General features: G+C 40.1%; 6 protein-coding genes and 3 long non-coding RNA genes across 33 annotated transcripts; 5 read left to right on the forward strand and 4 right to left on the reverse strand.

The window, feature by feature from the left end:
* The first annotated feature begins 10,007 nt into the window (after positions 1-10,007).
* On the forward strand, positions 10,008-66,460 carry KCTD15 (potassium channel tetramerization domain containing 15). Of its 9 annotated transcripts, none has more exons than XM_038368301.2 (6): positions 10,008-10,383; positions 11,752-11,935; positions 16,335-16,510; positions 42,357-42,501; positions 52,375-52,680; positions 58,742-66,460. In XM_038368301.2, the coding sequence occupies exons 2-6, from the start codon at positions 11,915-11,917 to the stop codon at positions 58,895-58,897; spliced, it is 804 nt and encodes a 267-aa protein (XP_038224229.1). In that variant the 5' UTR covers positions 10,008-10,383; positions 11,752-11,914; the 3' UTR covers positions 58,898-66,460. The 9 variants fall into 9 exon arrangements, with proteins under 9 accessions (XP_038224229.1, XP_038224235.1, XP_038224236.1 ...); XM_038368307.2 differs by having other exon boundaries at positions 11,752-11,840; XM_038368298.2 differs by lacking the exon at positions 10,008-10,383 and adding an exon at positions 10,504-10,799.
* On the reverse strand, positions 61,529-276,831 carry LOC119841149 (transcription initiation factor TFIID subunit 4-like). Of its 8 annotated transcripts, XR_006275011.1 has the most exons (16): positions 275,435-276,831; positions 271,127-271,299; positions 242,724-242,861; positions 241,954-242,181; positions 240,896-241,018; positions 238,875-238,964; positions 236,574-236,828; positions 227,929-228,034; positions 223,192-223,306; positions 211,651-211,820; positions 194,531-194,661; positions 192,280-192,405; positions 168,073-168,129; positions 131,444-131,566; positions 103,032-103,227; positions 101,463-102,202 (listed from the first exon to the last, which is right to left on the reverse strand). XR_006275011.1 is itself a non-coding variant. In XM_038368296.2 (15 exons), exons 1-15 carry the CDS (start codon positions 276,750-276,752, stop codon positions 64,085-64,087), a joined length of 3,318 nt encoding a protein of 1,105 aa, XP_038224224.1. In that variant the 5' UTR covers positions 276,753-276,831; the 3' UTR covers positions 61,529-64,084. The 8 variants fall into 8 exon arrangements, 6 of the variants coding, with proteins under 6 accessions (XP_038224224.1, XP_038224223.1, XP_043350695.1 ...); XM_038368296.2 differs by lacking the exons at positions 101,463-102,202; positions 103,032-103,227 and adding an exon at positions 61,529-64,252 and having other exon boundaries at positions 227,929-228,031; XM_038368295.2 differs by lacking the exons at positions 101,463-102,202; positions 103,032-103,227 and adding an exon at positions 61,529-64,252.
* Positions 138,370-139,421, forward strand: LOC122456243. The gene is made up of 2 exons (XR_006275014.1): positions 138,370-138,425; positions 139,359-139,421. It is a non-coding gene; the product is annotated as an uncharacterized LOC122456243 (long non-coding RNA).
* Positions 276,832-281,174: 4,343 nt separating the features above from the next.
* On the forward strand, positions 281,175-308,539 carry LSM14A (LSM14A mRNA processing body assembly factor). 8 transcript variants are annotated; one of them, XM_038368023.2, is made up of 10 exons: positions 281,175-281,686; positions 290,892-291,055; positions 292,795-292,927; positions 295,151-295,273; positions 297,744-297,920; positions 298,279-298,344; positions 299,042-299,221; positions 303,435-303,606; positions 304,322-304,550; positions 306,621-308,539. In XM_038368023.2, the coding sequence occupies exons 1-10, from the start codon at positions 281,566-281,568 to the stop codon at positions 306,642-306,644; spliced, it is 1,389 nt and encodes a 462-aa protein (XP_038223951.1). In that variant the 5' UTR covers positions 281,175-281,565; the 3' UTR covers positions 306,645-308,539. The 8 variants fall into 8 exon arrangements, with proteins under 8 accessions (XP_038223951.1, XP_038223955.1, XP_038223952.1 ...); XM_038368024.2 differs by having other exon boundaries at positions 281,304-281,686; positions 295,154-295,273; XM_038368025.2 differs by having other exon boundaries at positions 281,323-281,686; positions 303,438-303,606.
* LOC122456242 lies at positions 306,511-312,433 on the reverse strand. The gene is made up of 3 exons (XR_006275013.1): positions 312,244-312,433; positions 308,862-308,973; positions 306,511-308,760 (listed from the first exon to the last, which is right to left on the reverse strand). It is a non-coding gene; the product is annotated as an uncharacterized LOC122456242 (long non-coding RNA).
* A 530-nt stretch (positions 312,434-312,963) lies between these two features.
* SS18L2 (SS18 like 2) lies at positions 312,964-315,884 on the forward strand. The gene is made up of 3 exons (XM_038368013.2): positions 312,964-313,324; positions 314,905-314,981; positions 315,450-315,884. Exons 1-3 carry the CDS (start codon positions 313,256-313,258, stop codon positions 315,571-315,573), a joined length of 270 nt encoding a protein of 89 aa, XP_038223941.1. The 5' UTR covers positions 312,964-313,255; the 3' UTR covers positions 315,574-315,884.
* Positions 315,885-318,207: 2,323 nt separating this feature from the next.
* GARRE1 (granule associated Rac and RHOG effector 1) lies at positions 318,208-431,422 on the reverse strand. Of its 3 annotated transcripts, XM_038368009.2 has the most exons (15): positions 431,313-431,388; positions 408,489-408,567; positions 377,321-378,640; positions 346,809-347,015; positions 344,819-344,959; positions 344,469-344,564; positions 344,176-344,337; positions 343,422-343,580; positions 337,814-337,911; positions 332,276-332,401; positions 330,693-331,690; positions 327,262-327,427; positions 326,054-326,188; positions 321,672-321,750; positions 318,208-320,699 (listed from the first exon to the last, which is right to left on the reverse strand). In XM_038368009.2, exons 3-15 carry the CDS (start codon positions 377,813-377,815, stop codon positions 320,373-320,375), a joined length of 3,189 nt encoding a protein of 1,062 aa, XP_038223937.1. In that variant the 5' UTR covers positions 377,816-378,640; positions 408,489-408,567; positions 431,313-431,388; the 3' UTR covers positions 318,208-320,372. The 3 variants fall into 3 exon arrangements, with proteins under 3 accessions (XP_038223937.1, XP_038223936.1, XP_038223940.1); XM_038368008.2 differs by lacking the exon at positions 408,489-408,567 and having other exon boundaries at positions 431,313-431,422; XM_038368012.2 differs by lacking the exons at positions 377,321-378,640; positions 408,489-408,567 and having other exon boundaries at positions 431,313-431,422.
* A 24,806-nt stretch (positions 431,423-456,228) lies between these two features.
* LOC119841457 lies at positions 456,229-462,442 on the reverse strand. The gene is made up of 3 exons (XR_005288554.2): positions 462,230-462,442; positions 458,167-458,791; positions 456,229-456,857 (listed from the first exon to the last, which is right to left on the reverse strand). It is a non-coding gene; the product is annotated as an uncharacterized LOC119841457 (long non-coding RNA).
* A 27-nt stretch (positions 462,443-462,469) lies between these two features.
* GPI (glucose-6-phosphate isomerase) lies at positions 462,470-490,554 on the forward strand. The gene is made up of 18 exons (XM_038368920.2): positions 462,470-462,699; positions 468,109-468,199; positions 469,580-469,648; positions 473,395-473,514; positions 476,165-476,248; positions 476,358-476,504; positions 478,536-478,607; positions 479,796-479,840; positions 480,838-480,891; positions 482,381-482,441; positions 483,398-483,441; positions 483,747-483,899; positions 484,791-484,920; positions 485,334-485,410; positions 486,831-486,959; positions 487,943-488,018; positions 488,098-488,164; positions 490,126-490,554. Exons 1-18 carry the CDS (start codon positions 462,581-462,583, stop codon positions 490,247-490,249), a joined length of 1,662 nt encoding a protein of 553 aa, XP_038224848.1. The 5' UTR covers positions 462,470-462,580; the 3' UTR covers positions 490,250-490,554.
* Positions 490,555-570,843: the final 80,289 nt, after the last annotated feature.

Below are 570,843 nucleotides of genomic sequence, written 5' to 3' on the forward strand. Positions count from 1 at the left end.
AATATGAAGAGTTGATAAAAAGTCAATCAGTTGCAAGGCCTGAAGTTAAAGCAAAGGAACATACACAGCTGATACCAAAGATAAGTGGTATTAATATGAATATTGTAGCATCTAGAAGGTCCAGCCAGGATCAGGCTGCCATTGTGCTAGGTTCCTGCACAAAAATATAGGAGGAGGTCTGTTGACAAAAGAGTTTGCAATATAATTTGAAATAAGATGTAATAAGTGAGTGTGATAAACAAATGGAAGGAGAGAGGGCGGGAGGGAATGGAGGCTACAGGTGATGTGATAATATAGATTATATAAAGTGATGATAATATAGATTATATAAAGTAATGTGATCATGTAAATTAGTTATGGCACAACTTGATGGTTCTAAATCATCTTAGATGTTTGTTTTGATGTGTTTATTTATTTAAATAAAATCAGCAATTCCTGATTGCCACTCAATTTAACCATCACTGGTTGGCTGACTTCTTGTGGGCACTACAGCTTAGGTGTGGTTGGTTTAAGGAAGGATTTGAGAAAAAAGGTAGTGGTTTAGCAGATTTCAGAGTAGCAGCCGTGTTAGTCTGTATTCGCAAAAAGAAAAGGAGTACTTGTGGCACCTTAGAGACTAACAAATTTATTAGAGCATAAGCTTTCGTGAGCTACAGCTAGTGAGCTGTAGCTCACGAAAGCTTATGCTCTAATAAATTTGTTAGTCTCTAAGGTGCCACAAGTACTCCTTTTCTTTTTGGTTTAGCAGAGTAATCCAGGGAGGGATTTCCTGAGCCGAGACCTTTGGGAGAGAAGCAGGCAAATGGGCAATCATTGGCTATTGCCAAGATTGGGTGGGCAACAATAAAAACTAATATGGCAGACAGACAAAAAATCAATGTGACACTAGGGCATGTTCACAAGGGAACATTTTATGTTGGAAAATCAGTTTCCACTCCTAGCTCACAGGAAGTACCAACAGCAGGAAGTTAAACTGTTTTTAAATTGTTTTCACTGCATATTCATTTTCTCTCCACCACATTGAAGTGAGCTTATAATGGACAGAAACAAAACAATGTAATTGTTACTATAAACTATGCTAATAAGTGCACTGTACCAAGTCCAGTAACACCACATCATTTTTATTTCAAACTATATTTACCTGGTCTGTTTAGATTCTTTCTGCAAATTCCATAGTTCAAAAATTGATTATGGATTAAAAGCTGAATATTAAAATGTAATATTGCTTTCCCTCAATAACTTTTCAGACTGAGGATTTTAACTGACAAGATTGTAAAAGTAGTGACATTATAGTAAAATAAATAAAAAGGTTTGAGCAAGAAAGCTGAATAATTACATGAATCATCTCCAGAAACAGTGGCATTTATTTTCTTCTCGATGTACATCTCCCTTTTATGTCAAGAAGAATCAGCACATATATCAAGATAAGAATAAAACCCTTAATTTACATAAAGTTAAGGGATTCATTCATACCCACAAGAGCAAAGGCATTCTCTTCAGGGCAAGATTCTGACTTTGGATGAGAAGCTACACATGACCCCAAAAATGGCATACTCCATGTTTGAGGAGCTATCAACACACCTTGTACAAAAATGATACTGCAGCATATGTATCTCCAAATGAATGTTAGCACGCATATGCATTACTTTAATTGTTTGCAAAACTCTCAGAGTTTTGGCATCTGCTTTATTCATCTAATCGAATGCGTTTTTATTGGTGCCAGACATGTCAAAAATTGTACATCTGCAGGATCCTCAGGTAGATAGCTCACTGAAATTTTCCTTTCAATTTAGCATGTGCAGAATACTTAACCACAAATGAAGCCCGTGTCTCTATGCATGGGCCTAAGGATCCAGGTCGGAAAAATTAAAGGCCCAGATTATTTGCTATGTGGAACTCAGCACAGCAGAAGAGAAGGGCAATCCAGAAGCCAGTAAAGGCTCCCTGATTTTCAGGCCCAATATACATTAGATCCCAGCTGGCAATGGCCTCGCAAGAGACCACATGCTAATTGTTGATGGGTGCAGCACAGCGTGTTCCACCTACACCCCTTCGGACAGTTGCCACAGCAGGTCATCCTCAGTCCCAACATAACCAGTCACACTTCACTATTCACCTCCCCTTCCTACTAAATTATTTAATTTTGAGGTATTCTTCACTCCAGTTCAGTGTTTTGTTATCTCTCATTACACAACATAGATGTGTGTTTAACTTTCTCCTCACATGCTGTGAAATTCATGCTCTGCTTTAAGAGCTGAGAAGTCACTATATCATCTCTCTAAGAGAATATACCCATGTGCTAAGACTATATAGAGTGTCCAAAGGGGTCACACCACCTTGTAAATCATTTATTTTAGAACTGATCTCATCTACCTTTGATCTTAGGAGGAAACCGTTTCAGTTACGGCCACTCACATCAAGTCTTCCTTCCTTTCCCATTGGCTGCCCTACTCGACTTCCTGCATCACTAAAGGCCTTCAAACCTGGAAGAAATCATTTGTTTTTCATTTTTATGGCATTGTCAGTTAGCCTCAGCAGAGCTACGGATCTCCCATGTAGGGGCCGGACCACACAAAAGCCAGTAAAACCATTAATCCAGCCCTTCCCAAACTTTGCCTGTGTGACCCCATTTTGATACTTTGTGACTCCAGACAGCAACCATGCAACATAGTGAACAAGGAATCCCCGGAATTTACACCCTAAGTATGTTATGTAATGTGGCACATGGCCTTTTGTATTGCGGCGTAGTTTCTCAGATTGATCCTGAGATTTAATGAACACAAGTTCACTGAATCCAGCTACACACAAATATGTGCTCACAAAAGGCACCATTAGCTTCAAGGCACATGTTGAGAGTGCAGGATATTCATTCTTGACAGTGACCCAAAACACCAGGACCATAAGTTTGGCCTTTGATCCTCGCAAGAATTGGTTACAGGAAATTTTGATGAGTTACTCAATTTCAGCTGCTGGCAAATCCTTGATATCAGGCTTGCATTGAAAGCGGTTTTTTACTCAATCATACTTTGCCATGTCCAACAGGGGGAAAAGGATGCAACCTGTTCCTCCATTGGGCTGAGACACTCAGCCATCACCTGTGACTTACCATGATTCTTTATCGACTGCCAACAGGGTATTCAGGGTAGCATAAAAGAAGATATGGGCCCTGCCTTAAGGCGTTTACAAGCCACTGCTTTCCCATCTCAGAAAAGGCTAGCACAGCCTCCTCCCAGCTCAGGCAGAGGATTCGCTGTTAATAAGGCTGCTGCCTGCTGATAAGGATCTTCTGGATTCAAGTCTCTCACCCGTATGTTTGCACAGCTGAATGGTGAAAATGGCAAAATGGCATCTGAACAGTTAGTGTCTCTGGACCTGTTCCACAAATGCCACGCCAGGAAAAATGGCAGTCGCCGCGCAATATGACCTCATGAATACTGCAGGCGTGAGTTCACGCTGTGAGAAGGCCTCCATTTTGATCTACAAAATGGTGGCCTTTATAGCGTCCTGGGACACACCGTATGTGCAAAGTCTCGGTGTGTGGAGGCTGCCAGTTTGTAGATGAAAATAGCGGCTTCTTGGTGCAGCATTTGTGAAGCAGGTCAGAACACATTCGGGGGTAGATAGCATTGTCTTGCAGGCCAAATCTGGCTTGTTAGACCTGCTACCCCAAAAGAGTTACAACAGTTTGAGAACCACTGCATTAATCGATCCATTATTTGCCCAAAAAAGAGAGCACTAAGATGCATCTTGGGTTCCATTCCAGATATGCCTATGCCCAAAGATTCTGAAAATGGATCATGATTTGAATCAAAATAGAGACTGTAGCCTTTTTTCACCAGTTCTTTGTATCCTACCATTCAGGAATCATTTTTCTGAGTATAACTTATTGCAGACCATTTCTGGAATAAGCAACACATACAACCTCTCTTAGATGTATATTTAATAGGGGACTGTCTGATAAGGATTTTACAAATCATTCAGTTAATTCAGCAATCCAAATGCAAAATCATGCACTCAGGGACACCATGTGGATTTGTGACACTCCCTGGAGGACTCTGTGTCAATAATAAACCAGAGAATGGATTACAATCATCAATAGAAGTGGTTTTTCATCTGTGACATATATAATATGGATATTATTTTTTAATAAGTAACAAAAGACTAATTAAATGCAATTTATCCATGTAAGTTAAAAATACTCAATATTAATTGTTTCAATAAAAGTGAGAGAACACAACAAAATGGCAAAGTACAAAATCTGAGAAATACTGTATTGTGAAATGATGCAGTACATATCGATCAACGGTATTTTGGGTACTTTTTTTGGCTTGAAATAGTCAGGACCAGAAGATGAGAAATGGGCAAACATTTAATCTAGATTGTATTTCCAGCCTCAGTTTTGTTTGCCTAAAAAGTTTGGACCCTGCAGTCTCTACTGAAGATTACTTCCTATTTTATTCTAGTGTTGTGAAGTTTGTTTACAGCTGTAAACTGGAAGTTGTATACTGGGTAGTTAAAAAAATCTAATTGTATTTAGACATTTTAATAAAGTAATGGCTTGTAAATTCATTCAGCAGACAGTTTCACTAAAGAGAACTGCAGAATACCCAAGCAAGAGAAAAACATTGCAGATTTTCTAATTTGTGTGGCCACAGTTGAGGCTCCCAGGACAATCCTCCTCAGCCAACCAATGGCAAACTATATAGTATGTGATGTCAGTTAACTGGCAAACACCCATGCTGGACTCCTTATTACAGAATGACCAGCGCTGCAATTTGCTTTAAACCCAGTTCATGTCCCTGTTTGACCTGCTTGAATTGATGCCCTTAATTCTTTCTTTTCCCTGCCACCAGGCCAGCTGACAGAAACCAGAAGTACTGGGATGTCCAGATATTTTAATCTTTTGAACTGTCTCACTAAAATAACTGCTTCTCCACATACCCAGCACATCTTCCATATAAAACCTTCTCTGAATTGACATCCTCTTCACATCTTTTGGTTCCATCTCATTCTCAGTTGTTGAAGCATTAGCGCAGGTTTCAAGTCCCCTGGCATCTATACTTTCTTCACCAGGAGATGTGTCTTGTTCCTTATTCAGTTCTGTGTTTGGCCTTATTTACCCCGATGGAAGGTAACATTCTACCCTCAGCCATACCAATAAAAACTCATCAAAGTCACCAAGGACACACTTGGGCCCAACAAATATTTTTGAAGCACTGCTTCACAAGGTACTTGCTCAGTTCTCTAACTTTCCCCTCAGCCAAAACTGCACCCACAATATCATTGTTTCTTAGCCATGAGTAGGAAGAAGTATAATTCTATATGGAGACATTAGTTTTAAAGGGACAGACATCTCGCTCTCAATTCTTCAGTGTTTCATTCTTGTTTTTTTAAAAAATATTCATAAGTGATCTGTTTTATTTATTTTTATTATTTATTAATATTAAAAATATCCCAAAGTGTTCTAGGTACTTTACAGAAACATGAAAAGGCAAGGCACTTGCCCCGGAAATGTATAGTTTATGGATTTGATCCTGCTCCCTTTGAAATTAATGGGAGTGTTACTATTGACTTTAGTAAAGGCTGCATTTAGTAAAGGCCTAATTTCAGACATAATACAACAGGGCAACAAGTACAGAGATAAATGATGAGACAGGACAAAGCATACAATAACAAGATCAGGCATTCACTGCAATATGCTCTTGTTGTGGTTCTTTTTCCAATAATTAAGAAACAATAGTTAAGAAGTTACTGTATTCATGGAAACAAGATGTTCTTACTTTTTATTTCATTCACACTTTCTTTGATGTGATTAATAATTTTCAGATATAATTATTTTAAAAGACTTCAGTAAATTATACTGAAAGAAGACTTAGGACACCTGGAAATCTGAACTTGTGCATGTGTTGGGCCCCTATCTTATTTTAATTTTTTATTGTAAAATATGAATCATGTGTTGTTTCAGGACAACATGAAAATGGATTAAAGAAAGTGGAAATGTAGTGACTTTTATGGATTTCTATTTCAACTCTTAATAATACTTACCAATAATTCTTTGATTAGCATACTGAAAAAATTCAAACTCAAACTATGTAATAGCAAGATAAAACAAGACATACGTTATAAAATGGTTTTGTCCTTTTCAATCCAAATTAAGGATTTGCAACAGGATACAAAGAAATGTTGATAAGGAAAATGCAAAATATTTAATGCCTGTGCTATTTAATACCTTAATAAAATATGTTTCACATTTAGCCAAGAATTTTTAAAACACTTAAGGTAAGCTATGCCTGAGCTTAGGAATTTTATATTATGAGTTCAGAATTCTTTTATAAGGGACACGATAATATTGCTAAGAAAATAAGTTATGTTCACTTCTAAAATTGTTTCTTTTTTCTTGTTTGCTGCACAGTATTTAATAATTTCTTTTGTACAGTTTTTTAATAGTTGAGCTTTAAGTGAAGCTCTGAAAAACAGTGGAAGATTTTATTTTCAGGGTCACAAGTACCATAGTGAGATTTCGCTCTTAAACAATGACACTTAGTATCTGTGTAGTTCTATGAATACTTTTGAAGTGTCATATTAAAACCAATCTCTTGGCCTTCAGGCAAAGAGAAGCAATTAGTCTTGGAGTTGTGAATAAATAAAAATCCATTTATATACCCGTCCTTGACATGTACCTTACAAATCTTAGAAACTTCATCTAGTGGGAAAAGCAATGTTAAATCATGAACACCAACACTAATCCTATTGCAATGTTGCTTCCTAAAACTGTTTAGTTTATATAAATCTTTTAAGTATTAATTTATATGTATATATTCATACATAGTGAAACACAACAACAAAGTGGCATTCACACAATTGAGTGAGAAGAAAGAACTGAGTGAGTGCATGTAGTGCTATACAGAACACCTTTAATATCTACTACAGTAATATGGGTAAAAAAACCCCCCCAAATCAAGAACAATGTCCTTTTCAAGATACCATGAAAACAATACCGCGTAATACAATTTTTCGTTCTCAAGTACTATTGTGTCTTTGCTTTGATCTTAACAAACTAACAACACAGCCAGACATTTTATTATTATGCAGTACAATTAAATTATACCTTTTTGAGTTGGGTTGGGACTGAGTAAGCAAGGAAGCAATTTCTACTTTCTGTTCAATAAAATATTTTAATTATTTCTGTTTCCTCTTTATTGGGCCTTGATATAGAAACACTATATTTCCAGTTATGTTTTGATTACTGCTCATGATTCTCATACTTATTTTATGTTTGGCAGTTAAACCATAACCTACAGATGAAACAAAAATTAAGCTGCTAAATCATATAAAATCTTCAGTCTGTGCCTCACCAAAAGAGTCTTATCTCTGACTTGTGCTGCAAAAGACTATAAGTCTCAGTGGGTTTTCTTTCCCGCCTGAAACTGCACTTGTTGAACTGTTAAAGGGAAACTACTTAGGCTACAATCTTGTCCAGTGCTATGTGTGAGGCAGCTGGCTGAAGACACTGTTATGTTCAGGAGGTAAGTTTCAAATAAAATCCACCCTTCTGTGCTGGACTTTCACAGGCAATACACAGAGGTACTTCAAAGGCCAAAGGTGAAACTGTTGCCCCTGCTAAGAAAAGGGGATGCCTGGGCTGGTAGGATGGTCAAAGCAAAACAAATCTGAGTCCATGCTGGATGTAGATCTCTCAGCTGACCTAGTTCTCGTTCTCCTTTTCATTTCAGCAGCTCAGCTAAAAATCCATAAATTAAGGAAATTAACTGATGGTGCCTCCGGCCTCTTTGTAAGCTATTTAAATCTTTAAATTTACAACATCTTCTGCATATATCAAGTAATTGAACTAACTGCAGGGATGTAACTTTAATGAGAAAATTTCCCTCTTCTGCCTGTAGTTTGTACTCTTAAAAAAACAACAACACTACCCTTAGGAAAAAAGTTTCTGTTTATTCCTGCCATGGAAGATAACTTTAAAAAAACCTCAAGTTTAGGGGGTTTTGCCTTTCTCACTTTGTTCCTTGATGGTGCAGTAATAAAAAGAATAAAAAGGCCAACTGGTTCCCACGCCTTCCTGCTCAGGCCATAAAAGTCAGGAAAGCAAAGAGTAGGAAGCCCAGTGCTTCAGATCCTCTCTCTGATAGAGGAGTTCTCTGGTGAGGACAAGCAATTCTGATTTCCCTTTAACCATGAAAATGGCCTGACCTTTGCAATAACAACAAAAAAATAAATAATTACATAACTTTTCTGCACTTACAGTTGTTTGCAGCTAGTAGGCGCTCAAGATCTAAAATTAACCTAATTCTCGTCCACAGAGGCTGACATTTATTTGTAATATACAAATACAAACACACACACAAATATATCCCATCCTTAGGCTCTTAAGGTCTGAAAAGTAATGATGCACTGAAAAAATTCAGGGAGGGGAGAGGTCAAGGAAAGGTACATTCTGGAGAGCAACATGGCAGAGTGATGAACTGCAAAAATAACAAGGGGGTTGAATTGCATGAAATCACATAAATGAAACAAAGGACACAATTTTTTAAAAGTTTATTCAGAGATAAACATAATTTTAGGAGGAAGGGGCTGAGAAGGATGTTTTCATAGTGTTCATTTGCCAGATTGGTGATCTGCAAAATAAAAAAGACCTGATCTGTATTAAATCATATAAATAAAATAAAGGAGACAGATTTTTAAAAAAAGTTTATTCCGGGAGGAATATTATAAATATATATATTTGGTGTAAGGCTGACCCAGTAGGCAACTCTCCATATGCCCCATTGGCCATCTGCAACTAATAATATTAATAATAAATACATTAAACCACACGCACAAATATTAAAAGTTTATTCAAGGAAAACATCATTTTGTGGGAGACGGGGGCAGTTTGGGTGTGGGGGAGGTGGAGAATGCCGGGTTCCCTGGAGATCAATATCCCAGATTGGGTTAGCGGCAAAAGAATAAATAAATGCAGGGCACCAAATCAATCTGCTTTTGTTAAAAGTTTATGGAGGATTTTGCTCTGCTGGCTGGAGGGCGGGGGCTGGGTGTGAGGTTCCAAGGGGGAGGCACAGCGACGGGAAGCAGCAGCAGCGGCTGCTGTTGTGGCCAAGCCAGCGGAGCGCCTGTGGAGCTGCCTGTCTGCCTGGGAAATCTTCATGGCAGACATCTCCATCTAGCCGTGCGCTATAATTGAAATGGCGCTTTTGGCCAGGGGCGGCCTGCCAGGGCGCTTTCTGCAATAGCACAATGCATGTCGATAGACGTCATTTGGTTTTAATGGCCTACAGGAAATTTGGCGTTTACAATGCGAGACATTAGCAAAGGGTGAAAAGGGAGCGAGGGGAGGGAAAACGGAGGAGAGGGGGGAAGGGAATAATTGCAAAACCGCCCCGCCACCCCCGAAAAATCCTCCCGATCTGCATCCTGCTTGCTGTAGGGTTTTTTGTGGTTGTATTTTTTTTTCTTTTTTTGTTAACTTGATCTAGTTTATCAACAAGTGCAGAGTGGGTGCTACCCTAATTGTAACAGAGGAGTCAAGAGATGTGAGAAACGTGCCCTGCGTTACTTATTTGGGAGCTGAAAATTTATGCCTAGTTGAAAATGCCTGGGGAAATATTACATCAGACCAAATGACAATGATTAAAATCAGCTTTTTTCCCCCCCTTCCTCCTTCTTCTTTTCAGTAAGTCTATTGAAGGACGTGACAGTGGCCTGATATTCCACAACATTAAACCGTTATCCCCCCAGCCAAGGAAGGAGAGGAGCTGGCAACCCAAACCGTTAGCACAAGGATTCTGCAGCCGAGAGAGGGGGGTTAGTTTGGGGAGGGGGGTGGGAAGCAGGAGAAGGGGGGTCGGGGTTTGCCATCTGGTTTTTGTATTATTATTATTAATAATCATATTTTTATTTGTAAAGGTATTTTTTAATCTGGAGATCTCCAGCAAAAGGAGGGGAAAATATCCAATTTTCATCGCAAAATTAGCTAGGGCGAGAGCAAAGGGCTGAGCTAATTGTAGCCTAATCCTCTGCCCTGGAGGCGTTTGCAAAGCCCTGAGCAAGAATTCGCCTTTTTTCTTCCTCTTCTCCCTTCCCTCTGTTATTTAGAGACGGGATTATTGCCTTTCTTCTCATAACAGCCTCGGCAGTTTCATTTTAAGGCTTCCCCCCCTCCACACACACACAAAATAAATAGAAGAAGCGTAAAAAAAGAGAGAGGGAGAGAGAGGGAAGAAGCAGCCTTAAAAATAATAATAATAATCACAGCAGGATCTAAGGAACAAAGATAGTAATAAAAGCAAAAAACAAACCCATCAACACACAAACCCAACAGAGCCCAAAGCAAAAGGGGGGTTTGCAGATCTCTCTTCTGAGTTCAAGGTAAGGAAAGCTGCTCTGACTGCTGCTCCTGTCTCTCTCCCTGCATGGACTGGGGAGTGCGCATTGCATTGCATTGCATGGCTTTTTTTTTTTTTTTTTTTTTGGAAAGTGCCTCTTCTTGAAACTAACTCAGATCTTGGCTCTGGAGAAGAGACGGAGGGTTTTTTTTAAAGCTACAGGATCCATTTTCATCCACCCTCCTTTGATAGCGCTGGTGCTCTGTGTGTGTGTGCATGCCTGTGTGTATGGTTTGTTTCCTTTTTCTAAAGCATGGCCAGTGTTGCTGGAGCCCCGATGCCTGGGGTCCCTAGGCTGCTGCTGCCGCCCTAGCCCCAACACTGAAGAAGGCAAAGGATCCGGGGGCAAAGCCACAGCGCGGAGGAGGCAGAGCTAATTGGGTCCCGGGCTTTTGAATGGTACACAAGGAGCACTGGCAACAATTGCACTTTCCAAAAGGGCAGCTGCAATAGGCGGCCTGGGAGGGGGAATCTGGGGTTTGGGGGGTTGTTTTTCCTTGCACTGTTTGTTTGTGAAGGGAGGGGGGGATGTTTGTTTGTGGGGGGTTGTTGATGGTTTGTGGTTTGATTCCCCCTTTTGCTTTCAGGGGAGATCCTCTTGGTTCCGGTGGGGACTGTGTGGGTCCGTCCTTTGGGGTTGTCTCTAGGGTGTCTAAACACAAAGGGGGAAGGCAGATGACAAAGCTTAATATGGAAAAGACGGGCGGTCTGTGAATGAAACTCTGGCGCCAGTCAGCTTGATTTGGTGTAGACTTCAAATCACTCTAGGCTATAGTTTGCATTTCTGTTCCTACATGTAATGTGGCACACTTCTGCAAAATTAATACATTAGTCTGGCCAATGTTCACCACCATTGGTTGCATATAAAATATATAGGATCGGAGGTGCAGATTTCCCCCCCTGCATTCATCTAAGACATCTTCTTTCTTGTTATGTGAGAATAAGTAAGGGACGCCATGTTGTGCCTTTTTTTTTTGTTTTTGAATTTTACCTTTGGGCATTGCTGTATATATTTCTAACAAAAAAGCTAGAAGTTTAGTGGCCGGTGTGCATGGCTTACTGGTGATTTCCCTGACCATCAGCAGGGAAAAGCATTTGGGTGACGTGAAACTTGCACTAAATAGATTGGAGAGTGCTAGGAATGGGGGGAGGAGAGTGGGGAAAGGAATTTTTTTTAAACGCGAGCTCAACAAGCTTACTGCTCCCAAAAAGTTTCTGACTTAATCCACTTGCTAGCAAATGTCCAGTATTTTCTGAAGCAGTATTAAGTTGTGTGCAAATGTTTTATGGACTTTATTTTGTAACCCATTGGCCAAGGTTTTAAAATAACCTCATCACTTCTTTGTCTTAGGTTTGTTTCACAAAATAAACAATCGGCTCAAAGTCGCCTAAGAGGCTGATTCTGGATATTACCATGTTTACGTGTTTATAGAGACAAAGGTAATGCCAAGTCTCTTTAATTTTGACCCTCTGGCTGGGCTGAATCCTACCTCCCTGGAAATACAGACAGTGCCATGAAGCCACGAGAGTGCAAGGTTAAGTTCTTTAGCTGGTTATTCTCCAAAGTGCTTTAAATGGGGTGTCGGGGGTGGGTGGGAGGGCTGAAACGGTGGTTTTACTTTTAGTGCTATAATAGATCTGCTGTTAAAGAAAGAAAGGTCTGTGGGGGGAAAAAAGCTTCAATGAGAATCCAATAAAGGAACCAGTCAGAGAACAGATGTTGGTGCTGATCTCATTAAAGACGAGTCAGTGGTCCTGCAGCAGACTGGACTTTGTGCCTTTGATGCACACACAGCTAGCTGGCTGCATATGGGTCGAAAGATGCCTCCTTTCAACATCTTATAGGGAGAGCTGTTTCATGGCAAGTCCTTAAACCTGCAGTTTTCATTTCATGTCTTAAATGTGCATGAAGGAATTAAACTGCACGAGTGAATAACAGCATTAGTTTCAATTAATTTTTATCCTGGCAACAATAAACTTTAGAAACAAAGCACTTTTACATCCTTAATTAGTCTTGGCTCCCATCTGTAGTCTTTTAAGTGTCTGTTCCTTGATTTAACTTTGTCCCTCCTTCAGAGCTGCTTTCTTTTTAATTCTTTTCCCTTTTTTTCTTGTTATCCCTTCCAGACTGTTTCTTGTTTCTCTTTTGCAACCTTTCACCTCCCTTGTCCCTATCTCTCTACCTTGCTCTGTGAAGTTTATTTCTACTGTATTTTCCCAACATCAACAGCAGTATTGGTTACCATGGCCCCAAGCTATGTGCAGAGGTGGGAAAGCTTCATTCGCCCAGAAGTTCTTACACTTTTGAAGTCTTTCTTTTAGTAGGATCTGAAATGTATCATCTAGAGTGTGTATTAAATGAACAGTATTCCTGTAGGCTTCAGAGGAAGAAAGGCAACACCCTGGAAAATTCTGCAGTCTTTCAGCATTCTCAGCCCTAGGGTGATAGCCCTGGGCATGGAGCTGAATGGAGCTATTGCAACTGCCTTCTGTTTACCTTTTATGGTTAAAATAACAGCTTAGCAAAGAAGCAACTTCATGGAGAAACGATTCAGTGAAATCATCTCAAGCTGTAACAGCATAGCTAGTTTAATCACCCCTAGAGAGCTGAACAACTGTGAGCACAATGGGACACAAAATCATTTTGTGTGTAAATGAGCATGGCATTGTGATTATTTCACTTTGCATGGGCAAATAGTTTTTACAAGCAGTACTTATGCAGTTAGCTTAGAAAGGCAGAAAAACATAAGCTGGCTCTGAAAAATCTTGGTGTGTAATGTTTGGAAAACTAAATATTCAGATAATTTGGGAATCAGGCTCTATTGATTTTGCCTTTAGCAGGTTCCTGTGTTACTTATTAGAGCAGGGTTATTGCTTGTGCCACTAGTAGTGATGTTATACCCTTTTGTAGGCAACTAAAGAACATGGATTATTTTACATGGTTTAAAAATGAAATTTGTTAATGTTTCTTCAGTATTTACCCTTAAGGTTTTAATTTTCACATCAGTATTAGAAAACACACAATTCCACAGGATAAATACTTTTAAGATCCAGCTCTGTGCATTAAATAAATATATTACTTGATATGGTGAATTTTAGCAGCAGTTTATATTGAGAAATACATGTAAGAAGGTAGTCAATACAAATTAGGATTAAGGAAGCAGGAATATTTAATTTTAGGATTAGTGGAAGTGCTTTTTACACGGTTTAGATAGTGTTTAAGACATATGCTCTTTGTTGATTAACTAATACAAAAATGATTGGCTATCGCAGCTTTATTAAACATTTGGGTTATTTTATCATATTAATCTTCTCTAAGAAAACAAACCTGTATCTCAGTTCTCCTTCTTATTCCCTCCCCCAAATTAAAAGCCTGAAACCCCTCAATAAGTATGAAAATCCATACAAGATTGTGAACTATTTTAGTTTTCCAGTGATTTTCCATAATTAAGTGTTTTTTCAATCCATACTGTAGCTGAGTGATGCCAAAAGCAGAGGATTGTTCAAAAAGTCCCTCCAGTGAATAGTATAAATTAAATATCTCTACTGTATGGGCATGGCCTCACAGAGAGTCTCAGACAGTTTGCAGATCAAGGCATTTGCTGATGTACTAACATTAAACAAAATCGTAAGACAGTAGCAGTGTTTAAATATGCACAAATAGATTCAGATCACTTGATCTTTAGCTTTCTGTGCATATTTTAAAATTGGAGTCTGTATTTCAAGACAAATGGTGAAATGTAAGACTTATTTAAAGAGAACTACAAGTTCTTTGATTTCATTTAGAAATTGTAGGGGTCCAGATGAGCCCTAATTAGGCATATTTTTTGTAAAACTCCATGAGGTGTATTTCCAAGGCAGATCTGTGTCCTGCAAGGTCTGTACCTTTATCATTAGTGATAATAGTTAGGGTTAGAACAAAGACAGAGTTGACATTCAGCTTGTAGCTAATGACCCTTACGTTTAAGTGAAGGAGTACAGAATGAACATGAGCTTGCTGTGCTCTTTGGTAGGAACACATCCTTGTCTGTGTTGGTAGACAGATACAGCTTCGACAACTAGAGAACAGGCTGCTAAAGTACTACGTAGTTTTAAAAAATTAGTTGTTTTATTTGTGATATGACATATTTCCTAAAGGTTGCCTACAACAGGACCTTGTGGGAAAGAAGAAAACAACAACTTTAATCATTAAAGGATTCAGTCATTTTCCTTGAAGGTGGTGCTACAGTAAAATGTTAATGCCAATTTCACATCGACTGACACAGAAGTTCTAGGACAGTGTTGATATTTTGTTCGCATTCAGTGCAGATGTCCATTCTGCATTTGAAGAGAAAAGGATGTGGATTCATAATGGGGTGATGTATTTCTGTACTGGAGTAGTTTAAAATTGTTATGAACTAAACTGGATGAAATAGACTAATCTAATATGTGGTTTTCTTTTAAAGATGTCGAGATACATTATATTTTCAGTCCCTTTCCATATATTTTGGTAACTATATTTTTAAGGAATCTTGTCAATTATATGTTCACTGAATGGTTTGGGCAAGCATATTGTGCAAAATATTTATTGTTAAAAGAAAGGAGAAACCAGTTTTAGGATTTTTAGAAATATCACCAAACTAACTTGGAAGAATTGGACATTCACTTTGTAATACTGCATATAAAGCGTCTGTCAGATGTTAGGAAGTGCCTAGATGTTTGGTAGCATAACTGCAAAACAAAATACCAGGAAAATTAGATTATATTCAGAAATGTTTTTAACTATAATATTTTGCATCTGTTATTCTACACATATGTGACAGAAAGGATGAGGAATTATATAAAACTTCCAAAAGCTTGGAAAATTTGATTGTCATGTATGTTCTCATTATTATTTTATTTGACTTTATTCAGTTGTGTAAGACACAATGGTGTCTGATAGAACTTCCAAAAGCTTGAGCAGTTTTTCCATTTGTCATGTATGTTACTTATAATTTTTATGTAACTTAAATCAATTGTGTAAGACACATGTTGGTATCTGGGAGAGAATCAGTTATCATCCTTTTCTTATAGTACCTGAATTTTTGGAGATATATATATATTTGCCCTAGCAGTCCCTTCCACATCAAACAGGGTTTTTGAAAGTCTTTGAAATATTTGTATTAGGTTAACAGAAGCAGAAATTCAGTGCATGAATTTGTAAATCAGCTAAAATATATAGACTTAATTCCATTTAATTTCAGATATTTTAAAGTAATAAATATACACATGTTCATATGTATATTTCTGGTTTCTAATGCTAGATCATATGGCATTTGTGAAAGCTTTGTGTCATGAAAACTTTGGTCATTTTATATGTATTTCTGCTGCCAGTGCTTCCAGCTATTAATTTCCTTCAGTTTGAAAGTTTAGTCCCTCATATCTACTATTAAGATATAATCGATAGTTATCAATTTATTTTGTAATTATTAAAAATAAAATCTATTTTTTTCATAGTTTGATATGAAATTTACTAAATGTATAAACTAAATGCCTTAGGTACTGAGGAAATCACTAATTTAGAGGTGTCTCGTTACTGAGACAAACTTGCAAAAAACCCTGAATCCCAATTCACAAATTGGTTATTCGTTTGTCAGGGGATATTTCACATCTAACACATAAGCCCGCGACCTTTAATTAGAATTTTGCAGTTTGTTTTATGCCCCTTGAGGCTGACACCTTGAAATTTTTTTTCTTGATTTCTTATTGCTAATAAGCATCTTTCTCTTCCCCTCTGGTACTTTGAAGAAAATGATGCAAATACACTTAATTACAGTGGTAGCAATAATTTGTTAGCTGAATATGTGATCAGGCAGATGCAAAAATGATCTGATTAGATCTGTGATCACACTAGAAATAAAGGTAACACACAGTTACATTTAAGATAAAGTGTTCTTTTTTGTCTTCCGTTTCCAGGAGGGAAGAAGCATGTCCCGTCTATCTCTAACACGGTCCCCAGTTTCTCCCCTGGCTGCTCAAGGAATTCCTCTCCCAGCTCAACTCACCAAATCCAATGCTCCTGTGCACATCGATGTAGGAGGACACATGTACACCAGCAGCCTAGCTACCTTGACAAAGTATCCAGATTCCAGGTAGGATCTCAGTGTTTTCAGGCTGTGTACCTATTTCGTTTGATTGCTTGGAAATATCCATTTACCTGTGTGGAATATTTGGATGTGAAACACAATTTATTATATATTCAAAACTTATACATAATTCAGTTTCCAGTTTATACATTAACTTCACTAGAGTTCTATAGAAAAAAAGACTTCAAAATGTATGTATTATTTAGACAGTTTATTCATTTTCTTTCTCAACATCTTCCAAACCATAGTGTTATGTTTGAAGCACCTGTTGATGTGACTGTCCTATAATATTCACCACTCTATGAATGTTTCTTTATTTTAAAACAAAGTTTGGTTAGAAAATAAACAGTAGCCCATCTTTTACATGGGTGCTCATGGATACATTTGTCAGCCAGGAGAAATCCTATAATAGCTGCAGTTGTACAGGTTGGTGGGGTTCTTAGATGAGCTGCACTCACTTATTCAACAGCAGTGACACTAGTCATTCATTTTCAGCAGAACATCCAGCACACAATGTGTTTATTTGCAACTGCACATCAGGTCAAAGTTGTGTATAATTATTGCATGCAGATTGTTTACTGTACATGCTACTGATATGTCTGGTGAGGATTATGTAATCTGGTCAGTATTTTAAGGCAGGAGAAACTGCAGAGATATGCGTACATGAACCCTCTCTGGTGTTCATTTGGGGCCTTATTCTGTGAGGTGTGGAGTGCCATGGAAGGTGATGCATGTGGGAGGTGTTTGGCTCTTTTCAGGATTGGGCCCTAGGCTGGCAGCTGAAGAATGTCAGTGATTTAAGGGTTAAAATCATATTAGCCAGAGTATCTCATAAGAGATACTTGATAGCTTTAGATTTGTAACTAAATTCACCAAAATTAGTATTCTGAGATTGAAGAATAACATAGTTTGTTTATAAGAATGTGTTAATTCTGTGTGAGGGTCAAATGCCTCACATCTGAACAAGAGGAAATCTGAGATGTACAGTACAAGGTGTTTGGTCACACTGGCTAAAGAAAGCAGTTTTGATCCCAAATGCAAACCAGGAATCAGGTCAGCAGTTGTCAGAGGTTCTGCTGTCAACATGACCTGTATTTCTGCAAAGGGACAGCCTTTTCAATATAAAGGAGCTGTATAAAGCTACATTTTTGTTCAAGTATTTTCCCTTCAGAAGAACTAGGGATTTTTGCACTGATTTGACAGTTTCCCAAGCAGTAAATGACTTTTATGCAGACACCTTGAAATGCCTCTGATGTCATAAAGCATATGGCTGTGATTTCAGTTCAAGCCTAGGTAGTGCATTGAAATGGTCCATGGAAAAGGAACATTAATTGAAATGCCAATATTTTTAACTTAGGCAAAAACCCATGATTTTTCAGGAGACCATCTATTTCAAGACTTCAGTCTAGTATTTAATTACAAGGAAGAAATCTATCCAGTGGGGAAAGATTTATAACAAAAAAACAGACAGACGTTTCACAACATAAAGAAAATACAGAGAATATGCAGCAGTTGAAGTGAAATATCACATCTGTTTCCACATTAAAAAAAAAATCACTGCTGTCATTTTAAAAAATATGCCCCATATCAGAGTTATTTAATAGAAACTTCAACTGTGTAACTTGCAAAATATAAATATGTTTAAAATAAATGCACAGATTTTACTTAGAGGTTTCGGCTTATAATACAGATTTGTTACTTCGTTACTTCTGAAACAACAGAAGTGTGTTCCTCTTGGTTTTTAAGCTGCAAGTACAAAACAGTTATTGGTCAAACACTAGTGAATTATGTGATACCTTATTGTGTATTGTCTTGTATTTGTATGTGTTGTGTTATCTCTTAAGGTTTGAACTTGCAAACCTTTTCTCACTCAAGTAATCCTTGCCTATGGTTTCAGTGAATCTGCTCATATGAGTAAAGGTTTGCAGGATTGGACCCTTAGATCCTAAAGTTTGAATAACATCATTGAGTCAGAAAACCAAACAGAGGTATAGTAAAGAGGTATCAGAGCACACATATTGTATTTAAAGAGAGAGAGATTCTGGTTATTTTGTTTCATTTTGCCAGTTGGGTTCCTTCAGTGTTCGAGTTGACATAAATGGTTACCCCATTCTTTACTCAGGATGGCCTGCTTTCATTCCCATTGACGTCAACGGCAAAACTCCCAATGATTCAAAGTTCTGGGTCCTCAGTGGTATTCTTGAGATAAAGTCACGAAACCTTTTGTTTTCATTGCTCTCTGGAATATCTTCCATGAGATTATAAATTGCCTTTGCAATTATCAAGGATGAGAGAGGGATTCTGGGTCTTGAGCTGGTGTAGGAGAAAAGGATATGTGTTGCTGAGTGAGACAGCTGGTAATAGTGAAAAGCACTATTAGCCCACGCTGCAAAGATGACATGCGTGGCCATAGATGGAGGCACAGCTTTATTCACACATGCAGAGCTTTTTGGATTATTTGTATAAGGTACTAAATTCTTTTCAGTTTGGCTATCAACATTTCATAAGAGCTTCAAGTATTGTAGATTAATCAAATTGTATAGGCCCTGGTTCAACAAAGCACTTAAATGTGTGCGTAAGTACTTTGCTGAATAGGCGTGGATATCAAATGTTTTGCTGAGTCATTGATACGGTTGCAGAAAATAAAGTTTCAGCACCCTAAAAATTAAAGTGTAGGGGAAAATTTTCCTCTGTATCTGCATTACATGCTTTATTTGCTTTTGTAAGCTCTTAAATCCTAAATATACTTTTAGCTTATTATTTACATTATATATATATATATATATATATACACACACACACACACACACACACACACAAACACGTATGCACACACTTCATGCTAAAGGAAAATAGAAAAATCATTCAGTCATATTTTATTCCTCGGTTGTACTTATAATAGGCCTGATTCTGCAAGGTCCTGAACATTTTTCAATTTGCATTGACTTCACTGGCAGTTGAGCATTCTCAGCATCTTGCAAGATCAGGCCTAACAAGAACAACTCTAGGCATGGTAAGTTCCTGCCTATACCTGCTTTTCAGTCACCCTTCTGGTATGATATAAATTACACCTGACAGCAGACAGTGTGATACATTTCTCATTGTAATTTGGTAGGATTGACCGTGCTCAGCCCCCTCATGGCTTTGCTGTGTTCTGCCATTCATAAATTATGTGTTTCAGCTGTAATTCATGAAAATAAAGGACCTGGTTCTGCAACCATGACTCATATGAGTAGTCAGTGATTTGAACTAGTGAATGATTTGAAGTCAGTGGGCCAAATTCTGCACTCAGTTATCCCAGCGTAACTTCAGAGTGACTCTGTTAAAGGCTTTGTTGCTTATATCAGCGCAACTAAGAGGAAAATTTGCTCCAGTGAGTGAATTTTCATGAGTAAAGGATGCAAGATCAGACCCAAAAGGTGTTAGTCACATCTTGTGCTGTAAACTTTCATAGGTTACATGATGATGCACTCCCTGCAAGGGAACTTATTTAGCTATGTTACAGAAACATAAACTCCTCCACAGTGAGGTTTGACACACATGTGCCATGACCTGCTCATCTGTACCAGCTGTGTGATTTGAAGAAGAAAAAGAAGCAGGAGCACTTAATTAGTGTGACAAATGGGAAACTAATTAAATGGCCACTGTAAATGATTCATTCTAAGTCTGCATTTCTCGCTTTAATCATTATGGTATGATATATATTTTCCAACCGACAGAAACAATATATAAACAAATATGTTGGCCTTTCAAAGGATAAAGGCAAAAATACTATCTCACCTATCGTATCTCTCTCAAAGATATATGCCAGCATTCCAAAAAAATAAGGAACAGATATACTTATATTACAGTTATGTGTAAAATTATCTGTGTTTCTATTATTAACCTGTTTTAATGGAGAGCTACAATTTAGGGGTGTGATCCTGTATTCCTTGTCCCGCAAAAAACGTAATTGAAATTATTAAGGGTTTTGGATATGCAAGGAGATTCACATTCTGCCTTGGCTGGATCTGTATACTGAGTGTCTTAGATTAATTATATTCCAGTCATTTATGTTTAATACATTCTCAAAAAGTCTTAACACTGGTAGTTTTAAGTTACAGGCATGCAAAAGAAAGACACTCTTATGCACTCCCACAGTCCATGCCACATATTTAAATAAAACAGTCAAAGAAAACAGACAAGTCACTAATACTTGCCAGTCAGCTCTTCTAGAAATTTCATTCATGTTTTCACACAGACTACCTCTAATGCAGCCCTCTCACACATTGACACTTGAATACAGATTTCCATGACAGACTGCGAGAGCTGTGAAGGCTCTAGCACGTCCATAAAGTGAATTGAAAATTATATATATTTATTTATCTAATAGGATGGGATAACTCCTAAAAAAGAAAAGGTCCTTATTGTACAACTATTATTGTATATAATGTTCAATCATGTGCAAACTGTGCAAAGAAAAAAGTTGCTAAAGCCCTGATTTTAATGAGAGCAGGATTAGATCCCAAGTCCATATTTACTAGAACTAGTCAAAATCCCAAAGTTTTTCTGATTTTTTCTGTGGAAATTTGAATTTCATTTTTTTTTTTAAAAAAAAGGACACATGTTCCCAGAAAATTTTTGTCTTATTTTCTGACCAAATCTAATATTTATTTGGTAGGATGGGAGTGCACTCTATTAGTTTATTCTTCTGTACCAGCTAAATACATTTACCAGAAACATCCTTAGATAATTAATATTTGTTTTATGTTGTACGTACTGTATATGTTTTGTTCTTTCAAATATGTTAAACTCCTAGGTTTCTGTAATATTCCTCTTGTGGGACAAATGAAGAAACATCTGGAAATTTTAATTTAAAGTTGAGTTACTGCAAATTTGCATGCCAGTGTAAGTGGGAACAGTGTGTAGTGTGTAGTGTAAAGCCCTTTGTGCTTCTTTCCCCCATAGCCACATAAGCTAAGAAGGGAGTGCTAGCTTCAGTTTTGAATGTCTTGGTTTTTCACTGGCTTTGTCCCAATCAGTGGGATATATTCTTTTGCAGATTTTTCACATTTGAGAATATTTCAGATTTCTGCACGTAAACAAACAATTTAGTGTCATTGTTATGATTTATTTGCTAATCTCATGTCCCGTTTGGACGTTCTTGCAGTGTTAACTGAAAATGGAAATTATATGCAATTAGCAAACACTGAAGCATACCGTACACATGCAAGTAGGCTGAAATCCACCCCTTCCCACACAAGCTCTAGGCTTTAGTCAGGGTATTAAACAGGATGGAGATGGAATTCAGTCCCTATCCCATGAACAGTCTGTGAGGCTAATACACAGAACCTTTGAGGCTAATACTCAAACCTGTAGGCTAGAATAACATCTGCTACCCCTTTGTACCCTCTGAGCAGTAGTTCTGGGCCATTGGAACATCATGGTTATAGATACTATGTTCCTTCCCTGGCTATTCCACACTCCCTCCACACCAGTCTACTTGTGGGTCAGTGCACCTGCACGGTATGCATGTGGTATTTTGTTCCTCCTTGGAGCTCACACGTCTCCCCCAGGCAGATCCATTAAGAGGTTTAAATAGAGTAAAGAACTTTAGGCAGACCATCCAAACCACTGTGAATTTCACCTTTAGTGAGTTTTCCCATTATAGTCAGCAATAAAGCTTTCCTTGACCTCAGTAGAGCAGAATTGGGCTCTTGCTCTATATGGATACATATCATAGTAAATTATCCAACATGCAAACATTTTACGAGTTTGATCCATATGCCTGCAGAACTCCAAAATGAGCATTTTGCTTTTGCATGGACTGCAGGACAAGGTTCTTTATTATTAATACACATCATTAACTTAAAACTTATGAACTTTAAAGCTAAAACCCAAAGGATATTTTTAGGTGAATTTCCACTTTACAGTTACTTTCCTCTCTTACATCAGTTTTCCTCAGCTGATTAATTTCCAGCAGAATCCAGTTAGAACGCTGGTAAAGAGGTAGGAGCCACTCTTTTACAAACATTCAGCAGAGCAGGAGGCAAGAATATGGAATAAAGATTGCACACTTATAAATTGGTTTACATTTTTGGGTGGCAGAGAAATTCAGGATTTACTCTGAAAGGCAAATCTTCCAGTGAATTGCCTACTTCCCCTATTGGAGGAAAACACAGGGAGTTCTGCTGTTTAAGGCAAGCTTGTGTGCGATACAGACCAGAGCAGATCAAAGTGTACAGAGTTTTTGTTCACAATTTGATGTCCGTGCACCTAGTTTCATGTTGGATTAACATTAGAATTTCCACTGTTATGGAAGGAACTTGCTATTTCATTCACTCACATTTAGGACTAAATCCTTTGACTCTTAGGGCTTGTCTACATTACCCGCTGGATCGATGGGCAGCGATCAATTCCAGCGGGGGTCAATTTATCGCGTCTAGTCTAGACGCGATAAATCGACCACCAAGCACTCTCCCATGGACTCCAGTACTCCACCAGGGCGAGAGGCGCAGGCGGAGTCGACGGGAGAGCATCAGCCATCGACTCACCGCAGTGAAGACACCGCGGTAAGTAGATCTAAGTATGTCGACTTCAGCTACGTTATTCACGTCGCTGAAGTTGCGTAACTTAGATCGATTCCTCCCTCCCCCCCCCGTCCCTCCCAGTGTAGACCAGGCCTTACTTTGTTATGACTTGGGCAGAAGTCCCATTGACTTCCAGGGGAATTCTGTCAGGTAAAGATCTGCAGGACCAAGGCCAATTTAGGGTCAAATGGTGCTTGCCCCCCAACAAAAAGTCTGCAAAAAACCACAGCAAAGGAGGGTTGCACTTAACAGTGAATGAGAGTTGGAGAGAGGGGAAAGGAATTCTCACTCCCAACCTGGTGGCTTGAGGCAGCGTGGCTGCACACTGGCAGTTGCCCTGTTGCTGCTGCTACAATCATGGGAAGAATGAGGGGAAAGGGGAAAGATGCCTGGTTCCAGAAGCTAAGACATCTGAGTTCTCTTGCTGGTTTTTTGAAGCAAGTAATTCAGCTTAATCTAGTCATTTAGCTTCTCTGTGCCTCTCTTTCCCCATATGTAAAATAATGTTTTCCAGGAGCATTGTGCAGTTTCATTTACTCATGTCAATGCTTTGTGATCCTCATCTGAAAGGAGCTGTATACGTGCAGAATGTTATTCAGTATTATCATACACAGTCAGGGCTCCACACACCCTTACAACAGATTCTGAGGTGTAATGGATTTAGTAAGCATTTCCTTGCCATTCCTCTAAATGGGCCTCTAATGCTGCTACCTGGCTAGAGCAGAGCTCTACAGAGCACAAGAATGCAGAAATGCACTGTGTGATCCCTCTATGGTGATGAGGGCATGGCCTCTGTGAAAACAAAACCGTGATACTGACACAATTACAGTGTTGAACAGTCATTTTATACTCCCTCTCACTTTCTTGCAATAAGGGGCAAAATCCTCAAGCCAGCGCCTAGCCTGAGTAGCTGGGCTGGGCGCTGGGACAATGCGAAGGGGAAGGAATCTTCTTCCCTTACCCAGAAAGCTACTCTGCTGAGACTGCAGTGGTCCTCCTAGTCCTAATCCCATGCTTTGGTGAGATGGGGGAAATAGGAGGGTCTGTGTAAGAGTGGATTCTTCAGACCTGGATCTGCCCTGCCCATGCAGGGAGCCCATGCAGGGAGCTGTGTGCTGGCAAACGTGCTGTATGCTCAACGTGTTTCCCCTTTGCATGGCCCCTCCTTACACAGCAGAACCTGCTGCGAGGGGGCTTTTGCCAGCCTCCGAGATGAGAATTTACCCCAGGGGAGTGCAACTCATATCAAATGGATCTCAGCGCTGGAGCTCTGTTCATGAGTGAATTACAGGCATGATGTTTACTGAGAGCATTTAATGGAATTTGCCAGGAAAAAGTTACTTAGCTGGTCTCTGCTTATCATGTTCCCCCAAATTAATATTTATCCAAGCCTAGGTTACTTGGAGATCATTGGCATAAATGGGTGTCGTGTTCTTTGTGGATGGGGTGGAAAACAAGCTAATAACAGGGAGGAATCGATAGCGCTGATCTAGCTTATCTGATTTCTGAACATAAAATTGTACCTATGTTGCTGTCCCCCAACATGGGCTGCTCTAAAAATACAATTTGAGAAGCTTAAACATTCATGTTAGTTTATTTGCCAGTTCAACTTGGACGGTATATTGGGAAGGACAATCTAGGTGGTTTTCTGATAATGCAGAGCTCCTATAGTTGTAAGAAGCATTCCTAGACAGGTCTGACTGACGTGACCCAATGGTCATTCAGTAGAGAGCTCTACCTCTCACAACCTTTGGGAGCAGTTATGGGTAATACTTTTGCAAGGATCAGTGTTGACCAGTATCTCCAGCATATTAGGTTCAGATCTCAGCTATCTTTGTCTTCTTTGTCCAACTACTCTACTTTTATTTTCCCAAACAGTGATTGTGGTTAAGTACAATGCAAATGCACTCTCTCTGTCCATCTCTTTTATAATTCCCCTGCAGTGCTGCCTGTGTAAAAAATGTGTCATTACAGGCAGGTTCTTGGTTGACAGGGCTCTGGAAAGCATTGTTAGAACTTTCAGACAACAGAAGTAAAGGGATCCAACTCATGGTGCCATCCTGACCTATTACCGACTCTGATGTTGTAAAACACTTGTTAGTTGGATCAGTTCTTTGTCCTTTCGGGGAATTATACTGATTTTCCTCATTCCTTCTCTGGCTCCTACGACCCAAGATGCCTATCTTACCCTTTCACCTGACAGGGCACAGTGGCACCAGCTGCACAGAATAAGGATGCAATAGTTTACATGGCACTGCAAGTGAAGCATGAATAACATCAGCATGAGCTGAATAGTTTGAGAAAATTCTCCCACGGAATGCTATAGAAGCAACCTATTTCTAGCTTTCATGTGCAGGTAGAGGTTGTTTTCATGTTGATGAACAGTGTAAAGTATTCTGTCTGTGATCACTGTTACACAGTAACAGTGGCTTTATACTCAAAACAAAGGGGATTCTCCTTTATTGATTTTTCTTTTAATGCTGTGCATCCAACACACTCACCATCCCATGTGGAGGAGTTATGTAACAATGAAGCATTCCGTTGGAAATCATATCCTGAGGTCATAGTCAACTACTGTAAAAATGCAGTAAAGTGGTGCTACCTCTTGATACTTGGACTTTAATTGTATTTCACTGCCTTTGTCCACACAAGTCAAGTTTTGATTTATACAGACCCTATTATGGCATGCAGACATAGTCTACTTAGAGTAATATTTCATTAGCTCCTTAGAATGTTTGTAAAATACACTCTCTGGACTATGAAGATGAGGGGTATGTTTTGTAAGGAGCATGATGTGAAATGAATTTGTCTCTAGGCCTAGCTTAATTATTTTAATGATCCAACTGGTGATTACTATAGGTGTCTTTCTGTGTATATATATTGTGACCTACATGCATGTATTCATTTATGAAAGCTAAGATTTAAAAAGAGTAACTCTACTGAAGTAAATGGGGGTAAGCCAGGAATGAATTTGGTCCATTGGGCCAAATCTTGGTCCCACTGAAGTCAATGGGAGTTTTGCCATTGTCTTCAATAGGACCAGGTTTTGTCCCATTATCTTTAAAAACATTTCCTACAAAATATATTGGGCCAATTTCATTCTTACTGTAACTTGTTGACTCAGTGGAGTTACACCAGGGGGCCATGTCCCATTATTCTGTGTAGAAGAAAATAAACAGAACTTGGAAATTATATTAAGGTGCTGCTTTTGGCTATAGCGGTTGTCACAAAGAAAGTTTTAGGTGTCTGGCCAAAAGGCATATAAAATTACAGAATTGTGTCCTGATGGTTACATAAACTTTATCCCTTTATAACTCCATTGACTTTAGTGGAGTTACTCCAAATTTACTCCATCCAGTATAAGTGAAATCAGAATCAGGCCCAGTGTGTTCATTGGTTAATACAGCCTTTAAAAGCAAAATGCATATTTCAGTTGAATAAATATGTAGGCATGCCAGACACAAGATTTAAATAATGAAAGAGTATAAGAGTATAGACCTATTGAGCACTTAGTCACAACATTCTGTACAGAGTAGGCTTTAGCTAACACAGCTAAAGCAACAGTAACCCTTACGTTACAGATTTGGGCAGATTTCCCTACCATATGAATTTAATAATAAATTGATAACAATAGCTATCCGTCATACACTCTAGCATTTTACATTGTCAAAGGACTTTACTAACATTAAGTAATTACTCCTGACACCACTTATCTATGATCTCAGGAGGTAACTATTATTGAACTACATTCATCCCTAGTACAACTCCATTGACAACAATAGTTACATAAGAAATGAATATGGCCCACTATCTCCATTTTACAGATGGGGACATAGCAGAGCTGGAATTAGATCTCAGGAGTTACTGACTTCCAACCCCTGCTCTGTCCATGGAGCTCATCCTCTCTCTCTTCTAATCTTTGATTTTTCATTAATTTTTTTATATATTTTCATATTCAGAGTTCAGTGTTTCCTTGATTTGTTTTTTGCAATTTTCTCAAGCAGGATGATTATTAGCCTAGCGTGTATGCACTCTCACTCTGTATTGATGCAATCAGTGTGACTACAGTCTCCCTGTTAGAGCTGGTGCACAGGATATATGGGCTAGGCAGAGGTATTCTAGGATTCACTTGTACTGTGGTGCTTTCACTCTACTGCAGTATGGTATGAGTTCAAAGGCTAAAATTGCTGCTTTTTTATCTGCTGAGGACCACAGAAAGCAATACCTGAAAGGAATCCTGCATGTGGATAGTGGAAAGCTATTATGCAGCAAATGCTGATAGACATACACAGAAAGGATCGGTTGGCAAGAATTGGAAAAATGAAATTTGCAACATAAAGCTGAAACAATGAAGGAATCACAGTCCAAAGGGCAGGCTCCTGTTATGTCTGTGTTCTAATGGAGTGCAGATGCTACCCAGTGCTGGCAGGTAATCCATTTAGAACTATAGAAGCTTTTGCAGCAGCAGATCTCTCTCTTGGGAAAGTAGATAATGAAAAACTCAGGGAGTCTTTAACATTTTTGGTGTCATACTGTTCTGCAGGTGTTTTGCCTTCCACCAGCCAATGAGTTGCACCAGTCTTATCTACACCAAAGGCTGAAGCTTTGCAGTTGGGAAAGGTGAAATATGTTGGAGGCACTAGGCCAAATTTGGCACTCACATAAATCCCATATAACCTCACTGAGACAAAATCATGATTGGTGTCATTCTACTATATTGGAGTTACACGAGGGATGAATTTGGCCCATTGATGTCACTGTGGTTGTTGGATACGAATGAGAACAGAGCTTGGGCCACTAATGTTAATGTTGTAATTGAAGAAAGAAAAGATTTAATGATAGTTTTTTAAACTTACATTAAAAAAATCCAGTATTGGTTTGTCAGAAAACCCAAACAAATAAGCACATTTTTTAACCATTTTAATGTTAATTATATTTTTGGGGGGAGAAGGGGTTGATGGTTAAATGATTACTCTGATTCTGCTCCTAGTTAAGTCAAAGGAAGTTTTACTCTTGATTTCAATGGGACCAGAATCAAACCCATGGGTCTATTGTTTCATGTTAAGAATGGACAACTCAGTAACACTGAAATAGCCAAGCAGTGAGATTCTGCTCTCAGTTATGGTGGAGTAGATCTGGAATTATTTCACTCAGGCCAATGGCTCAAGGCTTTTTTTATTTGATTTCTTTCTAGTTTTATCAAGTTGAAGAATGGGAGCCACATCTCTTAAGTAGCAGATGTAGTCTTCCTTCCTTAGTGACACTGCCTTCTGTATGACCCTACCAACCAACAGCTCTGAGAGGGAGGGTCTTTCTGTCTTCTGGAGTGTAACCATGGCACACCTCTCATGACACCTTCCTTTCACTGACTAAGTTTCACCCTCTCATCCTGCAGTAGTAACAAAAAAATCCATTGGAAATTCCATTTGGGTTGTGTCTATCATCTGCTATCCGCTCTGATTTTCAAACAAAATGATCATAGGGATACTGGATGTGCAAATAAGGACCATGTTCGTTGTATTCTCTCTCCAGACTACAATATACAGATAATTCTGGACATGAACAGTTGGGAAAAAATCAATACAACTTAATCAAAATATAAAAATAAATAGGAGCATTATTAATTTACCAACTTAACTCTGATTCAGAAATATAGCTCGATAGGGATAGACTCAGCTTTCGGATCACATAAATGAAACACCAAATAAGCAGGGAACAGTAGCACTGTTCAGCCATCTGTTGTCTTGAGTAAGTGGACTTACAGCTCCTATGGAATTCTCTGGGCTAACCTGGGCTAAAATAGGGACACGAATGTAGATGTGAGTTACATGTTGGGCATAGCCTAATGTAACATGCACAGTTGGTGTTCAGGGGTTGTGCAGAATTAGTATAAATTACACACCAAAAGGGTGAACGGATGGACCGCAGCAAAAGCAACTAAGGGAGAGAATGTAAATTAAAACATGTTTTCCTACTTTAATACCCTCCTTAGAATCCTAGTTTTCCAAATTGGTGTACCATGGACTTGTTTTGCACACCCACTGAATGCCCAGCCAATGTGAGTTATAGTGCTCTTCCACTGCACTGCTTTTGTGACTGACTGATAGTCACGTCTGCACGTAAGTGTAAGTCCCATTTAGATCAGAGGGACTTGTACCTGTGCAACTGAGGCAGAATTGGGCTCAATATGTAAAATTACATTTATACCCCCACTGAATTTGGCCCCATATATAACTGAGTTGCTACTGGAAGTCTCTGAGAGTTTATGCTCTGCTGTGCTGAAAAGCATCATTGGAGAAAGTTGCTCCTTTAGTGTATCTGTGCTCAGAAAGTCAGAGAAAGGTATATGGCTAAATTAAAAATGGAAGGCTCTAGCCTTATGCACCAGCCATACCCATACTCCTGCCTGAAGCTAGCATATCAGGAGAATATTTACGCAGCACCATTTACTTGTTGAAATAAGCAGCTCTGTCCGGCTCCTAGGATCCAGTCCCTTCCTCCTGCTAAGTAGCAAAACTGCACACCTGCAGGGATGGGCAGGCACAGGACTTGCACCAGTTAGGTACACGGGGTGAAATCCTAGTGCCACTGAAATGGGAGATTTGCCAATGACTTCATTGGAGCAAAGATTTCACGCACAGCTCCCATTAACATTAAAACAAAACTAATATCTTCATGTTCCCCAGCCTCCCAAAGGGCCCAGCAGTGCCATGTTAATGGAAGCTGTGTGTAAATCTTCCAGTCAGCTTTGAGAATCTTAATCATAATGTTTAATTATCTCCTGCTTAAATGAAAGTTTCTGTAGTAAAAAAGAAGAAAGTTAACCCAGTTTTGAAGACCCTACAGATGCAGCTTGCTATTTTTTGGGTATGTGTTCTGAGCCTTTATTGCTCCGGGTTGAGTTATTTAAAGGAATAGCAGTAATAGGTTTCTAAGAGGCAGGAATGCTTTGTTTGAATTGGGCATCTTCAAATGTATCCTACCAGGTGCTGAGTACCCTCTGCTGCCACAGAATTTGAATGGAGATGCAATTTCTGCAAGATAGGGCTTTCTGGGAGACTAGGGAATGTGAAGATGGTAATTAGAGAATATATTGGGTTTTTTTAATATCACTCCAATACTGATTTTTACACCCCACATTTAGAGTAAGTTCTCTGTTAATGAAACATAAAAGACGAAGAACTCTCATGAGGATCAAAGTTGAGCAGTGGGGACAGTAACATTTAAAATGAAATTTTTAGCAAATGTAAGATTTTATTATTTTTTTGAATCTTTACTAATTCCTTGAATAAAAGTTCAACTAGTATTGAATTAAAAAGAGTCAAAGAGAGCAAAAAGTTCAGACTCTTAGGCCTGGTCTACACTACGGGGTTAGGTCGAATTTAGCCGTGTTAGGTCGATTTAAAAATGACTGCGTCCACACAACCAACCCTGTTCTGTCGACTTAAAGGGCTCTTAAAATCGACTTCTCTACTCTTCTCCGATGAGGGGAGTAGTGCTAAAATCGACTTTGCTGGGTTGCATTTGGGGTAGTGCGGACACAAATAGATGGTATTGGCCTCCAGGAGCTATCTCAGAGTGTTCCATTGTGACCGCTCTGGACAGTGCTTTGAACTCCGATGCACTAGCCAGGTACACAGGAAAAGCCCCAGGAACTTTTGAATTCCATTTCCTGTTTGGTCAGCATGACGAACTCAGCAACACAGGTGACCATGCAGTCCTCCCAGAATCGTAGAGCGTAGAATGTTTCTACGCTCCCCCTATCATCTCTGTCCTTGAGTTATCGCAGATTAGAAGGCGAAAAAAACGCACTCGCGATGACATGTTTTCCAAGCTCATGCAGTCCTCCCGCACTGATAAATAACTAATTCTAAAGGGCCTAATTCTGATCTCACTTACACTGATGTAAATTAATAGCGAAGCCCATAGATTTACAACAGTGTAAACCTGGTGGAAATGAGATCAGAACTGGACTCTCCACTAACTTTAAAAGGAGACTGTTTTCCCTTCAGCCCTGGTCCTTTAGCCATAACTTCTGTCACTCCTTCCTTGCACCCCCAAAAGGCACAGTATAAAAAAAAGTCATCCTAGAACCTTAAGAATTACCTAGCTAAGTGAATGGTAATGGCCACATTGGATTATTGACTTTTAAAAATACATGTTGATTTTATATATATATATATATACCAGCTCTGATCTATTGCAAAAATAGATATTCTTGCCTGCACAGCAAAATATAAAGTATTAAATCTAGATAATAGTAATAGATCCAGTAGTTCCTCTAGGTGCTTAATAGTTAATGAGTGTAATATCTTTCAAAAGCGCTCCAATGTGAGCATATGGCTCAAAAAACTCCTATGGCATTCCAGTATCAAAGTTAAAAGGCAAGAACACAGGGTTATAGAAATTAGAGATGGATAAACCGCTTACCTTATAGGTTGTCTTGTCCTCCTCCCTGAACTGTACAGTATATTCTCTGGTGCTTTGTCCAAATCAGTTTTAAATAATGAAAGATAAATGTTCTTGGGTTAAGAATTTTGTATCTACAAATCGGGTTCCATATTTAGACATTTACATTTGGCCATTTATCTCCGGAGTTTTTTATAGATGGGATTTTTAAATGTGCCTATAACATAGGCACTCAAATCTCATTGACTTCCAATAGAACTTGTGCATCTAACCCAAAATTGTGGAATCACAATGAGAAGCTGAGTTTGAGATTCTTGAGAGTGTGGCCTAAATTAACTAAGCATATTTGCTTACAGGAAGGGAGGTAAGCTAAACCAAGTGGAAATTGGCGGGGGGGATGCACAATGGGTATCAGTGGCTATATCACATTTGCCACTTTCCCTGCAGTCTCAAGAAAGCCTTTCTTACCTTGGCTGTATAGTATCATGGAAAATCTAAGTTGCCATTTCCAGGGTCTGCACTCAGGATGTAGAAGGCCATCTGTGTGCCCATTGCATGGTTGGGGCTTCATGGTTAGGGAAGTTATGTCAGCCCAAGGATAAGGACGACAGTCATATCAAAGTGACAGCAATATCTTGGCAAATCTGCAGAATTTCAGGTGGAAAGTCAAGTGAGAGCTAGTGCTGACAGTTTTGGCATCAACTTGCCCTCTGTTCCTCACGGCTGGGGCCTAGGGAGCAGCTGTGGGCAGTCATGCTGTGACAGCAGCTCTCACTGAGCTGTGCTGCCAGGGAGGGATCTCTTAGACCAGTGCAGAAGGACTGGCCTTCCCTGTCGGATTTTCTTGAAGATTTTGGGATGCAGGCATTGTTGGAAAGCCCTGGTCTCTGTGGGCCCACAAACCACTCTCCCTGGTAGAACGATGGGCAGGGAACATGTTACGTCTGCTGAGTAACTTTTAACATCTCACAGGTGAAATGTGAAACCACGTTATATCAAATTTGCTTTGATCCACCGGAGTGTGCAGCCCCGCCCCCTGGAGCGCTGCTTTACCGCGTTATATCCAAATTTGTGTTATATTGGGTCACGTTATATCGGGGTAGAGATGTACCTTTGAAAATCAGGCCCTATCTATAAATGATTGGTGTTGGCAGCATGGCACGTTCAGAGCTGAAACCTCCGACTTTGGGCTTTCATACTTTCCTTCCCCCATCATAGTATAAAAATGAACAATAGACTTTTTAGAAAAATTGTTTAAAACAAAAATTCTTTCCTGCTCTGACACCTTAAGTGCCAAGTTTTAGCCTGAAGCAAGTTTATATGATTGAGTTATTAAACTGTGAAAATAAGGGTTTGTAATGGAATCTATGGCAGAACCTTCATGGCAGCACACAAATGGCACCTCTGTAAAGCAGCAGGGCTATATGTTTAGTCTCTGTAGAATTCCAAGGGCCCATGCCCTGGTGCTCCTTTCCCCTCACAAGGGTGGTTGTTCATCTGGCTGCCATAATTAGGGCCCTACCAAATTTAGGGTCTATTTTGATCAATTTCATGGCCGGAGGGTTTTAAAATTGGTCAATTTCAGATGTTTACATCTGAGCTTTCACAGTGTTGTAACAGGGGAGGGTCCCAACCCAAAAGGTACCTGGAGGTGGATCTGATTCCCCCCGCTCCCCCAAGCAACAGTGTAGGTGAAGAGGAAGTTCTGAGTCCTGTCCCTCCCCAGCACTGTGGGATTGGCAGCTAGGAGCCCCCTGCTGGGGCACTCCCCACAGCAAGGAGGAGATCGGACCCACCTCCACAAGCCTCCTCCAGCTGCAGGAACCTACGGGGCTGCTGCCCAGCTCCAGAGATTCCTGCAGCCCCTAGTCCTATCCCTCCCTAGCCCAGCCAGGACTTCCAACTTCAAGCCCTCAGCTGGGGCATTCCCAGCAGCATGGAGGAGATCAGATTTCATGGGGGAAGGGCTTATATCACGGTCCGTGACACATTTTTCACGGCTGTGAAATTGGTGGGGCTCTAGCCATAATAGGAAAAGGTTTTAAAAGTCTCTATTGGAGGTGAGAGTGTGTGGAAATACGCTACAACTATCCAGAGGAGGGGTTTTTTTTTCTATTGAGCTTCATGCTAATCTTCATACTAGTTGAAAGATAAAATTATGAGCCAGATTCAGGAAAGGTGGTGCAGAAAGGTGCAAATGACATCTCCACGCTTCAGCTAAGCCCCTTGTATAGCAGGGCATGGAGGAGGATGTGCTGTAGCCAAGGACAGCAGTGCTTTGTTCCCTCAGTTTTTCATCAGGGCTCCAGAGCAGGCAGCACTAATTCAGTACGCTCCTAGGCCGCCTATGCCTTCTCCCTGGCGGGTGCCACCTGCTTTTCAGGCAGCTTGGGGCCCCTTAAACGCACCCCATAATAAAGGAGGTTGCAGCTGCTTTTTACTATCGCAGCTTCATTCCCCTGATAGCTTTCTGCCACTGGGGACTCCCGCGCATACCCTGGAGTGAATCTGGATCTGCCTCATTAGTTTTATAATAGAGTGAAAATGTGAAAAAAAAATACTGCTGGAAACATTGAGCTCAATCCTGGAGCCAAAGTGTGATCTTGTGGTTACAACATAGGACTGGAAGACAGGAGACCTGGGATCTACGCCTGGGTTAATTCTGTTACATTTACGCACATTGAATAGTACCTTACTCTGCCGGCAGTCTCTCGTTTTCTTCAGTGGAAATTCATATTCTCAAATGGAATGCATGGCAGGGTAAAATACTACTCAACTCCTTTCTGGTCTCAGCATTTTTGGTCTAATTTTTCTGTGTCTCAGCATTCCATCTTCAACACAGAAATAATATCTACTGTCCCTACCTTATAGGGGTCTTGTGAATCTTAAATTCTTTTATATGAAGTTTATTGAGATCCTTGGATGAACATAAAAACAGCATACTAGGTAAGACCAACAGTGCATCTAGCCCAGTAGCCTGTCTTCTGACAGTGGCCTGTGCCATGTGCTTCAGAGGGAATGAACAGAATGGTTAATTATTGAGTGATCCAATGCATAAGCTAGCCCTAGCTTCTAGCAGTCGGCGGTTTAAGGAGTTGTATCCCTGACTGTTTTGAGTAGTTGCCATTGACTGACCTGTCCCCTGTGAATTTATCTAATTCTTTTTTTAATTCCAGTTATACTTTTGGCCTTCACAACACCTCTTGGCAGTGAGTTCCAGAGGTTGACTATGCATTGTGTAAAGAAGTACTTCCTTTTGTTTATTTTAAACCTGCTGCCTTTTAATTTCATTGAGTGACCCCTAGTTCTTGGGTTGAGTGAAGTAATAACACTTCCCTAATTCACTCTCATATCATCTCTTTTCTACCCTGAACAGTCCCAGTCTTTTTTAATCTCTTCTCATGTGGAAAGTGTGTCATATCCCTCATCATTTTTGTTGCCTTTCTCTGTACTTTTTCCAATTCTGATACTTCTTTTTTGAGATGGGGCAACTAGAACACCATGCAGTCGCTATTCAAGGTGTGGGGATACCATGGATTTATATAGCAGTGTTATGATATTTTCTGTTTTACTACCTATCCTTTTTCTAATGGCTCCTAACATTCTGTTAGCTTTTTTGACTGCTGTTGCACATTGAGCAGATATTTTCAGAGAACTATCCACAATGACTTCCAAGATCTCTTTCTTGAGTGGTAGCAGCTAATTTATGTATAGTTGGGATTATTTTTCCAGTGTGGATTACTTTGCATTTGTCAACATTGAATTTCATCTGCCATTTTTTTGCCTAGTCACCTAATTCCGTTAGCTCCCTTTGTAACTCTTTGCAGTCAGCTTTGAACTTAACTATTTTGAGTAATTTTGTATTGTCTGCAAATTTTGCCAACTCACTGTTCACCCTCTTTTCTAAATCATTTCTGAATATATTGAACAACACAAGTCTCGCTATTTACCTCTCTCCATTGTGAAAAATGCCCATTTATTTCTATCCTTTGTTTCTATCTTTTAACCAGTTACTGATTCATGAGAGGACCTTCCCTCTTATTCTGTGACTTCTTAGTTTGCTGAACTGCATTTGGTGAGGGACCCTTGTCAAAGGCCTTCTGAAAGTCCAAGTACACTATCATCAGCTAGATGAGTCTGGTTCATATGCTTGTTGACACCCTCAAACAATTTTAATAGGGTGGTGAGGCATAATTTCCTTTTAAAAAGCTATGTTGACGCTTTCCAGCATATAGTGTTTATTTGAGTGTCTGATAATTCTCTTATTTACTATACAATTTGAGTTTCAGTTTGCCTGGTACTTACTAGCCTTAATTGCCAGCATTGCCTCTGGAGCCTTTTTAAAAAATCATTAGCTACCATCCAGTCATCTGGTACAGAGGTTGATTTAAGTGATAGGTTATATACTATAGTTAGTAGTTCTGCAGTTTTAGATTTGAGTTCCTTCCAAACTGTTGGGTGAATATCATCTGCTCCTGGTGACTTATTAGTGTTTATTTATTAATTTGTTCCCAAATCGCCTCTACTGACAACTTAGTCTGGGACAGTTGCTCAGATTTGTCACCTAAAAAGAATGGCTTAGGTGTGGGGATCTTCCTCACATCCTGCAAGATGAAGACCAACGCAAAGAATTAATTTAGCTTCTCTGCAACTAATTTGTCTTCCTTAAGTACTCCTTTAGCATCTTCATCATCCAGTGATGTTGCTGACTGTTTGGCAGACTTCCTGCTTCTGACATACTTAAAGAAATTAGTCCCTTTTTTCCTTCCTCTCTCTCCTATGTTCTGCTTCCCCACCTCTACTGCTCCAACTCCATGCACGAGCAAAGCAGCCAAGTACAATTGACAGACTCCTTATCAAGTGCAGAGAGAGCTACAGAGATCTTGTCAACTTCACTTTCCCACTTTGCTTATGCTTGGAGTAAAACAGCAGGGTGTGGAAAAATAGAGGGGAGCAGCAGGTGAAGAGAAGAATAGAGCAATGGAGCAGTAAAGGTACTTTGTGCTTGGAGCACAGCCAGAGTAGAATTTCTTCCCTTCCTCCCTGCAAAAAAAAATTACGAAAAGCCACATTTTAAAGATAATTTTCTAAATGTAGATTCCTAACTAATTTGACAAAGGGCAGAAGAAATATCTACAAAATCCATTTTTAATAAATGTAAACAAATAAATTATAAATGACAAAAATATTACTGAACAGTTAAATATTCATAACATAATTACTTAAATTAATATTTTTAATGCACTACTTGTGGTAAAGAGTCTTAATGACACTGCCTAGCATGCTTTGTTAACAAAATTTATAGGAGCTGGCAAAGTGGGTGTGATGAGTGGGGAATGCTGGACTTGTGGATGTGGCAAGTGTTGTGGATGCTGGGGGACTGTGAGCATGGCCCGGGGAATTTTGGAACCTGAGAGAAGAGTAGCCACGATTTTGTTCTTTCACATCAAGTGTTACAGAAGCCCCCAGTTTTATCACAAGTCTCATGTTATTTGGTATTTTTCCTAAAGCCTCTTGCTGTCATGAGATGGGGTAAATCTTAGCTTTCATTTTAAAAAAGAGCCCCTTTTTTGGCAATGAAGAAAATATTGAAAATGTGACTCTAAAAGCTCAAAAAGCAGATGGCAGGAATAAAAAAAACACCTCAACATTTATTTTTAAAATTTCATGATTTGTAAGCCAATCTCATGATTTTGCGGGGCCTGACTCATGAACCCCAGGAGTTGACAGTGCTGTCATTACTCATTAATGACCTCTCTGTTAAATTAAGAAATGATTTCTGACAAGCCACCAAAGAGAGTTTAGTTTTGTCTTCCAGATAGAGAGTTGGTGGCCAGAGTTACTGGCCTAACATGGGGTGAAACAGAGGGTCTGTAGATACCTAAAAGCAGTAAACTGATTCTTTTAATTTCTAAGAAAGCAAGAAAAGAGTTTACCGGTAAAGTTATTCAAATGTGGGTTGGCTGGCTGGTTTGTTTATTTTTAATCTAATAAAAGGGGATCTTAATATCCCTGTTAAAGCAATATAAAGCTGGAAACTCCCCTTTGGCATTTTGGCTAAATATTACTGAAAATGTAAAAGTCTTTATTAATCAGAAAGTATAATATTACTAGAGAAGACATGTAGAAGTCTTTGGAAGTACTAAATAAGATCTCAGTGCTGGAAACTTTCCCATCTCCCTGATATTTCACTTTCTTGAGCTTTCCATTCTGTTCCAAACAGCAGTGAAAGTAAGTGGTTTCTGCTGAAGCTGGCTTCATATCATTTTGCCACAGATACTGTGGTGATGAATACTTCTACTTACAACAATAATCACTGGTGGATTGAATGTCAGGAGATTCCTTGTGTAGCGCAAACCGTGCTCTCCTGCCACCTTTTCCATATACCTTCCCCTTGCTTTCCTTCCTGTGAATATAGACATGTGAAGTCTCAATCACTGGGCGTGAGACTCACTCATTAGCATGCTATCTCACTCAAACACATTCCTAAGCTTATCTCACTCATTTTCAATAAATATATAAAGATTTAAAATTGCTCAGGTGCTGCAAGAGACAACAGTACATTCAGGGCCTCAGGCCCAGGGCTTCAAGCTTGGAAAGCTGTTTTCCAAGCTTGTGTATTGTGGTAACCATGGAGGCTGCAGGCAAGCAGGCATTCTCTATGGGCGAAAGAGGAGACGGTGTATGTGTGTGCAGTGGCGGATTAGCCACTGGACCAACGGGGCCCATGCCCAGAGGCTCTGGCCAATTTGGGGCCCCCCAGAAAAATGGACATGCCCCAATCTGCTCCACTTGCCCGGTGCTCCTGCTGGAGAGCAGGGGAAGCCCCCATGCCCTGACCCCGGTCCCCAGCAAGATGCCGGGACGGGGGACTGCAGGCAGAAGGGGTAGGGAGGGGCCCCCACTTGCTCTGGCCCAGGGCCCCACAAACCCCTAATCCGCCTGTGTGTGTGTGCGTGGTCAAAAAAATCTGAGTTTGCCCAGAAAACAAACAGGACTTGATCAAAAGTTTGCCGGTTCTGCAAAATACAGTTCAAAATTAAAACCACACTGGACAAATTCATGTCTTCAGAGATCACCAACCACCCAGGTTTTTGTTCCAACCAGCAAGTAATTGTTTTTATTAAAATCCACTGGTTCGCATTGTAGATAAAATTCTCATGTGCCCTAGACCAGTGGTTCTTTACACATAATCCATAGACCCTCAGGGGGCCACGGACCACAGGTTGATAACCACTGCCATAGACTTTAGTATGAATTAGGACATTTAAGTGTTTCATGTGCAATATTTAGCAATCTATTAAGCGCTGGTTGGATTAAAAACCTGGACTATTGGATGTCGCCAAGGACCAAAGATGAGAATCCCTGTCTTAAGCAGTGACCAAACGCGCCACCTGGAAAGTCTCATTCTTTGGCCTTGAATCTCACTCTTTGGGGCTGTAAATCTTACTCTTAAAGACAGCCAACCCTTGGCATCTCTGTTATATCTGCTTGATGACATGCCTGAATCACAGTGCCAAGTTGCTAAAGCCCTGAGGCGTCTCCATATCCCAGTGTCCCAGGAAACAGCACATCTCTCCAGATACATGACCCTCTGTTATTGTATAGTTATATGCAGATCAGCAGTTCCAGCAGCTGTCTGGTCTTGTAAAGGACACAGATCATTCTTGTGGTTTCCAAACAGGCATCTTGCACGCTGACTCTCATTTGCCTAAATTGCAATTATTTTATTTATTTCCTATGCTATTCCTTTACTGAACAGGCTGCAAACCATTCCTTTCCATACTGTTGCAGGCTTTGTTTCATCTCTTCCAAAATGAGGCCCACCTGAGTAAGCAAATAAAGTGATCATTCTTTCTAATGTGCAGCTATTGGTAAGCAGGCTCTTCATGGCTTTACAGATCCCCAGGAAAACTGTCATGCAAGGCTTCGGCCTGAAACCCATGTTCCTGTCATTTTCACTGAATTCACCATGTGTCCAGAAATGCTGCTCCTTCTAGCGGATTTCACAAAGCTGTCATTTGCATTTGTGAAATAATTTATGAGGAGGAACCCTTTCTGGGTGCAGCATTACATACTGCAACTGAAGTTTGTTCTTGGAGCCTAAGAGCCTCCTAAAATGTCAGGTAAATCCTTAATCGTTTTTCATTCTGGTTTTGGGGTGGCTGTTAAGTCTTTCAACACTCTGTGAGTTTCCCAAGCAGCAAATTCAGTAGTGAAGAAATATTGCTGAAGGCAATCCACACAGGCCTGAAAACTCGCCTTTTGTTTTCACTACAATAAAAGTCCTGCACTGCGCTAAGACAGCCTAATTGGAAATCCTTTCTCCAATCCTCCCTACGTCTCTTCTTTGTTGACAAACATTCCTCTTTTTATACTGAATAATCTGAAAGCAGCCATTGGATTTCATTCAGTGCGTCTTAAAACACAGAAGAAAGGTTCCAAGGGGTAAGAGATCAAAGCTGCAGCCTTGCTGTAAGACAGCAGTCTTCTGTAGAAGCTCTCAAAGCTACTTTGTCACCAAGCAAATTAATTCAATACAAGTGCAAAATTGAACATGAGTTGTTGTATCAGGATATCTCTTACTCTTTCCAGTTAAACGGAGAGCTGCACAGAAACTCAGTTGGACTCCTTTAGCCCACGTGCATACTTTGTGAAGGAAATTAACCCTGTAGTTAATGGACTAAAATATAACACAGTTCAAAGCGTATATTTAACCTGTAACAACTAAAGCAGATACCCCTAGTAACTTCTAGTAAAATAACAATTAGAAGACAAAATAGTGGAGTATCTATTAAGTGAAAACAAGACGTTTAAACTTTGAGAGCTCATGGAACGATGGGTTTACGCTGTATAAACACTGCAAGGCAAACTTGATTGCTTTTTCTGGTCGATTTGCAAAACTAGAGGTTGAAGGAAATGCAGCAGATGTGTTGTACTTGGATTTTAGGAAAGGATTTGGTATATTTTCATACTTTCGATTGGCTATGATGCAAACACTGGTACATGTATTGATACTAACTGAAGGATTGTAAACACAGGACAAAAGAGAAACAGCAAAATATGGAGTCAGGGTAAAGGCATAGGATTTCTAGTGAAGTATAGCAGAGAATTGTGTCAGGTTCATTCTTATTTAATATCTCCATAATTAATACAGAACACAGTAAATGGCACATTAATTAAATTTGCAGATGATACTAAACTAGAAAGAGCTGGAGACACCAGATTTAGGTGCAACAATGGAGAGTAAAGTGGGCATAGATTGGCAGTGCAATGCAACCTCAAAACAGGCCTGTTCAAATTTGGGCTGCAGACACAAAGGTATCCATCATAGAATATGGAGTTTCTAGTTTCTCTAAATAGCTCTGGTGCACTAGCACCTGGCTTACTGCAGTCAGATCTGGGCACCTCATTATCAGAGAGAGATGGGCAAATTAGGGAGTTCTGGGAAAAGCAAAAAAGATTAAGGAGCTGGAGAGATTATAAGGAAAGGTTAAAAAGGGTCTGTGTATGGTATAGCTTGGCTAAGGGGAGAGTTAATACAAATATTTGATGAGCATTAGTACCATGGTGTGGGAGAAAATTATTTAGGGTGTGCAAGGGGCTACAATGGGGAATAGTGGGAGCATAGGTAAGCTAATTAGCAGGGGAAGTTTTTTGGCGGTGGAATCTAGAGGACCACAGAATAGTCTCCCAGGGAAATAACGGAACTCCCGTTGTCTGGGACATTTAAAACTAAATGTGGCAAAACACTGGTAACTGCAGTAGGAAACTATGATTATCAGGGAGATGGACTTGATTACTTCATAGATGATTTCTGTCTCTGACTTCTATGATGCTGCTTTCAAGAATATTGCATGTGTGTGTTTGTGTAACTATACAAGTTGTGTTATTTCTCAAGGGAAGACAAAGCATATTGTAACCAAACAGTCATTTGTAACTTTGGGGAGGATGAAATCCCAGCCAGGCAATGCCCAGGTCTCTTGCTATGTAGAGTATACTGTTTACAACTTAAAGGAGATAGCAGTGGGAACTAGAATGATGGTCTCATTAAAGAGGAAATATTTAAAACTTTGCATTTTGGTCAGGTTTATGTCTAACCAATTAGCCACCTGGCATAATGTCTAAATTCCTTTTCTTTGGCAATCAAACACGTAAATGACTTCCCTTTGTATGCCTCACCTGGTGAGAAATGACTCCTCTTGGAATACTGGCAACAGGGCCTCAAGTGGAATAGTTGCAGCTTGTATGGCCCATTCCTAACTGTGCAAAAACTAGTTGTCTAAACCATTCTGCCACAGAAGCCTAAATATCTAACACTGGGGGTGTTATGTAACTAACATTGGTTAATTTAAACTGTCTTCTCAAAAATTGAAATTTTTTTTTGCCTAATGAGAACTGACCTGGTGAAAAACATACTGGCTAGAAGGTCAACACAGTTCAATTCAGGATAAGCTGTACATGGTAATTAGGGACTTATTACATAGTTAGCGCCCGGTATTCATATCAGCTATGCCCAGCCTATTGCAGGGCAAAAGCCTTCTAAGCAATACTCCTGTCAAATTTATGGGCCCTGTTTGCAGCCCTTATTGTGATCAATGAGAATTTTACATGAGGAGTGATTGCGAGATAAGGCTCTCTCTCCATCAGTATAGATGTATGTGTGTGTTTAAATAGGCGTATGTATGTAACATCTATCTTTGCGCACATTCTCCTTTGTCACAGAGTTTACAGAATTAAGATACTGCATTAGTATTGTTATCCCTATGCAAGTTGAACTGAGACAACTGAATTGGCTGGACTGTTTCTAAGCCTGCAGGATCTAATGAAATTTTGTCTTTCTTCTACCCATTTTTTTTCTTTTCTTTTTTCAGAATAAGTCGTCTGTTTAATGGCACAGAGCCTATTGTCTTGGACAGTTTAAAACAACATTATTTCATTGATCGAGATGGTGAAATTTTCAGATACATATTAAGTTTCCTAAGGACATCTAAACTGCTACTCCCAGATGACTTTAAGGTAAGTGAGGCCATGTCTACAATCCATTTTTTCCCCATTCTGTCATTTATTTTGGTGTAGGTTTGTTTGTGAGCTTGACCTAAACACAGTTAACTAAATGTTGATGTTTATTGTTAAAGTTTTTAGTAGTTGTGTATTACATTGGGGACTCTATGATTTAATATGATTTAATGGACCAGTGGTCGTCATGGATACCATAAAAAGTTAAACGATGAAGCTCAAGGCTAAATCAGTTTTTCTAAACTAATTTTATTTTCTCACATTTTAAGCTTATTTATCAGGGTATAACAACAATTAAGAAGCGGCAGCAGCAAGAGCTGACATTTACCACAGTTTAATGTTCAGCACCTTAAAGAAATGTTTTATATTTGATAGTTACAGCAATTTAAGTTGTATAAAGTAAAACTGGTGATTTAAAAACCCCCCATAATCTTAAATAAACCCATGAGGATTTCTATTAGACGTAAGTCGTTAAGACATTTTGCTTTCAAGGAGAGATCCCTAACACAGATTGTGAAAGATAAAGTGCTCTCAGGAGAATGCAATTTTTTGAAGGGATTCTATGGAGCAATACGTTTTGACTGTTTGGTTGTAGATAATGACAACTTGGCTAATTCTCGATGGTTGAGTGGTGAGACTTAATCTCCTCCTAGGTGATTTATTTATATTTGGATTGGCAAAAACAAATGCCCTGATATATCCAGGCATGTGTCCAAAAATTAAAAGACAACAGGATCCAAAAGGTAGTGTACCAGGTCACTGACACCACAATTAAATAAGAATATATCCCCATTTGGAGTTGGCAAACTTGCCTCTGGAAAGGGGAATGCTCCTAGATTTTCAATAAAATTTCAGCTTTCATGTATAATTAGATAGGGCACATAATTTGGTCATGATGGAGTCATTCCTCAGATGGGAATCATCACTAGTTTTGAATGGGAAGTATAACCATTCCCCCAACCTAAACCAAATCTCAGCCATTGCTGTACAAATAAGGTATTTTTGTTTTTTTTATATAGCAAGCATAATCTTACATGGCCCCGGCTCCAAGGAAGTTACTGTTTAAATTGGCCAGACATCAGAGTGCAGACACATACTATATGATGAGAATGGAGACTGGAAGATCTGGTCTCAAAGCAGTGGCAAGGTTTTGGCTCTCGTAGATTATTTGTTGAAAGGCTTTGCACAAGAAATGTGGTCTTCAGCACTCTGTATGCAGAGAAGGTGGTTGTTTGGCGCACAAGAAGTGAATTGTCTGAGTGTAGAAAAGTGTGAAAAAGAGGGAGAAGACTAAATGGAGTAGTTGGGGTGGAAGAGCAGAAAGGCAGATGGAGAAAATGAGAGAGGATATGCAGATAGGAGTGGAATTTGGCCAGGACCATAAAGCTAAGGGCCGCAAGCACTTTGTGGATGATGAGAAGGAGCCACTGAAGGGATCTGAGCAGAAAAGGGTCATAGTACAAATGGCAGGAGAGAGAGATGATTTTAGCAGCATATTTTGGATAGAGTGGTGGGAGCCAGCCAAGGAAAATTGGGAGGAGGAAACTGCAGTAATTGGGAGAGAGGATCAAGGCATTGTCAAGGGTTTGGGAGGATGGATTTTAGAGATGCTGTACAACAAGAACCAAGGGGATGTGAGAATGTGTATCATCAAAGTGTATGTCAGCCTCAAAGAGGCTGTGGCAAGGCTGGAATTAGAACTCAGGTATTCCTAGCCCCAAGGACCATGCTCAGTCCACTGTTCCATGCGGCCTTCTTGGATGGGGTTAATTGTATTTTTAATTTATTCCTCCCTGAGATAGCTCTAAAGTAGACCCCAGGGTAATGAAGGCTCAGAAAACAAAAAGTGTTGCTAGGTAGGGAGTAACTCAACAAAAAATGCAAAGAAGAATGCATTGCAAAGCTATGCACTGTAAAACTGCACTGTAAACAGTTTTGAGTTTTCAGAAATCTTGTAATTTTTCCAGTGTGATTAAAGTAACAGAAGAAAACAATCAAAGGCTGCAAATGGAATCTTTTGGTGTTCCTAAATGCAAAACATTATTTAAGTTATAAAAACCTTACAGGTTTTCCAGTGAGACTTGCATTAAATGTTTTTTTATGTCAAACAAAGCATTATCAAGTGTTTTGAATATTTATTAGTTTTTTACCCCTTTAATTTAATCAAGTCGTTTAGTAGCCTCAAGGTTAAGCCAAGTTGCTTTTCAACTTGAATTGCTACTCAGATTGTTATTTTGGAAAATTTGGAATGTTAGTACCGCACCAGTGTTTTTGTGTTTTCTATTTAAGTGTTGTTTTCAGACGGAGTTAACACTGAAATGCAGAGAAGGTGGAGTATGTGTTCCTAGGCTAGTGTTTCTTTATTATCAAGTCTGACTGGTGTGTTTACGGTGAATATTAACTAATAAGGCAAGACTTGAAAGTATTCTGCATCTTACAGGTCTCCCTCCTGAGATCAACATTCCTAACTGATTATACAGTGTTCATGGTTTTGTGGATTCTAAACAGTGTACAGTGATGCTTTAGACATTTTGAAATTATTATTAATTGCTGGGCTTGATTTTCCCTTGCATCCAAGCTCTGCTCAGCACAGAGATTGAGGGCAGGCAGGGAACTGGTTAGAGATCCCTGATTCTGCACCAGCCCAGCCTCAGGGAGTCAGAGCAGCTAGGGGCTGCTCTCACTTAAGCCACTGGCCTAAGATCCATAATGCTATGTCTCCACTGCAATTGAAAACCTGCAGCTGGTGCGTGCCAGCTGATTCAGGCTTGCAGGGCTCGGGCTAAGGGGCTGCTTAATTGCAGTATAGATGTTTGGATTCAGGCTGGCACATGGGCTCTAAGGCCCTGTGAGGTAGAAAGGTCCCAAAGCTTCAGCCCGAATGTCTACATTGCAGTTAATGTAGCCTGAGCCCCACAAGCCTGAGTCAGCTGGCACAGGCCAGCAGTGGGTTTTTAATTGCAGTGTAGACATACCTCCTTTGGTATGCTCTCTGTGCCAGGGAGGAGTGGCTGGATTTATGCCACCAGGAGGATCCCCTCCTCCAGGGGAATTTTCCCCTGGCCAATTGCAACCAGAATTTAGCCCCTTTGTACTGCTCAGGGCCTGTTATTTATACTCCAAGCCCCCAGACAGAAATGGGGCCAATTGTGCCAGGCATTGTACATACACGCAGAAGGATTATGTCCTGCCCAAAGAACTTAGTCTCTGAATAGACAAGACCAGCAAAGTGTGAGGAGAGGAGGAAGTGTTCTTGTTTCTATTGAACAGGAGGAGCAGAGGCACAAAAAGCTAAAGATGTACCCAGGAAATCTGGGATAGAGTCTAGAATGGAACCCAGATTGCCTGCAAGCAAGGGTGGCACTGTAACCACAAGGCCAACCTTCCCTTTGCCTTGATAGAGCCTTAAAATTAGTGTGGCCAAGTCTAATGTTGTTTGATATCAACTTAACCTTAATTAATTACCCATGGTAGCAATATGCAGTTGAGCATGGAACTGGGAGGGAACTCATTCAATGACCAGAGATTCATCGTGCTGCTACAGGAGCCTAGAACGGTTGAGGACAGAAGGCAGTAGGCTACCCCCTCCAAACAAACACAAGCAAATACAATCCCAGGGAACATCGCCATTTCAGACTGTGCAGAACAGGTGATACAAAAATAAAGATCATCTCTAGCCAGCAGTAAGGCAAGCAAATTAGAGGTGTCTTACAGTGTCTTAGAGGTGTCTTACAGTCTCTGGCAGCCAGCTCTTTACTCACCGTGAATAGAGATTTATTCCACAAGTAATCCCACTGACTCACTGGGGGTAGAACCGAGCCGTGAATTCCCCACCCCCAGTGAGATATATCCGTTGAATCGAAGAGATGAACATGACCTTTAGCAAATGTGAAATCTGCAACAGATTATCCAGAACACTCTTCTACTAGATCACGAGCAGAAAGATAAAGTGTTTTGTAGAAAGGCGGACCGCTGTCTCTTAAGAAGATTCATAGATGCATAGATACTAAGGTCAGAAGGGACCATTCCGATCATCTAGTCCGACCTCCTGCACAGTGCAGGCCACAGAATCTCACCCACCCACTCCTACGAAAAACCTCATCTATGTCTGAGCTGGTTTAAAATCGTGGTTTAAAGACTTCAAGGAGCAGAGAAGCCTCCCTCAAGTGACCCATTCCCCATGCTACAGAGCAAGGTGAAAAACCTCCAGGGCCTCTCCAATCTGCCCTGGAGGAAAATTCCTTCCCAAGAAGACTTGTCAATCATTCTTTCCAGCTCTAAACATTGTCCTGGGTACCAATGAATGGCCAGTGTGTGTGTGTGGCCCACTGCCCACTGTTCATAGGTTCCCTGTTTCAACTGATCTAACAGATTGTACCATCACTTGGTAGAAACAAAGGTGAGGAGCTGTGATTCCAGAGGGGATTGATAAAACAGACCTGCCAATAACCAGCCAGGACTGAGAGGTCTGAAACTGCAGTTCCCTGAAAGAGAGGAAAATCACATGCACACGAACACACTTGCTGAACGGCCCCTTATATTGTTTCTCATCAGCCCCCCGCCCAGAACTGTGAGACAGTGGAGTTTTCTCACAAGCCTTCCAGCAGTGGGAGCCACAACAGCCCTCCTCCTCTGCCGAGACCACCATCAGTGTCCCTCAGAGAAGCAGCTGATAGGAGCATGCTCTGAATGGTTTAGTTCAGCACCAGGGCTGGATTTAGGGGCAGGCGACCGCCTGAGGTGCCAGGCTTGGGGGGCAGTGGGCTGTTTTTGTTGTTAGCAACAAAAGGGAAAATAGAATGTTTGAAGTTATATGTTCCAAGTATTCCGTATGTGGATTCATTTTTCACTAACATCCTAGAATGTTCTGGACCTTTGTAGAATCTCATGGAATCTTCCAGACTTTCTGAAAAAGACATTTTCCTTGAACTTTCTAGAACATTGTCAGCCATGCCCTTGCAGGTATATAAGAGGGAGGGCATTGCCAGTCAGTTGTATATGACAGGGATAAATCATGCATGCAAATTCTGCATTGAAGTCGTGAAATGGGCTACAAATAGAATAAAAAAATATAAGGTATTCAGAAGTTTAACAAATGGAGGGGGAGCACCAGTTGGTCTAGGGCCGGCCGTTGAGCACATTTCCTCTGTCTTCAGACATTAAGGGCCACATGCGACCAGAAGCATAGTGCTGGAGTCAGGGCTGTGCACTGGGTATCACAGGAAGATGGAGAGATAGAAATCCTCTCTGGCGGGGCCTGACAGGGGAGACAATATTAGACAATAAGGTCATCACCCTGTCCCTTTCTCAGGGAGGACAAAATCCACATCATGGGCCCATGGTAGGGTGGTGGGGGCGGAAAGGACTTTAGATCTGATTTCTGTGCAGGGACTGTGTTTGGAACCCTGCCCTGCTGCCCAGCAGGACCTCCTTGGTTCTACTGCCAGAGCCTTCCTGGAGGTGGGCACCAGATTTGTTCCTAAAAGCATACACTGCCCTTTGCTTAGCAACAAGATAAATCTGCAGCAGCCTGTGGTCTCTTCTGAGCCTGGGTTTCTGTGTGGCAGCTGAGCCTGTGCCATTATGGTAGCCAAAAAAACAACAACAGCAACTTTAGCTAGTTTTGTTTGTGTAGAATGCTCCTGCTTTTGGGTGTGCCTCAGACTAGATTAATATATTCCAAGGCCAGATGGGACCATTGTGATAATCTAGTCTGACCTCCTGTATAACACAAGCCATAGAAGTGCCCCCAAATAATTGCTAGAGCACATCCTTTAGAAAAATATCCACTCTTGATTTGAAACTTGTCAACAATGGAGAGTCCACCAGTTAGTGAGTTGTTCTAATAGCTAATTACCCTCACTATTAAAAATTGACACCTTATTTCCAGTCTGATACAAATACACATTTATGAATGATGGGGCTCCTTTAACAATTTCCTGCTTATCTCATAAAGAAAAGGAGTACTTGTGGCACCTTAGAGACTAACAAATTTATTAGAGCATAAGCTTTCGTGAGCTACAGCTCACTTCATCGGATGCTGTAGCTCACAAAAGCTTACGAAAGCTTATGCTCTAATAAATTTGTTAGTCTCTAAGGTGCCACAAGTACTCCTTTTCTTTTTGCGAATACAGACTAACACGGCTGCTACTCTGAAACCTGCTTATCTCATGATATGGTGACTGGCAAGATAAACCGAGATTTTTCTTGTAATCTCTGTGGGACTTCACAGTCGGGTGTTGAACTAATGCAGTCTGGGCCAGCTTCTCCCCCATCTTGCACTGTGTGTCAACGGTTGTCCCTAGACACGCGCAGCTCTGAAGAGTAGCATTTTACACCCACTTTGCAAAGGTAAATGACTACATGGGTGCAAGACAGTGAAGAATCAGGTCCTGGTGCCTGCAATTGTGAATTTCTTTGTTACTGATTTTGTTGAGAGTCTCTTCCTCCACCCCATCAATCCCCCAAAATTATTAACATTCCTTAGTGACGGTAAGTTGACCAGACAATTTGCCAACCACAGACATGATATCAAGTATTAAACAGTCGCCAGGTTTTAAGTTACAGGAGCAAGACCAACTGCAAAATCTATATTTGTTCCAGTTTTTGGACCAGTGCATGCTGGTGATGAATAGGTGAAGCACTATGGCGAAACTTGCATTGCTGCTGTGGTGTGAATTAATAGAGGACTTCACTCTCATGCGCAGTCAGTCATTAAATTCTCAGTTTAAAAAATGACATTTTATTGAACTTATCTTTTTTGGAAAATGACAGGCAAAACACTCCCTTCGCTGCCACTTTCGGAATCCAAGGTAGATAAATGGTGCCATGTAATATTACAGTCTGAGTTGGTAGTTGAGGGAGGAAATGATTTCCTGTTTTTGTTGTTGTTGTTGCTTTAAAAAAATTTTGAATTGGTGCAAAAAACAGGAAGTTGAAACTGTTGTGTGCGCACATGTCTGTGTATGTGTATGTGAACTTTTATAAATGAAACTAACTTTTGTTTTTAATTCAGGTTGTGTGTGCAATTTGTAGTGTGGGCTGATCACTGTGGGTACAAAAATGAAGGAGTTATTTGAGTCTGAACACTGGTTCCTGGCTTAACACAACTTTTTTTTTTTTTTTGGCTAATCACAGAAAACTGAAGGATTGAAACAATATCTTGTTGGCTTTTTTGTCTTTATTAAGCAGCATATAATTAGAACAAATGGTGAGTTAGCAAGTGGTTACTAAAGACTTAAATGTAATGCCATGGGCTAACAGATGGCTCTAGGAGGAGATATCATGATCCCAGAGTTTGTTTGCTCTGTAATGTTACTATATCCCTGAAGGATGGAGCTGGGGACTGTTGCACTTCTGGATATTATGGGCCTGGTCCAAAATCTGTAGATGTGGAAAGACTCCCTTTCAATTCAGTGAACTTTTCATCAGGCCTTAGCTGAGTGAGAGACCTACATTCACTTTCAGAATGAAGGAGAGATTTACACAGTTCTGTAGCCTTGCTGTTTTTGATAATGAAGCTCATGTTGGATTTTCATCTTTTGGATATTATTACAGGTTAACATGCAAACATAACCCTCTGCTTTGCCCTCATAAATAGTATATTCTTTCATGATGAACATGTGCAAAAATAAACCTAGGGCTAGATTCAGGAGCAATTGAAGTAAATGGGAGACCAGGGCCCTGTGTACATATGTGAAATACTTGCATTCCCTCGTGTACAGAGCTGTGACAGGCTTCCACGTGAACAAGACTTCAGATGTTTTACATGCAGATTATTAGTCCCTGTAGATTTAGCCTAATCCCTTGTGCATTTCAATTTAATGTTCAGGGAATTCTGCAAATGTTGGAGGGAGAAATGAGAATGGCTCTGAAATGGGTATTTGCTTCTGAATAAAATAATTCATCATCCAGGTTCATTTCGGGAATGTATCACAATGGAATGAGTCCAAAGAGTGATGCATAATAAGGATTACAGTGTATGGAAGTAAGGCTCTTACTTTACCCCAGATCAGGTCATCCTCTGCTGCTCCTACCGTATGCCCATGCATGAATCCGATGTTCTTTGCAGCACTTCTTGGCTAACATTGATGTGGTGCCGTGTCTGCCAGCGCACGTCTCCTTTTTCTTTAGTCTCCCTTAGGATCCATTCCCGCAAGGTGATGAACATCTTCAACTGCCATGGAGGATGCTGGGGACTGGAGTGATTCAGTCCCTAGGAGGAGGCCCCCTCAGGACTTTGAAGGCTCACTGCTTTGCATAGGAACTGTGATGGTTCCATTTGCTTCAGTCTTCTGCCCCTGATAGTGGCCTATGCTTGATGCTATGAAAGAAGGAAAAGCAAACTCACCCCCACAATTCATTTAGCCAGTGCATACTCCCCAACCCCAGCAAGCTTCTGCCAGAAGCCAGGAATTGGAGATACACTAGCACAAGGGTAACTGTTAAGTTGCCGATCCATATATCTGTAGACCTTCATCGAAGGCAGCTGCGTTGCAGTTCCAGATTTGGCCCTAACAGTCAAATCTTTTATGGACATTGCTAAACTCTTTGCTTCAGTGATACCTTGGGGCAGTGGATTGTACTGGTGGATTACATGCAGTTTCAAAGTAGCACCTTGCTTCTAGGCAGAGAGTATTTTCTGGTGGTCAGAGCAAAGGACTCCAGGGTTCTATTTCCATATGTTGGCTGAAGAAGCCATTTATCCACCGTTCTGTAGCATATCCATTTGAAAACATGTATAATACTTACATGGGGCTGTTCTGAGGGTTAGTTAATGATGATTCTTCACATGAAAGGTGCTAAAGTCCAAGAGTCGTTTATTATTATTTTTGTCACCCTCTCTCAATCTTTTCTGTTTTTCCCTTTCCAAACTGAATGTAGAATTTGAGATGGGGATGCACAAGCCCCACCCCTCGCTGTCTCCCAGCACTGTCTTATGCTCTGGAGAGGGATCCTGGCTAGCATCTGAAACTGTGTTGGCACCACTGCTTGCCCAGGAATTGGGGGCTGCCAGCACCCTTTCCCTCAGCACGCACTAGTGCCCTTAGTCTGGGATGGAGAAAGCCATCGGAAATGTTTGCTGAAAAGAAGTTAGTAAGCATGTGCCGAAATCACCTCTCTCAATTAACTGAGCTGTTTTAATTACCCAAGGGAACAAATCATATGATGGACAAATGGCTGGTAAAAAGTATTTGTTTAAAAGATGGCTAAGTGACCAGAGTACACATGAGCTTGCAGCCACGCATATGCTTATTGCATTATTGTAACTTACCAGGTCCCAAACTACGTTTTAAACATATTTTTGTATTTTTAAGAAAATGGCTGCTGGGCCATTTCCTTGTTATGCTGCAGATTTAGCCTGCAGGAAGTTTTCACAGCTGAGTTTAAAACCACTAAAACTGGGAGTTTAAAATGAAAACCTGGCGGGCTTATCTCTCCATGGTAGCACTTGTACGAGCTGCAACAACAAAGTTAAATACGTATCATTTCAGGAGTTGTGCAAAGAGTAAAGAATAAGGCTCTGTCTCTCTCCTCTGACATCAGCAGGCCCTGCTTATTGCAACCAGTTATTTTGATTGCTTAATCCAAAAGAAAAGCCTTTTGACATTGAGCTTGTGGGATAATAAACATGAAAGAATGATTCAGAGCAATGGGAAGTTCACAGTCTGTTCAAGAAGATTTAAAACTCTAATATAGTATGGCTTCCTTTGTAGGTGTTACGTAGTAAAAGAGTAAGATAGTTTGGATACCTGTTGACTTTGCACTATTGCTGACAATACATAAGCCTAAGTAGGTCACAGGGGAACAATATTCATTTTACACAGAGAACCGTAAACATTTCTTCTGTCTCCTCTTTTTTTCTTTTTATAGGACTTTAATCTTTTATATGAAGAAGCAAAGTATTACCAGCTGCAGCCAATGACTAAGGAACTCGAGCGATGGAAACAAGAGAAAGAACAAAGGAAACATTTCCAGCCTTGCGATTGTCTGGTCGTAAGAGTGACTCCAGATCTCGGGGAAAGGATTGCACTGAGTGGGGAGAAAGCTTTAATAGAAGAGATCTTCCCTGAGACTGGGGATGTCATGTGCAACTCTGTAAATGCAGGCTGGAACCAAGACCCAACCCATGTTATTAGGTTTCCTTTGAATGGATACTGCCGGTTGAATTCAGTGCAGGTAATGGCCTTTCAAGCAATGCTGTCTCATGTTGTAACTTTTTTTATTTCATGTTCAGTTATATGCAGATTATTTGCTTCTGCTCAATTACCTATTTTTTTGCCCAGTGAGATCACAGTCTTTCAGGTTTCCTAAGTCTAAGCAGAAATAATAGATTTAGATTTTGTGTATGTTAGTGCCATGCTGGTCTCATAATACTGTTATACTGATAAATGCTAATTTTTTCATCAATGTATAGCCCACAGCAGTTTTTCCCTCCAAAGTGCCCCTGGGAAGAAGGAAAGTTCCAAAAACTACAAAAAAAAAAATCTCCATGCCATTTTATAGAAAATGCAACAATGTGTAAATGCATAATTTATGTCTCACTCATAATTAAATGATGGTGCCTGCGGGATGGACTTAAAAAAATTGATCTCTGCACTTTTTTTTTTTTCCAAAAGGATGTTCTATAAAAATTGCCCAGAGTATTTTAGACAAAATGTATTTCATTTTCTACTCAGAATTTTGACATTAGGATTAAAATTAAATATATGAAACAAAGAATGATAACTGGACTGATAGGTGGATGGAAGTGGGAATAAATACGTGGCTGGTCTTTAGGCAGTTGTCTTGGGGGCTACAACTGGTCCATCATAGGGAATGACACATACAACTGTGGGCAAAGCTGCAGAAGTTTGTAGTAGTCCTTGTGCTGAGTGGAAAGAACAGTGCTGGTCATGCTGTTAACACAGACATTAATTAGTCCAGGCAAAATAAAGTTCTCTTATTTTGAATTTATATCTTTAAAATATTTTGCAAGGAGGATGTCTGTCTTCAGTGATTTTTATTATGAGAAATGAAGCCTTCAACCTCTGGGTGATCGGTTCCAAAGTTATTAACATCTATACCTTTGGGAAAGACTTTGAGGTCTGGGGTCATTTCCTAGTGGACACTCATTCACAAAACAACTGGTACTCTAAGCAATCTGACGAGAAAGGCCAGGCAGGAATGGACATCCAGACTTTACAGAGCTCTAGTCTAGCCTCCTAGAGGTGGTCCCTTCACGCGAGAGGAGTGGCATATAAGCAGGGCAGCGTAAAAGCTTGCACTGCCACCACTGAACCTGGTCTGTGACTAAACAGAGGGTTAGTCTCCCAGGCTGCCAATCTAGAACATTTTCTGAGCACTAAATATGTTGAAAACATTCCGACATATAATAATATATGCAGATTTGCTTTAATAATCTGTATTTAACATCAATAAGTTTCCTCTTTAATTAAAGTTACTATAACAACATTCCTTGATGCGTTCTGCATTAAACCTGTCTGAAAAACAGATCTATTGGCAAATTTTGGTTTCACACTAAACACTCCTAAATGTTTCATTCAGTTCAACTGATGAACTCAATGCCCTTGGCTAGTTTTGCAGAGGTGCACGTCCATTTTCTATTTGAGTGAGGTTTACACTGGGTTGGGTCACATTCTGACCAAACAAAATGGAGTCCCCAGAGGTGGGTCAAAGACAGGGCCATTGCTGGTGATGTAGCATTTTAACAAGTTTTCTGCATCACTGAGGAAGGGGGTATCTGCCGTCTAGATAGGTTGGGTGAGTCAGTTTAAAGGTGTTAGTGCAACTCTCCTAGTGCACATGGTGTATGTGCCATGGTTAGGTGCATTAAAGACACTGAAAAATAAAACAATGAAGGCTCATGACAAACCCAAGAGTGCACTGTAAGCACAAAATCTAGGGAGAGGTCTGAAGGCATTTGTTTTGGTAGGCTGGTTGTGGAGAGTAGTGGCACATAGAAAAGCAAAAAGTAACTTGATCATACTGCACATTCTTTAATGGGACGCTTGTTTTCAGTATTAGTTCATTCCAGTACCCCACATTCCTGGTTGACACATAGCATTTATTATTGCAACATTTATGAATTCTTTGGAACTCATACAAATTCTTTCATGAAATGATGTTTCATATCAAGGACTCATATGAAACTGTACATGTAAAACAAATAATGTCAACATGTTAGTGGATTATGGCCAAAAATAATAGCAGCCCTCAATTTAAAATTCCCATTTGTATCTGCATTTGGAGTATAAAGTTTTCCTATAATTGAAGTTATTTTTTTTAATGTTCTGACAACAGGACTTAGTGAAATATATGAATATACTTCAGAGAAAATGCTGTGAAAATTGTGTATGTTGAACATTTCAGTACTTTATAATTAAGACCATATTTATTAATATCACTCTGCAAAATTTAAATGAAATGCATTAAAGTATCATATTTCTGTCTGGAGACCTTCCCAACAAAATAATAGCTCATGTCTCTGTGCGTTTAGAGTGCCTGGCAGAGAGACTATATTAAATCCTAACGTAATTGCACTATTTCATATTGATTATGGGAAATGATAGCTGAGATTCATTTACTTTTTGGCATATTGTCTTTGGATACTTAAAGGAAAGTAGCTCAGATTTTATTCTATAGATACGTTCATATATTTGCCATCTTACTTTTTAAAGCAGTATAACATATACTTAGGGCCAAGTTTGCAAAATATGGCTTCCACTTATCCATGTGCAAGAGCACTCTCAGCCTCCTGTGTGCACTAGGAACTGCACACACAGTGGTGTGCAACGAGCATGCACAGATATTGTAGACATGCAGTGGAGGTAGCATTCTGTAGATTTTGCTCATAGCATTCAGTATAACCTAATGCAAGATGCAGTTAAAATAGTACAATATTTAAACATTGCAGCATTGTTACAGGATTTGACCCATTTTGCTTTTTGCTCAGAAAATTGATGATATGTGCATTTTTAACACAAAGTTACAGCCTGCAGTCTAGTCCTCCAAGCACACAGGTAGCACAAATGTTATGACTTTGTTCTATGTGCAGTGTTTTAAAGCTGTAATGTCTGTCTGGTTTGTGTGTTTTTATATAGCTGGCTCAGTAAAGAAGAGCCTTATGCTAACATGCAGCTTGCCATACCTATGGACTAAGCCAACAGCATCTCAGCACTAGTTTTGCATTATAAGCAAATTGATTTTTTTAAAAAGTTTGTAGTAAAGATATTGACATCCATGCCAACACTGAGCTTTGACCTATTGAGCCCACCTCTCTCATTCCAGTTAAATGGAGACCCCCTACGTCATGCAGCACCTGCTGTAAGGGTGGACTGATTCTTATCTCCACCCTGCCTAGGCTAACTCTATTAAAAATAAATCCCAGCCTGTGGCTTCACCTACAACTCCTCGATACCTTGATCAGAGCTCCTGATCAAGTTACTGGCATCTCACTTCTGTCTTAGAAGGGGCAATGCTGACAAAATAGTACTATGCCCTGCATCCCCTTCTTGCCCCTAGTCTGCTTGTATCCCAGCTCCCACCTCTCTTCATTTTTGAACAAAGGGGGAGGACTTTCATTTTTTTAATTATACGTTTACCCCAAATTTTCCCGCTTTCCTTTAATGTCTTGTCTGTTGTTTTCTTTTCAATTGCTGGGATAGCTTTTCCTCCCTTCAGTTGTAATGGTTTCTTACGTACATAAACTCTGTAAAAAACAGGGCAAAAGTCAGTGAGATTTGGCAGATGTAACTTTATTAGAACACAAATCACTTTGTTCCAGGGCCAGACGGAGCTCCCAGGGCAAACTGATTCAGAGCAGACTCCATGACTCAGGCAATGCTGTGCTAGAATGAGTGTTTCCTTTTCTTTGCCAGTCTTCAGAAGCTAGGCTAGTGAGCACAAGGCTTTAGTTGCCTTCCAAAAACTCAACTATTTGAACTGCTGGTGGCTAATACTAGAGTCTTCAAAGGAAGGCTCCTACAGATGAACAGCAGGGACATACTACACTGAGTTCACATCATTGGCCAGTCAGATTCAGTGTTCTGCCTCTGGAGAAAGCAAGCAAAAGAAGCAACATCCTCAAGAATGCCCCTCGTCATTAGCATGGGTATGTGCGTAGGGGGCCAGGGCAGAAGTCTGGCATGAGATTCCTTTTTATTCCCCCTTTTAGCGATCACTTCAAAAGCCTTAAAGCATGAGATTTGATGGCACTTGTAGTATGCGAGCAAAAAAAAAAATCCATCTAATATTGTCATTCATTTCAAGGTTTAAAAAGAAATGGTTTCTTTTCTGTAGTGTAGATCCTGTACAAACATAGTATGGGTTTTCTCCTCACCCAATATTACGTACTAAAGTTATGCTTATTGCATTGTTGGACAAAGTATCTAGTCAACTGAACAATTTTTAAAATAAGGCAACAACATGGCCCGACAGTCCTCCTGGTAAATTATTCAATAGATCATGCCAGGACTTAGCTTTAACTAGCTAAATAATCAAGCTCAGTTTTTACTGCTGTGGACTCAAATGTCCTGGTTCTCTGACAAGGTGATTTACATGATACCTATATTATGAGAGAGATGTACTCTAAGAATAGTACAATCTGTGCACCCTTGGTGACATTTATAGGTAGCAAAATAGGTAGGAACAGTGTTTCTTGTCTGTAAAGTAAGTATTGTGTCAGTTCATTTTAAACAAACTAAAAGACACTATTTCAAAGTTCTAGTCTAACATTAATTAGCATTTCCTCTGTGGATCATTTCTGTGGCACTTTGGCTGCATAGTACTTGGCCTAAAGAATATTCATAGTGTAACACTGCAAAGGTTTGGCTGGAAGAATATTTGGATGCAGATTTCAAATATGCGTGTGCGGATTTCTTTTGCACTGTTATTCAGGAAATCAGGGCTAAGCTATTCTTCCATTTACTCCCGTGTTTCCCCACTCAACTCAATGGGGTATAGCAGAGGACAGAATCTTGTTCTGCTCCGACAATGGCAGTACATAGACATTGCCTGGCCTATTTGGGAGACGCATGAGGAAACTGCCTTAAGTCCATTCTTCCCATACTGATATGTCATTGCTGATGCCTAAACAACTGCTGCTAAACAACACTCTCGGCCCATATGAAAAAGAGTGTTCACCGGATGTTCCTATCTCAATCAGTATTAATCAATCTCCAGCCCTCCGAGCTGTACTTCAGCAGGAAAAGAACAGTGAAGGCGCCCTATGGCACTGGAGTAAACGACAGGAATGTGGCAGATGATTCTGTACAATGTTACTGCCCTTGAAACCACGAATGGGATGGGGAGGCCAGATTCAGGTGGACAGATGAGCTCCCACCCAGAGCAAGTGAGTGAGGTTCTCTTTGATTGGTTTCAAACCCATGGCTGCTGAAGAAAAGCACATGAAACTAGCGTCCAAGCATACCTGCTGCTGAAAAGCCTGTGTGCTCACCTAATATGTTGGGGAAATAGTTCATCAGCAGTTCATCCATGTGAAAACATGACCCCTGTCATCCAGCCAAGGTTGATCTGCAGTGTAAGTGCCCATCATTCAAATTAAAGCTGCCTCTGGGCTGCTTTAACTCATGCATCCAAATTACCCCAAATTTTCTTTAAAAGAAAAAAAATACGTGGAGAATACAAGTAACCTGTTTGTTCGGGCCAATTTGTTTTCTTATCCACCTGTCTCTGGCCTCTCCATCCCATTCATGGTTTCTGAAAGCAGCACTAAATTCTAGGAAGAGGAGAAGGAGTCTGTGTGATTGATGTTAGATAGCCTTGGGAGGTGTCACTCAAAAGAAACCATGATTCTTACTTGAGCTGGGGAAGGGCTCAAAATCTTTGCAGCCCTTTTTTCTTGAGACTTTCCACATTAATAATGAATTATGGGTACTTGCTATTATGGCTTAAACCTAGTGCTATTTTCCTGTAAGAGAGAGCATCAATATTACTGCAGTCCAGTATTTTACTTATATAATGTACTGAACTGCTCTGTTGAGTGCTTATTTGTTTGATTAATTTTTGTTTTCAACCAAGATTTGCTTTAAGCGAGACTTTAATCACAGTGTAGCCATTTAAGAATAAGTTATAAAATTATAGCTCTATAATATTCATTCTATGAGATCTGGAATGACCAAATGCATCATTCAGATACACTGCTCCAGGATGCTTTTATCACATTCCCTAATACCTAAAATTGACTAAAATTTAATCTGCACTCTTTTTCACATTGCAGGTGCTAGAAAGATTGTTTCAGAAGGGATTTAACGTGGCAGCTTCGTGTGGTGGAGGGGTAGATTCCTCCCAGTTCAGTGAATATGTGCTGTGCCGTGAGGACAGAAGACCACAACCCACCCCAACAATCAGAATAAAGCAAGAACCCCTGGACTAGAACCAACCCTTCCTCCTTTGTAACCATAGAAGTGTTTAATAGTCCCTTATGTGAAACACTAAGGATTTGCAAAACAGTATTAGCAAACAAATTGTGATTTTATGTTGCTAATTAGTGATATTCGAAAACTACCTGTCACATAGCCAGCCATGAAACACATTTGAAAAACCCACCTGTTTGTTTTTCATGATGAACAACTGAGCATACTCAGCGTACAAGGCTTTGTGGGAATGTACTTTCAACCAAACAGCTGTGATGTTGAAAAAGGCAAAGCTTCACAAAGTACTGACCCTTGATTGGGCTTCTGCAGAAAGACCAATTAAAGCAATTTGAATATGTCAGCTGGAAAACAACAGTTCTTTTGACAGCACCCCTTCCCTCCTCAGTGATATTCTAAGGCAACGATACAGGGTCCACCAAAAGAAAGATGGTACCTTAAACACTGCACTGAGTATCTTCCCTGTCTGAATGCCACACTTCTCTCATATCAGATGTGCTTTACATCTCCATACGTTATGTTACATTTCTGTGATTGTAACTCATTCGTGCTAGCAAATGGCTTATTTTTATAAAACTTTACAACTGAAATAACTCTGTGTATAGAATACAAAATCAGAGAAGGACCAATTCATAGTCATCTGGTGCTCAGTACTTTAAGCACAATTGAGGACTAGTTGTGGGTAATATGTGCAAAAGTAGGGATTTTTTAGTAAGGCCATCTGACATCAAAAGGGCATCGCACAGGCCCCAAAAGTGGAGTTATAGTTCTTTTGAGATGCCAATTTTGTTTTCTTCTTTCTCTCAGAGTTTCAATGTTTTGCAACATCAGTGGAGTGGTGGTTCTGCCAAGCATTTGCCAAAGCATCTGCCATTACCCTTTGTTATTCGTTTACTGAACATACTTAAAACCCACCCCACATGCAGGAGCAGGTGTTAACCATTTTGGACACCCCTTACTCTCCATTGCCCTGGAATTTTTACAAACAATAATAAAGTCCCATACTTCTCTCTGTCTGATAGGAGCAGGCCAGGTTTTGTTTAGATATTTTTCCTTCTATTAGTTTTGAAATACTATTAAAATACTGATGTTATAGCTGCCCTGTATCTGTGTATTTTTTGCTTTAAAGAAGCCATTTGTCTGTAGGCGGTTACTGTTCCTTTAACAAATACAGTATCAACTCTTCTGACTTATGCAGTTTCCTTAACTCAGGAGATAGCATTGTGTTTGCAGGTGCAAGTATATAAATAGCATTCTGCTAAATCCTGTTTACTGCTGTTTAGCATGATTGGGTCCTCAATAACTAATTCATGTGTTAATCGCAATTTAGTTTCTCCCACAATAATTTATAGAATACTGTTGTAGATGCTGAATTTTAATTAAAACTGTTTTTAGATGTGTAGCTATATAGAACAAGGGACAGAGTATTAAATAGTCAGCAATACTTAACAATTCTGTTTCTCTAATGCCATCTGATTATTTGGGCAGAAATTAGGACTTGGAGTTTAACACTGAATTTTTCAGAAGTGCCTAGTGATTTTGGGTGCCCATGCTGGAGACTGAACATGGCTCTGATTTTTGGAAAATGCCCTCTGAAAAATCAGGCCTCTTCAAATTGCCCCACATTGGGCACCCAAAATCACAAGTCACTAGTGAAAATCTTAGCCTGCTGGCCTGCTGCCTTAGCAGAACAGTTGATGGTCCTTTGGCCAAATCTGTCTAAAGATTTTTAAAGTTATTTTATTTCATGGTTTTATGCTTGCTTGACACACTACACAAAATTGCTAGGTACTGCCATATTTGAAAAGATGGCACTACATTACCTTTCTATGTAAGATATCTGTAGAATTGTATATTATACATTTAATATTGTAAAAAAATTTAACGTATAATTGTCATGTATTTGTGTATACACATTTCTTATACAGTACTTCATGCCATAAACATTTCTGTAAAGTAAAAGATCAAAACTGCAGCAAGTAGAATGAACACTCACTTTTATCTCCCACACTCTTCAAGGGAGGTCAGAAGCTTGGGCTGTATTTCCTCTGGCCTTTGACTGAGTTCAGCTTATTGTAGCCATCTCTTCAAAAACAAATGTTTGTTTATTGGTTCTATACATTTAGTTCAACTTCTGTTCAAATTCTCCTTAAAGCATCAGTTTAGCGCCTAGCTTTTACCATGTATATTCTGGTTTTGTATTCATTTCCTGAGCAGGGTGATTCAGAGATAAGTGGAGGCTGAACCCTTATATGTCTGTGCATACTGTTCCATTCATTAACATTCAGCTGGGAGAGGAAAGTCCTCCTGTAGTTACAGTACATTCAGGCTTCAGGAGTATGGGCCAATCCTGCAGTCCTTACTTAGACTAAACTGCTGAAATCAACAGGAATTTTTGCCTGTGTCCAGGGTGGTATCAGTAGGAACTGATATTAAGCACCTCTTACAAGGGGGTGAGGATTGTCAGCTTCAGTTGAAGTAAAATGGAAGTTGAAGTGCCCTGTGCTCCTCTCAGGATCAAGCCCATAGACAGAATGCTTTAGATGTATGTAGAGAGCCATTAAGTATTTGTGGTTTTGTTTGTCTGTTTTTTTCAGTTTGGTGTTCACCATATTTTTATAGCTCAATAAAGCAGCTACAGTACTGACAGCAGTTTGGTAAGGTGGCATCATAAAAGATTCCAGGCTGCTCCAACTGAGTTAAATGTGAATTTGAGATGGAAAGTTTGAGCCATGACATCACAGCATTAACTGCAAAAGGGCACTGGAGCAAGCAAGACATATGGAAACAATCACTTCGTTAGGAGAAATATGCCTTTTTTTTTTAAGGGAAAAGTTAAGCGAGGACATGTTCTTTTAGTTAGTGACTGCAGGTCACTGATTTAATGTTTATTACAGTTTCATTTGTATCTCTTTTACTTTTTTATATCCCTGTATTCTAAAGTAACAATATCAGCAAAAACTGATGTGAATTTTTACTTCTGTCCTAAACCAGAGTAACACAGCTTGATTAAGAACATTGCTCAGTGTCATGTAAAACAGTTTTTAAAATATCATCACGTCTAGTAAAACTGTGGTTTGCAGACAGCGAATGCTTTTAGTTTGAATGCCGAAAAGTAAACATACCTTGTTTTTTAATCTAATTTCACTGAACAGAATTGGTTGGAATTTCTTTGCCGAGCACTGAAACTGTGGTTTTGAAAACTTCAGTCTTCTCTAGCACTTTTACATGTACTGTTCTGTGCCACTGTGCTCCCAAGTCTGCCAGAAAAGTGAAAGAAAATGTTATGTTGTGCTTATTGGACAAATTTTTAAGAAAACAAATGTTGTGTGCATTCATTGACTGTATTTAATAGCATCAAGGTTTGTTGACAGTTTTATTAGATGTTTGACAAAGAATAAGAATCAGCACAACAGAACATTAAATACTCAGTTTAAGTATTTCTTTGTAGGTATTGTTAATATTTTAATGCAAAATGTTTTTGAACAGTGCTTAAAAACTACAAAACAATGTGAAACTGAAATTAATGTTTGATAAATTAATACTGTATGTCACTCAAATGTGTTACTTTAGTAAATTGTTTTATTTCTTTACAAAATAAGTACAAATAAGGAAGTATGTTTTCACACAAATTGGGGTATTTATGAGTATGTACAGAAATAATCAAAACAACATAATTCTAATAAACACAAGGTCTTTATAAACAATATGTACACATTATCAGTACATTTAAAACATAATTTTACACTTCCTGGCCTTAAATACATTATGAATAATCTTTTGGCTAAATAGCAGCAGTACAAATTTTGTTCTGCTTTTAACAAACCTTAAAATATAATTAAAATTTTTGTTTTTAAAACTATTGGACAGATAGTTCTATTTGTGCTTTCAGTATTGTTTCCCATCCAAAAAAAAAACTGCCTCAAAGTGGCAAGTACAAACATAGTAAAAATTGAAAATATAAATAAGGAAATGACTCCCTTCCATAGTTACTGAAAATACTATTATGTCTGAACTATAGCTGGTGTCCACTTGCTTACTGAATACCTTATCCAAAGCCTATTAAGAAGACGCCCATTGGCTTTGGTAACTTGCCCTCTAGTCCAGCAAAGCATTTAAGCACGTGTGTGTGTGTACTTATACCTATTCACATCCTTACACACGTTTAAGTGATTTTTTGGATTGGGGTCTCAAGGTCTGATCATGCAAGGCAAGGTCAACTCCCAGTGACTTCTGTGATGACACTGAGGACCTTGCAGGATTGGACCCTGAGGACTTAACACTGCTCCCACTGACTCCAATGAGAGCGGGACTGGCCCCTCTATAACACAACTATTTTTGACAGTGACTTTAAAAATCGGTGTAGAATACTCTAAAATCTTTACTTTCGTTTTTAAAACCACAATTAGACCGTACTCTTCACAATAAATAAAGATTTTTTTAAAATAAAAAAACAACTCAGATTCATATTACTAAGCAGCTGCTACAAATGTGCAAAAGGTTGAACAGATTTAGAAAACAACAGAAGCTAGTCAAGGTAACTCAGCTGGGACCTGAATGCACAGATTTCATACACTTAGGAATTGGCTCAGCAAATGAGTAGTAAAAGCAAAAATCATGACTATATAAAATTTGTGGGAGTGAAGGATGGCTACTCTTTCAGCTGTGCAAAAAATTGCAATTATAACTAATCTAAAATGATAATAGGCATCATAGTGGTTAGTCAATGAAAACAGTGCTAGTAAAAGTTAAGGGAACACAGAAAAGCTAGCACTGTAATTGAACGTACTGCTAATAAATACCATCCTTCAGGCCCAATCCTACAAACGCTTCTTGCAAGTTGCCCAGTGTCATCAATGGGATGACTTGTGTAAGCATTTGCAATCAGGCTCTGAATTTGTATAAACTTCCTCTCATCTACTCTGGGTAGCCTCATCTAAAAATGGTCAAATGCCATAAAACTTTAAGCATGGATCATATCCATGGATTTAACCTCTTTAAAAACCTTTTGCACATTTTCATTTCTTTCTTTCATTTTATATAAGGGGGATTTATTGCATGTGTCTGACAACTTTGCAAAACAAACTACTGGAACTCTGACATCTGAAAAAAATAGAAGGCACGTTCAAATTACAGATTTTCAATGCAGGTTTAGCTCCTTTGTGAGAAAACCGGTACAATTCTTGGCTTTATTTAAGCAAAGCTCTGTAGAGCAGGAGAGAATGGCTCGTTTCTCTTTCCTGTTCCATGTAAAAGATGAAGTCCCTGAGGTTTACTCGAGTTATTTTCTGTCGTGTATACTGTCTGGATGAAGGAGCCCCAAAACCAGCCTGACCTCCACTGGTCATGCCCAAAGCCTGTAAGAGAAATAAAGACCATTAATGTTCTACAGCAAAACAAAGATTCTTTTCTCTTTCAGGCTATATGGATTTAACAGATTTTTTTTTAGTGTCCTAAATTGATAACTATGAGCCTAACCCTTACACATGTGAGAAACTTTATCATTGTGAGTAGTCCCACTGAGTTAATGTGAGTAAAGCTACCCAGATGCATTCATGTTTATGAGATTGGGCCCTCTCTGTTTATGCAAAACACAAATTCATCTCTAGTTAACTCCATTTAAGTCAATCAAGTTACACAAGAGAAATATTTGGCTCATTAAATGTCAAAAGTCTTTTTCGAAGCTAGCTTAGTAGCAGTACTTCGGTCATTGTAGAAGGCTGGTGTGTAAGTCTGAACCATGTTCCCGGTTCTTTGTACCCAGGACTGGAAGAATGTGCTGGGTGTATATCAACATGTGGATAGTTTGATTACTCTAGTAGCTGAATGGGTGGGCAGCTGAGTCTGGACTAGACTCTGATACTCCTCTGGGCTGCACCGACACAGGCCCAAGGTGATGAGAGACTGAAGCAATTTTGCTAGCGGGCACAATCAATCCTCAGCTGGTAAATGGACAAAATTAAACAGGAGAAAAACCTGGCATGAGAGGAAGCCTCCAGCAGTATGAGTAATGCAGACAAGCATTGGTAAAAACATTTTCGAACCCAAGTTAAATAGTTTCTGTACCTAACTAGTCCAGGGATAGCTGGCCCTCTGTGCAGAGATGAGTTTCACTCACTATACCTGCCTCAATTACTGATCTTAAAACCAGAGCACTAAATTATCAAGATCTAAGAATTCAGTCCACAATTTATAGCCCCTTTAGAATGTTATTGGTTCTAGAATGGAAAGCCTGCTACACCGGAACATTGAGGATTTTTCCATTTAGGCGAACACTGTTGGTTTGTAAAACTTTTCATTGCTTTCAGGTGATTTTTAAAGAAGAAAAATATTAAATAACTTCAAAAAAATATCTAAAATATTTTGAAAATTTTCTAGACTGTTTTTGAAGAGTTCTAGATGGTTTTGAAACCCAAAACTTACCTGGATTCATCCATTCTTCAAAATACTCCCAGGGTGGTTTTTTTTTAAGAAGATAAAAAGTTTAATATTCAAGGATCTTTATTGTAGCACATTATAAAACATTACTTAAATGCAACTTTAGTCTGAAGAATAAGAGGAAAAATACAGTACATTCTGAATAAGACACAGAGTGGCTGATTTCTTCATTGCCTTTCTCTTCACTCACCTTGAGAGACTCTCACTTTCATGACTATACTGCTCAAGAGTTATTTCTCCTCTGTCCAGTTCTTAAACTACTGTGAATGGGGCAAATCCTGTTCCCCAGCTACATGAATACAAAAGGCTCTGAATGTAGTGGAACAAATGTGAATATGCTGTACAGGATGGGGGATGGGCAGTAGAGATGCCCACAACCACATTTAATTACAGAGCATTACATCTTGGGAGCTCCCTGTGTGGAGTTGTATTTTGAGAATGGGACAGTGAAGTCAAAGATTCACTAGCTAAACCTTACCACAAAGAGGGCAATGTTTGCGGCAACTGAAAGGGTTGTTCATCCACACTGAAACTCGAGGGTCTCTCCAATGGACAGCCAATTTACTCTAGCTGTTTCAAGTCACACTTCGCATTCTTAGCATGGACTAGCATCACGTGAGCATCTATTTTTACAGTACCACGTATGTGACAGCAATATCCATGTGATAAATTTCAGAACCATATGAAGAAGTGCGTGCATTATGCACCTTCTGACGGCCTCTCACCTGCACTCTGATCACTCATCTGTTTCTGCCAGGGCCATTGTCATTATTCCAAAATCCAAAAAGCCAACTTTTCTCCCATCTAACCTGATTCAGACATGTTTTCCTCCTTTCACTCCAAATGTTGAACCTCCTTTCCCCTTCCTATAAATTATGCTGGCATGAAGTCCAACACAGTTAATGCTGGACACGTGACAGACTTATTTGTGAGAAAATGAAACTATTCCAAACTCATGCTGATAATACCTTTATAGTATCACAGCATGTCAGGTTAGACACATATTGCAACTATAAAGTATTAATACAATGTAACGATCGAATTTTCTCAAAAATTTTCTTCATAGAAAGCTTTCTTTCAAAAAAAAAAGCAGACAAATTGTGTTATTTTTTTAATAGTCTGAAAACCATTGTAGCAAATAAATACTGTGTGTTCCCTGGTCAAAGTGGCTGGAATGAAGATTAAATAAATTATACTCATTACATTTATTTTCTGAAATATTTAGTTTTTTTGTTGGAAAGATCATAATTTTTTTATAGCTGGCAGAGTAACCTAAAAGCAAGGTTTGTGTTTTCAAAACAGCGCCAATATTGTAAGACATTCAGCTATCCAACGCCATTTTGTGATTTGGTTTTACAATGTGGATTTTTATGAACAATTTTAGACAACAAAGAGTGCATTTAAATCAACAGCACACTAATTTATAATTGTCAATGCAATCCCTAATTTAGAATGACACCAATTTCTGTTTGGTGTTGTACTGTACTTAAAATCATTCTGTAATACTCCATATGGCAAAAACATACACTATTAATTGCCACAGATTTTTAAAATTATTTGCAAGAATGCAAACACAGGTAAAACTAATTGTCAAGCATAGTAGGATTTAAGTAATGCATATCTGACCAAAAACACACCACATTTTTATCAGTGTGATAGATTTTTCATTAACAAGCTCTGTGTTGCCTATATCCATAGCAACTAATAAAGAAGTCACAAAGATAAAAGCTCTAATAAAAACATAAATGTCTGGAAATGGTTTACGTCCCTTATTTCATAGCCTACCACATCCAAGCTATCACAGAATCATACCCATTTCAATGTATATATCATAACTATTTGTGTAAAGCAATGAACTATTGTTTTTAATGCAAGAGGGACCTTTAGAAGACAGGATTTAGATCAGGAAAATATTTACATTTCAGTTTGTTCTGCCCCTTCATTTAGAAAGGACATACAGAAATTGGCTATGGGCAACTTCATTTCTCTATCCCCTATTACATTTTCTGTTGTCCAGCCTTACCGCTCCATCCCACACTATGGTGGTGGTGGTGGGGCATTTATATTCACTTTTCAGGTTGCAAATCTCAGAGAAGACGACAACAGTACAGAGCAGTTGGCTTCTCCTCTGTTAGGCTCCACCCATTTTGTTTGTGCTTTGCCCGTGCACAGGCTGCAACGTAACACTCCAAAGTGAATCAAGTACCTTCATTTTGCAGTTGTGCACAGAGCAGAATGGGAAAGAGAGGCTCAGGAAATCAAATAAGAAGCAAGCATTCAAAACATGGTACCCGCATTTTCTCTGCAGAGACTGGCCCACTGAAGTCAATAGGAACTCTCTTTAGACTTCCATGGCCTTTTGCTCAGACCCCAGAAGGGCAGATGGCTGTGTATATATCTAGTTTTTTTAATGATACTGTTGGATTGCCAAACTGTCTGAGAAAGTGAGATTTGAACCTATGATCTAAAAGAAATGGCAGAAAAGGTTAACTCTGTACTTTGGCCTTTAAGGGCACATTTGAGGCATTTTGAACTCATTTCCCATTTAATGCAGCATTTGGGACATACTTCTCAGCTTGTCTGCTGCATTTATGATTGTCTCCTATAAGAAAACAGACATTTTAGAAAAAGTAGAACAAAAATGATAGAAATAAAATAATGTTCAAAGCTACACTAGACCACCAGATAAGCACCAAAAATGTTCCAAAGAAACAAACACTCAATGTGGATGTGACAGAAAAACAGACAATTTTTCATTGACATTAATCCAAAACAACACCCTCTATCACTGAGAAAGAGAGTCAAAATGCCCCTACGAATTAAATTACAGTAACGTCACCAGCTGGACATTAAAAACAGGCTTAACTGCTCACAAAAAGTATGCTACTACCTTTAGCAAGCAGAATTGCTTAATTTACACATGTAACAAAGGATGTATTTTAAGTTATATAACAGGAGTTGCAATGGTTAACGAATTAAAAATTAACATTTCCCCAAATCTGAAAAAAAAATCGAGTTTTAAAAAAAGGTAAAGAACTGTGGAGATACACTGTGAGATTCTAGCTGGGAAATACAAAGACAAGGGGAAGTGCAGAAGACTGCATTTAATATTTTATCCATCCCTCCTTTACCAAAAAACAACTCAGTCCTGACATCTCTCCTTTGAACACAATCTTGAACTGAGGCTATTGCTTCTCTGTGACCCAGAGAAACAAGGCAATAATGATAAAACAGATCTACTAGTTTTCTTCCCAGGCTACACGGCCTGTCCTTGTGGCAGACTAACACTTCAAGCCAAAGTCCAGAAGTGGGAATCATGAAGCAACTCTTCAAAGTAAGCCAAGACACAGATGCCTGTGGTTCCTGGGGTTCCTAGTTGTCATGTCTGGGTAGGAGAGGGGCAAGGATGGTTGAGGGTCAGACTTCTGTATTTCGACACAGGAATGTAGTTTCAGAAGCAGCAGGGCCTGGGTGGGGTGTATTGGAGGGGAGATGTAGGTATGTTTGATAGAGGGGGAAGTAAATGGGGTGAAGATATAGGGAGTCTTGTCTCTCCAATTTCCATTAACTCAACTAAGAGACGGGGAAGTGAGGCATGTCTTATCTGGCTTTAAGAGTGAGAGGCCTTTGTGGTCAGAGGGTAATCTCTGAGATAAAATGTAGATAGTAAGGTGAAAGAGTACACTGGAAGAGGTGCATTGGAACAGATTGGAGCTACGTGGCAGAGGCACAATGCAAATAAACGAGCATGTTTGTGAGTTGGGGGAAGTCACTGGAGAAATTGGTTAGAGTTATATCAGCCCCTGTAACTGATGGTGGATGGCAATCATTTGTAAATAAAGTTTGCAATTTAAGGGTCTTGTTAAACCCTGCAACCAGATACAGTTATGGTGAAGAGCGTACTTCTCCATCTCCCCCATGTAAGATGAATGCAGCCATTTGCTTTGGATGTACACCTTGCCACACTTCCTCATTCCTTTGTCAACCCAAGATTTGACGACGTCACTTCAGACTACACCTTGGGACATTTGGGAAGGTGATCTTTGCCCAGAGCGTAGCATAGTAATCAAAGTCTGAATTTGGAGGTCATAAAGAAACAGGTAAGTCTTCCTGTAAAACAAATGTTGCTGCAGGAGCACTGTCACAAGGCAAGACTTCTCCCCAGCTTACTAAGGACTCGCTGCCACGCGCACCGTCTCTACGTAATTTTATTGTCCAACTTAGCACAGTTGCTCAATTCAACACAAGCACAGTTGCTCAATTCACCCTGGATTACAGGGGTTTTTCCTCTTTTAGTTCTCAGGTTCATTCTGCAGCCCTTCCCAGGGACTCTCACTGTCCTGCTGCTCCTGCCTTCCCCTCAGGGGACTCTGGCAGTCCTAGCTCTCCAGGAATCACTACTTCCAGGGAGCAGGCAGTGAAAGCCTCATGCCCACCCCTTTCCTGACTGGCCCTCAGTCTGAATCACCGAGGCTCCCCTGCCTCCCCATCTGGGTCTCTGTGTAAACCCAGGTGCCCTCTTTTATAGCTCAACTGCGGTCAGCTAAGGTTCACTGGTGCTACTAAAGGGACAGTGTCATCCTCTGACAAGCACCGTCAACACAAAAGAGAGGTAGCTGCTGGCAAAAGCTTTTCCCTGAGGGCCCCTTGACTCTGGAACATGGTCCCAACACCTTGCTCTGCCAGAGCCTGGGTGTGTTAGGCTCTCATTTCTTTGGGGCATGTGAGGAGGGGATGAGATCAGGGTAGAATGGAGGGGCTTGCTAACTGTAGTGTAGCAGAGTGGGAATGTACTAGAATTATGTCATTCTCCATGAATTTTAGCAATTCAATGCATTTATTGATTATTGTTTTGTTTCAATATTAGGAGCCCCAAAGCCTGGGGAAGGTGATTGTAGTTGTATGCTTGAAAAAATCTAAGTAAATAAAGATGTAGCAAAGTAAAGCGGACATATACATACTGAGCTAGAGAATGCAGGGAAGAATAGAGAAGTACAGAACTGTGGCTTAGAGGCTACTGCAGGGAACTGGGAGTCAGGAGACCTAGATTCAAATACTCAATCTGCCACTGGGTTACTGGATGACCTTGGGAAAGTAAAAAACAAACCCGCCTCCTTTTTGCCTCGGTTTCCACATCTGTAAAACTAGAAAACAACCTTTGTAGAGTGCTTTTAGATCTGTGACTGAAAGGGGCTTTACAAATGCAAAGTAATTATTATTTATAATTAGCTGTTCCACATAATTTAGGGTTCAATCAGCTCCCAATGAAGTTAATAGGAGTGGTTTCATTAATTTCAATGGGAGATGACTCAAGCTCTTAATCAGAATAACTAAAATGTGTAGTGATATGTAAAAAATGACCTTTTAACAGCACCCCACAGATTAGCAGTACTGCATGAAACAATACAATTGTGGCCAAACTCAATCCTACAAAAAGTCTTAATATGCATGATGTAGGGTCTTTACAAAAGGTTTGTTTTCTAATACTATTCCTCACCAAAAGCCACCATTTAGCCTTTCGAATCAGCAGCATTTATAAAAATGGATTAAAGTCCATTATTTCTTTAGGAAGCCAGTGATTTTCATGTGCAAACATTTTTGACTCATACTAGTTCAGTACAACTGCTCCTAACTATGTGGTTCTGGCACGCGCTTGCTTGTTACACCCTCTTTGATGCAAATACATCTCATTTCCCCTGGGCATATAAATACACACCTCACCCTGCAGTCAAACATCAGAAAAACTGATTTGCACAAGTATTTACAAGCATCTTAAATACCAACACAATTGCAACATTTCACAGACAGCGTGCAGTAATTTTTAATGTCACGAAATAATGAGGAAGGTTAAGCATACTGAGCCATGATGTTTAGAAAATTCTCTCATTAAATGTGATTCTTTCAATAGATACGATTCAGAGTGAGAAAAGTGGGCGGCCATTACAAGAAGAAAGCTTTCTGATGTTTCCTTGCCTTAATATATGGCTTTGTTTAACATGATATAGTACCATATTACAATGGAAACAGTCAGCTTTATAGAACTACTTCACCTCAAAAACTTCCAGCTGGAAGAGACTGGCATTCACTACCAATTTGTCCACCTATCCTTTCTTGTAAGAGAGCATTACCCACAAAAACACAACCTCATCTCTGGCAGAAATTCATTACGCAACACTATTTCTAAAACAGAGAGTAACAAACTTGGGAGGAGATCAGTGCCCTAGTCTGCCTGAATGGAAATGAGTGACGAAGGGTTATGTCTAGTTTGCCCACTGAAGGGGATTAGCTCAGGGTGCTCAACTGCCTGAGCACCAATATGTCGTTCTTACCGAGATATCAGTCCATTTGAAAAGTTTCAGTTCCCTAAATCAGTCCCATGCATAATTACTGTGGGCAAGAGAAACTGAAGTTCTGCCTGCACAGCAATTTGTCTTTGGGTTGCGCAAAGAAAGTGGCTTTCTGATGCCATTCATTAATGAGAGAGACAAGGTGGGAGACGTAATATCTTTTATTGGACCAACTTCTGTTGGTGGGAGAGAGAAGCTTTTGAGCCTACACAGAGGTCTTCAGGTCTGGCTTGTCTCTCCCACCAACAGAAGTTGCTCCAAAAAAAAGATGTTTCTTCACCCACCTTGTCTCTCTAATGTCCTACCTGGCTACAACAACACTGCATGCATTCATTAATAATGACAGTCATTTGGCTGGTTACCTGGGACTCTTCACCTCTAGTAGATGGTACCTTTATCGCTGCGGAACATGCTGGCTGTTAGGACTGTTGTCAAAAAGCACTACTCCCTAACATCAGTCACCAAGTCTTATGTTCTTATTAAAGGTTTCAGAGTAGCAGCCGTGAAGTGAGCTGTAGCTCACGAAAGCTTATGCTCTAATAAATTTGTTAGTCTCTAAGGTGCCACAAGTACTCCTTTTCTTTTTGTTCTTATTAAAGGCATTTGTTAAGGTTCCTTCCCCACTTTGAACTTTAGGGTACAGATGTGGGGACCTGCATGAAAGACACCCTAAGCTTATTTTTTACCAGTTTAGGTTAAAAACTTTTTCAAGGTACAAGCTTTGCCTTGTCCTTAAACAGTATGCTGCCACCACCAAGGGTTTTAAATAAAGAACAGGGAAAGAGACCACTTGGAGATGTTTTCCCCTCAAGTATTTCCCCCAAGCCCCACACCCCCTTTCCTGGGGAAGGCTGATAATAATTTTTAACAATTGGTAGAGGTGAACAAAGACCCAAAACCCTGGATTTTAAGGACAATGAAAAAGTAATTAGTTCATAAAAGAAGAATTTTAATTAAAGAAAAGGTAAGAGAATTACCTTTGTAAAATTGGGACGGTAAATACTGTATAGGGTACTTAGATTTAAAATACAGAGAATCCCTTTAGGCAATACCTTAAGTTACAAAAAGACACAAAAACAGGAATACACATTCCCTTCAGCACAGCTTATTTTACAAGCCATTAAACAAATGAAAATTTAACGCATTTTTTAGCTAGATTACTTACTAACTTTACAGGAGTTGTAATGCTTGCAGTTTTGATTTGTTTTCGGCAAAAGCATTACATAGACAGACCAAACCCTTTGTTTCCTCTCCCCCCACCTCCAGATTTGAAAGAATTTTGTCCCCTCATTGGCCATTTTGCTCAGGTGCCAACGATGTTATTTTAGCTTCTTAACCCTTTACAGGTGAAAGGATTTTCCCTTTGGCCAGGAGGGATTTTATAGCACTGAATGCAGAACGGTGGTTACCCTTCCCTTTATATTTATGACACACACCCCCAAATTACAGATAGGGTGAAATGCTGGCTGCGATTTTTTCCTGGAGCTTTAGGAGAAAACAGAGTTAATAAGACACATGGCACCTCTAAATATACTACCAAGTGTATAAAGACTAACAATATTTTTTACATTTTAAGGACCATTTGAACCAGTTGATTTTGGGAAACTTTAACGGGAGAGTGCATCAGCCACTTTGTTAGAAGCTCCTGAGATGTGTTGGATGTCGAAATCAAAATCTTGGAGAGCTAAACTCCACCGAATAAGTTTTTTGTTATTTCCCGTGGCGGTATGAAGCCACTGTAGCGCAGCATGGTCGATTTGCATGTGGAAGCGCCATCCCCAAACGTATGGGCGTAGCTTTTCCAGAGCATAGACAATGACGTAACATTTTTTTTTTTTTTTTTTTTTTTTTTTTTTTTTTTACTGATTGACCAGTGGCTTTTTTTTTTTTTAAAGACAGCTTTTTGCTGAGAAACACGACAGGATGGAACTTTTGATTTTTTTTTTCCATTAAGACTGCTCCCGCACCACGCTTGGATGCATTTGTGGTTACTAGGAAGGGTTTGTTAAAGTTTGGGGCCCTTAGCACAGGGTTAGACATGAGTGTTGCTTTAAGATGGTTAAAGGCCTTTTGATACTTTTTAGTTTACTGAACAGCATTTGGCTGTTTTTTTTTTGTTAGGTCTGTCAGTGGGGCATCGATTTGGCTGTATTGCAGTACAAATTGCCTGTAATATTCGGCCCAGCCTAAGAAGGATGGGCCTGTTTTTTTTTATTTTGGGACAGGCCACTTTTGGATAGCATTTACTTTGGCCTGTAGGAGGTTGATAGTTTTTTGACCCAGCCGGTGTTTAAGGTAAGTTACTTTGTTTAGGCCTATTTGACACTTTTTAGCCTTAACAGTTAGTTTTGCCTCCCTTATGCGCTTGAAGACTTTTTGTAGATGTTTTAGGTGTTTTGCCCAGGAATTTGAAAATATGGCCTCATCATTACGGTAGGCGACTGCATATTTTTAAAATTTTGCTAGGAGACAATTTACAAGTTTTTGGAAGGTGGCAGGTGCATTTTGCAGCCCGAAGAGGAGCACATTAAATTTATACAGCCCGACATGGCTGATTAAGGCTGACCTTTCCTTGGCAGATTCATCTAACGGTACCTGCTAGTACCCCTTGGTTAAGTCCAAGGTAGAGATGAGCTGGGCCCATCCCAGTTTCTTTAATAGTTCATCTGTGCGTGGCATTGGATAGTTGTCTGGGCGAGCATTTAGCTTACCGTAGTTTACACAAAAATGTATTTTTCCATCTGGTTTGGGAACTAGAACCACTGGAGATGCCCATGCACTGCCAGAGGGGCGGATTACACCCATTTGTAGCATATTTTGGATTTTTTGTTTTATAGCAGTTTTAGCTTGAGGAGACACCCGGTAAGGTTGGGCTTTAGTTGGGTGAGCGTTACCTGTGTCAATGGAGTAGTATGCCCATTCAGTCAGTCTTGGGGTGGCTGAGAACGTCAGCGAGTGCACAGCTCCTTGATTTACTGTTGCTGCATATGCCCAAGGGTTATGGAGAGGTTCACCTTTTTCACGCTACCATTACTTTTTTTTTTTTTTTTGGTAGTAGACACCTTTAGGCCACTTAGCGTTATCTCCTCCCTGAGCTGTAAACTGACAAACCTTTAATTTTTTGGAATAAAAGAGTTTTAGAGAATTAATATGGTGTACCTTAGGCTTTTGGTTTGAGGTGGGGAATGCTATGAGATAATTAACAGCTTTTAGGCGCTTTTGGCTGTGAATGGCCCTTTTTACGATGCTTTTATTTTATGGGCCTGGAGCGCCTTTAAGACCATGACCTGGTTCCCTACTTTGAAGGACCGTTTTTTGGCATGTTTATTATACCAGGCTTTTTGCTCTTTTTGAGCATTTTTTAGGTTTTCTTTAGCTAGGGCTAAAGAGGTTGGGAGGGTGGTTTGTAGATTGGTAACAAAGTTCAGAATGTTAGTTTTTGGAGAAGGTGTAAACCCCTCCCATTGCTGCTTTATCAGCTGTAATGGCCCCTTAACCTCACGGTCATATACAAGTTCAAAAGGTGAAAACCCTAAACTGGGATGTGGTACAGCTTTGTAGGCAAAGAGCAACTGCTGCAACACTAGGTTCCAATTATTGGAGTGCTTATTTACAAATTTACATATTATGGCCCCCAAAGTTTTATTAAACTTTTCCATCAGGCCATTTGTTTGATGGTGGTAAGGGGTGGCAAATAAGTGAGCTTCCCAAAGGCTTTTCATAGTTCCTGCCAGGAAATCAGTTCCTGCATCTGTAAGGATGTTGGAGGGCCAACCTACCCTGGCAAAAATGTCTGTTAGTGCCTGGAACACACTTTTAGCCCTGGTGTTGCTTAGAGCTACTGCTTTTGGCCATTGGGTGGCAAAATTTATGAAAGTTAGTATGTACTGCTTTCCTTTGGGTGTCTTTTTTGGAAAAGGACCCATAATATTCTTGCTGAAATGGAACCTTAATGATGGGGAGTGGCTGGAGAGGGGCTTTGACCTGGTTTTGGGGGGTTTTTTTGTTTGTTTTTTTACTTTTTGGCAAACCTTACAAGACCGGACATAGGTAGAAACATTCTTCCCCATTTCCTTGCGCCCTCTGAAGAACATGTAGTTTGCAGATTGAGGAGTGACAAGCAGAACTGAAGGACAAATGGGAGATACAGGCTGAAGGACTGTCCAAGGGTTAAGGAAGTAGGGACTCTCAAAGTTCAGATAACCATACAAAACTGCCTGAACCATATATTCAAAACAAATCAAGTACAGCTGTGCTCCCAAATGCAAAAATCTACATTAAAAGACTTGGTTCCATAGTAAGGCAATCAAAAGTCAGAAAATACTAGAGTAAGATTGCCCACATAAATTATGACCTCTTGTACATTATGGTGCAGTCTTCAACTACATTTCTTAGATAATATAGAATAGACATGTATTATATTCTGTTTACTATAATATGTGCTATTTTAATAACTATATTTTACCAACAGCTAGATACATATGTATAGCATTTGTAATGTAAAAAATTGTATATTAAACTAATTTCAAATCATCTAGTACATTTTATTGGAGTTACTGGGAAAATACTAGCAGAATGTAGTTACACTTGACTGAGGTCACTAGAATTTACAGTGACCTCCAGAGGGCTATGAGAAAACACATCCTTTTAATCTTTATTTGGCAACTTGTGTTTAAAGATCAGATGTTTTAATTTCACACTCACATAACACCTGGATGATCACTACTACACTACTTGGAACTAGCTACATTTATAATGTTATTGTCCCAGTTAAGCAGTCATTACCAATCATAATCACTTCTCTAAATCACTCTTAAGAGTCATCCCAATAAAACAGGCATGCTTCAAAGTAGCTGCATGCACTGCAAAAATAATTTACAATTATATAGCACCTTTCATCCACAAATACTTGACACACTGTATACAGAGCACCACAGAACTGAAGCAACCTCTAAGGGAGATGACAGCAGTCAATTGTGTACAGCATTCTGCACAAGAATGAGGGAGGTGAAAGTTTATGCACTGACACAGTGGCAAACCCCTTATTCTTATGAAATATATCATGGGCTCTAACACATACATACAGCCAACAGAGGTACAAGATTTATGGGCCGGTCTGAAAAATCCACATAGTAAGCTGCTTGGAACTCTGCAAAACTGCCTTGAATCAGCAGAACAAAGCTCCTCCCACTGTCAGGAATCTTATTTCACAGAAAAGGTCACCTGCATGCAGGAAGGACTCACAGGCCACTAACAACAAGCTGAGAGTAGGCCTGGAGAAACTATGCCTTCCCCTTCCAAGAATTCAGTCCATTGACACAAGCAGTAGTCATGGAAGCACAAGCAATAATCAGAGCCACCAGCTGCTGATTCATGTCCTTCCTGGATGGTAAAATAGATAACACCTAGGACTCCTAATGACAGAATTTGTCAACGCTTCCTTACCTGAGGGGAATCTCCCCAACACCCTCCTAAAACATGCAGCAATCCAACCAGTGCTAAAAAAAAAAAAATCACTTGATGTTAAACAGGTCATAAACTATTGCCCAGTGCCTAATCTCATTCTTTCATGTAACTTAATCAAGTTAGCAAAAAATAGTCTCCAACATCAGGTGAGACAACATGGATGATGTGCCAGAAGTATGTCGAAGATACTGAGTTCTACATCAAACGAACAACTAACTCCTGCCCTGCCCACTGGTGTGCAGAATTAGTGGCTGCAGCACCCCGTTCCAATGATCCCTGGCCAGTGTAAAAGCCCTTCGGGGACTGTTACAAGCCAACAACACTTAGTAGCCACAAGCAAGTATAGGTGGTCCTGGGACCAAACTGGCACTCAGCTTCACATAGCCCCAGAGGTGCCAGAAATGTGGCACCTCTTTGATCCATCTGAGGACTCTGTTCCAACAGATATAACAAAAACCTAGGTTCCATTCTTAGCTCTGCCACAAAACTCTTATGTAACTTTGGATATCACTTAACTCTATGCCTGGTTACCCCATCTATGAAATGGGGGCAGGGATATTTGATGCTTGGCGTGGTCATATAAGGTTTGAGAAGTGCAGAAAATTATTAAAGTCAGTCAGCCAAAGTGAGAATAGAGTTTTAGCCTCCTTCACATATGAAAATTGGTCATCTCTCTATACCCCCTTTTTTTTCCTTCTTCAGATAAAAGCTGAATAAAACTATTTAATTTTAAACTGTTCATTATCTTTCTGTATCCTTGACTCCACAGCTAGTATACCTTAAAAATTTCATGTTTTAGATCCTCCCATTTCTTGCAAGGTGCTCAGTAGCTGCTAGGATCTGTGGTCCCCAAATCTTTTCATCCATGTTGTTCACCAACTTGCTCTTTGTTGCAGGTATAGACCTTGCCATAGTCTCAATCCACAGACATCTTGCAGCTACTACAACTCATTGCTTTATTTGGATTCCAGTGAATGATTTACCTGAGTAAGAACTTTAGGATTTGGAGTTGTATTCTTGTAGATATAATTACGTACAGAATAACCTCTTTATTCTGTGTGTATGTGTGTGTGTGTGTGTGTATATATATAACACACATTTCACCTGGAATGCTCATCATCCTATGCTTTGCAAATGTTTAATCAGGTGCTGCTCCCTTTGAAATACAGACCCTGCCAATTATTTTTTTTTGTTGTCGACATCAAGGCACTCTCTTTTACTCATCTTTCAACAGCAGTTTACACTCTAGCACAAATATTTTGTATCCTTGCCCATCTTACTCCAGTTCAATCATGTTGCATACCCCTATACTTTCCATCACTGTGAGACAAAGAACTTCAAAACAACTCTGGAGGAACTGTGATGGATCAGCCAACAGAGCAAATAGTCCCAAGAATCGTATTTGATTCTCATCTGATTTCTTTTCCTTAGGGTCATCTTTTATATTTGTTCAAAATCATTGTCTGCATTTTGCATCCTTTGATTTTGTCTAGTCCTTCATTTTGTAATTTATATGATTTTGTGACTTATTTAACAAGAAACTTAGAACTGGATCTGTTTTTGATATCAATACCTGGAATACTCATAACTGTAGAATTTAAGCATTTCAAACCTAATCAAGATATACCTAATTGCTAGCCAAGTAAGAACTATATTTCTTTGCCTCTCCCTTTGGTAAAGACATGCTGAGCTGAAGAAACGTAGCGAATGTAGGACAGCAGGCTGCTTTGTAGCCTTTCCTAATGAAGGAAGGCCAGCACAAAGAGGCGTATCTTGCACTGCACTGTAAAATAAGTCACACCAACTGACATTCATGTCCTTTGAAAGATTCCATCTCTCTCTCTCATAGAATTGCATGTCAAATGCCCCTCCCACAAGGAACATAGGGTATTTTCTGGTCCCCACACAGCAGATTCAGAAATAGCAAAAAGCAATCTTTCTTTAAAAAAAAAAAAAAAAAAAAAAAAAAAAAAAAAAAAAAAAAAAAAAAAAAAAAAAAGGAAGAGGGGCTTGTCTACATGGTGGGGTAATGTGCTATAGGAGGTGTGATTTCTAAAGCACACTAACATGTTGAATATTAATTGGTCTGTATAGACCTTGATACATGAAAGATTCAGTAGTGTTCTTTAACATAATCTGCATACTCCAGGGGGGAATTCTGCGCCACTGCGCAATGCAGAATTTTGCAAAAATTAACATGCGTGCAGAATTTCCTTTCCCACACAGAAATGGGCTGCAGTGCTGCTGGTCGCCACTCAGGGTTGTTGGAACTGGCAGAGCCCAGCTTGCAGATAGCCGAAACTGCTGGGGGAGGGAGGAGGGAGCTAAAGGTTTCCTGGTAGCTGCAGTTCCCAGCATGACTGAGGGAAGGAGAGGGTGGTGCGCAGAAAACTCCATAAAAAGAAAAGGAGTACTTGTGGCACCTTAGAGACTAACAAATTTATTAGAGCATAAGCTTTCGTGAGCTACAGCTCACTTCATCGGATGCATTTGGTGGAAAAAACAGAGGAGAGATTTATATACACACACCCAGAGAACATGAAACAATGGGTTTATCATACACACTGTAAGGAGAGTGATCACTTAAGATAAGCCATCACCAACAGCAGGGGGGGGAAAGGAGGAAAACCTTTCATGGTGACAAGCAGGTAGGCTAATTCCAGCAGTTAACAAGAATATCAGAGGAACAGTGGGGGGTGGGGGTGGGAGGGAGAAATACCATGGGGAAATAGTTTTACTTTGTGTAATGACTCATCCATTCCCAGTCTCTATTCAAGCCTAAGTTAATTGTATCCAGTTTGCAAATTAATTCCAATTCAGCAGTCTCTCGTTGGAGTCTGTTTTTGAAGCTTTTTTGTTGAAGGATAGCCACTCTTAGGTCTGTGATCGAGTGACCAGAGAGATTGAAGTGTTCTCCAACTGGTTTTTGAATGTTATAATTCTTGACGTCTGATTTGTGTCCATTCATTCTTTTACGTAGAGACTGTCCAGTTTGGCCAATGTGCATGGCAGAGGGGCATTGCTGGCACATGATGGCATATATCACATTGGTAGATGCGCAGGTGAACGAGCCTCTGATAGTGTGGCTGATGTGATTAGGCCCTATGATGGTATCCCCTGAATAGATATGTGGAGAGAGTAGGCAACGGGCTTTGTTGCAAGGATAGGTTCCTGGGTTAGTGGTTCTGTTGTGTGGTGTGTGGTTGCTGGTGAGTATTTGCTTCAGATTGGGGGGCTGTCTGTAAGCAAGGACTGGTCTGTCTCCCAAGATCTGAGAGAGCGATGGGTCGTCCTTCAGGATAGGTTGTAGATCCTTGATGATGCGTTGGAGAGGTTTTAGTTGGGGGCTGAAGGTGATGGCTAGTGGCGTTCTGTTGTTTTCTTTGTTGGGCCTGTCCTGTAGTAGGTGGCTTCTGGGTACTCTTCTGGCTCTGTCAATCTGTTTCTTCACTTCAGCAGGTGGGTATTGTAGTTGTAGGAATGCATGATAGAGATCTTGTAGGTGTTTGTCTCTGTCTGAGGGGTTGGAGCAAATGCGGTTATATTGTAGCGCTTGGCTGTAGACAATGGATCGAGTGGTATGATCTGGATGAAAGCTAGAGGCATGTAGGTAGGAATAGCGGTCAGTAGGTTTCCGATATAGGGTGGTGTTTATGTGACCATCGCTTATTAGCACCGTAGTGTCCAGGAAGTGGATCTCTTGTGTGGACTGGTCCAGGCTGAGGTTGATGGTGGGATGGAAATTGTTGAAATCATGGTGGAATTCCTCAAGAGCTTCTTTTCCATGGGTCCAGATGATGAAGATGTCATCAATGTAGCGCAAGTAGAGTAGGGGCATTAGGGGACGAGAGCTGAGGAAGCGTTGTTCTAAGTCAGCCATAAAAATGTTGGCATACTGTGGGGCCATGCGGGTACCCATTGCAGTGCCGCTGATTTGAAGGTATACATTGTCACCAAATGTGAAATAGTTATGGGTCAGGACAAAGTCACAAAGTTCTGCCACCAGGTTAGCCGTGACAGTATCGGGGATACTGTTCCTGACGGCTTGTAGTCCATCTTTGTGTGGAATGTTGGTGTAGAGGGCTTCTACATCCATAGTGGCTAGGATGGTGTTTTTAGGAAGATCACCAATGGACTGTAGTTTCCTCAGGAAATCGGTGGTGTCTCGAAGATAGCTGGGAGTGCTGGTAACGAAGGGCCTGAGGAGGGAGTCTACATAGCCAGACAATCCTGCTGTCAGGGTGCCAATGCCTGAGATGATGGGGCGTCCAGGATTTCCAGGTTTATGGATCTTGGGTAGCAGATAGAATACCCCAGGTCGGGGCTCCAGGGGTGTGTCTGTGCGGATTTGTTCTTGTGCTTTTTCAGGGAGTTTCTTGAGCAAATGCTGTAGTTTCTTTTGGTAACTCTCAGTGGGATCAGAGGGTAATGGCTTGTAGAAAGTGGTGTTGGAGAGCTGCCTAGTAGCCTCTTGTTCATACTCCGACCTATTCATGATGACGACAGCACCTCCTTTGTCAGCCTTTTTGATTATGATGTCAGAGTTTTTTCCTGAGGCTGTGGATGGCACTGTGTTCTGCATGGCTGAGGTATGGGGTAAGCGATGCTGCTTTTCCACAATTTCAGCTCGTGCACGTCGGCGGAAGCAGTCTATGTAGAAATCCAGGCTGCTGTTTCGACCTTCAGGAGGAGTCCTCCCAGAATCCTTCTTTTTGTAGTGTTGGCAGGAAGGTCTCTGTGGGTTAATATGTTGGTCAGAGGTGTGTTGGAAATATTCCTTGAGTCTGAGACGTCGAAAATAGGATTCTAGGTCACCACAGAACTGTATCATGTTCGTGGGGGTGGAGGGGCAAAAGGAGAGGCCCCGAGATAGGACAGATTCTTCCGCTGGGCTAAGAGTATAGTTGGATAGATTAACAATATTGCTGGGTGGGTTACGGGAACCATTGTTGTGGCCCCTTGTGGCATATAGTAGTTTAGATAGCTTAGTGTCCTTTTTCTTTTGTAGAGAATCAAAGTGTGTTTTGTTCCCGTAACCCAACTACAATACCCACCTGCTGAAGTGAAGAAACAGATTGACAGAGCCAGAAGAGTACCCAGAAGCCACCTACTACAGGACAGGCCCAACAAAGAAAACAACAGAACGCCACTAGCCATCACCTTCAGCCCCCAACTAAAACCTCTCCAACGCATCATCAAGGATCTACAACCTATCCTGAAGGACGAGCCATCGCTCTCTCAGATCTTGGGAGACAGACCAGTCCTTGCTTACAGACAGCCCCCCAATCTGAAGCAAATACTCACCAGCAACCACACACCACACAACAGAACCACTAACCCAGGAACCTATCCTTGCAACAAAGCCCGTTGCCAACTCTCTCCACATATCTATTCAGGGGATACCATCATAGGGCCTAATCACATCAGCCACACTATCAGAGGCTCGTTCACCTGCGCATCTACCAATGTGATATATGCCATCATGTGCCAGCAATGCCCCTCTGCCATGTACATTGGCCAAACTGGACAGTCTCTACGTAAAAGAATGAATGGACACAAATCAGACGTCAAGAATTATAACATTCAAAAACCAGTTGGAGAACACTTCAATCTCTCTGGTCACTCGATCACAGACCTAAGAGTGGCTATCCTTCAACAAAAAAGCTTCAAAAACAGACTCCAACGAGAGACTGCTGAATTGGAATTAATTTGCAAACTGGATACAATTAACTTAGGCTTGAATAGAGACTGGGAATGGATGAGTCATTACACAAAGTAAAACTATTTCCCCATGAAGAAAAGGAGTACTTGTGGCACCTTAGAGACTAACAAATTTATTAGAGCATAAGCTTTCGTGAGCTACAGCTCACTTCATCGGATGCATCCGATGAAGTGAGCTGTAGCTCACGAAAGCTTATGCTCTAATAAATTTGTTAGTCTCTAAGGTGCCACAAGTACTCCTTTTCTTTTTGCGAATACAGACTAACACGGCTGCTACTCTGAAACCTGAGAAAACTCCATGCAAGCCTGGGACCGAGCATCAGGATGTTTCTCCCTCTGGATCACTGGGCTCTGGGGGAAAAAGAGGGGTGGGTGTCTGGGCTGGGGGGGCCACAGCTGGGTTTGGGGGTGGGGTGAGTATCTGGGCTAGGGGCTGGGCTCTGGGGAGGAGGGGGTTCAGGTGTATTGGCTCAGGGTCCCCCACAGGTGGACTGTGGGAGGGAGGGGTTGTGGGTGTTCCCCCTCACGGCTGGGCTCTGGGGAGGGGAAGGGACCAGAGAAACAGGAACTGGGTTCCAGAGTAGCAGCCGTGTTAGTCTGTATTCGCAAAAAGAAAAGGAGTACTTGTGGCACCTTAGAGACTAACAAATTTATTAGAGCATAAGCTTTCGTGAGCTACAGCTCACTTCATCGGATGCATTTGGTGGAAAATGGAACTGGGTTGTCATAGGGGTTTCTTTAACTCTCTATTTCTGGAGGAATTTTTTTGTGTATCTGTATTGTTACAGACATACTTGCTGGCTGGTATTTTGAAATAAATTATCAAAATAATTGAAACTGACATGATAATGTAGTATTATTTTGACAAAATTTTCAGAATTTTAAAATATTGTGTGCAGAATTTTTAATATTTTGGTGCAGAATACTCCCAGGAGTATCTGCACTAGGGAACCTTTAGTATGCACCAGCAGAGTCTACACAGACCAATTAATATGGATCATGTTAGTGCACTTTAGAAATCAAACCCCAGTATGCATTAACTGCACCATGTAGACAAGCCCTAATTGTCTAGTCCTAATGGTTGTGAAGAAAACCTTACAAACGTGATCTGAGTGTAGCTCAAAGCAAAATCTTTTTGACTCTGCAGACAGTCTCAAACAAAAGCCCTAAGAGGTGTGAATTTCCCTCATTCATCTCAACTAATTATGACAGATTAAGAGCAAGATTTTCAAATAATTTTGTTATGCAACTATGTGCCTATTTTGAGCAGTCCTAGCAATTCTGTGTGCAAATTAAATAATTTTTTGCACCAATGCCCAAATAGACAAAGGGAAAAAATAACAACAATACAATTAAAAGTGCTTAGCATAAATTTTTCCACTGAATGATGTTGCATGCAACAGTAGCTGTATAAAAAGCTTAGTCATAAGCTAAATACAGTAGTACAAACCTCCTATAGTTATCATTGAGGTCCCCTGAATGGCGGGTAATATATGCCCCTAATTTGTACATGCAGGCCATAAAACCACTTAAATATGCAATGTGGTTCACTTCACAGAATGAACATCCCTGGGTTGGAATCCTCTCCTGCTTAGGGCTGGTTAGACTAACTCAGAAGTCCTCTACTTATGTCCTGGACTCCCTCCCACCTTGAAATTACACAAATACTATCTTAGAGCATGGATGAAACAAACCAAGCAGAAACCCCACTCATGCATCATCTGCCACAGTAGATCTGATGAGGCTTCACAAAGTCAAATAGTTACAAGTTTACATTTAAAAGTAGAAATTATCTAAAATTAATATCTGGTGGTCATCGTACATTCAAGCAGCAATGAAATGTTAAGATCTAACTATTATTACCTTCAGTATACAGGACAGTGTGTTGGAAATTAATCACTTGAATAGGAAATGAGATGTTAAATAGCTAGCTATTATTGAATAGATGTCAATAGCAAGCTATTTTAACCTTTCATGTATTTTTGCAAATATCAGGGAATACAGTTGATGATTGGTGTAAATAGGGTGACCAGATAGCAAGTGTAAAAAATTGGGATACACTTTTTTTTTGGGAGGAGGTGGGGGGTACAGTTGCATACAAGACAAAACACATAATATTCGGACGTTTGGTCACCCCTTTTCTGACACCCAGGTCCTCTCCCCTACCTTCATTCCATGCATCCCTCTATGACCCCTCATCCTGCTTCCATGCCCTCAATTTCTTACCCCTATCCCCAGAAGTGGACCCTCATCCTGTCACTATCACAGCACCAGAGCCCAGAGCATAATTTTGTGTCAGCCCTGATACATGTCCTTCCCATACCCAAGTCCCCCCTTCTCTCTATCAGTCTCCTATACTCCTGCCACTATGCATTACTACTACCCCCCTGTAATCACATACCCTCCAAATCCATGCCTCCCAATCTCTGGCTCAACCCAGCAGCTGGTGAAACAGCAAAGCCTGGAGTCAGTAGCAGGTCAGTTTAAATTTATAAACATTTATTGTATTGCTCGTTCAAACTTTGCTGTTTATAAAATTATCAACAATTCTTTATCTTGTCCCGTTCTCTGCATCTCCAAATTGCTGCCTTCTCCACTGACTCCCACCCAAAACCAACCAACCACCTAAACTCTTAAAGGCACTTCTCTGCAGGAACAACAGAACAAACAGAACAAATTTTTGAGTTTCTATGCCAAACTGTTTTGGAGAAAATTTTGGTTCGTGACTTTAAAAATCCTTTTTAAAAAAATTTTTTTTACCTTCCAACCCTTCCAAAAAAAATCCCACTATGGACAGAGATGCACTATGAAAGGTTTCAGAAAGATCAGCTTCTTTTTTTAGGAAATTGGTATTACAGCTCACACAAAGTTGTAGAAGTAGTTAAGGAAGGGACTTAAAAATAGAACTAGTTTGAACACATGAACTGAGGGTACAATGAGTACAGGAATACATCTGCAAGAAATTTTGCAACGACACTGTGAATAAGATATAGCCTCTAGAAAATACAAGCCACAAGCCCAATTAGCAAAGACTTTAACTAATTATACATTGATATAACAAAGTTATATCCAGTATTACCTTATCAAAAAGTGACAAATTCTTGTCAAATTCCTGAAATCATCCCTAAACTGGTAACTTTAGTATCTTGTTAAAGTTGAATACCATTCAGAGTATCTTAGGAAGAGATAATTTAACAAGTAAAAGTAAACACCAAAGATTTACCATAATCTTTGCTTGATTATAAATAAATTTCAAACATATAGATACTGATTGCACGTAAGTTAGATAGGATGTTAAAATCAAGACCGTCAAAAACCAAAGGGGTCAGTAGTAACAAATCTGTTTACTAATAAAAACAGATATTACAGTATAATGGGAAACAATTCTCAAAGATACAAAATAGCATATATAAACAAAATAACGAAGACCAAGACAAAATTGTGTGATACCAACTGAAGAAACGAAACATATCTAGACTGACAGTTTCCCAAAGCTGACAATGACGAACAAATTAACTGAAATTTCTCATACAAATAATTACTAGGGAAATAGGCCACAGCTACAGGACAAACACCTTTCCAAAATACTCGCTAAAAATGGAGATTAGTGATGGGACGAATTTTGGCAAAGTTAAACAAAAGGCAGTGGAGTGTAATATAGTCAGTATCTTTGGCTGGGAGCTGGCACAAACAATCAACAGCAATATGAGAAATACGATTTACTAAATTAATTAGTGGAGGCAAATGAAAAAAAAATGTGGGATTCAGAATGTGCTCAACAGTATGGAATGATGCTACTGGCCTATTTTTACCATTGGCAATAAGATATGAGAAACAGCTAGCTCTAGTAGAAGCAAGTGCATTATGATACAACACAAATGCGAGATGAATCTCAAACCCAGAGGCTCTTTAACACCACTCCAAATCACAACTCTCTGCCTTCATTTTTCTGCTTTGCTACCATTCCACTTCTCCAAGTATTTCTGATTTGATTAACCCTTTTTTCTCACATAAAATCAGATTCTTAAAAAGATAAATTGAATAATAATAGTAGAAACTATACTGCAAAGCTCTTTGGAAATCCGGTCTCAGCTGTGGGTAATGTGCACTTTTGAAAATCTGGCCCCAGATGAATAATTACAGAAACCATAGATCAAGTATTAACCTGTTCTTGGTGCTTTGAATTTAACTTTGATTACTTTTTCTACAGTCTGTTTATAACCATGATCAATGAGATTTAATTGAACCACCTAAATCTATATTAGCTATTTTGGAATAATCAGTGTTTTATTTTTGGACTTAGTCTAAGATCTTTTTATTTCCACTTTGGTACTGTGAGTTATGTAATTACTAATTACAGTCCTTTGATTATCCTGGACTGAAATATGTGATATTACTGAACAAAATATTTTAAGCAAATGTTATATATTCATGTATACAATTGATCCTTTTTGCTTTCTTAAAATCTGATTTTTCAAGATAGCATATATATACACTACTACCTGTATGTGTTATGTAGTAACATATGGTATTGTAGGTTATAACTATTTTACCATCTGTTCTATCTGAACTATAACCTTTATAATCCTATATCAGCTTTGCCACTAACTACTGCAATTCTTAGATCTCGTCTTCCACTTACCCTTTTAAAATTAAATTGTAGCAAAATGGATGTCTGGGTTATATGTTGTTCTTCAGAAGCCTTCACTGCTCCCAGCTGATGTTAGATGGTCAAAAGCCAACAAAAGAATTCTTTAAAACCAAAGTTTTTATTTTAGGCTGAAATCTTCATATAACAAGGTAAAACTGTAATGAGGGCATCCTTTACCTTTCTGAAAAGACTCCTAAGATCTTGGTAACTTTATTCATGCAGCCATCATACTGAGGTTGACTTACTTTAACATGTTATGGTCCAGATCCTGAGAGGTGTCTCTCCTACAGCAGGAATAGTGGGTACTCAGCACCTTCCAAAATCAGGTTTATGTTCTTTAGTTCATCATACATTATTTAGCTCAGACTCTATTGAAGCAATGTGCTCTAACAAGTGGTCTATACCTCTGCTTGGGTATTTTCACATTCTGCAAGTTTAGTATAAGATCAATTTAGTTTGACATTTTTATACTCTAAATAGTAAATATAGAATCATAGGACTGGAAGGGATCTCGAGAGGTCATCTAGTCCAGTCCCCTGCACTCATGGCAGGACTAAGTATTTTCTAGACCCTTCCTGACAGGTGTTTGTCTATGAACAAATGAAAAAAACATAACCCTAAAAAAACAATAATGGCACAAATTAAAACACCACAATGAAAAAAGAAAAACAACTTTTATAAAAAAATGGAAATGTATAGTATTACTAAAGTATATTCCCAAAAACACACAAAATAAAAAAGAAATAGATTGCACAAGATGGCATTCAACAAAGCAGTTGAAGAATGCAGTAAAGGAAAAATCTAACAAGTGCTGATATACAAGAGACAAGATATTTGGGTAACTTTTAGTTAAGAAATAAGTCAAAAGGTTCCCAGACTTCGTTAAACCTTTCTACTACATCAATTTCATTAGATGGCTCTTTTACAAATTTATATACAACAGTTATTAGATGAAAACAATGACTGAATCTAAAAAATCTTTCCACTGTTGAAGTATTCGTTTCAGATTAAATAGAAAGTCTAAATTTCAAAATGGGTAGACTTATGAAAGGTTTAAGAGGTATCTTAATAACAAAACGGGTCTTACTGAAAAAGGAAAGTTTGTGCGCCTTAGGGCAGAGGTTCTCAACCTTTTTCTTTCCATGCTATAAAAACTCCACTGGGGGCATTAGCCACTGTTCATAGATTCATAGATACTAAGGTCAGAAGGGACCATTCTGATCATCTAGTCCGACCTCCTGCACAGTGCAGGCCACAGAATCTCACCCACCCACTCCTACAAAAATCCTCACCTATGTCTGAGCTACTGAAGTCCTTAAATCATGGTTTAAAGACTTCAAGGAGCAGAGAAGCCTCCCTCAACTCACCCATGCCCCATGCTACAGAGGAAGGCGAAAAACCTCCAGGGCCTCTCCAATCTGCCCTGGAGGAAAATTCCTTCCCGATCCCAAATATGGTGATCAGCTAAACCCTGAGCATATGGGCAAGATTCAGCCAGACACCCAGGAAAGAATTTTCTATAGTAACTCAGATCCCATCCATCTAATATCCCATCTCAGGGGATTAGTCTTATTTACCCTGAATATTTAAAGATCAATTACTTACCAAAATCCCATTATACCATCTCCTCCATAAACTTATCGAGTAGAATCTTAAAACCAGATAGATCTTTTGCCCCCACTGCTTCTCTTGGAAGGCTATTCCAAAACTTCACTCCTCTGATGGTTAGAAACCTTCGTCTAATTTCAAGTCTAAACTTCCTGGTGGCCAGTTTATACCCATTTGTTCTTGTGTCCACATTGGTGCTGAGCTGAAATAATTCCTCTCCCTCTCCTGTATTTATCCCTCTGATATATTTATAGAGAGCAATCTTATCTCCCCTCAACCTTCTTTTAGTTAGGCTAAACAAGCCAAGCTCCTTAAGTCTCCTTTCATAAGACAAGTTTTCCATTCCTCGGATCATCCTAGTAGCCCTTCTCTGTACCTGCTCCAGTTTGAATTCATCCTTTTTAAACATGGGAGACCAGAACTGCACACAGTATTCTAGGTGAGGTCTCACCAGTGCCTTGTATAATGGTACTAAAACCTCCTTATCCCTACTGGAAATACCTCTCCTGATGCATCCCAAAACCGCATTAGCTTTTTTCACAGCTATATCACATTGGCAGCTCATAGTCATCCTATGATCAACCAATACTCCAAGGTCCTTCTCCTCTTCCGTTACTTCTAATTGATGCGTCCCCCAACTTATAACTAAAATTCTTGTTATTAATCCCTAAATGCATAACCTTACACTTCTCACTATTAAATTTCATCCTATTACTATTACTCCAGTTTACAAGGTCATCCAGATCCTCCTGTATAATATCCCGATCCTTCTCTGAATTGGCAATACCTCCCAGCTTTGTATCATCTGCAAACTTTATTAGCACACTCCCACTTTTTGTGCCAAGGTCAGTAATAAAAAGATTAAACAAGATTGGTCCCAGAACCGATCCCTGAGGAACTCCACTGGTAACCTCCCTCCTACCTGACAGTTCGCCTTTCAGTAGGACCCGTTGCCGTCTCCCCTTTAACCAATTCCTTATCCACCTTTTGATGTTCATATTGATCCCCATCTTCTCCAATTTAACTAATAATTCCCCATGTGGCACGGTATCAAATGCCTTACTGAAATCTAAGTAAATTAGATCCACTGCATTTCCTTTATCTAAAAAATCTATTACTTTTTCAAAAAAGGAGATTAGGTTGGTTTGGCACGGTCTACCTTTTGTAAAACCATGTTGTATTTTGTCCCATTTACCATTGACTTCAAAGTCCTTAACTACTTTCTCCTTCAAAATTTTTTCCAGGACCTTGCATACTACAGATGTCAAACTAACTGGCCTGTAGTTACCTGGATCACTTTTTTTTCCTTTCTTAAAAATAGGAATTGTATTAGCAATTCTCCAATCATTCGGTACTACTCCAGAGTTTACAGATTCATTAAAAAATCTTGCTAATGGGCTTGCAATTTCAGGTGCCAATTCCTTTAATATTCTTGGATGAAGATTATCTGGGCCCCCCGATTTAGTCCCATTAAGCTGTTTGAGTTTCACGTCTACCTCAGATATGGTAATATCTACCTCCATAGCCTCATTCCCATTTGTCATGCTACCATTATCCCCAAGATCCTCTTTAGCCTTATTAAAGACTGAGGCAAAGTATTTGTTTAGATATTGGGCCATGCCTAGATTATCTTTAACCTCCACTCCATCCTCAGTGTTTAGCAGCCCCACTTCTTCTTTCTTAGTTTTCTTCTTATTTATATGGCTATAGAACCTTTTACTATTGGTTTTAATTCCCTTTGCAAGGTCCAACTCTACTCGACTTTTAGCCTGTCTCACTTTATCCCTACATGTTCTGACCTCAATTAGGTAGCTTTTCTTGCTGATCCCTCCCATCTTCCACTCCCTGTATGCTTTCTGCTTCTTCTTAATCACCTTTCTAAGATGCTTGCTCATCCAGCTTGGTCTACAACTCCTTCCTATGAATTTTTTCCCCTTTCTTGGGATGCAGGCTTCCGATAGCTTCTGCAGCTTTGATTTAAAGTAATCCCAGGCCTTCTCTACATTTGGATCCATAAGTTCTTCAGTCCAATCCACTTCCCTAACTAATTTCCTTAATTTTTGAAAGTCAGCCCTTTTGAAGTCAAAAGACAGGATACTGGACTAGATGGATCTTTGGTGTGACCCAGTATGGCCGTTCTTATGTTCACTACCCACCTGTGTCACAACTGTTTTTCTGCATATAAAAGCCAGGGTCAGCATTGGGGGTAGCAAGCAAGGTAACTGCCCAGGGCCCCATGCCATAGGGGCCCCTGCGAAGCTACATTGCTCAGACTTCGGCTTCAGCCCCATGCAGTGGGGCTTTGGCTTTCTGCCCTGTGTCCCAGCGAGTCTAATGCTGGCTCTGCTTGGCAGACCCCTGTAACCTGCCTGCAGCCCCTCACGGGGCCCTGGACTCCTGGCTGAGAACCCACTGCCTTAAGGTGTGTCTACACAGGGATAAAAACCCACAGGTCAGCTGACTTGGGCTTAGGGGACTCAGGCTCTGGGACTGAAAAAATCACTGTGTAGATGTTTGGACTTGGGCTGGAGCCCAAGCTGTGGGGCCCTTCACCCTCGCTTGGACTCCAGCCTAAGCCCAAATGTCTGCAATTTTGAGCCCTCCAGCCTGAGCCAGCTGACCTCAGCCAGCCACAGCCATGCCACAGGTCTTTTATCCCTGTGTAGACATACCATAGAAACCATTTATAAAAACTGGAAGTCAAAGGGATTTTTACATTTACCTAAATGAGATCAGAATTTGCCCCAAGTTCTGATTTTTAAAACTAGCAAATATCACAGCATAGCTAGACCAAAGTAAGTCAATATGAAATAAGGTTCGTAGAATTGAGATGAAATTGTATTGCTTTTGTTGATCCATATTTTGTCCCAAACTGTTCACAAGCAAAATCTAGGTGAGTTCTCCCAGACACAGAGCAAACTCAGAAGAAGAATATATTTTTCTGAGACAGATCCATAAACTGAGGGAGAAACTTCTTTGCAAAAGTCAGATGTTCCACATCATCAATTTTTAGTTTCATAGTAAAGTTGAATTTTTAAAGGCAGTGTTAATTTCAGGGATTTGCAGAATAGCTCATCTGGGACACTGCATTTACGTTTTAATTCTGTCTTTTGAAAAGCTACACACTATTTAGCTAAAATCTATGAGAACTTTTGGCCTAGGTGTAATGATTTCCATCTACAGAAATATTGCTTGTGTATCATATTAAAAAAAACGTATGATATCCACAAGAAAATATACACTTCTGGTTTTATTAAATTTAATAAAGAATTAAAGAATAATTTCCTGTGGAATGTGAAAATGGAGGGAAAATCAGATATGGATATTATTAGGGCTGTCAAGTGATTAAAAAAAGAATTGCGATTAATCGTGCAATTAAAAAAATTAATCATGATTAATCACACTGTTAAACAGTAATAGAATACCATTTATTTAAATATTTTTGGATGTTTTCTACATTTTTAAATATATTTATTTCAATTACAACACAGAATACAACGTGTACAGTACTCAGACAAACAAGTTTGTTTACATTTGCAGGAGATAATGATGCCCGCTTCTTGTTTACAATGTCACCTGAATGTGAGAACAGGCATTCACATGGCACTGTTGTAGCTGGTGTTGCAAGATATTTACATGCCAGATGTGCTAAAGATTCATATATATCCCTTCATGCGTCAACCACCATTCCAGAAGACATGCATCCATGCTGATGATGAGTTCTGCTCAATAATGAGCCAGAGCCGTGCAGTTCAAGGCATGTTCCTTTTCATCATCTGAGTCAGATGCCACCAACAGAAGGCTGATTTTCTTTTTTGGTGGTTCAGGTTCTGTAGTTTCCGCATCAGAGTGTTGCTCTTTTAAGATTTCTGAAAGCATTCTTCACACCCCGTCCTGATCAGATTTTGGAAGGCACTTCGATTCTTAAATTGGGTCGAGTGCTGTGGGTATCTTTAGAAAGCTCACATTGGTGCCTTCTTTTCGTTTTGTTAAATCTGCAGTGAAAGTGTTCTTAAAATGAACAACGTACTGGGTCATCATCCGAGACTCCTATAACATGAAATATATGGCAGAATACGGGTGTAAAACAGAGCAGGAGATGTACAATTCTCCCCACAGAGTTCAGTCACAAATTTAATTAACACATTTTTTTTAACGAGCATCATCAGCATGGAAGCATGTCCTCTGGAATGGTGGCGGAAGCATGAAGGGGCATACGAATGTTTAGCATATCTGGCACATAAACAGCTTGCAACGCCAGCTACAAAAGTGCCATGCAAATGTCTGTTTTCACTTTCTGGTGACACTGTAAATCAGAAGAGGGCAGCATTATCTCCCGTAAATATAAACAAACTTATTTGTCTTAAGTATTACAGTAGTCTCTATCCACAAAAACAACGAGGAATCTGGTGGTACCTTAAAGACTAACAGATTTATTTATTTATCAATAAATAAAGTCCTCGTTGTTTTTGTTTGTCTTAGCGATTGGCTGAACAAGCAGCAGGACTGAGTGGACTTGTAAGCTCTGAAGTTTTTACATTGTTTTGTTTCTGAGTGCAGTTATGCAACAAAAAAAATCTACATTTGTAAGTTGCACTTTCACGACAAAGAGATTGCACTACAGTGCTTGTATGAGGTGAACTGAAAAATACTATTTCTTTTGTTTATCATTTTTACAGTGCAAACATTTTTAATAAAAATATACACTTTAATTTCAATTACAACACAGAATATAATATATAGATATGTAGAAAAACATCCAAAATATTTAAGAAATTTCAATTTGTATTCTATTGTTTAACAGTGTGATTACAACTGTGATTAATCACGATTAATTTTTTTAATTGCAATTAATTTTTTTGCGTGAGTTAACTGCGATTAATTGACAGCCCTAGATATTACTAATCTTTTCTTATATTCAGACATACTTTGTTGGCATCCTTTCATCTGCGAGAGACAGTGGGAATTGCAGCCTATGATGTAGATGGTTTGCAATGTCTCATGTGATTGAATAGGCCAATCCAAGATTTGCATGATCTTTGGCAGTTACTGCAAATGTACGTGTCTTGGCTGATAGCTGTTTGCTTCTTACGAGCTCTTTTCTCTTCAAGCTATAGGAGCCAGCTCCTGTCATGGACTTTGATACCCTGATGGAGACAATGGCGCCACTTGTTACGATCACTTGCCAAGATTTCCCATTGGTCAGGATCAATTCTAAATTCCTTTATAATTAAGACATAACTTAGAACATTAAATGATAATAGCTCAATATACTTTTTCTTTTGACCTATTATCCCCCATCAATTAATCCCATCAATATTATTGTAATGTCTCAAGATTGGAAATGGATCCCATTAGCACATCTATAAAGGAATATTCTTGCAAAAGAATTTCATGCTAACTTTTAAAAATGAGCATGTATCTTTTCCCTTTAGAAAGAGTTAATGCCTTCTCCATTCCTAACTATAATGCCACTTCTACAAACATTTGTACTTCTATGGTTTCTGTTTCGTGTCTGAACAAAAGGAGATAGAAATTCCTCAGTGTGAAGAAATCAGTTCATGAGATATAATTTTGTTTTTTCCACATGAGTAGTTTAAATATGTTATTTAAAGTTATCTTGAGGCATAAACATAAGGCATGTAGGTTAGAAAAGTCAAAACTACATCTTTGTGTACTACCTATTTCAAATATTTTGTTTAATGTGCAAATGACATAATGAACACGATGCTTTATTAAAGTAATTTGCAGTGCAGTTGTAACAACAGCACAGAAATGCTGGTCAGTAACAGTATACATTTCATACATAACTTCCAGCCATATAAAAATATTTTACTTTTGAAAAATCTTCCACTGGAGGGGAAAATGCTTGTTTTTCTTTTAGGAGTTTACATTAAAATATTCCCTTCTCCACACAGAGCAATAGTGAAAAAAAGCTTCAATAGATATCAATTAGAGTTTAAAATTCACTTTTCCTCTTCATATACAAGAGGATATTATCTTTTATATTTTGCAATTTTCTTTTGCATTTAAACATTTCCCACCTCTACATTAAAAATGCCTTTTATTATGCAGTTGAACAGTCTTTCCTAGGTAGGCATCCCTAGAGCATAATCCTGATTCACAAAATAAAAACATCTAATTACTCCACCTGCATAATTCATTGGCCCACAAAGAAAAGTTGGCCAACTTATAATCTTTATAGAGCACATATAAAGAGCTCACTATATGAGGTAAGCCTTCATCAGGCTTCACTGGCAATTGCTGCCAATCAGTATCAAGAGTGCTTTGGAATCAAATACATACAGCGAGTTGCTCACTTACAAGTATCTGGGCCTCCCCTTCTCCCATCATAAAATCAGAAAATATAAAGGGAGGGATGTCATTTTGCCACTAAGAACCTGAAGTTCCCAAGTAGTCAGTTCTGTCTGGTGAATCACTCGGCTATGTTCTAAGATCATATTTGTGACCCTCCACAGCCACATGCAGCATAGTAAGCCACACAGAAGTTTTGTGGTGAATTTAGTCCCATTAATAAAAAAAACATGAGAAAACAATCCAAAGTCTCAGTCTATGAAATTCCCAACACTTGAAAAAAACACTCAAAACCTCCAGTAGTATACAGTAACATTACAGAGATAGAGAGTAAATTGAAGCATAGGAATTATCCAGATGAGAAAACTGGACTACCATGATCAAGATCTCCTTAGTTTACATAACATTTTCCTACCATTGCAAATGATGTAATGTTAATGAAAAGCAATGTACATTCACATCACACAAACAGACTTAGTGTAGCTCAGCAAGACAAAAACTTATCAACAGTCTGTCTTCAGGTCTCATCTTTTTCTCCCCAGATTTCATTCTAAAGCTCCATACGACTTTTAAAAAAACCAAGCATCCAGTTTATTTCATTTTTTGTGGTCAAATGTCTAAGGCCTACTAAACCATAAATATTGCAAATGACTTGGCCCACTCTTGTTCAGTTAGTGGAACACCTTAGAGTGACACACAAACTTCAAACGAAAAGACTAAATTATCTTCCACAAGTACTATGGAATGGATTCTACATGAGAAAACTTTTACTATGCAATAACTAAGGCTTGCCAGAAAATCACAATTCTGAGGTTTTTGAAATTTGTTCTCATTCCGCATCAAAATGAAAATGAGAGGATAACAGGGAAGACAGGTCCCAGGCCATACCCCTAACCACTGAGCTACAGGGAGCCCCCCCGATAGAAATGCCACCTTAGACCTGAGAAACCTTCCTGACAAAAAGGTTGGCAAAAGAGATTTTCTGTGAAACTTTTAGGTTTGACAAAAGAGCATTCTCTGGATAGAAAAAAGTTTTGTCAAAACATTTTTGACCAGCTGTAATAATAACCTAGAATTTTAGGCGGCCCAATTCTACACACTTTCACTCAGATAAGTAAGTCTTTACTCATGTGAGTAGTCTGATGGGCCAATGTAAGGAATATTCATGTGTGTACACATTTACAGGATCAGGCTCTTAGGATTTAATGAAACATATATTCTGGTCCCACAGTTTACCTGACTTTAATTTAAAATGCTTACTTTAAAACAATAAGATATGGGTATTCCCCCGCTGTAGTCGGAGGTTCAGAAGACAGTGGACGGGAGGGAGAATTATTACTTAAAGCCAGACTTCCCCCTTCTACACCAAGTCTCCACAATTACGTTTGAAAGGCTATGTCATATACTTCAAGTAGTAATTAACAACAGAAATGTTTGGAATAAACGAGTAAGGACAGGGCATTTGAAAAAGAGTTAACAGATGTCCTTAACATTGCTGCTGGCCTAATAACATTGCTGCAGTAATTTATTTGATGTGGAGTTTATTTAACTGCTGCAAACACATAGCACTATAATAATTATAAGCAGGTTGCATTAAGCATAATACATATTTGATATATAACAGTTAAAAAGAATCTCAGATTCTATATGCCTCAAAAATGGGATATACACAGTACTTTCTGAATTCTGATTTTAAAAAGCTGACCAAAAATCACTGCAGACTTTGCAATGAAAAAATAGAGTTCTTTAAAAAATAATTTCATCTATATTTTGTGATAGCAAACAGATTTGATTCCAACTCCAAATCCTGGCATACTTCAGTAAGCTATCAGCACAGCAGTGCTGCCTTTTTCCCCTTTGAAAAATGAAAGAATTAAATTCAAAACAAACAACTTCAATTTAACACCTAACTACAGGATAACCAATCTTAAAAATGTCAAATTGTAATGGATCTTAATACCCATATAAAACATAAAAATAGTGGCATTGTTCCTTGGTAATGCATAGCAACCTTACAGAATTTCAGTGAAGGAGAAAGAAGAGAAAAACACCTTATTACTTCTAACTCCTGCGAGCCATTTTGGTCTCCAAAGGTTTTAGACTGCCTGAGGCCATGTGTCTGCAGTGTTTCGGGAAATGACTTGCCTTCTCACGAACACTGCTATGTTCTGCAGCACTGCTGCCCCCCAGCATCCCCGCTCAATTTCTGTTTAACTCTTCCTTACCTATATCAGCCTCTGTGGTTTTTTTTTCTTTTTTTTTTTAAAGCAAGATTTTAGAAAGGTTTTTTTTTGGGGGGGGAGAAGAGGGGTGTTTCAAAACAAAAAGAAAACAAAGCTTTTCTGCCAAATTCTCTCAAAAATGCAAACACCACAATTTATCTGCATATACCCTTGAAAGGAGTTTATTCTCTGATAAAATTTTCTAACAAAACTAGCTGTGATCGCAGACCTTTTAAGTTTGATATTGCCCAAATATTTGTCTAGTTTACCTCAGTAAAGTCAGAATGGTTAGAAACATGTAAAAATCATCATCATACCCACTCGCCCACCAAAAGCAAGAACCATAGCTAGAAAAAAAATGTTTCAGACAGTACTGTATTTAGGTTTTTAATTACATGCAAAACACTGTACTATAGGCCAAGACTAAATATCGGCTAAAAGCCTCATCACTATTAACTAATTGGTCTGAGCACCAGAGTCATAAATAGGAGTAGGAAATATATTCTCTCATATACAGGGAAAGAAAGAGAGCAATTTCTTCCTACTGATAAATTTTCTGAAGTAACTTAAGCAAAAGGTTCCTCCAGCCCCCTCCATTTTCTGAATAAATTCAAGGCTATGCACTGCAAGCTACTTTGTTCCATGGCTCTTTAAAAAACCTCTAGAAAATTTCTAGCCAAGGTCACTGCTGATTAACTCAAAATATGACAGTGTAGGAGGCTACTAAAATATTCTGTTCATCTCAGAGGTTGAATAAGCAGCACTAACTAAGAGGAAAAATCAATATAATACTTTCAGTGAGGAAGAAAACAGAAAATAGTTTAGCAGTTAAGTGGTTAATGCAATTCCTAAGTGTTCAGCAATCATTGCAATTTAGTGCCATTTCGATTATTACACAATAAACAGACCATGTTGTCTGGAAGCAAATTTTTATGAGTATAGCTGAAGGGGTTGCAACTTATTTAGCTGCTGAAATTCTAAGGGAAAGAACATTTCTGAATGCTAACACTACAGATCAGAAATATACAGGTACACTAGAAAGGTTATTTTTAGGTCACTACTATGGTAACTAACCACACTGACCTTTAAAATTAGTATGCAGTTAACAAAGAAAAATAAAGTTCAATAAAATGTTCTTTAAACAGGATCACTTTAACAAACAATATTGCACATTCTTGTTGTGCAATATGTTGTCAATTTTTAAAGCTATTAATTTCACAAAAGAACATCATGATAACATGGTCAGGAAATCTGCTAACTCTGGGAAAAACATCTAAAAAATTAGAAAGCTGTGTTTTAGCTACCACAGTTCTAAAAAAACTTTTCAAAAATTAAGATTTGTTTGTTTTGCAGACAAAGACACAGTGGTACCAGTATAACAAAATCATATTTTTATATAATGTGTAGTTGAGGCAATGTTTAGACTAAAGATAGCCAAAACTATTAATCTTGGATTGTTTTGCCTAATTTTGCCAAAATACAAAACTTACAATTGATTTCAAACAGCAAACTCTGCTCTGGAATTAATAAACGTGAAGGCAATTCTTTAAAGGTAGACAAGAAAGAGTCAGGTTCAGGGGAGGATGGAGATGAATGGAGGAGATTAAGAATGTATGATTAATAGCAATGGGGCCTCGGAAAAGGAAACATATTAATGGAAAATACCTTGGGCCCAATCCTGCAGTTTTTACTCAGGCATAAGTCCAATTAACTTAGAATGAGTCCTTTGTTAATAAATAATGGAATCTCAGTAGTACGCTTGGTCACTCCACTAGGTAGGAAATGGAAGTTAGATTTTGGCTGGTCATAATAGTATGTTGGCTGTTCAATAAAACATCCTTTAAAGAGGAAGGTTTTAACAAACAATATTATGCTGAGCATTGGAAAGATGCATCCTTATCCTGGCAGAATTAAAGATTTATGAACATGGGTTACATTTATCCAGATTCAGCAGCCTTTTGATGAAAGGTTATTGGGGCATTCTAGAATGCTGTCCAGAGACTGATAGAAAAAGCAGAATGGTAGCTAGAAAGCTGGGGTTTCATTTATTATTATCATTACCAGGGAATCTAGGTCATATTTTGGATCTTTATCTATTTTTGCTCTGCTAAAAAAATCTAATTTTTTTTTAAATTGGGGGAGAGAAAGGAGGGTAACCCCAAGAGCCAATCTAGATTTTTTTATAGAACTGTGCTCTATACTTCTAAGTGATTGCTCCTGAGGTGACTTTCTACTTCCCTTCACCACAGGTTCTACCTTAAAATGGAAGGAGTCCTTTATGACCAATGTCGTCTTGGGTCATCAGTACAGCTTTTAAGTTTATTTAGTTGTTATAGTAAATCTGCATTGCGTTCTCAGTCACAGGTAGGCAGCTGACCATTGCCTAGTCCTATGGGTAAGTACAACACAATTAGACATCCATTATCTTAATTATTTATATTATGGTAGTGCCTGAAGTCTCCACCTGAAACTGAGAATCTAGTATGCTAGGCACTGTACAAACACATAGCAAGAGACAGTCATAACCCTGAAAAGCTTTCAAGCTACAAAGACAAGACCAAGTGTGGGACATAGGGAGCATTAATATCTCCATTTTACAGATGGGGAACTGAGGCACAAACACAGAGTGGAAATGAATCAAAATCTCCTGAGTCCCAGTGCCTTCAATGTGTTGTGAGGGTTCTCATACTTACAAAACCAAAGTCCAGTGGCATTCAGGCACCTAAATATGGATTAAGATGCCTAACTTTAGGCACCTGGTTTGAACATTCATGTAAATGTTTTGTGGGTTTAAAAATCAATTGAGAAATACAAGATCAAATGAACATTTTTATGTACGTGTTCAATGCAGTTCTAATCAAGCATACAGATGACAGGCCAAATTCTCTACTAGTCTAACTCCAATTAAGTCAACGGAATTACACCAGTAGGGAAACTGGTCCCCCTACTTAACATAATTGCTTAGTGTACTTAAAATTGAATTTTCTTTGTAAAATATACTTGAATAAATATTCAATTAAACAGAGCAAAAGGATCTTAATGCTTAATCTCAAAATGTTTTATCACTATCATATCACTATTCTGAAAACTTCACACATTCAAACTCACATTTGCTTAGCTCCCTTTTTAAAGCAGTTATTTAGATGGTAATAAATAATCCAAAGTAATTTTCTGAAAGCCAGCCAAGATTCTGAGCATTCTTCCTGATATCTTTTGTGCCAATCCTGCTTATAGCTGCTGCCCATCACAGTAGCTGATTTAAGGGCCCGAAGAATGTAAATGTGCCAGCCACATGAGAATGTTAAGCAGGAACAGATCAAGTGAACACAACAGAGCCTGTCTATATGACTGCTAACTAAGACTAGTTAACCTATCCTTTTAAAGTTTCCCATGTACTACAATTTCCAAATTAATGTTATGTTCAAATAGATCAAAGTTCTGATTGGCTATTTTTCATTTTGATACTCCACTGGTATTTATACAAGACAGACTATGTTGGAATATCGACTCTTATGATAAAAACTATTTTAAAAAACTTTAAAATTAAAATTTAAGTTAAAAATGGGGGGGGGGATTCATTTTTATGTAAATATTAATTCTAAGTGTGTGCTTCCAGCTACATTGGATAGTTAATCTGACACAATACAGAGAAACTGCCTACCGGAACAAGAGGTAGAGATAATTATGGTCTCATACCGGTAAAAATTCTGGGTTAGCAACACAGAGTTAGCTTTAAAATACAAATTTTACTTGCCATAGCAAGTATCCTGCTCTATAAAGAAAATACTAATTCAAAAGATATAGTACATTAATATATATTTTATTTTAAGCTATTTAGAGTGCAAATTTATTTAAAATACAATAAAATGACATGCAAATCTAAAAACTAAATACAAAAATCCAAGAAGAATGTCAAATGAACAAACTTTTTAACTCTGCAATTTTTATTTTATTAGATGCTATTCCTAACTTGTTAAAATTGATCAAATAGAAAGCTGTGAATAGAGAAAAAATTAAGCCAACTAGAAAAGTGTGACTTGGATTTAATATTTTATAATTGCCAAGGGACAAACTGAGATCAATGAATTTTTGCCCGAGATGAACGTCAGAAAGAGATGTACTTCAGTCTTTTAGGGAACATTGGTCTATTTAATTCTTGTGTCTGATGCATGTGAAATATGCCTGTCTTGGCCTTCTTTCTTGCCTTGAGGCAATGCTGGAGGCAGACATTACCACTTTTAATAGGCCGCCATCTGAGGAATGGCAAGGGATCCAATAACCCATCGACTCTAATGGATTTGCCTGTTTATTCACTTACACCTTTTTTTGTAGCTAATTTTAGTTTTGCATGCTGAGTTGTTTCACTTTAAATTAAATGAATAGAAACAAAGGGAAAAAGACTGTGCAGCTAATAAACCATGATTATTTTCGAAGTTCTTCTCAACAGGATCCTCCATACATTAAGGTATATCATTTGAGAACAGATTCACTGCTGTGTTTTTCCACTTGTTGTCAAAATTAACACAGCTTTTTGCAGATCTAATGAGACAAAAAGTAGATTATTATACCATCTTAGGTTTCAGAGTAGCAGCCGTGTTAGTCTGTATTCGCAAAAAGAAAAGGAGTACGTGTGGCACCTTAGAGACTAACAAATTGGATTAGGCTTATCTTAAGTGATCACTCTCCTTACAGTGTGTATGATAAACCCATTGTTTCATGTTCTCTGTGTGTGTGTATATAAATCTCTCCTCTGTTTTTTCCACCAAATGCATCCGATGAAGTGAGCTGTAGCTCACGAAAGCTTATGCTCTAATAAATTTGTTAGTCTCTAAGGTGCCACACGTACTCCTTTTCTTTATACCATCTTAATTATAATTTATTGTGATTTGTAGCAGCATTAACTACCCAACTTCAAATCACTGAGATAGCTGAGCATCTGAAAAAAGAGTACTCTAGGTTAAGCTATTGATTAAAATATTATTGCTAGCTAAGATAATATAATATTTAATCTATACTCCATCTGTACTTTGAGGAAGATATGTAATATTTATGTATTTATAAATCAAATGGAATCCCTCTTCTTGCAGAAATATATAAGTAACATTGATTAGTAACAATCTCCTATAGGTTACATTTTTAGGAAAATGAACATTCCATGCTATATTTTATCAGAGGATAGTACCCTTAAATTTGGAATGCATTATTGTTGTTTTCATCCTTAACAGGAAATATTTCCCCCCTATTCCTCAGAAAACATCTCCTTCCCCCATTTTGGTCCTCAGGAAAGAGCACCACCTATCAATATCTCCCTCGAGATCTGGCATCTCAATTTGCCTTCCTTTTCTGAGAAAGGCTGGATGAAACTCACTTCAGAGACCAACAATGTCATCTCTTGCAGGGCCACAAGGATTAGCTACAGTGAGATGTGAAGCAGATTTTATCCAATGGTTTGTGTGTGATCAGTCTCTGCACTGCTTCCAAATGATGCCAGCTCAGGCACAGAGAGCAGACAAAGAACCAAACATACGTCTCTCACATTGATCTTCAGGAGCTTGTGGTCTGGTCTACACTCAAAATTTAAATTGACATAGATACATCAGTTATGGAGTGTGAAAAATCAAAACCCCTTCCCTGACTTACATAGCTACGCCGATCTAACCACCAGTGTAGACGCAGTTGTGTCAACAGAAGAATGCTCCTGTCAACCTAACTATCATCGTTTGGGGAAGTGGTATTCCTACACTGATGGAGAAGCACCTTTTGTTGGTGTAAGCTGCATATACTCTACGGAATTAACCACTACAGTCCTTGCAGTGTAGACATACCCTCTCTTGGGAATCGCATCTGCTGATGACTTGGGCTTGGAACCTCATAATAATCTGAGTTCATGAAAGAGAGCACAAGCACCCTCTCTTGGCATCAAATGTTCAATCCCAATCAGATGCTAACTTATTCCTGAAAATATAAGCAGGTTTTTTTTAAAGGGTAGTGAATAAGGTGGCTTCTGATTACAGACCATGCTCAGTCAGAGAGGTAATCAAAATACAGCGCTCTTCCATCATCACACAAAAAGCAAATAATGTACTGAATCAACACCTATCCCAATTTAAAAAAACAAAAAACTTTCTATAACAAATAAAAATTGGTTAAAACATGACAATACTGGGCCATTTGCTCCCATTTTGAGAAAAAAGTCTAAATGTGAACAATCTACAAAATAGAAATAGTAAGTTTCTCTTTCATATGTGGAGGAAATCACAGGGATATGGCCATGAAAACCTAATGATAAGCACCAAAAATTGAGTAAAGTAGTAACTCACTGAACCCCTTTCGGGCAACTGTAGTGGGTAACTCAAATGTACGTAAACATGCAGCAAGTCTTTTGCATTGAGAGAGGGAGCTTACAGACCCACAGATTTATATTTTGAAATAGCTTCTGTTCCCTTTGCTAGGAAATTCCTCCTAAACCTCACAGTGTTCCTAGTAGCCCCTCTGTATTTTCCACCAAATGCATCCGATGAAGTGAGCTGTAGCTCACGAAAGCTTATGCTCAAATTTGTTAGTCTCTAAGGTGCCACAAGTACTCCTTTTCTTTTTCCTAGTATTATGGAAATTAATAAAAACAAATCAAAATATATTTTAAAAATAATTTAAAACATTCTCTCTAAAAATGAAACAGATCAGAACAAAAAAGGGCTCCAACTCATTCTTTGCATGCTCTGCAGAGATAGGAAGTTACTGTCACAGACGAAAGGACAGCATCAACTGGCTATCATTTTTCTATAGCAAGTTAAATTTTCTTTTCAGGGCATATGAGATAATTTGCCTTCTTCCCTTATTCTTCCCACATTTACCAAGACAACACCTCCATGTTTGCCATTTGCTGATCTTTTGCAAATTTCCTAGTGGCAACAATTTTCTGTTGTAACATGGTGAGGCATCAAACCAGTCAGAGACTTTATAGCCAGCACTGAGGATTTAGGGGCTGGATTAGTAACAAGTTGCTGTATTGTTGTTTTTTGTTACTCTGTTGTTTACAAGACACAAGAGCATAAATTTCATAGAATGAGCCAGCACTGTCAGAATAAGCATCTTGGCTTTACATATATTTTTTATTAATGGTTCAATTTTGCCTGAAAGTTTATATTGTAGTGGGAGACCTTTATCCTGTCACAATACTCTATTGCCATTATGCCTTACATATACCACGAAATGAAGAAAAGTACATTAAATAATTTTGAAAAGACTAATCCACATATCTGAAGTATAAATCTGTTGACTAAACAAATGTTCTGGGAAGTTATAAATCTTGCCTGCCATTTAAACTGGTATTCCAAGCCTATTATTTAAATATTGTTAAACCAACCAATCTAATACGATGCTTGGAAAAGTTAAAATAATTTGTCAGCCATAGATATATTTGAGTTCATCTAAAAAATGTGAGCAGCTACATAACTACAGAATAATTATGCTTTTCCAAATCATGTTTGTGGACCTGGATACTAACTCCCAGACACTGTGTACAAAGAAAAATGGGAACAACAGACTGAAGTTGGGATTGATTTACTTCATTAGCTGGGATTACAAGTTTAACTTACAAACCAGAGGTCAAAATTTCTCATTAACAAGGGGGCCATGAATTGCTGCAGGGCTTGGTTCAAGAGGAGACCACTCTTATTACTAACTACACATTTCAATCTGTCTTTGATGTTCTCCTTCTACCCTCCTCCCTTTTATTTTTTGGCAGAGGAGTTGATTTTAATTGTAGCTATACAACACAGCTCAGTTTGCCTGAGAGCCAGCCTCCACATCTGCAGTGAGTGCAGTTCTAGTGATATTGGGTGCAGTCCATAGCTTAGGGCTAATTTTAATGGCTCCCCTTTTCATACAAGGCTCAGATTGTTTTCCACGTGATTCCTGTTAATTTAGCTGCAGGAAAGGGCATCAGTTTTCCTTGCGAGTTTCTGATCCATACTCCTAAACTAGGTGAAATGCATTAAAAGAAGAGAAATGATCACAAAACGAGAGCTTCAGTGTTCTACTAACTTCTTAAACAGAAAAAACAAACAATCACATTTCTTTAACACTCTAAATAGAAAGAAAAGGTTTAAACAGTCTATTTTTATGTGTTTGTGTTTTGAAAATCCTTTCATTTGTGAAACGCTGAAATGAAGCTCTTGATAGACAGTACTTATGGCTTCTAAATAATGCTAAGGGTTAAAAAAGGTATTAAACATCTGCATTCTATACATTACACAAAATCTCTGGATTCAAACTAAGATTTCACAATACCTAACTTTCATGAAACAGAAGTGTTTACAAATAAGACTTCTATGTATGATGGCAGCAGATGGTGTAGTGTACCACAAAATAATAAAATGTTTAATGTATATTTTTTCAGAACCGCAATTAAAGAACTGAAAACACTCAAAGGTCAAGTCCTCTCATACAGCTAAAAAGTTGTCAGTCTATAGGACATAATACAAGATTTAATATCTTCAAGTAGAAATGCCACTGATAAAGGTTAAACTATTAAAATCTTTATATACTATACATAGTGCGTAGCATAAATTGGCTTGAGTAATCAAACTGATGTTCCATTCTATTTTAAACACCACAAAATTGAAAGAGCTATAGTTGAAATTAAGTTTGTGCATATAATATTCAATTCTAAGCAGTAAGAAATTACACAGCTGCCTGAAAGTCATTTTAACAAAAAAAAACCCCAAAACCCAATATGATGGCAATCTGTTAAATACGCTACATAATTTGAATGCACAAAAACAAACATTAATGGTAAGGGTTACCCCCTCACCCCAAATATGAATATACCTCTAGATACGTAGTATTAGTTCCAATTTCAGTGTCTCACCTTTATTTACATAGTTTGACTGCAGCAAGGAGATATTATCTCTACCTTCATACCTATTTATTATTAATAATGAAAGACAGTTTTGTACATGATGAATTCATACAGGGTAATGATGAAAAAGGTGAAAATATAGGAAAAATTAGAATGATTATTTTCACTTGGGACTAAATGCAAGTGTCTGATTATTCCAGTAGACAAAAATCTCCTGTGCTGTGTGTACCATTTTCTACTAGACCAGTTTTGGCTGCAAAAGTAGCACTGCAGAGTTACACAGATCACTCACTCTCTTTAGTCGTTTATATTAATAGTTACTGTTAATACTTAATTTCCCAACACTCTCCAGCTGCCTTAAACAAAAACATTTATTAAAATATAAGCTATGAATTCACATCCTGAACTATCTGAATATTAACTTTTTCTGGTGCTGAAGTCAGTCCTCTTTTCTGCTAGTTTGTAACTAATCTAACTGCTGGAACTTTGTAAAGATCCTTTGTTTGCTTCAGGATGTAAGAGTTAGTGTGAGACAAGGGTAGGCAGTCTTGGTTGGCTATCAGTTTCATTCCTTTTGGCAGCATAGGTCAAGTCACTGGCCATGACTTCCAATCACCTTTACAAAATCTGCTAAAGCATCAGTTATGTCTTATCAACACAGGGTGCAATGACTACCTTTAAGTTTCAACAGGGGGTTATCTTAACAACTAGACATCTTTAAAAGGTCATTATTGCAGTCTAATTTCAAACTGGCACTGAAATGAAGGGTTGTCTTTGTGTGGGATTAATTTAAAAACCTCAGGATTTGATGTCAGTGGGAAATAACCAGCGTGGGACTCATAATGCTGCCTTCTCCTGCTTCTGGCCAGCGCCTAAGGCTAATTTCTTAGGAGATGAAAACTATGACAAGCCCTTCAGTTAAGCTGAAAGCAGGCAGCAGTCCAGTAACACCCACAGGCCTTAGAGGCATCCTGTGACCCCCTTAGAAAAGTCACATTCACTTTGCTCTTGAGAAAGGAAAAATAATGCTGGAGGCATTTTGTTTTAAACCATGTGAAATAAGGAAATATGAGGATGTGAAAATGAATTGAAAAAAGTTAGAATTCATTTCCTCCCTTTGCAATGGCTTAGAAGCAAAACTGGTTCATTTTGAAAGTGTGTGTAAAAATCTGATACATTCACCAGTAGACAGTGACTACAAAATGCTTAAGGTAAAATATGTAAATATGTAAAATAATCTCTTGAAAACCATCTTCTTTTGTGCTTGAAAGCATTTTGTAAAAGCATCTTTATTTCTCAGTACCATTAATAGAGAAAAAGAAGTTACTTTTTGGCAAAAACAAAAACAACCAAATTAAAAATATTTAAAAAAGATTTTGAAATAAATCTTCACTGAGATAAAGGGAAAGAAAAATAATTTACAACTTCTTTATACTTCTGCTGCCCTTTTAGTATAAATCTGAATAATAAAAGTAACATGTACATTTCAGTTTCAAAATTTTAAAAAGGGTTATTTTAACTCTTATAGACTTAAAGCAAATCTAACCTGCCAAGTCTCCACTCTCATTTCATTCTAAAACTTTGTCTTTTTTTTTAAAAAAACTGTTATGACTTTCAACTCAGACTGGGTTTTTACCTCATCACACAGCAGATCCAACCTAATTTCCTCTTTAATATGACCAAGGTCTACACAAATGCATGTTCAGACTTAGTTTATTATTTGGCTAAGTAGTGCTAATCTTGTTTCAAAATACTCTTTCATTAATAAAATATTGTATCTTGAAAATCTATTAAGAATATTGAAATAAAAGTATATGAATATTTATAGCATTTTATTCTTTAGACTAGATTCTCTTGAAATGTCTACATATTATCATAACTGAGTGACAGAGAATTAACATGATTATAATTCACAGAAAATCGGTTTCATTCCAACTGAAGTCTTCTCAAGCCATAAAAATGAACTCTTTGCATAAAAAACAAAATAGTCTTGAAACTATTTATCTTTTTAAGGGAAAGAGGGGAACTGGGGAGAGAGAGGCAAAAAGAAAGGTAAAAGGTGGTGGCTAGCTATCAGAATACATCACAAGGGACTGATTTCTCTGGGATAGGAATATGGTGGCATTGCACTAGTGTGGAAAAATTCAGACTGCATCAGATCTCAACAAATGAATGTTAAATGTTGACTAAATACACTTACATAAATTAAAGGGAAAATAAATGTAAGTGCTATTATTTTTATGTTTATATTTAAACATGGTAGAACTCGGAGACCTTGTAGATTCTACAAACAAACCTAGAATTTTAGGAGGGTGGGGGTTGTTTGTTTTTTAACAAAGACTTGTAGGAGTTTTGTATAGTGCCTAACACAAAGGGACCTATTCTTGGTTGGCCTTTAGGCACTACCACTATAAACATTAATAATATAATAAATAATATTATTTTTATGCACCTAACATATGCTTTCACCTCTATATTTTATGGTGGGAAGCAGAGATAACCATCACCATCGTATATGGGGAATCAAGTCTTCTCAACCCTTCAAAATCCTTAGTATAAGAAATCATCATTAGAAGAACAAGGGAGGTGGACAAAGGTGATTTTCATGTCATTGATAATAATGACCAAGGATCACCTCCAAAACCCTCCCCATTGCTCCAGTCAGATGATATATAACATCAGGAGTGCTGGATAGCATCCAGGGAATGGAGCAAAAGGAACCAACATGACATTCAACTCTGATATTTCTCCACTTTCATCCATTCTAAGCTCTAATGGCTGTACACCATATTTCACTGCAAGCAAACTTGAGGGGAAGATATTACTAAACTTGATGTCATTAATTTTTCACCTGATCTTCTGTAGATTCTTTAGCCCTCTTACTGAAATCAATTTAGAGAGAGTATGAATCTCGAAAGGTTCTGGGTCCTGTCCAAATTATGAATCTTCAGTGTTTGAGTAGATTAAAACTTCACACAAATGGGTTTATCCCTCTTCTAGTTCACACATTTATGGCTAGTGGGCTAAAAATATCATCTGCCTGCCCTGTTTTGGGACACAGGCATGTGTACAAGTTACACAGTCATTCATGTGACAGCTGTCTGTCTGCTTTATTATTCTGTGCCAATGATAAAGAAATGTTTACAGGATTTTGGTTCTCTGCAATAGTTAGAGAGCAGGATTCTTATGAAATTGCCTGCACACAAGAAAAGAGCAAACAGACACAGTAGGTGAAGAAAAGGGATTACTAGGCACTTGCATTATTGCCTCACAACATGGCTTGCATATCTTTATTTAATACTTCCCTGTGCGTGTTCCTTAGCTCCCCTTTGCTAGATTATTATAGGGAGCTCTGAATTCAGGCATAGAGAAGCTCCATGTACTATAGGAATAACAAATATCCCAAGTACTTGGTGACATGGACCCTTTTCCATCCTGAAAGAGAGAACGCAAAAGATGATGGCCAAGCCAGCACAACTACACAATTTGTTCCTGTGATCCTGTTTATCTCAATCTACCAGCTTTTCTTTACAGAGGTTGAGGGCTAGTCTACACTACTGCACTACATCAGCACAGCAGCACTGATGCAGCTGCGCCACTGTAGCATGTCTAATGAAGATGCGGTATGCCGACGGGAATGCACTCTCCCGTTGGTATAAATACTCCACCTCAATGGGGGCGGAAGCAAAAGAGTGTCTCCCCGCTGACAGAGTATGGTGTGGACCCCGCTTTAAGTCGATGTAACTTGCGTTGCGTGGGGGGTGGCTTTTTCACACCCCTGAGCAACATAAGTTACATCGACTTAAGAGGTAGTGTAGACTAAACCTTGGTCTTCTAACTATTGCTGGTAAGTTGTTAATTGTTAAAGCGTTACATGAAAAAGATAACTATTCTGTTTCTTCTGTATCACTGATACTGCGCATGCAGAGAGAATGATTATGGATGAAAATGTATTCACAGAGAAAGAAAAGTAGTTACCAAGATAATTCAACAAATGCAAATTCAGCTCACCGTGGTGTCTCTTAGTAGATAATATACTCTTCCAATTTCATTTCTGAACTCATGTTCAATCTCGCATCTCAATAAAAAGTCATACAAAACCACCTCAGTAACAAGGAAGTGGCTGAGAGTTAAATTACTTCTTGCAGAACATTGGTTTGCTCTGGAGATCTCCCACTGAAGTACTGAACAACCAGGCCTGATCCTGCTTGACTCATGAGTTTTCTTCCCAAAGCGGTTAAACCCTCCCCCCATCCCCATGTTATAGATTATAACAATTAACACAACTAATACCACATTAGGTATAACACTGTTTGGTTCAATGATTTGGAGAGAAAATTTTGGTCATTGCATAAAACCTCCACACTATATAGCTGAGATTTTTCATTGTAAAGATAAACTTAATATACGTTAGATTTTGAGTTGAGTTTTGCATTTCAAACTGCAGAGACTCCACATGTGGCTATGCAATATTTCCAGGCAAAACTGGCACATTCATATATAGGAAAAACCTCCTAAATATTGTTCCGCTTTACAAGATATTTTACAATTTTAAGCTTTACATAATTTTATGTTAAATTGTCTGACAATCATTCCTGAATATATATTAAAAGCCAGACAATATGACATCTGCCTTCCCAAGCATTAACAAAAGAAATCTAGTATTACATTACACGTTAAAATATTCTAAAAATAATAATTAATAGTAACCATATTTCTAATTTGGATTTCAACCTGCTCTGATAACTTCTCTGTTGAGGTGACAAAAGGCAGTACCTGAATTCATTACAGCCTGATTAATTATGCTGCTTTTTTTAACAAAAGGAAAAAAGATTTCAATCAGAAGAGTAACCTTCTACATTACCTGTGCAGCAGTAAATGAGAAATCAACCCCAAGATTCATACATCTTTTACTTGATTAGCAAACTCTTAGTGATTACTTCTCAATTATCCATTGCATAAGTCAGCTAAAGTGAAGCTGATTAGACAACTAAGGCAGGAGTCTGAGATCCAATACCTTGTAGTTCTAGTCAACAGAAATGTTACAAGAAAGCTGACAAAGTACTGACTAGTGTTTCTTACTCTCTCCAGTCTACTCGGCACAATGTGGCTGAATCTCCGAATTACATTTCCCCAATTCAACATAGGCCTTTTGTGGGGAGCCACGAGTTGGAGACTTCTAGAATAAAATCTCTTTCCTCGTCTGTGCAGAAGCCTAATCCCAACTGATTATAGCTAAAATTTAATCTTTCTTGTCTGTGAAAATGATTTTCTTACATTTTTGAACTCGCGCATCATTGAAATATTCCTTTCTTCTGAAAAGCGTGCATCACCAGAAAAAAAAATCAATAGCCATAATGTGCATAATTTCTCATGTCTATCATATGCACATATTACTCTGGTATAGTATCATTTTACAAGGTGGTGCTCAACTTTGCTCATCAAATATGGGTTTTTGAGTAGGGCTATACTAGTTACAGAAATGTCATGTCTTAGGGGAGATATTTTCTGCTCAAACAGCAATGTCATACTGTCACTCACTCACTCGTATGCTTGTTAACATGGAAATGCAAATGCAACCAACAGCATCATGGTACAAGATAAGAATGCAGATAAAGAAGTCTAAAATACAGGATGTGTAATCAACCTGAGAGTGGAAAACCAGTCAATGGGTTTTTTAATTTATTGTATCAATGTTAAAAATTGGTACTCAACATTCCTTTAAATAGAAATAAAGGGACAAGGAATTTTTACAAATATTTGTTCTGTATAAGAGCCTATCTTCACATAAGCCGTGGTTATGAATAGCAAATGCAAAGAGATAAGCCCAGAAGATAAGATCACCCATAGAAGCAGAACCACAGTGACAATGGAAGAATTCTCATCACCTTGCACTACACTGTAAGTGGTGTTCTCCCTGGATTAGTATTGACTCTGATACAGTTGGTATATACATACACCAAAAGACACGCTTTGGGGAAACATTTTACAAATATATAGTTTGGGATATCACTTTGTTATGCAGATAATTCCCACAGTGTCTCTCTCTCTCTCTCCAGGCTTAGGTTTCATGTACTTAAAGTTGGGCATGTGCTCTAAGTGCTCTGCTGCAACAGGGCCTTTAATGAATTTACTATATCTATACGTCTGTGTTATCAAGATCCATGAGGGTATGACTAGATATTTATTGAGCCTGAATCCTAGAAAGATATATAAATATGCTGATTGGTTAGGTTTCGTCAGATGCAAGAGGATGTACTCCCTCAGGCCTTTGATAATGAAACATGAATGAACAAATCATGATCCTGGTGGTGTGGACCTGGACACAGAGCTGACTATATGATCAGGAGCCAACTGTGGTTAGGACAGAAAAGTAACTAAAAACATTGCCAGCCTGCCTGCCAGCCTTCCTTTTTGCATCCTGACCTAGTAATCATAATGCCACTGTGGTGACCTCCATATTGTAATATGGCAACATGTTCCACAATGGGGAGCCCATGCAGCAAATCCGCTGCCTTCAGCTAGTAGGCAGCAGCACAATCATGAGGGGTGGGAAGAGGGAGTTCAGTCTACCTTCTATTTCACTTTCTACAATGGTTGCCAATTTACGTGTGTGTGGAATAAAATTAGGGCTTTAATTTTAAAGTTTAAAAACCTAAATGGACATATTTCCAATTTTCATAATGAGCTTTTGTCACCCTATTTAAGACTGTGCCCTCTTAATGGGAAAGAATAGGGCTTTTGGTTCAATCTGGGTCCTAGCTAGTATATTTTTGACTCTGCAGGCCTGTGCTTCCAGAACGCTTGGCCTTCCAGCTTTAAAAGTACCAGGGAACTGGCCTGTCATGTCCAAGATTTTTCTATTTGCTAAAGTTTTCAATCCTTTTAAATACTTACTGTCATCTATTTATCAAAGTGCAATAGGGTTCCATGGCAAATAGGCACCATATAAATAAAATGTATTATTATCCTGAGCTAGAGTCTGCAATGTCTGTTAGCAAAATCCTGACAAACATTAACAGAAAAACCTGTTTGTTTACCTCTGAAGGAAATCAATGGCACTTTTGTATTTAGTCTGCCTTCCAGAATTTCACCCCCTATTGTCAATTCACCCTTCAGTACTTCATCAGTATGGGCCATTTTCCATATGTGAGCCTAGAGTAGTTGCATCCATATTCAGGAGTAGTCCAGAATAAGAATACGAGTTAAATAAGGTTTATAGAATAGTTTGGTCCCTTGTTCACAGACTTTTTGTGTAAGAAAGCCTTCAGTAATAATACTGTAGTTTTAAAATAAACAGTTTTGAGATGGCCCAAGGGCTTGGCCACAGTATAACACACACTGCCACAAGGGAGAACCCAAGAGCAGTAAAAGCATGTCATTGATTTGAATCAGAAACGAAAGCAATATGAATGTTGTTGTTCTGGAGTTATTTTGGAAGGTGCTCATACTCAAGTTCACTTTGGGCTTTAAAAAATAACTTAAATATGCAACTTTTATATTTTCTGACAAACACATGTAAAAGTTATTCTTTAAGTATGCTTATAGCCCAGCCAAACAGGGATCTGAGTCTGAACCCTTTTTACCATTCATCTCAGGCTGGGAATATGCAAAATGACTGGGTGAAAGGGAGACGCTCATTATGCTTTTTAGCCACAGACTTTGGCTGAGGTCAGAATTGGAGGTGACAGGCCCTGGAGGGAGTAGTATCGCTGACCCTTAAAACATGGTTGTTTTATGGTTGTTTATGCAATACAGCTTCTGAATACCTGGGACACTGAAAATCTGAGAAGGAGATAACATGGAGAAAGGATTAAAGTCTGAGAAGAACAGTACGGTTCCAGGACATCAGTGGCTCCTGCCTATTTTAAAACTCATATTGGCACTACCCATCTATCAGGAAAAGGTCAGGAAGTGAAGCCCTATGGAGGGAGGAAAGATGGGCAAAGGTGACTCTACTTGAAAACAGAAGTGGTGTGGCGAAACAGACCCCCTTTGTTGTTCTTAAAATGGTTTACCTATGTGCATTTACGGTTATGGACTTATACATGTCTTCCAGAAAAAGAAAGAAGATACTATTTTCTCACCAGTTGGACTAACCATGCAGACTATATTCATCCTAAGAACTCAGCATTTTAGAGAGTTTGTAAATGTTAATGCAAATGTTAATAATGTTAAAGCAAAAAAAAAATTATCAATTTGATAAATTTCTAGGAATAAAAATTGTGAAATATCAAAGATATTAGAGAAGAGATTATTTTATAAATAGTATCTCTTATGATGTATTTATTTTCCTATTTAAAGTCTCATCTTTGTTTTATCTGGACAAAAATCTGATTTGCACAAAGGAAAACAGTCTAAATGAAGGATACACATGGAATTGTGTCAGTAGTCTTTAAAATATTTAATACAAATTTAAGATGAAATTGGCTATCAAATTACAGACATGTCTTTTTAAATAGAATGAAATAAAATATTTAAATAAGTTTACCATGCTTTATCCCCAGCTAGTCTCTAGACTCCTTTTCTCAATTATTTCTCAAAGTTCAAGTGTGTAAAAAAGATCTCAGAATTTGTCTAAAATTTTAAAATTAAGGACTTTATCAAAATATTTGAGCAAGGAGATCTTCTTTTGTTTTTAACAAATCTTTGGAATGCATATGTTTTTAGCCCAGCCACAAATAAATATATAATCTGGAATTTGTGGCAGTGAAGAAATCTCCTTGAAAACCTTTTGGATTTAGTAACTGGCTCAACCAATTTGCTAAAACCACTCAATCAGTTAGATACATTTCTTTAATTATTTCACTATTTAATTTGTGCATCTGCAAGTTCTTACTTTCAACATGAATTACTCTATATATGCTGCAATGCCCTTGTTAACATGACATTCTTCTCATATCTATTGTCATGATGATATGGTACAGTCAGCCAGAAGTGTTCCATTATCAAGATTTAGAAGAAGAATTCACACTGAAGGGTAGACTTCAAAGTAGGTAGGTAAAACTATTTATTTACACACACGCGTGCGTGTGCAATCTCTAGTTTGGTGTCAATTATGAACAAGTTCTCCAGGATATGTAGTCATTTATGCAACTGAAGTGTAAGCTGCTTAAGGAGGATTAATCTGATACAGCTTGATTTGTCTATTTTACTTGATGTTCATTCTAACCAGACAAAATTCAGGTAGCTTTGCCTTGAGACGGAGAAAGTAAAGGTGGAAGATGCTGTTAGTGTGTTTTTTCTGGATAAAGTGATACCACAAAGTGCAGAACAAAAATCACGACATTTTGATCTGTTCACGAAGCAGGCAGACAAAGATATTAGGCAATGAGGTATTAAACAGTTCTGAAAGTTTTAAAATATGATTTCCTATCTGTTGTAGGTGATAATCCAAGCTTTTTGGGAAAACTTTCCTTTGCCCACATTGTCCTGCATCTGATTTGTAATATACCTCCAACTGAAGTGGACTCCATTAAATATATACCCTGCTTTTAAACTAAACAGCAATGTCTCTAAATATACAGTTAAATTAAGTAACTAAAAATGTGATTAGTAACCTATAGTGGGTTCTTGTTTATAGAATCATCCTGTGTGGAAAGGATTAGGGGTGAAGTCATTGTTTAGTTAAGAGAAGAGAAAAACTATGATGCAGAACCTGCATTTTGAGTAACATTTCCACAATGAGAATTTTTGCTTTCCTTTTCACCCAACTGCTTTCTCAGCACAATTTAATACATTTTCCACAACAATATATAGTGATTAAGCAACATGAAGATTAGAAACAAGGACTTAAGCCAGTGGCTTCCAAACTTTTTTCCCCAAGGACTCCTTGGGCAACTGACTAGATGTCCCAGACCCTTTTCATTTCCAATACTTTGGAATACTCCTGCCAGCATGGAAATGCCCCCTGCTAGCATGATCTCTTGCACTTTCTGTGCAATGCCATGTTTTATGGAGGACACCATTTTGAGAACAAAATGGCATCCTCCATGTAGCAAAAGTGCAGGAATGCTTTGCCGGTGCATTCAAGGGATGGGCCCCTGCATAATCCACAGCAGACCCCTTGGGTCCGGGAACCCCATTTTGGGAACCACTGACTTAGACCACTGGGTATGGAAAAACATTTTGATTATCACTTGGATGAATTCGTTTTATAAAAGAAGACAGCACAAGCCCTTTTAAAACTTATATGAAATGCACAATTACTTGCCTTTTATACAATTATATCAATTGTATGAAAGTCCCCAATTTCACTCCAAACTCACCAATAGATCACAAATTTTGAACAATTAACTGGAGTATACTAGCTAAAATAAATATGGTGAAAAATACCAGTTTATGAGCCATAAAACCTTTGGACATTCAAAGCTGATATTTGGAAGTTTAGAGTCTTTCCACTACATTATCAAGAAGCTGTCTATTGAATCAGTAATAAAATCTTAAGTTTTCCCAAGGGGGGGAAATATATATTATATATGCTTCATAATTAATAGCTTTTTGGGGCAAATTAACCAGCTGCCTGAGCTTTCTTCGCTTAAAGAGTAGATGCTTTATAGTATTTGACCACGCAGAACTAGAGGAAATATTCTAAAAAAGTGGAAGTTGCTTAAGAATCACTACTTTAAAATTATACTCTAGAGGCTTCTGTTATCTCCCCAGGAGGCCATATGTAAAGGATTTTTTAATCTCAGGTGAAACTTGAAGAGTTCACTATCATCATTTAGGATTGTTTTAACAATGATTCAGCCACGGACAAATGGGTGAGGGTTGAGGAAGTCTGCTGATCTAGCATGGAATCAAAGAGCACACTTTGTAATTCTTCCTGTCTATAAGCAGGAGCAGCCAACGAACATGCCCAGTTAAAAGTAAAATCATCTGTTGATTTTGCATTGAGTAATACCAACTAGATTTTTTGATTAAAATCTTCAATAACTTATTCAAGATTTAGATAGAAAGCAATTCTTGAAGCAGATAAGGGAATGCACTTAGATATTCACCTTTTGGAGTCTTTCAATATTTTAGTTTCAGAAATCATACTCCCTGAGTCAGAGTATACTGCTGAAGAAATTAAGAAGTTGCTATCAAACAAATGGTAGGAGATACTTTCAGGTTTGCAGAGAGACATGGAGCATTTCTGTTCGGATGTAAAACTTCAGCTATCAGATGGGATGGAAATGTGCAGAATGCTATATTTTTGTACAATGATGGAGTGGTGAAGAAAGTTGGGGATTAGCCAAGGATGACATTTTTCTTTGTATTTTCTTCTAAAAAGACATTTTTCCTTATTTTAAACTTGTGTTCTTTTAGAATTCTTCCAGTGCTGGCTCTGAACCAATGAAGATATCTTGTGAAATTAGAAGAATGTAAAAAAGCCTCCTCTCTTCTTACATTCTCTTGAATTATCTGCACAGCTCACAAAAATACTAAAAACAGTACTTACAGTTCTTATACAGATGTTCCCTCTGCTATTAAAGTAAGGTAAAAGCTGAATTCAACAAGAACATAAAAGTGAGCTCTAGAAATTGTGATTATAACTGGGGCTAATAAGAACTGAAGAGAATTTTTTCTCAGCAAGAGTTCTACCAAAAAGCAAGGACTAATGGCTGTCAACTTTTCCCAAGAAGAAAAAGTTGAGAGAAAGAGCTTCTTATCTCAATCAAGGGAGGCAAAAGTAGTCTTCTGAACCTGCATTTTCTGGTATTTATCAAGAATTGTTAGCAAAGATCACAGAATGGATGTTGACTTTTGGAGAGCCAGACATTTAACATATTTTTTATGTCCATCAGAACTGCACAGGCATACTGCTTTGTAAAAGCATTCCTTAAAAATCTCTAACTGCAATAGGAAAAAAGTAACAAAGAAGATTAAAATTGAGACAGAGCTAATCTCTTAAGGAGACAGAAAGCCAGGTGACTTCTTGTATACCTTGGGAAGAAGCATCACCGATCAGTGATAAAGCTTAGGAAAAAAAATCCCCTCTGCTAACACCTATTTTATACAGAAAGCAAGACTGCTGTGCTGCTGTCTTTTTGATCAAGAGAAGAAATCCCATGCCCATGACTTTTTCTCCTGACAGAATGCTTGTCCTTTTTAATGTTACATGAGAGCACCAGCCTGAGTTTCCCTCTCCTCTGAGCTAGTACCTCTACCAATGATTAGAGATGCTGGTCTGCCTAGGGGCACTCACGTCTTTGGTCAAAGCTGTTTAACCTGTTATGTTCCCTTTACTTTCTATCTCCTTCTTTGGCGACTGGAACTTTGCCTTTTTATGGGTCCTGCTCTCTGCTGGTTCTGTTAACTGAGCTTCCTTTAAACTGTTGAGTAAATGGTCCACTGTAGAGAAATGCAGCTTTGTACAGCGTCTCACTGTTATTGTCCTGGCTCTGCAAGAGATTGATGTGTTCGTGAGGCAAGGGAAATATGTCTTACCTGCTGATTTTGGCATGAACAGTCACCATTTCCATGTGTTATGGATAATGTTTGTGATGTCTTTCACTTTCTCAAATACAGTTGTCGGAAAATATCATAGTTCTATTAGAAGTGATACATTCTCCCCTCCCCAGCAGCACCACTAAAAATAACTGTGCCCATCCAAGGCTTGAGATCCTGAGCTCTACCCCAAGCCACAACATCTACACAGCTATTTTTAGCATGATAGCACGAGCACCACTAGCACCAGTCTGTCAGCCTGGGCTAGAAGACTCCCTCCCAGATGCAGTATAGTCAGGAGGCTAAGTCTCAGTTACTTGGGCTCCAAAGTGACTTAGGGCCTGTCTATACACAGAGATGGCACTGATTTAACTTAAATAATTGAGTTAAACTGGTGCACCTTTGTGTGTGTGGAGTCTCTTATATCAGTTTAAAACTGGATATATCAGTTTAACTTGTGCTGAGCTAAATAAACGGATATAAATCAGGTTGAAACTTATACAAGAATGTCCATATATAGTTGCACCAGTTTAACTAAAGCGTTATAAAATCACGCCTACAGTGAAACTAGTACTTCTGTGTAGACCAGAAGTTAGTTTCTTCTGGATATAAGACAAACTCCCAAATCACTGAGACACTTATGAAAATTTTACCCTTTGCGGTTATTGTAAATCTCTTCTCCAAACCTTAAGTCTATTTTTCTCTCTCTGTCCTTATAGGCAAAGAAAATGTTCTTGAATTTTCCCAATTTTTCCTCCTCGTCCTCATTCACTTTTTGACCCTCCCTATTCCCCTCTGTTGTCAATATTTTTCTCTATTTTAAAATAGATGACAAGGTTGGGGAGTTGTGATTTCCTGTAGTGGCTAATGCCCGTCCTCTCCAACTATACCGTCCCTGCAGCAACTGGCCTCAAACCTGTAACTCCAAGGCAGGTAGTAACTAAGCAGCTAATAAATAAGGTGTATACCACTAAAGTAAACAATACACCAGCTATAATTAGTTAGCACAGACAAGCTGCTGGTGATACATGGCCCTCTGAGTTCCCTCAGGTCCTCCCCAGTCCAACTCTTCCACAGAATCCCTTTAACCAGCATATTCCTGTTTGACTCCAGGCAAAACAAAAATAAAAAAACATTTTTCCCAGTCATTCACTAGAAGGAACTGGGTAACAAAAGGACATCAATACAAAGACATCACAATTACAATTTTTTCAATTATTTTTAAAGCAAAATAAATAGCTTACAGTAATTTGAAACACAATCTGAATGACAGCCCACACCTACATTCAACATATAATAATGCTGCTGCCAAGCTCTCATTGACAAACAACATGAGACTTTACTAAAATATGCCTTCTATCCATTTTTACCAACGGAAACAGCTTTTACCATTGAGAAAAAATAGAAATGAGGTATTTGCTAAAATAAAATCATTTTTGGCTTTTAGACTAGCAGAAACTGCCTTCATACACAGTAGTAAAAGCAAAAAAATTTACAGGAATACACACACCCTGGTCCTGCAAAAACTTAACATATGTGTCTAATTTTATTCCCTGTAAGTAGTCTTGACTTCAAAGGGACTAATCATAGTGCATAAATCTAAGTGTGTACACAAGTCTTTGGACCATTGAGGCCAAATGTTTCATTTTTTGTGAATGGGGTAAGACAGGACATTTATGATAGTTTACAGTGTGAAAATGATCACTGGTGAGACATATTCTAGTGTCTAGAGAAGAAAAGGGCTAACAAATGTACATGGACTGTACATATCAATGTACATAGACTGGGAAGATCCTGATAACACCAAATAGGAACTTCCATTAAAAAAAATAAAACTATTCAAGTTGCAAAGTTAAGCATCCAATCAGAAAATGCCAAAGTAAAAGGCAGAATATGTACAACCTTAACTCTGCCCCCTTGTGCAAACAGCCAAATAATAAAGTTCCTTAGACACATATGTAACATTTTATTATTACTTTTCATTCTTTATATTGTCCGCACCACACCTTAAGTGGGGGTGGAGGGGAGAGTGCGTTGTCTGACTTGCCAAGGGAGGAGGAAGAGAGGCATGGACTCTGCTGCAGAAGCAAAGTGGGTCTGTGTGGCGACACTAACTCATCGGAAGGGCAGGGAGTTGATAATGGGAATGGTCTATTATATTTTGATCGACTTACACTTATAATTTTTCTCTTGTCTATGATATATATGTTAATAATTCTGGCACCTCTGATGTACAATCCATTCAGCAGGATATTTTTGTTTTCCATGGAAGACAGATACTCACAAGTGGCTTCACAAAGAAATCACCTTGACGGTTGTATTAACAATTTAAAAAATCTTTTCTTGTTTTACTGACTCTCTTATGAACCAGTATACCTAAATTTGTATTTTTCATTTAAACTGTTTTAAGAAAGTTTAAATGTCACTTTCTTTAAAACTTTTGTTAAAATGACTGTGTTCATTGAGCAACAGAAACAAAATTACTCCAAAAAGGTTCACTTACAACATGAAAGAACTCTTGGAGAACTTTCAGTCCTCAGCTTTATCCTTGGCAGATATTGTGAAACCAAGCACTGAAAAGGCAACGTGTTTACCGGCAGAATGGTCAAAAATGTACGGAACCAGTATGGACAACAGAAACTTCAGAGTTAAATAAAGGTTTGATCAAAATCCTACGACAGTACTATGATAGTTTTGTTGGACTAAGAATGGTTCAGACTTACTAAGCACTTGAGGGCTAATAAGGTAAAGCCCTGCCTGCACCACAAATAGATGACAACAGACCACCTCAGAACAACATATTTGAAAATCAGTCAGGGCTTGAATCTGGAAGAGATGTTTAACTGCATCCACTAAGTGCTCTCCCAAATTGTAAGAGAGGAGGTCATTCAAAATTAAAGTATGATCCTGGCAGAAATAGGCAGGGAATCAAGAAAACAATGAAATACATCAGTCTTAGTTTAGATGTTCCTGTATTATGATTTCCAAGATCTTAAACAGAGAGCTCTTTTGACCAGAACTAAGCTTCCTATAATGAAGGATCGTATTTACTACATGCTGAGTTGTACCACTGAAGCCATGGGTGGCCCAGTTACATTTGATGATATTCTTTTTAACACTTCAGGAGATCTTGTATTCCAGCTATATATTATCTTCAATCCACACACTGAATGACTGCAGAAATATACGATGAGTAAGAAAGGAACTCTTAAGTGAGATGCTGCCATCTCCAATTTGTTAGTCAAGGTCCCCTCTGCCTTTTCATCAAAAGAATATCATAAGATGACATTCAAACGTAGTGAAATGGATAAGAATTTGGAACAGGCCACAATAAAAAGATCAACTTTAGGAACATCAAGGCAGGCTTCTTGGGAGACTGCAGGTTCCTCCGGTAGGTAGATGATATTTTTAAGGGTGAGCCAATTATTGCAATACGTCTTCATTATATTTTAGATAACGGAAAGTCCAAGAGAATCTTGCATAGAGTTGATAACCCTTGTAAAGGAGATAATCCCCATGCTGAGATTGTGAAAAGAGCCTAAGGGCATCAGGGCAGCCAATCTAACTGGATTTTAAATACCCAGTTTCTTTAGGAACCTTTCAAAATTCCAGTCTCAGAAAATGTATTTTTTATCTAGAAGGAAAAAATAGATGAGTCCAGCCCACTAGGTCCATTTAACATCAAAAGAGATGGCAGGGAGAAGGGGAATGAAATCCACCTAACTGTGCTGGCCTAACACTGCCTCTTCCGGAGAAGCATCTGTAGGAGAGACCTTGACATGAAGATATAGGCCTAAACCTCTTCTTCCCTGTTAATGTGCAATCTTTTCTGGCATAGAGGAGGATTATAAACACTTTTTCCAAACACATCCGAATATTTTATTACATATAGCGGTACTAAAAGTACACATTGATAAAAATATTTGAGCAGCATAGAAAGAAATCCTCAAATGGTCTGCTTCTGGGTGTTAGGTCAACTCCTTTCTGCAGTCAGCTGGGAACAACTACTCCCATCTCTAACAGAAGCAGCAGCCAAATTTGTCTCAGCCAATAAGGGGAAATGATTAAGATCACTAAACCTCTGTCAGAGTATTGTGTGTTACACAGCTCAAAGGAATACACACAGTATGCAAACCTGTTCTACCAGTGAAAAAAGAATGCTTTCACTGGCACAGAGCCACTCTCCATATTCTTGTATAGCAGGCTGACTTACTTCCTCCTCCTCCTCTTTTTTTGTTTGTTTTTGCTGTCAACAGAGATACATGCAAAACTAGTCTATTGCCTCTTGACTCACTGCCTATATCAGAGGGATATCCATAATAATCTCAACCTGTTTGCAGCGAGTGTAGGAAAATACTCCAGATGATTTTAGTCCCAGTGTAGCCTAATTCATTACAATGATGCAGTTAAACAGAACAGTCTGTCTAATGTTTCCATTGCAGACAATATCTATGGAAATTCATCAAGATACTGATTGTGACTCATTTCATACAGTAAAAATAGGATATTGTTTTTAATAAAAATCTATTTCAGGGGTTAAAATCCAGTTTGGACTTAAACCTGATAAACAAGAATTAGGTCTGAGAGCCCTTTTTATTATTGTTAATTTATTTTTTTTTAATTTATTACACGAATGACAAAAAATGTGAACTTACTAGTTAAGGGAACATCTGGACAGTGTTGTAAATGGCTTTGATTTTCAAACAGACATTTGCAGTAGATTTTTCCACATTGTGGACTAATTTTTTTTTATTTATTTAGACCTTTTGAAAAAGGAAGTAAAACCAAACAAGTTGCTATTTAGACATCTAAGGCTGGGATTTTCCAAGAAGCCCAGGGAGTTAGGCATCCAATTCCTACTTACTGTAGACAGGAGTTGAGTCCCTAACTCCCCTAGACCCTTTCAAAAATCCCAGCTCAAATGTATGGCACCTACTAATTTTCATGGATATTTAGTATGGTATGCATGACTGACACAGTACATCATAATGAGTCTGCAATAACCATTATATTCCATCACATCAGTGATCCGTGGAGTAAAGAGTGCCTAAGTAGACAGTGATACAATAGATCATAAAGGCTCCCTTAGCTCAATTCTGTCAATCCATGGGTTTAAAGCACCAGGTCATAAACATTAATGAAGGAGTTATAATCTTATTATATCAGCCTTTAGAATACTCAAGTTTATCTAGTGTAAAGGATTCTTAGACTCAATTATTTTTTAACACTTCTTGCCCATACTTTAAAAATAAATTTATTTACAAAAATCTAATGATGCAGTAAGAGAAGGGTCTATTTAGAACAAGGTAAAAACTGCTCATTAGAACAGGAAACACAAGGGAACTTGATCTTGCATTGTTGCAAAATTACTCCGTTCCAAAGTGTAAAATGTATAGCCTAATGCAGCAGGGAGTAGAAATTGCATGGGTTGCGTGAAATATGACCTCCTTGAAACAAAAGAGGAAGACTGAGTATCAGTGCTAATTCTTTTAAATCTGTCAGCAGCCTTAACACTGATCTTGAGATTCTATTGACTTATCTGCAGCTCTTGTAGGAGTGGATGGTGCTATTCTTGAGTGGCTTTTTTGGAGAAAAGTTGTAGATTGCTCCTCTGTGACAAGGTTTGTCCCTCCAGATACTACAGGGGGCTATATTGTCACTCTTCCTATTCAAAGACTGTAGAAAAGTGTTTGGGGGAGTCTGTGATGAGACATGTTCTGCAATGCATTCAGTATACTGATGAAATACAGCTTTACTTCTTAATTATGTCTGACCCCGTCAGAGCAGAACAAATTACCCAGTATCTAAATAAAGCTGGGGCTTGGATATGACTTAATCTGGATAAGACAGTGAAAGCTGGTGGAAGGTGGGAGGCATCCAGAAGAGATGATGGAACTTATATTGGCATCCCTAGTACAAGGATTGCGTGTTCCATTTATAACGTGGGTGCATAATTTGGGTGGGTTAGATCCTGGTCTGAATTTAATTTCACATTACCTCTGCTAGGTAAGGAAGTATTACTAGCCCTAGATATAGAGAACTGAGGCATAGGGAGGATCGAGAAATTTACCTATGGCCACACAGGAGTCTGTGACAGAATTTGTAAATGAACACAGATCTCCTGAGCCCCAGACCAATGCCTTAACTACAAGCTCATCCTGCAGCACGTTTATCACCTTAACATTAGAGTGCTGTCAAGCCCTCTACATGGAGCTGCACTTCGGTACCATTTAGAAGCTGAAGGTGGTGCAAAATGTGGTGCCTTGCTTATTATGCAGGGTTCCATGCCAAGAGCACATTACCCCAAGAGCTCTGAATCCACCCTGGCTTCAAAGTGGAACTCAATGAGTTGGTTTTAATCCTGTAAAGGTATAACTGGTTTGGGATCTGGTTCCCTGGAAAGATCACTGCATTCCTCATGCCATACTGCCGCAGCTGAGATCAATAGAGGCACTTCAGCTGGAGTCTCCATAACAATGAGAGAGATGCTGGTAAGGCATCTCTGGGAGGGGTCCTTGATCTCTTCAACCAATCTGCCATAGCCTAGGTCTGCTGACCTTCAAGGCAAGTTGTAACCATCCATCTATTGTCACCATCTGGGCAGAAGGCTGGAAGGAGTATAAGGTGTCTTCTATATGCATTTAGAATACTTCTGAAACTGACTTAAATCAGCTTTTCTATATATCAAATGTCACCATTTTTAAAGTGCAATCATTTTGGGACCTTAATCTCTATCCCTGGATGACATAAAGATAAGCTTTCTAGTCTTGAAGGGAAACAAGGTATTGGACCTCAATCTTGTTACTGATCCAGGACTTATGACGAGATAACTGGCTCTGTGGGTGAGGGGAAAGCAGTGGACATGTTATTCCTTGACTTTAGCAAAGCTTTTGATACTGTCTCCCACAGTATTCTTGCCAGCAAGTTAAAGAAGAATGGGCTGGATGAATGGACTATAAGGTGGATAGAAAGCTGGCTAAATCGTCGGGCTCAGAGGGTAGTGATCAATGGCTCCATGTCCAATTGGCAGCTGGTATCAAGCGGACTGCCCCACAGGTCAGTCCTGGGACCAGTTTTGTTCAATACCTTCATTAATGATCTGGAGGATGGCATGGACTGCACCCTCAGCAAGTTTGCAGATGACACTAACTGGGAGGAGTGGTAGATATGCTGGATGGTAGGGACAGGATACAGAGGGACCTAGACAAATTAGAGGACAAAAGAAATTTGATGAGGTTCAATAAGGACAAGTCCAGAATCCTGCACTTAGGATGGAAGAATCCCATGCACCGCCTCAGACTAGAGACCGAATGGCTAGGCAGCAGTTCTGCAGAAAAGGACCTAGGGGTTACAGTGGATGAGAAGCTGGATATGAGTCAAAAGTGGGCCCTTGTTGCCAAGAATGCTGTATAAGTAGGGGCATTGCCAGCAGATCGAGGGACGTGATCGTTCCCCTCTATTCGACATTGGTGAGGCCTCATCTGGAGTACTGTGTCCTGTTTTGGGCCCCACACTATAAGAAGGATGTGGAAAAATTGGAAAGCGTCCAGCGGAGGGCAACAAAAATGATTAGGGGACTGGAACAAATGACGTATGAGGAGAGGCTGAGGAAACTGGGATTGTTTAGTCTGCAGAAGAGAAGAATGAGGGGGGGGATTTAATAGCTGCTTTCAACTAGCTGAAAGGGGGTTCCAAAGAGGATGGATCTAGACTGTTCTCAGTGGTAGCAGATGACAGAACAAGGAGGAATGGTCTCAAGTTGCAGTGGGGGAGGTTTAGGTTGGATATTAGGAAAAACTTTTTCACTAGGAGGGTGGTGAAGCACTGAAGTGCATTACCTAGGGAGGTGGTGGAATCGCCTTCCTTTGAGGTTTTTAAGGTCAAGCTTGACAAAGCTGGCTGTGATTAATTATTTCGGGATTGGTCCTGCTTTGAGCAGGGGGTTGGACTAGATGACCTCTGAGGTCCCTTCTACCCGATATTCTGATTCTATGACTTGATACTGAACACTCTGCAATTCAGTTCAGCAATTTTTTTTTTTCTGGTAGAGGTTGGAGGTCTGGGATTAGCTCGCTATGGATTTTTAAGATGGTGGCTCTTCCACTATGTTAGAGGTTCTTTTTCCTTATCTCTGAAATGATTCTCTTAAATAAGTGGTGATTCACTGAACTAGCCCTGAAGCTGCTGTTGAAAGATCACTAGTCAAAAAAACATCTGTGCCAGCAAGTACCAGGAGAGGGGCCTTCACATGCTGCTTTCACTTGATATTTAAACTAACTATAATCTCAGATATTTCAAACATATACTTCATACTTACGTATTTTGGGACACTAGCTGTCTCTTTTGATGAAGAGCCAAAATGTGTTAATTAATATTACTGCTTAATCTAGACAAATATTTGCACTTGACTTGTGCACTTTCAATCCATGGAATATACAAATTTAACCCTAGTGTAGCTACCTGTACAAGGATGCTCAGAAAGATTTTGAATTATTAGAAGCAACTCTTGCAAATTCATCAGGAATTTTATGATATTTAGTATTTTTTGTCAAGTCAGTTCTTGCAAATACATTAGAATCTCTGCTTTATAAAGAAAATCAAGTTTCTAACCTCCATGGTTCCAGAGAAAAGCTTGAAACCATGAACTATACAGGTTCAAATGAAAAAAAGCAAAACAACCCAAAGTCTATTATTATTATTAAAATCTTATGATTTTGGGAAAACTGACTCGTGATTTTTAAACATTTGAGGTTCACAAAATAATAGAAGGGTCCAAAATTCAAAACCCTGCCACAAAAATTAAAGTCCTTCAATCAAAATAATGTTGTTAATACTTTGATCCAATTTCTCAAAACAACTTCAGAAATCGTCAGATGAACAAATAAAAAGAACATACTGAAATGCTCAAGTTCAATTCTCTGAAAGGCATCATACATTCCCTTTTCCCCTTCCCTCTCCTCTTGAATTAAACTACGTTAATATAGTAATACACAGCCTGAATGATGGTTTGGGCTATGGGCTGCTACAGAGGAAGTTGCATTTCTACAGGATCACATAAAGGAAGGAAGACAAGGAAAGTACTAAACACAGAGTGAGTGAAGCATATAGAGAATGAGAAGATAAAGCAACAGAGAACTACAGTGAATTAGTCCAGACAGAAACTAAAAGGGAATATATTTTCTTTATAAATATAACAGAAATTACCCTCCAACTCTTGGTTTTATTATCAAACACACCTTTTGATAGCAGGTCAGTTCAACAATTTGGTTCCTATTTCTTAGCCTTATTTAAAATAACCCCACTGACATCAACTGAAGTGTGTAGCGGAGTATTTAATCAATTGCTTAAAAAAGAAAAACTTACATTACCACCAATTCTCTCACACAAACACAACTAACATTTCAAGAAATCATAAGTTTAACTTACTTTAAAATTACATCACAGTGATTGCTTAGTAATTGGAAAATATGTTTCAATTGTTCTATTTCTTCATGATAGGTGGCAATATTTCTTTACACAGTTTGTGTAATCAAAATTCTTTCATCTCAGCAAAGATGAAATTATCCCAGTATCTGAAATTGCTTTTTCACAATTATACATATTCTAAATATGAATAATCATTTTAACCAGTATTAATTACTAATATATTTTCTGGCCCAAGCAGAGAGATGAATCCAAGCAATACTATTTGTGTGTAGTTAGTTCAGTTATCATAACTTACTGTAAAATGAAGAGCCCTTTCTGCATCACCAGAAGCATCAGATCTTTGCACTAAAGAGTCCTAAATAAATCCTGTTGTTATGCAACATCCACAAAAAATGTTTCCAATGCAAGTACCTTAAAAAAAACATGTACACAAATACTGGAAAGAGAGAAAACTGAAACAATAACTGACAATTGCATTGTGTACAGGGAGAAATAGCTAACTTTGCAGCCAGTAAGAATTAGTATGTAAATGAACATTCAGATCCTTTCTAAATATGATACTTAGCTTCAAGAGTAGATTCCATCTTCCCATTGTTTTGAACTTTTAGAAAGTAAAATTTTCAAGCACTGAGTGAGGTAACAGCCAAACAACTCATTACAGCCAATGGGATTCCTGTGGCTAAAACTTCACATGATGCTTTGAAAAGATCTCCTTCTACACTTTCCCTGTTCTACTCTTTAATATTATTCATTAAGGACTATGTACAGGATTTAACACCTTGTGTGACTGCAGGCCCACAGTTTGGGGTTATGTGGTCACAAAGGCTGCTCCCTATTTCAGTGTTTTTCTACACTCTCGGCAGTATCCATTAAGCAACTGCCCAATACTGATACTTTCCAGTGGCGAATTCAGATTCCGTCTAGCACATGTGCCAACCAACACAACCCACAGGTTCTTCAGTCAACAGAAGATTAGAAGCTAAAAGCTCCTTTGCTGACCACTCAGAAACAGGCCCGTCAAGGACAAAGAGGGTTGTGCAGTAATTATTCAGGCTGAAAAATTCCCCGTATTTCAGCTCCAAACAATCAAGTGAAGAGGAAGCAGTAGCCTCCCCCCCCACCATATGATTTTTCAAAATTAGTGTCAGCTGGGGCCTCCCTGACTGCCCTTCTCCATGGCTTAATGGTATAAAAGACCCATCCTCTAACTGAAGGCTTGATTTTTAAACAGACCTGGCACTGATGGCTAATCCCATCCTTCATCTAGATAAGGTTCTTATGGATGTTTCTCCACCTGTATTGTTGTGGTTACTCACAAAGTGTATTAAATCCATCGAATCGGAGAGACAAGAAGAGGAGAAACTGTCATGCACAAAACCCAGATAGGTTGTTTAGGGTGGGTTTACACTAAAAATACATGAGTGTCAGGGGACATGGCTGCTCTCTATTGCAGCTGAAATCTGAGTCCATTGTGTAGTATAGTATAGATCAGGGGTGGCCAACCTGTGGCTCCAGAGCCAAGTGCGGCTCTTCAGAAGTTAATATGCGGCTCCTTGGATAGGCACCGACTCTGGGGCTGGAGCGACAGGCGCCAACTTTCCAATGTGCCCGGAGGTGTACACCGCTCAACCCCGGCTCTGCCACAGGACCTGTCCCCACTCCACCCCTTCCCACCCCCACACCCTCCCCTGAAGCTGCCATGCCCTCGCTCCTCCCTCCCCCCCCACAGAGCCTCTGCATGCCACAAAACAGTTGATCAGGAGGTGTGGGGAGGGAGGGTGAGGTGCTGATTGGGGTGGCTGCCGGTGGGAGGGAGGCGCTGGGAGCAAGGGGAGTTCATGGGGGGCTGCTGACGTATTACTGTGGCTATTTGGCAACGTATATTGATAAATTTTGGCTCCTTCTCAGGCTCAGGTTGGCCACCCCCGCTATGGATGGAAACTTAACTATCATCAAAACTGAGCAAATACTTTGGCACCAGCAAATGTAGCACATCACAAAAGGAAGAAGAGCTGAGAGAAAAAAGTTCCCCAAAAGGGAAATCTGTCTATGGGATGCAGCTAAAATGAAGAAAACCAAAATTATTAGTTCAAAATTTGAAAGAAAATGTTGGAATTTTCCTCAGAAGAGCTCTGTGGCAGGAATTAAACCTGCCTGCTGCTATGCAGGTGGAATTGGCAGCCGGAACTTGAGGGAAATCATAGGCAACAAGGGAATGCCTACCAATAAATCTGGTCCTGCATCCAGGCTGAAGTACCCGTTGTAATGGATGTATGCTCTTTAGCACAAAGAAGAACTGTTCTTTCATGCACTTCTGTTCAGATACTCTGTCTGAAGTGCTTCACCAGTGGTTTGAAGCATGTAAAAATGTATACACTGGAACGTTCAACGATTTAGCCTGGATCAGTGAGACAGTTGTTCTGTATAGTATACAGTCCTGCCTACACTATAAAAATAGAACTGTGCTTTCACAGTGTGAGGGGGCAGCCATTTTTAACACAGTTGTAACACACACTGACCGTTACCAACACGACACACAAGCTCTCAACCCACACCTCAAGCAACTCCACAACTACTTGCTAATAATATTTCTCCCTGACTTGCTCTTTCTTTTCACCTTTCCTGTGTAGGTCACTGGTTATCCATCCTGAACCATTTTTAATTTTAAAAGCATTCTAAAAACATTTTTATATAGAGGCTTAAGTCGTTCTGGTTTAATTCTTAATTATTTTCAAAGAAAAATTATATATTGAAAGACGGTTCTTGAAAGTTTAAGATAATGGAGATCTCATTTTAGACTAAATTTATTCCACATTGTCGTCACTGGATTTTGGGTGGTGAAACATATGGAAAATCAAACAATCTGGACTCTGTTTTTCTCTAATTCAATATTTTGTATCACCTTTTCCACATTACATAATCCACTAAGAAAACCAACTCACAGAATCTGTAGTTATTATTTGTACTCAAGAGCATGCCACGGTAATTACTTGTTTGTTTCCAAAATCATTGATTTTCACAAAAAATTTAATAGTTTTTGTTGTTGTTTTTTTTTTTACCTCTCCTCCTATGGTAAGTAAGCCAGGTGAATCAAGCTTCCGTTTCTTCCATGGACCAATAGCTGCCAATGCAGTTAGGTTGGCATCCCTCTGCCTCATCTGTGCTAGTTCTTGTTGCTGCATCTATTATAGGGAAAAATATGTAATTTTAAATTTCATTCACATATCAAATGTTACTCTCAGGCCTGAACATGCAAAGTAGTGAAAGCTGAGAGTGCCTAAATGTCTTGCGGGATCGTGCTGTATATGGCTATGCCAGATCTTAACAACTCAAACATGCAATGTCAGGGTGAGATTTTCAAAAGAATCACAGTGGCTTGGTGCACAAATCCCATTGGTTTCCATGGGATTTCTTCTCCAAATCACTGAGCTTCCTTTGAAAATCCCACCCTTAAACACTGCCATTTATTTCATTGGCAAGTACTATGTACTATACACCTTCAGACCATGATTTCTATGAAGACTAAGTACAAATAAAAAGCCAAAATAGTACAATAATTCAAATACTTCCTTTCATTTCAAAATCTGAAGTTTATTTTGACCATTTCACCTACACTTAATATTCATTTTAAGAAAATACTCAAAAATTCCTGTATCTGAACATTAGGAAAAGTTTTTTCTGGCAACGTGGTAATGAAAAGTTGAATTTCCAATTACTGTAAGGGATTAGGGTTTAGTTAACATCAGATTTAGTCACAGACTCGAGGAAGAAAAGCAACATACTTGATCTACAAGTCAGATACTATTTGTTGCAAAAAGGGGAAGAACAGAAAATAGGAAAAAATATTTCCTTGGCAAAAAAAGAGAATGCTTAAAATGTAGTATATTTAATGTTTAAATCTGGTTATTCTTTGACACCTTCTCCTACTGTGAATTTAAGTTCTATTGTCTTTTTTGCTACTTAAAGTTTGCATGATAATTTCAACACAAAAATTATACACATCCATACAACTCACTCATATATAGGATAAAGGAATTAATTAAATGCCAAAGTGAAACATGGGCATAATGTCTATGTGGTAGTGCAAAGGTCTATATGTACTTCCCTTTGCCAACTCATATTAAGTTTTTAGCTCAAATATCTTTGGCTGTCTTCCAGATTAAATGCCAGTTAGATAGACCTGCTCGCTTACCCTTTCAAGGTAGATAGGAACAATGGTGAGCTCTAATCATTTACAAAGGTCATGATTGGAAGCTAGCCCGTAAGCAGTCATTTAAATTTCGATTGATCCCTATTTGTAGTCAGGGAAAGAAAATGGACATTTCAGCTGTATTGTAATTATGAGGCTTCAAGGCAACTGTAAATAGATGTGCAAATCTAGATACTGGCAAATACCGTAGAGAAGAAATTATTACTATAGTAGAACACATAGCCAGGAAAGGTTGAAGATAAAACTGCATATAAAAAAGATCAATCATCTTTTTGCTAATTTGCCATGCTCACCAGCCTATAAGGGTTATCACAATTATCAGAAGTCTGCTGAATATTTAAGTTAGGGCCAGCTGGCTTAGCATGATCTCAGACAAAAGTGTAAAGCAGAGGGCTAACCCAGAATGTGAAATTTTGAACTGGAGAAGAGTTTTAATTTTATGGGAGGCTACAGTCAGGAATGCCGTATGAAAGGAAACTGACATAATACAAAATATATTATTCAAATACATCATTCAAAGTTGGAATTCCTAGACCAACTGCACCTAAGTCCTTTCTTAAGCAAATGTACTATTTTGTATTACTGTATACAGTGTTAGCTTGAATGTTTAATATATGCACATAATATGACTGAATAGGTGTTCTCGGAATCATAATTCAAAATTCCTTGACTTTTGTACAAGCACATTCTGAACCATAAACATGGCACTGCTGTAGATTTTGCTTCATGGGGAAAATCCTTCCTTACCTCTAAGTCTATCAAGTGCCCGGGAGCTGTTTCATAGAGCAAACCTGGGCAGATTTGGGAGCCTGCAAAGTGGATCAGCATCCATGTATTCCTTAATTTCTTTGTCCTTTCATTTTTATTGTATTGTTTCCCTAGCCCAGTGGTTCTCAAACTGGAGGTTGGGACCCTTCAGGGGGTCGCGAGCTGTCAGCCTCCATCCCAAACCCCACTTTACCTCCAGAATTTATAATAGGGCTAAATATAAAAACAGTGTTTTTAATTTATAAGAGGGTTCGCATTCAGAGGCTTGCTGTGTGAAAGGGGTCACCAATACAAAAGTTTGAGAACCACTGCCCTAGCTTCTGTTTGCCAGAAACTGGGAATGAGCGACAGGGAATAGATTACTTGAGGATTACCTGTTCTGTTCATTCCCTCTGGGGCACCCGGCATTGGCCACTGTCGGAAGACAGGATACTGGGATAGATGGACCTTTGGTCTGACCCAGTATGGCCGTTCTTATGTATTTTTTAAAATGAAAAGAACTATAGCTGACTGCTTGATATCATAGAGCAATGTGCCTAGTGTATTTATTTTAATTACCACAATATTGACTGTTCAAATAAACACACAGAGCATGTGCAATTGACTATAATACAAGACAAAAAGTGTGGTCCAATGGATATGATACCAGACTGAGAGTCACAGGACATGGGTTCTATTACACGAACCTGTTCTGTGACCATGAGCAAGTTACTTCACCTCTCTGTGCCTGTTTTCCCTCCCACCCTTTGTGTTGTGTAGACTATAAACTTTGCAGCCAGGGATTGTCTCCTACTATGTGCCTTATTTATACTACCTACAATAATAGGGCCAGATACATACACAATACAGTTCGTAAACAACTGGCTCATCAGTTCACATCTTAGTATCCTGTAGGAGAATACTGCATCCCACATATAACTATTCCTTTTGTACGTATCCACTTCAAATATGTTCAAGACATTTGCCATCAGTGAGATGCACAAGTTAAAATTTTAAAAATAAGCTTAGTTTAAAAAGTGGTGACGTGAAACTGGTGCTGTATAACTCAGAACTCTCAAAAATATTTAAAAAGTCATCTTTGAGATGTAATATGAGAAAATAAAAGTCAAAGGAGATCATTTAAAAGTTTGCATTTTCTGAAAATAGCAGCTCAATGAAATTACATTCTCAACAGTATCTACAAAGTCACTATCTTACATTATGATTATCAGAATAGACCTTGATCCTGCAAATGGGATTAACTTTACAAACAAGTCCTCCCATTGAAGTCAACAGAACTTTTTGCAATGCGTAAAGTTAAGCACAGAGGTCTCTTCAGGATCAGGGCCTTTGGTGCCATCTTCGTGAAATTTCAGGAAATACTTTATAGTAGTAAACCAGCTCATCATATATATTTTTACACTTTTCCACATTATATGGATATTTAATATTAAAGACCAGAGCTTCGTTTTCACAGACTTTTACATCTAAATTTATATTAGAAACCCAAGCTAGATTATTCCCTTTGGAAAGTGAATGCTGCCATTATTTCTTCCCCCATTCCATCAATCCCTCCCCCTCCATCTCATTACCCCACCCGTCCCCTTTCCATCCTTTCAGCCTTATATTTAGGATTTAAACAAACATGCCAATCTATACTATACAAGAAAAAAAGCTTGCTCCTATACAGCTGTCCTTCAACATTTATAAGTTCATAAATCCAGTTCATTTTACAGCATTTTAAAAGTATTAATAATAGCTCCTTAAAAGTTTAAAAATAAAACATCTTTTCATGACCCTTTTATCCTTTTCTGTCTGGCCAAGACTAATTTTTAGTGTGCTTTCAATGAAGCTGAAATTTACTTGGCTTTGTTGTTGTTATTTAATAACAACTTTAATGTACAGAAGTCCTTTTTTACATAAAAGCATCTTTCTAGCATTGCTGGATGAAAACAGCACTGAGGACATTTCTCATTACTTAACTACTGCAAAGCCAGCAGTGAGAGCACAAAACATCGTTTTGTTTTCCTCACACAACTGTTCATTATATTATTTTTAGTTTCTCAGCAAAGCAGTGGCAGATTACAAATACACCATATTTAATATCAATCACAACTCCACCCATCACATTATTATAATTGTGAGAAAGGCTGTAATTTTGGCACATGGCATAAACAAGCTGATAGTGCGTCTATTTGAGATGTCAGTGTTAGCACTGCTTACTAATTATTTTCACAACATAGGAATATGTGGCATGGTTATTCATGTTGTGTTTTGGAAATAATTTTAGAACAAGAATTTTAATTCTCTTCTGTGCAACAACAGATAATATGGTGGTGATAGTTATAGAAATACCAATAAATAATTCTATTTTAAATGTAAACGGATGCCTTACATTTTTATTTTTTCTTATATTTTGCTATTTCTTCTACTGGCACGTCGCTTAACAGTAAGATGATGAGATGAGTGAGATGAGAATGGGTTGGTTTGCAAGACTTTTTTTCCAAGAACCAAAAACTAATGTTACTGCATCCATGTATGAAATTGTATATTACATACTGAGAAAATACAATGGCCTACAATTACTCTCCAGTGTAACTCTACTGATTTGTACTAGATATGAATTTGGCCCGATGTGGCATTCACATAATTGTCTGACCCTCTCCAAGTGAAGACTACAGATTTGAATCCAAACACTTTTTCTAGTTCTGAAAATTAAATAGCATGACTGCTGCTAGAATTCCTACTGCAGACAGATGGTTTTTCCTCTTGAGAGAATGGGAAAGCAAATATCCCAGGAGGTGGAAACCAACAGATTTCAGGTCTTCTGGGATCTGTTGAGGTTAACTATGCAAACATACTAGTGAGTTTCACCTCCCGAATTTCAGAGCTTGTTAAAAGACAGATGTGAGTTAGATGCTTCCACCAAAATTAGCCAGGAATTTATATTTCAATGTATCTCATTTTTGTGTGCGTCATAAAATATTCCTGAGATATTATAGTTATATACATCTCAGGAATATTTTATGACACACATAACAAGATGGACCTGTTAATTTTATTTTTATTCAGTACATTTATTAACAAGCCAATACTGGAAGTATTTGTTGAAAATAAAAATGTATAATTATTGTTTTTACAGGGGTTACCCACTTGATCTCACATTTTATGCACCCAAATCACTGCAGTCAGTTAGCTAGATGCCTCAATGCAGTGACTGGCACCCACAATTATTTCCTCTTAAAATCAATATCATTTAGTTAAATGAACACACATTCTAGATCATAGGCAACTTTAAAAATACAGCTATTATTTTGAGTTAGCACCTAAGCTCCATGAGCAAAGTTCATATTTTGGAACATGGTGCTTACGTGTTTCTGCACCAATACACGCTGATAGGTAGAACAGTCTAATAACAAATGTAGACGCTTGGCTGAATCATTTGGTTCTGATTATTATAAATTCCCAGTCATTATAGGTATATTCTTTCATACACTGGTCCAAATCCTGGTCTTAGCACATCCACACTGTAGCCACTGAGGTTTAAGTAGATTCCAAAAGAGTGCGCCATCAGGATTGCCAAATAGTATTATCTTGTCATCAAACCCCACCACGACCCAGGATGGGGATGGATTCCATAATGCTGATTCCTACTAGTAGCAAAAAGAAAAGGGTACTTGTGGCACCTTAGAGACTAACAAATTTATTTTGTGAGCTACAGCTCACGAAAGCTTATGATCAAATAAATTTGTTAGTCGCTAAGGTGCCACAAGTACTCCTTTTCTTTTTGCGAATACAGACTAGCACGGCTGCTACTAGTAGTAGTAATAGTAAAGGTTTATATTATGATAGCACCCAAAGTTTCATTATAATTTTGAACCCCATTGTGCTGGTTGGGTTCCAAACACAGAAAAGAGAATTCCTGACCCGTAGGGTTTACAATCTAAAGATACAAAACAGTTGAATGGTAGGGAATGGGGATATAATACACAAGCAAATTAATATGGTGAAGAACTGGTCCCAGCTTTATTAGTTACATGTATTGCAAACATTTGCTGCTTCTTTTTTTTCTTTTTTTTTTTAACTGGAGGTAGAAATGGGGAAGAAGGGATCAGGAAAAGGACAAGTAAAGAATAGTTACTGTTTGTCATTTGTCTTAGCCCTGGTCTACACTACGAGTTTAGGTTGGATTTAGCAGTGTTAGATCGGTTTAGCCCTGTACCCGTCCACACTACAAAGCCACTTTTTCAGACTTTAAGAGCTCTCAAAACCAGTTTCTGTAATCCTCCCCAACAAGTTGATTAGTTCTGAAATCGATCTTGGTGGGTCCAATTTGGGGTAGTGTGGACGCAATTCGATGGTATTGGCCTCCGGGAGCTATCCCAGAGTGCTCCATTGTGACTGCTCTGGACAGCACTCTCAACTCAGATGCACGGCCAGGTAGACAGGAAAAGCCCCGCGAACTTTTGAATTTCATTTCCTGTTTGGCCAGCGTGGCGAGCTGATCAGCACAGGTCACCATGCAGAACTCTTCAGCACAAGTGACCATGCGGTCCCAGAACTGCAAAAGAGCTCCAGCATGGACTGAACAGGAGGTACTGGATCTGATCGCTGTATGGGGAGATGAATCCATGCTATCAGAACTCTGTTCGAAAAGACAAAATGACAAAATATTTGAAAAAATCTCCAAGGGCATGAAGGACAGAGGCTATAACAGGGACCCGCAGCAGTGCCGCGTGAAACTTAACGAGCTCAGGCAAACCTACCAAAAAACAAGAGGGGCAAACGGCCGCTCCAGATCAGAGCCCCAGACATGCCGCTTCTATCATGAGCTGCATGCCTTTCTAGGGGGTGCCCCTACAACTACCCCAGCCCTGTGGTGGACTCTGTCAATGGACTCTCACGCAACAGGGATGCGGATTTTGGGGATGAGGAAGATGAGGAGGAGGAGGTTGAAGCATAGCAAACAAGCGGAGAAACCGTTTTCCCCGACAGCCAGGAACAGTTTTTCACCCTGGATCTAGTACCCTTCCAACTCACCGAAGGCAGGCTCCCAGACCTAGAAGGCGGAGAAGGGACCCCTGGTGAGTGTACATTTGTAAATATAACACACGGTTTAAAAGCAAGTGGTTAATGATTAATTTGCCCTCAAGACTTGGGATGCATTTGTAGCCAATACACCTACTGGAAAAGTCTGTTAACATGTATGGGGATGGAGCGAAAATTTTCCAGGGACATCTCAATGAAGCTCTCCCAAAGCCTTTGCAAAAGGTTTCTGGGGAGGGCAGCCTAATTCCGTCCTCCATGGTAGGACATTTTACCACGGCAGGCCAGCAGCACGTAGCCTGGAATCATTGCATGACGAAGCCTGGCAGCGTATGGTCCCGGTGTTTGCTGGCATTCAAGCAACATCTGTTCTTTATCTCTCTGTGTTATCCTCAGGAGAATGATATCATTCATGGTCACCTGGTTGAAATAGGGGAATTTTATTAAGGGGACATTCAGAGGTGGCCGTTCCTGCTGGGCTCTTTGCCTGTGGCTGAACAGAAATCATCACCGCTGTTAGCCACGCGATGTGAGGAGGGGTGAAGCGAACATCCCAAAGAATTGGGTGGGTGTGGGTGGGGTGGTTAGTTGGGTTTGTGCTGAACATTAACCCGAAAACTGAAGCCTCTCCTTTTAAATGGCCAATCCATTTTAAAGGGCCAACCCAATGGGTGCTTGGTATGTGAAATGAGGGCATTGCTGTTTGAAACCATTCCCACATGTTAGGAAGGTTAAAGAAGTCAAAAGACTGTGGCTTAACATGTCTGCCTGCAAGCCGAATTCTGTTGCCCGTGTGTGATCTCTCACACCATACCGGCAGGCCCTCAATATAAGAGGCAAAATGAGACCTTGTAAAGAAAGCACACATGCTATGTAATGTTAGCAGCTTAGTTCACCGTGAAAGAGTCTACCCATTGTTCTCTAAAATGCCTCTTTTTAAGGACTAATCTCCCTTTTTTCCCCTCCCGCAGTTGCAAATGTTTCATCGCTCCACGTATCATCTCCGTCCCAGAGGCTCTCAAAGATTAGAAGCCGAAAAAAATGCACTCGCGATGAAATGTTCTCTGAACTCATGCAGTCCTCCCACGCTGGAAGAGCCCAGCACAATGTGTGAAGGGAGACAGTGTCAGAGTCCAGGAAAGCACAAAATGAACTAGAGGCAAGGAGGGACGAGCGAGAGGAGAGGTTGTGTCAGCATGATGAGAGGAGGCAGGATGCAATGCTGAGGCTATTGGAAGATCAAACTGATATGCTCCAGCGTATGGTTGAGGTGCAGGAAAGGCAGGAGGAGCACAGACCGCTGCCGCAGCCCCTGTGTAACCAACCGCCCTCCTCCCCAAGTTCCATAGCCTCCTCACCCAAGATGGCCCAAGCACACGGTGTGGTGGCCTACAGACACCCAACCACTCCACCCCAGAGGACTGCCCAAGCAACAGAAAGCTGGCATTCAACAAGTTTTCAAGTGTAGTGTGGCCTTGTCCTTCCGTCCTCCCCTCCTCCACCATCCCACCCAGTGCTTCCTCCCTCCCCCACCCCTCCCAGGCTACCTTGGAAGTTATCCCCCCATTTGTGTGACAAATTAATAAAGAATGCATGAATTTGAAACAACAATGACTTTATTGCCTCTGCAAGCGGTGATCATGGGGGGGGAAGGGAGGGCGGTTGGCTTACAAGGAAGTAGAGTGAACCAAGGGGGCAGGTTTTCATCAAGGAGAAACAAACAGAACTTTCACACCATAGCCTGGCCAGTCATGAAACTGGTTTTCAAAGCTTCTCTGATGCGCAGCATGCCCTGCTGTGCTCTTCTAACCGCCCTTGTGTCTGGCTGGGCATAATCAGTGACCAGGCAATTTGCCTCAACCTCCCACCCCACCATAAACATCTCCCCCTTACTCTCACAGATATTGTGGAGCACACAGCAAGCAGTAATAACAATAGGAATATTGGTTTCGCTGAGGTCTAACCAAGTCAGTAAACTGCACCAGCGCACTTTTAAACGTCCAAATGCACATTCTACCCCCATTCTGCACTTGCTCAGCCTATCGTTGAACAGCTCCTGACTACTGTCCAGGATGCCTATGTATAGCTTCATGAGCCATGGCATTAAGGCGTACGGTGAGTCTCCAAGGATAACTATAGGCATTTCAACATCCCCAACCGGTATGTTCTGGTCTGGAAAGTAAGTCCCTTTCTGCAGCTGTTCCCACAGACCAGAGCTCCTGAAGATGCGAAGATGTCACGTACCTTTCCCGGCCATCCCACGTTGATGTTGGTGAAATGTCCCTTGTGATCCACTAGTGCTTGCAGCACCATTGAAAAGTACCCCTTTCAGTTTACGTACTGGCTGCCTTGGAGGTCCGGTGCCAAGATAGGGATATGCGTTCCATCTATCGCCCCACCACCCACTGCAGCAAAGCCATCCACTATGACCTACACATTTCCCAGAGTCACTAACCTTGCTAGCAGCAGGTCAATGATTGCATTGGATACTTGGATCACAGCAGCGCCCACAATAGATTTGCCCACTCCAAACTGATTTCTGACTGACCAGTAGCTGTCTGGCATTGCAAGCTTCCAGAGGGCTATCGCCACTCACTTGTGAACTGTGAGGGCTGCTCTCATCTTGGTATTCTGGTGCTTCAGGGCAGGGGAAAGCCTGCCCCATTGCCACCAGGATGGCCAAATTGCCAGGGCCCATACTTTGAGAGAAATCTGTGTCCATGACCTTATCACTCTCTTCACTGTGCTGCCGTTGCCTACTCACCTGCTTTTGCAGGTTCTGGTTCTGGTTCTGCATATACTCCTGGATAATATGTGTGACGTTTAGAGCAGTCACAACTGCCGCGATGATCTGAGCGGGCTCCATACTTGTCATGGTATGGCGTGAGTAGGAGAGCAGAGTGGCAGCGAAAGCGGTGGGTGGATGACGATGCTGACAGCAATATGGCGCCTGCACAGACAAAGGCGCGAAATGATTGTCAGCCGTTGCTGTCACGGAGGGAGGAAGGGGGAAGCAAGGGGTAGGCTGGCAGCAGATGGTGCAGTACGACTGCTAGCCGCCGTCGTCTCCCGGTGCTCATGGTGCTCACGGTGAGAGAGCAGCCTGAAGCAGAATGGCCCCCTCAAGAATTGAACTTGCAACCCTGGGTTTAGCAGGCCTATGCTTAAACCACTGAGTATCCCTCTGCAATATTCCAGACAGGACTGAATCTCTATTAGACAAAACTTAAAGAAGAGAATGACCTGAGTCGCTCCCATTTATGTCCAGGCACCCGACAGACCTTACCAAGGTGTGCCAGGAGCACCCATGTCTGCCCAGGAGCCCCAACAGACAGTACTGAGATCTGCCAGGAGCACCCCTGTCTGCCCAGGCACCGTGACTGACCTCACCGAGGCTGGCCAAGAGACGACGAGGACAGATACCAGTTGTACTGCACCCTCTGCTGCCACAAGGCAATGAGCTGCTGCTGTGTAGCAATGCAGTCCCAAGTTTGCCAGCACCCAGGAGACGTACGGTGACGGTGAGCTGAGCGGGCTCCATGCTTGCCGTGGTATGGTGTCTGCATGGGTAACCCAGGAAAAAAGGCACGAAACAATTTTCTGCCGTTGCTTTCACAGAGGGAGGGAGGGGACGGGGGTCTGATGACATGTACCCAGAACCACCTGCGACAATGTTTTTTTCCCCCATCGGGCATTGGGATTTCAACCCAGAATTGGTTGGCGGAGACTGCAGGAACTGTGGGATAGCTACCTACAGTGCAACGCTCTGGAAGTCGACACTAGCCTCGGTACTGTGGACGCACTCTGATAACTTAATGGTCTTAAGTGGGGACACACACAATCGACTGTATAAAATCGCTTTCTAAAAATCGACTTCTATACATTCGACCTAATTTCATAGTGTAGACATACTCTTAGTCATAATCAGAAGAAAGAGGAATAGTTACTGTTTGTCATTTGTCTTAACCATAATCATAAGGCAGGGTTTTGTATACCTTGTGGAATCACATTGTGGAGGGATTTGAAGGGAGACAACTTAGTGCTTGGGGAGTCATTGGAGTGCTTTTCTTGTTCATTAGGGACAGCATGGGAGGAAGAGCAGCAGTATTAACAGGAGAAACTGACTGTTGAGCAAGTAAAGGCTGGCAGAGTGAAGGTGGGGAGTCGATATCTCAGTAAGTTACTAGGTCATTGAGGCTGATTGGGACTAAGTTATGAAGAACATTAAAAGGTAAAGACTGTATCTGAGGCAGACATAAAGATGGAGCCGGGAAAAGACTGAAAAGGGGTGGATGTAACCAGAATGACAGAGGCAAGAAGATGATTTTAGAAACATAGTTTTAAATAGACTTGAGGGCACCAAAGTTGCAGTTGTCAAACCAGAAAAGAGGAGGCTGCAGTAGTCAAGACACAAAATGTTGAGGGCTTGGACAAGAATTTTGGCTGTGTAGACAGACAGGAAAGGCCAGATTTTAGAGATGTGTGTAAAAATAGTTGCAAAGAGTTAGAAGCTGCCTGAACAGAGTCCAATGAGAGGCAGGAGTCTCAAACTTTAGCAAGCCAAGGACCCCCATTTTGATTTTAAAATTTGCGCAGACACCCAAGGCCCCTGCTCAGCCCCAGGCCCCTCCCACACTCCACCCCTTCCTCCAAGACCCCACCCTAGTGGTGTAGCCAGCATGGGATATTGGGTGGGCCCGAACATTGGATGAGTGGGCAATTACAGGATGGGGATGCTGAGAGGGCAGGAGGAATGGGGGGACCCGCCTCCCCCCACCTCCTGCAGCTGAGCTTTTGCGGGGCAATGGATGGAACCTCTGGCCAGGGGCTCCCCCGGCGCACACCCAGCTCCAAGAGGGGACACTGCTCTGCAGCACGCATGGCTCCCGGCTCCCTTCCCACCACTCCACGCCAGGCCAGATCCCTCAGGCAGCAGTTTTGGAAGATCTGCTCTACTGCTGCCAGCCACTCGCTCCCCCTCTTCCCAGTGCAGATTAGCCACTGGGACAAACAGGGGCCCCAAAAAAATGGGCACACCCATGCTAGCACCCGCTCTGCCCGCAGCTCCTGCTGGAGAGTGGGGTGGGAGCACGGGGGCTTGCCCCGCTCTGCCTAGCTGCCCGGCACTGCACCCTGGGAGCAGGATCGGGGCACTGGGACTTGCCCTGGTCCTCCCGCCTGGAGCACTGGTTGGATGAGCAGAGTGGTGCAAGCCCCCATTCAATGACAGGAGTGTCGGGCAGGCAGAGCGGGGCAAGACCCCATGCCCTGGCCCCACTCCATGACAGGAGCACCAGGTGGGGCCAGGTGGGGCAAGCGCTGGGGCCAGAGCAGAGCTGGGGCCAGAGCAGAGCCGGAGCTAGGCATGACTGTTAAATGGGTTGGCCATGGCCCATCCAGGCACACCTGTAGCTATACCTCTGCCCCACATCTGCTCCCCCCCTCCTCTTTCCCACCCCATCCCCCAAGTGCACCCTGTCCCCACTCTTCACCCTTCCTCCCAGTTCCTCCTGCACACCCCTGAACAGCTATTCTGCTGCATGCAGGAGCCACTGGGAGGGAGTGGGAGGAGTTGTTCTACGGCATGCAAGAGGCACAGGGAAGGAGGGAGGGAGGGAGGAGTTGATCAGTGGGACTGGCAGCCCCGGACATGACTTGCGGACCCCCTGGGACCCTCGTGGACCCTCCGCAGACCCCAGTTTGAGAAATGCTGTCCTACAGCATCTCTTTTTTTTTTTAAATCCAATCTTGATTTAAAGACTGCCAGTGATGGAGAATCAACCATGACCCTTGGTAAATTATTCCAATGGTTAATTACCTGTCAAAATTTTGAGACTGGAAATAAGGTGCAAGTTGTCTAGCTTTAACTTCTAGCCATGGAGGTTATCCCTTTCTCTGCTAGGTTGAAAAGCTCCTTATTAAATATTTGTTCCACATGTATATACTTACCTGTAATCAAGTCACCCCTTGATCTTCTCTTTATTAAGCTAGGTTGAGCTCCTTGACTCTATCACTATAAGGCATGTGATGCTTAAGGGGTACCCAACATTGTGAAACACTTACTACCACCTACCATTAGCATGAAGTGTCTTGTCTGTGCCGTCTGTTGATCAGCTTCCCGAATCCACCAGCCTCTGGCAACACATTACCTTGCAGGACTCGCTCTCTCTGTACAGGTTAGCAACAGGACCAGTGTTGACCCCCCAAGACACTCCAGTAACTTAAGCATACCCTTTCCCAGAAATCCATCATTGTGGGCACTCTGGTTTACAATTTATCAATCAAATAATTTACAGTTTATAAACATCCTTCTTCAACTGTGGACACCAGAACTGGACACAGTATTCCAGCAGCAGTCACACCAGCGCCAAATACTGAGATAAATAACTTCTCTACTCCTACTCAAGAGTCCCCTCTTTATGCATCCTAGTATCCCATTAGCTTTCTTAGCCACAGTGTCACACTGGGAGCCCATGTTAACTCCCAAATCTTTTCCAGAGTCAGTGCTTTCCAGGATAGCGTCCCTCATCCTGGAAGTATGGGCCTACAATCTTTGTGCCTATATATTTAGTTGTATTAAAAATGCATATTATTTGCTTACGCCCAGTTTACCAAGTGATCCACATTGCTCTGAATCAGTGACCTGTCCTCTTCATTATTTACCATGCCACAATTTTTGTGTCATCTGCAAACTTCACTGGTGATGATTTTATGTTTTCTTCCAGGTTACTGATAAAAACATTAAATAGCATAGGGCCAAGAACCAATCTCTGTGGGACTCCACTCGAAACACACCCACTTGATACATTATTTGCAATTACATTTTGAGACCTATTAATTAGTCAGTTTTTAATCCATTTAATGTGTACGTAACAAGTATAGCCCAAAATGCCCAGCTATACTAACTATGTTCTATATGCAATTTGCAAACATAATGTGGTCAAATAAAAAATAATTATCTCCACAACAAAGCTATATGCTGCCCCTTGCGAATGTTATTCCTGTGACTAAATGAAATTATTAGTCCGTCAGCCATGATGGCTATAGGTCTAGTCAAAAGAGATCATGACTTTATTGTACTGGATAAGATATATTTTTCTTTCCCACGAGCCTCTAACTCAAAAACTGTTGAAAATTATTGCTTAATACTATAAAAAAGTTCACCTTTGGGCAGAAACTAAGCTCGGAACATTTGAGCCTCGAAGGTGAATGTTTCACAAAGTAATGAGCACCTGAATACTGTTTTGGAACCTTAATTAGAGCGGTTGCGACCAGAATTCACTACTGCTATAGACCCACGCAGCTTATTACTTCTGGTTCCATTAACATTTGCTCCATTATTTTAGTGAGAATATAAAATTACATTTATGGTACAAAAATTGCTAAGTGCATCCTTGTCTTTTTTTGTATACCAGTACTCCCTATGATTTTCTAAAGTCAAGTACCTCAGCTCATTAACCATGATTTTTCAGAAAATAATTATCAGTGAAACATGAAGTGACCTGTTTCAGAGTAGCCATGTTAGTTTGTATTCGCAAAAAGAAAAGGAGAACTTGTAGCAGTTTAGAGACTAACAAATTTATTTGAGCATAAGCCATCGGATGCATCCAATGAAGTGAGCTGTAGCTCATGAAAGCTAATGCTCAAATAAATTTGTTAGTCTCTAAGGTGCCACAAGTTCTCCTTTTCTTTTTATGAAGTGACCTGAAGAAGAACTCTATGTAAGCTTAAAAGCTTGCGTCTCTCACCAACAGAAGTTTGGCCAATAAAAGATATTATCTCACCCACCTTCTCTCTCTAATATCAGTGAAACAATCATTTAAGTTCCTTAGTTCCACAGAGCAACAGATCTATACAAACTTTCCAAGACTTTCCTTAACTGCTCTTTACCAATAGCTTTAAAAAAAAAGTCAGGGTATTCTCAATTTGTAATTTTCCAAACTACTTTTAAAAAATCTTTTTGAAGTCAGATTTTAAAAAGGAATTCATTATCAGATTTTTTTAGTCTTTTTAAATTGTATGTCTCTTCATTTATTAATAGGCTGATTTTCTTTCTAGTACTCCTTTATTCCCAAAATATTTATAAATGCTTTTCTCATTTCCCCTATTCCCTTTGATTAACACATGTTATTTTGTGGTTGCCATTGGTTTTTCCTTGCAACTAATTTTGTATATTTTTGCTTGGTTGCCTTCCTGATTTTCTATTTTCAGCACTATTTCTTTTTAACTTAAGATCTTTGAGTGGTCATATTTACAGCCACATTAACTTCTACTTACATCATTCCTTCTTTGACACAGGAAATGTACCAGTAATTTGTTGCACCTTAATTATAGTATCTTTCGGGTTTTCCCAGATGACTTCTAGAATGGTGGACTTTAATACTTCTGTCCATTTGACTTTGTTCACTGGATTTCTTCAGTCTTTAAAATTTATTTTCTTGAATTCTAATACACTTGTACAGTTCATCTGCATGCTGAATTCAAGTTCATAGTACCAGTCCCAATCTTCTCTATTATTATCTCTTGCTCCCTCCATTCCCAGGTAAATCAGTACAAGTACCAGTAGATTTTGGATTGTTTCTCATTTAGTCAGAGTCTTCACTTTTTGAATCTTAAAATAATCTTCTATGTTTCTTAAGAACCTCTTTCATTATGCATGTTTGGTTAAATGTGTTACTCAACAGATAACTGGGGTAATTAAATTCCTCGTGTACATGGTACCTTGTGGTTTTGAGTACAATGATATCTGCTCTGGAATTTTACCCCCATGTTCTTCATTGCTGAACTATAGCTTTCTTGCTGTGTAACACAACCCTCCACCTCTATTACTTATACTCTATCTCTTAACTACTTCTGATGTTTGAAATAATTAAAAACTACTACAGAGCTACTTTGCCAAGAACTACGGTAAAACTAGGTTTCTATTATTTACTTTACAGCAGTCAACTGAAGTCTGATCTATACAGTAAAATCCTGGCTCCAGTAAGTCAATGGGGAGTTCTGCCAGCGACTTCAATGGAGCCAGGTTTCACCCACACAATCTTCAGTTAAAACTAAACTACCTTCCTATTTTTAAAAGGCAATATTTGCAAATGGTTTTACAAAACTTCACTGAACATGTGTTAACACCAGAAAGGGCTTGTCTTCACTACTAAGGTAAGTCGACCTAAGTTACGCTACTCCAGCTATGTGAATAATGTAGCTGGAATCGATGTAGCTTAGGTCAACTTACTCCGATATCTTCACTGTGCTGCGTCAACAGGAGAAGCTTTCTGCTTGACTTACCTTAGTCTTCTCTGGGACCTGGAGTACCAGAGTCAACCGGAGAGCACTCTGCCATCAATTTAGTGGGGCTTCACTACATCTGCTAAATCAACATCAACTGCATCGATTACAGCAGCGTTGATCTTCCGGGTAGTAAAGACAAGCCCAAAAGCTTGAGATGAGTAGAAAGGTTAAGTGTGTATAAGATATGACTTAACCACAGATTCTAGTAAAAGCTTTTTTAATCAGGCTTTTGAGAAAGGAAATGCCCAGATTTTATTTTATATCAACACTACACCATTCTAATGGGAAATTGGTATCTTTAAATTGACAATCATTTTAGAAAGTGAGAAAAATGTCACAATTTACTAAAAATCATTTATCTGAATTAAGTAATTTTAATCAAGTGGTTAGAGAGAATGTCACTGGACCTAATTTTTAAGTGTTATAAACAAATGGGGAATGGGGAATGTAGGGGATAGTTGTGCTGTTTTTGTAGTCTGGATCATGTTTTGAGCAAGTGAAACTGACATGACAAAAACAATTTTAATTTATTCTATACCTATTTTTGACTTAGGAACACATGGCATGAAAGTATTCTACACTTGGCAAATGTAAGAGTGGGGAAAAATTAGCATTAGGAATGAGAATAGCCAAACTCCCACTTTTTTTTCCCCACCAAAAAACTTCAGGGGAGGTGTTTGAAGTCCATTAGTAAAACACAAATTCTATTTTGGAATGTGAAACATGCCTGCGATGTAAATAATCTAAATCTTTAGAGATAACTATAACAAAACTGCTACCATGCATTTCTCCTACAGATGAAGGGCACAAAAAACTAGTGTGGGGACAAAATATTTCATATACTGACAAGTAGCAAATTAGGGAGCCTTATAAGTACAATACGGTAGTCATGCCTTTCTATTGATCACATATAATTTACATCTTACAAAGATGTGAATTCTTGCATTCTCACTCCACAAGGAAAATCTCAATGATTTATTCATTTCAAATAAAAAATAGAAGGTAGATGAGAAGAATTACTTCACAGGCTGTAGCTTTCTCAGGGCACTAGTGCTAGGCTCTTCTTTCTCACTGCCCGAAGGGGCTTTGTGTGCAAGTCCCTCTAATTAACAAGGTGAATCATGCAGCAGTTCTCTAATTAGTGAACATGACAAGCCAATGGAAATGAGCAGTCAGTCCTGATGTACAGATATGGTCAACAAAAAGCATAGCAACATGCCATTAAAAAAATGTATATTTCATGTAAATAAACTATAAAAAAGTAAGAGAGCCAGTGTAAAGCCTGTTTTTCTTTTTCATGTTTTATGCTTATAATTGTTTTCAGATATAAATAATGACATATATCAAGGTTTCCAACCGCAAGTCATACCATACCACCTCTCCAAAATCCAAAAGTAGCTAGATATCCTACTCAAAACAAGCAGCTGCTTAAGGGGCAGTATTTGTTTTCTTGCTTGTTTCTCCATTTTAAAGAGCAGCAGTTACATTAACCTTAGTTTTGAAAACCCCTAATTAATCCCTCAACAAAGATACATACATAAAATGGGTGTGGTAGTTAGACCTTTGTTATTATTGTCCTATGCATTATAAAAAGCTGTCTGTATATATATACACACATTCCCACAATTTCAGTCTTTTGCATATGGAAGGATGATCAATAATCATAATAAAAATTAGAGAATGGTATCTGCATTGATAAAACAAAATTGGACAATCCAAATTGTACCTCTTGTCACAGAATTCTTCCCAAATATAAACTTCCCTCAATCTTTCAACTCCCCACTACATTTCCCCCAACAAATACCTCTTGCACCTAAAATACCCTCAAAACATGAAGTAGGATTTAAATTCATTTTCCATTCTTTATTCTAAATTAACTTCCTGGTTTGTGCTCTGAAAACCTTAAAAGCACTACAACAGTCAGTGGTGGAAGGTACCAACATTAGTACATGTTTTTCCACAGCAAAGTTGCATAATAATCTCTGCTATTTACATCCCAGTGTTTCTCATCAAATGGACAAAACCGTGGATTGACCTCACCACAAATACCCCACCCTCGCAGAGCCCCAAAATAAACACTCTTCCCATCCTCCTCTTCTAACTGGAGAAATAATATCCTTCTGCCCCAACATATCAATGTTGGACAACCTCAGTTGGACCACTTCAGTTTTAAAAACACTGGGGTGTAAATACTAGTCCTTATGTAACAGTAGCTCCACAGCTGTAAATTAAAAAATTATTTTTAAACTGCTTTAGCACACAATTGGATGACTCAAAGTCATGTTACAATGAGGATTCATGATCTATAATGTTATTTTTTGTGAAATTGTGATTGAACAGAAATGTTAAAATAACCTATAGACTATTTAAATATTCTGTTCTATCAGTACATTTTCACTTATTATTTGCGAGCTTCTCCTAACTTCTCTTAGATCTCATTCAACATAACCATCCTTAGGACAGTACCTAGCAGCTTTAAACACAGACTGAAGAGTATCCTCTTTTGACATCAAGGCATAACTGATAATCTGCGAACAACTGAACTATGATCAGCCATATGCACAGAGAAAGTATTCAGCAAACAACCTGTCACAAATGCTTATTGTTTCAATAACCAATTCACCAAAGGACTTTACTTCATAAAATACATTACAAACACTGGCACATTATCATCAAAAGACAGTTGTAATAAAATGTGAAACTGGAAAAAAAAACACACCAAATTGAGGTTTACAAGAGTTTGGGTGGATCAGAAAGCTCTAGATTCCTCTAAGCATCTCAATATAACGAAACCAAAATAAAGTGATTGGAAAAAATGTGCTAAATAGGAGATTAAAAATAGGATCTTATCTAACATCAAGAATATCTAAATGGTTGGTTTTTCACCAACTTTTATACACAAGGATGATTTTATATACATATAAAACCATACTGTACTTAAATAAGAAAATTATATAACAATAAGAGGCAGTTGTCCATATGTAATATCTTCTATGAGACAATACAATCCATCACCAAGCAGCCAAATTCTGTTCTTATTTGAACTGGTGTAAATCCAAAATACCTCCACTGACATCATTTGAATTACTCCAGAATTGCACCAGTAAGAAAGAGCAGAATTTGACTCAAACTGTTTTAAAGAATAAAAACAGACACTGGAAAATGAACACAAGAGAGTGAACCCATTGAATCAAACAGGTCAAAAGATAATTTCTTAGGCAAAACATTCAGGTCATTGCATCTTTCACCAGGTATTCTACCATCTCCAGCATTTGCATGATAATGGTTACCACATTGTTAAGTGTTCCTGTCTTGATGCCTGTCAGGTTTAGTCTGTGTTTATACAGCTTCAGCCCCACTAAAAATTAATTGAGGGTTTTTATGAAATGTACATTTATTTCTTGAAAGGTTAGTAGTATAGTGGAGCAAATTATAGAAATTTTACCATCATCAATTATGCAACTAGGACAATTTCAGAAATTTGTATAATAGAGATAACAGCAGCTTTCAAGGTTGTCAAAGCAGGTATTACATTGCCCTATCTTAGCCTGAAAGAAATTTTCATAAATGGAAACAATCAAAAGAGTCTTGAGTTGCACTAGGGGAGAAGTCGAATAGTTTTAGGAGAACAACTCCTGGTTTGGCATTAATAATTTCCACAGTTGTCCACAGCAAATCGAGACTTTAAGGAAGATCTTCTTCCTCCTAGTTCTGTATTAATGAATTTGAACAAGACTAAGACTCCCTTTTTTTGGTGAAAAATTATCGAAAAATCACTTGCACATCTAGCAAAAAAAATGTGCTCAAAATTTGGGAAACTAAGACTTGACACAACTGATAGCAAATTGCACATTACCATTAATACCTGGGACCAAGAGTAATTTCCTAATTTATTAAAACAATATACCATAAAAAATTGAAATAATGTCTATACCCAGCACAAGCAGAACTACCAGATAAATAAAGGATAATAAAAATTTGCACCTACATAGTATCTTTCTCTCAGGGCACTTTACAAATATGAATTAAGCCTCACATCAGCTCTAAATTAGGTAAAATATAGATTGGGACCACATGACATATTGAAATGCAGCCACCTCTGGGGACAGAATGCAGTGGCTGTGAAAAAGTATAATCAACAGTTTAAAATAGGAGTAAAGAGGAATATTTTAATCACTATCACTGGAATTTAGCCCAGACCCTGAAACAAACACCTCTATTTTCATGAAATGTGCCATGGATTCTTCCATAACCAAAAACTGCCTTGCTCTCTTTTCTTTTCTGAAACATGACATCTCCAGCAGCTCTGTGGGCCTGATCCAAAGTCCTCTGAAGTGAACAGACTTCCATCAACATCAGTGGGCTCTGGATCATTCTTCATATCCCCTAACACAATGCCAGGGGTGTAGAGTTGACCTCAATCTGGTCAATCAAGGTACAAGTATTAAACAGTTCCTTAGAAGTCTCCCACCAAGCATGAACCAGCATGATTCTAACTTTGCTTATGATGTCAGAGGATCACTTGGTGAGATGACTGCAGGATTCAAAAGTTCTGAGGGCACTCTAGTAACAATTCCTTTTTTTACACAGTGGAAGAAGAATGCCCTGTCCCCTGCAGTCAGCAGTGTGGGGGAGCACACATCTTGAATAGACTGCAGGAGAGGCAGCAGAGCACTCAGATGTGAGAGTACATACCTGGCAGGCAAAGGACTACCCCCTGGGAATGTTTCCCCTCCTCCGCCACATATTTAAAGTTTCCTGGTGGCTGTCTCACCCCTTTTGTTCTTAGCTGTAGTGTAAGACCTGTATTTTTAGGATGCTGCAGGTCTCACCGATTGCCTGTTTTGGGATCAGAAAACAAAATTTCCTGCTGGACTAAACTGGCAGACATTTGGTGATCTTTGTCACTTTTCTTACAGTATCATGGGGACACAGCTGATTTAGACTCAATAGTGGAGAGTGGAACTGTGCCTGTAGGAAAACAGGAGACAAAGTCTTTTCGGCCTGAGGTCCTCTCTAGGTAATCTCTGCCCCCTCACCTGCATCTGTTTTTTCCAAGAACCACTGTTAAACCACAAAGAAGCAGTTTTATGGTGTTTATGTAAGAGGAGTTGGCAATCATCAATGATAGATCTATACTAAAATATACTAAAATCAATCTTCAGTATTTAGTTTCATCTGTCTTGAAATGGGAGCTTGCAAATGTCAAAAGAATCAAAGGTAGCCTAGACAGTGACCTTTGACAGTAATGTACTTTCAGCGACTTTCCCGATCTGTACCTGTTAGTAAATCACACTAGGTATCCCCTAGATTCTACCACTACACTACAGCAGTGGGAGTATTTTGCTTCTGTAGCACAGCCAGATGCACACCAATGTCACAATACACTGTGCTGACTCAGGACTTTAGGCCTTCTTACAACAAAAGTTACCATATATTCCCACAATTTAACCACGCCCTAAAAACCAGCATGCAACATAAAATGACAAATAAAAGCACTAACTAGTGGGATGACAGAAAATGTCCACATTACCTTCTCCTCCAGAAAAAAGGTTTCCAGAAGACACCTCTCCCTACTGGGATAGTAGTAATACATTATTTAAAAATGTGTTAAAATACCATGCAGAAATGTTTTAAAATACCAATGTTGTTTGCAAGTCCTGCAATACACCACTATTTTAAACGATGAAGTGGGTTCTCAGAAAACAAAAAACCTCTTCTGTATCAATTATGCCTCTAAACAACATCTTTTAAACCAGATTTTTAAAATTACCACCAAAACGTACATGTTTAAAGTTAGAGAATAAATAAAAATCTGAAATTACATAATTTCCCATAAAATCTGTATTGGTCCCATCAATCTCACATTCATTTCATACATATTACTTATCAAGAGAACATTTTCTATCTCTACTGTGTTCCTGAATACAATTAACACCTGATTTCAATCTAATTTCCCATTTTATGTCTTTGACACCTCCCTAAAGCCTACTTCACTTGTCTGACATATTTGCCAGATATTATGAGCACTTCTTGCAGGATGGATATTTCTTAATCTTATCTTTCAGGGAGTTAATAGATTTTCATGTGGTTTGACAAGTGAATACAATCTTTGGTCACATAGGGTGAAATACCCATTTAAGGTAATAATACTGATAGCATGTCAGAAATAAAGATTAAGAAGGCTCTTCAGAAAATATACATGTTGTGTTTCTAGTTTAAAGGCACAAAATATTTTTGTTTTGTATCTAATTAAGCTTACCTGTGAAACTAACGGTGAAGGGTAGTAAGGAATGGGGTAGAGGAGTCACGATATGAATTCCAAGAAGATTTAACAGTTTTGTTTAGATTTTTGCACTTATTCCTAATTGTGTAAGCCCATACAGGGTAGGTGAGATAATATTTATTGTACCATCTTCTGTTGGTAACAGAGACAAGCTTTCAAGCTTACACAGAGCTTGTCAAAAGCTTTTCCTTCTCACCAACAGAAGTTGGTTCAATAAAAGATTTAACCTCACCCACCTTGTCTCTCTAATATCCTGGGACTGATACGGCTACAACAACACTGCATATAAGATCATACAGTCATTAATTATAGTTGCATTTATACACAGAAGTTAGTAATGATTTTCAGTCACTTCTCTTCTCTCCTACATTATATTGAGAGATATTTTAAAGAACTAGCAACAGCTCAGTCAACAGAAGCTCATTGTCAGTTAAGAAATAGAACAAACATATAGCACCCTTGTTCCAGTTTTTCCCTTCCACATGGAAAACATCTTACATCATGACTTCCCCACAGTCAAAACATGGAAGCTAATCGCAAGCTTCAACAATATTCATTCAAGACTAAATAGGAACAAGAAATCCTATGAACTGTTACCTGAACTGCCTAATAACCCAAAGAAAATGAGTGACTTTCCTTCAGACATCTAAATTTCACAAAAAGAAAAGCAGTACTTGTGGCACCTTAGAGACTAACAAATTTAGTCTCTAAGGTGCCACAAGTACTGCTTTTCTTTTTGCGAATACAGACTAACACGGCTGCTAATCTGAAATCTAAATTTCACAGATATTCGAATCCATGTCTGGTAAAAACACATTTAAGGGAAAACTGACCACATTGTTTACATTAGAAATGGTAATAATGCAATTTATTTACTTTAAAAAAAATAGTATTACTAGAGTGAAAACAAGCACTTTTTTTTTTTTATCAACAACACACTGAGCGGTCTCTCATTAACCAATTAAGATGATGTGCCTATCAGTAGAGTGTTTAATGGAGAACATAAAATATTTGTAATGCAAAGACTAAACTAAAAACAGCAAATGAAAGCAATACACCTTTAGTCTTCCCCAGACACATTAATAATCAGCTGCCTGGTTTGTATTTTAAGTATGATTAGAAAGCTATGCATGCATCTAAATATAAACAGAAATGTCTGTTTTACAAATCACAGAAAATGATACTTCAACTTTTACCCTTATTACAACCTGTAATCTAACCAATAGTAGTTAATATTTTATTGGGTTAAACTGACTGATATTGATGATTATTAAGGTTATAAGTCAGTCACGGATTCCGTGATTTTACGTGACCTCCGTGACTTCACCCCGGACGGCGGGTCTCTGGCTTCCATGATTTATTGTTTATTGCCCACATCCTGGCCGTGACTTTTACTAAAAATACCTGTGCCAAAACTAATGATAACAAAACTAACTTTTACAAATGTTTATAGGAATATATAGCCTCAAAAATGTAATAATTAAGGGCCAAATCCTGTTGTGCAGGGTTTCCTGTTGGAGAGCCACATGGGAAGACTATTGTATACAGCTACAGAGACAGACATACTGGATATCAAATCACATAACTTCTCTCTACTTCATTTACCCATCTGTTAAATAAGAGAATATTCTACAGAAGCGTTGTGAAGATTAATTCATTAATGTTTCATAAATCACTATGAGATGCACAAGGAAAAGTTGTTATGATCTCAAACAAAAAAAAAACCACTCTACACCTGTTCTGACAGAACGAAGGTTGAAGTTAAATTGTTCTTTGAAACACTAACATTGTAAAAAAGTCTCAATGACTGCTATAAAGATTTGAACACCAAGCTTAACTCTGCCCCTGTATCCTTGTCCATCTTTCACCTGCTGGTTGGAGATGATTATAGCATTTGCCACAGAAAACTTCAGTCTACTCTACTAAGTATATGCCAAGTATATAAATTGCCAAATAATGACCATTATTTGTAGAATGTTAGAACAGATACCTCTGTTTTCAGTCTATTATCAGGTAGAGGGGGTTTCCACTATGTATCAGGAGTGTCAGGGTGGACTGGGGATAAACTTTTCTATCTGGGCCCTGTACTAAAGAGACTAAAAATGTGTCAGCAGGAGGTATGATAATTCCATTATATTCTGGTGGTATACAAATAATAAACAAAAGAAATGTAAGCGTAATTTATCAGGACATAGAATTAAGTTATATTTTTAAATATAAACCAATTTATGGTATTTGGATTCTTTTAGCTTGGTACCATATTGATCACTGGATAGTAAAATATTTCACATCATATTTTTATTAGACATGTTTGTGCAAATATTTAAAGTATGGTACATGTGACCATATGATAAATTAAAATGAATGTTTATATTAGACTTTTTAAAAACTATTTCTTACAGAACTAGGTTTGCAGTAACTGAATTTTGTACTTTATGTAAACATTGCTTTAGTCACAACATTTCTACTTAGCTTAAGAGTTTCCTATTTCCCACGAGGACACCTCTCACCTATGCCTGTTCTGGGATAAAAATAATTGCCAGTATCGTAGAAATGTAGGGCTGGAAGGGACGTCGAGAAGTCAAGTTCGTCCCCCTGTGCTTAAACTTACACCGTCCCTGACAGATGTTTGTCCAACCTGTTCTTAAAAACCTCCATTGACGGGGATTTCACATCTCCCTTGGAAGCCTATCAGTTATTACAAGGAACTCATCAAAATGTTTTATTAATATGGCTATTGTCTTTGTATTTTGGAGCTTTAAATAGCATATATATATATTCTAAGAAGCGTGACACCATATGATAATCATGGATAGAATCTAATTAGTCCAGAGAGAGAGACTAGAGCCCAGGCATCCTGTTCTCCATCCACTGGATAACACTGCTATAAGCACAATAAAATGTTGATATTAAATATACATCACAGGATTGAGTGCTCAAATACCTGGGATTGTGTCTACTTTTCTAGAACTAAATCTAAGGCTTTGTCTACACTTTTTTTTTTGTATTAGTGTAGCTACAGTTTTGTAATGAGGGAAAACCTCAACAATAAGGGCCTGTCCTTCAAATATGTACAGTAAAAAAAAATCAAGTTTAATTGGTAGAAATACTTTTTGAGACTCTAATTTTAAAACTTTGCATGAATCTTAAGAATTAATTCTTAAAGTTTAAATAATAGGAAAACTGATTAGGGCAAAAAATGTTTACATAAGGATACTAATTTTCCACTTATATTGTTCCAGCTGTTATCCTGTTAATTGAAATAAACTATTGATTAATAAATACATTTATTCATAGCAAAAATATGGATAATCAAATTTGATGTGACCATCTGCGTAAACATTTTTAATTCTTCAACCATACAGATTTTTAAAAAAACATAATTAGTATTCAAAGGAATTAGTATTCACAGGAAATATCTGTCTTAATTGATATTGCTGTCTGCAGCTTTTGTAAATGTAATATTTCTTGAGTTGGAAAATCATGATAGACTGATACCACCGAAACAAGACATTCTAAATGTTAGTACCAATTGACACTACATGATATTTCTCATCACATTTAGTTAACAATGGCATTTGATGCCAGTGATGGTATCAATTAAAATGTGAAGCATTTATAGTTTCTATATTATAGTTTAAATACACATATGTAAACAATAGGAACTTTTTTTTCAGATCCCTATTCTAAAGGGATACCAAATCTCAAAACATAGTTTTTTCACTAAGAAAGATCTAACACGGGTTTGTACCAATACAGATAATTAGAAGTAAAATTAACTTCTAAAAGATTAACTACAATAGAACTACAATCAGTGTCCCACAAAAAATGAACATTTAAGAGGTAGGATAAATTGTTTCACTCTGCACAAAGATCTATGTGCACTACATGGGTATAATACAGGATTTTATAAAACAGATCAGACCATTAAGCTCATCAAGACCAGTATCCTGTCTGTTGCAGTGATCAACACTGGATGATTCTTAGGAAGATAAAAACCCATCTCCAACTATGGATCACCTCCATTGTTCTCTCTAGGGAAAAGTAGTGTGGTTTATTGAAATAGACTGGATGTAGTTTAGATTTTTCCTGGACTGAAAGGGGCAATCTTCAGCTTGGGAAAACTTTGGGGTAAAGGGAAGGCAAAAAAGCTCGCTCTTTATGCTCACCCCCAATTAATCCACTTCTTGTCTAAACCAGTCTTTCCTGCTTCACAAGTCTTGGCTGGAAAGAGATTAGGACCTTCCTCTTGATCCTTGGCATTTTGACTTCTATTGTCAAAACTCCCATTCCTGAATAGGAACTGCAATGTCATGCCTTACCCTCCAACCAAACAGTTCTTTTATTTTACAACTCTGTCCTTGCAAGAGATGCTATGAAGAGTCTTGGTCCCTGATATTTCAAACATGTATGTGTGTGAACAGTTCGGTGGAATTCAGTAAGCCATGGTCTACACTAGGTGTTGAGGTCGAATTTAGCAGCGTTAAATCGATGTAACCCTGACCCGTCCACATGATGAAGCCCTTTTTTTCGACTTAAAGGGCTCTTAAAATAGATTTCCTTACTCCACCCCTGACAAGGGAATTAGCGCTGAAATCAGTTTTGCTGGATCGAATTTGGGGTACTGTGAGCTCATCAGCAGAGGTGACCATGCAGAGCTCATCAGCAGAGGTGACCATGATGGAGTCCCAAAATCACAAAAGAGCTCCAGCATGGACCGAACGGGAGGTACGGGATCTGATCGTTGTATGGGGAGAGGAATCCGTGCTATCAGAACTACGTTCCAGTTTTCAAAATGCCAAAACATTTGTGAAAATCTCCCAGGGCATGAAGGACAAAGGCCATAACAGGGACCTGAAGCAGTGCCGCGTAAAACTTAAGGAGCTGAGGCAAGCCTAAGGTGAACGGCCGCTCCGGGTCAGAGCCCCAAACATGCCGCTTCTAAGATGAGCTACATGCCATTTTAGGGGGTTCAGCCACCACTACCCCAGCCATGTTGTTTGACTCCTTCAATGGAGATGGAGGCAACACGGAAGCAGGTTTTGGGGACGAGGAAGACGATGATGAGGAGGCTGTAGATAGCTCATAGCAAACAAGTGGAGAAACCGGTTTTCCCGACAGCCAGGAATTGTTTCTCACCCTGGACCTGGAGCCAGTACCCCCCGAACCCACCCGAGGCTGCCTCCCGGACCCACCAGGCGGAGAAGGGACCTCTGGTGAGTGTACCTTTTAAAATACTATACAAGGTTTAAAAGCCAGCATGTTTAATGATTAATTTGCCCTGGCATTTGTGGCTCTCCTGGATATACTCTCAAAGCCTTTGCAAAAGGTTTCTGGGGAAGGCAGCCTTATTCCATCCACCATGGTAGGACACTTTACCACTCCAGGCCAGTAGCACGTACTCGGGAATCACTGTAGAACACAGCAATGCAGTGTATGTTTGCTGGTGTTCAAACAACATCCGTTCTTTATCTCTCTGTGTTATCCTCAGGAGAGTGATATCATTCATGGTCACCTGGTTGAAATAGGGTGCTTTTCTTAAGAGGACATTCAGAGGTGCCCGTTCCTGCTGGGCTGTTTGCCTATGGCTGAACAGAAATGTTCCCCGCTGTTAGCCACGCGGTGAGGGGAGGCAAAATGCAAGCTTGTAACGAAAGCACATGTGCTATGTATGTAATGTTAACAGCAAGATTTACCGTGAAAGAGTGTATCCATTGTTCTATAAAATGTGTCTTTTCAAATACCACTGTCCCTTTTTTTTTCCTCCACCAGCTGCATGTGTTTCAAGGATCACAGGATCTTCTCCTTCCCAGAGGCTAGTGAAGATTAGAAGGTGAAAAAAATGCACTCGCGATGAAATGTTCTCTGAGCTCTTGCTGTCCTCCCACACTGACAGAGCACAGACAAATGCATGGAGGCAGACAATGTCAGAGTGCAGGAAAGAACAAAATGATCGGGACGAGAGGTGGCGGGATGAGGAGAGTTAAGTGGCGGGCTGAAGAAAGGGCTGAAGCTGAAAGGTGGTGGCAGCGTGATGAGAGGAGGCAGGATTCAATGCTGAGGCTGCTGGAGGATCAAACTAATATGTTCCAGCGTATGGCTGAGCTGCAGGAAAGGCAGCAGGAGCACAGACTGCCGCTACAGCCCCTGTGTAACCAACCGCCCTCCTCCCCAAGTTCCATAGCCTCCTCACCCAGTCGCCCAAGAACGCGGTGGGGGAGCCTCCGGCCACCCAGCCACTCAACCCCAGAGGATTGCCCAAGTAACAGAAGGCTGGTATTCAATAAGTTTTAAACTTTTAAAGTGCTGTGTGGCCTTGTCCTTCCCTCCTCCACCACCCCTCATGGGCTACCTTGGTAATTATCCCCCTATTTGTGTGATGAATTAATAAAGAATACATGAATGTGAAGCAACAATGACTTTATTGCCTCTGCAAGCGGTGATCGAAGGGAGGAGGGGTGGGTGGTTAGCTTACAAGGAAGTAGAGTGAACCAAGGGGCGGGGGATTTCATCAAGGAGAAACAAACAGAACTTTCACACTGCAGCCTGCCCAGTCATGAAACTGGTTTTCAAAGCTTCTCTGATGTGCACCGCACTCTCCTGTGCTCTTCTAACTGCCCTGGTGTCTGACTGTGCATAACCAGCAGCCAGGAGACTTGCCTCAACCTCCCACCCCGCCATAAACGTCTCCCCCTTACTCTCACAGATATTGTGGAGCACACAGCAAGCAGTAATAACAGTGGGAATATTGGTTTTGCTGAGGTCTAACTGAGTCAGTAAACTGCGCCAGCACGCTTTTAAACATCCAAATGCACATTCTACCACCATTCTGCACTTGCTCAGCCTATAGTTGAACAGCTCCTGACTACTCTCCAGGCTGCCTATGTATGGCTTCATGAGCCATGGCATAAAGGGGTAGGCTGGGTCCCCAAGGATAACTATAGGCATTTCAACATCTCCAATGGTTATTTTCTGGTCTGGGAAGAAAGTCCCTTCCTGCAGCTTTTGAAACAGACCAGAGTTCCTGAAGATGCGAGTGTCATGTACCTTTCCCGGCCATCCCATGTTGATGGTGGTGAAATGTCCCTTGTGATCCACCAGTGCTTTCAGCACTATTGAAAAGTACCCCTTGAGGTTTATGTACTCGCTGGCTTGGTGCTCCGGTGCCAAGATAGGGATATGGGTTCTGTCTATGGCCCCACCACAGTTAGAGCAAAGCATTGCAGCAAAGCCATCTACTATGACCTGCACATTTCCCAGGGTCACTACCCTTGATATCAGCAGATCTTTGATTGCGCTGGCTACTTGCATCACAGCAGCCCCCACAGTAGATTTGCCCACTCCAAATTGATTCCCGACTGACCGGTAGCTGTCTGGCATTGCAAGCTTCCACAGGGCTATTGCCACTCGCTTCTCAACTGTGAGGGCTGCTCTCATCTTGGTATTCTTGCGCCTCAGGGCAGGGGAAAGCAAGTCACAAAGTTCCATGAAAGTGCCCTTACGCATGCGAAAGTTTTGCAGCCATTGGGAATCGTCACTATGCGGTCCCACCAGTCTGTGCTTGTTTCCCAAGCCCAGAATCGGCGTTCCACTGCATGAACTTGCCCCATTAGCACCATGATGACCACATTGGCAGGGCCCGTGCTTTGAGAGAAGTCTGTGTCCATGTCCTCATCACTCTCATAACCGCGCTGATGTTGCCTACTCGCCCGGTTTCGCTTTGCCAGGTTCTGGTGCTGCATATACTGCTGGATAATGCGTGTGGTGTTTAATGTGCTCCTAATTGCCAAAGTGATCTGAGCGGGCTCCATGCTTGCCGTGGTATGGCGTCTGCACAGAAAAAAGGCGCGGAACGATTGTCTGTTGTTGCCCTGATGGGAGGGGTGACTGACAACATGGCTTACAGGTTTGGCTTACAGGGAATTAAAATCAGCAAAGGGGGTGGCTTTGCGAGAAACTGAATGGCCGCCTCAAGGATAGAACTCAAAACCTCAGGGATAGAACTCAAAACTGGGTTTAGCAGGCCGTCGATTTCACAGAGGGAGGGAGGAGAAAATGAATATAAAACAAATCTGTTTGATATTGAGGACACTCTGTATCTGGGTCGGAGTGAAAACTCCGTTTTGACTGTAAGGCTAATCTTTGTCTTCTCTACTGACTTTTGCCTCCATGCTGAGCTAAATCCCACAAAGGCAGCAGGAGAAATTCTTGCACCTGGCACAGGGCTAATAGAGGGTTAAACTTTGGGTATCTCTAGACTGAAATTAAAAACCCGAGGCTGGCTCATGCCAGCTGGGGGCTTGTGGGGCTCAGGCTAAAGGGCTGTTTATTTACAGTGAAGATGTTCAGACTTGGGCTAAAGCCTGAGCCTTGGGACTCTCCTCCCTTGCAGGGTCCCAGAGCTCAGACTCCAGCCCGAGCCCAAACGCCTACATATCAATTAAACAGCCCCTTAGCCCAAGCCCTGTGAGCCCGTGTCAGGTGGCGTGGGCCAGCCTCAGGTGTTTAATTGCACTGTAGAAATATCCTTTGACAATCATCCATTTAAAAGGTGCACCCTTGGACAAAGAGACAACTGATGCTCAAGGTAAACAAGACTTTTTGTCTGAACTCTAGAGGAGTGGTAACTACACAACAGATCACCCAGTCGGGGATTTTGAAATGAAACTGAGCAGGAAGTCACCTGACAAAGTAAGGGACTGTTACTGGTCATTTTTTTCAGGGTGGGCGGGGTGAGAGAGAGACTCCATAATGAGAAGCTATATGTTGGAGGACAGAGAAGAGGAAAGATCCTGGACTCTCTACAGGACTCTAGCCTATGCCCAAAGAAGGACTGAGTGGTGAAGAAACTGAGGCAGGAAAATTGCATTTTGCAGTTGACTTTCCATTCTTTCAGCTCTGTAGATCTGTGTATCCTTATGTTAAGTAAAGAGTAATTTATTTTAAACTCCTGTGAAAGTCTATCTGCGTGTGCTTGTCTGCTTCACTATCACATGCCCTTGAAGAGGTGAACTATAAACCCAGAGCATCCACATGGCTCAAGTCCGGGGAAAGGGTATGCTTAAGTTATGGGGCAACTGAGGGATCAGCACTGGTCCTGGGGGTGCAGGACAGATGGCTCATGTAGCTCCATTTCTGCAATGGGGACAGCCTGTGCCCTGGAAATGTGCCAGACAGGCCAAGGAAAGCCGGTATTGAAACCTACTCAAATCAAGGGAAGCTTATAGCACATTGGTCCAGTGGACTGGGACAGATACAGCAACCTGGTGAATGCCCAGCAGAGAGAGCTTTACTAAGGGCTGCGTGTATGACACGACCATTGTCCCATCCTCAACAAATGCCCTGGAAGAGCTTTTTCATTTCAGATGTATTGGTACTACTGTGCAAATATTAAAAAGGTGAGCTGCTGGCACAGATAAGGATAATATCCCTGAAGCACACTCAAAGAGAAATTCTGTCCCTACTGAAATCAATGGAAGTTTTGCCACTGACTTCCATGGGGCCAAGATTTCACACCCATGGAGTACAGTGCCTCTGAGACCAGATTCTGACTGGGGGTTATCTAAATTGATCTGGACTCTGGACACATGCCCTACTATACTGTGTTTATGGTGTCTACTTTAAGTTTTTATTACTATGTAATATCCTTTGTTAGTGATGACACAAAGATTTTAACCTAGTTAATCTATTAGGATGAACCAACTCAGCTACTTCACTTTCAGCCTAAATAGGCATTTCAGTTAATGGACACTGAACATATAGCAAGTTGTCCATAACAGAAAGGATGCTCAGGATCTCACCTGCTCTGTCTTTCTTTGAAACCATTTATATTATTATTTACTAGATGCTGACTTAATTATTCCTAATCTTTCTCTAATCTTGCTAGCAGTTATACAGTCTTTTTTATGTCCTATTTAATGAACCCTTTTTATGGATGTTAGAGAACTCATTTCTCTAATACATATTTGTAGTTGACTTTCCATTCTTTCAACTGACTGAACAATTGCCATCATATTTTTTAAAATTTGATTTTGAAAGGTTTAACAATGTAATAAAAAGTAAATGTTGTCCACAAATGTTGCTACTCCTTGTACTGGTTCAACTGACAATCACACTGTATCTTTCTTATTTCAGAATGTAGCCTAGGTTTAAATATTCATGTAGCTCAGTATACAAGTGAAGAGGAACATTTTTCTTGCAATAAACTAGCTTAAAGATAATGTTGCATCACTTTGTTAAATAGGTTTAATATTAAAATACACTGACTGATCACTATCTTGTCCCTGTCGACAAGGAGAGTTGCACCAGTTTAATGAAGGCATGAATTTTAATTGAAAGTTAAACAAGTGTAAACCCTTGTGTAAACACTTATTTTCATTTAGCTTAAATCAATTTGGAACAGGCTTAAACTAAATCTAAATAGACCACTCAAACAAAAATAAGAGCGACCACCATAGGAGTTTGCATCAGTAGAACTAAAAAAGTGCAAGCCTGTGTGTAGATAAAGCCTCAGTGTTATAGATAGTGTCCACAGTAAGGCTATGTATAACTAGGTTAGTTATGTTTAATAAGTTTTTTTAACCAAATTTAAAACTAGTTCGTGCTAATTTGGTTTAAAAAAGATGCGACTGTCCAGAGGTCCTGAGCATAAAAGGAAGTTTTAGAACCTGTACCCTTTGCTTTTATTTATTTTTTCCTTCCCTTATCTCTTCCTATTACAATTTTTTCCTAAACTTTGATATCTTTCTTCCCAATTCTAAAACTAGATATTTCATTCTTTAGATTTGTCTTCTCCATAAACCATCGCTAAGCCACTCCTTTCAGATTTCACCTTTCTTCCCTCATACACTTCTCTCTCATCTCCCCCATTGGTCCCATTCTCTGCACATCATTGTCTATTTCTAGTGCCCACACCTGGGACTTCTCTTTGCTTCTAAAGTCTCCACCCACTTGGACTCTGAGTTTACCTGGGATGGATCCAGAGCCCAGTCCTGATCACCCTACAAATGAGAATGAAGAGATAATGTCAGAATGTTTGTGTGGGTAATAAAAGGAATATGCTGGCTAGTGTCGCCCTTCAAATACAGGTATATCAACAGCCCTGAAACATTATACATTTACAAAGACTGAGAACCCTTCCAGATAATGGTAAAATTCTCAAATCTTTATCAAAAGAAGAGCAAATTTATGACTTGCAAGCATAAAACGTCCATTATGCTTCACAAATGCCAACACTATCCAGGAAATAAGACTAAGCTGCAAAGCGCTGTGCATAATATAGGAGACTTAGGTGTCCTCAGCATATCTGACTACATAATAGTGTCTAGCCACCAGCCAGAACGGCAAATGAGCAACAAGTGTTTTTAAAATTCAACATTCAAGTCATTTTTATAGATTAGGGAAATATTGATTTCAATTCCGCTAATTTTCATAAATCTAACAATATCACCTTCATAATTTAAAAAACCTGGAGGGAGACCCAAATCTCCTCTTGAATAGAGATCATCTGCACATTTAAGAGTAGACCAGCTGGCAGAGAAGTTATAAAACTGAGACTTTTTTGAAAAGTTAATTCAAAGTCTTTAATTTCAGATAATATAAAGCCTCAACTACCATCTGGCTAGTATATCATTCTTTGTATTGCAAAGTCAGTCGTTTTGTCTCAGTAGCACCAATGCAACTGTATTCAGTGTCAGTATTCATTCAGCAACTGATCCAACTAAACTATATGGAAAAAAAAACCCACCCTAAACTAAAATACACTCTTACTTTCTTTTTGTACTCTCCACCCCTTTTGGGGACATTCATTGCAAAATATATTTTAAATATATATTAAATATATTTAAATATTTGTAGATGAAAAGACACTCAGTAAACGGAAGAAAAAAATTCAGAACCCTAATTACTGAAAAATCAGTCTTATCTTATAGTCATATGGTTTTAAATATGTAGAATGAAATTCAACTTCAGAGAGAGGGAGAGAGCCAGAAAATTATGCACTTTCATTAGAAGGGTGGAAACAAGACAGGGCTATTGTACAAAAGAACAGGGTGCAGCATTCTGAAACAGAAAACCTGGTATTCATTCTACATTTGTTCATTCCAACAAATTACCATATTCAGGAACAATTACTATTTTAAAGTCACACAGCAGTTTGATCTGAGCGGTAATAATTAGATTACCACCAAAATACTTGCTAACTCAATAATAAAGCAAGATTATTATTTTTTTAACATTTTCTTCTATTCACAGGTCTGTACAGCATCACTCCCCCTAGTGGATCAAGAAATGCAATATATATCAAAATTACTTTGAATATTTCACAGTAAGAAAAAGAGATGCTCATTGCAGTTGCTCAGAGCAAAAGCAACCAAATCTGCTAGACAGTAAGTCTTTCAGCACAGCTATAAAGAATTCATCGTATTTCAGGCTGATTACTTGCTAAAACACATATTTTTACTAAAAAAGAAAAGGAGTACTTGTGGCACCTTAGAGACTAACAAATTTATTAGAGCATAAGCTTTCGTGAGCTACAGCTCACTTCTTCGGATGCAGCTGTAGCTCACGAAAGCTTATGCTCTAATAAATTTGTTAGTCTCTAAGGTGCCACAAGTGCTACTTTTCTTTTTGCGAATACAGACTAACACGGCTGCTACTCTGAAACCTGTCATTTTTACTAAAAGAGATCATCATTTTTCCTTCCAATTAACTAATAATAAGAGCACTCAATGAGAGATTATGACACCATACCACCAACGAACGGCAAATATTTCTAAGATAGTTTACTTACAACAACAAAATAATTAAAAAATAATTAAATCTAATACTTATCTTAGCTTTGCAGGCAGTATAAACTACAAATGTCTCAGTGCCTCATTCTCACTTTCAACGGTAGAATAGCTTTTGTTGTTATCTCAACAGCCTGTTTTGCTACATTTGATTACCTTACCTTCAATTATTTTTACACATTTTCAAAACTGATTTTCTTTTTGTATGTATGCCTGGGTATCTTTGGTGGTAGCTGATATGACAATTCCAGGGCTTTTCCAGGAAAGTAGCTGATTAGTGAAATTTTCAAAATATTTTCAAAATCCTTAGTCCAGACAGGCAGTGACCCATGGCAAAAAGTTTAAATGAACTCTTTTTGACATTTCTTCTTATATGAAGATATATTTCATATCTATTCACAGTAATTCATGTTATGGAAGAAATTAATATACTTTTCATCTATGTACTTCAAAAAAGAGAAGCTTTTTTGATTCTCACCATATATACATGAGATCTGTTTAGCTATGGAAATTATAAAATACTGACCACACAGAGCAAATATAAAACAGAAAAAACAGGGAAATAGGTAAAATATTTGTCAAACAAATATCTCTGTATATATTATCTCCTAATGGACTTAATACAATTAATGGAATTTAACTTCAGCTAACCGGGATTGGGGTTTGCTAGGTATCCTATTGATACTGGTTTTTTAAATAACAATTGCATTTAACAGAGAGATATTTTATGTCTTTCTAAATAAAGTTATGACTTGATCCTTTTAAGTACATAGGGTAACCATAAGCAAGAGGCAGGCTCCTTAATTCAGTGCGAGTTAAGGATGCTCAACACCTCACAGAATTGGACCCTTCAACTATAATATCAAAACTTCAAATGCAGTTATTTGATGATTTTTAGATTACAGGAACTAAGAATGATGACTGAATAAAATATCAAGCTGAAAAACATTAATTGTTACAAAAACAAAAACTAGTAATTAAAGTAACACATTTCTAGGAAGTGACACTTTACAGAAAGACAAAGACATATATTTTCCACCAAAATCTAATGCCGCTGTCATCATCAACAACCCAACAAAAGCTACAGCTACCTAAAATGGAAATGAAAATGTAATGTATGGAAATATTCTCTTATAAAATCTCCTTAGGCTTCACATGTATTAATGTATTAGTTTGCAAACATTAAGATCAAAGGCAAAGCAACAAATACATCCTAAAAGTTTTAGTCAGATTTTTATTAACGATATACAAGTAGCAAGGCATAAAAAATTAATATGTTCAAGCCTTGAAATGTCAAGTGTAATGATCTCTAGCTCTGCTTACCTCCTTTGCTTTTTGCTTCAATCTAGCTTGCTCTGGGTCTTCTTGCCTGGAGCGACTCTACATGTTTTAAAAAAATGGGGAAAAAGGTTAACAGATGGTTTAAGAACCCCTCATCTGTTGCAGTAAGTTAAAAAATAGCAAAGAAAAGGGAGCAGGATACAAGGTGTCAAAGATGGGATGCTTAAAGTCATAGAAGTGCAATTTCAAGCCTGTAGGCCTCAACCAATACACTGTTAAATATTCAGTTGTAAATAAAATCTACACTGTAAGTTTAAATAAAAAACCCAATCTATTTCTGTTATTACCAATTCTAAAGTTTCAAGAGAAGTTTATATTCTGGCTATTTAATACGAATACATGTATTTGTTATGAACAATAATGTCCTAACTCAGAAAAGAAAAACATCTGAAAAGCTGGTATCGATACAGAATGCGTAAATCTATTATAAAGTCCTTCTCTCAGCTATCATCAAACTAGCACAATTAAAAATGTGAGCATTCTGTAGACGCATACTGTGTTTACAGCGTAAAAACACATATTTAAGGCTCACCCAAGACATGGACTCCTTTCTGTTAATTGTCATTCTATAAACTACCAGTGAGAACCTCCTAAAAACAATCCTTACAAGATATTTTCCCTTCAGAAATAGACATAAGTAGCTTTCAGATGCAGAAAGAATAAAGCTATATGATTATATAAATGTGATCCTTAGAATCCTTATCTCTCTATAGGTATTTATATATTTGTATGTAAATACTAATAACAAATTATTGCCTGCAAATTTTAAGACAATTATGTCACACATTTATGCATACAGTAACTATGTATTAAAGGTCAAGAGTAACAAGAAATTCCTGAACTCAGATTCATGGAATTCAGTAATCACTCAAAACAAAACAAAACAAATTTAAAAGCAGATTACGAATGTATTATTGTAATTTCTGAATGTATTATATGATTGGCTAAAATTCAGATAGTTATGTATCAAAACCATACCCAGTCACAGTAAAAAAAACAAACAAACAAACAAAAACCTGTGGTTCCCATGTGAACAATTATTCTTGTTTTGACACACGAAAGGTGTAATTATTTATTATTTGTATATTACTTTGCATATTAAGTTTCCTGCTATGTCATTTACACAAATGCTAATGGAACAGTAGTTCTACCCTTTTTCTTCCCTCTACCTTTCCAACTTGAAGAAAGATCTGAGGCTTCAGAAAAGAAACAGTGAATAATTTGCAATCACTTAGATGCTGCTTTTTGTGCATGTGTGTATGTGGAACATCTTATACTGTGCTCTCGTTAAAAATGTAGGAAGTTAAAAGTCCATGAAGAAAAGCAAATGGAAAGCATGAATTCAGAGCAGGACGAGACCAGATCCTAACATGGCAGACATAGCTGTAGGGAGTTCTGAATATCTCATAACTGATATTCTCTAATGTCCTGGGACAAACAAACTAAAACACTGAATTTTGGCAGGTAAGAGAAAACTCACTCTGAATTTACTGTACTGTTTTTTAACTGGGATTATTTTTCAAATTGATACTACATGTAGATTAAAGCTTTGATGCCAAAAAACACCAGAACAGGAACAAATTGGAGGAAAGACTTTTTCAAGATTTGTCTGACACTGTCATCACACATGCTAGTGTCATCTTCCAGTAACATCTAGCAGTGATTTTGTGGCTGCTGGCATAGTTAAGGATAGCTTGGCTAGAGTCCTTCTGGAGAACAGGTAATGAGAAGCAAAAGACTTTAGATCTCTAATTACTACAAAGTTATACCAGCCAAGATAAAACTTTAAGATGACGTACAGAAGGTGACTTGAAACTACACTAGATCAAACACAAAAGCTCAAGACAGATAAGCTGGTCTAATCAATTGTTAAAGCAGAAGGCTGGGAATAAGACGATCTGGGTTCTATTTTCAGATCTGAGAGATCTGTGAATTGATTCAACAAAGCAACTAAGAACTTACTTAAATCCATTCCTACTCAGCAAAGAATTTAAACATATCTTCATTTGGCATTCAGTAGGGTGTAAATTTATGCTTTGCAGAAAAGGGATGGACTTAAGCACGTGCTCAAGGGTTTAGCTGAATAGGCCTTGCTTTGTCACCTAGTACAACTCATTTAACCTATTTGTGACTCAGTATCTCCATCTGTAATATGGAGAACTGCTACTGAGGAGGACAGTTTGGACCTCGTTTGAGCAGGATTTCTCTAAAAGTCCTTTGTCCATCCAAAAGACAGGCTGTCGGATGCTGTGTTGGGGTGGTTGATCTTGCCCCCTTCAGTGACAGTAGGTGTTGAGGTGTCTAAGTGAATGCATGGCTGGGAGGCCACCTGGAGAGCTATCAAAAACCAGAACCGTCTTGGCCACCAAGGAGCTATTAAGGTTACTGTCACCTTGTCCACCTTGATTTTCATGAAGACATGTGGTAGGAGGGGGATGGGAGAAAAGGCCTACATGAGTGAGTCTGACCATTGCACTAGGAAGCCATAACCTCTGGAGCTACGTCCCTGTGCATTACAAGATCAGTAAGCGGGGCATTTCTTGTTGCCTGCAAGGGGTGAAGGGGTCCCAAGATGAGAATCCCCAGTGAGGAAATAACTGTTGAGCCACAGATGAATGGAGCATCCATTTGTGGTCCTCATGCAAATGCCAACAGAGGCTGAATGCTAGGAAATTCATTGTCTTGGTAGGTGGATTGCAGAGAGGGTGATAGGATGTTGGATGTACCAATTCCCTAGCTAAACTGCCTATGTATAGAATAGTGTGCACCTCGCTCCCCCCCAGATGTTTATATAACATACAATAGCCATATTGTCTGACCTGATTTGGACTTGAGTGAATCAGATTAAAGGCAGGATTTGCTTGCATGCTCTGTATAATGTCAAGGAGGTTGATGTGGAACATGGACTCCTGTGGAGTCCAGGAAGCTTGAGATGCATGATCATCCAAGTGCTTTCCCCAGACAAGAAGAGCCATATCTGTGACAAGTATTCTTGTGTGTGGGGTGGGAGTAAAAGGAACTCTCACACAAACATTGTCAGTCTTCTCCCAGAAGGTGAAAGATGCGGGGAGGAAGTGAGATTCTTGTCAAAAAAGAAGACCCTGTTCAGGGCACAGGCATTTCTCAGCCAGGGACTGGAGGCTGCACAGATGAAGTTTGGTGAGGGAGGTGTCTCACATATGCGCATGATGCCGTGTGGCCTGGGAGGACTAAGCAGGACCAGACAGTTGTTTGAGGACAAAGTGGAATTTGGATACCGAGGTCCTTTACTGCAAGGAATCTGTCCTGGGATGAGCAAGCCCTGGTCACCCTGGATCCAGGACTGCTCCTATAAATTCCATAGTCATTGTGGGTTTGAAGTGGACTTTCCTGGGTTTACTTGAAGATCCCGGGAGTGGCAAAGAGCAAGTAGGACAGTGAGTGCTACCTGCAGTTCTCAATATTATCAACCCTTGAAGAGCCATTCGTCTAGGTATGGAAATATATGGTAACTGTGATGGCACAGAAGTGCTGCTACCACAGCCATGACCTTTGGAGTTGAAGAAAAGCTGAAGGGGAGAACCTTGTACTGAGCCCATTGTAAAACACAGGAATTCCCTGTGTGCTGGGTCTACATAAAAACGAATGTCTTTTAAATCGAGCACCACAAACTGTTGACGACATTCAGGGAGAGGATTATAGTGGCTAGGGAAATCACCCTGAAACTTGAGTGGCAGATGAAGACATTCAACTATCTGAAATCCAAGATGGGTTTCCAGCCCCTCTGCCTTTTCAGGGATTAGGAAATATTTGCAGTAAAAGCTCTCCTTTCCCCTTGTGTTGAGGAGGTATGGACTCTGTTACCCCAGTTGCATCAGAGAATCTGCCTCCTGTTTGAGAATCATCTTGGGAGAAGGGTCCCTGAACAGGTATAGGGGAAGGGACTTTTGGGGAAAGGATAGATAGGAGCTCATCTGTAAGTAGGCAGTTGATATGATGTCCAAGACCCATTTGTCCAAAATCAGATGTTGCCACTTCAGAAAGAAATAGACCAGACAACCACTAATGGCGTGAGTGAAGGAGACAGCCTGTCAAAATGCCACCTTTGTGGGTGGCTTGGACTAGGGAGGGGATGGTTAGAGCCCTGGAAATCCACGGATATCCACTTCATATCTGTGGATGCGGATGCTGATAGCCATGGACCATTTTCGCAGATAGTGGATTGGATGCAGTCACAACCACACAGGGCTCTGCTCACCACCGGCAGCGCCTGGGGGGCATGGCACACCTGCTCAATGTGCCACTTCCTGTCCAGCAGCTCGGGCCCCTCGGGCAGCACCAGCGTCCCGACCATGGCCCCCGCACTGGCCGTGCCCCAATCCCAGGCTGCCAGCTCCTGGGCAGCAAGGCCCCCGCCCCAGCCATGGGGGTTGGAGCAGGTGGGGCCCCAGCACCCCACTGTGATGCAGCACACACTGCTGCTCTGCCATGTGCCATCGCTCATGAACCCCCACGATAAGCATGTGATGTGACGTCCCTTCTCCTTGAAACCCCACCCTCGCGCTGTCTATTCCCTGCAAGACAACCCCCCACTCCCTCCCTCCCGCATCGCTAGCCCTTGAGAGACAGCTTGCTACTGAGGATGTGGATACAGGTAAAAGACAGCTAGCGGATCACAGCTCAAATTGCGGGTTGATCCTGGCGAATGTGGATCGGATGCAGATCTACTTTTTTGTATTCGCGCAGGGCTCTAGGGATGGTGGTGGGTCCATGTATCTGCCACCCTGTACCTTGTGGCACTTTCTCAGTGGTTCACAGGATTTGTGATGGTAGAATGGCTGAGGGGCTGGCCAATAACACTGCTGCAGTGCCTTAGAGAATTTTCAAAGAAGCACCACAGTATGTATTTCCAAGGAATGGAGGGTGTCATGGGAGTCCTTTACCAAGTGAAATGAAAAGGTTATTATCTTCAAAGAGAAACCTCTACCATTGCCCAGACTTCCTTGAGAAACCCCAATGATTGCAGCCATGAAGCCCATCTCATGACTACCAAGGTCACCATGAAGCAAGACGCAGTGTCTGCTGCATCAAGTTTTGCTTGAAGGGATGACCTGGCTACTAATTTCCCTTTGTAAAGGATAGCCTGGAATTGGTGCTTTCATTCCGGTGGTAATTTACTAACTAACTCAGAAAGCTTGTTATAGTTAACAAAGTAGTATTTCAACATAAGTGCCTGGAATTTTGCAACATGGAATAGTAGCCTAGCTGAGGAAAAGTTCTTTCTGCCAACACTTGAAGCACTGCTATTGATAACTGCTATGATCTTATGTTTAAAGGTATAAAAAAAAAATATTTTTTCCTAACCTGACCAAACAAAACCAGGCCAGGAGATGAAAGTTCAAGATAATCTGAAAGAGATTCTTAAAGCAACCGAGCTATTCTCTGCAAAGCTCCAGAACAAATAATAAAAATGGTCTGAGGGGTAAAAGCAGCCAGCCAATTCCCAAACAGATCTAAATAAGAGAATTTCATCAGTGGTGATGACATAAAGTAATGAGTGGCATTAGATAAGTAATCTTAAGGTAAAGGCGAAGTTGATACCATGTTTAGAAGAATTCAGTGGGTTTATGGTTCTGCTACTAACCCATTATTAAGTCTTTCTTCTAAAAAAAATAGGACTGACTGTCTTTAGATTAATTTGAATCCAGACTTCATGTTATATGGCTCATTGCTGCAATCAGTAGTGGTCTTTCTTGCTTTAGTGCATCGGTGAAATTCAGGAACTTTTATCTACCTTTCTGGTCAAGAATTAGACTTTTTAACAGAATGTTTAAAGTGGGAGGGAGGAAGGGGGAGGAGTGGGGACAGGGCGCATTAAGGAGAGAGAAGAGGTGAGGAAGAGGAAGGGCAGGGGTGGACCGGGGCAGGAAGAGGTGTGGTGGGGCCTTGGGGGAAGGGGTAGTATGGGGGCGGGGCCTGGAGCTAAGCAGGGGCTGAGCACTCCCGGGGAAAATCAGAAGCCAGCTTGGGGGTCTGTGAAAATTTTTAAATCAAAATGGAGGTCCTCAGGTTGCTAAAGTTTGAGAACTGCTGTCAGAGAGTTCTTTCTTGCAGTTGGACACATTTGCATTTTTTTAAATGAACAAAGTTTACAAGTTTTATTTGTATATTTTAGTTGAATATATCCTCTTCCTGTAACCATTTTTTCAAGACAGATAGAATATGAATAATTATGCATAACATTATGGTCAGAATTATAATCCCTTTGCTCACAGTTCAAGAGGTTATTATAATTTATGCACACAATTTGTAAAATCAGTGCTGCACTACATTTTTCATTTTATGTCATTTACAAAATTGTAAGATATACTACTGGATTCAGAACCACTTTGGAGCCTTAAACTTAAAGGACTTGTGCTTTAAAAGCTCTCAAGGCTAGCACGTGATTGTCTTCTACTTTCAGCAAGCACTTCCATCACAGTCTACTACTAGGCACTTATAACTTCACTTTTTTTTTTAATCTATATTGGGAGACTTTAATGTTTCAAATTAATCTTTTTTCATTAAAGTTAAGAGTCACAACTGTAGGTGCTGCACTATTAAGAGCCACTGCTGTGCCAACAATTTCAATTTTAAATCTATTTTTCCCACTGATGACATTAGAACTTCACCCACGGCTGCACCAACTTATAACTTTCACTTTTCATTAAAGAAAAGTTAAATTGGTAACATGAAACACTTTGCTTTCACATTAGCTGTGTTAATAAAAAGTGAAAGTTAAAAGCAACATAGCTGAGGATAAAACCCTATTCAAAGTTGTGGTCACACTGAGGTGGCATGCAGAAGTAGACATCCAAAAGCTGGCTTTTTGTTTTGTTTTTAATTGTTAAAATGATAGAAAGTAACAAAATATCAAATCCCCAAAAACTAAGCCCCCCACTTTCTTATCACAAATGAGTGGGCAGTTTCAGTTCAGAAAGGAGTCCATCTCACAAAAAGGAGTATTGCATCAATTGTCACCCTCATTGTTAGTCTCGGGAGACAAGAAAAGGGTTAAATGAGCATGGAGATTAACTCTCCTCTCACTCAGAGAGATGGCCTCTACAGAAGAGGATGGAAGCCCATCGCCAGGATGGTAGTAGGAAACTTTGCTATTGCCACTATCTGCATTACTTCTGTTCAGTGAATAGAGGATGGTAGCCTTGAGTGGTATCAAATACAGCACCATCTGTAAGCACTAAAATTAACTTTATAAACTGCACCAGAATACAATCCTTCGTTCACTAACCTCGTGACAATTTTTACCCAAAAGAGGCTATAAAAAAACATACAACACGCCTATGATTGTTGTATTTATTTTTAGTACCCATGAATTTGGTACTACCATAAACACTAAACAAAAAACCACTAAAATAGATGGACTAATAACTGAGTCCCGGGACCTGATAGGATGATAGATGCCATTCAATTAAACATATGGTGAAAAAAATTCATTTGTCAATGTCACACATCATGTGCCATGAAGCCAGTATGATCACTTGAACTAACATTTTAAAGTAGTTTTATAAACAATTTTGAAATGATCAGCTTCCTTAAATACTGTAACATGGATTATTTTTTATTCTTAATTCCTTGGACATAGACAACCCACATCTACACATATCTAGTGTAAAAAGCATGTGACTATCCAAATTTCCATTTAGAAATAAAATCAAGCCATGATCACCAACTATGGTTTCACATTCTGTTTTCTTCTGCCACCAAGAGCATTTCCATTATTGACCACGTATTAAAAATCTTATTCTACTCTCACATGTAAACCTTACACATCGCAGGTTTTTGAAACAGTAAACAAAAGAAACAAGTAAGGACCAATACTTTTAGTGTAATGTAAAATCGGTGTTCTGCTCTCTTAGAAATCCCATTCAGAGCAGACCATTCAGACATTAAATGTAAAGATAAATTCCTCAGCTGATTTCAGTCTGGCTTTTGACCTTTTTGTTGTTCTAAGACTGCTCTTTGCTGTCTCTCTCTAAGAATATAATTTCCCCCACCCACCACTGATAGACAGATTAAAAGACTCTCTCCCTTTTGCATCCAGAAGAGAGCAAAGACCAGTGGATCCTGACTAGAAGTGCAGAGAAGAGGGAGAGCAGGCTCTGATGCATGTTCCCTCTGTAGGGTTTGGGCTCCATATATGCAGAGAAGGCTTGGCCAGCTGTTGTATGGCATTGTTCTCTCAACCTTGCATTTTTCACCAGCAAGACAAACCCATGAGTAAGTCTCCCTAGTGGGGATAATAAGCCTTTCCTTCTTTGTACACCAATTTGATTTTAAAATCCCTATCTTTTTATGACTTCATAATGATTTATTTGCCATTGTTTGTTGACTAGACAACAAATATATAAAGAAAGAAAGCTTAATAACTACATGTTTACAGGTTTCAGAGTGGTAACTGTATTAGTCTGTATCAGCAAAAAGAATGAGTACTTGTGGCACCTTAGAGACTAAAATTTTTTGGGAATAAGCTTTCATGGGCTAAAACCCACTTCATCGGATGCAAGCAGTGGGAAATTCAGTAGGAAGGTATATATACACAGAGAACATGAAAAAATGGGTGTTGCCATACCAACTCTAACAAGACCAATTAAGGTGGGCTATTATCAGCAGGAGGAAAAAAAAACTTTTGCAGTGATAATCAGGATGGCCCATTTCAAACAGTTGACAAGAAGGTGTGAGTAACAGTGGGGGAAAAATTAGCATGGGGAAATAGTTTTTATTTTGTGTAATGACCCATCCACTCCCAGTCTCTATTCAAGCCTAATTTAATGGTGTCCAGTTTGCAAATTAATTCCAGTTCTGCAGTTTCTCTTGGACACTACAGTGCTAATAAGCGATGGTCACATAAACACCACCCTATATCGGAAACCTACTGACCGCTATTCCTACCTACATGCCTCTAGCTTTCATCCAGATCATACCACTCGATCCATTGTCTACAGCCAAGTGCTATGATATAACCGCATTTGCTCCAACCCCTCAGACAGAGACAAACACCTACAAGATCTCTATCATTCATTCCTACAACTACAATACCCACTTGCTGAAGTGAAGAAACAGATTGACAGAGCCAGAAGAGTACCCAGAAGTCACCTACTACAGGACAGGCCCAACAAAGAAAACAACAGAACGCCACTAGCCATCACCTTCAGCCCCCAACTAAAACCTCTCCAACGCATCATCAAGGATCTACAACCTATCCTGAAGGACGACCCATCACTCTCACAGATCTTGGGAGACAGACCAGTCCTTACTTACAGACAGCCCCCCAATCTGAAGCAAATACTCACCAGCAACCACACACCACACAACAGAACCACTAACCCAGGAACCTATCCTTGCAACAAAGCCCGTTGCCAACTCTGTCCACATAGCTATTCAGGGGATACCATCATAGGGCCTAATCACATCAGCCACACTATCAGAGGCTCGTTCACCTGCGCATCTACCAATGTGATATATGCCATCATGTGCCAGCAATGCCCCTCTGCCATGCACATTGGCCAAACTGGACAGTCTCTACGTAAAAGAATGAATGGACACAAATCAGACGTCAAGAATTATAACATTCAAAACCAGTTGGAGAACACTTCAATCTCTCTGGTCACTCGATCACAGACCTAAGAGTGGCTATACTTCAACAAAAAAGCTTCAAAAACAGACTCCAACGAGAGACTGCTGAATTGGAATTAATTTGCAAACTGGATACAATTAACTTAGGCTTGAATAGAGACTGGGAATGGATGAGTCATTACACAAAGTAAAACTATTTCCCCATGGTATTTCTCCCTCCCACCCCACCCCCCACTGTTCCTCTGATATTCTTGTTAACTGCTGGAATTAGCCTACCTAGCTTGTCACCATGAAAGGTTTTCCTCCTTTCCCCCCCCCCCGCTGCTGGTGATGGCTTATCTTAAGTGATCACTCTCCTTACAGTGTGTATGATAAACCCATTGTTTCATGTTCTCTGTGTGTGTATATAAATCTCTCCTCTGTTTTTTCCACCAAATGCATCCGATGAAGTGAGCTGTAGCTCACGAAAGCTTATGCTCTAATAAATTTGTTAGTCTCTAAGGTGCCACAAGTACTCCTTTTCTTTTTGCGAATACAGACTAACACGGCTGCTACTCTGAAACCTGTCTTTGGAGTCTGTTTTTGAAGTTTTTTTGTTGAAGAATTGTAACTTTTAGGTCTGTAACTGAGTGTAGTTGTTCAATATCTTCATAAATGATCTGGAGGATGGTGTGGATTGCACCCTCAGCAAGTTTGCAGATGACACTAAACTGGGAGGAGAGGTAGATACGGTGGAGGGTAGGGATAGGATACAGAGGGACCTAGACAAATTAGAGGATTGGGCCAAAAGAAATCTGATGAGGTTCAACAAGGAGAAGTGCAGAGTCCTGCACTTAGGACGGAAGAATCCCATGCACCGCTACAGACTAGGGACCAAATGACTCGGCAGCAGTTCTGCAGAAAAGGACGTAGGGGTTACAGCGGACGAGAAGCTGGATATGAGTCAAAATGTGCCCTTGTCGCCAAGAAGGCCAATGGAATTTTGGGATGTATAAGTAGGGGTATTGCCAGCAGATCGAGGGATGTGATCGTTCCCCTCTATTCGACACTGGTGAGGCCTCATCTGGAGTACTGTGTCCTGTTTTGAGCCCCACGCTACAAGAAGATGTGGAAAAATTGGAAAGAGTCCAGCGGAGGGCAACAAAAATGATTAGGGGACTGGAACACATGACTTATGAGGAGAGGCTGAGGGAACTGGGATTGTTTAGTCTGCGGAAGAGAAGAATGAGGGTGGATTTGATAGCTGCTTTCAACTACCTGAAAGGGGTTTCTAAAGAGGATGGATCTAAACTGTTCTCAGTGGTAGCAGATGGCAGAACAAGGAGTAATGGTCTCAAGTTGCAGTGGGGGAGGTTTAGGTTGGATATTAGGAAAAACTTTTTCACTAGGAGGGTGGTGAAGCACTGGAATGCATTACCTAGGGAGGTGGTGGAATCTCCTTCCTTTGAGGTTTTTAAGGTCAAGCTTGACAAAGCTGGCTGTGATTAATTATTTCGGGATTGGTCCTGCTTTGAGCAGGGGGTTGGACTAGTTGACCTCCTGAGGTCCCTTCTAACCCTGATATTCTATGATTCTATGAAAATAAGGTAATGCTGATTCAGTCAGCATTATCTTGTGTGGATCCTCTTGCCACAATGTGGAACCCTCCCTTGACACCCATCTCCTCCAAATCTATGTTTTCATATTGAACTCATTACCATGGTGTCTGAGCCGGAAAGAGGGGGTCCAAGACAGGAGGTGGCTGGGGATCACCGTGGGTTTTGGGGGGACAACCTCACTCCAGCCACTTCTACCAGAGAGACAGTAGAAACATTGGGGAAAAACATGTGGACTTGACCATTAATCAGAAATGCCTTGACACATTCAACTTTCCCTATCATACTCACCATATCTCAGACATACACCAAACTTCTTCTATTGGCAGGTTACTCTATAACTGCCTGTTGTATGGTTTGTTGCACTTCCCCCGCAAAGCATCTGGTACTGACTCCTGTTAGAGACAAGGTACTAGTCTAGATGGACCCCGTGTCTGATCAGGTAAAGCAATTCCTATATTCCTAAAATACTAACCTTAAAAATGAACCTAACACACTCCTGTGGTTGTACTTTTATTCATAATAAACCACAGCACTATTAGAAAATGTCTACTTGTGATCGATCAATTTCACATCTACAACACAATGAAAATAGGGGAATCCCTATATTCTGCCCAAATTATTGGCAAATTCTATGAGCTACAAAGAGTGGCCATGGCATTAGGAAAGTTCCAGTCAGATTAAGGCTATTTTGCATACTGATATTTCAGTATATCTTTAGGTGGTACTCTTTAGTTAGACTTTGCTTTCCCTAAATTCTCTTTTTTCTTCTGTCTCCCTTGTCTGTAATTCTACTTATCATCCTATCTAAAATATTTCTAGAATCTAATTCTGCCTGGTAAGATGCTTACCTATTTCCTAATCATGTCCTGATTTGACTACTGCATTTGCCTCTTTTATGCTCACCTATTATCAGGGCTTCAGAATCCTAGGGTCAAACTACTTTCTTGCTCAGGAAAATAAGACCATACTCCTTCCTTCCTCCATCACCTTTCACTGCTTTTTATCCATCTTCAAAAATCTAATGAAAAAAATGCCAACTTGGTTTTCAAGTTGTTCCAGAACTCACCCCACTCAAGCACTTTGACCCTTGTCTACTTGATCATCCCACTTATCAAAAGTTTGCCTCTTCTATCACTTCCTCCTGACTCTCCCAAGCTGGAAGAACTCTTACTCCATCTACCTGGGAATCTTTCTTTCTCCAGCATCTAGGCTTTGTCTGCAACTGGAATTTCAGGCATTAGTGGAGCTTCACTGGTGTAAACATCTAGTGTAGACAAGATTTACACTGGGAGTCTGCACTAGGGTAAACTGTGTCTACATTAGGAATCTGTACTGGTGCAGCTACGCCAGCTGCTGAAATCCCAATGTAGACAAAGCCTTAGTTACTGAGCAACTTTTGTTCTTTAAAACTTATCCTAAAATCTTCCTATTTAACTTGTGACTGGCTGTTTTATGAAGCATTGTTACATTTCAAAGCTTCTGTACAAGGGAATGTGTATTGTACTGTATGTTGAGCAAGCCCATTAAAAAGCTGCATTTATAAAAAATAGCTTTTCAAATTTTTAGGTTCTCAGCATATCATGAATTCTAAGTACCCAAGCTTTCTCACCCTGAATGAAACAATAGCAAAGACAGCATTCCCTATGTACAGTGGTAACACTATTAATAGGGCAATTAACATAATAAGGTTATTGAGAACGAAAGCCAATGCTGGGGTTTTTTTTAGGAAACAATTGTTCCTAATTAACATTTCACAACAAGAGCTAAAGTTACAGAAATTGGTCCATTTTGGTCAATTTCATGGTCATAGATTTTAAAAATTGTAAATGTCATAATTTCTATTTAAACCTATTAAAGCTATTTAAACCTGAAATTTCACAGTATTGTAATTGCTGACCCAAAAAGGAGCTGTGGGGAAGTTGTAAGGTTATTGTGGGGGGGAGGGGGAGGCTGCAGTACTGCTACCCTTACTTGTGTGCTGCTGCTGCTGATGGCGGTGCTTCCTTCAGAGCTGAGCAGCTGGAGTGTGGCGCCTGCTGGCCAGAAGCCCAGCTCTGAAGGCCGAGCCGCCACCAGCAGCGCAGAAGGATGGTATGATATGGTATTGCCATCCTTACTTCTGTGCGCAGGGCTGGGCCTTTGGTCAGCAGTCACCACTCTCCGTCTGCCCTGCTCTGAAGGCAGCAGCACAGAAGTTAAAGTGGCATGGTATGGTATTGGCACCCTTACTTCTGTGCTGCGGCTGGCGGTGGTGCTGGCCAGGAGCCCAGCTCTGAAAGCAGAGCCACCACCAACAGCAGAGAAGAAGAAAGAATGGCATGGTACGGTATTGCCACCCTTACTTCTGCGCTGCTGTGTGTAGAGCTGGACCCTCAGTCAGCAGCCGCCACTCTCTGGCTGCCCAGCTCTGAATGCAGCACAGAAGTAAGAAGTAATACTGAGACCCCCCTAAAATAATCTTGTGATCCCCTCCCCCGCAACTCCCTTTTGGGTCAGGACTCCCAATTTGAGAAACCCTGGTCTCCCCAATAAAATCTGTATACTATAGGATAAAACCACACAAAAGACCCAGATTTCACAGTCCGTGATGTGTTTTTCATGGCCGTGAATTTGGTAGGGCCCTACTTAGACTGCCTAAACCTGACCTGGACAGACCACCTCTTAGCGTACATAGGGAAGGCTGTGCGTCTGTCACGGAGGTCACTGATTCCATGACTCTCCATGAGTTCTGCAGTGGCAGTGCTTACCTGAGGGGGGCGCTCCCCAGCTCCCACCAGCATGTCCCTGCAGCTTCTAGATGGAGAGGCCAGAGGGCTTCACACACTGCCTGGACCCGCAGCTGCTGCCCCCGAAGCTCCCATTGGCGCAGTTCCCGGCTAATGGGAGCTGCAGAGCTGATGCTTGTGGCAGAAGCAGTGTGCAGAGTTCCCATGGCCACCCCTCCCCCTAGGAGCTGCAGGGACATGTGGTGCCAGGTAGGGATCCTGAAAGCCCCACCCACCCTCCCCCCAGCACCTGTGGCACCCCCAGAGCACCCATGGCCCCCCTGGACCAAGTTTTAGTTAGGGGTATATAATAAAAGTCATGGATAGGTCATGGGCCATAAATTTTTGTTTACTGCCCGTGAGCTGTCCATGACTTTTACTAAAAGTACTCGTAATTAAAATGTAGCCTTTAGCATAGGTAGTTCAGTTTCCAAGAGCCAGTTCAATTATTGGCCTCTCTGCTGACACAGATGTCAAATAGTAGACCACTAACAGTCATCAGATAGTTACATATTTTCATCAGTAGCTAAAATCCAGCTCAGCTGGCCTGGCAACAAGAGTGTCTGTTTAATGTTTAATGTATCTAACTGATAGCTCAAGTTATAGAACAAATGCGGCACCCTCTGTACCATTCTTGGAAAGACCAACCAACTGAAGATTCATACAACCGTGGAAGCTTAAGTCAGAAAAGTCCCAGGAAGTCATCCAATCCAACAACCAGTCACTGTGGGATTTTCAAAAGTTTGTCTAGTTCAACTGTTTTCAAACCTTTTTCATTTGCAGACCCCTAAAAAATTTTGAATGGAGACGCAGACTCCTTTGGAAATCTTAGACACAGTCTGTGGATCCCTGGGTGTCCATCGACCACAGGTTGAAAACCATTCGTCTAGTTCATTATTAATGTTAATTTTTATCATCAGCCTCTCTGATAGGACTTCAAACTACATTGCTAAATGCGGTAGAAGTTTTTATTATAGGAATATATGATAACACTATGAAAGTCACTAAGAGCTGGATGGGAATCACCAACTCTTTGCACACAGGCTATCAGATAGTAATAACTTTCAATCACTATGAAACTGGGTCACATATGAACTGAACTGGAGGTGACATGGGGAGAAAGGTTCATTACTCCAATCCCCTGAGCCCCCCAGTCCCTCAAGTTATTTAGGATCATTTACATATGAATGTTACAGAGCAAGGCAATTTAAAAAAGAAAAGATCAATTGGAGTCAACTACCATAACTTAAAAAATACAGACAGATGTACATATAGAGAGGTTTACATTAAAAAGTAATCATTTATCTGATGCTGTATGAGATTATCATCATATTATATTGTAAGAATAGAAAAATACCACAATGTACAGTAAGATCAATAATATGGTAAGACAAATAACTTCCTTTTTAATATAAACCACTGTACTCACCCTCAATCTTCCAGGTCAGACTCTACTCTCTACCTATTTTTCTGCAAGTTTGGCATTTCCTACACCCAACCTGCCAACAGAATGGTAGATGATTTACGATTTTCCCTTCCTCACTTCCATAGGAATTTTTCCTTTCAACGTCACAGTTTCTTCTGTCACATATAGTAATACACAGTCCATCTGGACTGAGCAACAAGAAATGACAGAACAATATTTTTAAGTATGGGTGCCACCAAGAAATACAATATTTTAGAGAAGAGGAGAATCAGGGAGGGACCTCTTTCCATTCAAGTAAGAGTCTCATGAAGCCCTTGCTAAGAAATAGCATCACAGTATGTATGGCACATGACCTCCAGCCCAAAGAATGGGGAATTGGTTCCGTCATTTAACTACTGCTGGACTATAGCACCGGACACTCAGGAGTCACCTTTGTAATGGAAAATCAGGGAAATGGAAGCCCCAGTCCAGATTTGACATTGGTTCTCCCAATATCATTAGCTACAAGCACATTTGTAGAACTTTATTCAGAGAACATTTTGCATTTTAAATCTTAAAATATTGAAATATCTATTAAAATTTACAGCAGACTATCACTGGAGTTATATAATCTTGGAAATTTGTGATGTAATGTTAGGGGAAGATTCCTAACCAAATTACTACAAGATTCTGTAGACTTTGGGCAAAAACCCAAATGGAATCATCTCAATGCTATTCAGTATCTTCATCAGGGACCTGGAAGAACATATAAAATAATTGCTGATGGCACAAAAATTGGTGGACTGGTAAATAATGATGAGGACAGATCAGTTATACAGACCAACCTGGACTGCTTGGTAATGTGGGCTCTTTTGAACCGCATGCATTTTAATAGCGTCAAAAGCAAGGTCATGCTATCTAGGAAAGGCACACATATAAGATGGGGGAATGTATCCTGGGAATCAGAGACTCAAATGAGGGGTGAACATGAACTTTGAATGTATAAACTGGAGAATATCAAGTAGGAGTACAAAGATGGTATTCCCTCTGTATAACAGAAAAGTCCAAAAATAAGGAACTCAAAGTCCAATGGTCTTGGAGTCTCTCCTCTGGCCACTCACTCATAGTCATTGACTATTCCGTTCTTAGTTTGTGGAAGCAGTAGGGGAACCCAGGCCTGCCCACTCCATATGGGTCCCAGTCCAGGGCCCCTATTCAGAACAGCCAGAGTTAACCCTTCTCAAGTTCCTTGTTGTTCCCTGAACTGCTTCTAGCCTCTTGTTCTGTTTCTCTTTCTCTGAAGTGTTGGTTTCTCAGGCAGCTTCTCAGTTTGTTGGCAGGAGCATCTCTCCTCAGTCCCTCTGGAAGCTGCCCTGCCCTCCTGTCTTATAGCTCTTTTACCTTCACTGCTGCTGTAGGGTTGCCAATCAGCTCTGACTGAGCAGGAAGGAGATTCTGTGATAACCCTTTGGTATATAGACCACATGACACTCCTTTACTGGATGATCTGTTTGTACCTTTATGCTTTCATATTTTTCTAGTATACTGCACCTATAATATCTAATAACTGTATATAATATATATATTATAATATCTGTTGTACACCATCTCCTGCTGGGTTAGGAGCGGTTCTATGAATTCATCATTTTCATGCAGTTGGTTTCTTGTAGTCTCACACAAGATTGTTCACTCTTTTAGTTACAAATCCATTCTTCAATCCTTCTGTAATCATCAGAATTCAAATTGTTGCATTTCTGTGTATTTTCTAGATCTTAGTTTCAGCGGGATTTAAAGGAACTAGGTATTTTGCAAGATCAGACTCTTATAAATCAAAATGGTTTTGTTCTGGAAGTAATGGATAAGAGATCCTTGATCTCCCAACATCCAACAAGATTAGAAAGGAAAACAAACATCACGGAAAAGAGAAAATAATTCAGAAGAGCATAGTTTGCAAACAGATAAAATGTGGAAAGGAATGCAAGATGAGAAGAAAAGAATTCAGAAACAGAAACCTAAAAAAGGAAGAAGAAATAAAAAATGAACAAAAGATAAGTAATGCATCTATTTCCACACAAACATTTAAGATGTGCATAATTTTAGCATATAATTTTGCAAAGTATTTATAATGGGTGAAATTTGTGGAACAAAAGAAGAGAGAAAGATCTCATAGTCTGACACTTGCAAATATGGAAGGATCAATGGGTGCACTGTAATACCCTACATAATGACAGGTTTCAGAGTAGCAACCGTGTTAGTCTGTATTCGCAAAAAGAAAAGAGGACTTGTAGCACCTTAGAGACTAACAAATTTATTTGAGCATAAGCTTTCCTGAGCTATGAGTTGTAGCTCATGAAAGCTTAAACTCAAATAAATTTGTTAGTCTCTAATGTGCCACAAGTCCTCCTTTTCTTTTTGTAATACCCTAGTAAAAGCTAATGAAAAGGTATGTGATAAAATAAAACAAATAAGACTCAGCTATAATAGTCATAGGACTTTGAGACAAAGAAAAGAAAGAGGAAAATAATAAAAGTAACTAAAAGATGGGTGTTCAGAACAAATTCTTCCTTATCACAAATATAAACCACACAATAAGAGATCCTCAAAAGTGTATCTATCTGAACACACATACTAGAGCATAATCCTACATGAGAAGGAGAACATGCCACAAAATGAAGATAGTTTGAGATGACACAGAAAAAAAATTTTAAAGATATTTTTAACTTGTTTCCCGCTAAACCTGACCATTTGATTTTACAGTTTCTTCATACAAGTGGTACTCAAGGATATTTTAACTCATGATAATATACATAGAAACCTAAAAAGAAGTAAAATAGGCAAAGCTTACTTGGTTAGACCATACACCCATGTTGCTAATACTAACAGTTAGGATGGGATGATCAGATACTGTATGTACTTGAGGCTCAATGCTGCAATTTACTAAAGGATTCCATAGTAGCAGACCAAATTCAGAGAAAAAACGGATACCTACCTTTTCATAACTGTTGTTCTTTGAGGTGTGTTGCTCATGTCCATTCTATTCTAGGAGCATGTGTGCGCCCGCATGAACAGTTGTCAGAGACTTTTGCCTTAGCATTATCCGTAGGACTGGCTGTGGCGCCCTCTGGAGTGCCACGCTCATGCAGCAGTATATCAAGCATCACTGGCCCTACGTCCTTTCAGTTCCTTCTTGCCGGCAACTCCAATAGAGGAGCAGGAGAGCTGGTAATGGAATGGACATGAGCAACAAATCTCGAAGAACAACAGTTACGAAAAGGTAAGTAACTGTATTTTCTTCTTTGAGTGCTTGCTCATGTCGATTCCATTCTAGGTGACTCACCAGCAGTATTTATGGTGGTGGGCTGGAAGTTCACAGCTTAGCAGCTTGCAGTACTGCTCTACCAAAGCCAGCATCATCCCAAGCCTGCTGGGTAAGTGCATAGTGGGATGAAAAGGTATGGATCAATGACCAGGTGGCCACCCTATAGATGTCCTGGACAGGCACTTGGGCCAGAAAGGCTGCTTTAGAGGCCTGTGTCCTGGTAGAGGGGGCGGTGATATCCTGCCCTCAAGCGGCAGGTGGAAGGCTGAGATGGCCGCTAGATGGACTTTGATCAATGAGAGCGACAAGCCCTGGAGCTTGAGATGCAGGAGATAGTCTAGAATGAGTTGCGATGAAGCTCTCTCAGGACGGACACCTTTATCCGCCATCCAATAGGTCAACTGTTTCCATTTGGCGAGGTAGGTTGCTCTTACGGAGGGCTTTCTACTTCCCAACAAGACTTACTGGATCCCGGTAGAGCAATGCTGCTCCTTGTGGTTAGCCATGCAGCAGGCAAACCAGCAGGCAGACGCAGCCCCTGCCATGGTTCTGGGACAACAGGTCCACCCTGAGTAGCACCTGGAATGGGGTCACCACCAAGAGATCAAGCAGGGTGCTGAACCAGTGTTGGCGTAGCAATGCTGGCACTATGAGGATGACCTTCGCCCTGTCTTGCTTGATCTTCATGAGGACCCTGGGCAGCAATGGCTCTGGAGGGAAGGTGTACATCAGAAGCCCCACCACAGGAACAGAAAGGCATCTGACAGGGATCCTCTGTCCATGCCCTGAAACGAGCAGAAAACATGGCATTTTCTGGTCTGCCTGGATGTGAATGGGTCCATCCACGGAGTTCCCCACTTGTGGGGGATAGAACTGACCACCTCCGGGTGAAGGGACCACTTGTGGCAAGACAAGAATGTCCTGCTGAGGACAAGCGTTCTTGGCCCCTGAGAGGTAAGCAGCTATGAGATGGACATTGTGCTGCAGACAGAAGTCCCAGAGCCAGAGGGCTTCTTGGCAGAGGACAGATCACCTAGCTCCGCCCTGCTTGTTGTTATAGAAGACTGTGGCCGTGTTGTCTGTCAGGACCTGAACCACCACGCCTTGTATGTGAGGCACAAAGGCCTGGCAGGCTAGGCAAGCCGCCTTGTGTTCCCTGATGTTGATGTGCAGGGACCGATCATGATTGGACCAACAAATTTGCATATTGAGATTGCGCAGGTGGGCTCCTAATCCTAGGTCTGAAGTGTCACCGATGAGACTGGACTGCGCAGGGGACTCCTTCCAGTACCGATGTGGGATCTTGCCACCAGGCGAGAGATGACAGTACGCTGTCAAGAATCCTGACCACCCGGTCCATGTTGTGCTGGCTGGGGACATAGACTGATGCCAGCCATGCTTGTAGGAGTCTGAGGTGGAGTCATGCATGCCGGACCATGTGCGTGCATGCCTCCATGTGACCTAACAGTCTCGGGCATGTGTGAGCGGTGGTGAAAGGTTGGGCATACAGAGACGAGATGAGGTCCACCATGGCTTGGAATCGAGTCTCAGGGAGGAAGGTAGTGGCTTGAGTGGATTCAAGTACCGCCCTGATAAATTGTGTGTATTGCACTGGAGTCCAGGTTGATTTTTTCTCAATTATTATTAGGCCCAGGTTGTGACAGGCAGAACAGACCAGATCGAGATGCCTTTGCACCTGATCCGAGGACTGGCCCCTTATCAACCAATCATCGAGGTACGGGACTCCCCAATGTCACAGATAAGCGGCAACTGGTGCTATACACTTTGTGAACACTCTCGAGGCTGACGAGAGACCAAAGGGCATTGCAGTGAACTGGAAATGGCGCTGGCCCAACATGAAAAGGAGGAAATGCCAGAGGAAGTAAGCGTCCTTTAACTCGAGGGCGACGTACCAGTCTCCCATCCAGGGACAGAAAGACTAGGGAGGACCATGCGAAACTTCAACTTTCTGAGAGACTTGTTGAGGCAACACAGATCTGAAGTGTCCTTTGGCCTTTGGAATTAGAAAATAGCGAGAGTAGAATCCTCTTCCTTCCATGTTCTGCGGACTCTCTTCCACTGCCCCCCAGGCGCAGGAGGTTTTCAACCTCCTGAACAAGGAATTGCTTGTGAGACAGGTCCTTGAAGAAGGACGGGGAAGGGGGGTAGAAGGGTTGGTCAGCTATAAATTGCAGGGTATAGCCCAACAAAACTATGTCAAGCACCCAGCGGTTCAGGTGATATGAGACCAGGCTCACCGGAAAGGGTGGAGGCGGTTAAGGAAGACAGGGATCTGATGCATTGACTGGGGCGTCTTCCTCAGGCACACTCTCAAAATGATTCCTTTTGCCTGCCTTGGTCCCTAGAAGGACGAGGCTGGGCAGGTGAGATGATGATGACTGGTGGTGTCACTCAAGGCCCCTGTCTCTCTCCTCCTTTCTGTAGGAGCCGGACCAAGGAGCACCCCAAACCATGATGGCGGAGGAGGTGGGAAGCAGAACAGCTTTCTAGCCTGCTGAGGAGTATGCAGGCCTAAAGAGCGGAGGGTGGCCCGGAAGTCTTTAAGGCCATGGAGCCTTGCATCAGTTATCTCTGAGAATAGCCCCATTCCCTCGAAAGGGAAGTCCTGGAGAGTAGTTTGCATCTCCTGGACAGCCCAGAGGTCTGTAACCAGGAATTGCGCCTCATGTCTATTGCAGATGAAACCACCTTGGACTCCGCGTCTGTGGCATCACAGGCCATCTGGAGGGTACCTGGGGCCACAGCCTTGCCCTCCTCCACCAAGGTGGCCAACTCCTGAGTCCAATCCTGTGGGAGACTCTCCTTGAATTTGCTGATGGAGTCCCACAGGTTGAAATTGTATCTGCTGAGTAGGGCCTGATAGTTAGATACCCTAAACTGGAGGCTGGCTGTCGAATAAATTTTTCTTCCAAATAAGTCTAAATTCTTGGCATCTTTATTCCTAGGGGTGCCACTCGCCTGGCCCTGCCTGGCCCTCTCCTTGACAACAAACACGACCAGGGACCCCCTGTGGGAGGGGGCATGTGCAGGTATTCAAACCCCTTTGCGGGGACACAGTACTACTTTTCCGCTTTCTTGGATGTGGGCAGAATGGAAAATGGGATCTGCCATAGAGACGTGGCAATTTTCAAGGCCCCTGGGGGCATGGGCAATGCCACCTGGGCTGCAGCGGAGGAAGGGATGACATTGAAGAGTGGTCAGACTCCTCAGCTAGCTCCTGGACCTCCAACTTCAGGTTGGCAATCACCCTCTTGAGTAGGGCTTGGTGCTCCCTGAAGTCATCGGGGAGGGGGGCTATTGGTTTGCCAGGGCCCTGCTACCGCCTCATCTCCATGCACTGGGGGTAGCTTGTCCGATGGAGCCTGGGAGGAGCGGTGGGAGTATGGTGCTGGCATAACAGGCACCCCCCATGGGTCCCAGTATTGCCACTGGGTGGGCCATTGTCCTTGTCCCCATACTGGTGCCGAAGGCACCTTTGCGGGTTCCCGAATAGGAGACTATTCGCCCTTTATGGGGTATGGGCTGAACTGGCCCTCCAACCTGGACCACTGCCCTTCTGGTGACCAGGGTGAGGCTGTTGAAGCCCGAGTCTGTCGACTGACCCTCGTCAGAGACTGGTATGGGGAAGGTGAGGGCCGCTGCCAGCCCAAAGAACAGTACAGGGGCCCCGGTGACCCGAGCCGCGACCAGGAATGGTACTGTACTGGATGGTACCAATGCCTGGGAGATCTGAGGCGATGGTGATCAGCGCCTTGGAAATCTCCAATGTCATCTAGTATATCCTCATATCCAGTCCAATGCAGGGCTGTTCCCTAGAAATAACTTTCAAGTATCTTATGCTGAGCATATCAAAATCAGCTATCTTTATAGTATATATTACAGAGAGGCTCATAAAATACAGGTACCAGGCTTCAAGATAAACTTTAAAAAGCTGCAGTTACATGTTTGTGAATATAAGAACATAAGAATGGCCATACTGGGTCAGATCAATGGTCCATCTAGCCCAGTATCCTGTCTCCTGACAGTGGCTAATGCCCAGGCTAATTTCAGCGGGAAATGAACAGAACAGGCAAGCATCAAGTGATCCATCCCCTGTCATCCACTACCAGCTTCTGGCAAATAGAGGCTAGGGACACAGATTATGGTGTTGCATCCCTCCCCGATCTGAATCCCAGAAGAACTGTGAAATAATGATCAGAATTAAAATCAGACAAATGCAGGTATTTAGAAATTACTGCACCAACATTTCTAGATATATTGGGACAGATTCTATGCCCATGTGGTATTACTTCAGAATTACATTGATGTAAACAAGCAGAATTTAGCCAATTAATGAAACAAAATATCTTGAAAATTGAGAATTAAAAGTAAAAATCCACCACTGGCTCACTGCACTGTGTTTAAGTACTGCAAATATAAGATGGGATTTTAAAAGGACATAATGGAGTTAGGCACCTGTTGAAATTCAGTGGGAGTTGGGCACCTCATTCCCTTACACTCCTTGGGAAATCTTATCCATAGTCATCTAGATCCAGAGGCCTCATTACAATATCAGCTTGAGCTTGGGAAAAGTTGAATACCCACAACTCCCATGGACGTCAATGGGAGTTGCAGCACTTGGCACTTTTCCAGATCAGGGCAGGAGTGATTTTACAGATTACAAGTAACTATAATAAATGAAGATAACCCAGTGCATTGAGAGTGGATTAATCACCTGAGTTTCCTTTTTTTTAATTTTAAACTGGATACCTGCTTGTACATAACTTGTTTTATGTGAATGACATACAATGTACTTTTACCATCAGTTTACAAAACTCTACACGAAAAGTTGTTTAAATGGAAAATGTCTTTATATAATACTAGTAGTATTAGAGCTGGTCTCAAGTTTCAGTACAGATCAGTCAATTTATCCCCAATGGGGAAAATTTTCCAGCAGAATGTATTACATCGGGCTTACGACAGCACAAATGGTGGCAAAGGTTCTTGGGGATCCAACCTGAGCATGTGGACTAACATGCACTGGTGAAAAGCTACTGCATGTGTACTTGGGGGGGGGGGGGAGTTACATGGGTCAGAGTACTGGGAAGGGATGTCACCAAAAGGAGAATGGTCAGAGCAGCTGAACTTGATTACGCACTGTGGCTTTGTGAAGAGGGCCACACTGGCAGTTACCATGAAAGTCTGGTGTAAAAGTTACAGCTTTGCCTCTCCCTAGTGCAAATACAGCCAAGGGCAAGGTTGGAGGCAGCTGTAAATCTCCTTCCCCATTGGCCCCCAATGGGCTCTGATTACACCGGGTACATCTAGAAGTCACTTATTCAACCTCTCCTACATCAGCCTTGACGAACTTGGTCAATGTATATATACTTTTTTTGTTATACTACCTTTTGATACATAAATTTGTTTTTTAAAATTTGTTTTTTTACTATTTCTACTATTTGTTTTTTAAAAATGAAATAACACAGGTACCTTGGCTGCTTTTAACAAAATTTCCCTCTCTTGTTCATCTTTCCTTTGCTTTTCTAATCGCTCCAACTGTTCAAAAAACTTCAGCTGTGATCGAACATCTGTAGCCTGTTCATACCATTCATCGTTCTGGGAAATAAGAAACAAGTCATCTTAATAAAGCTATAAATCCCTAAGTGTTAACAAACAAGATGTACATGGTGAACCAATTTATTACAATAAGAGAATGAAGCCAACAGACTTATTTGTTATATTGTAGCTACAAACGTAATTGATAAAATTAATTAACATAACATTTTAAAATACAAAATATATGGACTGATTAATCAATGTCAGAGGTACTGCACACTTAAATAAATCAAAACAATAAATTAACTCCCTGAAAAATTGTGGCATTTAATTTAATGATTCAGTAAACAATTAAACCTAGATATAAACTGCAGGTCCTATATTTATAGTTAACTGGAATACAGTTATAGAAATTGTCAAAATTATGTAGAACTTCAAAAAAAATTTACAGCTTAAAACACAAGTTAAAACAGATCTATACTAAAAATAAAATGGACAAAAGTATGGCAAAAAAAACTATGAACACGTCAGCACTCAACAAATAATTATTTATGACACTGGCTGCATGGGAGCATGTCAGACATTTTTATGGTGAATGAGGGAGTTATCGTTTTTTATGAACATCACATTGTACCTCTGTTTATCTGCTTAGTACTATCCTGCTTTACTGCATGGAGTTAAAGTAAAGGAATTTGATGGAAGAAAACAAATAGGAAACAAAATAATGGCATACATAAGGTACTGTCAGAGAAAGAAATTATTGGGAAGCTATTAATTGGGGAATACCCTCTTGCCTACGCTAGCAAGGTTTATTCTTCCTGGGCACAAACCTGGGATCAAAGGGGATACTAAATTACTAATGTTCCTGGCCTAGGGAAGAGAAAAAGGTGGGCATAACTGAGCAACAGTGGCTGGAGATGAGTCTCTGAGAGACTCATACAGAGGATGTGGCAGGGTGTCTGGGCTGCTATGAACCTTTGGATGAATAAACAATATGTTTATTTTCAATCACTTTAATCAGCCACTGGTCACAGACTCCTGAAAAGAAGATGTGTTGCAGATGCTAGTTAAGTACAATTGGACCTGTCGCGTTTACATAGTTGGGACGCAGCCCTTCTGTTTCCCGGAGAGCCAGTACAAGTGTGACTGGACCGTGGGGTTGAATCTTGGAGGTGAAGGAAGACAAGCCAGTCACCTGAAGGGTCCACCTAAAAGGAACTAAGAGTGGTCCAAATTGCCACTTGCCCTGTGATCATGATCTCTTCATCCTGCTTTGATACTAGTTTAACAGGGATAAAAATATCTTTAGTATTTAAGGTTAAGGAATAAAACTTGATTTGTTTGTTAAAGATTTTCTATTTATTACCAGTGGCAGAAACTAGCTTGCAATCTCTTACCAGAGCTCCCATAGTGTCAGATACCCAAATTATATCACTTTTCTGTAAAATTACAATCACCAGCAATAGGCTCAAAGGACAATTTTAACTTCAAAGAAAATGTCATTGATTATTCAAAGTGTTGAACCTCTGAATTTTCAGACTGCTGGTCTAAGAAAAATATGTGGCATTTCCCTCCATTATTAATGAAAATACACTAAATATGCATTACAAAACAGTTAACACTGATTTAAAATTATCATTTTTCATTTCAGTTTCAGGCCAATATGCAAGATCTCATCATTGTAGTCTCTGACGTATTCATCGCTTGGACTAACGTTCCTTTCAGCTAATTCCATTTGTAACAGTACGTACTAATTTTTCTCACAGCCAAGAAGTAAGCAGAATTATAAGCTCTTTTAAAAGAAGGTTTACACATAAGGAAAGCAATTTCAATCCAAGATGTGATTACCATGGTTAAGAGATAAGAAGCACTGAGAAACAGCAATTTCAACCATGACCCACAATTAGGAACAGTTAACTGCTGTCCCACAAGAGATTTTAGTATTGTTAATTGAAATAATCTGACAATAGGGATTTAAAGGCAACATACCATGGACAAGTTCTATCACAGAGAAAGGCACCTACCAACACTCATTAAGCCTGGATAAATTCTGACCAAACCATGCCACAAACAGTGCAGATATTCCACCTATAGTCTGCTCAGAAAGGAAAGAATGGATTTATTACTGAAATACCTCAAACCATATCATTGGACAGCATTCAGTACCATGTCTCTACATACTTACTTTCTGCGATTCCATTCGGTGCTGTGTTACCATTGTTACTTTTTCTATCACTGTTCTCAATCGGTTTTGTGTTGCATGGGAAATAAAAGTAACTACCTCAGTGGGCACATCTGTCATTCCTAATTTTTTAGCTGAAGCAGGAAAAAAAATAAAGAAATTAGCCTCCCAAAAACACCCCCTAACATTTCTCAGCATCATGACACAACAGCAATTACAAACACAGTACTTGAAATATCTCAAAAATGTCTCTCTTTAGTAAAGTTCCCTGGAAGGATTACTATTCAGAGTACAGAAGGGAATGGAATGTATACAGTCTTACGGTAGTGAAAAAATAAGGTACAATAGTCCTGAGAAGAAAGTACAGAATATGCTGGAACAGACTATAAGTAAAGGAACATTTTTGGGGAAAACCTTATTGGAATAGCATTAGACACGCATAATAAATGGCTAGATATACATATCTTTCTCAAGAGACACAAGCTGGGTAAGGCAATATCTTTTATTGGACCCACTTCTGTTGGTGAGAGAGACAAGCTTTCGAGATACAAAGCATTTTTCTTCAGAACAGTCTCTGTCACCAATAGAAGTGGGTCCAATAAAAAGTATTACCTCACTCACTTTGTCTCTCTAATATCCTGTGACCAACACGGCTAAAACACCACTGCATATATATTTAACTTTCAGTATTCATCAACTTATTAAGTGACCATTTGAAAAAAAGTTCGGTTTAAAACATTTTTTGCTAATAAAAAAATAGGTTAAGAGCAAATTCTGAAGATATCAATCTTTTCTGCTTTTTCTCTTTCAAGACAAAAGTTGCATGTAATGGATAGTTAATTATGCTTAGTCTATAAACTTAATATACAAAAATATGAACATATGGAGCTTAGTATTAAAAAATCCTACAAGTGCATTTACACTCATACATTTTACACCACTCTAGCAATGTAAAGGGGCTTAAATTGGAAGTAAATTATATTAAAGCACATATTAAGCCTGCTTTACAGGACAAGAGCAGTGTGATGTGGGACTATGGTCAATAAGAATCAGGCTGTAAGCATATCATTTTCATAGGTACCTAAATGACTTGGGAGTCTTGGAACTTAAGCTCCTAATGGATTCAGTGCTTTCAAAAATATTGCACTATTTTTGTGCAAGCAATCTGTAAATTGTATCAGCATTTCTACTATCAACCCTGTTTCTTCAGCCTGAGGGAATTAGTCAGTAACAGGCCACTACGACAGGCAGACACCATAGGCCAGCTGGGCCCAAACAGTTCCTCCTCATGAACCCTGCAACAATACTGCAATTAGAGGCTGCAGGGGATTTTTAGTGTTGTATCCTTTGACCTGCACTAGAGAAGCTCTTCTCAGATGAACTGCATTTCTTTGCAGGACTGGGTCCTACAGAAAGATATAGTGGCTTCTGTTTTAAATGACTGAACCTTAATGGCTATTTCAGACATGCAATGAAATGAAAAAAAAGTTCTGCTTAACCATTGTTAAGATGAACCAACAAAAGTTAGGAAATTCAGAGTTGAGGCTGACATGTTCTTTAAAAATCTGCCTGATTACAAGTTCACAATTGTGCCTATTGTACCCAAGAGAAAGATCTGTGCCACTGTTTTAAATCTATTTGCCTTTTGTACCACAACAGTGACATTTAATCACAATTTTTAATCGTGTGTTTCATTTTGTTAAATAACGTAATCCTTGAAGGTTATTCATCCATCTTTCTTCACACATTCGTGAGCTCTTGAAAAGATTTGTGATTGTATTTTTAAATGCTTGTTTATTATGTAAATGATAGTTTTAAATGTTTTTTCTTGTAAAAGGCTGGAAAGTATTTATTAAGTTCACTGAAGTTTATCTGAGTAACTTCCTATAATTCACACACACAGGGCCAAATTCAAATCTCAGTTCTGCTGGATAAACAAGAAGTAACTTCTTTATTTTCAATTGAGTCCATTTGGATTAATCTCAGTGTAAATGTGATCAAAATATGGCCCAATGCATATTATGTATTATAATTGCATATTTACTACACATGCTACCTGTAAAAAAATTCCTTATAATGTATTTGTCCAATATGAGACCAAGAAACTTCAACTGCAGTTGGATTATCTAAAAACTATAATTGTAACTAACTAATGTTTTGAAGTTATTTTAGCATTTGCCGTTTTATGCCAAGATTATACTAAGAGCAAATATTTTACAATCAACTTTCTAAAAATCCACTGCTAGTCTTTGGCTGAGTGGTTGCTGGACCCATAAAAAAAGTTCTTTTTGGTTCTTGTCAATCTGTGGTGCTTGCATGTCTTGACAAATCCCTTTCCCGCCACAGGAGCTTATGAAAATAGGGGGACTGATAGTGAAAGTAGGGATAAGTTTTATCTTTAGTAACGCATAGTGTCATTATTGAATTTAAAAGTGTACCTGAACTTCATACCTTCTTCACTGTAATTTTGTAGATTAAATATAATTAATAATCATTCATTAAGGAAATTTTATCTTGAGAAAGCAAAGGCAAGGCAGATTATAGATGAAATCTCCTGAATTTGCAGATATACAGAGGAATTAAATTTTTCTTAACCAATAAAAGCAACAACATTTATGGCACTTAAGAATTCCTCAATTTATTAAAATAATTAAAAATGCTGGAAATGCATTTCTAGCCACACATTGCAAGCCTAAGTTCTGATCCTGCAAACATTTATGGACAATTAGTCCCAATGGGACTTATGTGAGTAAGTGTTCGTAGGACTTGGATCTTACACCCAATTCTTCTCAATGGAACTCCCTTTGTAGAATCAGGAAAAAGATTCTCAGGGAAATCAATGGGCATTTTGTGCATGGATTGGTGGCTTTGTCTCACTATTAACATACAAAGCTCTAAAGATTACATGAGGTTTATACAAAGTCCTAGTATTTTTGTAATCATTAAACTGAACAACTTTTTTTTTAATTGAGAGTATGAATGTGTGCTTAAATAAAAGAGGTTACATGGAAAAGTTCACACCCTGAAAGCACTTCTGAATTGCTAATTAGAAAGATAATTTTCATTTAAAAAGGAGGGGACAAGCAAATAAAAACAGGAGAAGTTTAAAAACAAACATTTTTTGTGAAGTGTTCATATTTTTTTCAGCTAAATTCAACAGCAGTAAACCATCACATGTCTAAAAAATTAAGAAGAATCAGTGAACAGTAGTTTTATATTGATATATACTTCTGTTATTTTAATGATGTGATTTAAAATGAACTGGCAGTCTTTAGCATCACCCTTGGCTTTATGTCAGCAATGGGTTTGGTTCAGTCAATCACTGACATTACTAAAACAGTGAGCTGCCATTCACCAGCAGGGGGCACTGCAGTGATTTCTTTCTTTAGGCTATAGCACAATAGAAAGTCGGTTGATTAAAAATGCATATTTCAAACAAAACTGTCATGATATAAGACTTACAACAACCATCTTCTAACAAAATGGTTTGGCATTTTTTCCATATGTACCACTATATAGCATTCTCTGCTACACAAAATTATTCATATATCGAAAATGCTGAAGTAATACAGCCCAAAGTGAAAACTGTTTATGAATTCTGTTCCTAGATACGGCTATTGTAACTGAATTTAAATTAAGCCATATGAAAAAGATTGTTTCCTGCAGCCTTTTCTTTCCCTATCTTTTCTTCAAGTTTTTGTACTGCAGTGTCTCTTTAAATCTGTATTTTATTACATCACTACAGTACATCATTCTCACACTTCCCAGAGCTGAATTCACTATGTCAACACATTTCTGATATTAATTTTTTTTAAAGACACTTTGAAGTTCTCTCAAGGTTAGCTTACGCTGACAACTGTTTCACACTGTAGGCGTAACCATAAGGAAGTTAGCAATATGTTTATATGTTTTTGAATTCATCTTAGCTGTGACACTAAATTTAAAAAAATTCTCTTGGCCCTTCATTTATTCTCTGACCTACATGTGGAACTAAAATTACTGAGAGCTGTACATGTAACTGAAGGCAGAATTGGGCCATTTGATTCTGTTGATGCAACCCTTACTCATGCAAATAAAGGCTATGTCTACATTAGAGACCTTGCAGGAGCATAGCTGTACCAATGCAGCAGTGCCACTGTAATATTTCTTATGTAGCTGCTCTATGCCAAAGGGAGAGAGCTCTCCTGTCAACATAATTAAACCATTCCCAATGAGCGGCGGTAGCTATGTCGGCGGAAGAAGCTCTCCTGCCGACATAGTGCTGTGAACACTACGTCTTATACTGGCAAAACTTATGTTGCTCAGGGTGTTTTTTTTTTCACACCCCTGAGCAACATACGTTTTGCCGACGTAAGTTTTAGTGCAGATTTGTCCTTTGTCCTTGAAGTCAATGGGAGTACCCATGGATGTAACTATTTGAGTGAGGAAGATTCGACAGATCAAACCCTTATTAAGCATATACCTTATACAAATGTATCTAAAATTGTCAGTCAATAAAAAAATAAACCTAGTCACAACTAAAAGGATCTAGTGGAGGGATTCTATGAGAAAAAAATTCTGTTAGACAACCTAGGGTTTGGGTGTTTTTTTGTTTTTGTTTTTTTTTTTTGAGAAACAATGTTATAGCAATAATATGTCCTTGAATTTCAGGATTAGTAAAATCACAGTTCCCATTTTCCAGGGCTCTAATTCCAGAAATATGACTATCTTGCTCTAATAGTCCTGCGGAAGGATCATTAGGGAGAGGGATAGCTCAGTGGTTTGAGCATTGGCCTGCTAAACCCAAGGTTGTGAGTTCAATCCTTGAGGGGGGCCATTTAGGGATCTGGGGCAAAAAAAAATTGGGGATTGGTTCTGCTTTGAGCAGGGGGTTGGATTATATGATCTCCTGAGGTCCCTTCCAACTCTGTGATTCTATGATCAAAATGGCATTTCTCAATTTTGAACATTTTCATTCGAGCAAAATAAAAAATTAGGCACTTTTTTCTACCCATATAGCTCTTGGTTAAGTTTTTCATTACAAGAAAAAAATAGAAATGCAGCATAGGCTTTCCATAAGCTGAATGCAATAGCACCAAACAAAGAGCAAAAAAAAGACCAGAAAAAAGTCATTTAAAAATAATTACAACTCAACTTGTCATCACATAACCACTGTGATGTCACAAAATCTCTCTTCCCACTCTAGGTCCTTTTAGCAAAGAAACATGAAATGGAGCAGGATGGTTGAAGTTCTGTTGGGATTATAAACCAAAAGCTGTGAGCATACCAGTGCTGGGAGGCTACATAAAGACTCTGGCTCCTTGAATAAAAATGGAAGAACTGCATGATTGCAAATATGCTTCTCAATAAATTGTACAATTTTACACACACTAGGCAAAGAATAACCTGGTCATTATGAACTTTATATAAAAAGTCATGCATACAGCCCCTGCCAATCTCTTCTCAAGGTTCACTTCTGCTGTAATGCTCTAAAGAAATCAACCAAGTAATGGCTAGGATGAGGGGCAGATAGAGGTAACTGACTCATTTTATTTATAATTTTTGAAAATGCAATAGTATATATATGTAAAAAGAAAAGGAGTACTTGTGGCACCTTAGAGACTAACAAATTTATTTGAGCATAAGCTTTTGTGAGCATAAAAAGCATAAGCTTTTATATATATGTGTGTGTGTGTGTGTAAATATATATGTATATTGCATGTATTTGATTAGATGCATCTCTCTCCTGCACCATCCTTCATATATGTCTTATCTTTCTTAGACTGTAAGCTCTTTTGGACTCTGACCATACTTCTACATATGCTTAGAGACTAACCTTGACAGTGGCACCTTGTCACCACTACAATGTAAATATTAAAAAGTACTCACATCTTAAACTGGATGCGTGCAAAGAGAGAGGAAATTAATATTAAAAAAAGAGTTAACCCTTTTGTTTACCAATGGATTTTCTCTTCTTTTTGTTGAAAAAGCTGTTCTTTTCTTTTATTCAGAAGTGGAATATCCAGCCATACAGATTAAAAAAAGTTTAGGAACAGAGTGACTTTGCTTAAATACTGGTAGCCCTAATATTTTGGAACGTCTTACATATAGCTTGTAGCTTTGTGACCAAAAGACTGCACATATGGTAGTGGGTGGATGCAAAACACATACAATTAAAAATTCTAACAACTTTAAAAGATTGATCTGTAATTTAAACAAGTATTTCATTACAAGCTGCTTTGTTTTTACATTTGCTAAAATATATGGTGTACTTAAAAGCTAACATATTTCTAGGTCTTTACAATAACCTTACCAATCCTGCAATTTCTCTAGACCTGCTGTGAAGACGTAGAGTGGAAGAGCATCACCAAGGATATCAGTGGAGACTGAGCTGGAGCAAAGTAATGCTCCAAGTTACAACCTTGGCAGATATCCCACTTGGATTTGAGTTTCTCATATTTTTCTTACAAGGTTTAGTGATAGTCAAAATCACGTTCCTCATCCATGTCTTCTTAGCCAAACCTCCATTGCACCAGATCTGTACATGAGGCATTAAATAACTGGTGACCAACTGCCTCAAAAGTGTTATTTCATGTAGCAAGAAACAGATTCTCCTTGCTCTCAGAGCAGCCAATAAATGCAAATACTAAACTCCAAGGGATGTCAGACTCGTATACAAAAGAATGAGAAGATTTTCACTTTTAGCAGGTATATATTCCGTATAATGAGGTAAAACCAGTGGTGTAAGTATGGTGGTACGTTCCAGTACACCGTACCAGTAAGATATTTATAGCTGGTACGGTGTACCGAAAAGACACAGGAGGAGCCCTCCCCCATCGCAGCGGGAGGAGAACAGAGCCTCGTCTCCTCCTCCCCCCACCCCCAGGTAATGTGGAATGGATGTGGATCATGGGGAGATGACGGGGAGAGCATGCGTGTCCCGGGCTGGGGGCGGGAAGGAGTCACATGCGGGATGATGTGGGGAGGTCACACGTGTCTCCCCTTTGTATGCCTCTCATGAGTGCAGTGTACCGGCAAGAAATGATTTCTACTTGCACCATTGGGTAAAACGACCTGGTTATATATTCAAATGTGTTAAGATCAAACTATGGTTCAACCAACATTAACTCAAAACTGTAAGATGTAGCAGCACATGCACAGCAAGTATAAAGATTAGAACAGATCTTGTAAAAAAAATAACCTCACACTTTTTGTATAAGAGAGTTTATATTAATGTTAATTATGTATGATAGGCCTCAAGAACTCAGAATCAACATACAGCAATCTTATCCCGATACTGACATATAAGTCACTAAATGTGACTGAGATGTACTGTTTTTACAAATGTAAGTGCCTCAGAATTTTTACTGATAAATTTCAGGTCATGAGTAATGAGAATTTTAAAGATTACCACTGTCTATCTGCTTAGATATACTGGAAGTCATAAGGTCTAACAGTTTTGTTATGATTCAACTGTAATTATTTTGTTGACAAAACTATAAGCTAAAAGCTTCAAAAAACTTATATTTTCTACTATTTAAAAATGCTGAAAAGAGATGCTATATTAATCTTTTCAGATAAGGTTTTAAAAAATCAAAAGCTATTTTAATAATTTATACTTTAAGAGGATTCATAGGAGTGAGATGCAAGAGAAAAAATGTTTTTATTTTCAAAACATCATGTATGACCTTGGTTACTGATGTGATAAACTATTGAAAATCTGTAGTGTTTTTGCATATTTAAGTTACAAAAAGACAATCTTAAAAGAACAAGTTAAAAACGATTTAGAACATCAAAATGCATTTAGGACTAGGCTCTGTCTGGACCTTGCATAGGTGGTCTAGGAAAGAGCACAATTACCCTTCTTCTATTTGAGCCCTACACAAAGGTCAGGCACAACTGCAGAGAGCACTCTGCCAGCACCACTGCAGTGCTAACCATTCAAAATGTACTAGGTTTAATTCCTTTTTTCATAGAATTCCCTCTTCCACAAACCTCAATCTTCCTCTTGCTCTCCTTTAGACTTTATAGTATTAGAAAGAGAGAAAGCCCAGAATGTATTATATGGCTATACTATATTAAGCTCAATGGTCCATCTCCTACAGAATACAACCAGTTCCCAAACACTATTGTGTTCATAGATAAGTAGAGAAAACTGTTTTGGAGAGCAGGGACTATCGCATGCATTAGGGAAAGAACAGATTGTTAACACAAGGGGTTCTTAATCTGTCTCACCACCTTGTAATTAGCTCAGATACTCTGATTATCATCTCCAGTCCTGAGGAAACGCTCTGGGAAGCTCGAAAGCTTGTCAATTCCACCAACAGAAGTTGGTCCAATGAAAGATATTACCTCATCTACCTTGCCTCACTCATATCCTGGGACCAATGTGGCTACAACAACATTGCAAGGAACGGGGGAGGCTTATCTAGACCAGTAAGATGATTGAGATGCAGGGATCTAATAAGCATGTCTATGGGAGACAAAAAAAGACCTAGTATCTGGACAGCAAAAGAGGCTGCCAGTCTGACCACAAGGTTTGCTTTTTTCCCTCCTCTGTAACTAAACTTATAAAGCCTTGTCTCAAGTAGTTTAAAGAGAAGTGTAAATCTAGATGTGCTAAACAAATAGTTCTCTTAAATTCATTTTCTCTCTTTTTAATAAATCTTTTTATTAAGATTTCTGTTAAGTAATTTCATGCAGATGTCACCAAAGAGAAAAGATTCCTTTGTGTGTTTATGATGGCTCAGTTGCTATGGAGTTAGGTAAAACAGGCTATTAGAGGGACAAGCAGGAAAATCAAAACAACAACATAGATAAGAATCCTTGAGGAAACAATCGGAAAATTGTTAATTGTGGAATATCCACTACTGGCTCCATCCAGGTTAGAATGGTTTATTCTTCCAAGGCTAATCCTGGGCTCAAAGTAGGATACTAAACCATTATAGGACCCTGAGCCAAAAAAAGGAAGGGCAGGGAGATTGAGTGAATTGAGACAGGTGACCAGGGAGTGTCATTGAGTGCTGACACAGATGCAAAAGTCACCCAGATTGATCAAAAGTCAGGCTCTGCAGCAAGTAGGCTGTAACTTGGTTCCCTAGAGAATGGGGGACAGCAAGTCTAAGTCATGTCTACCTAGGGGCTTGAAGGGAATGCCAAGCATAGGCAAGATGGTATGTACATAGGCCTCATTTTACATCAATTTCTGATTGGTGTGCACCTTTTGGCACAAAAATCATACTTTGTTTTGAAGAAACTGCACGCGTCACTGTATACTATTAAAGGCTCCCAAAGGGAAACCCTTCCAGGTGCTAAACCCGTTAAGCCTGGAAAGTACCAAAACTGGCAATATAGAATATCCCAAAGACCCAGTCAGAGGGTGGTTGCATTACAGGATCCCAACCCAAAGAGAAGTGGAGGCACAGGCCTGTCATTTGAAATGGGTGCACTGGGATGACTGCAAAATGATCCTGAAAGGCGCAGCCTACCTAGGGACAATGATGCTAACTTCTAAAACTACACCCATCTATTGTGCATGTCTAATATTGGAGATAAACTTGGCAAGCCAAAAAACTTTTCATTATGACCACTGAAAAATTTGTCAATGAACCCCAGTTTAATCTGGTTTCTGAAAGCAGTAGAAGCACGATATGTAGTGGTCTAAGAAGCCTAACCGTTTTTTTTAAACAAATCATATGTTTACATTCCCACGAGTGCAGCATGAAAACCTCATGTCAGATGATTCAATACTGAGAGGGAGAGAGACAGACTGTGGAGAAGCCTTTAAGACGAACTACAATGATTTCTGGAAAAACATTGCAACGTTAGTATGATCAGCAGAATGGCTAAATAAACATTAGCAGTCACTTAACACATTTTAGAAACTGTATTACCTTTCCCTTTTTTCCTTTAAAGATCCTTGATGTTGCTGCTCATTGACCAATGACTTCCCCCTCCACAAAGATGTCCCAGCATATTTTGAGAGTTGGTGACGTTAGTACTACCACTAGAGCATGGAGTCTGCCTATGGGGATAATGCAAGTCAGCTTTATTGCAATATTGAATGGTTCTCTGAGGTTTTCTTTTTATTGTTCTTATTTTACATCCTATCTTTATACTGACAAGCTATACATGAGGTGAAGAGTACCACCAGGATGAATCTTTGGGAAATACTGCTTCAGCTTAACCCTCCTTTGCAAATATCATTAAATTCAAGCCATTCACAGGCAAACCATTACTTTGAGGCAGCAGGTGGTGTTGTGGAAAGCCATGAAGGCTAGAACCATCCTCCAGAGATAGCAGATCTTTAAGGAAGACCATTACATGGGATTCATAAAAAAGCATGTTACTATGCTGAAGACAGTACTTTAATTCTCTATGTGTTTTGGGGACTAAGTAGTATGACCAGTTTCTCAGTTCTATTACAATAAAATCCCACCAAAAATAGTAATTATGACAGTAGAGACCAGCTGCATTTTATTTATGAATACTGATGTTCTGAACAAATCTAAATTTCAGCTTATTTTGAGGAACTACGTTTTGGTGGAAGAACATCAATACTGGTATGTAAGTTAGCCTTATAATGTGCAAGTAGCACTGCTGAAAGCGTAACAGAAGCTATGCTGTGTTGTTGCACAGAAGAACAATAAAAACGAAACCTTAGAAATACACAAAAAATATTGAACAAAAGCGATCTTACTTTTATAGAAAGGCAAACTCCAGGCTCTCTAGTAGTACTGATGTTACCAGTCCCATGCATGCTGGGACATCTTGTAGAACAAGAAGTCTAATCGTGGATCTATTAAAGAAAATAGAAAATTTAACAGTTTGTTGAAATGCCTACTAATTATGCTTATTATCAGCAGCACTGCTAAATAAGATTAGAACATTTTTTCTTTTTTCAAGGAAATAGTTAGAGGTCACCATTTAACAAAATTTGGTTGCCCCAAAATGTCTGACATTGTCAGATGCAAAAAAAAAAAAAAAAGAGTAGTCTCTATAAAACAGGCACAATAAACACTTTTGCTTGTCTTCTCTCAACACTAGTTTTGAAGATCTGTGCATGCATGTTAAATATGTAGAACTATTGCAAAATTTCTAATCTGAAATTTTTAGCAAATTAATTCAATGAGATAATTACCCTTTTACTTCCATTGACAGATCTGTGCATTCCCTAACAGTGATATGAAACTAGACATTTCAAACGCTAAATTCATATATACAGCTACCACACAGTCTATGTCATGTCTCTACAAATGACATATTAAGGATCCTTTATGGCGCTGGAAAAGGTTCCCAGACTTGGCATGCAAACAACCTTTCAAATTAAATGATACGATACCCACTACAAAACCTCTTGCTTAAAAGAGGCAGCTGGGATCAGGGAATTTCACTCATGGGATCAGGACTGCCCATGTTGTTAGAACAATAGATGACTCCACAAGGCTATGCTTGAGGAGAACTAACATTTCATAGGCACATTATGCAAATGTTAAAACTACCTCCAAAACAGTCAAGGGTAATTTCCCACAGATATGCAGGGGAGGGGAGGGTCATGACAGAAAGATGCTGGTAGATAAACTGATATGGAAAGGAACATTTCTGTTTGAAGGCAAATCAGTTCAAGAATAAAAAGTTCAAGTCCAATGGTGAAAACAACAAAATCTTTTCAATGTGATAGAGGAAAGCAGAAGCAAAAAGTAATACGCAGAGTTATCTGATGGGCAATCACATGGCTCAAAACATGAGAACAACAACTATAATCTAACCAGATATAAAAGCCATTAACAGTAAACCAAACACAGACATAAAGTATACTTATAAGTTACCACTGCTCTAAAAAAGCATCATCAATAGTACAAGTATCATCTTAGTCAAACACAAATGTCACTGTTGATAAACAGGCAGACAAAACAATGATGACAGAATGCCTATATTTATTATTTATTAAACTAATAACAAATGCTCAGAGAAAATAAGACAGAAGGCTCTAAACCTATTGGAATGCTCTTCATGGAACAAGGCCAATCAGATTTTCTAGGCAGTTCTAACACAATATCAAATATCCTCTAGAGCATTCAGATTATTTGTTTAAAAAAAAAAACACACACAAAAGCACACGCACACCCACATGCAAACAGCTGTTTTACTCTGTGATGCCATTACTGTGTATCTCCAGAATGTAGAATCCTATAAAAGCTTTTAGTTCTCAGATTTTTCTTTGTGTGTGTTGTATCATGCATTCATGCAGTAGGCACAAGAACCAAGGATGTGTTTATGAAGAATACTTATTTAGACAGAAGAACAGTCAATATTCTGGCAAACAGAACTTAGAGATATCATACAAGAAGAGTAAGAACAGGGTATATCTAAATTATGTTGAACCTAATCCTTGCAATTTTAATATTGACAAACAATGGCTTCAAAGTATCACACAGAGCTACTCTGCAGACACTATGTTTAAGAATAACCTATGGCCTCCTACTATCTTGGCCATTAGAACTTGGACATATTAAAGAGATGTATTTTCAGATTTCTTGAAGGCTATATTTCCCTGCCAAGAGATTTATTTAGAATAAGCAAGGTGCTACAATACTCATGTTAATAGGGAAAATTAGGTACATTGTGTCATGTCAAGTAAGAGTTTTCTTTGCATAAAACAAGGAGGTGTAAATATTTAATCACTGATCACCAGACAAATCTTTAAGAAAAATTAATTTCATAACTCAAAATTAACAATAACTTTGAATTAATGGGGGATGAAAACAAAGCTATCATGATTCTTTAATAAATATTGAAATAAGGTGGATAGTTACTCTGAATTAGATATGGCTGATAGTAGATTTTACTTTCCTTGCCGCCTATAACAAAATATAAACATATTTTTTAAGTACTTCACACTTTGAATGGTTCTGATTAGCCAACTGCCCTATACCGAGTGAGAGAGGGGGAGAGAGAGAGAGAGAGAGCGAGCGAGCGCAAGGAATAGCATAAGCCAAAGAACTGTATTTCAGGCTTATGTTTCATTATTCTTGCTGTAACTGAGTTATTACATGGCCATGTCAGTCTAACCTATGACATTTTGGGGTAGTCAAAGGAAGAGCAAGATATAGACTATGGTGTCCTTTGGTTGGGTTGTAAATAGAAAAGGAAGTCAGGTGGAGTCAAGACTGAGCTGTGGGAATTCATATTTTCTTACAAATCCTAAGATTACCAGGAGATTGCATTTTGGTGACCTGGAACCCCAAAAGAGGGCTTTTTGAAGACCAAATAAAGTTATAGGGCTCATCATTTCTACAGAGACCAAGTACAGGTGACATTCTCCTAAATAGTTTTTCAAGAAAGAAGGTCTGTGAGAAAAGATTTTTATCCCATTGTCCCATTTAATGGGCTAATGTTAAGAAAAGGAAAATTTAGGATGACTATCGTGATTTCCACAGAAAATGGGATGTTTTAGATTGCAGGTTCCCCCAAAAAACAGTAGGGATGGGAACCAATTACTAACAATATTTATAATTAGGCCAGATGATGCACTACAGAATGAACAACTGCACGATCCTGCATTGGCAAGAAAATGTTGCCTCACCAGGTTTTTCCACTCATGTACAGCTTTTACAATCCTTCAAGTTTTCTTGAAGGCCCATTAAGTTGTGCGAAGAGTAAGGTTAATGCCTCTTTTGTTTAGCCATTGTTATGGTCAAGTCATATATTTTGTACGACTTCTGATTTACCTTTCATGGTTCCTACTGTGTATGCAGTTCTTATTTTGTTACTGTGGGTTAACAGTGATCATGGATGTTCTTTGCTTCCCTTCTCTTCTTGTAGCTTTTCCCTTTTGTCTTAGTTTTAGTTGTCAATGTATATAAACAAATTCTTCTTTTGTTTCACCCTTCATTTGTGTCCTCTTACCTTCATTAAAATGCAATATAAAATAAACTGCAGTCTAATTTTTTCTGCCCTCACAATCAAGCAGCAATTATACATAAGATGAATCAAGGTGATTCTATTTTTTACCAAAACTGCTACTAAGCAAAAAGAGTAAACTCACTCTTACAATTATCCACTTAGGAGCTGTGACACATTATGTATTATGGTCCTGCCAGTTTACTGCACAACAGAAACTCAATTCAAACAATGTCCATGTAACAGCTACTGTTTAAAAGCTAGTAAAGCTAAGAAATAGTCCCTATCCACCAAAAACTAGTCAAAGAACAACTCAAAATTTAAAAAAACCAAAAAACAAAAAAAAACCCAAGCACAAATTATCCAACTTTATTGTCTGTGTTCTCTCCCAAATGAAAACTAGTAACTATCACTATTATTTATTGGGTCAGAGTGTTGTGTGCACCATTGTGTTGTGCTGCCACGCAGAAGAATCAGGTTTTAAACTTTATGATTCTGGGTAAAGCAGCAACAAAATACATTGCCTGGTGCAGAAACATTCATTCTTGATTTTGAATCAAGACAGAGGTTGAATCATCACAATCCTTGCCTTCATAGATGAACAAATGGCAACAATTACTAGACAAAGATGACAAGACACAAAGGCACATAGAGAAGGAAGTAATTTAGGCAATAAACTAGTGTCTTTGCATTAATGCACCTTTCAGCTATTTCTTATATTTAGAAGGATCAATAATATTTATATTTAAAATAAACAATGGACTATAATTCTGTCAAGTTACTGTAGAGATAAGAATGTACAATATTTTAAGAAGAAACCTCTTTTACTATTACTTTGAGGCATTTGGCTGGTGGTAACTGCCAAAGACTACATAGCATCTGCTCTCACTTTAGCAGTTTATATTCTGACTCTAGTGAATGGAAGCATAATCTCTGAAACAGCCTTTGGGGAACACTACTGAGTTTCTCTACAGAGCTCTTGCTCAGAGATAAGAGAGAGCGGGGGATTAATATTACAGAAAACTTGAAAAAAACAGCTTCTGAGACAGGAGTGAATAGCAGTGTCCTGATACTGTACATACCACAGTTCTTTCTTTTACAGGAACATTAGAAAGGTGCCCTAAATACTAAAGTGATTATTAAATATGAAAAGCTTTCAAGATGGAAAAAACTTCCCAATTTTAAGCCATATTCAGATAAATTAATATAAGTGAATTTTATCTTGTTTGTCAATAGGCATAATACAAAAACATGAGATAATAGTGGGTCCAATATCTGAGACTTTCCTTTTCCTAGTGTGTCTAAGAATGTGACAGTCTCCTTTGTTTAGTCCTTGTGTACCTAGGCATACCAACACATGGTCTGTGATACTCATACAATCCCATTATTTTAAGTGCCCCATAGCACAAACTACTGAATTTTGTGTGGTCCTCTGAGAGGAACAAAATCTGGCCACACACAGTAAAAACAAAGCTTTTAAAGCTTCAAACTCAGCTGCAAGAATTCTCTCCTCAAGAGCCATGGATACTAAATAGTAGCCACTAGTGAACCCCAAAGCCACTTTCAAAACTACAAAAGACTTTATATAAAGCCAAAATAAAGCTCTAGAAATAGCAGCAAGAGCTCACTAGGAGCAACCACTCTCTTAGATTCCTTGCTTTTGAGAAGCAAATCCCTGCAGCTGCTTTTAAAAGCTTTGAAAGTTTCATTTTCAATTATCAAAGCCAATAAAGTTTCAAAAAACAGCCACAGGGATTTGCTTCTCTGAGGAGCAAACCCCAAAAGGCAAATGGTGAACAGTGTGCTGTGTTCTGTGGCTCTTAAAGTATGTACAGAGTCTTCTAAGCCCGACACTTCAAATTACAACTCCATGTTGGGCTGCAATTGTTATACCCAGAAGAATTAATTAAAGCTTGCATGGCAACTTTATTAGTGACTTTCCAATTATTTTCATACAGTTTTTAGGTCTCATTTTCTTTGTTTTTTGTTTTGTTGCACTAGTATACAGTACAATTACAGCAGGCCTAACAACGGTGCTTCCAAAGACTTGCACTAAAAGCTTGTGGATTTCATAATCTCAGACAGCAGCCACCAGATTCCCAAAAATTTGCACTATTTTCTTATAGTAACTTCATATGATGACATCATCATAACGGCACTGGAATAAGATAATTGTGGACTTACATGGCATTTATTTCCTCACTACAGCCCCAGTACTGCAAAGGGAATACTTATAGTGCATAAAGCAAAGCACATGAATATGTCTTTGTAAGATGAGGGTCTGTCATAGTGTAAAAGGGTTTCCATACATTTACACTGAATTTACGAAGTATGAGAGTAAAGATAAAATTTCCAAAGCCACCTAAGTAACGTAAGAGCCTAAATCCCACTTTCAAAGGTCACTTGGGCATTGAAGAACCCAAGTCTCATTGAAAGTCAATGGTATTTAAGATCCTAAATCACATTTTAAAATAGGACTTGCGTGGCTTTTAAAACTTTACCCCAAGTCAAAATAAAATTTCGTTTTCCTGACATTTTTAGATTTTATGTGGCCACCACAATTAGCCTAGTTCACACTTAGTTCAGAGTAACATAAACTAAATACTGAGCATAATAACTTGCCACTTTTTAAATGTCACTAATTGAGTGTTTACTTTTTATTTTTTTAATTCTCAAAACTGTTAAAATTTAAGCCCAACTGTCAGTAAAAAGATAATCTATTTTTATCCATTCCATAGCAAATAAAACTACCATAAAATTTTGAAATAGTTATAGATCTTAAAAATTGGATTAATACATTTTAAAACTTATTTCATATGAAAAAAAATACATCCAGGCAAACAACTTGTCTTCTGCTAAACCCTAGGAGTGGGAAAGCAGGAGATCTGGATTCTATTCTTGACTCACTCTCAGACATCTGCTGTGATCTTGGGCAAGTCACTTTACCTCTCTGTGCCTCATCTTGGTCATGTGCAACATCTGAATAATAATGCTTCCCCACCTCAAAGGGACAATGGGAGGTTTATTTCCTTAATATTTGCAAAGAGTTTGGAGATCCTCAAGTAGATTATAATACCAAAGTGTCATTTTGATAGTTTGACACAGACAAGATACTTTTGTAATGAAAAATCCGTATAGAACCTCAATTATATCAATGCTGCATGCTACAGTGTACTGTGTCACTGACTAAAACTGAATAGCTCCAAGGCAATACTACTGAAAGCAAATGACATGCTTCTCACCCATTTCTAGTATTCTTTTATGTAAAGGGATAGCAGCAAGAAAGGGTTCATCTTTACAAGACTGTATCTGGGTTCCAACCAAGTCGGAGTTGGTTGCCATAATTCGGGCACTCTCTTCATTAAGGTTAACTCCAGCCATAGAGGCAACATCATTGATGTCATCGTCATCTCTATAACAAAAGCATAAACAAAAGATAATTTTGCATGAGATACAGTAACTTTTATAAATTAACTGCCTCCCTTAAAGGGAATAATCATGCAATGCTCCTGAACAGAAGAGGGAATCGGGGCCAATTTATTGGCACAGCCACCAGGCTCTACTTTATCGCGAACACCCAAGACTCAGAAACAACTTAATGGAACATATCTCTTTGATCACTCAACATCAGGCAATCTGCAAAAGTGGGGCAACTTGTGTCCAGCAAGAACAGAAACACCCACAATTCTATATGGGCACCTTTCCTTTGATCCGAAGTAGATGAGAAACGTGATAGCCATGACAGTTATGTGACCAGCTGACAAAGGTTAGTAGTGACCGCAGACCACACTCACTTTTCCCCCGTACACTGATAGCTTGGAAGTAGGGGTCAATCAACAACAGTAATAAAACAAACAAAAACCCTATAGACATTGAAACCAAAACACCATATTATTTCAAATTGCTCAAGGTTCAAGAGATACCCTTATTAAAACTACAATTGAGAACAACAAATCTCACAAAAATGCTGAAGAAAAAAAAGAAAACAAACCACACACACACAAATTTTTAGCCTAAAAACCTTAATGCCTGTGATGGAACTGGCACCACTTCAGAGAAGCTAAATAAGATCACATGAGGCTGAAGATCCATTTCTGGCAAAGCCATATGAGCTTAGCTGAATATTGGACCATGTGAAGATAATCACAAACATGAACACATAGTTAGATAAATTGATATGGAGAGTAAGCGAAGTTAGAACAAATAGGCTGGAGGCCCAAATCTCTGATTAGAGTTAAAACACAGGTGCTGACCATAGTACAAAGCGGTTTAGGCTTACTTGGTTGTGTAGTGAATGAAAACAAAGCACTAACTTACAAAGATGCCATACATGAACACCTAATAAGAATCCAGAATGCAGTGAGGAAGAAAAAGACCTAGGGTCATTCTTACAGAAATGGCTCTGAACTATTGTATTTACACTCTGTGGAACACCCTGTATATGTAGAACAAGCCCATGGAGTCTCTAACAAGCAAAATGCAAACACAGTAAAAGCTGACAATTATCAGTGTGTTCCCAAATGATTATGATAAACATGGGATTTTGCAAGCATCTTGCCAGAAAAATTTATATTATGGCAACATCTACATGGACATACAGCCAATGTCATCACATTCACTTCAACCGGGACCCATGGTATATACATCTGCGCCGAAAAATGTGGAGAGCTACAAGTACCTTTAGCATTTTCAGTCTGTGATTCCAGCATTTGGTCTCTCAGAGGCAGTTTCACCTCAATCAAACATTCATTCTAACAGAAAAATAGAGAAAGTATTCCCCATTTCCCACAAAGTTTATAGGATGACATACAGGCAAACAAATTTTGTTTTTGAACCATAAGAAGCCAAAAAAAAATTTACTGGTGATGATTTAAAAACCCTGAGATTGACTCTCTCTATTCAGACAACTGGAATTTTTTAACTGGACAGTGAAAACAACTGCAAGGATCGAAAAAATATATAAATAGATAAGGAACATAACATTTATATAAAAAGGTAAGTCAGAGATGTTACTATATATGACTGAAATGTTCATTGTGCCTCTTGATTAGTCATGTACTGAAATTTAATTGAACATTAACACCAAAGTAAACTGCAATGAATTGTTTTACTATTGCCCTCTACAAATGCTATTTTTTATGATTACTATAGCTTTACCATTTATCACTCAATAAATTGGCAGAATTTTCAAGACAAAACATAATCGTAAGAAACACGTCTTTCCCATTAACTTTAAGGAATGCTCATTTCTTCTTTCTTTCGTGTTCTATCCATGTTCCTCCTTGCCACCTGCGTCACAACTGTAAGCAGGAACTGAACTATTTACCTTACTGTGCTTTATTTATAAGTAAAAATCAAATGTTTTACATAATCTGAGTCCTAATATATAGCCCCTGATTAACATTCTTTCTGTATGGTAGTTTTTGATGATACTGTAACAGCAAAACTCAAAAAAGCCAGAAGTTTTAAAATTCACAAGAAAAAAGCAAAACCTACATGTGAATTTTGCAAGTGAAGAAGTCTAAAGATACCAGTCTCAATAATATGGTCAAATAAACCTCACAAAGCAATTCATTTTAAAAAAAATCTTTTACTTCCATGTTTTTCGATTGAACTTAGCGCTCATGAAAGGTACAAGATACCCTAACGACTGAAAAAATCCCATTTACCCGCAAAATAGATATGGCATCAGTAACAGCAATGTTTCACAAACTCTATGCTCTGTCAGTGTTCTTTAACCCTGTTCTGGTGGACACACCTTACCATTCACCCTTGATCTTTGTCTTCTCTTCTGAAACAGTCAAATATAAGGGGTAAGAGGATTGATGTGCACACTTTTCCACTGAGAAATGAACTGAAACTGGCAGCTCATTTCTTTGCCACTGGACTGCAGTTCAGTCTTTGGCCAGGCATCCACCATCAGACTACACTTGTATCACTGAACTGCATATAACGGCAGGTCATATGACGGCAACACATACAACAGAGTTGCCTTCTGAGTGTATGTGACTCCACTTGGCTTGATGCCCCTGTGCACAAGCAGGGGGATAATGAAGTAAGATGTGCCTAGGTGGGGGCTGACACCAGAGCACATAGATCAAGGGGATCTACCACCCTGCGTAGAGTAGAATGCTGGCCATACAGCAAAATCATCCATGGCCCTGAAGAAAGGCTGTGATCTCTGCTGCCCACTGGAGTGCTCCATATCTTATCATCCTTACTAATCTATTGGCGTTGGTGAAAATAGTGTAGGCAAAGGACAAGATTTTTTTTTCCTTGGGAGGGATAAGATTGTGGATGTTGCATATTTTTGTGAGATGGTGCTGATCAGGATTTGAGGAAACTGAGTCAAGGGCAATAGCACAAAAAGAAATCTCCATCCACTGTTTGAGTAAAGGATAGAGAACTTTATTCACTTATGAGGTTTATACCCCAAAACCACCAATAGTAACATTGGCTTTAAAATGGCAATGTGGCTGGAAATTTATGTACAGTGCCAGCATTATTGTCTATGCCTGTGATACTTGAGAAAATTATAAACCCAAATCATCAATATAAATAGTTGGGAAAAAAGATAACCTCATTTGCAGTACAAATTTAAAAAGTACAACTATATATATTATGCAAAGGGATCATTACCATAACAGGTTATTTCTTGCACTAACATTTGACAATTATGTAAATACGCATAAAGGGAACTCAAATACATTTGGACAAACCAGTGGTATCAGTCAATTTGAATCATGAACATGAGACAATTATTTTACAGTCACATCACAGACCCTAAAAAGTACAGTATTACTCCTCACTATTTCAATGCCCAACTGTTTTCTCTTTACTAATTATCATGGTGATCCGCCTGCCTATCCCCCTGCCAAAATAAATAAATAAATAAATAAAAAATAAGCTCCTTAGATATAGTTATTGTAAAGCTTAAAAAAAAAAAGAGAGGGAAGAGTCATTATTTCCTGTTTGTGAAAACAATGTGGTCCTACCACACCAATTTAAAAATAAATTCTTATTGCTCTTTCTACTATAGAGCAGTAAGAGTCACCGTACTGATGAAAACATTCACCGCCTTAAGCCCTCTCTGCTAAGTTGCAGGGATAATGGGTAAATATCAAAAAAAGTAGAATGCTAAGTTTACATAAAGAAGTTTATCCTTTATATTTATCTGCTAGAGATGCACTCAACTCTTTCCTCTTCTTCTGCACGATACTTTTGCCACTAGTATTTTTTTTTAAAACTATACAAATTCACAATAAAAGATTATAGTCCATCCATTATAAACAACATAAAATAGGCTGCAATTAGTGGCAATAAACTATTTTTTTCTGGAGGAGTTCCAATGATATTATCCAGAATATTTCAACAGCACTAATAGTTTAGTTCATCAGGAGAACCCCTGGATAGAGTAATTTTCTTGCATCTCACTTGCTAATTATTTATCAATTGTTGTGCAGAGAATAAAATATTACAGGAAAGGTAGAAAAAGAAAACTGTAATAATAATTGGTGATTTGAATCTTCTATTCTAATGGCAGTCTGTCAATCCCCCCCTCCCTTTTTTTTTTTATTTTGAAGAATTATAGAATGGAGAGTAAAGTGGTTTTGGATGCTCTAAGGAGAAATATGACAAAAAACTGGCAAACACTGTTTCTCAAACTTTTCCCATAAAAGTCAACTTTTCACTCCAGATCAACGGATTTTCAGTAATAATTCTGTGGAACAAAGATGCCATCCAGTGGTAGGTTAGATTGATAGTTACTGTCTATTCCCCATTAGGTTCCTTTGCACATCAGGATTGTGCTCTAAAGGTACAACATAGCAAAGTAGCTTATGATTCCCATTTTTGTTGTATTGTACAGTTCTTAGGGTATTGGAAGCAGCCTCACAATGTTGCGTGAATTATTTATCAGTGTAGGACTGTTTTTTTCCCCTCAAGCTCATAATGTTGTCTACATCTTAACAGATAAGATGGTCTAATGGACCATTTTTCCTCCCATATGCAATCACACAAACCACCTTTCTCCCATTCATGTAGGAAACACAGGGCAATTACAGCATTGCTTACATGAAAAAATGAAATTAAAAAGGAAAGTAATATATATGTAGTTGTCTTAATGTAATTTTAATGATTATGTGGAAACAGAGAGGAGAACCAGTGTCATGTAGCCAGCCTCCTTGTGCATTATGATACAGTCTTTAAATACATGATCACATACACTTTTTCTCTCATACTTGTCAGCACAATTTGAACCAAAATCTTCAGATGTACTGCACACACCTATTTCACTGGAACTGTGTGGAGTATATGATGGTGGGAGTAGGCTGTAGTGTTACTCTCCACTTGCACCAAACTTGTAGTGGTGGACACGCCGCATGCCACCATGTCACCCAATTTGGAGTGTCTTATTTCAATTATAAAATTGATCTTTTATTTCTAATATCTGAAATTAAAGAGAGTAAACAGAGCTTTGTTTTTACAGATATTTTTCCTCCATATTATTTTAAATATTAAAGGCTTTGTGACAATGTTGGAGGCAAATGCCTTCAGTTGGGGAAGGATTCAGATGTTCTGTCTTTGGCGCTTCCAACATAAACATAAACTAGCTTTTGATGAAGTCCACTTGTGAACGTGCAACTATTAACACTGACCTTTTTATTTTAAAGGTTCATGGACCAATGGCAGTACACCACAGGTGCTGGCCTCCAACATTAAAAGTGAGCATAGAGTTTCAGGGGAATTGTATTCTCACTTTATAGGCATAGGTTCCACAAGCGCCTCCTCCCATTATTCTGGCAGACCCAGGAGTGGTGTTGATGAAGTTCAGAGGTTACATACAGCCAACTCTGAAAAACAGCTCAGAATAATATGGGGCCTTTGAAAAAGGAAGGTGAACCTAGATAGCCGCTCAACCTATCTATCCCATCTCAAACAAAACAAATCTACGTTGGCAGCATTCCCTAGTTGCCAGTCACAGCAGTTTCTTTGTTTTAAAACTGGCAGGTCTGTCTTCTATAATGAATGAGATCAGCCAGATGATGGCTTTTAGTCACACTTCACTTGGGGCTGGATCACTGATCACTCTATTACAGTCCCCTAACATTCCTTTTTTTATTATTAAACATAATAATGAGTGAGGTAGATGGGAAAATGAGTAAATTGGAAAACAGAATGGAGAGCTAAAAAACAAAAAAAAAATCTACCAAAAGATTGTAAAATAACTGTTTTATATGGTCTGTGAAAAAATAGGAAGTTAAAATTCTCCTAAAATTCCAGAGGGCAAGCGACCACAATCAACAACAGCAAATAAGATTTTTAATCGTTGCCCTATAATTTTAAATCAGATTAAATTATATTAGTGCAAAACTCAATACTAGCTGAAATAAACTCATTCTACTTCAGCAAGAGTAAATTCCTTTGTAATCTGCACAGCAACCAGAATGATTTCAGGTTTTCAAGATTCAAGTTTAAAGATTTAATTTACAGAGAAACAGGATGCACTGAACTTGTTTTAAACTAGATTAGATGGTTTTGTAGAAGACTCAGCAAAGTTTTCCAAATTCTGCCATGAAATGGTAACACCCATCCTAGTAATCACTTCATGTTTGAAACAGACAAAACTACCAAAGTTATCTAAAAATTGAGAATAGAAACCAAAAAAAGTTTGGGAAAAAAATTAATGGTCAGATTTATGATTACTTTACATACTTCTTGTAGAACCTTACTCCTCAATTAGTCCTGTTGTACTCAGTGGAACTATTTGTGGATTAAGGTACCCATTGTGAGTAAAGTTACCATAATCCTGCTTTAAATTATTTTACATAAAGAAAAAAAGCAGGGCATTAAAATACCAACATCTCAAAATGTCTGAAATGGTGAAGAGCATTTTGTAGAGATTAGAGCTGTCGATAAATCACACTTAATTCAAGCGATTAACTCAAAAAAATTAATCATGCTGTTAAACAATAATAGAATACGATTTATTTAAATATTTTTGGATGTTTTCTACATTTTCAAATATATTGGTTTCAATTACAACACAGAATACAAAGTGTACAGTTCTCACTTTATATTTATTTTTGATTACAAATATTTGCACTGTAAAAAACAAAAGAAATAGTATTTTCAATTCACCTAATACAAATATTGTAGTCCAATCTCTTTATCATGAAAGTGCAACTTACAATTGAAGAATTATGTACAAAAAATAACTGCATTCAAAAATAAAAAAATGTAAAACTTTAAGGCCTATAAGTCACTCAGTCCTTCTTCTTGCTCAGCCAATCACTGAGACAAAAGGTTTTTTTTTTTACATTTGCAAGAGATCATGCTGCCCACTTCTTGTTTACAATGTCACCTGAAAGTGAGAACAGGTGTTCACATGGCACTGTTGTAGCCGGCGTTGCAAGATATTTACGTGCCAGATGCACTAAAGATTCATATGTCCCTTCATGCTTCAACCATCATTCCAGAGGGCATGCATCCATGCTGATGACAGATTCTGCTCGATAACTATCCAAAGCAGTGCGGACCGACGCATGTTCATTTTTATCATCTCAGTCAGATGCCACCAACAGAAGGCTGATTTTCTATTTTGGTGGTTTGGGTTCTGTAGTTTCTGCATCACAGTGTTGTACTTTTAAGATTTCTGAAAGCATGCTCCACACACACCTTGTCTCTCTCAGATTTTGGAAGGCACTTCAGATTTTTAAACCTTGGGTCAAGTGCTGTAGCTATCTTTAGAAATCAGATATTGGAACCTTCTTTATGTTTTGTCAAATCTGCAATGAAAGTATTGTTAAATCAAATATATGCTGGGTCGTCATTCGAGACTACCATAACACAAAATATATGGCCAAATGCATGTAAAACCATGGAGCAGGAGACATACAATTCTCCTCCAAGGAGTTCAGTCACAAATTTAATTAACACATTTTTTTTAACAAGCATCATCAGCATAGAAGCATGTCCTCTGGAATAGTGGCCAAAGCATGAAGAGGCATATCAACGTTCAGCATAGGTGGCACGTAAATGCAATGCCAGCTACAAAAGTGCCATGCAAATGCCTGTTCTCACTTTCAGGTGACATTGTAAATAAGAAGCGGTCAGCATTATCTCCCATAAATTCTCCTAGCGACTGGCTGAACAAGAAGTAGGACTGAGTGGACTTGTTGGCTCTAAAGTTTTACATTGTTTTGTTTCGGAGTGCAGTTATGTAACAAAAAAAATCTACATTTGTAAGTTGTGCTTTCATGATAAAGAGATTGCACTACAGTACTTGTATGAGGTGAACTGAAAAATAGTATTTCTTTTGTTTGTCATTTTTACAGTGCAAATATTTGTAATCAAAAGTAATATAAAGTGTGCACTGTACATTTTGTATTCTGTGTTGTAATTGAAATCAATATATTTGAAAATGTAGAAAAAGATCCAAAAATATTTAATAAATTTCAATTGGTATTCTATTGCTTTACAGTGCAATTAAAACTGCAATTAATCGTGTGAGTTAACTGCAATTGACAAGCCCAATTTAATTACAATATATCTATCCAATCAAGCGTTACTCTTTCCAACCAGACTGTCCCTCAAATAATTATTTACAACATAATTCATAGCTTGGATATGGACAATGAATTCATCTGATTTGAAAACGGGATAAGGATCATAGTTAATGAACAAACAGACATGTGTCAAATTGCAATGGGGCAAGGAGTAGCGTGCCACAGAAATCAGTGTTAAGTAGGGTCTTAATACTTTTATTCCCACATCAAATACTTGGTTAACTCAGGTTTGATATTGCTTAGGAATATTTCTTCACACCACGAACACTTAAGAGCCAGTAAAACAAAGTTAAGGCATACATTCACGCCCACCCTGCCATTATGATACTCAACCATCCAAGAACACTAACAGCATGTCTAACTCACTAACTTTCAATTCAACAAGTTTATCCCTCCCAACGTACACAGAGAAGTGAAAAAATCAAATTTTCAGAAAATTAATTCTGTACTCAAAGAGTAAGTGCTGTAAATTTGGGGAAGATACACTGTATTATTCACTATGCTTATGCAAACAAAAAATGTAAACCATACTTAATGTGCAAATGTAAATGCAATCTAAACTATGGAGTCACTATTTCATCTCCAAACACTTGTCATTACAGTTAGCCATTCATCACCTCAATTTATAAATCCAAATCATCAAATATCAAAGGATTTTATATATTACTTCCCAAGATTGTAGGACTGGCAGATTATCATAGCAGATCAGATCATAATGGTGAGGCCCCTCGTGGATTTCAAGGAGACTTCTGTTTGTCTCTCCTCCCTGACTGTAGAAAGCACAACTTGGGAAATATTATTATATTTTTGGTATTATAGTAGCACCCAGAGACCCCCCCCAAACAAAATGGGAGCCAGCCTATGGCAATAATGTTCATCTTTAGGTATCATCACAGGTAACACCACCATACACATGAATGGGCTACTTCACATTTTTCCCTGACAAATTTTAGCCAGGATGAGTTTTTACCCAATATAGAACAACATATGAAGTTGAACATATGTGTTTTATTTTGGAGAAGTTAGGGGATTGACAACTGGATTTATGAAGGGAAACTAGCTTCCATCTTAACTATAGAGCACTAACCATCATTCTACAATGCACTTTGAATCTAACTTTTACCATAGTAATTATTGTCAATATTGAAGGCTAAGCTACCTTTTGTGAAACCCTCGGTTCATATGTGCCTCACAGGTATAAATCCCTCACACTCACTTCAGTAAAACAACATCTTATATTGGAAAAAATATTTCAGCAAAATATGATGGACTTAGTGCTTACATGATTAAAAGAAAATGTCTAGAAAAATAAAGTTCACATTTCTCTTACTAGTGACCAACCCTTTATCAAATGAGAGTGAAAAACTAAAGTAAGTATTTTAAAGAAAGAGTATGAAATAATGAAACAAATATGCAATAATAAAGCACCAAGGATAAAATGAATTTATACATAACACAACTATTTTTCAAAATTTTTGCTCTGCTTAGATGCCAGTTTGCCTTCTGGCTACAAAACACATTCTTCACACATGCTGGGAATGTTGAGGAAAACTAGTCAGCATTCAGAGGATTAATACAGATTTCCAGCTCTATGCCTTTAGGCTTAATAGTCAGACATCTATTTGTCCTCAGGAGAGGTTAGGGGTTGAAATGCAAATATGCAAACAACAGAATTCTTTGTTAAGATATCAAGAAAAAACTCGATCTTTCCTACTGTTTAATAAATCCTTGAAATTTTATGGATTTATTTAAATGCAGCATTGTGTCTTACTATTTTGAATGAGAAAACAATGCAAGAAAACAAACACATTCATTCTGACTAAAATTTGTTCTCTAGAGGAAAAATGACATACACCCTTGACAGCTTATTTACCAAACTAACTAAAGATTTATTGATTTATCAATCAGTGCCTTCAGCATTTGCTTCTCCCGTAGGGAAAATTAACAATTCCAACTAACCTAATATATTCTACGTATAAACTAAGTGAATGAAAGAATCAATCCTGACACAATTTACAACATCCAGTTTAAAAAAAAAAAAAAAAAAGCTGTCCCTTTTGGTGTATATAAAATTGAAAGCCATACTAACGAAGAATAAATGCCCATGTTGCTTACTTATACAAAAAATATTTATTAAGACAGTACAATTGAACCCAACATACATTTTAAATTATTTAAATACTCAGTGGGAGGCAAGTGCACTGGAAAATAAATTGAATGATTTTGCTTCTAGATTAATAGTAAGTACTACCACTATTAGTTGCAATGCTGACATGCCTCAGAGCAGAGATATTTCACAACGTCCAACAAATTCTCTTTAACTCTACCTGTAAAAGTCTAAGCTTGTCAATTAATTACTGGTTTGATGAGGTCAGATCAAAGTAAGTATCCTAAAGGAAGAATGCGACAGTCTAAGAATACTTTCTCATTTTAGCAAATAAATAGGAAAAAAAGGGAAATATTTTAAAAGAAATTAAAATGCATTTACATCAATGAAACAAAATTCAAATGAAGGTGGGAGGGAGATAAAAGCAGTAAATATAACATTAGCTTTCCATTAAAAGTATTAAAAATGTTCAAAACATACAGTGTAAAATAATATTTATAAAAGTTTGAAGGGTATTCAAAATAACAGGCAAAGCAGCTCAATAAACCCATACTATTGGGCTGAACTTCTGCAGCTCCTGACCACTACAGGAACTCAAAGAATGCCCCAAGTTGTGTCACACAAACAAATCACATCAACAGCAAATAAGGCAATGAAGTTTCTCTCTTCAGTTCTAAAGAACAGACTTTTCCCTAGGCTTCATACTCGCCGCTGACCTGCACAAGCCTATCTACATACAGTATGCCCTGCTGTCACAGTTAGGATCATCTCAACAAGGTACATCTCATATGAGTGTTAAAATCTGATTAATAAAAATAGCTGTATTGCACACTTATGAAAACCTCTTCTACATAGATAGCTTCCTTTACTAAAAAATAATTCGTATTCACAAAAGTGATTTGTAAGGTTTATTAAATATTTTAAAAATCTGCATTGGGGGAAAAATCTAGCATCTTTCCTTTTTTTAAAAAAAGTTGAACTAAATAAACAGATTGCCATCCAATCAAAGTGCATGGGAAATCTAGGAATTATTGTAAAATACTGCCCTCTGGTGTTAAGCCATTCTAACACACGTGTGTGTGGGGGGGGGGGGGGTTTTTTTTTTTTACCTGAAAGATCCACCTCCAGGGTCATTCAGCTTCATTTTCTGATTTGCAGAGACCTGAACACCAAAGCCCCCAGGACTTGGGCTGGCTTGTATTCTTGGTGCCTTCCCTACTGTGCCTGAAAAACACCAAGCACTGTTATTATGAGCTGTCTTAGACAATTTATATCAAAGAACCTTCTGTCCAGGAACCAAATTTAACTGTCTCTAAATTGCAAACAAAAGCAAGTTCTTATTTTTAAAGGTTCCATTGCTGAAGAAGAGAGAACAATTGAAAAAATAAAGATGAATGCTAACTTTTTTTCAACATTTACTTATGAAAAAATTAAAGATTCTAACACTGCAAACCATTGTTCATAGCGGACTAAAATATAATTAATGGCAATAAATATGTTTGCAACTACCTGTAAACTGCTCTTCTACATAATCTGCATAGAATAAGCAAACAGGAACTGAAATCACTTATTTTAAAGGATAAGCAAGTTTTACCATCTAAGAGTTTTGGTAAAAATCATGTTTAAAGATATTCAATAATACTGTAGTATTTTGTCTTTGAAAACTAAAATATATTTTCTTATTTTCCTATATAATGGTTCACTTTGTTACAATGACAACCACACATTTCAGAGTTAAAAAAACAGTTTGAGTTTTACACAGTACATAAAAATATGTAAAATTTGAAATAAAATCCTATTTAAAGCGCTACACTTATTTTCTCCTTTAAAAAAATATTTTGTGAGCAATTCATTTCTATATCTGTACTGTGAAAAAATACTTTCAAATACACAGTCATATAAATCAAAGTAAAGATTTTCAAATGGGCCTAGGTGCACTCAATTCCCATTGATAGTCAACAGGAATTAGTCATCTAATTCCCATCAGTGCTTTAGAAAATTCCAGTCAAAACAAACAACAAATTTCTGTTACTAATTAGCAATAAAAATTACCATAAAGCAATAGAGCTCTGGATGATCAATGCAAGGAAACTTTATACCAGGGCTTGCATTAAAAAGTTTTGATCAAGTGGAATTTTTACATTTTTAAGTGATACTTCAGTTTACTGCTTATGCACTTTATTAGTCACATCTACTCAGACTATAGGTGGTCTGATTCTCTTTATTTCTTTTCAGTGTAAAGCCCTTTTTAGGCATGTATAAAATATTAAAAATTAAGGTCTTCTGAATTGATAAGTTCTTCCCTTTTTATGCTTACAAATCTCAGTTACTATTAATGAGTTACATGCACATGTAAAGAAGACCTTCAGACACCTTCAAAATCATTTGAAAGACCTTCCTGCAGTAGTCTTATGACTCATTTATTATCTGCAAGTGGGCATGCTTTCATGGACCTTTGTGATTTATAATATTTTTTGTTTCATAAGGCCAAAAAACTAAAACATGATTAGCTGAACTAATAAATTATTTAACATATGCTTTTCTGTAACAAAAGGGTTTGCCTTGACTGAGGACAGCGTTTTTTTTTATTCTAAGATCTTTGTTCAACTCCAGTCTGAGCTCTCAAAACAAAATTTATTTGACAGTCTTTGTTCAATCCCTCAGTCTACTGTGTATTACAGAAACATCTGTATGAAGCCTCAATCTTGGAAAATCCACAGTAAGATTTAGGCCATCAGTTTCCAGACCCAGGGAATGAACATGTATTGTGACATATTGAAGATCCAGGAGATGACACAAATAGCATCAATCCTTTAGCTGGTCAACTCATGTATCTATTTCAGATAAACTAATTAGAAGATTTTTTTTATTGAGTGAACTGGAAAGCATGGGATAATGAACGAAACAGAAGAAAAATTAACATAGTTCAGCATGTGCTATTTCTGTTCAGGAGACTCAAAGGGGCATTAATAATAAAAAAGCTGCAATGGCTCTGGCAAGGTGTAGCAGATTTAGTGTATACTGTTAAAAATAAAGTAATGAAATAGTAGTAATGTTCATTCAGAATTAATTAGCTTCAATAGCTTGATTTTTCTATGGATGCTAAACTTTGGTCCAAGAATATTCCAGAAAGTACAGCAATGCAGTAGTCAATCCTTTAGTTTCCTGAAAGCAATCAAAATATATATAAACAGCCATATTTAAACTGTATATAGAAAATTAAATTCCACTTGCCTTCACCCTATGAATATGAATTTTCTCAAATGGATCTGACAGAATGTAATTAAATATGAGGTTTTAAATCTGAGATGATATATACCTCCTTTTCTATTTTAAACAGCTACCGTACATATATAAGCAACAATTTCCTTGGTTGCATACTTTGTTGTTGCAAGGCCCAAAGCAAAGACAGAAACCTTGATAAAGATCTCTTTGTTTATTTAGATAGCCCACCACAATTTGAAATCACTTTTGTAAATTAAAATCAGCTGTTGGATTGGATACCTCAAGAGACTGATAATGACATACAGAGTCTTTCACCATTAGGTCACAGGTTTAAGTGTAGGCAGCAGGATCTGGAGGAATGAGCCTGAGATTAGGAGTTCATAGGTGTCTAGTTCTAATCCTGGTCCTGCCAGTGATTCATTGTGTAGCCTTTGCAAAGCAACTTTACACCGCACTGGCTCAGCTTCCCCAGCTGTATGGCCTGGTATATACCATTTTATACTGGTGCAATTACTTCAGTAAGGGGTATGAATTTTTATTTAAACAGTTATACCGGTACTGTGGATGCAGTTACACAACTATAAAGATGTCCGACAGTCGGCCTACACTGTACCGCTTTAACTATACCGGTAAAGTTAAAGCAGCACAAACCCCGTTATACCAGGATAAAGGTGCTTTGTCCTGGTATACCTATTCCTGTATGGGGAGGGGAATGTGTTATATTGTGTAAGACACCCTTATACCAGTAAAACTGTGTTCACATTAGGGCAGTGGTTCTCAAAGCCGGTCCGCCGCTTTTTCAGGGAAAGCCCCAGGCGGGCCGGACCAGTTTGTTTAGCTGCCGCATCCGTGGGTTCGGCCGATCGCGGCTCTCACTGGCTGCGGTTCACCACTCCAGGCCAATGGGGGCCGTGGGAAGCGGCGCGGGCCAAGGGATGTGCTGGCCGCCCTTCCCGCAGCCCCTATGGCCTGGAGTGGCGAACCGTGGCCAGTGGGAGACGCGACTGGCCTAACCTGCGGACGCGGCAGGTAAACAAACCGGTCCGGCCTGCCAGGGGCTTTCCCTGAACAAGTGGCGGACCGGCTTTGAGAACCACTACATTAGGGGGGTGTACTGTTTTAACCATACTGAGATAGTTAAAGCAGTATAACTTACATGTAGACAAGCCTGTAAACAGAGATAACAATACTCATCTCACTTAGGGGAGTTTTAAGAATTAATGTTTCTAAATGCTTTGAATGTGTAAAGCTTTATATAAATGCTAAGAATTATTCTTTAGTCAAGACTGTGACTACCACCTGATGGCCAATCAATGGGCTACATGAAATAAATGTGTTTTTTAGCCACAGTTTAACAGAGAGATGTCCACATCATGCAAACTTCCATCACCATTAGCATCCCTGTTGCCATTCTCAGCACAGAGGCCTGGAATGGGCATGGAATGGGCATGGAAATCAAATTAACCTTCTCACATTAAGGTACACCAATCAGGATTCGAGAGTGAAAGCTTGCACTCTCATGACATATTAAATAATTTTTGTGTTAATAATGTCAGTGTTGTCAATCCAATACTTTTTTAATAAGTAAACTCCCTTCAACTCTGACTAGAGAAAGCAGTCCCAAGCATGAAAAGATAGACCAGTCTCCAGGCTCAGGCAACCCTGGGCCTCTCTGAAGTGAATGGCTAGTTAGAGTGTCAACTGGTCCTAATCGTAATGGTGGGTTTAGGATGTATATACTTGGGCAACAGGAGGGACCAAACAGACAATAATGATTTTAGACATTCCCAATCTAGACTGGATTGAGACTGAAGACTTTAAGATGACAAGCTCTGTATACCATTATAAATACGCAGTTATCTAACTGCCTGCATCCAAAAAGATATTTGATAACTGTAAAGAGAAACACGGTTAAAGATGGCAAGTAATAAAGGGGTGCTGGGAAACACACACACAAGAACCTCCAGGGAGATAAGGAGAATAAGCCAGTCCAATAATCTATCTTTGCACAGCTATATGGAACACCCAGGTTCAATACCTAGTCTCTTGCTCCGCAGACTTTTGGTGGCGAGGCATGTTGCATGCAGCACCCAGTCTCTGGCATCACAAAAAGTGACTTTGGTGGCAGATGAAAGGCATATAGCTGAAAAGTTTCTCAAAGGGGTCCTACCTAGTCCTCTGCAGCTGGAAAGACAGTGGCTACAATGTGAGGCCTCAAGGGTGAGAGATAAAGCAGGAAGATTAAACCAAAGCATTCTCAGGGCTGCATCAGAACAGTGAAGAAACTCTTTCCCACACCAGGGGAAACAGTCAATAAAACAGTAAAAAACAAATCCCTCACTTCATTCTGACCGTCACAGAAGAAACTGCTGAGTGAAACCTGGGCAATTTAGGATGTGGCCCTAAATTAGTAGTTACAAAACAGTTAGCTATATCAGACTGAAAAATATGTCAAAATGATATAGTGAAAACATGCATTTTCAGCCAGGAAAAAAGTAAAAGGTAATGTCAAGCCTGCCAACGTCAATGCTAACTTTTTCCAATGCTACTACTTTGTAATAAAATTACAATGAAATTCATACAAACGTAACATAAGCTCACTAGAACATTTAAACCCATACCTTGTGGTCTAATGCTCTGAGTTATTACCACTGGCATTCTAATCTGAGTAGTCTGGCAAGCAGGGTTTCGTTTCACAGTTTGAGCAGTTGTTGACTGGATAATCTGCTATTATTGAAAAAAAAGTATACTTATATTATACTCTATACACAAATACTCACAACGTATATATATAAACATGTATAATTACTAATATAAGCATGTGGGTCTCTAAAGCACAGCCAGCTGGTGACAAAAGTCATATTAATGTCAGGTGTGTGTCAGGTGACAAAAGTCATATTAATGTCACAACCACATACATGACATAAATATAACTTTTGCCATATATATACAAATATGTCAGCAGTATGCTTTTGAAAAAGAATAACCATAAAGATTGTTTGGCAAAAAAGTCATTTTCTTGTTCCAAAAATATTGTATTTCATTGTATTAAATCTCAAGTGGTTATCCAAGACCTGCAGTCACACACACAAAAAGGGAAACAGGGACTTTTTATAGTCACTATGTCAGCTTTTAACTTGTACCATTTATTTTTAAAATCAGAGAATTTTATTGCTTCAATTAATTCCTCATAAATAAAAGCAGAATAAAAAAATCTGCAAGGGTTATGTCTCAATATCATCAAAATACATGTTCATGATATCAGGAACAGGATAGCACAGATGTAGAACAGCAGACTGTCTAGTATACGTGGCTTTCTCAGAGGGAGAAGAAATCCATAAACAAACAAAAAAATTGCAGGAAATGTTTAATGATTTTGTATGAGAGAGAGAGAGGAACTGCATCCACTTTAAAGGATGGTAATGATACAGCCATGACTGGTTGAAGATAAAGTTATACAGACAACTCAGGGTCCTGAAGACATGACAACTCATACAACCTTCACAGTCATGGCTGTATCATTACCATGCTTTAAAGTGGATGCAGTTCCTCTCTCTCTCTCTCTCTCTCTCATACAAAATTATTAAACATTTCCTGCGGGAACCCTGTACTACAGTTCAGATTGCAACCTAATTTAATATGTTACACAGAGCAAACAGGAAGCAATGCATCTTTGTTTGGCTCATCAGCATTATTCTTATGAACTGTACCCCAGAACACCTTACTACTATACAGGCCAAACCCTGGACTTAAAAAGGAATTTTGCAGGGTTATAAAATACAGTGAAAATGAGAAATTATGTTTTCAAATTTGTTTTGAAAATAGATTGAGAAGAAATGGAGGTAGGAAGATAAAGGAAAGTTTTCCATCACCAGAAATTGAACAAAAGGTTCCTGCATCATAAGCAGTGAAATCATGGGAAGAAGGAAGGAGATTGGGACTAGTTAAGCAGAGGGAGTGTGAAGAGGAACTGAATGAAACATGGTTAGTGGGGTAGGCTAAAGTAAGACCATGGAGTTTTCAAAACAAAAGGGGGTAATTCTGAATTGTGCCTGAAATTAATGAGGAGCCAGTGGAGGAGTAAAAGGATGGGCATGATGTGTGGCCGTGCGTCTTTGTATGTGAGACAAGACAGGCAGCACCATTCTGTACATGCTGGAATTTGGAGAAGTGGGAGGTCATAGTCAATCTGAGAGGAGACAAAGACATGCATGGATGAGGAGTCATCATAACTGTGTACACTAGCAATATTACAGAGGTGGGAAAACCAACTTGCAAAAACAGGAAAAATGGAAGGGAACAAGAAAATTCAATGAAAAAGGAGGCAGCTACACTTATGGACACAGAAGAGGAAAAGGAGGCTGGGAGACAGAGCAGCTGGACGTATTTGGGAATGTGCCTTCTGCCCAAGGGAAACACTTCTACCTTTAAAGCATTTGGATGAACCAAGACAGGCAATGAGTGAATAGGGAAGAGTCATTAAAGACAATTATCATCAGAGCATCAGCCAAACTTCAAGGTAGAAAAACACGATCTAGAAGAAAAAAAGGAGCTTGGTAACTGAAAATATTAAGAGAACGGAGAACTGGATTTGAATGCATCTTGATGCAGAGGAAGAATTACTACTAAATGTAGAAAAAGTGTGTTTTAATAGGCAGGAAGACAATAGTCCACAATGTCATAGAGGACTCTGATCTGAAAGGCAGAAAAGCTCATTTTCTCAACCACACTTCTCTCTAGTCACCATAGTTACAATATTCTTTCAAACTAAGTTTTACTTTGGTGATAACAGTAAAGTTCTCCTCTCTATGACGTCAATACCTGTTTTCATTTCCGGAGACATTCTATTCTCCTCTGAAATGATGTAAAATGACAGATTTTAAAGAGTTGCAAAGGTTTAAATACCAAAAAGACAAGGCAGTTATTGATGGTGGCTAAACAGAGAGAGAAAGGGTATGGGCAACAGGAATAACAGGAGTGGAGAAGAGGGTCCAGAGAACAGACAGTTCTCTAATAAAACTTTCAAGTGAAGTAGGGTATAATAAGTGAGTATAAAAAGAGGATAAATATACTGGGGTGGAAAGCAGAAAAAATGAAGTGAAAATAAAAAGTATCGCCAAATTTAAATATTAAAATAAAATAATTTAAAAGAAAGGGAACCCCATTACTCCCTGTCCATGCTATCTGCATAGTCAACACGTGGCAAAGAGCATCTAATAGCAGGCTGCTACTCCCCCTCCCAAGCAGGTGGGCAGAGAGTTGGCAGGCAAGGGCAGGGAGTGAGCATAGTACAACCTCCTGTGACAACACAGCTATATGCTGGCCCCTTAACTGGCCTGGGTTGTAAAGTTACAATCCAGCCCTTTGTGCATTAAAACAAGCCTTACACAGAAGCACCTCAACCAGCAGCTTGAGCATGCTGAACTAACAAACCACGTTTTCACACAATTACATGCAAAACATAGCAATAAAGGCAACAACATAGGAAATAAACACACTGGAAATGATACAATTCTGAATATAATATTCTCTGTTTGGCATTTTTTATTTTTTTCTCACAATTAAGTGAGAAAATATTGTGGAAGAAATAAATAAACTGTTTAACTTGCATATGCACACAGTACAGAATGGCTATGGTCTGATATGACATTTATCTTCATTCATGAGTAAACACTTGCTAACTCACTTGTGGCTATGCCACTTGTGATTTATCAGTCTACTCACTCCTGAAGATAAATGTCATATCAAACCTTAGCTATCATGCAATCTGGCAGCATTAACTCACTTCTATCTTGCTTTTGTGGGTTTAGATTTCATATATAACATTAATGTTGCTATCCAGAGCCAAATTTTTACAATTTGCCTCAGAAACGATGCTTGTAAAATTGCATATGCAATTGTGTTTTCTCCCCTCACATTAATAAAAAAAAGAAAATTAAAAAAAAAAATCAGACAGCATCTTCTAGTAAAGAGTTCTTTTTCTCCACCTTGACCAATATTGTGTTGCTGGATATACTCTTTCAAAGAATCAGTGAAGTCAGAAACAAAACAAAAAATCCGAACTATTAGGTCATCTAAGTCCTCTCCCACTTACTGTAAGATTGTTCTCTATAATATATTCTCTAAACTATTTTTAAACATTTCAAGCAATGGGCCTTTCATCACTTCCTTTGGGAGACTATTCCACAACCTAATAACAGATCTTATGGTAAGGATATTTTCCCTTAAATTCAGCCGAAATACTACTTTACTTAATTTTATCCCTATTTATACTCCTTTGGATCACACTAAATAATTCATCACCCTACTTTAATGTTTAAACCCTTAAAATATTTGTAAATGTTTTTCATGTTCCCCTTTAGTCATTGTTTGACCAAGCTATATTTATTTATTTCTCTTAATCTTTCCTCTTAAATCCCCTTAATCACCATTTTTGTTATTTTCTGAATTCTATTTAATTTGATTTTTTTTTTATATTAAGGTACCCAAAACTGAACGTTGTATTTTTAGGGAAGTGCCACCATTGGTGGATAAAGGCCACACCAATGGTCCATAATATTATTGCACCAAACTCACATTTGCCTTTTTGCCACTGGCTTACATTGCATATATGTATCAAATTTCCAGTCCATTGTCATGTCTAGGTTTCTTTCTGCATTAATGCCTTTTGAGTACCTACTGTTCACTGATTATTTGCATTTCAAATTTATTATACACTCATTTTAGTTCATATTCGCAAAAAGGAGTACTTCAGTGACTTGACCTATATGCATAGGTTCATTAATACAAGCCACTTTTTTACCGCTTTCAGTGAACTTCCTCTAATCTTCCTTTAAATCAGTAGATACATAATGATCAATCCCAGCTGTCTTCCAAAGAGAAAGTAGAGGAGAGTGGTGTCCACTGAATCTCCAAAATGCATTCAGAATCCACCAGCTCAACAGCAAAGACCCAAAACCAAAGATTTCAGTAGAGTAGTGTGGGTTGGGGGAAAGCAAAATCCCCATATTATCAGGTATCCATGGTCTGCCATTTTATTTTACTTCTAATTTCGCATTATTCCACTCATTTAGTAGCGTTCCCCAGGCTGGCATAGTGGTTAAGAAATATCTCAGAGCAAATATTGTTCCGATAAGCAGTGGCGGATTAGCCACTGGGCCAAAGGGGCCCATGTCCAGAGGCCCCGGCCAATGGGGGGGAGGGGGGACAGGAAAAATGGGCACGCCCGTCCCCCAACCCGCCTGGCATTCCTGCCAGGGAGCAGGGGAAGCCCCCTACACCCAAACTCTGCTCCCTGCCAGGAGCACCGGGAAGGTGGGGGAAGCCCCTGCACCCCAACCCCATTTCCCCAGCAGGAGCACGGGGGTCTGTGTGAGGGGGGACTGCAGGTGGAAGGGGTAGGGAGGGGCCTTCCCACTTGCTCTGGCCCAAGGCCTCACAAATCCCTAATCTGCCTCTGCCAGTAAATCCTAGTTATCTCTTTTGGACAACATGCACTGTTTTCATAAACACACATTTTCTAACCAAGAACTCAGAACACAAGCATTACATTTGTAACACCAACAGACCCCGGTCGTCAGCAGGTGGGATCGAACCTTGGACCTCTGGAGCTTAGTGCATGAGCCTCTACTGCATGAGCTAAAAGCCAACTGGCTGTTAGCTAAGGTTGTAGAACAGGTTCATTAATCTCTCTCTCTAAGAGGTCTCGGTGCCACTAGATGGGACAGAGCACCACACCCAGGAGGTGTGCTGGTTACACATTTATATTTCTTTGTGTTTAAACTAAGATTTTTTTTTTACCAAAGGCAGTCTGAAAGCTAACATTCCTACTGCCATTAGAGACCTTCAGGTTTGCTGTCCAACCCTAGAACTGACTATACTTCTTGAAGCCCTTTGTTAGCATATTGCAGTGTTTCCTCTTTTATCAGCTATTCTATCAGCAAGCCCATACCTAACATAGCAAGTGAATACGAATCATATGCCTACACCCAAATGAATCAAAACTGAAAGGAAAAATTAATTCTACAGCCAAGTTGTCCAACAGCAAAAAAGCCTGGCCTTGATAGCACTGATATCTCAATCTAACCTGAAAAATACAATAAATACAGTGCAACACACAGCTGGATTGTCACCATTAGATATGTTACATACAGCTTCAATACGTTCAACAAATATGAAAAACTGCCCTTGTTTGGTTTCACAGTTCTATCACTATTCTTTACCTGTAGTACCCATAATGTGCTAAGTACTGTCCACATACACGAATAAACAGTTCCAGCCCCAAAGTATTCACAGTTTACTCAAACCTGGAACACTGTGGCTTAGATCAAGTATGTAGGTGTACAAATAGGTTTTTGGCTCATCACATTAGTCACTCATCAATATTTTTTCAAAACCTTCAAAACCTAATCAAACATTTCATCCAGCTTTCCTTAGCTATCAAGAATTAATACCACCACCTCAGTCTTTCATCCGCAGATATCAAGGTGCTTTACAAAGGAGGTATCATTATCTCCTTTTTGATCCATCAGCGGCATCATACTATTTTGAAACTGAAGTTTTCTTTGTCTCCTATTGATTTCTACATTCATGCACCACAACTGTACATGGTCCGTCAGATGAAAATTTATACTAAAAGCATCAATCTCACTTCAGCTTTGCGGCAACATCATGCTCATAAAATTTTTGTTCCGTATCTCTTTCTTAAATGAGAAAACAAGAAAACTGTTTTCTTATTATTTTGATGCAACTTCAATTTGAGGGAAAATTCACAAAATACTTTAAAACAACAAACTGAAACAGCTTCTGCGTGGGACTTTCAAGATTGCTCAGCATTGGCATTATCTTGTTGCCATTGAAGCTAATGGGAGTTTGACCAGAGACTTCCACAGAATCAGAGTTTAGCTAATGCAGGACTTTAGAAAAGTCTACTGCCTCAATGCAGGATGAGAGACTGAGTGAGGCTGGGGAGCCCTGAAATACCTATATTATAGAATAGCTATATATTACAACCATGATTGTTCAAAGGTTTCAGAGACACCTCAAACTCTGACTCCTTTGTAAAAATCAGAAAAATCGTGAGTCGAAGGCACTGTATGACTCTGTAAACAGGCTGGCTCTAGAGAGGCTATACTCCAAGTAGTTCTGCCCCTTTAAAGCTGGACAGTCTGCAAAGCCACCTGAAATTCTCTTCAGTGAGCTCCAAGTCTAGAGAATCTGATGCCCAGCAGGCTTTCTCCCTAAGCACTGGTCAACTTTAGGCAGGCCAGCTGTAATCTTCCTCTGTCAGTCTGTCTTGGGCAATCTGGACAAGGATCCTTGTTGTGCTCTGGGTTTGGGGAACACATACCTCAGTGTCTGCCTGTCATTGGAATAGTGGTTGTTGTGGTAACTCAGATAACTTAGTACAATGATTGTTGTCACACGCTGACTTAACCAATATAGCACAATCTAGGCGATACAACAGGGCTTTGGTTAACCTGAGGTTCAGTTCAATCAGCCATACTACTAATAAACAACAGACACAGAAGTATAGATTTATATAAAGCTCTTCTTTATATAGTGAAACTTTTCTCTCTGTTTTCTAAATGTATTTCCATCCTGTAGTAGTCCTTAAAACACACTTTTTCTGGCAAGTTTAGATGCAACCTTCTGCCTCTGCAGCTATTGCTACTTCATGAGACTACAGCAGTCATTTAACATCTCCAAATGAGATTAAAACACATACCTAAGAACAATCATTTCACCAATTCACAATACAGAACTGTCATATTGCATGGCCCACCTAACCAGTGCTTAAAACATGCCACTTTTTAAGTTGCCAGCTATGATACAACTTCATTTCCAATCAAATGTATGTACAGAATATGTTAAGAGATGACTGAGCAGGCCTTCTTTTTGCTACTCTGTAACATTTTGTTTGAAATAATACAACATTCCGGAAACGGTTTTCCTTATCAGAGAGGAGGGAATTCACACGGTTAAAAGAGAGGAGCAACAGCAGCTAAGTCCAGATTCAAGATCACATCCACATGTTTCATAAGGTCAAGTATTGTAGCATCTCAAAAAGTTCATATAGTTCACTACAACTGTTCTCCTACGACTTTGCTACTCCTACTATAATTATTTTCGATTTTAAAAGTTAATGATTAAATTGTTTTAAGAAGCATATGTACTGTCCAAATGACATGGAGCTCAAACGGGCATTTAAAAATTGTGCATTGTTACTTTTTAATTAAATAAACTATTTAAAGTTAAACATTTTCCCCCCAACTATTTATTTCCTTTCCTGAGCCTACTAGTTCAAGGAACAGCCATGTGACTAACAAGTTTTAGAATCCCGATAAAGCAGAATTCCATCAGCTTAAGATAATGCATTCAAATTTGCTCATCTTAATTTTTAAACCAAAGTTGTGTACTATACTCACTTACATACTTGAACTGAAAACAAAGAAATACTTTTCACCATTTCACAAAAATGATTAAGAAAGACAAGAATGGACTGCCGTATCATTAGACTTAAGCTTTTGTAGAAACTGAAAAAATACATATACAAGGCTATGTATGCTATATACTATGGGCCCAATGGTACCACCCTTATTATCCAAATTGAGTAGAACTTTACTAGATGAGCAGTCCCATTGAAATCAGTGGGGCTGTGTGCATGTAGTAGGATATTATTCAGTGTAAGCAAGAGTGGGGAACAACATTTTGGTATTGTGGCTAGACCAAGCTGATCGGTGCAGTAAAATTCTTTTCTTCTTCATAGTTTTCTAATTAAAAATGTACAGAAGAGTTTAAAAAGGGACCCTCCTTTTTTGTTTTAAATCAAATTAAAATCTAATCAAAGCAGAATAATTTAACACTGATTACATGATCATATGATCATCTTTAAAATCTTAATTCTTCCTGCGAGTCTTAAAAAGCTAGCTCTCTTGTACTGTAATTAGGTAAGTATCCACTGTAACTATATAAAAATCTCTATGTCCCAGAAATGAAAGCCCTGATCCTGCAAAGACTTATGCACATCCTTAGCTTTATAAAGTGTCAGTACTTACATTAAAATTAATAGGAATACTCACAGTACATAAAGGTGAATATGTGTGTAAAACTTTGTAGGATCAGTACCTAACATACCATATCAGAAAGACAAGATAATAAAAAACAGAAGTATTTTCAAATTAGAATGTAATAACGGAAATAAAGAGTAACTTTAAAACCACTATTCAACCTATTTAGAAGTTTTCCTTTAAGTTTTAGTACCTACCAGTTGAGAACTCTGATTTGATTGTACTAGTTTAACATGAGGAGGCTGAACTGTATTTGATACAAATGTGCAAATGCTGTTTGGTTGCCTTATTCCTACTGTCTGAGTTGTGACACTAGAGCAAATACTTCCAGAGGCAGGTTGAGGTATAACTTGTGACAACTTGGTTTGTTGAAGCGGCTGCTGAGATGGCTGTCCTTGCAAAACCGAATGTTGGCTATTCAATAAAGATTGTCTCAATGCCGGCAGACTTTTCTTAAAAAAAAAAAAAAAAGAAGAAAAATGGGGAAAAAATCAAACTTACTAAACCATCAAAAAAAGAGTGTTTTTAAAATGTATACACACACTGGAAAGCATAAATCTTTAAAACCAGTTATATGACCTGTCTAGCACTTCAGGAGAAATAAACTTGTACATTTTAACTTTCTTCATATTTTATATGAAGAGAGAAAATTCAGCATAGATCTCATCACAAGTTATTAATTTTGAATTTGGTCAACACAGTGGGCTAGATTATGATCTATCCTAATCTGACCACACAGGGGATTAAAGGCCCCAAAACCAGCAGCCCATTAGAACTACCTGAAGCATGGATTTAGATCCTGTGAGGAGCAAAAAGTGGATGGGGAAAAGCGGAAGGGCAGAAATGAGCACCATCCCTACTGTGTGCTGGCAGAAGTAAGCTGCACTCCTCCAAGGACTGTAGTAAGATACCTCTCCCCATAGAGTACCTAAAGTAAGAAGATTTGATTGTGTGTATCTTAGGGCAATAGATGCATACTGTATTATTATTGATGTACTGTACTGACTTCATTAGAAAAGCGTGCCATTGTATGCTTCATGTTCAGACTGGTTCATCAAAAAAAAGTTCTAAAAGAGTACACTGTTTTATTAATAAACTTTTTAAATTATCTTCTTTTGAAGTGCTCCTCCAGACAGCTGCAGGCTTTCGCAGTGCTTACCCTGGGCTGTAGTCACTTTTAACTTCTGTTTTTTATTTAAAAACATAATTGTTGTTGCCAAGAAATGACTTCAAAGAAAGGGAAGAAGTTAAAACTTTTTGCCAGAGATGGCTGAAGAAGGAAAGCAGGGAAGAGTGTAAAAATAAAAGAGTTAATTATATCCTAGAAGAGAAGAGAGGAGAAAAGAAAGGAAAGGAAAAGGAGCAGGGAAGGAAGAATTAAAAAATGAGAGGAAAATTCTGCCCTAAACTGACAGATTGCAAGTTGGGAGAAAAATAGAAAACTATGATAACTAGGATGTGGGTGAACAACAAAACATACATGTTTTACATCTAGAAGCTTATGTTGAGCACCAGAGCCAAATTCTGCTTATTCTGCTCACATAAGTAAGCAGCTAGAAGTCAATGATAGTTTTGAATAAGTAAGGCAAGCAAAACTTAACTGCATGTGCAGTTAAACAATCCTATTTGATACCACATTTTATAATATTTCTCCAGATGTTACTCATTATAGGTGAGTACTGCCCCAGGAGGACCACCCTGACAGAATTTACTAATCAATTATTTCAACAAAAAGCAACTGCATGTTCCAGAGAAGAGTTTAGTAATCTCCCTTACATACTGCCATGTACACTGAATGTACTTGATCGCTTTTATGTAGACAAGACAAAAGCACTCAAAAAAAGTATCTCAACATGGGTGCTACAAACATACTGGTGAAGTAACCTACCATGCCACATCTGACTGGTATACTTTATTATAGACAATACCATGTTTGTTTATCATAGAAAACCCATTACAACAATAAGATACCTAAAGTCATGAGAGTTGTCTTTAACTACCTATATTAAATGTGATGTAATAAAGCTGTCAAAGACCACCCATTTCTTCACAAAAAGAAAAGGAGTACTTGTGGCACCTTAGAGACTAACAAATTTATTTGAGCATAAGCTTTCGTGAGCTATAGCTCACTCCCATCCGATGAAGTGAGCTGTAGCTCACGAAAGCTTATGCTCTAATAAATTTGTTAGTCTCCAAGGTGCCACAAGTACTCCTTTTCTTTTTGCGAATACAGACTAACACGGCTGCTACTCTGAAACCTGTCATTTCTTCACATTTTCCATTATAGGAATATAATTTTCAAGTAACCTACAGAATATTTATGTTTCTAAATTAGAGTTTTTCTTCTTTTTCTATGTAATCTTAACAAAAATGTTCTAGACAGATAAAACTGATTACGTATTGTGTGCTTGTTTGTACAGTCTAAAAAAAATTTAAACCTGAAGTAATGAAGCCTATTCGGCAGATAAATTTAAGATCTAAACAATATTTATATTCACCTTCAGGAAAGGTACTAGATAAGGCTGAGGAGATGATTTCAGCTCGGACTGAAGGCAGCCTGTAAATTCTTCTGGATCAATCTTTGCATCCTGGAGGGGGGAAAAGAAAAAAATAACTATTTGGGATTTTCCTGTTTTCTCAAAAAATGAGAACATATACTAGGACAGGCTAACATTGTGGAAATACTTATATAGCTAGATAGATAAGCTACAAATCAACAGGGACTTTTAAAGTTCAAAGTCCCTCAAACTCATCCACAGCTATAAAATCTTTCTATCAAGAACTAATTTATATTATCAAAAAGAAAAGGAGTATTTGTGGAACCTTAGAGACTAACAAATTTATTTGAGCATAAGTTTTTGTGAGCTACAGCTCACTTCATCAAACTATAGCTCACGAAAGCTTATGCTCAAATAAATTTGTTAGTCTCTAAGGTGCCACAAGTACTCCTTTTCTTTTTGTGAATACAGACTAACACGGCTGCTACTCTGAAACCTGTAATTTATATGATATATACTGTGCTTCTCAGAACTCAGGAATCTGTGATCTTTATGTATGCAACTCCCTCAGGGATGCACACTTAAAGAAACAACTGGATCCCACAAACATGCAAGTGTTTATTCAATACTTCCATTCTGTTGATTACTTTCAGACAATGATTTCTTTAAAATACTAATCCAAAAACTGGTTTTAAAAACAACCTTGAAAAACTATTATAACATTTACTAGCCCTGGCACAAAATCTATCAGGATAAGAAAAAGATACTTTACCTGATGGTTAAAAAACAACACTCAGATGAGTGAACAAGTAGAATTTTGAAAGTCTGATTTAAAATAGAATTATATGTTTGTATGTTTATTAGTGAAGATGAAGGATCTATTGAAGCTAAGTACATTTTTAGTGTTTCTGAAACTATCATTAGTTAAATACTTATAGGCTGTCTAATAATTCAGCTATCCCACTCTTGAGCCTCTCTGTGGTTAATTTAGTGTAGTAGCGAAGAAACAAAATATACCTGCTATATTTATTTTTCAATGTTTTAAACTTAAATTCTTTAAAACTATTAGCTTTCAAAAGTTCAAGCTAATTTTTATTGGAACCACTAATATTTTTGTTGGATCATTTTTATGTGGGAAAGAGTCTTAGACTTTCCAAATCAAAATATTTAAAATGTGCAAGTGTTCCTTGATGATCAATTCAAGACCATCATCTTCTTTCAGGTGCATATTCCTTGGCATACACAAAAAACGCAAGCTTGACTATTTGTCAAAGCCTTTGATAAAATCTGTTTGCAGTGTATATCTGTTCTGTCGTGTACACTGAAACATTTGTAGTACTGGAGGCTACCATAAGTCAGTTTTTCTGCAGGACCAATCACATAGATTCCATCTATCGAAAACACTATTTTTGTCACATAAGTCATTTCATTTAAGTTTGGAATTTTTGAAATCCACAGGCATTCAGGGCCCACTCTTGCAAAAAGACTCCCATTGATCTGTTTACAGAATCTTGGCCTTAGTGACAATTTAGAAAAATGTTTCCGTTAGTCCCCGATCCTGCAAGCTGCTCCAGAAAGGCAGATCCCTACATCCATACAGAGCCAAATTAGTTGAATGGGACTTTAATTGTGACATAAGAAACCACAGCTTACAGGATCAGAGCCACAGAGAGCTCTCCCAAAACATATTTAATTTATTATATTTCTAAATAAACTTCATCAAAATATTATCAAAATATTATTAAGTGTATTGTTAATAATGTTTATTAAATATTGTGATATTAATCAGCATTTTAACCCATTACAAACAAAAGGAAATACAGCTTGATTAACAATGAAATTGTGAGGTTGCATTCAGTGCTGAAACATCTGTATGACTGTATTTTTATGCAACACTTTTATCTTTCAACATTACTTTATTGCAAGCAGAAGCTAAAATAGATAAGTATCAAATACAGTAACAATTTTCAGCATCCATAAACAGCATGCACAATATACAATTAACACAGCTTAATATTTACCAGCAAATCCTGAACCAGATCTTTCACATTACGGGATGTTTCTGGAGAAGGTGAATTATGGGAAGCAAGTTTTATCAGGGTAGCTAAAAAGTTTTTGCATTTCTTCACATTCTCTTGCATTTTCTGTTTAAAAAATCAGATATACATAGTTTTTTGATATTGTTCACTGCTTTGACTAATACATGTAAATAATGGGAAAACTAGAACATTTCTTATCCAAATAAAAGCAATTTGAAAAGTGTCTTCAGTTATTTGGCTATTGCTGCTGTAGTTTGGTGTTCTCTTTACTTCCATTTAATCACTAATAGTCATACCATACAGTTACTAACAAAACTAATCATAGAAATATTTATTTTTCGTGTCCAATATGCTATCATTCATTATATCCTTCATGGTTCATGGAACTGTAACCTTACATGATAAAAACCATCATGAAATATATCAAAAATCCAAGCAGTTACTGAGATGGCCGATACTGAATTTACAGATTCTCTTTCCTATTTTTTAACTTTTTAAATTACTACTTCAATATAACATCAACTGTACCAATCAAATCAAATAATAAATAAATACATTTCAAATATTATCATGTCTAAATCCCAATTTATTTTATCAGTTTACTATAACATATGCTCTAATCCTAATCCACCATGACCTTTAACATTGTCAGTTTGCCATCTACTGAGGACAAGGCCACTGATATTATAAAACAACCTGTGTAGGCACACAGTCATTATAATAATGGAGTCCGGCAGTACAATTAGAGGTCTATTTGTTCCAATTACAGAAGTACTCCTTACACTGCACAACACTTTGACAAAGTTGGCCAGGTTAACTGTCAAGATCACTGCTAGTCCCTCAAAGCAGGCATTACATTTAGCTAAAATGTGTTCTTTACAGAATGTATAAGGAGGACACTAACAGGATGTTATGGGAATTGGGTTGGTGTGAAAGCTCTTCCTGGTATTAAATGAAACTGAAAAGTGCACATGTAACCCAGAAACAAAACCCCTATTATTCTTCTAAGCAATCAAACATTCCAGAACTTGCATACAAACCTGTGATACAACTGTAGTCCCTGGTACAGGAGAGCTAGGTATGACCTGGGGCTGTGCTGGTACTTGTGCTGTCGTATGAGGTGGAGGTGGCAATCGAGGCTGACCTTGGGGTTGTGCTGGAGTTTGAGTTTGTCCTCCAAAAATTACCGTAGGTTGTTGAGTTGCTTGGGTTCCAGTTGCTACTGTTGTTTTAATTAAGCTCTGAGCACTTGTGGTAGCTACTGATACCTGATAACATTGTTATAATCAGAAAGCAGATAATTATCTTTTTTAATATATTTTATTCGATAATAAAGCTTTAAAACCCCCAAATTGCAAACTTACACTTCCCTTCTACTGGTGAGTTTAGCAGCTTATTACAACAAGAAAATATTCTTCCTTAAGGTTACAATTTGAGGGCCCAACTATATCACACCTTACTCAGGTTACTTTACTTTTTGAGTGGTCCCTTTAATTTCAATGGAACTGTTCAAAGAGAAATGTATTACTAAACAGGAATATGGGTGGTATAATCTGGCTCTTTCACATTAGAGAGCTTGAGGGGCAAATTTACCACTAGCATTAGTGTGTGTAACTCCAACGGTAGTGAGTTTCGCCCTAACTTTATTTGGAAAATAAACTTATGGGTAAAACTCATTTTTTTTGTTTGTAATACAAGTAGTGTATTCATATTTATCACCAAAACTCATTTAGAAAGCCTTACCTATATGACTGGTTGCATCGGCATTCATTTTTGTTCGTGTTGTGCTGGTAACACTTTTAATACTTACTGTAGTGTGTGACAGAGTGGAGACTCCAGGTAAGGTTGCAGTAGATGTAGCACTAACTGATGTAGCAGTCGACTGTACAATTTTGGCTTGCAGTGGAAGTCCCAGGTGGACAGGAGATGCGGCTACAGAAGTTGGTTGCTAGTATAATAACAGAAAAAGTATTAAATGCACTCATTAAATTACTGAAGATGCAAAAAGTACAAAGGTTCTTTTACACAGTGATGAAATGAGTATCTAATAATTAACCTCTACAGAAAGTTACCAAAAAAGCATAATTTAATTTTACTCCATAGCAATATGTAAATGATCAAATTACTATACCTCCAGTAAGATAATTATTTTATTTATATACAGATAAAAACGTCCAGGTGTATCTTCTTCCCCATACTTGTGAGAATGTGAGCAGCAACATGCACCATTTTATTTTGAACAAGTGTTTCTTATTGCCTAAAGCATCTTAATATGTTAGCATAACACAGCAGAGCATAGGAAAAAAGGACAATGTGAAGTGGGGGGAAAAATTCACTAATATTTTGTGTCACATGGATGCATTACAGTGGTTATAATATGGCATATACATAATGTCATCACTAAATTAAAAATTTTAGATTATATTTGTAACTAGTACATACTGATCTTGTAGTCATGCACTGGCTCTGTCCTGTATTTTCCTTGAAAACTTAATACAGATAGAACATTTAAAAGAGAAAAAAGGATAAGTGAAGTAAAATGAATATGAAAAAAAAAACCATTTACACAATTATGTTAGGAACCTGCTATAAGATTCCTGGTGAGAAATGTGTGTTCTATCTTAACTTGAACTCCCATATAGTAGTCCAGGTGAAACCAGGCAAAGATAACGTTCAACTCTAGGTAGGGGCTTCCAAATTGTAATATATGATCTTGGGGTTCCATCAATTCACTTCACAACAATTTATAAGGTGGTGGTACAAGAATGAATAAAGTTTGGGAGTTACTGCTTTAGAGAGAGGTGCTGGATGCATTATTAATGAAGCATTTCTTGATTCACAGAGTTACAATGATGGGGACTTTCCACCAAATGCATCCGATGAAGTGAGCTGTAGCTCACGAAAGCTTATGCTCTAATAAATTTGTTAGTCTCTAAGGTGCCACAAGTACTCCTTTTCCATATGTCCATGTATAAATAAGGACAAGTATGGTGAACTGGAGAGAGGGATTTAGAGAAAATAATGCATTGAAAGGTAAAGGCAACTCAAAGAAGGAAGCCCACACAATTTTCTTGGACATCTGCCTCTCAGAAGTATATGAAATCTTTCTAAAAATATGCAAAAGGGAAAGGCAGAAAATACTATCAAATGTTTTCGTACACAAAGAATATGCCACTTAGTACTGCATTTTGAGATCACCAAATGATAGATCAACATAGGTAAAGTTATCATCAATGTATCCTCCTCATCTAGATCATCATCATCATTGTTCTTATCCACATCAAAAATAACCCTTTCCTTCATCCTTTAACCTGTACATAAATTAAGTCCAAATATTTCCAGAACCAATGATACATCTAGTGCGCTGCTCAAATGGAACTCTGAAAAATTAGATTATACTTATTCTTTATCATAATAAAAGAAAAGTGATTGTTAAAAGCTTATGAAGGAAAATGATTCTGACTTACTCACAATCTTTCCCTCAGCAGAATGCTTTAACAATGACAAGCAATAAAATTGTCCTAGGCAGCCGAAATGCCCATTATTTTTAGTGGCCTGTTTTCATTTGAGGAGATAAATCTAAGACATTACTACCAAATAAATTTACAACCTAGTCTTAACAATAAAAATGTACCAACACTCAAATGTGATTTAATTCTATGTACATTTTAGGCTACATATAAAAATTTATCATGCAGCATACAAACATTGACAGAAAAAAATAATTTGTGAATAAGAAATACAGAAAGACCAGTTTTCAAAATGGACTCCAAGTTTGCAAACCACAAAAAGTAAAATTTGCATCAAAGGGCAATTTGTGAATGCAAATAAAGTAATTAGACATCTAATTAACTGATTCACATAGGCAAATTCAAACACACAGACAAAACTGTAAATGTGTCGAGATCCTTGTTGACAATGTGGCCAAATATTTATTATAGTCTGAACCTTCCACAAGGCAGCAGCAGCAGCAGCAAATAAATGCACATTTTAATATATTCCTCCTTTTATCTTCTAAAGCAAAATCTGACTTTTGTTTTTAAGTAACGTAACACTTACAGAAGATGCAAGACTGGTATCCCTGAACAATGTAAATTGACTATTTGCAGAACAAATACAACATATGCATCATCCATGCAAGCTTTTCACACTCTTGGCAATATGCATCAACCTTTACCCTAGGAACTCTCTTTAGTGGGGTGAGGTAAATTCAGTATCTATGACCGTTAATTCTTAGGCTCTCTGCTGATACAGCCAAGAAGGATACCAATTAGTGCCCACTGTGATTACAGAGCTTTATAATAGATACATCTGTCCACTCAGATGGGGGGGGAGAGAGAGAGAGACCATAAATTCATGATAGGTGAGGCTGATAGCACTGCTTATTACTAAGGCTGCCCAGAACTTCCCATAATCAGACCCTGGTTTCAATTACTTATAACTTTGCCAAATTAACTGTTTGGGCTGAAATTTTCAACGACAGGGGTCCACCTCAGCCTGAACTCTTCTGGAAAATTTCACCCAATACCAAGAATGTGATTAGAGAAAAATACATGTTAAAAAAAAATTCTAGAGATCTTTTCTTTGGAATGCTCTAGTGCCCCAGGCTTTGGAATGAGGACTTGAAATTTGGCAAGAAGTGACCTTTGTGTCAGGGATGTGCCCTATTGCCATGACCATGAAAATCCATCCGAACTTGACCAAGTCATAAGCCTTTGACAAATCGTATTTCACACATGCTCAGTAGAGACTGGATGAGGAACTGGCGGAAAAGCAGGGTATGGGAGCCAGAAGGGATATGACTGGAGGCAGAGAGAGAGAGAGAGAGAACAAGTGCAGACGAAGGAACAGAATCTGGCTGGGCAAGGAGACTGAGCACAAGGAGCCAGAGAAGCGCAATGGAAGCACTGGGAATGGCTGGGCAAGAAGAGTGGGAGCAAGAGCACCACAGGCATTCAGAGGGGTGAGACTACAACTGGATAGGTGAAGAGAATGGGAGCCAGCGATGGGGAAGAGACAGGACTGGGACTGGTTGGAGGGGACAGAGCAGAAAGGTCAAGCAGGAGGAAAATGGGCAGAAGAGTTTGTGCCCACTAAAGTATACTCCCCTTCCACACCAAGGAATAGAACTCAAAATCTGTAGTCTCACCATTCCGCTGCTGTCAGCAAATATCTGTGAAATCCACTAATAAAAAGTGTCTCATTGCCCATTGGTGCCACTTCACCTGGAGGGTAACAACCTACTTCAGCTAGCAGTTACTCCATTGGTTCAAGTGACAAAAGTCTGTGTGGTGGATCTAAAGTTTCCAGCTCTGTGATGAACCAGGTGGGTGTCAATATAATGCTACATGACAGAATTTCTGGTAAAAGAACATTATTAAGGATGCTAAGTCAAACACCCAAAAGTTATGAAATGCCAGAATTAAAGTTGCCTGAGCAACCTTACTTCAGCCCCCTTCTGCATATGCATTATGATTAAGGCTACGATTTAGTCATGGGTATTTTTAGTAAAAGTCATGGACAGCTCACAGGCAATAAACAAAAATTCACAACTCATGACCTGTCCATGACATTTACTAAAAATACCCCTGACTAAACCCTTGGGGGGGAGAGGCGTGTTGTTGGGGTGCCCCCATGAGGGGCTGCTGCTGGACATCTAATTACCTGATTCACATAGGCAAATTCAAACACACAAACAAAACTGTACATGTGTCGAGATCCTTGTTGACAATGTGGCCAAATATTTATTATAGTCTGAACCTTCCACAAGGAACTGCTGAGCAGCGGCTGCTTTGGCCACCACTGCCGGGGGCTGCCAAGCAGCAGCTGCTCTGGCTGCCCCTGGGACTGCTGCTGGGGGTGGCCGCTACTGGGAGAGGACCAGGGGGCCACTGCTCAGGGAGGGGCCGGGGCCATCCCGGGACTGCTGCCAGGGACTACCAAGCAGCAGCTGCTCCAGCTGCCCCGGGACCGCTGCTTAGGCAGTCCCTGGGCCAGCCACATTGGCCGCTGTTTGGGCGCTCTCCAGGGTCAGATGCCTGGGACCACCTGAGCAGCAGCTGGCCCCAAGTCCGCTCCAGCAGCAGCCAGTGCAGGTGGTTGTGGGGCCGTCTGAGCAGCTGGCTGCAGAGCTGCTCCAGGAGCGGCCAGAGTGGCTGTCCCCAGGGCCACCTGAGCAGCTGGCTTTGGAGCCAGGTGCTTGGGCAGCCCTGGGGTCAGCGATACTGGCCTCTGCAGAAGTCATGAAAAGTCACAGAATCCATGACAGACACAAAGCCCTAATTACGATATGATCTTTAATTACATGATCCCTTTTTTCTTCATGGGACCTCTGCCTCATTGTGTGCATTAGCTGGACCTGCTCCGAAAATGAATCAGGATTACATAAGGAAGGAGACAGCTGTCTGCAGGATCCATCTCATTTTTTTTGGCAGAAGTTGGAATGTGTGTAGTGAATGAGGCAGTGGACTGCAGGAAGAGAAAGGACAGTCTCATGATTAATGCAGTTTATTGCTACCCTGGAGAACTGGAGTCTATCCCTGTCTCTGCCCAAGAGGTCCTCTCTGATGCTAGTCAAGTCACCTTTCACCAGTGACCATTAATTGTGCATTCCTCATTTAGGGGTGCCTGACTTGGGATCCTACGTTTACATTTGCACAAGTGCTGAGTGCTCGCAGATGAACTCAATGGGAACTGAGTTCTGAACATATAAAGTGCCAAATAATGCTAAATACTCTTTAAAATATTAGGTCCTAAGTGTCTCAAATTGGGCATCTTGCTGTGCCACAGTTTATCATCTGTAAAATGGGGATAATAAATGAAATAATAATACCCCCTCATCTTGTAGGAGTGTTCACTGTTTGTGAAGCATTCATATGTGACAACAACAAGCACCACAGAAAAGCACAGGAGGGAACAATTAATTCTGTCTTCTGAGCAGTGTTTGAAGAGAGTGCAGTATGTAAGGTATGGAGCAAAGGAGAAAACAAAACACTGAAATGCTGTTCATTAAGTGAGCACCATTCATCCTGTGCAGTAATCTTGTGGGGAAAAAATAATAAGTGATGATGTCATTAAAGACTGTATCATAAAGCACAAAAGGATTAAATTACGTTTGCACCAGCAACCTTGATTCTGGCATTTCCCAATCTTAGAGTGCTTGACTTTGCACTCAAACATTAAAAAGAACATTAAGGTTCTTTAATAGCTTTTTCTGAGTAATTTTATGTAGTTCACCAAGTAACCATCCCATAGTAATGATATGAACCAGATCTGAACCAATGGCCTACTAACAGAGGTGGAAAGGGATTGCTGATGAGCTGTGTAGAGTCATTTGTCTGCTTCCTATTCCTCGCCACTCTCATACGCTATACTTGTTAAACCTTTCTCCAGAGTTTGTTAATACTTGTAGATTAGATAGGTAGACAAAGACGTAAATTTAAGATCTGTCTGGATTAATAAACAGATTGTGAACACTACTGCTGATCTCACAAGAGGAAAAAATAATTTACCTAAAATAACAAATAGTTACACTACTATTTTTGCAGATTCATAATGTTTTTAATGCATAATGGCTTAACTTAGATACCCACATTGCTTATTAAACCTACATAAAATATTTCTTCAAAGAACTTTTAGTTTTCTTAACAGATCTCTCTAGAAGGAACAAAGGCCCAGACATGCATTCAAAGCCTCAAGTATTCCTTACCAATCACCCCAGCAGCATCTTCTACTGGATATCAATCAATCTTTATTTTTATGTGGAGAAGGAGAGGGGAATCTACCTGACATCCACACAAAACCCCTTTCTGGTTTGGTTTTGATAGCTTTCAAGATTTTTTTTTTTTTAAACCTTGAGCTGGGATGTCTTCCATACTCTGGCAGCCTAGAGTCAATAAACAGCATAGTCATAAAGAGGTTGAGTTGTTTGTCTTTTAAGAAGCAGGAGCAAATAGGGCTTTTCTTAATATGCATTTCTCTTCTCCCTTTTAATGGAGAAATGTAAATCAGTCATTTCTATTTCCTTAAAATTTTTTAGTGAAATGATGCATTTGTGAGGAATATTTACATTTATACAATTAAAAATATTGTAAACCTTGTTCATTTGCTTACGAATATTGTAGCCAACCTAAAATGTTTAAATGCTAAATCTGTCTCCTTCTTCTCAGTAATTGATTCCAGAGGTAAAGATTTAAACAGACAGCAGAAAAACAGGCAAACTTCTGGTAGCCACTCAGTTAAATGAAAGACCTTCACTCATATGACAACCAAAAATCTGCAAAAAAATAAAAACTCAGCCTAGCAAATTTGCACTATCATATAAATATATTATCCAAGAAAATATGCATCACATTTCATATACAGTATCTTGCAGTGCAGGAGTACAGAAGCTACAGGTTACACAAACTGTGCAAAAAAGAAGTCTAAAACCACTAAAATCACATCGTCTTAAAAAATTACTGTGTTGCAGGAGTTTCTGATGAGAAAAAGTAGTAATTTTCATTCATGTGTTGTATAGTAAGAAAATGCTTTAATATCAAAGGACTGCAAACGAACCAAAGCAAGTTTATATACCCTGCTTCAAGATTCATAAAGGAAAAGGAGATGAGTATGAAATGAGTGGATCAGAAACATAATCAACCACCCTAGAGAAACTCTCAGGTATCACGAATACAATCTTCAATTCAGTGCAACAGGCTACTGGCAGACAGTGGAGGGACTCCAGCACAAGAGCATTAAGGTAAAATAGCTCCAGTGGAATGGAGCCTAACAGCTGTATTTAGTATAAAATGAGGCATAGGAACAGACATTACTGGAAATCCAGCAAAAATAAAATAGCAATAACCAACCCTAGGTGTAATAAAGGCATGACCCAAGGGGTACTTTCTTGATGGAGTAACGCTCTTTACTTCAGCTGAGTTGCACCAGGAACTCGGAGATTAAAGCCCACGTTGTTGCATGGGTGTGGCAGTTGGACCAAATAATGCACCAAGCATGATCTGTATCAGATTCATTTTTCCCTTAGCATTCTCCTTCTTTTAGCCACCCAACTGGCAGAAAACGGAGGGACTTCAGCACAAGCCGTTACTCCCACCTTCTCTGATCAACTCTTGTATTCCAGCCATCAGAGTACATTTGGAGTCCAACATTCCAAAGTACATTCCAAAGTCCAACATAAACAAAAAGAACTCTCGACAATGGCTGTAGCTGTTTCCATCACTTCACACTAACTCAGACATTGTATACTTCAGAGTAACACACAGAGTGACAATCCTGGAAGATGTGCATCGATTTGTGTGGGTGGAGAGCAAAGGGTGTACGTTGCGCTGACAGGCCACGTGGGTTTGGGTTTATTGTGTGTACTGGTTTATGTATTCTCTGCTGGAAGAGTTGTGTGGAATTTTGTAGGTGGCAAACGAGCGGTGCATGCTGCAGTGAGGGGTATCTGTAGTCAAGGTTAGTGGGTATGTTGGTAGTGTGTTCTTGTGTGGGTGGCTGTGTTGATTTGTGTCCAGGGGGTTGTACTGGCAGATTTGTGTGGATGGTGAATGAAGGGTGTATGCAGCAGTGAGGGACTGTGTGTGTGTGCGCGTTTGGGGTTATTGTGTGTGCTGGTTGTGTTGTTGTGTGGATGGTTCTGAAGAACTGTAATTGGTGGGCCAAGTAATCCATTTTCTGTACAGTCTCCCTCATACAACCAATTAAATTGTTGCAAGGCTGTTGATTGGTTGATATCACAACAGTCTACTACTCTTGGTATGGCATAGATCAATGTTTCCCAAACTTGGGACGCCACTTGTGCAGGGAAAGCCCCTAGCGGGGGCTTTGTTTACCTGCCGCGTCTGCAGGTTTGGCTGTGGTTCTCTGCTCCAGGCCAATGGAGGCTGCGGAAAACAGCAGCCGGTACGTCCCTTGGCCCACGCCGCTTCCCGAAGCCTGCATTGAGAGCTGCGATCAGCCGAACCTGCGGACGCAGCAGGTAAACAAACCGTCCCAGCCCGCCAGGGGGTTTACCCTGAACAAGCGGCGTCCCAAGTTTAGGAAATACAGGCCTAGATGAATGCCTTACTGTAGCTATACACCGCAGAGGTGTAATTTGTAAAGTCAAAATGGCTGAGAACTTTAAATTATTGGTTGTAACCAACTGCGAATCCCAGTGACGATTCAACCTGGTGATATTCTACAAAAAGAGCTTTCAACCGTGCTTGTAGCCGTTTCCTTTGCTTCACACTGATGCTAGACAGTCTAGGCTTCAGAGTTGCATATAGGGTGACAATCCTGGAATCTATTATATAGATCAGAAGTTCTCAAACCTTTTTTGCTCTCCGGTCACCCAACTCTGAAGACAGCACAGAAGTAAGGGTGGCAATACTGCAAACCCCCCTAGAATACACTTGCCCCAGTTTGAGAAACGCTGATATAGATGAATTTGTCTGAGCCAGACAGCAAGAGAAAAGGGTATGGTCCTGTAATGTTCTTTAAAGAAGAACAGTACAGCTTTTGTAAGGTGGTATTTAAAATCCCAAATCATTAACAGAATATATATGAATGCTTCAAAAAATCAAGAATGCATTTATTTTTCAAAATACAGCAACTGAAAATAACGATCTTCATGAAATTAAAGTTATTTTAATTTTTATTGGACACATTGGTTATGCTACATGTTCTGATTGGTTGAAAATAATTTAGAAGCAGGTTTGTGGATTGAGTACCACCTACTGATCAAGAATTTAGGTCCCATTATACTAGGCAGGATTAAGTGCCTGTGATATTTAAGAAAAAAGAACACAGCCCCTGTCCCAGAGAGCAACCATGCTACAATAATCTGTTCTGTCAACAAATTTTAACAACATTTGTTCTGTCAACAAGCTTCCCAATAAAACTGGTCACTCTGAAACAAAAAAGCGGCACAGAAAACCTGAGTGTGTGTTTGGGGGGGGGGGGGGTTTGAGAAAATATTCATGGAAAATTAGGGCCAAGTTTGCCAAAAAATACATAATGATTAAGTTTTGTGCACCCTTCAGTGAATCTGGACCATGGTTTAGTTTCTGATGGAAACTGCAAAACTTACCTTTAGCAGACTTTGGCTTTTAGGTTTTGAGTTTGCATAATTCAAAACAACACTCAATGTGAACCCTACTGGATTTAAACAAAACCTCTGTACACAGCTTTAGTAATATTTTTATTGTTTAGATGTCTCAGAAAAAAAAAAGGAGGTTTCCACAGTTTACAAATGTTATTTTTAAATAACAATACAGGGATACCTGGAGAAGGATTAAGGCAAATGGAAGAGAGCATATGCGAAAGACCAAACCTGGAAGTTTGGTAAAAGACCAACAAATCACAAATACTTTTTTTTTTAAATAGGAATTGATGCTGTGATTGGTACACCTATTATTATATTACCTCCCATTATCAGTCCCTATTTTCAGATGCTTATAACTTCACCAAACTTTAACCATTCGAACCGGAATTTTACATGATGGGTGTCTACCTCAGGCTGATTAAAAAAAAAAATTCAGCCCAAACAGGTCACCTGTTTTCAAGAACAAAGTTAATTAAAAAATTAATAATTTTGCTAATAATAAAAAAAAATTTAAGATATGTTAGCACACCCACCAGTTACTGATGACTCATGGGGATAAATTTTAGACAGTAGCTTTCCCCTTTCTATGCTTAAAGCTATTCATTTTTTAAAAATCCCCATGATTAGAGCAGGGACTTGAAATATTGCTGGAGAGTGCCCTTTGTGTAAGAGGTGTGCTTTTTGTCATTCCCATTAAAATTTACCCAAATTTGATCCAAATATAAGCCTTCAAAAAACTGCAGTTCACACAGGCTTAGTAAAGATTTGCTAGATCTTTGCGGCTAAAATCTCTGCAGATTCGGTCTACAATGAGCATACTCCAGCCTGGAGCTGCAGGCGGCTGAGCAGGACTTTCTCTGCAACTGTAGCTCTGTGCTTCTGTGGGCCAAGCTGGGGCAGGGCCCTAGAAATGAAAGCAGAGAGATTCTCTCCCCTGTGCTCTCAAAAGCCCCACTCACTGGGCTCAGGATACTCCCCGATTTTAATGCAGAGGGGAGAAGAGCTGGACTGGGGATGAGGGGGTATGGAGGGGGCAGTGGGGAGCAGAATGGGTCAAAGAGCACAGGTCAGTGAGACTGGGACTACAGGCTGGCTGGTGAGGAGGGGAAAACTGGGACTATGAATGAACATAGAAAGAGACTGGACCTGGAATGAGAAGACGCACAAGGAGACAGACTGGGATGAGGAGCCAGGATGGGGAAAACATAGGACTGGGACAGGATGCAGGGGGATGGCAGAAGTTCCCACGTTCCTCTCTAGAGCCTGGAATGGAACCCAAGACCCCTGAGAGTCTCACCACTCCTCTGATGTCAGCAAATATCTTTGAAACCCACTGGTAAAGTGTCTCATCCCCCTCAAACAAAGGAAAATATCCTATGACTCTCTATCGCTTCAAGTGATCTGTAATGCAAGTCTAAAGGTTCCAATCCTGCTGATGAATTGAGTGGGTATCAATATGATGCTACATGATAAGCTTCTGTTCTTTCAGTTTGTTTTTGAAAAACCTAAGAAATTACACAAAAATAACTAAGTTAAAAGAACATTACTAAAGGTAAAAAGAAAAGGAGAACTTGTGGCACCTTAGAGACTAACAAATTTATTAGAGCATTACAAAGTCACACACTCAAGTTAGGAAATGACTGAATTAAGATAGTCTGTGCATCCTTAATTTGAGCCCTTTGTCCATATGTACTATGAAACAGTCTGTAATTATATGATCTCATACTATTTTTTCTTGCCTTAGGACCCCTGTCTCAGGACCCTTGTCTCTTCAGTGCCAGATAAATCTGCTCTTGGGATGATCTGGGGTTGTATAGTGAAGGAGACATTTGTCTGAGGGACCCTTGCTTCATTTGTTGCAGAAGTGGGAACGTGTAGTATTGAATGTGACAGGGAACTGCAGGAAGAGAAAAGACGGTTTCATAGTTAAGACAGCTGAATGCTGCCCTGGAGAACTGAATTCTATCCTTGCCTCTGCTAGAGAGTTCCTTTTGTGATACTTGTCAAGTCACTTAACCCAGTGGTTCTCAACCTATTTACCAATGTGGGCCACATATGCAGCTCTCTGCGGGTTATGTGGGCCACATCCATACAATATATATACTATTGTATGGCCCTGAAGATGTCACATAGGCCACAGCTGTGTGCTAACTGGACCACAAAGAGCCTGCGGGCTGCCAGTTGAGAACCACTGACTTAACCCAATCTCTTCACAATTGGTCACTAACTGTATGTTCCTCATTTTAGGAGTGCCTGACTTGAGACCCTATGGTTACATTTGCAGATGTGCTGAGTGAACTCAATGGGAGTTGTGCTATGAAAATATAAAGTGCTATATAATGCTAATTACTAAGAAAAATCAGATCCTAAGTGTCTCAAATTGGGCATCTAAAATTAATGTATATTTTTATCTGAATCTCACTGTGCCTCAGTTCACCATCTGTAAAATGGGAATAATACCACCATGTTCAATTCACAGAGGTTTTGTGAAAATCAATTCATAACCATTTGCGAAGCATTCAGATAATATAGCGTTGTCTACCACAGAAAACCCTATGAGGGAATTAGTAACTCTGTCTTCAGAGCACTGTTTATATAGTGTGCTATAAATACAGCCTGGTTTCACATACTGAACAATGACCATAAAACAAAATATTTAATGGCTCATTAAGTGAGCACAATCCCTCCAGCGTACTGAATGAGGTTGGAGTCCTATGGAAAAAACAGTATGTGATCACATAACTAAAGACCATCATAACACATATACGCACAAGGGAGATTTAATTAAGGTTACACAGGAAACCTTCATTCTAGCATTTCTTAACTTTTTATTTGGAACCTTAAGAATGTTATTTTAATGTAGTTTGCGTAATATCCTAAGTATGTTTAAATTGCTATGTAAGAATATTCCAAGTACATAAATAGTAGAATTTACATGTACCAGTGGTTAATTTTTTCTTAAAGAAGAATTATATATCCAAGGTGAACAAAAGGCAGAAAGATGGTCAACTCTAGCCTAGATCTCACAGAAAAAAGAACTGTCAACCCTCCACCACCATATCTATTGGTCTCCCACCTACACATCTAATGCTAATCTCTCCTCACATGCTGGCAACTTACCTTTCAGCATTCAAACAAGACTAAATTTCCTTCTCCCAGGCATATCCAAATACTCTAGGGATATATATATCTTTTTATTGTTAGGGAGAACAGAACAACAGGTACCTTTAAAATAGGTATATTTTGGGACCTATTAACATGGACAAGTATTTCTTTAAACAACATAAATGAAGAGAGACAACTTGAAAAAAAGATCCAGTTACACACTGTGGAAAAACACTGGATATGGGTTATAGTAAGTCTCATGAAACTAAATTATAGGATTGGGAATGCTCTTGTAAAGATAAGCCATAACAATTCAAAATGCTCTGCAAAGAGAAGGTATGAATACATTACCATTTGACTACACGGCACCTACTATTATCTGAAAGTACATTAAGGCCATAAGAAATTTAATTCTCAAAAGTGATGACTGAAATAAGATTTAACCAACTCCAGAGAAGCATCAGGTTGATCACTGATGACCAAATATTCCCACAGAAAACTTGAACAGTGTCACATGCAGGGCAAACATCACAAAGAATTAACAGCGAAGACTCTTCAGATCCTTGCTGACAGTTTTAGTTCTATGTTAAGTTTCACTGATATGAAGGCAGTTCATTAACCAAAACATTAACATTAAGGTATGTTTGCATTTAAAGAGGTTACATATATGGGTAAAACATCTGTAGAATCAGGGCCTAATATTGCATATAAGATTTAAAAAAAAAAAAAAATCTACAATTCACATTTCCATTTCACTGGTATACATCAGAACTCTAATTTTACCACCAGTTTCAGATTACTGAAAGTACCCTTATTTTTGACTTTTTATTTATGCATGTAGCAGCAGTCTGACTAATAAGAAACACAAACAAAGAGCAGGAAATTTGGCTTAAAGCATTCGGAAACAAACAAAGCTCTGAACTACATAAACTGAAAATGTAAAGAGAAAAAGAAAGCTATCAATGAAAAACTAGATGGCAGCACCTACCTACTTTTTAAAACTTCACAAGTATAATACTTCGAAAACAAGTACAGTGCTGCTTTCTCCAATGTTATTTCAAAGGCTGAAAAGCATTTATAACATACTCTTTGAAGATTATAATAATTCAAGTAATTTACTTGGTAAATAAAATATCAATATTCTTGGTTTATTTTCCCATAATGGTCATCTATGATTTCAAAATGGAGCAGTAATGAATCTAAAACTTCATAGAATTGTAGATTGTGCTTTCACACATTATAAAAATTGCATAACAAAACTATAAGATTTGAAAATTCCGTAACATAAATCACTGTTAAAATAACCAAATATCACAATGCTCAATCACAGAACATAGGAAGAATTACATCAAATTCATACAGAAACTTAGAATAAAGAGAGTAAAATACTGTACAGTTGTTTTGACAAGATATTTATTTTAAATATGCCAAATGCTTTTCCAATTTCATTAGAGGGCTTTTTCTGAACCAAGAATATAAATCAGGCACAAAGCACTCTTATTACAATCAAAGCAGATGTCATTCTCCCCACAGGGCATCGCCTCCATGATGCAGATAAGGTCTACAAGACAACAATAAGTTTCCATAAGGATACAGTAAGAGACAGATACTTATAGGAGCACAGAAATATAATCAAGAAAAGAGAAGACAGACTCCCCCTACAGACAGGAACAATCTATGTTCATGTTCAGAAAAATGTTAAATTTCCCTGTAATATGTTACTATAGGTGTGCTAAAAACTGCAGTTAATATAAAATAATTATTTTCTTCCACAATTTTAAAATCAGATTTAAATTAAAATTATATTAAACTCCAATAATTGTTTAATTAAAGAGAAACTATTTACTTTCTAATATATTAAATGTTTCAGCAATGCAATAAAATCTTAGAATTTACTCATGAGGAAAGATTAGAAATGTGACTGCACCTATTCAAGTTTTACTTATTTCAGTACTTTATTTCAGTTAAAAAAGAAGTGGCAACTTATATTCACAAGATGATTACAGTTCCAATGTAAACACATTGTATGCATCTTTCTCTGAATCACTGCTTTCTATATAGCATTTTGCAATCTTGAGATTCTGAATTTTATTTTAATTAAATCTTATTACACTGATTTGCACTCATTTATTTATATGCTGCACATCCTTCTGTAATTTATTCTTGCCCTCCATGGTCTCTCCTAGCTTGGCACTAAACTGAGAAGGATGCCATCCTAAAAAGGTTACTGTTGCTCTGTTGACCCTCTCTCTCTGACAGCATAGCTCCTCCTGGAGCAGTTTTCCAGACTTCTGCTAGGAAACACAGGCACAGATTACAGTGCTACAGAGAGTGTACAAGTCCTCCACTTCACTTCTCTTCCCCACAGTCACTCATACCACCTATAAAGGTAGGTATTATTCTCATTTTAAACAATGGAAAACTTAGGCAGAGAGAGGTTAACTGTCTAGCACAAGGTCACGAATCAATGGAAGAGCCAAAAAGGGAATACAAGACTAACAGAAGCCAAAATATTCTTTTCAAAAGGCATTTGTCTAGCTTCTGTGAGAATTTCATGCAAGACTATTCTAAAAGCTGTATTATGTTTACTGCATTCCCTACATCCACAAAGCTGACAAGTGAGTCAAATAATATTTCGAGTTTCTGTGGCATGGCCTATTCTTTATTACATACAAAAATGTTAAACAAAAGTTATTTAGGTTGCAAAGTCAAGCACTCAGATTTTAGGAAATGCCACATTTATGGTTGCCTGAGCAACCGTAATTCTGCCCTTTGTATGTTCAACCTATGCACTGAATGAGACAGAGGTCCTGTGGAAAAAATAGTAGGGTATTATTTAAAGACTGTATCATAATGCATACAAACAAGTGGGCAAAATTAAGGCTGCATGGATAACTGTAAACTTAGCATCTTCTAACTTTTGAGTGTTTGATTTTTGCAACCTAAATAACTTTCTTAACCTTTTTTAATGTATTTTCCTAAGTTGTTGATCTTTAAAGGGAAAGGTAAAAAAAAAAATCCTCTTACATACAACTGTAACATCCCTCCCCATCATGTACCAACAGCACAATTTGAACCCTGAACCTTCAGCAATGCAGCCTGGACTTCTAACACACAAGCTACAGGACCAAATATGTTAGCTAGCAGCAGAAGAATGCTGTTATTCTGAGGGGACAGGTAATGGGCTTCCAATGCTCAGCTCTCCCTCTTTTTCCCTCCACAGAAGTAAGGGGCTCCAGCCCCACAAGATGCTCCTAGAAGGGAAGACTGACTGAGAGTATACAGTTGGAGCTTGTCCCCCCGTCTCTCTTCCCTACCTAAGAAATGTGGGAATCCCTACCCATGTCATGTCCCAAGTGTAGAGGAATAGAATACTGAGGCCATGTACCAGGCCTGGGGTGTGGTGTCAGGGTTGGGGGTACACTTGCTGCTTTACTATGTATTGCTCATCAAGTTAATCTCATCTGAGTGGATTTTTATCATTTTGTTTATTTTTTGCTCATTAGTGGCATTTTTAACATATTGTTGAAGTTAGATTAACCTCCATTTACCTGGCCCCTCAATTGTTCTTTATGAGTTGTCAAAAATAAATGTCAGGTTTTGCAGCTTTCTTGGCTCATTCTTTAATAATCCTTGAATGAATACCATCATGTTTTGCTGATTTGTATATATTTAATTTATCTATATATTCTGCCACCTGACTCAGTATGGTGCTCTTTCCCTCTGATGATTTGGAAAATCAATATTTAAAGCTCTTAAAATTAACACACCTTTTTACAATCTTGCTCGTAAGCAAATACTTCAATAAATCATTTGAAATGATTAAAATATTTCACAACTATTAAGGAGGCAAAGCAGGGAACTGGAAGAAAGAATTAATTCTATGTTCCTCTTTGTCACTGAGGTACATTTAGACAAGTCATTTAATCCAGTGGTTTTCAAACTGCGGGTTGGGACCCAGTACTGCGTCACGGAATACAAGGCACTGGGTCATGGTGGCTAAGGCAGGCTAGTTCCTACCTGTTCTGACATTGCGCTGCACCCTGGAAGCGGCCAGCAGCAAGTCCGGCTCCACGCACTGCCCCCCACCCCGAGCACCGGCCAATTGGTTCCTGGCCAATGGGAGCTGCAGGGATAGTACCTGCAGGCGAGAGCCACATGGAGCTGCTTGCATGCCTCCACCTAGGAGCCGGACCTGCTGCTGGCCGTTTCTGGGGCACAGCACAGTCTGTGGTGCCAGGGCAAGCAGGAAGCCCAGCATAGCACCCCCGCTGCGCCACTGACCAGGAGACACCCATGGTAAGCCCGTGCCCCAATCCCTTGCCTCAGTCCTGAGCCCTTTCCTGCACCCCTCATCCCCAACCACCTACCCAAGCCCTGAGCCCCCAAACCCAGAGTCCCCTCCTGCACCCCAAACCCCTCATTCCCAGCTCCACCTCAGAACCTGCACCCTAGCCCACAACCCTGACCTCCTCCTGCACTCCAACCCCCTGCCCAAACCCAGAGTCCCCTCCCACACCCTGAACCCCTTATTCCTGGCCCCACCCACAGCCCGCATCCCCACACCCCAATCCTCCGCCCCAGCCCTGAGCCCCTCCCACACCCCAAACTCCTTATCCCCAGCTCCACTGGGTCACGGGCATCAAAAATTTTCTTCACCTGGGTCGCCAGAAAAAAAGTGTGAAAACCATGGACTTAACCCCTTTGGGTCTCAGTTTCTCCATGTGCAAAACAAAAATTACTAATTATTTCAATACTGTCCTAAGACCCCAATCAGGATTGTCCCCTCTCTGCTAGGTACTATACAAACATATATGAAGATGCAATCATTATCTTAATAATACTTTCTCACATTTTAAAGTGCCTTGAGATCCTCAGAAGGAAGGTAATATTCAAATACAAAATATTAGTGTAGTTATAACTATTCATAATGTTAAGCTGAATCAAGTAAAGAAGTGAGAACATTTTAGTGCTAATTTAGTGTTAATGTAAACTGAGTGTATGTACATTGTATGTCATTATGCAAGGCACTGAATTTAGCCATATGGAGTGGAAATCTATCAACTTCATGAAAAAACTCATACAGATACAGAAAGACATCATCTTCCTTTCCAAATGCAAACAGAAGGACATCATACCAAAAGGACTGAAGGTAAAAACACCACTGTTCCTCAACTGCTGGAAATGGCCCACCTTGATTATCACTACAAAAGGTTCCCCCCCCCCACTCTCCTGCTGGTAATAGCTCACCTTACCTGATCTCACTCGTTACAGTGTGTATGGTAACACCCATTGTTTCATGTTCTCTACGTATATAAATCTCTGTATTTTCCACTGAATGTATCCAATGAAGTGAGCTGTAGCTCACAAAAGCTTATGCTCAAATAAATTTGTTAGTCTCTAAGGTGCCACAAGTTCTCCTTTTCTTTTTGAGTGTATGTACTTATTTTGCCCAAATCAAAGATTTCATTATATGACTCATAACAATTTGGTTCAGATGTCACTCTTTGATCAAGAGGGGCCTAGAGAGAAACAAGCATTAAGATTGAATCCACTCTTTCACTCTAGAGCAAATTTTGATGATCCACCTATGAGACACAATTGCAATCTACAGAGAAGAAAATATCAGCTTGAACTCTTAATACTAGTAAACAAGAATAACCTTCTGCTCCTTACATGTTTGAACAAACATTTTTATAGAATATTTTCAATGTAGAAGTTGCACATTTAAAATAAAAATGGTCAGCAAATACAAAATGCAAGTTTCCTACAATGTTAACTCAGCCACCACAAGGCAAGTATAGGCTTTTTGTAAAGGATGCTGAAAACAACAAGGAGGAAAGATTGCCAGATGATTAGGGCACTACTCTAGGACTTGGGAAACTTGGGTTCAACCCCTGCTCCTAGAAAGACTTCCTGCGTGATCCTGGGCCTTAGTTCCCATCTGTAAAATGGGTATTTTCCTCCTAACATAGCTCTTCCCTACCTCACAGGGTGTTGCAAGGATAAATGCATTAAAGACTGTGAGATAGTGAGATACGATGGTGAGGGAGACCATACGAGTAACAGATCTAGAATAGACAGAATACCAGTAACTGACAAGACAGGACCTAAACAAGTTTTCTGATTATATGAAAATGCATATGATAACATTCTCTGAAATGCTTCCAATGCATGCACAGGGCAGTCAGACTGGCAGAACTGCGGGCCTCGATGCATAGATGAGACAATGGTGACTGGAGGAAGGATTTAAGTTTATAAGGAACTGGGGAAGCTTGTGAGAAAGGAAGAGGAGCCTATATAGGAAGGATGGACTCCACCTAGACCAAAATGGAACCAGGTTGCTGGCATGTACAATTAAAAAGATCATAGAGGAGTTTTTAAACTAAGGGCTGGGGGAAGGCCAACAGGCTGCAAAGAAGCACCCTATATGAACAGCGACTTCCTTTAGGGGAGAGCTGATTAAAGGGGAGAAATAGTCAAACGAAACAGAGTACCACTCAGTTACATTACATGAAGGCAGAGATCTAAATATTGACGACTTTTATAAGTGCTTGAACACAGATGCTAGAAGTCTAACTACAAAGATGGGTGAACTTGAATGCCTGGTATAAATTGAGAATATTGATATAATAGGCATCACAGAAACTTGGTGGAACGATGATAATCAATGGGACACGGTAATACCAAGGTAGCAAATATACATGAATGACAGAGAAGGTTTGCATTGGTTGCGGGTGGGGGACCACTGTATGTGAAAGAAAGTAGAGTCAAATATAGTAAAATTCTTAAATGAATGAAATTGCACCACAAAATATCTATGAATAGAAATTCAACGCTTGAATAATAAGAGTATAGCAGTAGGAATATACTATTGACCACATGATCAAGATGGTAACAGTGACGGGGGGATGAGAGAGGCTACAAAAACAGAAAACCCAGTAACAATGGAGCATTTCAACTATCCACATATTGACTGGATACATGTCACCTCAGGACAGGATGCAAAGATCAAATTTCTAGACGTTACTGACTGCTTTTTTGGAGCAGCTACTCCTGAAACTCAAAAGGGGAGAGGCAATTCTTGATGTAGTCCTAAGTGGTGCAGAGGACCCATAGTGCCCATTGGAAAACATAACCCCAACTATACATACAAAATGATCAGGTCTAAATAAGCTCTTGTCACTCAAGAAAGAGATCTTGGAGTCAATTATGGATAGTTCTCCGCAAACATCTGCTCAATGTGCAGCTGAAGTAAAAAAAAAAAAAAAAAGGTAACAAAATGTTAGGAACATTAGAAAAGGGATGGAAAATAAGACAGAAAATATCAAAATGTCATTACGTAAATCCATGGTATGCTCACACCCTGAATACTGTGTATAATTCTGGTGGCCACATCTCAAAAAAGATATATTAGAATTGGAAAAGATATACAAAAGGGCGACAAAAATTATTAGGGCTAGGGAACAGCTTCCATATAAGGAAATATTAAAAAAGATTGGGACTGTTCTGCTTAGAAAAGAGACGACTAAGTTGAGATATGAGAGCAATCTGTAAAATCATGGATGCCGTGAAGAAAATGAATAAGGAAGAGTTACTTACCCCTTCACATAACACAAAAATCAGGGGGTCACCCAATGAAATTAATATGCAGCAGGTTTAAAACATACAAAAGAAAGTACTTTCTTCACACAGCGCCCAATCATCTGTGGAACTTGTTGCCACAGTATGTTGTGAGGGCCAAAAGTGTAACTGCATTCAAAAAAGAATTAGATAAGTTCAAGAAGAATAGGTCCATTAATGGCTATTAGCCAAGATGGTCAGTGACACAGCACCATGCCTCTGGGTGTCCCTAAACCTCTGACTGCCAGAAGCTGGGACTGGATGACAGGATATGGATCCCTGGATAATTCCTCTATTCTGTCCATTCCCTCTGAAGCATCTGGCACTAGCCCTGTTGGAATACAAGATACTGGGCTAGACAAACCATTGGTCTGACGCAGTATGGCTGTTCTTACATTGTTATTCTTCATTTCCCTACACATTCAAATGTAAGAGCATGTTCAGATTATGGCACACCCCAAATAATATCACAAACTGTGCCAGACAGCAATTTTCAAACACTGTTGTAGCCTGGTGCAATTATAGGACAATTATCCTTGTACAGTGTGAAGATTTTTTTAAACAATTATGTTAGCCAATGCTGTGCTATTATTCAATAGCAAAAAACTATATTAACACAGAGTTAAGGTTGCCTAGTGGTATGTCATCCCTTTGCAGAACACTGAACTGAGGAAAACTAACTTCTGAAAACCAGGAAATGTACAGTTAAGGTTTTCCCAACTATCTTTATTCTGCCCTCTTTCAGCAATGCCCAAATATGCCCCATTAAAACATACATGCTGCCAATCCCACAGCAGCTGAAATGTACAAGCTCCTCTTTTTAAAAGCCATTCACTGTCACCCACAGGATTCCACCATACACTATTAAAGGACAAAGAGGGGAAAAAAGTAGCCCATGACACTATCCCTCTACTTCCCTATAGCGGGCAGTAGCCAATGGGAATTATTTGCATACACTCCAGGTGCAGTCAGTGCATTGGATGTACCTACACTAAATGGTGGAGGCACCAGTTGGGACTGCTTGGTAAGATTGTATTTGGGAAACAAAGACGTCTGGATTACTTTGAGGTGAGTGACAGAGCTGTGATTATGATATGAGATCTATGTTTTGCACCCTCCAATGTATGTGAGCAAAGGGAAAAAACTTATATGTACCTTCAGAATCCTATATGTATCATTTCTATGCAGAATTGCGTATGCTATATAATCAGCAAGGCCCAGAGGTTTTATTGCGAAGAGTACTGTCAGTAGTAAGCTGGGACATGAGCACGGTCTAAGCATTTATTATCTGCATGTACTCCAGGTAAAGTGAGTGTAGTTGGTGTCAGGTGTAGCTGTACTGAATGGTGGAGGCAGTGGTAAGGGGGTAGAGATGTGTTTGTGAGATCTGCAGACTACTTTGATGTATGTGACAGAGCTACGATTGTGACATGAGATCTATGTTTTCCACCTTCTCGTGTGTGAAGAAAGGGAAGAGTTGCATATGTACCTGCAGGATCCAGCATGCATCCCTTCTATGCAGAATTGTGTAGGTGATGTCAATAACAGGGCATAGGGCTTTTGTTATAAAGGATCCGTCAGCAGTAAAGTGGAATATGAGAGGACTGTAACGCTTTAATGAAGATTAAGTGAAAGTGCAGATTGAAACAGTATCCTATGAGTAAGTGTAAACGAGTTAGTCTCTGTTTAGTCTCTGAAGTGAATCTTAACTTGTGTATGTGCAATATTTTTTTCTGGGGCATTGGCTAAGTGTGTGAGTGTACACCAGGGCCTGGAATCTTCTGAATCGTATTATGCCGAAGGCCAGTGTGAATATGTGCATACTGAGGCACTGACTGAAGAGGAGAGAGGGAAGGTGGCAAGGGCAACCTTTTTTTCCCCTCCTCTTCGTCCTTTAATGTTAGGTGGAATCCTGTGGGTGAGAGTGAGTGGGCTGTAAAAGGAGTGAAAAGCTTGTATATTTCAGCACCTGTGGAGCTGGCTGAGTAAAAGTATAAATGCTAATAGAGCATATTGGGACATTGCTGAAAGAGAACAGAATTAAGTTTGCATAGGCAACCTTAACTGTGCATTTCCTGGTTTTCAGATGTTTGAGTTTTGTTCAGCTCAACATTCTTGGAAGTCATGAAATACCACCAAGCAACCTTAACTCTGCATTAATGTAGTTTATTACTATTGGATTTCCTTATGTTTTTAATCAGAAAATGATATGTTGTTGGTAGGAGCTGGTAGTCATTTAGGTAGTTGTATATCTCATGCCCCACAACTAGCATACTGAATCACACACACACACAAACTGCCCCTCCCTACATGCATATACAGCTCTGCCCCACCAGCCCTGCTTCGGCACACCTCCCCAGCCATGCCCCTATCCCAGTAGTTCTCAAACTTTTTTATTGGTGACCCCTTTCACATAGCAAGTCTCTGAGTGTGATCCCCCCTTATAAATTAAAAACACATTTTAATATATTTAACACTATAATAAATGCTGGAGGCAAAGCGGGACTTGGGGTGGAGACTGACAGCTTGCAACCCCCCATGTAATAGCATCATGACCCCCTGAGGGGTCCTGATCCCCAGTTTGAGAACCCCTGCGCTAACCCATTCACTGTGTTCCCTCCTCCAACCTGGCCCCCTCCCCACTTCTGTACAGGACCTACCCCACCCGAAGCAGGAAACACCTGTCCCTGCAATCTTCACTCCCTAGTATACGAATGTTTCTATTGTCCTCCCTTCCCCGCTCCTATAACCCAACTCACATGCAGTGCCTGAAGCAAAGATCAACTATGTTAGAGCAAAAGGGTATTCCTGGTCATGTTTCAGAATGGCTGGAGGATGGAGGGGCCAGCAAGAGAAATCACAGACAGGATTTCTGTTCAAGAGTTTTATGTTTGAGAGAAAGATCCTCTAGCCCCCATCCAATGATGTACCCCATCTCCAGGAAACTGTGTGGTGTCAGACTTTCTAATGTTTCTATGACATAAAGTACGTATAGTCTGGTCAGTCATGAACCCTCTAACTTTCTGATTAATGTTCTTCCAAAAGTTATTAATAACTTTCATATTGCTGCTGTAGCAATTATTCAGATGCTAAGAAAAATCAGAGAAAATTATCATAGCTCCTAGACACAAATCTGTGATGCGATCCAAATCTGCTCTCATACATTTATGAGGTATACAACAGGAATAAGGCCCAGATCATTTTCATGCAAGTGAATCACCACAGTGTCTCGAAGAACACAACAAGAGCTTACGTCACCAGTTAGATGCCACAGAATGGGAAAAATATTATGCCAACGCAGGCCACCTCTCTCCATCCAAATCAGCCTGTGGTCAGCAATCCCTATGTCCTGCTGTACTCCCTCGCTCTCTCACGAACTTCTGCAACCTCTTGATCCAGGAATCACACAGAATCCACAAACTAACAACCCTGGCAGCACGCATATTTTTTCCCTCAGCAGTCAAGGTACCTGTGCTTCCGGTTCCAAACCTCCATGCTATGTGTTTTGGAAACACTCACTAATCTGCCCTGAGATCAAGAAATACCCACTTGCCCCACCAATCCCCCAGGAACTAGTAAAATACAGATTTTTTCAAATAACCAATCCAAGGCTTGCTGTCACTGCCACCTTCCCCACCTCCTCATGCATATATGACACTGAAAATGGTTTCAAGTCTTAATTGAAAAACTGAGTAAACTGCCACATTTGACTTTGGGTGTCAAATATGACAGTCTTCAACCATCTCTCCCCACATTTGAACTGAAAACAAATGTCCCACTTATAAAAAAGGGTCAATCATATTCACCACCAGAATAAGGAGGTTAAAGCCTCTCTCACACAGACTGTAGGTCCTTAGCAGCAGGACTACTATTTTCAGCACTTGGTTACGTAGGAGCAAGGAGTCTAAACTGACACCCAAACTCAAAACATCACTGTTTTCTCAGAGTAAGACTCAGCCTTGATGACCAGTAAATAGAAGATCATAAAATTCTATGTACTTAAAAAAAATACACATTCTAAAATATAATTTAAAGAGAATACCTTAAATTACAGATTCAAGGTATACACAATGACCAAGATATTTTAATATCTGGTGCAAAGATAATGATACTCATCTGCATCAGCATAATGGAGAGATATGTATGTAACTGATGTTGAAAGAATCTAGGCAGAAGTTAAAACTAAATTAAGCAGCAATGTTGCATTTAATTTTTGTTATATTTGTCTGTCTTGTGCTGTTCTTCTGGTTAGTCAAAAATAACATATGTTTACATTCTGTCTGTTCTGAGCCAATGACTGAGCAATTTTTCTCAGTTTGAATGACTGAGAAGAACAGGACTTCTGGAGATTTACTTTACAAGCCTAACAACATCCACGCGGAAAATATTTCCCATAACCTTTCAGATTTTCACTGGGTGAAGGGGGACCTGTCAGGCTCCAGCTTTCTGACAAGTCAGAACTGTATTCTGGAACAGGAAAAACAAAACAAAAAAAAACTTTCTGTCAATTATAGAATTGCTGGAAGACAATTTTGTTTTCAGTATACATTTGCTGTACTTCTTGAATTAGATTCCTCTAACTCAATCATCAATCATCATTATTCAAACAAAAAACAAAAAAAACCACACCTGAAGATGCAACCATTTCTAAAAGATTTGGACAATATTTGTCATTAAACATTTCTTCCAGAAAAACAACGAGTTCAACAGCCTCAGGAAATAAGTCTTTCATAAGAATCAAATCAAATCAAGTGTAGTTCTTATGTAGTAAAACCTTTATTATTTAAGGGATTCACTGTTTTCTGGCTTTAAAAAAATGATTCTAGTCAAATGTTTTTTTAACATATTTTCAGGACCAAATATATACAAATAGAAGTCATTGGTAGCAGGAGAGAAAAATCTATAGCCTATTTCCAGAATAATTAAATTCAAGTCTCCCGAAGACGCTGCTTTAATCATTTCATTGTCTTTATTAATTGATAAGAATAAACAAATGTGGGGCTCATAAAACGGAGGAACCAATATGACAGTCTAGGCAGATACTATACAGTTATCTCAATGCACATGAATCCCTGACTAGCAACAACCCTATTGTTCCAGTACTGCCACTGTAAAATTTTGAAATCACAACAACCTCTAGGATATTCACCATTCACAACTCTTTAGTTATTCCCCTACCACACTCAAAGGCCCCACACAGCTTGATACTATGTGATAAACTGTATTAAATGTATAAAATACATCAGTAGCTGATTTAAGCGTCTTCCAAAACCTAACAATACTGCTCCAAGTCAGCCAAAAAGGAGATACATGAGAGCAACACACAAGCAGCTCCAAATGCTTGTTGGGTATGGCATTTTTTGATTGAGTTTGGGACCCAAATTCCAATCTCCTAAGTAGCAGTGCACTGTTCTGCCACTAAACCTTCAGTGCAACCAACCAACATCATCTTAGGTCTCCTAAAATTCTATGCACAATAGAGCTCTATTCAATTTTTTTCCTATTGCAGACAACTTTTTAATATAGTATTCTCTTATGGACATTTCTCCTCCCAATCTTGATCCTACACTCTTCTCAGCAGCAACTACAGCTACATGAAAAACTAATTACAACAGTATTAAGTAGATAAGACTGAAATGCGCTCATTTAATATAGTGAGAGCATCTCCTTGGTTACATCCCCAATTCTCAAGCTCTATTTTGTATTTATGCTGTTTACTGCTCTAATCTCTGATCCTTTTGCAGTTTGGTTCTTCTCTCCTGTATCTTTGATGTCCACCCAATTTTGGCATTATCAGTCAAAACTTGGTCATGTTTGTATTTATACCCAAAGGAAAAAAAATCTAGCAAAGACAAACATGAAGCAGCCACCCAAAGTAAAGAAAAGAGCTTGATTGTTTTTTTAATTTAATTGTTCAAGAAAGACTCAGAAAACTAGCATGGGCTATAACTAGCGGGAAACATCACTACTCGTAGAATGACAGTTTCTTCACCAGGGCCAAAAAAGCAACTCCATTGACCATCTGGAATAGTTTGAGATCTGCTGCACTAATGATTATGTGCCTCTTCAAGACACAGAACTACACAAAATCCAACGCAGTGTGACAACACTGTGCTTAGGCCTGTTTCAAAGAAGCCTCCCACAAAGCCACAGAATCTTTTTTTTCTTAGGTTTCAGAGTAGCAGCCGTGTTAGTCTGTATTTGCAAACAGAAAAGGAGTACTTGTGGCACCTTAGAGACTAACAAATTTATTTGAGCATAAGCTTTCGTGAGCTACAGCTCACTTCATCGGATGCATTTTAGCTCACGAAAGCTTATGCTCAAATAAATTTGTTAGTCTCTAAGGTGCCACAAGTACTCCTTTTCTTTTTCCAACCTTCTACCCCCAGCATTCCACATAATTCCAAAGATGACTCTTTAACAGTCAGAGTTAAAGAGTCGTCCTGTCAGCCTCATGCTCGTGATCATCTCCTCAAATGATCATATTAGACATACTCTTAACAATTTCTTACAAGTCTTTATCTTTTCTCAGCTCCCTCCAATTGTTCTCGCTCCCTCCAATCTTTTCTGTAGTTTTGTATTCAAAAGCTGTGCTCCGATGAGTGTTAAGTTAAAGGTAAACAATTTTCTCTCTAACTTTTCATGGGATACATCTAAATATACAATCTTATAATGTCAGATAGCTACTAAAGGAGCAAGCAGGCTGGAGAACGAAAGGCCTGCCAGCAAGCTGGTGAAAAGCTGCACAGAGACAACACTCGAGAAAAGGAATGACTGGATGTAGGGCAGTAGTACCAAAACTGTGGGACACGTCTCCTTAGGGGGGCGTGAAAGAACATTTGGGGGGGCATGCAGCGGGGCCCAGGCCAGCCCACACAGGAGGTGGGAAGAAGTGCCTCCCAGCTCTGCTCTGCTCCCAGCCTAGCTCTGTCCCCAGCTCCACTCCATCTCCAGCCCAGCCCTCATTCCCTCTCCAGCCCCAGGCCAGCTCCACCTCTAGCCCCAGCTCCTGTCACATCCTCAATTCAGCTCCCAGTTCCGCCTTCAGCCCAAGCTCCTCTGCAGTAATGGAGGGGGAGTACGGACAGATTCCATTACTGGTAAAGGGGGGCATGATAGGAAAAGTACAGGCTAGAGAAGCCTAGAGAACCAAGAGAGATAGAAAGGAGCTCAGGGCACAGCAGGAGTTGTTGCCTTATTTGGCCTGCCTAGTTTAAGGGCCCAGAGCTGGAACCCAGTGGAGTGGGTGGGCCTGGGTTCCCCTACCAATGCCACAACAGAAACTTAAGAACAAAAGGGGTTTTGTTTTGTTTGTTTTGAGACCCCCTGAGGACCAGGATCAGCTGACCCTACCAAGTACAAGGGGAAACCCGTACACCTAGCTAGACTGAAACTAACACCCTTCATAGCCTGGCATAGGACTATCATAGAGACTCAGTTAAAAGGAGCTGACTGACTGCCTTCCCAGACCAAGCTAATTCTGACCAAAGGGGGCGCTATTGCATTAGCACAGCAGCTCAGAGTTACTAATAGTCATAGTACTCACAAGAACTAACCAAATCAGTCTTAACTTTTCCCCCACAAATCAGAAGAGCATTACTAGGGCTGAGCTGCACAGTAACAATGCTCAGAAATATTGATCTCTAATGTTATAGTCCAAAGTAGCCAAAGCTGAATAACCTCCTTAAAATACCACTTAGTTAAATGATAATTACTTGCATTAATATAGGTTTGGGAGTTTTTAGCTAGAAGAATCTCAAAGCACTTTACAAACTTATTAGAAGCTTAATATCAATCTTAGTACCTCTGTGTGGAAATACAGTAACTTTTTAACATCAAACTCTACAGAATATTATAGGGCAGGAAAGGATACCATAGTCAACTTAATTTAATAGAGAAATTTAGGTATGCAAAACGCAATCACCCAACTTGAAATCTTAACGTAACATGAGAATCACCATCCTTACTCTTGAATAATGTATAATAATATTTAATGACTAAAAGACACCTGTTGTTCATTTTATTTGAAAAATTAATCTTAACAGCACCATGCCCCCAAACACCATGTTGGGGATTTAGATCAATACTGACTCAGAAGGAAGAGAGTCACCTATTGAATCAGCAGCATGTATGATTTCCTCAGAGATTTCCAAAGGGGCCTTAACAGAAGCCATAATATGGGACTCCTGAAATGTAGACATATAGAGAAATTTCCTGGACCCCTGGAACTAACCCATTCTTTGGCTAAAGGGGAGATACATTTCCCTCTTCTGTAATTTTTTTTCAAAAAAAAGGTTTACGTGAACAAATTTGAAAAGAATCCCAGCTTTATAATGTGTTTGATAGAAAAAACAGTAGATCATAAAGAAAAATGATAATCACAAGAATGAAAAATGTACCTGGGTTGCCGTTAAACGAAAAACTGGACCACTTGTGGGCACTGGAAGCCTGGATGAGATGCTGGCAGGACCTTGCCCCTGTGTTTGTACTTGAGCTTGCACTTGAGCCTGGGCTAAAACCTGCTGAGGTACCATTACAAGCTGTCCAGCTTCTGTGCGCACCAAGACCATACCTAATGAAAATAATCAAAATAATAGTAAGTACTATGAATAGAACTGACATGCAGTAGCTTAACATTTTCCCTTCTTCATTCATCAGTCCTGACATGTTTATAACAGTATAAAATCAGATATTTCATAAGGGAAAGTGCTTACTATCAGCAGGGAAAAAAATTAAAAATACAGCTCGAAACAACTTGTGTTACATTTGAACCATACAAATGTAACAATTGGTTAACTGACTGTATAAAAAGGTGACAAAATGTAAAGCTGTAATTAGAGACAGTAACAGAGCATGGGGGTGGGGGGGGGGGAAAAGAGTTCCATTTAATTCTTAAATCCTGATCCAGAAATGGGATCTTCTGGCAGAGACACTTGTGCCAATACAGAGTCCCACTGATGCCTCATTTGTCCTAGCCCTGCTCTGTAGCCAGCTCCAGTCCTGGGAATCTACACCAGACTCCAACTCTTGAACTAAATTGTAAGTAGGCATCTTCTGTGCCTCCCCCACCACCTCCCTTGCCTTTGTCCACTGCTGAACCTCCTCTGCCCTATCCGATTTTATTTTTATAAACCCAATCCTACAAAGACTTACACATGGCTTGAACCTATGTCCCACAAGTAGTCCCACTGAAGACAAAGACTCACTGAATGCACGAAGTTAAACTTGTGCGTAAGTGTTTGCAAGTGCAGAGCCTAACCTATATCCTAGGCCAAAATCGAATGCTCCAGCTACATTTTCAGTTTATTAGTCTGTTAATTTTTGACTTAACACTGTTAACCATAACTGTTCCTATATTGCAATAACAATGTTTATTACAATAAATAATATTATTGCAATAAATAAAACAGGATAACAAAAACCAAAAATTCACTTATTTTGCAAACCAGATGAGCTCATTTTAATTTTGAAAATAACCCTTTTTGCTACGTGTTTGTAAACAAATAAAATTTAATGTTCTAGTTCAATTAACAACTTAATAATAATATATGCAATTGCAAGCAGTTTGAAAGATTTAATTTTCATGAGTTAAAAATTAAACTATATAACTCATAAGAACAAATCAGAGCCACAACTGCTTTGTGCATACTCAATGTATATAAGTAAAATTAAAAGCATATTTAGGGATTACACTTTTTTAAGGAATGTGACATGGGTGCATCACATGATTTAATAGCCATGTATTTATCTGATTCCACATATAAACTCTGAGCTCAAGTATAATCCTTGTAAGTACTGTAATTTCTCTTTACGTGAATTAACCTTATGGGGAGATACCTAGAAAACACTTGCTAATCTTCCCTACATAAAATGGAAATTAACTGAGAAGCAGATCTGAAGTAGCTGGGCTGTGACTGGTCCCTACACTTCATATCACCAAGTAGGGAAGTTCAAAGAGGAAGATACAGACCTAACTACAAAAGCAGGTGAAGAACCAGAATTGAGTGTTTTCTTCTGGTATTTACTACTAAAAGATAAACAAAATCATCCATTTAAAGGGACGCTGTCAACTTAATCATACTTCCACTTAACTTATTTTGCCTAGTATTGTTAGAACACCACATATACTTACTATAAAGAAAAGGGCAAACTGAAAAGATTCTTTTTAATTATTTTGCATATTTGACAAAACTATTTCTACAATTAATTTCACTATATTTGATTTTCCCTATTTGTTGTGAGGTCTTTCCCACAGCACCATTGTATAAATTTGAACACACCATTACTGTATTTAACTGAACAGCTGTGGTAACTGTACATGCAAATGATCAGTTAAGAGATGTAATTAGACATTTGTTCATGCAGCCACCACAACAGTATGTACAAATCCATGCAATTTTTTCTTAAAGTTTACACCTAACAGCCTGATCATACACTGTACTTCACAGAGTTTATTACAGCACATGGACCTATGGGCACTTCCCAAAATCTCAATCTATTTACTCTATAGGAATTTTTGTTTTGTGGTTGTAAGACTTATTTTTCAATAGGATATATTTGAACGGGACAGTCAAAGTAATTGTGATGAATGATTAAGTTTGCTATTCAAGTTGTAGAAATATTTACTGTTATGAAGGTATAACTATTCATATATGATAATTTGCTTTTAAAATGAATGTGATTAATTCAGGTTCAGGACATTGTTATATTTAGTTTTACTGATCTATGCTTATAAAACATATGCACATCTGAAGCATCTAATATTATGGGCTGTTATTCAACTTTACTACCAGCTAGCTAAACAGGAAGCTGACTTTAAGAGCCTGTGATATAATTTAAGAAGACCTACTCAAAAAAAAGAGTATTTTTTAAAGTTTCAGCTTTAAACACAAGTTTCCTCTATTAAAACTGCACTATTTTAAAATCAGTAATGAGCTGTCCATTACTTCTGCAGTTGAACTATAGATATTTTCATTTTCTCTCCAGCTTATCCCCTGAGAACACTTGTCTGTTTGACTTTTATATTCAAATTTAACTAAATTTAATTGATTGACTAGAAAGTCTATACAGTAGTTCTATAGAGCAAAAACAAGATTGCATGCTACTAATATCTTTCAAAAATATTTTCTAAAAATCTATAAAATGTTTGTTTTCAAAAGTATCGTTTTCCTCTTCTGTTTAACAACCAAACAGTAGAACAAAGCAATGATAGCATTCAGCTTCTGAAATTGATGGTAAGTTATGACATACACGCCAGGGTATAGGAAACAATAGCAAAGTGTGCTAATCTACATAATTACACTTTCTAAAAACAACTTGATATCTGCTCCAAGTTAAATGAGATCTTCATAAAGTCATAAGAATTTGCCTGGTCTATGCAGTAGCAGTCTACAAAAAAAAAAAAAAATGGCAGGAGTTTCATTACCTGTGGTCAACTTCACAACTATTTAAAACACTGCACTAAAGACAAATTTTTATTCACACCAGCAAGCATACCAGTCCATAAACTTCATTTACTTAACTGACATCGAACACTTTAAGGAATTCTGAGGCAAGAAAAACAATTTCAGATCATACAATGTATTAATGGATGAAGATTCTTTATTTGCATAAGAAAAACAATTAAACTTCATTTGAACAAATCACCAAATTTCAGAGGCGAAGACTTGTGCACTATTTGCACCACTAGCACTCAAGCATGACAGAACAATATCGGACACCCTTCAAAATTCAAGACTGACAGTAAAATAGCCATTTAAATCAGGAATTGTTGGCATGAGGATATATTGCTGTTGTTTTGGTTATGGTCAACCTTACTGAACCAAGAAAAGGAGTACTTGTGGCACCTTAGAGACTAACAAATTTATTAGAGCATAAGCTTTCGTGAGCTACAGCTCACTTCATCGGATGCATCACGAAAGCTTATGCTCAAATAAATTTGTTAGTCTCTAAGGTGCCACAAGTACTCCTTTTCTTTTTGCGAATACAGACTAACACGCCTGCTACTATGAAACCTTACTGAACTAGTATTTTTAGAAAACAAAGCCATATACTACTAACAGTTTATTGTTGAGTATCAACAAGACTGAATAATTAAGAAATCATTATGAGCAGAGAGAGTGGGGTAAAATTGTTACTTTGGAATTAGGGGTGAATCCTACTGATGTGAGGAGAGGCCCAGATACTATGGTGAATAGCACAATATATGTATTGAGATTGAAAGCATTACATTAGTTTATTCAATTAGCCACATCAGAACAGACAGAGCTTGAATGGGGAGAACTTTTCCCAATGTCAGCAGTAGTAAATAAAATTTAACAAAATTTAGACCTACAACTAGATTACACCTATCTATAAATCAGCAACTTCTAAAATAAAGTTAAGTGTTGTGTTTTATTTTACTGCAGAGTTTTTAAAAAACTTACTGTGATTAACATTTTCCTTTAACAAAGCAAATAATTCTCCCCAACAACCATCGCAACATTTTTTTAAATTAGACCCCACAAATTTTAAATTCATTAAATAATATTTTTAGTAATGACAATGTGTTTATTAGAACAGAATTCATTTTAAAAACATGTGATTATTGGTGTATCACACATTTATTTGATAGTTCTGTACATGGTTTGTAGCAGCGCCACAACTTTGAAAAATCACAGTGAGAAAATGGGTTAGCAGAGATTAACAAGCCTGTAATTTCCACTTACCAGGTGGTATAGTAAAACCTGGAGGCAACTGGATTGTAGTCTGCTGAGGCGGTCTAACAATCAATTGTGGTGCAACTATTCTCTGAGCAGTGCCTACTGCAGGCCTGGGTGACAGCAACTGGGGGACTGCAGAGAGGACTGGTACAGCAGTGGCTGATTTGGTTACACCAACAGCAGAGCCAGGTGCCCCTATAATATTTACTGTGGGTTTAGATATAGCATTGAGAGTGATGGTGCTGGACGCTACAGGGGCAGAGTTAGCTACTGAACTTTGGGCTGGATGGGTGACAAGATTCATTGTAGGAACAGAACTGGTAGAGTTACTAAGTGCATTTACTGCAGGATTGTGTGTGAGGAGTTTAGTCTGTGCTGTGGAGGATTCTGGTTTGCTGTGGCTGACAGACGGATTCTGATGGTTGACAACTTGTGTTATTGCTGCTGGGGCACAACCAGCCTTTAGGCTCTGAGTGACAACCACAGGAGCGCTGGAGGAAGTGCCATTCGCACTATGTGCAGCGGGAGGAACAGTATGCAGTGCAGGTCTCTGGAGAAGAGAGAGAGCAGCAGGAGGAGGAGAAGCAGCAGCAGCTGTACAACCCAGCTGTACCGCCTTTGCAAGTTCCCGACTTGCTGTGGCTGCTGGAGTGACAGCACCGGCAGCCTCAGGCGACCCCCCAGCAGTGGCGGCCTCGGAGTTAAGCGGCAACACACTGTTCACCGCACCAGCGGCTGCTGCAGGAGGACTACACCCAGATCTGGGACTCTCCACTTCGCGGGCACCACTGCCAGCAGCGGGAGCAGTGGCCTTGACATCCACGTGGTTGTTGACAGGCTGGGCTAGGGCGCCAGTAGGCGGAGGTGGGGCAGCGGCTTGCAGTAAGACAGGGGCAGCAGGTGGACTCGGGGTGATGCTGCGAGGAGCTGCTCCATGTGATTGCTGCATGCTACTACTGTTTACACTCGCTCCCCGCCCGGCCGCCGCCGGGGGGGGGGACAAGGCTGGGGGTGTCCCCGGGGCTGGGGTTGGGCTGCTCACGGCACTTGGACACCTGGCTGCCTCCTCTGCCCCGGCGAAATGAGGAGGAGCAGGGTGCCCTTGCTGCTGCCGGACTGGGCTGCCGCCCTCCACCAGGGTCTCCTGGTGCTCTTGCTGCTGGTGGGATGGGGGGCTGCTGTTAGTGGGGGGGCCCTCGGCGGAGCCCCGCCCGCCGGCCAGCTGCGATTCCAGGGAGCCCACCAGGTCGCTGACCGCCTTCTCGTCCACCTCTTCCGAGAAGAGCAGCATCTCTTCCAGGGGGTCCGAGGCGCCCGCCGCCATCTTGCGCCGAGCTGCGAGCCGGCCGCTCAGCTCCCAGACGCGCCCGGCTTCCGCCGAGCGCAAGGCATTCTGGGAGGGGTCGGCCTCCTCCTCCTCCTCTTCTCCCCCCCCCCCCCCCCCCCCCGCTTAGAGGGGCCGAGCCTGGCTGAGGGAAGCAGAGAGGGCAGAGGAGTTGGAGTCGCTTTGTGCTGTAGCCTTAGGCTCCTCTCGCTCTCACTTGCTGCCTGCCTCTTCGGCTCTCCGTGTGGGTCACCGGGGGGGTTTACCTGTAGGCTGGGCAGGTTCTGGCCACTGTGGTTGCACCTTCCATCTGCAGATTCCTGTGGCACTCCATGGTCCACTGGGGGCTGCCACCAAAACTAGGCCACCTCATTCATGGCCCTGTACAAAGCAGCTGGTCTACACAACAAAGTTAGGTCCATGTAAGCCAGCACATGTCAATCTAATTACATCAGTGTCTGCATTACAGCCTTGCTGCAGCCCATGTAAGTGCCCTATTGCACTGACATAACTCCACCTCCATGAGAGGCGTGGGGCTCATGCAGATGTACTTAAGGCAACAGCAGTGTCTGTGTAGACATTGCTTTACTTACTTTGGCTGTTGGCTGTCATTCTTGTCAGTTTCACTGCTCCACTGGAGCTCTGAAATTGACGAGAAAGGCTGGTAGGTTCCCTATGGTGAACCCCAAACTCCGCTCACAGCTGGGGCTGTCACCCCTGGGCAGGTGGAGGTGCCAGCTGTAAATCCAGCTATTGCCCGGGCTCTTGACTCCTCACAGTGCTCCAGACTCATGGATCCCCACTGGGAGCCCAGCTGCCCCCTGGGGCTCCCCAAGATGGGGGGCAGCAAGGAGCTAGGGGTAGCCAGGCTCCTGGCAGTGAGCTCTGTGTGGAGCTGAGAGCCCCAATGCTGGCCGGGCTCCCCTCTGGAGACCCCCACCCGTCCAGGGGTGAAAGCCCCAGGTGTGAGCCAGGTTCAGAGTTCACAGCACTGCCCCTCAAGTTCGCAGAAGCACTTCTGGTGAGGACAGGGCATTTTCTCTTTGTAGACTCTGAATGCTGAAAACAAGCAACAAAATCTTCTTATTCACAACAAATAGTTCCATAAATTAACAGTTTTTCTTTCATTTACATTACTGTATTTCACAAGGCAACTTAGCCTCCTGATGCACAAGGGGAAGATCCTTCTGACAGTGGGGAGAGCCCAGGGAGCTCTCTGGGTCTTTTTCCAGAGAAGTGTGAGAACACAAAAGGGAGGATGCTAGGAGGATAATGGGAAAGAAATTCAGGGATATAATTACATTGGGATAACTAAGAAGGGGAATCTTTGGGTTGGCACATTCCCCTCTTTCTGTAATCCCATAGAACAGGATTTGGGGGCTGTTGGCAGGCTGGTCTCTCCTCATTGCCAACTTCTAGGAAAGAAAAGTTCTAAAAGAGAGAGAAAGAAATCACATTCTTGTTAACCCATCTCCTCTGCCTTACCCTAATCCACTTGTTTTTCTCATCCACATGTTATGCCTTGTCTTTTGGAATGTAAGACTTTTGAGGCAGGTACCCATTTTCGCTATATCGATCCAAGCACAAGGGGGACCAGCTTGGTTGAGGCCTCTAGATGTTACTACAATAGATTTTAAATAACAATTTAAATTATATAATAATTATACTTTAACTGCCCTACTCTAGATCTTGTGAAGCCAGCCAAAGTTCAACTGCCAGCCTAGCAGTCCCACTGACTTTACGCACATTCATAGGTGTTTGCAGGATCAGGGCCTTTATCAAAAAGGGGGTGTGTGTGTTGGAAGGAGGTAAGGGATTTTGCAATAGTTTATGATGGAAGGGGGCAGGTATCGGCCTTTTCTTCACATGGAAAAAATAAGGCAACTAATATTTTATATAGACATTTTTTAATCTGGAAAGGGTTCTTGTCTGGGTGAGGCAGTCCACTTCCCAAGCATAGGAATGGGAATATTTTTGTCCTCATCCCCCTGAGCAAGAAAGTTGCAGTGCTGTAAATTGCCAGTGTAAACAAGCCCTAAGGCACCATCCGTTCTCTCACCCATGCTCTTTGTTAGTCTCTAAGGTGCCACAAGTACTCCTTTTCTCTCATCCTAGTTTAACTAAAGGTGTGATTTTAAATTGATTTAATTAAACTGGTGCAAAAGGTTCTTGTGGACACTCTTATTTCAGTTTAAACCAGACTCGTTTCAGTATAGTTAAATCAATTAGGCCTGGTTTAACCGCAGTTTTTATACTGATTTATTTTTATACTGAATTATTTCACTTAGGGGCATGATTTCTTATCAATGTATTTAAATCAGTACAACAGAGTGTGTGCATACAGTTATACCATTATTAAGCTGCTTATACTGGTATAACTTAACATGCAGAATAAGCTATACTAGTAAAAGCATGTTTATATCAGTATAAATGCATCCAAACTAAGGGTTTGTACCACTAACTACATCTGCATCTAAACCAATATAGTTAAAGCAGTACAAAAACAGTGTGTAGACAACCCCTTAGAAACTGGGTTCAACTAAAACAAAATAAGCCATAAGTGTCTATATAGAGGGTTGCAAATCACAACTTATGCTATGAATTTTTAGAGCTTTAAAAAAAAAAAAAAGGAACCAGTTTTAATTAAAAGTTTAAAGTATATGTGTGAGTGAGTAATCTGTAAAACATTAATTACATTTTCTGCCTCCACTTAACTGATCCACTTTATCCTTTTTATGACAATATAAAACATGTACGCTATATCTTATTGTACAAAATGTGATACAATTGCATATTTGGGTGCAAACCTACAAACATTTATGCACATTCTTAATTTTAGTCACACAAGCAGTCACGATGTCAAAGTGCTTATTCACATATATAAAGTTAAGTACGTGTATAAGCGTTTACAGGATTGATCCTTAGGTCTGCACTTCATAAAACTAGCCAGACATCTACAAGTCTTGTAATGAAGCACACATGATTTGTGTGTATGTTGGACTAATTTTATGTAATAGTTATTCCTGTCACTGTCAACTTTATTTTCAAATACATTTCAAAGTTTATAAATATGGAAAAGTATTTAAAAATGGTCATGCTGTTGAACAAACTGGTTGGTGTTTCCTTTTAACTTGTTCAGGTTAACACACCAGATGTGAGGTTTCAGAGTAGCAGCCGTGTTAGTCTGTATTCGCAAAAAGAAAAGGAGTACTTGTGGCACCTTAGAGACTAACAAATTTATTTGAGCATAAGCTTTCGTGAGCTACAGCTCACTTCATCGGATGCATTTGGTGGAAAAAACAGAGGGGAGATTGATATACACACACAGAGAACATGAAACAATGGGTTTAGCATACACACTGTAAGGAGAGTGATCACTTAAGATAAGCCATCACCAGCAGCAGGGGGGGGGGAAAGGAGGAAAACCTTTCATGGTGACAAGCAAGGTAGGCTAATTCCAGCAGTTAACAAGAATATCTGAGGAACAGTGGGGGGTGGGGTGGGGGGGAGAAATAACATGGGGAAATAGTTTTACTTTGTGTAATGACTCATCCATTCCCAGTCTCTATTCAAGCGTAAGTTAATTGTATCCAGTTTGCAAATTAATTCCAATTCAGCAGTCTCTCGTTGGAGTCTGTTTTTGAAGCTTTTTTGTTGAAGGATAGCCACTCTTAGGTCTGTGATCGAGTGACCAGAGAGATTGAAGTGTTCTCCAACTGGTTTTTGAATGTTATAATTCTTGACGTCTGATTTGTGTCCATTCATTCTTTTACGTAGAGACTGTCCAGTTTGGCCAATGTACATGGCAGAGGGGCATTGCTGGCACACGATGGCATATATCACATTGGTAGATGCGCAGGTGAACGAGCCTCTGATAGTGTGGCTGATGTGATTAGGCCCTATGATAGTGTCCCCTGAATAGCTATGTGGACAGAGTTGGCAACGGGCTTTGTTGCAAGGATAGGTTCCTGGGTTAGTGGAGAGAACCAAGGCCCTAATCCTGGAATGAGAACCACATAGCCTCACCCAGGTGCCTAGGCAGAACTCCAGCATGAATACTGACTGCAGGCCTAGGGCCAAAACCATTGCTTATTAAAGAGTGTGCGTGTGTGTGTGTGTCATTTCGTGGCCGGTGGCTTGTCTCTCAGCACAGCCAAAGTATTTCAGACTCTGTTTTTTTGTTTTTTTCCCCCATAGGCTAAAAGACAACGTGTGACACGCCTCCAGCGTGGCAGACAAACACGCTCAGGAGTGATGTAAGTGAAATGAAATTGCAAATGATGTCATTCAAGGCCCCTCAAACAAAGTGCCATGCAGCGTGTGCACTAGGACACATGCCATGTGTGCACAGAAAGGTGTATTTGCAGTCTAATGCATGGCGGACTCTACACTTTATAAGCACAATCCGCTCATTACACCTCTCAATAAATCCCTTCCTCTCGATCCCACTTTCCTCTCTTCTCCCAACCCCAGTAGCTTCCCCCTCCTCATCCCTCCCTCCGCACCTGTGAGGCCGCGACTATCGCGAGATCGCTCTGTTCCCGGCATCCATTTCGCGGCCTGGGACGGAGGGGGGGCGGCTCTGAGGGAAGATGAAGGCGGCGGCCATGTTGGGAGCTTTGGACTGCTTTCGACAGGGGTTGTGCTGAGGGGGCTGCGTGGGGGGAAGCGGTTGCTGAACGGTCAGCACGCGCTCGCGCCTAAACCCAGAGAAGTGGAGTGCCCGGTCGGACTGTGAGGGGGTTCGCTTAGCCGGCCGGGTCCAGCCTCAGGAGCGCTCGGCAAGGGGGTCCCTGTCCGGGGAGCCGGCGCCATGAGCGGGGGGACGCCCTACATCGGCAGCAAGATCAGCCTCATCTCCAAGGCCGAGATCCGCTATGAAGGGATCCTGTACACCATCGACACCGAGAACTCCACCGTGGCGCTGGCCAAGGGTAAGGGGCGCGGGGGGGGGGGCGTGGCGAGCGGGCGGCCTCGGGAGTCCCGGTCCGCTACGGGTGGGGGGAGACGGGCCACACAGAACTCCAGCGGGGCGCTGGCTAACGAGCGGGAGGAGCGCGGAGCGGCGGCCCGCTGTACGCTATGGAGGACCGGGACTCCACGGTGGCACTGGCCAAAGGTGAGGGGCCGCCGAGGGAAGTGGAGCAGGGGTCGGGGGGCGCTGCAGCCTCGTTCCCTGTCGGTGCAGCGCCCCCAGTGGCGGAGGGCTCGGGTGAGGAGGCAGGAGTTGGGGGGCAGTCAGGGATGAGATTCAAAAGCTGCTACGAGGGCTCCGGCCCACTCTTAGCCGAGCTCTCTGTAGAGCTGGCCCGGACGGAGGCCATGGGGGAAGCAGAGAAAGGGAGGTGCGCTGTGGGGCCACTGGGACCAGTCACTTCACTGTGGAGTGGGACTGGGTGAGGGGCAGTGGCAATGGTGATGCGGGAACTCGGAGAGCAGCTTTTGTAATGTGTGCCAGTGACGCAGAACTGGTGTTGGGTGAGAAACGGAGCACGGATCCTCTACTCTGAGGAAGCCTACAGTGTTGGGCTAGTCCTGAATTGGGGAGAAGGCAGAGGAAATTGGCTATTAAGGGGACCTGTATATTGTGAACAAAGAGTCCAGAATAAGAGCACAAGGAAGACTGGGGGGGAGGGAGAGATAGTATTAATGATATGGATAAAGGAAGCCTGTATATCAGCACTAAAAGAAAAGGAGTACTTGTGGCACCTTAGAGACTAACACAAGTACTCCTTTTCTTTTTGCGAATACAGACTAACACGGCTGCTACTCTGAAACCTGTTATCAGCACTAAGTATTCCACCAGGGCTTTAGCTAAATGTTAAAGGGACCAAAGGCTTAGGGGCCTGTATCCTCCACTAATGGATAAAGTCTTCCTATATACCTTTGATACAGAACTTCACAGCATTGCTGACTGGGTGAGGGTGGGGAGAAAGGGTTGAGATCTTCTAGAAGGGGATCCTGTAGATGATTGATGCTGAGATTGGCCCTGTGTGTGTGTTTATCAACAAGGTGAACTGGGCTGTGGGTCATTTTGTTCTCTAGCTTATAAAGAAAGGCAAGGTGGGTGAGGTACTGTAATACTTTTTATTGGACAAGCTTCTGGTGGTGAAAGAGAGAAACTTTCAGTTTCCACAGAGCTCTCTTTCAGGTCTTTTTATATATACAGACACACTGTTCTATTGTGCTTGTTGTTTTGGTGTAGCCTCATCTGCCATGGAGAGTCAAGGTTGAGGAGGGGAAAACAATGATGCCAAGTGTAGCAGAATCTTTGGGCTGTATGTAGGGTACTTGTATTGATGATGTGTGAGAGAATAGAGGGCTTTAGGCAGTGTGGGATGTCTGGAGTCCATGGATTTTAGTGCCCGCAGTGAGAGAAAGCATCTGTGATGGGACTTGCCAGGTGTGGTGGTGGTATATTTCATACGGGGCTCTCTGAACACAGAACATCAGTTTTGAAAAATGAATTTATGCAGGTAGAAAATTGAGGTTGGTCTCTTTCAGCGTGTACTATGTGCTTTAAAATACAAATGTATTTTTCTACAGTTTTCGTATGAACTACATCTCTTGAAAATCTTGTTTAAATAATACAAATTAAATGACGGGGAGAATTTTTTCCCTATTAGACCAAGAGGAAAAATAGCTTCCTGTATAATCCAGACAACGTAAAAGGTTTGGAAAATGTATTTTTTTTGTGGCATGTGTTGCCCTCTGAAGTATGTACTATCCTTTGTCTTAAGTGTTATGTCATTAGATTAAAGGCCACTTATTAAATGTTATACACCTGTCTACTCAGTTTCTTACAATAGTACATTGGCTTTGGTGAAAGTTCACATTAGACAACAGCTCATGCAAAACAGAACTCTAAATAGCTAATGTGCAAAGAAAAATAGTCCCAATATTGTATATACATGCAACGCATGTTGAACTTCAAGCATATGTATAATAGAGTATGCAGAACTGGGGACAAAGTTTCTATAAAATACTGTAGTTCATGATGTTAAACAGGTAAACCTTTTTTCCACCATCAATTTACTATCACATTGAATTCATCTGTTCATTAAAAGTGACATTAAGATTGCAGTAAGTGAAAGATTAAATAGATGTAAGTTATTTATACTGCGGTGGCACCTAAGGACTTCTAGACTGTGATGCCACATATAAAGGCTCAAAATAGTCTCTGTCCCAGGGAGCCTACAATCTATATTTACTTTTGCTGTGAGTGGCAGAGATTGTTAAAGGAGTGAGCAGTGCTGACCAAACTAATAATGGCTTTTCCAGTGCACATCTGACAGGATATACATGTTCAGTATGGTCCAGATTTCGCCATATTTATGTTGTATTTTGCTTCTGAGCTTTATTTACCTGGATTTTTTTACTGTGCAATAAAAATAGAATGCCCATCACAACCTTTTAGAAATAAACTGTCAGTTTTCCTGAGATTGAATCAAATATAAATCTAACCAATTAAACACTCCACAAATCCTCACCAGAAGCCCACAGCACTGCTGTCCATCCCTGCCTGTCTCCTTACAGTTGAGGGAGAAAAGTTGGACCTTCTGGCACATCCTGAGTGTTAACAGATACGTAGTTATGTAGCAATGCAGGAAACAAATTCCAAAGGCTCAGGTATCTATCAACCTTCTCTCTCACTAAGGGGGTTCCAACTTGGGCATGTCTGCTGACCTCAACTGTGACAGTATGTTACCGAGAGAAAGCCAGTCTCTTAAAGGGGTTGGCCTGAGGCCAATTAGGATTTTATACATCAAAATCTGTGTGAGCCCTTACAGGCCATAAAGCCTGAGGTTAATATGCTCATAAAGAGCTAACAAGCAGGCTGCTGAATCCTGGACTAGCTGCAGTTTTGGAATGGATTTTAAGACTTGCCCTCTTTAAAATGTGTTGCAGTTGTCTAAACTTGAAGTGACAGGTGGTAGATGATTGTTGCAAGGCCCACATCTGAAAGAAATGGGTGTAACCTTATGATTGTCCTCAGATGTAAAAAACCTGACTTAGCAGTAAGAGTGTAAAATATTAAATGGTTAACTGGTAATTATTAGTCTTGCTGTTAACCCTGGCCTCTCTACCTTTAATTGGTTAACCTAGTTAAACGATATAATTTTAATCATTTAAACGGTTAACTTTTTTAACAATATTTATATCCCTACTTGGCAGTAGCAGCCACCTGAGCTGGTAGCAGCCGGGACTCTTAACTGGAACCCCCTGTTGCAAATCCTGGCCAAAAAAGCAAATGGATGGCCTGAATCAAATGTTTCTTCCAGTTGCACCATCCCGTCCAGCCAGCCTCATGTTACTCTTATCTAGATTGAGTCTCATCTACCCAAGAAAGTTGCACTGGTTTAAGTTGTTCAGTGTTTTAAACTGGTGAAAAAGGCTATATTGGATACTCTTATTTCAGTTTTGTTTGTTTGTTAGAAATTGGTTTAAGCTAAACCAAAATAAGCCATTCTTAAGCCAAAATCTCAGTGTTGGTTGAGAATTGTACAGACTGCAACCTTTAACTATGGAGAGATTGTCTTCTCTCCATACTAAAACACGCTGTCAGGGAACTAGAACCCTGATCCTTTAGCTATCAAAAACTCAGGCTCTACCACAGGAGTTAAAGAAGAGTTCTGGTAGCTATTGGCACATAAAGGTGTTTTCCTATTCTGCAGTTAGCCAGTAGAGGGCAGTGTACTCCCTCATAGTGCCTGATCCTGCTGTTGTTGAAATAATAGTAGAAAACTCCTATTGAAGTCAGTGGCAGCAGGACTGGGCCACAAAAGATAAACAACAAAACTTTACTTAGTTAGAATCTGTTTCTTAATATACACTTGGTGCATGAGATTTACCTATGAGGAAAGCTTAAAGCAGTTTGAGTTGGAGGAAAACAAATGATAGCCTAACTTAAAATATATTTTTGTCTAATTTCTGATTACCTGTTTCTCAATATTTCTCAAAAATATTATGCTCTAAATCTGAGAATTTTCAGATTAAATGGCATTTCTGAACCACAGTGTTTTGTAATGAAATCTGGTTGCAACTTCAGCCATGCAGAGGCTACTGCCTCTAATGATATATTCTAGGTACTTGCACTTAGTCTCTATGGCATTACTGACCTGTTATGATCACACTATGCTAGTACCACCTCCAGTTGTCAGTCTTCAGAAACCAGCTCCCAGCTTGCTGCAGACTATTAAGCTTCATAAAAATCAATTTATTTTTAGTTTACCAACATTTAGAAATATCTTACTGGCTGACCCAAGAAATAAAATGGGAAGGAAAGCTAGATACATGTGTATGCATGAGACATCTTATACTCAGAGTGAAATGTAATAGACCATTTTACTTTGTAAAATCATTTACCAAGGGTAGAGGAACCTCAAACATCTCATTTTTACTGCCTCTCTTCCTCAGTGCTACTCAGCCACAACTGAGGAACTGACTCTCAGTTTCTGATCGCTGACTTGAGAATTAAAATAAGGTACTTCACCTGAGGAGTTTTTTCTAGTCTTGTACTTACTGCTTTGCTCTTATAGTTACAGTTTTAGAGATTTAGGTTCTGATCCTACAAAGACTTACACACACCTCTTCTCACATGTGAGTAGCCCACATTGTTAACTTCATGCACGATATGGTCCAAGAGTTGACTATAGCTGAACCGCTTGGTAATAGTGACCATAACACAGTAAAATTTAACATCCCTGGAGAGGAAGGAGGAACTCCAAAGCAGCCTACCACAATAGCATTTAATTTCAGGAAGGGGAACTAACTAAACTACCTCATTTTTGTGTAAACAAAAAATTAAAAGGTATAGTGCCAAAAATGAAATCCCTGCAAACTGCATGGAAACTTTTTAAAGACCCCATAATAAGAGCTCAATTTAAATGTATACCCCATATTAAAAAAAACAGAGGACCAAAAACCATGCTACTGTGTCTAAACAACAAAGTAAAAGAAGCAGAGGCAAAAAAGGCATCCTTTAAAAAGTGTAAGTTAAATCCTACTGAGGAAAATTAAAAGGAGCAGGAACTCTGGCAATTGAAGTGTAAAAATATAATTAGGAAGGCCAAAAAACACTAGGCTACCCAAAGACTCAAAGTAACAGCAAAAAAAAAATTTTTAATTGCTTCAGAAGCAGGAAGTTTCCTAGATAAGCAGTGGGACCACTGGATGATAGAGATAGTAAAGGAGCACTCAAGGTAGATAAGGCCATTGTGGAGAAACTAAATGAATTCTTTGTGTCTGTCATGGCGAAGGATGTGAGGGAGATCCCCAAACCTGAGCCATTCAAGGTAGTCAGTAACTGAAATTAAATCCCTGCTTACTACAGTTATTGATGCTTGAATAAGAACTTTCTCCTTCACAACCCGATTATTATTTTGTTTGTTAGTCTTTATTGACAAGTTTATTACCATGAAAATGCTGGTCACAAGATGAATGTTAGGACTTCTGCAGTGATGATCTCTGAGAGTGAATTTTAGACATTACTTTGATTAGTAGTTCCTATTATCAATTTTACTCTCAAAGTTAAACTTACAAACATTCAGAAGCAAATACTTTCTGTCTTGTGGAAGTCCTACTCTCTAAAGGTCATCTGCAAAATAAGGTTACCAGAAATCCAGTAATTTTAGAAATTCAGATGCTTGAAAGGACATTGTGGCTTGCAGGGGAAACTGATTTTTACGTACACCGCTTCCTATTTTTAGGGCACATAAAGTTTGCCAGCTTCTACTCTAGGATTCATGTGTACAATGAAAGTCTGGAGAATGAAGATGGTCTCAGGGTTTTTTTTTTACTTTTTTAAAAGAGGATTAGCAAAAAGGAGATGACTTCAAGATCAAATGTCATTAATTAAATTTCCACTATTAAAGTGGAAGGGAATATGGTTTAATCTTTTGATAGATCTTCAGTGCTGTAATCATTTAAATTTACCCATAGAATCTAAGATGTTGTTTCATCCAGACATTCTTGTCATTGGATGTTTAGCGTACTTTTAAAAACTTGCATAGAAAGTAGCAACATCGAAGAGTCCTAACTTTTGTGGTAAAAACTCAGAAATTCTTTCACGGTCACCATCATGGTTGGCTGGCTGAAAAAGGATAGTTCCCTCAGCTTTCCAATGACATTTTGGAGCTCCCAGGAGGATTGTCTCTCCTCTTTGATTCCCACTTGTGGATGTTTGCACTGAATGTGAGGAGTACACCTTATTAAGACATAACATCAGTTTATTCAAGGAGATTCTGCAAAGAAGCTTCTTGCAAAAGCAATTAAGAGGTTTCAGTGGGCTTGGCAAATCACAGCCAATGACATTACTATTGCAGTGGTAATGTGCTTTTATCTTAACAGCTGAATCCACAGAAGGCAAAACTGAAAGCTATTCAGAGAAGCTATGGAATCTTTCCATCACTTTTCCAGCATGAGTTCCCAAATACAAGCTTGTAGGCTGAGCTCAGAGCTGGAAGAAGTGGCTGATGGACTAGCCCTGAATCTTACTCCTGGAGGAATTCCATACCAATGCATGTGCATGTAATTCATGTGCTGCACATACCTTTTTTTTTTTTTCACCCCCCTGCAGAAAATAACTTCTACTAGATAGTTGCTGTAGTTCCGGCTTTTGCCCACCAGAGGCCGCTGTGGTGCTAGAACAGAGCAGCTGTTAATGGGGCGGGAGATGCCCAGCTGCCAATAGGAAAGAGAAGAGTTGCCTTCCTTGCAATGCCCTGCCGGTGAGGCCTGGTCAGGAGACGGGATATGGGGACAGCATGACAGTATGGAGCACATTGGGCTCCCCGGGGGGCATCACAGACTGGGGTTCATAAGGGCTATTGGGAGAAGACAGGCTGGGGCTGGGGCTGAATGGGAGTGGAAGCATGGGACCGCAGGAGGGAGGGAGTGCAGAGTCACATGGGGGAAGAGGGATGGCTGAGTGGGAGGATGGGGGAGGGGGTACAGGGCCACATGGCGTTGAGGAGAGAGATGTCTGAGTGGCAGTGGAGGTATACATGGGGACGATGTGTCTGACTGAATGGGGTCAGCTAGAGTCTGCATGGGAGAGGCTCCCTAACAATTCCTCCCTGCCCACCAAAAAAAAAAATCTGTTCCATATTTCTCCCACCCATACCCAACAATTCTCCAGATTTACTCCCAGGCTCCTTCCTTCTCCTTCAGCCCCATCAGGACCATGAGGAGAGCTAGTCAAACATAAAGCTGTGAAAAGCAAGAGAGGTGGAAGTTAAGGAGGAATGGTGTGGTTGATAATGGTGAAGATGATAGTTTGTAACTCTTATTGTAAGACTGGCAATAAAATAATAATATTTTGGTGTTTTTTCTTAAAGCCGCAGCTCCTAGAGCCGTGTGGAGAGTCTCGGCTTTCATTTAAGAGAGTTTCTAGACTTCATAGTTGCTTGAAAACCAGAATGCAAATAAAAAAACAATCTATTTTAAAATTTCATTATTTTTGTCAACCTATTCATTTTTGGAGTGTATGAATTAGGGTTTCTGAGCACTTGAAGCTGGCAGTGCTGGGATTACTAATAGAGAGGAGGCCATTAGACTTCACTAGGAAGAAGTCACTAGGGACCTTAATGACCGCAGTTTCAGTGAAGGACAAAAGCCAGATTACGAAGGTTTAGAAGTAAGGAAGCCAAGGTAACAGGAGTAGACTGCCTGCTCAAGAAATACATGAAGAGGAGGAAGGAGATAAGACTCTGCCTTGTGTCCTCCCCTCCTCCAATCTTCTCTCAAAGTTTGAAGGCAGAAGGAACTGATAACGCACCAGGCCTGTTAGTAATATGTGGTGGGGAGGCTATGCGTGGTGAAACAAGAGGGACCCAATAGGAAGTCTGTCAATGCAGTAGTGACTTGTAAAATTTTTGGAATTCAGTTAGGTATGTAAAATCTAATTTTTACACTAACATTACAGTAATACTCAATGTGTTATGGTTGCGCAAAACATACCACATTTATGAAGACAGTCCTGTCCCAATGAGTTCCTCAACAGTGTAATTAAATTTAAATGAGTATGAGTTTAGAATAAGTTAGTTAAACCTTCATCTACAAGGCAAATAGTATATGCATTACATTACTATTCTGAAAAAAGAAAAGGAGTACTTGTGGCACCTTAGAGACTAACAAATTTATTAGCGCATAAGCTTTCGTGAGCTACAGCTCACTTCATCGGATGAAAGCTTATGCTCTAATAAATTTGTTAGTCTCTAAGGTGCCACAAGTACTCCTTTTCTTTTTGCGAATACAGACTAACACGGCTGCTACTCTGAAACCTGTGATTACTATTCTGGACTCTTATTTTTCACCTCCTTTTTACAGAGCTTGTAACTTATGTGTGAAATGAGATTTTCTCATTGAAAAATATTCTTTATCACATTGGGTCAGTCTTGTTTATCCTTGTGATCCTTAAACGAAATAGTAGGGGTATAATTTAATTTGCTATTCTGTTAATCTAGAAATCAACATATGCCACTGCCAGAAGGTAATTCAAGTCTCTGAGAACAGGGCCACTTTCATAGGATGTCTCATCTAGTTGCGTATCCGCATAAAAATGTGTGTTTTAGTGGGTATTTACTTTCGAGGACTGGTCAGTCTAGATCATCTATTTTTCAGCAAGCTTCTCCTTTAAAAAAAATAAAAATAAAAAAATGAACCTTTTGTAGTAACAATTTATCATACAGCTTAGGCTGACAAAAGTAGGTTTATCACTTGTGGCTTATATTGATTATTACTCTGAACACTTCTGTAGCTAATGCCAGAGCTAATAAAGCTTATTCCGGTTAACAGATGATGGTAAAGATGATGACTCGCCTCTAAGTGGAACAAGGCAAAGAAGCTTTCTGTCTTTTAAATTTAACGAGTGGGTTTTTTGCAAGTCATAAACAATTTTTCTTGTATTAGTTGTAAGGTGTTTTGTTGTGTTGGCAACAAACAGTGCCCCAGTGAATATTAAATAGTATTTTCTCCTTTTTGCGTGTTTGGTGTCTATCGGGAGGTGAAAATCAGTGATACAAATTTTCACTTTGGCTCTGTCAGAACGGATGTATAAATATCTCATAAAACTGTGGTATCTGAAACAACATAACTCTTGACCTGATTTTTTTTTCCCCTCCCCCTTCCCTCCTGCAGTACGTTCCTTTGGTACAGAAGATAGACCAACAGATCGTCCTATACCACCTCGCGATGAAGTCTTTGAGTATATTATATTCCGTGGCAGTGATATTAAAGACCTTACTGTTTGTGAGCCACCAAAGCCACAGTGTTCTCTGCCCCAGGATCCTGCTATTGTTCAGGTAAGATTTAGATGTTTGTTGCAGTTGAAGGCTGTAATTTAATACTGTTATCCAGTTATCTTCCAAAAACATGTTGAAGAATAAAACTGTTCACACTGCCTTGTGTTGTGAACCACACAGAGCCAAGATATGGGCATTCTAAAGTTGTAGAATTGTTCTTTTGGAACCAGATTTGCTTTCCATGATTGTGGCAATTAATGTTTTGGAAACAGTAAGTGAAAGTTTGCTCTACAGAACAGTGTTTTAGACACTCTGGCCAAGATTTGCAAAAGTGAATAGTAATTTTTGGGTGTGTAACTTGACTCTTTAACTGTCTGACTTTTGAGGGTGGTGCTCAGTACTTTCTGAAAATCAGGCTTCTTAAGGTATGTCAAGGTGGACACACAAACAGCAGCACCCAAAATCACTAGTCACTTCTAAGAATCTTGGCTTGCATGTTCAAATTTCTGTGTCCTGCAAGTATATTAAATACTGATTTTGTTCTAGATCAAAAAAGTCTCCATGCTAAAGGATTTTAAAAGGAAGTAGTCATTCTTTGAAGGGAAAACAGTGCATCTCCGGTTGCCTTCACACCTCTCCTGACGCACACACAATCTTGTAGTCTCCATGTTGCTTGGGAGAGCCAACCACCCTTGGTGTCTCAAATCTCTCCTCACAGGCAAAGCTATACGTGCATGCATCCGTTGTCTTAATAGTTGCTAGGATGTTCTAGAATTGCCATTCTGATAGTAGACAGAGAGGGTGGGGAATTAAAAGTAACTTGGTTAATTCTCCTTATATTGAATGACACAATTTTAATGTTCACATGCTAGCCCAGAAGGCACAATTCTCAAATAAAGCCCTTGCTAACTATTATGGGTAATAAATAGCTTAGTGCACCACTAAACTTAGCCCAAGTGTTTCTGCCAAACTTATTCAAAAGCTATGAAATTGCAATATTGCCAGACATTAAAAAACATGAGTTGGACACTAAAAGATCACAAGACGTTAAAAAAAAAATGCCTTTTGGGTGTTTTGTTTGCTTTCTAGTTTGAGTTTTTGGGTATGTCTGCATTGTGATAAAAAACCCATGACATAGATGCAGCTGGACTGGGTCAATTGATTTGGGTTCAGGCTGCAGGGCTATAAAATAGCACTGTAGACACTTGAGCCTCAGCTGGAGCCCTGGCCCAAATGTCTACACTGCAATTTTGTTAGTCCTGCAGTTTGAATCTGAGTCAGCTGACCAGGGCTCTGAGACTCTGCCATGGGTTATTTATTGCAGTGTAGACAGACACTTAAGCAACCTTGAAAACTTTTTTTTTTTAAGGAAAGCTGAGATTCTTTTGTAAGCACATGAGTCCAGAAACTAAGGCTTTAAGAAAACATCAAGTATTATGAATTCTGTGATGAAATCTCGAGTTGGCAACACTGTAAAATGTGTGAGAATGCCCCAAATTTTATGCATGTGTGTGAAAGTTTTGCCTATGTACTTATTCTTACTTGTGGAATAATTCTAACATGGAATAATCGAGGTACTTCAGTATTTTGAGGCTTTCTTTACTGTTTCCAATATGTCAGTTCAAAAGGTCTATATTAAACAATGTGTATTCCTTTTATAAATAGTAAGGTTTCACATTTTTATTAACTTTAATATGCAATTTAGTGACTTTGTATCTGTTCACTGGTGAGCAGTTTAGTGCTACATTTTCTCCTTGCCTTACAAAAGTGTATTGTATTCTATAAATATTTTTCTTAAGTCTTCACTAGGCTCTTCTTCCACTTCTTCATTCCAATCTGTGGGATCCTATGGTCCTTTCGGCAGGATGCCAGCATACAGTCAGTTTAGTCCAAGTCCATTAGTGGGGCAGCAGTTTGGTGCTATTGGAGTTGGTATGTTTTTATTATTTTGTACTTTCCTGTAAAATTAAGATGCAGAAGATGTATATAAATGATGTTTGATTTAAGTATCCCTCAGACCCTTTAGCTAACCCTTTCATTTAAGGTGTTAGAGCAAGTAGTGCACATCCTCAGAGATAAACTCCCTCCTCTACCAATGTCCTCTAGTAAAACTAGGGAAGATCACAGTTGATATTGAAAATGATCTCTCTATATAAACATAAACTTTAAAGAAGCACTCCTTCTATACCTGTTTCATATGTTATAAAGAAGCAAAAGGGGCACAAGAACAATTTTTGTAAAATCCTTTGCAGCTCATCTTTACAAGTTGAGTGCCTGGGTCTCAATGGATCCTAAAATCTGCCCTGGTTTTTGAGAAAAGAAAAGAGCAAGACCTTGTGTATGTTGGGATTTTAGCCACCAGTGTAGTTGTTCTGCTGTGGATGCAAGTGCCAGTGCAATTTACAGAGCTGACACTGTGATGTGCAATGGTGGCTAGAAACACGAGGTCTGCATACAACAGAAGTAGAACTTAACATAGTTTGCACACTTACGTTTTTTCATCTACAGAATTTGATTTTGATTACTGAAAGAAACTAATATGAAGAGCAAACCTTGTTAATGACCAGGAATGTATTTTGTGGGTGATCTTAGATGTCTTGCTACATTTGGGGTGTGAGCAAACTGTTTTGTAGCATAGAGTATATCTAACTTAGTGGGATACAAAAATACACTTTGGTAGCTCATAGAATCCTCAGTGTGAAAACTGCCATGCCCAGAACTTAAGTGGGAGAAGAGTATAAGGGTACATCTTTCTGTTACCACTTAATAGTACATGCTTTATTTATTTAAAAAAAAAAAAGTTTTTTTAATTCTTGTGTACAAGAAATAATTTTGGGGCTTTTCTAATCAGACTTGTGCTATTTAATACCCAAAACATACTTTTCATGTGTATTTGAAAAAGCACCCTTATGAAACACATACTAGGAAACTGGACATGGCCTTGTATCTCACATTATGAAATGTATGGCAATCAAAATTCTCTCCTAAAGGGGTTTTGTGCCAATACAGTTTACCACCGAGTGGGGAAAACAACAAATTTAAATGTGTAAAGATTATTTTTGATGCTTTTTTAAAAAAAAAAAAAAAGCACCATGAACACATTTAAAAATAGAAGTGGACTTTATAGTGGCTGTAAAATGGCTTTGTGGCAACTTCCATATCAGATGTGCTTAGTCTGAGTAAAAATGACCTGTGGGTGCTACTTGCTGGTCTACAAACTTAGCCTGTGGTCTGAGATTAAAGTGTCGTCTTAACCATTATCACCAGAAATGAAAAAGGTTTAGCAGGCAAATTTAACTCTTCAGTTACACCTTTGCAACCCCATTGCTTTCCATAGGTTTTAACAGATGCATCTGTTTAGAATTTAGTAAATTTTTTTAATGTAGAAGAAAGAACAGAATCCAGCTTTCCCCCTTAGTTGCTGTTACTGCACAGGACGAATAGGAGTAAAAAGGATAACTTTATCATTAAAGTAGCATAACTGCTTATTACATCTTCTCCCAATGTGTGAGTACATACCATTTCATTTTTGAAAATGGGACTTAAGCTCTGCAGCCTCTTATGTATTTGAATATTTTACCTGTAGTCGCTTCTCAAGGTAAAATTGTGCTTCACCCTTTCTTGCACTAGCTTATAGCATGCCCATTTATAAAAGGGAGACTGTTGCAGAAAGGTTGTGATGTTTAAGAACTCCGGGATGTTTAAGAACTACTATCCATTAGACTGTAGTCCATCAGCGAGATGGAAATGTTGAATTACAACACAGATTATCAGAAAACATACTTCATTATCTGCCAAGCTTCTGTCACTAATGCTTACTGTCCTAGCATCATAATTTTGTATGTCAGTAGGATTCCTTAGGCTACTTAATCATGATATGTCCATTGCAATTTGTTACTAAATCTTAACCTTGTTAGCTCTCCAAAGCAGTGCAGATTTACAGGAGAAGTTGCGTTACATGAAGTCATGCAGTTATCTGTTGAAGAGGTTTTTTAAAAGTGCAATTTCTGTCTATTTCAGTATTATTCTAGGATGATTAACAAAGCACTAACAACTAAGTGACTTGTCCTAATTTAAAAAAATGACACGATACCCACAAAACAGAATAATTGAAACCAATTTTAAATCTTTACAGCTCTCTTATTTTCTTCAAAGCAGGGGGTTCCTTGACATCTTTTGGAACAGAAACTTCAGCTAGTGCTAGCTTATCCCAAAGCAGTGCAGTTGGTTCTGTCTTCGCAACAGATGCAAGATCACTAAAAACACAGCTATCTCAAGGTAAGTTCTTGAGTGACTAGTTGATCTTTCTTACTAAACACAGCGATAAGCCCAGTTATTTTCATTTGCCCCAGTTAAATGGAATGAATGAATATGTAATTGTTTATGAATCACAACAGCTAAAATATATTCTATAACATTGTCTCTGATCAAGGCAAGCAAGAAAAGGGTGTTCTCTTTGTTCCTTAATTTGCTGTACTGCATAACTACATGCAATATTTATAGCACTGATCATCACCCAGAGAGTTTCTTCTACAAAACAAGTTAAACTGCTTAGTTCAGATTGTTAAAATAAACATTGGATGTAGTTAACATGAAATTTCATAATTGTTTTTGGGGAATTCCTTGATTAATTTCATAGATAGCATGATAAACATTAACTTCTCCAATGTATATGGGCTGAGGGACTTCTAAAATTCTATTTGCCCTGTTGTGAAGCCTTTATTCCTTATGTTATGCTTTTCTTAATATCCTTGGAGCTATTCAGTTCTATTGTCAGTATCATTACCACATTCCAAACACAGAATCACAGAAGTGTAGGACTGGGAAGGACTTCAGTTGGTCATCTAGTCCTGTCCCCTGCACCCAAGGCAGGACTAAGTAATAACTAAACTATTTCTGATAGTGTTTGTCTAACCTGTTCTTAAAAACCTCCAATGAAGGAGATACCACAGCCTCCCTAGGCAGTTTTTTCCAGTACTTAACTACCCTGACTAAAGTTTTTCCTAATGTCCAAACCTAAACAACCCTTGCTGCAATTTAAGCCTATTGCTTCTTGTCCTAGTCTCAGAGGTTAATGAGAATAATTTTTCACCCTTCTCCTCGTAACAACCTTTTATGTATTTGAAAACTGTTCTGCTTTCCTCCTCTGCTCCCCATCTTTTTTCCAGACTAAACAAACCTATTTTTTTCAATCTTGCCTCATAAATAGTTGGGTTTTTTTTTAGACCTTTAATTGTTTTTGTTGCTCTCCTCTTGACTTTTTCCAGTTTGTCCACATCTGTCCTGAAGTGTGGTACCCAGAACCAGATACAATACTCCAGCTGAGGCCTTATAAGCATGTAGTAGAATAGAATTACTTTTCATGTCTTGCTTAAAACACGCCTAACAACATCTGCTTTTTAAAGTGGCATGTGGGGGTTAAGCCATTGAACCCAACAGTAATGTAAGTTGCCTGGCCAAATCTCTATTGCATACTTGAAAAAAGAAAAGTTCAGGAGTAAAGACTCCTGAAAATATCCTTAATGGCATTCGAGCGGTGAGGAAAAACTGAACAGCAGACTTTTTTTTTCCTTTTAAAAAAAAAAATACTGGTCTTCATTTTGTTTCCTTCAATCCTCCAGTTATTAAAAGATGAAAAAATATTTAACTTAGTTAATAGGTTTATTTTCTGTCAAGGTTTAGGTAAACTTTGTGATCAGAGACTAACAGATCCTTCTTTTCAGGGTCCATAATAGAATCCATTACCAAAGCTGTTATATTAGTGGAAATGGTGCTGCAATAACTGGGAAAGTGTGTTGAACGTTCAAACTTAACTATTAAAAGAACAGCTTGGGGTTTTTCTATGGATATATTTAAAATTGTATGGTCTTTAGAACTAGTGTATAAGACATAGTCTTGGGTTGAAGGACTTACATGCCTAAATCTTCCAGTCAGGCATCAGCAGGACTTGGCATCTATTTGGCATTCATTCCTTGTTTCTGATCCCAGGCCTAGGTTGTGTCTTAATTTTAAAAAAAGTGAGGAAAGGGGGCAGTGCGTTTATTCATTCTCTTTAATCTCTTGGAATCTGAATCACAAGTGAGGTTTGTTTGTTTGTTTGTTTTTTTTCCCCCTTTTTCTAGCAGAAATTTGTCACGATCACTCATGCTATCGTGCAGTTTAGTGCATGGCTGGGTGTCTCTATTCAGGAGATGCCTATGGCTGCAGTAGCCTGTGTTGCAAATCAGGATTGAAGTGTATGAACAGAACTCTGTGAAGAAGCTTACACAGCATATCTGCCTGCATTATAGCTTGCACTAGCCATTGCTGTTTGTTAATTTGTAGAACATTCACACAGCAATATGCTAAATTAATTTTATTTATTTTTATATATATATATAGGTACAGCTCTGCCATTGGGAGGACAGTTACCTTCTACTCTTCACAGAAAGGAAAAGGGAAGAGTATTTGTAGTGCTTCCTACCTCCCAAACATCAGAAAATACCATTCCATAGCTAGAACACTCATGGCTGAGTTGGTAGGAATTAATTGTCCTACCCATTTTTTTTCTTTTAGACTGGGGGAAGGGGAATTGCTATTTATCTCTTCAGTCTGGATTAGTGGATCTGAGGGTGCAGAAATATTTATTTCCTCTTTGGACACAGCTGTCTTGACTGGTAAGGCAGATAACCCCTTCAGTCTAGATTGGTTGACTTGAGATCCACAAATAAAATTTTGTAGATAAGAAATCTCCCTGGTTACATTTTAGGTCGTTCAAGTCCTCAGATAGACCATTTGAGAAAGAGCCCGACCATGGAACAAGCAGTACAAACAGCTTCAGCCCACTTACCTGCTCCAGCACCTGTTGGGAGAAGGAGTCCTGTACCAGCCAGACCTTTCGCATCTGGTAGCCAAAAATCTTTAGAGAATCAAGAGCACAGACGAGGTAGAACTTTAGTATTTTCCTTTTACCTGTCTTGTGCTTTCTCCTTTGTATGGATTATGGATTCCTTTTTAAGTGAGGTTTTTAGGGTTTTTTTTGTTCATATTGCATAATGGTAGTTGATGTGCCAATGCAGGTCTGAAATCTCATCTATTTTACCCAGTGAATCCTAGTGATCTTAGCTTGTTAAATTTTTCTTAAATTAAAAAACGTATTTCCATCATTAGGGTGGGGGAATTGTTATAATATTTCTGTTAAGCTTTATCACCTATCTGATTTTGAAATTCTACACAACATAGCTGTGTACAGAAGAATGATAAAAAGATATGACTTGCTCGTCTGCATTATTTTCCACCTGTAGCTGAAGCACACAAGGTTTCAAGACCAGACAATGAGCAACTCAGAAATGAAAACAAGCGACAAATTGGTAAATCTGTTTTGAGAAAAACCTTACCTTTGTTTCATGAGATGTTAATTTTAAGGCTTTAGTGCATGCACACACAACCTGCAAAACTCGTAACTGCTCACTTTATATTTTAGGAAAATGATGGGGAAACTTTTTTTTCCTCTAGTTATAATGCATAATGCTTAAAACCATGTAAACTTTCACTGTGGTACAGAGTTTTGGGGAAATGATGTAATTTATTTGTGGATGGCAACAGTTAGTGTTGAAATGGGATACCAGAAGCAAAAATCATGCATAAAGGAAACATCCGCCCTGATGGCAGTGCATTAAGTACTGATTTGAATACTGTTGTTGTAAAGCAAATATTAAGAACTAGATGATAAATACAGAAGGTATGAAATGCAAAGCCCTGATCATTTATTATAGAAGTTGTCAAAGAATAAAATGCTGCAAACTTCTTTAGATTCAAAACAGTATTTTTTCACTAAGTTTTTCCTGACTTAAATCTTTGCTTAATCAAGGTAATCGAACATCATTGAAGGCCTAACTTCTATTCTATTGTAGTATTTATTATAGGTGATTTTAAGATTGTGAGGTGCTCTCTGATACAACAGATATTTACTCACAAGAGATGCAGAAAGTTGGTGCATGAGACACAGACCTGTCATACTGGGCGTTCTTAAAGTAGTGAATCCCTTCAAATCCTAAATTCTCATAGCTCCAGGTGGACCTTCAACACGAAGAGGCCGTGGTGGTCACCGTGGTGGAAGAGGACGATTTGGTATTAGGCGGGATGGCCCAATGAAGTTTGAGAAGGACTTTGACTTTGAAAGTGCAAATGCACAATTCAACAAGGAGGAAATTGATAGAGAATTTCATAATAAACTTAAATTAAAAGGTAAACTCGCTTCTGTTCTAGATTTCAGTATGGGAAAATAAGAAACCAGTTGTGGGGCTTAATAAAGCAAAGGCTGTTTTGGGAAAAAAAATTTTAAAGACCATATCATAGTAAACCTTTGCTTTCTAAAAACTGATGGAAAATAGATACCTTGGAAAAAACTAACAATTTGCTTCTTTATGTATTAATGGCTCAAAAGACTTCTAAACAGTATTTGGCTCAGTATTTTAGGCTGGGTATTTTAAAGAATTTTTTGTTTTCAATTCTGAAGTACAGAATATCCCAAATTGTGCTACTTAACCATAGTAGGTGTTTGTTCTAGAAACCCTGTTTATGCGCAGTCTTTCCTAATAGGAAAAGGTAGTAAATGTTTGAGCTCTGGAAAGATGGTGGGGATGTGGGGGAAAAAAATCAATAGATTATACTCCCAACTCTGGGAATTTTTAAAATGAGTTTCACTCCCTAACCAATTTTTTAACTCAGTCAATAGTCCATTAATTCAGTACATGAAAGTCAAGTGGGATACCAAAAGGAGAATTTGGGGCAAATATTTTCATTGGCAAGGAGGATGTGCGTGGTCTTTTTTTCCTCTGCCAGTGTATCTGTTTGTTGTTCTTTTGCCTTTCTCCTCCTGTAGAAGCAGCCAGAGGAGTAGTAGTTCTTTGAGTGATTGCACTTGTCCATTCCACTGTAAGGGTGTGTGCACACTAGAGGCGCTGGAACAGGGGGGCCATGGCCCCACCACTTTTAAAAGTGAGAGGGCATAGCCCTCTTTTTACCTGGTTGTAAGGGCAAGTGATGGGAGCGGGTGGAGAGGGCAAGAAGGGGTGGCACAGGGGGAAGCAGTGGTGTGGGGTTCTGGGGGATAGGGCCACAGTTCGGGTGCCAGCGGCCCCCCAACAGTTTTAGAAAGCTTTTGCCACTCCTGGTTTGCACCTCGAGCACAGCAACTGGAAGGTGTTTTTGTTTTGTTTTCCTTTCCCCTCAGTGGTATCCGTCGGGTTGATTCTGACACCCTCACGTGCTTTGCGCTCATAGTGCCAGTATAAAGGACATGGCCGACCCATGCCCCCTTGGTTCCTTCTTACTGCCCATGATGGTCTCTGGTCTCTGCTCTCCTTGCTAAAGCAAGCTATTCTCAATGGACTTTTTCCTTCGGGTTTTTTCTGAACTTCTAGATCGCTGAAGGAGACGTATTAACTAGATTATCTGACTATCAACTGAGTTTCATCTGCTCCCAGTACTAAGGCGTGCCCTGGTCAATGGGCTTCAAGCCCTATGCCTCCTGCAGCAGGGCTTTGTCTTTGAGTGACCTGCATTCTAGTTGTGAACATGTTTTGGTGAGGCTCACAGAGATTGTTGTCATGTCTGCTGTGATCTTAAGCTTCATACAAAGAAGGACTGGGAGGCAGGCTAACGTTCCTATTGATGGAAGTGGTGCTCAGTCCTTCCTCCAAGCTGCACAGAATATTTCAATGTCGGTGTGGAGCCCTCCTCTCGCTAAGCAGAAATCTCAGCACTGCTCACCATTCCTGGCTGAGAGGGAACGTTCCCCACCTCAGAAGAAGGCTAGACATGGAGACCAGAGTGCAACCTAGGTTGGACCACTCCTCTGCCTCAGTTTTGCAGGCGGCACCATTGACTCTGGCCTGTACCCAGGCACTGTTGAATCTGGTCCCAGATGAGCTGTTGACACGGGAGGGAGGGCAGTGACAATACAATTGCAGTGCCATCCATTCCTGAGACATTTGCCAGAAACCTACTGGTACTCTTGGTACTGCCATCACCGGCAGTACAAGAGTCGATGCCGGTGGGCAGGAGAGAGCGGGTAGCCCCTAGCTGCCATCCAATTCCGGGCCCCGCAATACCATCCAGAGGGAAACTGTCCTTGCTAGTTCCGGTGCAAGCTTCCCTGCCCCAGAACCGATCTCCAGCACCGGTGGGAACCGCACTTCTGTAGTCCACAAAGGAAGGCTCATCCTTGGGGTCAGAGGTTGAATTGTACTCTCTTGCCCAAGGAGTCACCCCCATAATTCTTCCAGTCTCCTGACCCTGCCATGGACCCAGCCACAGCGGTGCCACCGACTGCTTGGCCCAGTGGTCTTTGGCCTTTGCCTATGTAGTGACCTTTTTTGAACCATGGGCATTCTCTCCCATCCCTGCCCCCCAATGCCAGGGCCCCATTCGAGATGCTCCTTTTTGGTGGCCTCTGAAAGGAGGACACCTGTCCCATTGGGCAACACGTTTTTATCAGGTCCACCCAGATATTCCAGGGGTTCGAAACAGTCCTCTTCATGGGACGCCTGAAGGCATTATACCAGTTCCTGTTTGCTGGATCCTGTCTCCCCTTTGTTTTCGGACCGCCTGTCCCACCTCAGCTCATCATGGTCTCACATCATCCATTCGCTCAGCTCTTCATAGCAATAGCTGATAGGGTGAAAGGGCCCCCCATCTCAGCTCAGAGGATCTCCTCCTGGATCACATCATGCATTCACACATGTTACTAACAAGCAGGTGTTCCACTGCCAGCTATCCTGACTGCCCATTCCATGAGGGCACAAGCTTCATCACTGGCGTTTCTGGCCTGCGTCCCTATGTAGGACATCTCCAGAGAAGCAACTTGGTTGTCAGTGCATATATTTTTCCGTTCACTGTGCCATTACTCAACACGCCAGGGTTGATGCTAGTTCCAGTTGAACTGTTTTTACAGTCCGACCTAACCACCTGTGTTACTGCTTGGGAGCTACCTGCAGTGGAATGGACATGTCTGTGCAATCACTTGAAGAAAAAAAATCTTTCTGTAACTGTTCTTCGAGATGTGTTGCACGTGGCTATTCCACAACCTGCCCTCCTACCCCTCTTCGGAGCTACCCAGAAAGAAGGAACTGAGGGGTGGAGGTTGGCTGGGCACTTTATACTGGGGCTATGAGTGCACGGCACTAGAGAGCACCAGAGTCAACCCAACAGATTCTACTGAGGAATCAACTTCTGGCAACTGCTTGGGGTCACACACACACACACCCCCCTCAGAGTGGAATGGACATATGCAACACATCTCAAAGAAAACCAGTTATGAAAAGTTTCAGAGTAGCAGCCGTGTTAGTCTGTATTCGCAAAAAGAAAAGGAGTACTTGTGGCACCTTATGAAAAGGTTAGTAACTTTTTAGAGATCTGTAGTTCAAGAGTTTAAAATGTGGGGATTGCCAAAAAATCAGATTTTTTTGCAGCCATTTCTATGCAGAGGGGGTTTCTTCACTGCCCTTTTACTGGTGGTGTTCTGTCTTGGGTAGATATGTCTTGAACGAAGATGCTGCTTTGCATGTTCATTTGAGGAAATATGTGCAATGTACGGTAGTAGCCCAGTAAAGGTTACTAACACACAGTGCTAAGGGGAAGTGCTGTAAATATTTAACATTGATGTGCAAAAATGTTCAGGTTTTGATAATGTATCATTTTATTTTTCCCTTTTTTGGCAATGCATTGAGATCCAAGCAAGATAATTTAACTTTTGGGGACAGTTACAGAACCAGCTAACTTAGCAATGCATTATAACATTGCAGTGGAGTCCTCTATAGTATATTAGAAGTTCTTTTGATAAACCTTAACCCTAAAAGAGGATGAAGAGGCACAGGGTTTTTTTCATGTATTTGTCATTAATATGTTCTGTTCATGTATATTAAATAATACAGATCTTTAGTCCTGTTAATCTAATAAATCACACTTCTACACGAATATAATACATCTTATCCAGAACTATAAAATGATTTTCATATCTTGCCTACTAATACCACCTTATTTAATCTGCAAAAAATCAAGAGGACCACAGTCCACTGGACAGCAACAACACAAATCCTAATTTAGAAGGTCTAGTTAATAGATGGCAACACCTTGTGACTATTTACATTTGGATACTGACCTTCTCTCCATGCTGTTACCTCATGGTTATTCCCATGTATTAGATCTTCCAGAAGTTTTCCCTCTAAATTAAGAGTGTCATAACTAACTGCTATATATGTTCTTTCATATGGGAACCATATGAAAGTCAGATTTTTTTTTTAAACAGTTGCACTTTTTATGTTTAGGCTTTAAGATTTTTTGTATTTTAAAAATTTGTTGTTTTATTATGGGGTTAGGTTTTGTCACAAGTTAGTGTTGGCCTTTTCTGTTAAATCTTATTAGAATGGAGGAATTCTGATTATTTTTATTTTTCTAGAAGATAAACTTGAGAAACCAGAGAAGCCTGTAAACGGGGAAGATAAAGGTGACTCAGGTGTTGATACCCAAAACAGTGAAGGGAATGCTGATGAAGAAGATCCACTTGGACCCAACTGCTACTATGACAAAACCAAATCCTTTTTTGACAACATCTCTTGTGATGACAATAGGTATGCCCTGCAAAGTGAAGCCAATTATTCTCCTCAGTGCATGTCTATTTCATAATATAGTGCATCAGCATTAATTTGTTTAAAGTTTAAAAATGAAGTTTGTGACTATGGTTGGAAGGCAACCAAAGTTCAAGTCCCACTTCCAATTTCCCAGGATAAAAATATGCAGAATAAAACACAGGTCCTTTGATGGATTGATGCACTTTTTGAGAGTTGATTCAATGCTTCCCCAGTGGTGCACTGATAGCAGGAAGGCAACAATTTGGATTTCTTTAACTTCTTTGTACCAGTTGGAGGTTCAGTGCTGTTTCAGTGCCATCAGATACAGAAAATAGAATACTAAGGCCTAATTTCAAGTTTTCTGGTGGTACTAATTTTCTCAACTTCCTATTTGAATCAACATAGAGCCTTTGTAATTGTGCAGAATGTAGAGTACATAAGGCAGCATTCCATCTTAAAGTGAAATTCTCAGTGCAATATTACAGTAACACATTCCTTTCCATTATACTAAAAGGATTATTGTGCCAGGCATTCAAATACTACAAATAGATATCACATCAAGCAAAACTTAAATATGATAGGTAAGCAAAGTGTTTCATTGTAGTGCCTTTTGTGGTGACTTAGGTGCTGCTGGACAGGCTCTCTCATTGTAGGATGTTTCAAAGTGAAAATTTAGACACATTTTAAAGAGCTCGTATCACTTTGTACGTGATAGAGAGAGGAGGCCAACCTGGGCTGAAGAAAGGAGGTTAAATGCAGAGACTTTCGGAATACCACTGCGTTCAAATCGTGGTCGTGGCGGCTACCGTGGTAGAGGAGGAATTGGTTTCCGTGGTGGCAGAGGACGTGGAGGTGGAAGAGGTGGCTTCGGTGCTCCTCGAGGATTTCGTGGTGGATTCAGAGGTGGTCGTGGAGGCAGGGAGTTTGCTGACTTTGAATATAGGGTAATAATAATATACTTGTATTAATAGAATGCTTTTTGTTTAGTGAAATTTGAAGGGTTTTTTGTTTTCTTAGTTACGCTGTCAATAAGAACTTAGGACCTGATCAAGTGCCCTTTGGGATTGTACAGTCAGGAAAGGCAATTGGAACGGAGGCATTGATTAAGCAGTATTTTGAAAATACAAGGATTTTGAAGAGAAGGGTTGAACCTTTTTTTGTAGCTTAAACTCCTTTACTGCAGGATTCATCACCCATTTTTAAACCTTTCACAGTAAACAAAATATTAAAGGCTTTAAAATTATTTCCATAGTTCTGATATTTTCTCTGATGGAGAAACATATAGTTTTCTAAGACAGCAGTAAGCCGCTTTAAGCTCTCATCCTGCTTAAGCATTTCATACTCAAGTTCCCTCTGCAGTCTTCCACAAAAACAGTTGTTCTTTAGGGATTAAATTAATTCCCATACAGAGGGGTCAGAACAAGTCCTATGCACTTGTTAAATCCCACTTAAACCCTCAGAGTAGGATGTTAGTTGAGCTTAGAGATGCAGATGCCTTGAGTTGGCCCTCTGCAGAAGTCTCATTTTAGCTCGAAAGAATCAAACTGAGAATTAAGGCTATGGCCAAAACAGTTTCTAATGTGCTTACAAATTGCTTTTATGCAAGATCTGATGAAGATGATGATTTTCACTTTTTGACATTATAAAAACTGTGCCATGGAAGGCTGCACAGGGATAGGAAGAACTTGGAAGAAAGGAAATTTCCCATGTCATCCACTGTTGAAACTGCAAAAAATAGCTCAAATTTATCCATACTTCCTTACTGTCTTAAATTCAGTGTGTTAATTATATAAATATAGCATTAAGAACGCTTGAAGTCCCCCTAAGAATAAGAGATGAGACAATAGTTGTCCAATTGAAATAGTTTGTGTTCAGGGTGGGCTGAGCCACTGAGTTAAGTGAGAGAGAGTCCTTCCCCAAAATATATACACTCTAAAACAACCACCTCAAAAAGCTATATGATGTATTCTTTGGAGTCGTGATTGAGATCGTATTTCCTCTGGTTTCTAGTGCCTTCTAGGAAGGGCAGAGCAGGTCGACATCCCTAAGCAGCAACTGTCAAGTAATGTATTTGGTTAAAGGGACACTTCAGATACATTTGTCACTTTTTCCAAAAAAAAAAAAAAGGGGGGGGGGTGGTTTGGTTTGGTTTTTACTCAGAACCGTAATTGGCCAGATCCTTTGCTGGGATAAGTAGTCATACCTCCATTGATTCCAATATTGAAACTTTTATAATGTCACTATTTCAGTGAAAATCGCTTCACATTTTCCCAAACGTTGCATCACTGCTCTAGAACCAGAAAGTTAGTCGAAGCAGAAAAAATATTAATGTGACAGTTTATTATCCATGCTGAGTGGCATACATCAAGTAAACAAAAATAGATAGAAGTAAGCCTATGTTAAAATTCTGGCCCAGATTGAATACATGTTCTTGTGGTAGTTCGCTGGGGAGGGGAGAGGAGGGTAGGCAGTTGTTAATTAGAAATTTTCATGATATATTTTTCTAAAATATTCATTATGGAATCCTGAATTTTCTTGCATTGGCACAACTTCCTGACTCTGTCAATCATTCTTCACAAACTGCTAGGGGTTAGTCCTGTAGTACTGAGCTCCTTTGGGATCTGAGCATGCTTTATCCAGTCAGTAGCCAGTAGCATGGATATGGAATGAGGCAGCATCTGAGGCTTGAGCAGAAGTGGGTGCATAATGCAGCAACTAGGCTGGCTGGAAAGTTGATATTTTTGCATAATCTATAATGCCATAAGTGTTTCCAAGCCTGGATGACGAGCCTCCTTTAAGTGTGCTGGACTATGAGGGGTGCATTGAATAGAAGTTACATTAATTATAAAAAGCAGTTTTTCAGTGGTTCTGTTAATAGGCTTTGGGAAAGATACTGTGATGGTGTGTGTGTGTGGGGGGGGCATCTAAAATCAATTAATCATTTTCCATATTCTCAAACTAGTTTGACTACAAATATGTTTGAACAAAATATAACATTCTAACATCTCTTCTAGAAAGACAACAAAGTTTCTGCATAGTCTACAAGAAAGCTGGAACCAGGTGAACTTCTAGATCTTCATGATCGAGAGAATTAGTTTCAGTCTTTGCAAAGAATGAAGTTAATTTGCTGTATACTTGTCACCAGCACTGGGATTTAACTATTTAATTTCAAAGGGGGTTAATGCAGTTACTTTTTGAAAAATGGCCATCTTTGAAAACAAGGAGCATTAAATATATTTGAGATAGAAGGGTAAGTAATTTCTTATGTATAGTTAGCTATAAAGCAGTACTTCGATGGAATTTAAGTATTTTTTCATCACTGAAAGGATTTTTCTTATTACTAAACTGTATTTAATAATTGCCGCAAGTTACAAGGACAATTGTATGCAGAAGGCCGTCGATACTGTGAGTATTTTGATCCACTGAAGGTTGTTTTTTGGAAATCCTGTAATATCCCTTTTGAGATGGTTGTACTTTTGTCAACTAGGGTGCTGGACAGTAGAAAACTTGCTTTGTCAGACAAATATGTACACACAGTAAATATTGTTTCTTAGGCAAAGGAAACTTTTTATATAGTTGTAAAATTCCATTATATCCCATTGCCAAAGAAACATTACAAACTTTGTATAGCTGTATAAAAAGCAACTAATTTTTTAAAGAATAAACATTTTTAAGTCCGCAAACATACTATGTTTATTGCAAAAATTGATATGCTAAAGAACACTGAGTTAGTTTGTTTTCTTTGTAGCTTTTCAGGCTTTAAATTTGTTTGATTTTTATATTTGGATTATAATGAAGATTTGAAAAGGTTCTTCCATTACACAAAACTGAATACTCTTCTTTCTTGCAAGTACTTCATTTTGTAATGTCTGGCATATCACAGGATTTGACCAAATTAAGAAGATTTTTCAAATAAGAACAAAAAATAAAACATTTTGTCACATGTCAGAACTTGCAATTAATTTTACTTTGTGGTAATACTCACTTTTTAAAAAATGGACCAGGCATGAGAGGAGTTATGCTCCTTCTAAAATGCTTGGGATAAAAATATGCCTCCATGTGTCAATTCTTGAAGTGTTAACTTTGTTGTAATACCAGTAGACATAATCAATTTAAAGAGAATTCTTAGTGTTTGAAGTTGTTTGCATTTTGATAGACTCTAGCTTGGAGACATTAAAAATTCTGGTTGTTAAACCAGTGAACCCACAAATGACTTGGTATGGATTTTTTTTCTCAATTCTAAATTACTAGTTACAACTTTTTGGAATGTTTAAGTTATAATTGAAAAAGGAATCTGGTAATTTGCGTTTGTATATGTATATGAAGGCCACAGGAATAAAGGGATCCAAAGATTTAAAAAAATTTTCTGATTTGCTGATTTTTGTTAACTTTTATCCTCAATGTTCAGTGGTGGTAAAGATGTGGAAAACTGCACTGTTGGAAAATTGGAATATTTAAAAGTGGTTGATAGAATCTTATCTTAATTTTATATCTTTTTTTGTATAGCACTACAAGGAAGTGTTTTGTAATTGGTTTCCTTATTAAGGTCCAGTATTGGCAGCCGTAGAAGTTAGATAATATTGTTTTAGTAATGTTTTTTGCATGTTAACAACAATGCCTTTTTGGGAACCACAAATCATGGTCCTGAACAACTTCTGAGGTTTTTGAACATAAAGGCAAGTGCTGTACTGTTGCAATAACCATGTATACTGTATGAGGTGTCCCAGGCTTATTTAAACAAGAGAAATTGTAAATAATACCAATGATACATGCTGTGAAGGTCTGAGTTGATGAGACTTTTCCCCCACTTGTTTGAGTTACTAATTGGGGTGTTTTGTACCCCCAGTAACTAGCAGCATGGCATACCTTCAGTGTACTTTGCTACATGAAAGTAAGGTTTTTATTCTAAGCCAGAATAAACAGTTCAATAAAATCAGTCTTTTTTTGAAAATTCTTTCTAGTTTTAGTAAGACTGGAGTAGGAGGAACAGATTATTAATCTGTTTCCCCAAGCAAATGTACAGAACTGCATTCTTCCCCTTTCATGATGGAAGCAGGGTAGCAACAAACTACTTCAGGCTCCTCTGTTCCCCTTTAATCCTGTTTTCTGCTTTCTTCCTTTTCAAGCAAAGGGACAATGTAGACAAAGGCAATACTAAGGAGAGGAAAAACAAAACAAAAAAAAAATCCTGTTTTTACTGTTTGTTCTTTTAAGCAAGCGACAGGAAGAACATGTACGAAAGAAAGGAAGCTTACCCTCCTGTGGCTGTTTCCACTTGGGGGCCCAGCAGTCAGTGCCAGCTAGAGATTCAGTGCTTCCCCAGACCAGCTTCTGTTAACCCACTCCTTGTTCAGGCAGTCCACATGGCTGCAGGACAGTCATTCTCTGCATGAGTGGCTCCATCTTTAAGATGAACTGTGCTATTCTGGGCCTTCCCCTAGCTTTCTTTCCAAGGTAAACCAGGGTCTTCTGGGCCCCTCAGATTACCTGTATAACCCCATTAGCATCAAGTTGTTAAACTGAACACAATGGTATTGCACAGATGTAGAGAATAATTCATGCTGTAGAATTTTTATTATAGGTGCTGTATGAAAGAAACAGTCAATGTCAGAACCAGGGTGAGTTTGTGGATGCAGAAGGGGGGTGGGTGTAAATGTGGTGTTTGCTAGGCGCACCACACAGCAAAATATTATTGACTTTTCAGGGCAGATCTATATTTTTCTACCTTGCTACTCCTTATAAATGACACACTCCCTAGAATCAAATGTATAAAGCCTCTAACTTGTCAGTTCATGTCCTTCTTTAAGACTCTTGCTGTGATGCCTGCAGACTACTGCCAATTGATAAGAATTAGGCAGGTGGTGAGCTACAGTAAGTGCACAGCTTTCTGAAAGTATAGCAACAATACAGGAACTCCTCACTTAGTCATCCTGGTTAATGTTGTTTCCTTGTTCCATTGCTGATCAAGTGGGGGCTTGGAACCAGGTGGACTGGCAGCCCCCCTATCAACTCCCTGCTCCCCTAAGTTCCCTGTGCAGCAGCTGCTCAGCAGACTATCAATTGCTGGCAGTTCAGCTGTTCCTCCCCCCATTGCCATGTGCTGTTCCTGCCCTCTGCCTTGGAGCTGCTCCCTGAGCCTCCTGCTGGCTTGTGTGGGGGAGGGCAAGAAGAGAGGGGCTAATGTCAGGGTGTCCACCTCCCCCTGCTCCTGCACCCTGCTTACCCCATCTTCCGTAGAGCAGTAGCTGGAGAGAGCTGCTGCCTTAGGCTGCAGCTGAGTCTGAGCTTGCTGATCTAATGAACAAGGTAGTGTACTTCTGACCCTACTCTTCATCCTTAAAGGGGAAATGTGCATCTCTCTCAAACACAAACAGGGTGTGTCTCTGTCTGCCCTCCCTCCTTTCCTGCTGCCCTGTAGTGTGAGAGAGTTAACCCTTGAGGGCTCAGCCAATTGCTAGTTTATCATTTAGCAGTAAGTCATTCCCTGGGAAATATTCCACCCTCTGACTCCTCCACCTCAACCAAGCTTCACAATCACTTTGTACCAGTATTAAATTGTTTAAAACTGTGTGTGTGTGTGTGTGTGTGTGTGTATAAAATGTGTAATCTTTTGTCTGAAAAAAATTTCCCTGGAACCTAACCCCCTCATTTACATTGTCTTGTGGGGAAATTGGATTTGCTTAACATCATTTTGCTTAAAGTCACATTTTTCAGGAACATAACTACAACGTTAAGTGAGGAGTTCCTGTACAGGCAGCCTAATGGTGTTTCACTGACCTGGTGCATCTCTTTCTCAAGCTAGATTGCTTTCCTGTTTCTATGGTGGCTAGCATAATGGGGCTTCTAGTTGCTACTGTAACTCTTCACTTTCCCTTATCTGGAAAAAGCAAAACTTGATGATCACCTTGTCATGCTGCAAAAGCTTTTTATTTGATGGTTGTGGGAGGATGAAGGTGTTTCCAGATGTGGTGTCAGATACAAAGAAGCTCTTCCGTTGCTTTTGATTTGGTTAAATGCTGCTGGTGAGCTGAGTTATATATTTTTAATATTGCTGGGCAGTATCAGTTCATATTAAAAAGGCCTTGATGTCAAGGCACATCCTGGACTCCCAGAACTCATTAGATCTAGATACCAAAACGCCCTGAAATTTGCTCCCTAAAAAGGGCTTGCCTTAAAACCATCTTTTCCCTCTCTCCAGGTGATCCTTCTCATCCTGGGGAGTCTACTACTCCTCATATGAGAGTATTTCCATACTCTACAAGACAAAATTCAGTTGACTATTTCTTCTCCTAGAGGTTCTTAACAATTATAGATGCTCTGGAATTCAGTTGTGAATGCTAGATAGCTTTTATGTAGCTATTTATCATGCACTGTATGCTAACTGTGAAGTACTACTTCCCTTCTCATACTTCTCCAATATTGTTCCACTTGCTCATCTGATCTTTGTGCGATGGCAGCCTGAAATTATGCAACACAACTGCACTGAATAATGTACCAGCTGATTCAGTGTTTAAAAAAAAAATAAAAAATCTGCAATGTAGAAATATTCTAAAAATGCACAAATGAAATTTATCACTAATTCATACTACTCCTGGGCACTGGAATAATACAAATACAATGCAATAATACATTTTGGCACTGGCCAAAATATGAAGGGGAAAAAACTGACGCAATACCCCTTTCTAGTCTTAAAGTCTAATTCACACTACCCTCTGAAAGTTAACACTTCTAGCCAGAATTTGAAAATAGAAAGGGGTTCCAGCTGCTGCAACAAGTAACAATTGAGTTCACACCTTACTGCAATACAATTTTCTTATAATGGAGGACCTGCACAAGTCTAAAACTAATACAGCTTTCAGCATGAGTGGAAGATGTAAGTATTCATTAAAAGTCATTTTTCCACTTGAAAATTGATTCTGCATTTCTAAAGAATAGAAACATGATGGGGGAGGGGGAGTGCTAATGTGCTAGTTCCACTTGTACTGCTGCTCAAACACAACTGAGTTAGTTTTGAGCCTTAGCACTAATGATGATGGAGAAAAAGGAAGTGGGCTTCAGCTTATCAGGCTGAGAGTCACAGCAAAGGACTAAGAATTCAAAATAACTCTTGCTTGGTTTTTACATTTTAACTCTAAGCTTTCCCTGCTTAAGAAGGGTCCCTGGCCACTTTCAACTGCTACAGTTTTGCCTCTTACAGCAAAGCATGTGATTTAAACCCAACTACTTAATACAGCTGAGATTACCTATGTTAAACAAAGGTTTCAGAGTAGCAGCCGTGTTAGTCTGTATTCACAAAAAGAAAAGGAGGACTGGGGGCACCTTAGAGACTAACAAATTTATTAGAGCATAAGCTTTCGTGAGCTACAGCTCACTTCATAAGCTTATGCTCTAATAAATGTTAGTCTCTAAGGTGCCCTAAATCCTCCTTTTCTTTTTATGTGAAAGAAAGAGGGAGTCTGCTGAAATTTAAGGGGGAAGCACTTCCTTCAAGTAGGAGACTTTTTCGCAGAAACACGAGTGCTTAGCCCTAATACCACCTAGGCACAGTTGTCCAAGAGCAGCGGGGCTGAGCTGTGTGTCTCTACCCGCCCGTAGCTGGCCTACCCGTAATGCTGAGCCCCATGTACCCCCACGTACCCGGTAAGGCCGGGCTTTCCGCTGCTCTCTGCACAGGGGGGCAGGGGCCTGCTTGCTGGGACGTGCGAAACCAGCATCTGCAAAGGGATTTAGACACTTAACTGGCCCTGGAGGATCTACATTTTGGATTTAGGCACCTCCACCGCGTGAGCAGCTTTGACGCCCTGTCGGGCCTGCCCCGCCGCCCAGCGGGGCCAGAAGCTCCTGCTCCTCGTGGTGGGGGAAGAGCCCGGCGGTGTTGTGAACCCAGCTCTCCCCGCCCAGAGCGGTCCCCAACCGCGCAGCCATGGCGGGCTCCCGCGGCCCCTTGCTGCCAGCGCCCAGGGTCTCTACCGCCTCGCGCCCCATCAGTGTCAAGCCCCCGGGGCCGGGCGGCGGCGGCCTGTAGCCTAGGCAGAGGGATGGCGGGAGAGGCCTGGCTGGGGTGGGTCCTAGCCCCGGGGGGGGCGGGGCAATAGCAGCGGTTTACGACGCGGATCCCCCGCCCTGCTTTGGGGCGGCAGGTTGGTAGCGACCTGGGCGGAGCCAATCGGAAGCTGCCGGAGGAAGGGCCGGGCCGGATTCCCAGCCGCCCTTGCGCGGGGAGAAAGGCCGGGCCGGGAGCTGCCGGCGGTTGGGTGGCGGCGCGCGGGGAAGCGGACGTGACCCCAGAGAGGCGGTGAGCCGGTCTGTCCCGCCCCAGCCCCTCGAGGGCCCGGCCCGGCCCCCGCCCTCGCGAGTCCCCAGCGGCCGTCAGCCGCGCCCCCACCGGCGGCTCTAGCACGTAGCGCCCCATCCCTGCCGGCCCCGCGGGAGTGGCGGCCGCGCCGTGGCCCGTGGAGCGGGCTGAATCTGGGAGAGGCCCGGGGCGGAGGGAAGCAGCCCCCCCCCGGAGGGGGAGAGGAGCCAATACAATTCCCCCCCCCCCCCGCCCTTGGGGGCTGCAGGTCGTGGTAGCGACCTGTGGGCGGAACCAATCGGCACCCTGCGCGGGGAGGCCGGCGGGACCGGAGGCCGCTGCCGGTTCGGGGCCATGTCGGTGGCTTTCGTGCCGGAGCGGCTGCGCGGCAGAGCGGAAGTGAATCCGGAGACCCTGCAGCGGGTGAGTCTGCCCGCTACCGCCCCGGCCCCTCGAGTCCCCCTCAGTCCCTCCCTTGGCTCCCCTGTGTGCGGGGGGAGGGGGGCCTCGGTCCTGTCCCCTCCCTCCGCGGTTTCCCGGCGTGCGGCGGGGGGGAGCCGGGGCACGGCAGGCTCAGGCTCAGGGGCGGGGGCAGGCCCAGGGGTTGAGCAGCGAGCTCCCCCCCCGGCGCACTGGAAAGTTGGCGCCTGTGGCTGCAGCCCTGGGGTCGGTGCCGCTCCAAGGAGCCGCATGTGGTCCCGGCCCTTCAGCATCTGAGCCCCTTGCCCGCTGTCTCGCGGAATACAGCCCTGCCCCCGCCCCAGGCTCTGTTCAGCGCTGAGCACCTGCGAGCCTGGCGCCTTATTGCAGCGTGGGGGGGCGGAGGGGGGCTCTCGACAAATTTTTTTAGGTGGCCTCAGTGTGGCCGCCAACTCTTGCTGGTGACCACTTGGATAAATTTTCTGAAACTACTTAACTTTGGGAAGAACAAATAAATATGCACATATCCGTGTCCAAATCATTGTAATGTATTTGTCAGCGGTTGTTTTTTTTTTTGGTAGATTCACTACCAAAAATAATATATCAGTGGCCTTGGACCACTTTTTATAGGGGAGATGTTGAAAGCCAGTGAAACTGCAAAGCCCTCGTTTTACTTTGTCTCCGCCCTTGCTCCCATCCAAACCGGCCTCCTACAGCTGGGCCTGGGAGCAGGGCCATGGCTCTGGGATGGGAGAACGGGGACGGGGTAAGGGGGTTGAGGCTGGGGCCACAGCTGGGGACAGGCGTGGAGCCCCAGGCGCAGGGCTGGCAGACAGGACCCCCGCCTGCGGGGACAGGCCAGGAGCCAGGACCCTGCATAAAACCTGAGTGTGCTACAGCACCCTTCCTGCCCCTAGTTCCTGTGCCTATGTAATGTACAGTTGTATTTTGGTGCCCTTGGCCCCTGCTGCTTCTCCCTCCCCACCCCCCATTGCCCCAAGCGCACCCGAGGCTCACACTGCTCCCTATTTCCTAACCCTGGTGCCTGGTAAGACCAGAGCCTCATAGCTGGATCTGGGGTGGGGAGGAGGGGCGAAGCCTAGAGCCACACCACCCTTGAGGGCTGGAAGCTGGGGGTGGGGTGCTGAAGCCTGGAGCCAGAGTCTCCAGCTGAAGGTGGGGAGGGTGAAGCCCACCACTGGAGCCTCTGGCTGAATCTGGGGGGAGGGTGGGGGCTGAAGCCTGCCCCAGGAATCCCCCAGCTGAAGCCTGCCCCAGGGTGCTGCAGGAAGGGGTGTTACTTTGCCCCTCTCCCATCTGTGCCAAGGAGGCTGTCATGGCCATAGGAAAAACTCCTGGTGGCTGCATTTGAGAAATGCTATTCTCGGCCCTACTCTACTACAAATAAATCACAGCCTGCATACTGAAACTTGAGAAAGATGCAGGAAAATATTTTCAGCCCAATTATCAAAAAACGGGCAGAACCAGCTAACAGAAGGGAATTTTTGCAATTGCTATAAACAACTTCCAACAAGATCTCAAACACCTGTAGCAGACGCAAAGCACTAACTTGTTTGTTTTAGTTACTAGATGAAAATGATCAGCTGATTCGGTGCATTGTAGAATATCAAAATAAAGGAAGAGCTACAGAATGTGTGCAGTAAGTAAACTTATTCCAAAATGCAGTTACTGTGATGTATGTATAGAAAAGGTACTAGTTTAGATGCCCAACACACTGTGAAATTTGTCAGAAAATGTTTTATAGAAAGTTTTTCGTTTAAAATAAGCCTTGTTCATTCACCACATCCAAGATACTGCATCATCAACTGAAAAATAAGCCATGTAATTCTCATCTTTAGGATGAAAGTGAGGTAGGTGGAGACAGGATATGGGGAGTTGAGTGTAAGAGAGAGAAAATAAGATATGAGGGGGGAAGGCTTAATTATTTCCCAAGAGTGAGTTTTTCTTTGGTGTGTAGTGATGACCTAAGATGGCATTTATTAATTGTAAATATGCATGACTACTTCAATTCTTTCTAGGCACAGCCTGCCCCGCTCTCTCTATTGCAGGGAATACAACTATCAAGTCTTGTTCCCTTTTGAGTTTTCCAAACTTTTTTCTCTCATAGGTACCAGCATATCTTGCACAGAAATCTTATTTATTTGGCTACTATTGCTGATGCAACTCCAGCCACTGTACAGAAGACTGATGGATCCCACAAACTTGGACACCCTTCAGTGGTGCCTATATAAAGCATGGAGACATGATTGAATTGGGGGAACTCTGAGGCCAAGAGGGATACAATATTCCCTCATTTTGTCTGACTGGCTAAGAGAGGAAGTTTTGATAGGGATTAGCTGGGAATCCAGGGGCCAAGATTGATGAGCATTAGGGAGTAGATTCTTATAGGAATAGAGTTGCTGTGGCCTTGCTCATCCTATTAGTGATGAGCTGATAAATATATGGAAGATCCCTTGCACCAGTCTTCCCCTTTCTTGTTTTTTTGAGAAAAATACGCCTTACTTAAAAGTGCTACTGCCTGAGTCTTTCACACTTGCTTGAATGGTAGGTGACAATGGGAAGTAGGAATTTAAGCAACAGTGTCACTGAACCCTTAGCTAGCTGAATTACATCATATATTCCTTTGGAAAATGAGCATGTTAAGGTGGTAAAAGATGACACTAGGTATCAGAGGGCCTGGTGAGCTTTGGAGAAAGGCTCAAGTTCTAACTCACTTACCCAAGAGAAATAGTAAGATAAGTGGAGGTAGTCTGGGACTTGCTGCTGCTGGCCATTATTGTATTGCAGTAACAGCCAGATGCTCCAAGCAGAATGAGGGCCTAATGATGCTGCCAGTTGCGTAAAGCTAAATGCCCTGAAGAGCTTACAGTCTTTGTCTACTCTAGTACCAGTTATTGGACTATGAGGTTAAGCAGGTTCATGATGACTCCCCTGACTAGGCTCATCCAGCTTTCATCTAAAGTTACCGCAGAGAATGTTATAGACAGCATAGCTGTTGGTAGGGGAGGACTAAAGCTCAAGTCTCCCTTCGTATCCTATCCCTCTTCCACTCACTCATCACAGGTTTATAGGGCATACTGTAGTTCTCAAGAATGCATCTAGTTGTAATACTCACTTTAGAGAATTGTTGTCAGGGGCCTGAAAGACAAGCAAACAGTTTGTTTGCCATTCCTCCCTCCTGCTGGTTAAATCAAATGTGTCTGCAACTCATTTCCTATTTGTCTGACTTCTTGAATTTGTGAATTTACAAATTCCACAGTAAAACTAGTGTAATTGTACTTGACTTGCTTTGCCAATAGGTGGACATTGCAGAAATCAGAAGACATTTATTCCTCCCCAGTGCATCCTATCTTTCCCTCTGAGAATGTCTTCATGGGCTAGTTATCCTGGAAAGCGATTCAGACTTGGATCTCAGTAGGCAATACAACTGACACTTGTAGCTTAAACCTTGTAATTGGAGCCAAGACTGAGCATTGTGCATAATGTTGTTTGCTGTATCATAGGTTAAGTATCCAGCTGTTTCAATAACTTTACTTATGATTAGTGAAAATATTTTCATTTAAATTGTAAAAATCTTATTTTTTGCAAGACTCCAAGATGTCAAAAATGCAGGGTCAAAAATTTGTCAGATGCAATACAGGGACCCATCTTGCTGCACTCTGTCATTGGCTGCACATCCGATTGCAATATGATACTATGCAGATTGAACTACAGCTCTTCCCAATAAGCAAAAGCACTTTTGGGATTAGTATGAAACACTACTCATGCAACAAGTGAGTTAGAGGAAACTTACTTTACGACATGTAGACAAATCTAAATAGGATTTCAAAGCATGGAACTGGCTTGAGTAGTTGGTTCCCTCCCAAACATGAAAGTTTAATCAAATATTCTGAGTTTAGGCTTCTCATTTTCCAACAAAGGAACAGCTGACTTGTCTTAAAAACAGATTAAGAAAAGTAATTTAAATAGTATTTAGATATTTATGTAAAAAGAAAAGGAGTACTTGTGGCACCTTAGAGACTTAACAAAATTTGTTAGTCTCTAAGGTGCCACAAGTACTCCTTTTCTTTTTGCGAATACAGACTAACACGGCTGTTACTCTGAAACTAGACATTTATGGACAACACTAAGCAAATAGTTTTATATCTGTATTTAAATATTTTATAGGGGAATACTAATTATTTCAGTAATGTCACATTAAAGTATTACTTTAACTTGCTTGAAAATGTTAGATTTTTTTGTAATAAAATCTGGTAACAAGCATCTCTGAATTCATTCCTTTGATATCAGTGTAAAGACTACTTGATTTTTAGCAGCTTTTCTTCTCAGAATGTGGAGTTGTCATGTACATGTATTTCATTGTTGGCAAAAAGATACAGGTACCAGGCTTTTTCATTTGTACATTTCAGATTTTGTATTCCAGTCACACAATTAGTGTAACAAACAGAATGGCACCAGACCATATTTTTGTCCAAAAGCAATGGTAATTAGTCATTCATTAGATTTGTGAACAGTACATAAGGAAAGTGACTTAGCATGTATAAAAGTGAATGCAAAATGATCACCACCAGAAGCTGAATATGGATATCCGTTGTCGAGGAAGTAATAAACACTAGTGCTTTTCAGCAACTTTCCAACTGCCAATGAAGGAGCATGAAGAGTGGTACTATACACTCCATCCTAGTGCTAAAGTAGCCCTAAAATAAGGATTATGAGGAAATTAGATATCAGATTCTACTGTGCAGACAACTCATTTAAAAAGTCATTAAGTAGACAATTTTTTACATTAATATTTCTTAATATCTTTTCATTTACAAATTTAAGTTACATCATAAGGCGCTGTTCATTTTCAGTCAGGTACGACCTATTAAATGTATATCTTTAATAAAGCAAATAGGTTTTACTTTCAGGCGCTTTAAAAGTAAAATACAAAATGTTCAGTTCAGAAGCATTAGCTATTCACAAGAAACACTGCAATAAGGGTAAGTTAACTAAGCACCAAACCCTTGCACGTGGCAGTGTAAATGATAAACAGATTTTATGGCAAGACTTGTTTGCCAAGTGCAACAATGTTAAAAATTACCAGTGTTCAGAACAATCGGCAGCACAGGACATAGCACCTACATGGTCAAAATGCAGACACAGAAATGGTTTCAATTTTGTTTCCACAATTCGCTTGGATTAAGTTTAGAAACTTTCAGTATTTGTAATTAACAAATTACAAAAACTGCAGGAGCAGTTTTGGCACTGGTTAGGAAAAGTTCAAAGTTATAAATAAATCTAATTTGCATTGTGGTTTTAGAACGAATCATCATGGGACATAAATACAAGCAAATTTAGGCTCAAATATTAAATTGTCAAGCTTTAGGAAACTTCAAACCATTTGTCAAGCTAAATAACGACTAGTACTTTCAGCAGAGGGTTTTCAAAAGTAAAATAGTACAGAACATTAACAATTTACAGACAAAAGCCACGCTGATTGTGCAAAGCACATTACTGTAAAAAGTCTATGTACAACAAACAATTCTCTGTAAACATGGTAAGTATGAATTTTCAGAAAACATGGTGACAGTATATCAAATACAGGCAACATTGGCATCCTTAAACAGCACAAAAAGTAACATTCTAGGCCTGCAACTACAGACCATCACCATACAAACAAAAGGAGTGAATGGGTTTTAAACACCCAAATGTTTAATAGTATTAGTGTTGTATATTTTTTAATATATTTATTTTTGGTATCTTTAGATATAGATGTACTTAGTTTGTAGAAAAATGGGAACAAATGTACTTTTATCTTCATGGAAAATTTTTTTATATGTAGTTAGAACTAAAACCCCACTTTACTAGTAGTTAACATATTAGAATGGTATAATGATTTAAGAAAATATAAAAATAAGATTAATACTGTCAAAACTTTATACCAGAAAATATTATGATTTCATTACTCTTAAAGATGAAATATGAACATTTTAAATAAGCTTTAACTATATAAAGAATCTTCTGTAACTTCAATTAATATACAATGGGATAACTATACATATATTTATCCCCCCCCTCCCCCTCCAATTTAAGCACCAGTCACACACTGATGGATCCACTTTGGTTGGAAGATTATTCCAAATTCCACAGGTTAAACTTTGTAATGGCACATAATATTCTTTTAAGTATCTGCTACCCACATTTTAATTCTAGTTTCTCTTCTGAGCCAGCTCACAATTTTTATTTTAATTGTAGCATCTGAAATAAGACTTTAAATATATGCAAGTAGTCTTAGCTGTAGTTTCACACATTTAAAGAGCACGGTTGGGCTAATGCCTTTGGCCAAATGCAGAAGTATCAAATTGTGTATTTGAAAATCAGCATAGTCATATCCACACCGATACTATCTATTTTCAGCAGCCAAGAAAACATTTGAAAAGCAAGTTGGAGTGGTTCCAGCTGCTCTATATTTACATCAATGAAATTACTGCAAAACTTAGTTTTGCAATGGTTGCTGTAAGAAACCCACTTGCATGGCATGTTAAAAGCTGCTGCCCCACTTCACTAAAAAAAGTTGTCACAGGCTATTTACTTAGAATACAAAGACTACAATTTGTCCATTATAAATCTAAACAAGAACAGTGTTGAGCAAAAGCAACCACTATATTTGCTTAAAAAGTCAATGCATTTTAGCAGATGTTTAACTATAAATTTTATGAAAATAGCTATAAAATACAGTGTCTTGCATGGTAGTCTTAGCAATTTTTTTAAAAAGGGGCTTTGAAAAGTAAAGGTAATATACACATTTTAAAAGTGTTTTGCATCACAGTTTTGAACTGTTTCATGTACATTTAACAAATATATTGGCTGTTTGCTCAGCACTGTAAAACAATTTAAAACCTATGTACATCACCATAAAGTTTTCACTCCACATATAATAAAATAACCAGAACACTGCCAATACACAAAGGGGAAACAAAGATAATATACATAATTTATAAGACTGTTTGGCCCTATGATGCATCTTTCCAATAAAAAAAAAAAACAGTTAGTATTGATGCAGGTAAGATGGTCTGCGTTCGTGCTTTACTGGAAAGGATTTAAAGCCCTTATTCAGCTGTTTGTGCTGGGAAGTCTGTTGCTGTGGTGAGTGTTGCTGCTGAGCATAGGCAAAATTGGAGGAAATCCCTGTAGATGGAGTACAGTCATTGGCCGTAGACCAAACTGGTGACTGTAAAATCTGCATTGTGTCATTCCACTGACTGACTGGATTACTCATTTGATACAAAGATGTACTCTGATTGGGCAGTGTGTTTGTGACGGATGAAGAATGCTGCCAAGGGGCCTTAGGAGGCCAGGTTTTGGTTTTATTATCCTGTGAAGACAGAATTATCCGCTTTGATTTTGCAAATCAAACTGTTTCCTTTTGGAACTGTATATCAATGCATTTTGTTCTGATTTCAGAAAGTTGATTTTCTATTTACTTAAATTATTTACAGTAAGAAGAGAGTTGAGCAGATCAGACAAAAAACCCTTCATTTTTATATTTGCATAATAGGTACCTTTTTTCCTAGAAAAAAGGAGCATGTTGCAAAACTCATTCATAGGCTTGGATATTCCCTTACTTTTGCTTCTAAAAATTCTATTGTACCTTTTCTTTAAGCTCATAAAAATGACTATTGGCTTAAAACAGGCGTATGTTGATCAGTTATATGCAAACTTTCCACATGAAGTATTCTGAATACACTTACAATCTGTAGAGCTCTACTACAACATCTTTATAGAGCAAAGACTAATTTATCATTTATGTTGGTGGTCTGCCATAGGCTGGCAGCTCACTTCATGGTGTGATTCAGTCCACTGTTCATTTCCCACTTAAAAAAAAGTTACTTGACTGTGCAGCATCGCTAACACTGCATTTATGCCACCCTGGCCTGTTACTAGAGCACCCTGATAGGCATATCACTTGCTCTGGTTTGTAACCAAAATATCTGGGAAGCGAGGGGAAAAAAGCACTACAAGCAATCGGGAAAGCACTTCCAGCAATCAGGAACAGTTTGCACGAGTCCAAAAGGAGGAAAGCAATGTGGTTTGAACTAAATTTAAAAAAAAAAAATTTTTTATGTAGCAAAGATGCTTCTTAGGAGTCCCTATTTTAATACTTAAGTTTTGTGCAAAGCTTTAGATTTCCCCTACAATGCATATGGTTTCTGGTGTTGATTCAATTCAGAATTAACAAAAATTTGTCTAGTGAGCAGTCTCAAGTACCTATCAAGTTACCTAGTTTTTCTTCTCTTGCTAAATCACCTTCATTAACAAAAAGAGAAAAAAGCAATTTTCAGCTTACCTGATTAAGATCATCCACAGTAGAAAGAAGAGGTGGCGATGGTAGTGTGCTATGGTCCTGCTCACCACTACTGTGTTTTCTGCAGAAAGCAACCGAGTGACATGCAGTTTGCTGTCATTTAAAAGCACATCTTTTCACCTACTGCTGGTACATATAATACTTAAGACGACTGTTTACCCTGTACATTTGACAGCTTTGTGTGTGTGCTCGTCTCTGTTTTCACACACTGTGCATCCTTCACCCAGCAAGGGGAGAGAAGAACATTAATAGGAAGGTTCCTGTTTCCTTAAAACAACAGTTGGTAGGTGGATTCCGGGATAGTAGTATCTAAAAACTTTAACTTTTAAAAAAATTAGTAGTTAAAGGGACACATCTTGAAATTAGTTGCCCACCTTTTTTCTGTCCAACTGTATATAGTAAACCATATCAAATTGAGGTATGTTCTGAGTACTCATACATTGAAGCTAGAATAATAAAAATCCTTCAAAAGTATAGTGTAGCTCCCAAGCTCTGCACATACTATCTGTTACAGCAAGTACAGAGTCTGGCTTGTATCTGGTGACAGAGAAGTGAATTGAATAAACTCATTTACTAAAAAGATTCAGTGTTAAAATTTGGAACTCATAACAGTAGCTCCTCTGTCAATGGCTGATTTGATCAGAGGCTCTTGAACACAATTTTAACAACTTCTACCCCTTGTTTTGTTTGGTTTAAGTAAGTATATTTTAGTCACTAGTTATAGAAAGTTCTCATTTAAATGCCTTAATTGCTAGTAATCATAAGAACGTAAGAATGGCCATAGTGGGACAGACCAACGTCTGTCCAGTATCCTGTTTTCTGACAATGGCCACTGCCAGATACGTCAGAGCAGTGGTTCTCAACCAGGAGTACGTAGAGGTCTTGCAGGGGTACATCAACTCATCTAGATATTTAACTAGTTTTACAATAGGCTACACAAAAAGTACAAACTAAAATTTCATGCAGACAATGACTTTATACTGCTCTATATACTATAAACTGAAATATATTCCAGTTGATTTATTGTATAATTATATGATAAAAATTAGAAAGTAAGCAATTTTTCAGTCATAGTGTGCTGTGACACTTTTGTATTATGCCAGATTTTGTAAGCAAGCAGGTTTTAAGTGAGGTGTAACTAGGGGTCTCCTGAAAGGGGTACAGTTGTCTGGAAAGACAGAGCCACTGATTCAGAGGGAATGAACAGAATAGGGAAATTACTGAGTGATCCATCCCGTTGCTCAGTCCCAGCATTTGGCAATCAGAGGCTTAGGGACACATGGAGTTGCATCCCAGAACATCTTGGCTAATAGCCATTGATGGACCTATCCTCCCTGAACTTACCTAATTATTTTTTGAACCCAGTTAGACTTTTGGCCTTCACAACATCCCCTTGCAATGAGTTCCACAGGTTGACTGTGTTGTTTGAAGAAGTATTTCCTTATGTTTTTTTTTAAACCTGCTGCCTGTTAATTTCATTGGGTGACCCCTGGTTCCTGGTGAAGGAATAAATAATACTTCCTGATTTGCCTTCACACCATCCATGATTTTATAGACTTGTATCATATTCCCCCTGAATTGTCTCTTTTCTAAGATGAACAGTTCCAGTCTTTTTAATCTCTCCTCACATGGAAGTTGTTCCATACCCCTTATTTTTATTGCCCTTCTCTACCTTTTCCCCAATAGGATAAACAGGGACTGCATGGAGTATTCAAGGTGTGGGCATAGCATGGACATATATATAGTGACAATTGATATTCTGTTTATTATCTATCCCTTTCCCAATAGTTCCTAACACTGTTAGCTTTTTTGACTGCTCCTGCGCATTGAATAGATGTTTTCAGAGACCTATCCACAATGACTCCAATACCTTTCTTGAATGGTAACAGCTAATTCAGATCACATCATTTTATATGTATAGTTGCAATTAAGTTTTCCAGTGTGCATTACTTTGCATCACACCCACAGAATCAGACAAAGTGGACAGAGCACCAAGTGGCCTCAGCACGCTGAGTGCACTACAGCTCAGTGGGCCACCACACATCCATTGAAAATTGGAAATTTGTGAAACCCCATATGGCACATCCCTCGGGACAGAAAAGTGATTACCCAGAACTATCCTTAGAGAAAAGCATGAAATCAGTGTAAGGCAGTCCTATATACTCTGCTTGGGCCTGAAAGCGCTTGTGATTACTGGTACTGATAGATCTAGTAATAGCAGCAGGAATAACTGATTTTTGTCCATTTCCAGGAGATTTGACTGGTGCTACTAGTGCAGTCTGAGACCCTTAACTAGGTCCTGAAGTTATCTTGACAAAGGTCAAAGATTTGAAGCACCTACATTCTCAGAACTGTCTCATAATTTTCTCTACAATCTTAGCCAGACATGGAAGATTAAAAATAGGTCTATAGTTGGCAAGACTAGCAATGCCAAACAAGTTTCCTGAATCAGTTGTACATATGCTTCCATAAAGGTGACAGGCGAGGGAGGAAATAATTGGTCTTTATGACCCTGAGAATCCCTCAATGCCAACTGGCAAAGGATTCACTGTTCTGTAACAACAACTCCTATCAGACCTGACACCCAACACATTGCTTTCTTAGTAGTTATCCAAAAAGGGTTGTGTAAAGTGTCTAATAAAAGCTCATATCATACAGATCTTCATAATCTTTGTGAGATGTTTATACTGGTGATATTTAGAGAGTTGCGTACGCATACTGAAAACCGGTGTCCAAGGCAGAACTGACAAGAAGCTTGTGCATCAGACAAGACGCTGATCCACTGATCTCTCTGTCAGCTATCTAGATTAAGCACAATAAGTCAATACAATGTAAGGCAAATCTGCATACGGGGTAAACAGGAGTATACAAAGACACCTTGCAGCCAGCACTCCAGGAAAAGAACCACAAGGGGTCATACTAGCTCTGGGGAAAAAATAGGACTTTGGGGTATAACAGAAAGGCAAAAGGACATTTTTTAATTTTTCACTGAGGGAATGAAAAGGACCGTGCTTTTACATCCATGAACAGTGGACCCCACCCAGCTGGGCTGGTAATTCTGAGAGTTTGCTTTAAGTGAGAAAATACTTCTGACAAGAATTTTAGCTTTTTTAGACTCCAAGAAGCATGTTACACTTTTTATGTGTGTAACTATTTCTGTTTCCATTATCTTTACCTCAGCATCTCTTAAATCTTAATCTTTGATAATACCCTTCTGATCCTTTCACTATAAAAATATATTTCAGTGATGTTATAAAGGACCTGATCCTGAGTTGTGTCAGTCCAACTGTGGTGTACACTGTCTCTTTAGAGAGTACTTACCTGGTAATTTCTGTGAGTGTCGGGTGATAGGGGCTGGATACTGTAGGGAGCACTCCAAAGACTTGAGGGTTAGTGTGTCTATATCACTAGCTGGCACAAAGATCCCAGTTCTGAGTAACATGGAAGTCAGTACTTGTGTGTGGCCATAGGCTGGGGATTTCAGGGAGCTGAGCTACAGCAGGCACAGACAAGTCTGCTTCATGCTAACGGCAGGTGGTAGTGAAGTACCTCACAACCATGTGTACTCCTGGGGAGTGCCACAGTCTCGTGCCCTTTTTGCTTTTTTCTGATTTACAAAGGAAGGCCTGAGATTATTTTTACATTAGAAATTTGGATACGGTCTGTCCTCGAATACACTGACAACTGACAAACAAGTGAAATGACAACATTGCAAGAGTCAAGAAAGTGAGAGTTGAGCAACTGAGAGGAAAGAATTTTCTGAATTCTGGTTCTTGTTACTTACATTTGAGAGCTATTTCAATTTACATGGACTAACATTTTGGAGGAAAGCAATCTGTGTTAAGATTCCTCATCACCCTTTCAATTAACGGTAAGCAGTAATACACATCCTCAGAAACCCTCAACAAGTCCTCCAGCAAAACTAGAGAAAGCCATAGTAGACATTCCCGATATTTCTGAAGGTACGTATACACTTACAACAGTGTATCATGTACAGACAAAGCACACCCAGCTAGCACAGAAGTGACAGAGTAAGGTGGGGAAAGTTCAAGAGCTCACTTTTGTGCATGTTGAGTTTGGGATAACAAATGGACATTCGTGAAAAGTTATCAGAAAGATACTAGACTGGAGGAGGTGATAGCTCACTCGCGAAATTTCTGAGTCATCTGCATAAAGATCAGATACTTATGGATCCATATGACCAATGTGGCTAACAAGTTTCAATCCATGTGGTTGTCTCAAAATCCCACCAACTGAACGCTCCTCACACAACAAGATTCTCACTTTGTCTTGCCATTCTTTTATGAAATTAGGATTAAAAATATTCAAGTGGCACATGTTTATATTAACACATATCTGCTCACCTCCTTTGCTTGACGGCAGCAACAAGATCTGGCCCTGAGAACATGGAAAACAAACTGTCTCCATTAGCTGAGGAGGTCTCATCACTTGAGCTGGCTGAGTCTCCTTGATTACCGGACCAGCTGTTTGTCACATCACTGTAAGGAAATAGGATGTCAGTCCTCATTTCTACACTGTCCTGACCAGAGTACCTGCCATGAAGCGTTAATGGATTTTACATTAAATGCTGAATGTTGGGAAGTCCCTACTCCTGGGACCCATTGGTTAAACCCCAGTTGTGCAGAAAGTAGAAGGGGGAAGATTTTTGAGTTATCTAGTCACATCAAAATCAGTAAGTTTCTCTGATTATTATTATAGTAATAGACCTGCCACTGCAATATCATTAACTGCAACAATCTAATGTAAAAAAGAAAATCTCATTCATGTATACGTATTCATATTATACACACAGACACCATAACCTCTCACTCAGGCAGAAGATCCAAATGATACTTGATTTAGGAATTTCCAAAAGGGTTCAGACATCTGTTTCAGAATTAGATGAGCATGGGATCTCTACCTGGAGGCTGCAAACTGGTGTAAAAGGCAGGTCACAAACAACCACTCTCCCTTGGTGGGCAGATGGGAAGGGGATCCTGAAACTTTTTTATGTTGTAACATGAGGCCACAGCATGGAAAAGGATGAGAACCACTGAACTAAAGAACATAGCAACCCTCAGAACCTCTCACTGCATATACTGAAGACTAAATCCACATTTGCTGATTAAGCAGCATCCAGTTGATAATGTCTAGGAAGCTCAGTTCAATCCCCTGACATACCAAGTGGCTTCATAGCATCATTCCTAATCATGAATATCCTTGGCCTTTAAGATATTAAAATAAACTCATTTTGAATTAAGCTTTATTATAAACCTGTCACTTCTTATGTTAAGATTAAAAATACACTGTATAAATACAATTGCACTAAAATATTTGTTTAAAGGACATTTTAAGCTAATGTTACCACTTCAATATCAATAAAGCAGAAAATGGTCAAGCCTCCTACACTTGAAAAGTCTGTATTTTTTTAGAAAAATATTACAGCATTTGTCCAGTGAAGCAATGGCAGTTAACACAGCTATCAGGAAACACCTAGTAATTTACAGCATCTCTCTACTATGTTCAACTTGAACGTACAGTGGATTAGAACATAATGTATGGTCTCACTTACCCTTCTGTGAAATACTCCGGGAAAGGCCAGGTTCTGTGAGGATCATCAGGAAGAGGCCAGTTGCTACGTGTGTTGCTTGGGCGACGGATGTGCTGTGCTTGCCTTTTTTGTAGCATAGCCTGGCTGACCCCGGCTACATAGCGGGCAAACTCTGGATCGGAGCCAACTTAATATACAAAAAGACATCTGAGAGTCAGTTGCTGACATATTCAGCTATTTCTACTGTAATTATCCCTTCATTTAATCCTTTCACTAGGTTGTCTATCCCAGCAAAAAACCCTAACAATGAATACCAGTCAACACAGTTGATAACTCTCTGTGAAGCAATATACAGTACTAAATAACTATATAACTGAAAAAAGTTATGAATTGACAAAGAGGTACACAGCATCTCCATATGCTGAATAAGGGGAAGTCACTGACCTGTAACTGGAGGTTCCTCAATATGTGGTCCCTATCTGTATTCCACTGTGGGTTATGCATGTGCACCATGCACCCAGAGCCAGAGAATTTGAAAATAGTGTCCACTGGTCTGCACATGCGCCCTGGCTCACCTTGTGTTTCTGTCTGAGGGGATAAAGGCCATGGCTGTGGGACCATCTCTCCATTTCCTTCTCTACCGCAAATCAGATAAGATTTGAAGCAGAGGGGAAAGAGGGCAGACAGTGGAATAGAGATAGGAACCACACATCTGGAAGAACCTCCAGTTACAGGTCAGTAACTTCCCCTTCTTCTTTGAGTGATGATCCCTATTGTATTCCACTGTGGGTGACTGACAAGTAGTACTTAAGTAGAAGGAGGGTATGAGGATGTAGAATGCAAAGCAAAGTGGGAGACCACCACCCAAATGAGGCATCAAAGGAGGAATCCTCCACCAGGACATAATGTCTCACAAATGTGTGAATGGAGCCCCATGAGACCGCTTCACAGATATCAAGGAGTGGCACCTCCTAAAGTGATGCTGTAGTCATTGCTTGTGCTCTAGCTTTCACCACATTGACGGGGGGGGAGAGGGGGGGAATTTGGGATGTAGATGCAAAAAAACCCCTTATCCTTACGGAATATAGTCAGGGCCCTACCATTCCATTTTGTTCAATGTCATGGTCACAGGGTTTTTAAAATCGTAAATTTCATGATTTCAGCCCTTTAAATCTGAAATTTAACAGTGTTGTAATTGTAGGGCTCCTGACCCCAAAAGGAATTGTTTGGGACTTGCAAGGGATTCCACAACCTCCCTTGGAAGCCTATTCCAGGGCTTAATTATTCTTAGTTAGAAAGTTTTTCCTAATATCTAACCTAAATCTCCACTGGTGCAAATTAAGTTGATTACTTCTTGTCCTACTCTCAGTGGATATGGAGAACAATTGATCACTATCCCCTTAGAACAGCCCTTAATGTATTCAAAGACTTATCAGTCCCGCCTCAGTCTTCTTTTCTCAAGATTAAACAAACTCACTTTTTTTTTTAAAACCCTTCCTCATAGGTCAGATTTTCTAAACCTTTTATCATTTTACTGCTCTCCCCGAACTCTCTCCAATTTATCCACAGCTTTCTTAAAATGTGGTACCCAAAACTGGACACAATACTCCAGCTGAGGCCTCACCAGTGATGAGTAGAGCAGAACAATTACCTCCTGTGTCTTACATATGCCACTCCTGTTAATATATCCTAAAATGATATTAGCCTTTTTTGCAGCAAAGTGCTTGCGTTGTCATCTACAAATTTTATAAGCATACTCTCCATTCCATTATCCAAGTCATTAATGAATACATTGCGTAGTACCAGACCCACGACAGACCTCTGTGGGACCCCACTACATATGTCCTCCCAGCTGGACACTGAACCATTGATAACTACTCTGAGTATGGTCTTTCAACCAGCTGAGCATCCGCCTTATAGTAATTTCATCTAGACCACATTTCCCTAGTTTGTTTATGAGAATGTCATGTGGGACTGGGTCAAAATATACTAAAATCTAGCTATATCATATTAAGCTCTAAGCACATTATTTTAAAACAATTTCAAAAATTAGTTTCTCCTTTACTTACTGTATTAACCAAAGCCTGAGTCACAGATTCCTACTACTCTGCTCAGAATATAGCACTCAAGTGAAGGAGGAGCTGATTTTTCCATTTTAAAAAAGGTCATTTATTACATTATGTTTTTTAAAGGCCAAGTCATATATAAAACCACCTCCTTACCTATGTAACAATTTATTAAAAAGTGAATTAAAATATTCACTCTGTTCAGTTATTTGCCGCATTTCTTTCAGCACAGAGGAAAAAAGTAAGGTTTGTTTAAATTACACGTGATGGGTTTTGTTTTAAAGTTCATTGGAACATTTCCATTGGATGGTCTTTTTTTTTTAAACCTGAAATCTAAATTCTGGGTCAATTTTACCTTGACAGCATCCCTGTAACTGGGACCCCAAATTTGGTTGGGTTTTTTTTTTGTTTTGTTTGTAAACAAAAAGGTCCCTGGGCAGAACTAGTAACTTCTCCTCTCATTTTAAAAGAAATACTTTTTGTACACTCTGAATATTTTCTCTTCTTCTTAGCATTAATAAACCTAGTCAGAGCACTGCCTTTTTGGAATTTAACAAATGGTGCTGACTGCCTTTGTAGTAACCACAATGGATAGGCCTGACTGTAAGCAGTAAAGCTACATGAGTGAACAAAGCAGCCACATACAAGTAGGAAACAAGTGAGTTGGTTGTTAAAAAGTCTCTACAGCCCTCAGGTGCATATGGACTTGAGAGACAATGTCATGGTTGGGGGAAGAGACTCCTCTGCCAGTACAACTAATGTCTCTCCAAGCAGTTTTAATAACTGCTTAATTTCTGCACAGCAGAAACTTTTTGATGTTAGATGGGTTGCGAGTACGAAGATAATTGTGAGGGATTCTTTTCTGTATTGTGATGTGGTCTATGTTATGAAAAAGTTTAAGAAACCCTTGAAATTAGGGCTAGAAACTGAGGTTTTACTCTCGTCTTTGCCAACGACTTGCAGGATGTCACTTAGCTTTAAAAATCCGGGCCTATTTAGGCATTGCTGCGCTTAGGATCACAACGCGTAATTGATTTAGTAGCTTATATCTCGAGCCTAAATTCCATTGTCAGTAGATGCAATTTAGACAAAGTGTCTAAATCCCTTTTGAAAATTAGATTTAGGCTCCTAAATCAGTTCGATGTTGTGACCCTGAGTGCAGCACTAAATAGGTTTAAAAATCTAGGCCTTAATCTCTTTGTACCTCAATTCACTCAACTGTTAAAAATAAAAGTGCACAGATGTTAATGCCCACTGACCCCTGTATACATGTGGGATCCACGGATGAAACACACTGTTATCATTACTACCAACATTTAACAAGATTCTTTACTTTGTAAAAAGTATAAATAAAATGTAATTATTCAAAGAAAAAAAGACACACACCTGCAGGATCAAAAGGCAGAATTTCTCCCAACATCCCAAAGACTCCATCATTCTGGTCACGGTTCGGCCATGTGTTGTTTCTAGGTCCTTGTGGTTTTTGTCCTAACATCTCAGACACCATACTGTCCATATAGGTGCTCACAAGACCCAAGCTATACAAATCGGAGCTCAGATCGGAGAAGCCAGGATTGTTCCACTGACTAATATGAGACAATCCAGCCCCAACGGCTTGTGCTGCCTGCTGTGAAGAATTATTCATCCATTTGCTGGATACACGCTGTTGCTGCGCTCCAAATGGCTGGAGAAGATGTTGATAATACTGCATTTGCTGCTGCTGCTGCTGCTTTTGTGACTGCTGTTGCTGTGACAACCCTTGCTGAGAAGGGTGCAGAGATGTGTGAGACATAGACTGTGGTTGCTGTTGCACTGCTCCCGATTTTTGTTCTGTTGCTGTAGAAGATGCAACAGAGTTCCTTCTTTTCACCAGTGGAGATGTCTGCTGGGATTTGCCCATATTAAAACCAGACAAGAAATCTATAACCTCCTGCATTTCCTGGTCAGTGGGCAAATTCATACCTTTATCATCCTTGCCATCATCTGCTTTGAAGAAATTATCACACCTTTCAACAAGAAATCCATTGACTATTTGGTTACTTGAGCTCTGAGTTGGCTGTAATGGATCTATAGTCCTAGGGAAATTACCAATGTTCAAAATACTTTGTAACCGTGTGTCTATGTTACTGGGCATTTTAGTTTTCTCCTCTGTGTTGTTACCTATGAAGACATTTTTGGAAGGCGTACTGGGGATAGAGTAACTTCCACTGTTGCTTGAACTGGTGCAGGAAGTTTTCTTTGTAAACCGTGAAGTCAGTTTTGAGAAAGTCTTTTGCAGGCCTCCCGATGACTTGCTTCCATTTCCAGAGGGCATGTCAACTTGATTCCCGAAATCACAGATCTCACGCTGTAACTGGATCTGAATACAGGGCAAAGCTTGCTCCCTGTTTCAACAAAAAACATCTCTTTCAAGCCAACCAATACATTAGCCTAATACAAAACGGAAAACTATGTCTAAACAAGTCTACACTTTCAGTTTGTGTATTTTTGGGAAACTGAATAATTGGGTAATGGATGGGGGAAACAAAAAATAGAGCTCTTCAGACAAATCTTGGTTAACGTCAGTCAGACTAGTAAATTATTTTCTTATTTGACAGAGTGATGTTAGCTAAACAGCTACATTGGTATGGATTAGTCTGGTTGACTTGAAGTTTTGGGGTATTCATTTTTTTTAAAATGTATTTTAATAAGGCTCAAAAATCTGACAGGCAAACCCATGTCTTTGCAATAGGCCAGCAGACTGCAGGAAGGTAATTTTTGTTCCACTTTTTCATCTACCTCTAGGCTACCTAAGCTTTGCAAACTTCTTACTGCTTAGTCTAACATATACCCCAATTCTCTGCCTTCCTCCCCCCATGAACAGACACTAACAATTTTTGTAATATTGTATTGAGTCATCTTACAGACCTCCAAATAACTGACTTCTTTTAAACTGGAAAAGTAGAGCATGAGGAAAATGTGAGATGTACCTTCCTTCCTTCCACCTGTTTATGTCAAACACAGCAGTATAGAGCACATCTACCAGTCCCAAAGTCTTCTCTGGATCCAGACTCCTCTGCAGTAAAGACATTGTTGCTGGATCTTCCTTCAGACACCTATAAATATTGAGGTTTTTAAAAAGTTATTCTTGGACTATTCCAATCATAAATGTTTAATATGTTGAAAAAGCAACAAAATGTCACTTAATTATACTAAAACTTGGTTATGCATTTGTGAAACAAATCTGGTATTGTTCATACATAGCTTAGCTACCACCACTTAACACAAGCAACCAAAATCACTCTGCTTTTGGGTATGAACAAAGAATTGCTACCAAGTACTGATGATGAAATTCACAAACTGGAATGGATGGGTTGCACTCATGCTGTAAGAATGACAGGCAGCAGAAACCAAATAAGGACTCAGAATTCTCAGCATCTCCCCTTACAGACCTGCCTCTTATCTCCCAAAAAAAGCTACTTGTACCAGTAAGGCAATGTTCAATGCTGAAATAATTTATAGTATAAGAGAAGTCTTTCCACTAGGCACATATGACAACCTTCTCACATGGGTCATTCGGCACTGGTAGACTTGAGATGCAGAACCATTACTAACAGTAAAAATATCCTCTCTCTGAATTCTACGGTCCACCACTCTGGAACGGATAGGCTTTCTATAGCAATCCCACATCCCTAATAGAAAGACAGGAATATCAAGAAGAAACTGCTTTGAGAACAATGGAAATAGTGTCCACAGAAGCAGAAGTGCCCAACTTGAAATGCTTACACAAAACAAGTGGCTACCTCAGCATCTTCTGCTGAAGCTTCTGCAATTGCAGTCTGGAAGAGGTTGGGCCAGCCTGACATGCGTGAAAAAGGACAGACACTCCATGTTCAGCCAGTGCAAGAAAGATTAAATCACTTGGAAAAACTAATTCTAGAAGATCCCCAAGTACTTTACTACACTCTGAAAAGACAAAACTCACCCCCCATTAAATAAAAACAAAAAAACAAACAAACAACCTTTCATATCTTTAATGGCAAACGTTCTCTAATGCAGGTCTGGGAAAGAACTACTTTTTGGGCCAAATAGAAGCAGGTCGCTGAATAGGATGAAAAGTTATTCACACACACACACACACACACACACACAGGCACGTGTGTGTGTGTGTATGTGCGCGCAAAAATAGTTGCACTTTCCTGAAAGTTTCATCTCCCAGCAGAGATCATGGCAATTTTGAAAAAAAAAGACTATATTAATAGACAGATAAAATAAGGAATCTGACTTACAGGCTTCTGAGGGGGTTTACACAGTAAACTCATTAGTTAAGTCCTCAGCCATTTTGCAGGGAAGGGTGAGTTTAACTGCAGATCTGGATAGACAACTTTAAAATATAAAATTATCAATGACCATCAATGGATGACCCTCATGAAAAATCTTCAGTTCTGCCATGGAAACTACTCAGGGCAGATGCTTGAACCCTAACAAAAGTTACAGCAAGTGACCTCTATTCAGCTCCTAATAGAAAAAAAATAAAATACAAGCTCAGGAACAGGTGTGGAGAGATGTATTCTTATTGAGGACAGCCAGCGCATTTTTTCCAGACATTGCAAAAGGAATGAAAGTTGGACAATTTAAGAGTATAGAACTTCCCAACTAGCCATTTCTGAGCTACATTCACCCTTCCAGGTCACTCAGTCATAGATTGGAACCAGTAACAGGTCCACGCTTAAGTATATCATGGCATTAGGAAGGGGATTATCCACAGAGGGCTGCTACAAACCACAACGGCATGTATCTGTGCATCAAGAAAGATGAAAAAGTAACCTCTGTTCCACCTGAAAAAGAAAGCATTTTCAGTCTTTGTAAGGCTTGCAGTATTTGACTGGTGTTTTGGTTGTCATATGAGGAAAGACAGCTCTCAGCTCAACCTTCTAGAAAGTTAAAAACTTACAGATGAAGTGACTTCCATGTTTGGTTTATTAGTTTCCATCCTGTTTTTTCATAGATGACTGAAGAGGAGTTTGTTCATATCAGAGCTGCTTGAGCAGAACACAATGAATGGCAATTCTTATGGCTCTCAGTTACAGAATACAGTGCACGTTGTTTTTCATTATGTACTGTTTGCCTTGTGCCATCTGATATCCCTCAAAAGCCTGCAGTTTAAGGGCCTAGTGATGTTTCATACCTGATACAGTTCTTGTAGACCTCTGGTTAAGAGATGTAACCTGCTCAGCCACCATAGAAGTCAGGACCCAATTCTGTTGTGCTAAATGACTCTGGATTATCAGAGAGGCGCTCCTTGTTTTTTTTTTTGTTTTTGTTTTTGTTTTTTTAATCAGAGTATACCTTGTTTTGTAGTTTTCTGCAGTTAAACCCATGAAACTACATCCAGACACAGAGACCCATCACATGCATGCCCTCCCTGACAAGCTACCACGGCAATGACAGAAAGGATTTGCAATGTAGATCAGGCTAGGTATTAATTTCCCACTTTCTTTATGTTGTTTCTGAATACACAGCTGGTCTCAGTTCTGAGTGTGAGATACAGAACTTCTATCCAGCTCCATTACTAATCTTAATTGAAGAGATCGATATCAAGTTGATTATCCCTTCAGTTAATCTGAACAACAGGTAGGCCCAGCAAGGGCATCATTTCCGATTGGGGAGGGGGGCAACTTTAACCATGATTCCAGAGGCTACTTAGGCACCTAAAAACTTTATATTTGTTTTTGGTTTGTTGTTGGTTTGTTTGTTTTGGTTTGATTGGGTTTTGTTGTGGGTTTTTTGTTTGTTTGTTTTTTAAGATAATGGGGTGGGGGCCACAACCAAAAATAACTCAAAGGAAGAGGCTAATCTAAAAAGGTTTGAAAGCTGCTCAGGGTGCGGGCAGGGGGATAGCTAGGGGCTGCGTGCTGCGAGGGATATTGCTTAGGGTGCAGGGAGGGGCTGTGTCCAAGGGGGTGCTGCTGCTGCTGCTGGGGGCCAGCCACGCACTCAGTCCCTAGTTGCCACAGTGGGGCAGATCCAGGGGGCAGGGGGGCTTTCCCCGCCCAGGCACACAATGGGAGGAGGGAGGGAGACACCCTGAGATCAGCCCCACCTGGCTCTGCACAGCAGATCAGGAGGCAGGCCCCAGTCCCAAGCAGCTCAGACAGTGGCAGCTCCATGGCAGGAAGCAGAGGCAGCCCAGCGGCTCCAGAGCAGGGGAAGGCAGGACGGACGGACAGCGTCTTCCCTCCAGCGGCAAAATGTGGTACAAAGCTTGGGGGTGGGAGGGAGGAGGGGAAGGGGAAGGTGCCACCCATCCCAAATGGCACCCCTGAGGCCCAGATCAAGAGATAGGAATAAGTGAGGCACTGGGTCTATCTTTCATTTTAAGGAAGAGCTACAGAGCATTCGCTAGTTCAGAAAGTAGGGCCTAATACTTCAGATGTAGCTCAGGGCAAGCCCTAGATATTGTTGTTAACACTAATTTATCATAAAATAATTGAAGGTCCACTGATACTAGGAATTCCTGGAACTGATAGCTGAATGATTACCCCCACTGACTCCAAGTCTACTAACTTACTAACAAAGATTTCACTAAGCCACCAAAGCACAGAATTGCCAAAACCTAGTTATTTCTCCAGCCATAGAACCAAAATCAGAACTGTTGTCACTTGAAATGGGACTTCTTTTTGACAGTAATTAGAGGACAACATTTTTGTAGGGAAAAAAGGTCAAAGAATTTTATGTAGTACCTCTCCAAGTGAGATCAGGAAACTAACAGTCTTATATCTGCCTAGTGAGCCCCAATCATGGATAAGCCCTTTATCAGATGCCCGCCAGGAAGAGCAATTAAACTTCATCTACTAGATTTAGTTTCAGAAAAGCCTTTCCTATTACCTGTAGATGTGATAAAGGAATGGTTACTTTGGTACCTAAAATGAACCTTTTGTGGAGGAGAAAATATAATTTGCACTGCCCTAGAAGTACAATTGGGACGTTGAAAAGATCAAGGGGCCAGACTTTTAGTGAGAATGCAAAGACTCTTTATGATCTGGAATACTTAACATCATGATCTAAGAGCTCCCTAAATGTACTTGCAATTCTTAGAGGTAAGGAATAAACAGTTACAGTTCAGATGTACTAGGTGACCTGAAAATAAATGGGCTTGTCTTGCTACCATTAAGCGGGACATTCTACAAGTAGGTGGTCAGAAACCTGAGCCACGATATGGAGAAAGGCAGCTACCAACTTAATTAAATCCAAGGTATTTGCACCAGACCTGGAATCAGATAATTCTTTCTTTCACTTGGAGGAATCAAGCACCATAAAGGTACACAAGGAAATAGTTAATTGATCCACGAAGAATTCCAACCAACTACTTAGTCAAAGAGTCTTTAGAAGTAACAATTGCCTTTAACCAGAAAAGAGAAGCAACCATTGCCCATACCCAGCGAGCAGTCCACTTCTAGAGTCTGATCTCCCACTAGTATTTTGTCCGACAGGGAGCCAACAACATTTATGTGATTGACTAAAATGTGATACACTAACATCTGGATTTGGGCAAATACTTAAATAGCACCTCTATCACATAGTGAATAGACAGTGCTCTATTAATGTTTGTCAGTATGGGGAGCTCCTCCAAAGATTTTCAGTTGTGGTTCAAGTCGTCTTCATTTTCTTTTTAGTTGTTTTCAAAAAATAGAGCAATTTAAACAGTATTCCAATGACAGAAAATATCCGGAGTGCCAGTTTATAATCTGGAGGAATTAAAGAATTCACTTTTCTCTGCGGAAAGTGACTAGGCCATTTACACTTGAGGAAATGCCATATATATTACTAATTGCAGGCGGTCTCCACTAAAGGCTGACTCATCACCTACCATAAACTGAAGTCATCCATAATACTGGAGGCGCTGCAATAAAAGATCTGAAAATGTGCTTGCTGTTTCAAAAGGATGACAATATTTGGTCAATCCTGGCAATTAGAATAATGAATTCATTTAGCTCCATAGTCTACACTACTGAAGGCCCCACACCAACTTTCTGGAAAGGTTCAGTGAGGTACCAGAGTCCCTCACCTGCCACCAAGATACTTGAGAAGGTTCTCTCACCTCCCAGACTTCCTGAGAGAGATATGCCACCTCAGAGAAAGAAAGGTAACTTAGCAGTTCATACACTGAAGGTCTGCCACAGAAGAGTGAGTATAATAGGGAAGGATTTGTTTGCCTTTTCTTTCACCTGTTTAACTATTACCATCCTTTCTTCTTTTAAAAAAAACCTCTTCAGTATTCTAGTCTAACAGCATTGCCTCCGTTCTATTGCCTCCTGAAGAAACAGCGAACATGCCAAGAAATTCTAGGCACACCTTTCAGTCAATCCTACAGCAGAAGCACCACATCTCAGTTCCAGATTGGAGGAGTCTGATGAGGCAGATGCTAGAACTGGGAGTAACATTCAATGATATCACATCATCGGTTTTCCTATATAAAAAATAAAATCATGCCTACTAGTGTTATCTGAAATACAATATTTATTTACCAAGTTGATGGGACTTGCACCACAATTCTGGATCCTTCTAAACTAATCTGAGGAGCGTAAGCTTCTTTATTTTCAATCTGCGCTGTGTCCACAACCACCTAAGCAAATAAAGTAACAATATTTAGTTCTTTTAAGAATATGGTTAAGTAGTTTTACCACCTGAAGTTCAAAAGGTAATGAAAACTGGCAACACACACAGAACTGCAGCAAAATATAATTGCAATTTGATTTCCATTTTAATATATCAAGACAGCAAAAATAGGATAATTTCTCAAATCAAGCATTTAAATAAACAGCAGAGACATAATTTTATCCTCAGCTACATTCTGTAGTTATGCATCACCGCATGCAGTATCAACTAGTGCACTTCAACAGGCACCACAATGGCCGTCACATTTGGAGGCAAGGAATACTAATTCTCCCAAGCCACTACCTCAATAGCCCCAAAAGCATCTTTCTGGTGAACTCTTTTGTATAAAACTGATACTTAATTGGGATGCCTGAGGTGAAAGAGATTAATGTTATTTTAGTCTGCAACTCTAGATTAACTTGCAATTCCACAGTTTTCTGGGTTCTAAGATCCTACATACACAGTCCCTGCCTCTGCCCATCCTGAATTGTGTCTTATTAATGCCTTCCTTAGTAAGAAGAGGGAGATGACCATCCAATTTGTTGAGTTTGGGTCCTCCTCCATAAGACATCACTTCTGAAGCTGGAGGGTTTGGAAATTACCATTCTATCTTGAACCTTCCCTTATTAGGGAAAATGACTGAGAAGAATGGGTTCGCATAAACCTAAATAATGATATTTTGAGAAGGTTCCACATTTGATTCATGTTTTCATTTGAGGTCCAGTCTTCATCCACAGGCCATTTTGGTCATTTATAATAGTTTATTTTGGTTGTGCTGAGACTCCCAGCAACGTTTGAGTCACCATCAGCCTTCATGTCAGTGACTAACAGATGAGCTGTACCATTTAACTTTGAAATGGAAAAATCCTCCAGTGCAGAGAAGCTTTAAGGGATTTTAGTGGTGTGTCTGCAGTCACCTTCCACCTGGTTCTGCTATTATCTGGTAGGTAGGCATCAGCTAATGGTGATGGAGAAATGTGTCAGGTGAAGCATTTGAAATGGAGGGGCCTGAAGACTGTTGATATTCTATGTTCCTTTCTATGGTGTCAAACCTACTAAAATTGCAGCAAACATAACTGCACTGCCATTACCCACCCTTTAGGTGTTCCATCACTGAGCATATGACTGCATTCATTTCCCCTGGATATTTGCCTCAGTCCATTCATCCCTACTTGTAAAACAGTCTCTGAGCACATTTTTTTTTTTTTTTAAAAAGAGAGGCCATTATGATTAGCGTTCACCCTACGTACAAGCTTCTATACACCTTTTTTTTTTTTTAAAACGACAATGCCATTCTATTACTTTGTTTAGGTTTCAGAGTATTTATGAAACTTGAATTTTATTTGGAAGATCTACTGATTTATACCACACCCGTAGATATGTATGATAGGATAGAAATGAAAGATTTATGAATGATTTATTCCTAGTATTCAAGGGACAGATGCCATCTGTAACTTAGGTATGTGTAATTCAGGAGCAAATCTTGCTTCACTCAGACCCAACTTACAAACATAAAAAAAAATTCTCAACATTTGGCCAAGGTTACGATATCTTGGGTTTAGAAATTACTAGAAGCTAGGATGTTGTTGTTACAGGAACACGATGCTAATAGCAGGGAGAAATGCTAGCACAAAATTACCTTTATTCTAATTAGTTTCATTTTATCCCTACATTATATGATACCCAATTAAGAAGTCATAATTGTGATTTTCTCCTTTCAAACTAAAAAGAAAACATCTTAAATCCATGCGCTAGTGCTATTTAAAAAAAGGGGTGTCATTAAATATGACTCAATCTCAAAGTGCATGACAAATCACATAGAAAAGCATTCACAAAATGTAACTTCAACATTACTACAGAAGTATCAACTCAATAGTACTAACATAAATGTTTTGATAAGAGACTGGAGGTCAGGCAATGCCACAAACAAATCAGCCAGTGCTAATGTGTAAACAAATGCAGGAGATGATTCTTTAGAAAAAGTAGTGCTGTGCTCCTATCTTTTGATTTTTCCCTTTTCCTCTTGGAGAGGTGGATTATTACCTATGCCAATGGAGAACCCCTCCAGTTGGTGCAGATAATGTCTACAGTGAAGCGCTACATAGTGCAGCTGGTGCGCTGCAGCTGTGCTGCTGTAGTAGTTTAAGTATAGACATACCATTATGTTAACAATAAAAATCAATGTTTGTATCTTTACAATACAGCAGGCCTGGTCAGTCAAATTGGGTTTCCAGTTGCTTTGCATTACTGGAGCAGCACAAAGCAGAGCTGGAGTGTACCAGTGAATATGCAAAGCCCCCTGAATTATCAAGCATAATGGGCTAAGTTCACTGAGCGTAGCAGAATAAACCTTGGTGAACATCAGAACATTTGAATGTAGTTTTGAAAATTTAGAATATGATTTTCATAAAAGTATTGAGTAGTCACAACTTTAGTTGACTTAAATCTGAAGATCAGGTTCTTAATCTACAAAGTAAGACAAATACTGAATACCTAAAGTAACTGCTCCATTTCACTTTCTAATCTTTTTCTAACAAGCTGCATAGCCAAAATATGTGCAGCATAGAGTAAACTAAATCTTCATGAGACTGTCCTACAATGTTTTATTTGGCATTTAGGTAGCAAGTTAACTCATAAATCTCAGCCAATACAGATACATTAGTTTCTAAAAACAGTAACATGAAGGGTGTGCTATTTCTACTCCTGATTCGTTTATCTGACTTCTGAACAAAATAAATTCAAAATACAGTCAATACATGTTTCTCACACCCAGCCTGGTGGTTACTTAGGAAATGGCTTCCTGTTCATCAGACATCTATTGTTCTTGTTTTACAGGTGTTTCCTCCCTCACCCCACCCAGAGAATGCTCTAAAGGAAAAGATTAGAATTTGTCGTCATTACATAAAATTATACGCAAATGTAATTTAATTTTGCAGAATTATTTTTACAAAGCACCACAGGTGTGCAAAGCAGCCTATAGACAAAACTGGCAAATCCCTATTCTGAAGAGATTACAGTGTAATTTGGGGGGGGGAGGGGGAGGGGACACACAACAAGGAATGACAAACCACGAGTAAGACAGGAGTATAAGAAGACGAGGCTTACAAAAGAACACACACTGTTTACTGTTATTTATGCATCTTCTTAGTGCCTCTGAATATAAAAGGCCTCTGCTATTAGATAACTGATGCCAGCAGCAAATGGAGTTATTCATGATTTTGCCCAAGTTATTCCTAAAATGCAATTTCATTTTGGCTTGCACTATAATCCAAGGAGTTCTATGCCAACAACTCTCCCTGCTGCCAGCATGGAACTCTCATGATAGCAGCACTTCAATGGCCAGCAGGGCTGCCCTGCCCTCTGTGTTTTCTCACGCCCCATTGCTATTGAGCCTCCCACTCCAGGTGAAGAAACCACCTAACCCCCTCCTGAGAACAGCTCTGCCCTGATCCAATCCCTCTTGTATTTAACATTTTAAAAATATTTCTTCCTCAAAAACACCTAATCAGAATGAGACCAACAATCTTACTGTACTACCATCGAACACCTTCCTCTTCCTTTACCCCTAAAAAGCTACCCTCCTGTGCTACATAGGTTCCTATCAGCAATTAGGGGATTGATAGTAGCAGCACAGCTGCTGCCATATTAGCAGCAGAGAAAGCAGAACAACATGGTTAGTGTTAATTTCATTTTATATCTTGTTTACATGTCACAGTTATGATGATATTCTCTTGAATTAAGATATGAATAAGGGAGAATATCTTAAATTTGTGCTCCTAATGGTCAAAGATGTAGAAGTTATTTAATGCGATGCTTATAATACCAAGGTAAGTGATGTTCAAATAGAAAAGCATGACAAACGAAGCTTCGCTATTTCTGTAGATATTATCAACTCAACAGTATTAGAAGAAATGCTTTAATAAACTAAGACTGGAGGTAAGTCAAAGCCACATATAAATCAGCTACTTCACTTGCCTGAACAGATATAGGAGCTGACCATACAAGATATATAGCAAAATGCATTTTTTTTTAATCAAAGATTAAAATCAACCACTAATTCTTGATCATTCTATGTTCAGGTTGCACACAAAATAAAAGACTAATGACATACATAATCCAACAGTTAGACCAAAGTTTGATTCTGTACGAAGTGCTGGCTTAAAAAGAAGGTGATTGAAACTCTTACACACGATGTACTTTTAAAACACATACCACACACACACACTTCCTGCTGCATTGTTGTTAAAGGAAATCTGCTCCCATTTTACTTGCCCAGTAGATTGAAAATTCACAATAGCCCAAAAGAAACACTTGTCATGAATAAACGGAAGTGCATTTTATTAAATAAAAAGACTGCAGTGATTAGTTATACCATAGATAAAATGTTTACTTAAGAAAACATACGTATCTTAAAACAATATCCGAACAGTTCCTAAATATACCTTACTGATGAATAGTGCAAGTGTCTCCATTGGAATTGCCATTTTACTGATATTTGAAGAGGAGGACCTCCTCCTGGCATTTAAACAGGAAATCCAGCTCCCACATCAGTGGTGAAAAACAGTATTTTCAAAGTTTCATAGATATCAAGGTCAGAAGGGACCATTATGATCATCTAGTCCGACCTCCTGTACAACACAGACCACAGAAGCTCACCCACCCATTCCTGTGAAAAACCTCTCACCTATGTCTGAGCTATTGAAGTCCTCAAATCGCGGTTTAAAGACTTCAAGGAGCAGAGAATCCTCCAGCAAGTGACCCGGGCCCCATACTACAGAGGAAGGTGAAAAACCTCCAGGGCCTCTTCCAAATTTCAAAAGTTATTGCAGAATACAATTTTTTTTAAAATGTGGTAGTCCCCTGATTTTACCATGCATTAAAATGGGAGCTGCATTTCCTGTGTCCTAATCTACACCAGGTTGTAAAAACTGCAGCTTCCTATTTGATTTTAAAACTTCTAGTGCTTTTCTTTTTGTAAAATTAGTCAGTATTCAAAATATTCTTTATGTTAGAGAGTTAAGTTTTCAACTACAATTAATACTTCTGAATCTATGGTCTGCTAAAATCCATCTTGTCTACCAGAAAGTTATCTCTAACACTGGAAATGGAGGAGCCCATTGTAAGAAACTGTGAACCAATTTCCAGAGTGTATTAATAATGTTTTAACATCTGTAAGAGAAACTTTAGTGTAGTTTTATGTAAGTGTTTTGATTGTTAAATTATTGGTCAAATTGTCAATTGTAATTACAGAGCTTTTAATACTTTTCATATTTTACCAAGTCATGTACTTCATTTTGTGAATTTGTAAACCGATGGGCTGAGGACAATGCTCCCAGTCCTACAAATTGTTCAGCATCTTGTTCTATCAGCCCAAATGATCTCAGTTTTACTTTAAGAGAAGAGGTATTCTTGTCCAAATATAGCTTTAAAAATAGTTTGTTTACTGCTGATCTGTCCCTATCAGCCATAATTACTTACCAATCCAGCTTGGCCAAATAATAACTGTACAGCAGTCTTGCAGGCTCCCCGCCAAGTAGAAGGGCAAACCTGATTTAGTACTTCAGTAACAGGAGAGTCATCCCGGGCTGTAAGTCCATTATGGCAACCAGCTTCTTTGATCAGTTGTAGCATTGAGTGCTGCAAGTCACAAAAGCCTGTTACATACACTAGTCAAAACAGAGTAACATACATTTGAAAAAAATTTAATACTATATTTTGAGTTACAAACACGAAATAAAATGTTAGCAAATGTCCTTATCTTGTAATTTTGATTTGTCTGAAGGATTCATTCAAGGAAATTAAATACACACAGTAGTGTTAAATATAAAAGCTCTCTCAATCTTAACTGAAGCATTTGCTACCTGTAAACAGTCTAAGTTATAAAATGCACCTGCATAAATTGAATTATGGAAATTAGTATAATAATCGGAATACAAAAGAGAACTGCTTATGAGACACTGTAAATAATAGTTCAAAACATAATCCGTTTTTAACGTTTCCAGGAACAGGGAGCTAAGTTTACCTTGAAAAAATGAAAATGCTAATAAAGATATCCAAATAATTTTTGGATGATACTCCCACCTTACCTTCCCCCCAGATTTAGAAATCCATTTTCCCACTAGTTCTAAGAATACCTTTTGAATTCATTTGGCATGATTGGTTTTAAAATTGTAATATAATACTGAATGTTTAATATTGAATTTTTACAAGAGGTTAGATTTAGCGTTATTACCGTTTTCAGCTTTAGGTTTTCTGCTGCAGACTCATTAAAGGATATTCCTTTTAGAAAATGAGATCCTATCTGAACAGGTACAGTGGGGAGTTCACACTGAATTGGCTGAGGTGGAGTCTGCCTCCTTCCTGTTTGTTGGGCTTCAGCTTCACAACAGCAGCCCTTCAAGACAAAATGTAGATCAATGAGCAAGAAAGGGAGACAGTAAATAAAAAGCTAATAAGACCAAAATTTAAGGAATTACTATTCTTTACCATTCATTTTCAGGAGGAAAAAAGAGTAGTGGCTCTTACCTGCAAACTTGCTTCAATAGCTTTTGGATTCAAGTGGAAGCCAGCCTTCATTGCATATTCACAATGGCCTAAACTCTCCAAAGCGATTTTATATGCCTGATATTACAAAATGATTTAAGATACAAGTTAGCCATAATCAACAAGTGATGCAAAAGTGTGTGCATATACGAATTTACACTGTCATATTTCACAGCACATCCACGATCTTCTATAGACAATACTGCAAAGTCACAACCCTTTTTCAGTTGATTGAACTACATGTTTTTGTGTAACACATTCCTTCCCCGCTTCAACCCCCTACCTCCTGACTGTAGACGACATGTGGAAAAAATAAAATTAAGGTAACTAACCTGCAAAGCACTGTCAATTTTCATGTTCAGTTCTTTCAGCTGATGCTCGGGGATTGCCACACTTTGTGAGCAGAAGAGTTGCTGAACCTCAATTCCAGCCAAACACCCATCACAGCCTCTTTCTCTCAGCCGAGATGTGGCCTTTAATATAAGCCATAATCAGAAATAATCATAGTATTGGTTCAACACTGAGACAGATCTAGTCTACCCAAAATTCCCACACCAGGACCAAGAATAATAATTAACTGGAATATCCGGTGAGGATTATAGAAAAAAAAAAAAGCTATATATTAGTGATTATTTAAGAGCATAGATTTTATAGTATCTTAATACCTTACTATTATTGCGACTGGTGATTTTAGTCAATTGTGGAAATAGATGTTTCTTTTTTCTAGCTCTATAATTGAAGATAATTTGGTCTTGTGTTTTTCTCCTATTTTTTCATTTTGCATGCCTAATAGACTTGATTTGTTAGTCTCTAAGGTGCCACAAGTATTCCTTTTCTTTTTGCGGATACAGACCAACACGGCTGCTACTCCGAGACTTGATTCTGTTAATCTATATATGATTCATTATATTTTGACACATCATAATATGTTTCCTTCATAAAAGTAGCTTAACTGGGCCAAGGTCCTAAATGGCTCTTTTATCATAAAGATTAAGGCCCCAACCCAAGTACATAAGTACTTAACTTTAACCAGTTATATCAATTTCTATATAGCAACTTCCAAGAAACTCAGAGTATAAAGTACTGACCTATAGTATGTACAAGATTAGCTGACATTTTATATAATGACAACATTTGAAATCCTGATCATACTTAACAGAATTCATAGTAGATAAAGCTATGGTATAAACTTAACAACAGAAGTATGGAACAATAATATTCCCCAAAAATTGTATCTAGCAAACAGTTGTAAATCCCCATTTTATTCCAAAAAGAAAAGGAGTACTTGTGGCACCTCAGAGACTAACAAATTTATTAGAGCATAAGCTTTTCTTTTTGCGAATACAGACTAACACGGCTGCTACTCTGAAACCTGTCATTTTATTCCAGTCAGTGAGAGAAAGCAGTTGTAGCTTGTCCAGTTACAAGTAGTTCTTTTAAATTCATAGTCCAACAGGAAACTTGTCTGTTGTCCTATACCTTGCAGATGTTAGTTAATAAATGGAAATCCTGAGAGGATTTCCAGACAAGATGACTAACACGCCTATCTGTTCTGCCCAATTAGACTTCAAACGCACATACTTTAATTTTAAGGAAACCATGTACTCAAAAAGTCTAAAGCCATTTCTGCTCTAACAGATTATAAATTTAATGTCAGCTATAGAAAGAGGAAAAGCAAGTATTTTAGGTCTATTAAACTAGGTTCCCTTGAAAAGTGATTTTTCCTTGCAGGGAAGATATGGATTCCACAAGTATGTGTTTTGGAAGTATAAATCTAAAGATAATTTTGAGTAACATAATAAAATGTTTTATAATTTTGTAATTCAACCACCAGCAAGAACAGCAGCTTTTCAACAAATTGGACATAAAAGTCATGAGTAACCTTTTTAAAATACAGAATAGAATACATATTCAAAATGTTATCAAGACACCTCAAAATCATTTCGCTCTGACTTTTGCGGTGTCTTCTTTGCTTACTCTTTTGACAAAAGCAAAGGCTACTATAACTGTAAGATCAGAGAAAATTATTTTTCTAGTTAGTACTGACAGCACTTTGTGTATAATGCCATGGCTTCACTACAGACTGTTTCCTTAGTTTTTGTGAGGATTTTCACATAGAGAACAACATTTTAAAAAAATAGGAAAATTGGCTCCAGGATAATTAATAATACCTAAAACTATTTTAAGTCATTTAAAGAAAATAGGACTAAATATCAAGTTTAATGTTCCTTTAATATAAAAACAAATATGAAGAGTTTTGCATATTAGGGCAACTAATTTCAAAGTTGCCCGTTACTAATATGAAATATTCAGCTTCCATACCTCTGCAGCTCCTCTCCATGATCGTACTGCATCTTCTAGCTCAGTTGTGGGGCTCAAATTGGAGGTTCCCACCCCACTAGCATTCTTCCTTTCCTGAGCTACAGCTTCAGCAAAACAGGAGTGTGCCACTGGTTGGACCTTCTGCAAAGCTTGTGACAAAAACTGAAAGTGAACCTGCATCACTGTCAAGAAACATCGTCCAAGTAACTATGAAAGAAAACAAACACAAAAATTCAGGAGTGAGTTTGGGGTTACTTTTGGTCAGCAAATCCTGATGACTGAGTTAAACAAGTGAGTCAAGTAAGTCAAGCTTAGATGGATCAATGAAGAGCTTCCCCCCTGCCCCTTTTTATAATGCTTCACAATCAAGCATCACCAATATGAAACATAGCTAATACTTAGCTACGTTCTTAAAATACTTAAAAATCACTACAGAACACTGGGGTTATAGGTATAACACTGAATCTTTAAGTTGCAGCTTTTCTTTTGAGAGAGATCAGGCATCTGCTTGCTATGAATTTTGTCTGCATCATCTTTACAACACTTCTGTTCTCAAGTCATTGTTATTTCAAGAATGCAAATCTGAAAAGCTGATTTAACTACATAGCCATATCAAGTATATAAAAGAAACAAACAAACAAAAACAATCTTATAGTAGTATAGCATCACACAAGAAAAATGTCTTTGTCAAAACCTCACTTGTACATGATGAGTCACACTATGTTACCATGTTTGACCAACATATTAAATCTACTTTGGTTACAGTACACACCAAGCTCATCACAGTATTAAAAGGTTCATAATGAAGTTTAACATTCTGCTTGGAAGATCATCAGAAATATATGTGAAAACCTTTTGACATTTGAGACCGTGAACAAATTTTTTGGCTTCTTTGGAGAGTAATCTTGACTTATCAGGAAATAAGGTATACCTGGAAGAACTTGTACAAACTGACACCCTTAGGTCATCTGACAGGAATCACTAGAGCTAACAAAAAATTTCACTCCAAAATACTTCAAAGAAATGTATAATTTAATGCTGCTCATTGGGACAGTGGGAAGGGGGAAAAAAAGCAAAAGAGGGTCTAGAAATCCAAACAAATTATTCTCTCTTCCCCCCCACACTCTCATGAATTAAGGATGCTGTACCTATAACCACTTCCTAGCCCTTCCAAGCACACAGGGTAAGAGATGCAAAGTTGAGCCTAACTCAGATGGCTCCAAATTCCAGACCACTGGAATAGCTGTCTTTTTCCTTTGTAAATCTCCCTCTGTCATTTTACCCTTTCCCCTTAGCAATACAGCAACCCAGGATTATGCATGAGCAAACCACAAACACCTAGCATTAGAACAAGCTAAATGAAACAAGGATCACACTGTTCTAGTGAAAAGAAAAGGAGTACTTGTGGCACCTTAGAGACTAACAAATTTATCTGAGCATAAGCTTTCATGAGCTACAGCTCTACTGAATTCATCCAATGAAGTGAGCTGTAGCTCACGAAAGCTTATGCTCAAATAAATTTGTTAGTCTCTAAGGTGCCACAAGTACTCCTTTTCTTTTTGCGAATACAGACTAACACGGCTGCTACTCTGAAAACTGTTCTAGTAATTCTCTCTCTGCACCTCCTGTCAGCATGGGAGGATAGGTACAATCTTCCAACAGGCCAGAGAATGTGGGGATAAGAACAAACAGGAATACTCTATTTAGGAGTTTGCCATACAACCCTGGCGAGGGTGGGGGTGAACACTTGCAAAAGAACAAAGTTAGAACACCAGAGCAGCAAATGTTTTCAAAATTACTGTAGAAAGTAATTATTTGGATTCATGAGGCATGGGCCAGTGGGTAGTATACTGGACTAGGATTCAGAAGAAATGGGCTCTATCCTCAGCTCCTCCACTTACCCGCTTTCTGACTTTGGGCAAGTCGCTTTCCCTCTCAGTGCCTCTGTTTCCCCTCTCACCCTTTGTCTCTCTTCTATTTAGACTGTACACTATCCAAGGAATGGACCATCTCTTATGTGTGTTTATGGAGTACCTAACACAATGAGGCCTAAACCTCAGGTGAGGCCTCAAGGTATTACAGAAATACAAGTAATGAAAAAAACCCAGCATTAATGAATCCTTGTGACTTTCAGAAAGAAAAGTAGTCAAAATTACAGTTGTAATCTAAAATATTTTACATTTAAAGTGCTAATTTTTGTCTGGTACATAAGTATATACACTATAAATATAAATATGGATAAACTTCACACACAGTTTGTTCTTTTAGTTTACTGTAGTTGTCACAGAGAGAAAGAGACAAAATATGAATGTATAAATGTTTATATACATTTTACCTTCCTTTACAAAAAGTCTACCAGAACAAAACTGTTGTACCATTTTAGGAATAATGCATAAAATTTACAAAGAGTGTACAAAGGCATCCTGACTTGGAGGACAAGAAGTTATCTGGCTTATTTTCAGTTACATTCTTTTTTAAAATCAAAGTATTCAGCTACAGTGATCTTACCGGCAAGAAATAGGAGTCACACTAATAGTTATATGCATTAACAATCTACTTTAAACAACACTCTACCGGTGGCAATTTTTGTTTTCCATTGCAGCCAGTCTCCTTTTGACATTCCATTCTGGTTCAATCATTTCCCCTCTTTGTACAACGTATAACATTAAACAGTTTTGATACCATGAGTGACCTCTGCAAGCATAGTCTGCCTTATTAAAAAACTATTCAGCAGACATTCAGAACAAAACACCAACTTACTTGATGACAAAATTTAAAAGATTTATATGAAAACTGCAGGAGCCAGTGTGTAGAAAACTAGCAATCTAGACATGTCAGTGTATGGAAAATACGAAGGACTCCAACAATTCACTGGGGAAGGAAAATCCAGAGCTCATTAGGAATTTCAAGCTAGTGAGATTCTAAAGGACACTGAGGTACAAAAGGTTGAAATCTTCCCTTCCCTGGGAACTGCTCTCAAAATAAACAACCTATTTTGTTTTACAGGGACAGCACACCACATTCCTGGTACAATTTGCAATGTTAGGCAATGACATTAAAATGCTAGTATTGGGCACATAAATCCAAGTCTTCTTTATAAAATCTATGTTTTGTTTTTTAAATCTAGATATTAACTCTCCTCTACTTCTGTGATTGTTCAGAGGTATTTCCAATGGTTAAAATAAAATAGTATCACTGGAATGGGGATTCTTGCAATGTTCCATCCTGCTAGATTAAGGACTTGTTTCAGAGGCCAGACACTTCCTTGTAAGAACTCATCTTTTTAAAGATATTTTTCTAAAGAGCTGAATCCCTCTCTTCACTGGGGGATGTAACTGCCAGCATCAAATCCTTGATAAATACTCTCAAGGTAGGTCTAGAGATCAAAGTACAGTACTTCTAGCAAAACCTGGAGAACCATCTGTGTGAATAACATAAGAATATAGAGTAGTTGTAGCCATGTTGGTCCCAGGGTATTAGAGAGACAAGGTGGGTTAGGTAATATCTTTTATTGGACCAACTTCTGTTGGTGAGAGAGACAAGTTTAAAAAAGAGCTCTCTGTAAGACTGAAAGCTCGTCTCTCTCAACTACACAAGTTGGTCCAACAAAAGATACTACCTCACCCATCTTGTGTCTCTAATAAGAATATAGAGGTCTCCTGCTGTCCCATCTATCAAAATTGGATAGTACGGAGGGCACAGTTAAAATTGCCATTCTGAACTTATTCCTCTTTGTTCACATTTTGGGACTTGAGTTTTCCTCTTGGGGACTACAAAGAAGGAGAGCCATACTGGGTCAGACCAAAGGTCCATCTAGCCCACTATCATGTCTTCTGACAGTGGCCAATACCAGGTGCCCCAGAGGGAATGAACAGAACAGGTAATCAAGTGATCCACTCCCTGTAACCCAACATTCTTGAGAATATCTAAAACAGGGATCAGCCTGATTCCCCACAATTTGCAAAAGATAAAATGGCTTCTGCCTCCTTTTCTGGAATCCTGGATATTGCAGATATGATGAAGTGAGGTTTCTGTGTCCTCACAAACATTTACCCTTGAGAAATAAATCTCCACCACTTGTATACCATTCCTATCCTTTACTATATCATCAGGAAGACACAAATGTCTCTCCTTATCTCAATGGCTGTACAATCTTGCGTGGAGGAATCTGGCATCATGTTTGGACAGCTGAGACTAGTGTGGCTGTTGGAGACATAATGTGTAGTACAGCCTCCCTTACCTCTGATACTCCAAGATCTGTTGAGGCTCTGCTTCCTCTGTACAGCTTCTAGCTATAGACATGCAAGAAGCTATTATGAAAATATTCCCTTCTAGCAGGCCCTGAAGCTTGAAAATCACACTTCATGTCCGTACATTCAGCAACTGCTTTCTCCAAATTTGTATAACAGTAGCAGTTAGGGTCCCCCAATCCAAGACAAGAGACCCTTTGTTCTAGGCGCTGTACAAACATATTTGAAAGTTCCTTTCCACAGAGAGTTTACAACTTTGGTTTATGAGAAGACACAAGCAAGTGTGTGAAAAACAAGTGGGTGGAAGGGAAGAATAAACTAATAGTAAAACAAGCATGGTTTTACATAACAAATAATAGTTTAAGTTCACTACCTGACTAACCACTGTTTTTGGCAGCAATTCTCAGATATCACAGTGCTGAAGCAAGACATGGAGAATGATAAAGTAATGATTTTATATGATTTTTGGGGGAGTTCCCTCTCCTCATGTATGTCCTCTACAATAGAAAAATCTATACTTTCACATTTTAGTATTTTTAAAAATATTTTTCTCTTCTCAGACAGGGAAGGCAATCTAAAACACAGCACACACATTTTAAAAGGGTATCTATGTTATGAAGGAGTGAGGATCAGTAAGTTGATGAGCTTCTTCATAATCAGTACAAAAATATTGAGAAAGCTTTGTGATGTGCTTGTACTTTTGCAGCAAGCTTATATACTTGGCTTCATTTTGGAAGAATGCTCTATATCTGACTGCTTATGTCTTTTCCACAACAGATGGTAAAGTAACACATATATGAGAAATCATGACTATGCAACAAAAATAAAAAATGACACCTGTCACTTCAAATTAGTATGGAGATGCCTAAAGGTATCTACTGAAATTCTATTTCATGGTTACATATTAACAAAATAGAAAATGTAACTAATAAAGCCAATTGTAGAGGATAGCTTAGTTAGTTGCTGATTTGTTGTAATCTTCTTTAAATTTAACTATTTATAAACCATTTTAAAATAGCCTTGGCAAGCCACTTAATTGACTGGTCAACTGACTACCTATCATTTGACCACTGTCAAATATTCCAACAAGAATACCTTGACGTATGTGCTGGCCTACCTTTTTGATTGCCTCATGGTGCTATCTGCTAGCAAGCCTACTTAAATGTCATGATCACTAACTCTACTACAGGGATTGGCAACCTTTGGCACGCAGCCCACCAGCGTAAGCCCCCTGGTGGGCCGGGCCAGTTTGTTTACCTGCCGCGTCCGCAGGTTCAGCCGATCACAGCTCCCACTGGCCACGGTTCACCGCTCCAGGCCAATGGGGGCTGCGGGAAGCAGCAGCCAGCACGTCCCTCGGCCTGCACCGCTTTCCGCAGCCCACATTGGCTTGCAGCGGCGAACCGCGGCCAGTGGGAGTCGCGATCAGCCAAACCTGCGGACGCAGCAGGTAAACAAACCGGCCCGGCCAGCCGGGGGCTTACCCTGCCAAGCCGCATGCCAAAGGTTGCCGATCCCTGTTCTACTACATACTAATACCATTTGCTGAGAAAAAAAGTGAACTGAAATTTGTATGTATGTATATCTTTATTTGTATATCAGGCCATCAATCTACATAGCGATTTACAAAAATTAACAAGTTAAAAGACATGGTCCCTGCCCGGAAGAGACTAGATAAAACATACAGAAATTAACTCAGAAGGGAATGGGGGAGTGAAAAGAGGATTCAGTCATTAAACCTCATCCCCAAACATAAAGAGAAAAGATGTACAGCCACTAAGCTGCTTGAAGAGTTGGCCAGCTGCCTACCTAGCATATGTGCATTTAAAAATGACATTTTCTTTTATACTTGCTATGCTTATTTTGTTTAATTTCATTTTTCTTTTATAACTGTTCAATATTGAATAACATTCACATTTAAATGCTAAACCTACCATTGCTAAAAAAAGAATTTCATTTTTTCGAATTTCATTTCATTATGTTTCACATTTTTCTTAGTTAAAATAACTCAGCTAAGTAATTTTTTTTTTTTTTTTTTTTTTTAATAATTAGGCACAAGTATCTAAGGCTAAACCAAATGGAGACCATAAAGTCTTAACCTTTTTTTTTTTCTCTATATTTATGTTCTAATAAATTAGTGCTTTAAAATAGTTGACATATTTTACATCATTTGACAATATTTGACCAATCAACTAGCCATCTGACCAGTTATTTTTTGACCACTCAAATGCCCAATCCTACTTTAAAAAAAAAAAATCCAAAAGTTATGAAGATGTAAGTGAATTGTAATGTAATGTAAAGAACTGACATTAAAGATCATTGGCATTAGACCATGTCACTGCCTCAAGGCTAAATTTCTATCAAAAACAAAACAAAACAAGCTTTTGCCTGAGCCATTAAAGTTAGCTCTTTGTATGAGGGCATAGTGCACATCCAAGAGCACATCAAGTTAAGGCAACACTGTTTATTTTAATAGCGCATAAAGGCATACAATGTATTTTCCATAATGTCATCTTACAATTTTGCTGGGTGTATTACATATTTGTCTATGATTCTTCAGGAAACTTTTTTTTAGCTGTTATTTTTCCATATCTTTAGGGTGAAGCATGACCTATGATGTCTTGACCCTGAAGGTACACTTCTGTAATTTTTGAAAAGTTGAACTGGACTTTTTAAAGAGAGTTCCAGTTTACCTCTTTGAACAACTGGAATAATGACATTTTCCAATCCAATCATGTTAACTGTGTATTTTGGTTATTTAAGGGGGAACATAAGTACTTCCCTGAGATACAGTTTTGATTGGAAAAAATGGTACAGTAACAAGGACTATGAGCAATAAATTAATCACTCTGTTACTGTTGCACCTAGACACCCTGAGATCAGGACCCCACTGTACTAGAAACTGTACAAACACATAGCAAAAAAGACAGTCCTCTGTCCTAAAGAGATTACAATCTAAATGGAAAAGGAGTACTTGTGGCACTTTAGAGACTAAAATTTATTAGAGCATAAGCTTTCGTGAGCTACAGCTCACTTCATCGGATGCATTTGGTGGAAAAAACAGACGGGAGATTGATATACACACACAGAGAACATGGAACAATGGGTTTATCATACACACTGTAAGGACTCTCCTTACAGTGTGTATGATAAACCCATTGTTCCATGTTCTCTGTGTGTGTATATCAATCTCCCCTCTCTTTTTTCCACCAAATGCATCCGATGAAGTAAGCTGTAGCTCACGAAAGCTTATGCTCTAATAAATTTGTTAGTCTCTAAGGTGCCACAAGTACTCCTTTTCTTTTTGCGAATACAGATTAACACGGCTGCTACTCTTAAATCTAAATGGAGAAATTTTTCAGAGTAGCAGCCGTGTTAGTCTGTATTCGCAAAAAGAAAAGGAGTACTTGTGGCACCTTAGAGACTAACCAATTTATTAGAGCATAAGCTTTCGTGAGCTACAGCTCACTTCATCTAATAAATTGGTTAGTCTCTAAGGTGCCACAAGTACTCCTTTTCTTTTTGCTAAATGGAGAAAGACTATTAAAATGTGGGAGGGGAAACAGATTAACAGAGAGATTAAGTGACCTTTCTAAATCACAGCACAGAACTGAGCCAGGCACTGAACCTAGGTCTCTCAAGTCCTAATCCAGGTCCCTAATCACTATATGCCATGTTACTTAAAGTACCAAAATGAAGCTTTAGACAGAATTTTCACTTAGTATTTTGGAAGTAATAGCAGATTATTTAACTGTTAAAAATCTTTGTGGCTTTAGAATTTCCTCATGTGGCTAGATGACTGATGTACTGGTTTTAAAAGTCTTTGGTCCTTTTCACTACAAACTAAGAGCCTGATATCAGTCTCAGGGTACTGCTTAACAATGGTGACTCATACCTCTGTTTTCCCTTCCAGACAGCCATTAAAATATAGTGTTTTGTTTTTATTTTGCTGACTAAAATGATTCTCCTTATAATAGAATTTTAAGGATTTTCAGACATTGTAATTAAAGCTGAAAGTTATATACTATTGTAGATTATAAGGCAAGTTTATATACTTTAAAAGTTCATGTGACACCTTAGAGACTCACAAATTTATTTGAGCATAAGCTTTCGTGAGCTACAGCTCACTTCATCGGATGCATTCAGTGGAAAATACAGTGGGGAGATTTATATATATGAGAACATGAAACATGTATTTTCCACTGAATGCATCCGATGAAGTGAGCTGTAGCTCACGAAAGCTTATGCTCAAATAAATTTGTGAGTCTCTAAGGTGCCACAAGTACTCCGTTTCTTTTTGCAAATGCAGACTAACATGGCTGCTACTCTGAAACCTGTTTAAAAGTTCAGTTTGTAAAATTAACTGACACCATATAACAATCTTCTCAATGTAAGATTTTAGCTAAAACACAACTCCATGTAAAGCTAGTTTTGAACTTGATAAGATTTTCTCTGTAGCATATTCCCAAGAGTGTCTTCACTGTTCTGCCCTTGTTTCCTTCTCCACTCAGAAGCAATGTCAGCAGGCACAGCTGCTCACAATGGATGTGGTTATACCAAGGCAGCAGTGTAACTAGCCTGATTTGTTATTGTAAAGAACTCATTAGCAAAGTACTATTTTGCCACTGGCCGTTTAAAACACAGCAAGCGACGAAGTGAATCAGATGTAATAGTCTAATTGTTCAATTGGATTATAGTTTTGCAGTAACAGACGTTCAGGTTCACATCAGCTTGCTCACCAATGAATGACTGTCAGCTAAAGCTCATGACTTACTAATATGCAAACCGAGAATGGGTACAAGGATTTTCAACTAATTTGTGAACAGGGAAAAGTATTAGTCATATCCACTGAAGAAGAATCACTGTAAAATTATAGGTTTGAATAAAAATCTAGAAAGTGTGTGTTGATTACTAAGAACTATTCCATACAATATAAAAAAAACATTTTAATCTATTTTTTTTTTTTAGCTTTTAGAACATTATAGACAAGAAAGGAAACCTACAACCAAAGTTCCAAGCTCAGCAAGGTCATTGTCATAAACTATTTAAAAATTTGTTGCATTGGATAATAAGGTATGAACTCTAGGCTTCAAGATTTTTTTAAAAAAACTTCTCCCTTCCTTTCAACCACCCTTAAAACTTAATTACTGCTGGGACTCTAGACATAGTGAACTCAACAGGTCATTTATTGGGAGGAGATAACAAATGTATCAGTAGATGGTTCTGGCGTGCCTCTGTATTACGTTATTCTCAGTTATTTTGCAACCTGAAAGCCTCCCCCCTCCCTAAATATTGGTCTACCAATTCCCACTCCCTGCATGGCTATTTTTCTTTCCCCCTGGTAATCGCTGAAGTAAAGGACGATCTTTCACACAAGTTAATGTCTCTCTCAAATGTATCTAGTTTGCAAATGTATGTAAGATCTCTATAGACCAGGGATCAGCAACCTGCGGCATACGTGCCAAAGGCAGCAAGCATGCCAATTTTTACTAGCATGCTGCCGTCAGCCGGGGTCCTGGCCGCTGGCCCTGCTCAGCCCACTGCCGGCCTCGGTGAACGGAACCCCAGGCCGGCAGCGGGCTGAGCAGGGCCAGCAGCCAGGACCCCGGCTGACAGCTGCATGCTAGTAAAACTCCAGACCGGCAGCAGGCTGAGCCACCGGTCTGGGGTTCTGTCCACCAGCCCCGCTCAGCCCACTGACGGTCTGGAGTTCCAGCTGCCAGCCCCTTGCCAGCTGGAGTCTCGGCCGCCAGCCTCACTCAGCCCGCTGCCGGCCTGAGTGAACGGAACCCCCAGCCAGCAGTGGCTAAGCGGGACCAGCGGCTGGGACCCCGGCTAGCAGGAGCCAGCAGAACCCCAGACTGGCAGCGGGTGAGCCGCTGCCAGTCTGGGGTTCTGTCCGCCACCCAGTTCAGCCCGCTGACCTGTCTGGGGTTCCGGCCGTTGGCCCCTTGCCAGGTGGGGTCCAAGCCATTGGACCTCAGCCTGCTACCGGCCTGGGATACCAGCAGCTGGACCCGCTCACCTCGCTGCTGGTCTGGGGTTCCAGCCCGGCCCCCTGCCAGCCGGGGTCCGGGCCTCCGGCCCTGCTCAGCCCTCCTGCCAACTTGGGGTACCAGCAGCCAGCCCAAGGCTCTGCTCCTGGCCTGGGCCCAGCGCTCTGCAGCTCTTATCAAAACCTAAACTACAATTAGCTTAAAAACTTGAAAACTTTGTATATTACAGTAATCATTAAAAAATGTATAATGTTAATAAATACATAGGTTTGATGAAACAAAGTAGTTGTACTTATGTGCCTGTGCTTAATTTGTGTTTTTGATTATTTACTTTCTAAAAAAATCTCATATGTCTCACACCCCCAGAAAGGGCATCTCGCACCCCAGGTTAAGAACCACTGCACTAATCTCATAAGATCTGCATTTTAATTTAATTTTAAATGAAGTTTCTTAAACATTTTAAAAGCCTTGTTTACTTTACATACAACAATTATTTAGTTATATAATATAGACTTATAGAGAGAGACCTTCTAAAAACATTAAAATGTATTACCGGTACGCAAAACCTTAAATTAGAGTGAATAAATGAAGACTCAGCACACCACTTCAGGGATGCCGACCCCTGCTATAGACCACTCCATATACGATCTAAAGTGAAGTTTTACTCTTGAAAAGTAACTGAAGATTGGCATAATGGGGTTAGATTTTTATTGTCTCACTGATTCTAGACCAAATATGCAGTTTACAAATAAAAAGATGAGTTTTGTTCTAGACTTCAAGTCCAGCTAGATTCTTTCCTTCAAATGCATCACCACCAATAATTGATTCTAAAGGCCAAATGATTCTCTTTGATGTGTCTGCAACTTCACTAGCCTTCAAGGAGAGTGAATAGGTTCAAGTGGCCTCATCTGGCCTGCGGACTATACGTGGTTATGTGTAAAGGAGAAAAGAACCCAGTATGATCACTAGAAAAGCTATCTTTACTCGTCAACTGAGGAAATTTGACATGGAATCAGTGAGACAGAAAATAAATCTAACAATGCCTTGTTCTTGGTTGTTTCTTAAAAAAAGTAAGTGTCCCTTTTCATACTAGTAGCACACTAAATCATTCCAAACAGTTATCTTCTTTGAAGTAACTCTAGAGATGAGAGTCTTTTATCTTCCCATATCTTGTAGATTAGGTCTTCACAACCAGGAAAAAGTCCATATAGACCTAAAGGCTGAGTACTGGCTAAGTCTTGTGTTGTTTTCTTTAAATAGCTGGTTCTTTCCCTCATCACATTTTCCTATGTTGCCAAATATAAGGGAATTCGTCATAAGCAGATCAGGTCAGAGAGTAGCCACAGCTAGATCAATTCCCTTCTGTCACTTGCCACAGTAGAACCAGTATTGGGTATTACATGTTAAATTTCCAGTAAATTAAGTTATCCTTGCTCTATGGATCCACACAGCCCCAGCAAGCTGATATTGGGTCTCTTCCCCTGCCAGAAAGAAGTCTTGCATATCCTATCCAGATCTTTCTTGAACTAATACAGCAGTAAGACTGGCAAGACCTGTAACCATCTGGGTAATATACTCAGCTGTATCAAGTTAACTCTTTCAACACTGAAAATAAAAGGTTGTTCCCTCTAAATCAGGAGCTCTCAAACTAGGGGTCGTGACCCCCAGGAGGTCGCAAGGTAAGTTACATGGGGGTCGCAAGCTGTCAGCTCCTTGGCGCTGACAGCCCCAAGTCTCCATTAAATTACATTATCCCCCATTTTTAATTTATAAGGGGGGGGGTCACACTCAGAGCTTGCTGTTTGGAAGGTCACCAATACAAAAAGTTTGAAAATGACTGCTCTAGATTATATCTTCCTTTAGGCTATGTAAACAAGAGAAGGGTTTAAGCATAAGAAAGACCAAATATCATGAGAGTGATTATGACACCCAGGTATCTGAAGATTTCTACAGTTTGTAAAGAATTCCAGGCTGAAGAGAAGAGGTACTAACCCCCATCACACAACACAGTCCATTTAAGCATCTCCAAGGGGGAAGATGGATTCATTCTAGTTTCTGCAAGTTTTCCTTTGGCTAAATCCCATTTTCAGACTGTGAAAAGTCATTTTCCTTGGAAACTATGGCTCTCTGTGAATTATAAATCTTTAACGACTTGTTACGCATCAATGAACTAATGGTATTCCATTACCCTACAATAAGAACTTGACCCTCTACCACACCAGTATTGGTAATATTAATAAATCATGTTTAAGGCTATGTTTTAGTCATGGCTATTTTTAGTAAAAGTCACAGAGAAGTCATGGGCAGTAAACAAAAATTCACGTACTGAGACCTGTCCATAACTTTTACTATATACCCCTGACTAAAACCTGAGTTGAGGGGACGGGAGCTGGGGAGGGTGGCGGGTTCAGGGGGAAGGGGCAGAATGGCGCACAGCCCAGAACCCCCACTGGTAGTGGGAGTTGGGGAGAGTTGACTAGCAGGCTCCCTACATGGCTCTGCGCCTCCCCCTCCAGCAGCAGCAGAGTTTGGGTGTGGAAGGGGGCAGGGACAGGGGCACGGGACGAGATAAGGCAGGCTCTGGGCAGCACTTACCTGGGGGGCTCCCTGGAAGTGGCAACATCCCCCTCACACAGATGCTAGGTGGAGGCTAGGCCAGGCAGCTTTGCGTGCTGCTTCCCCCTACAGGCACCGCCCCCACAGTTCCTGGCCAATGGAAGCTGTGAAGCCAGCGCTCTGGGCAGAGGCAGCGCGCAGAGCTGCCTGGCCACGCCTCCGCCTAGCAGCTGAGCAAGGGGGACGTTGCCCCCCAGGTAAGCGCTGCCCAGAGCCCGCCTCACCCCATCCCATGCCCCAACCCCCTACCACACCCAAATGCTGCTGCTGTGGGGGTGGGAGGGCCTGGTGACCCAAGACTGCCCCAACAGCGGCCAACGTGACTGGCGCAGGGGCCGCCTGAGCTGCCCCTGAGCCAGGCACACCAGCCGCTGCAGAAGTCATGGAGGTCACGGAATCCATGACAAACTTGCAGCCTTAATCATGTTTTATTACAGGAGTGCCTAGGGACTAACCAAGTTCAGGGGCCCATTGTACTAGGCACTGCACAAAAACATCAGTAGACAGTTCATGCCCAAAGAACTAACAAATTTATAGACAAGATAGACGAAGGGTAGGGAAAAGAGATATAACATATAAGTAAAGTGATAATATATGATAATAGTGAACGTCATGTTATTTCCATGGTTTTTTTGGGTGGGTAATGTGGTTAGGAAAGGATTAGCTAAGTGAAAATAAGAGAGAGGCAGGTGAGAAATGGGAGGAATGTCTATAGCTGAAAGGGTGATGTTTGCTTTTTAATAAATTCTCCCTCCATCACTAAATATAATTGAATGGATCTTACCTAGTTTAGCTGGTACCCCGACATCCAAAAGATGAGCTCATCTTTACACTCTGATTGGTGTGGGAGAAAAATAAAGATCATATGTGAAGAAGATTTGAACTTTGGAAACAATAATATGAAGTGCCCTACAGACAATATTAAGTGTCCATAGGACCACTCAATATAAAAATTATTCTTCGATTTCTACCACACTGGTCGGGGGCTCACGGCCCCTGCTCTAACCCTGCTGCAAGCTGCGGGTTGTGGGTGCATAGCCCTGGCCTCCACCACAAGCACACAGCCCCGGCTCCCACCCGCAACCCTGCCTCAAGCCGCGGGCACAGGACCCCAGCTGCAGCCCCGCCACTTACCTGGTAGGTTCCTCGGGTCAGCAGCGGTCAGCAGGGTCTCCACTCCACATGCTGTGCCTGCCACAAGCACTGGCTCCAGCTTCCATTGGCCGGAAGCTGTAGGGGCGGGACTTACTTGGAGGCACGAGTAGCATGCAGCGCCCCAGGTCAGGGTCAGCCAGGAGGGGTCTGCGCCCTGTCTGTGCCCACAGCTCCCATTGGCTGCGATGGAGCCAGTGGTCGTGGTAGGTGCAGCATGCAGAGACCCCTCCCCCTGGCCTTCTCACGCCTAGGGGCTGCAAGGTCCTGCTGCCCACCGTTTCCTGGGAGCCACCCCAAATAAGCACCGCTGGGACCCCAGGTGAGTCCTCATCATTGTACTCCTCTAGCCCCGAGCCAAAATATCAGGACAAATGGCATCCCAATCATACATCGGTCGGGACACAGGACAAACAACTAAATATTGGGACAGTCCCGATTTGTCAACTCTCGACTGGATTACAACAATACAATTCACCTAGGCTTAAAGTCTTCAGCACTTAAACACCAACTAATACACGACACTGAAGAACATCTCCCCAGCAACGCAGGCCACTGCAAGCATATCAAGCCTGCCCTCTGCTCTCCACACTGGCTTCCCATGTAATACTAAATCAAGTTCAAGCTCTCAGTCCTTATATTCAAAGCACTGTATGGCCTGAGCCCCGGATAGCTAGAAGACTGCCTAAAGCTCCAGAATGAAGACTATGGGCAACAAGTAGAGTCTGCTGGCACAATGGTATTCTCTACAATAAGGGTCCAGCTCATCTGTATGGGAGACAACCTTCACAGGGGCTGGTCCAAGACTGTGAAATAAACTCCCTCAAGAACTAAGGACCACCTTCCACTCCAAGTGCAAGGCACGTTTCTTTGACCTTCCTTCTCTAACAAATACATAGCAACATACACTGAAAAAAACCCTACTAAAATAAGATAGACCACTGCACACGCTTCTCCCCCAGGGAGAGGAGGAGAGAATACATAACATGTGACAGATGTTAGCCACGTTGCTTAATGCATTACTTGATGGCACTGAGGTATTATGGTGATGAGTGTAGTATTAGAACCTATACAATAAAAAATATTTGCAGAATCAGGATTTTAGAATGGATTCCTTAAAATAACCCTTAAAAAGTTACCACTCCCAAATTCTCACTCAGGAATCTTCACAAGAAATTAGACATATTAAGGGCAATCAATGTATTCAAAAGCATTCTAAGATTTTTAACGGCATATAATGAAAATTCTATTCTAAATATTGCATAAAAAGGAGTGGATAATCTTAATGTTACATTAAGAGATATGCGCATGTGCGCGCACACAAAATATTAATATTTCTACTTCAGTCTGCAGAGTATATAAAAGCCAATAAATTGATGTATCAGATTAGCTAGAAATGTACTGTGCAAAATAACTACATAACTAATAACTTTCACTGGGTTTTTTTTGTTTGTTTTTTTTTTAAAAAAGACTACCTCCAAGAACTCAGACATACAATCATCTTATGAAAAGTTCAAACATGAAGATCTCTTTATTTTATATAGATAGAATGTCACATTTTAAATTATCAACACAAAACAGCTAGTCCTGGTCAGTTGAGAAATGCCGGCTAGTTTAACACTGTCTTAAGAAGCAAAGAAATTTGTGTTATTGAAATCCATGCTTTTAGAATAGGATTCTATAGAACCAAGCTGATTGGGAATGGTTATCTAATATTAGACATAACCCTACAGCAGAAAGATTGACTGTGTGAGCTTACTGCACATGATCAGCTGCACTGAGGGCTGCAATTTCAAATCTAGCACTTCCCAACCTACAAAAAAGTTAGAGAAAGTAGTGATGGTAGAATAGTTGTATAAAATTGTATAATTTCTTCCAAAAGGGAACATTAATCTTATCCCACCCAATAATCCAGCAATATTTTTGTTAAGAACTGAAATTTCTCTCTAACATGAAAATTTTGTTTTTAAAAAAAAAAATCTCATAAATTTAGTGTCAGCTAGTGGCTACCCTTTCTTTCAGGGTAGGGAACAGAAGAAAAAAAAACGATCAAGAAACAAGAGTGTTGGCCCAGTAACTTGGTTTTTTCCACATACTTCTCAAATAATGAAGTTACCTCCAATTTAACCATATAAGTCAAAACTTAGTTTGGTGAACTTAAGATACAATAGGTAGTAACAGCAGCAAAGCAGAACAGACGAGACCACCATTTTTGTTTGGAAAACAATCCAAGGAAAGTTTCCTTTGAATTCCTACAGGGTTTCTACCCTAGTCAAGCATTTCCATTTTACATCCATTTACATTCTACATTGTTATCTTGATATTTGTCTATACTGGAGCTAATACATTATTTCCAGACCCAGGTATCTTTCATAATAATTGTTTAAACGGTAGCAACCACAGGTTAGGTTCAAAGAGACAAGAAGTGACCAGCAGATAAGGACCTGGGAAAATATTCAGAGATACCACAGCAGTTTCCAAGCACAGAAAATTAGATTTTGTCATCTGTATTTCGGGCATACAGTCATTAATATTTTTCTATCAGTTATTACACAAATAACTTAGTGGTAAATCACACACATTTTGGTAGTGACTTATGCTGACTGGATCATATTCCATTTGTTTTGTCTGAAGCTCACAGAAATAATGTCTGCTTTACAGCTGCATCTGTCTTCACGCCTGGATGCTTCAAACAGAAGAACTACTGATTTGGAAAACTAGAGATGGCTCAAAAAAATCTGTGGCCTTATTTCATAATGAGGTTCACAACAACAAAAAAAAGATCAGTGAGAAAGGAAAATTATATCTGCATTCACAAAGTAGGTTCTAGTTACCCCAATTAAGAGAGAGAATCCAATAAATTTCATTTTTTCCCCTAAATGTCCAAGAGTAGATCAGAATCATAATATTTAGTTAAATATCTGCTCTGAAATCCCAGAACTTTTACTAACATGGCTTGGTTTTATCCTAATGTTAGACGCTGACATTTGTGGTCACCTGATGTGAGATATCAAAACAGCGTCATCCCCGAGGAAGGCAAAAATCAACATGTTTTGTGAATTCACGGAGCTGAACTAGCTGCCCAGAAACTCATACATTTATTCATTCAAGAGAGACTGAGAATTGAGCCAAGATAAAAGTCAGAGACCAAGAACTTTAGAAGTTAAAGTGGAAAGGTTCTCATCCAGTAACTAGCAAAAATTAACATTTTTTCCCCGATTAAAAACCCCTCTCTTGTCAATACTGTACTACTAAAGACGACTGTATTAGACTATTAGCCTACAAAAAAAGGAGACAAAAAAGGTACACCACTGAGGTTGCACCAATATTTATAACTGATATATCTTGGTACTATTTCCTTATTTTACCTGCTAGTGAGTGAAATAATCTGAGTGTCCGGATTATATGGGAACGAAGCAACCAAAGTTATCCTAATCAACCCTTTTGACTGACATTTGACATTGTTTGACAAAGTTAGACAAGGCCAAGACACTCATCCAGTCACACTACTGAGAAAAACAGAATAGTGCAAGTGCTAAAAACAAAATTTGTGCAAGGTACAGACTTGCTATCTTCAGTCTTGGAGAAATGTAAAGCAGCACTGTTAGAATGGGGGACTAGAGATAGTTTAAAATTCTGAAAAAAGAAAAAGAGTACTTGTGGCACCTTAGAGACTAACAAATTGATTAGAGCATAAGCTTTCGTGAGCTACAGCTCACTTCGTCGGATGCATTTGGTGGAAAAAACAGAGGGGAGATTGATATACACACACAGAGAACATGGAACAATGGGTTTATCATACACACTGTAAGGAGAGTGATCACTTAAGATAAGCCATCACCAGCAGCGGGGGGGGGGGGGGGGGGTAGGAAGAAGGGGAGGAAAACCTTTCATGGTGACAAGCAAGGTAGGCTATTTCCAGCAGTTAACAAGAATATCTGAGGAACAGTGGGGAGGGGGGAGAAATAACATGGGGAAATAGTTTTACTTTGTGTAATGACTCATCCATTCCCAGTCTCTATTCAAGCCTAAGTTAATTGTATCCAGTTTGCAAATTAATTCCAATTCAGCAGTCTCTCGTTGGAGTCTGTTTTTGAAGCTTTTTTGCTGAAGGATAGCCACTCTTAGGTCTGTAATCGAGTGACCAGAGAGATTGAAGTGCTCTCCAACTGGTTTTTGAATGTTATAATTCTTGACGTCTGATTTGTGTCCATTCATTCTTTTACGTAGAGACTGTCCAGTTTGGCCAATGTGCATGGCAGAGGGGCATTGCTGGCACATGATGGCATATATCACACTGGTAGATGCGCAGGTGAACGAGCCTCTGATAGTGTGGCTGATGTGATTAGGCCCTATGATAGTGTCCCCTAAATAGATATGTGGGCAGAGCTGGCAACGGGCTTTGTTGCAAGGATAGGTTCCTGGGTTGGTGGTTCTGTTGTGTGGTTGCTGGTGAGTATTTGCTTCAGATTGGGGGGCTGTCTGTAAGCAAGGACTGGCCTGTTTCCCAAGATCTGAGAGAGTGATGGGTTGTCCTTCAGGATAGGTTGTAGATCCTTGATGATGCGTTGGAGAGGTTTTAGTTGGGGGCTGAAGGTGATGGCTAGTGGCATTCTGTTATTTTTTTTGTTGGGCCTGTCCTGTAGTAGGTGACTTCTGGGTACTCTTCTGGCTCTGTCAATCTGTTTCTTCACTTCAGCAGGTGGATATTGTAGTTGTAGGAATGCATGATAGAGATCTTGTAGGTGTTTGTCTCTGTCTGAGGGGTTGGAGCAAATGCGGTTATAGCGTAGAGCTTGGCTGTAGACAATGGATCATGTGGTATGATCTGGATGAAAGCTAGAGGCATGTAGGTAGGAATAGCGGTCAGTAGGTTTCCGATATAGGGTGGTGTTTATGTGACCATCGCTTATTAGCACCGTAGTGTCCAGGAAGTGGATCTCTTGTGTGGACTGGTCCAGGCTGAGGTTGATGGTGGGATGGAAATTGTTGAAGTCCTGGTGGAATTCCTCAAGGGCTTCTTTTCCATGGGTCCAGATGATGAAGATGTCATCAATGTAGCGCAAGTAGAGTAGGGGCATTAGGAGACGAGAGCTGAGGAAGCGTTGTTCTAAGTCGGCCATAAAAATGTTGGCATACTGTGGGGCCATGCGGGTACCCATCGCAGTGCCGCTGACTTGAAGGTATACATTGTCCCCAAATGTGAAATAGTTATGGGTGAGGACAAAGTCACAAAGTTCAGCCACCAGGTTAGCCATGACATTATCGGGGATACTGTTCCTGACGGCTTGTAGCCCATCTTTGTGTGGAATGTTGGTGTAGAGTGGCTAGGATGGTGTTTTTAGGAAGATCACCAATGGACTGTAGTTTCCTCAGGAAGTCAGTGGTGTCTCGAAGATAGCTGGGAGTGCTGGTAATGTAGGGCCTGAGGAGGGAGTCTACATAGGCAGACAATCCTGCTGTCAGGCTGCCAATGCCTGAGATGATGGGGTGTCCAGGATTTCCAGGTTTATGGATCTTGGGTAGCAGATAGAATACTCCAGGTCGGGATTCTAAGGGTGTGTCTGTGTTGATTTATCAGCCACACTATCAGAGGCTCATTCACCTGCGCATCTACCAATGTGATATATGCCATCATGTGCCAGCAATGCCCCTCTACCTTGTACATTGGTCAAACTGGACAGTCTCTACGTAAAAGAATGAATGGACACAAATCAGACGTCAAGAATTATAACATTCAAAAAACAGTTGGAGAACACTTCAATCTCTCTGGTCACTCGATCACAGACCTAAGAGTGGCTATCCTTCAACAAAAAAGCTTCAAAAACAGACTCCTCAGACGAGAGACTGCTGAATTGGAATTAATTTGCAAACTGGATACAATTAACTTAGGCTTGAATAGAGACTGGGAATGGATGAGTCATTACACAAAGTAAAACTATTTCCCCATGTTATTTCTCCCCCCCACCCCACCCCATCCCCCACTGTTCCTCAGATATTCTTGCATAATGACAGGTTTCAGAGTAGCAGCCGTGTTAGTCTGTATTCGCAAAAAGAAAAGGAGTACTTGTGGCACCTTAGAGACTAACATTTATTAGAGCATAAGCTTTCGTGAGCTACAGCTCACTTCCGATGAAGTGAGCTGTAGCTCACGAAAGCTTATGCTCTAATAAATTTGTTCGTCTCTAAGGTGCCACAAGTACTCCTTTTCTTTTTGCGAATACAGACTAACACAGCTGCTACTCTGAAACCTTTAAAATTCTGATATTTTATGAACTGGTAAGATCAGAAATCAAATGCTTTATGCCACTGGAAATCTGGAGTTCCTAAACCAAAGCAGCTCAGAGAGCATGCTAGCATGGTATTGAATCTTTACAAGTAAAGAATGGCAAAATATTTAAGTATTGAGTACTACCTTGACAACTAGGCACTGCAAGCATGGTAATATTCTTAAAGTTGATAGTAGTGACTAACAAAGCTGTTGTGGAAATCAAGCAATTTCCTGCAATTAAAAATAGATCGTTTTGGTTTGTGTGGAGCCACAGGCATTTTACCTATTCAATGCAATGCTAGAGGTCAGTATGCAGGGTTACATTTTGCCACTCTGACCTCACCTTCTCCTGAAGTGTTATCTTTATGGAGTCACACAGTTGTCCATTTCACAACTCTATACTAAACTATGTGCACTGAAAAACATTACATAAATTTCATAGTTAACAAGTGATTCTGTGCAGATTTCCAGACCATGGAACTTTATAGAGAGTGGATTCTGTACAATGTGAATGAGCTGGTGGTAGCTACAATTAATCACTAAATTTGCAATTTAGCAGAATGTGTCAGAAGCCTTAACTCTAATGTCTACAGCAAGGTTATAAATTTCTCCTGAATTCCACATTCCTCTTTTATATTATGACAATTTTCACTTAAAAAAAAAGAAAAAGAAAAAGAAAAGTTAACTCACTGCAGTTTAAGATCTGGTTTCCAACTACCTTTATTTCTTCACAGTATTTATTCTCCCTTCTTCAGCCCTTTTGATAATGTCTTTGGGGATGATCAGACTGTGTATCGGCTCTTTGCCAATTTGAGGAACCAGATGGGAATAGCTAATATAATTAAGGTAATCATCAGATATTGCTCAAACTAGAGGACAAAGATTATATGATAATACCCTCTCCCACATGCCATTATACAAGGTGAACAATATGTTCCTCACTTTTACAGTGCCCTGTAACTTCTATGCAATTTAAAAAGCGACCTTACAACATCCCAAGTAGATATCTGTAGCAAAGGAGTCTGCTTTTCCAGAACAAAAAGTTTCCTTTCCTTCCTTTAAATATACAATAAGCTTTATTAGATTCCAGTTTAAGCCATGATAGTGTTTACAGTATCAGGAGAGAAGGGCAACATGACAGCATTCATTTCATACTAAAGGTCAAAGACCCACAGAAGTAGAAATACAGCCAGACAGTGTTAGCACAATATTTACTGCTATTAAAAATATTATTCTTACAATAAACTTTTTTATTAAGTTAGTGTTAGGAAGAATGAATTACTTTTATACCAAAAGTGCTTTTTCAAACCTCTCAGGATGCACCTGACAGTTGCAAGGTATTTTAAAAATTGGTAGACTATGAGATAACAGGGACTCGTGCAACAGAAGAATGCCAAGGAATGTCAAGCTCCATATAGCATTTTGTACAGCGGGCCAGCATCTTTTCCCTGCTAACAGAGTCTTATCTGGATGAAATCAGAAGCTAAAATCGGTAAGCCATGCAACAGGTGGCCAAAAAGACTGAAACTGGGCTTTACTTTTTGGAGGAAAAAAAAACCAGAACACCCTTTAAAGCAACTACATGCTGAAGAACAGAATTTTTATTCAGACATCCTTTTATTCTATGAACCTTTTGATTGAACACAAATCTTAAGTACTTGTAATGTACAGAAGCAGAAAATAATCCCCATTAGCTTTACATTACAACTCAATTTTAGATCTAACTATTTTGCACCCCAACTCCTGTTTTCTTCTTGTTTATGACAAGATGAACATATGGCCTGACATCACAAGAGATAGTAACTCAATTTATTAGCTCCACCCATAGTCAAGACAAGATTTACACTGCATATTTCAAAGTGGTTTGAATTGTTTCACATTAGTTTATTCTTTATTCCCCTCTCCCCATTGTATTTTATTTATTTGTGCATAGACCTCTCAGTAGATGGAGGAATGTTCAAACATTTATCACTATAAAAATCCAGCTTTTAACATGTATTTTATTTTTAATCTGACAATCAACAGAAATCCAATTTTAGTGCACTGTTCCATACTACCAGGGTTTAAGGGAAGAGAAGAGGGAACTTAAGGAACATAAATATATACAAAAAGAAAAGGAGTACTTGTGGCACCTTAGAGACTAACAAATTTATTTGAGCATAAGCTTTCGTGAAAGCTTTTGTGAGTCTAAGGTGCCACAAGTACTCCTTTTCTTTTTGCGAATACAGACTAACACAGCTGCTACTCTGAAACCTATAAATATATACAGTAATTCCCCTTGATTTCTTTCCTCTTTCAATACAATCTGTTTCTCTCCACCAAAGGCGCAAGACTCTTAAGAATTTTGGTTTGATTTTTTTGAGGAGACAGGGGGGAAATTCATCATTTGCAGTGATGAAAGTAAAGAAGCTCAACACAAAATGTATGCTCAGAGTGTCTCACCAATACAGTAACTGGACCAGGAGAAGTCACCCCCTTTTATACACTGGTAGATAACTCATTATGACTAAGCAATTTGTGTTCTGCCAGAAATAATTTATTACAGTTAGGATTGGCAATGATTGCTATAGTTACAGCTACATTTGTTTCATTCTAACCCAAATCAGCTGATGTTAATCAGAATTTGAAAGGTGTCCTCAGCACCTGCTACCCTGAGGTCAAAGCATACCAGCCCAGATAAAAAATACACCAAGACTGCATCCCTCCCACCAAAGCCATGACTATTCAACTTGCATTGCCTCATCTTCCTTCCCCCTAAAAACACAACATCCTCCTTCCTTCTCCATCAAATAAAATCAACTCACACAGTGTTAATAAATTCTGGGTTACCCCCTAAATTACTTCTCCCCATCATCCCCCATATATGATAATTTGGGGACCTCTGCAGGAGGTTTCTTCTGGGGCTGCCACCCCCCTGGACATGCAGTAGGCCTTCTGCAGCCAAACACTCTTCTACACAGGGTCATTTCACAACATTTTGGCACCTGAGGCGGGGAGCTCAAATGACGCCCCCATGCTCCCTCGCTTGGCCAAAACTTTGAAAGGTCTCAATTCTGCCTTCTTCCTGTTCTACTCCCCTCACAGTATTGCTCTACTACCTACCCAAAAAAAGGAGAACAAACAACTTAAAATGCCTTGTTCAAAAATTTTAACTAACACTTAACTTTCAAACACCTGAACAGCACATGTAACTTTTCTTGTCTGCATAGTAAACACTGGCTCTGTTTGAGTAAACACTCAATAATCAAATAATCAAAGTGGTGCTTTCCATGCCTTCTTGGTTGCAAAGATTTGAACTGCTTCCTGAAGGTCCACAGTCTGGGCCAGCTCATACTCTATTGAGATACTTGCAAGGCCAACCAGTCTCTCCTGTGTCATTGTGGAGCATAGATGTGTTTTTATTAATTTCAGCTTGGAGAACCTGTGCTCTCCACTGGCAACTGTTACAGGAAGGTGTTAGAAGTATGCACAGAGCAACAAAAGCATCTGGAAAGAGGGTGGTCATCTTATTTGTGCACATATATTCCAGAACAGCCTTTGTAGTTGATCCTGCTGAAATGTATCTTGAAAGGGCTTTCAGTTCATACCCAAGTCACTTGCATCAATGTTGCGCATGTCATCATATGTCAACACTGTCTCTAGTGCCCTGCATTACTGGTGTAGGTCTTCTTCAGGTACAGTGAGGAGTTTTGGAATACCATACAACATTCCAAATATACTGCCATGTTCCTTGAGCTGCATGAAACATTTTTCAACTGACTGTATTGCACAATCAAGCACCTGGTTAAAGTTTTCAACTTTGAATTGTTGTTTGGGGTCTCTTATGGGATTATCCCATGCCTCGTAATTAAAATGTCGTCTTCTTCTGTGACTCTTGTATTCTTGCGTGGGTGGGAAAATAGCTTCAGCATAAAGTTCCTCTGCCAACTTCTGTGCACTCTTCAGAATGTTTTGAAATCCCTCCTCTGACCAGTAAGACTGTAGGTATGACTTTGCTTTGTCCAGTTGTACCATTGCTCCAGATATATCAAGGTCAACACCTTGGAGTCTCTTGCTTACATTTATTTCAAACAGTATGTCATGTCACAACACTAAGCCACACAGAAATTGGAAGTTATGTATGTTTCTGGTGATTCCATTTCCCTCTGCGACTGTTCTCCCACAAACAGTTCCTGTCAGAGCATTATCCTCCATAATGGGCAACGATGGCATCATCTATATTCCCAATTTGGTGTTCGATAGGCTTTATCGCCTCCACTCGACTTTCCCATCGTGTGACACTCAGTGGTTTCAGTGTCAGAGAGGATGTTCCCAGATGTTGCTTCATGAGTTGATGCAGAGAAAAATACATAGATGCTTTGAATTACATTAAAAAATTCAGCAGCATCACTACAAGCTGATGCTGCATCACTGACCACCCAGTTCAATGAATGAGAACTGCATGGGACAAAACAAGTTTGAGGGTTTAATTCTCAGATCTTGTATCTCCACTCCTCTATTCTTTCCTCTCAGTGGCACCATTATTGTAGCCCTGACCTCTCATGTCAGCTATCGCAATTCCCGTATCTTCCAGCTTTTTAAGAAGCACATTTGTCATACCAGCTCCTGTAGTATCATCAATGTCAATAAATTCTAGAAAATACTCTGACAGTCACCATTGCAGGGACATTTTCACTGGGTTCTGTTGTTACAAAAGGCACCATTAAAGTCATTTGTTCCATACGGCTGATGTCAGGTGTGCAGTCCAGAATAACAGAGTAATATCTTGCTGACTTCAGATCTGCCACAATCTTCTGTTTGACTTTTGTTGCCAGTAACTGTATGATCTCATTTTAAGTTGTTTTTCCAAGGTAGTGGTATGGGTACATTTCTTGGGTGGTGACTCTTCTTAGATGCTCCTGGAGTACAGTATCAAACTCAGCCATCAGCTCCACAATTTTAAGAACGTTTCCATTGTTTGGCACATACAGCTGATCTGAAGTGCCACATAGTGCTAGGTTTTGGGTAGCAAGCAATGAGCCTTTTCAGAACATTTTACCAGTAAAGAGACTCTGATGCAATCTTCTCTTGATGCTGATCATCTGTGGTGGCCTTTAACTTTAGTCTCATCTCTAGCTCTTTCCACCTATGGAATGCTCTCTGGTGATTTGCTGACTTTTCATGGCATGCCGGATTTTTAGCCAGATTTTTCCAGTCCTTTGTTCCCGAAGAACCCAATGTGGCTAGAATATTAGACTGGAAGACTATGCAACAAAAACTATATTCAGCATTCTGGGTTTTTGAGTACGTAAAGCCATGGCTTCTCCACTTTGTCACCATTGGGGATTTCATGCCAGTAATGTGTTGGAAACTTCTACTTTCGTTGTCTTTGGGGAACACAAAGTTTTTCACTTGCTGTTGCCCATGCAGTACAAGGAAGTCCCTCAGGCTACTGCTCAAGTGTGTCCACTGTCGTGGATCATCTAGACTTAAGGGACTAAACTCAGCAGCAGCTGTTTCTTGCGCCTCCACCACACTCTTCTCTGATCTGCACTTTTCTTCAGGAATGTGCATGGTTACACCCATTTGAGATGGAGATATGGATGCTGCAGTAGCTGCCAGGTCACCTGCACTCTGACTAACTGGAAGATCAGGCATCTCCTCACCACTCACATCCTCACTGGGACCAGAAGGCTCACCGTGAACACTTGTGTCTATGTATCTCAGGAGAGCTCCTTCCTGCTTAGACAGAAAAGTTTCCTTTGATTTCTTTCTTTTTCTGAATGCTGCCCCAGAGGGATGTTTTCTTCCTTTCTCTCATGACTGCTGTTCTGTGCCAGCTATAGTGGCTCTCAACACTCAAATGAAGGGGACAAATAAGCAGGCTGGTAGCAGGGCCTGAGTGAGGGAAGATATCAGCATCTTAAGGGCCTAACTGGCTCCTACTACTTCAGATGACTGCCTGTTCTCCTCAAGTGGGTTCAGGGAAGCAGCAGGAAACAGGAAGCTCCCTGAGAAGCTGGTGTCAATCAGTCCAGGATCCTGGGGGTGCTAGAGAGGTACATAAGAGGCTCCTCCTCCTCTCTCTCCCTTCAGCTCCTGCTGCTTTCTGTTATTCCCTCTCACCTTTCCTCCTGCCTGCCTGTTATGTCTTTTGTGCCCTCCTTCCTCCAGCACAGCACTCCACCACCTCTGAGCATCTAGAGCAGAGAGAATACACCAGCAGCATACACAATTTTCTACACTCTGGGTCCTAGTGGCACCCATCCACACACACAGTCTGGCACCTGAGGTGGCTGCCTCAGTTTGCCTCATGGTAAGGCCAGTCCTGCTTCCACATGGGTGGACTGTTCTGCTGTTTGCTACTCCCTTATATTCAGGAAAAGCAGTATCCTCAAACACTGTGCAGCACTCTCCCACCCTTGAAGGAAATGGTGCCTGTCATGCTCTACTCCTCTCCTTTCCCTCTAAAAACTGAGCTAGCGAATCCTCAGCTGGACTTAGGCAGCTAGGTCATCCAGTTTTTCTACTCCCCCTGGGTGAACAAAAGAGTGGGGTTTCAAATCCTGCACATACTTTCAGGAAACTTACCTTTCCACACAATAATTTTCCATGTTCTCTCTATGCCTGAAGGGGTAATTTTAAAAAAATTAAAATTTGAGCAAAACCAACTCAACCCATATTGAGCAAAAGCAGAATGAAACACCTGTCACATTAAGCAAAAATTCTTGCAATTTTAAAAATAAGACAACTTTAATGTTTAAAGGGGTCTGTATAGAGTTTAAATTTGGTATGGCTCTAGTTCAGTTTGGCTTGTGGTATACGAGTGTTCGAGTAAAAAGTGGTTTGATTTGACTGAGTTATAAACATTTGAAAATAGTGTTCTGCACATCTTCTCACTAAATTTGTGACTAGTGCAGCTAATGAAGGCAGCACTGCCTAGGGTCTGAGTGCTAATTTAGCTACCTAATAGTTTAATGCAGGTGATATGGGGCTGAAGCCCAAGCCAAACCTCTGAAGACCTTGTAAGATACAGGGAGCTAAGAGTTGATGGGCACTGTGCAAGGTGAACAAGAGGGAGTCCCGCTTTAGTACAATTCAGAAGCATTACAGAGACTGAGGCTCACAAAAAAGGGATTCTCCCCAAGTGACTTCTAAAGTCTGTCGGACAAGTTGTTCAGGTAGCATCTGGAATTGTTTGTCTAGATTGCAATTTTCACATTTTTTGCAGGACAACAGAGCTTCAAAGTCTGGGAGAATGAAGTTCCTCTATTTTTTCTTTTAGAAAAAACTTGCCCTATTTTGCATAAGAATTGAGGTAGTCTTTAATTTCATGATCACAATACTATTCCTCAAAGAGTACAAAAGAATATAAGATTGTGGAAAACACTAGACAGACATGTGCAGCAGAGTGTTCTACTATGTGTGGCAAGAAAATCAGAGTACATGAAAATCATTTATATGACAAGTGTATAGTAAACCAATCAGACTGTAAAATAAAGTATATAAACCACAGTAACAATGGAAGTTTGCTGGAATATTATAAGCCAAATTTCTCAGATCAATTAGCTTTACTGTTAACTGCTTCATCTCCTAAAGTGTACCTACAGAAGGCTACTTGAAAAGGTAGTGTATAGTACAATGTAGCTCACAAAATTATTTGACATCTGAGACATTAAAGATCTCCTAGACCAATGGTTCTCAAACTTCATTGCACCGCAACCCCCTTCTGACAACAAAAATTACTACGACCACCCCCCCACACACACCCACCCACCCACCCACATGCAACTGAAGCCACAGCCCGAGGGCTTTAGCCTTGAAGCCGCAGCCTGAGCCCCCGCAAATCTAATGCCGGCCCTGGATTTGCTTTGACTTCGGCTTCAGCCTGGAGCCCTGGTGGCCCCATTAAAACAGGGCCGTGACCCACATTTGAGAACTGCTGTCCTAGATAATGACTACAATGAAATTAGTTCAAGCATAAAATAAAACTCAAAATTAGTATGTTAAGATTAGAGAGACACTTGTGTATTACATTTTTTAAAATCCTGTGCAATCACGTCATTTAAAACTGTGTTAAAATGCAAACAAAAAGAAGAGGAGTACTTGTGGCACCTTAGAGACTAACAAATTTATTAGAGCATAAGCTTTCGTGGGCTACAGCTCACTTCATCGGATGCATTTCGTGAGCTGTAGCTCACAAAAGCTTATGCTCTAATAAATTTGTTTGTCTCTAAGGTGCCACAAGTACTCCTCTTCTTTTTGCGAATACAGACTAACACGGCTGCTACTCTGAAATGCAAACAAAGTTAAGGTTGAGCATTCCATCGTAACTGACAATTCTGACTTTTGGCTGCGGTGCACGCAAATTTAGCATAACCTTTTGTATGGAATTTGTACCAACATGATGTACATGTTTTATAATACAAATATCATACAAGTACTAATTTTTCTTTCTAGCCGAAGCTGGTGAATCCAAATACTACAATAGGCAGCTCATATATACTAGCAATAACATAGCTTTATAGAAGATTAGGGTTGGAAGAGACCTCAGGAGGTCATCTAGTCCAACCCCCTGCTCAAAGCAGGACCAAACCCAACTAAATCATCCCATCCAGGGCTTTGTCAAGCCGGGCCTTAAAAACCTCTAAGGATGGAGATTTCACCAGCTCCCTAGGTAACCCATTCCAGTGCTTCACCATCCTCCTAGTGAAATAGTTTTTCCTAATATCCAACATAGGCCTCCCACTGCAACTTGAGACCACCGCTTCTTGTTCTGTCATCTGCCAACACTGAGAACACTACAGAGTACATACAGAAAGGTCTCACAAACACCACAAAATTGAAATACTTTTTTTTAAAATATGTCAATGCCCAGAATTTTGTCTTAAATTAGTTCAGATTACAGTTGCTACAAACTAATGTGTATATATTATAATTTAAACCAAGTAACTATGAAAAATAATCCCTTTTCACACTCTTACCAACAGTCCACGTCAATAAGAAGCAGTAAATAAAATACAATGTAATTTATATGGTACTGTCTCTCCGAGATTATGTCATTAGAAATACTAGTTCACACTTTTCTCCTTTATAGGATTCATTTTACTGATGGTTGGTTTAAAAATACACAATGCTTTGAGTTAAGTCACCCTGTATAGTTAAATATTTTCTTAAATCACAAATGATTTTCTCCATTTAATGATAGAATTCCAATCTGTAGCTTATTTTAAAAATCTTTTTACTTTTTTCATGCTGTTTTTGAAGAAGATTATGGGTATGCTTCCCAAAGAGATGAAGGGAGCAGAAGCAATTTTTTTCCTAGGTGGCTGGCTGGCTGAGTTCCTGTTTGAATTATTTTATAGGCTGCTGGGATTTTTGTTCTATTACTGATTACATATTAGGAAGCCAAGAAACTTGTATAGGGACTTTTACTATTCAAAACTAAATAATAAACATATCTGTATGTCATTGATGTCCCTTAAAAACTTCTCAGTAACTGAATGATCATTCACATACAAACACACTAAAAGTTATGCATGTGAACAGTTTGTCAAAAGTCATGTTCTCCATGAATAAAGCACAATTTGTTACTTCTGACAGAACAATGATACTGGGGAAATAAACCATACAGTAGTATATTTTCTTAACAAATGACTTCAACATGGTTCTCGTACAGCTCAAAATCAGTGTAATTGAAGAGACAAAGTTTACTTTTTCTAGCTGATAAACATCTTATACATGTAATGCAATTTTTTTTAAACAATTTTACGTGGCACAGGAAAAATATTCAATATGCAATTTAATGCATCACAAAATTATGCACTGCAAATCTCTTTACCATATTTTCCTCCTCTGAAATTTTTGAAAATAAAAATGTTTGCTTTCCAAAATAAAAAGGAGGAAATTTATACTCTCAGGAAAGGTAAAAGCAGAAGGTGGTACACCTTTGGTACAGTGGTGGTGGGGCCGGTCTTACAATGAAAAAATATCCAATATGCAATTTAATGTATCACAAAATTATGCACGGCAAATCTCTTTACCATGTTTTCCTCCTTTGAAATTTTGAAAATAAAAACATTTCTAAATTTCCTTTTTATTTTGGAAAGAATTCTCAGGAAAGGTAAAAAGCAGAAGGCGGTACACCTTTGGTACAGTGGTGATGGGGCCCATCTTACAATGATAAGTACAATAAAGAAGGGGTCAGGGAACTTCACATGCAAAATATCATAATCTATGGTAATTTACCTCAATGTCCTGTAGGCTGAATTCCTTTTGATCTTTGAAGTTTGCAGCTCCAGCACTCAGCTCCATCAGCATTTTTGCTATTTCTGGTTTTATTGCTGCCGTGAGCCGACTCGCTGCTTCCATGACATGTTCCTGCACGTCTTTCAGTTGCATAGCTGCCTTTGAATAGTGAGAGTTCCTAAATACACTGCTGAAAAGGTCTGTAAGGAAAGTGCTCGCACGGCAAAACACATTAAGTGCATCCAGATATTTGGAGATTCCCTGCTGGATGTCTGCAATCGGAGTAGTATGGGACACAGGGTGGTTGCAGCTGCCTGCAGCAGCTGAGGAGACCAAAGGGGAAGCCGGGGTAGTGGACGCCAACGGTGCGCTCAGGGTCCTGCCTAGCTCAGGCATTTGATACTGCTGGTGTTGCTGCACTTTTTGCTTGGACCCGCCAAGCAAAAAGCGCCTCTTATAGTCCATTTTACTTTCCTGTGCACTACAGCAATACATAAGTGAGTAGTTGTTCAAAAATTCCTTGGATTAGCAATCAGTTGTCAAATTCCTTCCTCAGAAATGTAGTTATGTATAGTAACAGTAGAGGACTGTGTACATATGTTTCATAAAATGCATTTCAAAAGGGCAGACGTCTGTATAATCTGTATCAGCAGCGAAAAAGGCAGCAGATTTGCTGACTTAGTATTTTCAGTGTTCAGTGCAGCCCTGCTGCAGTTACAAAGTGAAGTCAAAAAACAAACGGAAGCATCTCAAAAAAAAAAAAAATTCTCGTTTAGTATTCCACTCTGTACATAAGATGCACTATGACGGGAAGAAAGCTAACTCCTATAATTTCCTTGCCAGCACTTGTTGACACCTGATATAAAAGTTCATAAAATGTAAGTCATCTTTTAGGAGTAATACATTAATGGAGCTTTCCAACTAGTAATACCAGGAAGAGTGGAACAAAACCACCGATCAACAGCGATTGTAAAAGCAGTGCAGAGAGACTCTTTCCTTGAAAAACAAAGTCCTTATGTCAGCAGATCAAAGATCTTCCATGTCTTGACAGATCCAGTCTGTCAAATCAGTTTGTTTGTAGTGTCTTTTCTTAATACTGAAAAAAAAAAAATCTGTTTTGTTTTCTGAAGACTTTGCAAGTACAAGTTATTAAGAACTAGAGTGTTTATTATTGCAAGCCTTCTCTTTTCCTTCAGTATGATGAGGTAGTTGTTTCCAATGTAACATTAATAAGTGGTGCTTCCAGATTGAATTTGCCTTCAATTGTAGAGTCTGCAGCAAGAATGCACAAATGTATTTGTAAGGCCTCTAGGTCATTTCCTGTCAGGGAAGGGAAAAAAGTTTAAAAGGTTATGGAACAATGAGAGGTTTTGTTAAGATTTTAACTCCTACTGTATCCTGGTGCATTTATCTCAGGGTAAGCTGTCAACAGTACATCTGATCAAAACGGGAGAGGGCCATTTACATTACATTTTTTAAAAGAAATGTAACAATTTAATAAAATGAAATTAAGTCCAGAACTACTGCATATTTCCTCATGAGTTATCTCACACTTAATGGATTTATCTTAACTGCCAAATGTAGGACCTGCAGTTCAACACTGGTGCAACTCAAGCACTGGCAGCAACAATGGAGAGCACAGACAGGGCCCTGCGGTTTTAACCACTGTTGGTATGTCTACACTGCAACATAAGCCCAGTGTTCATAGAACTTGAAATAGCAGACCCTGGTTTTGTTAACCTAGGGCTTGAGGGTCTACAATAATTTGCAACCCCCAGCTAGGAACTGTTGAACCATGGATACCAACCTAGGTTCCAGCATCTACATTGCATTATGCAGCTCCAAGTCCAACCACCATCCCAGACTTTCTAGAGCCCTTCCAAAATGTGGCCGCTCTAGCCCTTTCTTCGTGATGCAGCGTGAGAAAACTTGACTGTCCACCAAACTTGACTGTCCAGAGGACAAAGAAAGTCAGCCTGTGGGAGTGTGGAATACTTCTGGAGGACTCCCAGAGTACGGGTCCAGTGGGGCGGTGTCTACCTGAAAAGCAGTAGGCCTCGAATCGTGGATCCTGACTTGACTCAGGTTCAGAGTCTCCACCCATGTGGGGTCCTGGGACCCAGGTTCAGAACGATGTGTGTGTAGACAAAAGGGAATTAGGCTTGAGCCTGAGTTCAAACACTAGGCTTACACTGCAGTGTAGACATTAAAATGTGTTGGACAACACATTTTAATGTATCTGTTTAAGCCGGGGGGGGCCCCCCAAACTTTTTGGCCTGAGGGCCACATCGGAAATTGTATGGAGGGCCGGTTAGGGGAGGCTGTGTCCCCCCATCCGCCTCCCTCTTGCTTCTCGCTCCCTGACGGGCTCCCCCCCCGGGACTCCTGCCCATCCAACCCCCCCGTTCCTTGACCGCCCCCGGAACCCCTGCCCCCGACCGCCTCATCCAACCCCCCACTCCTTCCTGACTGCCCCCCCAGGACCCCGGCCCCCATTCAACCCCCCCGTTCCCCACCCTCTGACCATCCGGACCCCATCCACACCCCAGCCCCCCAACCACCACCCCAAACTTCCCTGCCTTCTATCCAACCCCCCACTCCCTGCCCCCTTACCATGCAGCACAGAGCACCAGTGGCTGGCGGCACTACAGCCGCGCCGCCCAGCGTGTTGCCCGGCCACCCAGAGCATTGTGCCAGTGTAGTGTAGTAAATTGCTCTCCATAACTGCTACCAGTAGCACATTCCTACGCGCAGCAGTTTAATAAACTACACCAGCAGCATGGCGCGCTGAGGCTGCAGGGGAGGAGAAAGGGGCTAGCCTCCCACGCCAGGAGGCTCAGAGGCTAGGCAGGAGGGTCCCGTGGGCCGGATGTGGCCCGCGGGCCGTAGTTTTTCCACCTCTGTTTTAAGCGGTAAATATACCTCCAAAAAAGTCTACATCACAATTTGTGGCAGGAATTTGAAAACTCTGTTAGATCCAAAGAACCAACTAAACTAAACTAAAAAGAACCAACGTACACAGATCTTTCATTTTCTTTTAATATTTAAAATTTTGACTCCTGGTGGAATTCTGAGCCACTGCACAAGTGCAGAATCCATGTGCCATGCAAGTGCATAATTCATGTGCCATACAGAATTTTTTTTTCCTCTGCGGAAAATAAATTCTGCTGGAAATGTGCTGCAGTTATGCTTTTTGCCCACCAGGGGTTGCTGTGGCACTAGAACACAGAGCAGCTGCTCATAGGGAAGAGAAGAGGCTCCATTCCTCATAGTGCCCTGCCTGTGGGGCCAGGTCAGGAGGCACAGGACATGGGGGGAAGGGGGAGATGGACAGCATGGGGCACACTGGGCTACTGGGGGAAATCACAGACTTGGGTTCAGAAAGGCTAGTGGGGGACAGACTGGGGCGGGGACTGATTGGGAGTGGAGGCGCAGGGCCCCATGAGGACTGGGGGAGGGGGTGCAGGGACACATGGAGACAGGGGCAGATGTGCCTGACAGAGGCGCTAGGGGTCAGCCAGGGTCTGCATGGGGAAGGCTCCTTAACAATCCCTCGCCCATCCCCAAATAAAAACCTGTTCCATACTTCTCTCACCCACACCCAATAACCCTCCAAGTTCATTCCCACACTCCTCCTCAGGAATAACTACCCTCTCCGTCTAGTTGTGTTACCCCTGACTCCCCCAAGCCTTTGCACTGCTTCTGAGGGGGGCGGGAAATACATTTATGTATTGTACTTTAAATGAATTATTTTTCTAAGTTCTTTATTAATATGCCTATTTGTCCAAAAAACATTTCCTGGATTTTTTTTGTTGTATGTATTATTACAGACACATTTGCTGACAGGTATTCTGAAATAAATTACCAAAATAATTGAAACTTGCATGATTATATTGTTATTTTGACAAATAATATATGCACAATTTTAAAATACTGAGTGCAGAATTTGTATTTTTTTAGTGCAAAATTCCTCCTGGAGTATAAAATAAAATCTTTAAGATATACAAACAACTCCCTTGACTTATCAGTCTATATTCTGTCCCAGTAGTAAAGATCAGCTGAGCAGCTCTGTCAGAGTTCCTTACAATGTACTTTCCAGAACTTTATCAGCTAATGGCCCTCACTTTTTGTGGAAACTGCTTCTTCTGACAATCCACCAAAGATGGGTTTTGGCAGCTTTCAGGGTACAATGCCAGGCACGATAATTTGGTCAGACAATAGCTAAACTATTAATAATTATTAACCATACTTTTCTCTCTCTAGAAATATAATCAACTATAGCGCAAGGACAATATGCTTGCAGATGCTCTCCTGGGAGCAATAGCGGTTATGGTTTATAAATGGTTTCCCATGTTTAATTTTTTTTTTTTATATTTTTTAAAAAGTTCTGATGCTTTACTGAGGAGCATTTGCATTTTAAACATGTTCCTTTTTCTGTTGACTCATCTTAGTATATGAAAGCTATGACATTTCAAAATTGTTGCAAAAATAGATTTTAGCATTCATTATAATTTTAAGTTTCCACTATTATTTTCATACTCAATAGATTTTTGTTTATTCATGTAAATATTGAAAATGTTTGACATGCACGATTTAATTGTCAATAACCAACTGCTCACACAGAGAGCAGGGTGTCTCCTAACTGAGGAGGAAGGATGGATCCAAGTACAGTGGGAAGGATAATCTGGCATTAAAATAATGATCAATAAGTATAGTTGTCACCCAAAAGTATTTTCAAGAAACCATAACCAGTAGTAGCTATCGCTGAGATACTGAACAATAATTTAGAAGGCACTTTTAAAAACGTAATGATGCTAGCTTTTTCCATATGCACACTATTACTGCTTTTTGTTTCAAATTTTACACTGAAGCATCAACACGTGTTTTCAGGGATTATTTGCTCACTCTCAGTCTCCCAATTCAAATTTAAAATGCAGTGATGTATTTTTTTTCCCCTCCTTTCTAGACAAGTTACAATGCCCTGGGGAAAGCTTGATTAAAATGTCAGTTTTCCTGATTGCAAACAAATATACTGAGAACGACAGAGTGAGTTATCAATTTGTACACACAGTGAATATTTGTGTTACTCTGAAGAGTAAAATGGTAACTAATATTTGGCCAAAATCTTAGGATTTTTAAAGTATTTTTATTTTTGGAACATTTCTGTCTGTTTGAAAAAAGATAAGAGAATAATCACTTCACTGTCACATTCCCATGTGCTAGTTGAATGCTTTGAATATGACATATGAAGACTTTGCTTTTCAGAATTTTTTGTTGAAGGGGAACTGACACTCATGCTCAGAAAATAAACTACTTCCAAGCAGAAAATTTAGTTATAATTTGGGACTCAAGTTTCATAAAATAACTTTTTCATTCTTATTGAATTTTTAAATAGTGACATCATGGGCATATCCATAAGTAAAAACAACACAAGACGACCTTTAGGACACCTGGAAGTCCTTAGTACCCTAAAATCATCTAATCTTAATTGTCAAGAATGCTCCAAACCTTACTGTTATTCTTGACATTGAGTGTGTGCAATACTACATGCATATATTACACACACCACAATTAAATTTGCAACATGTATTACAAAAAATTAAAAAGTGAACGATCTTTCCGCTTTGCCTTTTCTCTCTTTCTATAGCTTTTCTTCAGTCCATAATATTGTTTTCACTCATTTTTTTCATGCTATTGTTTGAGTCCATGAATCCAGTGTAACTCTGAAAAATCTGTAGGCTCCATATTACAACAGTTTGCACATTATAGTCAGCCATCTCCTGCCATTTTAGAAAGAACTCAAAGGATTTCATTATTACTATGCAAGAACAGCATATTAATAGTCAAAAATGTAAATATCCAGTTTGTACTACACTTTGGAGACAATGGTGATATTCATAAAAATGAGACGGAGGAAGTTAGTCCTAGAAAAATCTATAACTGCAAATCAAAGTTGAATTCCTTGATGTATGTATTTATAGTAAAATTACTTTGTCTATGTACTATTAACATAAAACAATAGATTTACAGATATGGGAATCTATGAGTCGAAAAATAAATAAGGCTCAGAATGGATACTAACTGACTGACTGAAACAGATTTGCTTTCAGTGACTTCCATTTAGTATCCAAGTAAGAGGTTTGTAGACTAATCTTGTGAAATCTGTAGATCATTAAAGTGACATTCCATATTAAAAAAAAGGTGGGGGGGAGGCTCTGACTAGTGTTCTGAAACTGATGTGATGATATTTTCAATGGGGTCTATTATCCTCTCAGTGTGTGGGGAGTTATGGTCATAACTCATACCTAAGAATGAGATATGATGAGTGTCTGGCAACTCAAGCACATTTTTGTAAGTCTCTTAAAAAGACCATCATATTTCCAAATGGTGTACTTGGGTGTTTTATTTTATTTTATTTTATTTTAGATCTGTAAGACATGTGCCCGTCAGTTTCTAGGTACATTCATCGTAGTTTAAAAAGTCAAATCTGAATGTAACTAAATTCAGCTAACTCCTCAAAAGAGAACTCCAAAACAAAAAGAAGGGGGAGGGGGGGAAACAAAAAACAAACATACACCCTGGACCCAGTCAGACTACTTACTCAGGAAAAGCCTGAGCAAACAAAGCCTGCTGCAGGGCCTGAAGGTCAGCAAACTGCCTGACTCAAGGGCCTCCCAAAGAGAATACACCTGGCCAAATTCCACAATATAAATCCTGTGTGAACCCAAAATCATCCCTCTCATGCCAGTGGAGTTATTGAGACTTCACAATAATGAAAAAATAAAATTTGCACACCAGCCTCTGCTCCTCCATTCCCAGAACTAAAAATCGAGAAATTTATGAATGTGCATCTCAGCTGCCTGGATTATTAATATGAGTGGGTGGGAAGGCAGAGTGAAAAGGAAAAGCTTTTGGATCAGACCTAAAATAGGTAGCAGTCAGGATCCAAACCTTAAGGCTTCCTAGATCAACACCTAGAATTCCGATTAAAAACAAGTTGGTAACCAGGGAAATCTATGATGTCTACAGCAGGGATCGGCAACTTATGGCACACACCTTCTAGGGTAAGCCCCCTGGCGAGCCGAGCTGGTTTGTTTACTTGCTGTGTCCGCAGGATCGGCCGATCATGGCTCCCACTGGCCACGGTTTGCCACTCCAGGCCAATGGGTACTGCAGAAAGCAGCGGTCAGCACATCCCTCGGTCCCTACCACTTCCCGCAGCCCACATTGGCCTGGAGCGGCGAACCATGGCCAGTGGGAGCCGCGATCGGCTGAACCTGCAGAGGCGGCAAGTAAACAAACCGGCCCGGCCTGCCGGGGGGCTTACCCTGGCAGGTCGTTTGCCAAAGGTTGCCGATCCCTGGTCTACAGCACAAGTGTAGTAAGTTCAACATGAGAAAAAACCATTACTAACCCATTCTGTAACGTTCTTCAAGACGTGTTGAAGTGGAATGGACATGTACACACGTGTGTATGCCCAGTGCACTGTTGCTGGAGCTTTTCCCCCTCAGTAGTACCTGTTGGGGCAGTGCATGCAATCCTCTGCGGCCCTGCACTACTAAAAGGGCAGAGCCATTCCTAACCCCCACAGTTCCTTTTTAACTGAACAGACTCTGGAAACACATTTAAGAACAGGTTTCAGAGTAGCAGCCGTGTTAGTCTGTATTCGCAAAAAGAAAAGGAGTACTTGTGGCACCTTAGAGACTAACAGATTTATTAGAGCATAAGCTTTCGTGAACTACAGCTCATTTCATCGGATGCATTTGGTGGAAAAAACAGGAAAGATTTATATACACACACACACAGAGAACATGAAACAATGGGTTTATCATACACACTGTAAGGAGAGTGATCACTTAAGATAAGCCATCACCAGCAGCGGGGGGGGGGGAGCGCTTGGCTGTAGACAATGGATCGAGTGGTATGATCTGGATGAAAGCTAGAGGCATGTAGGTAGGAATAGCGGTCAGTAGGTTTCCGATATAGGGTGGTGTTTATGTGACCATCGCTTATTAGCACCGTAGTGTCCAGGAAGTGGATCTCTTGTGTGGACTGGTCCAGGCTGAGGTTGATGGTGGGATGGAAATTGTTGAAATCATGGTAGAATTCCTCAAGAGCTTCTTTTCCATGGGTCCAGATGATGAAGATGTCATCAATGTAGCGCAAGAAGAGTACGGGCATTAGGGGACGAGAGCTGAGGAAGCGTTGTTCTAAGTCAGCCATAAAAAATGTTGGCATACTGTGGGGCCATGCGGGTACCCATCGCAGTGCAGCTGATTTGAAGGTATACATTGTCACCAAATGTGAAATAGTTATGGGTCAGGACAAAGTCACAAAGTTCAGCCACCAGGTTTGCCGTGACACTATCAGGGATACTGTTCCTGACGGCTTGTAGTCCATCTTTGTGTGGAATGTTGGTGTAGAGGGCTTCTACATCCCTGAAAAAGTACAAGAACAAATCCGCACAGACACACCCCTAGAACCCTGACCTGGGGTATTCTATCTGCTACCCAAGATCCATAAACCTGGAAATCCTGGACGCCCCATCATCTCAGGCATTGGCACCCTGACAGCAGAATTGTCTGGCTATGTAGACTCCCTCCTCGGGCCCTTCGTTACCAGCACTCCCAGCTATCTTCGAGACACCACTGACTTCCTGAGGAAACTACAGTCCATTGGTGATCTTCCTAAAAACACCATCCTAGCCACTATGGATGTAGAAGCCCTCTACACCAACATTCCACACAAAGATGGGCTACAAGCCGTCAGGAACAGTATCCCCGATAATGTCACGGCTAACCTGGTGGCTGAACTTTGTGACTTTGTCCTCACCCATAACTATTTCACATTTGGGGACAATGCATACCTTCAAATCAGCGGCACTGCGATGGGTACCCGCATGGCCCCACAGTATGCCAACGTTTTTATGGCTGACTTAGAACAACGCTTCCTCAGCTCTTGTCCCCTAATGCCCCTACTCGCGCTACATTGATGACATCTTCATCCTCTGGACCCATGGAAAAGAAGCCCTTGAGGAATTCCACCAGGACTTCAACAATTTCCATCCCACCATCAACCTCAGCCTGGACCAGTCCACACAAGAGATCCAATTCCTGGACACTACGGTGCTAATAAGCGATGGTCACAAACACCACCCTATATCGGAAACCTACTGACCGCTATTCCTACCTACATGCCTCTAGCTTTCATCCAGATCATACCACTCGATCCATTGTCTACAGCCAAGCGCTACGATATAACCGCATTTGCTCCAACCCCTCAGACAGAGACAAACACCTACAAGATCTCTATCATGCATTCCTACAACTACAATACCACCTGCTGAAGTGAAGAAACAGATTGACAGAGCCAGAAGAGTACCCAGAAGTCACCTACTACAGGACAGGCCCACCAAAGAAAACAACAGAACGCCACTAGCCATCACCTTCAGCCCCCAACTAAAACCTCTCCAACGCATCATCAAGGATCTACAACCTATCCTGAAGGACGACCCATCACTCTCACAGATCTTGGGAGACAGACCAGTCCTTGCTTACAGACAGCCCCCCAATCTGAAGCAAATACTCACCAGCAACCACACACCACACAACAGAACCACTAACCCAGGAACCTATCCTTGCAACAAAGCCCGTTGCCAACTCTGTCCACATAGCTATTCAGGGGATACCATCATAGGGCCTAATCACATCAGCCACACTATCAGAGGCTCGTTCACCTGCGCATCTACCAATGTGATATATGCCATCATGTGCCAGCAATGCCCCTCTGCCATGTACATTGGCCAAACTGGACAGTCTCTACGTAAAAGAATGAATGGACACAAATCAGACGTCAAGAATTATAACATTCAAAAACCAGTTGGAGAACACTTCAATCTCTCTGGTCACTCGATCACAGACCTAAGCGTGGCTATCCTTCAACAAAAAATCTTCAAAAACAGACTCCAACGAGAGACTGCTGAATTGGAATTAATTTGCAAACTGGATACAATTAACTTAGGCTTGAATAGAGACTGGGAATGGATGAGTCATTACACAAAGTAAAACTATTTCCCCATGGTATTTCTCCCCCCCACCCCACGCCCCACTGTTCCTCTGATATTCTTGTTAACTGCTGGAATTAGCCTACCTTGCTTGTCACCATGAAAGGTTTTCCTCCTTTCCCCCCCCCCGCTGCTGGTGATGGCTTATCTTAAGTGATCACTCTCCTTACAGTGTGTATGATAAACCCATTGTTTCATGTTCTCTGTGTGTGTGTGTATATCAATCTCCCCTCTGTATTTTCCACCAAATGCATCCGATGAAGTGAGCTGTAGCTCACGAAAGCTTATGCTCTAATAAATTTGTTAGTCTCTAAGGTGCCACAAGTACTCCTTTTCTTTTTACATTTAAGAACAGTAGTTATGGAATACGTTAGTAACCACTTCTTCTTCGAATGATTGCACATGTCCATTCCACTTCAGATAACTCACAAGCAGGTCCATCTGGAGGTGGGATTGGAATCTACCTCAATAATGATCAAAGGACTACCTGTCTAAATCTGGCATCTTCTCTAGATTCCTGAGAGATGGACAATGGGAGGAAAGGTATGCACTGAAGACCAAGTTGCAATTCTACAAATGTCCAAAATACACACCTGGACTAGAAAGGCAGCAGAGGCTGTGTGAAATCCAGTTGAATGTGCTAGCTTCCTGTTCAGAAAAGTTGAATACGTTTGTTCTATGAAATAGCCAATGTAAGAAGAAAGCCATCATGAGATTCTTTGAGAAGAGACCAGAAGTCCCTATAAATTGTCCTTGCAATTGTTTGTGGCAATTGCAGACAAGTTGAATGGTTTAGTCCTGCCCAAGTACTATACTAACACTCTCTTAACATACAATGTGTGGAGGTTTTTTTCATCCTTATGAGAATTGGATGTTGGGAAGAAAGTTGGTATATATATTGCCTGACTGATGTGGAAGTCAGACACCAGTTTGGTGACAAACTTCAGATGATGTCATAGGTATACTTGTCCCTGCAGACGGCTGTACACAGAGGTCCAGAGATTTGAGCATGTAATTCATCCTCTCTCCTGGCTGTGATGAGAACCACCAAAAAGGCTACCTTGTCTGAACACATAGCTAACAGCTCAAAGGGATGATCCATTAGCTTTACCAATATGAGGTTCAAGTCCAAAGGGGGAAAGAGGAGACTTTACTTGGGGATATCACTGGTCCAGACCCTTCAAAAACCTGACTGACGTGGGATTGGAAAAAAAGAGTGATTACCAACTGGAGGGTGGAAAGCAGAGTTAGCTGCCAGGCAGCGTTCCCTCTAATTTTTTATGTCCACATGCAGAATGAATTTTATTATGTGCACTAATATGTAGGTGATGTGCGACAGGGTGTGGGGTGTGAGGGTTCTGGCTGGGGGTACGAGGGTTCTGGCATGGGGCCAGGAATGAGGGGTTTGGAGTGCAGGAGAGGACTCAGGGCTAAGGCAGTGTGTTGGGGTGTGAGGGCTCTGGCTGGGGATGAGGGGTTTGGGGTGAAGGAGGGGACGAAGGCTCTGGCCGGGGGGTGCAGGCTGGGGTGAGGCCAGTGATGAGGAGTTTGGAGTGCAGGCTGCCCCAGGGCTGCGGGAGGGAAAGAGGCGCTTCTCCCTGCCTGCGCAGCCCTTGATAGCCTACTGCATAGCTGCGCAGCTGAGAGGGAACTTAGCTGCCAGGTGGACCCTGATGGAACTAATGGCCAGATCTTGCTGTTTCAGATATAATAAATAGTCTGGCACTTGTTGTACTGAAGCCCAGACCACAGAAATTCCTTTCTGCAGGGACCAGATGGAGACTCTCTTACACTTTGTCAAGTAAATACACCCAGTAGAAGGTTTTCTTCTTTTCAAGAACACATCTTGCACCCACTCTGAACATATCTCCTGAGGCATCAACCACAGAGCATCTAGTTTGTCAGCTAAAGGGCCTCTACACTGGGACAGAGGACACAACTGTGGTTCTGTGAGATCAAGTCCGGATCCAGCAGTAGTATCAAAGGAGACTTTTCTGAGAGGCCCAGCAGAATGGAAGACCAGATTGGTGAGGCTACACTAGTGCTATGAGTATCACTTGGATGTGGTCCTACATGATTTTTACCACCACCCTGGATAGCAGTGGAACAGGAGGGAATGAGTACAGAAGCTTGTCCATCCAGGGCAACAGGAAAGTGTCCAAGAGAGATCCTGGACCCTGACCTGCTCGTGAACAAAACCAATGACACATCCTGTTGATTTGAGTCTCTGAGGATAAGACAAAAAGCAATGGGCTTAAATTGCAGCAAGGGAGGTTTTGGCTGGACATTATAAAAAACTAAAAACTTCCTGTCAGGGTGGTTAATCACTGGAATAAATTGCCTAGGGAGGTTGTGGAATCTCCATCATTGGAGATTTTTAAGAGCAGGTTAGACAAACACCTGTCAGGGATGGTCTAGATAATGCTTAGTCCTGCCATGAATCCAGGGGACTGGACTGGACTAGATGACCTCTCAAGGTCCCTTCCAGTCCTATGATTTTGGTTAAAAATGCCCCACAGTTGGAAAATGAACCTGACTATGTCTGGGCAAAGAGACCACTTGTGGTGGCTGGTGAAAGACCTGCTCTGCCAGACTGTTTTGGATGCCTGGAAGTTGGGAGACTGAGGAGGATTGAATTGGTGATACAAAAGTCCCACAGCAGCACTGCCTCCTGGCATAGCAGAGTCAATCTCCCCCTCCTTGCCTATTCACATAGAACATGGCTATTGTATTGTCTGTAAGTTCTAGCAAATTCTGTCCGCTGTTATGGGGAAGGATAGTATGACAAGCAAGTTGAATGGCTCTCAAGTCTCTTATATTTATGTGGAGAGTTAAAACCTAGGTAGACCCCCAACCTAGTGTAGATGTGTCCATAAATAAGGTCAAAGTAGGTTGAGGAGGAGGAAACAGATTGGATGGGTGTGTCCATCAGTCCAGAGAGGCTAAGATTTGTGTAGGCACCCAAACCACTGTGTTCAGATGATAAACTGGTAAGTACACCAAGCTCAGCCATCTTTGCAGATTATTGAGGTGACGTCTGGAATGCCGAACCATGCAAGTACATGAGGCCATATGTCCCAGAAGGCTGAGGCAATTCATTACTGTTGTGGCAGGGTGGGCCTTCAGAACTAAAGAAATGGCCATGATAGTCTGGAAACTGGTTTGTGGGAGGAAGGCCTTGGTTTCCATAGTGTCCAAGGCTGCTCCTATGAACTCTATCCCTTGTACAGGTGACAGAGTTGATTCTTCCTCGTTGATGAGCTATCCTAGTGTGCCGAAGGTGTACTGGATCACAACCATGCTAGACAGCACTTGGGCCTTGGACTGACCTCTCACCAATCAATCATCCAGGCAGGGAAACACATGAATTCTTGATTTCCTCAGGATCACCACCACCATTGCCAAGCACTTTGTGACCACACATTGGGCTGTGGACAGGCCACATGGCAGGATTGTAAACTGGTAGTGGGACTGGTTGACTCAACACCTGAGGAATTTCCAGGGGCTCTGATGTATTGTCACATGGAAATACTCATTCTTTCAGTCAAGGGCAGCATACTAGTCACCAGGATCAAGGGAAGAGATAATGGAAGCCAGTGTAACTATATGAAACTTAAATTTTCTTTAGGTCTTTGTTAACCTGTTGCAAGTCTAGTATAGATCTTAGATATCATTTTGCTTTTAGGATAAGGATATAGTACAAATAAAAACAGCTCCCCCTGTGAAGTTCAGGAAACTCCTCTATGGCTCCCAACAGGAGGAGAGAATGAATCTTGAATCATCTATGCATTGTAATGGCCATGGCTCTATCCACAGCATCCAAAGCAGCTTGAAGCAAGGGTCTGGCTACTAACTTTTCCTTGTCCACCATAGCAAGAAACTCCTGTACCACCACCTCTGGCAACTTGTCCATAAATTTTAAAATGTTATCCCAAAGGTTAAAGTTATAGCAAGTCAGCAATGCTTGCTGATTAGCGATCCTGAGCTGCAGCTCAGCTGTCAGTTTCCTGCCAAAGAGACCAAGCTTCTTTGCATCTTTTGACTTTGGGGTAGATGCTTGCTCACCCTGGTGCTCTCTCTTATTGACACCCGAGACAACCAAAGACCCTCGGGGGGGTCGTTGTAAAAATGTTTAAAACCTTGTGAGGAAACATAATACCTCTGCTCAGTTCTTTTTGCTGTGGGAGGTAGGGAAGATGGAGTTTGCCACAGCACTTTGGTGAGCTCCAGAATAGCCTCATTAATAGGGAGCAACACTCAAGAAGGTCCCACAGTTGCCAAGATATCAACCAATCTGTGATATGTCTCTTGAACCACTGCCACCTGAATATCTAAGGCAGAAACCACTCTTATTAGGAGGTCCTGGTAGGCCTGGTAATCATCCATCGGAGACATGGAACACCCTGATTATGAGGAGGAAGACACTAGGGCTGGGTGAGGTGGAGCTTCCTCCAATTCTTGGAAGAGGGAGCAGTTTCACCAGAGCAGATTGTTCAATTCCAGTACCAAGCCCAATACTAGGAACGGTTTCCTATTGCTCAGCAGGGAGGACCTCAACATCTACTAGAGGAATTACAACAGGGAGGGTATGGAAACTACCTGGAGTCAAGTGGAACCCCCCCCAAGGGTTTCAAAATGGCCACTGGTATAGTCCTGAAACCCAATTCCTTCCCGACCATGGAACTCTATTGATCGGCCGAGAAGGAGCTTCTGCTGGGTAACAGGGATGGTAACTGCTCAAAGGGAAGTAGGTGACTAATGTGATGCAGCCATGACATGTATGAGGCAACTTTCTACTCAGATGATGAAACATTCATCTGAACAAAGGAGGAACTATTCCTGTTGGTGCCTGGAGTTCAGAGAAAAGGGCACTGGTGATATCATTGCCGGTTTGCCTCGAGGGCACCATACACGGAGGTACTAGACTGTTCAGTGCTGCCCCCGGTGCAGGATGCTCAACTTCAGTAGATGGCAAATCCTGAGAAGTGATTGTTGGTGCCAGGCAGGATAATTCTTGACCCTCCAGTAAAACCGGTACCAACAGACTCAGCAGCCCATGCTTCATATATTGACAGCACTAGGATGGTCTCTTGCAGCTGTGGAGCCAATGAAGACTGCACGGCTGAGCCAGATGATGCTGCCTTAGGAGTCTGTCTCAATGAGACTGGTATCTGCATCAGAGTCAATGACCCTGCCTGAACAGTTATCTGCACCAGCAAGTGCCTCAGCATTGAGTGCACTCTACCCTCTTTGCAGCATGTTTTCTGGACTGTAGTGTTAGGGACCTCAACCTCCCAGATACTGAATCCTTCAGCAGAGTCTTTTGGAGCCTCTTCCTCAGTACCGGAGAAAGAGACCGGCACTGAGAATCTGTCAAAACAGGAGTGCTCCTATCCAAAGCAGACATGCTCGGGACACACCCCAAATAGGGAGGCTCAGAGTGTGAGCCCAGGGCTGCCTCCATCAGAAGATGTTTTAGTCTGACTTCCCTGTCCGTTTTGTTCTCGTCTTAAAGTCCCTGCAGATTTGGCACCTGCCTCTGACATGAGCCTCTCCTAGGCACTTCAAGCACCTGGAGTGTGAATCACTAGCCAGCCTCGGCTTCTTGCATGCATCATAGGGCTTGAAGCCTCGGAACCGAGGAATTCCCCAGCATCGAGTTCCAATACCCAAACGGTGGGAGCTGAAGGGGACAAAAAAAAAAAATTACCTCAATAAAGGAAACCTACTACTTAGCTATTCTAACACAATTAACTATTAATGAGCACACATCTCCATATATAAAAACAGAACAAGGGAAACTAGTGGTAGCAACAACCATCACGGACAGTAAGAAGGAACTGGGGGTGGATTTGGGAGCAGCTCTGCCCTTCATACCATCGCACAGCAGCGTGAGGCAGCAGAGGGCCCGAGCAGCACCCTGACAGGTGCTGCTGAGGGGAAAAATCTCTGACAACAGAGCACTGGGCACGCACCTACATGAAATGAAATGGACATGTGCAATCACAAAGAAAAACCAGCATTTATTACATATTTTTGTTTACATGGGAGTGGTCTTCAAGTGTAGCCACAGGTACGCATATTGGAAATAACCAAGAGATGGTAAAATGTAGCAAAGCTTCAGTCAAATGGAAAAGTCTGTTTCCTGGTCAGGTGGTAGGGGGGTGCCTAGTGGGGGAAGAGGAATGGGTTTTCTTGGTTTGTTTTTTTGTTTTTTAAACTTTTGGCTATCCCTCCTTTGTGGGAAAACAGTAGTAGTCAAGGATCCAAATGAACTGGTATGGACACCCTAAATATTATTTCTTTTAGATGAAGTTTCAGGCTCCTAGAAAATATGTAGGTTAAGGGAACAACTTTAAAAAAAAAAAGTAATACCATCCATGTCTATTTTATAAAAGTAGTAAGAATGAAAAAGGAAAAACTTCCAACTACAGAAAAAAAGAATGTTCTGGATTTGAAGAGACATTAATATTATAACTTTGAAACTCAATGGCTTTGGTCTTCTGTTATGTAGCTGGGTTTTGGTTTTCTGTTTTTACAGTATCCTGAATTAAACCATGTATATTAAATCCACAGCTATAGAGCAAGTTTAGCGTCTACAGCAGGGGTAGTCAATAGGTGGACCCAGGCCAAATCCGCTACATGCTTTTGAATGGACCCTGAAATCTTTTTAACTACTTATTATCATTACTGGTTTTTGTTTTTTTTAATAATTTTCTCTGGAGTCTGAACCTTGACTATACCTTGAACAAGAAATCTTGACTTCAACAAAAAACAATTGACTACCCCTGCTCTACTGAATAGGTATACTCTTCTAATGTGCTGACAAGGACATTAACACCAATATGTACCAGAAATGAAATGGAATAAATATTAAATTAGCATTCAAAAGGCAAATTTCAACTCCATTTTTCCACTGATGCTATTTCAATTCTACTTTCAATCCGAACTTCTCCGTACTCTCAACTTGAGAATTATTAGTGCCAACAGCATGATTACAATTTGGATCACAAAAATAATGGAATTTCTGACTGATAAGTAACATCGATAAATGTAATTCTGCAAAGGTAGTTCAGCACAAAGCTTCACTACAGGGATAGTGATGTAATTCAAAAAATATAAAAAAGAGGTAAAAAAGCAACAACAAAAACAATTACCCCCTACCTTTCATAACTGTTGTTCTTTGAGATGTGTTGCTCCTGTCCATTCCATTCTAGGTGTGTGCACACCCACGTGCAGTCAGAGATTTTTGCCTTTCTGTATCTATAGGTGAGCTGTGGTGCCCTCTTAGGAGCTGCCAACCTTACGTCCTCTCAGTTCCTTCTTGCTAAGAACTCCAACAGAGAGATAGTAGGGCAGGTAATGGAATGGACATGAGCAACACATCTTGAACAATAGCTAAGAAAGGTAGGTAACTGTTTTTTCTTCTTCGAGTGCTTGCTCATGTCGATTCCATTCTAGGTGACTCACAAGCAGTATCCCTGGACGTGAGCTTTGAGTTCACAGTCGTGCAGCTTGCAACACTGCTCTACTGAAGCCAGCTTTGTCTTGGGCTTGCTGGGTAAGCACATAATGAGATGTACACGTGTGGATAGATGACTAGGTAACGGCCCTGCAGATATCTTGAATAGGCCCTTGGGCCAGGAAGGCCACGGATGAGGCTTGCGCCCTAGTCGAGTGGGCAGTTACAATCGCCGGAGGAGGCACTTTCACCTCTTCATAGCAAAACCAGATACAGGCAGTGATCCATGATGAAATCCTCTGGGTGGACATTGGATGATCTTCTATACTGTCTGCTACTGCAACGAACAGCTGCGTCTACTTACGAAACAGCTTGGCCCTTCGATATAAAAGGCTAGTGCTCTCCTGACAACCAGAGAGTGCAATCTATGGTTCTCCTCAGACCCACGAGGCTTTGGAAAGAAGACCGGCAAGAGCATGTCCTGGCTCATGTGAAACTGTGAAATAACCTTGGGCAGGAAAGCTGGGTGCAGCTGCAGCTGGTCTTTGTCCTTGAAAAACACCGTATAGGGTGGCTCTGAGGTAAGCGCTCTAATCTCAGAGACCTATGAGCAGATGTTATGGCCATCAGGAATGACACCTTCCAGGAGAGTACAAGAAGGGAACAGGAAGCCAGTGGCTCAAACGGGGCCCCCCTATGAGCTGTGCCAGCACTAGATTCAGGTCCCAACAAGGGACGGGGTCCCAGACATGGGAACAGACCTCCAGACCTTTCAGGAACTGGACCATGATCAAAGACTAACCTGCTCTGGACTAGAGGGAGAAAGGCTGATACAGCAGTCAAGTGAACCTTAATCGATGAAAGGGATAAGAGTTCAACCCCGTCAAACAGGAGGTCCTGGATTGAGGACTGCATCTCCTGGAAAAGGCCTGTGGTCTGAAGCCAAGAATGGTCACTTCAGTAGTGGTCATGAGGTGCAACCCTGGGCACTGAATTAGCTGCATCCCACACCATTTGAAGGGAGCAACATGCCGCTATAGTACCCTCCTCAACAAGGACCCTGAATTCTTGGGACAAGTCCTGGGGCAGGGAGTCCTTGAATTTATGGAGGGAGTTCCATAAGTTAAAGTTATGTCTCCCAAAAAGTGCTTGGTGGTTGTCGACCCTGAACTGAAGGCTGGCTGTGGAATAAATTTTCCTTCCAAAAAAGGTCCAGCCTCTTGGCCTCTTTATTTTTAGGAGTAGAGTTGGATTGCTCGTCTTTCTTGTTGGCCTCAGAAACAACCAACGACCCCAAGGGAGAGTAGGTTTACAAGTATTCGAACCCCTTGGCTGGGACGAAATACTTCTTTTCAGCCCTCTTGGACGTGGGCAGGATTCAGGACAAAGATTGCCAAAGCCCTCTGGCAAACTCCAGGACCCCATTGCACACCAGGAGCATGACACAGCAGGAGTTGATATGGAGAGCACATTCAACAAGGTTTCTGATTGCTCTGCCATCTCCTCTACTTCTAGGCCTAAGTTCGTGGCCACCCTTTGGAGCAGGGCTTGGTACACCTTAAAAATCATCTGGTGGGCTAGCGTGGGAGGGCCCTGCAACTACCTCATCTGAAGAGGATGACGATGACTGGACCACCAAGGGAAGATCCAGGGCTTCATCCCTCATGTGGGAAGGTTTTGTGGTGGGCACTTGCTCCCCCTTTCAAGTGTCCTATTGTGCTTCGCACACTGTTCTTTGTGCTGCCGGTGCCATCTGTTGTTTCTCTGAAGTGGCGACTGACCATTGGTTTGAAGGAGGCACTGGCATAATCAGCATGCTCCAGGCACTCCAGTAGGGCCACTGCACCAGGCACTGGCCCTACTGCCAAGATGGCATTGTGGAGGTGGACACAGCCTCAGGTGCCAAGTTGCGCCAGTGCTGCCTTGGTGAGGGGCTGAACTCTCTTTCCATGCAGGAGGAATCCCCTTCCAATGACCACGGTGAGGCCATCAACACCTGAGTCTGGCAGCTAACCGTCGCTGTAGGTGAACGATGGCTTGAATAAGCAGATCGGTGCCAGCAGTGGGGGGGGATCGGTATCATATTGGGGAACGTTCCCATGGTCTAGGTGTCAGCAAGCCCTGTCAAGGAGATGGTTGGCAGAAGGATGACCGGTACCAGCCATACAGTGACAGGTATCTCCCTCTGGGTGAACCTCGTCAACAGGGCAGAGACCAGGAACGCGGTTCTGGCAATCTGAAGCAGCAAACCGACAACCTGTGTTGACGCAGATATCTGAGATGCGGCGATGGAGAGCACTGCCTCTGCTCTGGAGGCTAACAGCCTTCACTTGCCCTCTGAGAGGTTGTTACGGCTGACTTGCCCTTGTAGGGAGCCTTTGCTAGGGTGATCGCAAGATACAGTGCCAGCTGCGCTAGGAGATTAGGCTTTGCTCTCTAGGCGCCGGGAGGACCTGGGAAGCAACTCTGCCAAGAGTCTCCCTGGAGTCAGTGGCAGATCCCCGCAGGGGGCTAGAAGGCCCAACGGGTGGCACCCCAACGTGGCTCTGGGGAGGGTGGGCAGTCCGAACTGCGTCCTTTACCCAATGCCCCTTGTTTTCTCTTGCTCAGTGCCAATTCACGCTTCTTCAATTTCTTCTTGGGCACCAGTGAGGGGGCCCTCAAACAGATGTCGCACTCCTTCTGTGCCTTGGGACAAAAGTTCTTACAGGTGTGACACTTTTCTTTTACATGTGATTCCCCCAAGCACTTCAGGCAGCTGCTATAGTGGTTGCTAACAGGCATAGGCCTGTTACAATAAGCACAGGGCTTAAAACCTGGAGACCAGGGCATGCCCTGCCTGGGGAAAGTCCCCACAGGGACCTTAACTAAGGTCTGGTCTACAATATGAAGCCAAGTCAAACTAAGTTACGAAACTTCAGCTACATGAGTTGACGTAGCTTAGGTCGACTTACTGCGGCGTCTACACCGCTGGGTTGATGGGAGAAACTCTCCCATTGACTTACCTTACACTTCTCGTTCTGGTGGAGTACCAGAGTCTATGGGAGAGTGATCACTAGACCTGCTAAATCAACCCCCCAGTGGATCGATCGCCACTAAGTGTAGACACACCCTTACTAACTACAGTGCTTAACAACTACTTCACTAAGCTAACTGCTGTCAACAAAAATATTTACAAAACTCTTAAAACATGAATCAAAGGAGAAACCACTTGCTAGGCAAGGGAAAGAAGCGCTCCGACCAACTGCCACAAGCGATAAGAAGGAACTGAGAGTTCATAGGGCTGGTGGCACCTAATATACTGACACATGAGAGAGGCACTCAAGAGGGTGCCACAGCCGACCCTATGCATATTGCTAAGGCAAAAATCACCAACGACTGTGCACATGGGCCATACGCACCTAAAATGAAATCCACATGAGAAAGCACTCGAAGAACATATACATGCTACACAAGTAAGTTCTAAATGACAGATTTTTGAAGATAACTGTCATAAGCACAGTAACAACCAACCTATTGACCTGGTAACCCCTGTAGAAAGTTACAATACAGAGCTATTTATGTCCTTCTCAAATATTAGTTATCTGTATATTAAATATTTAACAAAAAAGGGAAGTACATTTTGTTTCACACCTTTTCTAATTTAACTGTCTTGAACGCAATTTTACCTTTTGTTAAGATAAACTACTAGTAATTTCTTTGCCTAGTTTTTGGCTGGTGCAAGATACTTCTTAACAAGTAGTAATTTTGTTTCTAGTAGTAAAATAAGTTGTTCACCTTAACAGAGTAAAAGACAAATGTAAATCAGACCTGTAACTAGTAAGCAAGTTTATTTGTAAATATTTCAATTTTATATCAACAGATATAAAAATGAAGGTCTAGAAACTGCAAGTGGGTTTTAATGAATTTATTATGCTAACTCTCCAAACATGACTTCCACTGGTAGAACTTCGCCAGTGATAGAAAATTAAAGGAAAAAGGCTAGTTTAGACAAAGCACTATTGCTAAGATATGGCTGGGTTTTAAATGTTCTCGGGTGATGAAATAGCTTTGTTGGATCTCTAAAGTGACCTTCCCAAAACAATCCAATATTAACTCCTTTGTGCTAATGATTTTACTTTAGCCGATATTTGTTTTATAGCATTGCCCAGAGGTAACAGATATCTTACAAAAACATACAGAGACAAGACCCTGCCCTAAAAAGCTGCTATCAATAGAAGTTTCAGGATTTTGGTGGGGGAAGATGGAGGAAGACCAAACACTTTGTACGAGTCTTCTCCATAACTTGAGAATTAATCTAGTCCATTGAAAGCCATTACTGAGTAGTTTGTTCAGCAGTTAGCTTCTGAAATACTGCAGTACTTTCAAGCTATCGTACCGTGATAGCTTTAGAGGCAGCACTTTACAGACACTGTTTAATTTGGCAATATGAGCAAAAGTAAGTATCTAGTGCCCTTATCAAAGCATATTAAAACAAATCACAGCCTGTTTTCTGTGATCCGGTACGTAACATGCATTTTGAACTTCAGTTTTTTCTTTCATATTTATTTTGCTTAAAGTAACTGCTTGTATGACACAATGGATTACAAAGTAATATCTGGAAGGCATTAGTATTCATGACTAACTTATTACAGTTTTTCCATACATAAAAGATCAACTAATCCATTACACTTAAACCGAATAGATAGGTTCCTGATGAAGCACTAGGAATAGTATGTCCTCCATTAACGGCTGAAGGAAGAGAAGGAAAAATAACCCTTATTTTTAAAATGTTTTCAACAAAAAACTTTTTGCCAATAAGAATAGTGTATTTGCTGTGGTAATTGCTCACAACTAAGAATAATGGGGCTGCCCTAAAATGAAACAACGAGGAGTCGGGTGGGAGATCTGTTAGTCTTTAAGATACCACCGGACTCCTCGTTGTTTTTGTGGATACAGACTAACAGGATCCTAAAAAGAAAGACTATTGGCCTAAGTCTGCTGATGCTTCAGAAGAAGAAAATTCATAAAGTTTTACTACTACTATAAGCATTAATTTGGCACCCATCATCATGGTATTCAGGTGCTTTCATGTGGCTCCTACTCTCTGCTAGACTCTCATGAAGTTAATGATTTAACTTTACTGCTCTTAAGATAGGTTGTTCAATTGTTTACGATCACATCAAACCACAAAAATCCTCAAAGTGTCTAATTCAATTCATCTAACACATAAAAGTCATGGAATCCATGGACTCCCTAAACAATAGTCCAAACATAACTGATTTAGCAGGGTTGAACCATAAGTATGCATCCAGTTTTGGCTATAGCATGAAAAAACTACCAACCACAAAGTACTAACTTACGAATTTCATAAAGAAATTAAGTATACCTGACCAGCTATTCTACTTTTCATTGAACGTTTCCACCCCAAAAATCAGACTATTTTCTAACTGAAAAGATGCCAGAGAGCCCACACCTCCTGAACCAGGGTCACAAAACCACTTTCTTTCAAACAATTTTCATTTAAACCCACCACCACAGGCAGAAGACCTACTTAAATTGTGGAAACTAGTGAACCCACAATAAAGAGTCATAGGTGCTGGAATTAGGGGTGCTGGGGATGCTGCCGTACCCTCTGGCTTGAAGTGGTTTCCATAATATACAGTTTGGATCAATGGCTATCAGCACCCCCACTATCCAAATTGTTAAAGCACCCATGATAAGAGTCCATCTGATGCTAGATTGTTCTCCTTCCTCTCTTCTCTGATTAATACTGAATTTCTCCAGTCCAGGGGAAACAGGAAGGTCCAGGATTGCTTGTCTCTTCTAAAATCAAAATATGACCAAGAACAAACAATACCAAAGCCTCAACTTTTTCTCTCATTCTGTTGATTATGAAACCCTATATTTGGTGCAAAGGCTTCAGGAAATGAAAGGCAAGAAAGGGTTGTGGGTCAAACAACCAATTTCAAGTACTACTGTAAGTAGTCAGTCATGTTGCCTTATATAAACATAGAAAAATGTGAGAAAGCAATTACTTAGACTCTGGGTACCCTGAGCCTCAGCAGCGCTGGAACTAAGGGCTTGTCTTCATGGCCATGCAGAGCAGACTACGGGGGGTATGAACTGCAGCACACAATGAAGTACTGTGTTGTAACTGCCCTGTGTAGACCTTGCTAAAAGGGTAACTAGTGCACATCAATGTAATCCTATAACAAACTACGAACCTTTTAGTTTGTGCTAGCAAGGTCTACACAGGGCAGTTACAGCACAATACTTCAGTGTGTGCTGCAGTTCATACCCCATAATCTGCACTGCGGGAAAATGTAGACAAGCCCTTAGTCTAAGCAAAAAGAGTTCTGCAAAGCTACTTACGATTTCTGACTGCTGTGCTGACTTTATTAAGGGCCAGATTTTGATCACCATGCTCTAACACAATACTCTACAACTAGTTCCATTTAAGAAAATGGTTTAATGGGACTATTTGTAGAGTGAATTGCTCTTCTACAGGAGTAAGGGTCACAGAAGTTAGTCCCAAGAAGTGTTCCAACACACTCTGGAGATGCCTCAATCACTTTATTATATGAAAAGCCTTAGGATAGGATCACTTCCACTGAGGAAAACTGTAATTACTGAATAAAGATGACTTATTTAAAGGATATTTAGAAAGTTGTACAGATTACATGCAATTCTGATGCTGCTCCACAGAAATTTAATCAATCATCATTTTATACTTGTACACAAACTCATATAGAGCATATCTGAGAATCTGGGTTAAGATTATATTATGCAGGGAAAGTAATTTAATGCATAAGATTCTGATACCAAAGTCTCTATGGAATCTATCTGGTGTTATTAATTTGTGGAAAGTGATTATATAGATAGTATCAGTGTAGCCTTACTTTGTGATATATAATTATACATCAAAGCAGAAAGTTCCAATTCTGAACACTGGGAATCATGGTAGATGAGGTCAAAGAAAGCACTTTAACAGGTTTACTATTTAGGTGGACTGATGGAATTAGAAGGCTAGTCTTATAATTTTTTTTCCACAACACAAGAGACGCTTTGCTGGGCATTTTCTCTAGCTGACATGTGCCTTATATCCTTGTTTTAAACTTGTCTGAACAATTTCAATTTAACAGTAATAAAAATCGCATATCACAATGACATGATGTTTATAACCAGCCAATTAATGGTAAATCAGTTCTTTGACTATAAGAAAAATACTGCAGAACTTTTCTAGAAAGCATAGAAATTAATTTTCATAAATCTAGATTAAATAGTTATTTACAGTTTACATTGTTTTTACATGATTATACACATCTGAGTGAGCATTTCTATTGAAACGGTTGCTAAATCTCTAAGCCATATTTTTAGATGGACAGATTTTAGTTAGTGCACTCCCATGGCATGTTTTATAATAGACATGACCTTGAGAAGTCAGGCTCTCCTATAATGAGTTTGGTTTTGTTATACCTTTTAGTTCTTATTTCTATTACATAGAAGAATTAATAGACAAGACTGTAGTCAGTAAGATATTGAAACAATGATCTGAATATAAATTATCTTCATTCAGTTAGCCATTTAAAACTCTTCAGTGAGAGTTATTTTATGTAATATACGAACACTACAATTATGGTAGATTGATGGCACACAGCAAGCCCTGAATATTAAAGTAACTACGAGACTAATAAGAGGAATGCCCTTCTTAGATGTTTGCAACAATAAGTGTAGCAGAGAAGAATCTGTCTCAACATATAAGTGCAACTCAATACCCACATAATTTTTTTCCCCCACAAATACACGTTTCTTCTGTGATTTCATTGTAATGCTGCTTAAGATTAGATGTTCCACATTATCTTTAGACTGCACTGTATCCCAGTAAAAAAAAAAATCACAAATATGATCTTTCTTTAAACAGTGTTATTTGTGATGTGTGTACGTACAAATTACATAGCTATAGCGGCCAAATATTTCCATGTATAAATTATTCACTCTACGTTTGGATATTAAACAATATTAAGTAACACTAATGTACCAGGAAAATACTAAACTCGATCCAGAATTCTTTTTCCTTGTAACACAGTTTAGAGAGTCTGCTTACTTTGATGTTATCACCTCCCCACTAATTCCTCTCTTTAAAAAAAACAAAAAAAAATATCCAGCATCCAGGCACTCCCGTTTCCAAGAGCTATTTCTTATGGTTATCGAAATAAGAGTTCTATACTCTGAAGTAGCATGTATTCTTTTGAGTTCTAAAAATAAAAAGAGGAAAACATCGTATCAGGACAATGCTGACCTCGGCACATACCTTGGCTAAAGGCCTCATGACAGTTGTGAAACATGAGCTTTTTCTCATGCTAATACAGAAATTCATATCTCCATGCCACAACTCTTGTGTTTTGACAAGCAGACTTTCCAAATAGTTTATAGGCTTACTCTATTTGAATAGCAATTGATTCACCAGTGAACTGTTGGAGCTTTGTCCAGGAAAGCAAGTCATAGATATTAAGGTCAGAAGGGACCATTATCAACATTTAGTCTGACCTCCTGCACAATGCAGGTCACAGAATCTCACCCATCCACTCCTGCAAAAAACCTCTCACTTATGTCTGAGCTATTGAAGTCCCCAAATCGTGGTTTAAAGACTTCAAGGAGCAGAGAATCCTCAGCAAGTGACCCGTGCCTCATGCTACAGAGGAAGGTGAAAAACCTCCAGGGCCTCTTCCAATCTACCCTGGAGGAAAATTCCTTCCTGACCCCAGACATGGAGAACAGCTAAACCCCAAACATATGAGCAAGATTTACCAGCCAGATATCCAGGAAATAATTTTCTGTAGTAACTCAGATCCCACTCCATCTAACATCCCATCACAGGCCATTGGGCCTATTTACCATGAATATTTAAAGATCAATTAATTGCCAAAATCATGTTATCCCATCATACCATCTCCTCCATAAACTTATCAAGTTTAATCTTGAAGCCAGATAGGTCTTTTGCTCCCATTGCTTCCCTTGGAAGGCTATTCCAAAACTTCACTCCTCTGATGGTTAGAAACCTTCATCTAATTTCAAGTCTAAACTTCCCAATGATCAGTTTGTATCCATTTGTTCTTGTGTCCACATTGGTACTGAGCTTAAATAATTCCTCTCCCTCTCCTATATTTATCCCTCTGATATATTTATAGAGAGCAATCATATCTCCTCATAACCTTCTTTTAGTTAGGCTAAACAAGCCAAGCTCCTTGAGTCTCCTTTCATAAGACAGGTTTTCTATTCCTCGGATCATCCTAGTAGCCCTTCTCTGTACCTGTTCCAATTTGAATTCATACTTCTTAAACATGGGAGACCAGAACTGCACACAGTATTCCAGGTGAGGTCTCATCAGTGCCTTGTATAACGGTATTAAAACCTCCTTATCTCTACTGGAAATACCTCTCCTGATGCATCCCAAGACCGCATTAGCTTTTTTCACGGCTATATCACATTGGCGGCTCATAGTCATCCTATGATCAACCAATACTCCAAGGTCCTTCTCCTCCTCCGTTACTTCTAATTGATGCGTCCCCAACTTATAACTAAAATTCTTGTTATTAATCTCTAAATGCATATCCTTACACTTCTCACTATTAAATTTCTTCCTATTACTATTACTCCAGTTTACAAGGTCATCCAAATCTTCCTGTATGATATCCCAGTCTCTCTCTAAATTGGCAATACCTCCCAGCTTTGTATCATCCGCAAACTTTATTAGCACACTCCCACTTTTTGTGCCAAGGTCAGTAATAAAAAGATTAAATAAGATTGGTCCCAAAACTAATCCCTGAGGAACTCCACTGATAATCTCCCTCCAGCCTGACAGTACACCTTTTCAGTAGGACCCGCTGTAGTCTCCCTGTAAACCAATTCCTTATCAACCTTTCAATTTTCATATTGATCCCCATCTTTTCCAATTTAACTAATAATTCCCCATGTGGCACGGTATCAAACGCCTTACTGAAATCTAGGTAAATTAGATCCACTACATATCCTTTGTCTAAAAAATCTGTTACTTTCTCAAAGAAGGAGATCAGGTTGGTTTGGCATGATCTACCTTTTGTAAAACCATTTTGTATTTTGTCCCATTTGCCACCTCAATGTCCTTAACTACTTTTTCCTTCAAAAATTTTTTCCAAGACCTTGCGTACTACAGATGTCAAACTAACAGGCCTGTAGTTACCCAGATCACTTTTTTTTTCCCTCTCTTAAAAACAGGAACTATGTTAGCAATTCTCCAATCATACAATACAACCCCTGAGTTTACAGATTCATTAAAAAATTCTTGCTAATGGGCTTGCAATTTCATATGCCAATTCCTTTAATATTCTTGGATGAAGATTATCTGGGCTCCCCCGATTTAGTCCCATTAAGCTGTTCGAGTTTCGCTTCTACCTCAGATATGGTAATATCTACCTCCATATCCTCATTCCCATTTGTCATGCTACCATTATCCCTAAGATCCTCTTCAGCCTTATTAAAGGCTGAGACAAAAGTATTTGTTTAGATATTGAGCCATGCCTAGATTATCCTTGATCTCCACTCCATCCTCAGTGTTTAGCGGTCCCATTTCTTTTTTCTTTGTTTTCTTCTTATTTATATGGCTATAGAAACTTTTACTATTGGTTTTAATTCCCTTTGCAAGGTCCAACTCTACTCGACTTTTAGCCAGTCTCACTTTATCCCTACATGTTCTGACCTCAATAAGGTAGCTTTCCTTACTGATCCCTCCCATCTTCCACTCCCTGTATGCTTTCTGCTTTTTCTTAATCACCTCTCCGAGATGCTTGCTCATCCACCTTGGTCTACAACTCCTGCCTATGAATTTTTTCCCCTTTCTTGGGATGCAGGCTTCCGATAGCTTCTGTAGCTTTGATTTAAAATAATCTCAGGCCTCCTCTGCCTCTAGATCCATAAATTCTTCAGTCCAATCCACTTCCCTAACTAATTTCCTTAATTTTTGAAACTCAGCCCTTTTGAAGTCAAAAACCTTAGTTACAGGTTTATTTTTTGTTAATCCTTCCGTTCAGTTTGAACTGAATTAGCTCATGATCACTCGAACCAAGATTGTCCCCTGCAACCATTTCTTCTATGAGGTCCTCGCTACTCACCAAAACCAAATCTAAAATGGCATCCCATCTAGTGGTTTCAGCAACTACCTGATGAAGGAATCCATCAGCTATAGCATCTAGGAAAATCTGAGCCCTAGTATTATTACTAGCACTCGTCCTCCAATCTATGTCTGGGAAGTTAAAGTCTCCCATGATCACGCAGTTTCCATTAGTATTTACTTCATTAAAAACATTAAAGAGGGCTCTATCCATATCCAAATTAGATAATGGCAGCCTACAGCACACCCCAAGCACTATCCCAGGGGATGCTCTAGTAGTTTTCTTCCCCAATGTAATTTTTGCCCAGATGGACTCTGTCTTATCCATTCCATCACTTCTTATTTCTTTACATTCTACCTCCTCATTGATATACAATGCTACTCCACCACCTTTACCTTTATTTCCGTTTTTCCCAAACAGCACATACCCTTCAATACGCCTAGTCCAGTCATGACTACTATTCCACCATGTTTCTGTTATCCCTTAATATCTGGTTTCACTTCCTGCACCAGTAGCTCTAGTTCCTCCATTTTGTTACCTAGGCTCCTCACATTGGTGTACAAACATCTTAATTTTTGCTGTTTGGCCTCGCTCAGATTCTGTATCCTATTAAGCACGGTCATTCTACAGCCAGTATAACCTATTAGACCGGTATCCACACTGCCCTTCCTCCTATATACATTCTCCTACCCACGGCTGTATCCTTTCTTACTTCGTTTTCTTCCCTCTCAATGCTAAAATCCGGCATGGAGATTACCTGGACATCTCCCAACCATCTCCCCCAAATTCCTAGTTTAAAGCTCTCAATCAGTTGTGCCAGCCTCCATCCTAGAAGTCTATTGCCTTCCCTACTCAGATGAAGTCCATCCCGAGAGAACTGTCCTCTGTCCATGAATGCCTCCCAGTGGCCATAATCCCAAAGCCCTCCTTATTGCACCACTGCCTAAGCCATCTGTTGATAGTCATAATCTTGTCACACCTTTGTTGTCCATCTCTAGGAAGAGGCAGAATCCCACTAAAGACCACAAAAAGAAAAGGAGTACTTGTGGCACCTTAGAGACTAACGAATTTATTAGAGCATAAGCTTTCATGAGCTACAGCTCACTTCATCGGATGCATTCCGATGAAGTGAGCTGTAGCTCACGAAAGCTTATGCTCTAATAAATTTGTTAGTCTCTAAGGTGCCACAAGTACTCCTTTTCCTTTTGCGAATACAGACTAACACAGCTGCTACTCTGAAACCTGTCATTACTAAAGATCACCTGAGCCTCGATTTCCTTAAGCGTCTTCCCCAACCTAGCATAGTCTCCCTTAATACTTTCCAGCGAGAATCTAGCAGAATCATTTGTTCCCACATGAAGGATAATTAGGGGATTCTTTCCCGCTCCCTTTAGGATCCTTTTCAACCTCAGGTCTACATCCCATATCCTAGCACCTGGAAGACTGCACACCTTTGTATTCTCTAGATCAGCTCCGGTTACAGGCCGGTCTATTCTTCTCAGTGAAGAGTCCCCGATCACATAGACCTGCCTTTTCCTGTTGACAGTGCTATTCTCCAGTCTATCCCCTGTTCCCTGTGGCTGCAAGTTCTTTCCATTCCTATTCTCCCTTGTAATCCTCTTCAACCCATCCTGTATCCTCCTGGGGCTCATATTTGGTGTAGTCTCCATTGACTCATCCCCTTTTCCTATAGGACTAGCTGCTCTTCTTTTCTTCCTTGCCCTTCCACCTTCAGTGACTACCTGTTGAGCCCCTTCTTCATTTTCCAACTCTGCAAACCTGTTCTTGAGCTCTATTTCTCCTTCACTAGCCCGTCTTTTCCTCTGCCTGGTTCTTTCAGTCACAAGCTTCCACTGACCACTTTCCTCACCCAGTCTCCCCTCAGAATTCCTCAGTCATGTTCTACGTAGGAAGGATAGGGACATGGTGATTAGGCCCTTCACATCTTATGTTGAAAATTATTGAATTAGCAGAAAGATGTAATCGTGAAAAATTAAAACTAATGAGAAGTGTATTTTGACATATTACCTTTGAACATTACATTTACCAACTTTGGTCCCTGAAGTCAGTAGGAAATTCTGTCATTTTAAGGATGGCTGTATTGATTCACAGTCATTTCAATATAAGAATAAACCAAAGCAGTCCAGTGCAAATATTAGCTGATTTTGATATAAAAGCAGCAAACACTAGAGTGTCCACAGGCACCTCAAACTCGTGATATAAAATTACCGCAACTGGCAAGTTCATAAATAGTGGTAATGGACAGGCTACTCTGTAATTTGATTAGCTAAGATTTCAAACAATTATTTGAACTAAGTTTTTATGATAGGCCATATTTTAGAATAATCAATACAGTATTTTATTGCTGTCCTCACATTCAGGACATAATCTGCTAGTTTCATTATGTTAATGAAGTATCTAAAATGGACTTCAACAGCTGATGAAGGTACTATTGGGTGACATAGAAGCCTGAGATTTCAGAGATTAAACCCCTTACAATAGTAGTATGCATACCTCACAAGCATTCCTCATTTTTCATTACAAAAAAGCTCCTTGCTCCTCCTCAACATAGTGCTGCTCTCCTCATTAAGAGCTAGGATTTAAAAAGAAAGTGTCACAAACAGTCGAGATTTTAAAAAGCAAATATTATTTAAACCCACATAAAAGCCACTCCAGTACTTTAGAGGACATTGCGTATTAATTTATAGTGTTTGAATCAAATTTTGAGCCCACATTCTAACTATTTAAGAGAAAACAAAAATGAGACGTTCACAGTCATCAACATATTACTATTTTGCAAGACCATAATCCTGCTCCGACAAAAAAAACCCAATGCTTTGTGCTCATCTGATCCCTCTCCTGGCTTTCCTGCAGATAACTAAAATATCTTTGCTAGAGATGCTCAAATTCCTACAAACATAATTAATGGTATAATGAAAAAAGAGAATACAAGATAAGTGTTGTAGATCAAGAGGCTCCCTAAACCTTCTTTGGCAAGACTGTTTTCCAATGAGCTTCATTCCATGTTCCCCAGAAGTGTAACAGATTAAATCTTTGAGACTTCAATAAGTAGTGCCTTCTATTAATAGCTTCAGTAATACTGTTTCCTATTTTACACCATGGCATTAATTTGTTATCCTGTGCTCACACAGTATATGCACAAAGAAGCACCAAACGTCAACTTTAAACAATATATGAAATTATACACACTGCATTCTGAGTGTTGGGGGATTCTTTTACATTTATTTCTATATTTACATAATTGTAATACATATATTGTGTTTTTAGGAATTTAATACATGCGTTTGTATTTTGCTCATTTTCTTTTTTGGGTGGATTTTGTTTATATGTTCTTTATCATTTTAATTTAACTTACTTTGAGATTAAAAACAAGTTAAATATTGTTAATATTAAAAAGATAATGACTGATTTGTTGCAATTTTCAGAGAAGCAGGAAAACAATATTTATTTCACAACAAAACACAGTGAGCTTTATAAAAAACTGAAGTCCCACTTTAGAAAAATAATTCTCATTTTCCAGAATTAGCACAGAGCCCAGTAAAGAATATGAAGGATTTGAAAGTACAGTACTTATTATAACAGCTGTTTGCTTACAAAAGCATACATGGAATTCAGCTGACATATCTAAGCAGCACGCATATCTTTTCTAGCTTAAGGTGTTAAGCTACTGCATAAAGTACTGGGTATGGAAAGACATATAGCAATCATTAAAAGGTCACTTAAAAGCGCTAATGTATTGGTTTGTTTAAGAGAGACTAAATATACTCCAGAGTTAAAAATCAGCATTCTTGAAAATATAGTCTTTTTTGTTCACCCTCTGAAGAACTCTATAAATATGTACTATTACATTACAAACTATCAAGACAGCTACCTACATTAATTTACAGAAGTAGCAGTTTGCTGTATCTGAAAGTAATAACAGTTTGGCAATAAATCTTATTAACGTCACAAAAAATTAACAGTTAATACATGTATGGCAAATGAGTATATAACAAGGCTTCATCTACAGAAACAGATCTGATAGCATGGTTATACTCTGAAAAGTGATTAAGTGGCAATATCTTACTCAACAGATCTGTTCCCTCTGCATATTTAGACAACTAACTTTAGTGACAAAACCGAATTTATACTGTTTTTTCACTCCTGTTAGTCAGTCAAAGTCAACAAGGCCATAAGAGAACATGCTCAATTCCATTCCTTTGGTTGGCTGACATAATTGCTTTTAAGTTCCTATTAGTTCACTTGTGCAAAATAACAAGCTTCCCTAGTTGTAAATGAGGGCATAACATGGCCTGTTGAAGATTTATACCTGTGGGACAGCAGTAGTATTGAGTTTTGATTTTGTACTTTTGATCTTTCCAAAGAAAAGCCTTTGATCATTTGGTATGCTAATTTAAACATGTAGTATAAACAATTATATGTAATCTTAGCCCCATATCAAAACATATTGGGACAAAAAATTATGCCAAGAAATGTCACAAATATCAGTGGAAAGAAAAACTAATCTAAATACAACTATCAGGGATCTCCTTAGGGGAAATCTCTGCAAGGATACCCCCAACGAGGGTAATCTCTTGTCCTGTGGGGGTGGCGAACAGTTTGCCCACTTGCAGAAAATCCATCCCCCATAATGGCCAATCCAAAGAGAATCTGTGGGTAGCACAAGGGATTAGGAAGGAGGCCCTATGCCCCCATCCATTGTAACCCCAGTAACACCTCCCCCCTGAAGGGCCTCCTTCCCACACTCTGGATCAGCTGCTCCATTGGTGTCATTATAAGGATGCCCCTTGCTGTTGCAGCTCCTTGAGTCCATGGCCGGAGCAGGACAGAAAAGGCAATATAACCAGTGTTTAAATTCTGAAGGGCCACAGTGTGAACACTTCCCCTCTCTCCCTTCTCCCAATCCCAAAAGTGCAATCTTGGGCCCACAAAGAGAGGGTTTCCCCATACCTTGTCAGTGGAGGGGCACTGACTGTACCATGGAGGTGAACCACAAGCAGATCAAGTAAGGCATGATCTGTCCTCATGTTACTTTTAAGCCTTCACTTCTGACTCCAGCTGTGTAACTTAAGTTTTCCCCCAGTAGAAGCCACAAGATACTGCTGCTGCTATGTTACCCTTAAAAGATCAAGTTTTAATAAATAGATTTAGTAATCTAACCTAACAAGATGGGGTCTGTTGATTAGAGACAAGTGACTGTACCAAAGACTGAATATTCTGAAATCTTAAATTATTAAATCAGAGCTTGCTGAAAACTAAGATCTATAGGCACATAACTCCAATGTTACTGGGAACTATGCATTTACGCCAACAGAATAATAGATCTGTATATCTAATTAGCTAATTTTCATGGTAGCTCTGTTAATGAATATTGGAATGTTAAAAGATTATTAATATTTCTTCACCGTCTCCTTTTATCTGATATCAGTTGACATATCAAGTACATTTTAAAAACAATGCTTTGTCAGCATTTAAGGCCAGGTTTACAATAGAAAAATGCTTGCTGATATAGCTATCCCAACAAACCCTCCTCACAAAGAAACAGTTTATACTGGCAAAAATGCGCTTCTGCTGCAACATCTTATACCATTCCCACCGAATGAAATAAGTTACATTGGCAAAAGCATTTTTTTGCCAGTAAAACTGTGTCTAGAATAGGGCTTTGCCAGTATAAAAATGTCAGGCACACACCACACCACACCCCGGAAGTGACATTAGGATACTGGCACAAGTTTCAAGTACACAGATCTGGCCTAAACTGTATTTTTAAATTGTTAAATAAAACTAGATTTTTTCCAAAGTAATCTTTCAACCACAAGGATTATTAGTTTTGCAGTAGCAACCAAGAACCCAATCACAACTGCATCTACCATACAAATGCATAGACAAGTTTCTTCTCAGGAAAACTTACAACACAATACAAATACCAACAAATGATGGGAGGAAAGGTGATGCAACATACAAGAACAGTAATCAATTTTTTTTTTTAATTCCCTAGACTACCCTTCAGTTTAGCCCTTATTAGTGCCTTTTCCCCCTTCCTCCCTCAGGCTACAGACCTTGAAGCAACCTTGTTCTATTTTTTTCCCCCTAGAGACCAGAGAAGGCTCCATGTCTGAAACATAACCTCTAATCTTATTTTCTATTTCTAGTACACATTTCACGAACCTTCTCGCATTTTTTAAAATTAAATATTCTCTTCTGCTGTGGACTGTGGTTCCTACATCAGAATGCACTAAGTATTTTAGAATTTGTGACCCTACACTCAGAATGAGGAAGATTTTATTTTCATTTTGAATTAAGTTTGAGTTTGACTATTTTATTCTGCAGAGACTTTCCAATATTATGATTAGTATTCCACTTCAATAGTAAAGATAGTTTTACTAGTTTGCATTTTATTGAAAACACACCGTTTAATACACAAACATTTAGAATTGCACATGTTGCATTTTGGTTTTGCAAAGCAAAACAATTCCCAAAGATTTAAATATAGTTAGTGCATATTTGTAGCCATTAAGCTTATAGTCTTGTCAGTTGTAGGTTTTTCCATTATGCAGTGGAATTCCTCTCCTGACCATCTCCAATAGATTCTCAATGGCAAATACTTACAAAAAGTCTTTATGCAAATCTGTTAAAGATCCTCTTTTTTACTATTTTGGGCACTGATCATCTGGTTTAGCAGAATGCAATTTCTTGCACTAATTGGATTAAGGTCCTTGTTTGGCCCCTGAATTGTATGTCATCAACAGTAATTCTCCCTTGTACCTAATTTGAGCTGAAATGGTATTAAAGGAATTTTTAGGGCCAAATCTTGTCTCCTGCTACTCAAACCCAAGTAATCTGGCTTGAGTGCTCCCTGGGGAAGGAATCCTCCCTCCAAAGGTTACAGAAACACCAAAAGAGCTGTTCCCATTATTTATGTAGTCTCAAGGCTGTCGTGGTGTCTGCTTCATCCCTGCCCTCTACTCACAACATGGTGGAAGGTTTATATTCGGAGGGTTTACATTGTTGCAAGTTCACCAACCATATGCCAACCCTCCACCTCACACCCTGCAGCATGCTGTGGATGAAGACCCATAGAGTACAGCTCCCTACAGCTACATTGTGGAGAAGGGACAATGATTTCTCCATTATGCATGAATGCCTACCCATTGTGTCCAAGAATAAGTGACTGGCACAATAATCTCATACATCGATTGCACAATACAAGTGACTTCCACTGTACTCATTTTAAATTAACCGAGTTCAGAAACTATGCATTATTATCTTGATGCACTTCTAGTGTTCCCATCATCCTTGTATCCTGGCTCTCAAAACTACACCAGTTTACATCTACATTTGTTAGTTAAAATAGTGGTCAGTATAGAAGATTTCTTACAATCAAACTGTCCACACTAGCACACAAGGTTGCTTAACCGCACTTGTTTTAGACATAGCTGAATGAGATGATTTGACCACAGAAGCAAAACCAGGAAAGGGGGACTGTTTGACTCCCAATAGAATACCAAGACACGAAGAGTTTAGTAAAAAAATATTTAAAGATTACAGAGTATATTTTATAATAATCTATATTCACAGCTCTAATGTCTCAATAAATATCATTCACGTTTGTTCCATGCTCTCTGTCTACAATTTCATGCTTCCATCCCATTTTGGGTATGGCATCCTAGGTCAATACAGCTGTGACTTTTAAAACTGCTATTTCAGCTTTCATTCTCCATCTAAGACAGGAGAAAACCTTAGGATATCAGTTTTTTAGAAAACCAAACAGCTTACGTTTAGAACTTAATTGAAAATCTGATGGGTAAAATTTATTTTTAGTTCATTGCTTTCTGAGCTAACGATATGGGACAAGATTTGAGAAGGGTGAAATTTCTTTATAAAAGCAGTAAGTAGAGTAGGAGAATGGCGTCCAGCAGTGAAAGGTAAGGAAACCAAGGCTGGAAGAGTAAATACAGCGAACAGGCTGAAGACTATAGGTGAATATAATTTAAATTGGAGAGGAATGAGTCCATGAGGCATTTTGAATAAAACACAGCAGCATCCCTGAGTTAAATTTAGAAATGGACTGGAAACCAGTAACAATAAAGATGTTAATATTTTGTTTCTGCATTTTGAAATATAGTATTGTCCATCTCAAGCATTCAAATATTATAAGTCAGTCCCCAATATATCATGATATTTTAAACATAATATATTTGGAGTTCTTTCTATTTGCCTTCTGGTTTTTGAGTCTTTGGGGTCTACACTTGAAGCTTTTCTTCCCTGCAGCCAGGAGGACTAGAAACTTAAAAAAAAAAAAAAAAAAAAAAAAAAAGCTGAGATTCTCATATAATCACATGCCTGCAAGAGCTGAGGCTTTAAGAAAAAACACCAAATATCTCTAGACCAGTGGTTGTCAACCCTGGTCCACCGCTTGTTCAGGGAAAGCCCCTGGCGCACCAGGCCGGTTTGTTTACCTGCCACGTCCGCAGATTCAGCTGATCGCAGCTCCCACCGGCCGTGGTTCGCCGCTCCAGGCCAATGGGGGCTGCAGAAAGCGGCGCGGGCCTAGGGATGTGCTGGCCGCCCTTCCCGCAGCCCCCATTGGCCTGGAGCAGGAACCGCGGCCAGTGGGAGCCACGATTGGCTGAATCTGCGGACATGGCAGATGGTGCACCAGGGGCTTTCCTGAACAAGTGGTGGACCAGAGTTGAGAACCACTGCTCTAGACTCATGATAACTTGGTTAAAAACCGTCATAATTTTAAGAAAATCACTTGCCAAATTAAAGAAGAGACTTTAGGGGAGGAAATCTTTAAACTTCTAAAGAGGGGATGATAGTGTTTAAACTGCAAAACAAACAAATCTCCCATTTTCAAGTGGTCGTTCAATAACTGCTCTAAAAAATGTCTCAAGTTATATCATGTTGTCGCACCATCCTTGTCTGCAACAAATTGCTCAATTAACAAAAACTAATACAAAATTACTTGTCAAGAGCAACTCTTAATTATTTGAAAAGTAGTGTCATATTATTCCAAGTTTTTAATATGAAAGTACAGAAATGAGAGGAATAGCTTCTGAAGTCCTGCTTGAAACACCCAAACATATTTTCACTCCAGCTCATCCCAGACTTAAATGAACTAAGCTTATATAGTTTCTAAGTTGCATAACAATTATTTCTCTCATTTGTTGTAAAAAATGAATTCCCAAGTATAATACCACAATTTTCTATATCAATAACTTGCTGTAGCTCTTTAAATTTTGTTTGAGTTCTTTTCTACATACACTATATTGCAAGTTTACATCCATTTTAAGTGATTTCCCAGAAATATTGTGCATCTCATACTTCTTTTAAGTTGTTATGATTAATGGAGCCAGGCTTTCTTGGCAAGTAAGTAGAGAACAAAATATGGCTGGAAGATTAAAAGCTGGATTCTGAGGCATGAGATGAACTAAGCCTTCAATAATGTGAGGTGTGTGCCTATAATTACACAATAGTTAAAAATAGTTTAAGAGGCTGCTGGTATGACTTAACTGTTACTACATTATACCTGCATGTGAGAAAACTGAGATTCAAGGCTACTATGGTTCACTCAAAGCAAGAAGAAAAATAACTGTAATAATGATGGTGGAGAAATGCTCTACCTTTACAGGAAAGATATCTGTCTACTACTGAACATTGTTTGAAACATTTCCTAATGACTGAGTGGCAATACATTCCCTGAAGTGTTAGCTGGATATGTTGGTCTTCTATTAGGGTAGTGCAATAAGAAAAGGGAGATGGAGTGAGCAACCAAAACAATGATCCCCACACCAGCACATGCACCCCCAGCCCAGAGCCCTCACCCCTACCCACACCACAACCCCTGCCTCAACCCGCAGACCCCTCCCTCACTCCGAATCCCTTGACCACACACCCCAGTCTGGAGCTCCCTCCTGCACCCTAAACCCCTGATCCCCAGCCCTACCCCAGAGCCTGTACTCCCAGCCAGAGCCCTCACCCCCTCCCGCACTCCAATGCCCTGCCTCAGCCCAGTGAGAGCGAGTGAGAATGGGGGAAAGCAAGCCATCGAGGGAGGGGGAATGTAGTGAACAGGCCTAGGCGAAGGGGCGGGGCTAGGGTGTTCAGTTTTGTTTGATTAGAAAGTTGGCAATCCTAGGGATAGGGTGGGACATAATTTGTGTCTTAGGTTTGGCTAAAAATAAAATAAAAAAATCAAAACAAAGCATTCTCTTAAATCATAAAGTAGCGCTTGCAAATATTGATGTACAACATTTATACAATTCTGAAATATCAAGTAGTGGGAAGATTATTCTTGGTCTGCTTTCAATTCAGGAGCACAGTTACTATACGCACCAAAAAGGGTGACTTTTTGAAAATTGACCACTCCATTGTTGAAAATTTTAGAACTTAGATACTTAGAATTTTGTAAATATGATCTGGATAATTAGATTTTGCAACCAAAATAGATGCTATCACTTTAATATACAACACCCTCAAAAATATTTTTAAAAAATAAAAGTGCATCTCCCAGTAGTGATGAATGGCTCATTCCATTTCCCAAGACATCCTAGCCAATGTAATGCCTCAGTGTCCAGTAAGCTAACAATGGGTTCAACAATCTCAAATGCTTTACTGAAAGTTGTTTTTTTTGTTTGTTTGTTTGTTTGTTTTTTTAAAAGAAAGCCGTCAGAATTTTTAAATGTGAAGTTAGGCCTTTCAATCTCTTCCTGCCCCAACTCTCCTGAGCATCTGCCACTTTCAATCCCTTTCAATCTCCGTAGGAACTTGGCACAGTTGCTACCATACTACAGCTGAATTAATGAAAATTTCTTCATTACCCCAGTATCTCTCTGTACCCAGCTCCATAGGCACAGGCATTTCCTCTTCTCCTACCCTTATGGAAGCACAGCATGCTTACTCCAGGAAATAAGAAAAGAAGTTTCTATTTCTTTCATCAAAGCATTGAGTACTACTCACTACCAGGCCCAAGGGCTAGTTAACTGTATTTATTTCTAAAATGTTCTAAAGAACACTGCTTTGAGAGACAATATATGCCTTCTTTATCAAGTGTTCTATTTATAGGTACTTTGAATTAAATGCATTAAACTTAGCAAGAAAAGATAGCTATTGAATAGAATCTGCACAGCTAAGGGAAGGAATAACTAATTAAACCAGCTGCAAGAAGGTCAAAACTGGTTTCTGTCTCTTAAATGTAGTTGAGGTATCCCTGCACTGGACTGTGCTGCATATATGAGTCACACTCATCCTGAGTTCATGAACTTTTTTCCATTTCAACCCATCCATTTTTTCAAATGTAACTTGGCCTCTATAAAAGTAGTAAAATCTTTGAATACATATAAAAAATGTTTCCTTCTTTATACATCTGACTATTAAATAGGAGCAAGACAGGCTTTGGCAATGACACCTCAAGGAACTGTGTATGCTTACAGACCCCAAGTCCATCACTGTGCAGAGCATGTTTCTCACAATGACTACACTCACTGTATTCAAATACTTTACCTTCTTTTTTGCTGGAATATGGGTGGAAGTGCTAGTGACAGAACAACAACATAGACACAATTCATTGGCTTTGGCAGTACAGGAGCCTGCGCAGGAGGAAGAGCTAGTGGCAATGGATTGTGTTTGCTACTTCTGCCTCTGGCATTTTCACCTACATTCCAGCTGAGAGAAGATAAAATATTTGAAGCAGGAAGTTAAAGAATGGCTTTTTCCACCTATGTCCCAAAAGAAACAGAGTGAAACAATTTCTTATGCAACAATTGCATTCTGTGGCTGCTTGAAGACAAACCATGCAGTGGGATTCTGCCACAGAATAAAAAAGTTTGGGAAAACATGAATTCCCTGCCACTAGAATTTAAATTCAGCCTCCTATTTCCACCTTACTTATTAAAACTAATTCCTCCGTTACTCTTTTTCTCCCCAGACAGATGGGAAAAAACAACAACAGGCAAGCATTGATTCCCCTGCTTATGTTTCTAATGTAAAATTTACCATGCCTACACTTTGACTGTGTTCCAGCATCATTGATAAAAGAAAAGGAGTACTTGTGGCACCTTAGAGACTAACAAATTTATTAGAGCATAAGCTTTCGTGAGCTACAGCTCACTTCATCGGATGCATTTGGTGGAAAAAACAGAGGGGAGATTTATATACACGCACATTGATGTCACCTTTGTAGAAATAGTATAACTGCTGCTGCACAACCAAACAAGGTAGCACACTTATGTGGTGTAAAATTTGTGGCTTTTAAAAACTTTTCAACAATAGTAGCAGAACTTAAATCTCCCAGCTTCTGTATTTAGAAATTTAAAAACACACAATGAAAGAAAATCCCGTACAGATTACTGTGTCTCATTCATTTATAGAATTATTGTAATAGCAGCAATTTCAAATTAAGCCATGAATGGGAGTAACAGTGATCAAAATGTTTTGGTATGACAGACCAAGAGCTTCTCTCACTCTACTACACAAACACCCTGGCTGTGCGGGAGACGAAAGAGTGTTCCTTCAATACAGGGAAGGAAAAACAATGAAGAAAAGATACAACTAACCTCCATACCAAAACCAGTACAAAATGGTAGGAAATCCTCCTACAACTTCAAGTTGGTAAATTTTGCTTTTGCATTTCCCAGCTAATATTCCAGACCTTACTCTATCTGATTAACATACAGATGGAGAAGCAATCATCAACAGAAAGGGTCACGAGCAGAACAGAAAACAGCAGTGTGGGAGATGCATGAGGAGCCCTGGATCCAATAACAGAAGAGGTGATTGATTATGAGATCTGGGATTAAAATTGGGAGGAAACCTGAAAAATCTTTAGGTGTTCATTAAAATGAAAGACAGAGAAAGGAATAAGAAGAGGAAGTGCAAGGGGGGGAAAAAGGAAGGGCATAGGAAAATGAGGGTGACTGCATTCAGCAAAAGAAGGGAGCAAGAAAATTGTGGATTTGGCAAGTAAAGTGAATAACGACAGGGGTTGGTTTGTTTTCTTTCCAACCCCGCAACTAAAGACAATATTTCAAGTGAAGTTTAGGTCTCTTCTCTAAAAGAAGAATTATACTTTCTGCATCTAATCAATGCAATTAGATTTAAAATTAAAATTAAAATAATATTTCTAGATCCTGTACTGTAACACTAATTCCATTGCATATTGAACTGTGGTTATGTACAGGTCATTAAATCATTTAAACTGGCATAGTCACTAGTAAAATGTATAGCTAGTTGGTCTGATCTAATGCATATGCATTTCTTTTGTCTGGAAAAGAAATTCTTCCACTGACTTGTCTTTATGCCTTTCAAATTGTTGGCCTTTCTTTGCCTCCAGGATTAAAGTATGTAGATTCCATGTGTACATTCCTTTCTCCACATCTTGGACAAAATTTCTTACTGGTAAGAAGTATTATTTATCTACCTCCAACAAAAAAAGTGTTTTAATAGCGCAAGAAAATGAAGTCTATACTACTGAAGTTCCTGAAAAATAATGGTTCCAGACTGACAGAAAGCCTCCTAATCTATCTAGATTTTTATATCACTCCCAAAATTGTACCCTGAAGGGCCTTGCCACAATTTATCTCAGTTTTAAGCTTCTCAAACATTAAATGAAGGGATAGTGAAGGGTTCTTTACCAGTGTAATCTTTTAGGGTCATAACAGAATAAAATGTTAACTATGTGACAGGGCTGGGGGGACTCCATCTAGCGTGGGGCAAGTGTGCCCCGTCTCCCTTAGGGTTTCGGCGTGGAGAGTATGTAACCTGCATCTATGCCTCCGTAGCCAGAGTCAATATACTCGGCCCTCTTAGCAGGGCAATGTGGCCCAATGGCCGGAGTTAACAGATTTGCCCCAGACTGCAGGGCAGTAAGGCCTAGCGGCCAAAGTCAATATGTTTGCTCCCGTCTGTGAGGGAGTAAGCCCTAGTGGCTGCCGTGCACAAAAGGGGGGAGAGGGCACACGGTGGCCTTGGTAGGGGAGCCTGGACCCTCCCTCTCCACTGGGCCCCAGCCCAGGTAGTGGCAGGAGCACATGCCACTGAGTCAGCAGTGGGGTCCGACCGAAACACGCTGCCTCAAAATTCCAGTTCACTAAAGGGACCACTATCTAATTCCCCTGGGCTGCTTCCTACTATGGTTTCCACTGCTGCGGTCTGGGCATGTCTGCTGTCTCTGGGTTCCCTAGTCTGCACTGTCCCTGGCAACTCTGGACTCTGCGAGGCCTCTGTGGGTACCCTGGCATTTGCCCGAGTTGCAGCATCTCCAGCTCCCACAGCCTCGGGCTTTGGCTGATCCTTGGCTGGAGCCTGCAGTGAGTGTCCTTCCTCTCCGATGGTCAGCCCCAACTGAGCTGAGCTGCTCCCTTTTATGCTAGTGCATTTGGAGCATGCCCAGTAGAGATGAGGGGACATGGCTTCCAATATGTAGAGATAACCCTTTCCCGTCCAGTGCGAGGCGTGTGTGAGTCACAACTATGACTTGAATATTTAGATATCTTTTCTTCCCATAGCCTTCATACAAAGTCAGCTTCACCATCTCAGTAGATTTTGAAGAAAAAATGGATTTGAGAACTTCAAAACACTTGGAGAGAGAGTAAGTGTTTTGTATTAAGCTCAGTAGGCAGGTGCTTCTGTACCTACTGGATTCCGGAAAGTGAGCCGGCGGAAGCCCGCCCACTGCTATAGGACCCCCTCCACCCAGCCGGAGGGACCACTGGACCCAGGGACCAAATAAGTGCAGGGGACAACTAATGAAAAACGGAGGTCGAAGTGAAGGTCATAGGTTCAAAACAAGGATACCGGATGGGGACACCAAGCAGAGAACACCAGACAGCGCCCACTGCTCCTCAAAGGCGTCAAGGGAGCCACTGGACGCAGCCCAGAGGAACTCTGCCCGGATACGTGACATAGGGCTTCTGTAGAGGGGTGGTCACCCACTCAGCTGTGGCCACGCCCCAAACAGACCCAGCTGGTCCTATAAAAGCCAGTGAAGCCAGGAGCAGAGAACTCTCTCTCTAGCCTGTTGCGAGGGAGGGACCTGGCTGCTGGGAGCATACCAAGGTACCTGGAAACCCCGCAGGCTGCAGGCATAGTGGAAGGCCAAATAGATACTGGGGTTGCATAGGGCAGCCCAAGGGGCAGGCAGAGGCAGCAGGTCCAAAGCGCCCTTGCCTACGATGAGTGGTGCTTACACTTCAGTTGGCCCCAGGGAACGGGGGCTAGGGGATGACTCGCAGGGCCATAGACTGAGGCGAGGTGGGAGTAGAGGGTTGGGGGTTCCCCGGGGAGGGGAGACCCAGATCTATGTAGGGTACTGCTGGTGGCAGCACCCCGGTGTGAAAGGGGTACACCGAGGTCCAGGAGGGACTCGGGGCCCAGTGGCAGTGGGATACCGGCCTGCAGAGGGCGCTCTGGAGGCTGAACGCTAATTACCTGGATGACCAGCAGGAGGCGCCACAGGACTGAGTCCTGCACCACTACAGCTTCCAACTGACCATTCTAATCTGCCTCCCGTGAACACTGAGGCAACGCAATCCATCTGGAAGAACTGGCTGAGATCGGTTTGAGAAAGAACTGCTTTTCATAATTAAAAAACAAAGTCTTCCCATGCAACAAACTACAAGGCACCAATGTCTGAATATTAAATATAAGGAGGGCAGTTCTCCTTACTTCTCTTACATAAGGAGAAGGAGAAGGTCTCTGAAATAATAGTATTTCTATTTACAGAATTGCTAAAATTGGCATCCATCTATACTTCAGGTGTCCTTGAGATAATGAACTTGCTACACATGTATTTTTAAGTTAACCCATCATAAATTCCTTTCCCCGCCCCCATCAGACAATTCCCCCCTCCTACAGTTACATTTCCCCATCATTTTCAAAAGCTTGAGAAAATAAGATGAGTCTTGCAACAAGCCCTGAAGGTCATCAGATGTGGACTATTTCAGGCCTACTAATGTCTCATGCATTCAACAGGTTTGTTATCTGCCCAAGATACCATGCAGTACAAATAAATTACAACTTCTGTCAAGCCACCTCTCTGCTTGTCTCAAACCAATAATGTGCTAGAGCTTGCTCCACGAAAGAAATTTCAAGGTAAAACTAAACACTAGGAATAAGAATTATGGTATGCCAAATATGCTAGAATGCACCACCAGCCGCCTCATGCAATTTTATGCAGTACTTTAACAAATACTTTCACACACATCCTCAGCAGAATACTTAGGCCTGGTTCTCCATTTGCAAGTTCTACCAGTATAACTACAAATCAGGATGTGATTTAGTTATACTGATATGACACAATGTACCCCAAGTAATACCCTGTATCCCTTATTCACCACTTTTATATGGTTATGATATATGTTGTACAAAGTATGCCTTGTGAGGGATCTTTTGAAAAGTCATTATCTGATTAACATCGTCATGTTAAAATGTGTGCATCAACATTGTATATGGAGTTATGAGATTTTGCTATACGTTTGCTACCGACACTTAATTCTGGGGAATGCAGAGAGCCTAGCTCCACAGTTTCAAGAAAGGACTGACCACAAGTGTTATAAAACATCGGGGGGAGGGGGAGGGACTATAAACAAAAGATTTGCATGTCATCCCCGAGACATCCCAAACATCATGTACACGGAAGATGTGAACAAGAAATTTACAATTCACCTGAAAGATGCTTCGAATCTCTCGTACGATATAGACTGATTGTCTGCATCCCATCAGAGAAGGGGAGGGTTTTGCTCAAGGAGAGAAGGAGGGTATAAAATAAGAGACCACAGCTTCTCCATTTACCCTTTTCCCTCTTCTCTATACATGACAGCAAGAGCATTTGAAAGACAAAGAACCATCACTGAACTGTGGCGGGGGGAGGTCCTAACTGGAAGGCTTTCTAGTTAGTATTAACTGCTGTAAGCTTTTGGGTGAGAAACCATTTTTTGCTTTCAAATCTTATTTAGCTTGGTAAAGTTTAGGAAATAGCTTGCGTGTTTATCTTTTATTTCTTTTATAACCAATTCTAACTTTTATGCCTTTTCACTTATAAGCACTTAAAATCTATCTTTCTCTAGTTAATAAACTTGTTTTAATAGTTCATCTAAACCAGTGTGTTTTCGTTGAAGTGTCTGGCAAATCGCTACTCAGATTAACAAAGGCTGTGACAATTTTCTTGGATAAAAATGAAACTATTTAATGAGCGTGCTCTGTTCAGTAGTGTGCTGGAGAGTGCAAGATGCACATTTCTGGAGTGCAAGGCTGGGCTAAGAATTTCTGAGCGCCACCCTGTGTCTATTCATGAGTGGCTGGGAGAGCATTCATGTAACTTTGCTGGATATGCCTTTGCATGCTAATGGCTGTGAGTGAACAGAGCCTGGAGGGTTTTGTTGTTTACTAGCAAAGAATTGTAAAAGGTATCCCAGGCTGGAGAATTAAGGGGACACTGTGGTTCAATATCCATCTTGTACCCTGACCAGGCCAGAAGGAGCTCAGAATGTGTACTCCTGGGGTGGTAGGAGCACCTCATGTTGTTCAAACAACCCTTATAATCTGAAGGGAACCCATCCAGCACTCAGCTGAAAATATGGTCTCTGTGATATGGAGAGATGAGAGGGTGGAGTAAAGAAAGCCTCTGGTACCTCTCTAAGAGATGTGCAGAGGATACGCAATTATAGGGTGAAGCACATTCTAGTAAACGTTTATCTAACTGACTACATGCATAGCTTAATCAAACATCATAAAAATATAAACCATCCCAGAAAATGAATTGGAAAAAAATTCTTCAAAGGAAAAAAATATACTGTCCTTTCCCCAAAACATCTCACTAAATCTTGTGTGTTGACTACAGATTTACTCTATCATACCTATCTGTCACCACAAAAATGTGACATTCTTATACAAAAACAAAATATGTATCATTAGTGGTTTTAAACAGATTTCACATCCAGCAACATCTGCAAAGAAATAGATTTCACTTAAATCTAACAGACCTAAATCTTTTTTTAACCACAAAACCAAGCAATAGAATAATTTTAAAATAGCAGGTCAAATGTACTACCTTTCCACAAGGACAAAAATAATATCTGTTTATGACCAAAGATTACCACACTAGATTATTTCCTGCCCCCAAACCCCTAAATTGCTATTTCACCCTGAAGATTAAATATGATATGAAAAAATAAGACATTCTTCAGTACTTAGCATTGATATGAATTAGAAGAACAAGCATGCAGGAGCTTCAAAATTGATACATGCTAAATTCAAATCTACCTGAACTTTTAAATTATTGTACCAAGTTTGCTAATTACCAAATGTTTTGTTTTGTTTTTAAACAACTGACTTTTTCTTTACTGTCATTCCCCACTTTGGGCCTGAAATGAGGTCAAAATGCTGAATGTGGCATTACAATCTGTTCTCCTGGAAATGATTGGAAAGTTTAAATAAACAGGATTAAAACTGAATAACTCATAAGGATGATTTTAGTTGTCTACAACGAACTGAATTAAGGTAGCAGAGAACTGTACATGTTATGAGGTTTTACATCAAAAATTTTAAAAAGTCAACAAGTACTTGTTTACATGAAAATAATCTAGGTTTTTACACTAAGTGTAATAACAGTATTTCCCTCCTTGAAAAAGAAATTGATTTTTTACAGAATCAGCATAACACCAAGCTCTATAGTGTGCAGGTCTTACATATCAGTTAACATGGAGAGTTGGGGAAAGGACTGCTCTGAATGTATTAAATAAGTGGGGGGGTTTATCTTTGCCTAAAGGGGGACACAGTATTTTTAAAGTGATAAATTAATCTTTCAGCACCATATTAAGGAACTTGCCTATATTGCCTGTTTGCAAAGGTCTGCTTCTTATAAAGAAGCAACAAAATGGCTCACATAAGTTTATGGCTACTTAAAAAGTAGCAAAAGTTGCTGCTTGTCCAAATGGTTCATCATAAATATCAACCAATATATTTTTGATCATAGGTAGTAGACAATTTATCCTGAAGCCATGAAACACGCAGTCATCTTCTTGGACCATGAAGATGAGGGGGATTAGAGACCTCAGAGATTCAGCCACAGGTTTTCAAGGATAATGTGGTCTGGACACAGAGAGTTTTTGCCTTATTTCTCTCTGAGGATACTTCCAGGCCTTTTGACTCTCTGCCTATATCTTTTCTGAGACCACATCTGCAGGATCTACAATCTGTATTGATGGAGTAGGAGCTTGCCTAACTCAAGAAGAAAAATTCCACAGAGCCACTGATCTGATCTTACACACTGCAGGTCTGGGCCTGCTTCAGAAGCATTTGCCTTCATCCCCATAAGTCTTGGGAAATTCTTGATACCATCCAGAAACCACAGGCAGCACCAGTGTAATATGCTCACAGTGAGATACCCCACTTAACAAGCATGAACCACATTGTCTGCCAGCTTTGGTTTCAGAATAGATTCAAGATGCAGTGCACTGGAATAATTTAGTACTAAAGTAACTGTAGCATGAATCATAGTAGCGAGATCCTCATTGAAAAGAAAAAGGTCACAATTGGATCTTTTTATCCTTCTCCTACCTTTTGGCCATCAGATGAAAACTTTAATATTCCATTACTCCCTTTAAAAAGTCCATCCTGAAACTTAGCATGTTAGAACAGAACATTAAAGCTGCACATCATTTTGATAAGAGAAAGACAAGCTTCCCCTATGACATGTTTGGAAAATATTTAAACAAAAGCAGGATTCTGCTCTTCTATTTCCATATTATACCAAAATATGTAAGATTCAACCAACCCCCTGGGAATGTTCTCTAATCACACTGTATCACTCCATTGTGGGCATTGAGCACACGCCTGATTTACAAAGCAAAAGTAATTACTGCAGTGCTAGAATTGGAAGTTTGATCAACATTCTATTACCAAAAAAAAAAAAAGCTAATGTGTTAAACAAGTTTTAGTTAAAAATCTCCCCTATATTATCAGAAAAGAACAACATATCCAAGACCTGAAAAAAAAAATTCAAAGGTAGCCTGTTTTTGTCCTCAATTATCTGAATTCTCCATGTAATCTGCATTCTCCAGATGTGTTTACAAAAATGGAGGAAGATTAGAATCACACAAATAGCACAGTGAGAAGTGACCAACGGAAAGGGGGAAAACTTAGGAAAAGGCAGTTATATTTATCCAAAAACCACCAGAAAAATCTAACAAACAAGCGAAAAAGCAAGAAACAGAAGATGGCAGGGGAGGATTATGTCCATATTCCAAGACAATAACAATTTTGCTAAGATTTAGCCAATGTTAAAATACTTATCACTAATTTCAGAGGATTTAGTTTTAAAATGTAATTAGAAAGACAAGAAAAGGTTACAATTTAAGAGTACATTTTAGCACATCTTTCCAATGAGTCATCTTAAAAAGTTTCCTTGTACATTTTTGCTATTATTATGTAAAGTATTATTAGTATGAATGGGCATACCCTAAGCTTACAGGAAAAAGGTGAAAGTAAACATTTTAAGGCCACCCAATGGATACAAAGAACTATTCAAAACATTTTTAAACAAACACAATATTAGGCAAAAAGATATTTTCAGCAAATGCTATGTTCCCTTTTGTGGACTTCCCTTAGCAAGGGCAGATTTTTTATTTCTTCTTCTCCAAACATAAGCCCCCGTAGTACCTCACCTCTCATTTAGCTGAAGGTACACATCCACAACTGCTCCATTCAGTCTGTAATTAGATGTAGTACTAGATTTCTCACCGATATTAAGCTCTCATATAGCAGGATCTGTGAGCTAACATCTCATATTAGCTACGAGATTCCATCCTACCCTGATGATGACCAATATTTAAAATCCAATATTTTAAAAAGTCTGATTTAAAAAACAAAAACCCAGATAAAGAATATCCTACCAAAACAAGACAATGCACACACTTTTCCCTTTGGGGAGAGGATGAGGGATTAAAAACATGTGACAGATGTTAGTCACATCACTTAATGCAATACTGGATGGCAATCAGATAATATAGTCATGAGCGCAGCATACAAACCTATAGAGAATAGAATTTAAAACTCAAACATACTGACTACACCATCTTTGTTGTTTTAATCACTGCAGTTTAATAGATGCTTATGATAGCCATCCCATGTATCACCTGATTGCAGCCTGTGTACCACAGTTTGAAAATCTCTTTCCTACTGCATAACACATCTTGTTTAGAGTGTTAGAAGTCCTACACTGGGCCTGTTCTTCCCACCCCATATACACAGATACTAATCTTTTATTCCTATATACAGATTTTAGCAGTTCTTCAGCAAAGCACACATTAGTCTATGTGCCTCTTTATGGCCTTCTCCTTCCATTCTTTCTCTTTTGAACACCCACTCCCTAGATATCTCCTGTTTCCATTCTCATTCTCCTCCTCCCCCCTTTTCCTATCATAAGGCTGTTCCAATCCAGGACTTTGGAAGCCCACAACTTGCATTGTGCAACGTTTTATAAGGTTTAATAGGATATTCACCGCAAATTTTCTTAGACTTCTCAAAGCATCAGTCCTTATTGAAGACAAAAGACTAAAACAAAACTGATATATCTAAGACAAGCCATTTCTTACATATGACAATAAAAAACACTGTTTGAAAATGTTCCCAAGAAGTGAAAATACCTCATTTTTAAACATCAAGACACTTTGTCCAATTTTCTTCCAATTTCACAGAAAAATTCAAATCTGATAAGTTGCATGTGGAAGTTTCAGATGGATTGGTTCAGTTTTGGCAAAGTCAGAGCGGGTGGTGAAAAAGAACTCTCCAGAAAGAGAGACTAGCATCTCTCAACAGTGATTCAAACATCAATTTGGCATTTGTGGACAGAAGCATTGTGCATATATTTTTTCCACTAATCGCTTTAGAAAAATAGGCAATTGGTAAAGAGTCTCTTATAACATAAGCCTACTAAAATGCATTTCTATACTCATCCAATCATGAAATTATCCGAAAGTATACAAACAACAGAAGATTAAAAAACAAAGGACCAATAAAACAAGGCAATTGGTAACTTCTTGTGAACCTGGAGAACACCTCCATCTGGCAAATTGTACAATGGTTATAAAGTTATCATACTAAGCAGAATTTCTGAGTTTAAACAGCACTGGCTGCAGTCTAGACATACCATCTTGTTCTGCAAGATCTGATGTTATCACAAGCTAGATTTTGTAAAGTCTAATAAGGTCAGTTGCCCTCTGAACCAGCCTCAGCATGTTGTTTTGTAATGAAGTTATACATGCTGCTCTAAAAGTCATCTTTCAGATGAGACATAAAACCAAGGTTCTGACCCCCCTGTGTAGTTATTAATGATCTCCTGGCACTCTTTATAAAAGCTGGGGTAGGGTCCTGGCTAACATCCAACTCTAGTAATAACATTCTACTTACCTACAATTACCCCTGCAGTTACAAAAAGAAGATACTCTCCACTTCCTGTTCTAAACTGTCATGTAGTATTGTTGTGCACGGTTAAAGAGTTCCACATTTCATCTGAGATCTGCATTTCAGTGGTGCATTAATTTATCTGAGTGTATAGTTTGTTAAGTACTTAGAAACCCTTTGGAATAAAAGGAGCTTTATATATGTGAGATAGTATCAGTAATGATAAGGCGTAGGTTTTAGGAACAGGAAAGCACACTATCGTCCCTTAATCTGCTGTCACTAACAGTATTCCGGGTGCCATCATTATACCCCTCCCTACTGCACCAAAAACCACCATGAAAAAATTTCAAGTCTTCCGCCACATTGCTTTAGGGTGGCAATTTCCCCACATGAGCTACTACAGTGATCATATTTTTTCCATAGGACATCATATTTTATCAGAGACAAGAGACACTACAGAAAGATGCAATCACTACAACCCGTAAAGGGAAGTGTATACATGAATCTACTTTACAGGACAGGAAAATATGTTTCCCTTAGTTTTGCAAAAGAGGAAGAATGATGATTATAGAGATGCACTGAGTGGGAAGGAAGAAAAGGTGTTTAAGAACGATGGACATTGGGGGAAAAGTGAAAGAAAAGAGGGCTGGAGTGTAGTGACACCAGAAGAGAAAAGGATAGGAAGATTAGAAGAATATGTCATAAGGCAGTGGCTCTCAACCTTTCCAGACAACTGTACCCTTTCCAGGAGACTGATTTGTCTTGCATATCCCCAAGTTTCACCTCATTTAAAAACTGCTTGCTTACAAAATCAGACATGAAAATACAGAAGCGTCACAGCACACTATTACTGAAAAATTGCTTACTTTCTCATTTTTACCATATAATTATAAAATAAATCAATTGGAATATAAATATTGTACTTGCATCTCAGTGTATAGTATATAGAGCAGTATCAACAAGACATTGTCTGTATGAAATTCTAGTTTGTACTGACTTCACTAGTGCTTTTTATATAGTTTGTTGTAAAATTAGGAAAATATCTAGATGAGTTGATGTAGCCCCTGGAAAACCTTTGTGTACCCCCAAAATATATGTATCCCTGGTTGAGAACCATTGACATAAGGCATTGAGGAAGGGTGCAGGTGAGCAAACAAATAGTTTCAGCGTGTAAATTTAGATTTTCTTAAAAAATACAGCTTATACCAGTTATTTTGGCATTAACTGAGATTACGTAACAATTGACCGAAACTTTTGAACCTCAAATAAAGCTTTGGCTAACCCGGTATACATTATTTCTAATTTCCTCACGCCTGTACACTTCCTGGTTCTGAATCAGAAATAACAAAATATCAACAGGAAAGGTTCATGTCTCAGTATTTCTGGCCTTACCAGAAGTACCGGAAAATACACAGGAAAGCATGTTCCTTAACTGTCGACCATTCATTTATACCACACCCTTGACCAGAATATCCAAACATCTACAGATGCAAAGTTCCTCTAGAAAAAAATAAAATAACTATGACTACTAATAAAATAAGGGCTGGTTCATATTTGTGACTAGGTTGTGAAAGAGTCAACATCTAAACCAACCAAATATGTTACATTTATATCTGGATATATTATCAATTTTTCATTCAAAGTATATAACTACCACACAGCAGGACTTTCTCCAGCTGACAGAATCTGAGTGAGGTAAACTGAAAAGGCACCATTAACACACTAGAACAAAAATTTTAAATCATGAATAAAACTCATGCAAGTCGATGTAAGTTTAGCAAGCTACAATGACACTCAGTACTTTTTCCACCGAACGCATCCGATGAAGCGAGCTGTAGCTCACGAAAGCTTATGCTCTAATAAATTTGTTAGTCTCTAAGGTGCCACAAGTACTCCTTTTCTTTTTGCGGATACAGACTAACACGGCTGCTACCCTGAAACCTGAGATATTAGTATTATAGGTACTTCAGAAAAGCTTTAGCTACACATGATGAGTTATTAATGTATTTAGAATTCTACTGCTCAAAAGAGACATAGCCCCTTTCTGTGATGAAAGACAGCAGCAGTCACACAGTCTCATAACAGCACCAGCTAATACCATACAACATAATATAATGCAAGACACAGACTAAAACTGCAGTCAACAGAGCGCTCACAATTTCACTCCTTTTTTACGTGCACAAGGCTGGAGATCAGAGGGTTTATAAAACCATACACGGCTGGTGCCTGCATGAGCTAAGAATCCCTCTGCCTACATTGTTCTGGGTCTGTATCATGTTTTCCCCGCTCTCGGGGAGGCTGACTCCAGTGAGTGAGATTAGAGGAGGCCTCTCTAGAGCCTGGCAGCGGCAGCTCTCGCATTCACTCACTCTCACAGAGAGCATTTCAGGGCCGGGTCACTATTTAGCAGGAAGGTGCCCTGGAATTCCCGCAGGCGCAGTCTCTGCCGGTTTCACCCGAAACTCTCACACGCAGGTCGGGGGGGGAGTGTATATAGCACCCTGGCCCCTTCGCTGCTCCCCCGTCCCCCCTCTTCCCTCCCTGCACCTGCGAGGGGGCCACCCTCTGACGGCGGGGCTCAACCCACAGCGGCCCCGGGGCGTTCCAGCCTCTCCCTGGGGGCTTCCACTGCCCGACGCTGCCTCCCGAGGGGCTTCCCCTCACCCTCCCGGCCCCTCCAGAGAGGCTCCTCTCAGCCCCCCCCCCCCATGGGCGCCCCTTCCCAGCCAGGGGGCTCCCCCCTCATGGCCGGGGGGAGGGGGGTGGATTAATGCTGCCCCTGCCGCTCCCCGCCCCACCAGGGCCCCCCGCCTGCCGAGCCGCGGGGCTGCTGCCTCCCCCGGGAGCCGCCGCTGCGGGAGGCGGGGAGGAGACAGCTAAGCCCGCGGGCCGGGGACGGGCGTACCGCTCGCTCACCTGCCTGCCACGGCCAGTCACCCCCTCACGGCACAGAACGGCCAGCAGCCCCGCTCTGTGTACTCCGGAAACGGCGGCTCCTCAGCCGGCCGCCGGGGGGAGGGACCAGGCAGAGCGGGGCGGGAGGAGCCGGGGAGTGACAGGGGTAGGGAGGGGAAGAGGAAGGCGAGCCGGGAAGGTGGGGAAGGAGCGAGGGGGCTAAGGGGAGGAGAGGAGAGGAAAGGAAGAATGAGGAGCCGGGATGGGGCGGAGAGGGGAAGGCAGAGAGGCTGGGGAGCGGGAGTCCGGCTTCATCCCCCCTCTCCTATCTGTCCCCCAACATTTCTCCTTTCCGCCACCTCTTCCCCGCTCCCCCTAGCTCTTTCCATCTCCTCAGGAGAGGGCACTGTGGGAGCAGGCTGACCAGAGAGTGCACCCAGGTAAGCACCCCATGCAGAGCCCCCTGAAGTCCCAGGCCTTAGAGAAGTGCACTCAAGTGTCCAGAGAACAGGATGGATGCTGCAGTGATGTGCCCTGAGAAGAATGAATTCGAGAAATGAACTTCAATTTAAGAGAAGCAGGTGATGTGGGGAGGGGTGTGTGGTGTGATGCTGGGAAGTTTAGGTTGTTAAAACTCGATATAGTAGGGGAGGAGGGAAAGAAATTAGTGAATATGTTAAAAGAAAAGCAGTACCCGTGGCACCTTAGAGACTAACAAATTTATTAGAGCATAAGCTTTCGTGAGCTACAGCTCACTTCATGTAGCTCACGAAAGCTTATGCTCTAATAAATTTGTTAGTCTCTAAGGTGCCACGGGTACTCCTTTTCTTTTTGCGAATACAGACTAACACGGCTGCTACTCTGAAACCTGTGAATATGTTGTAGCTGCATAGGCCCCTAATGAGATTTGCTGCTTTGATATGTAATAATTAAGTTGGATGAGTTTCCTTCTGTAGTGCAGCAATTATTATTTTATGAGGGAGGTTTTTAACTATTCCTGTCCACAATTTTTTTTCAAAGGCTGACTAAAAGAACATGATAAAATTCAACGTCATGGTTAAATGACATTAGACTGGAATGAGAGAACTTTCAGTGCAGCAAGCTGCAATGTGCTTTCTTGCCAGTCACTCATGATGTATTTACTAGTGGTTTTATGCACTCTTCAGGAAATGTTTGATGTGTGGTGTCTTCAGGGCAGGAGTTTAAACAAATTTATTAACACACAATTTGGATATTGATGTAAATTTCATGTTTGGGAAACTTGGTTGCAGATAGCAATGAATTTTCAAATTCAGGAATACTCTTCTGTGAGGGAAAGAAGGATTAATGAAGGGGGAGAAGTAATGTGTATTTCTTTTAATTTTTTTAAATGATATGGGGTATTAATTTGAAAAGTGAATATAATGCAGTCACAGAATAGGCAGGTGGCGGTTGGATTAAAAAGTAGCATTTATGTAGTCCTAGTAGAGTAGTTTAAGAACTGTTCACCTAGGGACAGCCAAATGCTTTGACCGAAGAGTCTAAAAGTCTGATGGGCTTTCGTTAGCTCAGAACAAACCCTCAAATAAATGTTTTGTAGAAGATAGTAGCAGAATGAAATTAACAAGAATTTACATCAGTTTCAGCTGCTAATTAGATCCCATGGGAAGCCTGGTAGAAATCCCTGGAGCCATTGGCTTCTCAACAATTGATGAGGCTGAAGGACTGGGCTTCTAATGAGCATGTTGCCCCTAGACCTTGCTGTGCTCTTTTCACATGTTCCATATCTGCCTCTTGCTAGTAAATTTAGTCTTCCAACTAGTAGGTCTCTGGGGAAATTTTCAAGTTCTGTGGCAATGGCAAGTGGGCCAGATGCAACCAGGGAAGAGATGGCTGGAGCACAGCTGGCTACTTCATCAGGGTGGGCAGTTAAGAAGCACAATGGCCCTTGTGACATTGTTCCTTCTACTGGAGGGGTGGAACAGTGAGGCTGTTACTTTGTTTTAACCAAAAGGTGGGTATGGTTTGGTAGAGAGAGGGGAGATTGAGGAGTGAGTTAGAAAAGAGAAGCTGGGGTTTGAGAGAGTTTTGTGTTGGGAAGGAAGGAGAGACAGACACTATGAAGAAGATAGAGAACACAATATAAGAAAAGAAAGAGGACTAAATAGAATGAGAATGAGAAGAAGGAAAAGATATTTGAAGCAATGCAGGAAAAGGTATACAATACCCATGTTAGAAAGAAAAAGTGGAGTGAAGCCAGAAAGGGATAGAAGCTATTGTAAAGCCATGGAGCGAGGGCATCAAATACATTTTCAGAATGTATTAAATACAAAGGTGATTGACAGTCTTACTGTTGAGAATACAAAGACTTGTATTCCTTTATATTGCATGGGGATGTGGGTTTAGGGGGCATGACAGTGTTGTTTTTCACCTTGACTAGTTGGCTTTGTCCTTTGAATAGTAGGTGTCGGGTAATTTTTTTTAAGCCCTGCTGTAATAAAATACAAGAGTGAGAAAGAAGGGGTAGGAAGATGGGCCCCTTACTGTCAAGGACAAGCAATACTGGATGAAAAATAAAAAAATGTGTTGGTATATAACTCATTGGATATATTGCTGTGAAGTTTGGTATAACTTTACAGGATTGAGTAACAGATAACATTTCTGGGTTTTTTTGCCTCTGCTTTTTTGCTTCTTGTATGTTAAGATGATTAGATCTTGATCCTTCCAATACTTTAGAACTTCAGTAGGACTAGTTATATGTAAAGTTATGCACACATTTAAGTGTTTGCAAGATAAGAGCCTTAATGATCACACTGGGCCTGGTTATGCCCTATTTATTCATGCTGACTGATATCTTGGTACACAAATAATCCTATTGAAGTCAGTGGTCCTATAAAACAGAAAAAAGTGCTAACTAACATCAGTAAATATGGCAGAATCAAGGCCTAAAATGATCATATTGATTTTGCTTTCCAATATATCCTTACATACCCTATCCTCTTACAAAGCTAATAATTTCAGCAAGTGTGTCTGTACCTAAAGGTGAGACATCTGAATTTTAGAATTGTTGAAGGTTATAAATGAAAAGTGTCAAAGTCCAGGAGGTTGATAGTAAAATTCTGGCTCTGGAGCCAAGTCTGTGAACCCAATTACATTCCTAGATTCATAGATACTAAGGTCAGAAGGGACCATTCTGATCATCTAGTCCGACCTCCTGCACAGCGTAGGCCACAGAATGTCACCCACCCACTCCTATGAAAAACTTCACCCATGTCTGAGCTATTGAAGTCCTTAAATCATGGTTCAAAACTTCAAGGAGCAGAGAAGCCTCCCTCCAGTCAACCATGCCCCATGCTACAGAGGAAGGCAAAAAAACCTCCAGGGCCTCTCCAATCTGCCCTGGAGGAAAATTCCTTCCCGACCCCAAATATGGCAATCAGCTAAACCCTGAGCATATGGGCAAGTTTCACCAGCCAGATACCCAGGAAAGAATTTTCTATAGTAAATCAGATCCCATCCATCTAATATCCCATCTCAGGGGATTTGGCCTATTTACCCTGAATATTTAAAGATCCATTACTTACCAAAATCCCATTATCCCATCATACCATCTCCTCCATAAACTTATCGAGTAGAATCTTAAAACCAGATAGATCTTTTGCCCCCACTGCTTCTCTTGGAGGGTTATTCCAAAACTTCACTCCTCTGATGGTTAAAAACCTTCGTCTGATTTCAAGTCTAAACTTCCTGGTGGCCAGTTTATACCCATTTGTTCTTGTGTCCACAGTGGTGCTGAGCTTAAATAATTCCTCTCCCTCTCCTATATTTATCCCTCTGATATATTTACCGAGAGCAATCATATCTCCCCTCAACCTTCTTTTAGTTACAAGCCAAGCTCCTTGAGTCTCCTTTCATAAGACAAGTTTTCCATTCCTCGGATCATCCTAGTAGCCCTTCTCTGTACCTGCTCCAGTTTGAATTCATCCTTTTTAAACATGGGAGACCAGAACTGCACACAGTATTCTAGGTGAGGTCTCACCAGTGCCTTGTATAATGGTACTAAAACCTCCTTATCCCTACTGGAAATGCCTCTCCTGATGCATCCCAAAACCGCATTAGCTTTTTTCACAGCCACATCACATTGGCAGCTCATAGTCATCCTATGATCAACCAATACTCCAAGGTCCTTCTCCTCTTCCGTTACTTCTAATTGATGCGTCCCCAACTTATAACTAAAATTCTTGTTATTAATCCCTAAATGCATAACCTTACACTTCTCACTATTAAATTTCATCTTATTACTATTACTCCAGTTTACAAGGTCATCCAGATCCTCCTGTATAATATCCCGATCCTTCTCCGAATTGGCAATACCTCCCAGCTTTGTATCATCTGCAAACTTTATTAGCACACTCCCACTTTTTGTGCCCAGGTCAGTAATAAAAAGATTAAATAAGAATGGAACAAGAACAACAAAACCATTAACACCTTTTTAGATGTGATCAGTATATGTTGGATTATGCTAATTTGGTTCAGTTCAGTCTGACTAAAGTCTATACTACCTAATGTATAATAAAGTGTAATATACTTGTCTAACTAAGGAGAACATACATAATGTGCTGGCCATCTATATAGACATTCGTTTTGACAGTTCTAGTTTGGCTTACAAGTTCCAGTTCAATAATTTCCCTATATGTGTAGCTGAATATCCTTATTCATGTTTTGTAAATTACCAGTGTAATGTTTACTTTTTCTTAATTTTGGGATGGTGGTAATAAGATCAGCTATTGATTGGAATGATGAAATCTGCATACAATGGCTGTGTTTAATTACATCTATTCATTTCCTATGTGTATTAATTGTTGTGTTTCCTGTTTTGTATTAATATATCTGAGAAGTACTTTCCAAAAGCTCCATTGAATAGGAAGGGAAGGAAATCTGTGCACTGGTGGAACAAAGAATGTAACAATGCTGTTTAGCGAGAGGAAGCCAGCTTTTAATACCATTAAATGTACTTTGAGTGTTTCTGATCTCATAGGTTGTAAAAGGAAGAAATCATTACCTCAGAGAAAGGGCAGAATTGGCACAATCTTACTGTGGTAAGGTTAATAATAACGATATTCCTATATACAAGATCTAGGATAAGATTAGGAGGATGAATGCTGGTAATAAAACTCCTAAAGAATAGGTTGTCTTATGTGCAGTAAAGGAAAAAGCTGATTTACTAGGGATTTTTTTTTTTATCTGACGGGGTGTTATGTGTAGGAAAAGGAAGTATGAGAAATTCAGGATAATTTTGGAAAACAGTGTAGATCAGTAATATTCTATAGTATCTAAATTGATTTCCCCTTTGAGGGTGACTATTGTAAGCAGAGCTAGCCCTAGACCAAATGGCACCCCAAGTGAAGAGTGTCTTTGGCGCCCCCCCACCCCATTTGTTAAACTTTTGAATACCTTATTTTTTATTGAATTTGTAGCCCACTTCACGACTTTGATTCATGATATGCATGCATGATTTATCTCTGTCATATAAGATGATAAATTTTCCCCCTCCTGCACCCCAAACCCCTCATCCCCAGCCCCACCCCCAGCCAGAACCCTGCTCCCCCATCTCAAGCTCCTGCCCCAGCCCGGAGTCCTCTCTCACACCCCAAACCCCTCATCTCTGGCCCCATCCCAGAGCCCACACCCCCAGCCAGAGCCCACATCCTCTCCCGCACGCCAAACCCCTCGGTCCTAGTCCGAAGCCCCCTTCTGCATCCCAAACCCTTCATCCCCGGCCCCACCTCAGAGCCTACACCCCAGCCCCATGGCCCAGCCCGGTGAAAGTGAGTGAGGGTGGGGAAGAGCAAGCGATGGTGTGAGGTGGGATGGAGCAAGCAGGAGGCGGGGCCTTGGAGAGGGGCGAGGGTGTTTGGTTTTGTGTGATTAGAAAGTCGGCAACCCTAGGAGGGGGCCGAGTGGGACCATGGGTAGAGTGTGGGCAGAGATTTGGGGGGAGGAGGCTGAGCAGAGACAGGCCTTGGGGAAGGGCCATGGTCGAGGCACACACAGCCTCCCCCAATAGAGGAGTCGCACATGGCCCATGACTCCAAGCCCAGCACCCCCCCAAGCCCAGCACCCAGGCAGACATCTGGGTCTCCTGCCCCTAAATCCAGCCCTGATTATAAGTCAAATGTACATAAATCCTGTTATAATATATTGAAGTACATGAACAGGAGCCATATAGTATTGATATTTGAACTGTATCTTTGCACTGGAGGCTGAACTGTAGTGAAAAGGTAGTTTTAGAAATGGATATACTGTGCATTTTGTACAATTCATTATAATTTTGTGAGGCCACATTCCTCTACTGGATTGTAGCCTGACTGCTCTTGCCGTCTGTGGATATTTGACAACGCTGGGATACACATAGTCTAATAAGGCTTCTAAAAATAAATGTCACAAATCATTCATTCCAGTTGTCAGGGTAGGAATAATCCTGTTGTTCTGGAGCTCTGCACAATCAAAATCCCATTTCATACACATGAAATCTAGTTATTTTCTGTCTGACAAAAAGCTGCTGACCCACACTTAACTGCACAGACTGACCATTGTGTCCAATCTGAGGCTCAAATGAGCACTGGCCTCCTGCCCAGTTCCTTATAAACACCACCAAATGACAAGAAATTAATGATTTGTCCCCCCACAGCCTGCCACTTTGCTAAATTCTCCCCCTGCCTCTGCTCAGCCAGTCAGAATTTGGGAAGAATGTGTATGACTAGCTACATGGCTACAAACAAAAATGAGAATCAGGTTATAGTTGAAAAAGTCACCTTAAAATACTCACCATAGTAAAAAAAAAAAAAAAAATAATAATAATTACAAATCTCTCTCACTTCCATGAGGTCCAATCAAATTCTCATTGAAGTAAATGGGAGCCTTTCAGTGAGAATTGAATCTGCCAAATGTCCTGCCCTCTAATGTACTGAGACTCCCCACACTGCTTTTTCTCATATCTGAACCTGATGTCATCAATATTATTAAAAACAAAAATTCTCACTTGACTGGCACCAAATAAACTTTTCAAAAGGTGGCCAACAAGTAAGAATGACATATAAGCATGACTCCCTGCAATCCATTTTGTTTACAGACCACAGAAGAATTTCAGTTATTTTTAAAGTCAACATCCTTAATCCAGAGATGAAGCAGAAAAAGTGTTTTGTTTTTAAATAGTAGACATCATTGGAGATCTGGTCAGAAGTTTTCTTGAGACAACTGCCTCCAAGTTCTGGTGCTGAATTGGAGGACTGGACTCTGAAGTAAACTAAACCTCCTCTCCCTGCCCCCACTAGCCAGACCGGGTACAGACATGGAATTACCCCAATTGCGTGCACACAATAGTAATCTGAATTTGATATTTTTATTTCAGGAAATAAGCACATGTATAATTGTTTTGAATGCCTGATGATTCAGACGTCTGGGATCTCATTCTGCTTGTTTTCATTAAAACTTTAATGAAAAGGAATTAGCCTGCAAAACCACAAAAATGAAGTTTGCAACCAGCATGCTGGCAAAGCAGTTCGCAAAGTAGTTGAAATATTGGAGAAGTCCATGTATTTTAATAATTTATCCTGATGACTAACAAATTATTATGCATTTATTATTAATTTGTTAGGTACAAGCAATGGGCTTAGAGCTGTACAAAACATGGAGGAAATATGGAGACATTTGGGACCTGATCCTGGGAGGTACAAAGTTGAATTGTAGTTGGCAATGTAGTTGGCACCTTGTAGGACTGATCCCTCGAAGGCTTCCATAAAAACAGATATGCACTCCATGGGTGAATGAGGGTTAGATAGATATAGATGTTTTCCGTGTTTAGAAATGTGAATGTAGTAATGCAGAACACACTCGTGTAAGGTTCCGAGTGGGAACAAATCTTAACTCTCAATAACTGACCTATCCTATTATTATGTTAAATATTCATGTCTCAAAAAATACTAGTACTAAAACACCACTTAAGGAAGAGTAGAACAGACCATAGAGTTCATTCTGCTGACAAAGAGGTTTAAACAAGCATTAGTATAAACTACCTATTGGATTTGTTTCCAAAATGTGTTTTCACTAACTGCCAAATCCTACTCCATTTCCTCATATGACTAATCCCAATGAGACTATTCACATGAATATGATTAACAGGATTTGGCCCCAATCCGAATGCATCTTGGATTGGACATATAAGGCAGTTTTAATCATTTATACTCAAGATACATGTTAATATATGAGCTGTAAATCTTGAGGGGAAAAAAAATTTTTTTTAAAAGAAATGATACTTAATACTTAGGAAATGGTCTGGTAATGCTACCACTAAGATTGCTTTAAAGAGTTTCTGTGCAATGGTTACTACAGCATGAGGGACTGAAAACTGCTACGTTGTGTTGGTTCTGGTGAGGGTACTGTAACAAAAACAACTTGACTTGAACAGCCATAGTGGTAATTTTATCATCTTTGGCCTACAATGGATATTTTCTGTTACAAAAAGCTGCCAAATAAAGGATAGTTTAGAAATGGAGAATGTGATATTGTTAAAATAATTGTGCCGAGTTCTAGCTGGAAAAACTCTCGTTAATGTCAATGGATGTTGCACAGTTGAAGCCTTGCACAATTCTTTGATGATGTACAGGAAAGCGTTGTTGACGCAACTTAGTTCATACATACCTCCTTTCTGAAGTTTCCTTTATTAATATAAATCTCTTTTATTACAGTAGTGCCCAAAGGCTCTATTCTGGATTGGGTACCCATTGTGCTAAACACTGCACAAACATACAGGAAGACATTCTCTCAAGAATAATTAAATATAAACCACGACCTAAGCTTTATCCTGAAATGGCTGTTTCTAAGTGTTTTCACTACATCTCCTACTTCAACTCCTGAACTGAAATGATTACCCAAGGTATAGAGCAACAATGAATCAAGCTCACTGGAGTTACACCAGTGCACGACCATTGTAAGTGAAAGGAGAATCATGCCTGATGAGACATACCTGGCCTGTCTACCAGCAGGGGAACAATGAGTCAGAAGTCCTGCCTCACCTTCCTTCACTGAATAGTCTTGCATCTCCCTTTAAAGTTGTAGCAATTGACCACATATTAAATTCTCCTAAAATGAGAGGTTTGGAGGTAAGAATGGTTTACTATTTTTGCTGTCCATAGTTAAATAGCTGCTGCACTTTACTCCCAGATTACTGAATTTTAAAGGTGTGAGCAAACTGTATCTGTCCCTCAATTTTTATGAACTTTACACTAACTTATCAGATATTGCAGTACAAGTACACATACCTAGGATTCTTTAGCTGCATGTAGTGAAAGCAACCAAAAGATGTATGAGGATAGTAAGAATGAAAAATAATAAATAGTCCATTATATACTCATTCAACTCTTTTCTACTCTCAGAACTTCCATATATCCAGTTTCTTTTGGAATTTGAATAAGAGAAAGACACATACCAAATGGGCCCTCATTTAAATTATTTAAATAAGCATTCTACTATCAACCAGTTGTATGCATCTTAGGGACCTTTGCAGTTACAGCAGAAAGAGGACAGAACAATGGTAGGGATCCTAAAAAGGGAGTAATAACATGCAGAAGGGATTATCGTGTATAGAGGGAATCTGCACCCATTTGCCTTTCTTTTTAGCAAGAGAACATTCTCAGAATACAGATATAGTGCTGTAGTTCACAGACTTCATCATTTTATTATAAACCAGGGAGAAAAAATAAGTTGAAATGCCTTATCAGAGTGAGCATTAGAATAGGCTTACTAATTAATAAAGGATCCTTTTGGAACTCTATCACAATAAGGTTCACTTTCTGCATGATATGTACTAATTCAATATGAGGTAAAGATTATATGAAATGTCTCATGAGAAATTTCTTTGATATTCCATTAGTATTTGTTGCAGCCAATTTTGTATCCGGTTCAAAGATGACCTCGATATGTTTCAATATATTTGTATTTTGCCATCTTGATAGTTTTTCCACAAATACCATAAGAGATGCTTGAACTATAGGTTGTTACAAGCATTTGAATGATTAAAGTGCACACACTTTGTCACATTTGTTTTTGTTTTCCACTGTACTAAATGCTTTACAGGGAGGAAGATGGTGAATAAACAGTAATATATACAGGTCTGGCCATCAGCAGCAACATCCTGAGCTGGGGAGACAGAATGGAAAAGTAAACATTTTTTTGTAGAAAACAACCTTAGAAACCATTCCATCCTGATGTGGAAACGGCACCCAATGAACACTCATGAGCAATACAAAAGCACTGTTAATATGCCCCAGCTTTCAAACCAGAAGCACACATTGTCCCTGACTATGCAGATTATTGCTGCTGGGCAGTGAATGATCGGTGCAGTTGTGGGAGGATATGAATTGCCATTGCCAGGAACACAGGACCTGTGCCCACCAACAGTGAACCCATGCCTTCTGTTGCAGAGTGGCCCCTCTGTAGGTTTTGGTTGGAGTGTGCTTTCTGACATGCACATTTGGCACTAACGGGGTTGTGTTTTTCTCTTTATACGGGGGAAGTAATATATTGACAGGATCCAGTGTTTCCAATTCTGGCAATCTGATTGCAAGTCTTGTCATAGAAGCTTAGGGCTGGAAAAGACCTCAGGAGGTCATCTAGTCCAACTCCCTGCTCAAAGCAGGACCAACCCCAACTAAATCATCCCAGCCAGGGCTTTGTCAAGCCAGGCTTTAAAAACCTCTAAGGATGGAGGTTCCCCCGCTATCTGATGTTTTCTGAAAGCTACAGCTCCTGGAATCATGGGATTATGTGAGCATTTCAACCCAACCTATAATGTTTTTAGGGCCATGTCTCATGATTTTTGAACACTTGGGACTAGCAACGCTGCATGGTAAAAAAAAATTAGGATTAAGTTAAATTAATATATGGATACATATCTTGACAATATTAGATACTGTAGTTGGTTTTCCATGAGCATATAAACAGCGAGCATATAGCAAACTGAATTTAATCCTTCCTACATTTTTCAAATATAAGAGCAGAAATCTGGACAGAATGCACATACATCCAGTGTATAAGGAATACATATCTAATTCCAGGATTCACAGATACAAATACAGAAACAACAATGGAGTAGACCTAAAGCTCGTTAACACCCTAATCTGTCCTTTTATCAAATTATTTTTGAAAGGTATGTCCCCAGTCCTGCAAGCAGATTCTGCCCAGATCTCATTGCAGGATTGTACAACAGAACTTCATCGGCTGACATAAATGTGGAGCATCTAGTATAGCTCCATAATATGTCTGATCCTATTCCCATTTAAGGTCATGGGGATTTTGTGATTCACTTCAATGGGAGCAGGATTGGGTCCACAGTTTATTAATTAAGGATCACATTTTCAAATGGTTTCAGTCTGGCCTCTAATCCAGCAAATAGTTATAATGTCAGAGTGCTTACAGGTTGAAAGAATTATTCAGCACCTGCAATTTAAGGGCCTGCAATTATTTGCGTTATAATCATTCCTGTATTACCACACAGGTTCACAGTCCTTTTCAAACTCAAAGAACTGTGATATGCAGACAAGCAAATAAAAAATACGGGCAGAGAGTTTAAACAGAATATGGAAAGGGAACAATGTCTGTGTGGAGATCAAAAAGGTAGTGAGATTTATAGAGAGACTATGAAGATAGATCTTGGCAGAGAAGTGAGAAGCCGTCTTTTGGCATCTACATTTAATTTTTTAAAAATCAGGTTAATGGTGTTATCCTATTTCTTCTTCTTCTTCTAAAATAGAAGTATAAATTACAGGGCAAATTCTTTGAAACTGAGACCAGCTGTAGTACATTTGAATGTACAGTTCCTCAGAGGGTTTTCAACACTAGTAGTAATTCTTTTTAAAAAATTTGGATAGGATACCTCATCTTTCACTGACACAATTTCATTAAATTGCAATGATAGCAAATAATAATCTTACAAAATCCTGTTTATAAATGAATATTAAAATATTTGGTTTTATTTATTAAGATCTAGAGATTACTTTAGCATATTGCTGAACTACCGTTTATCTTTGCTGACAGACTGGTTTACACTATTAGGGTATGTGCTGCAGTACACCAAATGGCCTTATCCAATTGGCTTTTATTTTTAGGCCCCTGTGTAGCAGACACAAATTGGCACACCATTGCTACTCCAGTCATGTCTGGTATAAACCCAGTAGCAGCCCCACTGAGAGAGGAGGAAGAAGATTGGCAGTGGAACAGCAGAGGGTGTCCCGTTTTTATAGGGACAATCCTGGTTTTTTGGGACTTTTTCTCATATTTTCTTATATAGCTGCCTGTTACCCCCCATCCCGTGTCCCGTTTTTTTACAGTTGCTATGTGGTTACCCTAGAACAGCAGCACTGCAAAACATAAGTGTTAAAACTTTTAACTCCAGTGATTCAGATACCAAACATTGCCACACATGAATGTTGCTGCCTAGCTGCCATTGCTCCCCCAGTAAGGATCCCTGATAATCAAAAAATCATAGAGTTATTAATAATGTGCAAATAAGCAAAATATCATCAATGGCAGTCACTTCCCATTTGCTCTAGAGAAAGCCCTAATTCTCCAAATGTGTGTATTACTCAATGCTAATATTGGAAAGAAGCAAATATTCTTAAAAGAAGCAAGCATAGTCTGAAGAATATATACTGAGGACCTGGTCCTGACCCCATTGAGGTGAACAGCTATCTTATTATTAACTTAATAGCAGCAGGAGCATTTCCTAATTATGTAAAAAATGTATTTTTGCTATGGATCAAAACAACTCTCAATTACACATTTATATTAAAATTATTTAATTTGTAAAAAGGACATTTTTCAGGAAAAGTTTAGCATTTTCTCAAAAAGAATTACTTTCAGGACCTTTACTCTCTATAATGTAAATATATTCTCAGAGTAAGTATAATGAAAACCTCTTAGGAAAAGTAGTTATTGTTCCATAGACAGCAGGCATATTAGCCACCTTACAGAATTAAATAACACGCCTTTGGCTCATGTTGCATAAGAAATACAGAGACAATAATTCCCTCTGTGGCCTTAGAAAGTCACCCAAAGTGTGGGTATGGTCAGGAAAAAATTGGAAAATAAAACTTTACTAGAAGGATCTGCTTCGTATGTACACAAAATATCATGTCTACTTACTTTTTGGATGAATAGTTTTTTTTACTACTATTTAGTTTTGTTATCATGGCAGAGCCAATGGAGAGACAGACAAGAGAGACACCCTTTTTCTGACTTGGGCATCATCAACTGAATTGTTAACTTAGTTCTGATTTCAGAAACTCCATTACCGGTCATATGAAGTCAGAAAGAGCACAGCCTGATGTTACGATCCCACTTTAAATATGTATGCCTAGGAATTGCTTTAGAAAAATCTCTGAGGATTTGTAAAATGAGAAAATTTGATCTGAAAGCCAGAGAAGGGAAATAATAAAGACAGAAACTCACAATGCTATTTTTCCAGAATCACTTTTCAGAGTAGAACCTGACTTCAACTTCTATGCTTCAACTTCCCTAATTTTCAAAGTGGGGGAGAAAACACACTTGGATGTTGTTAGAATTGATTAGTTAATGTTTTTATATAATTTTTAAATATGCTTCCAATAAACTATATCTACCAATTTTGATACAACCAAATCAGGCATATCCTTTTATAATAATGTTAGCTTCCCACAGTAAACAGTAAGTATATTCAGAGTTCCTGTTGCTTTTTCATTGAGGAATCCCTATGTCTGAGAAAGAACAACTTGTATTATCTTTTGGGGAAAGGACACAATTTAGAACCGGTACTAAATGAGAAGTATAAATGCATCCGATGAAGTGAGCTGTAGCTCACGAAAGCTTATGCTCTAATAAATTTGTTAGTCTCTAAGGTGCCACAAGTACTCCTTTTCTTTTTGCGGATACAGACTAACACGGCTGCTACTCTGAAACCTGTAAATGAGAAGTAGAGAGCAAAGTTGCGCTGCTCTCTAGTGCCATCTGCTGCTTCAGAAGGAGGAATACATGGAGCTTAATTCTGATTCCATTGAAGTCAATGATTGTTTAAATGTTCATTTGTGTTCAAACATTAATGTTTATGGCACAATTGCCAGGACCAGGAGAGTCTAGCCTGGAGGCAGAAATCTATATCTGAAGTAATTCAGTACCATCTGAGTATGTGTTTGAACCTGTGATTTCTATTGTAGCAGATGCTGTTGAACATTCAAGGTTTTCAGCTTGTTGTTCCCAAAGAAAACCCTGGCTTTTTGCTGTATTTGATTCAAGATACTGGAAAACACAGGAAAACAGCAGGCTAAATTCCTCTTGGATGAAATGTTCTTGACTATAGGGAATTAAACCAGGGGTGAATTTGTCCCTAAGACAGGAGATGTGAATCTGGTAGCAGAAGGGTGATAATGGATAACTAATAATAATGACCTTTATTTGAAACAGGCATCATGGAAAAACTTTGACCTGGTACCATTAGCAAAACTGTGATTAAAAGAGGGAGGAAGATAATTTTTGCATAGAAGAGGATGATCCAGGCCAAAGTGAGTCAATGGCAGAGCAGAACAATATTTTGGAGCCCCCAAGGCCACTAGAAAACACTGCAGAAATCTAACTTTTATGATTATTAGTAGTAGTATTTATTATTCCTTCATGAGGAGCTATGTATCAGCGAAGAGATGTGGATGTGGAAGCAAAATTGCATAACTGTTTCATGCAGCGGTGACACTACGTATATTTTTCAATAAATAAATTTACCAGCCATCACGAACACAGTAAATGATGAATAATAAGGAAATCACTATTGGATATTGATATGTTTCCTTGTACAGATGTGCTGAACATATACTTTGTGCTCTAGAATCACTGAGAAGTGCTACCTTTGCAGAATGTGACTCTCAGTAGACATTCCACACACTGTGGACCTAACATAAGAACACAGGAATTGTCATGCTGAACCAGACCAGTATCCAAATAGTCCAATATCCTAGTAACCTGTCTCTGACCATGGCCAGCACAAGGATTCAGAAGAAGGTTTAAGAACCCTGCAGTATGCATATATTGGTTAATATGACACACATACACACACACCCTGTTAGGGTTCACCCTGATCTCTAATAGTTAGAGATTGGCTTAGGCCCTGAGACATCTGATTTAATATCCTTTCCACAACATTTTTATAATTAATTATGATAATCCTGGATTTTCTTGAGCTCCATATAAATGTCCAGTCCCTTTCTCAATCTTGTTAAATTCTTCTCCTCAACGATTTCCTGTGGCAATGAGTTCCACAGTTTAATTACATGTTGTCTGAAAAAGTATTTCCTTTTACTGGTTTTGAATTTTTTACCGTTTAATTTTATTAAATGTTCTGTGGTTCTTTTGTTATGAAACAGGAATAATAGAAGTTCTCGGTCTGCTTTCTACCATTAATTATTTTATATACTTTTATCAGAGCTCCTCTTATTTGTCTCTTATCTAAGATAAACAATGCCAATATTTTTTCTCTCTTTTAACTAGAGGCTTTTCCATGTCCATGACCATTCTTGTCACCCTTCTCGGAACCCCTTCGAGTTCTGCAATATCCTTTTTCATATGGAATGACTACTACTCCACATAGTATTCCAGGTGAGGCTGCATCATTGATTTATCTAAAGGAATGATAACATTCTCAGTATTATTCACCATCCTAGTCCTTATTCATCTTGTTTGCTTTGCTGACCACAGCTATAGAGAGAGCAGAGGTCTTCACTGTACTGTCTACAGTGACATCCAGGTCCCTTTCTCAAACTAATAGTTAATTTAGAACCCTTGGTGGTGTTTGAGTAGTTTAATTTCCCCCCCCCCTCAAATGCATATTACTTTGCATTTATCAACCATGAATTTCATTTTCCATCATGTTGTCTATTTGCTTAGTTTGTTTAGGACTTTTTGAAGTTTCTTGCAGCCCTCTCTGGTCCTGAGGAACCTAAATAACTTTGGGTCCTCTACAAATTTTCCTACTTCACTACTCATCCTGCTTCCGAGATCATTAATAAATATATTAAACAACACAGGACCTGGTATGGAACCTTGAGCGCACTCGGAAGTTAACCTTTGGCCGTAATGAAAATGTACCATTTAATTCCACTCTGCTTTCTGTCTTATAGTCAGTGTTTGTTTCATGACAATATTGTGCCTTTCACCTCATGAAGCCTCTTGTGGGGGACCTTGTCAAAGGCCTTGTGAAAGTGTAAATAAATTATGTAAACCCTTTCTCAGTTATGCTTTACTTTATTGACACATTTAAAGGATTTAAAGAGATTAGTGAGAGACAATTTTCCTTTGCACAATGTGTGTTGGCTAGATCCTAAATATGATCTTCCAAGTGTATTGTTGTTCTGTTTTTAATTATAATTTCAATCAATTTGCTAGCTATAGATGAAAGGTTTACTCATTTATAATTCCCCAGATCATCCCTATAGCCTTTTTTAGATATGTGCTACCCTCTAATTCTATGGAACAATGGCTGTTTTTAATGAGAGATTACATATTTTTGGTAGCAGCTCAGCTGCTTCATACTTTATCTCCTTCGGAACTCTTGGATATATACCAACTGGGCCTGGTGAGTTACTGCTTTTTAAATTATCACTTGGAATTTAACTCACTAGCTCACATGGACTGAGAAATAGTAAATCTGTTTACATAACAAGGAAACCTGGAAGGTGTGAGAAATCCACTGGATACAGATGGTGGACCAAAGTTGCCCTGGTGTAAAGAGATCACTCTGTCCCAGCAACTCCCACTGTCCTGGCCTGTATTATTAGGGACATTTTTCAAAACGTCTTTATGAGTGTTAACACCAGTTATGCACCATCAGTGTTAACATTGTTGGGAGTCTGAGTACAGAGAACACACTGCCTGAAACTTGTGTTTTAAGCACTGTGTCATCTAAACCTGCTCTGAATAGATAAAAATATCCAGTGTTTAAAATGCTGATGGATCTCTGCCTGCAGTAGGGCTCCCAACATTGCTGCCACCATTGCAGCAGGACTGCTGTTAACAGCAGTGGGAAATTTTTGAAAAATATCCCTAGTGTGGACAGTGCCACTGTTCACTCACATCAGAGTGGAAGTTGGGCCAGTGATTGTGTTATCTGGGATTTCTGCAGTTACAGCCTTTTTTTTTCCTCTCCCAGTAAATTTTTTCTTATAGAAAGCAAGATTTCTTACACCATTATAATAAAATCAGAGTACTTCCAAAGTTTGGGAAATGCAGATTTAGATCCAAACAGGTCTGAATGTTGTGATTTGGAACACATCTCTCTAGTATTTTTAGGTGAGATTTTCAAAACCACTCAGTGTTGACAGAACTCTCTTCCCAGGACCATTAATGGAAGTTACCATTAACTTCATTGGGGCAAAGTTAGGCTAGTACTGAAGGCTATTGAAAATCCTTCTGTTCATAATTTTATTGATTATTTCCTTTATTCAGACATGTACTAGTTTTATGTCCAGCTGCAAGTGATTAATATGTTCACACTTATTTTTCAGGCAGAGAATATCGTTTCTAAAAGTTACATGATTCTGAAAGGCATTTTAAAAGTACAGTATAATTAATTAATTGTGAGGCATGGAATCATGCATATTAATTTATGTATGAATAACAAATAATAAATGCAGTTCTGCCATCTGTTGGTTAGAGTGATTAATGTTCCGGAATTGCTTAACTGTTGGATGCTGTGTTTTCACTTATTTCTATAATGTCATATAGAATTGCTGTGCAATGTTAAAACAGCTACTATTTTCCACCCCCAAGGAGGCTGTATTTCAGGGGTGTGTTATTTAGGGTCAGATCATACCCTTTGTGGAACCATGTTGCCAAGGAGCTGGTGGAAATGGCAGGAGAGCAGAGCATGCGTGTCGGCTCAGAGGCTCTGCACAGATGGGTCAGATCCTCTTGCCTGTTTCCTATGATCTGCCAGGTTTGGAGATGAGCCCTACAGCCTTTTCTGTGGGAGACACTCCACCCTCAGTGCCAGGATGATATGGAAAGAATCTTCACAAGGGAGGCCTTAGAGAGATTTCCAATCCCCAGAGGCCTGTGGGATGGATGATCTGGGCCATCGTGTTCACCTGTGTAAAGTCGTTTGAGTCATATGAAAAGTGCTATGTAGATGGTACTTAAAGCATAATTCTCTTTTATAGCCAACAGGAGTTTCATACACTGTGGGCCAAATCTCAGTGGTGCAGTGAAACATAATACAGAACTGGGAGTTAGTAGACTGGGATTCTAGTTCCATCTGTGCCATTGACTCACTAGATTAACCTGGACAAATCATGTGGGTCATTATTTTCAAAAGTGCCCAGGTGGAGACACCTTTGGTCTGATTTCCAGAAGGGCTGAGCACCTGCCCAATGAAGTAAAAAGTTTGAGGCATTCAAAATTAGTAGACACATTTGAAAATATAGGCAGAAGTGACTTGCTCAAGATAACTGTGGGTGTCAGTATCAGAACACAGGAGTTCTGTATTAATCCTATATGCAGACCACTACAGTATGACTCTCTCTGGGGCTGATTCAATCCCCACAGAAGAAAATGAGTCTCCATTGATGTAAGTGAGGGTTGGATTGGGCCTGATCCTATCTAAATAGGCCTGAGTAATGAGTGCAGAAGCAGGTCTTTTCTACTGTGAAAATGGAAAGTGATCAGTGCTGAACTCTTTTGAAAATGTGGCCACTTTTTTCAGATGCCTAAATGAGCTCTTTGAAAATCTGGCCCTGTATCTTGTTACCAAACCCCTGAACCATCTACTACACTGCTTCCTTTGCTATTGCTCAAGTATTTTGTTCTCTTCGTTCATGTGTACAGTACAAGATTTTGTAGTAAAATGACTGATGTTTCCTTTCTAGCAATAATTTATTGCAAAATAGCAATAAGTTATTAAAATGAGGTTAAACAGATAAAATAGTAGTATAAAAACAAAAAGGAAAAAAGAAGAATAGAATGCCAGAAAATTTGAATGACGAGAAATCAGTCACTTTGTTATAACAGACTTGCTCTACTTGATAAATTAATCATGGAGATAATCTATTAATCTTCCAATTAACCTTTCTGTAAAATGTAAAATGCCTATCAGTAGTATCTTGGTCTTGTACATCTCATTTAGAAAGAATAATTTCCAACCAAAAGAATCATACTACCTTTATTCTGAAGCTTTCTTCCAAAATGGAAATTTATTTTCTCTTTTTCATGAGAAACATAGCTGGGTCATTCTGCAGCTGCCGCTAATAGGGACAAGCCTTTGTAAAGCGTTAGGTCATACATTGTGTTTAAAGGTGGCCAAGCTCAGATTCATTGTGATCTCCAATTATAGGAGTCTCTGTAATAGAAGTTCATCCACGAAAAACATCCTGTCTTAACTGTTAACATTTTTACTCCAGGCTCAATTAGCTTTAGGTCATGCTGACATTGGAGTATTCAATTGGCTGTGTTGCAGCCAGTTTTGCATCACTCTGTCAGTACTAGCCATCCTCCGTGAAAGATTTTGCCCGGCATCCACACTAGGGCTGCCTTAAACTGTTTAGAATGTGTATAGCTCTTATGATAGCTGTCAGCTGTCACAGACAACAACTGCTGCAGCTGATGAACCTCTTAGTCAGAATCTTCTCTCTGCCCCCTCCCATAAAATCATTTGATCTCTTTAATGTGCACAAGGCCTTACTGTCTCTGTACAGTGCAGCTGTTATGGTGGGCTATAGAGGTAGTCCCTGAGTCAGCTACAAGCCTCCTTCCACTGAGTGCTCTAAAGATTAGGAGTAGAACCTTGACCAGAGCATGTCACTCTTATGCCATAAAAATTTGCATGGTGCATTACAAAAATATTTTTTATTCTAAAACTCTCCAAGGAGTTTGTTTTTGTTTCTAATTTAAATTGTATAATCAGGAAATGAGGACAACAGAGAAGAAAGGGTAGGGGAAAGAACCATGAAATGACAGACACAATTAAAAAATCAAAAGTGTATGAAATAAGGAAGAACCAGATTTTAAAATCTGAGACTAAGGTAGGGCAAAAGAAAAGAAATAGCTGGTCAGCTGTGGAAAGCTAGCAAAATAAGTGTATTAGAAGGAGAGATTTAAAGGCAGAATGTGAAGATGCTGTCTCTACTGAGGACCAAAATAACAAGATCCTTATTCATGTCCTGATCCTTCATATACTTACACACATACTTAACTTTAAGCATGAGTATTTTCATTGAAGTAAGTGGGATGGCTCAGATGCTCAAATGAAGCATGTGAAAAGTGCTTGCAGAATCAGGGCCTAAGTCCTTACCCAGGCAAACTCGCATTGACTTCCTTGGATTAAGTAAGGACTTCAGAATTTGTTCCAGAGGGAGAGAGTAGGGTGACCAGACAGCAAGTGTGAAAAATCAGGATGGGACTGGGAGATAATAGGTACCTATATAAGACAAAGCCCCAAACATCAGAACTATCCCTGTAAAATTGGGACATCTGGTCACTCTAGGAGAGAGAGATCAGTCCAGATACTAGAAGCAGCATGGAAAAGGTAGGAGGAAGAGGAGACAAAAGGAGTGTCAGAGTGAAGTGAAGAGAGTTGGCAGAGTTTAGATAACAAGCTGTTAATTAGGTCACATGCACACGACAAACTTTGGTTGATGTAAGTTACATCGGCATAGAGCTGCTGAAGTTTTCTTGTGTGTGTGTGTGCATACTTGGCCGCTTGCATACTCACCTGGAGTGCTTGTGTCGATACAAAGTGCCATGCACCCTGGGTAGGTATCCCAATGTGTTATGTGCCACCATCTGGCACAATGCCTTTGGGGAAATGTTCGCAATGTGTTGGAGGTAGAAATGAGTCATGCAGGAATCTCTAGGAGCTAGGAGTCAAGTTCCCAGCATACAACTTTCTCCATCCTTTAATGTCATCCATATCCATAATTTTTGCACCTTTTTAAAAAATCCCACAAACCTTCACAGCACTTTTTTGTGTCCCCCATCTCTGATAGAATCATGGAGCCCACAGAGCTCTGCACTACTCTTGTGAAAGTTCAGGACGCATGATTCTCCTGCATTTGCAGACCCACAGGAAGTACCACAACAATGGGGTACTTGAGGATTTCTTCAACGTCAGATTGCTAAGAAACATACAAAATAATTGGAATTTGTTGGTGGCATTCATGCAGCAGTTGCAGACAGTGGAGCGTGACATTTAAAGACCTGAGAAACATTGCATCGTAATGCAGGTTTAGGGCAACAAGCAGTGGCTTCAGAACTTCCAGATGTAAAAGGCCTGTTGTGATAATTGGGCCAACAAATTTGCCCTAGTTGGGAACTGTCAAACGTATGTAAAAGTTCATGAGATGTTACAATAACCTGTAACAAATGTTGATGGGAAAAGGTATGAAAGGGAGACAGAAAGACCAAATTAGTCTAAAGTTAAACAGAAAGGCCTGCTGATATAATTTGAGGAGTGTGTTAAGATCATGCTTGGTAAACAAGAAAATGTGGGTCCGGAAATTAGTGAACCAAAATTGGTGTGTTGGAAACTAGGTGTAATTGATGGACCAAATAATGAGGGGATGGGCTATTCCATCCATCACTCCCTGTTTGCGTCCTTAAAGAAAGAGACTTTGCGGGGGAAATATGGAAGAACAGAGGCTAATGGAGCAAACTTCATAGAATCATAGAATATCAGGGTTGGAAGGGACCTCACTATGGGGTCCTTCAACTAAATACTTCACCATCATGTCTGCCTCCATGCCCATTTCCTGGGACCCTGGGCCTTTGTTATCCTAATCCTGAGAGATGTCCTGACCAGATCTGGACAGAGAGAGGGACCCAGGTGATGTTGCCATCCCTATCAGCTCCAGCTGGACCCAAAACGCTACATGTGATGAAATGGGATTGGACTTTAACAACAGCAACAACAATAGCTACAGTTCATCTCAACGTTTCTTCTCTGTTACCCAACAGGACAGTTATTAATTACCATCTTTGATACCACCTAAGAGACTGTTAAACAAGAGGTTTTTTCCTTCTAGTACTCTCGCTAACTAAAGGGAAGGGGAACAAAAAAGTTGTTAAAATGAAAGCTTTACTTAATACTTTACTTTTCAAATGCTTTAATTGCTTTTTCTTCCTTTCTGTATCTTTAATCTTTTAATGGTGTGTTTGCCATGTGTGGCAGGGCACTGCAGGGGAAACCCTAATCAGCTCCTGTCACTCCAGCCCCAATCAGGGGAAATGGGCAGGGTCTGGGCCACTGGCCTGGAAACTGGCCACACCTGCCAGCCTCGTTAACAGGGGCTAAAAGCTTGGGAGGAAGTGAGTCTAAGGAGGGGGCGGAGACCAGGAGGAGAGAAGTCGGCTCAGAAGGATAAATAATATGTAAATATTTGGAGTTTGGTGGTGGGGACCGGACACAGGAATAAAGAGCATGGGTGTTGCATTAGCTTGAAATGGTCCTGACTCATTGAGGAGTGGAGCCAGGAGGCTGAACCCAGCGGTATTAAGCAGGCTGAGGTCACTGTATACCAAATCCTGAACCTTATTTAACACTGTTTAATGTTGGATAGTGATTAGGTTATGTTAACACATTTAGCCCTTAAGATCACTACAACAGGTCATATTCCCGGAGCTGTGTGCTGAGCTTGCCCTAGCCCTCTAGCACAGGGATACTAGAATGAGAGCTGTATTGACAGTGGAGAAGCAAGTGGCAATCACACTCTGGAAGTTTGCAACATCAGATTTCTACTAGTCAGTGGGAAATTATTTTGGAGTTGGAAAATCCACAGTGGGGGCCATTAATCATCTCCTGCTATGCAGGACTGTGACACTTGGCAATGTGCAGAACATAGTGGATGGATTTGCAGGAATGTGGTTCCCCACCCCCGAACCTTGGTGGGATGATAGATGGCACACACATCCCTATTTTGACACCATCCCACCTAGCCACAGAGTACATCAACAGAAAGGGCTACTTTTCTATAGTTATGTAAGCATTGGTGGATCACCAGGGACACTTCACTGATACCAATATGGGCTGGTCAGGGAAAGTGCATGACAGTCGCATCTTTAAGAACACAGGACTGTTCAGAAAACTGCAAGCAGGGACATTGTTTCCTGAATGGTGGATTACCATTGGCGAGATTGATATGCCAGCAATAATTCTGTGGGACCTCCTCTACCTCTTGTTCCCCTGGCTCATGAAGATGTATACTGGCCACCTGGACAACATAAAGGAAAGATTCAACTACTGGGTCAGCAGGTGCAGAATGACAGTTGAATGGGCTTTTGGTAGATTGAAGGGGCACTGGTGATGTTTACTCACTAGATTGGTACCCAGTGGTTATAGCTGCCTGTTGTGTCCTGCATAATATCTGTGAGGCAAAGGGGGGAAAGTTGTCATCAGGATGGAGAACAGAGATGCAGGGGCTGTCTGCTGAGTTTGAACAGCTCCACACAAGGGCCATTACAAGAACTCAGCCTGGAGCTAAGCGATTAAGGAAAGCTTTGAAAGAGCACTTTAATGGTCAGCCACGAGAATGTTGTATGCTGGACTGTTCTTTGGGCCTGAAGTTTTGGATGCTGTTAGGGATTGTTTAGTGCTTGCTATACACTTATAACTATGACTGTGTATTTTACTGAAGCTATGAATTATGTATTGCTTGCTGTACATTTATAAATAGTAGACTGTGTGTTTCCTTGAACCTATGAGTTCTGGTGTGCTCTGCATTTACAATACTGGGTGCTTTGAGTGCTGCTATGCATTCATGCAGTATTTATAAACTAATAAAGATTTTTTTTAACAGAAATGTATTGACTGGCTAAAACAATGCAGAAAAACAATGTGCTCAAAAACCCAGGAAATGCTAGACAAACTTAAAAATTAATGAAATCTGAGGTTTACAACTAGAAAGGCAGCAAACATTTCTGTCTATTTCAGTGCACAAACGTACTCCGTTGTGCTTCACATATACTAGCCATGGTTCTCATAGGTCAGTGGATGTGTGTGACGTTCCACTCCGGTGTTATCTGGACTGGTGATCTGCTAGGTCATGCCAATCCTTGAGTCTGGAAGCCAGCCTTACCCTGCTCTCTTGGGCTGATCACACACAGCCTCTGGCATGTAAGTTGCTCCTTGGATTGTGCAACTGAAGGACACTAGCCAATATCTCTGGTCCCAGACACGACCCTAGGAACCTCCGTCTTGCAGTGTTCAGTTATGCCGACTGGATGCTGCAAGCTTATATGAGTTTGTCAATTTAACAAAGAAATTGATATGTACCAGGCTTGTTATTTCAAGGGGAGTCTCTGACATGCTTCAAACCAAACGCACTGCTTCAAATAAAATAAATAAACAGATTTATTAATTATAAAGATAGATTTTAAGTGATTATAAGTCAAAGCATAATAAGTCAGATTTGGTCAAATGAAATAAAAGCAAAATGCATTCTAAGCTGATCTTAACATTTTCAGTGCCCTTACAAACCCTCACCATAGGCTGGCTGGTTGCTCTTCAGCCAGGCTCTCACCTTTGATCAGCACTTCAGTCGCTTGGTGTGGTATCTGTAGATGTAAGTGGAAGAGAGAGGAAAAACATGGCAAACGTCTCTCCTTTTTATCATGTTCTTTCTTCCCTCTTGGCTTTGCCACCCCCTTCACAGTCAGGTGAGCATTACCTCATCGCAGTTCCAAACTGACCAAAGGAAACAGGGTAACTCACTCGAGAGTCCAACAGGTTATTTTGTTGCTGCCTAGGCCAGCGTCCTTTGTTCCTGAGAGGGCATGCATGCCCTGATGAGGTGTGAACTGCCTCTCTGCTCTTGGAGAGTTTTTGCCTGGGCTTATTTTAAGCCATGAAGACACATTTTCAGCCTCATAACTATATATATGAAATTATAACCTATAACATTATAGTAACATTACTATAACAACAATGCTCAGTACATCATGAACCTTCCGAAGACACCTGACATGACAAACTTTGCATTGGATACCACACAATCATTTTATAAGGATGAACATGGGAGTGTCGGCTGTTCCCATGAAGTGCAGAACGTCACAATGTGAAGCTGTGGTTTTCCTTGCTATCTACCAGCATGAAATGGTAGGGGCCAGAATGCAGCCTGTGATGTCACGTGGTATGCTGAAGTGTGTAGGGGGCTGATATCTTAGAGTTCTCTAAGGACTCCATAGGGTGGGAAGTCCAGGATTTTTGGACTTGCAGGTCAACCAGGGTGTGCAGCTTGAGAAGACCCATTATGTCCGGTTGCAACTCCCTCTTCTTTTTCCATTGCAATTCCCGGGCCTTTCTGTCTCTTCTTTCCTTCTCCATGTCATCTGCCATGTTGGCCCTTCAGGCTCTTTTCATAGTCCAACACAATGCAGTACTGGCTTGCAGGATCTCCCTGAACATGTCCTCCCTAGTCCTCTTTGTTCTCGTCAGGATCAGGCATCATATGGGTATGAGGGGGCACCCTTCAGGTCCATAATGGTAGCAGTTGCTTTTTAAAACAGACAGATGTATCATTGGATTTACTGTCACAACAGAAAGGGAAAGGTGAGTTTCAAAATCATCTTCCCAAAGCCCCAAAAAACCTTTTAATAAGACATGCTTATTGACACTTCAGCTTTGGAGTTCTCAGCCCCAGCCATAGTGAGCATGGCCACCAGGGACCAGAGTGGGAAAGAAATTTTGGTCACATTAATAATAAAATGTCTGTCCCTAGCCCATGAGTACAGGTTAAGGTGAATGGCACTGAGTATTGGCACTATTTTCTACAGGCCATGATGATTTTAGCCGATATCTCACTCCTGAGGCTAACAAAGGCATAAAGGGATTAGCTGCTACTGGAGTTCCAAAACCACCGAAGCCTGTATGCTACTTGTCTGTTTACTGCAACGGTGCCAGTCAAAATCATCCTCACCTCAGAGGAAGAAATAAGGCTGCCACCCGTAGAAACCTTCAGGAGAGTATTGCAGAGTATCTCCAGGAAAGTCTTATTGAGATCTCTCAGAAGGACACAAGAGACATCCCTACATACATAAACAAAGTGTTCCACAAGGCCCACTCCACCTAACCCTACATGGAATGAAAAGCAGATACCAAATATGCCTCTGTTTGTTTATTACTACCTCTTCTCATACAAGTAAAACAATGAAAAATCAATACCCGTGTCTTGTTAATTTGGGGATGGGCTGGATGCAATCTTTAAAATTAAACCTCATAAGGGAAAATGCCTGCATACACCCAAGGTCCCTTCTTCTTCAGCTCATCTGTGCGTGGCTGACAATACTGGCTAGGCTTTGGTGGAATCTCAAACAGGTTCTGGCTTGAGTCATGCATAGACCCCCGCACTGCACTTCTCCCTCCAGCTGTTAATAGTTGGGGTCTCTGTCTCAGGCTCCTCCAAGATATCCATTGTGGCTTGCGGGATGCTAATGCAGGTCTCTGCCAAGTATGGCATGCCACTCATAAAAACAGCAGGTATGTGGCCCAGCACCAGATCAATTGTTGTCCTCCCCCGCCAGCCTCTAAAGGCCCCAAACCACATTACAACTTATTAACTTAACTGGGATAAATACAGCCTTCCATTTAAACACAGCACTGAGTTGGTTTATAGTAAAAATAAAACAAATTTATTAATACTATGACTTAGGTTAAGTGATGCCAAGTAACAGGAATAAATTTAAAAAGGGTTACAAGTAAAACAAAAGTGAAAACATGCATCTAAAAGTATAAAGCTTAATTTAGCAAGGTACAATCTTTGCCTAAGTAGGTTTCTCACCTATATTAAGTTCCCAGAGACTTCAACTCCCCTTTGGTTGAAGGACCCATCTTTCTCACCTTGCAAGAGCTCTTTTCCCTTGTGTCTAGTGGCAAATCCTAAAGATGGCTTCTCTCCTTGCTTATATCTTCCGAGTGACCAAGAGGAGAACATGGAGTCTGCAGCATACTTGGAACCACACCTTCCACTGGCACCTGAAATTGTTTGCATGGGGACCCCCTGGGTCTCCAGGAGGGGAATGATGAGCCTGTGGGGGGTCCTGAACCCCATCAATCCCCATAAGCCCCATGCAGGAGATGTCCCTAGTTGTCCCAAGAACAATTTCCCCAGTTATTGCCCCTTCTCAGTGAGAGGGGAAAAAAGATGGGTGCAGCAGACTGTAACGTTTAGTCATTGTTCATGGATTCAGTCCCATTATATTTTAAATATTGTTGGGTGACATTTCTTTTTTAAAATATTTTAATTACTTCTAATAAATTGTAGAGTTTCTTTGACTTATGTGTGGATGCTCCTTCCTAAGTATGATGAATGGAAGATGTTTTCAGGTTTGGGGTTGGGCCCCAGAATTCACAGCACATGAAATGGAATGAACTGTCAGGTGCCTTCATACAGCAAATACTTTTCCGTCTGTCCCACAGCCACAGCCCCTCCCAGATTCAAAAATATCTGAAGTCCCAACCATACCTGGGAGAGATGATGGGGAAAGTGCAGTTAGTGTTACGTGCTTATAGAAAGCACGACTAGTTATCAACACAGCAGAACTCTACAACACAAAAAATGGGTAGATAAACGTCTTTATGGCTTAGTTCACATGTAGAAAATCAAAACACAGTTCCAGTAATAATACAGGCAAAGACAGTATCTGCCACTACCCTGTGATTAAATGGGCTCTCCTTTCCCCCCTCCCTGAAACCCTGTCCAGTTTTAAACAGCCACTAAGTGCAGTTAGCGCTGCTGACAGCCAATTCCTGTTGGGGGCCTGAGGTGGGCTAGACAGAAAACTGGGGGTGGCTGTGCAGACCTGAGATTGCTCCCCAGAGCTGGCTGTGGCCGGACAATGTGCTGCAAAGCCTCACCACCAGACAGCAACCACCCTATCCCTGCCACAGGGGCACCATTTAGGGAGAGTGGGGGGCACCCCCCTGAGTTTTGTACAACATTATAGTTTTACTATTTGTGTGTGAGAGAGTATGTGTGTGTGTGGGAGACTGTGTGGGGGGGGAGTGACTGTGTTGGGGAAGTGTGTGAGGGAGATTGTGTGAGAGAGAGTGTGTGTGATGGGGAAAATATGTGTGGGAGACTGTGTGTGTTGAGGGAGCGTGTGGGAGACTGTATGTGTGTTTGAGTGAATGTGTCAGTGGACTGTCTCTTTAAGCCGAGCACTCAGGAGCCTGAATGCTTGTGCAGTACAGCAGCTGTAGCAACTCCCATTCCTGATCCAGAGGCATTAGCACGGACAGGCTCTCACCCCACCCCAGCTCAGCAGAGACACACTCAGTCAGACACAGAGCATTGGGCGAGTTCCCCAGCGCCCCGCCACCAATGGATCAACTTCCTAAAGAAAGAGAGACTTAAGTGTAAACATGGGGCTCACAGTTTCTGTCGTGCCTGCTACTGAGGAGCCGGTGTCACACCTTGGGGCAAGGCTAACATCAGGAGGGGAGCTGACTGTGCAAATCTCTGGACCACAGCCAGTGCAGCAAATCTGTCGGAATCTCTGAGCATAAAGGAACTGAATGGAAGAAAAAGACAATTTTCCTCCAGTCTGGGCAAGTGGCTAGAGCCTCCTCTCTGTAGATCGTGTGTGTGTGTGTGTGTGTGTGTGTGTGTGTGGTCTTCAGGTGTCAATCTGCTTCCCCTGGCTATTGTTGTTTTTAGGCAATGGGGAGTGGTAGGGAGAAGTGAGAGCAAGCGAATAGGGGGAAGAATAAGTGAGTATGTCTGCTGGGGGGAGCCAGGGGAAGCTGTGCCTTCAGAGCTGGATGGCCGGAGAGTAGTGGCTGCTAGCTGGGCACCCAGCTCTGAAGGTGGCGCTGCTGCAGCCAGCAGCTGGAAGGGGTGGCTGGAGGAGAGGCCTAAGGCAAATTTTGGAGTGACTATAGCCCCCACAAACTCCCCTACTGCCACCCCAGCTGACAAGGAAGGGTTGAAAAAAAGAATGGATACACCCTTCTCCAAAGCGAAAGTTGATAAGATCATGAAGAGACTGAGTGATCCTGACAACAGAGGTTTGTAAACAGTGGGAATAGTGAAGACAAAAGCATTGCACAATAACTGGATTTCAGCGTGGCTGCCAACCTCCACAGCACAAATCAAGTGGAGTTGCCCTGTTATAATGGTCTTTAATGTACAAATTGTCACAAAAATGAATGGCTATTGAGCTCGGTCATTGATGTTGGGATAAAGTTGCATGAGCCAAGTTAGAAGCAGGTATGTGAGGTTGGCACAGACACGCTACACAGAACAACATCGTTTCTGGGGAACAAAGTCCCTTTTCCCCCCTCAAATACAAACTGTGTCTCCTCAGCATCTTGGCGTCATGAACCTTTCATTGTTTCCTACATTTTTATTAATCAATCTGCCTCTGTGGTCCACTAAGCTTTGCAGAACAAGAGAACAGTAACCTTTTTGGTTCACATACTTACTTGCCCCTTTTGGTGAGCAAAGTACTGGGATATGGGTGCCACTGATGGCCCCCGAACAGTTGGGAAAGCCCATCCTGTCAAATCCAGCTATTATTTCTGCAACTTTTCTTCTGGCAACGATGCATGGGTAGATCATAGTGCTAAATACCTCGCAATGACATCTGCCTGTGCTGAGGGACACCTTCGTAACCTGTACAGCCGCTGGAAATGCACATGAAGGAACATTGGCACATGCTTGTGGGGCTACATAGATTTCTGAGGGGTTTGTTTCCGTGTGGCCAAAGTTAATTAGCCATTTGTTCCTGTGACAATTCACACATTAAAGATAACTATCACAGGGCACCTTTATTAGTGTTGGGTTTGTGCTGGGGAGGGTGATACTGAATTAAAAACAAATAAGGCTAATTGCTAAGTTGACATAGGTTTTGTAAAAGCCTGAATAAGTAATCTACATGCATGCTCCCTTTGATTCGTATTTTACCTCTAATTGAAATGTTAACATTTTACAGTGAATAAAGTGGTGTGCTAAGCATGACTCAGCAATATATGGTATAATTAAATAACAATGGATAAATACATAAAGTGCTGTATTCACTGTCACTCAGGAAGATGTGATGTATTTTAATATTCTGTGATGTGTGATTCCAGTAGAGCAGTGATACTCAGACTGAGGCTGCCAAGCTGCAAGTGGCTCTTTAACGTGCCTCCTGTGGCTCTTTGCAGCACATGGTATTAAAACGGGGGTGAAGCTTATCTTGGCCCAAAGCGACCGGCATACCCTTCTGGCAGCAGCTTCTAGGCGGGGGTCTCTGAGTGCCACTTCCGCAGCTCCCATTGGCTGCAGTTGCCAGCCAATGGGAGCTGCGGAGCTGGTGCTCGGGTTGGGGGCAATGCGCAGAGACACACCGCCTCGGGGCCACAGGGACATGCCGGCAGCTTCCGGGAGCAGTGTGGCAGGGCACGGCTGGAGGGAGGCAGCATGGGCAGGGAGCCACCTTAGCCTTGCTGCTGGCACGCCTCTGTGCACCCCCCGGGGGGGGGGATGGGGACAGCAGGTATCCATGCCCTGCATGGGGCGGGGGAAGCACGTAGAGCCACCTCCGCCCCACCGGGGGCACGCAGAGACGTGCTGCAGCCAGCCACAGAATGCAGCAGCTTGCCTGCCTGAGCTCTGCCGCACCGCCGGCTGGACTCAGGGGCAGGTTGTCAGATGAGATTTGTCCTGTATTTTGGGGGGGGGGGCCTGTCACTGGGGGCCCCGTGCCACCGCACTCTTTGTTTCACGGTAAATCCGCCTCTGATCAAAAGATCCCAGTCCGAAGGGAGGTCCCACCTGTGCCAGGTCCTGTACAAACACCTCGCCTCTAGTCTCGTCCCCGCAGAGCTAAGTCTACTTCGATACAAGGCAGAGAGAGAGAGAGAGAGAGAAGCAGGGAGAGGCGGCGCCTTGCGCGCTCGGTGACAGGCTGCAGCTCACCCAGTCCGCAGGGCACGCAAGGCGCTCAAGGCAACCTTTGGGTGGGCGGGATCCGGCATCGCACCTGCAGGGATGTGCCGGGGCGGCGGTGAACGGGAAAGGCGTTAGCCCGCCGCCCAAGGGAGCGCTGTGACGGCTCCAGCCCCTGCCCGGGCGGACCCCCGTCCGCAGGCCAGTCACGGCCGCGGGGGCTGCAGCCGCGTGCGAGCGGAGCCCGGGAGCACAGGCCCGGCCTGTGGGGGCGGGGCGGGGCGGGGCGGGGCCGGCACTGGAGGGGCGGGTCTGCCGTTATAAAGCGCCGCTCCCCAGCAGCCCCCTGCTCTGCCCGCCGCATCGCCGCCCGCCAGCACCATGGCCCTGTCCAGCGACCCCGCCTTCAGGAAGCTCGCCGAGTGGTACAAGGCGAACGCCGCCAAGCTCGTCCTGAGGCAACTCTTCGAGGCCGACAAGGACCGCTTCCAGAAATTCAGGTGGGCCCGCGGGCGCGCTCAGCGGGGCGACTAGGGGCGCCGCCGGACCGGTCCCCTCCCAGGGCAGCGGGGCCGGGGCTGCTGCAGGGTCCTTCCCAGCACTGCAGGCGGCGGCGGGGCCCGGGGCCCGCTCGCTCAGGGCCGCGGGGTGGCTTGGCGGAAGCCGTTTCCGGGCCCCGCCGCCTGCCCGAGTAGGGCCGCACGGGAGCGGAAGCCGCCCCGGGGCGCTGTCTCCGCACCGGTTGGTCCCGCGGCCCGGCCGCCCGCCCGGGGAGTGCAGCGCGGAGGGGACGGGGCAGTCTCTTCCCCCCCTTCCCCCCCCCCCGAGCTGGTGGTGCTCTTCGGGCACGGCTCCGGCAGAGCCCCCTGGCTCGGCGGGCTGCCCGCTTGCCCTTGACTCATCCTTGCGGCACGGTACGTGCTGGGAAGCACGGCGCGGGGCTGCGGCGGGGAGAGTGGCATTGTGGGTCCGCCGTGTCTCGGCCTCTCGCCTCAGCCCGCTTCGACACGGGCGCGGAACGGCCCCCAGAGCCAGCAGCGGGTCCGGGCTGGCCCTGAGCAGAGCCTAGCGGTGCCCCCATAGTTACTCGGAGCACACTGCAAGAGCGATACGGGATTGTGACCCAGGAAGGGGAAGCACAAGGATAGGCACAGACCGCGTTTAACGCTGCTCAGCCTCTGTGTGGAATGGAGCCGTGATTACCCTGGCTAGCCGGAGTGATTAGAATTCATTAACATCCCCATGTGCTAAATATTTAGTAGTGAGCTTCTTCAGATGTCTGTAGATCATGGTGAGAAATATAGACCCCCCGAGCTTTTGCCTTCTCCTGTACAGATAACTTCCTGTCAGGCATCACTTGGGTGGGAGATTGATCCAGTTGTTGGCATCATCTTGAAAAGGGGCTTTATGAATGGTCTAAGCATTTTAAAGAGTGTGTTGAAGACCAAGATGTATTTCTCCACACGAGTGTCCAAGAAGAGCTTTCTTGCATGCCTACTTCCTCTATGCTGGTGAAAATAGACTTTTTTTTAAATCCTCACTTTTGTGTAATGGTTGCCCCTGTGACCCTGGTAGCAAGATTGTGCCACCTTGTACTTTAAAGTCTAAGTTTTTAAAACAAATATTCTGGTTTCTTTGTAGCAGAGAAAGCACCTTCTGGCTTGCAAGGTTTCCCTGGCTCTAATACAACATTAGGAACTGAATTTGGTAGTGTTTGTTTTTGTTTTTTTGTTTTTTTGTTGAGAGGAGAGCAAGGGTGTCTAGAGATGTGACTATTTTAAATAAAGTTGAAATGAGATCAATAAAATATACATCCTCTTAAAATCTCAAACACCTATTTCATTCCTTCTTTGCATGCCTAATAGGATAGCATAGAATGTCTGTCCATGTTTGTTACATTCATACTCCTTTGCTGCACACCTGCCTGAGGAAAGGTCACATTTGCCAATTAGAAAAGGAGTACTTGTGGCACCTTAGAGACTAACAAATTTATTAGAGCATAAGCTTTCGTGAGCTACAGCTCACTTCATCGGATGCATTTATGCTCTAATAAATTTGTTAGTCTCTAAGGTGCCACAAATACTCCTTTTCTTTTTGCCAATACAGACTAACACGGCTGCTACTCTGAAACCTGTCATTTGCCAATTAGTTTGGCATACTTCATAGTTTGTGGGAAGTGTTCATACTTGCCTCCATGTCACATGAATTTGACCTCTTAAACAAAAAATGCATAAGTCTTTTGACAGATGCTGAGAGCAGTTAATCCATCACCTGGATCATAGTTGACTGCTCCTTGAAATTCAATCTCTAGTTCTGGCACACTGACAGAAGGAGCAGATTCCAGAAGCATAGGTTGTCCACTAAGAATACCCTACCACCAGCTGTGGAGGGTTCAACACCAAAACTGCTGGCAGCAGCATAACCCCAGCAAATTGTAATTATCTGGAGGTTGCAGACTGAGTCAAGCTTTTCTGAAGCAAATAGCCAGTGGAGTGTATGCAGTGCTGGTATGTGTTCCTAACAGCTTGCCCCACTCAGGAAAGACAACTATATTCTGCACCAGCTGAAGTTTGAGTGCTTCTCAAAGATAGCCCTAAGCAGAGTGCATTGCTGTAATATGGCTTGGCGATTACGAAGACCTAAATGACTGTAGTAAGGTATACATCAGAAAAGAACAGAGCCTCTAGACTAACTATTGGTGTGTATGGGGCGGAAAGCATTACAGGTCACCTGGGAATTTGAGCAATGATGGATTCAAGGTTGCAAATGGCTTTATATTTAACATTGTAGGTGGGGGAGACCAATATTCTGTATGGTACTGTGGTAATGGCTTTACAGGAAACTGTTACATCACTTAAGTATGGACGTGGCTTAGGTGATAAGTCACTGTTTTCATGTGGGTAGCACCATTTAATAGATGCTGCATTGCAGAATGTGCACTGTAGCAGAATATTATTGATCTATGGGGCGTTTCTGGATTTCTTCTTAAAAAGAGTATGTGACTCTCTTAGTAAGTTTAAAATAAAATTACATTGTATTCCTTCAGACTCCAGATGAGGTGTGGGTGGTGGTTAGATTTGTTGTGGTAGCCCACAGCAGCTACAATGATCCAATCATCTTTTATATAAAAGATAAGTTGGGAAGTTCCCCTTCATCTGAACAGGGAAACAATTATGAATGACTAGTTTCAAAGAATTTCTCCATTTTTAGTAACTAAGATTTTTGTCTGGGATATTTAATTTTCTAGGTCTAAGGTTGATGATCCCTCCCCCATGAATAAATAAAATACTTCTGTAGGATACAGGGAGCCTATGTTTCAAGAATGTGAACTTAAGTTTACCGTACATTGAATAGAATATAGACTGTTGCAACTTCCTTGTGCTTAACTGTAGTCTGAGATTGTTTTTAGAATTCCTTTAAATTATGAAAAAGCTATTGATATACAAAAGGGCATGATATTTTGTTAGTGAAGTAGGTTCAAACTTTGGGTGCATAAAGCAATTTAGTATCAATTTAAAAATGTGAGAAACATATCGTATAAAACGTAGCTTCTTAAAGAGCTTGTCTCAACAGGTTTTATACTGCTTTAGCTCAATCTGTTTAGAACTGTACAACCCCTAATGTGGATGTAGTTAAATGATTAAAAGGTGCCTATACAAGTATAGCAAGCTTTCAGTATAAAGGTGCTTATAGCAAGCTATATTGGTATAAGTACTTTTATACCAGTATAACTGCAGCCACACTAGGGGTTGTATATCTAAAAGTGTAGGGGGAAAACTAGCCAGAGACTCCAGTTGGTAGGAGCAGCTGTAGCAGCAGCCAAACCAAGGACCTTTCAAACATGCAGAGAACTTTCTACAGTTTTGACTGGACTTTCTCTGCCCTGTGCTGACTGGCTGCTTTCTCTAACCTTCTCCCTCACAGTTGCATCACCTCAGCTTCACCCACACCTGCCCCTCTTACTCTGTTCTCCCCTGGCCTGTATTCCTCTTCCCACTTCCCTTCAGTGTTTTCTTTCCCTTCACTTTTCTTTCCATTTAGCCGGTCCACTCCAGCTTACTTCCCCCACCAAAATAAAATGTGAAGCTAATTTGCTAATTAACACTTGCTGCCATCACATTGTTCACTCTGCTTGTGTTTTATACCCTTCCCCAACTCTCGTCAATTTAGATTGTAAGCTCTTTAGGGCATGATCTATCTATCTATTACTGTATTTATACAGTGCCTAGCAAATGGGGCCCCATTCTTTGCTGGCCCTTAGAACAGATGCAGTTATTACTTTTAGTGCCTAAGTAACATCACCTATTTTGATTAGGAGGTAGTTTTGCAGTACAAAAATTGTGGTGACCAGGCCTAAGAATTAGAGCATACTTAACCTGAGGAAACTGGAAACCTAGACCCAGCATTAGAGAAGTATAAAAGGTGTATTAGAACAGGCTGATCAGACTGTATGTAGTATGTTGTATTTGCTACAATTCTTTTTCTACTTCAGTCTTACTATCTGCTTTTCTGGTGCCTGCCTGTTGTTCTCTTTGATGGTACCCTAAAGCTTTTTGCCAAAATATCTTCCTTTCCTCATTCAAATCTGTACAGCAATCTTAGTTCTAATAGGATTAGGGGGGAGAAGGAAACAAAAAATTTTAAATTATTGGACCCAGATGTACATGCCTGACTGAGTTACTGATGTTACAATAATAACGTTAGTCCTGCATCTCCCCATCTTGCGCCACCCTCCCTGTTTATGGCCCTTGCTTGTTGTCACATCAAATTTATTTGGGCTAGCGGCTGTGTCTTAACTTGCTCTTGTTAGATTCCTAGCACAACTGCGTACTCCAAAATAGTATATAAATCGTGTTCAGACACTGGGGAAGGAAAGCTTTGTCTTTCTGCAGCAAGGAAATAATAGTGAACAATGTAGATTTTGATCCTGAGAGGGGTTGAGTACCTGCAGCATGCATTGACTTCAGTGGGACTTGTGGGTGTGCAGCACCTGGAACAAAAGAAAAATAGCATAGCATAGGAAAGCAAGATTCCTTGGGTAGAGACACTGTTTCCTAGTGTTGGAATGAGTAATGGGAAACAGTTTCCTGAGTTTCCCCTACACAGGAGAAGTATGCTGTAAAAGTAGTGCCCAGTGCAAAGAAAATTAGGATGTATATGACTGGAGGATTCAGTTGCTTTGCGGGGTATCGAATAATTAGCGCTTCCTACTACAGCAAGGGGCTAATAACGTAGTCCAGTTTCCAAGAAGACTTAAATGCATGGCAATACATGACTTCTAATAAACACATCTTCATGTTGCAGCCTTCAACATATCTAAGGCTAAAAATACTGATCTTCTGAGATTTAAACTATATTCTTCAAGGATTAGTTAAATAATTTGGAGAGCTCTACTGGACAGTGAGGATCAGATTACACAACTCACAAATGAGATTAATACTGAATGGAGCAGAGTACATTTTTTTTTTTTTTATATTTGGAGTTGTAATAGGTGTCATTGTGTGGTGCGTGGTTTTTTTTGTTTTTTAAAGCATGCTTGCTTTTTTCACACTTTGCTGCTGGAATGAATATGAATACTTGATTTTTTTTTCATCTTGTTGCTTTTATTGAAATGACTGGCATAAATGTCAATAAGATTGTTTCTAACACTGTTTAATAAATTTCATTCTATTTAAACTCTCCAAATAGAAAATGGACACTAGTTGGAAAATTATAGTTAAATTAAAAAACATAGTTTAGTATCTAGTAAATCCTCTTATGAAATGTGTTGGGCAAAACTGTCCCTTTGGCTATTCTTGCTATCTTTTGTAGATGTGGGGTTCAAATTATTTGGATAATCTTGTTACTTGCATGCATAAAATAATAGCTCTGTTGGAACTTGCAATTTAACAAACCATCTCTGTTGGCAGTGTGACTCTGAATACTGATCATGGGGATATCTTGGTCGATTATTCAAAGAACCTTGTTACAGAAGAGATCATGAAGATGCTGATAGAACTGGTAATTCCTTATGTTCACTCTGATCTGTCAAAAGATGAAAACAAGTTTGTAGAAAAATGCAGAGCTAAATCCTTCCTGGCACAGTTGGTTCTAGCACAGGACATAAAAGTCAAGATCATCAAGGGTATTTGGGTGCCTATTGGGAGTTAGGAAACTTAAATATTTTTGAGAGCTGAGCTGAAGTTTTCCCATCTTCACAAGGATTTGGTAGGCATTAAGCCCATGAAACCTGCAGACCATCCTAGGGATAGCTTCACAGCTTTGCTTTTTGGCCCCAAGGCAAAATGACTCTGTCAGGAGCTATTCTACCAAAGCCTCTTCACTGACCATGAGCCACACCTCGCTACCCACCTCAGGAGGGGTTTGGCTGTGCAGCAGAGCAACCAGCATAAGATAATACTGATGAGGTCTGCATTAATACAAGATGGGACTCCTCATGGAATTGAGAATGGGAAGATTATGCCACGTAAGATGACTGTCTGCTCCCTAGCTGCAGAGCACTGGCAGAGGGCTTTTGTACTATCTAATGGAGTATATCTGAGAGCTGCCTCTAATCACCACCACAGCCCAATCTGTGTCTACATGCTGGCATTAACCGTATAACAATTGGGCCATTCCAATGTAATGAAATATCAGTTTGTGGAGCCAAAAACGTTTCCTGTCAATCAGATGCTTTTAAAGATCAGTGCAGGTCTCTTAAACAAGAACCAACTTCTTTACATTAGTTAAAAAAAAAAAAAAAAACTAAATTAGTACAAGTGTCAAGTCCTTAACAGAATTACATCTGCAGTTTAAAAGTGATGCATGAAACCTCTTTTGTTGCTTAAATAGTCATCTGAAAGCTTCAGGACTGTCATTTCTGAAAAGATTTGCTTGGATAACCTCAGTTCAGTGTGATGTTCAGGTTTACCATTCTCCCTGGCTACTTAGTTAGATGAAAGACCAAAACAGTCTTGTATCTATGATGCATCATATTTGGAAGTACTAACAGAAATTTGGACCTGTAGGAAAAAATTACTTTCAATCACTTTTCTGTTTAAAATAAATAAATAGGCTATTGATTGTTGTATTGTTGATGTTGACAAGATGAAAGGGAGTAATTTTAAAGTTGAGATTGTCTTGTCAGTTTCACCTATACCACTCTCCCCTCAGTGAACAAACACTCTCTAATCAATTTCCTTTAAAACAGGAGAAAGAACTCTTACAGTTGTAAACTACTGGCAGACAATATAACTGTTGTTGTTGTAGCTAGTTAGTTTTATGGAAGAAATTATTGCCTTTCTGATGCAGTTGGGCCTATCTGGGAGGGGCCAGTTTCGTCTACCCTTAAGTGAATGATATATATATATATATATATTTTTTTTTTTTTACCCTTCTCAGGCAAAGTCAAGGGGTGTTGAAAATGCTAGGGAGCAAATGTTCACTGGAGAGAAGATAAACTTCACTGAGGTAAGGTTTATTTCTGTCTGTGGCTATATCACTTCGTTCAGTAGCTCTCAACCTTTCCAGACTACTGGACCCCTTTCAGGAGTCTAATTTATCTTGTGTACCCCCAAGTTACACCTCACTTAAAAACTACTTGCTTACAAAATCAGACCTGAAAATATAGAAGTGTCACAGCACGCTATTACTGAAATTGTTTACTTCCTCATATAACTGTAAAATCTATTGGAATATAAATATTGTACTTGCATTTCAGTGTATGGTGTATATCTAGATCAGTATAAACAAGTCATTGTATGAAATTTTAGTTTGCACTGATTGCACTAGTGCTTCTTATATAGCTTCTTGTAAAACTAGGCAGATATCTAGATGAGTTGATGTACTGCTGGAAGACTTCTGCATACCCTCAGGTACACATTCCCTGGTTGAGAACCACTGACGTAGGTTATGCATATTTATGCTGGAGGGGTGTGGGGCTGGAAATTACTACCACATGTCTACTTATGGTGCATTGAACTATTAAATGTGGTGATAGTATTTATTTCTTTGCTCAAGTACATCACACCATACACACACACACACAGTCTCTGGGGAGCAGACACAAACAAGTAGTGATATCAATGGCAACTGAGGTGGGGTGGAGAGCTGGAGACCAGCCTTACAATTTACTGGGCCCCAAGCTGCTGGAAGTGGAGGAAACTGGACCAGAAATCGTTTCCCACACTGGCCTGGTTCTGAAGGCATTCTGCTGGAGAATGGAGATGGGACCAACTGATGAATTACAGAGCTCACATCTGACATGGGGCAGGGTATTAGATGCAAGGGGACGGTTTCTTTGCTTCTGCTTAAGACCAGTCATGGTGAAGCTTAGCAAATGACACAAGAACTTTTACTAAGAACTGTGTAAGAACTTCTGCTTTGTGCTGTTGAGGATACTTGTCAGTGGCAGTTATAAACCCAGTTTTTTGGGAACTAGCCACCTATTGCATCAAGAGAACAAAGACCTTCCCTTTTTTCTAGGTGTGAAAGTGATCACTGTATCCAGGCTTATTAGAACCCACTGTTGCTCAAAGTTGATGTGTGCTTCACAGGATTTTAGTTAGATTGGATAAAACAAATTGAGCAGCTGCTCACCTTTTTTTTTTTTTTTTAAATTGAAAATGGAAGAAAAATCTGGGTGATCTACAAAGTAGCTCAACCAAGAGGGTTATCTTAAATATTAAAGTTCCATCAGAAAAGCTCTACAACGTGAAAGGAAGTTGTTTGCTTGTGTTTATTGACTATGTAAACTTGCAGAGACACTGTTAAACACTTTGCTTCGAAGAGCTCAGCAGTTTTATTATTTTTGCTTGTGGGTATTGCGTGTTTGTAGAGGTGTTTTGACATGTCCAGATAAAGCAGCATTGGAAAGGCAGTTTCCCTCCCTTTCTGTATTAATCCATTGCCCTTAAAGGACAAAAGTAAAATAACAATTTTCAGCTCCAGCTAAGGCTTTGCTTTTTTTTAATTTATTAAAGGCAAGCAGTTAAAACTTCAGTGGCTAGAATGACTACAGACCATTTTAAAACCTAACTTCAGAAAGCTGAAGTCTGTGTTTGGACCCAGAAATAGGAATTTAGTTTGTACTTGCAATTGCATATATGCAGACTTCATATTTCAACTGTCTAAAAATTGGCTTTGTGTCCATCAAACCTCCTCTTTGAATTCTGACTAGTAATTCAGAAATGATGCTTGGGAGAGTTCACTAGTCCAAGTTCAGAATGAAATTACTATTTTTTTTTCTCCTTTTGAGTTTCAAAGTCAGTGCAGTCATGGTGATTGTTCATCCGTCCCATGTGCAGTCATGCAGCCCCAGGTGGGAGCACCCTGCTTTCTAAGCTTATTTTGGCTGAGCAGGGCACAGCTCTACCCCCTTCAGCTCTTGATTTTTATTAACTATCTGCGGATTGGTGTTGAGGGGTAGGTGCTGAGCCTCAGAGGCTCAACCTGGTATAAGGAGCCTGTGGCTTATCACAAAGTAGCCCATTTTGACTACTTCTTATGAGGTTGCTCTCTTCCCTGCCTTGAAACAATACACCAGTCAAGATAAGTGTTTACCAGAGAACTAATTCTGAGGTAACATTATTTTAGAGGAGTGGACTTGGTTCCCTGCTTGGCCTCCAATACTTATGCCCTACTTCAAGGGCTGCTATGGTAAGAGGTAGTAATACAAAACAATCACCTCTGGTGACTCAGAGTCCAGGAACGCTTGCATTTATCAGACTCCTAGGTCTCCTTTATAGTTGGCAGAACTATATCGGAAGGTAGACCTGGAATCAGATCAGTGTTTAATTTACACTCTATCTGGCCAAGCAGAACATCATGTCAAATCTTCTAAAATCAGAAGTGTCCAGATTACTTAAAAGGGATACCATCAAACAGAAAAAAATTTAACATGTCCAAAGCAATAAAAATTCAGGATTGAGCTGTACGCTAATTTAGAGAATATTCTAAATCTAAACAAGCTGTTGACCACATTTAAGGCTGATCTATATTTTGATGCTGGAGGCGTTGTCTGCCTGGTGTGCATGTATGCAAAAGTCCTATTTAGTGCACCCATTCATAGCAATGTCATGTGTACATCCCAAATGAGTGATCATTTGGATGGTAAGCTACTGTTTAGTGGTCACTGCACCAGAAATGCATCTCTTCAAATGCAGTATTTATCAATTTGAAAATTAAGATAAAAATAAGTAGAAATCAGTTCAAGTACTAATATATTTGATTCCATGGTGAAGTGACCAGGACTATCCTTTATCCCCAATTTAAAAACAGGGTGCATCTTCATAACTGTGTAGCTCAGAAAGCTCCTGAGTCTTCTGACCCAGCAGCCACCAAAGCTCTTAAATTGGATTCAGTACTGTAATTTAACCCATAAGCTTTGGCAGTTCATATCTTCCTTGTTGGCTTTGCCTCGCAGACCAGGTGAATTGTTTAACGGTAAATCCTCCATCCTAGATTACAGCAGCAACAAACTCATCACTGCAGATGGTGAAGATTCAAATTCTGGCCTCTGATATAAGCAGGGGTGTAGTGCGTCTGAGACTAGAATTTGGCACTACCCTAGAATTCTAACATAGCACACGAGTATTTGGGGGCTCTTCTTGGGATGCGCATGTTCTTCTATTCCACTGCTATCAATTTCCCTGTCACATGGCTGCTACTTGTATATGCTTATTTTTCTTTTTCTGTGTATTGTATTTTCCTGTTACTGCTGTAGTCATTGAGAAAATGCTAAAGTACGTAACTCCCTTAAGTGATTGACTAAAACCAGGAGTTGATCATAAAACTATCTTCAATCCTGAAGACCATAATCTCTGCTTAGTGCAGAAGTATGAATTGCAAATGCATTAAAATAGTTTATCAAAAGATCAAGCTTTAACTACAATTTCAAATTCATTACCTCTCACGGCAATCTATTAATGTTTGCCTAATATGCATACTACATACTTTCCTTTTCTAGAATGTCTTTTGGACAGTTTTCTACCAACTCTGTCAAATCTGATTGTGTGCTTAGATACCATAGTGAGAGGATGCAGGCTACAGGCGTAGAAGACTTTCATGTTAATGGTCTGAGAGATCCTTAAATAGGCAGGCTTCAGAGCCTTTAATGTTGTATTGCTGCCTTCTGGGTGCTATTTTGTGTATCTACGCTGCCAAACTGCCTCAGTTAATATTTTATGATGGTTGTCTCCCCTGCTGCCTTGTTTCAGACTCGGGCTGTGCTTCATATTGCCCTGAGGAATCGCTCCAATGTTCCAATATTAGTGGATGGCAAAGACGTAGTCCCAGAAGTTAACAAGGTGTTGGACAAGATGAAGCACTTCTGTCAGGTATAAAATCCTTAGTTGATTGATTTTGACCTGTGTACTTCACATCAGTGTTCTGTTGCACTTATAATATGAACTACTACAATACCTAACCAATCTAAATGAGGGACAGTAGTAGCTGCATGAACAAAATGGATCCATATCTGTACCTGTCTTCCAGGAATGGTTACTTTTTCTGAACAAGACTTGCTAGAAAAACTTTCCTGAGTTTGCATTTAAAATTTTTTGTTTTGTTTACAATAATATTTTATCCTCCTTCATAACTTGTGAGTTCCAATTATAAAAATATTGGGCACAAATGGCAGTTAGGCACCAAACACCTAATGACTTCTCCCTTCCCTTACTAATTTCTTAATCCCTTGGTTGTATCTCATTTACTGTAGAAATGTTTTCCTAGAAGGAACTTCCCCCTTAAAGTCACTTACTAATGAGTGCAGTCAGGAGGCTCCCAGCTCACTTGTCACTTGACAGGTGCTCCAACAATTCTACAGTGTATTGTAGAAGGTGTCTTGGACTCGTCAATCACATAGCCACTTTCTTGGAGCATCTCGGGGTCTTTCATAAGGTATATGTAAGAGTCAACGCTATTTGTTTGCAACTTAACAGTGTGAGAATTCTTTGGTATGCTCCCTGGCTAGTCTAAACCTTGCATCTTCTGCTCTCAAATCATAAGTGACTATTGTCTTTGGTTTAGTACAGCACAACATTTAAAATGTAGGTGTCTGTCAAACTAGTTCTAGACACTCACTTTTGTAGTGACAATTCTTTGATTAAGAACAGTTGGCTAGGAACAAACATGGAGAACAAAGTGAGTGTTAGCTTAAGATTTGGATGAATTTCATATGCCTGAATGCCAAAATCAGATGCTTGATAAGGACTGATCAATATACACTGTTCTAGGTATCTTAAACCTGCCAATACATAACAAACACATCAGTGAGGTTCAGGGATGATGATGGGGTAAACCTTTGTTCATGAGGCTGTCGTAAATCCTGCCCAGATGGTAGTGACCAAAAGTTACCCTGGCCTGATGACTGCTAGGTGGCCTATGTGAAATGAGTTTGGAGTTGATCCAGTTCCCAATGGAGAAGTGCCCAAACCAAAATAACTGACACTAATTGGCACCTTTTGTTGGCAGCCTCAGCCCACAATTAAGAACTGAATGGGCTGTAGAAACTCAGTCTTTTATCCCTTAAGTTCTCCTTCCTGGACAGGATTAAAATGTACTGGTGGTATAGTGTGAGGAAGCTTCTATTGCTGCCTATGCCATACCTCTTTTGCAGATATGGACTTCAATCTTCAGAGCTAGCAATTGGGCACTTTGCATGCAGACCAGAGCCCCTCTCTGAGTGACCGACATAATCATGTTTAAATATCATTCTAATCTTCCTTGTGGTGGTGGAAACTAAAGGATGCTTGATTTAGTCTTCTCTATGAAGGCAAAAAATATGGTTCCTTAACTTGGTTTAAGAGGCTATGGTTTAAGTGGTGCCTTTTTTTTAAAGTAGCCTGTTGCTGAGATTGCTATAAATTGTTACATAACTGTGTAAGTCTACAAGTTTTCTTCAGTAGAGCATCATCTTCATAAAGCATGTCTGGGGAGAAAGTATTAGAATAATTGGCGCTCCAATTAATCTGATTGCAGAAAAGAAATAGCTTTAGAATTGGGTAACATTTTCAGCTCTCCCTGGTAGTGGATGTTGCTCATGTTTGCAAGCTTCACTCTGTGCAATGAGTGGGATTAATGCACAGATGGTGGATGATGGGCAAATGCAGGTTGCTATTTTGCTATTATACCAGTTTGACAGCTTTTATTCAAAACTTTCAGTAGCTGGCAGACCCACAAGAGCAGGGCTGAAGCACAGAACTGATTCTTTTAATACAAGACCTGTGTACAATGGAAAACCTTTGAATATTTTGTTTAGACATAAATCTTGTATACCCATGACACTTTTTTAGAACAAGTGTTCTATTGTATCTAGCAAAACCTACTTACTTGGAGGCCCAATGCAGAACTTCAGATCCAAACTCCTCTGAATTTAAGTTCAAATGCAAACCAGACTTTAATAGCTCAGAATCCTCTCCATTTTATAGATTTTTTTTTTTTTTTTTAAATTTGGGTTGCTCCTTTGAAGTTCCTCCTCTTTAACATTCATATTTATTGTAATTGCCATGATGGAACACAGGTCTTGTATTCTGTTCTTGTAGACTTCGGCACTGGTATTAGTATGCAGTACTTTGGCTGTGGTATGAGGAAATCACTGGCCTATATGAAGCTTTAACATTTGTCACTGCTCTACAGTAAGGGCCCTATTCAGTCTTGTGAAAAATGTGCTGCTCCAGTTGGAGTTGAGTAAGGGGAGTATGTGAATATGTAAAGACTGACCTTTGCCCTTTAAGTTAGTATATTTGTGTCCACAATGAGTCTTTTTTAATAAAAACTCTAAATCCTTTTTTGTTGTCTTATGGATTTACTTTTCAGCTGTGCATTTGGTTCTTTAGTATTTGCTTGTTTAAAAGGAGAACCTTTTGGGAGAATCTCCTAGGAGTATTTGTGACCCTACTCTATAAATAAATGATCTTGATATTGTAGTCATTGTAACTTAACCTTAATTGAAATCTGTGTATGTTCATTGGTGTATTTAAACTGCAGAAAGTTCGTAGTGGAGAATGGAAAGGCTACACTGGAAAGGCAATTACTGATGTGGTCAATATTGGGATTGGTGGCTCAGATTTGGTAAGCTCTCAAATACTGACTTCTGCATAATGTTTTGTGATTTGTGAGCACGTGTGTGCACATGCGTGCAGCGAAGATTTTACAACCTAACTATATTGATGCTTTCCAGGGCCCCGTTATGGTGACTGAAGCCCTGAAACCATATTCCAAGGGCGGCCCTCGTGTCTGGTTTGTATCCAACATTGATGGAACTCATATAGCCAAAACCGTGGCTGAGCTTAACCCTGAGACAACACTCTTCATCATTGCGTCTAAGGTATAGCAAATATTAACACTGGTGGGTGACTTTCTCAACTTGTAAATGGTCAGAATGGAGATCACTCAATGTATAAAAATTGCAGCAAGGGAGGTGTAGGTTGGACATTAGGAAAAACTTCCTAACTGTCATGGTAGTTAAACACTGGAATAAATTGCCTAGGGAGGTTGTGGAATCTGTAATTGGAAGTTAAGAGCAGGTTAGACAGGCACCTGTCAGGGATGGTAGATAATACTTAGTCCTGCTTTGAGTGCAAGGGACTGACCTAGAAGACTTCTTGAGGTCCCTTCCTGTTCTACAATTCTATGAAAATTCTCCAGATGTTTAAATGATTTGTGTCCAAAAACAATACTTAGTTGAGCCATACCCAAAAAGTCTTGTCTCAGTGTTCAATATCCCATAAATGGAATTTGTGATGCCATGGAGCTATTTCTTTTAAAATTCAAGATCAGGTTTAGCGTTTCCCCGTCTTTGATGCATTTTTCCTATTTGTTAGAACCTAGTTTTACTCAATTGTATATTTGGTTCTTGATGATAGATCCTACACAAAGTACAGTAAACTTAAAGATCTTCAAGTAGCATTCTGTAACGTTTGTCACAGTAGCTGTTCTATATTACTTTTTTGTATTGTGATTGTCCCTCAGAACCAGACCCTGCTCTATACAAACACTAAATGGACAAGTCTGTGCCTCAAAACGTTAAATTTCTTGATCACCATAAACATTGTAGAAGCTACAAATTGCCGGCATAATATTTTGTCAATTTGTAAGCAATCTGTACAATTTCAGTTTTGCACTTAATATAAACTTACTATAACTGCATTTCTAGAATGCTGCTTGAGGATGGCTTGCCTTAATTCATGAACATAATGGCTGGGAGGATCTTGTCTTTATTTTGTGTTTTGTTCCTCTTTGGGGAATACTAACTAAAACATATACTGGCTTCTGTCTTGCCTCAGGAAGCTGATGAAGACAAATGTCATAGTTGTATAACTGAGGTTCCTTCATTTCTAAAGCAGAGCAGAACCCCATTGGTTTTAAAGGAACAATCCCCTAAAAAATTACCATGTGTGTAATGCTGACCTTGCTTTGCTGCTTTTGCTCATTATCTCAACTTGGCAGTAACATAGACCTTCAACTAATGTATGAAGTAAGAAAGAAACTTCAAAATGACCACTAGCATTGTTTTGTGAGTAATTGAGTTCAATCATCACGGTTCAAAAGCTCAAAATATTGCCAGACTGAAAGAGTAACAGTTCAGTTTATTTGCCAGATTGTAGTTAGATAATTGGATATGTTTGGAAGGAAATGAATGGTATTTTTCTAGTTTCTCAACAAATGCGTGTTCTAGAACAAAATAATTTCAGAGATGGATGGGAGTAAAATGAATGTAATGCTCATCGTTAAAGCTATATTGTGATGGATGAGTAAATCAGAATGGCTGAAGCTGATCCTAGAAGAATTGCATGACTGACCTTGTTTTCACACTTCATAAAGCAGGAACGTGTTTTCTTTAATCAGCAAAATGAAGTTATGGCAAGAGTCTTAACAGAAACTAAGTAGAATAAAATCTCCCAAATGTGAGAGATGGGAATGAAAACAAATAGAGCTAACAATCTGTGTGACTTTTCCCAATTTAAGTTTTCAGTTAGAAGACACCACTGGTCTTGAAGTGGAAATTATAGTCCAAACAGTTTATGCCCTCCTTCAGATATTAATTACATCAGCTAAAACTGATGTACCTGCCAAAAAAAAAAAACCCTTAATATTCCTGGTGTCCTCAGACCAATGTGTTAATGTGAAATTAGGTGTGCACCTAGAAATACTAATATCTGCATGCCCAGTGGGTGCATTCTTCCTTGAAATCAAGCTGCTGCTGTTATATAAATGTAGGGTTACTCTACTCTGACTAGCTGGAACAACTTGATGTTTTGGTAGCCTAATCTTGTCTTGCATTCCTTAAACTCCATACAGACTTCATGTACTTTCTGTGAATGTGACTGTATTAAAAGATCCCTTTTCTGCTGTGCAGACTTTCACCACCCAAGAAACTATTACCAATGCAGAAACAGCCAGAGAGTGGCTTCTTTCTTCTGCTAATGACGTAAGTGTAATACGCTTAAATTGCATAACAGCCCTTCCCCATGTCTGTTCTAAATAAGCTCTGGAGCAGAGCCAACTGCTGCCCAAACACCTACTGTACATATTAGCAAATGTTGGATCTGTCACATTAAACTAAATTCCATTACCACTAAAGTTACTGGTTGCATCTCTGATCTTAATAAGTGATGAAGCCACTTAGGTGTTGAGACAAATGTTTGAGTTGCACCTAAAATCCTTTGTATAAAAGTACTTGAATAGATGTAGCCTGTATCTCAGATCCATCTTGTAATATGGTACAACTGCCAGACTTCTGTGAGGTGGAGGAAACTTGAAGAGATGCTATCCTCCATGGAATGGCCTGCCAGTCCTTGGCAAAACTTCAAAGTTACACACGGTTATAGCTGAAGCCGTAGATGGAGGCTGCTGCAGCAGATGTCCAAATGGTGAATAGAGGTCTTCAGTTCATATTCTGGCATCTCACTCCTTCCCTCACCCTCCTACCACTCATACTTTGAAATGCAAGTCTTTTTTTTTTCTTTTTTTAGTTAAAACTACATCTAACCCACTCCCACTAGGGGAAACTTTATTTATTTATTTTTCAAGATCAGGGTTTGAGAGCATTTCTCTTGTAAATTATTCCTATAACAGTACCTCCCTGAGTCCAGAAATACTGAAATACTTAACCTGAATGTCTAAGTGAGGTGCTGAATTTCAAGCCTGTCACTTGGGGTTGATTCATTAAAGAACCAAGGCAAGGATTTCTGGCCTCGACTGACATTTTGGTTGCCAGGAGGATCTTTGTAACATATCAAACCCAGGCTGCTCCAAAACCCAGTCAGCAAGGGTTGATCTAGACACACCTTCAGCACCTTGTCCTGAAGGTTGAGTATGTTGCTCCAGGATATTTTGCTATAAGAAGACTTAAACTATCTTTGAACCTTGCCTACAGTTGGGTCAGACATGCTGCTGACTCTTACAATATCTGTATTCATGATAAAGTCAAGTTCAGACGGAGCAAATATACATGAATCGCAACAGTCGTCAGTTTTCTTAATGCCAGCAGTAGCGAATATCAAAAGTACAGTCCTGATTGTGTCAATATGCATAAACCAGCTTTGTGGCTGATCGGCAATGCAAAATATTTAGCAGTGTTCTGTGTTTAACTAGTTTATATTTTATTTTATTAAAGCCTTCTGCGGTGGCCAAGCATTTTGTTGCCTTGTCTACCAATGGCGTAAGTAACACTTTTTATTTAGACCTATGCTATAGGTTCTAAAAATGAACTTAATTAAAATCCAGTGGAAATGTGTAGGTGTGAAAACAATACCTCATGCTTTAAGATCGTCTTGCTCTTGGAAAGGGGGGAGTCTTACAATTTTATGTACAAGAGAAGAATTATTCCCAGTAATGGATTATGGGAAAATGCAGTCTTCAAAGGATGGCTTATTTAGGATGGGAAATATTGCTCTGGGCTGCTTTATATACTTTTAGATCAAATTTTGTAAAAAATCTGTACTCCATATCATTTTCTGATTTACAGTTCATATGGTTGCCCCATTATTAACAAAGGGTACCACTTCTTGCTTGACTAGTTATGTACTCTTGGGTAAGGTTCTGGTATTGAGTTTTAAACACCATTCAAATCTTTGGGCCGAGTTCTGCAATAATGAAAGTAAGCTGTTAGGTGTAAGTAGTGTAACACATAGTCTTGGCATTTGGTGGGTATGTACAGTGAAAATTTGCAAGCATAAAGGGGCTGTAGTGTAAAATTCTGCTATGAATAAGAACATCTATAATAAGATGAGAGGTCTGCATTTACCTCAAAGCCTTTTGCAAGTAGATTTAAAGTTCAGTTCTCCATTCTGGCTCTGCTGCATGTAAACTATTCATTTTGCACAACACTGAATGCCATGTTGGTTCATTACACTACTTTCATTTACAAACTTTCTGATCAGTTTACACCACTAAATTGAACTTCTTGTTTTGGGACTGCTGATGGATGGTACATTGACCAGGAGGAACACAGGATCAATCATGGCTTATTTTCTGGTGGAAGCTTTAAACTTCTGACCCAGAGTATGAAGTCAGGGAGATGTTTGTTTGTGTGTACTTTAGTTATATAGGAAATCTCTTTAAGCTAACTAACTTTAGCTACATAAACATCCTGGAGTTGCTGTTTGACATCTGTTCTCTAATATGAATGTATTTACCCATTTTATTTTTTATTGTAGCCTAAAGTTCAAGACTTTGGAATTGACACTGAGAATATGTTTGAGTTTTGGGATGTAAGTAAATGTTTAACACCAAGCAATAGATGCTAATTGTTAGAATAACTTAACCTGCTTCAGAAAAGCCAAATTAAAAGACCAATATCCTTCCCCTCCCCCCCCAAAAGGTACTAAAGTAAACCCACTAGTGCTTTAAGACAGTAACATGTTAGAAGAATCCTAACCGCAAATTGAGGAAACTTGTCAAAGTAGTGAAATATATATATATCTTGGCCATTCAGTTTGTCTCCCTATCAAAGGTCAGAAGAGGAGCTTTCTGTAAGCAGTGCTGTCTAGACAGCTGTTGAGTAACAGGAGATAGCCCATTGCTCCCAGTGTAAGTCTTACAAGTAGTTATTATAAGCTGTGACATTTGACTGTTGCACTCTACTGTATATATATAATTTAGATCAGTAAAGGTCAAATATCAAAGAACCAGAATCTGATCTGATATTTAGTAAGACACAAAATGTAAGTACGGTGGACCTTCATCTCAAACCTTGTGGAAAAAGTAATATATCTGAACTATGCCTGACAACATCAGACAGGTTGCTCCTTGTTACATGCCTGACAGCATATTTAAAATTGGGTTTTAAAGTTCTTGTTGTTGAAACCATGGAAGCTATTCAACATTCAGGTTGGTCTAACCCTTTATAACAAGGATTCTTGAACAGTTTCATAGCCTGGCCAATTTGTCTGTTTTGTGGCACACCACCTCTCCCATTTGTAATTCCTTCACATTGCTGTAGTTGACACAAGGATTTACTTTTACAAGCAAAAGTAACATTAGGACAGCAGTTAAGGCATATTTAGCTGCCTTTGATTCAGGTTAGCAGCTGGAAACTAGGTAGAAGCTAGTACCAGGTGATCTGCGTGCTCCCTGGACCACAAACTTTGATCTCACTGGCTGACAGCCTCCAAACACATGCTATTGCCTCCTAATGGGTGCCCATAAAACATACCAAGCATATTCAGCAATCAGATCACAGAACCACTCTAGAATCATTTTACAGAATGGCTTGTTTTCACTTCTGATATTTAAGATTTTTATTAAAGAAATACCTTTCTCTCTCCTCCCTCCCTCTCCCTCCCCCCCAATATAACCAAACTGATGGTCCTTCATAGGCAATGGACACAGTCCCACATTGTCAAAGTGATTCTGTAAAAAAAAATAAATGGAACTACATTTTGATTTGAACACTTAAGATAGCTTATTCTGCAACCCATAAAAAATGAGGATCTTCTGTCTCTGTTCCACCAGTTAAACTAAACCTCATTCCCAGAGATGGTCTGGCTTGTCTGGTATGGGTGTGCAGAACAAGGAAGGATCTCCAATCTGTATTAAAATAAAAACTTGTGTTCTGAAAAGCAAAAATGAATTTGGAAATTTCTATTTCATATCTAAAGAGTGCAGTATGAGAGGAGTTAGTAGAACTTGTTGCCATATGTTTAAACACAGAATCCTCATGTAAAGTTACTGCTATCTAAAACAATCTTGTATTTGCAGTGGGTTGGTGGCCGTTACTCATTGTGGTCAGCCATTGGTCTCTCCATTGCTCTGCATGTTGGTATGTATCTGTTATATAAAAATACTCTGGCTTGCATGATCAGCAGTGTGATTTACACACTGAATATGCTAAAATGATCTCTAGTGAAATAGATAACTTGGCTCTTTTGGATTTCAACTTCTGAAATTGCACCCACAAATTTGCCTTTGACAAAATGGCCAACCATGCATCTTGGCCACTTGCATGGTCAAAAATATTTTTGACTTCTGTTCAGTCAGTCATTTTTGTTTTCATCTTCTAAATTAAATGCCTGCCTGAGCAACCCAAGTCTGCCTTTAAATAAATGTTGCTGGCCTACTGATTTAGCGGTTGATTTAGCTATTTGCTCTTGATCCAGTAGTCTACAAAAGCAGCTCTGTACAGAGTTACTGCTTTTATCATCAGCTCCATTTCCTCCTCCTCCTTCAGAATTTTATACTGAAGAGGGACAGGTTTATCAATTAATGCTGTAGTGTAGTTGGGGGTGATTAGGGCACGAGTTCCTAATGCACACTGATGAGTGGTGCTAGTTAAGGACCATAACGATAGCTTGGTTTATATACAGACCTAGGTAAATTTCTGAAAGTTCTCCAATTTTTTTCTAGGGTGAACTATTTGTCTCAGTAATTCAGAGACTGATCAGAAAGCTATGCCATAGTAATTCAGATACTGGTAACAGATGCTGCTTCTGTGTACATTTCCCTTTGTTACTTATTCTCTCATTCAGCTTTCAGGCTAAGGTTAAAGTATAAAAACTTACTGAAGTTGAGCCCTGAAACTTTAAAGCCCAGACTTACTCAAACCCAACCTTGGGGGCACAGATAGAGCTGAAGTTACAAAAAGCAGCTTTCCAACTCAAAATTTCACTAACAAAAGGAAATCTTGGTGTACAAGAATCTAGGCTGTGTTTGGAACTTATTTTCCAAGGAAATCATGTGTAAGTTGTGATAGTTAAAATGCACACTTTTTTTGGTTAGGTTTTGACAACTTTGAGAAACTGCTTGCAGGAGCCCACTGGATGGTGAGTATGCAAATGCTTGTTAAATATTGTTCCCATTAACTTGGTACAATCTTTCTATTAAGATTGCTGGTGGTGACACTTTAATGATCATATGTGGGAAAAGTACTGGTTTTCCCCAAGTTCCTTATTGTTTCCACCGCTTTGAAAACACTTTCTGTTGGAGCTCACCCCTCCTTCCCAGTCTTAGATCAGTTTTTATTGCCACTCTTCAATTTGGGGGACAATTGGACCAAACTCAATCTCTTATACAGGAAGTAAATTTCTTTGGTCACTGTAGTTTTCTTTCTCATCTCTTTCCTACATAGGACAACCACTTCCACACTGCTCCACTGGAAAAGAATGTGCCAGTTCTGCTGGCCATGCTGGGTGTCTGGTATATAAACTTTTATGGCTGTGAAACCCATGCGCTCCTGCCATATGATCAATACATGCACCGCTTTGCTGCTTACTTCCAACAGGTAAGGCTCAGCTTATACAGAAGGTTGTCTGTAAGTCTGTGCATAGATAGTTCACTGCCTTTTGAGGTCAGGGTGCACTTTGCTTGTGAGCGTGAAGAATCTCTTTTGATGGTGATCACTGGAGCGCAATATAACAGGCCACTTCACCTAGAATCGTCCCTTAGAATATGTGCTAACTACTTATGCTGAACTATCTATTCCATGTAGTATTGAACTGTGTTAGAGTACCTTTCCCAGACCTGGCAAGGAGGTCTGTGTAGCTTGGAAGCTTGTCTTTCACCAGCAGAAGTTTGGTCCAATTAAAAAAAAAATTGCCGTAACCATCTTGTCTTTTTAATATCCTGGGATCTACCCTGCTAAAACACTGCATACATAATGGCATTTTGGAGGGGTCTCGGGCAGAATACTATCTTGTGTAACAGACAGTAATACAACTAGAAAAGGAGTACTTGTGGCACCTTAGACTAAAAAATTTATTTGAGCATAAGCTTTTGTGAGGTACAGCTCACTTCATCAGATGCATGTGAGCTGTAGCTCAGAAAGCTTATGCTCCAATAAATTTGTTAGTCTCTAAGGTGCCACAAGTACTCCTTTTCTGTTTGCGAATACAGACTAACACAGCTGCTACTCTGAAACCAGTAATACAACTATTGGCTCTATTCGCAACCATCAATAGAGGCTCATAAAAACCCTGTCTCTCACAGATTTTGTTAGCATCCCAACCTTCCTGATGTCAACAAACCAAACTAATCTTTTTTTAAAATTGAAAAAGATAACAGTTAAAGTAAATGGAGAAAGCTGTTACAGGCCTAATAGATGACTCCGCAAGAACCAAAAAAAAAAACCTATAGGGTATATCTGATTATAAACGTCTAACCTCATTGCTTGTAGGGTGACATGGAATCTAATGGGAAATACATCACCAAGAAAGGCACTCGTGTGGACTACAATACTGGCCCTATTGTGTGGGGTGAACCTGGAACTAATGGGCAGCATGCCTTTTATCAGCTCATTCATCAAGGTACAACTGTAAAACTGGTGACCGCTATTCAGAACACCTGGGTTTGGGAGGAAATTCTGAACACCAGATGCTGCAGAGGTTGCAGAATTGATAGTCTTGAGGGCAGGGTATTGGCTAAATTGGCATAGGCTTCTTACCTACCATCAACCTATTGTTAACCAGTAGCCTTAGAAGGTGACATGCTGTGGTGTTGCAGCAAAAGGATTTAGAACTTTTTAAAAAAACTAATACTCTAAAGTAGAGCTGGTCAAGAATTTATGAAATATTTATTTTTTTGGAAAACTTCTTGCTGCTGTTTTTAGACTAGTTTAGAGGGGCTGAAATTTGTCAATTTAGGAAGTTTTTTAGGAAAACTTTTCCTGATTGATTTTTAATAAAGTATTCATGGGTTTCTAACATTGTCTTCCCTGCAGGAACTCGTATAATCCCCTGTGATTTTCTAATCCCAGTCCAGACCCAAAATCCAATCAGAAACGGCTTGCATCACAAGGTAAAACTACTTGTGCTGAAGAGACTACGGTTCATTCAACACTACAGTATTTCAGAATTAATCTGTTTTAAACACTGTACCACATTTTTAATGTCTGAGACTGCCCCCTCAATCTGACTTGAATATACAGAGGTTTTGTTCCTGTAGAACTTGCAACTCTAGTCTAGAGGTGGACAAAATGTGGCATGTTGGTGGGGGGAGGGAGATAGGAAGAGGGGGGGCGTGTGTATATATAATTAAAAAAAAAAAACTGGCTAAGTCTGCTTATTGCAAGGAGTAAAATTTTCAAAGGAGATGAAACCTTTTCTTTAAGTGATGCTCCTGACCTCCAAGGTTTGCACATCCTTGGAAAATAATTCATAAAGATACCAACAGGCTATTTATCTTCTGAGCATTCTCCCCTATAAACCTGGACTGATTTTAACAAAAGTTTAATCCATCCATTTATATTGGCTCACTTTTTAACATAACTACAAACTGATTTTTTTCTATTCACTTTCCCAGTGCAATATGTAACTTTTCTAGTGCTACCATTTTATTTCAAGCTTCGGAGGGGGAGGTTGCTAGTACTCCTTTTAAATTACACTCTAGAGTCTTGTGTCAAGATGCTAACACTGATTTCAGACAAATATAAATAACTTTTTTTTCTCTTTTTAAAAAAAAAAAAAAGACGACAAAGCAATTTCACTTAGTCATTCCTAGGCACATTAGAAATGTATTATGGTGACTGATAGGCATGACCCAAAACAGGATGTGATCTCCGCCTCAAAGAGCTTGCAAACTAATCCATGTGATACAATGAGGAGGTTGCATGATTCTTAAGAAAGGAGCGATGATGGGTAACTGCAATAAGAATATACATGTATTCAGGTAGGGCTGGTATGTGGCAGGACATTAAGGTTTCTGTCTCAGTTCATGGATTTCTCAGCTAGCTAACTTTGTATAGGTCTTGAGGAGAGGCTGACTTGGCATGTCATCTGATTGAGAACATCCCATGGATTGGGGGTGTGTGGCATAGAGTGCATAATCTTGTGAAAAGTGGATGAAAGTGGTAAAACACAAGGAGCTCTGCAGAGGTAGATACAGTGCAGTAGTTATTGTGGTGGTTTCTGGAGGTGAAATCTTGGCCCCACTGAAGTATGATTTCACCCTGAAACTTTAAATTCCCTCCTTTGCATATATTCATGACACTGAAAAGCTTTCTGATTATACTTGGAGAAAGAAAAACCATATTTCTGTTGTACTGTACCTGGTAGCTCAGTTTTAGCTCTCAAGTGACTTGCCTGCCACTGTGCATCCTGGAATGGAATCCTGGTGCAGTATTGGGCTCTAAGCACTAGATAGAGAGAGAGAGGGAGCACTGTAAACTAGAAGGGCAGTAATTTGACTGGCTTGTAAATATCTAACTTCTTCCCCTTAGATCCTTCTGGCCAACTTTCTTGCTCAGACTGAGGCCTTGATGAAAGGAAAGACTGCTGATGAGGCTCAAAAAGAACTGCAGGCTACTGGGCTGAGTGGAGAGGCTCTGGAGAAACTTCTTCCACATAAGGTATCAGTGTGGTGATAACTGTCATTCAAATTACCCTGCTATGTTTTGGTGTCAGAAGCATTGTGTGTTGCAGACAATAGGGTGGGTACTATAGAAATGTTTAAATGTAGTAGGTTGGGAGGAATTGGGTGCCCTCTAGTGGCAGTTGGCTAGGCATGAACAGCAGCAAGCCGCAAACGTTGAATTTTTGGAGATTCAGTGACTGATTTGGGAGGTCTCTCTATGGGGCAAATTCCTTTTTAAAAACCCAACTGTCATTGATGTGCTAACAGAACACTGCAACCTTGCAGCACTTCCCAGACAGTACAAGCGTTTCCAGGTCTAGCCCTGGAAGCCTGATCTTACTGCACTTGCTGTTGTCCCCATAGTCTGAACTTGTGCATGTTAAGAGTCTGCTTGGGCCTAATTTTTAGGTCCAAACATGACCCAAACCCACATAGCCCAAATCTAGGTGGGAAGAATTGTTTTTAACCTGACCCTTCCCCATCTCCACCTGCCCCCCCAAACCTGTGCCCATGAAGTCAGCACAGCGACAGCTATGCTACCATGCCCTTCTCCTATCATCTGCAGCCCCCTTTTGTGTGGGGGCACACGAGGCACTGCAACTCTTTGGCACACTCACTCAGCATCACCCCATGCAGCTAGGTGGCAACATCCTGATCTGACCAAGACATAACACTTGCAACCCAGCCCGTTGGGTTGGGTTGCAGGGCTCTACTGTGCATGCTCCTGGCATTTGGAGATGACATTTTACTACTATTATTCTGACAAACTTATTACAGTATGGTCTATGGGGATGACCAACAGATTGAAATTGCTATTATCTTCTTCTAATGCTCTTCATGTTGCTCTCTACAGTCTTTAATTAAAACAAAACAACTTGGTGTGTGACTCACTGATACTAGGGGCCTGGAAAAATAGATTCATGTGATTCTGATATGAGACTCTGTTCGGGATGTAACTGTTTTTGTTTTGTTTGAAAGGTCTTTGAAGGAAATCGCCCAACTAATTCCATTGTGTTTACAAAACTTTCCCCGTTCATTCTGGGAGCCTTAATTGGTAAATATGTTTCATTATTAGTAATGTTCAGTGATTTTTCTGATGAGGCTTAGTTAATTCTGGTTTTGTTTTTTTATAGCTATGTACGAACACAAGATCTTTGTTCAAGGAGTTGTGTGGGATATTAATAGCTATGACCAGTGGGGGTAAGTCTTACTAACCTATCTCCAATCCTTATGGCACTCAACTTCACTTAAAGAAAGCTTAAGGTAATGAAGCAAGTCAGCTACATATTCCTTGTGCTATCCATCAGAGTGCAAAAGCTTCTACTGTGGCTCTAAAGACATAAAAAGCAAGTCTATTTATGGGATAAAATGTGTTATCCCCTGTTAAACCTGTGCATGGCATCACAACAGATTTTTGAGGAAAGATTAAGGGAACTCTACTTTTATTACCTTTAAGAAACTATATATGGGAAGAGGGAGAAGAATAGGTGTTCTCAGCAATACTTACGGAAATATCAGAAGTGGAGAAAGACACTGGGTCAGAGTTGACCAAGAAAGTTTTACAAAAAGCAGTCCCCTTTGAGTAAAGGGCAAACATGGATTACTTTCCTTGTATGGAAACTAATACTAAGCAATATGACAGCACAGCAGCTGACAAGATACTGAAGCACCCAAAAAAGCCACCTTTTGATTTCCTTTTCCTGTGTCAGGAAAACATGCATAGGGTTGTCCTCTAACCTAGGAGCCCGAACACTAATGTAGGCTCTATTTCAAATGATATCCTCCACTGTCACATGAACATTTTTGGTCTAAACTTTTAAAAGGGACTAATTTGGACCCCCCAGAAACTGAGGTGCTGAAACTTGAGACCTCTTGCAGCGGCCTGACTTTCAGAAAGTGCTGAGCACCTGGCTCTGACTCTGGTCCTTTCAAAGCTCTCAGGTTGGGTGCCTGAAATCACTAGTCATTTGAATATCTTAGATCTTGACTTAGCAGTCATGGACAGCACTTGGTTGACTTACCAAGTCACTAAATAAACCTTTTTTTCGTTGCCTCCTGGGTCATGTGTATGTTGCTGAAGGACAGCATCCCTTTGAGGAGTTCCCCACTTTTCTTCCTTTCAGATGAAGGCTAGCCTTCTTCTCAGGAGCCAGTCAGTGCTATTCCTTGTCACTGTTACCACTGGCTATGTGGCTCATAGCTTACTCTCCAGTGTAGAAACTTCCAAGAGCAAGTAGAGGGGCTGGGATGTGCATAAGATTCAGATGAAACTTTTGCCTTCCTTTTGAGAGGGAAGAGGATGAGGCCCTATAAAGCTCAGGACTCCACAAGGGACTCTGTTCTCCACTCCAGAGATCCAAGACCCTGCTCCTATGCACTGATCTAGAGCTTCTACTTTCTGTGTCTCTCCTACGGAGCTGTGCTACCATTATTCTTCCAAAACATTGAAGTAGAAACTGAACAGGGGTCTCCCTAAACTGTAATGCTGTCTAGAACAGCATAACTCCTGTGAGGATAACCTGTGAGGCCTGGAAAGGAGGAGGTGCCACCAGGGTGAGGAACAACTCCTCTATAGTCCAGTGGTTAGGGCACCCATCTGGGAGGTGGGAGACCAGATTCCTGTCCTCTGCTGCTCTCGTGACTCTAATTTATCCAAAGTGGAACTGCTTATACAGGAGAGAATGAGGAACCCCCACTTCAGAATATCCTGAGGCCCCTGTTCAAATCTTTTCTCCCCATCAGGCAGAGTGGGGAAACTGAGACCAGGTCTCTGATATCCATGGGGCTAAAAGTTAAGGGAGATGGCATCACTACCTCCTGGCCAGATTTGAATGGGGTATCCCATGGCAGATTTGAATCCAGTAGCCTATGGCAGCTAAGATATGCAGGGGAATGCCTCTCTTCCCTTGCTTTGTGGATCATGCTGGTAGGGCTCTGGGCACTTAGAATGAGGCAGCAGTGTGTAGGCCCAGAGGCCAAAACTTTAGGCACCTAGGGAACTTTGCCCCTGAAATTTTAGGTGCTGAGTGAGTTTAGGCACAGCTAAGCAAAGTTTCATGGATCAGAGTAGTATCTAATCTGGGGTTTGTACCTAAATATCTGTGGGTCTCAGCCTAAATGAGTTTCTACTAAATTTTTTTCTCCCTCTCCATAAAATGCAGAGTTGAACTTGGAAAGCAATTGGCTAAGAAAATTGAACCAGAACTAGATTCTGATGCTCCAGTGACATCTCATGATGGCTCAACAAATGGCCTCATTAGCTTCATCAAGAAGCATAAAGCTTGACCTGAAAGATTCCGAAGACACCACCAGTCTAACTGCCTAACACCCAGATCAATGTTGTAGTAGTTGCTTTTTAGCTACTTTAACCAAAATAGCACTTTACACTTCAAGCCCCATACCTTGTTGCAGCTAATCCTGTTCTGTCAAATGTGTTACAAATGAAAGCTAGTTTTGTGAAACACAGGGATTGTATAGTTGCTTTCTATTTTTGTGGTTGTCAAACTGTAAAGTGCAGCTGGTATGTCTCTCACTAATCCCTCAGTTGATCACATGTACTAAAATAAGAAAATAAAAGACAGTGGACAATAGAACCTCTTCACTCTGTTAAGTGCAAGCCTGATAATCCTAGCTTTACCAGTTAGTTCACTCAGTTTCAGAGTATCTGACTTCAATTTGTGTCCTCTTCTTTTGCAACTGGTGTTACTGTAAAATTGGGGGTTTAGGATTAGGGGAAACACCTTGTAGAAATCAAACAACCCAGTGTTGCAACACTGCTCAGATTGTATAGTATGATCATAATGGCCACTGTAACCCCTAGGGATTCATTGTTACTGCTGTTCTAAACTGATGGGGAAGGTTGGTACTATGGTGGCTCTTCTGTATTTACTTGTCCAGATTCTCCATGAGCTATAGATGTATCAGACAAATGTTTTTTAGACTTCAGAAACACTTAGATGTTTGGTATATTTGCATTCAATTTCCCATCAAGCTGCTGGAGCTTAGCACCACTTACTGAAAACCTTTCAAGTTTCCCATATCTGTCTTTCAGGACCCTCCAAACAATTATACATACAGTAATTCAATTTGCTTCAAATTAAATAAAGAGAACAGAAAACAGTCTTGACAAACAAGCCTTGAAAGTCTTATGGAAATTTAAAATCCCCTCAGCCACTGTGTATCATGTTAACTGTAGACTCTACACATAAGACTGCACAGGTGACTTTCTTACAACCCCTATTTCTTCTTTACAGCTTATAAAAATGAGTTGATGATCCCCATCAAGACTCAAAGGGTGGAGGGGCTGTGTGAGGGGAAAGCAAGACCAATTAACTCTTAATTTAATAAGCCCTACACACCAAATACAGTTTAAAAGAAAACTTGCAGAAACCAAGCTAGAAGTGGGAAAACTTCAAGCTTGCAACCCCTTATCTGAGTACACAAACACATGCTTCACTCATGTGCCATGTCTCCAAAACCCAAATTCACATGTATGACAGTTGTGGCTTTAATACTAATCTAACACTTCTTGCAATGCTAATCACTTCCCATAATCTCCTGTGATTACTTAAATTTGAACTTCTATCCAGAAATACAGGAGTATGAACCTAAGTGGTGGTCTGCACAACAGCAGCTTCCTTGTACGCTTACTTAAAAGGCAGAACATAACACAAACCTCATGTTCCGGGAGGTTTCTTACAGCACCTTGCTGCTGACAAATAGCCAAAATAACAAGTGACCATATTCATTTTGGAATTTAAAATCTTTGTTTCAATGTGAATGTCCATTAACTGTGCTAGCTGTGGTATGTTAAAAGTTATTAAGTCAAAGTATTCTAATTCTTATGCTATAACCTGGTGGTCCTAAACACACCCATATAGATCTTTAAAATACTTCACCCTCCCTGCTACTTTTGTGACAAAAGTAAATAAAAGAAACCACTAAGAAGCAGTTACTAGATAAAACACTGCAGTTTTATTTGTATTGTGAATTCCTTCAATTGCTTGAACACTCTAGCAGTGGGATGCTTAATAGTGATTATCTTTTGCCCTCTTGTTAAATACAGGTGTGAAACATGACCCCTTTTAGTCCACAGTATCTGCTGTGCTCTTAGGTAGACCATTTCCTATTCAATGTGCTTTGGTAACCCATTTTTCCTCTTCAGAATTCTTTAGTCTGGTCTACCTCCAATGCTGGAATTTTATTCTCTACCCCTCCATCCCCTGCAAGTTATAAAATCCTGGAGGCAGGGAGTCAGTTGCACCAGTTAGACTGTTGGAAAAACTGATTTCTACTATCTTTACTGATTACTAGGATTAGAATGGCAGTTTGAGCATATTAATAAAGTCATTTCTACCAAACTGATTCCTAGCACAAGGCTGGACAGCAAAAGCTGGAGTGGTGCTTTGCCTTACTGTTTTTTTGTAGGAAGTGGAGCCTTTCTATGCATGAGGAAGGGATAGTCAGATGCATGGATTTTCAAAGGTGCTCCAGATTGACACATCTGTTCTCATCCAAGTCTGTGAATGTCCTACAGTTGGCATTGATGGGAGAAGAGTTAGGCTAGAGCTGAATGCTTTTGATAATCCCACCTACAATGTTCATTCTGGAAACTTTTCAGAACTGCCTTGAAACAAAGACAAGATGCTGTTGGTGGCGCTTGTCTCTCTTGGATGCCAACTACTCTTGGTATTTAATTTTTACAAATATCTCCCAACAAGGATAGTTCAAATTAATCCAGACCTGCTTGCAAGGGAGACAGTCAACCTTAGGATACAGAATAATTTAACCATGCTATGTTTTGTGCATAATAAGCAGGTGTTGGAGCCAGTTAAGATCAATGCATGCTTGCAAAGAACAAAGTTGTTATCCTTAGCTTTTGGTGGCTGGGCTTAGGATTCTTTGCTGGGAGCCTAGCTGCTTGTCTCCTAGACTAGAAGAACATTTAGTGACTAGCCTCTTCTGGCAAATGAACTGCAATTGTACTTTTCTTTAGTATCTTCCCTGGCCACCTGTAATACCACCATTTTACAAAACAATAAAAGCTGTAGAGGTTCCAGCTACTGATCAATCCTCTTTTCACTCTTAAGCAAATTGGAGAAGTGTATGCATCTCAGAAACCAGGTAAAACAACACTAGTGGTAACCTGTCTCTTCTATACTCTTGCATACACTTAGGGGATGGGTCCCTGAAAGCTGTGTGAGGGTCATCAGCCAGTTGCATAGGGAATTGTTGCTCTTGAATCACCTGTGTTGTAGGAAAGCATTGCCAAATCATAGGCTTCAACCAGCTGGAAACAGCTAGCAGGCCTCTGGGTGTGTTCATGCACGCTTTGATTTGATGAAAAAATAATACATAGCCAGATAAGGGGCCTCAGTGTTGCTTGAAACTGTTGAGGCCTGATCTTGCAAACCCTCATTCACACTGGATAATCCCCTGCCTTCAGTTAACTAGCACTAGTAAAAATCTGCAGGACTGTGCCTGTGAGCAAGTGGGCTTTGTTACTTCCCAACAGAGGATGAAATGACAGTAGTGAGTAAACCATGCTTTAGAATGCATATTCTTCTGGTGGCCTTTGCTAATAAATTATGTGGATTCTAAAATTATTCTGTCATCAGCAAATCTCCCACAGTGTGAAGTTTGGCTACTCCCTCATGTTTCTAGTCAAACAGATCCTCTAGAATAGGTTTCCACTCTATAGAGAGAAAATTGGATCTGGAGGGTAAATCCTTTCTTGTTTCTCTACATCTGTGTAATCAAACTTCTGGTTAACTTTTTTGGCCAGACTTTGTAATGTAGCTCTGTCTCTTGCCCTTTTCTCTTTGGAATTTTATCTAGTAACACTCCCAACTGTTTATAGCTTTGGTACTATGAGTATTTATAAATTTTTTTAAGAAGCCTGGCAAAAGCAGGGATCTAATAACCACAGTACAGGCTACTCAGTACTGAAAAGAACCAGTTCTCAGCTGGTATACAGAATAGGACTAATAAGCAAGCAGCTGCAAAAGATGCCAATAATCCTCCTGATCTATTACTCAACTCTTACTATGGTCTATGGCTTTATTGTGCTCATACAAGCAGGTTAATTGGGTAGGCAGCAGCTGATTTTGCTTAATTGTTGATTGGGAAATCAATTAATACTAACACAAAATGTGTGTTTTAATTAAGCAATAGCCCATATCCCTGTTGGCTTCATAGCCTGACAATAAGCTGCAATAAGTGTTCTAAAGGCATATTTGAAGTTTAGTTACCTAGAAAGGAGTATAGAGCCAGACTATTGGAATATACTAATTTGAAAACTGCAGTCTTGTTGAAGCAACTTTGAGTTACACCCCATCAAACCCTATGGACTTGCTTAGTGGGTAAGTCATGCTGAATGTATTTGATTTATTGATTCAAAGTGATGGAGGGTTTGAAATGTGGGGATTTCTCATACAAGAGGAAGGGGAGAAGCTCTTCATTCTCTGGGTAAGCTGAGCAATAGCAGCTACTGGCTGTTACGTAAGCGATCATACAGGTTTCTACCACAATTGCCTCTGAAAAATGATTGCTGAAGTGCACAACGTTCTGATGAGGAAGATTTGGCAGTTGGGAAGTGCACATTAACTCAGAGTTAGAGGAAGAGACTACCAATGGCTTTACTGACCTAAAGCTGTACGGCTGCACTAATTCTGATCGCAGCTTGAGAGCTGTACCCTGGCAACCTGCACAAAACAAACTCTTAAAGGTCTATGCCTCAACTGTGCCTGTAGGATATTGATACTGTAAAAATCAAAGAATTTTTCCACATTCAGGCTGTTTTTAAAGTGGAAGTGACATTCTTGCTCTGTCAGTCACCTTTACAAAAGGGCCCATGGGACTAAACCAGGACTTCTTTACCAACTCCCTATGTGACCTTGAGAAAAATCACTTTGTTCCTGTGACTCCATTTCCCCATATGTAAAACAGGGAAAATACTACTTACCTACTTCACTTCCTTTGTGTGTTGTGGGGAGGGATTTCCTACTTTCCAGGTATCTCTCCCTAGAAAAAAAAATCAATAACTATGCCAGCTGCTGTCCTACAATGATCCCCTCCGCATCCACCTGGAAAGGGGAACTTGGGCACCTAGTCCTTCTTCCAGTGTCAAGTACCCACATCCCAGAAAGTAACACTTACCTGGGCCCCATTATGAAAGTGACAAATGCTCCAGATTCCCCTGGCCTGCTGAAAAATCCTCACTTGCTATTGATGCAGCTGGTCAGCCCTGAGAGCTGCTGCCAGCTGTAGAGAATGATTGATCATTCTCTTTCCCTGACCCACCCCTTAGAAGTGCTGTAAAAGTTGCTGTGCAGGACAGGATGATAGAAAAAGGGAGCTACCTACTTTGACCTATTTCTCTGGTATTTGGTCCTTTCTTCTGACTGTGGCTTCTGTGTGATTGGTGAGGTAGCAAATGTATATGCTTATTAAAATGCTTCTCTGTTAGAGGTGGCTTCCCTCTTCTACTGTAGAGTCCTGTAAGCAATCCCCAGGTAACTGTTTTTGTTGCTGTGGATTTACCAAGGTATTCAGTGATCAGGGAACATTTGGAGGAAACCTGCTTTGATCCAGTGGATTGTTGGTATCTCCCATGGTTGTAGCAGATCCCTTCTTTCCTGGGGCTGTTTGCACTTTCTTTTAGTCCCATTCTCAGGATGGGTGTAGGTTGAACTCTCCAGACCTTTGTACCATGTAAAATGCTTGCGATCCAAGAATTTAACAAGTTTTTGATTGTTGCTTGTTTGTTTTGAGGAACCAGAAGTCTCAGAAAGGTTGGCCAGTAGTCAGTGCCTGTTGTATTGGTTGTGGAATTGCTGAGTGGTAATCTAAAAATACTGATGAACACTGTATGTGACCTGGTCAGTGAGGGGGTATTTTTTGTGTGCATGAATTAGACTTTCCTGTAGGAATGCATTGATCTGGCTAAATAGGGGATTGTGGACATTACAAACAGGAAGAAGACAGCAGCCCCAGATAAGGAACTCCTTCCTTCCCCACCCCCAGGCACACTTGAAAGACAATAGGCAAAGCTACAGGCTTTGAGGACCTACAATCCTGTCACCAACAAGTGGCAAGCTGGTTCTGCCAAGGCTGGGAACTAGCAGATGAAAAGGAATGAACGGTTTTTGAAGGAGAGCCTCCCTGCAGCAGTGGGAGGGGGAATAGTTTGTGGGTTAAGGGAACAGACTACCCCAGGCTGACAATAGAGGGTTTGGTGTGTCTATAGAAAGCTTAACCTACTATGTGGAAGACCTGTTGTCTCTGATGTGTGTTTGTCCTTAATAAATTGCTTTAAAGAGGTTGATTTGTCTCTGCTTATCACTGTCCTTGCACCTGGAAGGAACAGACTTGCAGGTGGTGGACATCGATCAGACCTGCTGAGGTAATCGTGGTCAGTATACAGGGGGACTGCAGTCTAAAGTCTGGTCTGAGAGTGGGGATGGCCTGAGGTCTTAACCCTGAGAAGGGATGCACTCCATGAGACTAGAAGGGTCAAAAGTGCTGTTAGCCTAGTCACTGCAACTCTTGTCAGAAGAAGCTCCTGCATATGGCCAGACTATGGTATATTTTTGAGTAAGTGGAAAATACAAGAGCTTGGGGACTCTCAGAAGTGGGGATTCTAGCTCCAGTGGATTTGTATTGTTTCTATTCAGTAATTATATTTATTAAAATCCACTGTTGCATGACAGGCTAAATGACTTCTGCATGATCTGGAGATGGTAGTAAAGCCTTACGCTGCTAGTGAAAAGGCAGAGACCTCATAAAGCAAGGTCCACACAGAATGACGTCTGTGCCAACCAGTAGACTGTGATTGGTCCTGGCCATGTCTCCAGAAGCAGACTTGAGAGAGGAGGTTGTCCTATTATTTATTTGTATTATGGTTGCTCCTGGAGGCTCCATCCAAGATTGGGATCCCATTGTGCTAGCATGTTTTAGGCACAGTAGGAACCAATCTCTGCTGTGGAAAATTTTAATCTAGACAACACAGACATAAGGTAGGAGAAAGGAGGATAATAATACTTCCTTTTACCGAAGGGAACTGAGGCATTGAGAGACTAAATGTCTTGCCCAAGGTCACGCAGAAAACTCTGTGGCAGAGACGGGAACTGTACCTAGATTGCCCGAGTCCCAGCCAGAGCTGCTTAACCCCAGGGCCTTCCTTCATCTTGAAGGCCATCAGGGAAACTGAGAGATGTAGTTGGCTTTATCCAAAGTGGATTAGGTTAATTTAATGTGATGGCTTTGCGGTGTGTTTGTATTGGGTTTGATTACTTAGGCCTTGATCCTGCAAGCGCTTAGTTACATATGTCACTTTTACGCAGATAGGGTGACCAGACAGCAAATGTGGAAAAAATTGGGGGTGGAGGGTAATAGGAGCCTATATAAGAGAGAGACTCAAAAATCAGGACTGTCCATATAAAATCGGGACATCTGGTCACCCTACTCGTATGCAGATGAATAGTTCCATTAACTCCTTAGGTCTATTTGTGTGCATAAATGTAAACATGCAAGTGCTTACAGGCTCAGAGTCATGTGCGTATCGCTGGTGGTGGTCTACCCATGCTGCTCTGCAGGTGATGGAGGATGGTAGCTTGACTGTGTAAACTTCGTAACTTATTCAAAGTCAAAATTCACATATGAAGAAATGTTAACAGTTCATGGAATATAAATTATTCCATTAAAAGGGAAAAGAAATAAAATCAGATTCATCTTGCATCCCACCAGAAATACATGCGGTGCAGCCTGAGAATGCAAGCTTAAAAAAGGAACGTTTGCATTGTAATGTGAACTAACAGACTGGCTCTGTGTGTTATGATTACAGTGATGGCATCTTGTAGCTCTTCTGTTTGCTGAAAATTTGGCTGGAATTATCAATAAGAGAGGCCCTTTGACAAAATCTCTGGTGATCTAAAATAACAAGGGTTGTTATATTTTTCCAAACTCTGAAGCAATAAATAAAGAATTCCAACAGAATTGCATTCTCGTCATAGCAGACTTCAGTGTGATCTTAATGGTCTGAGCTCACAATGCTTGAAGGGAGCTAATCTGAGCAAAATTTCCCAAGGACATTTAGACATCTTGAACTCAACCTCACTTAAAAATTATGAATCTGCAGTCTGAAGGGTTAGACACGTGTGCCATGAATTTGTCTACATCATTCAAGTAAACAGACAAGTGTTTAATCACAGTCATTCATTTTGCCTAGAAGAATGAGGGAATGAATCCTGGTGTTGAATAGCTGTAGAAAGCATTTAGTTCAGGCAATTGCTACTGTTGTTTCTTGTTGGGAGACACAATTTGGCCAATTTTCTCCCCTGGAGCAAGGGAGGGGTCGTGGGTGAGAACCTGCACCAGCCCTTTTGCTGGCTTCTATGTTACTTGCACCCTTCAACTCCTTGTTATGCAGGCTGAGGCAGGAGGAGGGGTGGAGCCAAGACCATGCACATTTACTGCCTCTGCTTGCCCATGCCCCACCCCCAGCAGGTTCCAGCAATCCATGGAGTCAACACAGTAGCAAAATGGGGTCGCCTTGGGGCCCGTTACTTCCATGCAAGGGCGCACAGCAGGCTCTCATGGCTGAGCGGTGAATAATTTGATCAGATACCCTGACTGACTCTAGACTATGTCTACGCTGCAATAAAAGACACGCAGCAAGGACGCAGCTGGCCTGGCTCAGGCTTGTGGGTCTTGGCTTGCAGGGCTACAGAGCTGCAGCATAGATCCCTGGGCTCTGTGACCCTGCAAGTGGGGTAGGTCCCAGGCCTGAGTCTCAACCTGAACCCAAATGTCTACATTGCAATTTTTAGCCCTGCAGTCCAAACTCCTCGACCTGGAGTCTGATGACCTGGGCTCTGAGACACGGTGCCGTGGGCTTATATTGCAGCATAGACTCTTCCCATATAGCCTACAGGACTTTCTACAGCAGTAAGCTGGGGTAAAACCAATGTGGGGTGGGGGGAAACTCAGTGACTTTAAGCTTGGGATTGAACTGCTTGAGCTGAAGGCATTTAACAGTTACCTGGAGAAAGGTGGGTGATTACTGGAGCATGCATTCTGGATGTGGCTGGTAGGTTCTCCCATTGACTGCTATTGTATTGGATTTCTCCTCTCCCTAATTACTGGTGAGGCCTTGTGCTTCTGTCTTTGTACCTCTGCCTATCGGTCAGCATTTTGGGAGAGCAAGAAGTGTCTTTAGGTTCACTTGAAATCAAGTATAGACTACTTCTTCTGGGTGGATCTTGGATTGTTACCCCATGGAGAACCCAGGAAGTCAGGCCATAACCCCTTCTTCCCAAACTGCCTGATTTCTTCCCCCCTCCCTCACTAGGAAGATGTAAATCAACAGCAGTATATCTGTGCAGCTTGGGGCAGAAAGCGTAAGTCATACATTAAACCCTTCAGCCGCAAACTCCTCAACCTTTGGTGGTGATGTCACAACCCTCCCGAACTGAGCGAGACTCTGTCCCTGCATGATGAAGCTGGGAGGCTTACAGAGTGAACTGGGCAAGTGGCCAGAGGCCAAAGCATTCCTTGAGGCTGGTACTGTTTGTAGAATCTTTTATTTCTGTGAATTACTTATTGGTTCTTAAAATTGTTCATCTGGGACCTGCTCCAGCTCCCACTGACCTCAATGGAAAGAGTCCCATAGACTTCAGTAGCTATTGGATTGGGTCCTTGGTTATTAACTGCAATCCTGGGGAGATTCCTGTGGCCTGGAAACACTTCCTCAGTAGAGCTTGAATTTTGTGCCATCCTGGAACAACTGAGCTAATATGTATGGCTCTTACCTCTCCATCAGCCAAGGCCACACTGTGGAATGCAAAGACCCTAGATGAGGGGCATGTACCAAATAGTCATACAGGAAATGCTGCAGGATCCCCTTTAGTGTAAATAACATGCACTCCCTTGCCAACCTCAGTTTCCTGATTTTTTTTTTGTTTTGTTTCTGATGTAAATAATTTTCAAAAATAAAAGGAAGGGGGACACCAACTTTGTGTCCAGTTACGCTCCAGGTAACTTTTGGGACTAAAATGAGGCATTCTGCTATGAGAGAGCGTATGGTGACACTACTGCTTATTAATACATTTCTCTTACTGACTAAATTTAGGATAAAGCAGAATATAAATGTAATAAAATTAACTTTGGACGTGACTTTACTAAGAAGAAAAATGCAACATTTAAAGGAATTTTTTTTTTTAAAAATTCTCTTAAAACCATAAAAATCTAACTCCCAGCTGATATTAACATTCCCTTCATGTTAGGTGGACTTATCCCTAAGGAAAACTATAGGAAACTTTAAAGTGTCGGGTTCTATTTAAAACCTTGGTGGTCCTTAACGGCTGCCCCCACTGATCCAGGCTGGTATAAACTTAAACAGAGCTCTTTGTTGCTCTTGAATGTGACATAATCCTTTCATCTGGCATGCTGAATGAAATATGCACATGGCTTTTTTGCTAACCCTGCTGGGCTGCCTTGTTACACCTTCAGAGCAAACCACCCCACAGTAAAAAGCTTGGACTATGTCATCCACCCTCATTCCAATAAACAATTGATAACTACGGCATCCTTTAGCTTTAAAAAAACTACCCCTATTTAAACCTGTCTCTCTAGGAAACAGCCACTTGCTGCCTCCTTTCTTACAGATGCAGAGCACTGAATATATACATATAATATTTTGTTTGCATATTTGCTAATTTGAAGCTCTTTGAAGAATCCTACAGAGAGATCAAAGACTAAAGATTAGGAAGTTTTTAATAAAGTGAAGAAGGATCAGGTTAGATCAAAGGGACCAGCTGACAGGAAATAACTAGGTGCCGTTGTTGGCTGACACTTTTACGCTGCAGGGTGATTTCTGTGTTAATGGGAGGTCAGAAGAAGGGTTGTTTTATATCTTATTGTCTCTAGACTTTGTGGACTGGGTGTGTCTTTGTAGTTTAATCCTCCTTTTAAAATAATCAAACCCATAACATCACAATTTGGCTCAGCCATATGATTTTTCTAGTTAGTTTTTATTTTGACTTTAAAAAATTGGAACGCACCAACAGATTTTTTTTTTTAATTTAATTAACTGGTATAGGAGGTGGTTTGAACAATCTGCTGTCAGATATACTGGTCCACATTCTCCTCCAATGAAACTCCATTGAGTTCAATGGAATTACAGTCAGGATGTGTGTGTGTGAGAATGGAGACATTTACTCACAGTTAAGCGCTTGCCTACACACACATTGTACCACTTTAACTATACCGGTATAACTAAAGTGGTTCAGCCCCTCTTGCAGTTACACAGGCATAAAGGTACCCACATGGGAATAAACTATATCAGTTAAATTATTTCAGCAGAAAATCACACCCCTCACCAAAATAGTTATACAGTGCAAAAAAAATGTGTGTAGAGCAGACCTATGGACCCTGTTCTGATCTTTGGCATATGTACCATTATGAAGACCAAGAGGAAGAAGCTCTGCATGATGTCTTTTCCTTTTAGTGTAGAAAATAAAACTAGGGTTCATTTGGCTTAATGCACATTTTTAATCTGTTTTTATGGACAATCCTGGGCTCAACAGCTATTTTTCACCATTTACGGTCCCCAAGCAGATTCCTATATCCCATTGGCACTGGATTTCATAGCAGCATGGAACATCCTCCCCTTTCATATCTTACCATGTGGAAGAGGAATAGGATGATCCTAGTCATGTCACTGTCAGCAGAAAACTTCTATTGCCTGAAAAGGGAGCAAGATTGGATCCAAGATGCTGAGAATATAACAATGGTTTGTATTGTGATAGCCCCTACAAGCCTTAGTCTCTGCCCAAGACCCCGTTGTGTTAGGTGCTGTACAGTGGTTCCTCCTTCTGCATCGGGGGTTTCTGCTGCCCAACTTCATAACAGCATTCTAGTCATTAAGTATATTGTGCATGTATTGTGTAGCCTAATGTAAGTTCCATTTTTACATTGGTGTATTAAAAGAGTATGATGATTGTGTGTCCAGGCTCCAGGGCCTAGCACAATGCGCCTCTGACTGGGGCCTCCAGGTGCTACTATAATTCAAATAATTATCTGTTGTAATATTTTAAGAGAAATGTATTTCATTGACCACACCTTTTGTAAAGTTTACAGAATAGTAATCACCATGCAAAATCATGACAATTTAAGCATTAAAAGAAAGGTGCATCCTCTTAATTCCAAGAAAACCAATTGGAAAGAGGGTGGGGGTTTGAATGAAGGGGAGAGAAAGGGAAAGTTCTGCTTGAACTTCAGCACTGGTACTGTGATTGATTAAGGTACATAGTATTCTGTCGCTATGTGCTGTAGATAATAGGAGGACGTCACTCTTCCAGCAGAATGGCTGTAGGTCAAACCTTGAGATCAGGCTTAGTGACTCTCCTTGGCTATACATATGTCTATTCCCTGAGGGCACTTTTGAAGGTGCCTCTCGGTGCTGTATACTGACTGATAAACTACACAGAGTGCTGCTGTTTTGGAGACCCCTACAAATATGTGCCCACGGGTGTTATGTAGCCTAGGGACAGCTGACCCAGTTTGGGTCCTTCATCTGGAAAAGCAATGCTGCTAAACTAACAGGTCTGAATGGTGCATAGAACTGGGGTGAAATTAAGTTTGATTTTACTTTGAGTTTTTGTTCCCATTTTTTTCTGAATAGGACAGCACCCCGGCAATGGAGTCTCCCAGGCTGCCAATCTGGTACCTTTTAAGAATCACTTGTCATTTAAGAAAAGCAATCAGTGGTGACTAATTTAAATTATTGCAAGATCTGATATTTGGTGCATACAACTGATAAAAGCAAAGGGCCTCCAAAATGGTTTTTATGTAATCATACCTTTCTTTGTGACTTCCTGGTCCTTACTGATTCCTATAGGGCAGCGTCGCCTTCTCATAAGAACCTTTTTCCCAGCATGCCTTTCTAGAATTGTCCCTCTAAATTTGATGGAGCCACATAACTGGAGCCCTAACGTGGCCATTTTGCAATGGATTGCTCGATCTCTCTGTATGCTTGACATCTGTTAAGTTTCCATTTCTTATTGTTGAGGCGATGGCCTAGTCTCATTCTTGGTGCTGACACCATTTGGTGGTAGTTGTCTCCAGTTATTACCATGATTATTAATATTCACTGTCATGATAGTGCGTAGAGGCTTCAACTAAGATCATAGTCCTGTTGTGCTAGGTGTGTACAGACCCCGAGCAAAAGACCAAAAGAGCTTCTGATCTAAATATGCTAATATTATAACTTTTTCAGACTGTGAGGATGAATCCGGTAAGCATTCTCAGGGTGAAGTTTGAATGATCTGCCAGTGCACCTCAATATTAGCCAGGGATATTTTTTGATAGTCTCATCCTGGGCCCTGTGTGGTGTTACTGTGATCTGGATATTTAGAGACTGGACAGAGGATTAAGGCCATTTGTGGGGGGATGCCAAACAGACTATAGGAGAGTGAAAGGGATAAGGCCTACCCCCAAACAATTAATCAACCCTGGACTCTAATAATAAGAATCAGTGGATTAGCAGGTATGCTCACAGAAATGCTAATGAGCTATATTGATAAGAGGCACCTTAATGCCAGATGTGCAAGGGACATGGGCCTTACCTATAACAGAAAGTGATTTAGCTAAACTTTGTATGCTCTTTTGTATATCCAAAGCCCTAGGCCTACAGGGAAGGAACTGCAAGAGACAGAGAAACCTTGAATGTAGCAGAGATCTGAGGGTCTCAAAAGGCACAAGTAATGGGAAAGGAAACTGAAGACAGGAGGGGTCCTTTAACCAAGTTTATTGGACTGGAGGTTAGCCTACCAGCCAGAGGTATAAAGGGAAGAATGAAAATGTTCATAGGGAGTTATCTGTAATGGAAAAACTCAATGCTCACAACACACAGTATTTCTAGAGTGAGTTTTAGATAACTTGCTAGCCTCCAGCTGCTTTACCTTTGTATTTTTGACTTCTCTGTTGGGTTTTATACAGTTTTATATTTAACAGAGCATGCATATTCTTTCCTTTAAGTCTGGGACATGTTAGTTGTCATATCAAGAAAGTCTTAATAAAAAGTCTTACAGGACAGCCGGGGATTGTGTGGAGGTCTAAAATGTGAAAATGTCCTACTCTGTAAAACTGAGGATTTACACCCAAGGAGATTGGAGTCCTGTAGATATAAACTAAGTGAGAAACCAACTCTGCCCACTGGGGGGAAATGCTGATCATTTAATTCCTATTTTGGCAGTGTGAAATCCCTCTTCTCGCAGTCCCATGTCTGGCATTCTTCATTCTGTTTTGTTTAGGTAGAAAACAAACCAGCCATAAATTCTGAAAGTAAAGAAAACTATAAAACAAGAGCCTCCTTATCTTCGAGCCCAGGGTTTTGGATCCTAATAAGGATAGTAGTTGGCTGAATATTAATGATTTCTTATTATTCAACATGAATATTGGTAGTACCTCGAGGTCTCATCACGGTGTGGGGAGGGGTTTGTGCTGCACACCATATGAACATATAGACCATGATTTTCAAAAGTAACTGTTAATTTTGGGTACCTTCATTTTTGGGTGGCCAATTTGAGTCACTCTAAAGGTCAATCCCCGAGTTTCAGGAAATTGCTGAGCAGCTGCCATATGAAAACAAAGCCTCTTTACAGTGTTTTAGACACTCAAAATCACCAGTCACTTTTTTGAAAACTTTGGCTATAGCCAATGACAGTCTTTGCCCTAGAAAACTTATAATGAAGACACAATGAAGTTTTATTAAGCATCTCAAATTGAAGCCAGATTTGTAACCAAAGCCAGGTTGTGAAAAAAGACAGAGAGAATGGTTTAATAATAATAAATTTGCATTTATATATAGGTAGGTCAAATGACATGCAAACTAGAATCTCTTCACCTGTCTCTGAAATGAGCAATTCCTATTTCTGGGGTAAAAAGAAAAGGAGTACTTGTGGCACCTTAGAGACTAACAAATTTATTAGAGCATAAGCTTTCATGAGCTACAGCTCACTTCATCGGATGCATTTGGTGGAAAAAACAGAGGAGAGATTTATATACATACACACACAGAGAACATGAAACAATGGGTTTATCATACACACTGTAAGGAGAGTGATCACTTAAGATAAGCCATCACCAGCAGCGGTGGGGGGGGAAGGAGGAAAACCTTTCATGGTGACAAGCAAGGTAGGCTAATTCCAGCAGTTAACAAGAATATCAGAGGAACAGTGGGGGGTGGGGTGGGAGGGAGAAATACCATGGGGAAATAGTTTTACTTTGTGTAATGACTCATCCATTCCCAGTCTCTATTCAAGCCTAAGTTAATTGTATCCAGTTTGCAAATTAATTCCAATTCAGCAGTCTCTCGTTGGAGTCTGTTTTTGAAGCTTTTTTGTTGAAGTATAGCCACTCTTAGGTCTGTGATCGAGTGACCAGAGAGATTGAAGTGTTCTCCAACTGGTTTTTGAATGTTATAATTCTTGACGTCTGATTTGTGTCCATTCATTCTTTTACGTAGAGACTGTCCAGTTTGGCCAATGTACATGGCAGAGGGGCATTGCTGGCACATGATGGCATGTATCACATTGGTAGATGCGCAGGTGAACGAGCCTCTGATAGTGTGGCTGATGTGATTAGGCCCTATGATGGTATCCCCTGAATAGCTATGTGGACAGAGTTGGCAACGGGCTTTGTTGCAAGGATAGGTTCCTGGGTTAGTGGTTCTGTTGTGTGGTGTGTGGTTGCTGGTGAGTATTTGCTTCAGATTGGGGGGCTGTCTGTAAGCAAGGACTGGCCTGTCTCCCAAGATCTGTGAGAGTGATGCCTCGTCCTTCAGGATAGGTTGTAGATCCTTGATGATGCGTTGGAGAGGTTTTAGTTGGGGGCTGAAGGTGATGGCTAGTGGCGTTCTGTTGTTTTCTTTGGTGGGCCTGTCCTGTAGTAGGTGACTTCTGGGTACTCTTCTGGCTCTGTCAATCTGTTTCTTCACTTCAGCAGGTGGGTATTGTAGTTGTAGGATGCATGATAGAGATCTTGTAGGTGTTTGTCTCTGTCTGAGGGGTTGGAGCAAATGCAGTTATATCGTAGCGCTTGCCTGTAGACAATGGATCGAGTGGTATGATCTGGATGAAAGCTAGAGGCATGTAGGTAGGAATAGCGGTCAGTAGGTTTCCGATATAGGGTGGTGTTTATGTGACCATCGCTTATTAGCACCGTAGTGTCCAGGAAGTGGATCTCTTGTGTGGACTGGTCCAGGCTGAGGTTGATGGTGGGATGGAAATTTGTTGAAATCATGGTGGAATTCCTCAAGAGCTTCTTTTCCATGGGTCCAGATGATGAAGATGTCATCAATGTAGCGCAAGTAGAGTAGGGGCATTAGGGGACGAGAGCTGAGGAAGCGTTGTTCTAAGTCAGCCATAAAAATGTTGGCATACTGTGGGGCCATGCAGGTACCCATCGCAGTGCCGCTGATTTGAAGGTATACATTGTCCTGACCCATAACTATTTCACATTTGGTGACAAAGTCACAAAGTTCTGCCACCAGGTTAGCAGTGACAGTATCGGGGATACTGTTCCTGACGGCTTGTAGTCCATCTTTGTGTGGAATGTTGGTGTAGAGGGCTTCTACATCCATAGTGGCTAGGATGGTGTTTTTAGGAAGATCACCAATGGACTGTAGTTTCCTCAGGAAATCGGTGGTGTCTCGAAGATAGCTGCCTAAGAGTGGCTATCCTTCAACAAAAAAAGCTTCAAAAACAGACTCCAACGAGAGACTGCTGAATTGGAATTAATTTGCAAACTGGATACAATTAACTTAGGCTTGAATAGAGACTGGGAATGGATGAGTCATTACACAAAGTAAAACTATTTCCCCATGGTATTTCTCCCTCCCACCCCAACCCCCGCTGTTCCTCTGATATTCTTGTTAACTGCTGGAATTAGCCTACCTTGCTTGTCACCATGAAAGGTTTTCCTCCTTTCCCCCCCCGCAGCTGGTGATGGCTTATCTTAAGTGATCACTCTCCTTACAGTGTGTATGATAAACCCATTGTTTCATGTTCTGTGTGTGTGTATATAAATCTCTCCTCTGTTTTTTCCACCGAATGCATCCGATGAAGTGAGCTGTAGCTCACGAAAGCTTATGCTCTAATAAATTTGTTCGTCTCTAAGGTGCCACAAGTACTCCTTTTCTTTTTGCGAATACAGACTAACACGGCTGCTACTCTGAAACCTATTTCTGGGGTGAAATTATAGCAGAGCAACAGCTGTCCTGTAGGTAGGGTTAAGGCTAAGCCAGCTTTCTGTTTAAAGTGCAACTTTTCCTACCTATACTAAAATCTGTGCCATTAGTCATTGTGCCCTGAAATGTGGTATGCCTTCTGGGGGCCTAGGTTTCTGTAGGGATCCAGATTTGAGGCCATTTGACTAAAGGGTTTCCCAGATACAGCCCCTGGAAAAACAAACAGCTTTTCTTAATGGTGAGAGATTTGGGCAACCTTATTTGCTCACAGAAATCAAACCAGGGCTCAGACGTTTGAGGGTTATCTCAACAGAGTGCACGGCACCCATCAGACCTTTTTGGGGGGGGGGCGGGGAAATCAAATTAATACATTCTTTGAAAAAGTTTTTGCTTCTCCAGTTAGGTTTGCTCTCACTCCTCTGAGATTACACTGAGCATGTGCAGACAAAGAAGTTGACAAGATTGTTGGCCTCTAAAGTTTCACCCCCCAGCTCAGTAGTTCAAGGGGCTAAGAAGCGGTATTCCTTTGGACCTGACCCATCCAGACCATGTCAGTTTGAGCTTTACCTTGGGCAGAAGTCTGGAAAAGACTGAGAGGCATAACTGCTAAACGTTTGTCAGTCAATTTTTGGAGGAATGTAATCCAAGCATTTAAAACCAACACACACATACAGACACACATGTGAATACTTTCTGGAAGGGGAGAGGTATTTTAGGGGGTGAAATGGGGAAATAGTGGTGAGAGAGGAGTTTGGGGCTGCATCGAGAGGAAGGGGATAAATGGAAATGGGTGGTGGTAAAGTTGGGAGGACTCAGGTCTGGGTTCCTTGCCCTACCAATGGTGTCTGAGACTGAGCCCCACTCCCTCCCTGTCAGTGTGCCAGGAGCTGGAGGCCCCTGCCTATCTATGGGTGTGTGGCTCCTTCCCCACCTCATGTGAACCTGGTTCTGGAGTGGGTCTTGTCATTCTTGTGGTGTCTAGGCCCTTCTAAACCTCTGTTGGAATATGATTTCCACCATGTTGGCCCCTATCTAAGATAGATTTGGGGAGGGTTGCCTTTCTGGGGCATCCGAGTCCCTTTCCCTACCGCCACCCCAGATCTGGGGAAGTCCTCCCTCTCTTTGCTTAGAACAGGCATGCTTGGAACATGCACCAAGAACACACTGCTGAGCCTGGGCTGAGGCATTGCTTGGTATCTATTGGAAACTCTCCAGCACGGGGGAGGGGATGTAAGAACACTTTCTGAGGTCACTGGAGCAGTTCACACATCTCAGACCTATTGTTTTAGGCTATATTCTTCCCCATTGGGTATTCCTTCTTTGAGAACATCTCATTGAGATGAATGGGCCATTTAAGACCTCTCTGAGCCTGCAACTTTGAAGTTTGAACCCCCTAGGCAGAAATGGTCTAGATAATACTTAGTCTTGGTCTAGAATGTTCTAGATAATACTTAGTCCTGCCAAGAGTGCAGGAGACTGGACTAGATGACCTCTCATGGTCCCTTCCAGTCCTATGATTCTATGAAATCTGAGACTGACCTGAAAACAACTGGGGAAAAAATCTGCCTCTGTCAAGGTTTTATTTTTATTTTGGAGAAATATAATCTGAGTACAGCAGAGTATTCGGAAGGCACTGAAACTGTTTTTGAAAAGAAAATAATTTACACATCCGAATGCTTACGGGGAGGGTGGGGGTAAGTAGGGGTGCAAAAGAAGGTAGTAATAGGGGAGGAGGGGTTTAGGTCTGCAGTGATGGATGGGGGGGTGTTGGGGAGGGGGTTAAATGGGAATGGATAGTAGGGGGAGGGAAAAGGGTTGTGGGAAGATGTGAGGGGTTGGAGAATATGAGGGGTAGCAGAGAAAGTTGGCCTTTGAGTCCTGAATTTCTCCCCGTCCATGTGCACGCTGGAATCTAGGGGATCCCTAGTTTACTGCAGGGGTCTGAGCCTGTTAAGGTTCCTTCCCCACTCTGAACTCTAGGATAAGATGTGGGGACCTGCATGAAAAACCCCCTAAGCTTATTTTTACCAGCTAGGTTAAAACTTCCCCAAGGTACAAACTATTTTACCTTATTGCTGCCACCACCAAGCGTCTAACAAAAATAACAGGGAAAGAGCTCACTTGGACTCTTTCCCCCCTACAAGCGCTATACCTCCTTTCCTGGGGAAGGCTTGATAAAAATCATCACCAATTTGCATAGGTGAACACAGACCCAAACCCTTGGATCTTGAGAACAATGAAAAAGCAATCGGGTTCTTAAGAAGAATTTTAATTAAAGAAAAAGTAAAAGAATCACCTCTGTAAAATCAGGATGGTAAATACCTTAGAGGGTAATCAGATTCAAAACATAGAGAATCCCTCTAGGCAAAACCTTAAGTTACAAAAAGACACAAAAACAGGAATATACATTCCATTCAGCACAACTTATTTTATCAGCCATTTAAGCAAAACAGAATCTAACTAGATTGCTTATTAACTCTTTACAGGAGTTCTGACCTGCATTCCTACTCTGGTCCTGGCAAAAGCAACACACAGACAGAGAGAACTCTTTGTTTTCCTCCCCCTTCCAGCTGTGAAAATATCTTGTCTTCTCATTGGTCATTTTGGTCAGGTGCCAGTGAGGTTATCTTCGCTTCTTAACCCTTTACAGGTGAAAGGGTTTTTCCTCTGGCCAGGAGGGATTTAAAGGTGTTTACCCTTCCCTTTATATTTATGATAGAGCCCCTTTCCCTGCTCTCTATGTTTGGGGGGGATGCAGGGCCTGAAGGTAAGGCAAATGTAAACATTTGAAAAACCCATAAAATATATAGCTGAGACGCATTATCACCCATGTGTGGAGTGGTGGGGCTGGCCAGAGTGTGTGATGGAGGGGTGGAATGGGTGGACTTGGGACATGGCTGGGGAAGCCTATATGGAGCAGGGGCAAGACTCTCAGTTGGGGGTGGATAAGGGCGTGAAAGGCCCAGCTCAGTGTGCAGCTTGGGCAACATAACCAAGGTAGTGTGCAGTCCTCCTATAAGCTGCTGCCTGTGAAATGTGTACCCAGCAGCACAGGGCAGGAGACAGCAAGGAGCAACTTGTTACATGTTAATGGCTTCTACAGTGCTAATTAATGGCTTAATGGGATGAGAAGAGGAGGGAGAGCTAGAAATGCTGGTGCGGGAGCTATATGTTGTGGGGAGTGGTGAACAGGAGGTGGAGGAGGAGAGAGAAACACCAGTCTTTTCTCAGACACTTAAAGTTACTATAACAATCATGTAATAAAACTGTCAAGATTTTTGGGATGTGCAGTGTTGTAGCCATGTTGGTCCCATGATATTAGAGAGACCAAGTGGGTGAAGTAATATCTTTTATTAGACAAACTTCTGGGACATGGATCATAAATGAAATTTCTCTCCCCAGCCCTTTTATCAATGACACATTGCAAACATTTCAAAGCACAACGGGTATCCCATTCACTATCTCAAAATATACTGGAAAGGTGAGGAGCACTGAAGAATCACATAACTGTGTGGCCTAGTGGAAAGACCAGTGGACGGGGACTGTTCCTAGCTCTTCCACTGGATGGCCTTGGGCTAGCCACTTCACCTTTGTGCCTCAATTTCCCTAATCTGTAAAATGGGGATAGTGATGTAAACTTTGAGATCTAATGATGAAAAGCACTATTTAAAAGCTAGGGCTTTTGATTATTGCCTACCTGCAATAGCGCATCAACTGCAAACCTAGATGAGAACTATAACTGCTTAAAGCACAAACACCTACCAACAAACATTTCTTTCCATTTTTTTTTAAAAGAAACTAGGCAATTAAATGGCAAATAACTTAGTTAACACAGAGTTAAGGTTGCCCAGTGGTAGCTTGTGCCTTTTCAGAATGCTGAGTTCAGCAAAACTCAAACTTCAGAAAACAAGAACATACAGAGTTAAGATAAATGCCTCTTCATTGTAATGGATAGATGCTACCTGCCCTATGCTCAAACTCTGTGTCCACTCCTGTGACAGAATACCACACTTGTGAAGTGATTGTTAAATTTTATACCCTTTTACGACCCCCTTCACTCAGTATCCTGTGTGCATATCTAACTGTATACTTCCCTCTACCCATCATTACATCCTCAGACAGCTCTCATAGCCCACCTCACTATTGACATTACCCACAGCAAGGAGTCTCCAGTGCTCTGCTACTGACATAACCTGTACAGTTCTGTGCTGAAATGATGCAGATTGGAGTCTCTGGTACACCTACACCTCTTTCCTTTGATAACAAACATGGGGGGGAACTCGGACCCAGATCTCCTCATATCACAAGTACAGCTGTTCCAAGCTGCTCCACCATTCAATACAGCTACACCTAACACACTGAATGCAGCTGGAGTGCATGCAGATAGTTCCAAGCAACTATTGCCTACTGCAAGGGGGCCAGTGTTAAGGTTGGGTGGGTCTTTACCTTAACTTTGTACTTCCTGGTTTTCAGAAGCGTGAGTTTTCCAGAACTCTTCTTTCTGGAAGAACGTGAGCTATCGCTGGGCAACCATAGCACTATGTTAACAAAGCTAGTGGCCATTTAATATGGTATACATTTAACAGTGCACTACAATGATATGGAACAGTTTAAGACAGGAAGCCATGAAGATTACTATAACCAGTTGAAACTGTAAGGGAATCTGGGAAGGAAGAAGGTAATTATCTGAGCTAGAATTTGGAGCTGTAGGTTAAGAAAAGTGACGTTGAATCTTTCCTGACGATAAGCAGGTAGGACCTCAGAAAGGCACCACTTGCAGCACTAGTGTTTCTGAGTAGCACCCTCGTGCTAAGGTTTGGCAGTGATTCAGCAGGAAGAGGCTACCTACTAAATGCCAACACTGCTTTCTGCAGCACCTACCTGTCTGTCTTTTCTGGAGGTTTCCCATCTAAATAGTGACTCATCCTAATCCTACTTTGTTTATGAGACTGGATGAGACAGTACCACAGGTGCAATGGATGCAGAGAGAGTTGAGCAAAATTTGGAATTCAACATTTATTTTTTTTTGTCCACACTCTCCAGGGGGAAAAAAAAGAAGTAATTTTGATTCTTCCCCCGCCCTCCATGGAAAACTGACTCTTTTTTTTTTTTTTTTTGCAAAATACATTTTCCATCAGAAAATTATGCAATGGAAAATTCCCAACCAGGTTTAGCTGCAGATTTTGGGTGAGAAATAAATATGGCTGCACAGCTTATCATCTTCATTTATCTAGGATATAGCCAACGATAAATTGCCACCCCATGAGACAGTAGCAACATGGAAGATAACCCCAAGCAGGGCAAGGAATTTGGCTGGTATCCATGTGTTTGTACACGAGAGGCTAGATCCATCGGTATATCAGTGCCACTCCTCTGAGGTGAATGAAATCTGCTGATTTGCACCAGCTGAGAACCTGGACCAGCAGTGTTCGTTTTGGGCCACTGTTATATATAAATACTCTGAGTTGAACTTAACGATTCAGACCTAGAAAAAAAAATTATGTACAACAGACCTGGAAATTGTCTTCTGGGTCATCTAGTTCAGTGGTTCTCAACCAGAGGTTCAGGGCCTCCTATGGGGCCGCAAGTAAGTTTCAGGGGATCTGCCGTGCTGGACCAGTGTTAGACTCATTGGGGCCCAGGGCAGAAAGCCTAAGCCATGCTGTGCAGGCCTGAGGCCCTGAGCCCCACTGCCCGGAGCTGAAGCAGAAGCCTGAGCAACTTAGCTTTGCGTGGGCCCCTGTGGCATGGGGCCCTAGGCAATTGCCCTGATTCCTACCCCCCCAAACTCCAGCCCTGGCTTTTATATGCAGAAAATAGTTGTGGCACAGGTGGGCTATGGAGTTTTTATAGCATGTTGGGGGGGGCCTCAGAAAGAGAGAGGCTGAGAACCCCTGTTCTAGTCCATCCCCTACTACAATAGTTCAGTATTACCCTCCACACTAATCTTCTGTTTCATAGATTGTGCTTTTAGGTTCACTGCAATTCTTGATCATATTTAATTGGGTTTAAAACAAAAAGAAAAAGAGAGAAAAATGAGTATCTTCTTTCCAAATGTTACAGACTCCATCCAGGGGTGTGTGTGTGTGTGTGTGTGTGTGTGTGTGTATGTGTGTATATATAATGTGTGTGGAGAGGTGTATTGGGGAGGTACACTTTTGTGCTGGAAGGAACTGGAATCTGGCCACTAGCCATCACCTTCAGCCCCCAACTAAAACCTCTCCAACGCATCATCAAGGATCTACAACCTATCCTGAAGGACGACCCATCATTCTCACAGATCTTGGGAGACAGGCCAGTCCTTGCTTACAGACAGCCCCCCAATCTGAAGCAAATACTCACCAGCAACCACACAACAGAACCACCAATCCAGGAACCTATCCTTGCAACAAAGCCAGTTGCTAACTCTGTCTACATATCTATTCAGGGGACACCATCATAGGGCCTAATCACAACAGCCACACTATCAGAGGCTCGTTCACCTGCGCATCTACCAATGTGATACATGCCATCATGTGCCAGCAATGCCCCTCTGCCATGTACATTGGTCAAACTGGACAGTCTCTACGTAAAAGAATGAATGGACACAAATCAGACATCAAGAATTATAACATTCAAAAACCAGTTGGAGAACACTTCAATCTCTCTGGTCACTCGATCACAGACCTAAGAGTGGCTATCCTTCAACAAAAAAGCTTCAAAAACAGACTCCAACGAGAGACTGCTGAATTGGAATTAATTTGCAAACTGGATACAATTAACTTAGGCTTGAATAGAGACTGGGAGTGGATGGGTCATTACATAAAGTAAAACTATTTCCCCATCTTATTTCTCCCCCGACCCCACCCCCCACTGTTCCTCAGACGTTCTTGTTAACTGCTGGAAATGGCCCACCTTGATTGTCACCATGAAAGGTTTTCCTCCTTTCCCCCCCCCCCCCCCCCCCGCTGCTGGTGATGGCTTATCTTAAGTGATCACTCTCCTTACAGTGTGTATGATAAACCCATTGTTTCATGTTCTCTGTGTGTGTATATCAATCTCCCCTCTGTTTTTTCCACCAAATGCATCCGATGAAGTGAGCTGTAGCTCACGAAAGCTTATGCTCAAATAAATTTGTTAGTCTCTAAGGTGCCACAAGTACTCCTTTTCTTTTTACTGGAGAAACTGATATTGATGTTGCCCATTCTTCCAGTAGGTGTCACCTGGACAACAGTTATAAGGAGGATTTAGTAAAAGGAAAAGGGGAGGATTCCCAGCATTAGACAGTAGTTGGTGTTGCTCTAGTTTAGCCACAGGGCAGTCAGATAATATAATTGTGTATGTAATGTAAATAATACAAATGTATGCAAGCTAAAAACACAGTTTAAAGTAAAAATACCAGGGGTTAGAGTATTGTGAGGATAACGTCCTACTTTTTTCTGTGTGGTTGTTCTCCCCCCTCTTCCCCCCCCCCAGTTTGAACCTCATCCCCAGAGATGCTGATCACTTGCATCTCTCATAGTCTTGTCACTCTCTCTCCTCTCCTCTCCTCTCCTCTCCTCTCCCTGGCTCAGGTATTTTATCTGCCTTTAAATGTGAATATCGATTGAAAGCTCTTTGGAGAAGGGACCGTCTTATGCTACGTCTTTTTATACAGCTCCAAGCACAACTGGGTCCCAATCCAGACTGCGATCTCTAAGCACTACTGCCATACTAACACTTTGAATGCTTTGCGATAGAGCTGCAGGTAAACTCATGTTTGTTTCTAAATATGTATTTACAAGAGTGCTAAATGCATGTCCTTTTTGCCTTTGACAGCCTGACTCAACTACCAAGTTATGGTATGTAAGTTAATCAGATCTTACCAAACCTGACACAGCAGCAAGAACACGCACATGCCAATAATGCTTCATGGTCCTGATCCTCCAACTGGATCCATGTGAATGGACCTTTGCATCTGTCTGGAGTCCATTTGACTTCCACTTAGGTTTTTGCATGCATAAGGGTTCATCTGAGCAGGACTGAGGTCTGTATTTGTTGGTAGGAAACATATCACTTAACTAGTAGAAAATATGTATGTTATGCTTTGTTTTGCCTACTAATGAATGGGGCTGCATTTTAACCAAACTTTAGTGTTAAGTACCATTCATTTTTTCATTGTACCCCCTGAATTTTTTTCTTTAAGCAAATATTTTATAAACAATAAAGAATTAACTCATGACTATATAGTCTTACTTAGACCTTTCCTTTTAATGGGCTTTAATGTAATTTGCAGACTGTGGCTAATTTAATCTGAACCCTGAAATGCTATGTTTATATACCTGTAGAAAATAATGCTGTCAGTAAATCATTAATTTGTTATGGCATTCTAACGTCTTTTTTTTGGCAAAAAGGTAAACAGGAACATCATATGGTATCCTAACTTAAATTAAGTATGAAGGTAAACTATTCTCTTATTAAGGCATTTAAAAATTATTCAGAGTTTTAGAAAAATAATTGAAAATATATTTTGTTTTGTTCTTCAGTATTTTAAAATCTCTTATCCTGTGAATAGGTTTTGATATTTAGACACAATGTCCTGCAAAGACTTACGCATGTTCTATGAATAAAGAGGGCATTTCAATCTCCATGGTAGAGCTGGTTGAAAAATTGAAACATTTCCTATTTTCTTGGAAAAATTGTTATGAAAAAGTTTTTTTCATATTTTCAAATTTTTCATTATGAACAAACTTTTTGTAAAAATTCTGGATTGGCATTTAATATTTTTATTGTAATAAAATTGAAATTGGGAATCTTCCTACTAGGTCCACTGCAAGCCTGTGAATCTGGTATCTTTAATGAGCACTAAAAAGTAAATGCCACCAGGAGAGACAAACAGTCGGAGGACGTGCCAGGCATAGTGAAAAGTCAAAGCATAATGAATAACACCTATCTCCTTGAGGTTAGAAATGTAGGCATAAATACTGCACACCACAGAATTGTGTTATTTCTCTGAATATTGACATGATTATCCATGGGATCCACTGAAGGTGAAATCCATCCTACTGCGAAGGTCTGGTCCAAAGCACTCTGCACCAGTTCAGCTCCAGGTAGGCAGTGCATGAGGAGAAAGGGATTGCACTGGCTTAGCTGCTGTTCTTCTGCACCTCTTATGTACTTAAGAAAAGGTTCCTTCACTGGACCCATGTAAGCTAGTAAAGGTGGCCATGCTAGGGCAGGCTGATGGAAGAGGTCCCAGATCCCCATTTTTGCACATCCAATGGCCCTAGTACACCGCAGAAGTGATAAGGATGAGCTGTGGTCACTATTCTGATCTACAGAAGGATTTACACTGGAAGGGAAATTGTTTGCTAGGGGTTGGTGGAAGAGGGGAAGCACTGGATTGGGGACAGTTGTGTTTCTCATGGAGCAAGTGCTGCTCAGATACTGCAGGATTTTTTCTGTTTCAGTCTAGCCTTACAAAAGTCCCAAGAGGCTGTCTTTTCTGGCAGCTTGTCGCCAAGCCTAAGGGGCTGTGTTTTAACGAGCAGCTTGTTTACAAACTTTTGTTTTTGTTGTTTTGGAGACAAGAAGGAACTTGTTTACAGCCTGGCTAGAGGCTATAATTTTCTGCCCTTAGAGCAGCCAGTGGGCTGCACATGGCCCATCAGGGTAATCCACGGTTTGCCATTCCCAGCCAACGGGAGCTGTGGGAAGCAGCAGCCAGCGTGTCTCTGCAGCCTACGCTGCTTCCCACAGTTCCCATTGGCTGAGAATGGTGAACCACAGCCACTGGGAGCTGCGGGCGGCAATGCAAATGTAAACAAATTGTCTGGCAGTCCAATGGTGGATTACCCTGGTGGGCCGGGTGCAGGCCGCAGGTTGCCCACCACTGCCTTAGAGGAAGGAAGGAATCCCAAAGATTCTCTGTTATAGCCTGGATGCAGTTTTCCCTCCACTTGACTTTGAAAGAAGGGAAGTGATTCTTTTGGGAAGGCCACAGAAGGGTTTTGGGAATGCAAACGCAAAAAGAAAAGACCCAAGTCCTGAGTTCCCAGGTGCAGGTTGGGCAGTCAGGAGCTGTCCTGAAGTTGTGTTGCATGAGCATCTGAGGATGCGCTCTTCTAGATTTCTGAAAGCGTCCACCTTCTGCGGAGACAGCTGCCAGCCGTCTGAGGCAGATATAAGCACCATCTTATAAGAGAGATGCGCATACACTGTTCTAATGTGGAGACTTCCCTTTTTGATTTTCTTCCCCTGAATCTAAGATAAGTAATTTACACTGGAAGTGTATTGTTCTTTAGGCCTGGACTATTTAACTGGCATAATGAGGCCAAGACTCTTAAAAATAGGAGTCCAAAGTTAGGCTCTCAAGTCCATGTTTAGAATTCTAAATAAGTGGTCTGATTTTTCAAAAGTGGCTTCTTTGGGAGGTGCTGGATGCTCAGTACACTTGAAAATCAGACTGCTTATTTAGGACTCTAGCTGTGAGCTTCTGCTTGGAAGATCCTGGCATTAATCTATGTCAGCACATATCACATTGATTTTTTTGTTTTGTTTTTTTGTTTTTTGGTCTGTTCTCAATAAAATAGTTAGAAACTTTTTTCAAATGGCATTTGAAAAGAATAGACTAAAAGTCATGCTTTTAAAAAAAAATGACATGTAAATGTTAATTTAGCTTCACATTTTACAAAAGAATGAATGTCCAAGCTGGAGTGCAATCTTTGCATAATTAGAATCTGAAATACAGGAAACATTTATTCCCACATGCCTTCCTGTTTACATATGCCTTAGCATGACTTCCTGTTCTTAAAGAATGCTGGTTATCTCTGACTTCAAAGGAAAACACTTTATCTGGGCTGAGAGTCTTGTATCCCTCGTGCATCCATTTCTGTGTACCATGTTAAAAAGATATAGTGCTAGTGCTTAATGTCATTTATAAGGAGAAGTATGACTGTACCTCTGTGTTTAATGAGGAGCAGAGCATTTAGGGGTTCCTATTTTTTCATAATTCACGTATTGATTTATTATATTAGGATAGTATTTGTTTCCCCATTGCTTCACATCTTGTCTCAACTTCACTCACAATGCATGTTCAAAAGATCTGAATAGGTATTTGTTGGATTTCGCCTACAGTTTAGTAAAGGTGAGGGAGGGGTTCACACAACTACAAAGCGATTAGTATTTTTGATGATTAAACTATTTGTACAATTACAGTATCAGGAGATTATCCTGAAGCTGATTGATTTGATTTCAAAAACCAGTAAACATTTACTGTAAAGCACCATGCACAGTTATGGTGCTACATGTAATATTTGGCATGTGCTAAAGAAACCACAGATTTCCTGCCCTGACTAGCTTATGGTCTAAGGTCTTCCTCCAAAGCCCATTCAACTCAATGGGTGTCTTTCTGTTGACTTAATGGGTTTTGGATCAGGCTGTGAACGTGTAAGAATACAATGCAGACAATATAGAGTGATACCAGCTATAGGGTGGGCTATGATGTTGGAGCAGGAATGGTTTCAGTTTTATGTTGGAAGAGAGGGAGGACATTTGGAATATGTTAATTGGGATGCTGATCCCATGGGGTGGCATGAAAGAAAGTATAACGGTGACAGTGGGCAAAAGAAATCAAGGGAGCAACGGAATGAAGCTTGGGTCTAGTAAAGAGGACATAAGGGGAAGTAGGAGGCGATGAAGGCAGGGAAGGGGATTATGGAGCGTTCTGAAGGTGATGAGTAGGCACTTGGACTCTATTTGGAAGAAGTTAGGAGGCCAGTTCAGCACTGTCAGGGCTATTGGGGGTGGGGGTGAAGAGCAGCTCTGAGGCACCATTTCTGGAGAGGCAGGAGATGAGAGAGGGGGAGGCCACAGCTCCGAGGTTGCAGTGGTGATGTTGCAGAAAACAACCAGAGGCATTACAAAAGTTTTTAAAGGGAGGGAATAGAACCAAAATGGCAGAAAATTAAAAATTCGTCCCTGCCATGTTGTATGAAAGGTGCTATAAATGCATGTCTTTAGAAAAATCCAAATGGGCAGGAATTAGGGAGATGTATGTGAGCCCCAGAGTTCAGACTGGCAGAGATATGAATGTGCTAAAAGGTGATACGTACGCTTTTAAAAAAAAAAATTTCTGAAAAAGCATAGCTAGCATATTTCGGGGTAGAATGGAATGTTTGCTCAATTAACTAGTCAAAACAAGACTTCTTTGTATTTCTTACAGCTCTGCTAGGGGAACTAATTTTTATTAGAATCAAGTTCTTAGTTAATAGCCTCATTATGCAGCACATATCCTCTTCAGGAGCTTTAGTAGCATTAGTTGGTCCTGCTCGCTGCAATGAGGTAGGTAGCTCTGCATTAGCCTGACTTGACAAGGTGAGGAAACCTGAGGCAGAGGTCAAATGACATAGGAGTTAGCATCAGCCAAGATTAGAACTCATGAATTCCTGGTTCCGAGTCACGTTCCCGGGGCACTAGACCACGTCTGTCTATTGCTGTAATAAGAGGAAACGAGAGAGCTCAGAAAAAAGTAGTCAAGGTGGGGTGGTTTTGAGGGCAATGACAGCACTGAATACAAACTTCCAGGGAAATAATATCTGTTAAAGAAGCTGCCTATTCTCACTGTGTGATAACAATAAAACAAGGACTAAAGATAGACACAGGAGATGGGAGGGGATTAGCTGAGGCATAAGGAAAAATTTCTTAGAAGTAAGAGGGAGAACCAGCACAGGTAGACCAGGCACCAACCGGAAAGATGTTCAAGAAAGAATTAGCTGGTGCTAAAAGGAAGCAATTATAGAAATATCCAGCATGCTGTACGAGCTGGGACTGAATGACTAAAAGGGTAACTTCTGGCCCCAGGAAGGTGTTTATCTTGATTCCTTTTATAGGACTGAGAGTCATAATGTCAACTGGTTTATTTACAAATCTGCAGCAAATCTGAACTTTCTTGCCATTATTCTGGGTACCTTTCTAGACAGATGGAAGTGGAAATGTGACTTCCCTTTCACTGGTCATGTTGCATTGCTGGTTATTTTATGACAAATAGCTCTTACCTCTTTCATCATTTATTTCCTTGCCCCTTCTGCCCACTTCTGAGACTGAACTGGTGAGATTGTACCCCAGGATTACAGCAGAGGCGCTCCCTCTGTTATTGCTGCTGTCTCAGTTAACTGTGTGGCTACTCTAGGAAAAAACCTTCTTTCATCAATGCTTTGGCTACCCTGATGCTAAGTGTTTGTAGAGGCTCAGATGTTTACCACCATGTCATGAAAATTGTGCTCTGAGTGGGTTTTCATAAATTATAAAGCCAGAAGGTACTGTCATGATCATCTAGTCTGATCTCCTATATAACATAGGCCTCTTATAGGACTTTCCTGAGCTAATTCCTGTTTGAACTAGAGCATATATTTCAGAATAACATCCAATTTTGATTTTAAAATTTCTAATTATGAAGACTCCACCAAAACCCTGGATTAATTGTTCCAAGAGATCATTCCCCTCACTTAAAAATGTGCACTTTATTTGTAGTCTAAATTTGTCTAGCTTCGGCTTCCAGCCGTTGGTTTTTGTTATATCTTTGTTGGCTTGATTTGAAGAGCCTTCTATGATCAAATTTCTGTTCCCCATGTAGGTGTTTTAAGAGTGACGGTAACCTTGTCTTTGCTAAACTAAACAGATTTGAGCCTTTCACTATAAGGCAAGCATTTCCAATCCTTTAATCTTTCTCATGGCTCTTCTCTGTCAACATTCTTCATGAATTGTGGACACCCTATTCCAGTTGTGATCACACTAGTGTCAGATATAGAGGTAATGTAATCACTCTGCTCCTACTTGATTATTTCCCTGTTTATATACCCAAGGATTGTACTGGCCCTTTTGGGCACAGCATGTCACTCGGAGCTCATATTGAGCTGATTGTTCACCCTGATTCCAAAGTCTTTTTCCAGAGTCATTGCTTTCCAGGTCCCCCATCCTGTAAGTATGGCCAACATTCTTTGTTTCTAAATATGACTACATTTGTCAGTGTTAGAACACACATTGTTTGCACCCTTGTTTGCTTACTGAGTGATCCAGATAGTGCTGTATCAATTACTTGTCCTCCTCATTATTGATTACTCTCCCAATTGTTGAATCATCTGCAAACTTTATCAGTCATGATTTTGTGTTGTTGTTTTTTTCCATTTCAGTGATAAAAATGTTAAATAGCATGGGGACAAAAACTGATCCATGAGGGACCACACAAGAAACGCACCCACTTGATTCCCTGCTCACAATTACATTTTGAGACATCTCAGTTAGGTGGCTTAAAGGCTGAGACTTGTCTATTCTGGTGCTTGCAGTGTTACAGTATTGCTGGAACAGGGGTTACAAATGTCTCTAATGAATACGAGGTTTGAAAGATCAATTTCTCTGCTGTCTTCTATTTCCTCTGGAGAACTTCTTACCTATCACCGTTTACATTAATAAATACATTGCTTATTCTATGGCTTTTCACGAGGGATGGATCCTGGAGCAAAACTGGATCAAAACCCCACTTAATCTTGGGAAAGTTGGAACTTGGATGTGGATCTGGTCCCTGAAGCTCTGGCTCATATGTTATCTACCACTGTTCAAATGTGCCCAGGCCTATGAAACCCATCTAGCTTGTTTGAGTGCCTGTCCCAGCCTAGTCTGACACAACCACTTCTGCTTGATGATTAGGATAGGCCTGATCAGCTGTTTGGCTTTTTCACCGCTGAATGCTGATCACAGACTAGTGTGTTTCTGAGGTGCAAGCTGTGTGTGTGTGTGGGGGGGGGTGTCTTTAATGGGCATGCAATCGACCTGCCCTTTCTAAGCACAATGAGCTTCTTGCTCCTAACATGAATGTTCTGAAGAATAGGGACCCTTTGGGTACAGAGGGTGTGAGTGACACTGGGTTATGTGTCTCTTCAGTAAATATAGTCTTTAGATGCTAACAAAACAAACCTACAGACACTACTTTCATCCAGAGATTGGCCCAAGTCACAAAATTCAGATCATGTTATGAAGTTTGGGGCGGAGTGTCTGATTCTGTAGTTTTGGTTTTGTCCAGTATAGAGATAGGGAGCAGCTATTTAAATTAGGATCTGGGTAAGGGTTGGGGTTAGGAAGACAGTAGAGCAGTAGTTCTCAACCCACAGCCCATGGGTGCTAGAGGGCCGTGGGGTTCATGTCCCTGCCGCCCAGCTCTGCCACTGGCATTCTGCTCCCGACCCCACTCTGTGGAGGGATCTTTGGGCTCGGGGCACTGCACATAGAGAGGTGTGTGTGGGGGGGGTGGGGGGTGCTGTGGTTCTCAACCTGTCGCCCAGGTAACACAATGTGGGCTGCATATGCAGCTCCTAATGATTAAAAGATTGAGAACCACTGCCTTAGAGGAAGGATGGTTGCAGTGGTTAGGGTGCTAGCCTGGGACTTGGGAGACTGGGTTCCCTCTCTGCCACAGACGTCCTGTGTGACTTTGGGTAAATCACTTAATCTCTCTGTGCCTCAGCATCCCATCTGTAAAAGAAGACTAATGGTATTTCCCTACCTCACAGGGATGTTGTTAGAGTAAATACATTAAAGGTTAAGATGCTCAGATACTACTGTGATGAGAGTCATGTAAGTACATGAGGGCTTAGCTACATGGCAAATTACTGCCCAGCAATCCAATATATGAATCCACAGCACACCCACTTGCAGCTCGGTAACGTCTGTGTGGATGCTGCTACAGCGCACTTAAAGTCCTGGGGTGCAGTTTGGCACACAACGCTTTGTCATAGCATGCCAAGCCGCCCACTGGGACTTTCACTGTGCTGTAGTGGTATCCACACAGGACATTACTGTGTGGTAAGCTGGCGTGATGCAGATTCCCACCTTGGCTTTCCGTGCAGTAACTTCTTGTGCAGACAAGCACGGAGAGGGAGAGAGAAAGACCCTGTCAACCCTCCTTCAAAATTCTGTGTTGTCTGGATCTGAGGTTTGGGGCTTGTCCTGATTCTATAGGACAAAGTGCTGCCGGTCATAAAGTGCCTTCAGCTTCTGCCCTGTGCAGCTACATTGCAGTCTCTGTAGACCCCACATAGATGTATACTCAGTGGGGCTGCATAAGATGAGAGCAATAGGGCAACCTGCTCCCCCCCATCCCAAAACAGCAATTTTTTAGCACGGTTCATCAAACAGCTTCAGCTACCGTGGAACTGGAGCCAGGGCTGCATTCCAGATTTATCTTGATCTGAAATTGTTACCAGTGCCATTTGAAGCTATGAGGCTGAGAGCCATTGGTGGCTGCTGACTGACATGGTGATAATCTTGTTGCTGTGGTTACTACACATTAGTAAAGAAATGAGATATTTTTCGGTGTCACTTTTGACTACAAAGAGCCTAATGAGGTACAGTGCTGTTTGATGAAGCAGTGACTGGCTTGGGATAGGTAGAGCCCCCTGCTTGGCTTGTTTTTCATCAGCAATGTGGCTTTTGACTTTACATCAGTGAAAACATGGCGCCTCTGCCAATAGCCAGGGAACAAAATGTGAGGCATCTGCTGTGGGAGCATTGGAGCTTTGGGTTAACCCTCTGTTACACCTTCACGCAGCATGGAAAGAGGGTTGAATAAAATGGAAGGGCTTCTCTAAGAGGGCATGTAAGGGGAAAATGCCCTGGCAAAGCAGGCGGGAGTCTGGAGAAACGCACATTTTCAAGGGAATTTATTCTGTCATTTGTACCCCTCTCTGCTCTCCCTTCTCCTTCCTTCTGTTGCCTTTCTTCTTGTTCCAGTTGATGAGTTTGCATCTTGCAATAGTGAGATGCCCCTGGAATTCCACCTCCCCCTCATGCTGATCCTGTGCAATCTGGCTGGCTTCCAAGAGAGCGGAGAGTCAGGAAAGAGCTAGCAACCTCTGCTTTACCTAGAAACCTGTGCCGGATAAGGTGCGAGAGGGGCCAATGTGCTTTTTACACTATTCTGAAGCCAGAGCCACTGTAATGAAATTGTGCCGGTGACTGTAGGCTGGTAGGGAGAGAGGGCTTGTCCATTTGCTTAGCATAGCAAAACTCCTAAATCCAGCCTTGCTATCTATTCTTAGCAGATACCAGTGGGAACCGAGATGGCCTGACAAGTATGTCCTATAGTGAAGCTGTATCAGAGGTTATCTGCTAATATGCCAAAAAAGGTGCAGGTGATTTTCATTTCCTATGACTGACTCCCATATGCATGGAGCACCAGGTTTATCTGGCCCTGGTAGTGACTCCATAGTTAAGGTAATAAATTGTTTTCCATGCCAAACCTGATTCTGAGCACTTGCTAACTCTGCCACTTGCAGTCTTCCACGGGGTTTATGCCAGATGAGGCTGTCTTTCAAAAGTTTAGTAGGAACTGGAAAAGGAGAAACTGGAATGGGAACATGAGAAAAGAAGTCTGAAAAATCATTTCCTTGGCTGAAAGCTTTGACTTTTTTTTTTTTTTTTAAATGTCTCAAAACCAACTCCCTGACCTCCAATTTTGGTTTATTCTGGGGAACACAATGAGGAGTGAGGCCTCCGCATGTTTAGAGAGTTTGGAGGGAGGGGCTAATTTCAGAGCTAGTCACTTAAAACTTTTCATAGCTTAGAGTATGGTATTTACAGAGACACCCACAAGCCTTTCACCGGACTATAGGGAGCAGCTGGAGATCGAACACCTGTAGAGTTTATAATCTCCATAGATCCAGGTATTCAGTCAGATACCTAAACCCCATACATACAGAGTTACTGATAAAGCTTCCATATACTACTTGCCCAAATAGCTCCTTTTTTCCTGTTTTGTGTTGGACTTCCAGGGAAATACTTCCTGCTACTCCCCAGCACTGTACACGGATATAAGCCTATTTGACTTACAAATGGGTCAGTGTATTTACTGATTTTTTTATACCAAGAGTCAGCATACACGAGTTGACTCTTCTTAGGGTTATGAAGTGGTTTATTTTCCCTCCCCCAAGAAATTTAATCCAGAACTTTCACTACACAAGGCAGAGTTTTATATTTTTAGTTAATTGCTATATCATGTTATGCTGGAAGGTGTTATGACTGCCATCACAAGGGTCTTTGATCTATAGATCAGTCACAGACTTCATTAAAGCTAACGGGTCTGCTAAGCTCCTTTCTTTCAGGCTAAATGGAAGGAGCAATTAAATGCCCTTTTACATAGTGATAGCTGGAAATAATAGGAAACCACTGCCCAAGGCAATGTGCTTCAGGGCCAATAAAACATTTAGCCGCGTGGGCTAAGTCTTTTCCCTGACTGTAAAACACAGGGGCTAAAGGATTGACTGCAGCAGTATGGTCTCTGTGTGAGAGAGGCAGAAAGCTGCAGACAGTGAAAGAAGCAGTCAGAAGCATGGCCCTGAGAGGGAAGAGAGAGACTTAGGGTACAGGATTTGCTGGAGAGGCAGGCTCGGAAATTATAAAATGGGAAACTGCCTGATGTTTGTTTCTACTGTGTTCTGAGAAACAGGACTTTTTGTACATTCTTCTTAAATAAACAAGGTTGCATGAAAGAAATACCTGACTCGTTAATCAATTTCTCCTCCTAATGGAAACAACCCAACAAGGCTCTGAAAACTGGCAAATGCTCAAGCCAAAAAGGACAACAATAACTTTCAGATTAAAATCAGTTCTGCAAATAGAAATCTTTGAAATTAAAAACATCCCTCAAATAAACCTTTTGAAAGCTAAGCAATTAGAATATTGCACTTTGTTCTTCAAAAAAAGTGTTAATATCTCAAAATATTCTGTTTAAGGTTCTAACATAAGACATAACTGTGTCCTCCCTCAAGCGTTGCCACGTGTGCAGAGTTCCCTGGGTTGTGCCTTTTTTGAGGTAGCTGTTCTGGGAAATCTGTAAGGATGCTCAGTACACACTGCCAGCTGTCCAGTTTTATGGGCTCAGGATGTCTTTTCTTGTATGTCAGAGGTGGCATACTCTCTCTCCGACCACCACCGGCTCCGTGTGTGTGTGTGTGTGTGTGTGTGTGTGTGTGTGTGTGTGTGTGTGTGTGTGTGTGTACATACATTCTTCATGTAAACATGAGAGAATTGTACAAACCCTATTAGTCGTAACATGAGAAATATGTAAGCTTTCCCCATAAAAACTATTTTGTTTATATAAATACGACATTCTAATGTTTTAAAACACAGATAACATAGCATTGAAGTTGTAAGTGGGTAACAACTTTCTCTGAGATTTTTAATTTCAAGGACTAATTTTAATACTCCTAAAGCACTGAAAAGTATTTGTTTTAATTGTAGGCATTTGGTGGTTACTGCTCGTGTTGCCTGAAAGACGTTCTATTGTTTCTTGTATTTGGAAAAACCTGTTAGACTAATTTGTATTGAAAAATCGTCACTTGTTTAGTGCATTTTGGTTTCTTTCTCCTTTTGCATTCCTTTTGATGCTGCCCTGGCTACCTTTACAAACAGCAGTTACTCTGTTTTCAAACACAAAGAACAATAGTACCTCATGCTCAGTGAAGGACACTATACCAAATATTGATCTCTGACTTGAATGCCAGAAAAGCCCAGCAGGAGGTACATAAGATATTTCTGAAAAACTATAGCTTATCACCTGCAGGCCTGGAGATTGCTGTCTATTATTACAAAGATTTGTGCTGGGGGGTTTGCCTAAAGGCTCAAATGACCTCCAGCCTTGAGATATTGTGCCTCTTCTAAGACAAGAAAAAATGTGGTTTGACCCTTGTGCCCGGCGGAGAGCTCATTTCCTACATCTCCCACCTAAGTTTACGGAGGTGCATAAAAAATATACCACCCACGGTGATGCAGCGTATTCAAAATTCCAGAGTAATGGTGGTTATTAATGGATAAGCTGCTTTTAGCGTAAAGATTTAGTGGGCCAAATTCTGTTCTCATTGCACCTTAAGAATAGGATTGGCACCAGCAATAACTTAGGTGGGGTTGCAGAATATGACCCTTAATATATCATGTGCTACACGCTTAGATTCACGTTAATACCCCCCCACACACACTATTTTCTTTGTACCATGCTCTATTTTAGACTAATTATTTTTAACAAACAAACCTTGTAAACAATACTTAAAGCCCTTCCAACTCCCTCCATCAGAGAAGCTAACGTTGTTACAGAAACGGAGTCAGAGTCATCCCTGTGGGCACAGAGGGTGATAAGGTTTGTTCTCTCCTGAGTCTGCTGGGACATTGGCACTGGGAAGGGGATCTGACCACAAGCCTCTCCTGGGAATTCAGATTTGGAGGGGAGCTTTATCTTTCATCCAGGGTTTCACAGGAATCCTTTCTGAAGAAGCTGCTTGGGAGGGGTGTTGAGTTTTCTGGCTAGCGGAGCTCCTGGGCAGCCTGGTCTCGTCCCTTCCTGGGCCTACTCCAGCCACTCTTGGCTCCAGGCCCCTGGTATGGAGGGGGATTATAGGTGGTTTGCATCACTGTGTCCCCTCCCTGGCAGATTTACCACCACTGGGACCTACAGCCTCAAGTGGAATGAATCTGGCCCAATGCTTTTGTATAAAATACTGGAAAAGTTTAAATATGGACCCAAAGTTCAGGAGCACTTGGATCCAAGATTAGGATTCAATTTGTTATAAAAGGTCATCTGTAAAAGGGTGGGTCTGCATCCAAGCGTTCCTTTGCTGTAGGAATGTTTGGTTCCAGGTGTTTTGGGGAAAACACAGAAGACACCTCAAATTAGCCTGAAAGTAGCATCTTTCAGAAGAACGCTTGCATGACTTGAGTGATAACATTCAACGTCCCTGCTTCTTATGTGGCTGGAATAGGTAACCAGAGAACAATGCAACAGCAATGGAATAATACAGCACAAGTGTGGACCTAGGGCTAAACTAGCCTGTTAAATGTAATAATGACTGTACAGGGAGTTAGTCTTTAAGCAGGAGTTTGAAAGAAACATTTGTGCAGAAACATTTGTGGGAATTCACAGAAGCTATGCCAGGTTTCAGAGTAGCAGCCGTGTTAGTCTGTATTCGCAAAAAGAAAAGGAGGACTTGTGGCACCTTAGAGACTAACAAATTTATTTGAGCATAAGCTTTCGTGAGCTACAGCTCACTTCATCGGATGCATTCAGTGGAAAAGCTATGCAGTATCTTTGAGAGGTGTTTGGTTTTTTTAGTAGCATTTTGGTGGATGGATATTTAGAAGCAGTTTCAGCTTCCAAATTTGAAATCGTTAATATTTTTTGAACACATTACTTTTAATGAAACCATTCCCTATCCCTGCTGGCCACAGAGGATGGCATATATGTCTGCTCTTGGCCATTTCATACCAGAAAGCCAAAAATAGGAAAAACAAGCCATTCCTCTACAATAATATACAAGTTCTAATTTTTAGTGCTAGTGGACATGGGTGAAAGCAGATCTCTGTTTTGTAGCTATGTCTACTTTATAAAATTGAGGAAGGAATGGAGACGGGCCAAAATGAATTGGAATATCCCAGTGGGGGGGAGTTTTGAATATGGGAGAATGAAAGGTCAGATCTATAGATCAATATAGTTCAGTCTCCCTCTACCACATATATTTAATATTATTTTTCTTTGTACATTAATATTGAGCAGTAAATCTTTTTGGAATCAAATTGACGGTCTTCTATTATACTCCATCCATTTTCACATTCAGATTAACATCTGTATTACCTTCTACTGCCTTTATTCTAGAATCCTGCTTTGCACATTAAGATTACTTTTGATTGCTTTAAAACATCAACCGAATTCCTACAGTTAGCCTTGTAGTTCTTGGGCTCTGCTGCTACTCTGGTTTCATTTACTCTCTGTTCAATCCAGCATACTCCATAGCGTTCATGGATCTTTAATCAAAGTAACATTTCAATCAAATTAAGTCTAAGTCAAACTGTAACTTTGGGTCACGCTTATCCTACTGACTCTATTGAAGTCACCGGGTAACCACAGGTGAATGTAGCCTGTTACGCTTAGAATCTGTCACTGAGAAAGGGTGATGAAAGGTTGTTGAAAACTGCAAAAAGAAGATGCTTAGAGCAACTGATGAAATACTTGTCTCTGACATTCCTTGCTGTAATTTTCTGAACTTCAAACAATCACACACTTATCTGAAAACAACCCATCTTACTCTCCTCTCTGACTTTTCTGTTAAATTGATCTGTACGTTTTGAATCACTTTCTTCAAGCCCCAGCAACTTTTGTATCCCTCTGATACAAAAGTTTCCCTTCTTTCATTTTCTGTTGCACTATGGAGAGAGCTTCAAAATAGACATCTCTTGCTGTAGAAGAGGCTTAAAAATCTTCAAAAATGCATTAAAACACAAACATTTATATAATTCTCCATTGGCTTCTAGAACTACTGGTTTCCAGAACTATTCAACACCATCCCACAAGAGCCCTCCATGCACAATAGAAGCATGTTTCAAAATGGGATCAAGTCAGCCTGTGAGCCTTGAGCAACCTTTTTCTTTCATTGATTGACATTTGTAGGAGCTACTCAGTAACTTGCCCTGGTGCCTTTTCTACGAGTGGGTCATTTTGGAAGAGCCATGGTTTTGCCTTTGAGAATATTAGGGGGCGCTAGTGCTGGTTATTGCCCCCAATCCCAGCTGGGTGATCGTTATTTACAAAGTTTAAAATACCATCTGTGTTCAGGAGGACTTTTCTATCTGAATCAGTGCTGAACCTGAAATTTTAATGGAAAGATTAATTCCCCTTGACTTGGATAGGAATAATCTGATATGGGTTTAAACTGGCTGAATGTCTGGTAATAAAAGCATCAATTCACGTTGATGAGCGTTTTGACAGGTCATGGCATGGGTTGTGATGAGAAGAAGGATGGTCCAGTGGTTAGGTGCTAGTCTGGGATTTGGAAGATCTGAGTTTACTTCCCTGTACTACCATAGGCTTCCTATGTAGCCTTGGGCAAATCATGTAATCTCTGCGTTCCTCTGGGATACGAGTACTTCTCTACCTCAGTGGGATGTGGTGAGAATAAAATATTTTTAAAGATGATGGAGTGCTAAGACACTAGAGTAATGGGGGTCAAATGAGTACCTTAGATAAATGGGGTCTGATCTTATTTAGCATTCTCCTGAATGGATGACTTTACTGCCTCTGTCAGCAGACTTTTTTTTTTTTTTTTTTTTAAAGCATGTTCCTGTTAGAGCTAGGTGAGGAATGTTGACAAATCCAAAAAACTGGAAAAAAAAAATTTTGGGGGGCTGAACCAAAAAATTATTTTTTTTTTTAAATTAATTGAAAAGTCAAATTTTGAGTTGGCTCAAACTGAAACATTTCATTTCTATGGTACCAAAACATTTTCAGTTTTTTTTATTTGGTTGAAACTATTTTGTGAACCTGGCATGAATTCATGTATGATTTTGGGTCAACTAAAACTGTATTTTTTGGCAAATAAACTATTTGGTAAAAAAAATTTCACCCAGCTCTAGTTCCCATGTGCTAGATCCGAATGAATATGGCCCTGTGTTTGCAAAGATAAACTGGGCAAAAGCATCATTATAGCTAATATTTTAAAACATGACTGTCTTTGTCAAGTGTGAGAATCACGTTTACATTGTGTTAATTCAAACGTGATTTAATAGAAATTCTAACAGTGCTCTTTACCAATATAGACAAGATCACAAAGAATCTTACAGTAAGAGTTTGTTACATGGCAGTTCTTAGAAATGCTAGGAAGGCCCTTGGCCAGCACTCCAGTGGTGGTAACCTTTAAGGGTATTTTTTTTTAATATACTTAGGGAAACAAAAGGTATACTAGGACAGTTCTCTGCAGCATCCCTTCCAATGCTGTTGGGTTTGGTTTTGTTTATTTTTGTCTTATGTTCACACATGCGTTATTCTCCACAGCATAAGCGGCCCTAAAATGAGATACCAGGATCGTGCCACAAAATGACTATTCCTTCTTACCAAATAGCATCCTTGCTAAGATACAATATCATGTATAACTGTACAATCTCTGCAAGCCATACTTGCTGTTTTTCCATACCTGAATTTATTTCACAAGAACAAAATCAAGAACATCTTTATCAGAAGGCCAATTTGCATTCTTGTTACACTGTAGTACCACCTCACCAGGAGTCTGATACACTTCTCCTGTACTTTGCTAGTATTGGAGCTAGCAAGAACTGGTGACCTGATCTTCAATATCTGCCAACTAGATGTTTTACAGTGTAAAAAAAAAAAATAAATAAAATAAATTCAGTTTTGACCAATTCAACTTCTGGCACTTGCATGTACAAATACTAGTGTGGGGAAAAACTAAAGACCACGCTTTGGAAATCTGCTGTGTATACTGAGCCACATGAGTAGCAGAAAGGCATTAATGTAAAGTTTTGAGCTGGGTCCACATTAGAAACTTTCACTGGTACAGTAATGTCTGTTGCGGGGCAGGGGGATGATTTTTTGTAACACTTCAATACGGGCAAAAAGGCTAGAGTAGACACAGTTATACTAGCATAAAAGTGCTTTTGCCAGTATAGGTTATTTTTCTTGGGGAGCTGGTATAAGTTATACTGGCCAGTATACTGCATGAGGAGGGTTTTGTCTGTATAGAATCCAATGGCCAGAAGGGACCATTATGATCGTATTGTCTGACTTCCTGCGTAACGGGCCATAGAACTGCCCAAAAGAATTCCTAGAGCTGGTCTTTTAGAAAAACATCCAGTCTTGATCTAAAAATTGCCAGTAATGGAGTATTCACCACAATATTTGGTAAATTGTTCCAATTATCCTCACTGTTAAAAACACAGACCTTTTTATTTCCAGTCTGAATTTGACTTGCTTCAGCTTCCAGCCATTGGATCATAGTATATCTTTCTCTGCTAGATTTATGAGCCCATTATCAAATATTTTTTCCCCATATAGGTTCTTACAGACTGTGTAGTCAAGTCACCCCTTAACCTTTACTTAGTAGGCTCAAAGAGTCTGTTTAGCTTATCACTTGTTTTCATCCTTCAGTCATTCTCGTGGCTTCTTCTCTTCTGTCCAAGTTATCAACATCCTTATTAGATATACAGGCAAAATTTTTAAATGTAAACTAGCCCTTATTTTGAGAACTACTTATTACCTAGTAGCAAGTAGTTTATAATTGCTTACTAAAGAAAGATGAGATGTTACACTATATATACATTACTTACAGACAATTGCTTTGGGCCTGATGTTACACATATTGAAATCAATAACAAAACTCCCTGTCTAACAACAATTTACTAAGAACTGGGCTCCTAGACCCTATCCAGAGGAAAAACTCCTGTTTGAAGTCAGAGGGAATTCCATAATTGTGCCTGACGTCAGAATTTGGCCCTTAGTGATTAGAAATTGCTATATTTTGTACTTACAAGCCTGGCAGGTTCTTGAGTCATCTGTGTGATTATGCACACAAGATACCTTTTAACAAAAGAGGCTGTACACAGGCATTTACACTGCACTACAGTGACACAACATAAAGCATTACAGTTAAACAATGTAAGCTTGACCTCGGCCAACTTGAGCTGTTTGGGAAGAGTAAACCTGAGCCAAACTCACTCACCTTGACTGGTCAAAAAAATACAAATCTAAGTGGCCATTTCAATAGCAAAAAAGCAGACATACCCTTCCCTACCATTTCTTCCATGCCCTTATGTGTCACACAAATAAATGTAATTGCAAAGCCTAGAGACTGTAGCATCGAACTCTCCCTAGTTGTCCTCAGGGCTGGCTTAGTGTCACTAAAGAGAGGTTTTTGATGGTCAGTTAATAATGAGCAATTACAGTTATGCCACATGATATCATACTATATATTTAAAATACCTGGCTTTTTAACTTTATTGTAGATCTTTTGGCTTTCAATTCAATAATTCAGGCTTTAGAGCAGACAGCAGTGGTATGAAAAGTGTTTTGCAAGAGGATAATTTCAAGTAAAGCAGCAGCCATGTGCCTGCATGTGAAAAAGAGATATTTGTTACATAGCTATATAAAGTCTTTTGTATCATTGATATTTACTTAATTTATTCAGTTTCCATACATATGACCCTATCACCAAGCTTACAGGTGACAAACATTTAAAAAACACACAATAAATCCAAGGTCCATAATCTGATGTTTTATAACCTTTTACATTTTTTTTGTCATAAACACAATGTACAACTTCACAGAAACATCATCTTGAACAAAGCCTATACACCATCTATACAGAAAAACCGCATTTAATATGAGCAAATGAGAATGGGTAGAACACTATAAACATTTAAAGTTTGAGTTTGCTCCAAAGGGCATCTGAAAATATTGAGTCAGATTCTCTTTCCCTGTACAGGCCCTTTTGCATCACCTGAGCTCTTCTATGCCAGCTGACATAAATTAGTGTATCCTGGGCACTACTCTAATACCTACTAAGGGGTGGGGCAGCTTTTAAGAATCGGGGAGCAGTAGCTATCTTTCTGAGGACCCCACCCACCCATCTGTGCTGAGTGGGTTTGGCACAGAAAATAATCTGGCCCATTCCCCCTATACCACTTTTCTTCTAGCAGCTGTTCAGGAATATTCTTGAGATTATGGTCCTGATTTTCAAAAAGTCAGGTGCACAATTGAATTCCTAGTTTTGATCAATATTGGAACTTCATGTGCTAATGGGGCATATGTACTTACACATGGCCATTATGCAGCTAAGCTTGAGTACCTTTTTTGCACATTCAACTAAGCGTCTGACTTCTTGAAAACCAGGCTGATAATATCAAGCATATTCCTGACATGTAACTCCCTTAGGAAAAGCAATAGATTAAATTTTATTTTAGTATATGGAGTATTTAAAGGCAGTTTACTTTGTTCCTATCTGTACACAATTCCCTTTTGTGTCAATTACCTGAATAGGGGTCAGGCCCAAACTCCCATTAACTAAGGTTTGAGCATAATGGCAGTTATGGTCCCGATTCAGCATGGTATGGAAGAATGTGCTGGACTGTAAGTACATGATGTTCCATTTTCAGTGACTTTACAATACAGAAGCAGAAGAGTTATTTAAAGGTAACTTTCTGCCCAGTAGCTCTGAGAAAGACAGAGCAGGCAACCACATCTTTTAGGTAAATCCCTGATATTCGATAACTCTGGGGTTAGTGAGGAAATACTAGAACAGTGGGGATGAGGTATTATTTCTAACTGACTGTGGATCAAGAAGGAAATTAATCTATTGATATCTTGTATCCATGGCTGATACTTTGTGTAAAAGTGAGAACACTTTTTTGCTTTCCAAGTGATGTTAGATTTCTTGGCTTGTTTTCATTATCTATTACTAAACTGAAGATTCCCCAGGTCAGGAACCTGGTTTGCTCCATGTTTTAGGCAAAGCTGAGCACATAATAAATCTTCATAATAATAGCTTTGCTATTTTGTTATCTTCAGAGTGCAAAACTCCAAAAGAGAGAGGAAACGGGAGCTGAGTAAAATAGTATTTTTACTGTGATTTACCTTACTGGAAGATTTTACCTTTCATAAATGCCTTTAATAACTTTTAGGGCTCTTCATGCTCCAAATACTGGACAAGCCAATTAACTAATACTCCCAACACTCCAGTGATGTAACCTTGAAATGACATCAGATCTGTCCCTGATAGCATGCTACTTTCATTTCCTTGTATGTATTTCATCTAGTGGGCTTGACTGGGTTCATCAGTGTAGAATACTTGATTATAAACTTCATTGTAAAATACTTTGGATGTAATGAGAATTTGGTGTAAGTTCAGAACAAAGTCCTTGATTAGTAAAATATTTAGGGGAAAATATACAGCTGTGTGCCCTTTGTAAGATAACTAGTGATTTATTTTAATTTTTTTTTAGGGCTGTCGATTAATCGCAGTTAACTCATGCGATACATTTTTTTGAGTTAATGTATTAAATAAATCATGATTAATCGCACTGTTAAACAATAGAATACCAATTGAAATTTATTAAATATTTTGGATGTTTTTCTACATTTTTCAAATATATTGGTTTCTATGGCAACACAAAATACCACATCCACTCTACTTTGGATTGTTATCGAGCAGAATCCATCATCAGCATGGATGCATGTCCTCTGGAATGGTGGCCGAAGTATGAAGGGGCATATGAATGTTTAGCGTATCTGACATGTAAATACCTTGCAACACTGGCTACAAAAGTGCCATGCAAACACCTGTTCTCACTTTCAGGTGACATTGTGAACAAGAAGCAGGCAGCAGCATCTCCTGCAAATGTAAAAAAAAACTTGCTTGTCTGAGCAATTGGCTCAGTGACTGAGTGGATTTGTAGGCTCTAAAGTTTTACATTGTTTTGTTTTTGAATGCAGTTATTTTTTTTGTACATAATTCTATATTTATAAGTTCAACGTTAATGATTGCATTACAGTACTTGTATCAGGTGAATTGAAAAATACTATTTCTTTTGGTTTTTACATTGCAAATATTTGTAATCAAAAACATAAAGTGAGCACTGTATACTTTTGTATTCTGTGCTGTAATTGAAATCTATTTGAAAATGTAGAAAACTTTCAAAAATATTTAAATGGTATTCTATTGTTTAACAGCATGATTAATCACAATTTTTAATTGCTTGACTGCCCTATTAATTTTTAAAATGAATAGCTGTTCTTTATAGATGGTTTAACTTATGTCAGATTGCTGGGATGTTCAGAAGCATGATTTCAGGTCAAGTTTCTTTCTTCTCAGTGGCCTTGGCATGTTGCTCCTTGTTTAGTAGCTTCTTTTGCTGACTCCCCAAGAAGAAATATTTGTGAACCCTTTGCAGAGAGAGGTTTCAAACCTAAACACAGTGCAACTGTTTCATTGTCTTCTCCTGTGGAAATACGTCCATTTCTAGGGGAGCTCTCCACATCCACAGACATGCTTCAGAAGGAGTGAATGTAAACATTACTTCATCCCTTTGTATGAATACTTGGTGGAGCTCAACTTTTTTAAGAAGGGGGAAATGTTTTTCTATGTGAATTGGTGTAAAGTATTTGCTTGTGCCAAGATGCCTGGTATTTGACCTTCTCACATGCTTGAAGGATATGGGTTGCATGTAAAGCAGGAAATGTGTAGAAAGCTGGGACAATGGGTATTGGGGAGGAATAGAAAGTCAGATTGAAGAGAGATCTGGGAGACACACATTCTAATAGAAAATAATGGTAAGGGAAGGTAGAGTGCCAAAGCTATATTACAAACGGCAACAGTTTGATTAAGCATAGGGGACATCACCACGTAGCTGCATGGCAAATACAAAATTAATTTTTAATTTCCTGGGGGTATTACTAGTGATACCAGATTTTGTAAATATTTATTTTGCAAAACCTACACTTTTGGGCTTAAATTGACCTTGTAATGCTCTTTATCCTTCTGTTCCCTCTGTTTAATTTTCTAAAGTGGGCAGGGGGGATGATCCCATATAAAGCATGGCTCCTGCCATTTTTCTTTTTTCACACTTGTTTAAAAATTGATATTTAAAATCCAGAAGACGTGTCCCACATGTTAAGAGAGTTCAGACTTGAAGCTAATTTGACACTTCACTTAAAAAGTTAACTAAAACTATTTATAGCTTTCTGCAATAAATAAACATACATCCCATTTTCTGCCACACTCTGACTTTTACTGAATTCCATAAATACAGCCTGTCTCTCTGTTGCTTGGCGTGGATTCAGATTGCTCTGAGACTTGTTGCCTCTTGTCACCTTTATGTCATTCCTTGGTATAGAGCTGAACAGTCTGGTATAGAATGAAGAAATGTGGTATAACCTCAAAATAGCTGTCTTTTTTTAAAAAAAAAAATACAGTAAGCCCAAGGGGGGAGATCAAGTAAATTTGCTTTCCTGTATGATTATTTTTATGCCTAATTAAAAACATACAAAGGATATACACTGTGGGAAGATTAAAACCAAAGAAAAACCAAGGACATAATACAGAGCAAATTACTTAGCTCATGATATAGGTGGCAAATAGAGGTGTCTGGAAAATCTTTAAGGAGTCCGGTGGCACCTTAAAAACTAACAGATTTATTTGAGCATAAGCTTTCGTGGGTAAAAACCTCACTTCTTCAGATGAATGGAAAATCTTTGAAATCTTTTCCATCAGAAAATACCATTTCAACTAAACTGAATCTTTTGTGTGCAAAATTGTGTCAATTTTGATTAAATTCCCCATGAAAGCAAATTGTCTGAAATGGAAACATTTTGTTTAGAAAATTGTTTCAGGTTTTTTAAAAAAAAAGTAATTTGAAAATGAAATCTTCCTTTATAAATTTATTGGGTTTTTTATTTTTATATTTATATTATTTTTACCTTTCACTAACAGTTGTGCATAATATGATATAACACAATAGTGGGAATATTCTGTTTTATTAAAAAAAAAACATTAAGGGCAGCTGCTACATAGTACAGATTTGAAATATCTTATTTTTTTAGTTCAAAGTGTCTGGTGTTTGATACAAGATACAATTTGATACAAGATAAGATGTTTCGATCTGTATTAAGTAGCACCTGTTCTTAATATTTTATTAATAAATAAAATAGTTTCTTCACATTATTGTATGATGTCAGGATTTAACATGACATGTAATATGTTAAGCACTACTACTGTTGACATGTCATGAAATAATGTAAAAGTATTATAAAAATAAGATATTATACTTCAAAATGAAATTTTTCCAAATGTCTATTTCATAGGAAATTTAAGTAGTATTTGTTTTCATACTAGTTCAAAATGAAAACACAAATGTCAGAAATTTCCCATGAAGTGTGAATTTTGACAAGCTCCATTGGTAAATGCAGTAAACAAATGTTAGAGAGAAACAACTGCCTTCTTAAGAAATATTTTGGGAAACAGTTACTGAAGATTATCAGTAGAGACATGGTATCTAATAAACGTTAGCAACAGAGATGTAGCTTTATCTTTATAGGTGAATATTTGCCTAAATAGGAATTGGGTTTATACAAATAAAGAAGAATGAGGGATTACGTGGTATTTAGGTGACAGCTGAAATTGGTATTTAAAAAAAAAAAAAAAGTTGGTAGACTGAAATAAAGATCCAGGAAACATACTTCCCTATGTAAATGAGGGTAGAAATTGGAGAAGCTCCAGCAAATATTTTTATAAGCTCACTTACTTCATAGTCTTTAGGCGAGTTCCTCTGAAGTGGTTGACATAATGCCATTGTTACAACATCCCACAGGGACACACCAATACACTCCAGCCCACTTAGCTTGATATCTGCTGTGGGGAAGGTCATAGAAGCTGGTTTTCAGAGATCAAATGAGAAACTACTTAGAAAAGCCCAGTTTGAGTAAGGATGCTTAGCATCGTGTCAGGAAATGAAGGTCATGGCTCACTAGCTTGATGGAATTCTTTGAAGATATTACTGCTGGAGTAGATTTGTGGGAGAGGGTGCTATAAAGAGGGCATCCAATATTTGCAAAAAGCATATCTGCAAAATTAAGATGCACATAATATGCCTCTCAGGGCTCTGTGCATTTCCTTTCTGCCTTCTATAAAGCTGCGTAATACAAAACGCAACAAAACCTAGAGTTGCAAGGCTCACTGCTCAGGACTCTGCATTCATCAAGATTTATAAATATGACTAGGAGGATGTGTTTTAAAAGGAAGTTTGCTCAACATATAATGGCAAATATTGGCAGGGATATTATGCCAATCAACAGGCCATTTAGATGTAGAATCATAGAATCATAGAATATCAGGGTTGGAAGGGACCTCAGGAGATCATCTAGTCCAACCCCCTGCTCAAAGCAGGACCAATCCCTAATTTTTGCCCCAGATCCCTAAATGGCCCCCTCAAGGATTGAACTCACAACCCTGGGTTTAGCAAGCCAATGCTCAAACCTAGAAGGACATAAGCCATTAGCTAAAGTAGCAAGTATAGTTTTTAGTGCCAATACAAGCCGGGAGAAGATTTGGAGGTAAGAAAAATAGGGAAAAGAAAAGGTAAATAAAGCTTAAACCACAGGGTGGATCTGGCCTTCACTGCTGAGTGAATGGATAGTGGCATAGTCCTCTCTGGAAGATGTAGATGTGGAAGAACTAGGACTGTAATATCATTCCTCTTCCCCTTGACCTTGTGGGTGACCTTCAAGAGCTGCTCTGTTGGGATCATGCTTGAGAGTGGGAAGGGGGCGAGGCTATGCGTACAGCAGTTCTGTGTAGAATTGACAGTCCTTCTTGCAGGGCATCTTGGCACAGGATAATGAGGACACAGGCCATTTTATGTGGTATGGACACTAGGCCACCACACAGGGCCTCCAGTCTCGCCCTTATAGTCCAGTCAGGGATAGCTGCCAGTGGAGCAGCTCCAGGGAGCAGGATTCCTGCAGAAGGTGAGCTCTCCTGAGCAGTGAAAAGCTACATGGAGGCATTGGGCCTCTGTAGACCTTGGGATATAGGTAGGTTTAGGGGACCAACCCCACAGGCAGATCCACAAGAACAAAGCCTGGTTCCCCACCATCTCTAGGATGGGGCAATTGTGATGAAACTCTACAAGTACGGATTCTGTAAGGAAAAGATTTCTTTTCACTGTGTGCAATTTTTCTGTGGCAAATGTGAAACAGTCTGGCCTATAAATAGGATAAAAATGAGTGCAAAATTCAGAAATTGGGAAAGCAAGATGATGTCAGAAAGGGTCTGTCAGGCTCTGACCTTCCCTATTCTGCCCTATCATCACTGGAATGCCATTGTCAGATGTATTCAGGTCTCCTGTCCTACAGAGGATACAGGCAAAGGGGAAAGGCTTGGGCCAAAGGAGAACAGAAAGAGAAATGAAGAAGAGAAAGGAGAAGAGGGAACTGCGTCTAATGCAAAAACTGCACCAACCTATGCATTTTTCAGAGATACTAAATATAACCTGACACTTGTACAGAGCAAACTCCTTCCTTCCAAAAGCATATTAAATATAGAATGAAACTGAAAAACTATGATGTTTGTTCACTGCATTTATTTGAATGGAAATTTTGAAGGCTGGCAAGCTGAATGGGGGAGGGGAGGGTGTACACAAACTTTGTGTATTTAAAAACTAGGGTGAGTGCTATGTCACAATTGAGACATAAAACCCTAGTCGGGAAGAACAGAGTTAAGGCTGAAAACTTAGCCTGAACTGTCTCCCTGTGCTTAAAATATGTTCCCTCTTTATATATAGTTTGCCAGTTGAATATACACAAACTAGAGTTTCTTATACAACTGTATACTCAGTAAGGTACAGTGCAGACAATCTTTAGACATGTCTTGATTTTTTTTTTGTAGTCTCCATTTCAGTAATTTTTGACATTGTGAACACAGAAGTACTATAAAGTACTTTGAGCCCAATCTTTCAAATGCTTACACACATGCTTAAACTTTATTACTGTGATTAAACTCACTAGTTTCAATGGGACTACTTCTGGTAGTAAATTTACGCACGTGTGTCAGTGTTTGCAGAATCAGAGCCTTTGTGAACCTTACCCAAATGCAAGGTTTTATAATTTAAGACTGAAATGCAGAGCCCTAGAGGATGATGCACCACATCCTCAAGAAAAGGGAAAAGAAAGGCAAGGAAGCAGCAAAATTCACCTAGCACTTACTCCTGATCAGAGATTAGTGTAGGTATCATTCCTAGAAAGGCTTATTGATTATCTGCTGATGGGTGATATAACTAAAGGGAAAAAAAATTGCGAACAAATTAGAAGGGAATGAAATATATCTTTATGAACTCTGGTAGAAAAAAAAGGTGGAGAAATACATTTATCAATTGCAATTTTGTCTAAAGAATTAAAGAAACATCTGGTTGAGCGTTCCCATGGTCACTACCCAAAGGGACATGAGCTGAGTGGAACACGACAACCACTGCTGTGCCTGATATCATAAAAATGTGAAAAAATACCTCCACTCTGATGTCAGACTGGGACCATTTTTAAGATTTAAAATTAGCAATGAACAGACTGTTCTGGGAGCCCATGTTTTTTAGTATGATTTTCCCCCCCAACCACAGCCAGCACTGGATTTGCTAGTGTTGCTCTTCTTGCTTAAAGTGTTGTAGCCATTTAGTTAGCAATGTAAAATTGAAACAGAACAACCACCATGAGGAAGAGTTATTGGGATTATCATAAGGAAGTAGAGGTGTTGACAGTTATACTTTAAGAATCAGGCTACTACAGCTGGATAAATATTTATTGGATATTTCAAGTCCCTTTCCCCCACCCCAAAAATACAGAATGAACCAAATGCAAGTTCAGCATAATCTAAAAAATAATAGGTTTTGTTGAAGGAGATTCTATTTATCTCAGAGGTCAAAAAGGCTTGGCCTGGTTACCCTCCTAGTTAGTAGGATGACATTGTCAAGAAAAGTCTGTCAAAGAGGGCATGAGTCATAGACCTAAAGACCACCCAGAATTATTGCTCCCAGGGAGCAATGGTAATAGTAGAGTACGATTCTATTGCCTACAGACTCAAACTAAACTTGAGTAACCATGGGAAACATACTTAGATTTTTTTAAAATTGATCTCTAGCCCCTGCAGGGGTTCAGCCACCAACAAAGTCATACTGGTTTGATATAAAACAACCTCAGCTGAAGAGAAGAAAAAAATGAAACAAAGTGACTGCCGGTATATTGGTGTGTGGAAATTATACCAGGTGTAGCTGTGGGTGTGTGGAGACTACCAGGGGTGGCTGTGATTAGCAAATAAATAGAATTTACCTTTTTTTGGTCCGCAGTTTGGCTGACAAAGTATGATGCTGTCAAACCCTTTAAAGGAGCAGCATCTCTCCTCTTTCACTATATGGAGAACAGTGTGTCCTCTGAAACATGTTGGGGGGGCCCACCTTTCCAAAGGAGCCTCAACTCAGCATCTAAATGGACACAATTTTCTTTGCGATTTGGGGGTATATGTCAGATTTATTAATACAAACAGCACTCGAGTAGTTCTGCTATCCTTACTCACATGAGCAGCTCTGTTGAGTAAAGGTTGCAGGATCAGCCTCCATATATCCACCCATGTTACGGGTATGAACGCAGATAGCAATCTCAATGTTCACAAGCACCCAGAATTAGGTACAAAAAAATATGCTTGCACTTTTAGAGGCATTTTTGTAAATTGGAGGTACCCATTTTCAGGTGCAATGCTGCCATTTAAGTCAAAAAGAGTTGTGCCATTGACCTGAAATGAGAGCAAGATCAACCTAATAGTGTCTATAACAGGAAAAATGTGTACATTTGTGCACATAAGTGTTTGTGCCAATGCTAATTTACACACACCACTACCAGTGTGCATAAGTACATGCATTTGGGCACCATGGTTTGCAAATATTGCCTTCTATGTTTTATGCTTTGTGGGCTTTTTGGGTGTGTTTTTCCCCCTTGTATCAAATGCATTTTTATCTTGAAATGGAAATATTATACTATCCTCTCTCTCTAGTGACATTGTAACATAATCCTTAATGTGTCTTTTCCAGGAAATCCCAGTGGTATAACTGTAAAATGTAGAGACAGTTTTTGTTACTTCATCAAGTCACAAGCAAGATGCCTTCAGTGAATCTTTTGATGTCTACAGATGGATATAAAGGTAAATCAACTTTGTTTTCTATAAAGCTAGATAATTCATAGCAAATATATTTAATGAATTTACCTTCTTTCTGTTTATACGTTATCTGACATGCCTGCAGGTGGTTGTTTTGGGTTTTTTGTTTGTTTCCCAAATTTATTTGCTGTTAAAAATTATTGGCCAAATAATTCCAATAAACTAAGTTTGTGTGTGAACATTTTGTTGTGTTCAGAATTCAAAATGCGTTGGCTGGTTTCATGGACACAAGCCACAAGGTATTGTACCAGTTTCCTAACTGGATGAGTGTAACCTTAGAATCCAGTTTCTGGTGGGAATACACAGAATTATTATAGCTGGAACCTGGCTCAGACAGAAGAGTGTGGAAGGCAGGGAGATTAGTGAACATTTTGTGAATTTTTTTCCCTAGGTTGTTTGGGGTTTTGTTTTTGTTTTTTCATTTTTGGAATTTCAAAATTCAAAAAATTTCAACCAGCTGTAATGGTTACAAATGTAAATTGTATTTCGGATTAATTTTCTATGTTTGCTTAAAATCTCCTATTTCAATGAGTATCTTGTGAGAGGCAGGTGCCAACAACATTTGTGTGATTAGAAAAAGAAGAAATGGTACTTTAAAAAAAAAATTCTGTGTACTGTAGATTAGTGCAGTCCTGACAGAATCAAGATGCTTAAAAAGGTTAATTCCTCTATAGTAGCAATAAAAAGGAAATTCCTCTCTGTTATCACTGGACTGGAATTGAGAAGCTACATTTGGAATACTATGCACATTTCTTGTCACGCTCACATGACTTCCCAGTATTGCATCAGTCAGAGGTCTCTTTCTTCTCGTCTACAATTCCAAGAAAGCCTCACTCCTTTATTCTGTTCATCCTGGGGGGCTGTAGTTGGAATGGTAAGGTATTGCAGGAGGACTGCTGAAATCCATGTTTAAAAAGCCAGTGAAATGCAGCCTTTAGCATCTTGTTTGCTTTTTGCTGAGTACCATATATATCTCATATGTCAGGCTCCCACAGCGACTTCTTTACAGCAGTATATTGCATTTTGCTTAATATATCCCATAGTGAATACAGGTACTGGAATTTCAGTTTGCTTAAAATCTTCACTCTCCTGGAACATTGAGGCTGGTTACAAACAGTCTTGGCTGTTGAAGAGGTTAAATTGTCCGTGGGCACCCAGGTTAAACGTAGCCTTTCTAACATTGTTTTTCCCGGATCAGTTTAATTTTCTCCTATCCTCTTATTCCAATTATAGAATAGGGCAGAACTGGTAGAATGGGCTATTGGCTTTAAAGGGGCCTTGTATCCAGAACTGGAAAGAAAATCACCATCTGTGGTCCTAACTGACCATTTGTTTCCTTGGCTACAATGACTGAATGTATCATTCACATTCACTACTGCCTTGAGATCCACAAAAAGAAAAGGAGTACTTGTGGCACCTTAGAGACTAACAAATTTATTAGAGCATAAGCTTTCGTGAGCTACAGCTCACTTCATCGGATGCATTTGGTGGAAAAAACAGAGGAGAGATTTATATACACACACACACAGAGAACACACAGAACACACAGAGAACAACTACAGTACCCACCTGCTGAAGTGAAGAAACAGATTGACAGAGCCAGAAGAGTACCCAGAAGTCACCTACTACAGGACAGGCCCAACAAAGAAAACAACAGAACGCCACTAGCCATCACCTTCAGCCCCCAACTAAAACCCCTCCAACGCATCATCAAGGATCTACAACCTATCCTGAAGGACGAGCCATCGCTCTCTCAGATCTTGGGAGACAGACCAGTCCTTGCTTACAGACAGCCCCCCAATCTGAAGCAAATACTCACCAGCAACCACACACCACACAACAGAACCACTAACCCAGGAACCTATCCTTGCAACAAAGCCCGTTGCCAACTCTGTCCACATATCTATTCAGGGGATACCATCATAGGGCCTAATCACATCAGCCACACTATCAGAGGCTCGTTCACCTGCGCATCTACCAATGTGATATATGCCATCATGTGCCAGCAATGCCCCTCTGCCATGTACATTGGCCAAACTGGACAGTCTCTACGTAAAAGAATGAATGGACACAAATCAGACGTCAAGAATTATAACATTCAAAAACCAGTTGGAGAACACTTCAATCTCTCTGGTCACTCGATCACAGACCTAAGAGTGGCTATACTTCAACAAAAAAGCTTCAAAAACAGACTCCAACGAGAGACTGCTGAATTGGAATTAATTTGCAAACTGGATACAATTAACTTAGGCTTGAATAGAGACTGGGAATGGATGAGTCATTACACAAAGTAAAACTATTTCCCCATGGTATTTCTCCCTCCCACCCCACCCCCCACTGTTCCTCTGATATTCTTGTTAACTGCTGGAATTAGCCTACCTGCTTGTCACCATGAAAGGTTTTCCTCCTTTCCCCCCCCTGCTGTTGGTGATGGCTTATCTTAAGTGATCACTCTCCTTACAGTGTGTATGATAAACCCATTGTTTCATGTTCTCTGTGTGTGTGTATATAAATCTCTCCTCTGTTTTTTCCACCAAATGCATCCGATGAAGTGAGCTGTAGCTCACGAAAGCTTATGCTCTAATAAATTTGTTAGTCTCTAAGGTGCCACAAGTACTCCTTTTCTTTTTGCGAATACAGACTAACACGGCTGCTACTCTGAAACTTGAGATCCACAGGAGATCTTGGGACATCCTGCCAGGTAAAGGGCCACACCACATGTCTTCCACATGAGCACTGAACTGTGTAGGAGTTTTCCAGGAAAGATTTTCCTTTTGCAAGTTTTTCCAGGGCAGGGGGTGATAAAGCCTTTTATTATGAAGCTTATCTACTCTGGCTGCTTATTTGTCACCTAAAGACACAATCCGTTTCCTAGCTGTTTACTACATTGCAGAGATAAGTCTAGTGTCAGAGGTTTTTTGGGTACAAGAGTTAATAAAATCCTAGAGAACAAAGTGGCTTCTTCTATGCAAATGGCCCTAATAGTGTGTTTAAAAAAAAAAAAAAAAAAAAGGCAAGAAAAATAATGACCTATGAGAATATGTGATACACTGTACAGGCATGAAAGCTTCTCTTTAAAGCTTTTCCAGGAGGCATCAGTGAGTCTCTAAAGAGTGAAATGTACTGCACTGTTTCCTGTATTCAAGGATAATAAACTCCTTGGCTTTGGCTTATAAAAAATAACGTGGGCATTGGGTATTGCAGATCTTCCCACTGGACACTTAAACATAGATGGTGGGTTTTTCTTACTGTCCTACTCAAAGGAGAAAGCTTCCAGCTATGTCTTTGCTTTATATTAAAATATGTCTTAATTTTTAAGAGAAGTGGTTGTGTGACTTGACTTTTTTTTTCTTTTGAAGAAATTAGCATTTAAAATAGATACATGTCTATTGAATGTGAAATATTTATGGTATCAGTTTCTTGCAAGTTAATTCACACCCCTTTAGAGAGAGAGAGAGAGAGAGAGAGAGAGAGAGAGAGAGAGAGAGAGAGAGAGAGAGTTCAGCTGACATAAGCGCTGGCATAGACACCAGTAGGTCAATGGAAGAATTCTTCTACAAACCTAGCTACCACCTCTTGACAGAAAAACCCCTTCTGTCACTGTAGCGTCTACACTACAGCTGCAGCTGAGCTGCTATAGCACTGGTCATGTTGACACAGCCTAAGCAATGGGACCACAGTGAGTGGGGAGAGAAGATGAATGTTAAGATCAGAGTTCAGAATATTTTCAACTAAATGAATTTTAATTGAAATATGCTGTTTAGTTTTAATGGGGGGGGTTTTGGGTCCAGGGTGGTGAAGAAAGCGAGAGCGCGACTCATACCCTACAGCTTGGTATGTGGGAGATCCAGATTCAAGTCCTGCTCTGACTGGGATGGAAATGGGGACTGGGGTGGGATGCTCTAAATCAGGCAGAGCAGAGATTTAAACATGGCCCTCTCATTGCCAAGGCAAGTGCCCTCGCCACCCACCCACACTCTCTCTGGCACAAGTTTTGACAGTTCTTCCCAAAATGGACATTTTGACTCAATGCTGTTTGATCAAAAACACCCAGAAAGCCTGGTTTTCATTGTAAGGCTAGACTAAAACAAATTTCGAAAGCTGCTGTGACATGGAATTGTTGTCGTCCAGTCAGCTCTGGTTCAGAGCCAGATCTTCATCTCTCAAGGAGGTGTTTAGTCCCAAGAAGGAGATTCTGGAGGTGGAGAACAACCGCTGTGTTTAATCCGTCATTTGATTGACTTTTCAAACTTGATTAAACGGGTGAGCCACCTTCCTCCCCACCCTGAGGTAATTTTATTCTCTGTGGGGTCCTTGGGAGATGTCGAGGAAGAATCTCTTCCTTGGTCTTGTAGTTGTGGGAAGACTGAGTAGAGACTCAGAGGATTCAAGTGTGCAGAAAAGAGGAATGAGAATAAAGTGAGGCTAGCAAAGAAGCGCAGCTACCTAAGGGGAGGCAGCGAGGAAGCCAGACATGCCACAATAGCAGCAGTTCCTAGTGAGGAAAGAACTTGCACTCCTTATGTCTCAACTATCCCTTGACAGAGTTCCCTGGGCCATCCCTAAGCGAGGGAGAGGAGATGAAGGACGATAAAAAGAACATCCAAGACTATTTTATTTCACTAATCACATACTTTAGGAGAGACTCCCAGGTAAGGAAATCAGAAGCTGTTGCTCCAGGCATTTACTATTCACTTATGGTTCAAAGGTCAGTGAAATGGTTCACTTCTAATGCTTCCTTAAATTGTAGTTGCCTTGAAAATTACAGTAAACATGCTTCAGAATTTTGTTACCTAGACAACTTTCAAGTCTGGATTTTAGGTTTTAAGTGGGGAACCAATTGCTTTGTGTTTTGTGCGCTAGAGTAAGCTGCCAATTTTGTTGTTGTTGTGATTGTCATTTGACTCCTATGAACCATGCTTTCTGGATCCCGGGTGAACCGTTAGCAAGGAAAAGCTGACGGGACATGTCACTGTCTGTACTAAAATATCATGATGATGTAACTAGTAAATGTGGACATCAAAGTTGTGGCTTCCCTGGGTGGCATGGACAGGCTCATTCTCATGAGTCTATAGCATTTTTCCCCCCCATTTCCTCATGCTAATTCTGTCCCTTCCAGCATTACGCAGTGAATAGCAGTACTTGCTCCCCTGAGCTCCTCCTCCCTTCCTCTAACCTGTCTGCTTTCTCTCCTGGAGTCAGAAAACGAAAAATAAATACTAAACTCATCCACTCCTCACTTTGTTTTAATTCCGATTTTTTTTTTTATTTTTATTTTTTAATCTAAAAAGAGACAGATGGTCTTTGGCTGAAACAAGGGTTTGGTAGGCAGGAAACGTGTATTCTATACCTGGTTCTGCCATAGATTTTCTATTATCTTGGTGGTGGTTGTTTGTATTGCACAATCGCCTGAAGGCCCCAACCGCGTTGTACCAGGTATTATTATATAAACTTGGCCCCAAGCACTTACAGTCAAAGACTATCTCCCTGACTGCCCCAGCCACTCTGCTGTAATTGGGATTCCTTGCTCTTTTTGCACTCCCAAGACCCATCTGTTTTCCTAAGCTCTCACAAAAGAATTAGATCCTATTTCCTGAGACTCCCACTTTCCCCATGCTTGTGCCATTCTCCCTGCAGCTTAGCCAGGTACCGTCTGTCACAGGTACTACTTGTATGACATCACTAAATTTACTAGATTAATTTGGGTTATCTGATCAGCCACTTTTGAATATCAAGGTGGGTATTTTGGTGGGGTAGATTGTGACAACTTTCAGAGACAGGGAATCTCGACTGACTCAAATCAAATCAGTGTTCTAGGAATTTCGGAAGCAATGTCCTTAATGCCAGTCTTGGATGGCTTCCTTTTTTTAATCCTCCTCTCCATTCCTAGGAGAGAAGGAGAGTCCAATGCAAAGAATCTCCCTTGGTTTTTCCTGGAAACATTACTGTGGATAGTTTCTTGGAAAGTGGTGGGTTTTTTTGTTTGTTTGTTTGTTTTTCCATTTCCGCAAAGAAACCACAGAAAACCATATACATTGTTTCCAAGAGAATGATGAAGAATTATCTTTTTGTTGCATAGTTAAAGATTCTTAGTTATACTGAAAATGGTTATATAACAATGCTTAATATTTATATAGTAATTTTTATGTTCAGAGTGCTTTTCAGACATTTATTTATAGGCCTTTCTATGGTGCTTATCACTGTGATCTCCAAACACCTCACAAATATCAACAAATTAGATCTGAATTTTGGACCTCTTCATCAAAGTTTGAATGCGTTTGGATCTGGGGTTTTGGTTCTGGCTTATGGGCAACTATCATGCATTTGTAAAGTGGCTTAATCACATTTTCAGACCTTGACAAAGTGACTGTCTGCAATACATTAGATTTTTTCCTAAGTAAATTTGGTCAATTGTCTTTATTATATGTATGTTAATCAGAGATGCCCAGTGTTCATCACTTTTCATTCCATACCTAAAAGAGCTGCTATTTTTTTCATTTGTTTTCTCATAACATCATTGATATACATTTGTGAAACTGCCCTGCTTTTTACCCTACTGTAAATATCTTCTCTACCACGCCTTCCCACATAGTTACATACCTTTTGACTTTTATCCCATTCAAATTCTTTGTTGTTGTTGAATATTAATAATATTAAAATATAAGTGAAGCCATATTTATGAAAGACAGGTAGTGCAATGTTGATAGTTGCTCCTTTCTTAAACGTAAGCTCAGCTTTATATATTAAACAAAAATAAAAAATCATATGACCAGATCCTCATCTGGTGTAAATTGCTTTCACTCCACCAAGGCCAAATGGCCCAGTATGATGATCTGATCTGAAGTATCACTTGTCTGATCCAGTGAGGTTCAGTCACTGCAGAAGGTACTCTTTAAAGCTCTTGTTGTTAAAGGAATGCAATGTTCCAGGGATAGATTTTTACAGAGGAGCTAGCTAAAGAGGCTGTCCCAGAGAATACTTCTAGGTTTTACACCAAGAGCAGCATGTGTTGGGAAAGGACTTTAGAACTGGTGTGTGACTACCCATATAGTGTATACGTGATTTATAAAGCTCATCCTTTTATAGCTCTTTTCATAGTGCCTTGATTTAACTCCCAGTATATCCAGATACGATGGCTTGATAAATAGTATGAAGGAAGTCTGATCATCCTGCCTAAGTGACCTGGAACTTTGTTGGTCATCAGTGCATGCTCCTTGACATTACCTATGAGAATCTGGTACGTCTCCTCTGCCCGTAGGCCTAGTTGCTCCATGTACGATATAGTAGTAAATAGCCCGGTACCAGTACATCTGTTTTTATAGAAGGCAAATAGAAAATTTTGTTTTTTCCTTCTCCTAGTAGAAATTATCAACATGGTTGAAATTTATAATCTTGATGTGGAAGAGGAAGAATGAGCTCTTGTATGCTTAGTGAAGGGAGATTCTTCCACATTTCCCCTCCCACACCCAGCCTGTCAACTGAAGGTTTTGCACATGATTCCAGGGGGCTTCAAATCACTGAAAGGAGAGTGCTTGTTTCTTACCTATATTCTCCCCTGCTCTCCCCCTTTTTTTTTTTTTACTGACTTAGTAATGGGAGAGGTATATCTTCTTTCATCGTTCGATTTTCCCCTCACCCCCGGATTAACATTTAAAGTGCGGGCTTTGTTCAGGCTTTCAGAATCTGAAATAGCAAAATGAATGTGCTAAGTGAATGGAGAGCGATCTTGGAAGTTATGAATTTGACTGACTCCAAATTTATTCACAGGATGGAGGAGTGGAGATGGGAAAACACAATCAGGAATGAAATATGAACCGTTTTAGGAAGCAAAAAGGGGGGAAAACCCTCTTTCAGGCATGTAACAGACTTTGTTCCCATGTGTGCGTCATCAGAAATGTGCACTCCCCAAAACAGTCATTTTAGTGATTACAAATCTTGCTATTTATAAAGCATTTAATCACACTCTAACCCTATAATAGGATCATGCAAATATTGAATTCATAATTCTGTGCCCAGTTCTGGAAGGACTCCCATGATCTTAATGCACCAATTTGCATACAACTTGCTTTAGGGGATAGAAGTCCCTCTTCCATATGATGGGAACAAGATTTGTCATTGTGGCCTAGCTGGTGAGATAATGTGCAGTGGAACCTGTCTACCTGCATAGAGGATTATATGCAAAACTACAAGTGGGAGGAGAACAATGGGAGAAGGAAAGAATCAACTCAAATGAGCAAAGTATGCCAATTCATCAGCCGTAAACCTTTTGGAAAAATCAGGTGTGCAAGTAGCTGCAGCTGCAGCTGGTCGGACTCATATGGCATTTACTGATTGGGCACAAGTCCAGGGATTAACTCTCTTCTTGAAAAGTATGTCAAATGTGCAATGAGAGGTACAAACAGGCTTTCTTTCCTCATCAGGCATATGCTCCATGTCTTCTTACTCTGCCTCTTTTTCTCTTATGCATAATTGCAGCTAGTGCAAGGAGATTCCCTTTGAGTCAAGGTGGTAACACACATACAATATTTAGGAATAAAAATAAGGAAGCAGTCATCTGTGCACGGGTCCTTGGCACTCTGGAGTCCTCATCTATGGCCAGCATTTCCAAACATGCTGTCTAATTTACTGTTGCAAAATGTGCACATGCACTGGTTGCCCAGACAAAACACCATTTAGCACGTGCAAATGGAGTGTTTGTGTGTGCAAGTGGCTGTTTGCACATGCAGTCCATATGCATGTAGAATATGCAGCTGCCGCATAAGTGTTTGAAAATGTAGCCCATAGTGTATAATCATGAATCCCTTCCCATCTCCTCCTAGCAGGTCGAAAGGGTCACAGGATGAAAGTGTTGTTAAACACCCACATCTCTAATTGAAGGGATCTTGTTGGTTTGAAAAATCAGGCCCCTAGTCTATTTTGAACTTTTTGTGAGGCTCCAAGGTAACAAAAAAACACCAGTGGAAAAGTAGCTTTGTAAATGCATGTTAGCAATTTGCACCTATAGGGCTGTTGCACTAGAAGCAAGCGTAATTCCATGCAGGGACTGAGAGGTAGGAATGAAATTCTGCAGGGAATTGGGTGCATCTTTGACGTGTTGTTTCCTGCAGAGAGGTCCTTGGAACAGTGGTGGATTAGTCACTTGGCCCAACGAGGCCCATGCCCAGGGGCCCTGGCCAACTCGGGGGGGCCACTGGAAAAATGGGTGCCCTCATGCTCCGACCTGCTCCACCCACCCGGCGCTCCATCTTTCTACTCTCACTGGCAAAAATACTTGACTAGAATTCTCTCTTAGAGTTAAGTGACCTTGAAAACATGAAATCTATCTTGAGCCCAATTCTGGTCTCCATTACACTTGTGTAAATCCAATGTCATGGCACTGAAAGCAGTGAAGTAAATCTGGATTTACACCAGTGTAATGGAGATCAGCATTTAAACGGAGGTCAGAATCTGGCCCTGAGTGTTCTTGCAGTTTCATGCTGCCTAGGAAAACAGGGCTATCTCCTTAAAACATTTGTCTTTTTTTAGGGAGTGTACTGGTGCGGATAGTGTTATCTGGCAATAAGCACGATTTTTTTACGCTTCTAGGGAAGTTGAGAACAAGGCCTTGTCTACACAGGGAAATTCACTGGAATTCACTATTGAAGAATAAACTATTCCAGAATAGCTCCTCAAGTGTTCCCATGTGGATGCTATTCCAGAAGAGCGTGTCCTCATGGGAAGCTAATACAGAATTGTTTGTTCCATACATTCCTAGGCACTATAATAATACAAATAATAAATTTTGGTGGTCAATTTACCTGTGCAGGCAAGGCCCTAAGGCTTTTCCTGAGTTGCTGATGCAGGGATAGCGCTAGCTGTCCATCTTCTTATTTATCTACAAGTACCTACAATGTAATGCCAATTGACACCGTTTTGTTATGGCTGTATTGAGTTTTAGCACTAAACTGTGAGGTTCCTGTTAGGGAAGTTAGGACATGAAGTATGTAAGACTGTGATTATTTGTTCTACAAGTATTAGAAGAATTATACTGGTTAAATAACAGGTTTCAGAGTAGCAGCCGTGTTAGTCTGTATTCGCAAAAAGAAAAGGAGTACTTGTGGCACCTTGGAGACTAACAAATTTATTAGAGCATAAGCTTTCGTGAGCTACAGCTCACTTCATCGGATGCATTTGGTGGAAAAAAGAGAGGGGAGATTGATATACACACACAGAGAACATGAAACAATGGGTTTATCATACACACTGTAAGGAGAGTGATCACTTAAGATAAGCCATCACCAGCAGCAGGGGGGGAAGGAGGAAAACCTTTCATGGTGACAAGCAAGGTAGGCTATTTCCAGCAGTTAACAAGAATATCTGAGGAACGGTGGGAGGTGGGGTGGTGGGGGGAGAAATAACATGGGGAAATAGTTTTACTTTGTGTAATGACTCATCCATTCCCAGTCTCTATTCAAGCCTAAGTTAATTGTATCCAGTTTGCAAATTAATTCCAATTCAGCAGTCTCTCGTTGGAGTCTGTTTTTGAAGCTTTTTTGTTGAAGGATAGCCACTCTTAGGTCTGTGATCGAGTGACCAGAGAGATTGAAGTGTTCTCCAACTGGTTTTTGAATGTTATAATTCTTGACGTCTGATTTGTGTCCATTCATTCTTTTACGTAGAGACTGTCCAGTTTGACCAATGTACATGGCAGAGGGGCATTGCTGGCACATGATGGCATATATCACATTGGTAGATGCGCAGGTGAACGAGCCTCTGATAGTGTGGCTGATGTGATTAGGCCCTATGATGGTGTCCCCTGAATAGATATGTGGACAGAGTTGGCAACTGGCTTTGTTGCAAGGATAGGTTCCTGGGTTGGTGGTTCTGTTGTGTGGTGTGTGGTTGCTGGTGAGTATTTGCTTCAGATTGGGGGGCTGTCTGTAAGCAAGGACTGGCCTGTCTCCCAAGATCTGTGAGCGTGATGGGTCGTCCTTCAGGATAGGTTGTAGATCCTTGATGATGCGTTGGAGAGGTTTTAGTTGGGGGCTGAAGGTGATGGCTAGTGGCGTTCTGTTATTTTCTTTGTTGGGCCTGTCCTGTAGTTGGTGACTTCTGAGTACTCTTCTGGCTCTGTCAATCTGTTTCTTCACTTCAGCAGGTGGGTATTGTAGTTGTAGGAATGCATGATAGAGATCTTGTAGGTGTTTGTCTCCGTCTGAGGGGTTGGAGCAAATGTGGTTATATCGTAGCGCTTGGCTGTAGACAATGGATCGTGTGGTATGATGTGGATGAAAGCTAGAGGCATGTAGATAGGAATAGTGGTCAGTAGGTTTCCGATATAGGGTAGTGTTTATGTGACCATTGCTTATTAGCACCGTAGTGTCCAGGAAGTGGATCTCTTGTGTGTACTGGTCCAGGCTGAGGTTGATGGTGGGATGGAAATTGTTGAAATCATGGTGGAATTCCTCAAGGGCTTATTTTCCATGGGTCCAGATGATGAAGATGTCATCAATGTAGCACAAGTAGAGTAGGGGCATTAGGAGACAGAACAACGCTTCCTCAGCTCTCAAGTCAGCCATAAAAATGTTGGCATACAGTGGAGCCATGCGGGTACCCATCGCAGTGCCGCTGACTTGAAGATATATATTGTCCCCAAATGTGAAACAGTTATGGTTGAGTTGGAGAACACTTCAATCTCTCTGGTCACTCAATTTACAGACCTAAGAGTGGCTATCCTTCAACAAAAAAGCTTCAAAAACAGACTCCAACGAGAGACTGCTGAATTGGAATTAATTTGCAAACTGGATACAATTAACTTAGGCTTGAATAGAGACTGGGAATGGATGAGTCATTACACAAAGTAAAACTATTTCCCCATGTTATTTCTCCCCCCTACCCCACCCCATCCCCCACTGTTCCTCAGATATTCTTGTTAACTGTTGGAAATAGCCTACCTTGCTTGTCACCATGAAAGGTTTTCCTCCTTCCTCCCCCTGCTGCTGGTGATGGCTTATCTTAAGTGATCACTCTCCTTACAGTGTGTATGATAAACCCATTGTTTCATGTTCTCTGTGTGTGTATATCAATCTCCCCTCTGTTTTTTCCACCAAATGCATCCGATGAAGTGAGCTGTAGCTCATGAAAGCTTATGCTCAAATAAATTTGTTAGTCTCCAAGGTGCCACAAGTACTCCTTTTCTTTTTACTGGTTACATAGTTTCAGCCAACTTGAGCTGCATGAGGTGGGCTAACTATTAGTTCAGACATGCATGTTTTGGTCAGGAATAATAGCACTGAGCTTCCACAAGTTGGTACCTACCTCCCCACCCAATTTACCTCTCTTCTGGTGAGCAACTCTGTTTTTTTTAGATCTTATCATTTTGGAAGCAATGACCTAAAATGTGATACAATTTCTGGAAGTATCATGACTTCAGGGTCTGCTTCTGAGACTGTAGCATCATTGCCTTGATTCTGGAATATGAACAATGGAATATTCTCCAGCAACTGGCAAGGTGGGTCTCCAGCTGTCTATTGGCCTCCAGCTCTCTCTGCTCTCTGCCATTCAGCCCATCTCTAAAGCACCTTTTGGGGAACACTTACGGAAAGTGGAGTGATAATTCTTACAAGAACAGCGATATTCTTCAGGCTTTAAAATAGCAATGCCAGAAGGTTTCTCATCTGAGAATGGAAGGATTCCTCTGATACAGTCCTTCCAAAATTCATTTTAAAACTATCCCTGTACTTACTTTTCTTCAAAAAGAGAGAAATCCAGATTGTTGGCAGTTGTACCTATTATGTAACCATATGTAGGAAATAGATTTTTTTTTTCTGAACTAACCATTTAAAATAAATTAGGAAAATGCTGTCATTCCCATGAGAGAACACTTGTGGGTATCTCTCCTTTTCTACTAGCCCGTTTAGAATGAGAACACTGATACTGACATTTTCATTTACGTACCATAACATCTAACCATTACCCTGAAATGTTTCTAATCCTTTATCTTAAAGGAAGTGAAACTGTTTTCAGTCTTTACAGTAATATTCAGCAATGTTCCCAAGTACAGATTTTTTGGCAGTGGGAAGACCTCCCCAGACAGCAGCTTGGGAATTTACAAATTGGGCACATATGAATCCATTTTGTGAACTTTTACTCAAATCTGCACCTGCTTCCCAGAAACAGAGCGAAGGAGGGAAAGGGAAAGATTATAGGTGTATTATCCAACTCGTGTTGCCTCATTAAAGCTGAAATGAAACAGCCGCATGGTAACGTTCCGATTACAGTCACGCTGGGTGGCAAAACATTTTCCTTGTCTACTGGAGGTTAAAGTGTTCGATGATTCAGAATGGGTTTTTCTGTAGGATTGGAATTCATTAGTTTAAAATGCAGAATATCTCTTTCCAGATTTTTTTTTGGGGGGGGGGGAGGGGCAAATAAATTTTCAAATAATTGAGACTGAGTCACTGAGTGGGAAAAATTCTTGTTCTGTTCCTTTTCCCCTGAATCACTGGGGCTGATGTTGGCATTAAGAGGACACTAGTAAGTCATGATTGAAGAAAAGGAACTTGCAGTAGAAAGTGCTAAGAGTGTGCAAGGCAATGTCAGTGTAAGTGTAATATGCAGGAAACCTTGAAAAGACTGAATTAATGCTTATTTTGTGGGATGAAGCAATAGTCTCTTTGTATCTTAAACATTAGCAGTGTTGTGTTTTTCATATGAAATTAGAATCTAACAGTTGATCAGTTCAGTGATGTGGTTACTTCTTTATAAACAATAAATGTTTGTAGATAAAACATTTTAATAGTTCTGCAGAAAACATGAAGTAAGATTTTGGCCACCCCCCTTGTCTGGATACATCACTAACCTCAGCTCCAACCCCTGAAACCAGACCATGCTTATAATTTTCAAAGTGAGTGTTAACATACTTAGCTCAGCTGCTCTGGAGATGGAAGGTGAAATGCTGGGAGTTTTCCCATTGACTTCAGTGGGGCCAGAATCCATCAAGGGGCCTTTATTTTAGCAAAGGACAGTTTCACTACAAGCGGTGCCAATGTAGAATTCTGTATACTACCCTACTGATGTGCATCAATGACATAAAAGTGATTGGTCTCCAGGCTCTTCAAGTTAATTACTTTGTAGAGCTTGTTTGCTATGAGCACCTGCTCACAGGAAACAGCAGTTAATCAGCAACTCATTTCATAGTCTGATACCATTAAACAGCTGTTGTATGGGAATGACTTTTGGTAGCTACTAGCTACAAACCTGAGCTGCATTACAGCTGGAGATCCGTGGGCCCGGATCCTGCAAACTTTTGTGCATAGATAGTCCTGTTGGCTTCCATGGAATTAATCCCCTTTATAAAGTTAAGCACAAGGGTACATGTCTGCAGGATCTGGGCAGTCGAGTTGAAAGGCACCATGGCTCAGTCGCAATCACTTGAAGCATCCAGTCCCTAAGGGGTTTTATTTTTTTAAACTTTATACCCTAAAAGAAAAATGTTTCCACCTGTTTTTATCTGGATTTTGGAACACTTTTTTATTAAGATTGGAAACAAGATGATGATGGAATGTCTTCTTTTCTTTGTTACTTGATCTGATTGATAACAGATAGTCTCTAGTGGTAATGGAGATTACATCAATTCCTTCAAGGTTTTTTCCTCCACCCAGAAATGCCTCCACCCATAATTTACATATAAAATTTCAAGGTTCACATGCTGCTTTACAAACGCTTCATTTAATTGACTTATGAATGCTGTTTCTCAATAATTAATTTACAGTCATGATTTTTTTTCCATGAAAAATGTTGACTCAGGAAAATGCTTCAGAACAATGAGTAACAGAGAACTTCCCTCTGCAATGTATTCTATCTTCATGGCAACCTACAACAATACCTTCTTTTTCCCTGTCCATTCTTGCTCAATTCTCCTGATAAAAGCCTGTGCCTATCTGGGAAGGTATGAATAGCATCTCTTTCACACCTCAGCTAAATGCTAGTTTGCATGGCAGCTTTAAAAGCCTCTGGGTTTATCGATGAAACAAATGCTTGGATAGAAGAGACTTGGTACTTAAATCAGTTTTATCAGCACATTTTTTTGGCTGGGACTTGTTCTCACAGAACTATGAGCTGTGTTATTTGTGTTAAACTTCCTGACTGAATTCCAAACAAGTCCTCTTTCCCCACAACTCTGACCTTTAACAAAAGGCCAAAATAATTTAAATTTGTTTCAAGTTTCTCTTGTAAGCAAGAAAGAAAAGTCCTCCTTTTGCCATTATACACTCAAACCTAGTTAACTGGAATCATAGATTCATAGATACTAAGGTCAGAAGGGACCATTCTGATCATCTAGTCCGACCTCCTGCACAGCGCAGGCCACAGAATCTCACCCACCCACTCCTACGAAAAACCTCACCTATGTCTGAGCTATTGAAGTCCTCAAATCATGGTTTAAAGACTTCAAGGAGCAGAGAAGCCTCCCTCAAGTCACCCATGCCCCATGCTACAGAGGAAGGCGAAAAACCTCCAGGGCCTCTCCAATCTGCCCTGGAGGAAAATTCCTTCCCGACCCCAAATATAGCAATCGGCTAAACCCTGAGCATATGGGCAAGATTCACCAGCCAGATACTACAGAAAATTCTTTCCTGGGTAACTCAGATCCCATCCATCTAATATCCCATCTCAGGGGATTAGTCCTATTTACCCTGAATATTTAAAGATCAATTACTTATCAAATCACATTATCCCATCATACCATCTCCTCCATAAACTTATTGAGTAGAATCTTAAAACCAGATAGATCTTTTGCCCCCACTGCTTCCCTTGGAAGGCTATTCCAAAACTTCACTCCTCTGATGGTTAGAAACCTTCGTCTGATTTCAAGTCTAAACTTCCTGGTGGCCAGTTTATACCCATTTGTTCTTGTGTCCACAATGGTGCTGAGCTTAAATAATTCCTCTCCCTCTCCTGTATTTATCCCTCTGATATATTTATAGAGAGCAATCATATCTCCCCTCAACCTTCTTTTAGTTAGGCTAAACAAGCCAAGCTCCTTAAGTCTCCTTTCATAAGACAAGTTTTCCATTCCTCGGATCATCCTAGTAGCCCTTCTCTGTACCTGTTCCAGTTTGAATTCATCCTTTTTAAACATGGGAGACCAGAACTGCACACAGTATCCTAGGTGAGGTCTCACCAGTGCCTTGTATAATGGTACTAAAACCTCCTTATCCCTACTGGAAATGCCTCTCCTGATGCATCCCAAAACCGCATTAGCTTTTTTCACAGCCACATCACATTGGCAGCTCATAGTCATCCTATGATCAACCAATACTCCAAGGTCCTTCTCCTCTTCTGTTACTTCTAATTGATGCGTCCCCAACTTATAACTAAAATTCTTGTTATTAATCCCTAAACGCATAACCTTACACTTCTCACTATTAAATTTCTATTACTATTACTCCAGTTTACAAGGTCATCCAGATTCTCCTGTATAATATCCCGATCCTTCTCTGAATTGGCAATACCTCCCAGCTTTGTATCATCCGCAAACTTTATTATTACACTCCCACTTTTTGTGCCAAGGTCAGTAATAAAAAGGTTAAATAAGAATAAGAATCAACTGATAAGCTCCGTTTTTTTTCACTCAAATTCTCGAGAACTAAAAATAAGGTCAGATATTCTAAACTGATGTCCAAAGCGTGCACATGTCTGAAGATTGTTAACCTTTCAGGCACCTAAACTGAAGCCAGGGAAAATAATCACGTGAAAGCTATTAGCTCACATGCCTTAAGTAGCACAATTTTAAACTGGACTTTGCACCTCTCCAACGCATCATCAAGGATCTACAACCTATCCTGAAGGACGAGCCATCGCTCTCTCAGATCTTGGGAGACAGACCAGTCCTTGCTTACAGACAGCCCCCCAATCTGAAGCAAATACTCACCAGCAACCACACACCACACAACAGAACCACTAACCCAGGAACCTATCCTTGCAACAAAGCCCGTTGCCAACTCTGTCCACATATCTATTCAGGGGATACCATCATAGGGCCTAATCACATCAGCCACACTATCAGAGGCTCGTTCACCTGCGCATCTACCAATGTGATATATGCCATCATGTGCCAGCAATGCCCCTCTGCCATGTACATTGGCCAAACTGGACACTCTCTACGTAAAAGAATGAATGGACACAAATCAGACGTCAAGAATTATAACATTCAAAAACCAGTTGGAGAACACTTCAATCTCTCTGGTCACTCGATCACAGACCTAAGAGTGGCTATCCTTCAACAAAAAAGCTTCAAAAACAGACTCCAACGAGAGACTGCTGAATTGGAATTAATTTGCAAACTGGATACAATTAATTTAGGCTTGAATAGAGACTGGGAATGGATGAGTCATTACACAAAGTAAAACTATTTCCCCATGGTATTTCTCCCTCCCACCCCACCCCCCACTGTTCCTCTGATATTCTTGTTAACTGCTGGAATTAGCCTACCTTGCTTGTCACCATGAAAGGTTTTCCTCCTTTTCCCCCCCTTGCTGCTGGTGATGGCTTATCTTAAGTGATCACTCTCCTTACAGTGTGTATGATAAACCCATTGTTTCGTGTTCTCTGTGTGTGTGTGTGTGTATATAAATCTCTCCTCTGCTTTTTCCACCAAATGCATCCGATGAAGTGAGCTGTAGCTCACGAAAGCTTATGCTCTAATAAATTTGTTAGTCTCTAAGGTGCCACAAGTACTCCTTTTCTTTTTGCGAATACAGACTAACACGGCTGCTACTCTGAAACCTTTGCACCTAGTGTAGGCCATCAAGCCATGTTTAAAATCATGTTGACTGGTTGTGGGCAACTGTAGGTGGGATCCTTGGAAACAGGGCCCAGGAGTCTGAGGGGCCCTGAAATGACAGAGTTGGTGAGAAATCAAGGGCCTCCCTCAGAAGAAAATAGTGAGGATTCCATGAGAGGAAGGAAACGGGAAGGAAAAGTCTGTTGGAAGGCGTGAGGAGAAGAAGATCAAGTTGATGAGGCTGTTGGAAACCCCTTAAATATTGGTGTATGCTGTCACTATATAATTTAGTCCTGCAGACATGGAGGAGCAAAGTATGGATTCTAGTCGTTGAAATGTCTGGTGTATGTAGCTATGTAACTGTGGTGCCATTTTGCTTTCTGCTTCCCATGCATTTACATTTCTAAGAACTCTCCGTGTGCGGAGTTCATCAGCTGTTCTGTTCTCAGAATTGCTGCGGCCTGTAACAGAGGAGAGGTGTACACTATGCTTTGACGGAGATTTGGCTTTTGTTCATTCTTGTCTGATGCTTTCCTTAATATAAAATAAAGCATTGTAGTGCCTTCTAGGGCTCTGAGGGGCATAGAGTTGTGAGACTGGAAAACTGATTTCCCAGCTCCTGTCGGCTGCATGATGTACTGCAGCATCTCTCTGGAAGAAGGCAGAGCAACCTGATTTTTAAGACATAAATGGGCAGCGTATGGGATACCCTAGAAACATGTGAAATGACCATGAGTGGGAGACCCTCCTAACTTGACTCTTCCTCTTAGAACACTCGGATCCCAGTGATCGCAAGCCTGAATGCCTCGTTCTGTTAATGGTGCTTAGCCCTGTGATACCCGGGGTGCCATCCTCTCCAGGCTCCTTTATAATGCTGATGATTTAAGAACAACAAAGAACAGCTCATTAGGGACCCATTGTTTAAGCTGATCCCCAAGTACAGAGCTCAGATATGCAAAGGGGCCTGCCCATAGAGAGCACCACAAAGGATACTTGAATTAGCCACTAGGAATCACTGCCTCTTAGTTTTGTTGTAAATGTGGTTTGAATATAAATGTACAGTTGGTTTTGATTTTTTTTGTTTTAATTTTGGATGGAAAGAAGTCTAAATATAGCGAATGCCCCTTGAAATTGCCACATGGATTTATAGGTTTGGTGTATCCCATAACTTTAAAAAAAATATTAAACTGAAAGGACACTCTCTCTCTGTGCTCTCTTTCTCTATGGAAAAACAAACCTCCCCTTTATTTTCCCAGCCAGTCTAGGCTTGTTTGTAAAAATGCTGGTGAGGAGAATGTGTCCTAATCTATCGTTCAGATCCTCTCTTATACTCCGACTGTTTGGGCTGCATCAGTGTTCCCATTGTGTAGGAACCCCCAGCTGGCATAGGGTATCTACCTTACCCTCACTCTGATTCCCCAGTGTACAGGGTTTGGCTGAGAGTGTCCCTGTGTTCTGACAATCTGTGGCTGCCAGGACCTTCAGGACCTGCCCCTTCAGGACCTGCCTGGTGCTGGGGTGGTCTAGGATCAGAGGGGCATAAAGGTGGATTAAAATCCCTTTTGCACACGCATGTCTTCTGCAGTGGCACCAAGTTCATCTCTGGTGTGGTCCAGGATCTGCCCTTGAGCGTAAATTCATAGCATTCAATACATTATTACTAATAATTTGTTTTCTGGATCTTCTAATGTTTGTAAAAAGAAAAGGAGTACTTGTGGCACCTTAGAGACTAACAAATTTATTAGAGCATAAGCTTTCGTGAGCTACAGCTCACTTCATCGGTTGCATCCGATGAAGTGAGCTGTAGCTCACAAAAGCTTATGCTCTAATAAATTTGTTAGTCTCTAAGGTGCCACAAGTACTCCTTTTTCTTTTTGCGAATACAGACTAACACAGCTGCTACTCTGAAACCTGTCTAATGTTTGTGTGTGTGTTTGGTTTTAACTCTTCTAGGAGACTGCTACTGCAGTCCTCAATATACCATGCGCAGCTCTCCAATGCAGAACTAGCTGTAGGGTGCTAGGCAGGAAACTGGCTGAGTTCATTCAGCTCCAGTGAGTGCAAAGTATGGATCCCTTCTCAAGCTGCTGTCTCATTGTCATGCTGCCTCAGGAAGTCTCTCCTCTGCAGCTGGTGGTTGGAGTGTACCAAGTACCAGGCTACAAACTGGTTGTGGAGTGGATCTGGATGAGGATTGGAGATCTGATGGTGATGGGAGCCATTGATAATGTTAAAGGTGGGTTATCTGATAAATTAGCAGGCCTGGATGTTATGTATGTATGTATGTTTGTTTAGACTGTGATAGGGCTTGGGACCCCTAGTCCTGACAAGTGCCCCATTGTGCTAGGCACTATACAAACACAGCAAAAAGTTGGTCCATGCTCCAGGACATTTTGTATGGCTATTTGCTTGAATGTTTAAATTGTATGACTTTGACCATTCCCTCTTGTGCTTGCTTTCCATAAACATTCTTGCATGAACGTCCCTGGAAAATGAATTTCAGTTGCATGCATGAGTATTTGTGCCAGAGATGTTTGCCCATTTATCCAGTTGCGGAACATAAAGACTATTGTGACTCATCTGACCAGTTACAGCTCAGGAATATTTTTGGGGGCACAGAATGTTGAAGGGCGGGCACTCACAGAACTCTTAAAGAGCTTGATCATAGAGTTAAAAAAAATTGTGCAAAGGGTTATCAATACTTTTGGGTGGATGACTGAATAGATGTGAGAAAATTGCAAGGGCTGATGTACCATGAGCAGAAAAAAGATGAAATTCATTGGGTAAATTACTGTGAATTGTTTGTACAGCTCTGTTTAGTTAAATTTATTCAGTGCTTTTAGAAAGATGAAAGGCCCATGATTGTTAAAAGGTACTGTTAGAGAATGCGAAGGAGTCTTGTATAAATGCACTCTGGAGTTATGAAATCCTGGCCCCGCTGTAGTTCAAGAGCATCCCATTGAATTAAATGGGGCCAGGATTTCAGGAGTATTGAAGATGCACTTGGTACAGAGACTTTGTTCTGTTCCACCTGTGCAAATGAGTGATGTGGTGATAATGCCTCAGCCTGGGACTTGGGAGAATAGGGTTCCATCGCCCCTCCTCTAGACAACCTGTGTGACCTTGGTCAAGTCCCTCCCTGGGTTTCAGACCCTGAGCTCCAGCCCAACCCTGAAAGTCTCCACAGCTGGGTTTAGTGCCATAGCACAAGCTCCATGAGCCCAAGTCAGTAGACCCAAGTTCTGAGACTCGCTGCCATGGGTTTTAAAATGCAGTGTAGACGTACCCAAAGTTTACTCATTTCACAGTAAACAGAAATAACAACACTTCCCTATCTCCCAGGGGTGTTATATGGATGAATATGGGTGCTCAGATACTAAAGTACTGGGGGCCATATAACTATATTAGATAGCTAAAGTATGGCTTGTTAATCAATACGGCATTTTCTAAAAATGTGGTAGGCATTAATTTAACAAAAAGTGATTTGCTGGAGTTTGGGTTTGGAAAACAAGTCGGTTTGCTTTGAATTTCTAATATTATTATGAAAGCAAATTCTCTCATGTGCCCTCTGAAGTCAGCAGCAGAATCTAATGGTTCTCTAGGGGCACAGCAAAGCTGACCGGAAGCGCCCTAACAGTATTGCTCTGGGATTTGTTTTCTTTTGATTATGGGAAAAATAATCCAAGATGTTTCTGTGCATGCAGAACATTCTTAACTGAAAAATCTGTTGTTGAACAGGGGCCAGAGGGGAAGTGACATCTCTAAAGGCAGCACAAATGTGTTTGGATTAGGTTAAGAACCCAAAGAAGTTTATTTTTAAGCAGTTTCCACTATAGAAATATTGAGACCGTTACACAGTTTAAATCTGGTGTAACTCCACTAAAATCAATGGTGGTGGTGTGGATTTACAGCAGTATAAACGAGAGAAGTATTTCATCCACTGCCTTTAATATATTACTTGAGGATCTCCTTCAACACTCATTAGGGTGGAAATGTGGCACAGGTGTTGTCAGGCCTTTTGCAATTTAGACATGGCTCTTCCACCGCATGTAGAATTTCAGAGCCTTCTCTGATAGCCTCTACCTTCAACCAAGCCTTTTTTTTTGTTTTTAAAAAAAGAGGAAAGAAAGTGGGCCTATTTATTTTGGACCAGGTTGCACTACACTTGCACTGAGCACCTGAAATTAATGGGGCCATTCACACAGTAAGATACCACCCTGTAGGAATAACGATATTGCTTTTGACAATTTTCTGCTTCATCATTCTAACCTTTGTTAGTGCATGAGTGCTCTCTACAGCATCTTATACTTTGCATAAAGGTGATTGAGAGCCTACTCAAGGCTCCCAGTGAATCAAGTCACCTCCATGAGTGAGTGAGAACTGACCCCTTTGAACCTTCAAAGCCTGGTCCATCGCTAGCTGCAAATTCCGTTCCTATTAAGTTCATAGAGGAAAATGAAATTCCGATTTTATGCTGCAATTGCACTTGTTTGGCCTAGTCCTTGTAATAATGTGCCGTGCTGCAGTCCCCCTGGTAAACATCTTTCACCAACAGTGGGCAATTTGGCTAGATCTAAATATTTTGTGTGTCAACTATACCACAGGTTTCAGAATAGCAGCCGTGTTAGTCTGTATTCGAAAAAGAAAAGGAGTACTTGTGGCACCTTAGAGACTAACAAATTTATTAGAGCATAAGCTTTCGTGAGCTACAGTTCACTTCATTGGATGCATCCGATGAAGTGAGCTGTAGCTCACGAAAGCTTATGCTCTAATAAATTTGTTAGTCTCTAAGGTGCCACAAGTACTCCTAACTATATCACAGTGTGCTATATAATAATCTACAGAGTAGGAGACTGGGTCCTGTGTCCTAGTTCTGCTGCTGTCTTGCTGTATGTCCTCGGACAAGTCACTTAAATCAAGGCATAGACAAGTTACCCACTGGTAACTTAAGTCTATTAATAAACCTTCACTGGGGGGTATGAATTGAGTGAGCTTAATATTATTAGTATGGCTTCAGATGAAAGGTGTTAAAGTGCAAGGTCTTATGCTCATTCGCAGAGTAATGTTGGGATACATATAAAATGTTACCATGTGTTATGCAACTCTCTGCTGGAGTGTCACATGGTTTGTCTGAACCTGCAATTTGCTTGTGCTGCTCAGCATCAGCCCTTCAGCTCCTTTAGTCCTCTATGTATTTGTGGAGTAGATATATGTGTATTTTTTCAGTGTGAACATCAGGGTCTGGCTGAACTGTGCTTGCTGCAGGATCCTGGCTGAAAGAGCAAAGGTGCCTTAACTACTGTGCTCCCTTAATCCTGGGGGCCAGTGTAGCCCCTGGTGTATGTTACAGTAGCCTCAGGGCTCCTCTAGCATATGCTGGCTGCTCTGGCTCCCTACGGGCCATTCTACTCGTCAAGTTGCTGAAGCAATTTGCAGCTCAGAGCAACACGTATTAGTCCTACCAAACCCAGGAACAATGCTGTATGTTGTAGAGCACCATCTATGGGCACCTATATGTTAACTCGCTATTTACATATAATCGGCCATCTCTCTCTTCCTCTTTTGTCAGACCCTTCAACAGCACATGTCCCAGTGCTTTCTGGGCCCTGTGCTTCAAAAAGCCACTGGTCTGTCTCTGGAGCACATACAATCTGTGTCACGCAGACATTCTTAGTTTGCAGCTCTCCCTACGGGATTCACTGAACACAGCTAGCAATGCATTATCTACCTGTAAATATGTCCTTTTAAAGCATGTTTTTCTAGCCTGGCTCTTAGAATATATGGTGTTGAGAGCTTCAACAGAAATCCTACACATATACGGGAGACTAATGTAAGGGGCTGATTGAACAGAAAGCTACATGTAAAGAGTTCCAAATTCTACTTACTGGGAAAGCATAGTTTCTATATTGCTAACCCAAAAGACAGCTCTTATTGGAGCTGCACTAGTGACTGTATCAGTCTCCTCTACTCTTATTCCAAGATGTAGTTTTTAAAACAAAATTTTGTCTAGCTGAGTGATAAAAGAACAGCAAGCCCAGAAATCCTATTTTTAAAATGAAATAAGGAGCTGGCTTTGGAACCCTATGACAAGAAACAAGCTCGAAATAATAAACAAGATATTGCTAAAAGTATGCGCCTAGAGTTACGGTGGTGCCCAAAGTTCTCCTGCACATAAAACTTATTCTGACGAGTGATACGTGGGATGAAAGGCTTGATAAATGATTGACAGCTAGTCTACTTGTAGTCATGTATCCTCCACTCCATACTCTGGTATCCTTAAAAAGAAAAGGAGTACTTGTGGCACCTTAGAGACTAACAAATTTATTTGAGCATAAGCTTTCGTGAGCTACTGCTCACTTCATCGGATGCATTTAGTGGAAAATACTCTATTTTCCACCAAATGCATCCAATGAAGTGAGCTGTAGCTCACGAAAGCTTACGCTCAAATAAATTTTAGTCTCTAAGGTGCCACAAGTACTCCTTTTCTTTTTAAGGATACAGACTAACACGGCTGCTACTCTGAAATCTGGTATCCTTGAGTAGCAAAATATTTCCTGTTCGTGGTTGCTCCTACCAGGCAATGCCATGATAAGGAATGAAGATGTGAATCATGCAGAAAGCCATGGTTTATGCATCCCTCTTCACCATGTTGTAAAAAAGGGCCACAGAAGATGTTGCAAATGGAGGACTCTGGAGTAGGGATAGCCCTGGGTTTTATGTGAAGGAGTGGGAAATGGAAGAGGACTGCTGTAATTCTCTTGCTCCAGGAAGCGAACAGGAAGTCCTAGATCCAGCTTATTGGCCATTTCTTCAGCAAATAGTGTCAGACAAACTTTGTGGAAATATATTGCAGGATCCAACCAGGATGCTTTCTACCTAGGGAGCTAGAGTATAATGTACAGCTCTTTCCTAGGAGAGTGACTGACAAACCAAGGAAATGTCTTGCCTCTGTTTCTTGAGCTTCACACTTCCATCCCTCACGTTTCCTTTTTCTTCCCTACTTCTACCCTGCAGTCCATCCTTTGACCCTGGTGCCTTCAGTGACCTCCAGGAAAGGCACTGAAGTGAGATGGGTACCATACAATAGACCTTTGATAGATGAGTTTACTGTAGCTCTTGAAATGTTCCTTCAGTTCCTCTTTGTCTCTAGCTGGCTGGTGAAGTTGTTGTTGGTTCACCCATTAAACCCTCTTTGCAGCAATTCTGAATTATAAGGAGCACAATTCTACTGATATCCCCTGAGCTGTTTTGGCTTGTTTAAGTAAGAAACAGAGCCTGTTCCTCAACTGGTGTAACTCAGAGTAGCTCCATTGCCATCAATGATGCTATGTCAGCTGACACTGGCTAAGGATTGGGCATGTTCTTTTCAGAATGTGCCAAGAGCAATAGTTTGATTTGTCTCACTGTGACAGCCAAGGCTGGATCCTTACAATACACAACTGATCAGTTTTCTTTAACTTTGTTAAAACCGTAATTTTTAAGTGCCAAATTTTTAAAGGGCCATTTTTTTTGGTACCTTTTGTATCTTTGGTGCATTTGAATGGCCTTAGCCAATGCAGTAATTGAACTGCTAGGTGATTACAGATGTGGGCACCTATTTGCATGTACAAATTTGGGTTTCCGCGGATTTTACATCCATTGCACAGACGTTTAAGAAATTTATCTTAAAAGTGTTGCTGCTCAGCTTATGAACTAACTGTTCTTTGCCACAGACTTGCCTTCTTCCACTTTGTTAGCTTTCATGCATTTCTCAAAGTTTGAAAAGACCATTGTATGCTGTTTTTCTACTACATAAACATGCAATCCCCCATAATGTAGTTACTTCTGATGTGACTGAAGCTGTCAGCGTGAGAGTGCATGCACAAGAAAAGTGCAACTACGACCATTTATTTGCTGCTTTAAATACAAGTGGAAGCACCTTACCCTCAAAACAATGCAATAAGACTAACGGGATGAAGGAATCAGTTCAGTTATAATTAGAATAAACCCCTAGTTCTGTGTAAGTCTTAAACTGACACAAAACACTGGTCCTTTTTGGAGTCTTGAAAAAGCTTGGTATACGCTCTAGCTTTTCTGAAGTTTAGCGAAGCTCTGCACTGCCTTGCTCTTGATGAGTAAGGAAGCGTTCCTTGAAGGGTGGCCAATGGTTTTGCATTTGGCAGGTTGATGGTGTCATGCTTGATAAACAAGACAGTTAGCCAATTTTTTCTCCTGGTCTCTAATTTAACTAATAGCACCCACTCCCTGTTAGATTTTCAATATTAGAAGTTTTAGATATATCCAATTAGCCCTAGAATAAGCACTTTTGTGCTTTGGGGAGAGTGAAGTGGATTGTAATGGATAGCGACCTCCCAGCTTTTATACAGGTTGCACCAGCTCCTGATAGTCCTGCAAAGGTGTAGATTGACTTACACTGAACACCAAAATGTTATTTGGTGTGGTATGAACCAAACTTCTGAATTTACAAACTTTGGCTAAACTGTCACTGAGAATAAAAACCGTTAGCACTGAGCAAAAAAGGAGGAACCATTATAGGGTAACGTAGGGCCAAACAGATGGGAGGAAAAGTTTGATTTCATTAGATAAGCTTAATAATGGGAAATTCTCCTACTTCCTGCAAAACTTGCAGCCAGGGAAGGAAACAGAATTTACTGAGTTTGAAATAGTTTCAAGATGGTGTCTCCATAAAAGTCTTTCTTTTTAATGATACGCTTCCCTTAACTCATTTGAATTCTGGGTTTGTTTATGGGAGCTGTGGTGAAGCTCAATAAGTAAACAGCAAAGCAGATTAGAGAGAGTCTTGCCTCAAGCCTTTTTATTTTCTTTAAATAATCCCAAACCCTATGCCACTCAAAATAACTCAGCTTCCAATATTTTGTGGAAGTTTGAGATTTTTATTTTTTAAGTAAGGTTTTGGACAATCACTGAAAAATATCTCTAGACCCAAATACAGCATTGGTTCCTATGGCCATAGCACCCATTATAGTGAGGGGTAGGCAAGGCACCTTTGGCTAGTGCTCTTTTAATCTCTAAAGAGCCTGAGTTGATCACTGTGCTTAAAATGCCAGCAGTCGCCAGAGGCTTCACTTAATGTGTTTACTGCTGTTGGAGCTGAACCAGTGGTAGCAATGTGGGATAGTTTAGCACAAATATTCTAGAGTAGACACAGCCTTAGCAAACACTGATGTTAGCACTATGTTTTGCAATCTGGAGAACTCATACTTGAGCCTAGGACTGGGAATAAAGATCTGGAGACACCTATTTCCTCTTTTTTTGGTTTTACTTTATTCTCCAACTTTCCTCTCTCAAATGGGAAATTGCTTTGTGTTGTTTATGATATAGAGTGAAGGGGTTCATTTGTCTCATAAAACATCTATAATGGGGGCTGCATCAAAGATGGAAAATAGTCCAATGAGCACAGGGAAACCTGCACCTCCAAAAGACAGAACTGAGTTCTGTGATTGCTTTATTATTACCTGGCAGTCACCCTCTTATCCTAGACTGAATCTGAAATACCCATAGGGAATATAGCTAGGAAAGTTGTCCCAGCTTCCAGGATAGCCTAGCAAAAGGAAGAATTGATGCAGTTCTAGTAATTCTAGGTGCTGGAAGCTAACCTATCGTTACCTACCCATGATGCAGACACTGTCACTTCATTGACAAGTGTTTAATATATAGTCCTGATAGTTTCCAGCTGCAGAGGCCCAAGTTCTCATCTGGCAAGCTGGACATGTTGACACCACAATCAGGAGGTGTGATTGCAGCATGTCTAGACACACTGCAGCTAGCTTGAGTAACAACAGCACTGAAGCTGCACCAACACAAGTGGCAGCTGCTTGAGCACATACCCATGGTCCAAGGTGGGCAGGGCTAGCTTGTGCAGCTGCCAGTGCTGCCACAGCTTCACTGCTATTCATATGCTATATATGCCATCATGTGCCAGCAATGCCCCTCTGCCATGTACATTGGTCAAACTGGACAGTCTATGTAAAAGAATAAATGGACACAAATCAGACGTCAAGAATTATAACATTCAAAAACCAATTGGAGAACATTTCAATCTCTCTGGTCACTCGATTACAGACCTGAGGGTGGCTATCCTTCAACAAAAACACTTCAAAAACAGACTCCAATGGGAGACACTGGAATTGGAATTAATTTGCAAACTGGATACAATCAACTTAGGCTTGAATAGAGACTGGGAATGGATGAGTCATTACACAAAGTAAAACTATTTCCCCATGTTATTTCTCCCCCCCCCCCACCCCACCCCACCCCCCCACTGTTCCTCAGATGTTCTTCTTAACTGCTGGAAATAGCCTACTTTGCTTGTCACCAT

This window comes from Dermochelys coriacea, chromosome 12 (genome assembly GCF_009764565.3).
Source record: "Dermochelys coriacea isolate rDerCor1 chromosome 12, rDerCor1.pri.v4, whole genome shotgun sequence".
In the NCBI taxonomy this organism is placed as follows: domain Eukaryota; kingdom Metazoa; phylum Chordata; order Testudines; family Dermochelyidae; genus Dermochelys; species Dermochelys coriacea.

What these genes read in the sequence shown, in the direction of transcription:
- KCTD15 (XM_038368301.2), top strand. Translation starts at nt 11,915, where the DNA reads ATGAAGCCACGAGAGTGCAAG. An exon ending in TACTCCCAGATGACTTTAAG is followed by an intron (nt 42,502 to 52,374) that starts GTAAGTGAGGCC and finishes TTCTTTTTATAG; the next exon opens with GACTTTAATCTTTTATATGA. An exon ending in GCCGGTTGAATTCAGTGCAG is followed by an intron (nt 52,681 to 58,741) that starts GTAATGGCCTTT and finishes TTCACATTGCAG; the next exon opens with GTGCTAGAAAGATTGTTTCA.
- LOC119841149 (XM_038368295.2), bottom strand. Translation starts at nt 276,752, where the DNA reads ATGGCGGCGGGCGCCTCGGACCCCCTGGAAGAGATGCTGCTCTTCTCG. An exon ending in ATCTGGTTCAGGATTTGCTG is followed by an intron (nt 238,965 to 240,895) that starts GTAAATATTAAG and finishes TCCCCCCTCCAG; the next exon opens with GATGCAAAGATTGATCCAGA. An exon ending in TAAAAGAATACTAGAAATGG is followed by an intron (nt 194,662 to 211,650) that starts GTGAGAAGCATG and finishes TTCCTGCTTCAG; the next exon opens with CTAAAAAATTAGGAATGACA.
- LSM14A (XM_038368023.2), top strand. Translation starts at nt 281,566, where the DNA reads ATGAGCGGGGGGACGCCCTACATCGGCAGCAAGATCAGCCTCATCTCC. An exon ending in AAAAACACAGCTATCTCAAG is followed by an intron (nt 295,274 to 297,743) that starts GTAAGTTCTTGA and finishes GTTACATTTTAG; the next exon opens with GTCGTTCAAGTCCTCAGATA. An exon ending in ATCTCTTGTGATGACAATAG is followed by an intron (nt 303,607 to 304,321) that starts GTATGCCCTGCA and finishes TGTACGTGATAG; the next exon opens with AGAGAGGAGGCCAACCTGGG.
- SS18L2 (XM_038368013.2), top strand. Translation starts at nt 313,256, where the DNA reads ATGTCGGTGGCTTTCGTGCCGGAGCGGCTGCGCGGCAGAGCGGAAGTG. An exon ending in ATCCGGAGACCCTGCAGCGG is followed by an intron (nt 313,325 to 314,904) that starts GTGAGTCTGCCC and finishes TGTTTGTTTTAG; the next exon opens with TTACTAGATGAAAATGATCA. An exon ending in AGAGCTACAGAATGTGTGCA is followed by an intron (nt 314,982 to 315,449) that starts GTAAGTAAACTT and finishes TTTCTCTCATAG; the next exon opens with GTACCAGCATATCTTGCACA.
- GARRE1 (XM_038368008.2), bottom strand. Translation starts at nt 377,815, where the DNA reads ATGTATTGCTGTAGTGCACAGGAAAGTAAAATGGACTATAAGAGGCGC. An exon ending in AACAGGTGGAAGGAAGGAAG is followed by an intron (nt 331,691 to 332,275) that starts GTACATCTCACA and finishes TTGTTGAAACAG; the next exon opens with GGAGCAAGCTTTGCCCTGTA. An exon ending in GCTGCCGTCAAGCAAAGGAG is followed by an intron (nt 321,751 to 326,053) that starts GTGAGCAGATAT and finishes TGCTTTCTGCAG; the next exon opens with AAAACACAGTAGTGGTGAGC.
- GPI (XM_038368920.2), top strand. Translation starts at nt 462,581, where the DNA reads ATGGCCCTGTCCAGCGACCCCGCCTTCAGGAAGCTCGCCGAGTGGTAC. An exon ending in TTGCAGGAGCCCACTGGATG is followed by an intron (nt 483,442 to 483,746) that starts GTGAGTATGCAA and finishes TTTCCTACATAG; the next exon opens with GACAACCACTTCCACACTGC. An exon ending in GAAACGGCTTGCATCACAAG is followed by an intron (nt 485,411 to 486,830) that starts GTAAAACTACTT and finishes TCTTCCCCTTAG; the next exon opens with ATCCTTCTGGCCAACTTTCT.